This window comes from Mugil cephalus, chromosome 9 (genome assembly GCF_022458985.1).
Source record: "Mugil cephalus isolate CIBA_MC_2020 chromosome 9, CIBA_Mcephalus_1.1, whole genome shotgun sequence".
In the NCBI taxonomy this organism is placed as follows: Eukaryota; Metazoa; Chordata; class Actinopteri; order Mugiliformes; family Mugilidae; genus Mugil; species Mugil cephalus.
The window spans coordinates 27,983,958-28,400,250 of NC_061778.1; the positions used below are offsets into that span (position 1 = coordinate 27,983,958).

A 416,293-nucleotide genomic window follows, 5' to 3' on the forward strand; every position below is an offset into this window, starting at 1 on the left:
AATATGTAATAGAAAATTTACATTGCAAAACATCTTTGGAGAGCTCTGGACAAAGTAGTAATTAACATAGAGAAACAAACAAACAAAATAATAATAATAATAATAATAATAATAATAATAATAATAATAAATGGTTTGTTTCTGTTTGTTTGGATTTTTTTCAGTGGTTGGCAAAATTTGAATATCAAACTACTAATTATAAATAATTTGTTAAACGACAATTTCAGTGCTAAATGTATGTTCAGACCATTTAATGTACATACAATGCCTTCAGTTTAAAGCACTTTTTATTAGACTTTAAATAAACATTAAATCAAAGTCAGGAAATTAAATGATTCTGTGACAAACCCACCATATAGTCCACCTAAAATCACTGAGCTTTTTTGTCCTGCACATTGGCACAAAGACTTGCAGGTGAATACAGTCGACACAGACATAAATCCAGAAGGTATTGATTAAGGGAAAAGGTGGTGTTCATCAGTACAAATCAATGGTCTCATTCCAGAATTGTTTTTATTTATTTATTTATTTATTATTATTATTATTATTATTATTATTATTATTATTATTATTATTATTATTATTATTATTATTTTAGGAACCTTGTCTCTCAGGGAAACCCACACTTTTGCATTTTGTTATACACCTTGAAAGCACAAATCGTACATGCACTACAGCACCATTAAGAGCAGTCAGTCATAATAGAGACCAGAAGTGCAATTTTAACATGTGAACAGTATAAAGCAGCCATCCAACACTTTGAGAACAGCAAAAGTGCTTTTCTGGATTGTCTCTGTTGAGCAATCAAACTTAATGTTGGTCTTTTTGTAACATCACACTGTATTTTAGTTATTACTTTGACCCTTGTACTGCCTCTCTTAATCCTTAGTCTTCCAAACACAGAGCTTGTATTGTCTGAATGATAGGACCTCATTTAATAGATTCCACTTCTGAAGCAACACAAACGAGAACATCCATTGTAAACTTTCAGCAATGCAGTAGCTTAGATACACCGATTCGAGGTTTTTTTCACCTCCTCAAGTTTGAGTCAAAGAGAGCACATCACAGGCTTTGAAAAATGAAGGAAAAATAAGATCTAAATGTATTGAGACTTGAGTATCATTCCAACACATTTTAGTTCTCATCTTATCTTCCACTACCACTTATCCTCACTAGGGTCGTGGGAGTTGCTGGAGCCTATCCCAGCTGTCACATTTTAGTTCTAATCAGTATTTTTATTAAAATATTGTTAACAAAATTTGTAACATTAAGTCACATGAGATGGTCAGTAAATATGGTTGTTTTCTGTTGAGTGCTATCGGTCCATATGCATCTTTTAAACACTGAGTGAAACACAAAAGTGCTGTCAGCATTGGTCATGAATTGTGTCATCAATGTGCATGACTTGCATACTGTAAGAATGTATTTCATATCCAGAGAAACAACCACATTCTCAGTTAGACACTCTTCAGTTGGTTCACTTCAGTTCTGTGTGTTGCCAACAGTCTTATGGCAAACACAAAAACGTTAGCCATTGTTGGATCTGGCTTATTTTTTTTCAAGAAGTTATGTTTGGAAGAGGTGAAGTTAAGCTTGTTTTTGCCTACAGATGTGTAATGTGGTTAGTGATTGTTGATTAAGTTTTTGTAAATAAAGTTTTCTTGTATGCAAGGAATTTTCTATTTATTTATTTATTGTTTGTTTGTGGATTCTATTTGACCATTGAATTTATATATTCTTGTCCTGTACATTCCTTGGGTCATTGCTGTTCTGAACAATGGACAATGGCCCAGTCTCATTTTTTTATTCAAGAACTTCTGCATTTGAATGCATTTGTCCTTGTTATATAACAAAATAAAGAAAAGGTTACTTTCGCCTCAGCCTGTGCCACTGCAGTGACACTGTACAGTGGTGGAAAAAAGTTTTTGGACACCCTTAAACTTTACACAATCTCAAATATTATCATGAAATTTTTGTGAATAAACTTTTTTGTGTTTCAAAAGGTGTGGCTGCATTACACAGACGCAAACAAATATAAATGATATTTTTTTCATTTGTTGTTTACAAGAAAACAACAAAAGTCATTCTTGACAGTTTCAATATGTCAGTTCTCAACATAGTCGGTATCAGCGTCAACAAATAACAGAGAATGTGTTCAAAACTGAATAAAAAAATAAATAAACCATCACATCATCAAATTCATATTTAGTACTCCTGCCATTATCACGCAGTAGAGCTCTAATTCTGGCTGGCATGTTCCCCACGAACCTTTCCCACCGTTGAGGGCTAATCTTTAATTGAATTCTTCTTCTTTAAATTCTTCTAAATTCTTTGGTTTACACTTTGAAACAGATCTTTTGATAATCCACTACAGATTTTCAGTGGGGCTCATGTCCAGGGATTGAGTTGGCCACTCTCAGACCCGGATACTGTGCTCCTGCAGCCAAGTTCTACCAAGTACCGTTCTTGGCTGAGAATCTGTATCTTCAGGTGTGTTTCCTGCATTAGGTTCCTTGTTTTAGCCATTTTTGTCTCTGAAGAACTTAGTTTTTAACGATTGTTTAGTATTTTGTCTGTGACTGTACTAAAAGAAATTGCACTTGAAGACCTTGCATTAAGAGTGACTCTTAATGCAATATTTCACAAATGCATGGGGTGTCCAAAAACTTTTTTTTCCACCACTGCTTCAGTTCAGACTGGCACCTGCTCAACCAGGTAAGCTATCGGGGTCCTCCCGACCAATCCTTTACTCTATGAACAATCCTTTGGTCTATCACTGAGGTCCAGGCTAACCTTACCGGTAAAATCCAGTCTTAACAAAGACAAAATATAAGATATTAGTAACTGTCAAATTATATTATTGTCCAATTTATCCAACCTGTTTAAAAAGTCTGACATTGGGAGCGCTAGTGAGCAACGTATGGCGTAAGAAGTCTTTTTCAGAGCTCCTGCATAAGATACTATATTTTCTTATAAAAGCAGCTATTTTGACAATAAGACCAGCCTTAAAGTTCACCGAAGACACTAACTCGGTACATGGCCAGAATCGAGTTTATATGGCAGAAAAGGTCCAAAAATAAAAGAAATTAGAGCTGACATTTTATCTTCCTTGTGGAGAGAACTTCAGGACATGAAAGATGGTTTGTCAACATGGCCTAATTAAATAGTTATGTTACAAACCACGGTAACCCTTCAAAATTAAGTGACAATTTTAAAAGACCAATGTGAAGACATGGAGGGAAGAACGAGAGGGGCAAATAATCGCACTGAGGAGCAGCCTGACTCCAGCTCCCCCAAAACAGTGGCCAAAGTTTTGCAGATGGACCGGGACATAAAAATATACCGCAAGCACTGCACCCTGGCTCCCAGAAAATCAGGACATCAACCCCGGGTAATAATTATGAAATTACACTACGATGGAAATGAAGTGGAGATTCTGGAGAGCCTGACGCAGAGCCCTCCTCACCTACAACCTACAGGAGCTGCATCGCCATATTCCCCAACTGGACCTCCAGCATTGCCAAAGCCAGAGCCGCATTCACGGATGTACAAAAGGCACTATGAGGTCGTCAAGGAGTCCAATACGGACTACTCTATCCAGTGAGATTTCGGATTTCATACGAGGATGAAGACAAGTACTTTTTGGACCCCCAAAAGGCCATGGAGTAGGCTACGCCCAAAAGACAGTTGCAGCAGAGACTGAAGGCTGAGTATGTTCCCATTGGTAACAAAACTAAGAACTAATGATGAATAAGAGTAATGTCTGTTTTTTTCATAAAGTTGAGTTGAGTTGTATTTTCTGGCAGAATCCTATAGTAGGGTTGGACGATTAATTGAATTTTGATTGCGATTTCGATTTTGGCTTCTCACGATCATAAAAACACTGTAATCAAAGAAAAGCGATTAATGTGCCACACAGCATGTATGCGTTCCCGGGCTGTAAAAGCAACATGAATGCACCTCTGTCGTGTGCAGCTTAGTGCTGGACAATTAACTGAATTTCGATCGCGATTTCGATTTTGGCCTCTCACAATCATAAAAACACTGTAATCAAAGAAAATGATTAATTGATGGTGTGTATGCGTTCCTGCACTGTAAAAGCGACGTCAACGCACATCTGTCGCATGAAGCTGCAGCATGCGCGTGACATGTGTGGATCACTTGTGGAACGAGCGATTGACAACATGGCAGAAAGCCAGCCTGAGCCTTTAGTTGAAAAGAAAGGTAGGACAACTTAGGTCATTTGGAGACATTTTGGATTCAAATTGTCGGATGTGGAGCAGAAGGAGATTGTTTGTGTTGTGTATTTTGGGTTATTACCGGACCCGTAGTTGTCATGCACATCAAGGACAAAAACACTGTGAGTAACGCCAGAAAAAAAAAGGAACAGCGTTATGGGAAGGAACAGTTTTTGAAGGGAAGAGTGCCATTTAATCAGGAGCAAGAAAATGGCTGGAGTTATTTGCTCAATTGGCCCCTAGATGAAAGCAGAGCGATTTAAATGTATATTTAAATAGTTGCTGCTAATGGAATAAAGAATAAGTTGGTGCCCATTTTTTTGAGTGTGATGGGCCCAAAGACTTTTAACCTGCTAAGTAGCCTCGTACAACCAGCAAAGCCAGGCAGTAAAACTTTTGCAGAAATTGTGGACACACTGACCAAACATTTTTCACCCAAGCTCCTGGTGATCGCTGAAAGATTCAGGTTTCACAAAAGAAACCAAGAAGAGGGTGAGTCTGTCACTATGTTTGTTGCATCATTACGGAATTTGTCTGAACACTGTAAATTTAAAGATGCTTTAAATGACACATTAAGAGACAAGCTGGTGTGTGGATTAAGAAATGAAGCTGCACAGAAGAAATTACTCACAGAAAGTGACTTGACTCTGGATAAGGCCATAAATATCAGTGTGACAATGGAAATGGCTTCAAAAGAAGCTCATGCTTTGCATGCTGCAGGCAGAGTACAGAGACTGGACAGTGGTAGAACAAATGCACAAGGACCACGTTTTCGCTGTGGCAAGTTAGGACAACTTGCTAATGATTGCTGGTGCAAGGAAATAGACTGCAACAACTGTGGAAAAAAGGACCATCTTAAACGGGCATGCAGGAACAAGAACACCAAGGACAAATGCTCATAGTCTGGAAATAAAAGAGACACTGCAAAATTCAAGAAGGAAAGACATGTTCACACAGTCAAGCATGATGAGGACAGAGTGAGTGATTCTTCCAAAGAAGAAATGTTGACTGCAATAAATACTGTGCGAATATTGAACGGGGATAACACTGATGGCTTCTGGGCCAGACCCAAGGTGTAAAGACATTCTGTAAAAATGCAGATTGACACAGGTTCAAAAGCATCATTAGTGTCATATGAGGTTTACAGGAAGTTTCTGAAGCACCCCCAGCACACTGGGGATTGAGTGCACATCAAAGGAATGACAGAGGTGACTGTTCAATACAATGACCAAACTGCTAAGCTGCCAGTGTATGTTACCCAGAAGTTCTGTCCTGCTATAATGGGGCATGAGTGGCTCAAGAATCAGACTCAACTGGCAGGAAGTAAGGAAGCTGTTGCACGGTTACCCCCAGCTGCAGACTATACTGGAAAAGCACAGAGGTTTGTCGTGACGAGTTTGGCAGCATGAAAAACTTAGAGTGAAGCTGCATGTCAAACCAGTGTTCATGAAGGCTAGACCTGTGCCATATGCCATTTGGCCCAAGGTGGAGGCTTACCTGGACGTGTTGGTCAAGAATGGTGTTCTGGAGCCTGTGACGACCAGCGAGTGGGCCACGACTAGCGAGTGGGCCACGACCAGCGAGTGGGCCACGCCCATCGTCCCAGTAACGAAAAAGGACGGAGGAATTCGGATCTGCGGAGATTTCAAGGTAACAATAAATCCTGTACTAACAGCGGAGCAGTATCCTCTTCCTCTGATCGATAACTTGTTTGCTGGCCTGAGTGGGGGACAGAAGTTCAATAAAATAGATCTCAACCAGGCTTACTTACAAACTTTTTCGATATTGCAGATTGCCTTTGGCATCACATCTGCTCCAGCATTGTTTCAGCTAGCTATTGATCACTTCCTGAGTGGTTTACCTGGAGTACAGTGTTACCTGGATGATATTCTGATATTGATATTGTTACTGTTATGTTACAGTGAAGACACTGCACGTGCACAACTGAAACAGGTGCTTTTTCCACCTCTCTGAAGTAGAGAATCTCCACAGTGTCTGCCTCAGGTTTCTTAACAGGAAGTTGTAACCTGGATAAACCATCTGCATTGCAGTGAGAATCTGACTTGCGATACTCAATGTCATATGAATGTCCTGATAACAGCAACGCCCACCTCTGCAGACGTGACGCAGCAAGAGATGGAATCCCCATGTGAGGTCCAAGGATGGTTGTGAGAGGTCGGCGGTCAGTAAGAAGTGTAAACTTATTATTGGGGGTCCCAGCAGCGACGCTACAGGAACCCCTTTGTTTTTGTTAGTGTTATTGGGGATCCAAGCAGCAAAGCTGCAGGAACCCATTGTTTTTCTACGTTTTCTTCTTGTTACTGTTATTATTATTGGGGGTCCAAACACTGAAGCTGCTGGAACCCCTTTGTTTTTGTTAGTGTTATTATTATTGGGGTCCAAGTAGCGAAGCTGCAGGAACCTATTGTTTTTCTACGTTTTCTTCTTGTTATTATTATTATTATTGGGGGTCCAAACACCGAAGCTGCTGGAACCCCTTTGTTTTTGTTAGTGTTATTATTATTGGGGTCCAAGTAGCGAAGCTGCGGGAACCCATTGTTTTTCTACGTTTTCTTTTTATTATTTGGGGGTCCAAGCAGCAAAGCTGCTGGAACCCCATTGTTTTTGTTAGTGTTATTGGAAACCATTGTGTTTCTACGTTTTCTTATTTGGGGTTCCAAACACCGAAAATGCTGGAACCCCTTTGTTTTTGTTAGTGTTATTATTATTAGGGGTCCAAGCAGCGATGCTGCTGGAATCCATTGTTTTTCTACATTTTCTTATTAGGGTACAAGCAGCAAAGCTGCTGAAATCCATTGTTTTTCTACGTTTTTGGGGTCCAAGCAGCGAAGCTGCTGGAACCCATTGCTTTTCTACGTTTTCTTATTATTATTGGGAGTCCAAGCAGCGAAGCTGCAGGAACCCCATTGTTTTTGTTAGTGTTATTATTATTGAGGGTCCAAGCAGCGAAGCTACTGGAACCCATTGTGTTTCTATGTTTTCTTCTTATTATTATCATCATTATTGGGGTCCAAGCAGCAAAGCTGCGAGGAACCTATTGTGTTTCTACATTTTCTTATTGGGGATCCAAGCAGCGAAGCTGCAGGAACCCCATTGTTTTTGTTAGTGTCACTGGGGTCCAAGCAGCGAAACTGCGAGGAACCCATTGTGTTTCTACGTTTTCTTACTTTCTGAGTCTCTAAGGGAGATGTTGGTGGATATAACATTCCAGCTGAAGGGACCAGCGCGTGGCATGGGCACACATTCTGTATCTCAGAGAGGAAGGCCAAGGTCAGTAATGTTAAAATAAAAATTTAAAGTGCATGGGTACAGAGGCTGACGCAGGCCAAGAGTAATCTTTACACAATACTTGTTTTAATAAAGAAGTTAAAAACTTATTATGATTAATTATTGGGGGTCCCAGCAGCGAAGTTGCTGGAACCCCATTGTTTTTGTTAGTGTTATTATTGGGGGTCCAAGCAGCGACGCTACAGGAACCCATTGTTTTTCTACGTTTTCTTCTTGTTACTGTTATTATTATTGGGGGTCCAAACACCGAAGCTGCTGGAACCCCTTTGTTTTTGTTAGTGTTATTATTATTGGGGTCCAAGCAGCGAAGCTGCAGAGCCCATTGTTTTTCTACGTTTTCTTCTTGTTATTGTTATTATTATTGGGGGTCCAAACACCGAAGCTGCTGGAACCCCGTTGTTTTTGTTAGTGTTATTATTATTGGGGTCCAAGTAGCGAAGCCGCTGGAACCCATTGTTTTTCTACGTTTTCTTCTTGTTATTGTTATTATTATTGGGGGTCCAAACACCGAAGCTGCTGGAACCCCATTGTTTTTGTTAGTGTTATTGGGGGTCCAAGTAGCGAAGCTGCTGGAACCCATTGTTTTTCTATGTTTTCTTATTTGGGGGTCCAAGCAGCGGAGCTGAAGGAACCCCGGTCCCAAGTGGACACCATGAATTTGGTGTCGTTTGGCCTCTAGGGGGCGCTGTAATTAGAAAAACGTGTTTTTTGCTCATATCTCTTGATGGGTTCGCATTTGAAATGACTTTGTGACATCCACACGTACTATAGGGTGCCCCATTGATAGTTAATGCCAAGTATTGACGTTAGCCAATCGTTGTCGGTGGCGATCCGCCAAAGAGGAAATTTGTGCATTTATCTGCGACGCTTTGACTTCCGAATACCAAACTTGGTTGTACACTTTGGGACTCCCTCCGAAATGCGCAATAAAAATTTGGTGTCATTCGGCAACGGGGCACTGAAATTAACCCCTTTCAGGATCTGGCAAAACTTTCCACGCAATCATAAGAATTTGGCCACCATATTGGATTTTGTCAAAAACCTTTAAGAAGTTTCACGCATCTAAAAATTTTCTCTGATTCTCACGAAAACTGTCACAGACCATCTTCAGGCTGAGATGCACAAAAGTTACTTAGTGGCATTTACATTGTCCATTCCGTTTGCCCGCAACAGCCAATCAAATTTTCAAAGGTTCCAGACGGGATGTGAGGTCATATCTCGGGAACGCTTTGGCATGTCTCCAGCACCCACACCATGGAGACATGCCAAATTTGGTGTCATTAGGCCACTTGGGGGCACTGCAGTCAGCAAAAATTATGCGTTGCCTCATATGCCTTAATGTATGTGGATGTAGACCTGAACTGCTTTTCATTTCCAACTAGGGGGAGCTCACAGACCACACATTTTCTACTCCCTCTTCATATGAATCCAAAAAAGCGTTGAATAAGCTCAACTGGACTTGTAGAAAGTCCAGCTGACCACTGAACGCTTTTTTGGATGACCATGACCTGGATGACTGAGAACCTTCACAGACTCTCTTCATATGAACCACTGCTGGCCTATTCTTTTTTTTACATCTCTCCCAGCTCAAAAGCCACACATTTCAGCCCAACAGGATATGAGGTCATATCTCCGGAATGCTTAGACATATTGAAATTAAATTTAATAATATGTCTCCAGACCCCGCCCCAAGGAGACATGCCAAATTTGGTGTCATTAGGCCACTCGGGGCGCTGCAGGTAGCAAAAGTTTTGCGTTGCCTCATACTGTGATGTATTTGGATGTAGACCTCAACTGCTTTTCATTTCCCACTAGGGGGAGCACAACGACCACACATTTTCACTGTCTGTTCATATGAACCACTCCTGGCCCATTTATTTCTACATCTCTCCCACCAGCAGGAGCTCAACATTTGGGCCCAATGGGATATGAGGTAATATCTCGGGAACACTTTGACGTAATGAAATGAAATTTAGCAGTATGTCTCCAGACCCCACCCCAAGGAGACATGCCAAATTTGGTGTCATTAGGCCACTCGGGGCGCTGCAAGTAGCAAAAGTTTTGCGTTGCCTCATACTGTGATGTATTTGGATGTAGACCTCAACTGCTTTTCATTTCCCACTAGGGGGAGCACAACGACCACACATTTTCACTGTCTGTTCATATGAACCACAGCTGGCCCATTTATTTTTACATCTCTCCCACCAGCGGAAGCTCAACATTTGGGCCTGATGGGATATGAGGTAATATCTCGAGAACCCTTTGACGTATTGAAATGAAATTTAGCACTATGTCTCCAGCCCCTGCCCCTAGGACACATGCCAAATTTGGTGTCATTAGGCCACTCGGTGGCGCTGCAGGTGGCAAAAATGTCACGTTCCCTCGTGTCACTTGATGTGCTTGGATTTAGACCTGAACTGCTTTTCATTTCCCACTAGGGGGAGCTAAAAGACCACACATTTTCTACTGGCTCTTCATATTAACCACTGCTGCCTCCCTTTCTTACACCTCTCCCACTAGGGCAGGGCTGGGCAACTGATTTCTACAGGGGGCCACATGAGAAATCTGAACTGTGTTGGAGGGCCAAACCAAACGATAACTTGAACGTAATTCTGCTTAACCCATAAAGACCCGGACCCATTTCTACCGCAAGGAAAATTAAGGGGGCCATAAAACAGATTAAATAGATCACATAGAACACATTTCTCACAAAATTTTCAAAATTCTGCCACTAGCTGGCAAAGATCTCAAAAGTGACTTAGATGTCACTCCGGGCGTAAAATATTTAAATTATAGGTTAAACCTTAATCTTAAATTTTTTAAATAAATCAGCCTGAGAATGTATTTCTTTGTCTTTTTATTTGTATATCCTCAGATCAACATCAAACAACATAAATACCATCTGAATAATGAAAAAAAAACTCTTTGTAGGTTTAGTCTAGACATTTTCTTAGATCAACAACAAGAAAAGTACCATCTGAACAATGAAAAACACATGATGCCTCAAAGAGTAGGTTTAGCTGCTTATCTTAATAATTATGGAAGGAAATTATATCAATAACACTCTCCCTACCTTCCATTTCACACCACTGATCACTATTGATCCTTTTCTACTCTCTAACGGGGTGTCAAAGCTCACCAGAATCATAACATTTGTAATTCCACAATGAATAACCTAAAAGCTCAACAACATTTGTGGAATTTGAATCTTCTTTGATTTAGTGGCCTCTGACCAAGCAGCTTGCAGTCACGGCAGCAGGTCAGCCACGCGTTGACCAGGGCTAGCATAATGCTGTGCCAGAGCAGGTATGGAAATTCTAGTTGGCATGTACCTGCACATGGGTATTTGCCAGCTTCCAGGAAACCATACCTACTGGGAAAACAACACAAGGTGTGCCATGGTAGCTGATAATATATCACACAACCATTTTCAGACCCTCCTCGCATCTCTTTACTTCGCTGACAATACGGATTCATCAAACAGGCAAGAAGGGGACAAATGCTGGAAGATCCGTCCATGGCTTGATATGTTCCGCAAACAATGTCTTGAGATCACCCCTGAAGAGTACAACTCTATCAGTGAGCAAATGGTGTCTTTCAGAGGAACGCGCAGCCCAATAAGGCAGTATTTATATATTTATAGGATTTCGAGCTCCTTGACTGTGATGTTCACATTCTTGAGCATGTCAGTGGTTTGGACACTGTACAGATTGGTTTGCTCCATCACTGACTCTATCATCTCTTTTGTAATGAACCTCCTGAAGTACTGCAGGGGAGTGGGAAGCTTGTCTGGAGGTGTTACACTCTCTCCTTTGGAAGTGCAGTCGGGGCCTTCAAAAGGTTTCTTTCTCCAAGAGAACTTATTTTCTTGGCCAGTGGGATGTTTCTTCGTTGGGGTACTTGGTTGAGGTACTTCTCTTGGTTGAGACACTTCCCCTTCTGGTTGAGGTATTTCCACTTCTGACTCACATTCAGACTCACTTGACTCCTGATTCAAGGGAGTGTAATCTGGATCTTCAACAGGATCGTCTTCATCTGAGCTGGTACCACCAAATCCTTCAATCTCACTTTCATCTACATTCAGAATCATGTCCAGAATCAACTGGCTATACTTATCCCAATCCCATGTCTTTTTCCTGTTCATCTAGAGAGAAAAAATGGTAAACATGCCTTGCAGCTGATGTCATGATATAGTCCTAGACCTGCCATTTTAGTAGCTAGCTACTTGGTGCCCAACAAGTCCTTTTGCAACCCATGAATAAAATTATATAACTGATATTGGTTCAATTAAACTAGAATAAACAATATATAACTAAATATAATTGAATGAGCCAAGTAAACTGATCACATAATGATTAGTTTTCTTATTGTGACACATAAGTCACAACAATTTTTTTCAACCATTTTTAGGCTAATTGCCCGATGTGACATTTGTGTCACACCAATATTTACTTGATCATTTTATACAAAGTTCTTCAAGAAATGTGTAAACAATAGTTTATTTTTAACAAACAGCATCATATTTAAACATTGCAATCCTTGAATTGAATCAATCTTAACTTTTAGCCTCAGAAAGAGCAGCTTCAAATCAGCTAGGTAGCTGGTTTTTCAACATGCAACTTTCAGTCAAGTTCAGTCGGTTGGTAGGGAGACACATGATCACCCCACTGGTCACATGACCTATCATAAATGCGCTATAGGTGTTACTCTGGGACTTCATGAGTGAAAAATCAAGGATTAACTTAACATGGAACCATCCAGAGCATTAATAGGGCGTGAGACAACCGTGTCACCGTGGGTCCTTATGGGTTAATATTAATTTTCTCCCATTGTAAATTATATATGTTGATAAGCTGCTACTGGTAATCAGAAACATAAGAATATTGTATAAATATTTATTTAAATGTTTGAGTTTTGCTGTAGGTTGAAGAGGAAAATGAAACACAATCGATCTGTAGTTTTGGATAAAACGCATTGGAATGTTGGAAACTTCGTCCTCTCTGGAAAACTTCGGTGGACCAAGGAGGGACCATGTAGCTACATGAATTATTTTCTGTATCTCAATAAATCTCAATAAATGTTTAACCCGTTAAGACCTGAACGTCCGTCTGCCCATACAGAGAAGCTTGCTGTATTTGAATTACCGTAAATTGCGCTTTCTAGAAAAAACGCTGCCATTACGGTAATGATGACGCACCGCTGCTGTCGGCTGCAGGTTGGAGAACAATGATCGCGGAGCCCCAGTAAGAGAGACTTGTTTGGAGGAATTTGTTGGTAAAAACAAAGTTAGTTACACATTTGAGATGTCACGAAGGTCTTCTAGGCAAAAGCACAACTAACCAGTGTTCAGTCACAATGAATATTGTCAATAGCGCAAACCACTGTGACTTAGGATTGTGACGGTGTCACCAAAAATAAAGTGAAGCGAGTGTAGCCCGTAAAGCAATAAAATGAAAGTTGTAGTAAAACGGCGTGTTTTCTCCATCATATGAAGAATTACCCTTTCACTGTATATGATGAGGTATGATATGGTCTATCTGATAGTAATTGTAATTGTACATTGATCTTTGTGACAACCGGAAAGGTTATATATGGAGGATGTGTCGTGCCGGAATGGGGGAGAAACTGGAGACCGCGAAAGCGAACAAAGGACTGTGTGGACCTATAGCAGGACCCAAAAGACGTAGCTTGTCTATTAGTCAAAACGAGATAATTTTAAATAACCTTAAGAAAAGATTTGGCGAGCAGGCTACAGGCATCATCAATTGTGGATTGTTCCGGCGGGTCTCTCCCCCCCTCTACGCGACCGACCCTCGGCGTGCTAAGCGAGGAGCGGACGGGAGAGCCTTTCCCGGAGGGATTCATCGCTCAGGCTGGATCCGGGTGAGATCGAGGCTTTTGTTTTCTTTTTTGTTTTGGTATACCAGTAGCTATCGATCGCATATTTTTGTTTTTCTCCTGTTGTTTTTTATTTTATTTTATTTTATTTTATTTTATTTATTTATTTTTTTTTTGGAAGGACCACAGTGCCGATTGGATTATACGGCATCGGCGGCCGCGGAGTCGGACTAACTTAATATAATGTCAAAGGCATTTTATAAGGGTTGAAAAGGTCCAAATTTGATTTTTTCGTTAGATGACATTCGTCCTGAATTTACGTAATATAAAACGAGACCTTATTTCTGTTAATTAAATGAGGGACCCCATATATCCATAAGGGTTTTTTTTGTTTTTGTCTTTTCACTTAAAGGAAAATAATTATCCTGAAAAGAACCCCCTTGAGTGTAAGTAACTTAAACCCGAAAAGGTGAATTGTTACAGGGTAATTCAAAATCGGCCGCTTTGACGGATGCCAGCGATCCGTTCAGGCTTTTGAGGGTTAATAGATGGCAAGAAGCTGTTTCAATCCGTTCCCATTGTATTGCCTGCACAGCATAAATACTTGGTCATCTGTGCTTATGACTGACACACCGTGGGCCAGACGGGAATATGTGTCACGCGGGCCGTAAAATACCAAGGTCTGTGCTAGAGGGAGCTCAAAGGCCACACATTTCGGCCCTTTTCTAATTTCTTTTCATATGAACTACTGACAGACGGATTTTTTTACATCTCCCCCATGGCGTTATCTTGCAGTCCATAACTGCTTGGACCCCTCATTGCTGCTCGCAGCTATATTTGGGGTCCAAGCAGTGAAGCACATTGATTAAGGACAGTAGGATCTTTAATTTGCATGAGTTACATGTTGCCAGTGTAGCTGTGCCAATATTTTGATTATATTATAAATGTTTATTTTAATATTATCTAGGTGAACATTCCCAAAACTGTGTGATGGTGTCTGTATTTCTGTTTTAGTTTTTTTGTTTTTTTATTTATTGATATACATAGTTCCGGTTTAGTCGTCGTAGCACGGGGGACCTTAATTAATGACGCACAGAGCGTGAAGCATGTGCAGTGTAGCCACACCTTTCCGCCCAGAACTCGGGAAGAGTGTATATCGGTAAGCTGTGTAGGGATGCTCTCTCTCATTAAACTATGCTAGCCTGTTTAAAAGTTAGTTCTTCTGTTGGAAACGTCCTGAAAATGTAGGGTCAGGTTGTTTGTAATGTTTTGGTGTGTTTTAGTTATTGAAAAAATGTTGTTTCTATTAGTTTGGTCAGTTTTGAGCCCCATTTCTATATTTTCTGTCCTGCTGCAGCGTTTGAGAGAGAGCTTGTGCCCGTGTCTCCGCTCACTCTGTCCCCCCTGCTCTGATAGGTTCGTCACTAAATTCATATTTAATGGCATATGTGTGTACATTTTATTTGTAATCATATATGTATATTCATTTTCCTTAAAAACAAAAGCCCAGAACTCGGGAAGAGTGTATATTGCGTTTGAGAGAGATCTTGTGCCCGTGTCTCCGCTCACTGTGTCCCCCCTGCTCTGATAGGGAATAAAGTGCAGATCCCACATTCTGGTCCTGGAGCATTTATTCTTCGAGCAACCGGATTAAAGCCGCTACATAAAACTGGTGCCGTGACCCGGATTCACTCATCAGCTGCCGCCGATCACCGTGTTCCAGCTGCGGGCTACTAAGTTGGTAGATCTGTTGATCCCGTTACCTGCTGTAGTGGTTGCTAGTATTTTGTACAAATAGAAGCATTCAAGAATAACATGCTAACTTTACAAAAATAATCATATGAGCATTTGTTATAATTTTCTGTGGGATTTGTGACAGTGTTTTCATCCGTTTTGCTTGTTACATCTGCATTCTGTATATACTGTATTTTTATATCATATGTGAGATATGGCAGGCAGAGGTCAGGACACTTTTGATATTTTCACTCCAGGTATTGGTAGAGGCAGGGCTTTTAGGTATTCAGGTGATACCCTTGACTTACCCCCACTTGAGCCTCAGTTTTCCACTCCTGCTGTTAACAATGAGAATAACACCCAACAGTTGCGTGACCTCATTGGCGAGTTAGGAAGCCAGATAGGTGAGTCAATAGCCAGCCGCTTGCTAGCCAGTCAACCCCTACTCACTCCGAAACAGGGTCCACCAGTCAAAACAGGTAGAACTGAAGCACCAGACACGACTATTGACCTTTCCAAGATGAGCCTGATAGTCAGATCTGATGTCAGGGAGCCTCCCATGTTCCGTGGTGATGACAGTGACAAATTCTCCATTCAAGAGTGGATTGATATGATGGACGTGTATTTGCACAAGAGAAATCTGCCAACTGATGAACAGGGAGATGAGATCCTGAGCCATCTTCTTGGGAAAGCAAAAAGTATTGTCAAGGTAGGACTGAGAAGCAGCTCAACATCTGGCGCAGCTGTAAATCCTGAGACAATCTACAGTATACTGAGACGCTATTTCAGTGAAAGTCCTGGGTCTTGCTTACCACTGGCCGATTTCTACGCCACCCAGCCAACAACAAAAGAGACGCCAGTAGATTACTGGGTTCGGCTGAATACAGCTGCCGGAACAGCTAACAGACATTTGCAGCTTCAAGGGAGCAGGATCGATAACATTGATGCTGAAATAGCCATGATGTTCATCAGAAACTGTCCTGATCCTGGTCTCGCCTGTGTTTTCAAGTGTAAGCCCATAAGTAAATGGTCACTCACAGAGGTGCAAGAAGCTATTGACGAACACCAAAGAGAGTACCAAGTAAAGAAATCAAATCCAAACACAACCAAAGCACATATCCTTAAAGTAGCCACCGCTGTAACAGCTACTAGTTCTCCAGAACCAGAAACTGACTATGTTCAAGTGAACACAGCCAAGTACACCCCGACCAATCTGACCAAGTCAAACGAAGCAGCTGCTTCAGAACAAAGTGCACTGGAGCGGGTGCTTAGTATGTTAGAGAGAGTGTTAGAGCGCACCAGCCAGCCTGCTCACCCTGCTAAGCCCCAGTTTCCCCCTTCAGCCCAGTTCACCCCATGTCAAGTCTGTGGTAACACCTCTCACTCAACACGAACACACTGCATGAGAGAAAGGAGATGTCTAGGCTGCTTAGAAGTAGGACATCAGAGAAAAGACTGCCCCAAAGCCGCTGTCCAGCATCACGGCGGCCCTCCAGTTCAGGGAAACTAGGTCACTCGCACTTGGGAGGGGACAGTGTAAGTGTCAGTGGTGAAACCCTCGACCCCAATGAAGACATACTATCAGTGTATGCAGAAAGCCTTAAATCTGCCCCACCTGGTGCTGTTGTCCTGTTCCAGAACATAACCAGACTTAATAAAGCAGACAGCTTATTTTACACAAATGCACAGGTGAACGATAAAGTCCCACTGGAAGCTCTACTGGATACTGGCTCCATGGCCTGCACCATTAGTGAAGAGGCCGAACAAGTGCTCAAAGATGTTGGATTAGCATCAGAACCCATTTGTGACCATCCTGAAATCGTTCTTGTCGGCTGTGGTGGAGTTCGAGTGAAACCCAAATGCATTCATCACCTGAAGATGGAAGTGTACGGATGCATATTCACTGTACCTGCTTTGGTGGTTCCTGGGCAGAAAGATCAGCTGATCTTGGGCACAAATGTCATTAAACACCTCTTGAAGCAGTTATGGCAGTCTCCTCACTTCTGGCAAGTTTTGAGCAAACCTGAATCTGCAAATGCACCTGAGATAATACAGTTCCTCAACATGTTGGCAGGGATCAGCAGATGGAACGGTGACACGATGCCAGAGTCCATTGGTACTGTCAAACTGATGCAGGTAGTAACACTCCTCCCAAAGCAAGAACATCTGGCCTGGGGAAGGTTGCCTGCTGTTTCGCCCCTCTCTGAAGGGAGTGCCATTCTTGTCGAACCATCAAAAACACAGATACACAAGAAAGACATCATTGTCTGCAGGTCTGTAAGCTCTATGAGTGGTGAAAGTGGGTCCCAGTTAGGATCCTGAACACGTCTGACAAGGCTGTCATTTTAAAGCGTCACACCAAAATAGCAGATGTGTCCACCTGCATTGCCATTGAGGACCTGGATGTGACCCCAGAGCAAAAGCCAGTTACAGAAATCAGAGTGCAGAATCAGACAGTGTGTGGTGAAGTGAACAGCAGTCTCACCCCCTCTCCTTGTCCCAGTCTCCAGGATAGCCTACATAAACTTGGTTTGGAGGATCTGGATATTGATTCCTGTGAAGTGTCAGACCAATGGAAATCACAACTACTGCAACTGATCCAGAAGTACGAGGATGTCTTCTCAAGGGATAAGCTTGACTGTGGGTCAGCTAAGGATTTTGTCCACCACATCCATTTGTCAGATGAGCGGCCATTCAGACTCCCGTATCGACGTGTTCCACCAGCACAATATCACAAGCTCCGACAAGTGCTAACAAAGATGGAAGAAGGTGAGATCATTCGTAAGTCCAACAGTGAATGGGCATCCCCACTAGTACTTGTGTGGAAGAAGAATGGGGATCTCAGGATATGTGTGGACTATCGCTGGTTGAATGCACGAACAGTCAAAGATGCACATCCTTTGCCCCACCAATCTGACTGTCTGGCAGCTTTGGGAGGCAGCGCCATATTCAGTGCAATGGATCTCACCTCTGGCTTTTATAACATCGCCATGGCCGAGGAAGACAAAAAGCTGACAGCCTTCACCACACCTATGGGGCTCTATGAGTTCAACAGGCTTCCACAGGGTCTATGCAACAGCCATGCAAGCTTCATGCGCCTCATGATGGGCATATTTGGTGACCAGAACTTCCTAACCTTGCTCTGTTACTTGGACGATGTGCTGGTGTACGCCCCCAATGAAGCCGAAGCCATAAAGAGGCTTGAAATAGTTTTCAGTAGGCTACGCGCTCATGGCTTAAAGCTAGCTCCAAAAAAATGTCAGCTGCTCAGAAGAAGTGTGAGATTTCTGGGTCATGTTGTGGACGAAACTGGTGTGTCAACAGACCCTGACAAGGTGCAGGCTATTGCTTCAATGGAGGTGTCTGATCTTATGATGGAGGATGGTATCACACCCTCCCAGAAGAAGATCAAGTCGTTCTTGGGCATGGTCTTGTACTATCAGCAGTTCATACATGATTGTTCCCGCATAGCCAAGCCGCTGTTTGCATTGACTGCTGCTCCAAAGGGGATGAGAGGAAATGCACGAGGTGCTGCTCCATTCAGGAAGCTACACCCAAACGACTGGAAAGAGGAACATCGCAACTCATTTGAACAGTTGAAAGTTGCACTCTTGGAGTCTGTTGTGTTAGCACATCCTGATTTCAGCCGACCATTCATTTTGTCTACAGATGCATCGCAGGATGGCTTAGGTGCTGTATTATCACAGCTTCAAGATGGTGAAAGTAAGGCACGCCCCATTGCCTTTGCTAGCAAAGCCCTCACCCGTGCTCAGAGCAACTATCCTGCCCAACGCCTTAAGTTTTTGGCGTTGAAGTGGTCCGTTTGTGACAAATTTAGCCATTGGCTAAAGGGACACACCTTCACTGTTTGGACAGATAATAATCCTCTGACCTACATCCTCACAAAACCAAAACTTGATGCGTGTGAGCAGAGATGGGTATCCAAGTTGTCGCCATACAACTTCAACATCAAGTACATACCTGGTACCAAGAACATTGTTGCTGATGCTCTAAGTAGGCGTCCCTTTGTCCAAAACCGTGTCTGCCAGAGGCTCATGGAGGAGCCATATGAAGCGCTGCTGAAAGAGTCTCAACAAGTCCAAGAGGATTTAGTCCAAGACGTCTTCAGAGTTAGCGCCAACCATCAAAGTATTGAGTGTCCACTTTCACCAGAGAAGTTGGAGCATTGTTCTCTGTCTGATGGCGAGGTGTCAGCAGTCCTGGCGGGTCATGTTGAGTGGGATCATGGTTCAAAGCAAAGGGTGGTCTCCTGGCTTGCTCAGGACTTGGAGAGATTAGTCCCACCAGGCCAGAGTACTCTTCCTGTCTTACCACTCCAAAAGCTCCAGGATGAACAAAGAATGGATCCCACACTGTCACACGTCATCTCATTTGTTACCCGTGGGAGACGGCCATCGAGAAGAGAGAGAGCAGGACTGTCACTAAAGGTGCTCAAAACCTTGAAACAGTGGGAGAAGCTGAAAATGCTTGATGGTATCTTGTACAGGGTGTGTAAAGACCCTCTAACTGGTAAAAAAAAAAGTCACCAGTATGTGGCACCCTCCTCCTTGATCAGTCAAGTTCTACACGGCGTTCATGATGATGCAGGTCATCAGGGTCAGGGCAGAACCCTGTATCTGGCCAGACAGAGATTCTTCTGGGCTGATATGGAGCATGATGTCAGGGAACATGTGAAATGCTGCAAGCGTTGTGTTGTCAGCAAAACACTGGAACCAGAGGGGAGAGCCCAGCTTGAAAGTATCAAAACTACAAGCCCATTAGAGCTGGTCTGCTTGAATTTCTGGTCTGCAGAGGACTCCAAAGGTGACAGCGTGGACGTGTTGGTTGTGACAGACCATTTCACCAAGATGGCCCATGCTTTCAAATGCTCTGACCAGTCAGCAAAACAGGTTGCACGTCAGCTGTGGGACAGATATTTCTGTGTCTATGGATACCCGCAAAGGATCCATTCAGATCAAGGGGCAAATTTCGAGAGTCAGTTGATTCAGGAGCTGTTACAGATTGCTGGTGTCAAGAAATCAAGAACAACACCATACCATCCCATGGGGAACGGTCACACTGAGAGGTTCAATAGAACTCTACGAAACATGATCAGGTCTCTACCCCCAAGAAGTTAGCAGAGATGGCCACAGATGTTGCAGACGCTAACCTTTGCTTATAACTGTACAGTCCATGAGTCAACCGGATACGCCCCCTTTTATCTAATGTTTGGATGGATTCCCAGACTGCCAGTGGATATTATGTTCCACAATGTGGACAGAGACAATGACATCACAGACTATGACAGCTACGTCAAGAGGATGAGGGATGATCTCAAGGAGGCTCTTGTGCTGGCCCAGGTCAATGCTAATTCAAGCCAGCAGCGCCAGGCGGACCTGTACAACAGGAGGACAAAGGGCACAGATATTGAAGAGGGAGATCGTGTCCTGTTGGCAAACAGGTGTGGGCGTGGTCGCAGGAAGTTAGCTGATAGATGGGAGTCCACCCTCTACACAGTAATCTCTGAAGACTCAAGGTGCCATACCTACCGCATCAGGCATCCCAGCACTGGGCAAGAGAAAATCGTCCACAGGAACTTGTTGCTGCAAGCCAACTTCTTGCCAGTGGAAGTGGAATATGAGAGGGAGTCAACATTTGACAATGGCTCTGAACCAAGTCAAGAACACGGTATGGTGGATGGAAGCCTTCTGGTGATCGAATCTGTGGTTGACCGGTCAGAACGAACTGCCAGCTGGGTAGCAGAGACTACTGCCCTTGAAGGTTCTCAAGAGACAGACCATACACCTCCTGAATCAACTCATGTGCCTCCTGATAACCCTGATCCAGTCGTTCGAGAGCTACAGACAAGTGGAAGTGATTGTCACAATACTGTACCAGATGTGAGTGAGTCAGAGCTTCACACAGAAACCGACAGAGACAGCATCAGTGAAGCAGGGACAAAGTACAGCGGAGAACAGCCATTGTCAGAAACTCAATCAGCCAGAGGAGGAACTAACAGTGTAGCCTTAAGACCTGACAATCTAATACAGAGTAGTTCAGTGAGTCACATTAAGACCAGAGTAGGCAGGATGGTGAAGCCAGTTAATAGGTTGATCCAGAACATGACGCAGAGGTACACAAATAGACAATCTGTCTAGCAAGGCTAGGAGAAAACTATATTCACGCAGTTCACTTAGTAGTTATGCGATTAGTGTAAATTTAAATTCACTTTGAATGTGAAGTCTTTTAAGTGAGTATAAGTCAGTTATTTTACCATCAGTATAAGATTGTGTATAGGGCACTTTCTTAAGCAGGTGCACATTTGAAGTCTGGCCAACTTCTTTATGGCACTTTCCCTTGTAGTTGGGAGATATTTATGTCGCATGAAAAGGTGTGTGTGGAAATAACAAATGTTACCAAGTGATTCAGCTATTAACCCACAGTTTTGAGAGGTTCAGAGGGGAGTATGTAGCTGTGCCAGTATTTTGATTATATTATAAATGTTTATTTTAATATTATCTAGGTGAACATTCCCAAAACTGTGTGATGGTGTCTGTATTTCTGTTTTAGTTTTTTTTTGTTTTTTTATTTATTGATATACATAGTTCCGGTTTAGTCGTCGTAGCACGGGGGACCTTAATTAATGACGCACAGAGCGTGAAGCATGTGCAGTGTAGCCACACCTTTCCGCCCAGAACTCGGGAAGAGTGTATATCGGTAAGCTGTGTAGGGATGCTCTCTCTCATTAAACTATGCTAGCCTGTTTAAAAGTTAGTTCTTCTGTTGGAAACGTCCTGAAAATGTAGGGTCAGGTTGTTTGTAATGTTTTGGTGTGTTTTAGTTACTGAAAAAATGTTGTTTCTATTAGTTTGGTCAGTTTTGAGCCTCATTTCTATATTTTCTGTCCTGCTGCAGCGTTTGAGAGAGAGCTTGTGCCCGTGTCTCCGCTCACTGTGTCCCCCCTGCTCTGATAGGTTCGTCACTAAATTCATATTTAATGGCATATTTTGGTGTGTACATTTTATTTGTAATCATATATGTATATTCATTTTCCTTAAAAACAAAAGTCCAGAACTCGGGAAGAGTGTATATCGCGTTTGAGAGAGAGCTTGTGCCCGTGTCTCCGCTCACTGTGTCCCCCCTGCTCTGATAGGGAATAAAGTGCAGATCCCACATTCTGGTCCTGGAGCATTTATTCTTCGAGCAACCGGATTAAAGCCGCTACACCAGTAAGTACGCTCTAGCGCCACCAATGGATCAAAGTTGGAAGTACATTTGCACACGTCACTTTTGAACCGTACGCTCGAAATTTACAAACGACGTATCTTTGTGATCCTTGGATGATGCTGAGTTCAGCCTACCCTATGACGTCAAAATGCGTCATGATAGATTTTACGCCATCTTGGATTTTGTCAAAAACCTTTAAAAAGTTTCACGTGTCGCAAGGTTTGTCCGATTCTCACGAAAATCGGCACAGACTATCTTTAGACCAAGCCGCACAAAAGTTACTTAGTGGCATTTTCATTGTCCAATCCGTTTGCCCGCAACAGTCAATCAAATTTGGCGGCGAAGGTTCCAGACGGGATGTGAGGTCATATGCCCGTACGTCTCCAGCACCCACCCCAAGAAGACATGCCAAATTTGGTGTCATTAGGCCACTCGGTGGCGCTGCAGGTAGCAAAAATATCACGTTCCCTCGTGTCACTTGATGTGTTTGGATATAGACCTGAACTGCCTTTCCTTTACAACTAGGGGGAGCTCAAAGACCACACATTTTCTACTGTCTCCTCATATGAACCACTGCTGGCCCTTTTTATTTTTTACATCTGTCCCACCAGGGGGAACTCAAAAGCCACACATTTCGGCCCAGCAGGATATGATGTCATATCTCGGGAACGCTTAGACATATCGAAAAGAAATGTAATAATCCGTCTCCAGACCCTGCCTCCACGACACTTGCCAAATTTGGTGTCGTAAGACCACTCGGGGGCGCTGCAGGTAGCAAAAATATCGCGTTGACTCATATAACTTGATGTGTTTGCATGTAGGTCTGAACTGCTTTTCATTTCCCTCTAAGGCAGACCTGGGCATTTTACGGCCCGCGGGCCACATACTGCCCTTTGGGCATCCCTGTCTGGCCCGCGGTATGTCAGTCATAAGTACAAATGCTGTGCATGCAAAACGACGTTGTTGCTTTTATTTTGAGCCATGATGTATTATTTACGTCATGGCACTGTTAGAATCTGCGTTCGTTAATTCTTCAAGAAGGATGATTGAAACAACTTCTTGCCATATATTAACCCTTAAAAGCCTGAACGCATCGCTGGCATCCGTCAAAGCAGACGATTTTGAATTACCGTAACTCACAGTGGTTTGCGCTATTGACAATATTGACAATAAGTGTGGGAACACTGGGAAGTTGTGCTTTTGCCTGGAAGACCTTCGTGACATCTCAAAGGTGTAACTAACTTTGTTTTTACCAACAAATTTCTCCAAACATTTCTCTCTTGCAGGAGCTTCGCGATCGTTGTTCCCCAACCTCCAGCAGCGTTGTGTCATCATTACCGTAATGGCAGTATTTTATCCAGAAAGCGCAACTTGAATGTTGTCCATCGGGGAGTGACGGTAATTCAAATACCGAAAGCTTCTCTTTGTGGGCAGACGAACATTCAGGTCTTAAAGGGTTAAACATTTTTTTTTTTTTTAGATTTATTGAGATACAGAAAATAATTCATGTCACAGCTATATGGTCCAACATTCCAATGCATTATATCCAAAACTACAGATCGATTTGTGTTTTATTTTCCTCTTCGACCTGCACCAAAACACATAAATTTAAATATTTACATAATATTCCTATACTTCTGATAACCAGTAGCAGCTCATCAACATATATAATTTACTGCTTTTTACGATGGAAGAAAATTAACATTGAGCAGAATTAAGTTCAAAATATCGTTTGGTTTGGCCCTCCAACACAGTTCAGATTTTTCATGTGGCCCCCTGTAGAAAATAATTGCCCAGCCCTGCTCTAGGGGGAGCTCAAAGACCACACATTTTCAACTGTCTCTTCATATGAACCAGTGCTGGCCCATTTTTTTTTTCACATCCGTACAACCAGGTGGAGCTCAAAGGCCGCACATCTCGGCTGTTTTCTAATTAGTAGTGATGCCCAGAGGGCGTCATTCGCGCCATGCCCGCTATTAATTTTCGTGCTGATATTATTAAACTGCCAAAAATCTCCCCATAGAAATGAATGGGATACCGGGAAGGCGGTCATTTTCCCAGCGCACAATGCGCATTCTGGGAGTCGTACTTTCCTCCGCTCCTCCCGTGTGTTTTGGCATTGCTATCTCGCATATCTTGTCCTATAAACATGGAAATTACATTCCCAGATGTCGTTCATTCACCACATTAGTGCTATTACTTGTCTTGCTGAAATATCATTTTTCGCGACCTAAGTCGTTTGTTTCTGAACTGTCCATGCTGTGTTTTAGTTCATGCTGGTCGGGCTTCTCCCTCTCTCCCCCTCCCCTCGGAGAGAACCCGGTGGTCACCTGTTCGCTCAGCCTTTGAAACGTGTACCAAACGTTTAATGTCTTTACTTTCGTTGCATTATGTCCCAATCACAATCAGTGGGATAGTAAGCAGCAGTTGTGTTTCGTGTTATTTTGTTCAACTTTAACGATACACAAAAGATCGGACAAGAAACTGCTTCAGAGCGAACGACCGGAGAATTTACTCAGCAGTACGTCAGTGCGCATGCGCACCCCTGAATACAAGTAACACGCGTGCCTCTAATTAGGGCCCGGCAGATGGCGCTCGTTGCTACTGCAACAATTTACTGACTGTATTAGTGAAGAGGTCTATCAACGATTACAATCATCATTACTCACTGAATTCTCAACCCATTTTTTAATCCCTTTGGTTTATTAGAAATTTCTGACATATATTTATGATACTATATAAATTGGTCGAATTGAAAATGCAGATCATGTGCAACGCCATTGAAAGGCTTGTAGGCATTTATCAAAACGGATTGATATTAATAATCAACACAGTGTTAATGATATATTTAATAATAACACATTACAGTTTATGATATAATGATCACAATTGCTCTCTTATCCTTACATAAGCTAGTAACAACATACATCAATTTAATTTTCCGAAGCTTTACACATACATTCAACACGCCCATAGCAGTTACGTGACAAAACATCTTCATCAAATTGGGAACATTTAAAAAGACATCTACGGACATAAGCATGTACATTTACTTGGAGTTACATCGGCGATCATTGCTACATCGGCACATGGCACATCGATTGTATCCAGCCATTGTTATGAATGCAAATGAGGATTATTTTATATAACCCAGAGACTCTTGTTGCAAACACATGTCACGGAAGGGAGCGGCGGAAAACTACGCATGTCTGCGCAGATTTCCACAGGTGTGGCGGGCGGATCGGCAGAAGGCATTCACAGTGCATTTCATTGCCGCATGCAGCTATATTTATTATTATTATTATTATTATTATTATTATTCCATCTTCTGGCAACCAAATAGATCAGTTGGCGTGAGTTTGTTGACTACATAGGTTGTCACTTTTTTGTTTTTCCCCTTTTGGGGTTTAGCTGTGGAAGGTTTAATATCAGAGTTATTAACAGGTTTGTCGTAGAAATGTAAGGAGACCAGTCCCATTGTACCTTTACCTGTCTGGTCTAGACCCAGAACAAAATACAGTGTGTCATTCCTTTCAGTCTCACAACTGCGGCCACCCATGGTGTATTCGTTTTGCTTGAGCCCCTTTTTGGGTAAGCAACAATGGGTTGTATTTTCCTCCAGAGCCAGTGAATTGTCCACGAACTAGACTCCCTGCTTGCTGAATTTTTTGAGTTGGGGTACTAAATCTGTCACTAAGATAACCTCCCTCTGCATAATGAGGTGCAGTTCCCCAGGGCACATGTCCCCAGTGTGAACACTACTGGTTATCAGAGGGCAGATCAGACAAGGTCCTGCCCCAATAGAAATCAGACATGTACAGATCATATCCCCTCCACTGGATGCCTTCACCCCCACAAATTATCACGTCACACAAATCAAATTGTAAGGTAATATCTGTACCCTTTTCATAATAGAGTTCAATCCCCCCCGTACTTCTGTACACACTGATCTTGATTAGTCTCTTGATGTGTTCGAGTTTTGGGTCCCCCTGTTGGAGTGGTTACTCCGTGGGGGATTCTTACATCATCCTTCTCCTCTGCACTCAGCCATACTAACAGCACGGCCGCTATCAGACTTACTGCCAAACAGGCCAGTGTAAGCCATGACCTGTAGGTCATCATCTTATTCTCCATTTCTTCGCCTATGTCCCTTAGGTGCTTTCTGATTTTTCTAAGGTTTCTCTCTGTGGACGACTGTCCTTTTCTACAGTGTGTTTTGTGCCAATATTTACTTACCTTAGTCTGCTCCTCATTCAGCCAGACTCTCACACCATATGTAGTTGATGATACTACCTTGAACGGGCCGATCCACCTTGGCTCCTGCCACGTCCTGGGGATCACTCTTCTGTAAATCCACTCTCCTTCTTTTATCTCCTCCGGTGTGGCTCCACTGGGCTCCTTTATAAGGATTTCCTGTACGTAGGGAGACAAAAACTTCACAGCTTCCTGCAGCTGTTTCATGTAGTCAGTGGGTGTACTCTTTCTCCTGAGTGGCCAGGTCAGGAGCTTCACCGCTATGCAGGTTATTTGTGAATGGACAGGGCATTTTTCTTCCTGTCAACAGCTCATGAGGCAAGAGTCCTATTGTGTAGCCTGGACTTGACCAGAGGTGGAACCTCTGTCCATTTCATCTTTGTTTCATCGCATATTTTGGCCAACTGTTGTTTTATTGACTGATTTGCTCTTTCCACCTGCCTCTGGGAGGTTGGGTGGTAGGCAGACCCAAAGCGGTGCTGGATTCCAAAGTACTCTTCGACTTCTTTCAAGGACTAAAAAGTGGGTCCCATTATCAGAACGGATACATTCTGGGACCCCGTAGCGAGGTATTAGGTCATATATCAACCAATTTATGACCTCTTGAGCTGTTTCAGTTCTGGTGGGTTTAGCTTCCACCCATCTAGTAAAAGTATCAACACAAACAACCAAATATCTACAGCCTTTTACTCTCTGATTGACGGGAAATGCTCCCATCCCCATCTTAAGAGTTGCTCGTGGGTTAAACTTGGAGCAACTGGAACATGTATCTACAAAATATTTACACGCTTCTGATAGATAGGGATGCCACCACTTTTGCCCTATCATTTCAGTAAGCCTTCTTCCTGATTGATGTCCCCTTTTATGTCCCTCTTCACATAACATCATCAGTAAGGTAGAGGAGGTGACAATTCTCCCATCATGTGACCTTCACATGCCCGTTATTTTACATTTACTGGCACCGTGTTCAACCCACGCCTGTATCGCATGAGGGGCTGCTTCAGCTTGCATACTCAATACTTCACTAATGACTTTCTGTTCCATAGTCTCATTGCTTTCTTCCTTCATTACTTTTAAGACCATTTGTAAAGTTTTGCTGACTTTTTCTTCATGTCGGCCACCTTTTTAGCCGCTGCATCAGCTGCATTGTTGGCTAGTGTCATACCTGTCCCTGTTTGGTGTCCTGAACATTTTATGATTGCCGCCTTGCAGGGTTTGGTGAGAGCTTCTTGTAACTTTATCATTTGAATCATGTTTTCCACAGGTTTGCCTGTACTGGTGAGGAAATTTGTTCTCATCCATTGTTTTAGATCTATGTGTACCGCTTTCACAGCATAAGTGGAGTCGGTGTAGATATTCACTTCCTTTCCCTCACTTAGTTCACATGCTTGAGTTATAGCTATAATTTCTGCTAATTGTGCGGAAACTGGAGGTGGTAGTATTTCTGCTTCTAAGGTGATCCACATGTGTTCTTTTATCAGGGAGGCCTTCCTGCCGACTACAGCATAGGAGGCAATTATGCCTCCTCCTGGTATTGCATGACTATGACCATCTGTAAACAGATTGTCGGCATCAGCTATCGCGACGGTGACTATGTTGGGAAAGATGTTAATTTCATCTCTAACCAGGGTTTCACATTCATGCGGTATTTCACTGGTTATAGGAGCAGCCATGTTGTTTTCTGAACTAACATAATGCATATTTGGCATTATATCTCCTGCATTCTACTGGTCCTTTGTTGGCTTAGGGTAAACCTTTGGCTGGAAATGTAGCTCGTTACTGTGTGGTTTATGTGTACTGTGATGTCCTGTCCTCGTGTGATGTGAGCTGTCCCTTTTAGCGCTTTAGCTATAGCACATAAGGCTCTGGTGCAAGTAGGATGGCCTTTTTCCACTGGTTCTAATTTAGTGCTATAATAGCATAACACCCTCCTTCCTTGAGCTCCGTGCTGCCACAGTATGTCACTGCCTGCCAATCATTTGCATCAATAGCTTGTGTTATCATAGGTCCCAAGTTCTTAGCTTCTCCCCCACTTCCTATTTTTATAGTAATGTGGGGAGACATTTCAGGTCTAAGTTTGTACAGAATGTCTAGTTCCGCCTCTAGTTCAACAGCTGCAGCCACCCCCTGTTCTCCAATGTAGACATTGTTCCATTTTATGACCGGTTTTGGGTCTTCACAGGCGTCTTTGGCTTTTAGAATAGGTAAGATTGTTTCCCACAATTCCTCAAGGTTCTCGATTTCTTCCCCCTGTTCTGGACAACGTACATAGTTCAGTGTGACATGAGCTGGATCCTCGGGCTCTTGGTAAGACCGTAGATGTTGTATTCAGACTCGCCATCGGTCCATTACTTCAAATAATTCACTTTGTTCTGTTCTGGTTGTTCTAGAGCATTACTCCGTTCAACATGTGGGGTCTGAAGCATCTGTCGTGGCATGTGTTCTTATGATTTTACCATTTGGGAACATTATATCGGTGGAGTTGTGAGAACAGACAACTATAGCTCCCACTTCTGCGATCAAATCTCTAGCAAACAAATTTACTGGACATTGTTTTTGTATCAGGTATTCATGGGTGAACCTGACAGTTTCATTACCTAAGTCGAGTTCCCAGTCTAATGAGTTGGTGAAATAGCATTTTTGTTTTTCTCCGGAAAATCCCATCACGTTGGTGTATTTTGGAGAGCTGGGGAGATCAACATTTAGAGTACTATACCTGGCTCCTGTGTCTGCCATGAACGGATAAAGCTTACCGCCAATCATAACGTCTAATACTGGTGCTGGGAATTCTTCTAGCTGCACCTCTCCTACGATGGGACCCCTAGTATTGTGGCATTTGGTTCGGATTAGGGGCCACGTACCGTGAATTACCACCCTGGCCTGTATATTGGGGTGGCTGTGTTTGAAACTGTGTTCATGTCATTCCAGTAGCTCCCTGTGTCATGTATCTATGGGGGCACTGACGAGATAAATGTCCTGTCTCCCCACATATCCAACACAGAAAATGTCCCGCTACCCCTCTCTGTTCTTGACCCGGACTGAAGTGCATTCCCGGGCCTTGTCTGCCTCTTCCCCTGTATTGGAACTCTCTTGCTCATCCCTGTATTGGCCACCTGGGGGATATTGTTGATACATTTGATATATGGGTACCAGCCCTTCATCTTCTGGTAGGGGTATTTGAATTTGGCCACTAAGCGGAGCTGTAGACACAGCAGGCAATTGGGCTTTAATCTCTTTGGTTTCTTTCTTTTCATCAGTGACCTTGTCTTTGAGCTCCTTCAACTGTTCTCGCAGCAGCTGCATATTAAGTTTTTCAAACTCCCTGTCATGTCTCTTTTTACTCTCATCTTCCTGATCTAAGTGGTGAACCAAAGTGGCAATCCACGTTTCCAGGGGCATGCTGTCTCCAGCTACCAATTTCTCCATTTCTTCTCTAACCGCACCCATTTGTCCTTTTATCACGGCTTGCTTAAACAGTCTCTGCAGCGAGTCAGTTAATGGGCTAGACCCTGTGTGACCCTCCAGGAGTTTTAACAAACGTTTTATGTACTCCTCTATTTCCTCGGGCTTTCTGTAGGTATCATTCATTTAATTAGAATCAGTTTTTACTGGGTAAAAACTGATTCTGGTCTGGACGGCTTGCACCGGAGTGCTATTGTGGCTAGAAAAACAATTGCTGAAATGCAGGCGTGAAATGCAGGCGTGTAAGTTTTATATAATCCTCTTAACCTTTTCTTTTTCCTTCTTTCCTTTCAATTATCTTCCCGCTTGTTCAAGTTCTATCATCAGTTGAGCCAATTTATTTTGGAGAGTTCCCATATAGAACTTCCATTGTGCGTCTGTTGGTGGGGCCCCCCCCCAAGCCACTGAACAGACCATCTGTTGTTACATCTCTCCACCATTTTTCAAAATCTTTAAGCTCTCTTTTTGCTCTCTTGTCCAGGAAGGATTGTTTTATTCTGTCCCTCCCTTCCTTTAAGTGGGCTCCTAATGTCCCTGGTTCAGCTGTGTCCAAATCACACATACTGTGTTCTCATTCACACGATCTGGCCAGCTGAGAGCTATGGCACGCTGTGTCCCGAGTTCTCAGCCCAAGTGACCGTTCACGTAAGGACCCGGGCACGACACCAGAAGTTATTTAGACCCTTGAACAGCCTACTTCAACAGACAGTGGACTTATGTTATCACCGTTATTAACCGTTATATAACCTGCTATTTTATAATGATTTCTTATTTTTATTTTATTACCTCAGAGGGTATCTTTTACACTCAGACATTCAGGCAATATCAGGCCTGAATTGTCTGAATGAGAGACCTCTAAATTCTTCTCCTGTACTTCTCCTATTCCTACTCCCTTACCTCATTTCCCTTCAGGGATGAACAAAGTTATCTATCTATCTATCTATCTATCTATCTATCTATCTATCTATCTATCCATCTATCCATCTATCCATCTATCCATCTATCCATCCATCCATCCATCCATCCATCCATCCATCCATCCATCCATCCAGACATTCGGAGTGGTAGCTTTTATTCTCTGAATACCCAGGGGATCCAGGTGCCTAAATATTCAGACAAAGGGGTACCATTTAAACCCTAACTCCTAGTCTGTTCTACTTGAGCGTTCGGAGTGGCAGCTTTTTTCTTTGAACACCCAGGGGATCCACATGCCTAAGTATTCAAACAAAGGGAGGCCTTTTAAACCCTAACTCCTAGTCTCATCTACTCAAGATGCTCAGAGTGTTAGCTTCTATTGTCTGAATACCTAGGCAATCTACAAGCCTAGATATTCCAACAAAGGGGGACCTTTTAAACCCTAACTCCTAGTCTTATCTACTCAGACACTCAGAGTGGTAGCTTTAATTGTCTGAATACCTATAGCTAGCCTGGCTACCTACAAGCCTAAATATTTAGACAAAGGGGACCTTCTAAACCCTAAACTCCTAGACTGCGGTCCTTTCTGGGGGCTGATCAGACCCCTCCGGCCTTTAAACCGTGCTAGTCGGCCCTTTTTCTTATCTTCTTTTCTCTTCTTTTCCCATAAATTCAGAGGGCAGCTTTTACATCCAGACAGTCAGGCAATATCCAGCCTGACTATCTGGATGAGGGGACCTTCTAAACCCTTCTCTGGTCTTTTATATGACTAATCCGTACGTATTCTCTATGTTTTATTCTTACAAACAGTACTACTGTTGAATCATACTCTCACAGCCAGGAAATGTCTCATAAGACATGCAGAAATTTGGTTAAGAGGTTTTCTGCTCACCTTTTACTTAGTTGCGGCCGCTGTCTGTAAGAGATGTTTCTCCAGTTTGACTACATTCCTTTCCTGGTATCCCAGACGAGCCCCCAATTTGTCGAAGGAGGATAGTTTCCTCTCCTTCAGCCCAGGATCTTTATACCGTTTGGAAAGGGTAGTTCACCTACGCACAAATCACGTGATAATTTCTCACATTTTGGATATTTATTTGGTACACAGAGAATAGATATTGATTTCAGCACTGAGGCTTCTGTCAGTTCATCTTGGGGTAAAAAGAACCAAAAGCCCCACTTCAGGGATGTACAGTGACCTTATTCTAAGACAATGGGGAGGAGTACTGCCTTTCATGTGTCAGTGAGTTTCTATGTGTAGCCGATTAGCTTTATCTGGTCTCCAGCATGTCAGATATTAGGGTGTAATGTGTCCTAATCTGTGAGCAAGCTGTAGCGAAGCGAAAGACAACGATTGATATGGTGAGATAGCGTAAGTAACATTCTTCTTGATTCTTCCCAAGGTTATACATAGGCGCTTTAAACCCCAACAAGGCAAAGAATTGGAGGTCTGCTAAAAGTAAAGGCATGGTGCTCAAATAATGTGTAACTGTTAAAAGACACTCCATTTGAGGTCAGTGATTTATATATGATCGATGCCGTCCCGCCTCCTCTTCTACCTTCTCTAGTAGAAAATAAAAAATTTAAATTTGGTGGGGAAGCTGAGAACAGCGGGTGGGTCAGTGCCGAGCCATGTCTAAGTTCAAAGAAGACAGTCTAACTTGTTATCTAAAATCACATAATTCATTAAAAAAATTCTATTTAAAAGAGACCAAACTTTAAAAAGTGCCATGTTGATAGCGACAGGTGGCTTGTTGACTGGAGAGGTGGTTGGGTATTTTCCCAGTTATGTCCTTAACGGTGGCTCCGGGAAACGCCACGGTGAACGTCCCCCTCATGTGGACATGCCTCACAATTGAGTCCCCAATGACCAAGGTTCTGGGAGCGTTGGCTCGGTCCTCAGGGGGGCAATCCAGCTCAGGTACCCCGCCACCCACACCAGGGCCTCGGGTGTGATCCCTCGCCTGGTGAGGAGAATGGGAGGAGTGCCAGCGCACCACATCCTTGGCGAGCTGCCTACGATGGGATGAGGAGCGGGACGGCTGGGGCAGACAGCCCCGTGTTGGACACCCACCTGCTGGAGGGCAGCTAGCCATGAGTGAGTGGAGAGAAGGCTGTGGTGTCCGTCAGCGTGGGCAAGGTGTCATTGGCCGTAGGAACAGTTGGTGTCTCCCACTGTTTGGAGTGGAGCAGGCGGGCTGCAGACCGGAGGAGGACGGCTCCCAGAGTACTGTGTGCCCGAGTGCAGAGGTGGTGTTCTGAGGTGCTAACTCACTGGTCCGTGAGGTCTCCAGCCAGTTGGTCAACGTCGGTAAACGGGTTCTGAGTGCGATCAACATTGAATCCTTCATCTGCAGCTCATTCGTCAGCAATCATTCTGAATGTTTTGTTTAGTGTTTATTCCATCACTCCAGGTGAGTCAGCAGTGTCTAGTGTTGACATGGCGGCTCACCAGGCCTTTCTTTAAAAAACTTGAGATCCAGATGTCCGATGACTAAAAAACTTTCATCCAGTAAGAGACAAACTTTAAAAGCAAACATTAGCCAGGGGCATAATGCTTGGGACAATTTAAAATGATTTAAAACGTTTTAAAACTAGATAAAAACGTATGTTGCGGGGCTCTGTTGTGCAAGAGCAGTAGACGCCATATTATGAGAGATTGCAAAATTGGAAACACTGGTTTCAAATCTTAGTTTGTAATGACTAATCTTTCAGTTGTACCATTTAAAGGAAGCTAATGGACAAAAGAAGTGTGCAGGTATAGGATCAAAGATTTGCTTAAAATATACTTTTCTTTCATAACAAAATGTGCCATGCACTGTAAAAAAAAGGCAAATTTCTGGCAGCAGGGGCGCCATAAAATACCGTAAAATAACGGTAAATTACTTTCTCGTAAAAATACAGATATTTTAAAAATTAAAATGAAATTAAAATACAGTTTGTACTTGTAATTTTAAAAAGATTTTGCCGTATTTTCAGGTTGTTTAAACGTTTAATTAGAAACATTTTCACATTTTAAAACAATTAAATCACCCAGAAATATGGTAAATAAATGTTGTATTACAAACAATAATGCTTAAATTTACAGAAATGTGTTGTCATTAATCGATTTAAATTACATTATTTTATGGGAAGAGATTAATAAGAGTATAATAATTATTTGATGTAATACAACAGTATATGACACAAAATAAAGTGATTCATCTTTCAAAACACGTCAAAAAACTGTTGCAAAACTAGATATTTGGTTAGATTGCAAGAATTTACTGTTAATTTTAGAAAACATCAAATGGATATTTGTTTTATGTTGTTTTTAACGTTTAATTGCAATAATTACATTTTACATTTTAAAATAATGAAATTACCCATAAAGACGGCAAATTAACATTGTAATATTACAATGTTAATTTGCCGTCTTTATGGGCTCTTATTAGTTGTTTTAATTGCATTATTTTATTTAAAAAGGCGTAGGCTATATTAGATTAGATGTAATATAACAGTATACCACAATAATTTGATCTTTTCAAAACATGAGAAAAAATGAGACCAAGCTGAACAAGAACAGCTACAATTTCCCATTCTCCGTATTTTTATTCAACTGTAGCAGGTAGCCATTATTACAGCAATATTCAAAAATCTATTCAATTAAAATGACTGGTTCTGAAACAAAAACAAAACCAAAACAAAATTCAACTGAACTGGTAATGAAAGAAAAAAAGAAAAAGAAAAAAAAAATAGTTGAGTTACCAATTTACATACAAGTCACCATACATCCACAACATTGATTAGAAACTTGGTGAAATGTCACTGGAAATAAATCCATACTCTATACCAGGGGTCGGCAACCCTCAACACTCAAAGAGCCATTTGGAAGGAAAACACTGGGAGCCACAAAACCCCTTTGACATCTAAAATGAAGATAACACTGCATATATCGTTTTCACCTCTATGCTAGGCCCATAGTGTGTTGCATTTATGAAATGAAATAACTGCTACAGAGAACACGAAATTGCATTATGCATACGTAACGGGGATTTATCCATGGTTGACTTACCTGGGGTCGAAAAGTTCAATAAATAGCGGGCTGGACCTGCAGGCGGGTGTCGAACGTCGGCAGTTGTGGCGTATATTTTGTGCAACAAAAAATTAAATACATTTTATTTTAATTTTAAAAGATCACCATCAATTCAAATATAGAATTATATCTAAAAAACTAATGCACTAAAATAAAAATACATTTGAATTAAATACTCGAAAGCAACTGCTGCAATGCACTGTGGGAGTGTTTTTTGGTTGATGTTACAACCATGAGTGTGGTGTGGAATTCAGTGTCATTCAGTTGTTGTGTAACTCTCGCTCGTTCACTGATGAGTGACTGGTTGCCGCTATTCTGAGGCAGTTAGTGTGAAAAAGTGAACGGCTTTGATCAGCATCCTTGCTCCGCACCGCTCACTGCAGAGAGCTGCAACAGAGGAACGAAAGAGCTGCATGCGGCTCCGGAGCTGCGGGTTGCTGACCCCCGACCTATACAGTTGACGAGGTGTGGTGTCCATACTTGAACTACTTGTTGATTGTAGTGAAGTTGCAGTTTCTGAGCTGTAAACACCTGAAGAGAAGACAGAAAATATTAGGGGTTATTAAATAATAACAGCTAATAACAGTTTAAGAGGCAGGACCAGGATAAAGCTGCAAGAAGATACAGCCTTTCCAACACCACAGCAGTCACACGAGTCCCACTATAGATGACACTGTTGCTTTGGGACGGACAAGCTTGCAAGATCTCAACATAACGCACTACAAAGAAAATACACACCAGGCTGACTATACATGGGGAATTAAATGACCAACATATTGTTGTTGGAGGAACTATTGCTACTGCTGGATACAAAAGTCATTTTTTTCTGTACATTGTGATAAAGTATCCTGTGTTCATCCCATTATCCCATCCCATCCCATCCCATCCCATCATTAGTTGTGTGTCATTTGCTACCGAATCAGAATCTAGAGAAGATAGACCCAACTGATGATACTGATTTATAAGCACACTGTCAATTCACTGCTGCTGATTGTACTATATTACACTAAGTTACAGGTAGATTATGTCATTTTTCAGCCCATCTAACCCAAAAGAGTAATTGTGTGCAACAAATGCATGTACTCACCAGAGAGGGGCATCTGGTCAGACTGTGTTACTGGACTTGTACTGGTACTGGCCTTGCTCAACTGTTGTTTGCTCTGGCTGCTTGGAGGACTGTCCAAGACATGTTGTTGGCCTTACTAAAGGACAGATAGTAGTAATATTTAAACACAGACATCGCACAGCTCAATCTGGGTATATTATTACCTAACATAATTCTATCCTCAGTAGCCATGAATATATTTTAAACTGTTCCTTTCTCAATATAATGCAGTACACCACCACTAAGACCCGCTATGAAATCAATGATGAACAAGGTGTAGTGCATAGTCATCACCTTTTTCAAAACATCAACAAAAATGTAGAGAAGATTCTTTGAAGTATAATTCATAGTAGAACTGCTGTATTGGACTGCATTGATTAGTACGGGTGGACCTAATAAGTAGATTTTGACTATGCATATTTTTTAATGTGAAAGTTTATTCTGTACAAACTGAAATACATACTTGTCTTTTTGAGCAGTGACAGACGTTTCCTGGCTTAAACTGGTCTGAGGACAGAAAGGAGGTCACTCTCCTGCAGGTAGCTCAGGTCCTCAACTCCTAAACATTGCAGATGCTCCAGCAAAGGCTCAGGGTCTCTCAGTTTAGGCAGTGATTTGATGAAAGACAGAAGCGGACTCTCTGCATCCATGACTAGGAGGACTAGAAGGGATGAAAAATACTGTTACTGTCAGATTTTAATCTTTCAAACTCCAGATGACTGAGTCAACAATGCTATGCTTAAGTGAAATTACTCTTGTCCCACAAAGCTTGTACACATGCAAATGGTAATAATCTAGTTTCTGCTCAGGCTTCCAACATTTCATGCTTGTTTCACTTCATACAATGCAAATGCTGGCACATAGGACACATCATGAGGTGTAACAAAGTATACGTGCTGGTCCTGCATCACAAGCATGAGCTGAATCTGTCTGAATTCAAGTGTCTCATCTTGGTTAAACACAGAAAGACCCTTTTTGTACTGAGTGCCTTTCCACTGCATCTCGGTAGCTGCTCAACATTGGGTTCTTTGACTAAGGTTTCTCCTACTGCGAAGCGCACTGCTTCACTGTGTTATGCCATGAAATCAACTCTCACCACTTATCTGCAGAGAGAAAGAAAAAAAAAAGATGAATCATGAAATTTGCCAAAATCAAAATAAATGCTATTGGTTGTGAAATGGTCGACCTAAACTGTGTTAGCAGATCTCCCCTCAATAAACTAGAAGATAAGTTAGCTTATCCTTTACATATTTTTCAGTATTGTTTTGAATTTCATGTTGACCACTGACTAGTGTTGGACCAAAATTTAAATTTGAAAAACAGGCAGAGTAGGTCGCTCCTCCTATATTTGTGAGAGGCAAGAGAAAGATGAAAATATTAGTTTTAAAAAGAGTAACTGGTTGAAATAAACCATTATCAAATCTCAGTATCATTTATAAAACATTTGTTCTCTCTTCTTTGGAAGAAAATCCACTTAAAATGGCTTATTAGCAACTCCTGCAAGTGGAGGAGCAGGAGCAGTCTGCATGGAGAGAAGACTTTGACATTTTGACACGTTCCATAAAATCCAGCTTCCTATCCTAGCCAGAAATCATGCCATTTCAAGACACGCAGTAAAAGTTATGGCCAAAAAATTAGTGAAAATGTAGAAGAGGGTTGATAGTCGATTATTGTTCATTGTTGCAGCTCTAAACAAACATTGTTCCTCTTTCTCTCCGCCTGTGTCAGTCAGTTCACAAAAGTAAACGTAATGACTCACTGTTAAGTGCTAAGCTAACGTTAGCGTAAATAAAATAAAAAGTGGTTGGTCTGGCTGACTACTAACAGTCATAGATATATATCTATGACTAACACTGGCAGACGCCACTTGACGCCGCCGCCGGCCATACTTTTGTCATCACAGTTAGCTAACATTTCAATTGATGACATGCTAGCGGATTCATTTTGTCGACTGAGTAAAGTCAGAGGCATGGTGGTAAATAAAGCTAATACTACTAAGCTTCAGTTCGATACTTGCCTTCTGCCTTCGTCCTTCCTCCAGCCTCGACATTAGCTGTTGTTTGCTCCAAGTTTCTGTGACCAAACGGGAACAGCCGCGTGGTGGTTGTTGACCTTGTTAAGCATAACGTCAAAGATGGATGTTCAGTGTCCCAACAGCCAATGGCATGTCTTCTTCTTCTTCTTCTTCTTCTTCTTCTTCTTCTTCTTCTTCTCCAACCGTTTCTGTCGACCAATCCAAACGGGACCTGCGCTTTTCAAAGCACGCACTCCAATAACATGTCGCGTTCACGTTTGTGTTTGTGCAGAGAGACGTTGCAGCAGTAAAATGTCTCCTGATTACACATGTTTTGTTCAAGACGAAAAAAAAAAAAATAAATAATAATAATTCAAGACGTTGCGATTTACATTGGGTTGTATATATATATACACACAATAGCCTACAGTGTTGAATAGTTATTTTACTATTAATTTCTCAGTAATTTTAAATGATTTTTTTAAGTTTTAAGTTTTGTTGAATTTTACAGTTTACTCCATTAAATAAAAGACAAATATTTGTAAAATTTACGATACATTTGTGAACATATTTTAACAATAAATATCTGTATTTCTAATGTTTTTTTTGTAAAAGAACAGAAATATCATGTTTTCACACGTATTTTAACAGTTACAGTGATTTCATGTTATGTTACATTTGACATGTAAAATCGCAGTCTTTTTTGTGGATTGCCCAGATTGTTTCTGTATTTTTAAAATACAAAAATAATCTGTAAAAATAAACAGTACTTTTTTTTATTTTTTTTTTACAGTGTGTATAATATATTCAATTGTATTAAGTATTCAGTTATTTTGGTTAAGTAAAAGTATATAAGTGTCTGACTTTTTCAGTCTTACTTTTTAAAGCAGTGGTCCTCAAACTTTTTCACATCCAGGACCCCTCAACTGACACAAACTGAAATGTAACAGAGTAGAAAAATAAACTTTCATACGATGCAAATACTCAAGTAAAGGACCTGGAATCTGTATTTAAGAACAATCTTTGGGTAAATGTACTCTGTTACTGTCCACACATGATTATGTTATATATTATTGTACATAACATATTCACCAACCCTATTGATGAAGATGAACTTTTGTGTCATTTTGTGTAAAGTTTTTCCAACCGAAAAAAGGCTGGAATGCACATATCCCGTAGACACTAAAATGACAAAGAACCAGTCCACCAGTAGGAACACAGATCCATTTATTAAGAAGGCCTTACCATAACATTTAGAGGGAATAATCTATGTTAATCACTGTTAATCGCTGTTGATAAATGACATTGTCAACTTAAAAGTTGACCAAGTGCACAATATTAAATCTGAAAACACAAAATCATGGCTTGAAATATATCTTTGAAAGTAACAAAGAACATTTACATTTATATTTCTTCATGCCTTCATTCAAGTAGATGCTGTCTCTAGGTAAAACAAAAGAAATAGCAGCAATTACTTTTGAAAAACAAACATCATCATAACTCGACCTCTAAAAGCCCTACATAATACTACATCTCATGCTCTTCCAAACCCTGGTGAATTGCGTATGGCAAAATCCATGTCAGATTTGAAAGCAGTGTATTCAGCATGAACTGGAATTCGAAGAATATTTTCACAAGTATTTGCCTGTGGAAAGAATCTGTAATGAACTCAAGGCTTGGCGAGAAGCCCAGTGCTGGAACACTGTCACATCCAGTGAGGAAAAGAAGATTATCCTAGAGAGAGACATTGTTTTCAACTGTAAGACAGAATAAAAAGAATAACACAATTAAATGATGACCACGTCTTCCAGCATTTTCATAAAGTCATTAAGTAGTATACCACTGAAGTGATGCAAAATAATGTAAGAGAGGTGAGTAGTTAAATTCAGTTATTTTTTAAATGACAGTAATTTGAAAGGACAGCTCACAGTGCTACAGACTAGTGTTGTGTAAAATTATAAAGTTCAATCATACACTGTGTATTTAATCATACACTCCATGTAACCCACTAAAATATGTTGCGTTAAAACGCATTTTGGAATATTTTAGAGCAGCTAGATGGCCCTGGTAACCCTGAGAACACCTGTGTTTTGAACTAGGCTGTGGAAAAGAAGTTAAGTTCCTAATATATTGCACGTAAACTGAGTGAAGGGGGCTCTCTCTATGTATGAGAGGCTGCTAACTGCAGAGCCAATGACCAAGTCCAACTCCACCTCCTTGGAACTGTCAAGGCAGGACCCACCTCACTGTCTCTGACTGGCTTCCCCAGATATTCTTACCCAAACCCTAACAATAGGTCCCGAGAAATGGAGCTGGGCTAGAGCAAGCTCCACCTGTCTGCATCTCCATTGGCTCTGCCGTGAGCACTACGTGCAAAGGTTGGTCCCCTGAGCAGTTGGGGGCAGTGCTCCTGAGCAACAAGGGTACTTTGGCAGTACCCATAAGGTGAACTGGCAACTCTCCAGCTACTAGTCCACACTGAATATTTGGTCTGATCTTGATTCACACTGCTGAGAAACACTACTGCTGCCCCAATTAATGTATTTATAATTCATATAAATGGTCTTACATTGTGGAGTGTCTCAGTTAAAATGATTTTGTTTTTAGCAATGTCATGTGCTACTATGAGGGCGGCACAGTGGCTCGGTGGTTAGTGCTGATGCCTCCGGGTTCGAGTCCAGCTCTGGCCTTTCTGGGTGGAGTTTGCATGTTCTCCCTGTGTTCATGTGGATTCTGCCTCTCGCCCGATGCCAGCCGGGATAGGCTCCAGCAATCCCATGACCCTAGTGCAGGATTAAGCAGTACGGAAGATGAGATGAGATGTACTACTAATGGTGCAGGCCAAGTAGTATAACCAATAATATGTTATTGAAACAACCAAATGATAAACTTACATTCAGCATCCTGAAGGTAGTGTTTCCTGAAAGCCAGGGTAGTTTCTATCATACCTTTCAAAAGCCATACCTTTGCACAGGTCCACTGGAGGACATACCAGTGAGTCAAGTCCAAAGCAGTCTCTTGTTTGTTTTGCGGTGTAATGTGAAAATTGTGACCTGCAAGACTAGTCAAGCTGGATGCCTGTGCAACTGCATCTTGCAATTGTGATTCAGTTTCAGCTTGTAAGATCTGAAAATATTTAAATAACATCAGGATATGAGAACAGTAAGTATTTATTGACTTTATTTACAATTAAGATATACAACTACTGCTTTACTGTTAGCCTGAATTTTGATAAATGCATGCAAAATTAATAATCTGTTTATAAATTCAATAGAATCAAAAGAAAATATGCTCACTGACTGCACCTGTGACATGTCCTCTCCTCTTTCTTCTCTGGCTCCTGTCCTCTAATACCTTATAATTTTATTTTCTATGTCTTATAATTTATTTTATATTACTAACCACTGTGTATCACTCTCTCCCTTCCCCTACCCCTCCATCTTCTTGTGAGGGTCTCTGGTCTGGAATGCTGAATATTTGACCTGTGGAGTTCTAAGCTACATCTGCTGCCGCGGCCTCATAGATGTGGACACCGGAGATGCATATTAATACTGATCACACAAAACAAATAAAAATAAATAAATAAATAAAGTGGATTATAACGCTTAGGGTGGGTGGTGCTTGGATTAGGTGGTGGCTACACATATTTAAAAAGCCCTCAGCCAGCGAATATAGCAACACAATCAGCCATGGAGGTTGTGTGGCGTTCACTGCTCACTTTCCTTTTTTGCTCTCTCTCTCTTTCCCTCTGATGCCCCACTCAATGAAGTGATAATAATAGTGTCTTACTTGACCACGTGGGTGATAAAAACACAAATGAAATAGAATGGATCTATGGACTTGCTTTCACTAACGTACACCCATCTATAGTCGAGCAAAGTTTCATTTGTTTGTCAGAGGTTCAGATCAAAACAAATCCAATGGGAGGGCAACTTTCTTCTCTGTTCTAGACACTGTTCAGATACATGACAACACACAGTGTTGTCATGTATCTTTACATAGCAAATAGTTCTTTTCTGAAAATACTGTATAAAAAGATATGAAAAATTTAGAATAGATGGACCTGTAGGATATGCTGGATGAACTGTTGCCAGATACATTGGGTTGACCAGGACCATGGAACACACTAGAGGTCTTATTCAGAAGGGTGAAATGCCTGTTACCACTATCACTGGCATTTGGGCCAACAGACAATCCTTGAGTGTTGATAGTGGAGATGGCAGGAGTTCCACTGGACATGGGGTGAGTCTCATCAGTACTGATGACACCAACACTAGTGGACATGGTGAGGGTGTCAGCTGGGATAGAAGGTGCATCAGTGCAAATATCTTCGGTAGAAAAACACCATATGCCTTGGTCAGCAGTGGACATGGAAGGGGTATGACTGGGGAGGGAATGGGCCTCAGAAGTGGAGATGTCTGGGGCAACTTCTTTGCAAACATCAGCTGCACTACCAATGGCTGTAACTGTTACATGGAAAATTAACTTTTGAGTAACATTTACTTGAATTACAGTGAGCATGAGAATATATTTAGCGTGTGTACAATACATGTATTATGTGGTAAAAAGTATTTATATTGTTTTTTTTTACAAACATGATAAAATAGTGTAACACAAAAATATTTACCACATTTGTCAGTGTCAGATATTTCTGATAATCCAGGGTTTTTTGTTCAGCTTCTTTCTCCATCAGAACATGACTGTCAATGCAAACAGATAAATAAAACTAGAAAATTCCCTCTGGCCTACATTTAGCACAATTAGCTTATGGTTAGCACAGTTAGCTTACAGTGAGCATAGTTAACCTGCAGTTAGCACACTTAACTCACATTTAGCACAGTTAGCTTACGGTTAGCATAGTTAGCCTAAATTTAGCAGAGTTAGCCTACATTTAGTTCAGTCAACCCATATGTCACACACTTGACCCACATGTCGCACAGTTAGCACACTTAACCCACTTAACCCACATTTAGCACAGTTAGCATACGGTTAGCACAGTTAGCTTACAGTTAGCGCGCATGTTTGTACATCCTACTACTCTTCCTGAGTGTATCTGTAACTGTAGTAACACAAAGTTACCTGTTTGTATGTGTGTTTATATGTAGGTGGGTGGGTGGGTGGGCGAGGGTGAGGAGTGTGTGCTTGCGCGCGCATGTGTGTGTATAACTAATCACAAAATTACCTGTGTTTGTGTGTGCATGTGTGTATGTGTGTGCGTATGCATGCGTGTGTGGGTGGGGGAGGGTGAGGAGAGCGCGCTTACGCGTGCATGTATTTGTGTAACTGTAATCACAAATTTACCTGTGTAGTGAGTGTGTGTGTGTGGGTTAGGAGGGAGCACTTTTGGCGCATCTATGTGTGTAACTGTGTGTGTATCTGTAATTACAGACACCTACAGTTACCTGTGTAGGTGGGGAGGTGTGTGTTGTTGTAACATTAATGTACGGGACACAGGGATCAGCTGTATTAACAGCAGAGACATCTGATTAATGAATTGGTCTCAGTTGTGGCCCAGAGCTGCGGCTCAGGGGTTGCCATGGCAACTCACAGTGGTCATCAATGACGACGGAAGCGCGCGGAGCCGGGACACAGAAAATAGCTAGATTTCCTGCCTTTTCACCGGTCTCACATTTGTAACTGTAATAACATTTGAAAAACTTTTTTTGCAGTTTTTCGTGATTTACGTCCCGGACAATTTGTATTTCGGAAAGAAAAGTAATAGCACACCGATCCCAATCAAGACACACGTTTTGACATATAAGAGACGAAAAAAGGGAGGAAGATGAAAAATAAAAAGTAAGAAGAAATGCGTAGGATAACAATAGGGGCTCAGGGCCTCGCAGCAAGCTTTAGACTGGAGGCTCAGGTGTTCCCCCGTAGCCCCTAATAATAATAAGAAGAAACGTGCGATAACCCCAGCTGGACTCGGCCTTTAGGGCTTGGCCTTTAGGGTACATTAGGTGAGCTACCAGGACTCCTCAGTTCAGTGATTAAATGAAATTGCTATGAGCTATTTACAGCCACAATACTTGTGGATTGACCGAATGTTTGTTCATCTTGATATATATCCCAGTATATCCAGGTTTTCGTAGTATAGTATGTCATGGTATTCTTGCAAATATCCAATGAAAAGAGGTATGACAAAACAGTTACAAAACTTATCTGCATCCCTCCACAGCTGGCTGGAAAGCTGCTGTTAGTCCCGGAGAAGTGCTGCATCAGAGCGCAGTGCCATTACGCACGGCCATTTATTGTGTTTTAGCTTAAATAAATCACCTGAAAACAATACCAAGCTAACAATAAGCCTAGCTATTCTTTCCTATTGTGTCCTCGGCCCTCTCTTGCGTACGGCCAGAGGTTGTATACAGGGACTGCTGGGGGGCACTCCTGTGAGGTTGAAGGCAGGCTGAGGTTGGCCTGATTAGCTGCCTGACCTGCTGCACAGTAGGTCCGGGTCTCCCTCGATTAAAAAGGGACCGCACCTCTTCCTCGGAAGTACACAGTAGTGTTGGACATGGGTCTCAGTATATTGTCCCGCACAAGCATTCGCCAGAGTGTTAACGATCCCTTTATTATTTAAAATAGCCGCAACCAAATCCCGAGCCGAATGACTCATTTTTGAAGAAGGTACAAATACAAGATGGTGGCAGTGCCTTCTCGACGTCATTCAATATATTCAAAGGTTTAATCAATATATTCAGAGTTTCAATCAAAATGTTCAGTTTCATTCAATATACTTTTCTTAGATACAAATGGGGGACCTCCAAGGAAAAAAGGTTGGGAACCACTGCCATAATGGATTTGTAAAGCCCTAAAAAGATGAGTTATTAATAGTTAGAAAGGTTATAATGGTTAAATATGTGATTTTAAAAAGGGGCTTTAACAATAATAGTTCAATGTGATACAAGAAGACAGCCCTACATATTTTGATTTTGTTTACATGAGTCATAAAAAGTCATTAAGCTGGCAATACATTGCCCAACACAGTATTACTCATGTCTTGTCTCATATTCGAAAAGAAAACTATGGCATTTTATCTTACATTGCCTGGTGTTACAGTATAGTTCAAAGGGAAGTGGCCATTGCTTTACATATGACCATTGTCACATTATATGATGTAACAAGTATTTATTTATTTTTGAATATACATATATATATATATATATGTATGTATATATATATATATATATTGTCTGCATTTGTCCACATAGTTAAACACCACAGGGTGTCAACATTATATGAGGATGATGCAGTTATATTCTTGCAGCTGAATATTTTATTGTTTCAGTATGTGTGGCCTTCACCAGCCCTCCCTCGGAGCTAATTTGTTGATCTTTTTTGAGTGGAGTGACCTTGTGTGGCAGGGAGGGCAGTGCTACACTTCAGTGAATAGAGGGAGAGAACAAAGGACAGAGACAATGTGGAAGGATGGACAGAAGTATTGAAGCATTTGGTGCTGGTAGGAACTAGTGGAGTGAAGGTGACTTTTGAAGTCCCCTCACTCAGGATTGAAGGGGTCCAGGGTTTTTTGTGCAGATCTCTTGAGAGTTGGGAGAGGCTACGAGGAGGGTAAAGATCTCCCCAATAGGGGTGCTAAGTGAAAGACAGGCATATAGTGTCCAGCCCTTATTAGGCGGGACTCATCAATTCTTCTCGATGTGACCCAGGTGACGTCACACTTGCATGTGGGCATTCCCTAAATATGTGTGAAACCGTCACTAGGGCCCAGAGTTGGATCAGGAGATCCGGACTCCAAAAAACCCTACTCTAGTGCAGGAGCACATGGGTACCAAGCCTAGATAACCACCACAGCCACAGGACACACTACGCTTCCAGTGCAACTGGCACTGGTGTGTGAATGTGTGTGTGCTTGTGTGAGAGAATGGGTGGATGTGTCTGTGACTGTGAAAGCACTTTGAGTACCAATAGGAAAAGCGCTATATAAAAGCAAGACCAACACTGAGCATGATTTAAGAGTGGCAGTGTTAAGCTTTTTACCCTGTTTTTACCCTGAGGATCTGCAGGGGAAAATTGGCCTATTGCAGCCACTCATGCAGCAAAAATTTCACTTGCTCACCTGCCCTGACAAATGGATGTGCTCCGTTGTTTTGTGTTGCTTTATTGCACATTACTAAAACAGTGTTTCATAATTTCCTGTACTTTTGTCCACTATACTTGTTTTTTGGTGCAAGCGATGACACAACTGCACTTTTATTTTCTTTTGAACTTAGTGTTATTTGGTGTTATTGATTTTTGATTTGGTATTAAGTACAACATTACTTTGTGTTAGTTCAATGAATTTAAAAATGTGTAAGTGGGGCTTGAAAATTCACCCTTGTTTAATGTGGGGATTGACCAACAAAGTGATTCTGTCATATTGCTTATGCAAATGGTTCGATGAATATAGCAACCAGTAGAGGAGATCCATGTCTGGTTCCCTTCTGTAAAGTGAAGCTTTGTCATGTGATCCCATTTGTGGTGACTGTAGTCTGTAGAGGCCCAGTGTTTCTCGGCATCGAGTGATAAAAAAAATGGCCTCTGTGTCACTGTGTTGCCACATGCTGATCAGGTTAAGGAGTTATTTGTAGATGGCCGGCCTTTAATAAAACCTGTTTGGTCATTGACAATTACCGATGATATTAATTCCTCTAATCTAGACTCTAGTGCTTTGGAAGTAATTATGATATTGGTGTTAATCAATGACAGAGGGCAATAGGTGGAGGGGAGTGTTGGATCTTTATTTGGTTTTAAGAGTAATTTAATTGCACCAGTATCCATTTGGGCTCTTATGCAACCTGTGTTTTTAAGCTCTGTTTTAGTGTCCTTTACTGTCCTTAGTGCAGTGAAGGTTAGTGAATGCAGCTTAGGTAGTCTCCTCCCTTAGCTCCTTCTCCTCCCAGGTGATATATTAAAAGGCTCAGGTTGGCGTCTTTTTCTCTCTCACCCTGGTGGTGGTGGGCACTGGGGGGCACTTTTATTGCATGTTTTGTTGTGATTCTTTTGTAGTGTTGCACCCAGGCTAATGAAGGGGCACATATCTGGTAGGCTGCCACCCCCTGAGGCCTCAGATCGCTGATTTTAATTTTCTCGACTTTTTAGTGTTGTTGTAGCTGCCCTTTCAGAATATTTTGTGAATAAAATAATTTGTTTATTTTCCACAACCTAATTGATTTGTACTGTAAAGTTTTGTTTTGCAGAACAGCAGCAGTTGCCGGTTGGTTCCTTGCACTGCTAGCTGTCTCTTACCTTTTCTGTTTTGTCTCCTAATGGAGGAAGAAATCGCCCAGTTAAGAAACTTCATCACTCGACTACAAGCTGAGAATCAGCAGATATGCCGGGAACGGGAAGCTAACCAGCCTGGGCCCAGCACCTCATCAGCCAGTTCATCAGCTCCTGGAAAATAGGAAAAGCGCTATATAGAAGCAAGACCAACACTGAGCATGATTTAAGAGTGGCAGTGTTAAGCTTTTTACCCTGTTTTTACCCTGAGGATCTGCAGGGGAAAATTGGCTTATTGCAGCCACTCATGCAGCAAATATTTCACTTGCTCACCTGCCTTGACAAATGAATGTGCTTTGTTGTTTTGTGTTGCTTTATTGCACATTACTAAAACAGTGTTTCCTAATTTCCCATAGTTTTGTCCACTGTACTTGGTTTTTGATGCAATTGATGACACAACCGGAACCACCTCAACCGATTCCTTTCGATGTGGAGGAGCAGCGGTTCTACTCTGAGCTCCTCCCGAGCTCCTTAGCCTATCTCTAAGGCTGAGCCCGGCCACCCTGCTTCACCCTGAAGCACCCTGCTTCTCTGCGATCTTGTTGTTTCGGTCATCACATAAAGTTGATGACCATAGGTGAGGGTTGGAACATAGATAGACTGGTAAATTGAGAGCTTCACCTTTCTGCTTAACTCTCTCTTCGCCATGACGGAGCGGTTAAGCGCCCGCAACACTGCAGATGCCGTTTTAATTATGTGAAATAATTATTAATATCCATAAATAGTCACTACAAGTAGTAAACCACCCTTTTCAGGGACCAAGTCAAATTGCCTAATAAAGATACATTCTAAAAAAGGGATTTTGGAGTGTGTGTTCGAGCACTGACTGTCATGAATCCAGCAAATATCACAATGTATAATCACAACAAACGACACAATGCCAGATTAAATTATCAAAACATTTATTACAAGCAATCTTACACTAACATTATTTACTATAAAAACTATTATATTATTATTTAATTATTAACGCTAAAAATGAAGTTAACTACACTAGGCAACACACATGTCATAGCAATAGCTTTGGTGATGTGTGTAGTGTACGTATAAAAGTGGGATGGCGATAAAGAGAGAATGGTGACGTCACAGGAGTGATGTTACCAAGATGGTGACGGAGTGATGTAGGCTGCATCGCTTCTGCAGAGATGTCAAGATGGCATCTCTTAACAGCCAACCTTATGACAGTTGCAGAGCGGCACATGTGGAGGATGCGTGTGTGGGTGAGAGAGAAGAGTTGGAAAGAGAGGGAGAGAGAGGGCAACCACAAAAGGATCATCACTACAGTTGATAATTACAGCATGCACAATAGCCAGCCAACAAACTGGAGTTTTCCTGGTCGGGTCGGGCATTGGTCCTTGAACCAGTAATATTGTCTAATCAGCTGATCGCAGCGGACCACCGACAAAAACAAATACAAGGCATTGAGGGCTGGCTGTGCAGCATTCTCGGCGTGGATCAAAACGTTCAGTTGAACAATAGAAAATGAAAAAGAAAGTCTCTGAGGTCGTCCAACGAGACAGAGAACACGTGGCCTTGTTAAGAAAAATAAGAAAAGTAACGTTACTGTTGCACCTCCGATGGCAACGAAAATTGCAACGGGAAGCAATGAGGGTGCAGGCATCTCTGGTAGTTATAGCAACAGTGACATCATGGTTGAGAAGCGGGACGTCCCGTGGGTTGGTCCAATGAGAGTAGAGGATTTGATTCCACTGGATTCCACACCTAGGTGTGAATGCTGCAGTGGATGATGGGAAAGAGAGTTTTTAAGGACTCCCTTTGTTTGAGTTTTATGGCACTTTCTTGTGGTGAGGCTGTAGTTGACACATAGAGGTGCCAGTCAGGTTTGTAAGCCCAACACCTACATCTGGGCTTGCCACCTGTCTCCAGCAGACCAAGCACTCTTTATCCGTGATCACCTTGAAGGAGAAACAAGAGAAGAAATCAAATATCAGTCTCCAGAGGAAAGGGGAGATCCAAACAAGGTCCTTTTTATATTAAAAGAACTCTATGGGTGTACAAAGTCATACACGTATCTGCAGGAAGACTTTTTCTCCATGACGCAGCCAGAGTTCTCTCATGCATTAATGGTAAGGCCTTGGTAAGAGAAAAGTGATTTGTAGGAGGTGTCAAAAGTTTTTTTTTATCTTTTTTTATGTTTATGTTCATATGCAACAAAGCTATGGTGACAAAGTCATTTCCCTTGTGGATCATTAAAGTCTAAGTCTTTACCACCTTACTTGCCTGTTGGTGTGGGAGGATTCCATAGCGAAATAGAGGCAGAGGGCCTGGGGTTGGGCTGTCCAATAACTGGGGCAGAAGTCACAGAGGTGGTGAAACAACTCCTTGGTGGCGGAGCTCCGAGAGAGGATGAGATCCACCCAGGGAATCTTAAGGCTCTGGATGTTGTAGGGCTGTCTTGGCTAACACGCCTCTGCAACATTGCGTGGACATTGGGGGCAGCACCTCTGGAGTGGCAAATTGGGGTGGTGGTCCCCATCTATAAGAAAAGTATAGGGTAAGGAGCTCAGTCACATGGGAGGAGCTCCGCTGGTACTGCTGCTCCCCCATGTTGAGGAGTCAGTGGAGGTGGTCCAGAGCTTCTGGTAAGGATGTCTCCCGGAGGCCTCCTGTTAGAGGTCTTCCAGGCATGTTCCACTGGAAAGAGCCCAGGACACAATGGAGGGATTATATCTCCCGTCTGGTAGTACCTTGGGGAGGAGCTGGCGGAAGTGGCCAGGGAGAGGGCCGTCTGGACCTCCCTGCTGAAGCTGCTGCCCCTGCAACCCAGACCCGGAAAAGCGGATGACGATGGCGACAAACTAGAACTAATAGAGGATATTTCTTCACATTTAGGTGAAGACTGGTAATTTAAACCATTGCAGTTTTTCCCCTTTATTTCTTTTCTTTTCTTTTATTATTATTTCCATTCTATTCAGTTATCTTAACCTGTTCTTTTTCTTCTTTATCTTATATTTATCTAATATTTTCTCTTGACTAAATGTCAAACTGATTTGTCAAAAAACAAAAAAAACAAAAACAACATGGTCATTCTCAGAATGGCAAAATTTATCATGATGAATTTTTTAGCCCATATCGCCCATCCCTACTAGATAACCATAGCTGCAGAAGGATACCAACCCCCAGCAATCCGGAAGAAATCTTCCAGGAGCTGGCCCACAAAACACTTGTCTAAGAGCCTGTCCATGTGACTGAATAATGGGAGTCAATACTCTGCATTTCCACACACATCCTTCAGGACCTCACAACGCTCTACAAAGACCTGCAACCAACTATGACAAAGGCTGTAAAGTCCATCGCCTTCCCAGAGACAATGATGTACACCAGAAGGAAATTCAGTATGTGTGCTCTTCTTTCACAATGTCACTGAAAAGTCTAATTTCCTTGTATAATATCAGTGACCGATCATCACAACAAAAAATGTTGCATAATTCAACCGATTTTTTGTTTTATATGTGAGGGTATATTAGTTAATACTTCTAAAGTAACAGGTTGCCAGGCATTCGTTAATGTCACTTAAGTTAAAAATTATTTCACAATAGAAATCCATAGCAGATAGGCCATTATTAATGCATTATTGTTTTTCGAAGTAATACATGCTTACATGAGTAAGCTTAGCTTAGCATGAACGTCTTTTATTAGCAAAACTTCATGCTAAGCTCATGTGTCTTCTTTTATGTTTACTTCTTTTATTAGCACTACTTCTTTTATTCCATATTCTATCCAGCTGTATAACAGCTCATCTTTTTGTGACAAGTAAGCTAGTATGGTCAATTAATTTCCCTTGTGGATCATTAAAGTCTGACTAAGTCTAAGTCTAAAAGTCATGGTCTAAACATCATGGTCATAATAATTAGCAGTTCTTCAGTTCAAATGCTCAAATATTTACTTCCTCTAAAAGAATGTTAAAAGAGTACTATGGCATAAATCATATGATTTTGTCATATAGAATGTTGACTGATCATATTCACAATATCAATCAAAACAACCATCTTGTCTAGGAATCACTTGGCACACTAAACCTAAAGCATCATCAGCATAACTTTTTCATCGGTATACACAGTTGCCCACATTTAATCTTAAACTGTTTGGATACCAAGTTCTCTTGTTCAAAGCACAAAGGTATGAAGAGAATACCAAAAAATCTGTTAAAAAAATACAGATAAACCTTTGGAAGCTGTCACAGTTCTAAATTGAAACTGCTGACTGTCTGTCTTCATTTCTTATGAGAAACTGCCATGTTACCATATTATTGATTTACTTATCAATAATCCTAACTGTTACTTCGTGGTCATGTTCTTCTATTGACAATGCTCTGAATGATGCAGTATTGTATTGTTAACTTGCATACTCTCTATACAGGTTATGAACAAGACAATCCATTCCAGAAATGGTAATGAAAATAATAGCCCAGTCTTCCCACGCATAAGAAAGACAATTTTGAATGAGCCCGCCATCAATATCATCAGACTCTATAAGTCTTCCTAACGATAATCATCATTTGAAGTAGAGGTCAGTGATTTCGTAGACATCGTCAGACATTGCCAGGTTGTGCTTGGCCATAAGTTTCATACACAATGTAAACACATCCTCATCACAAGTATAGTCCCTAAAACAGCAGTCCTCTTGGCATATTTCTATTTTCACTTCATCAGCTGTCTGCAAGATATTTTGAGGCAAATCAGGTCTCGGAATAGCTTACATTATAGAAAGATGACCATTAGGAGCCCAGGGATTGTGGGACGATCTTATACGATGGTCAGTCCAGACAGTTACAACTGCAGTTACATCAAGCTTATCCCATATATGACGGAAAAAGAGTAGAAGCGTTTATTAGAAAATAATCTTCTTTCTCACTCAAGCAACAGGTTTTTAGTATACTATACTTGTATTAATCAAGCAAAACTGGACCAGTGGCTTATCAGTGAAGTTGTCTGCAAAATAGCTAGGTGGGAGCATTCACCACCGACATTCAAGCCTTTAATTGTCAGTACTTGTCAGGACCCAAAGTGACACAGTCTGTACCATCCTCATGTCCACTGTTGTGCAGATCTACCCCATTCCCATCCATCAGTCGCATCAAATGTTTCTCTCTCTGTGATTATCTCTGACATCCACCATTTCTGGTGCATCATTCTGTACCCATGCTCTTTTCCATATGTTTGTAGCCGTTGGTAGATGAAGAATGTCACTTCAGCTTCATCTGTCTCATTTCGTCTCTGCTAACGCTGGTTGTTTTGTAGTTTCCTCTCCAAGGTCTGGAGGAGTTTAATATTGTGTGATTCCTCCAGAGCCACTAAAATTTTACTACTTGTAGATACACTTAATTGATTTGTGTAATTTACAGTAATGATTAATTAATATGATTTGTTTTATTTAATGCACAGGTATTCATGATTACATGTATGTTGCTATTGCCCAGGGAAGAAGACTCCTCTGGTGTTTGTTTTGTTTTTTTATTTTTGTGGGGAGAGCAAAGAAAAAAGAGAGAGGGCTTAGGCCAGTGTTCAGAAAGTTGTTGTGCATGGACACTCCACACCCACAACCCTTACCATAGTCTTCAACAGGGGAATCTTATGTCTGTAGCTTTGGCACTTGGCCGGATATAGCACAATCTGTTTAAGTATTTCATTATTATGAGACAGCAAGTCATTATTATGAGATAGAATCTCAAAATAATAGATAGTATCTCAAAATAATAGTTTCTAATAATGGATATAGTATCTCATAATAATGACTTGCTATCTCATAATAATGAAATACTTTCTGATGTTATGCTGTGTTATTTCCGGCATAAGTACCAAAGCTACAGAAGTAAGTGGTTGAGCATCAGATAGCATGAGATGGTCATTATTATGAGATAGTATCTCATAATAACGAAACAGTATCTCATGATAACGACTTGCTATTTCAATATTGAGATACGATATAATTTTTATGAGATAGCAAGTCATTATGATATAGTATCTCAACCCCCCAAGGGTTCTTGCAAGGACTAATAGAAATAAAAAAAGAGCCTCCACACCTTGAAAAACGAATGGGAGGATGCAATGAGGGTGTATCCGATTTTTCCTAGCTTCAAGAAATCGGTCTCCCCAGTGTTTAAAGAAAACAGTGACATCAAATCCGGTCGGAGACGACGCCATAGATTTGCGGTGTGTGGCTGCATCTCTGCGCTCAACCCTTGCACATCCTGGGAACACGTAGCAGTAAAAAGTGGAGCAGAGAACGCGAAGCGTAGTGGACGTCAGCAGTCAGAGTCACAGTGGTTCAGCTTGTGTGGATGATTCTGAGTTGGACTGACCTTTTCACCGGGAGATTCAGCAGCGTTGTCGGGTGAGTACCACGGATCAGCCGCTGAGGAGGAGGAGAGAATTTGCGGTGGGCAGTCAAACGTCCTGTGTGAATGTGTGCGCATTTTCTTTTCACTGCGAGAGAATGAGGAGCAAGATGATTGATCTGAACCATGCAAAATACTTATACTAGTCTACTCTTCGTATTGTGTTGCAGTAGTGTAGCTTCATTTGAGCGGTGACCGCTGCTCAACGGTGGGCTGCTGGCTCCACATTCAGATGCGTGAGATAATGTGAGAGTCCGGTCCCCACTGAAGCCACCCGGATTCAATCGCTGTGTAGTTGCAGTTTCTTCCCTTTTCAGTACGTTCTGCACTACTGAACATAATCTGGTATTTAGTCAGTTTTGTCAGGAACGTTTTCGCTTTTATTAATCCGTGGTAGCAGGTGTATCTATATGTTATTCCAACACGACAGTGTAGTGAGTGTATTAGGAAGGAAGAAATGCTAAGAAATTAGGCGTCTCCATCGCCTTTGTGCAACTGTAGCTTTCCGTAGAGCACGTCCGCTGTCACACAAATGATCTGGGTATTAAATAAAGAAATCCGTATTAGTGTGTCAATTTAACCTCCTAGAAGCTCAAACGAAATCTCTATCGGCACATAGTGAACCCTGCAGGCGGAATGAGACGGCAATGCAGACATTTTCGACTAGGCCTCTGGAGGTGCTTGTGTGTCTGCAGACAGACCGATGGAATCAACAACTGGGACAGTCTCAGCTGTCCCATGGGAATTCATTGAAAACAAGCATGAATGTGCATAATGTACACCATGGTGGTTAGCGGAGGCCTTATCTTCACAGTGGAGTTGCATTTATTGTCTTTATTTATTTTTATTATTTTTTAGTGGGATTTGCAGTACCATACTACAAAATCACCAGAATGTAAGGGCTGTAATTTCAGATGAGGCTGAAGAGGACAGACACAACAGCCTAGCTATGCATAGCTGTTAACTAAGGGCACTTGTGCACATGTCTGCTACTGCATGTGCAAGTGCATCAGTGCGTGGGTGCTTTCTCCTTTCCTCTTTCAGCAGGCAATCAGACAATCAAACAACCACTCAGCAGCCCATTCATTTTGTGTGTTACTGCTTTGTGTGTTACTTGACTCTGGGTAAGATGATAAGTGACTTGCTATAGGCTATTTTTATGGTAATACTGCACTGGCTTATAGTATTGAATATTTAGCCGGACATTTGGGACAATTTCTTGAGGAAACATCTCCTTTTACAATATAATTCCATGACCAGTGCTGGACTGCGCAAAATGATAACCCACTTCTGGATCTGGCTTTCGTTAGTTTTAAAGTGCCTATTTTACTGCTGTAAATTTGTCTGATAGATTTCCCAGTCTTGGGTGTAGCCCCAGCTTTGTGTGGATTCTGACTACATCAATGCATTACATTTTGCAGTCGAGTTGCTGTACCACTGCCTGCAGTGCCTGACCTCCCTGCTCAGTGCAGTGACTGCCACATGGAAGAAGAGAGTGGGAGGGGACAGAGGACCTCTCTCTGTTTGTTTTGTTCTTCTCCCTGGGCATCTTGCTCCACAGGCTGCCTCCTTGGAAATGGCATTGCTGCAACCCCTTCTTGTTGTCCACTATCCTTTTGCTTTTCCCTTCTTTCTGGGATCCCAATGGATTTGTGAGGATCTGTGTACCAAATGTCAGGACTCTCACCCTCTCTCTGTGTATATAAAAGAAAACAAGGCGCAGACCATTTTTTCTCCAATTTTTTGGATTCTTTTCCTCATCTAGGCTGGAAATTGCTTATGTGCTGGTGCTTCGCCCCCACTGTGCAGTTGCTGTGTGTGTGTGTGTGTGTGTGTGTGTCTGTGTGTGTGTGTGTGTGTGTGTGTGTGTGAGTGAGAGAGAGAGAATAGGCTGGCTATTGTTCTTAGCTACTGCTGGAATACTACTGAATTGTGGTTGTGTCAGCCCAGATGCCCAGCAGTATTGTCTTTTTCATCTGTGCTTGGCACACTTTTTGCTCTTATGTCTGCAACAGACTTTATGTTTTACTGTCATCCTGTCTCTTTATTTAATGCTCTGAGTACACTGTTTGTAGTCAAACTGTGTCCAACCTGTGAAATCACTCTAAATGAGATTAGGCTTTATTTGTAATAACTGGCCACCTAATTGTTTATAATAGTGTGAACAACAACTCAGATTTAGGCATAAGTCTACCTTACTAATGGCAATATGGCACAAAATGGAAGAAGTGGGTTCTCTTCGCTATAGAAGGGCTATTGAATGAAACCGGGTATGCATTGTTAAATATCAATAAAAAGAACTTTGAAAGAAGGGCTATAGAAACATAATACTTGGAGTCAAGTTGGAAGAAAGGAATCCATATTTCAGCTGAATTACCGAAACTCATCTGAAAAAGGATCACAGGTAAGGTAAGCCCTAGTAGACACAAGGTTTATTAACTACTGTACTTAAAGCCATAAATCATGTTTTTATATTTTACAGCGATGACCCACTACAGTGGCATTGAGCTAATGTTTGTTAGTCATCTAGGTAAAGAGTTGGAATACTGTTTGTATTTTGAGTTTATTTGCATCAATGATTTGAAATTATTTTGCACCTATATTTAGCTTAATGTATTGCAAAGGCCAGATGTTAAGCTTATGTTCATAATTATAAACTCACATTTTTGCAACATTCAAACATTTTTTTAATTGTAATAACAGTTAAAGTACAGGTTGTCTGTCAGCCTTAAAAGTTACCAAATGTTCAGTGGAGAGAGGTTTTAGCTAGTGTACAGGAATGAAATCGCATTTAAGTTGCACGTTGCCAAGTTTTTGGACAAAGTCTCATATTTTTACAGGTGGTGAGTGGTGTGAGCAGGACAAGATGATGAGAACAAGAGAGTGGAAGAAAAGAAGAGGCAAGATGTGTCGATATCAGTACAGTGGCCTGGAGGTAAAAACCAACATTACAAACTGTGAAACACTTTACAAAGCTTCAGACAAATTTACATTTTAGAAAACATTTTTACATATCATAAAACAAAATTACATACAAATTTACGACGGCGAAACACTTTTACACACAATAAAACGCTTTTCCAAGTCCCGAATCAAATTTACAAACTCCATAAACCAGAAAGGGAATGTACCAACTCCAGGGTTGAACCGCAAGTAATAACGGGAGCGGTCAGTACGAGCTGGTGATACGTATGCTATTGACTGTGTGATATATATATTACAGTTGAGCCGGATACTCGGCTGAAACGAGTATCTGGTACGGATCGAGCACTTTTGCATGAGTATGAGTATTATACGAGTAATACAAGTCAATATCTGGACTGGTATTGTATTGGTTATCTGACTGTGTCTGCGTTCTGTGATAGGCGCCGCGCCCCTCCCCTACACACATACACGTGTTGCTGTGTCCCGCTCTGCTCACTCTGACACACAACTGCTCTCTGTCTCTCAGGTTTGCGGTCTTTTTCGTTAATGTTTAGAGTTTCTTCAGCTTCAGGTTTGTTTTTACTCCGGTTTGTACTTACTTATCGACCAGTGGAGCTCTGGTAAAAGTGGGTTTGTTCGCACGTGGTGCAGATTAATGAGACTCGCGTTGCATCTCTGCCTGTTGGAGATTTTTTCATTAAAAAATTAAAGGTAGCAGTGGTATAAATATTATAAATTAAGCCCACACAGCTCAACACTTTTATTCAAACTGAACCAAATCTTTTATTAACTCTGTTACCATAACAATGATGGCATGGAAAAGGTAACGCCAATGAGACATAAATGTTACATACTTTATGTGGTGGACTATTATTTCCAAGCTGACACACTTTATTTAAAATAATTATTAATTACTACTTATTGATTAGTCTCCCGTTAGGTTTGTTAATATACCAGAGCTTCGCTGGGGGTAAAACAATTCAATTCAATTCAATTCAGTTTTATTTATATAGCAATAACAATACAAATCGTCTCAAGACACTTCACAAAAACCAGCCTGCAACCTCCAGAGCAAGTCTGAGGGCGACGGTGGCAAGGAAAAACTCCCTTTTAACAGGAAGAAACCTTGAGTAGAACCCAGCTCATATGGAGGGACCCATCTGCCGAAGGCCAGCCGAGTAGAAGCAGAGAAGATAGAGAGAAAGAAGAGCAGGAGAAACAAGATAAACAAACTTCTGTCATTGATACATACATCAAGCTGAAGGAAACATGTAGGGTCTAGTAATATAACACATAGCTGATGATCTGTGACAGTTTGTGAGTGTAACAGGAATCATGGGCAGGTTGGTGAATTGTTAATCTAGGTAGGAGTGGACAGCTGTAGGAGGCCATGATGACTGGGGCAGATGTAGTTTATGGAGCTCCACAGGTCTGATACACAGCACTCCAGACCATGAAGATTGGGCTGTTTGATGAGGCCACAGCAGCAGATGTAGCTTAGAAATCCACAGCTAACTATAAGCTTTGTCAAAAAGGAAAGTCTTAAGCCTGACCTTAAACGTAGAGACTGTGTCTGCCTCCTGAACCCAAACTGGGAGCTGGTTCCATAGTAGAGGAGCCTGATAGCTGAAGGCTCTACCTCCCATTCTACTTTTAGAAACTCTAGGAACCACAAGCAGAACTGCACTTAGAGATCGTAGTGATCTGTTGGGACAGTATGGTACTATAAGGTCTTTCATATATGATGGAGCTAGGCCTTTCAGGGCCTTGTATGTAAGGAGGAGGATTTTAAATTCAATTCTAGATTTTAAAGGGAGACAATGAAGAGAAGCTAATACTGGAGTAATATGATCTCTCTTGCTAATTCCTGTCACTGCTCTTGCTGCAGCGTTTTGAATCAGTTGGAGGCTTTTTAAAGAGCTACTTGGACAGCCAGACAGTAACGAGATTACAATAATCCAGCCTGGAAGACACAAATGCATGAATTAGTTTTCCTGCATCACTCTGAGAAAGGATGTTCCTATTTTTGATGATATTACGAAGGTGAAAGAAAGCAGTCCTGGTCACCTGCTTTATGTGAGAATTAAAGGACATATCCTGGTCAAATATAACACCAAGGTTTTTCACAGTAGTACTGCAGGCCAAGGTAATGCCATCCAACAAAAGCAGGTGATTAGATAATGAATCTCTGACATGTTTAGAGCCAAATACGATGACTTCTGTTTTATCTGAGTTTAAAAGTAGAAAATTACAGGTCATCCAATCCTTTATGTCTTTAAGGCATGCTTGGAGTTTAACTAGCTGATTAGTTTCATCTGGTTTCATGGATAAATATAGCTGGGTATCATCTGCGTAGCAATGGAAGTTTATGTCGTGCTTTCTAATAATATTGCCTAAGGGAAGCATGTATAATGTGAATAATATTGGTCCTAGCACAGAACCCTGAGGAACTCCATAACTTACTTTGGTATATATAGAAGAATTGTTGCTTACATGGACAAACTGGAATCTGTCTGACAGAAATGATTCAAACCAGTCGAGTGCAGTTCCTGTAATCTTGATCACACTTTCAAGTCTCTGTAGTAGAATACTGTGATCAATAGTGTCAAATGCAGCACTGAGATCTAGCAGGACAAGTATAGAGACAAGTCCATCGTCTGATGCCATGAGGAGATCACTGGTAACTTTAACCAGAGCCGTTTCTGTACTATGATGAGCTTTAAAACCTGACTGAAACTCTTCAAACAGACCATTCCTGTTTAAATGATCAACCAACTGATTGGCAACAACCCTTTCTAAAACTTTAGTTGGAAATTGCCCTATAGTTGGCTAAAACATCTGGGTCAAGAGTGGGTTTTTTAAGTAATGGTTTAATTACAGCAGTTTTAAAAGACTGGGGCACATATCCTGTTAATAAAGATAAGTTTATCTGATTTAATATGGAGGTATTAATTAATGGAAAAACCTCCTTGAGCAACTTAGTCGGGATGGGGTCTAGAAGACAAGTTGATGGTTTAGATACTGTAATAACTGAAGTGAGCTCAGGAAGATCAATTAGAGAGAAAGAATCCAAATATTGACTAGGTCCTACAGAGGTTTCTAATGCCACTGTACTTACATCTTTGACAGCTGGAAGGGTGCTATGAATTTTATCTCTAATGCCAACAATTTTATCAGTGAAGAAGCTCATGAAGTCATTACTGCTGAGGTCTGAAGGGATAGATGGCTCAACAGAGCTGTGACTCTTTGTCAGCCTGGCTACAGTGCTGAAAAGAAATCTGGGGTTCTTCTTGTTTTCTTCTATTAATGAAGAATAGTATGCTGTTCTAGGTAAATACTGAAGGTATTAATTCCTTATATCTAGTTACAGCATCATCAGATAAGTGTCTACCATAATGAAATGTCTTTCCAATTTCTGTGTAATTACTTATAGTAAATTCAAATGTTACAAGGAAATGATCTGACAATATAGGGTTATTATGAGAATATATCGTTTGACCTTCAGTTTCTATGCCATAAGTTAGTACAAGATCTAAGGTGTGATTGAAACAGTGAGTTGAATCATTTACATTCTGAGAAAAGCCAATTGAGTCTAATAATGACATAAATGAAGAGCTAAGACTAACATCCATGTTGATGTTGGCAGTGACAAAGTCACCTACTATAATGACTTTATCTGTTCTAAGCACTAAATCACATAGAAACTCAGAGAATTCAGCTAAAAATTCCGAGTAAGGAGCAGGTGGGCGATACACCACAACAAAGAGAATTGGTTTTTGTGTTTTCCAGTCTGGATGAGCAAGACTAAGAGTAAGGCTTTCAAACGAATTAAAGTTTTGCTTAGGTCTAGGATTAATACATAAATCAGAGTGGAAGATTGCTGCGACTCCTCCTCCTCGGCCTGTGCCTCGAGGAATGTGATAGTTACTATGACTGGGTGGCATGGACTCATTTAAACTGACATACTCATCATCCTGCAGCCACGTTTCAGTCAAACTAAATAGATCAATCTGATGATCAGTTATCAATTCGGTCACTAAAAGAGATTTGGATGAGAAAGACCTGACATTCAAAAGACCACATTTAATTTTCTTATTGCTCTGTTGTACTAATGAATTTGTGTTGATTTGTATAAAGTTCCTACGAATAACTCCTCTATTGTTATTTTTCCATTTAAAAAATCTGGGAGCAGACAGCATATCTATGGAGTTTGGGTAGTTATGGATGTGAGACAGTACTAGAGAAGCGGTAGAGAGGTGTGTAAGACTGCAACTCTGCCTCCTGGGCTGAACTCTGGGTTGTCATGGTTTTGGGTTGTTAATAAAATCGGCCAAATTCCTAGAGATAAGAGAAGCACCCGCCAAGGTGGGATGAACTCCATCTCGTCTAATCAGCCCAGGCTTTCCCCAGAAAGAGTTCCAATTATCAACGTAGGCCACGTCGTTGGCTGGACACCACCTAGATAATGGCCACTCCTGTCACTTCCAGTTCAAACCCGGAGTTGGTATATTCCCTTTCTGATTGATGAAGAAGTTTGGCAATTTGTTTTGGGACTTGTAAAAGTATTTTGTTGTGTAAAAGTTTCTCCACTTATAAATTTGTTTTCTGAAATGTAAATTTGTTTTGGTATTTGCAAATGTCTTGTAGTAATGTAATTTTGTTTTATGATATGTAAAAATGTTTTCTAAAATGTAAATTTAAATTTAAAAGGTAAATGTAAGCTTTGTAAAAGTGTTTCACAGTTTGTAATTTTGGTTTGCACCTCCCAGTCTCCATACATCATTGCTGAGTGCTGATCTTGTGCTACCTGGTGAGGATGAACAGCAGTGTAACAACAGAATTATTAAGGGAATGTAATTATCTCAGGGAGGAAAGAAAAATATTAACCTTAACATTTATTCTTCTTTCATTGCGCATTTATCTTGCTTATCTTTCAACTCCAATTGCTAGTAGAACATTTCAGTACACCATGGAAATGTGAATTGCTAGGCTTGTCCAAGCACTTGTGCCTTGGCCAAATCAAGAAGATTTAAGCTGTCATTGTCGGTAGTATTAAGACAGCTCTTTCACAGATGTACCTGTATTATTGGCTGCTTTGAGAGTTTTATTGAAACAGATTGAGCAGAGAACTGAGGGCACAGACCTACTCAAATAACAAATATCACTATTTAATAAAATGTCTAATTGACATAACACCACAAGGAACAATTTCTTTGATATCAAAAAGGCAGCCAAACATCAGATTCTCAACACTTGAATTAATCACGTTAAACCAGGCAATGCCATATTGGCTGATATGGGGTTTGATTGAGATTGAGTTGGTCTGTACAGCACGTGCATAAGTAGGAATCCATGTTCCATGAGAGAGTTGTTGGTGAGGCCAAGAAGTGATATGACACGCTTCAGAGTGCAAAATGAATTCAAATGTGTGCTGTATTGGTGCACATATACTTTTAATTAAATTGATTTGATGTCTATTCAAACTCTTTTATGTTGTCCTTCTTTTGTCTGGCCATCTCTGGCACATAGTCACTGGATTTCAAACTTGTCAAAATGCATGATGTCAAATCTTAAACAAGATTTGTGAATATCCTGTCTTTTTCACATTACTGATTTACACTATGCAGGACAGGAACCCTGCTGATTAAGGGTTATGAATGAATGAGATTGGTATGGTAAGTCTCCTTTACCTTATGCAACTTATCCAACTACCTTATGCTCCAATAATCACTTACATGGTAGCTTTTTTCCTATGTTTTATCCTTATGTCCTAATAGCTATTTTTTTTAATTCAATAGTTTACTTTTTATATATTTTTAACCTTTTAAACTTACTTAAACGTACTTTATTGATCCCCATTGAGAAAATCCACATGTTACAGCAGCACAACAGCGACCAGAAAGAAATTAAAGAATTAAAGAAATTAAATAGGACAACAACATTAAACGGGCAACAAGCAACAAAAAGTACCATACAAAAGTACAGTACACAAAGTGACAGCAGTTGTGAATAAAGTGACAGTGTAAGTATGCTACATATGGGCTCAGTGAGGTCAGAGCTGTGTGCTGTTCACACTGCTGTTGTACAGTCTGATGGCAGTGGGCACAAAGAAGGGTCTGACGCTTTCAGTTTTGCTCCGGGGTGGGATGATCCGCTGGCTAAATGAGCTGCCCATCAGCCACAGGGTCATCATGCAGAAGGTGAGAGGGATTGTCCAATATTGCACAGATTTTGTCCTTCACCCTCTTCTCAACCATTGTTTCTAAGCAGTTCAAGTTCAGTCCCACCACCGAGCGGGCTTTCCTCACTAGTTTATTGAGTCTGTTGACCTCACCAGTCTTGGCCCTGCTCCACCAGCACACCACAGCAAAGAAGAGCACGCTGGCAACCATAGACTGGTAGAAGGTCTTGAAGAGTCTACTACAGACACCAAATGACCTCAGTCTCCTCAGGAAGAACATCCTGCTTTGTCCTTTCCTGTAGAGGCCACCTGTATTATGAGACCAGTCCAGTTTATTGTTGATGTGGACCTCAAGGTACTTGTACGAGTCCACAATCTCCATCTCCTCACCCTGGATGGTGACTGGGACAGGTCTCCTCCGGTTCCTCCTGTAGTCCACCACAACCTCCTTAGCTGATGTTGAGTTATAGATGGTTCCGGTTACTCCACTCAACAAAGTTCTCGATCAGTCCTCTGTACTCCTCCTCATCGTCATTGCCGATACATCCGACTATGGAAGAGTCATCGGAAAACTTTTGGAGGTGGCTGGTGCTGGAGTTGTGGCGTTGTGGAGTTGTGTAGAGGGTGAAGACGAATGGTGCCAGTACCGTTCCTTGGGGCACCCCTGTGTTGCTTGTCAGGACCTCTGATGTGCAGTCATTCACCCTGACATACTGCGGTCGTCCTGTGAGGTAGTCCAAAATCCAGGCAGCCATGTCAGGGTGAAGTTGCATGTCCAGTAGCTTGTCTCTCAGGAGGATGGGTTGGATGCCGTTGAAGGTACTGGAGAAGTCAAAAATAAATTAACTCTCACAGTGCTTCCTGCACTCTCGAGAGGAGACAGGGCCTTAGGAGTGAGGAAAATGATGGCATCCTCAACACCCATGTGCTGCCGGTAAGTAAACAGCACACACTTTCCACAGCTCTTTTGTGTTGTTCTGTCCCATCTTGGCCTCCATCTTCTCCTTATAGTTGTTCCTGGCCTCTCTCAGTTCCCTTCTCAGCTCCTTCTGAACAGTCCTGAGCTCCTCTCGACTCTCCAAAGTCCTCCTCAAAGAGACTCCAGTCCATGACATCAAAACACTCCTGCAGTGCGTCCTCTGATTCTCTAGACCAAACCTTTACAGGCCTGGTGCTGGCCACCTGTTGTTCCACCATCGGTCTGTATATAGTGTCGAGGCGTACTAGATTGAGGTCTGAATCACCCAGGGGAGGTAGAGAAGAAGAGTTGTATGCATTCTTCACGTTGGCATATAGGAGGTTTTATTCCCTCTCGTTGAACAGTCTACAGACTGGGTGACATTGGTGAGGACGTGAGAGAGAGAGACATGGTTGAAGTCCCCGCTGATCAAGATGAGAGCACTGGGATGTTGCGTCTGTAGTCCTCCGACCACAGAGTAGATGACGTCACTCACGGTGGCTGCAGTCGCCGATGACGGAATGTAAACAACCACCATGATGCCGTGTGAGAACTCTCGCGGAAGGTAGTACAGGTGAAGTCCTACTGCCATGAGCTCCACATCAGGAGTGCACACAGAGTCCTCCATGGTTATGTGTCCAGGGTTACACCATTTAGTATTGACAAAGACGGCAATCCCCCCACCTCTCTTCTTGCCGCTCTGCCTCCCCCAATCTGTGCGGATCAGCGTAAAGCCGGGTACATCGATAACACTGTCCGGTATGTTCCCATGCAACCACTTCTCTGTGAAACATAGCATGCTAGACACCCTGTATACACTCTGGCTGTTGAGGGCCGCCAGCTTATCCATTTTGTTGGCGAGAAACCTCACGTTCCCCATAATAACATGTAGCAGATCGTCATGTAGCTCTGTTGCCCAGGATGTCTAGCTGTCCGTGGTTAGTGTGAGGCTTTGTGTTTGAGCCAAGTAGTTTTCTATGGCTTTGCGCATTTTGTCATAGAAGCTGGGATGACAGTGTCATAAAATGTGTATGGCAGGGCACAGCATAACGTGGGTCGAAACCCTACATCTTCAACCACAGAAAAGGACTGTAAATCTTTAGCAGTGAACACTGTTACTGCACTGCAATAGGTCTGGCTGCTTGGTGCCAGAGAAAAGAGAGTAGAGGTGGTCAGTGCAGCCAGACCTATTGCAGCATAACTAAGGGATGGTTCAGCCTAGCCCCAACTATAAGCTTTGTCAAAAAGGAAAATCTTTAGCCTGACCTTAGAAGTAGGGAGGATGTCTGCCTCCTGAATCCAAACTTGGAGCTGGTTCCACAGGAGAGGGGCCTGATAGCTGAAGGCTCTGCCTCCCATTCTACTTTTTAAAGCTCTAGGATCCACAAGTAGTCCTGTACTTTCAGATTGGACTTTGAGGATTTTAAATTCAATTCTAGATTTTAAAGGGAGCCAATGAAGAGAAGCTAAAACTGGACTTATATGATCTCTCTTGCCAGTTCCTGTCAGTGCTCCTGCTGTGGCATTTTAAATGAATTGGAGGCTTTTTAGTATCACTCCGAGACAAGATGTTCCTAATTTTGACAATATTATGCAGGTGAAAGAATGCAGTTCTGGTCACTTGATTTATGTGCAAATTAAAGGACATGGTTTTCCGTACTATTGTAAAAACCTTGGTGTTACATTTGACGAGGATAAGGTAATGCCATCCAAAGAAACCAGGTGATTAGATAATGATTCTCTGAGATTTAAAATACAATACAAATACAATGACTTCTGTTTCTGTTTTGTCTGAGTTTAAGAGTAGAACATTACAAGTCATCCAAGCCCATATGTCTTTAAGGCATGCTTGGAGTTTGGAGGGAAGAATGTATGATGAGGAACTCCATAACTTACCTATGCGTAAATAGAAAAATCATTGTTAACATGGACAAACTTGAATCGGACAGACAGATAGGATTCAGAACAGCTTAATGCTGTTCCTTTTATCTTGACCACACTTTCAAGCCTCTGTAGTAAAATATTGTGGTCAGTACTGTCAAATGCAGTGCTAAGATTTAGGAGGACAAGCAAGAGAAAATTCAATTGTCTGAAGCCATGAGGAGATGGTTGGTAACTTTAACCAGAGTTGTTTCTGTGCTATGATCAACTCTAAAACCTGACTGAAACTCTTCAAACAAACCATTCCCGTTTAAATGGTCACATAACTGATTGGCAACAACCTTTTCTAAAACTTAAGAAATAAAAGGAAGTTTGGAAATTTCTCTGTCGTCGGCTAAAACATTAGGGTACCGCTGAACAATTAATCTAATTGCAATTGCAGTCATGATTTCAGGCTGTGCGATTACATAACCCCAAAAAAGGCTTTCGTGTTAACGTGTGTGCCTGCGAATGTGACTGCCTCTCTCTTCATCAACACCCAAGACAGCATAGAGAAAACTACGCAGAATGCATGCAGGAGAAAGTCAAGCCAAGTAACAGTAAAGACAAAATGACAACCGAAAGCCTCTGGAGCCTCATAAAACAAAAACAAAGCACAATTACAGATACATGTGTATCTGTGTCACAGCACATGACAAGACTTCATAGAGACACAGGGAAATCATGGACGCCATAACAAACTGTTTGGCATGAGACATGGTGCCACTGCCTACAAACGTTGTACTTCCTGCAGGACCACACTGGAGAAAACATTGCATCGGGCCTAAAAGAGGCTTTGGCAGTGTGGGACCTGTGGGAGGAGTGTCAGTGTTAGTAACATCGTCAAGGCTGTGCAGCTAGAAAAGATTCCATTGTTTTGGCAAAAGGCTATTTATTATATCTGCCATATTTGGTCAAATAATACTACTTATAATAAAATATAGTAAAATGGAAACTGCATTAGAAACCACAGTCTCATGGATGTGTATTGTTAAGGTTTTATCCAATACCGGTGCCGAACCTTTTTATTTTTAAGCCATTTTGTGATTTCTTGAACACAATATTAATTTAAATTGATATTAATTCAGTCGTAAATATATTATCATCTTGATTATTGAGAAGATACATTATCAAAGTTCTGAGAGCTGCAGCATGAATCCATGACAAGTAAACCACTGATGCTGATGTGTTTTTTTTTTAAAGACAGGACAGACATGTGTTTACAGATTCTCATGTTGGAATTTATCCCACACAGTATGTTCAAAGCAGTCATGTAGTACTTCCTGGGCCCAGGTCGTAATAGTTAGCATCTGGGCAAGTTTGGCAAGTTTGTGAAACAAGGGTAAGGAATGACTTCTTTGAGCATATAAGGAAATAATTCTCATCGGTCTTTTTTGCAAGAGAAAAATTGTTTCCAGTTTAGTTGGGTGAGTACTGGCCCTGACAATATTGGAATAACTAATAAAAGGATAAATCATGGAATAATTAAAATTTAGTATTTAGAAGATAACAAAATTTTCCAATTATTCCAATATTTTTGGCAATCTTTGATGTAATAAATGAGATATGGGGTTTCCAGGATAAATTTCTTATATCATTACACCAAAAAAAAAAAAAAAAAATGGGTTGATTTGACATTAGCTATTGAAACATTATCAATCAACTTTGACCAAATAAAATAAAGTTTTTTTTTTAATGTTTAATAACAGTTTGTTGATTTTGCTGATTTTGCAAATTTTTCCACTTCATTCCAGTCCCAAACGTTTTAATTTTTGTAATAGAATGTGATGATTCACGGCTTTTGACAAGCCTAGAAAAAATCCTATAGTAGACTGACGCTTGTCCTTTGCTTTGTGTAAATCATTGGTAAGATGTGTAATGGCCATAAAGATGCCTTAGCAGTCTGTTGTAGACTATCTTTGAGAGTATCCTAGAAATGGTAGGTGGTAGGTGTGAGCCTGTGGGTAATCACAATAGATGACAATGTGACTGTAAAGAGCTGTGAATACCAATAGGTAAGTGATATATAAATGCAATCCATTTACCACATTGGCCATTTTAACTCTTATTTCTTTTGCTCTGTGGCATTTCTGTTGAGTAGTTTTATCTCCATTGCAGTCAATACTGTAATCCATAATACATAAAACAATTATGATATGATATATATACATATTTCCTCCCTTCCACAGACCCGGGTCTAAGAAAGAATAACCATATATTTCAGTCATTGTAGATGCACTAGTGTGTTAATGCAGTGGTTCCCAACCTTTTTTTGTCTTGTGTACCTCCTGAGCCTTTTTGTCATACCGTGAGTACCCCCTCAGTCATATGTCTTGATGATTCTCCAAAAGTTGGATGGATGTAACACAACTTATTATTAAATGAAAATCATTTATTTTCATCTTAATATGAACATTTAATCTTCAGGCATTTTCTTATTTTTAAGTAAATTAAACATAGCAATAATGTGTTGCCTTGAAAATAAATAAGTGGTATGAATAAATATGAAATCAAAATTAATAAACCTTCCTTTGATATATGTAACTTTTGTAACATTTACCACAAAGAAATATAGATCATTTGAATAAGTCCCCTTAAACAGGCATTTAAACTTCCAAAAATTAGGAACAAAATGCTTTATAAAAGTAATATCCAGAATCACTGTTTTCATCATCAGTTTTACTTTCTTTTCATCCGTCATCTGGGCTTTATTGAGACACTTGAGCTTGCTTGTGTTTCATAAGTTTTGATAGTTTTGGGGGCTGTGTAGAAACAGCTGTTATCAGGCTGTTCTCCACATCCAGTCTGTTCCTGTGCTTGGTTTTGATCTGTGTCGAAGCTGAGAAAGCCACCTCACACATAAGTAGAACAACAAGGTGAAAGTTCAATCAGTGTATGTTTCCCAGTTCAGCATGGTCCTCCTCCACATCACATCAAAACTCAGTCAATGTCTTCTCAGCCTCTTTTCAGCCAATGGTCAAAGGATAAATCCATCAGATTCTCCTGCAGCCTTGCAGGAAGGCTGTTGTTGCTCTCACTCACAATGAATGGGGCCATCACCCAAACCAGTTTTCCTACTTTTCTTCAATGTCCTGAAAATATTGGCTGAAATCAGTGCAGAGTTTGGACAGATGTACTTGCACCAGTTTGACCACTAGACCCCTGTTAACATCAGTGGTGGCAAGATCCCTCATCACATATCATCTCCCATAGTTTCATTCATTTTTTTATTTTTTGTGAATCCTTTAACTTTTTCATGCACTTTCAGGATGTGTGGACTTTCAGGACCCCTTCCCTTGAAGTGATAGGTTGAGCTCGTTAAGTATTGTCATTTTATATGCAATATTGGTTGATGTTTTGCATTAAATGCAGCTAATGTAGGTGATTTAGGCTGACTTGAAGGTGCAGAACATAGCTGTAGAGGTGACTGTAGCTCAGTAGGTAGAGTGGTTAGCGGTTGTGTGTCCCTGAGCAAGACACTGAACCTCCAGTTGCTCCCAGTGAGTGACACTGGTGTGTGAATGTATGCATGCTTGTGTGAGCAAATGAGTGGATGTGCCTATGACTGTGAAGTGCCTTGAGTACTTATAGGTAGAAAAGCGCTATATAAAAACAAGACCATCACCATTACCAATAGACAATAGTCTGAACTAGAAATTTCCCTCTAGGAAATTTTGAAAGGGCCACAGGGGACTACTGCCGGGGTTACCGTCTCTGTCAACATGGGAGATAGATACATTTAGCACAGTCTGCGCAGTTAACCCACATTTAGCACAGTTAACCCGCATTTAGCACAGTTAGACTACATTTAGCACAGTTAATGTGTGCGGGTCTTTGTTGTGTGTGTGCATCCTACAACTCTTCGTGTGGGTGTGTGTGTAACTGTAATCACGAAGTTACCTGTGTAGTGTGTGTTGCACAGTTAGCACAGTTAACCTATATTTAGCACACTTAACCAACATGTAGCTCAGTTAGCACACTTAACCCACATTTAGCACACTTAGCATATGCTTAGAACAGCTTACGGTTAGCACAGTTAACCCTGTGTGTGAGAGAGTAATGCGCGCATGTGGGTGTGTCCTACAACTCTTCGTGTGTGTATATGTAACTGTAATAACATAAAGTTACCTGTGTGTTTGTGTGTATATGTGACGCATGCTACCTGCATGTGGGGGGAGGAGTGTGTGTTGGTGTGTGTTGTTGTAACATAAATGTATGGGAGACAGGGATCAACAGTATTGACAGCAGGGATATCAGGGGAGTCCCTGATAACTGAATTGGTTTCATCTGTGGCTCAGGCCTGAGGGTCAGGGGTTGCCATGGCAACTCAAGGTGGTTGACAATGACGACAGAAGCGCGCTGAGCCGGGAGACAGAGAAGAAGTGGATTTTGTCCCTCTTCGCTGGTCTCATATTTGGGCTTACTGTGACAAAATAGTAGCTCCTGTTCATTTTATCGTCTTTATAGCGGGCAGGAATATTATTTGCTCATATTCTACATATTCTATGCCAGCTGCAAACTTGGGGCAGTACACAATATATATAGCTTTGCCAGCATATTTTCTCATCACAAATGATCAAGATGGCCTAAAGATTCTCTGCACAGTGGACCTTGAGATTAATTTTGGAAGAGAAACATTTGATGATTATTATGATAAAGAGGTTTCAGATGGTGAGCACCACCTTTAAGAAAAGTCAGAGTTTGACAGTGACTTGGAAGAAGAGGATGAGACTGAGCCACTTCCAAAGCAAAAATGAGCCACAGCACCAGCCTGTCAGCAACCAGCTCCAGGACTAGAACAAGTCCACCATCAGTTAGCAAGTAAAGAAATGTTGATGTCAAAAAATGGCAAAATTCAGTGGTCTTCTTGCCCAAGAAATGAGCCTCCCTGCATGGCTGCCAATGTGATCAAGATTCAACCAGGCCCCACATGGATGGCAGTGACTCATGTGCAGGACCTCAAGAACCGCTGTGAAGTGTGTGGACAGAAATATAGAAAAACCAGTACACATGCATTAAGTATGTCATCTTTAGGCAACGTTTTGCATTGTACCTGTCCGCAATTGCACTTAACGAGGCAAGTGAGAAAAAGCAATCGTCAGTGTTTTTGCATGTTGTGGGTGAGGACGCATTGGAAGTCTACAATAATTTCACGTTTGCTGATGGAGACAGACTGAAGCTGGATAAAATAATGGAGAAATTTGAGGCTTATTGTATACCTAAGAGAAATGTGACCATCGAGAGGCACAGATTTTTCACATGTGTACAGAAGAGTGAGGAGACAATGGATCAGTACGTAACAGAGTTGTGAAACAGAAGTAAGACGTATGAACTCGGGGGACAGACTCTTTGATAAAGGACAGACTTGTGTGTGGGATTCCAGATAATGGTCTAAGGGAGAGGCTATTGAGAGAAGAAAAGCTTGACCTGGAAAAAGTATTAACACTGTGCAGAGTGGCAGAGACTGTGAAAGTACAAGCAAAAGAACTGTTCAGTGACAGCTGCAAAGTACATGCTGTGAATAGAAACACACACGGAGTCTACAAGAAGAGTGCCTCTGAAATAAAACGGCAATCAAATTCACCAGCAAACAGGGACAGAAAAGAAAAGACATGTGGTCAATGTGGCACGAAGCATCCATCTAAAAAATGTGTGGCATATGGCAAAATCTGCAATAACTGTAACAAAAGTAACTATTATGCTCAGTGCAGCAAAAATCAAACCCCAAAACAAAGCAAGGTTCATGTAGTGGGGTAGTGTAGTAGTAAAGAGTACCAGGAGGAATTCTATGTAGATGTGTTCTATGTAAAAGTGTGCCACTAGTCATTCATCCATGCCGCAAAGTACCATTTGCTCTTAAAAAGCTAACTGAAAACCGAGTTGGACAGGATAAAAAACCTGGAAGTGACTAAAAAGATCGATGAACCAACTGAGTGGGTAAGTTCTCTTGTTATTGTGGAGAAAAAGAATGGGAAGTCCAGAGTTTGCATGGATCCTAGAGATCTGAACAGAGCAATAAAGAGAGAACATTTCAAACTGCCTACAAGAGAAGAAATAATTTTCAGTTTGCCAATTCGAAATACTTAAGCAAGCTAGATGCATCCTCTGGATTCTGGCAGCTTAAGCTGGACAATGCAAGTTCAAACATCATGTCCTCATTACCCTCAATCTAATGGGCTAGTGGAAAAATAAGTCCAAACAGTGATAAGGCTGATGGGAAAGGCAAGAGACAGTGGAATTGACTTCTACCAGAGATCGCTGGTATACTGCACAACACCAGTGTGGTGTGTCTTCAGCACAGCTCCTTATGGGACGATGCCTGAGGTCCAACCTGCCCTTTCTGGATAGCCTGCTTGAAACAAAGGTGAGAATCAGCATGAAGAAGTTCAAGGAGCAGCAAAAAGCAAAGCAGAAGCTCCATTACGACAGAGAAACAAAGAACCTACCTGAACTGCATGCTGGGGACCAAGTGAGGTTCAAAGACAAAACAAACAAAATGTGTGTCAGGTTATGATGTAATAACATCTTGTTAATTTTTACTATAGTTGTGTATTGATTCTGAACAGGCTATGGTTAATGCAAACTAGTTGTATTGATAACATAAAGTTAGTGTATTAGTTTAAGCTTGGTTAAGGGAGATATTCTTCTTCTTCATATATATATATATGTATATATATATATATATATATATATGTGTATATATATATATATATATATATATATATATATATATATATATATAAAGGAAGACAACTTGTCATAGAGAGAGATGCTTTAGGTTTACATTGGAAAGTAGAATGCTTTTATTTTGAAAGAAAAAAAAGGGAAGATGTAATGACATCTAACAGTAGTTAATATTATTGCTGCTTATATTCCCAGACAGCAGGGAGCTTTTGGGGTTGAGTGAGCTGTGGGAACCACAGGGGTCATACTGGTTGTTGTTATTCCTGTATAACCCGATGCAGACAAATTTGATAAAATACCTGCTCTCTGAAGTAATGGTGTCGTCAATGAGAACCCACCACACAAAAACAATGCAATATGGACCCAACAGACAGACAGACACCCAACAGAAAATTGCTTCACAACTAGGGGTGTAACCATAGATATATGGGTGTAACGATTCATCCACTACATTGATGAATCGATTAAATTTCCTACAATCCAACTACATCGATCTGTGCTCCGCAAGTTGGCCTTCCGGATGACAGACATCGATCTAACATCGTTTTAAAAGGTAATCAATCGATTGTATCGATACTAGGAAATAACACATTGGTTAAAGCACGTCAGACTTTATATTGATGTGTTTCTTTAGCACTTTTAATGATAAAGGCGTTAAACCTTACCCGATACAGTCCGACTAAGAAGTGGCGGTGGTAGTCAGGTGGTAGGGGACTACCACCTGAAGATCGGAACTAACGCGACGGAGCGTTAGCACCAATTTGGAACTTTGGATATGAAAGTGAACAGCCAACAGCCCTGCATGGACTACTGCAAAGAGGAGAAGGTTGGAAAACGATTCAATTTCGTAACGTCAGTGGCAAAATAACGTCACAAATGCGTGTTTTACTGTTGTTCGCTACAATGATGAAATCCGTTTTTATTGCGCTTAATCACAGCTTGGTCTTGTTATGTTAGTGAATAAGCAAAGCTATTAAAGCCAGTAAACATGATGTCATGCTTGGGAAATGGGTGAAATAACAAACAGCATGTAGCCTACATGTTTAATAAAAAACTTGAATGGCCTTCTCAGAGTAGATGCTACAATCCTCTCCATTTTGTTTTTAGTATCATCATGAAGCGGAGCAAGAAGGACATTATGTCCCTTTTTAATTTTTAAAAAAGTATCATTGTGCAGATAAAAGTTTTATTTTATGCAAAAATAGAAATATTATTTTACAAAAAAGACAAACATGGGTTCAAGGTTTATTGAGCACATTTTATTTTATGTTTATTGAGACAAAGAATGTTTGTCTTGTTGTACTAATACTAATGTATTTTGTTTTGGTTTTAAATAAACTTAACATTTGAACAATTAAATATTGCCCTGTTTTGTCCTTTTATGTGCCCCCCAGAAAAAACACTGGCCCCCCTGGTAATTTTGATCTAGAACCGCCACTGCTGAGTAGGTATTTATTTTAGTCACACTGGTTTAATTTTTGGCAAAAAGTTACTAAATTGATTTCAAGTCACTGAATTATTTCGGATCGGATCGTTCTAAATGAACCAAATCATCCTTGAATCGTATTGGCAACCACAAATCATGATTCGAATCGAATCGTTAAAACGAATCATTACACCCTTATTCACAACTGTACCTCATATGCCAGGGTGGAGATGAGGCACACAGTGCTACGACCCTGACTTTTAGCCAATTTAGGAATAAATTAGAGGTGCAACACAGACAAAGTGTAGTGAAATGAGCACCTAAATTTTGACCATTTTTTAAAACCACTTTGATAGAAGATGTGTTAATCAAGTAAAATAGCAAAAAATCTCAAAATTGATCAGTGGGTGAAAAAACAGTGTTTTTGTCTACTATGTCTTGCCTGAAAAACCGACAACCTCTACTTCAGTGAGTAGCTTCTTCAATTTGCTTTCTGTGAAGTTCTTTTCTGATTGCGTATCGTTTGGATTTTAACGATTCCGATTCTCAATTTCGAATCCTGTTCTAAATGATTCTCGATTCCAATTCTTTGAGGTGTATGTCTACAGGTCACAAAAGTCTTTACACAGACCATTTTTATTTATTGACACTGCCAGTTAACTTGATACAGTTTAATTTGGTTGCTGTACTGTAACTAGGGTATTCAATTACAAAGGAGGGAACTGCAACTGTAAAATTTAAACTTGCTGAATTAACACAACAAGTTGGCAGCAGTCTAAAAAACAAAGAGCTGCAGCCCAGGTGAGTGTATATCACCCCTTACACATAGAGCTCCATCGGGTCAAACGACCCAGGATTTTATCAGATTTTTATCGTTTGTCGCTCTGACGCTGATATATCTGTCTGTCACATTCTGACTCAATGGCCTGACAGACTATCATTGTAGAAGCTTCAACTCAAAAACAAGTTTTGGTCCATAGACGAGGAGCTGTCACAGCTGGTCGACCTGACACTTCCCTCATACGTCATCACGTACATTGCAGATAAATTGCAGTTTGTTGATAACCTGAAGAATCGACCGGTTAATTATTATACCATGCAGACGAAGAAGTGTTTTGTCAAGTTTGTTGTGCATCCTCCTTTGGCAGTGAAAAATGACTGAGGGTCGGCTTGATCCGTTTATATTTACTTTAATGACAGCATAAACATCTAAACACACCAGTATAAGAAAAGCATCTTCGTAACCCTGGCAATAAAGCATTAACTGCTCTACGTTACAATGTAGTAGTTCTGCTACATAAACTATATATGACATCTCCCCCATTTAAGTTATTACCAATAACATAAAGTACAATAAACACATACAGTAACAGCCAGAAAATATTTCATATTCAAACATGCATCCTTAGCATGTTGTAAATTCTCTTTCTGTAATAAACACATTTACCCTGAAAACATTTCCCTCTATCTAAGGCAATCCACACAAGATGCCATTAAATGTAATAATAATAATAGGTATCAAACTCATTATGCTATTTACTTAACCTTAAATTACTAAATCAAGTATTATGACATTATCAAGTATTATGAATTAGCCAAGGCACTTTCACAATCAAAAGATGAGTTTCCGTTAGCATGCATATTTCATTCTTTCTTTATCTCTCTTTTTTCTGAGTCAGTCTGTTTCCCCAATCCCCCCAAAGGCCATATGATTGTGCAGACCAGTCAACAGGCTAGTCCTGTAAACAGACACTGATGTGTCAGTTGTCCAGCTCTGGTTCGATACTGTCCTGATGTCTGTGCAGATGTGTGTGTGAGGCTTGTGACTTCCTTTGAACTAGAAGAAACAGTCTCTGGAGTGATAACAGTTGCTGGCTGGGAAATCACTCCTGTACTCTCAGCTGATGAAAGTAGGGTGTCTTGGGCAGGTTGTGAAGACAGATCTGCCCGGAGATGGCGGCGGATCCGCCTCAATACTGCTCCTTGTCACACAGTCACACCGAGTCACACATTCTTTTGAAACAACTGCTGGTGTCACCCAGGCCTTTTCCTGATCCAACTTGGTGAGGACTGTATCTCCAGGTCGTAGTGGTGGAAGAGGTCTAGCTCCATGTCTGCGATTATAATAGAAAGCTAGTTTTGCCTTCTCAGCAGCATCTTTCTGTTTAATAGTTTTTCTGTTGGGCCATTTAGGTCGAAGGTTCTTCTCTAATGTGGGGAGTGTTGTTCTGATCTTTCTCCCCATTAACAGTTCTACTGGACTGACTCCTGTGGTGGCACAGGGAGTTGATCTGTAGCACATGAGGGCTATTACTGGGTCTTCTTGTTGGAAGATTCTCTTCGCAGTCTGTACAGCTCTCTCCGAATGACCATTTCCTTGAAGATGGTGAGGACTAGACATGATGTGTTTGATGTCTAGCTGTCTTGCCAACTCCTGGAATTCTGTGCTGGAGAATTGAGGACCATTGTCACTCACCACCTCATCCGGGATCCCAAACCTTGCAAAGGTTGCTTCAAGTCAGAATCACTTGAGCACTTGTAATGGATGATAGGTGCAGCACTTCGAGGAACCATGAGTAATAATCTGATATTACTAGGTAGTTGTTTTTGTTGTGCTCACAGAGGTCAAGAGCTATTCTTTTCCATGGATGGCCAGGCAGAGGTGTTGAGATGAGTGGCTCTTTTTGTTGGGTCCGCATGACATCACTGTGTTCTTGAGTTCTGCAGAGAGTCCTGGCCACCAAACTGAAAATTTTGCTCTGTCTCTACACATTGTTAGCCCCTGGTGTCCATCATGTATTTTCTGTAGGATGTCAGCTCTCTGTTACAATGGAATGATGAACCTGCTTCCACGTATGAGCAAACCATCAGCCTCTGATAGCTAATTTTTCACCTTCATGTATGCTCTGACGTTTGGTGGTACATTTCAACTGTATTCTGGCCATCCGCTTCTTATGAATTTGATGACAGACTGCAGCTTGCTGTCAGCTGTAGTGGCCATTTTGATGCTTTCCATCCTGCTCGGAGATGCTGGGATGCCTTTTACCACCAAAGCTACATAACACTCCACCTCGCTATATGTATCAGTTTCTTCTTTTGTGTAAGTTTGTGGGTCTCGGGACAAGGCATCAGCGACAAGGAGAGCTTTTCCTGAAACATATACAGCAACTGGTTTGTACCTCATAAGCCGCATTAAGAGACGCTGACATCTCAAGGGAAGGTCTCTGACTGTTGATGAGTGGCACCAATGGTTTGTGATCAGCCTCAAGCCTGAGCTTTCTGGGCATAGTGTGTTTCAGCTTCTGAAAGACGTCTGGAGCAGTAGGCTTCTGGCTTCAATTCAATTCAATTTTATTTATATAGCACCAATAACAATACAAATCGTCTCAAGACGCTTCACAAAAACCAGCCTGCAACCTCCAGATCAAGCCTGAGGGGGACAATGGCAAGGAAAAACTCCCTTTTAACAGGAAGAAACCTTGAGCAGAACCCAGCTCATATGGAGGGACCCATCTGCCGAAGCCCAGCCGGGTAAAAACAGAGAAGATAGAGAGAAAAAGAACAGGAGAAATAAGATAAACAAACTTCTGTCATAGACACATACATCAAGCTGAAGGAAACATGTAGGATCTAGTAATATAACACATAGCTGATGATGTTATGTGACAGTTTGTGAGTATAACAGGAATCTCGGGCAGGTTGGTGAATTGTTCATCTAGGTAGGAGTGGACAACTGAAGGAGGACATGAAGACTGGGGCAGATGTAGCTTATGGCGCTCCACAGGTCTGATACACAGCACTCCAGACCATGAAGACTGGGCTGGTTGATGAGGCCACGACAGCAGATGTAGCTTAGAGCTCCACAGGTCAGATATTCAGCACTCCAGACCAGAGATCCTCACAAGAAGATGGAAGGGGAGGGGAGGGGAGAGAGTGAGACACAGTGGTAAAAGAAAATAAATGATAAGAGATAGAAAATAAAATTATAAGACATTAGAGGAGAGGAGCCAGAGAAAAAAGAGGAGAGGACATGTCATCAGTGCATCGTCCCCCTGCAGCCTAGGCCTATAGCAGCATAACTAAGGGATGGTTAAGTCCTGCCCTAACTATAAGCTTTGTCAAAAAGGAAAGTCTTAAGCCTGACCTTAAACGTAGGTTTAAGGTCAAGGTCTGCCTCCTTAACCCAAACTGGGAGCTGGTTCCACAGGAGAGGAGCCTGGTAGCTGAAGGCTCTACCTCCTATTCTACTTTTAGAAACTCTAGGAACCACAAGTAGACCTGCACTTAGAGATTGCAGTGATCTGTTGGGACAGTATGGTACTATTAGGTCTTTCAGATATGATGGAGCTAGGCCTTTCAGGGCCTTGTATGTAAGGAGGAGGATTTTAAATTCAATTCTAGATTTTAAAGGGAGACAATGAAGAGAAGCTAATAATGGAGTAATATTAATTAATATCTTGCTAATTCCTGTCAGTGCTCTTGCTGCAGCGTTTTGAATCAATTGGAGGCTTTTTAAAGAGCTACTTGGACAGCCAGACAGTAACGAGTTACAATAATCCAGCCTGGAAGACACAAATGCACAAACTAGTTTTTCCGCATCACTCTGAGAAAGGATGTTCCTAATTTTGATGATATTACGAAGGTGAAAGGAAGCAGTCCTGGTCACCTGCTTTATGTGAGAATTAAAGGACATATCCTGGTCAAATATAACACCAAGGTTTTTCACAGTAGTACTGGAGGCCAAGGTAATGCCATCCAACAAAAGCAGGTGATTAGATAATGAATCTCTGACATGTTTAGAGCCAAATACGATGACTTCTGTTTTGTTTGAATTTAAAAGTAGAAAATTACAGGTCCTCCAAGCCTTTGTCTTTAAGGAATGCTTGGAGTTTAACTAGCTGATTAGTTTCATCTGGTTTCATGGATAAATATAGCTGGGTATCATCTGCGTAGCAATGGAAGTTTATGTCGTGCTTTCTAATAATATTGCCTAAGGGAAGCATGTATAATGTGAATAATATTGGTCCTACATGGACAAACTGGAATCTGTCTGACAGATATGATTCAAACCAGTCGAGTGCAGTTCCTGTGATCTTGATCACACTTTCAAGTCTCTGTAGTAGAATACTGTGATCAATATTGTCAAATGCAGCACTGAGATCTAACTTTAACCAGAGCTGTTTCTGTACTATGATGAGCTTTAAAACCTGACTGAAACTCTTCAAACAGACCATTCCTGTTTAAATGATCAACCAACTGATTGGCAACAACCCTTTCTAAAACTTTAGTTGGAAATTGCCCTATATTTGGCTAAAAATCTGGGTCAAGAGTGGTTTTTTTAAGTAATGGTTTAATTACAGCAGTTTTAAAAGACTGGGGAACATATCCTGTTAATAAAGATAAGTTGGTAACACTTTTTATGAAGGTTGTACTTATAATGCCCTATGAATGCACTCATAATGTTTTATAAGGTGTCTATAAAGCATTATAATGGTCATTATTACCATCTATACATATTCACAAGTCGTCATAACTAACTTCATGATGCATTATGACAACTGGTTATGAATGATTATAATTTTAATCTGAATAGTGCATTATAAATATGTCAATATCTGCCTAGTCACTTGTTAATGTTATGATGCATCATAACTACTTTGCTTTGCTAAATGTGCATAGTGATGCATAATGAGTTTTGACTTCGCCTATAGTGCTTTATATCTGTAGTTATAAGTATATGTAATAAAGTTATAATAATGTATACATCTCTCTACAGCACACAGTCATAAAAAGCTATGCAATGTCATAAGTGCTATTTGTCAGCGCTAAGTAAAGTGACAAGAATATGACACTATTATTAACAGATATAAGTTACTATGAGTAATTTAAAGGTGCAATGAACTAAGTCCTGAGTCTGGCATCTTTACCCCTTATGCACAATGTTAATATCATAGGTGTTATTTGTCAGCTTTAGGTAAATTAGTGCAAATGAGGTGTTGTGGATATAAGACTATTATAAACAAATATGAGGCACAATGAAATGAGAGCCTGGACAGTAAAGACAAAAGGAATGCATTTAGTTCACTTTATTTTCATTTAAACCAACACACATAATCAGAATGATTATCAATGTTCTGAGCACATTACACAAACACATGAAACAGGCCACAAAAGTGGCACGGCATGGTCCTAGAGATGTGGCTCTTAAAATCGCCTTTGGGTTGGTGAGGTGATTCAGGGTCAGAGGTCAGGAGATGGTTTGACAGCAACTACAAGAAGAACAGAGGCAAATCTTTAGTGCTCTAGCTGGGTTTGCTTTTTTATTCAGAAAGGTTTGATTGAAAACACACAAGCAGATCACGTTTTTTTGTTTAAAGCAGCCTAATGAGACAGTATGTTACCGCATATCGTGCAGGCACCGCAGATTACCCGCAGGTGGCTTAAGTTAGCTAGACGAAAGTTACCGGACACGGCTATTTTTCACTCACAAATTAGATCGTTTTCATTATCTTGCGTTTAATGATTGAAACCATTCAAAACCATTGCATTAATATATAAACGATGTGCTTCATGTAAGCAAAGTAAGACATTAGTTCACAAAACATTAGCAGGACAGAGAGACGACCTACCTGTCCTGGAGAGGACTCAGCGGAGAAAGGAAAGAAAAGCCGCTTTACGATTAGTACATACAGTCAATGCTTTACGACAGCGGGAGGAGCTGGGGACGGAGGTGGGTGGGTGGGGTCTGAGGTCAGGGGTCATGGACTAAAGAATGACATTTCTACAACAATAATAATATAAATAAAAACGATATTAAAATAATATCTGATGGCATTCAATAAACGCGGACATTTCTAGCGACCCTTTATAAAGAAGCGGTGTCACGGTGGATGTGAAACTGTCACGAAAATTAATCTATTGTTTGGTGCCTGCCGATTTTTCTCAAATTTTCATGCCATGTATTTCAATTGGAAGTTATTTCGTGAGGACGACTGTCAATGTGACACTGCGCAATGAAGAGGTTTGATTTTATTTCATTTAGACTGGATTTGTAATGGTCTTATTTCGGTTTTTAATGTAACGTCAATTTTGCTGCAGGATTCGGCACTTTGAGATTCGAAAAAAAAATTAATGGTTATTTGTTAAATCGGTCTCTTATACAGGATCGCTAGAAATGTCCGTCTTTATTGAATGCCGTCAGATATTATTTTAATATCGTTTTTATTTATATTATTATTGTTGTAGAAATGTCAGTCTTTAGTCCATGACCCCTGACCTCAGACCCCACCCACCCACCTCCGTCCCCAGCTCCTCCCACTGTCGTAAAGCATTGACTGTATGTACTAGTCGTAAAGCGTCTTTTCTTTCCCTTTTCTGAGTCCTCTCCAGGACAGGTAGGTCGTCTCTCTGTCCTGCTAATGTTTTGTGAGCTAATGTCTTACTTTGCTTACATGAAGCACATCGTTTACATATTAAAGCAATGATTTTGAATGGTTTCAATCATTAAACGCAAGAATATGAAAACGATCTAATTTGTGAATTAAAACTAGCCGTGTCTGGTAACTTTCGTGTAGCTAGCTTAAGCCATCCACGGGTAATCTGCGGTGCCTGCACGATATGCGGTAACACAATGTCTCATTACGCTGCTTTAAACAAAAAAACGTGATCTGCTTATGTGTTTTCAATCAAACCTTTCTGCATAAAAACAAACCCAGCTAGAGCACTAAAGATTTGCCTCTGTTCTTCTTGTAGTTGCTGTCAAACCATCTCCTGACCTCTGACCCTGAATCACCTCACCAACCCAAAGGCACTTTTAAGAGACACATCTCTAGGACCACGCTGTGCCACTTTTGTGGCCTGTTTCATGTGTTTGTGTAATGTGCTCAGAACATTGATAATCATTCTGATTATGTGTGTTGGTTTAAATGAAAATAAAGTGAACTAAATGCATTCCTTTTGTCTTTACTGTCCAGGCTCTCATTTCTTGTGCCTCATATTTGTTTATAATAGTCTTATATCCACAACACCTCATTTGCACTAATTTACCTAAAGCTGACAAATAACACCTATGATATTAACATTGTGCATATGGGGTAAAGATGCCAGACTCAGGACTTAGTTCATTGCACCTTTTAATTACTCATAGTAACTTATGTCTGTTAACAATAGTGTCATATTCTTGTCACTTTACTTAGCGCTGACAAATAGCACTTATGATATTGCATAGCTTTTTATGACTGTGTGCTGTAGAGAGATGTATACATTATTATAACTTTATTACATATACTTATAACTACAGATATAAAGCACTATAGGCGAAGTCAAAACTCATTATGCATCACTATGCACATTTAGCAAAGCAAAGTAGTTATGATGCATCATAACATTAACAAGTGACTAGGCAGATATTGACATATTCATAATGCACTATTCAGATTAAAATTATAATCATTCATAACCAGTTGTCATAATGCATCATGAAGTTGGTTATGACGACTTGTGAATATGTATAGATGGTAATAATGACCATTATAATGCTTTATAGACACCTTATAAAACATTATGAGTGCATTCATAGGGCATTATAAATACAACCTTCATAGAAAGTGTTACCGATAAGGGTATCTGATTTAATATGGAGGTATTAATTAATGGAAAAACCTCCTTGAGCAACTTAGTCGGGATGGGGTCTAGAAGACAAGTTGATGGTTTAGATACTGTAATAACTGAAGTGAGCTCAGGAAGACCAATTAGAGAGAAAGAATCCAAATATTGACTAGGTCCTACAGAGGTTTCTAATGCCACTGTACATCTTTGACAGCTGAAAGGGTGCTATGAATTTTATCTCTAATGCCAACAATTTTATCAGAGAAGAAGCTCATGAAGTCATTACTGCTGAGGTCTGAAGGAATAGATGGCTCAACAGAGCTGTGATGAAGAAATCTGGTGTTGTTCTTGTTTTCTTCTATTAATGAAGAATAATATGCTGTTCTAATCTTACGGAGAGTTTTTTTTATAAGTTGTTAAACTATCTTTCCAGGCTATGTGAGCTTCTTCAGAACTAGTGGAATGCCAAATTCTTTCCAGTTGTCAAACTGCCTGCTTTGAACTACGCAACTGTGAATTATACCATGGAGCTAACCTCCTTCGATTTACCACCTTCTTTTTACTGACTTATTTGGTTTTGTCAGTTCAACGCAGATTCGGGCTGTGCCTGTGTTCTTCTTCAGGACTGGTACCATGGGAGCACACCATTCAGTAGATTGTGTCACCAGCTCGATGACACCATCCTTCTCCATCCTCTGTATTTTCATTTTCACGTTCTTTAACATGGGAAAGGGCACACGGCGCGCAGTGTGCACAGCATATGGTACAGCATCATCTCTTAACTGGATTTTGACTCGGTCAATTTTTAGAGTAGCATGCTCACTGTTGAGATGGCTGGTGATGCATTTCAACTCATCTACTCGCCTTACCAGGTTCATCTTCACTGGCAGTGCCCAGCTGAGGAAATTGTTGACTCTACGTCCGTGTACTACATAGGCTGTGAATGGATAATCTTTTCCTTTATGACTGACTGTTGCATTAAAGCGGCCCAGACGCAGCAGCTTGCCTCCAGTGCTGTCCAGAGAAATGTCAGGTGGGTCCAGCGTTCTCTCAGGGGTGAGTGTGTGAAACGTGTCTTCACTTATGACAGTGACATCAGCTCCTCTATCAATCTTAAATTCTACCAGAGAGGAATAAACTTGTAGTTGCACAGTCCACTGTTCACCTTTTTCATTAGCATCACATGCTGATCCCAGGAAATAAGAGCTCTGCCCAGCCCTGTCAGTCTCTGTGACCTCATTCACTGACCTGCTGCGACATACTGTGGCTCAGTGTCCCATTCTGTGACATTTGGCAGGTAGCTTCTGCAGGGCACTTTTCATTTCTGTGATGCTGTGTTTTCCCACACTTGCCACATTTCTTTTCATTTACCCCTCATTTTCTGTCCTTTGACTTGCCTTGTTGTTGCTGTTGTGGTTTCCAGTTCATGCTTTTGCGTTTAAACTGCGGCTCCTGAACTGATCCAGCAGCGTCTCCTTGCAGAATCACTTGTGTCGCGACCTCCTCCGACTGTCTGAGGTTTGTATTGTCTGCATCAGTGTCAGGTCCGCCATCAGCTGCAGCCTGCAGTAGAGCTCTTTATCCAGTACCTGACGACAATGCGGTCACGGATATTTTCTTCTCGAGTTACTCCAAACTCTCAATGCTCTGGGAGATCATACAAAAAAAAAATAGTTGTTACGCCAAAGTCATTCCGGTCCTCCTCTTGAGCAAATGTGAATGACTTAAAAATGTTTTCTGCCTCGTAGCCCGTGGCATAAATCAGGCAGCTTTCTTGTACTTGTCCCTCGCCCTGTGAACTGTTGCTACCACTCGGGCCACTCTGTCTGCTTGTCAAACTTAAAGTTCTCCGGAGGTTTAAACCTAGCCATTTCTTTTTATTGCCATCTGTCTACTTACTATATCTCTTAGTCGTTCATTGAACTACTTCTGACACCATGTAAAATGATCAAGGGTCGGCTTGATCCGCTTATATTTACTTTAATGACAGCGTAAACATCTAAACAAACCGGCATAAGAAAAGCGTTTTCGTTACCCTGCCCACATTAACTGCTCTATGATGCAATGTTACTGTTGCTGTGGCAACAGTAGTTCCGCTACATAAACAATGACAAGCAGTATTAAGTTTTTCACAGGTGTTGCAGTGTGCCAATCCATCCTTTTTCAAATTGAAATGAAGCCAGACTTTCGAGCTGCGTTTTATGCAGTCCATGTTCAGGGAGTGATGTTCTTCTTACAAGCGGAGCACGCTGGGCAGAGTAATAAAAACCCCAGAAACAAATGGAGCACGCTGGACAGAGTAATGCAAACCCCGGAAACAAACAGAGCACGCCGGGCAGAGTAATACAAACCCTGGAAACAAACTAGTGCGGGCATTTAGGACATCTTCTAAACGGTTCCTGAACTGGATGTTAGGAGCCGTTAAGTGCCCAACCCTAATGTACACACCGTTTTTAGTAGGTAGTAACAGACAAGTGCTAACAGATGGTAGTAGCTACATTTGAAATGCCACATGAATCCAGCTTTTCAACAAAACACTGTCAAACAACAAATACCTTTAGCAGCATAGTGCATAGACAAAATTTTGACGTCAACTTCAAGGAGAAGGTTTTGAAGTACGCAATGCAAAATACAGAAGAGGAAGTTGCAAAATGCTTTAATATTGACCCATGTACAATAAAATACTGGAAAAATCCCTTGTTGTTCTGATACTGGGGCGTTTACCCTCAGGGACGCTATGGCCATTTAAGTTGCCGTAAATTTTTCACGTGTGTATATGTGTGTATATATACGTGTGTGTATATGTATATGTATATGTATATGTATATATATTGAGCACTTTTCTATCTATTGGTACTTAAAGCGCTTTACAGTCATAGACACATCTACCCATTCACTCACACAAGTACACACATTCACATACCATTGCCATGCACTGGGAGCAACTGGAGGTTCAGTGTCTTGCTCAGGGACACTTAGGCACGTGACACACTCTGTGACACTGGGAATCAAACTGCTAACCGCTCTACCTACTGAGCTACAGTCATTATTGTCTCCCACAAGCACCAAATCATCATCACAGTCATGTTCTGCCCCTTCAAGTCAGCCTAAATCTCCTATATTAGCTGCATGTAATACAAAACCTCAACCAATATTGCATATACATCCATAACTACTATAATGGCTAATTAAAGAATACTTATTTTATACTTACATATCCTAAATTATAAGTGTTACTCAAAAAAAAATATTTTTACAGGTATTTTGAATTTTATTTGAATATAAATATTTTTTTCCCCTCCATACAAATATTTTGCATATACATTCTCATTGAATGGAATGAGAAGGTGTGTCCAAAGAATTCAAATCGTTTTGTGTGAAACAATTACATTTTTTTAAACAGATTATATCACAGTGTTGCTGTGGATTAATTTTGATTAAACATGATAACATGATTAAATATTAGTCATTCTCTCATCATTCATTCATTCCCCCATCACCGTTGAGACAATCATGAGGCTGCATATTACACACAGACTTTGTCAGATTCCCCACAATTGGCCGAGAGCCTGTTCAGTTGCCAGGTATTTTACCTGATGCAGGTATTTTCCGCACGCTGCAATATTAGCAGAAGAGAAGCTAACAGTGCAGCTCGCTCCCATCAGCCAACCACTGAGGCCAAAATGGATCGCTTTGTGACAAGAACTAGAAACAGAAATATTTATTTATTTATTTATTTGAACTAGTGTGTTACAACTCTAGTCGTAGGCTCCATGAGTTTGTTTCAGGTGTGTGCTGTGCGGAGGAGATGATTGGTGTGGGGCTCCGGTCCTGGACCCTGATTGGCCGCGGCTGACGGAGGACGCCTATATAAAGATCCAAGATGGCCGTCGGGGCTGGCAGCAGGCTTTCTCTCATCTCCCTCTGCTCCCAACCAGCCACAACGTTTGGTCCTTTGTTAAGTAATAGGGGTGGACTGCCATTTTTATTATCCCCTTTTCTCCTGTTTATTTAGTTAGGGGGGTAAGTGTTCTGTCATTTGTTTTATTTTGTTAGGTTATTGAATTAATTTCAAGATAGGGTTGTTTGGTTTGTTATTTTGGCCTTGGTCCACCCTAATAATAATTTATTAGGGAAGTCATAATTTCATTTATTTCCCTGTTGTAAATAAATAACTTACTTTACATTGTAAATCTTTTGTTTGTATTGGTGGCTACTTGGGACAAGGGGAAGATGGGAGCCTAATAATGTTGTGTCCTAGACACCCCTAGGTGGGGCATAACACCATGTATTATTTGAATAGCTTAATATTGAATGCAGGATGATAATAATAATATATTTATAAATAGCAGTAGGCCGAGTTAAATATAGAACACATATATTAGGTAGGGGGTCCCTACTTAATCTCTCCATTAGTTTGCGGGTCCTTGGCCTGAAAACCACTGTTTCACGTTTCATTTTGCATGAGCAGACAGACTCAAGAAAGAAGGGAATATATATAGCGTAGATTGTGAAAAAGCAAATGTCTGTCGGCAAAGCGATGTATCTCCAACCGCTTCAAAGTTAGTTCCTTAGGCCAGGAGTGATCGTATCAGCTTCCTCCTCATCGGCATCATCCACTGTTGGTCATTCCCTCCTCTCCAAAACTGAGCTCATTTACTTCTGGTGTGATTGTGTTTAGCGGAGATTATTCCAGAGGTACATCATCACTGCTCTGTGCATATAGAATATTAGTAGAGTCTGCAAGTCAATAAGTCATGGATAGATGGCATGTATTTTTGTTACGGTTAATCCCTTTGTCCGTGGCTAAGCTTCCTGTCAATCCCTTTGTCTTTCTCTTTCTGCCTCAGGATGGAGTTATGACGGAATGGATGTGAATATGGGCCAGTGGGTGGGCATACAAGCTTTTCTTCTCAGCCTGGCCCTGCTGCTGCTGCTTTCAAAGCTACCACCCTGCTACAGCCAAAACAGCAGAGGGACTCCTCACGATGGATCTACCTTCAGCTTCACTCAGTCCGTGTACCACACCACAGTTTATGAAAATTCACCAGCGCGAACCTTTGTCAACAGTAAGATCAAAATGGGGATCCATGTGGCTCAAGTCTCCTGGGAAATCCGCTATAGAATCACATCAGGGGACGATGAAGGATTTTTCAAGGCAGAGGAGTATGTGCTGGGTGACTTTTGCTTCATGCGCATAAGGACTAAGGGTGGTAATGCAGCCATGTTGAACCGAGAAATTCAGGATAATTATGTTTTGACAGTAAAAGCTACTGTCAAGGGAGAGGCTGTTCTTGAGACTTGGACTAAAGTCAGCATCCAGGTTTTGGATATGAATGACCTCCGGCCTTTGTTCTCACCTACCACATACTCTGTCACCATAGCAGAGAGCACCCCTCTAAGGAGCAGCATAGCACAAGTTACTGCCACAGATGCAGATATTGGCTCCAATGGGGAGTTTTACTATTTCTTCAAGGAGAAAATGGAACTGTTTGCAGTACACCCAACTAGTGGAGTGGTTTCTCTCAGTGGGAAGCTTAATGTTGATGAGCAGAGCCGTTATGACTTAGAAATCCTGGCAGTAGACCGTGGCATGAAGCTGTATGGAAATAATGGAGTCAGCAGTACAGCCAAGCTTTTTGTCCATGTAGAGCGTGTGAATGAGCATGCTCCATACATGACTGTGGTCATCCACAGCCCCTCATGGGTGGACAAAAACACTGTGTATGCAATAGTTACTGTTGAGGACCTGGATGAAGGCTCAAGTGGGGAAATAGAGTCAGTGGTCATTGTGAGTGGGAACCCGTCAGAATGTTTTTTTATTGAAAGATCTGGGGAACATGAGTTTGCCATAAAAGCCTCTGAATCAGTAAACTGGGAGACTTACCCTTATGGCTTTAACCTGACCTTGCAGGCAAAAGACAGAGGAAACCCACAAAAGTTCTCAGCTGCTGAGGCTATACACATTAGTGTCAGGAAACAACAGGAAGCAGAAGCAAAATTTGAGCAAGAGCTGTATGAGGTTAGCCTCGATGAAATTTCACCACCAGGCACAATCATAGAAGCTGTTAAAGTCAGACCAGAACCTGATGATGCAGAATATATCCTGACACCGTCTGAAGATTCCTTTTACTTTCAAATTAATACCCTAACAGGTGTCATCTCTACCATTCGCTGGTTCACTCAGGTGTCCCGGGATGTCTTTAATCTTGAAGTATTGGAAGTAGACAGTGAGTGCAAAGTCATAGTGCGGGTAACTATTTTGGATGCCAATGATAACACACCAACATTTGTTCAGTCTGCTTATGATATTTTTGTCAATGAAAGTATACCAGTTGGGACCAGTGTATTAACAGTTTCTGCTGTAGATGAAGATAAAGGTGAAAATGGATACATAACTTACAGCATTTCCAGCCTTCACCCATTACCCTTCAAAATCAATCAGTTTTCGGGTGTTATCAGCACCACTAAAGAGTTGGACTTTGAATCTTCATCAGAACATTTTGTGTTTGTTATCAGAGCATCTGACTGGGGCTCCCCTTACAGGCGAGAGAGTGAAGTCAATGTAACAATCCACCTGGAAAATGTAAATGATAATCAGCCATTGTTTGAGAAAGTAGCATGCCAGGGAGTGATTTCAGAGGATTTCCCAATAGATGAAGTGATTACCACAATGTCTGCCATTGATATAGATGAGTTGGCGTTAGTGAAATATAAGATCATTTCAGGGAATGCACAGGGGTACTTTGACCTCAACCCAGATTCTGGAGTCCTTGCACTGCGGCATTCCCTTGCCACAGCTAGTCCCCAAAACAGTGTTTTTAGTTTAAAAATAACTGCCACAGATGGTGAGAATTTTTCTGACCCGATGTTTGTTAACATCTCTGTTGTTCATGGAAAATCTCCTCCCAAGTATTTTACCTGTGAAGAGACAAGGGTGGCCCGAAAATTAGCTGAAAAGTTACTCAAAAAATCCAAAACAACCTCTAAGCCTAAAATCCAGGATGGTTTTATTGACATTTTTTCTGTCAATTGGCAAACACCCCAATTTGCAAAAAACTTTCCTACAGATATCTCTGTGCGTGAAGATCTAAAGGTTGGCTCAAGTGTTTTTAAGGTTAATGCCCATGATGGGGACACAGGTTTCAATGGTCAAATTCTGTATTCTATTCCAAATGGAAACACTGATAGCTGTTTTACTATAGACATGCAGACTGGTCTTATTAGTGTTTTTCTGCCCATGGATAGAGAGAAGAGAGATCGTTATCTCCTTAATCTAACTATCTATGACCTTGGACTTCCACAGAAAACTGCCTGGCGTTTGCTTACTGTCTACATAGAGGATGCAAATGATAATGCACCCCAGTTTTTGCAAGAAGGCTATCAAATCATCATACCTGAAAACACTGCATTCGGTACAGATGTCATTCAGATTGAGGCCACTGACAAAGATATTGGGTCCAATGGGGAAATTGTGTACTCTATTTTGACAAGCACCACACAATTTGGTATCCACTCTACTAATGGGATAGTGTATGTAGCTGGCCAGCTAGACAGAGAGCTTGTTTCTACTTTAAATCTGAAGTTTGAGGCTCGAGATAAGGCAGACAAAGGGAGCCAAAAGTTTTCTGTGACCACTTTGACAATTATTTTGGAAGATGTGAATGACTGTCCCCCGCTATTTATCCCCAGTGTATACAAAGCCAGACCTCTGGAGGACCTTCCTGTAGGAACAGTTGTGGCCTGGTTAGAAACCCAGGACCCAGATTTGGGATTGGGGGGCCAGGTTCGGTACTCTTTAGCCAACGACTATAATGGATGGTTCGAGGTAGACAGGATGAGTGGAGCTATTCGACTCACACGGGAGCTTGACTATGAGACCAAGCAGTTCTTCAACCTTACTGTGAAGGCCAAAGACAAGGGAAGGCCCGTTTCTCTTCTCTCCGTCACCTTTGTGGAGGTGGAGGTGGTTGATGTGAACGAAAATCTCTGTGTTCCATACTTTCCGCAATTTGCCTTGATGGGATTAGTTAAAGAGAATGCCGTCATTGGAACTACCCTACTTCAAGTTATTGCTAATGACGACGACGATGGTAGAGATGGAGAAATCCAGTACTCCATTCTGGAAGGGAGTGGACTTGGACGATTTGCCATTGATGAAGAGACAGGTAAGTTGTCCTTTTATTAGGCTTTTATGTTATGCATATTTTATGGATTATGATAAATAATTTTGTGATAAATATAAAAACTTGGGGGACTTCAGCGCAAGACAAGAGAGGCAGGATGAGCAATTAAAAGTCAATTTAATGATTGCTTTATTACAAAAGTAAAGAACAAAAGGCACAACAGAGGTAAGAAGTTAAAATCCAAAAGAGAAATCCAAACCAAAAAGAAACAGGCTAATTCAAAGCGTAAGCAAAACCAACCGAAAACAATAAGCGAGTTACTCAATGGACAAAAAACACAAGGTAAAACAGATGAGTGTAATCACAGGGGTTGGAAAAGGTGAAGACAGGAAGTAAAACTAAACAACAAAAAAATAAAACAGGAAACGCATATGACAGCTGTCAGCTTTAGTCATATAGCTTGCAGTTAATCTACTTGATGAACCACATCAGTGTGATGTCAATTAAAATATCAACCACTCCAACTTCCTTTTGAAAAGTGTATGATATGTGTTGTGCAGAATGTTACATGCACACAATTCTCCATATTTGATTCCACATTTATTCAGGCATAATGGCTAATGTACACATGTTGTGGTTTGTGTGTTAGTAAGAGGTGAATTATATTAGATAGATATAAGACAAAATATGAAATGAGGTTGCACATGGAACTGTGTGTGTAAGGACATTCTTCTGAAGAGACCTAATTGTGGATCTGAAGATCTCAGAGTGAGCTCAATTACAAAGATACAAATCTGGCATGGTTGGAGGCACTAGACATAAACGAAGCAAAAATAAATCATAAATTACAGGTTTTAAACTTTACAATTCAGGTCTTACTTGGAAATAACAAAATGTTTACATTACTGAATTCCTACATTAGTGTGATTAGGGACTTCCGGTGAGGCACGGGGCAAGATGGCAGCACGGCACTGAGCACCGACCTACAACCCTCCTTTTACTTGCCTTTTTGGGCCCAGAGACAGTCTTAATATACTTTAAGTCTGATTGACGACGTTACGAGAGACATGGCCTCAAAAAATAATCCAACCCCTGCCAAGAAACAAGATACCAACCGACGAAACCAAACTAGCGATGTGGCTAAGCTAATCAAGCTAACGTTGGCTGCCGAGATGAAAACTTTGCAAGAGGCTGTGGCACACAAGCTAGAAGTGTCCTTGGAAAAAGCTCTGGAACCGATACAGAAGCATATGGCTGAGAATGGCGAAATATAACGGTCGTTAAAAGAGCAAGCTGACAGCCACGCTACGAAGTTCAACAAAATAGACAGAATCCAGACTAGCTTACACAAGAATGAAAAGGAAACCAAATCCTGCCCCACGGAGATGACAAAGCTACGAAAGAAGCTAAATGATCTGGAAGACAGATCCCGAAGGAATAATGTGCGTCTTGTAAACTTATCACATAACTACGAAAGTGGATTCCTACACTCGAGGGCTCCCAAGGCGGCCGGATTGAAATTGACAGAGCACATCGGATCTTCTCGAACACCTTCAACAACACATCGAGAGCGTGGACCATGATCTTCATGTTCCTGACATACACCGACCGGCAGGCGGTCCTGGAGGGCGCGAGGAAGGCTAATCCTACACTCCCCGACGGCACCCGGCTTTAGTTCTTCGCTGATTATAGCCCGGGTACAACGCGGAGCGGCAGGAATATAAAAGCATCCGCACTAAGCTTCGTCAGAGAGGGATCGACTCCTTTCTTCTATACCCGGCGATCCTGAGGGTGAATTTCAAGGGGAGACGGATGTCGTTTAACTCAGCAGCGGAGGTGACGGGAGACATGGATGAAGACCGCGGGCCGAGTTCAAGCGCACCGCAGGATGAGATGTAGCTGAACTGAGATCCACGAGCCGCCAACAAGTACACTTGTACAGACACGGGCAAGTTTACAGTTTGTGTGTACAGTTAGATCACCTTGTTCGGAGAAACACTTTACAATTCCCACGTTTAAAATGTTAAATATGAGGCCAAACTGTGGCTGAGTTATGTGGGTTGAAGTTTAGGCTAATAGCTCAGCAATATTTCTAACAAAGTTTATAAAAAAGAGCTGTGGCATCACTTCTGATGTGTGGAGGGTAAACGTTCTCCCGAAGAGATTACATTTTTGTTTCCTCTGGTCTGCTGCCCTCTGTACGCTCCGTGGAAATTTTACCCAGACACTTATCAGATCACAACCCAATCATATCCACTTATAATTATGGCAAAATTAAAAATAAAGCAACTAGGTGGAAATTTAACCCCACACTTCTAATGAATGAAAAATTCTTAACACAGCTAGGAGTTAAACTGACGTAATTTTTAGAGGTTAATAGAAATACTGTTTCAGATGTAACAGTGGTTTGGGCCTCCATTTAAGGGTTTATATGAAATAACGCAATAGGGTTTGGTTCACACCTACATAAAACACGGTTGAAAAGATTAGCAATTTGGAGGAGCAGTGTAAAGCCCTGGAGAATGACCTCAAAAGAAGTTACTCAGAAAGTAAAGAAAATGAAATCAAATTGAAGCAAGCAAAATTGAATGATTTGCTGAGAGGCAGGGCAGAATATATGATCCATATAACCAAGCGGAAATATTATGCAGAGGGCAGCAGACCGAGTCACCTTTCAGCACTCATTCTTAAACAAAGGGAAGCTAGGAGGTCTATACCAACGATCAAATGTGCAAAACCTGGACTGGTGACCTCAACGGAAGAAATAAATGAGACCTTTAAATTGTACTTTGAAAAACTATATACATGTGGCTCAGTCCCCTCAGAAAGTGTCTATACGAAATTTTTTAGAAATTTGGGACTTCCTACATTGTCATTAGAGGACGCATTAGAAGTCTCTTGACTCTCCTAATACGCTAGAGAAATTACTTAAAGTTGTCAAAGCTACAAATAAAGGTCGCACTCCTGGTATAGATGGTATTCCTGTGGAACTCTATCTGACACTTTGGGATATACTTGGACCAGCATGGTTAGAGACATTGAATTATGCCACTGATAAAGGCCTAAATACAGCCCTGATCACAGTTATACCTAAGCATGGTTAGGACCCCTTGGAGTGCGCCAGCCATCGTCCTATCTCTCTGATAAATGCTGACCTTAAAATATTCTCTTAAATTCTAGCTAGCAGACTTGAGGTAGTAATTGGAGTAATTGGAAAAATAGTTAGTCGGGATCAAACAGAATTTATCAAGGGGCGTTTAGCCTCTGATAAAATCTGCAGGCTCTTACATATACTGAGTGCATCACATGATATCCCATGTAAATGTGGCTTATTATTTTCTGACGCAGAAAAGGCATTTGATCGCCTGGAGTGGTCGTATTTGTGGAGGGTCCTTAAAGAGTTTAAGTTTAGTGATAAAGTCATACGTATGATTCAAATGCTTTATACTAATTCATCTGCACGGGTCTGTATGGGAGGAGGCTTTTCAAATTTGTTTGATATAGGATGGAGTACAAGACAAGACCGTTTGTCCCCTTTGATCTTCACCTTATCTATTGAACCACTTGCACATTTAATTAGGAACTCCACACATATTCCCCCCATAACAATAGGGGCAACATCACATTCGATTTCGCTTTATGCCGATGACACATTAGTTTGTATGGCAGATTATCAACAGACTCTGCCCTATGTCTTAAAGGTACTGGAACAATTTGGATATTTGTCAGGATACAAAGTTAATCTCAGTCAGCACTTATGCTGATTAATACAGACCAAAGCAAATTATCTCTTCCTCCTCAGATTAAGGTTTCAAAGGAGGTCATGTACTTAGGGATCAGGGTAAGTAATTCTTTATCGGAGGTAGCTAAAACAAATTATTCATTAATTCTGAAAAAGATAGAAGAAGATATTAACAGGTGGATTCCCTGCACGAATAGCGGTCATTAAAATTAATGTTCTACCCAGCATTAACTTCATTAGTTCGATGTTGCCACTTGCACCTCCAACAGGATATTGGCAGAAACTAGACTCTTTACTGCAACGTTATGTCTGGAATGGCACGCGTCCCAATATAAAGTGGTCCGCGCTTCAGTGTAATAAGAAGGATGGGGGCTTAGCATGTCCAAACTTTGAGCTGTACCACTGGGCATTTATGTTAAAACGTCTTAGTTACTGGTTTGAAGATGACAAAATATCTGCCTGGAAAATTAGCGGGGCAAATAATATTCTTGATTTTCAAGCTCGGGTCTGCAATATGGTATTAACAAAAACTCCCTGTTCTTCTACTTTAGGATAAGATCAGCTTGTAAACCTACCGGGTTCCCTGGGGGACAGAACTTAAGGACCATCCTATTTTGGAATGGATACAGAATGCTCCCAGGTCTATAGTATCATATATTTATGATAAGCTGAATTCTCAGAAATGTATGCCCACAGCAGGAATGAAAGCCTGGGAGATGGATTTACCAGATTGGGGGCAAAACTTAGACTGGAACACAATTTGGGACAATGTTATTGGAGCATCAAAAAACCCTAATCACACTTAAAATTCTGTCACAGAGCATATGTAACACCTAGAATTAGACATCAAATGGGATTAACTTCAGACCCATATTGCTCATTTTGCCCCCAGGGAACCTTTGGCTCTTTTGCACATGTTGTATGGGAATGTTCAGGGATTTTGGATTTATGGGAGAAGGTAATAAGCACGATAGCAGCGCTAACAGGGGTACAGTTGCCACTGGAACCAGCTATACACCTTCTGAATGATGACTCCCAGCTCTCCCTCGGGGGAAAAACACGTAAAATCTGGTTGGCAGTTCTGACAGCGGCAAAGAAAATTGTTGTTCAACGCTGGAAACCTCCCCATGACATCTCAAAAACTCACTGGCTTCGAAGCTTCTTGGACATTGCATACCTGGAGCTATCAATAGCAAGAGTAAAATAAGCACAGTTACAGCATGGAAGAATCTTATATCTGACCTAACAGAACTTTTAATGAATTAGCACACTGCTGGGTGGTGAAGGGGTGAAGGAGGGTGGGGGGAGGGAGGGAGGGGGTTCTGGGGGTTAAGTATTGAATGTAGAATGAATGTAATTGGATTAATCTGTTTCATTTGAAATTCAAATAAAAAGTTAATAATAAAAAAAAAGATGCAAATCTGTCCCATGCCATATTAAACAACTCAAAACACCATTTTTAAGCTTCTTTTTTTCGAATAGCATCAATAATGATCAAAATTGTCTCACAGGGTACCTACGCAAGTATGGGAAGTATGGAATTTGATTTTGTAAATTTACAGGTATTTAACATATAAATGTTTCCAAGAATGTTAGCACTTTTCAATTTTCTAAAACATAAAATTACAACCATCTAAAAAAAAATAAATGCGTAGATCTTTTTTCTTTTTTAAGGTGCTTGGCAGCACAGCTAAAATGTTTGTGTGCAAGCACACAGTAAGCTAAAAAAAACTTTCAAACATCCAAACAAGTTTTGGGCAGATTGACAAGTTAAATGCCCAGCACTTTGCTCTTATCCTCCTCCTACCCATTTTAAGGCCCACCCAGGTGTTTTCCAGTTTCACTGCTCCTTCGATAGACAGGTAATGACCACACAGCATTCAAAACTCAGGAGCGAGCGTTTTCAAATGTCTTCTGTTGGTTTAATTTATGATTTATTCATTTATTTTTGTATTTCACTTAATTTAGTTACTCGTTCAGGAGTATTTGAATACTTATTTGATGTTTAAGCATGTCAGTGAGGCCAAGTCTTTTGTAACCAGGTTCAGCTCAGCTGTTCATGTGCAATTTACATTTATTTATTTTTTTTAAATGCACTGAATTTATCTTTAACTTATATGTATGAGCTTATTTGCATGAGCTACCTTACTATAATCTTCTAGAAATTATTTGGTGACATAACCGCATATATATTCAGAATAATGAAAGCAAACAATCAATTCCCTAATTTATTTAGATGATACACAACCATTTACTCAAATGCCAAAGACATTAAATGCAAAGTGTTTATTATTGTATTATTTGGGACTGGTGCTGACAAGGTTTCATACTGCAAAAAAACAATAGCACAGAAAGATCAAGCTCACCAGGACAGAGTTTGGTGATCCAGTTGTTCTGAGTAGCAACCAAAGAGTTCCCATAAGTAGACTGTCACCTTCATATTTCAGCAGAGTTGATGCATGTGATGATAACAAACCTAACAGATCTGAAATAATTTATATTATGAAATTAGGTTCTGTTTGCGTTCTCATTTTCGTTCATACTTCTCACTTTCGTTAAAGCTCATTTACTGCGGTATTCTCATCATTTTCTATTACTCTGTTATATTATTCATCACATTGTTTATTATTCACTATTCACCATTGTAAATAAACAACAAATTTCACTTAAGTTATTGTCAGAAGGTCGTGGTGAGCTGGAAATAGATGATCCCTGTATTGAGAGCTGACGCCTCAGATATTTGATTGATTCATTACTGTTAATTAATATTGATCAAATATTAATTGATTAAGTCTTACTGGATGCAGCGCATGCTTGTAAGTGGTGCCCCTTTCGACGAGTGCAGTTGTTAGACTGAAAAACAACATCTGTTTTTTTTGTCTCTTCCTACACCAGGGGTCATCTACACTACTGATATGCTGGACCGTGAAACCAAGGACTCCTATTGGCTTACAGTGTATGCCACTGATCATGGTGTTGTTCCTCATTTCACCACTATGGAGGTGTTCGTCCAAGTGGAGGATATTAATGACAACAACCCACTGACCTCCGAGCCACTCTACCGGCCGTCAGTGCCTGAAAATTCACCGAAAGATATTTCTGTCATCCAGATCCAGGCCCAAGACCCCGATGCCACACCCCCTAATACTGACACAAGGCTCAACTACCGCATTATTGGCGGAAACCCACAGAATTTCTTCACAATCAACACCCGAACTGGTGAGTAATTTGTCAGTATCGGTATGATTCAAAAAGGCATTGCTGCATGAAATGAGTTTGAACTTGAATTTTAAAAATACAATGATGGTGGGATATAGGGCTGGAGCTGAACAAAACAAAGATCATGGGTTGACTTTTTAGAGTAAAACCTTAATTACCGTAACCTATCGGTAAAATATTGTGACTGTAGTTTTTATATGGTAGTGTTAATTGTTGAAGTTGCCTCAGAAATGTCTAGTGGAGACAGACTTTTCCCAATATGGATTAGCTCCTATAGATGTTTCTAATGCCGCCATACCTGCTGGCAAAGATGTCTCTAATTAAATCTCTAATGGCTACAAATTTGGTAGTTACGAACTTATGTCATTTTAACTAGGAGCTAAATGAATGTACTACTCAGAGCGTAAAATATATAATATTATGCAGTTCTAGCATCAAGCAGGGCCTAGGTGTTATTAAACTTACATAGACTTCTTCTAATTAGTGTAATGCCACTTACTTTCCATATTTTGTGTTGTCTGATGTAAAGTGTGCATTCGTGAATTATACCGCAGAAGTAGACTGATTTCTGACTTCACACGGGCACCTTTATTGGGCTGGGAGCCAAATCCACCCCTCAGGATGTTTTTTGATACCTTTTTTCCCACTATTATTTCATGTTATCCCTTTGAAGTTGAACCTTCACCCCCAACTTGGGGCCGTTTCACCTCAGGGGCCAAAAAACATTCTTTTTGGGAAAAGCTTCTGGCGAAAAGATGTTATTGCATACATTAGCTGACCAATTATGCAATTGCAGTATCATAACTCTGAAATTTTGCATGGTGTATCCTGACATATAGAGTAAACTATCAGGATAATATTCTGTTTCAATTTTCAAATACCACCCTTAGTATACCCTACAAGACAAAAAAATGTCTTGTGGGTATGATAAGTGATAAATTTCAAGCATTTTATTCTAGGGAAGCAAAGCAATGCATTGACTGGAATTGCTCAGGCTTATTATACATGTCACTGCCTCACATGGATATAAAAAACATTTAAACTTCACGTTAAGTCCAAGATAACATTTCTGTCTAGAAGACACTTACATTTGCTATGACCAAAGTTCTCCAGTGTACCTCAAATTGGAGAAAAGAGAACATTCAAGCATTACCCTTCCAAATGAATTTAAGCATGTTTTCTTGTATCTAAACAGTATCTTAAAGAAGAGTTGAGTTTTGATTTATACTGCTATACTATCTGAAGTTAATTACATGAAAAGTGAATAATGTTACGCCTGCAGGAGGACCAGATTAGGTCGTTTAGTCACAAAACCTGGAGCAAAGTCCAGGCAAGACAATTAATAACAATGACTCAGTTGTGCAGTCATTAAATGGTAAATGTTATTGCTCTTATATAGCACTTTTCTACCTACTCAAAGGTACTCAAAACGCTTTTACAGTCAGAGACACATCCACCCATTCGCTCACACAAGCACACACACACACACACACACACACACTAGCGCCAGTTGCACTGGGAGCAACTGGGGGTTCAGTATCTTGCTCAAGGACACTTCGGCATATGGCACACTCGGGGGATCGAACCGCTAACCCTTCGGTTGGACAATCCGCTCTACCTACTCAGCCATAGCCGCCCCATTAGTATATATCGGTATATATGTGGTCTATGCATGTAGAACATATAGAACACAGTGATATTACAGGAAACTCTCATTGGGAGATTTACAATCTGAGTAAGATTAAATGCATTCACTATGATAAGTAGTCTACTTCTTAGGATGCAGCTCTTGCCAATATTCAGATCACCAAGAAACTATGTCTCCTTATCCACTACTCTTTGAAGCATGTCACAAATATTAACAACACATTGAACATTAGAACCAGGAGATCTATAGCAACAACCAACAAGCATTGGTTTAACATTAGGTAAGTCCACTCGTAGCCATATGGATTCCACAGATGAGGTCATCTCCAGTTTTGACAGGTATATTATTTTGTATGTAGAAGCTTAATTTCATGCATATTTGATTATTTTATGTGTTGTGTTATGTGTTGTTTAATAGGCCGAGGCACTATTGTTATACTGCGTGTTTGTTCTTAATTCATTTTTCATCTTCCTCCCTTTTTTAACTCGTCCTACAGCTTGAAAAGTTTTAGGACAAGTTATATATCAAAACGAGCAGTTTGATCAGAATCGGTGTGCTATTACTTTTCTCTACGAAATACGAAAAATGCAAAAACTGCGAAAAATTTTACATTGAAAAGTATGGAACGGGCAAAAAAGAGAGTGAAAAACAGTTTTTCAAACGTCTACTGCTCAGGCATACTGTCACCTACAGACTTCATATAAACTTTAAACTGTAGACACACGTCTTGTGTCAGGATGGAGGAGGTTGTAGAGGTGAGGACCCAGATGCAGGACTAATGGATGAGGCAGGGAGTTCAACAAAAAGAACTTAATAATTAACAAAAGGCGCTGCGCACGGCAGGTAAATACAAAATACAAAAGTCAAAAGAATCATGGCAAGGCAAAAATAGTAAAAACAAGAAACGTGGATGTGGAAACATGACGTGGAGACAATAAACGACAAGACAAGGAACAAAGGTAAAGGCAGGGCTATATATACACAAGAGGGCTCAGGACTGACAAGACACAGGTGAAACAGATCGGGGCAATCTCAGCAGGTGAGACAAATTAACAATCAAGAGATGAAGACGCACAAGATAGGAAATCCAGAAACGTGACAAAATAAAACAGCAAACACAAAACATGACACAGACAGACATGACAAAGCACAAGGACACACGACAAGCAGGAAACTTGTCAAAATAAAACAGGAAACTTCAAAACATGATCACAAAATAAAAGACAGACAGAACCTTGACATCTTGTGTATTGGTGTATTAATCCACATTTTGATAGGTCATATAATTTTTGATCAATCACTGTTCAATGTCCATGATCATTTTTGAATGATCATAAAGAGTGTGTATTGCGCGGAATGTTGTCACTAGAGTGGATGACATCATCACTTGGAGGAAGTTGTCTGAAATTGCCTGAAACTTTTCTCTTTCCACGCTTGTCCTGGCCACAATTTACACACTAGACACATGATTTTTTCCCACAGTTGTAGACAAACTTGTTCTGTCTCTCACAATGTGCTCGTCAAAGCAGTGAGACATACAGAAATTAAACTGTGAGCCTCTGAGTGTGGCCATGTCTCTCTCTGCTGACCATTGACTCCATTGGGGGATTAATCAACACAGCGCTGAGTCACCCAAACCACCAAAACATTCTGAAAATCTCAGACATTAACAGCAATGGAGAAGGAGGGCCGATGTGATTCCATGACTCCCCATCTGCATCGTATGACCCCCCCACCCTACCACACGGCCAAATGTGACCCACCCCAACCTCCTCTCCTAGGTTTGGTGTGAGGCTAATATCCAGATTCTCAATATCAATGCTCAATGAAAGATGATCATATGTCTGTCTGATTAGCTCTGGTCATGTATTTGATTCCCATGTTGACAGAGATAGTACCCCGGCAGGCTCTAACCATTTTTTTTTTGACTTCACGCAGAGTGTTTGACACTTTCTTGTTGTATTTCATTAAAAAATAAAGGTAGTAGTGGTATAAATATTACAAATTACCCGATCCACTTCCGAGTTAAATCCCGCCCACTTCCGGTTTAGGCCCATTCCAAGTACAGATACAGATACGGATAATTCGTATGGTTAACAGATACAGATACGGATACAGATAATGCTGTACTCGCTCATTCCTAGTAATAACTTATGCATTATGAGCCTTACTGGTGCCACTCATAATGTGTGGCATAATGGCTCATATTGTGATAAAAAATGTTGCATTGTCATCATTTTTACCTAGAAAATGCTTTCACCCCTGTCTTTCTATCAGTATTTCTGCAAAACTTAGATGCAAATACCTGTGCCCCCAATACATACATGTAACAAGGAAGAGAAGCCTAATTGGTCAAAACTGCACACACTGACAACAAATAAGCACTAGGGGAAGAGGTCTGTGTTTGACTATGATTTGTACACGGGTGGGAGGGTCCAAGCCTGCCAGGCCTGTGTGTAAACACAGATACTCAAGTAAAAACATTAAAAACAACAACAACAAAAAACTCCAAATAAATTTAACTAAACAATATGCATAAATAATACATGGTCATAAATTATAGCTGCCAACAAAAATCAGTCCGGTTGCTATTGACTAGATAAAGTCGGCCTCACCTCGACATTTAGTGTCAGCTCTAGAACTCAAGTCCTTGAAAGGGGTTCACTGTGTGAGAGGCGGAGGGCTGCAATGGGCTTTTTGTTTGTGGGCAATAACATCGTGATTTGGAGGGGCGTGATTGGGAGGAACTATCGGTGGGCTCTGAAAAGATTCTGGCAAACCATGAAGTGCCTGAGGGGTGAAAGACGGCAATTCAGAAGCTGCTGACATTAACTGGGGCTATTGGGTGTTGGGAGGAATGGCTTCATAACCTTTGAACCTCAGATCGAGGAGCATCAGCTCTACCCCCACTAGGATGCTGGAGGCGTTCGCCCAACCACACCATATGTGTTTTGTGCATTTGGAGAACGCTTAGAACTGTGTCCCCAGAGGAGCATGAAGGGTGTCCCCAGAGGCATCCTGTTGGAATGCTCCAGGACAATGGGATGGATGGCCCCATTCTAAGCATCAAGTTTGGTCCATGTAGCCAGCTGTAAGTCAGACCTGTTCCCAGTGAGAGTTGGAATCCACCAGGCCTGCCCTTTGTCACTGGTTCCGTTGATAACTTTCATAGACCAGGGTGACTGAATGAATATTGTATCCAACGTAAAGTGAGTGTCTTTGATAAAGTGTATGTAAAACCAATGGATTACAATAATGCCGAAGTTTTCTCACAATATGACCCATTTCTACATTATAAGCTGTTATTACATTATGAACGGCACCAGTAAGGCTCATAATGTAATAAGTTACTACATTATGTGCAAAACCATTATTACCTCATGCGCTCATGATTTTATTACATTATGAGCCGATTATTACATTATAAACTTTTATTCCATTTAAGTTATTACATTATGAGCCATTATTACATTATGTGTTGCTACACCATTGTCACTGGCACTGTCTGACACTGTCTGGAACTGATGTCCATTTTTGTAAATTTCCATTGCCATTCATCCCCAAATGTTTTCAATTGGATTTAAATCGGGGGAACATGCAGGATGATCCAAAAGAGTGATGTTATTCTCCTGGAAGAAATCTTTTGTCAGACCAGGGCATTGTGAACTGTAGCATTGTCTTGTTGAAAAATCCAGTCATTACCACACAGAGAAGAGCCCTCAGTCATAAGGGATGCCTGCTGCAACATCTCCACATAGCTCCTGCTTGAAATCCCTGCACAACCTGAAGCTCCATTGTTCCATTGATGGAACAAAACTTTTGAACCTTTGAACAAAAGCACCCCAGATCATGGTGGCGCCCCCTGTGCCACGTAGAAAACATCTCCGGTGGCATCTCCTTGTTGTGCCAGTAACGTTGGAAGCCATCAGGACTGTCAAGGTTAAAATTTTTCTTGTCAGAGAATAAAACGTTTGTCCACCATTGAATGTCCCATGTTTGGTGCTCCCTTGCAAAGTCCAAATGGGAAATTTTGTGGCGCTGAAGAAAATGTTTTTTGAAGCCCTTACCTCACAGATAATGATGGTTATTGGGCTGCAGTCAGCACCAGTAATGGACTTAATTTGGGTTGAGGATAGTCCCGTGTCTTGACAGACAGCTCTTTGGATCCTCCGCTTCAGTGCTGGTGAGAACCTTCTGTGTCTACCACTTTACTTTTATGTAAAGTTTTTTATCGCTGGGAGGTATCAGTGCTAACCACCGAGCGGCTGTGCTACCCGTGTAGAGGGTGAAGAAGAATGGTGCCAGAACAGTTCCTTGGGGCACTCCTATGTTGCTTGTCAGGACGTCTGATGTGCATCCATCCATCCTGACCTACTGAGGCTGTCCTGTGAGGTAGTCCAAAATCCAGGCAGAGATGTCAGGGTGAAGTTGCATGTGGAGTAGTTTGTCTCTCAGGAGGATGGGTTGGATGCTGTTGAAGGCACTGGAGAAGTCAAAGAAAGTGACTCTCACAATGCTTCCTCCACTCTCCAAATGAGACAGGGCCTTGTTTGTGATGAAGATGATGTCATCCTCTACACCCATTTGCTGCCAGTAAGCAAACTGCAAGGGGTCCTGAAGAGCAGACAACAGATTCCTCAGGTCTCTCAAATGACTTCATGACATGGGATGTTAATGCCACTGACCTGTAGTCACCGGGAGCACTGAGACGTCTCTTCTTCGGCACTGGAACAATGCAGGTACTTCGGTACTGGAACAATAATCATCCTCAGAGAGAGGTTAAAGAGGTGCTGAAAGATGCCCAGGACACATCCTGAGGACCCTGGGGCTGATGTCGCCTGGCCCTCTGGCTTTATTCTGCCTCAGTCTCGAAAACTCCCTCTGTACCTGGCAGGAGGTGAGGGTAAGGCCATGGGTGGTGGGTGATGGGGGGGACTGTGGCGCTGTCAGTCAGTGCATTTACATGCTTGTGAAAAAAAAATAAAAATTTTGCCTTAATTGGACTATGACAGGAGAAGTTATAGTATAGTAAACACGGTACTCCGATTAAGATCTGAGTTCTCATTAACCGATTGAGACACCCAGATAATATAGAATTCCATTTTCTCCGGCATGTATATGGTAACCATAGTTTTCAGTTGGATAATGCGTGTGCGCATGCTCTACAACCACTGTGCTGGCGTGTGACCCTGGAACAAAAACATCCAAGAAAGCCAGTTGCAGAAGAAGAAGAAGGTAAACGGAGCCACTAGGAGAACTGTCTGAAGAATAGCGCGCAACGTATCTACACCAGCATGCAACGTATCTACACCAGAAATTAAAAAATGTACTATTTTCCCTATGGTTGTTGTTTGAAATGCCAGTCTGCTGCCTGAACGACTTGTTTATTATATGACGAAATAGGTCAACCAGAAAGCGAGCCATATTAACGTGGTATTAACCCGCTGAAAAGACACATATCGCCACCTAGTGTGGCAATAAACAGGGACAAGGACTGTAGTCAGAAAGTCAAATTTTAAGCATAGCTCAATTAAGCTCTGTATGTTCGCACTGAGTGTTAAAGGGGATGGGCCGGTGGGGTGAGGAGGGACTGTCTGCTGAAGCCGCTGATGAACAGAGGAAGGGGGAGGGAAGGGGGCAAGATGTTGATGGGAAGGGAAGCAGAACCTACAGCAGGTGTGAATGGGCACAGTGGTGGGGGATGGAGACACAGTCTCACAGTCAGAGAAACCTTGAACAGAACACAGCTCATACAGGGTGAATCATCCTCCTAACGCCGGCCGGGTAGAGACAGAAAAGACAGAGAAGAGAACAGTAGGACAGTAGTAGTAGCAGCAGTACAACATTGCCTCGATAGACAAGACTTCTAAATTTCTAGTTGTTCATTAATAAATTAATTACTAATATACATCATGCATGAAGAGAAATAATATGCAGCAACCATTACTTTGACTCAAATGGTTGACTGCCTCAGGGAAGTCTAAGAAATGAGAGTTGTAGGAATAGCTTTGTTTTTTCTTTCTTTTGTTATGTTGAAGAAATTTAAAATTATGTATTTTTTACACAGCCTGCATTATGGATTAATTAAGTCTCAAAGAAATTCATAGAGTGGCAACTAAAATAGGAAACATGAGAAGAACGTGATGAACATGAGATGTGCAGAAGATGTCACACAAACTAGTAATACGTAATTCAATATTTGGGTTAGTCTAAACAGAGGGTTGACCAGTATTAGTTCAGTAATATTAAGGTAATAAAATAAAATTGCTACTGGTTCAGAATGTGTATTTTATTGTATTGAGTAACAAGAATGGGTGTTTTTTATTACTTGATAAAAATGTGTGAGACTCAAGAAGACTTACTCAAATAGTATCTGAACCATTATTGCACATTTGGTTGTCTCATCAATTAACCTTTATCCCCCTCTTAAGTTCTCCACATGATACAAGCCTCGTATCACTCAACAGCCATCAGGATATTCAGTTACTGTTATTTTTCTCCTACTATTTCTCTTTCTATCTCTCCGCTTTTCTCTTTCTATCTCTCCGCTTTTCCTGTTACATGTAATTACATGTAACAGGAAAAGCTATTGTGATGATTGGAATTAACCATTTCACTATGCTCATTTGACTTACTGGTACTTTATATACATGTGTGTGTGTATGCGTGTGTGTGTGTTTGTGTGAGCCTCTTTTTAAATTGTGCTCTGGTGTTTTCTGTCTAAGGACTGATCACTACAACTTACCGGAAACTGGATCGAGAACAACAAACAGAACACATTCTAGAGGTGAGAACAATGTGTAGCTATTTCAAATGTGTGTACATGTACACTCAATTCAGTTCAGACATCGGACGAGATGTTAAGATCCCTTGTGCCATGATCTGATCCTTGTGCAAACCTCCTTTAGAAGCCCAGTCCAACTGGAGAGCCGACCAGCAGACCATCAGTCAGCTACTAACTAGCCTAGCCAGCAGCAGTATGTAATAGAGATAATGGGACATGCAACTACACTTTAACCAAATATCTCTCCCCTCTGCCAATATCAGAAATAAGATACAACCAGACACCAGCTACATAACCTAATCCAGTGGTTCTCAACTGGGGGGGCGTAGCAGAGTCAGTCAGAGCAGCGAGTAGCCACACATGACTCCGCGTCCAGAATGCAAATGAATTGCGCACGTACAAAGCCACTGTTTCCGCCCTAATTTACAAAGCAAGATGTAAAAGTAAATGTTTTTCCACCGTCACACTAAAAAAAATCACTGCAGTTGACTCACATCATAGCGCCAGTCACTCTTCTCCTGTTCTCCTGCCAAGTTCGCTCATGCCATCTCTCGCTCTCTATTATAAATTCATTTACTTTAAAAAACAGTCTTTTTCAAGACTAACTCTACAAATTGTCTTTTTAAAGACTATACCCATCTCAGCCCTAGCCAAGTATTTTTTAACTGCTAGGTGTGCCTCCTATCCCTTTTTCACTGTGTTGCAACCCAACTACGACATACGCCACTCACTCACTCACTCACTCACTCACTCACTCACTCACTCACTCACTCACTCACTCACTCACTCACTCACTCACTCACTCACTCACTCACCAAGGACTGCAACTGTCACAACTAAAAAAAACACATAGCTAATAATTTCACAACCAAACAAAAATGGAGAAATTCCTCATGAGAACAACCACCAAGACCACCGATGCACCACCAGCTGCAAAAAAATGTGCTGGCAAACGACAGCATGAAGCCCTGAAAACTTAAAAGGCACCTCAAAACCAAGCCTGCTGACCTTACAATTGCTGAGACGCTCATTTTTGCCAGCTGTGCAAGACGTGCAGAATAATAATAGGAGAGAGTGCAGCAGCCAAACTCAGTACAGTACCACTGTCCAATGACAGTTGCTAGGAGAATTTCAGACATGTCCAATGATATCAAAGAGCAACTGATAGAGTTCATATAAAAGAGTCCTTACTATGCACTGCAGCTGGACAAACCCACTGATATTGCTGGGCAGGCCCAGCTCCTCACCTATGTCAGGTATCTGCGGGACAAGGTGATTGAGGCGGATAACCTGTTTTTTCTGTCCTCTTCAGTTGCACACTACAGGAGAAGCCATCTTCAGTGTCCTTGATAAATTTATCCAGGAAAATGGCTTGTCTTGGGACTGATGTGTTGGCCTGTGCACGGATGGTGCATGAGCAATGATGGGCAGTGAGCGTGACCTAGTTGCTCTTGTTCAGCAGGTTGTTCGACTTGTGAAATGGACACATTGCATGGTCCATCACGAAGCACTAGCTGCAAAAAAAATGCCAGTTCTCCCTGACTCCGTGCTTATACAAGCAGTGCAAATAGTAAAACTCATCAAGTCGTGGCCGCTAAACTCTTGCTTGTTTGGGGTCCACTGCCAGGAGATGGGGTCAGAACACAAACAGCTACTTCTGCACACGGAAGTTTGCAGGCTCTCCAGTGGGTGGGTGTTACAGCGGTTGTACGAGTTACGAGGGGAAGTCAAGTTGTTTTTGATAGAGATCAAATCGGATCTGGCAAAGCATCTGGATGACGCTGGACGACTGGATGTGGCTTGTGTCTCTGTCCTATTTGCTCGATATATTTTGACCGCTTGAATGGCCTCAACCTGTCTTTGGAAGGCTGCGAAACTCAGGTTTTGCTCCTCGCAGATAGAGTGGACGCCTTCACACAGAAACTTGACCTCTGGTATCGCCTCATCCGTTGAGGGCCCAGCTTGCAAAAGGTTGAGAACTCCTGGCCTAGTCCACAGCAGGATGTAATGAGAGGTGGTGGGACATGCGACTACACTTCGACCAACACCTCTCCCTTCTGCTAGGATCAGAAATAAACCACTACCAGACACCATCTAATTAGCCTAGCCACGGAAGTAAAACACTAGAAAACACCAGCTAATTAGCCTAGCCACCAGTAGTAGGTAAGAAATGATGGGACATGCACCTACACTTCAATCAACATCTCTCCCCTCTGCCAAGATCAGAAGTAACACACAAGAAAACACCAGCTAATAAGCTTAGCCAACAACAGTAGGCAGTGTGCGGCACATCGTTGGTGTTTTCAAGTGGGAACCTCCCTTCACCGATGTTTCGTTAGGTTAGCCCACACCTCAAGAAGGCTTAACAGTGAGCTCCATTGTCCCGGAACCACCTCCCTCAATGCAACCACCACGCCACCATGTGACTTTCAACCGACAGATTAGATTAACCCTACTACAACTGCTACCTATTAACAGTACACAGCTAGCCTTACCTTTAGCGTGCTCCATAGCTAGCGTGTTTCCTCCTTAGCCACAGCCACTCACTCACTCGCTTCACAGCCAGGGATATATTTTTTACAGCGACCCTCTGTTCTTTCCCGCGAATGCCCAACTCATACAGGAGAGCAATGGTGGATTTTGCAACAAATCCATGGTAGCCGACCTCCACTGGGGGCACATGGGCGCTCCAGCCTCGCTGCTCAGCTTCCGATGCCATCTCCGTGTATCTATCTCTCTTGCTCTCATTCACCTCCTCAACTCTGTCTTCCCATGGGACAGTTGATTCCACAAAGTACTCTTTCCTTTCTATCTTGGACCACAACAGCAAGTCCTGTCTTTTGAGGGCATGACTATCTGTTGTGGAATGGTTAGCCAGCCGTCTAAATCGGACCTCAGCTCCCAGGCTCCGCCCACACTTAGCTGCCCCGCGCTGTGCCTGATTCTTGCTGGTATGGTCTTATCTCCCTCCTGAACAAACATAATATGCCTATTCTCCTATCCCGCAGATGCGGAATTTGATTCAATCCGTTTTTCCTCAATTGCAGCTGCTAAGCATTTCAGAACCTGGTTTTGACGTCGAGTATATCTCCCTTGGGAGAGGCTAACCCTGCAACCTGTCAGAATGTGGCTAAGTGTACATACACAAGAACAAAGTGGGCAGGCAGCATCCTCCTCTAACCACTGGTTTAGGTTCTGGGGAGATGGCAACACATCATAAATAGCCCCTCATAAATCTAATCCCACTAGCCTCCATGCACCATAACTCTCTACACTCTCCCAGTTCACCCACTGTCCTTGCTTAACCTGCGACACTGCCTTCGTGCATCTCTTGCTTCCTCCTGCCTATGATTTTCTTCCACTTCCATCTTCCTCTTTTCTGCTGCTGATGCCTTGCTCCACAGAGGTTTCCCTGCACACAGTCCCAGGCTTCCACGCCCTTGCTGTACATGACCTATGGTATCCCTAAGTCTGAGGGCAGTCTGTGCTTCCTGAACCGCTTCTCTCGGATTCCACTTCCTCCCTGTTTTAACCGTGGGGGCTGTATGACTAACTACTAAATCTTTCGACTGAGTAAGAGTCATCACCAGTTTAGTCTTAGTACACTAAACTCCTCTATTAGACTAATTACTGGGAGCTCCAGTATGCCTTTTTTTATACAAGGCTGCATCACTTAAGCAGCGTTGGACACCAAGCCATATCCTAATTGATGAATTAAGCATCCTTTCAAGCTTCTCAACCTTTGCCAGAGGGACCTCATATACTGTCAGTGGCCACATTAGTCGGGGCAATAACCCAATTTGCATACACCATAACCTCAGCTTGTCTGGGAGCCCTGACCGGTCTATGCTCGAAATGCCTTGAATCATTTCTTGTCTCAAGCAGGTTGCTGTTTAACTTATCCAGCAGTCTGCTAGTACATGGAGCAGTTGACATCACAGTCATCATGTCATCCATGTAGGCCCTAAATGGGAGGAGACGAAGCCCTCCATGCAGCTTCTCTCCACCTACTACCCATTTCGAGGCCCTAATATTCACTTCCATTGCCATTGCAAAGGCTAGTGGAGAGATTATACACCCTGTCATGATGCCTACCTCAAGCTGCTGCCATGTTGTATTGCAGTGGTCCCCAACTTTTTTGCGACACGGATCGGTTTAATGTCGGACAATATTTTCACGGACTGGCCTTTAAGGTGTGACGGATAAATACAGGGCTTTTCACAAGCGCCGGCTGCCAGCCATATGGTCCACTACACAATTGAGTCCAGCCAGCTACTTCAATGACTATTATTTGTATAGCCCACAGGCTATAAATATTCATTTTAAATTGTAATAAAATTTAATGTTTATCTAACGGACAGACAATAATGTCAAACTGAACTAAGTTGTGATTCGCGCTGCTTTTACCGATAATAACCACAAATTACTCTGATCACCGCCGACTTCATTGATCAAGGGAGAGAAACTCATCCACAGCCCCGACATGCGGTGTTTATATTAGCAGCTATCAAAAGCCTTTTGATATTCGAATAAATCAGTGTCCTGCACAGAGCCCGATATCTGCCGCCAAATCTCGTGTTTTCCTCGGATGCAGAGCGCTGCCACGATCGTTTAAGTGTGGGAGATCACTATACAAGCTGTATATACACACAGTCGTCGTTCACCTATGAGCCTCCATTAACGATCGTGTAACAACATATTTGATTTGTTTGATTGAAAAAAAAAATGAACAAAAATCTATGCCCTTCAGAGATCAGTCTTTATGGGAGCTGACCAGAACTTGTTTTGAAGCTTGAAGCTTCTACAATGAGACAGTCTGTCAGGCCACAGAGTCAGAGTCAGGCAGATATATCAGCATCAGAGAGAAAATCCCGGGTCGACGCGGCACTCCTGTTCACATCAAAGTCGCTGAACCAAATGCATTAGCCAGGTCTCGAAATACAGCATGCAGGTCTCTCTTCTCTGGCTTTGCTAACTGAATTTGGTGCCAAATCATGCTGGTGTGCTCTAAGTGTCCAGAAAAGCTGGAGATTCCAGCCTTTTGCACCGATGTATCAGTCAACCCAATTTTCTCTAAGTAACTAGACAGCCTTTGTGCCACAACACTGAATAAGACCTTCCCTTAAACATTAAGCAAACTGATCAGTCTACACTGACTTTTCTCTACTGAGCCCTTCTTTTTGGGAATAAAAATCCCCCCTGCTCTACACTATACCTTGGGAATAACTAGTTTCTTCCATACTACCTTCATCAATTTCCAAAGAAATCACGATATATCTGTTGCGCTGTTATACAGCTGATACGAGACTCCATTCAGTCCAGGGCTGAAGAGGCTCTTGCGCACCTCACCACCTCCTGAACTTCATTCTACCTTGGTACAATATCATCCCGCTACGACACAAAAATGGGCATTCCTGTCGTTAGGGGGGTTCATGTTCTCGCAGATAGGAACACCCCCTTCTTCTTCGCCTACCCACGCTTGTCAACATCCAGGCTGCGACACAAAAATGGGCGTTCCTGTCGTTAGGGGGGTTCCCATTCTCGCAGATAGGAACGCAAAAGGTAAAAAGAAAACACTGGGAGCCACAAAACCCTTTTGACATCTAAAATGAAGATAACGCTGTATATATAGTTTTTACCTCTATGCTAGGCCTATGTATAAAAAAACTATAGTATGTTGCATTTATGAAATGAAAGAACTGCTACAGAGAAAACAAAATTTATTTATGCATTCATAACAGGGATTTATCCATGGTTGGTTTACCTCCTGTTGAAAAGTTCATAAATAGTGGGCTGGACCTGCCAGCGGGTGTCGCACATTAACACTTATGACGTATTTTGAGCGACAAAAAATTAAAGCCATTTTATTTTTATTTAACAATATCACCATAAATTAAAATTCAGAATTATAACAAATTATATACAAATAATAGAATTATATTAAAAAGAAACTAAAATTAAATACATTTGAATTAAATACTCAATAGCAGTAGTATGTGTGCTGCAATGCACTATGGGAGTTCAAATTATATTATAACAAATTATATACAAATAATAGAATTATATTAAAAAGAAACTAAAATTAAATACATTTGAATTAAATACTCGATAGCAGCAGTATGTGTGCTGTAATGCACTATGGGAGTTCATTATTTTTGGTTGATGTTACAACCATGAGTGTAGTGTGGCATTTAATGTCATTCAGTTGTTGTGTAGCTCTTGCTCGTCCACTATTGAGTGAATAGTTGCCCACGCAGTTAGAGTGAAAAAGTGAACGACTTTGATCAGCGTCCTTGCTCCACACCACTCGCCACAAACAGCCACAGCAGAGGGACGAAAGAGCCGCATGCAGCTCCGGAGCCGCGGGTTGCCGACCCCTGCACTAGCTAGTTCTTTCATTTGACTAGTTATTTTTTCTCGAATGCTTCAAAATAACATCTAGTCAGATTATACGACAGGTAGCATAGAGCTACCATAGTAAGCTAAGCAAGTTAAAGAATGTTTATTTAAACTTAATAAACTTAATAAGCTTACATTTGATTTACGTACATAGTCAGATATCAGCTAGGATCGAGTTTACTGATTTGGGTAATGTTGGGGTTGCGCAGCAAGCATATTCGTTTTCAACAAGAGCAGTTGAGTGTAAATGATTCTAAATCTAAGTGACTTACTTAAAATAAAGTTGTTGAAAAATAGGACATTGGCAATTACCAGACACTTAATAAAAACTCAAACAGTATTTCACTCCAAGGGTTATTTATTTTTCCATTTTTGTATTTAATGAAAACAAAATAATTTCACTAGAACAATTTGAACTTTGTAAAACATAGAATTCCCCTTGAACATTTTTTAAACATTGTTTTAAACAAGAGAATTTTCATATTTTCTACGACTTTTAAACATTTAAAAAATATACAGTTTCTCGTCAACAATTTTTTTTTTGAACGTGGAAAAAAAATATTTCTCTTGAACAATTCAACATTTTAACAGGATAACATGAAACATATCAAAACAGAAGACCGGAGAAGTTGGCATCCTTTGTCTTGGCATTTTGTTGCTTTGGGCTTGTGGCCACTTGACAAAACTGACAGATGTAGCTGTACATTATAGACATATAAAAAACATTGATCAGTTTAAATTTACTTTCACCCTTCTAACACTAGCTACTACCTGCTGCATTAGATGGTAAATAGTCTGTATCCATATCACTTTTCTAGTCATTGCGGTCACTCAAAGCGCTTTTACACTACATATCTACATTCACACATAAAATGAAATTTATATTACCACAGTACATTGTTAATTTGGATGTTATTGTTTTATATAGCATGGCATGGAAATAAAGATCACGCTGCTTCGTTTGTCCAAATAATCCTCACTTGAGAAAGCTAAACTCCGTTAGCTAACTACATAATAACCAAGCTAGTAACAAAAAGTGCATATATAAATTATGTACCTGTAGAAGACTGTCACCAAAATGTTCTAAAAAGCCATGTTAACGGACTCCATAACAAAGCAATGTGGACACCACACCATCCCTCTTAGTGGCAGCTACCACGTTAACAATTTAACGTAATATAATTTAATTATGTCAGTGAAATCAGATTCTTCTTATTTTAAATTTGTCATCTCTGTCCAATGTTTATCATTTCCAAACCTGTACACATTGTGTTTTAATGTTTAACTTTGTCAGTGTTTCATGACTGTAAAAAATCACGTCCACAAAAACAATATCTATTTAAAATAAAATAAAAAATAACATCCAAATTAACAACGTATCGTGGTAATACAAGTATTCGCTGCAAACTTTGGCCTATAACTACACATAGCCGTGTTGTTTATGGACGAGATAACGATTAGCTGTTAATGAGCCATGCTTGCTGCTATTAGTAATATCAGATTTGGATACAATAAAGACAACACAACAGTTATGTCAGTCACACAAATGAGAATACTTTCCAGTAAATGTTGTCAAAATAAACAATAATCAACTTACTGACATAATCTCTCGGGACCATCGCGTTTTCTTCGGGAGACAGGAGAGATCTACCTGTGTACACACGTTTGATAGCGAAATGACAGCGTTCCCAGCGTCCCCTGCGAAACACTTCACGATTGGTCAATGAAACGCTACCTCATGTCATGACAGAAATGCCCAGGCCACAGCCAGACCCTTCTCCCTTGGTGGGCTATCGTCACAATGGTTACTTATTTCTCCAACTGGTGGAATAACAGAGGGGAGAGCCATCTTCCCAAACCTTTCCTTATCTTTGTGTACCTCCACCAAGTACTCCTCCAGTTCCTGCTTTGGCACCATCAGTCTGCCATTCTTCTCCTGAAAAATATTCAACTCTGAAGGTGTAAGGCCAGAACTCAGAACACAGAGATTGATTAACGGTAGATGCCGACTGTATTGAACAGAACCAAATCAAAATCACTCAAGAAGGCAAACAAATGCAACGTAAACAACATAACAGTGGCTTGAGACACGGACTTGGATGAATGGCTGGGGTGCATGACAGGACAAAACACAATGGCAAAGGACAAGGGCAGAAGCAAACTATATATACACATAAGGGTAATGGGGAACAGGTGGAAACAATCAGATATCAGGGAAGACAGGCAGGTGACACGTGAGGGAAGAGCTAGTGACAGAAGGGGTTTGCCTCCCTCTGGGATGAACAGTTAAGGGAGTGTCCTGTGCAGCAGAAGACATAGGATAATGAGGAAGAATAGGTAACATTGTGAAAGACCACGACCCCTCTTAGGATGTATCATCAGTAGATAGAGGGAGTAGCTGAATCCAGTCTATAAATCGAAATTGTATGTACATGCATTGTATTTAATCTCTTCATCTGTTCTGTTGCTGTAGGTGGTGGTGTCAGATGCTGGTCCTAGTCCCAGGCAGAGTACAGTGTGGGTCATAGTTAAGGTCCTGGATGAAAACGACAATAAGCCCATATTTCCTGAGAAAGTCTACCAGGTGAAACTTCCAGAAAGAGAACGCAGAAAGAAAGGTGTGGCCATCTATCGCGTGTTTGCATATGACCGAGATGAAGGGCCCAACAGCGACCTCTCATACAGCATTGTGGATGGCAACGAACATGGGAAGTTCTTCATTGATCCTAAGACAGCAGTAGTATCATCACGCAAGGCCTTCACTGCAGGGAACTATGACATCTTAACCGTATGTCCACCATCATCGTTTTACATTAATGTGTGACAATTTTTCATTCAATTTTGGTTAAATATTATCTTTTTCCATACGCTTATCTACGGTTGGGTTGTGGTGGCAACAAGTAATGAACTCCAGATGGCCCTCTCCCCAGCAACACATGCTTTTTTCTGCTCTTCCTGGTGAATCATGAGGTGTTCCCAAGCTAAACAGAATATACAGAATAACAGTGAGCGCCAGTGTTTGATTACTTTTAAGCCAGTTCTTTAGATGTATTGTAAAACTTGTATATGTATTGCATTCCTGTATTGTAAGAGGTAAACTGTGCCAAATGTGACTGCCTTTGATTAACAGCACTAAGTGACTAAAAGTGATGCGTCTTAGTGGTAGGTTATTATACAAGGAATACTTAAACAATTTAAAATTATCAAAACTTGAATGAATTACACTCAAACAGTAGAACGGACGAAAACAGGGACAGATGTAAATCAAGCACTGTGTTGCATTGGATCATTTACACCAGGGGCGCCCAAATTCTTCTCAGTGGAGAGCCAAAATTGAATCCGGGGATTTTGCAGTATGGGTATATGAATATGGGTATATGCATATGCAAAATAAACACTATCACAAATTAATTTTGAAAAATTAATAACAATGGTTACGTGTTTCACTATGCTAAAAAAAATTACATAACTATCTGGCTTCTTTAAACAAGAAAAATGATTGATTCTGAAATATTTGAAGACATAAATGGAACATTTAATACCATAGGCAAAGTAACATGGGATAAAACATGCCCGAAATAAAATGTACTGTATATAATGTACTTACTACTGGAATTAACAGGTCAAAACATGTCCGAAACTAAATCAGCACTGTACTCCCTGCAATGAACAGAACAAAACATGCCCCAATTAATCATACAGACTTAAATCATACAACATACACTGCAGCAGAATTGGTAGTCATTTTCCAAAGTTTTTTGATTTTTTGTAAAAACTAAGCAGCAACCTCTTTCCATATTCATTCAAAGGCATTAGTTTTAGAGTACAGGAAACAAGTGAGAAAGTCCAGAGATACTGTATATATTCCATTCCTATGCCATCCCACCACTGCCGAGGCCTTATCTCAGATCCAGTGTTGCAGAACATTTTTCCTGGCACAAAATGGTAACCAGGACTAGTTCAAGCACCTTCCTCAGAACCTTTTGCATTTCACACATAACACCACTCCAGTATATTTGTGTTTTTGCCCAGGGCCAGAAACAGTGAGTTAGGTCTTCAATTTCTGTCTTACACTTAAGACAAAATTGAGAGACATCTTTCCTGTATTTGGAGAGATGGTTTGTGCTATATGCTGTATTTTAAATTAGATCACTTTTGCCAAACAGTTATCTCCTTGCATTATCCCACATCTCCTCAGTTATGACAACACCCAGCTCCCTCTCCCAGATAACTCCCAAAATCCAAGCGCAAGATTTGAGCAATCCCTCAGACCAGCATAAAAGGTTATGATGGAAGCATTGCCCTGTAGTACTTGTTTCTCCATCTGTGTGACATTCATATCAGCAAGCAGAGATGTTTCTTTTAAAATGACTTGAAAATAACAGAGATAACAAAGATCATTTCTCGATATGCCATATTTTTCCATAACTTGATTAAAAGTCATGAGAATAGGGCCATCAAAAAGATCACTTAGCAAATATATTTTTTATAGTTGTCCAACATTTAAAGGCCCTGTCCAAGGTTCCTGTGAGGGTTAGGGTTCAGCGATTGGGGTGAAAACTGACGTAAGCCTTGCCTTACCTTCCATATGCCGTGTGACCCTCCATGCTTTAACAGTATTAATTGTAACTGAATTGCTGCAGAGCTTTTTAATACATTTCAGTTTATCAATAAAAAAGTAGATTTCTAAGATACATTGCTTCCTCAATCAGGCTTGTCCTGATTGAGGAAGCAATGTATCTTACCCTCCAAAAGTATTGAATTATTTGTCAGCCACAACCACTGCGCTGGCGTGTGACCCCGGAACAAAAACATCCAAGAAAGCCAATCGCAGAAGAAGAGGAGAAACAAAGCCGCTAGAAGAACTGTCTGAGGGATAGCGTGGATCTTACCTGCACCAGAAGTAGTGCGAACATTACGTACGAGATTGAAAACTGTAGTATTATCCGTCTGGTTGTTGTTTGAAATGCTGGTCTGCCGCATGAACGACTCTTGTTTATTATGTTGCATAATAGGTCAACCGGAAATCGGGCCGTATTAATGTATTAACGTATTAACCTTGAGTTTCTCTATGTCTCCGCCCTCTTTCAGCCACACACGCCATTTGATTTCATCTTGCATTCATTCAGTCACAAGAGAGTTTTGGCGTAGCTTTGTTCTGCCGCCTGTCAAAGATCATTTAAAAAAAATCTGAGTCAGTAGGCTATATCAGAAGTCCATAAGGCACAGCAGGAGGTGACTTTTTTCACAAACATGGTATGTTCTTTTGACAATGATCCTGTGGATGAAGGTGCAGCATTACTGCGCAGAGAATTAAATATTCATTGGGAGATGCTTTAGCATTTCCTGACAATTATCTTTTTGAGCGGTACCATCAGAATCTGTTAGGACAAAAGAAAAACTTAAAGGACAATATTTGTATGAATGGGCTTAAAAAAGACATCTATAGGCCTGTTACATTTTACAAAGGCACTTGTGTCTTGGGGGTGGACTCAGAAGATGAGCTCCCTCCAGGGATTCCCTTGGCCACTGGCCAATATTGAGGCCTAGGGCTCCTCTGCCTCCGTTAGAGGTGGCGGTGCTGGGCCACCACCCATTTTATGGGCATCTGCCTTCTTTCTGTTGGCTGAGTAGAAGTCTGTGTTAGTTACAGGCCTAATTATTTAACAGAACACAATATAGATGCCTTAGACATTTATGTGTGTGAAAACAGTATTATGTTGGAGATAAAACTGTGCAGTCAAATAGTCACTTAATATTTACTTTAGAGTGTAATCATGATCAAAATGAGGTCCCTCCACGCTGAGGCCTTACCTGTTTGAACAACGTTTTTATATTTCATCTTAAGCTGCTGCCAAGTGTGCTTCCACGGGATTGCACATAAATGAAATAAATGAATAGGCAATAATACACAATAATATTACAGTTTTCCCCTGTAATATTATTGTGATTGCAAAGGACTACATTTAAAATTCCGCATTGACACGAGTAGCAATGTTCTCCCATGCCGTCTCCCCTGAAAGTTGTCGTACAAGTGTATTAAGATTTCCACTTCAAGGTTGGTGAAAAACGTAGCCCTTCACTTCCCCGTTGCCATGGTGACTCGTCTAATCAGGGCTCCATTGATGCTGGCTTTTTATAGTTGTGGCGCACGCGCTTAACTCCGGGTTGATTAAACCAACTCAAATCTGTAGTTCTGAAACCGGAAACTCAGAGTTTTTTAACTCAGAGTAGATTAACTCAGAGTTTACCCCAGGACCCCAGGTCTGTTCATTCCTCACGCAATGAACAGCATACACTACATTACTCTGTTTTTGTCTGGGTGTTTTGTCTTTGGGATGGACCAGTTTTTGTCCAGGTGTATTGCCAGGTCTGACAATGTTCTTCCTTCTGCTGTGCTGGGATATCTATCACGCAAAAATGAGCAACCTCCTCAACGACAAAGATGCTAGGACGTGACCCAACTAACACTTACAAAACCAGAATAATAAACTACTTACAACAGTTGGAAAAGGAGAAGGCCATCGACAGACTCCTTTTATTTTAGACCTGGCAATACACCTCGCTTGTTAGCTTTCGCTAGAGGTTCAATTGCCACTGCAAACAGAACTGGCAACAAAGGACAGCCCTGTCTGGTACCTCTGTGCATCGCAAAATTTGTGGACCTAAGTCCGTTGGCTGTGGCTGCAGCCGTTGGTTGGGTATACAGGACTTTCAACCATATAGCATTGTTAGTAATAATTAAGCAAAGAGCAGTTGTAAGTAGTTTGTGGGCTACCTATCCACTATGGTGATCTTAAAAAGAATCTGGCAAATCCACCAAGAAACGCACTGTAGATATGTGATATATGACCTGTTGCATTATTAGTCGATGTGCACAGTTTTTTATATAGGCATTTGGGTACACATCTTTTATTTACCTCTCATCCCACTGGCTCCACCATATGCCCGGTAGATGAGGATAATTTTCTAGTCATGAGGAATAATAGCAGTCTTTAAATGCAGTTTCTATGGATTTCACTGTGGCTGACATCATAACAATAAAATCTCATCTGCCTGGATTGATTAAAAAAATCACAGCTTTGGACTTATTTGGCAATGTGCTTTTCTGTATGCTCTCTATTGTGTGAGAGGGAAACCAATAAAAGACGTTACTTACGCAGCTCCATTTGTGTAAACAGGAGAAGCCCAGCATCTAAGCCCATCCCCGATCACAGGTCTGCCACTTAATATTAATGTTGGTCTAGACCCGTCCAAGATCTTTTATCTTCAGCTTTACTTTCATTGTCATCATCTGGCATTGTCTGCTATCTTGGTTCTCACAGGAAGAGTGAAATAATAAGATCAATGCAGAGTGAAAAAAATAGAATTTTAAACATAATAATTAACGTCACTTATTTAGTTTAAGTTTAAACATTAACTTGACAGATATGCCTTTGACCGTATTTCTTCAGATCAAAGCGACTGACAGTGGGCATCCCCAGAAGTCCTCCACAGCTCGACTGCACATCGAGTGGATTCATCGACCAACTCCTGCAACTCTCCCACTGATCTTTGATGAGCCATTCTACAATTTTACCATCATGGAGACTGACAAGGTGGCTGAGATTGTGGGTGTAGTATCATTGCAGCAGAACACCATCCCCTTGTGGTTTGAAATCACAGGTAAATTCCCACTGTAGGTAAGGACAGTGCTCTGTCAGCTGAAAGTGTATAGCCCAGATACTATGGCCTTTCTGCACACTAATTTCCTTTGGTTTTCATTGAGAATTAAAAGTGCATATCCATCTGGATAAATTCTGGCTCTCAACAGCTACATCTCCTGTCTCTGTTGGTTGATGATTTGTTCCCATCTATCTCAATTCTAGTTCTTTTTATTTTTCATTTATTCTTTCTTCATTCATGATATTCCAGTGTATACAACCTTGTTGTTTTTTAAACATTTAATCTGAATCAAACCTAATCTTTATACACATACCTCTATGAAAATAATCTAAAACTGAATTTATTCTAGACAGGATATTTAGCATTGCAGCAGCACAAAGATGTCAGTCGGAAGATCACATGTACTGCTTACAAATGTTACAGATGTAACCATATGAAAATGTCATATCATGATTATTGTGACCAAAAAGGTTATCATTATTATAGTAAATGGTAAATGGACTTGCTTTTATACAGCACTTTTCTACCTATTGGTACTCAAAGCGCTTTTCTGTAAATGGAAAAGCAAATTTATTATTATTATTGTTTTTATTTAAAACCAAACACATTTCAATGTTTCCTTTAGAATAAGTTTTTAACACAGGATGTTTTCTTCTCAAAATTTACCCGTCAGAATTCGTGTTAGCTTATTGCTTATTTGAAGGATCCCCATTCAAACCATATTCGAATATTCATATTCATATTGGAAGTGGACCAGACCTAGTGTAGCAGAAGCAGACCAAACATGCGTAATTAAGTGGCAGTGTTGTTCTTACACAGCAGAAACAGATATTGCTCTGCTGCTGTACATGTCTGGTCAATAGCATGTATTTTTACAGGAGTAACGTTATGTAGCACTTAGAACTTCAGTTTCCTCTATTGGTGAATATAGGGAAGTTTGACAGACATACCATGACATTCTCCACTATTCCTAAGTCCACATATTATGTATTCAGCTACAAGTTAACTTACCTTGCACTTGATGTATGGTTGTGGGTGGTGTTCATGGACATGGAGAAGTGTTACCTGCACTGTGCAGGTGCCTTCCGCCATGTTTTCAGAGCAAACTGCGCATGCAAGCCACGTCTGAGGGCCGGAGTGCTGCTGCCTCTCCAAAAATGATGACATTAAAATGATAATAACATTTTGAAACGGTAATACTAATGGTCAGGAATTTTACTGTGGTTTATCATGAATCAGCTAATCGTTACATTCCTGGTAGATCAAAGTGAAATGAATTTGTGTCTGAACTAGTGGTGGGCAAGTAGGTTATTTTAAGAATAAATGACACATAATGCTGTATGAAGACAGTTTCAAAATGATATAGCTGTCAAAATGAGAAATGGTCTATTGACACTAACAGCTCTATCTTGTACTCTTGTTTGTATCATGATGAGATTCTTCATATGTGCTTTAGCCACATGTATGTATGTATGGCAGGAGTATGTTTATCTTGTTCCTCTTGCTGCTCTTTTCTCCTCCTCTCCCCTCTCTTTGTCTGTGTCTACAAACAGATGGAGCCCCTCATATGAGTTGGGTTCTGCTCAAGGTTTCTTCCTTTTAAAAGGGATTTTTCCTTACCCCTGTTGCCTTAGATCTTGCTCTGAGGATCTCTGGCCATGTTTTAAGGTTTTGTGTCTTGAGACATATTGTTATCAACACTATATGAATAAAATTGAATTGACTTGAATAGATAACCAGCAACTTAGTTGTGGTGTTCCATGTACAGTGGTTTGAAAAAGTGTTGGCCCCCTTTCCTGATTTTAGCAGCAACCACTGCAATCAAGCTTTTGTGATGACTTGCAATGAGTCTTACAGCGCTGTGGAGGAATTTTGGCCCACTCATCTTGGATTTCATCGCAGAATTGTTGTAATTCAGACATCTCAATAGGATTCAGGTCATGACGTTGACTAGGCTACTCCAAAGTCTTCATTTAGTTTTTATGATGTGGACTTGCTGGTGTGTTTTGGATCATTGTCCTGCTGCAGAACCCAAGTTCACTTCAGCTTGAGGACACAGACAGATGACTGCAGTTCTTTGGATGTTGTTGTGGGGTCTTTTCTGATCTCTTGAATGAGTCATTGCTGCACTCTTGGGGTAATCCATGTTTTCGCCATTTGTAGATAATGGCTCTCACTGTGGTTTGCTGGAGTCCCAAAGCTTTAGAAATGGCCTTATAACATTTTCCAGACTGATAGATCTCAATGACTTTGTTTCTCATTTGTTCCTGACGTTCTTTGGATTTTGGCATGATGTCTACCTTTTCAACACTTTTTCACAACACTGTATGTCCTGCCTGCTATAATCTGTTGTTATGTACTAGATTCCCTCATCTTTGCACTGCCTGTACCTGGAATCCTGCCTGGTATGGTAGACCCTGACCTCTACTGATCTTGTCTTTAGAACCTGTCATCCGTGACCTTGTCATCTTGGTCATCTTTTTCTCTGCCTGTCTCAGTCATCTTTTTCTATTTTTGTTAGACTGAATGATTCAGAATGGACAGAATCATTTTCAAAATATCAAAATTCTGATTGATGTTGTGGGGTTTATAAATGTTTATATGACACTCTATATAATAATTTTATTCAATGTTGATTAAGAGTTAAGTTAAAATGTCTCATCAGAATGATATAATTTGGGTTAAAGAAAAATTGTCCATGTAGCCATTCTGAAGTTTAGAAATCTGAAAAGGACATATTGGTTTGTGAAACATGCTTAAGTTATTTATAGTTATAGTTATTTATTATTGTTTTGTGTCAAACAAACTCTCATTTTGTCGTTTCAGTTCACTAGTATCAACATTAATAATGTCATTTAATACTTAGAATATTACTTAGTACTTAGTAATACTTACTTAGTAGGTAACTTGTACATGCCATAAACATACTGTAAGATTTAATAGAGCTTCACCGCATCAGAAGCAGTTTATGTCTATGTCTATGTACATTCTCCTAATCTCCTTTCAACACACTCATTCACACCAATTCTCCTGTCCTATCTCCTATCTCACCCTCTCTCTCTGTAATGCTTCATGCCTGGAAGGTCCCAGGTCTTTCCGTGAGATGTTCTATATTCTGCAAAGCCCTTGTGGCAGCAACTGTTCCTCAGAAGGTATCTCACTTTTAGCTCCCACTATCTTTGCTTCTGTGTCTGCAAATCCTTGTCTTTCTGTTCTTTTAGTTTTCCTTGTTTTTTTCGTCAGCACTCATGCTCCATCTCTGTGGTTTTCATCTGTATTGCTGACACTTTCCTGTGATTTATAAGTTGGAGGTGATTGTTTAAAAGTAACCAATAAATAAATAAATAAATAAATAAAAAATCAATTTCAACAACTCTTCAGTACGGAAGCCCTAGGGCAGGTCACATGACAGAACTCTTGAATTAAATATATCGAGACCTCAAGAAAACAAAACGTTCCCTACAAATAAATAAATAAATTAAAAAAAAAATGCAACCTAAAGTGCTTCACACAAATAAAAACATAAAGCAACATTACAACATGAAACAAGATAAAGAACCCCTACCACCCCCACCCACCCCATACAGACAAATACTGAAAAAAAAAAAAAAAATTTGGCCCTGTAATTATTATTTCTATTTTATCTATATAAATTCTACAGAAAAGAAAAAAAGAAAAAAAAACGATTTCAGTTTTCATGTAGTGCATTACTTGGTGATTGTTTGTAATTATGTGTCCTCAGTTTTGTATGTAAATTGAATCATTCATCCAAGTAATATCCACTAAACCAGTTCATTGGCTTAATTACTTGATATTTGCAAGTAAAATGTAATTGAGTGACATCAGAGAATCTGGCAACCTTCTCTGTATTCGAAGCATGACGTCAAAGCCCCTCCCCACATTTGAGAGGTCTTTCGCCAGACACGTACTATATGTCATGGGCTACATTTCAACTAGGTTGGCGGACTTGTTGACTGAGACGGGGAAGAACGTGAATATGGAACCATAAAGGTAAGTTTTAAGCAAAACAAATGTTGTACGTTCCTGTTTGCTCACCTACTTAAGTCAGTTTCTCCGCACTGAAAGCAGAGGCGGCTGCAGCGTTAGCAAATAGTGTATTTTCCTGCTAGCTAGCTAACTAGGTAACTTAACCAACTTTGCTGGCACGAGGTAGTCCATGTCCAGCGCTTAGTGACCACCTAAGCAACACATGCCTGCCGCCTTAATTAACGCCTTCACAGACACGCCAACAGTGATGTTTAGTTTAAGGAAACAAACACAGACCGCTGGTTAAAACATAAATATACATCATCTGAGGCAGAACTTCCTCAAAAAACACAGCGGAGCCCGAAAAACTAATGAAAACAGCACCATGTGATGTCAACATTAACAACGTTAATCCTCAAACAGGTAACTGACGTTACTATAGTAACACGTGTCAGGTGATATTGATTAGCGTGATACTGAGTGTCTTATCAGCTAAACAAAATGTCAATTTTAAGTCACTCAGATATTTCTCATTCAGCAGTCCTGAAGAGAAAGACTGACACATCCTCACAGATGTTGAAGACGTATGAAATTTTCATTGTTGATACTGATACAATAGACTCGAGTTAATTTATGATGGTAACTTATGTCTATTTTCGAACACAATAAATCGACCACGGTCTGGTTTGAAATAATTTCGGTCTTAAAAGTTTTCGCACTGCTGCCATGACGTGTAATGTTAAAACAAACAAACGATGTGCATACTCGATGCAGACGACTGCGCGGTCTCCGTGTATACGCACTCGGTTTCACTCAACTCAAGTCTTCACACTGACTTGTCCTGATCTGACACGGTAAACTGGAATATGAAACCTCAAACTTCCGCGGACAGTGCGCGCGGGTCAGCTCACTCCAGTATGGGTACAGTACCATAAACTGGATTTCCATACACGCTCTATTTCCACACCGCCCCAGCATTTTTTTTTTTGGTTCCTTTTTTTTTGACTACCTTTTCCATTGCTTCGGAGTGACCCCCGCTCCCCCCGCAGGCGGGAACCTCCAGGTCTGAGCGATGAAGCCCATGCGGAAGTGCAAAAAAACTGCAGTTCATCGAGTGGCCGCTTGAGGCTGGTTGCAAAAGGGACCAAATCCCCATAGACCCCCATGTTAAAAAGCCCAACTTTACAGCATTATTAAACATGTTTACAGCCTGGTTCAAAAAATGGTTTTGGTCTCAATGGTTTATTTCACTATTCATGACAACTCTTTCGTTTCATTTTTATTAAGGTTTTATTAAGGTTTAAAATTCTGCATAATTAAGGGCATTCCTGCTCTGAGTGACCAGCGGTAGCTTGAGCTAACTGGTAGCGGAGGGTTGGGGGGTTGGGTCTCAATATCCGACACGACCCCCTGCATAGGAACGGTGGGCTCTGCCTACTGCAGGCTTCATTTTCAAGGTTCAGAATCCAATGGGTGACGTCACGATGGGTTTCTCCATAGTATATACATTCAATGTCCCCCTGATTTTGTGGGCTTTAGCCACACCCACGCTTGTTGCTACTAGCAACAGCGGGCTACACAGTAAAGTTATGTTCCAACAACCAGTGAACGAAAGACAACAACCGTTATGCAGTAATGAGCTTTCAAGCAGAACACAAGATAAGATAAAAACTTAAAGGAGCACTGTGCCAACAGTGTAATGGATTCAAGGCAAGCTTCCCTACCGGCACTCCCTGATCTATGGCTGTATATTGCGTCCATCTCCTCATACCTTTTGATCAGGACCACTCGTATTGTTGTGCCCCTTGGCTGCCCGATAATCAGCCTTCATTTTTTTTAAGTCTCTCCTTCATTTGTTTTACCGTCCTGATAAAGCCAACTTTGGCTATCTCAGCCGCGATCCGCTGGAAAACCTTGTCGTTCCAAGAGGTCCTGTCCCATTCCCACTGTATACTCTCTTCTCCCAACAAGGACAGAAAAGCCCTCAACTCCGGGTTGGTATAGAACGGCATTACTTTTACAGTCATCATTTTAAAAAATGTGCTGACACGAGAGCAGAAAGTTGAAAGTGATCAGGTTGTTACTACTCAATACCGTCTGTCTAGTCAAAACATCCTGCTTTTTTCCTGGCACCGATATTTTTTATTTTTTATTTTTTATGACCAATCCGTAGTAAGCAGCGTTCTATGTCACATTTTTGGCCCCGATTCACCAACTTCGGACCGACCACAGAGGATGTACTAAAAAGTACCCAGAAAAGTATCCCTTTGATCTTGTTAGGCCCACTTTTTAGTAATGGAAATAGCGATTTAAAGTGGCTGGTGCGGGGTGGTGTGGAGGTTGGCCATGTATGGAAATCATTAAAGCAAAATCTTATTCATTCAAAAGGTACATTTTATGCATGGTAGAACCAGAAACATAATGTTGCGCATCTATTGGTTTCTGCTGTCTATACCATCAATTTGGAGAACTGTTTTCACTTATTCTTATTAAACTACTTTCAGAAACTTTCCCTTTGTAAACTGTAGTGTAAAAATAATGTCACATCACGTACAACAGCAGGTTATGTTATTAGTTAGGTGTTATTATATAGAATTTATAACTTTTTGATGTTTGATGAAATTGTGACCATAGCACTGTGTAAAGTGAGTCACTGATTCTTGTCATTATATTTCTGTTTTCCTTTTAGACTTGAACAGGAAGTCACAACAGTCTTCAAGAGCATGAGGAGCATCACTTTGTATGCACAACAGCAGCGGCTTTGGACTACAAAAACAAGACACCTGGCCATACAGGTAATATTACAAATTGTACACATAATTTGTAATATACGATGTTGTTGAGATGTTGAGATGATGTTAAATTAAAAAAATGAAATGTCCATCCTCAAGGTTTTTTTTTATTTTTATAACTAAACATGCGACCTTCTGGCTGCTAATTTGGACTCCACTTAACTTGTCACATAATTTGTTCAGTTTGGTTTACTTTTGAGATGTTTAATTTGTATGTCTCAGGTGCCACAACATGAGATGGATGTGTCAGTAGGTGCTTTGTCATTCCGCATTTAATTTATTCAAATTGTACACTGCTTTACTTTTGAGCTTTATAACAGTCTCTGAACTCCCTTGATGTATGTGCTCTATGTATATGTATGCACTGTTTTGAAATTTGCTAGCAAGAAGTTCTATGGCCATGTGTTTGTGGTTATAATGTAATGTAGATATTTTAAATATATCTATGCCATTTCAAATGTGAAATAAAAGTGTCTTTCAAACATCGCCTAAGCTGCAAATATTTGTTTTTGGAAAATACTGAATTATTGTTTAGTAGAATTGTAAAAATATTTACTTAATTTGATTGATATGAACTAATACATACATAATAAATATACATACAAAGACAATTAACATTTCTGTTGTGAGTGTGCGTCGTGTCTGAGTTTGCAATGCGTTTCTCAGTTTGCAGAGCGTGTGTTGTGGGTCTATTTACATGCGTTTTCTTAATTTAAACTGTGTAGAGCTCTCTCAGCCACTTTACTAATAACAAATAACTATCAGTTGTACTAAAATAGACATTAACTTATTATCGCGGGGAAACGGGAAATAATATTTGAACGCATGGCCAATTAGAGCTTCCGTGCTTCAGTGACTGCTCTGTCTAAATCTACTTTTAGCAGAATCTTTATACATTCTTTATGAAAGCAATGCATGTCTTGATGTAGAACTTCAAAGGCAGATCCACAGATACATTCAGATCTCCAACTATATGCCAACAGATTCGCCAAACTAATGGCTACTAGTCAGCAGAGAAACACATCTTCTAGTAATCTACAACTATCCACATCACTTAACACCTAGTTCCTAGCAACTTGGGTTTAAACATTACAGCCTAGTATTGAACATTCACCCTCACATGTATTAATCACATTTGGCTCTCTCACCATTCGCATTTGTCACTAAAGTTATTCATACTTCTCCCAGCAGGCTGTGTCAGATCAACACAGGGGCCAGTAGCCTCAGTGTTGGTGATGGTTAGACTGGGTCAGGCTGGATCACAGACCATCAGATGTCTGAGATCATGCAAATCACCCAAGTAATATCAAACACCAGCACCTACTTAAAGTCTGGCCAAACTTCTGAGCAGACTCAAAAAAAAGTACAGACACAATAGAGGTCCAGGTGTCACATCTATAATATTCGATACAGGTGCTGTGATTACACTGTTCTAACTTGAACTTAAAATACCAAACCTTGGTTTGAATTGAGAATCAGACAAAGACACAGGCAATATTGGAAGTGCGCCACATGCTGCCATCATTGTCTTTCAAATCGACAGAACTCTAAGATTTATATCAATCAGTGTAGTTGTGATACAGCTTTCTAGGATAATCAGTTGGTTTAAAGGGCTGGGCAAATGTGATCTTGCAAAACAATGATGCGGTTCCACTTCATGGGAACTTGGGAAACATTAGTGTTTTGTGACCAGTTATGTGTTCTCCTTTTCTGTGTTTGTGGCACACTGTCCCTTTGAATGTTTTTTTTTGTTTTGTCAGTTGTTGCAATGTTGTCACTGCATTTAGTAATTCTTTAATTCAGCATGTAAAGTCCTATTGAGACGTATTATGTGTTTTACTAAAAGTCCTTATCAAAACTGAAAAGGGATATTCCAGGTGGTATCTCGTCACATACGACTTAGCCTGTAATACTGTATATATGGCATAACTGTCAGCAGATTTCAGCTATAGTTTGACTGAAAACCATATTCCACAAAATAAAACTTTGGGGTTGAGAGAGAGAGAGAAAATGTGACTGCATTTACATAACAAATTCATCATAACTGGTGGATTCAAAGTATGTCTGTATGATGTCAATTGTGTGTCTGTCCTTTGTCCTCCTGTTGATTAGGTGGGGACAGCGACAGTGTGTTTGATATACAGAAGAATGTGGGCACTATTATCATTGCAAAGCCCCTCGATGCTGAACAGCGCTCCTTCTACAACCTCACAGTACTGGCCACTGACGGCATCAACGCTGCATATGCACAGGTACCTTTATTTCACCAACTTTTTATGTAAAGTTTGGAACCTTGTAACTGATGGTGTATCAATATGAAATAATAACCCACTAGATGTGACACATGAAGAACCCATGTCCATTTTATTGGTCTACTTTGACAAACAAGAGCTACAAAATATGTTCCCGCAAAACTTCAATCTCGCATCACTTTCACATCGAAAATACTGGGTTGAAAGAGGATTTTCAGACACAGGTCAACCCGCCTTGGTGTGATTTCACATTGCCAGCAGTCCAGGGTCTGACCTCCTGCTGTGAGAGCTGCGTGTCTGAATGAACAGAAGAGAAATCAAATCAATATTTGGTATGACCACCCTTTGCCTTCAAGAGAGCATCAATTCTTATAGGTACACTTCCACAGAGTTTTTTTAGGGACTTGGCTGGCAGGGTTGTTCGGAACATCTTGGAGAACTAAACACTGAGGGTCGTTGTCACGCCACAGAACAAATTTGGGGCCAATTATATGACTCCCTGATGGTACTGCATGATGGATAAATATCTGTATGTATTTCTCAGCATTGAGGACACCATAATCCTGACCAAATCCCGAGCTCCATTTGTAGAAATGCAGTCCCAAACTTGCAAGGAACCTCCCCCATGCTTCACTGTTGCCAAGACACTCATTGTACTGCTCTCCAGCCCTTCGGAAAACAAATTGCCTCCTACAGCCTTCTACATAGTTAAAATTTTGACTCATCAGTCCAGAGCACCTGCAGCCATTTTTCTGCACCCCAGTTTTTATGTTTTCGTGCATACATGTCACTTGGCCTTGATTCCATGTCAGAAATATGGATTTTAGCTGCAATTCTTCCATGAAGACCACTTGTGGCCAGACTTCTCTGATTCATGTGAGAAGAGAACTCTTCTGAACAAGAAGAGGTACTGGACATAAAGGGAAGTATGCTTAATGTGTGTTTTTCATCTGCCGCACTAAGTTTTCTTGGCCAACCACTGCGTCTGCAATCGTACAAAATCCCTGACTTTGTGCTACATATAAGGATTGATGCTGGCCCGAAGGCAAAGGGTAGTAACACCAAATATTCCTGTGTCTTTTGTTCACTCACTTTGCATTTTGTAATTTTTTCCCCCACACCTGCCTAAAACTTTTGCACAGTGTGTGTGTTTCTATGTATACAGTACCCTCCAGAAGTATTGGAAGAAAATTTCCTTTTTTTTGTTGTTCACTGAAGACATTTGGGTTTAAGATCAAAAGATGAGTATGAGACGAGTTCAGAATGTCAGCTTTAATGTCCTGGTATTTACATCATGTATTAAACAACTCAGGACATACCACACTTTGTTTGAACCCACCCATTTGTCAAGTGAGCAAAACTATTGGAACATGTGACCGACAGGTGTTTCTTGTTGACCAGGTGTTGCCTTTACAGTTGATTGTTCAAACATTAAATCGCTCTACATGACTAGTCTACTTTTTGGCCTGGGTTGAAACCTATCATGTATGCATTTCTTGTTAAAGAGGATGAACCAACATGTAGACCAGAGAACTATCTATTGGAGAAAAGAAAGCCATTTTCAAGCTGAGAAAAGAAGGAAAATCAATCAGATCCATGGAAGAAACATTGGGATAGCAAACACAACAATTTGGAATGTCCTGAATAAGAAAGAAACTACTGGTGTACTGAGCAACAGATGTCGAACAGATCAGCCAAGGAAAACAACAGTAGTTGATGACAGAAATATTGCAAGAGCTGTGAAGAAAAAACCCGAAACATCAGTGACATCACCAACGACCTCCACCTTGCAGGGGTGAAGGTATCACAATCCACTGTTCGAAGAAGACTCCAAGAGCAGAAATATAGAGGCCATACCAAAAGATGCAAACCGCTCATCAGTAGTAAGAATCGGAAGACCAGATTGAAATTTGCAAAGAAGTACAGAGATGAGCCACAAAAGTTCTGGAACACAATCGTATGGACTGATGAGACCAAGATTAATCTCTACCAAAGTGATGGAAAGGCCAAAGTGTGGAGAAAGAAAGGAACTGCTTATGATCCGAAGCGTACAAGCTCTTCTGTGAAGCATGGTGGAGGTAATGTCATGGCTTGGGCATGTATGGCTGCTTCTGGAACAGGCTCATTAATATTTATTGATTAACAATTCACCAACCTGCCCATGACTCCTGTTATACTGACAAGCTGTCACATAAGATCATCAGCTATGTTTTATATTACTAGATCCTACGTGTTTCCTTCAGCTTGACATGTGTATCGATGACAGAAGATTGTTTATCTTTTTTCTCCTGCTCTTCTTCTATCTATCTTCTCAGTTTCTACCCAGCTGGCCTTCAGCAGATGGGTCCCTCCATATGAACTGGGTTCTGCTCAAGGTTTCTTCCTGTTAAAAGGAAGTTTTTCCTTGCCACCTTTCCTTTCCTTGCCCAGGGGGCGCCCTCAGGCTTGCTCTGGAGGTTGCAGGCCAGTTTTTGTAAAGCGTCTTGAGACAATTTGTATTGTTATTGGCGCTATATAAATAAAACTGAGTTGAATTGAATGTAACTGATGATGGTAACAGCAGAATGAATTCCGAATTGTAAAGAAACATTTTGTCTGCCAATTTACGGAGAAATGCATCCAAACTAATTAGGAGGAATTTTATCATGCAGCAGGACAATAACCCAAAGCACACTGCCAACAAAACAAAGGACTTCATCAGGGGACAAAAGTGGAAGGTTTCAGACTGGTCAAGTCAATCACGTGATCTTAACCCAATTGAGCATGCATTTCACCTCATGAAGAGGAGACTGAAGGGAGAAACCCCCCAAACCAAACAAGAACTGAAAGAAGTTGCAGTAAAAGCCTGCCTACTTTATGGAAATTAGTTCATCAATCCTCAATCAAGTCAGGGAAAAAAAATGTATATACACATACATACACACACACACGTGGGTTAAGTATTAGATAATGCAAATTCTGTGGAATAATTTTATTAATCTGGTATAGGCCATTTTGTTCATTGTTCTGGTTTGATGTTAAAAGACAGGAGGAAGTATTCAAAAACTCTGTGCAGTCAAACTATTGCAGACGTACTTCGCGACATGGATCTAATGATCTTTATGTTACCTGTACCTGTATGTCTTCTGTTCTGAATTTTTAAAAACAGCCCAATCCCAGCCGACAGAGCAACGTGGGCTATGGTAGGTTCTAACGTGCAGGACATTCCGTCGTGTGTCAAACCTCTGTTGAACAAGTCCTTGATCAAAGTAGTGTGTGCCTCCAGCGCTGCCATGGTAGCCTATTACATTACCCCATAGACATATACCCGGGTAAGACTGCCCACTGTGAGAGCTGCTTGCCTGTTTTGTCTCCCTCGCACGTCATCGCTTTCATTGCTGAGAAACAATCGGTGGCATGTTTTTTTTTTTCTTTAAAGCTTTCAGTTTATTGATGACCTGAAGAATGGACCGGTCAAACCCCCAGCGATGGAACCACACACTATTTGTTCAAGGACTTGTTCAACAGTGGTGAACCCCTTTCACATCGAAAATCCCGGGTTTGGTGGTCTTTCACATCGTCAGAAGTCCCGGGTCGGACCTCCATCTCTGAGTGCTGCGTGCCTGTTTTTTTCCCCCTCTCATACGTCATAGCGTGAACGTCATCATAATACATTTAAAAGCAGTACATTGCAGATAAACAGTGGGGGACATGGTGTCGAGTCAAGCCGATGAAATTACGTTTTTCGAACCACGTGAGAGGGGCTTTATACACATTACCCGAACTGCCGCCTGCAAAGACCGAGTCTAAAATTGAACTATGACAAAACATTTGTGTTAGATTAAAAAAACAAAAACAAAATAATCCATAACTTTTTCATTTTTTGATGTTTGATTGACAATTGAAAATGCAGAGGACGAACGATACACGGATTCCACAGGACTGAATTTGATTTCAATATTTAATTGTTCGGGTTTACTTTATGATCTCTCCAGCTCTGCACTGACATAGGTCTTTTTTCCTCAGATCATGCCGAGCACAGACCCTCATTTCGGAGCATTGCAGGATACCCATCTGCTGCAACGTGCAGGAAAGTCCTTGATCAAAGTAGTGTGTGGTTCCAGCGCCGCCATGGTAGCCTACTATATTACCCCACAGACATATTCCGCTTTCACAATAAAAATCCCGGGTCGACGTTACTCCGATTAAAAACGAAGTTCTCATTATCTGATTCAGTGCGTTTACATGCATGTGAAAAAAAAAAAAACGAATTATTGCCTTAATCGGACTATAACAGGAGAACTTAAATGCATGTAAACAAATTACTCCGATTAAAATCGGAGTTCTCATTATCCAATTGAGACACCCAGATAATGCGATTGGAATCGGACTTTTCATCGGATAATGCATGTGCGCATGCTCCACAACCACCGCGCTTGCGTGTGACCCCAGTACAAAAACGTTAAAGAAAGCCAGTCTAGAAGAAGAAGAGGAACAGAGCCGCCAGAAGAATCGTCTGAGGGATAGCTCGGATTTGACCTGCACCAGAGGTAGCGTGATCATTACGTACGAGATTAAAAAATGTACTATTATCTGTCTGGTTGTTGTTTGAAATGAATTTATGTATTTTAAAATAAAATAATGCACGGAAAATTTCTTACCTTCACTCGGGTGTCCAAAACAGTCAGCATTATCAGTCATCCAGCTCCAACAGTTTAATAATCCAATGATATGCCGGAGATGGCTTTGCGTGCTACAGTTCAGGTAATGTAGCCCCTTTCACATGGAGCGAAAAACGGGATTTTATCGGCTCGGCTCGACGTTTGATGTAAACAGGAATGCCGCGTCGACCTTGGGTGTTCGCTCTGCTGTTGATGCATCTGAACATTACATTCTGATTTTGTCACTTGGTGGCCTGACAGACTGTATCAGTTTAGAAGCTTCAGCTCAAAAAAAGCGCAAAGTTGTGGACTACTCCCATAAAGACTGATCTCGCAAGGGCAAATATTTTTGTTAATTTTTTTATTATTACTATTTTTTCAAACAAATTAAATGTGTTCTTACATGTTCATTAATGTCACGTTCGGGAAATTGCACTCGGGGAATCCATGTGCGACTGTGTTTGTATAGCGATATCCCACGCTTTTTTAACGATCACATAACACAGCCACCGGTAAAACCATAAGATCTGCCAACTGCATCCGAGGACAAGAGGAGATTCGGCGACAGATATCAGGCTCCGTGCAGAACACAGTGATTTATTCTAATGTCAACAACTTTTTGAAAGCGGGGGTTTGACCGTTCTATTCTTCAGGTCATCATTAAACTGAAAGCGTTAAATAAACACACAATGTCCCCCGTTATTTATCTGCAATATAGTGTGCTGTGTGTAATAATGACGTTGCCACGATGACTTATGGGAGGGGAAAACACAGACAAGCAGCTCTCAGAACAGGAGGTCCGACCCGGGACTCCTGACGATGTGAAAGACCACCAAACCCGGGATTTTCGATGTTGTAGTGATGGGCATTCCGGCTCCTTTTAGAGAGCCGGTTCTTTTGGCTCGGCTCACTAAAAAGAGCCGCATCTTTTGGCGCCCAAGTGGCTCCTTAGATTTTTTGTTGATTAAATTATTTCATTACCAAAAATAATATCCACCTAGTAACACAATCTTGTTTGAGCTTCAGCTCTTTGTTGTTGGGTAGATTTGAGCTGCTCTGTGGCTGTTGTGCTCATGTGGAAGAATTCCACTATCACCCTAACTTTGTCCACAGTGGGCTTCATCACTTCAGAGCATCTCTTACAAACAGATTAATCTGTGGATGGTGGGTCCATTTCAGGCTTTTAATTGCTTTTGTTATGTTAGCTGCATTATCACTAACACAGCAAACCACTTTGTTTTCCACGTCCCACTCTTTTGTCACTTTGATCAGCTCCTCTGCTAAAGTCTCAAATGTGTGTCTGCACTGAACTCAAAAAAATCCAGCAGACAGGACACCATTTTGTAGTTTTCAACAAAGTGGCTTGTAACTGACACGTAGGATGTGGTGGTTCGGGATGTCCAGCAGTCAGCTGTTACACTAACAGCTGTGGCTTTTTTGACCCTTTCTTGGACGCCAGCACGTTCTCCGTCATATAGACTTGGGATAACTTTTTGGGAAAGTGTTTTCTTGCTTGGAATTGTATACACTGGATTAAGAGCATGGGTGTAGCTTCTGAATTCTTTGTCATCCACAATAGAAAATGGCTGAAAATCACATGCAATCATTTTAGCCAGTACCTCATTACTTGTGTTCTGTCTTGCTGGGGTCAAAGCCTTTTGTTTAAACTGTCTCATAGAGATCTGAGTTGGTTGTGATGGTGTAATGATTGATGTTGTGGGCACTACAACAGCAGCAACAGTTGCAGTGGATACACTGGCACCTTCATTAACAGCAGGTTCCCTTGTTTGCCTTTTTTCGTCCAATTGAAGTGATGGGTGGGCAGTTCTTAGGTGTCTGTGCAGGTTGTTTGTGGAGCCTGCTCTGTAAGAAATGCTCACCTTACATAGTCTACACTCTGCCTTTGCATTGTCTATTATTTTGAAATGTGTCCAAATTTTACTATGTTTTCTGCTGTCCTGCATTCTCTCACCTTTTCAGCGTACTGTCTTTAGTGCAAGTTCTCTCTCACTTTCGTCTCCCAAGTAGTGTGTGGTTCCAGCGCCGCCACAGTAGCCTGTTACCCAAACTGCAGCGGGCCAAGCCATTTCCAGGTCACCTACATCAAATTCAGTCCTGTGGCCTTGTTTTTTTCATTTCGTATTTTTGATCTGAATCACGAATTGAAATATGAAAAAAAAAACAGGCATTTTTTTTTTGTGTAAATAATCTGTCATATATTAATTTTTTGATTTTTGATTGACAATTGAAAATAGAAAGAGCGAATGATACACAGATTGACCTTTATCTATATTTTCTATTTTTCATTTGTGCACAAAATCAGAAAAAACAGTCATCTGTTTTTTCATTTTGGTTTTGGGAAGAATATGGAGAAAACGAGTCATTATGAATTTTGGTATTATTTTGAAAAAATAAAATAAATAACAAATGGTACACAGATTCTGTGTGACCCCTTTGTTCAGCAATAACAACAACTAAACATCTCTGGTAACTGCTGACTGCTGACTGCAGCAGCTCTACAGCAGAAGTGTAACTACAGAACCACTTCGGCTCTGTGATATTGATTGGTTTCCTCACATGAATTTCTTTGTATAAATCCTACAACACCATTTCTGTTTGGTTTTTCATTTTTCTGTTTTTTTTTTTTTTTTGTTTTTTATCAGCTTTTTTATTTTATTTTTTATTTTATTTATTTTTAGACATAGAAAGAAAGAGAAAAAAGTAATGAGTAAAATAACCCCCCTGGCAGCCTCCCATCCCTATTTCATACGCTGTATAATGTCCATTTTGATAAGACCTTCTATGACTCTGTAGTGATGCATCAGTCATTCTGTACAGCGTGGTCTGCTAGAACAGTAGCATCACAGACAGGGATAGGAAGAAGCTGGACAAGGTCATCAGGAAGTCCAACTCTGTTCTGGGCTGCTCCCTGGATTCAGTGTGGGAGGTGAGTGACAGGAGAGTCAGCACTGAGGAGCAGCACTGATCATTTGGCGTTTCTTGATCATTTACGTCAGCCCTCGGGCTGCTGGTCATTGGACAAAAGTGTTGCTGGTGCCAGAGTGAGAGGAGGGAGAAGAAGTTCAGCTGTGGGAAGAATGTCTCATTCTTCTTGAATCACTGCTTTTAATTCTTCTTTGAAACAGACCTTTTGATAATCCACCACAGATTTTCAATGGGGCTCATGTCGGGGGGAATTACCTAAAAGGTGACCACATACAGTGCAGGTGGAAACCTGGAACCTAGTTTGGTTTGACCACTGCTATTGGAGCTCCAGTGATGTCATTCAGCAGTTTTCCCTGCACATGCGGATCAGGATGTGGTCATTTCTTGCTGAAGAAACCCTTGGACACCCAGATCTTTGTTTGTTTTCCAAGCTGTTGGTTCATCTGTATTTCTGCAGAGTGTATCTACATAACTATATGTGACTACATTAACTTGAACAAAACACTGTAGGTACAGTGTGTAGCAGCTGCACTGGCTCATATATAAGGCCAGCTGAACAATAATATATTTCCATGAATTAATATATGAATAATAAATATTATCCAACATATCTGAAAATTTCTTTGGGCTACTTTTAACATCCATAAGGTTTTATTTTGTCTCTAAGTAGTTGTGTGGTTTTATTTTGACCATCAAATATGTACAGTGAGTGTTGACAAGGAGTTGGACCTATTTAGAAAGGCATGCCTTCTATATAGCCTCTAATTTGGATACACTTTGTTGTCCCTGTGAGGTAGTTTTACCTTCTTCCAGACCTACAGGCTTCAGCAAACTTCCGCCTACTTCACTTGATGGACTTCTCTGCACAACTCAATCAATATTGTCTTCTTTCATCTATGTCCCTGCTCTCTCTTTTTCCCTTGTCTGTGCCCTTCATGTTCTAGGTTCACATTACTGTTATGGACCACAATGACAATGATCCCATCTTCTCCCAACCAACTTATGATGTCACCATTTCTGAAGATACACCATCTGACACTGAGGTGGTCCAGGTCCTGGCATCAGACCGTGATGAGCATCACCAGCTAACCTATTTTCTTCAGAGCTCCATAGAACCAAACAGCATGAGCCTGTTCCGCATTCACCCTACTCTGGGCACCATCTACACTGCTCAGAGGCTAGATCACGAGGCCTGTGCCCAGCACATTCTTACCGTCATTGTAAGACATGTTTTGTTCTATGATAGATTACTAGTGTTATTTAAGTCTGTGTCACAATTCTGACAGTTATGTACAATACAATGTATTCACAGATTTGAGTTAACAGACTCCTTTGCACTCAGCCATGTCTTCATTTACAATTACAGTCTAATGCTTAAGTTATACACTGCTCATGTTCATTCATCCTGCAGATGGTTTCAAACTGGTAAAAGTCAATTATGACTGCAAGCTCCAAGCTTATAGCATATACAGTAATGGTGTAAAATACTCATGGTATCATACCCCTTTTTATACATATTCATGATAGCATAAAATACAAAAGAAGCACGTTTAGTTCACATGTATTGTCTGCAGTGTAAAAACTGTAGCGGAAAGGGAAAACTTTGTTAGCCAAATAAAATAATAGCTAAAAAAATGGGCATTCATAACAAAATGTTGATTCCACTCATAATTATGAATAATGAATTTATGCTGTATTGACTCTACAGGCTGAGTCTCTACTCATTGGAATATATATGAATGTCAGTCAAATTTTCAAACCCAGTGTGGCCCGTGATCCCAAATTCTTGCCCTCTCCTGCTTAAGAGCAATGGCGCAGGTTCAATTCCAGCCTTCACCCTTGGTTACATCCCCTCACTCTCACCCCATTGCGTTCATTCTGTAATAAAAGACATAGAAAGACCACCTGAAAAAATAATATTTTAGATGGCCAAAAAACATTCAAACAGTACATGAAAGTTAATATAAAGTTTCGCCAAGTTTCTCAGATGAAAGAACATGTTCACCCATTCAAAGTGACCCTGAAAAACTTTTTGATTTGGTTTATTATATTGTTTTCCTAATAGGTGAAGGACCAAGAGTTCCCATATAGAAAAAATCTGGCACGTGTGCTAATTGAAGTGGAAGATATAAATGACCATGTGCCCATATTTACCAATTCTCTGTATGAAGCCTCAGTCTATGAGTCAGCAGCAGTGGGATCCGTTGTAGTTCAAGTTACTGCCCTGGACAAAGACAAAGGCGAGAATGCAGAACTACGCTACTCCATTGAATCAGGTAGGTTTCTATGATAACAAAATAATTGCCACAGAATGTTTAAATATATTGTACTTCATACTGATGATATTTTTTGTTTCTAATCCTTTTACAGGGAACACTGGAAATGCATTCCATATTGAACCAGTTTTGGGTAGTATCACAGTTGCACGTGACCTGGACTTGTCCAGCATAGGCCACTATGTTCTCACTGTCAGAGTCAGTGACAATGGAGCCCCCCCATTGTCAACTACAACAATAGTGCGTATTGCTGTCACTCTATCTGACAATACCAGTCCAAAGTTTCCACAGCCTGAATACCAGACTGAGATCTCAGAGAATGCAATGGTTGGAACTTCCATCACCGCTGTTAGGGCAGTCAGCCAGTCCACCCTCACTTATGACATCAAACACGGTAACATAGATAACTTTTTTCATATAAATCCATATAGTGGAGTGATTACTACTCAAAAGCGTCTGGACTATGAGACCATTGCCTTTTACACCCTCATAGTCCAAGCTACCAACATGGCTGGCATGACCTCCACTGCTACTCTGTTGATACAGGTAGTGGATGAGAATGACCACCCACCAGTGTTCCAACAGCTTCACTATTATGGAAGCATCAGTGAGGTAGCGCCAGTCAACAGTCTGGTCTTAAAATCAGATAACTCACCATTAGTCATCAAGGCTACCGATGCTGACCACAACCAGAATGCTCTGTTGGTCTACCAGATTGTTGAAGACACTGCAAAAAAGTTCTTTACAGTGGACGCCGGAACAGGCTCCATCAGAACAATTGCTAATCTAGACCATGAGACATTTGTTTCTTTTCACTTCCATGTTCATGTTAAGGACAGTGGTAGACCACAGTTAACAGCAGACAACCCAACTGAGGTCACAATACAAGTAATTGACACAAATGACTCGCCACCTTACTTCACCAAATATGCTTTTGAAACAGTACTGCTACTCCCTACCTATGTCGGAGTAGAAGTTTTGCAGGTTTCAGCCATGGATCCAGACGAAGTGGACACAGCACTCACATATTCTTTGACTGAGGGAGTACTTGAGCACTTTTCCATTAAACCTTACAGTGGAATTATCATAGTCAAAAACAGCAATTTCTCCAAAGATTGTTTCCGCTTCAGTGTCAAAGTTTCAGATGGGAAGTTCTCCAGCACGGCTTGGGTGACTGTACTTGTCCGAGAAGCTCTGGACTCTGGCCTTAGGTTCACCCAGAGCATTTATACCTCATTGATTAAAGAGAATATATCAAATGTCACCAAAGTGGCCGTGGTCAATGCTGTGGGAAACCATCTCAATGAACCATTGACCTACACCTTGTTAAATGCCGGTACACATTTCAGAATTCGTCCAACATCTGGCGTTATCCAGACAAAAGGTATACCCTTTGACCGGGAACAACAAGAGTACTATGATCTGGTTGTCGAGGCAAGCCGGGAACATGACAAACTACATGTTGCAAGAGTTATGGTTAGGGTACAAATTGAGGACGTAAATGATAATGCCCCTGTGTTTGTTGGGCTTCCCTATTATGCAGCTGTTCAAGTAGAATCTGAGCCAGGATCACCCATTTTTAAAGTCATGGCATTAGATGGTGACAAAGGTATTAATGGAAATGTGTCTTACTATCTCAAGGATGACCATGGTCACTTTGAGATTAATCAGCAGACCGGTAACCTCCACCTTAAAAGATCATTTGAGTCTGATTTGTCCAATGTGGAATACCAAATTGTAATATATGCTAGAGACTGTGGTTATCCACCTCTCTCATCTACTATAGAATTCCCAATCACTATAGTTAACAAAGCAATGCCTGTTTTTGACAAATCATTTTATTCTGTTTCTGTGAATGAGGATGTTGCTTTGCACACACCTGTACTCGGAGTCAATGCAACCAGTCCTGAGGGTCAAAACATCATCTACACCATTGTTGAAGGAGATCTGTCACTTCAGTTTGATGTTGGTTTTGATACTGGAGTCATAAACGTCATTCATTTTCTGGACTATGAAACTGCATCTTCTTACCACTTAACCATCAGAGCCACAGACTATCTGACTGGTGCCCATGCTGAGGTTAATGTAGATGTGTTGGTTCACGATATAAATGATAACCCACCAGTCTTCCAGAAAAGTTCCTACATGGTAGTTTTGTCTGAAACAGCCATGATTGGAACTCCAGCACTACAAGTCACTGCCACAGACAAAGACTCAAAGGAGAACAATGTTGTTCACTACCAGATCTTCTCGGATACCCATAACAGCACGGAATACTTTCACATTGACAGTAGCAGTGGGTTAATCTTGACAGCACGTATGCTTGACCATGAATTAGTCCAAAAGTATGACTTTATTGTGAGGGCCACTGATAATGGGTTCCCACCATTGAGTAGTGAAGTATCTGTGTCTGTTGTGTTGAATGACATAAATGACAATCCTCCAGTTTTCAACCAGCTGCTCTATGAGGCATATATGAATGAGTTAGCTCCTAGGGGTCATTTTATAACTTGTATCCAGGCATCAGATGCTGATAGCTCAGATTATGACAAATTGGAATATAGTATTTTGTCAGGAAATGAAGGAATGGATTTTGTGATGGACAAAAAGACGGGAATCATCACGTTGTCCAGTCAGCATAAGCCAAGAATGGAACCTGCCTACAGCCTCAATGTTTCAGTGGCTGATGGGCTGTTTACCAGCACTGCACAGGTTCATGTTAAAGTGGTCGGAGCCAACCTGTATGGTCCACTGTTTGGACAGAATATCTATGAAGCAGAGTTAAGAGAGAATGCCGTTGTGGGAACCAAAGTAATACAGGTAAGAGCTTTTTTTTTTTCTCCATATAATTTCAAGTAACTTTGGTAATAGCTATAAAATATATGTCTGGATTGACTGAGACAATTTTTAAAATTCCAGGTGAAGGCGACGGATGCAGACTCTGGACTATTTGGTCATGTCACTTATTCCTTTGTTAATGATGTGGCCAAGGACCAGTTTAGCATTGATTCAAGTGGCCAGATCTACACCGCAGAAAAGTTTGACCGTGAGGACCCAGCCAATAAAGACATTGTTCTCACAGTTGCAGCTCAAGATTCGGGTGGGCGCGTGTCTTACTGTATAGTACAAGTTACTTTATTGGATGAAAATGATAATGCACCTTACTTCTGCGCAATGGAGTACAGAGCTTCAGTCATATCTGATGTGACTAAAGGCTTCTTGGTGACACAGGTTCAGGCTCATGATCCTGATTATGGCACTAATGCTGAAGTTAAATATTCACTTTACAGTGAGGCACATGTCCCTGTGGTTGACATTTTGGAGATTGATCCAGACAGTGGTTGGATGGTGACTAAAGGCAGCTTCAGCCACTTGAAGAACTCAGTGTTATCGTTTTTTGTAAAGGCTGTGGATGGAGGAAATCCAATTCGGCATTCTCTAGTGTCTGTCTATATCCATGTTCTTTCTGTGGAAGCAGCAGATGCCTACATCCCTTCCTTCAGGCAACATTATTACTTATTTAGCATTCCAGAAAACACCCCCATTGGTTCAACCATAGGGACGGTGCATCTTAACGGTCCTCTTGGATCCTCCTCACACTCTCCTACCTTTTCCCTGGTTAATGGAGAGAGTGATGAAAACAACCAAAATGGGGTGTTTGTGGTGGAAACAGATACAGGAGTAATCAAACTTGATAAGCCATTAGACCATGAAGCAATCCGAGGATACTACTTCAAAGTAGCTTCCACTGTACATCACGTTAAACTGGATTCTGTAATTTCTGTTGATGTTGAGGTCAAAGTATTGGATCTCAATGACAACAAACCAGCCTTTGAGGCCAACTCTTACGACACTGTTGTTATGGAGGGTATGCCAATTGGAACTAGAATTATTCAAGTCCGAGCACGAGACCCAGACTTGGGTGCAAATGGTCAGGTAATATACCAACTTGGTACATTAATCCTGGCAGAAGAGGATTCAGAAAAGTTGGCTGGCACCTTTACTATTGACATTAACAGTGGCTGGATCTCCACACTCAAGGCCCTGGACCATGAGACTGACCCATCCTACACATTCACAGTAGTGGCTTCAGACCTAGGGGAGAACCTGTGTCTTTCCAGTACCACCACTGTGACAGTGGCAGTATCGGACATCAATGACAACCCCCCCAAATTTATGGAGAACCGTTACTTTGGTTCAGTTCAGGAGAGTGACCCCCCAGGTGAGGTAGTGGCTGTTCTGAACTCTAGAGATGATGACAGCTCTACCCTTAACCACCAAGTCAGCTACCATATCACTGGTGAGTACTAATTTAAAAATTTGTCATTGCACTCTAATCATTTTGTCAACATTCAGGATGAGAGTTGTATGACAGACTGAGTAACCCACCAACAACTGCAACATGATTAGAACCACACCACTTAAGATAAGATTCAGAATACTTTTTTTGTCTTTGCATGTGGACATACAACAAAATTACGATGGTTCTCATTAAAAGACACAAAGACAGACATAGACTTAGAGACTTAAACTCAACTTTATTGAAATTGTATTTCCAGTAGCTATATGCATAAGAAGAAATAAGAGAAGCAACCACGTACAATAAATGATAAACTCTTAACAGGTTAAATTACAAATATTGCCCAGTCTTCTGTGGCCTATTTCCTCCTCCCCCCGAGTGAGTTGTAGAGCCTGATGGCATGAGGGACAAAAGAGTTCCTGAGTCTGTTAGTCCTGTGCTTGGGAATGAACAGTCTCTCACTGAACAGGCTCCTCTGGTTGCTGATGACGGTGTGCAGAGGGTGACTGGTATTGTCCATAATCTTCAGCATTTTGCCCAGTGTCCTCATTTCTGCCGCCGTCACAACAGAGTCTATCTTCGTGCCAACAACCGAGCTGGCCCGCCTGATCCGTTTATCCAGTTTGGATGTGTCCTTTCTTGGATGTGCTGCCCCCCAGCACACCACAGTGTAGAAGAGGACAGACTGATAAACCATCCACAGCAGTTTGCTGCAGATATTGAAAGACCGAAGTCTCTTCAGGAACCTACTTTATGTGCACCTGTACAGGTGGTGTGTGTTGTCCAGTACAGTTTATTGTCCAGCCATAGCCCTGGGTATTTGTACGATCCCACTGCCTCCACCTCAGCTCCCTCTAGCGGGACTGGTCGCGGTCTGGCTCTCCCAAAGTCAATGACCAGCTCCTTTGTCCTAAAGGTGTTAAGCTGTAGGTGGTTAGTGTGGCCCCATTCAGCAAAGCCCCCCTCCAGATGCCGATACTCCTCCTCTCTGTCATCCCTGATGCATACAGAAACAGTAACATAAATTACACCCCACCCATCTTCCACAAGCCCATACATAAGTTCTGCATCCACAAACAATTACACTTCGTGCATCACCCGTGCACACACCTGCTCTCTCATTATAAAGTGCTTAGTCTAAAGTGACACTAAAGATAGTTTAAGTGATCTATTCCATCTTACTAACGGTAGCAGAATGAGCAGATGGAAAGGATCTTTGACAATGTTACAGGCCCTGCTGCAGCATCTGGATTGGTAAATGTCATACAGAAGTGGCAGTGACATACCAATCATGCCCTGTGTTGTTTTAATTACCCTCTGGAGAGTTGTTTTGTCAGCAGCTAAACAGTTCCAAAACCAGATAGTTATACAGTATGTTAAAATGCTTTTTATCAAACAACAGTAGAAAGACTCCAACAGTTTTTTGGGTGTTCCTGTGTGTTCCGAGGAAGAAAGTCTCTGTTTAGCCTTCTATGTTTGAAATTTTAATTTTGTTTTCAGTGAAAGTACATTTCATTACAATAATGTATATGTTATACACATATATTATAACGAAATGCATATAGGTTAATATGTTGCTATCAAATAATGAGAAAGGTAATGAAATGAAAAAGGAATGAGAAAGAAAAAAGAAAAGTGAAAGAAAAAAGAGAAATGGAAAATATAAACAAATGATAACATTAAATACGTAATTTAAAAGACAGGGTGGAGAAGGGGAGCTGCTGAGGTCAAATCGGGATAGTTCACTGTCACTGTATTAATAACCTCGTAAAACAACTCCATCTCTTTTCATTTTTTTTTTTTTTTTTTTTTTTTTTTGTAACCTCAGACATAAGTTATCCGCTCCATCACATAGACGTCCCACATCCTCAGTCTACAGATCATATGTAGGTGGTTCAGGCTTTAACCAATTAAATGTAATGTATTTCAATGCTGTCCTCAGTGAAATCTGCAGTAAGTAGTTCTTCCGTCTGTGCCTTCAGGTTTTACCCCTAGAATTGTGTCAGTTTAGAGCATGACCAGAACATGTGGAGAGTGTTGTAGTGCAGTACTGGGGGGTATGAGTACAAACAAAAAGGACAAGACACCGGTTAAGGGTATGGGAGGTCATAGGCATGGGTTTGTTTTCAAACTGGACTTGAATGCGGGGAGAGAGGGTGTGTCGCCATGTATTTTATTTACAGCATTTGTACTCAGAACATGAATTTTAGGACTTCAATCTGATGTAGGAGTCTTTGGTCTTGTCTTGGGATTTAATTGATTTGAAACTTGCTAATGTAACATTTCCACAAAATATGTTTATGCACAGCCCTATTTTAGTTTAAACCTTCTTATTTACTGATTCTGTATTCACCTGCCTTGTCTGAATCTTTATTGTTCAGGTGGGAACTATCGTGGCGTGTTTGCACTTGGTCTGGTTCAGGGTGAATGGAAAATGTATTTGAAAGGAACACTAGACCGGGAGGAACGCAACCTCTACATCATCAATGTCACGGCTAGCGATGGACTTTTTGTATCCCTAGCAATGGTGGAGGTTACAGTGATGGACACCAATGACAACAGCCCCATCTGTGACCAGGTGAGGGGTGAAATCACTTTTTAAGCTACTTTTAAGGATAGATACAAGCATAGTAGGTAAATGGCAAATTGCAGCTACAGATGTAACTGTAGACATTATCAAAGCTTCATCAACTTTTCTTAGCGTAACTTGATATCCACTGACTCAGTCTGTGTGTGGGTGTGTCCCTGTGTGCAGGCTGTGTACACTGCCTTCATTCCAGAAGACCTTCCAGTCAACAATGTGCTACTGAGGGTTGGGGCTTCAGATGCAGATGTGGGCATCAATGCCTTAATCCAGTACTCCTTACATGGTCCTGGATCCCAGGACTTCAGCATGGACCCAGACAGTGGTATTGACAGTGGGGTTTTGAAAACAAACGTGTATATTTTTCTCCTGAACTTACATAAATTTAATTTTCACCTATCCTCAGCAAAGCGCTCTGCCATTCTTGTCCACAGCCCCCACAAATAAAATGTGTTGTTCGTGTTATTATTTATACATGTGTTTATTCCTAAAAATACTTTAGAACTTGTCTGACACACTTTCATAGCCTTACTTCACCCCCATTTGGAGCCATCATTTAACATTTCACCTTTTGTTTCTTAACTACCCAGGTGAGATCAGATCCTCTGTGATTCTGGACCGTGAGATGACATCCAATTATTGGCTGGTTGCCCAAGCAACTGATGGTGGTGGGCGCTGGTGCCGTGCTGTGGTGCAGTTGGCAGTAACTGATGTGAATGACAACCCACCTATTTTTACACTGCCACAATACACCGTCAGTGTCTATGAAGACACTGTCATCAAAGCACTAATCACCCGCATCCAGGCCATAGACCCTGATGAAGGTGACCCAATTACTGTTGCTAGTATTACTGCTACTGCTACAAGTCATGTAAACACTATTACAAATAGTTCTTCAATGATTTATTATATTTATTCAAACTAAAGGGTTTGAACATAGAATACAACAGAAAAAGAAAAAGATAACACTGTTCCAAAGTAACAGTAATATCATGGGTGCAGATTTCACTACTAATACATGAAAACAACCTCAATTTAAGACTAATGTGAAAGCCTAACACACATAGGGTTAATAATTTAGTTAAGCTACATACCTACCAACAGTCTCTTCTCAAAGACAGTGGTTTTGTATTTGGTCATTGACATGGAAAGTGACAAAAATAGTTATGCAATGCATAACACTAGAAGCAAAAAGCTCTGTGTAGATTCCTACATGTGCACACCTGGTAAAATGGCTGTATAATTGGGAGTGGATGTGAGATTATCTGTTTCAAAATATTACAAGATTTGTCAGAAGCAGCCATCATTTTAAGACACAAATCATCAGGCAAACACTTTATTTCAAGCATACTTTAAAATGCTTCTCTCTTGGATCTGCAGCAGGTCCGGGTCGTTTGGTGGTCTACTCCCTTTCTGACTCCTCTGGAGGTTCTTTCTCCATTGATAAGTCTTCAGGCATCGTGGTCCTGGAATGCACTTTGGACCGTGAAGTCCAGCCGGCATATCAGATCACAGTTCAAGCATCTGATCAAGGATCACCACTGCCTCTCTACTCATTGGTCAACGTCACAATCACTGTGTTGGACATTAATGACAATCCACCTGTGTTTGAGCGTCGTGATCATCTGGCTACTGTCCCTGAGGATGTGGGAGTGGGCACTGAGGTTTTAAGAGTTCATGCTGCCAGCAAGGACATAGGGACTAATGCTGAGATCACTTACACTATCCGATCGGGCAATGAGCATGGGAAATTCTACATTCATCCACTGACAGGTAAGCAATTCCCCACTGTGTTTAATGTGTTGTTAAATTCCAGATAATGCGTTATTATATTCAAATTTTTTAGACCACGAAGATACACAATAATTGTAATGATATTAATAATTTAGGAAAAATATTATTTAGAAAATAAAGTATTAGTGGTACGGTATTAAAAATCTAAAATACACTGCTCAAAAAATAAAAATAAAGGAAGACTTTTTAAATGAGTACAGCATCAGATCGGTTAAACTTCTGCGATACTAATCTGGTCAGCTGAGTAGTAGACAGAGTTGTTAATCAATTTTAGCTGCTTGGGGACAACCTCTTTGCGCCCCCTTAGTATATCCGGTTCATCATTTTTTGCACGTGTACATTTTTGTGCAAACCTTTAGTAAGTTATGGCCTAAGTTTCTTCTGAAGAGAGGACAGGAGTAGTCAGAGAGTTTATTTTAGTACAACAGAAGGTATAGTCTCATTAACAGTGTTACTTGACAGACATGTATATAGGCATGTGGTAGCCACACAAACCACTGATTAACATTTTGAGTTACTGCAATGAAATGTCAGCAAAATGGACTAGCCTACTGCATCCTTTTTTCACTTTTAATTCAGTACTCTGGAGGTTGATAATTTGTGGCACAATGTGAGTATAGATATCTAGCATGTTTTTGTGTTTTTTTTTTCCTAATTGAGATCAGATGTTTTCCAAATGTTCCTTTAACTTTTGAGCAGTGTACATGAAGCTCTTTGGAGTTCAGGTCATAGACTGTAGATACTATCAACATCCATGATGTTAACTAACATCGTTATGGTGAAGTGATATGGTGAAGTCTGAAAAAGTATTTGCACCATTCCTGATTTTGTATTTTTTTTTTGTAAGATATCACTAGTAAACATGAAATGCAGATTATAAATTAAGGTTTTTAATATTAAGGGGGGAAAAGATTGAAACCTACATGGCCCTGTGTGACAAAGTGTTTTTCTCTTCTTAAAACATAATTAAGGTTACGGGTCTTCGCCTGAGGCCTAGCCCCTACAGCATAGCTGTAGAGGCCCTATTGTTATCCCACGTGTTTCTTCTTATTAGGGGCTATGGGGCAACGCCCGAGCCCTTATTGTTATCCTGCGTGTTTCTTCTTATTAGGGGCTACGGGGCTTCGGGCGAAGCCCCGAGGCCCTATTGTTGTCCCGCGTGTTTCTTCTTATTAGTGTGGATGCCCACAGGGCATGTGTATGTGTCCTATACACCTAAAAATTACATTACCAGATGGTGCTCATTCACGACATTAGTGCTATTACTTTTGGTGCTGAAATATTAATTGCCAGAATTTCTCCATTGAAAATGAATGGTATGGCCGAAAACCACAAACGCAAAAAAGACCGTTTTTCAAAGTCTATTGCCCAGGCATACTCTCACCTACAGACTTTTAAATGTAGATTTAAATTTTAAAATGTAGCCACAAGCCACAAGCAAGTATTGTATTAATCCGCATTTCACACACACACACACACAGAGGTAACTTTATGTTACTACAGTTACACATACACACGCTCGCTCAAGCATGCTACACAGAAACACGTGGGTAGCTTTATGTTATTACAGTTACAGATGCACACACACAAATATACATACGCGCGCAAGCACGCATTACTTTGTCACACACAGGCTAACTGTGTGCTAACTGTGCTAAATGTAGGCTAACTGTGCTAACTCCCATGTCGACAGAGACCGCACCCCCGGCAGTAGCCCCCCGTAGCCGTTTTAAAATTTCCCAGAGGGAATTTTCTAGTTACACTTTATCACACCTGAGTTCAGTTTCTCTAGAATTCAATCAATCAAGAAATCACTTAAATAGCCTGACAAAGTGAAGTAGACCAAAAGATCCTCAAAAGCTAGATATCATGCCAAGATCCAAAGAAATTCAGGATAAAATGAGAAAGAAAGTAAAAATCATTCTGGAAAAGGTTATGAAGCCATTTCTAAAGCTTTGGGACCAGGGTAACTTTGGTAAAAAATGTATGAATGGAGTATGCTACTGTCACTTCTAGATTTTAACCCCTGGTGTACTGGGACTTTTTACGGCGTACAGGGACGTACTCAGTCCTGTTCTAATTCTCTCTGACCGTTTTGTGATGGTGACAGCTCTTCTACACTGAACACCGCTGCCGCTCCTCCGTTTTCTGCTGCTCTTCTGTCTCTCACTGAGGGGCGGGGCTGTCCCACGCTCAGCACACTGCATGCTCTCTCCATACATCCATGGCTCTCACATGTACGTATGGCGTGCACGCTGCTGCATCGTCATACTGTGCTGCAGACAAGAGACATGCATGTGGAGCGACTAAAACTTTGTGAGTTATTCAATTCAATTTTATTTATATAGCGCCAATAACAATACAAATTGTCTCAAGACGCTTCACAAAAACCTGCCTGCAACCTCCAGAGTAAGCCTGAGGGCAACGGTGGCAAGGAAAAACTTCCTTTTAACAGGAAGAAACCTTGAGCAGAACCCAGCTCATATAGAGGGACCCATCTGCCGAAGGCCAGCCGGGTAGAAACAGAGAAGATTGGGGCAAATGTAGTTTATAGAGCTCCACAGGTCTGATACACAGCACTCCAGACCATGAAGACTGGGCTGGTTGATGAGGCCACGGAAGCAGTAGTTTAGCACTCCGCAGGTCAGATATTCAGAAATCCAGACCAGAGACCCTCACAAGAAGATGAAGGGGGAGGGGAGGGGAAGGGAGAGAGTGAGACACGGTGGTTGGTAATAGAAAATAAATTACGAGAGACAGAAAATAAAATTATAAGATATTAGAGGACAGGAGCCATAGAAGAAAGAGGAGAGGACATGTCCTCAGTGCAACGTCCCCCTGCAGCATAACTAAGGGATGGTTAAGCCAGCCCTAACTATAAGCTTTGTCAAAAAGGAAAGTCTTAAGCCTGATCTTAAACGTAGAGATGGTGTCTGCCTCCTGAACCTAAACTGGGACAGCCAGACAGTAATGAGTTACAATAATCCAGCCTGGAAGATACAAATGCGTGAACTAGTTCTTCCGCATCACTCTGAGAAAGGATGCTCCTAATTTTGATGATATTACGAAGGTGAAAGAAAGCAGTCCTGATCACCTGCTTTATGTGAGAATTAAAGGACATATCCTGGTCAAATATAACACCAAGGTTTTTCACAGTAGTACTGGAGGCCAAGGCAATGCCATCCAACAAAACCAGGTGATTAGATAATGAATCTCTGACATGTTCAGAGCCAAATACAATGACTTCTGGTCAGGTCATCCAAGTCGTTGTATCTTTAAGGCATGCTTGGACTATAACGAGCTGATTAGTTTCATCTGGTTTCATGAATAAATATAGGTGGGTATCATCTGCGTAGCAATGGAAGTTTATGCCGTGCTTTCTAATGATATTGAATTGCAAGGGATGCATATATAATGTGAATAATATTGGTCCTAGCACAGAACCCCGAGGAACTCCATAGCTTACTTTGGTATATATAGAAGAATTATTGTTTACATGGACAAACTGGAATCTGGCTGACAGATATGGTTCAAACCAGAAGATTCTCAAAAGCTAGACATTGTGCCAAGATCCAAAGAAATTCAGGACAAAATGAGAAAGAAAGTAAAAATCATTCTGGAAAAGGTTATGAAGCCATTTCTAAAGCTGTGGGACCAGGATATGGCAAGGTATGGCTAATGTAGTTCCTGTAATCTTGATCACACTTTCAAGTCTCTGTAGTAGAATACTGTGATCAATAGTGTCAAATGCAGCACTGAGATCTAGCAGGACAAGTATAGAGACAAGTCCATCGTCTGAAGTCATGAGGAGATCTTTGTTAACTGTTTCTGTACTATGATGAGCTCTAAAACCTGACTGAAACTCTTTAAACAAACCATTCCTGTTTAAATGACCAACCAAATGACTGACAACAACCCTTTCTAAAACTTTGGAGATAAAAGAAAGGTTGGAAATTTGCATATAGTTGGCCAAAACATCTGGGTTAAGAGTGGGATTTTTGAGTAATGGCAGTTTTAAAAGACTGAGGCACATATCCTGTTAATAAAGATAAGTTTATCTGATTAAATATGGAGGTATTAATTAATAGAAAAACCTCCTTGAGCAACTTAGTCAGGATGGGGTCTAGAAGACAGGTTGATGGTTTAGATGCTGTAATAACTGAGGTGAGCTCAGGAAGATCAATTAGAAAGAAAGAATCCAAATATTGACTAGGTCCTACAGAGGTTTCTAATGCCATTGTACTTACATCTTTGACAGCTGGAAGCGTGCTATGAATTTTATCTCTAATGCCAACAATTTTATCAGTAAAGAAGCTCATGAAGTCATTACTGCTGAGGGCTGAAGGAATAGATGGCTCAACAGAGCTGTGACTCTTTGTCAGCCTGGTTTCTTTCCACGCTATGTGAGCTTCTTCAGAATTAGTGGAATGCCAAATTCTTTCCAGCTTTCAAACTGCCTGCTTTTAACTTCGTAACTGTGAATTATACCATGGAGCTACCCTCCTCCAATTTATCACCTTCTTTTTCAGAGGAGCAACTAGATTTAGAGTTGTGCTAAGTGATGCTGTCATGCTGTCAACAAAATAATCTATTTGTGATGGAGTTAGATTGTGGTTGCTGACATCCACATCACTGACATAAGGCACTGAGTTAAATACTGAAGGAATTAATTCCTTATATCTAGTTATAGCATCATCAGATAAGTGTCTAACCATAACGAAATGTCTTTTCAATTTATGTGTAATCTCAAATTCTGTGTAATCTTAAATTCAGATGCTACAAGGAAATGATCGGACAATAGAGGGTTATGAGAATATACTATTTGACCTTCAGTTTCTATGCCATAAGTTAGTACAAGATCTAAGGTGTGATTGAAACAGTGAGTTGAACCATTTACATTCTGAGAAAAGCCAATTGAGTCTAGTAATGACATAAATGAAGAGCTGAGACTGTCACTGCCAACATCAACATGGATGTTAAAGTCACCTACTATAATGACTTTATCTGTTCTAAGCATTAAATCACATAGAAACTCAGAGAATTCAGCTAAAAGTTCTGAGTAAGGAGCAGGTGGGTGATACACCACAACAAAGAGAATTGGTTTTTGTGTTTTCCAGTCTGGATGAGCAAGACTAAGAGTAAGGCTTTCAAACGAATTAAAACTTTGCTTAGGTCTAGGATTAATACATAAATCAGAATAGAAGATTGCTGCTACTCCTCCTCCTTGGCCTGTGCCTTGAGGAATGTGATAGTTACTATGACTGGGTGGTGTGGACTCATTTAAACTGACATATTCATCATCCTGCAGCCACGTTTCAGTCAAACTAAATAAATCAATCTGATGATCAGTTATCAAATCGGTCACTAAAAGTGACCACATTTAATTTTCTTATTGCTCTGCTGTACTAGTGAATTTGTGTTGATTTCTATCAGGGTCCTATGAATAACTCCTCTATTGTTATTTTTCCATTTAAAAAATCTGGAAACAGACAGCACATCTATGGAGTTTGGGGAGTTATGGGTGTGAGACAGTACTAGAGAAGCAGCATAGAAGCTTGTAAGACTGCAACTTTGCCACCTGGGCTGAACTCTGGGTTGTCATGGTTTTGGGGGTTTAATAAAATCAGCCAAATTCCTAGAGATAAGAGAAGCACCCGCCAAGGTGGGGTGAACTCCATCTCGTCTAATCAGCCCAGGCTTTCCCCAGACAGAGCTCCAATTATCAACGTAGGCCACGTCATTGGCTGGACACCACCTAGATAACCAGCGATGGAATAACGACATGCAACTATACATATTGTTACTGGTCAGATTGGGCAGGGGACCAGAGAAAACTACGGAGTCCGACAGTTTTAGAAAACTTGCACACCGATTCAACACTAAGTTTAGTGACCCTCAATTGGCGTAACCGTTGGTCATTACTGCCAACATGAATAACAATTGTACCATACTTAGCCTTAGCCAGCAGTTTCAGATAAGATTTTGTGTCGCCCGCTCTGGCCCCTGGAATGCATGTAACTATGGTAGCTGGTTTCTCTAACTTCACGTTCCGCAAAATAGAGTCGCCAATTACCAGAGTTGGTTTCTCAGCAGATGTGTCACTGAGTGGGGGAAATCTGTTAGAAACGTGAAGCGGTTGGCGGTGTTCCATGGGCCGTTTAAGACTGTGCTTCCTTTGTACTGTCACCCAGCCACCCTGGTTTCCCGGCTGCTCGGGAGCTGCAGGGGGACAGCTAGCAGGAGCTTCCAATTCAGAGGACTGTGCAAGCACACACAGCAGCGGTGCAGAATTGGGAAGTGACGCAATACGCTTACTCATGTGAGGAGCGTAGGAAAAGACTGAGGCAGAGACTTCCTAGACCATACATGACTTAATAGGCTTAAATTAGTCATATTTCAGAAAGACGCCAATGCTTGTTTGGTAAACACAACTTGTTAATCAGAGCACAATGAAATGAAAGATTAAGAAACATTGTGAATCTTTTCAGCTTGCTGAGAACAAGCTGATGACAGCTGTCTGTGGATCCTGTTCATCCTGCCACAAATCACAAAAACTTCTAGCTGAGACGAACCAGCCCCAAACCTCTGTGTCACTTATCACTCATTTAGCTCGATTTTAGTAAAATTTGTTTCCAGATATTGGGTTTATTTTGACTACAGATACATGAACCCATGTTGGGAATAATTTGTTTAAAGAAATGGCAGTTAGCACAGGATAGAGACACCTTTTATGAAGTGGATATACTTCAACACTTATTCATTTGTCTTCAAAGATTATTCACAGATGGATTTTAACAAGAAAATACTTGTTAAAAATCTTTGTGGAAAGTTCAACTGAACATTGTTTTTTTTGTTGTTGTTTTTTTAAACCAGCATCAAGTACTGTACATGTGGTGAAATCATAGTGCTGTGGAAGCAGAACACTGGGGCTACTTACTGTGTTGTTGATCTAATGCTGGTGAATTGGCCATAAATATATTAGGTGTGGATCATTTAGCAGAAAAATTGTAATCCTTAAACTGACATTCAGTGATTGCTTTGACTCTGAGTTGAGTTGAAATGTAAATCGCCTGGATATTTTGGTTCATTCTTCCTGTTGGTAAAAGAAAAAGTTAAATTGTGAACCCCTGTGTGGGTATTGTGAGCATAATCCAGTCCATAGTATTGATAGTGATAATTGATAAATTGTCTACAGCTTCTTTATTTTCCTCTCAAATCGCACCAGATTGCTCCATTTAAATGTACGATTTACCAGTGAGAGCCATTATCCACAAATGATGAAAACATGGAATAGTAGTGAACCTTCCCTGGAATGGCCAGCCAACTAAAATTAGCCCAAGAGCACAGCAACAACTCATCTGAGGGGGTCACAAAAGACCCCACAACATTCAAAGAATTGAAGGTTCTCACTTGCCTCAGTTAAGGTCAGTGTTCATGACTCCACCATAAGAAAAAGACTGGGCAGAAATGGCCTTAATGAGTTCCAAGAAGAAAACACTGCTGAGCGAAAAAAACATAAAAGGTCATCTCAGTTTTGCTAGAAAACATCTTGATGATCCCCAAGACTTTTGTGAAAATACTCTGCGGACTGAAGAGACAAAAGTTGAACTTTTTGGATGGTGTTTCCACTTAAATCTCGCGTAAAAGTAACACTGCATTTCTGGAAAAGAACACCAGGTGTGATGGTCTGGGCTTATTTTGATCTTTCAGGGCTTTTGTGAGGTGGTCTGTAGTGTACTGCCTGCTGAGACTTGTTGAGTTGGTGAAAGGTAGTACTAGCCAGTGGGCTGACACCTGTAAGTTTCTACAGGAACTACTTTCGGTTCAACCTAAGATGCAGACAACACAAGATTATTCCCACCAGCTTACACCTAGGCTCAATCATAAAGGGCTACAAAGCGTAACAAATTCTTGAGAAAGCTCAAAGCTGCTCAACGAGAGAGTGAGACAGGTCTATTTCACCATTGACGCTCTCAAATCCGAGGCCGAACACTGCTTCTACAAACTTCTACAAACTAACATCACAGCTACCTGAGGACATTCTGGAGAAAGTCTCAGAATTTGTGGAAAAGGCCTAAATCACACAACACACAAAAGGTAAGGAACAACGTAAACGCAAATTCCTATATTTGCAAACTAGACACAACAAACAACACAAGTCTTGAAGAACTGGCATGGAGGAGGAAGGATGACCACACCACACAGCGGGGCATCCAGGAGAAGTGGATCAGACAGAGAATTCACTCAACCAGAGAAAGAGATCTTAACCAAAGGACTGAACTTCGCTGTCACTGCATCACTGCCACAAAATCTGCCATCAAGAACAACAAACTGACCAACACAGAAGCTGAACAACTCAGACTGGAAATAACATCAGCTCTCACCAGTGCAAAAACACCACCTTCTAACATCACCCCCCAGGAAAGGAAGGCGCTAGTGTCACTGCAGAGGGACCGGGACATCACAATCCTACCAGCTGACAATAGGAGATGCACAGTGGTGTTGAACACAGCGGATTATCACACAAAAATGAACAACCTCCTCAACGACAAGGACACATATGAGACGCTGAGATGTGACCCTACCAACATCTACAAAACCAGAATAATAAACTACTTACAACAGCTGGAGAAGGAAAAGGCCATCGACAGACTCTTTTATCACCGTCTGTACCCAGGGGATGCCACACTGTGTATATATGAACTCCCCAAAATACACAAAGAGGGAGCCCCACTCAGTCCTGTTGTCAGCAGTATAAACTCAGTCACATACAACATCGCCAAGCATTTGGCATCCATCCTCTCTCCGTTGGTAGGCAACACCCCACACCACATCGAAAATTCCAGGGATTTGGGAACAAAGTCAAGAACTTCACACTGCGCCCAGAAGAAACCATCATGTCCTATGATGTGACCTCACTGTTAAACTGCATTCCCACCAGAGAAGCCATGGATGTAGTAAGGAAAAAAATGCAAAAGGATGGCACCTTGGCCTCAAGAACCAACCTCACCCCAGAACAAGTCTGTGTGTTACTCGACCTGTGCCCGACCACCACCTATTTCCAGTTTAATGGAAAATATTAATTTATCCATTAATAGAGGATGGAAGAAGTATAGACCAGAGCCCTGGACACCTTTACAGTTTACACCCCCACCCACTGGTACAGGTATGTGGACGACACCGGGGCCAAAATCAGGACAGAGGAGATGGAATCTTTCACACAACACATCAGTGCAGTGGACAGCAACATCAGGTTCACCAGGGAGACATCAGCGGGGATAGTTTGGCCTTTTCGGACTGTTTGGTGCGTGTTGAAGAAGACCGAAGCCTCAACATTGAAGTATTTAGAACCCACGCACACAGACCAGCACTTGTTATTTGATTCCCATCACCCTCTGGAACACAAACACCCAGACAAAAACAGAGTAATGTAGTGTATGCTGTTCAGTGTAGTGAGGAATGTACAGACTTGTACATTGGGGAAACTAAACAACCCATCCAAAAACGCATGGCCCAACACAGGAGAGCCAGCTCATCAGGGAACGACTCAGCAGTCCACCTCCACCTGAAGGACAAAGGACACTCTTTTGAAGATAACAACATCAAAGTCCTGGCTAGAGAGGACAGATGGTTTGATAGAGGAGTAAAGGAAGCCATCTATGTCAACGCGGAAAAACCTTCTCTAAACAGAGGAGGTGGACTGAGATTTAATTTACCATCTATTTGTAATTCAGTTTTTACTTCTGTCCCCAAGAAGTTTCAACACCATTCACACCTTGAGCCTCCAGGCTCCCACCAACAATAGCCTTGTTAGAGCTCTATTAATAGGGTAAGTAGCCTAGGCACACAGTTCCCCCCATTCAACGACAGGTAAGTAGAAGCCATTATGGAAATAGTGACCCCAGTTTCTGGTCAAGTAAGTTTCTGGTGGGTGTACCCACAGAGTTTTTCTATTTAAACCTCAATTTCCCACTAGTTTATCAGAACTGAAGAAGCTACTCAGATGAGTGGCGAAACGTCTTCAAGAAACTCTACAAGTCCAGTTGACCTTATTCAACACCTTTTGGATTACCATGACCTGGATGACAGAGAACCTTCACTGACATACTGTAAGTTTCTTGTATCTTTTGTTTGAATTTAGAAAGAAGCAGTAGCGGTGAACTTGCATTTTCTTTTGAACTGTATTTTATTTAGAGTAGGCAATCAACTTTAGAAATTGTCTTTTTTTTTTCTTTTAAAATTGAGGGTTTATTTAGCGTTTCTGTGGCGTGAGAGTCTTTTGTTTGTTGTTTTGGCCTTGGTTCATCCTGAAGCCGTACTTCACTGGTGTCGTTTTTGGATTGCAATTAAAAGAATCACGTTTGTTCACATTACCTCATCTTTTCATGCTCTGTCCTCGAACCCCCTAACATAAAGTGGGGGCTGTGAGGGTGTAGGATGTCCGAACCTTTTGACATGGATAGCTTTATCCAGGTCACATCTTTTGAGAAGTTAGAAAGATGCAGCAAGGTATATTTATTATTGCTTGCTAGTGTATTTAATGTTTCGGTCCCTTTGCATACATGCAAAGTGGAAATTAAAATCTTGTTTGATAGAACGACTGATGGAGAGAAGCATTATCGTCAAGTCAAAGCTTGAAGCTGTCGGTCAGTGCATTTACATGCACGTGAAAAATAAACAAATTACTGCCTTAATCAGACTCTAGCTGGGCAACGTAAGTGCATGTAATGGTAAATGGTCTTGCTCTTATATAGCTCAAAGGTACTCAAAGCGCTTTTACAGTCAGAGACACTCGCTCACACAAGCACACACACATTCACACACCAGTGCCAGTTGTACTGGGAGCAACTGGGGGTTCAGTATCTTGATCAAGGACACTTCGGCATATGGCACACTTGGGGGATTGAATCGCTAACCCTTCGGTTCATGGACAATCTGCTCTACCTACTGAGCCATAGCTGCCCCAAATGTAAATACGGTACTCCGACTAAAATCGGAGTTCTCTTTATTCGATTAAGACACTCAGATAATGCGATTGGAATTTGGTTTCCTCTGCCATGTACAGGTGCTGGCCAGTAAATTAGAATATCATCAAAAAGTTGAATTATTTCAGTAATTCCATTCAAAAGGTGAAATTTGTACATTATATTCATGCAATGCACACAGACCGATGTATTTCCAATGTTTATTTCTTTTAATTTTGATATTTATAAGTGACAACTAATGAAAACTCCAAATTTGGCATCTCAAAAAATTAGAATATTGAAAAGGCCAATGAAAAAAATGTTTTTTTTAGAAATGTTGGCCAACTGAAAAGAATGAACATGAAAAGCATGCGCATGTATAGCACTCAATACTTAGTCGGGGCTCCTTTTGCCTCAATCACTGCATTAATGCGGCGTGGCATGGACTCGATCAGTCTGTGGCACTGCTCAGGTGTTATGAGAGCCCAGGTTGCTCTGATAGTTGTCTTCAGCTCCTCTGCATTGTCGGGTCTAGCGCATTGCATCTTCCGCTTCACAATACCCCATAGATTTTCTATGGGGTTAAGGTCAGGCGAGTTTGCTGGCCAATCAAGGACAGGGATACCATGGTCCTTGAACCAGGTACTGGTGGTTTTGGCACTGTGTGCAGGTGCCAAGTCCTGTTGAAAAGTGAAATCTGCATCTCCATAAAGTTGGTCAGCAGCAGGAAGCATGAAGTGCTCTAAAACTTCCTGGTAGACAGCTGCATTGACCTTGGACCTCAGGAAACAGAGTGGGCCAACACCGGCAGATGACATGGCACCCCACACCATCACTGACGGTGGAAACTTTACACTGGACCTCATGCAACGTGGATTCTGTGCTTCTCCGCTCTTCCTCCAGACTCTGGGTCCTTGATTTCCAAAGGAAATGCAAAATTTGCTTTCATCAGAAAACATAACTTTGGACCACTCAGCAGCAGTCCAGTCCTTTTTATCCTTGGCCCAGGCGAGACGCTTCTTACGCTGTTTCTTGTTCAAGAGTGGCTTGACACACGGAATGCGACAGCTGAATCCCATGTCTTTCATGCGTCTCTTCATGGTGGTTCTTGAAGCGCTGACTCCAGCTGCAGTCCACTCTTTGTGGATCTCCCCCACATTTTTGAATGGGTTTGTCGTCACAATTCTCTGCAGGGTGCGGTTATCTCTAGAGCTTGTACACTTTTTTCTACCACATTTTTTCCGTCCCTTCGCCTGTCTGTTAATGTGCTTGGACACAGAGCTCTGCGAACAGCCAGCTTCTTTAGCAATCAACTTTTGTGTCTTGCCCTCCTTGTACAAGGTGTCAATGGTCGTCTTTTGGACAACTGTTAAGTCAGAAGTCTTCCCCATGATTGTGGAGCCTTCAGAACAAGACTGAGGAACCTTTTAAAGGCCTTTACAGGTGTTTTGAGTTAATCAGCTGATTAGTGTGGCACCAGGTGTCTTCTATATTGAGCCTTTTCAGAATATTCTAATTTTCTGAGATACTGAATTTGGTGTTTTCATTAGCTGTCAGTTGTAATAATAAAAATGAAAATGAATAAACACTTGAAATATATCACTATGTGTGGAAGGAAAGTATACAGTATACAAGTTTCACCTTTTGAATGGAATTACTGAAATAATTCAACTTTTTGATGATATTCTAATTTACTGGCCAGCACCTGTATACGACTTAATCGGACTACAATCAGATAACACGTGTGCGCATGCTCCACAACCTCTGCACTGGAGTGTGACCCCGGAACAAAAATATCGAAGAAAGCAGATTGCAGAAGAAGACGGTAAACAGAGCTGTGAGTCCATCTGAGGACTAGCGCATCTTACCTGCACCATAAGTAGCGCGCACATTACGTAGGAGATTAAAAGAGCTGTACTATTATCCGTCTTGTTGTTGTTTGATATGCCGGTCTGCGCATGAACGACTCTTGTTTAGACTGCAAAAATTAATAGTCTTAATGTAAGAAATAAATACTTGATTGAGCGGATATAGACTGAAATTAAGTGAAATCTGCCAGTGCAGTAAGATAATCACACTTGGTAAGATTTCTTAAAATAAGAAAAAATAAATACATATTAGGCAAGTGAGAAATATCTTAAAATAAGTGGTGAAACACTCATTCCAAGTACTGTATACAAGTCAAATAATCTCAAAACTAGCTTTTTTTTTTTTCACTTTTTCTTATTTCACTTTTTGTTTCTTACTCAAATTGAGTGAAAAAAAAACAAAATCCAGAGCAAATTAACAAGACGATTCTTCTTAATACAAGAGTTATGATTAGCTTTTATCTTAATCAATAAATTTAAAATCATACACAGAGAATATTGTTAACAACAGTTATTTGAAGTGTAATAATAATAATCATAATTAATGTCAATTCAAGTACATTTAACTTACTGTAAGCTCTACAATAGTGACACTGTTCTAGATTTAAGACAACCATCTAGTTGAATGAAAACAAGTCTTACATTAAACAAACTTCTCTGCATAAGAAAGAACATGCCTTTTTTTTTGCTCTGAAATGCAGGAGTCAACAGTTCTTACAATACAGTGCAGTTAGTCAGTTACACTGAGACTTCACAGCATTAAGTGTATGACTGGAGCACCAGTCATGTTTTGACTCACAATCTGTATCTGAGCTCTCTTCACTTTTCGTCGCAAGAAGTTCTCTGGGCCTGGGAAAAAGGTCTTCATGAGACAGAGTGCTGATAATTTCTTCACTTGTGTTTTCAGCTGTGACATAATGTAAGACACACATTGCAAGATAAATTAGTGCCATAGAACAAACTGTATGAAACAGCTGGTTAGCGCAGACTAGTTAGTGCATTAACAATAGATAAAGAAATTACATACCTCAGTGGACTATACATCACCATATCAGTGATGAATTAAACATTGCAATTGGTTGTAATTCTCTTAATTCTTAAGTGATTTTAATTCAAATATACAGAGTGTATATAGCAATCTACAATTTTGGAGAAACTCAAAAGCATAAATACATTTTAAGTTGTAGCTATTCAGAAGGTTAATGTTTTAGTATATAATTGAGGAGATCCAACCCAGTAACTGGATTTAAATGAAACAAGTAACCAGTATCATGCTCAATTTATCCAATTTATAATAACCCAATTTCATTAAAATCAGTCCAGAATTCAGAGTTATGATGTAAATATAAAACAATAACTACGTCCAAAACGTATATTTGACTACAAGTTTGTCCATGCCGTTAGTGGTTTTAGCTAGCAAGTTAGCTTGTGCTCGGCTGCAACAGAGTACACAACAAATGCACATTGAAACATGGATAATATTTAAAACGTATATGACTAAAAAACACGAGATATTCGATACAACTTAACCTACAATGAAATATGAATTCAAAACGCCTCGGACAAGGTGACTTTATTACATACCCATAAGTTACCTCCTGAGAGCCGTGCTGTTCTTCTTTTTTGTGTTCGCTACTGCGCATGTCCAACTTTCATCCGACACGATAAAAAAAAGTAAGACATCCCACAGGTGATTGTATAATGCTCACTTAGATTCTGAATAAAACACGTTGTTTTTCAGAGATGGAAATAGCCGTGGAGTGTCCCATATCTCATTTTCGTTTAATCTTTAATGAGGGCTGCGCAGTAAGGTTAAATAGCAGGACAGCCTGACCACTGCTGAACCATAGACTGCTGCCATTTCCAAAACAGGGATTTATGGCAGAAATTAATTTTGTGTAACTGAACATTAAAAAGTCCTGGATTTGTATATCATTGTATTTTATTCAGTTTTGTTGGAGTTTTATTTTGATTGAAGGAACACTTCAACATTGATCTAATCCCTAGTCTTGTGATCACCATGAGGCAAACAGCAGACTCCAGAGGGTCACTGTCTGATGAGTTTTCGTTAAAATCCGTTGAAACTTAAGGTTTTCCTATAAACAAGATATATTTTCTTAAATCAAGTAAGTCTAATTCCTGATTTATCTTTTGCAAATAGCACAGCAGCTTAAAAACCTCTTCAAATGTCAAAAAAGCTAGTTTCATACGACATATGACTCAAAACAAGATGTTTTCAAGACTTTTTCACTTCAAGATATTCAAGATGTATTGTCTTAAAACAAGTCCCTACATCTTGCTGAAATGGTACTTGTTAGGCAGTTGTGTCTTATATTAAGCGTAATGAGATATTTTGAGTAGAAATGAGACAAATATACTTTTTTGCAGTGTATTATATGACACAATAGGTCAACCGGAAAACGGGCTGTATTAACGTGGTATTATCCCGTTGAAAAGACATATATCGACTTCCGGTGACGGCATGTTCTGAGGTACGCACGGATTGTGGGTTCCCCTGGAAATCGGTGGTGTTTTGCTGTTTGTAGAATTATAAGACATTTTAATTGAAAGACGGTGAACCCAAATTACTGCAGACTAATATGAGCACGGTCAGAGACACACGGAACGCAGGGAAACAGCAAGAAGAAGCGAAAGGAAAAAAAGGGACACCATCTTCCCCGTGCGAGGCGAGTGGAAAGGCGGGCGAAATGAACACAGCACATTCTCCAGGAGTTAGGAGAGCTGAGGAAAAAAAAAATAAGGAGTCGTTTGCAGAGACCAAGGTATCGTTATCTAGACTGGAAGTTGGTCACGGATTTGAACCAGAGGGTGGAGAAATTAGAACAGAGAACCGAGGAGGCGGAGACGAGAGTCGGCGTGGCGGAGGACACCGGCCAGCCTCATGAGAGGATGCTGTGGCACCTGTTGAAACGCAGGCGGCTCTGACTACTATGTGTAATGATTTGCTGAACCGAATGCGCCGCAACAGTTTGAGAATTTATCAAGTCTCTGAAGAAAGTGAGAAAAATGACACGGCTGGTTTTGTGAAGAATTTAATTGAGACCGCGCCACAACTTCCGCTCGAGGTAAATATAAAGATTGAGAGGTCACAGAGATCGCTGGGACTAAAACCCGCCAGATCACCGCCTCCACGCTCCATTATCGTGAGGTGTCTGGACTTCACAGTAAAGGATGCCGCGGCAACCATGGGCCCAAAGACAAGTTAAGTTTCAAGGAGAAGTGATTTACTTCGACCAGGATTACTCTCCAGAAGTGCAGAGGAAGAGAGCGCGGGTCCGTGGAGTGATTAAGCAACTGAAGGAGAAGGGGATCCAGGCCAAGTGCCGCTTCCCGGCGCAGCTCGGAGTCAACTTGGAGTCGGGAGTGAAAACTCTTCCTACGCTGGTAGAGGCTTTACCAACAGTGACGGAGCTGGGGATCGCGGTGCAGGGGAGCGAGAGAGAGGGAGAGGCTGGAATGGGAGCTCTCAAGGGAGACATGGCAAAGACAGGACGGCGTGAAGAGAGAAAGAAAAGACACGTCTCTGTCTGCCGCGGACAGTTTTGCGGGATTAAAATGATGAGTGCTGTGCTCAGGTAACATATTTTGATGCGGTTGCCCTGGTACATTGCGACAGATTATCGCTGACAGTAGTAAGGTGCTGAACCTGTTGAAGATAAGTGAAACTTATAGGAATGTTAGTAAGACATTAGGCGAGTGAACTCTGTTTTTATTTTTATGTGGAGACCCAAGACAGGATCACCATCTCGCCAAGGATTTAGTCTTTTTCTTTGGTGTGTGATTTGGTCAGCACTAAGTGCATGTTGCCCAGAGGGAATTAAAAGTCACAACCCTCTGCCTGCATTACAACGGGGGCTGGACACATTTCTGTACTCAGCTGGGCTGTTCCTATATACTTGACATGTTGGTTAAGTACACACAAGTGATTTTTGAAAATATTATGATTAAGTCAATTGTTTTACGCAAAGGTGAATCTGGGGAAAGTAAAATGATAACAAGGAATGTGGATTTATGTGTGATCTAGGGGTTGTCAGTTATAATGTGAAAGGAATAATTAATCATATAAAACAAAGCAGATTTTAACTCAGTTGAAGAAACCTAATCGCTCAATAGAGTTGTTACAGGAAACTCATTTAAATGATTGAGACTGGGTCGCACAGATACTCTATGCTTTTTCTTCGAATAGGAAGAGAGGTGTGGCAGTTTTGATTAGTCAGTCCATTAGTTTTGCATTTCAGAGAGAAGTAAAGGATAAAGAGGGTAGATACATACTTATTATAGGAACAGTACGTGGAGTAGAGCTAACCATCATGAATATTTACGCTCCTAATGAAGATGATCCTACCTTCTTTAAAGAAGTAGCATCTGTAATGGCAAGGGAAGCCAGAGGTACCATAATTTTAGGGGGTGACTTTAATTGTGTTTTAAATGTGGAAATGGATAAATTACCTTCTGATTATGGACCCCCTAGCAGGGGGTAAGTAAGTGGCTTCTCCCTCCTATAGGGCTACAAAACACAGTTCACTAACAAAATTCACAAACACTCACCTTATTTAATTTTACTGATTTCTTACACACGGCAGCAGCAGTTTAGGCCAGACACTAGACCCAGTTGGTTGTGGGTGAATCGGTGGAGAGAGAGAGTGACTGCAGACACACACACACACACTCAGAGGCAACTGCTCACACACTTGGAGGGGAAGGCATATAGTAGCATCACATCTTCACAACAATAATGACCCAGGGTCATAACCAGTTATATAAAGCAAATTATGTAAATAAAAAAGCAAGAGATTTTGAATTTAAATAGACCAATTGAACCACAGCAACTAATTTTGGGTACTGTATCGTTAACAGATTTAGGGGAAAATGGTGTGTTTATGCTCAGGGTTCTTTTGTGGATTGCACATAAAATGATCACAGTAAATTGGCTTAAGCCCCATCCACCCACACTGGACCAGTGGTCTCAAGTGTTAAGGGTGTAAATTGCATAGTTACCTGTTATAATTTATTTGGAAAGGTGAGAATACGGTCTCTGTTCAACTGGGCTAGATGGTGTTTTTATTAGGGGCTACGGGGCAACGCCCAAGGGGTGCAAAGCCCCGAGTCCCTATTATTATCCCGTGTGTTTCTTCTTCTTATTATTTTTTTTTTTCCCATTCCTCCCTTTTTTCGTCCCTTAACTCGTTATATATCAAATATATCAAAACGTGCAGCTGGATTGGGATCGGTGTGCTATTACTTTTCATTACGAAATATGAATTTTTCGCAACATAAGTCGTTATTTCCCATTGGAAATGAATGGGATGGCTGAAAAAAAACACACAAAAAAATTATTTTTATAAAGATCTACTGCTCAAGCATATTTTCACCTACAGACTTCATTTGAACTTTAAAATGTAGACACAAGCCTTGTGTATTGGTGTATTATTTTCTTGTTTTGATAGGTCTTATCGTTGTTGATCAATCACTGTTCAATGACCATGATCTTTTTCGAAAAATCTCGTTTTAGAGTGCGGAATGTTGGTACTTAGAGTGAGAGAGCGTGTCTGAAAATGCCAGAAAATTTTGTCTTTACACACTCGTCCCGGCCACAATTTACACACTAGAGACATGTTTTTTTTTTACAGTTGTAGACAAACTTGTTGTGTCTCTCACAATGTGCTCAGCAAAGCAGTGAGACTTAAAGAAATTAAACTGCAAGCCTCTGTTCGCGGTAAAGTACCTCCCTGCTCTCCATTCACTCCAATGCAAAGATTTTCTGAGAAAGGGAGAAGGGATCTTTGTGTTTAACTGGCGAGTGTATCCAAAATATTTAATCCACAATGCCAAATCAATAGTCAGTAATCAATGCCATATATCAAAGTCTTCAGAAAAGTCTTAGGACACCCACGGTCTGCTTGTTTTTTGATATGAGCTACCGTTTTGTCACAGTAAGCCCAAATGTGAGACCAGCGAAAAGGGGGGAAATCTCGCTCTTTTCTTTGTCCCGGCTCTGCGCGCTTCCGTCGTCATAGACGACCACTGTGAGTTTCCACGGCAACCCCTGAGCCGCAGCTCTGGGCCACAGCTGAGACCAGTTCATAAATCAGTTGTCTCTGCTGTTAATGCAGCTGATCCCTGTGTCTCATACATTATTGTTACAACAACACTGACCTCCCCACCCACACAGGTAACTTTGTAATTACAGACATGCACACATGCACACACAAACACACAGGTAACTTTATGTTATTACAGTTACAAATACACACAGGAAGAGTAGTAGGATACACAAACATGCGCGATTTAATCTCTCACACACAGGCTAACTGTGCTAACCGTAAGCTAACTGTGCTAACTTACAACAACACACACACACATTACACAGGTAACTTTGTGACTACAGTTACACACACACACACACGCACGCGCAAGTGCACCCTTCTCACCCACCCACAGACACCGACACACTACACAGGTAGCTTTGTGATTACAGTTACATACACACATGTGCGCGCAAGCGCACCCTCCTCACCCACAAACACATACCACCCACACACATTTAAACACACATGCACACACAAACACACAGGAAACTTTGTTATTACAGTTACACTCAGGAAGAGTAGTAGGATCCACAAACATGCGCGCGAAAGTGTGCATTACTCTCTCACACACAGGCTAACTCTGCTAACTGTAAGCTAACTTTGCTAACCGTATGCTAACTGTGCTAAATGTGGGTTAAGTGTGCTAACTGTGCGACATGTTGGTCAATTGTGCGACATGTGGGTTGACTAAACTAAATGTAGGTTAAATGTGCTAAATGTAGGCTAACTATGCTAACTGTAAGCTAACTGTGCTAAATATGAGTTAAGTGTGCTAACTGCAGGTTAACTGTTCTCACTGTAAGCTAACTGTGCTAACCATAAGCTAGTTGTGCTAAATGTAGGCAAAGTGTGCTAATTCCCATGTTGACAGAGACGGTACCCTCGGCATTACCTCCTGTAGCCCCTTCAAAATTTCCCAGAGGGAATTTTCTAGTTATTATTATTATCATTTATTATTATTATTATTAATATTACTAATTAGACCTACAAAGAATATTCCTTCATCTCTTTGCTATTTGATTGTCCTTGTATTTTGTCAGTTTGATACCAATATGAGTAGCACATATTCCCTTTAGTTATTTGATTTTCTCTGTAGCATGTAAACTGGGACAAGAACTGTAGTCAGAAAGTCGAATTTTGAGCATAGCTCAATTTAGCCCTCTATGTAAACACACTGAGTGAAACACCTGCGGGTCTAGTCGATGAAGGTGGAGTGGAGGCTGCTGCTGCCACAGAGCATCTACCAGAGGCAGGAGCAAAGGCTCCTAGTGTCGCTCAGGGTGGGAGGACACATAGGATCTGAAGTTGGCCCTCCACCTGAAAGAAGTGGAGCTCGAGGTCAAAACGCATGAGGTTGACCTTATGCACGTCTGCGTAAGGGCCAAAGCAACTGTGTTGCGGGCTTATGAGTTGGTCCCTGAGGCATACCGCCAAAAGTTTTGTGCAGCTATTTTGTTGGACAAGTGGTGCACAGCGAGGAAGGTGAAAACCTTAAAGCAGTTTCATGAGTTCATTCTGATGGAAGAAGAATCCTGCGTTCCTGAAAACACTTTAGTTTATCTGAATGAGAAGAGAGGGGACACACTGTCTGAAAGCGGTGGTGTGTTCTGATGAGTTTGTTTTAACTCACCGTGCTATGGGGTGTGTAGAGCGCCCGCCCCATGTGTTGTCCAATATATATATATATAAACCTACGATGCTGTTTTTCTGTCCTCTGCCTGTTTTTCTGTCCTTTCAAAGAAAGTTTATTGGACACATCTAGTAAATAACAAAACATTTAACTAAGGTGAGCTACATACAGTATGTACACATGTGGATGTGTGTATCTTAGTGAGAGTGTATGATGTGTATGTTTGATCATGTGTCTGTGTGAGGTGTGAAGTGTGACCTCAGACAATGGCAAAGATGTAGAGTGGTTGCTTTTTTGCTTTTTTTTTGCTTTCTGTGCTGTGCTTTCTGTGCTGATTTGCAGGTCCTGCTGTTACTGGGTTGAAAAGTCCAATTGTTGTTGTCCTTGTCAAATGAACTATAGCTGTCCTGGCTGTGTGGTTCCAGTTTCATTGAGGAGAGTCCTTGGTTATCCTTGAAGACTCAAATGGTTGTTCTTTGCTTTTCTTGGTGGCTCCATCGCTTGTTAACCTAACTAGCAGACTTTGTGTCATGGTAGTTGGTTCCATCCTTAAATCCTTTGGTAGGCACTCGCGTTGCTACCAAGGTCAGTCCAGTGGAGGCCCTTGCCTTGTGCAGGCCTCATGGAAGTGGGAGAGCTGTAGCAGTCGCTTCTGGTGAGGAGTGGGAGCCCCTTCTTGGGATGTGAAGAGTAGTGTGAAAGAGAAGAAGAGAGTGTAAGAGGGCCATCTCTCCCTTTTATTGGCTTTATGACCTCAGAGGTCTTGGCCATACAGTGACCAATGGGGGTCAAGAGTGGAGGTTTCACATCTAGGTGTAAAAAGATGAAGGCTGCTGAGAGGTTGAGTTCCAAGGTCTTCTTTGTCTGGGGACCAAAAGGAGCTATGCGGCCTCGTATTCCATTTTGTTTGGGCTGAATCCCAACACCCTCCAATGTAGCTGAATTACAACAATTCTGTGAAGATCAGTGGGCCCTAATTCCTCCACAGTGCTGTAAAAGACTCATTGCAAGTAATCTCAAATGCTTGATTGCAGTTGTCGTTGCTAAGGGTAGCCCAACCAGTTATTAAGTTTAGGGAGCAATCACTTTTTCACATAGGGCCATGTAAGTATGGATTTTGTTTTCCATAAAATAATAATTAATTTAAAAACTACATTTTGTGTTCACTTGAGTTATCTTTGACTGAAATACTTTTTTTTCACACCACTGTATAAAACTTGTATCATACTATAGAGAAAAGTGTAGTTGTTCAGGTTCACCACTCACCATGGCACTATGGCACATGTCAAACTCAAGGCCAATTGTATTGTATTATCTATCAGAATTGATACGATCTAAATCTGCATTGCAATAGCTGAACTGGCCGGTACGTCAATCAACTTTTTTGACAAACTCATCAGTCTCATTGTTGCCTCTGCAATTGTTCATCATATAGGTTGAATAGAGTAGCTTCTGAAGCTCCATCAGTCCATACGGTTAACCGATAAAAGCTCAAGCCACGAGCATTAGAGCACTAAATACTACAATGCGTTAATGGAGATTCTTACACAAAGATGTAGTAACACTGTACCAGTTAACAGACAACAGGCTAAGCGGTCAGGCTAATGGCAGCACACATAGCAAACAGAAAACTGAATTTAAATATAAATGACCACTACAGCTAACACCAGTCAGTTAACACATATACACTAACTTTCAGACACACTGAAAGAGTCCGTCAGCCTGATAACAGAAGCATGTTTAACATGGATTGCTAGGGTTAGCTCCTCTCTCCACCGTATAGTAACCACTGCTTTAGCCCCACTACTCTTCCTTTATTCTGGTATTCTAGCACACTGTTGCCAACTCTTCACTAAGGAAAGTAGCTGTTGGCTCACATAAAAGTCACTAGATGCCAATTTGCATAATTGCCCAAGTAATTGTAATGGCCACTGAAGGACTTTATGTAAGAGGAAAAACGCTGTGAGAGAGACAAAAAGCATGTAACTCATGCTTTGTCTTTAAACTTTGGTGCTTAGTTTCAATATGACAGAATATGACAGAATTTACATGGTCGCATACTGCACCTCTTTGCAAATAACACTCAATCATTGCAGTGAGAGTGAGCTCACTCCAGCAGATAGATGGATAGATTTCTCACACCGTGCTTCCCCTGAAGTCCTTTGGTACTCCCCAGGGAACCCTCACACTTTGAAAACCACTGCCCTAAATAGTTAGGACTACAAATTAACTTGCTTTTGTTGATTCTTGATTATTTTGTATCTTCAACCCTTCTCTTTTGTATGTGTTTTGGACCGGCAAAAGGGACGGTGGCAGAGTTTCTTTCTTTTTTAAAATTTTGTGTGTTATTAGTGTATTTTTTGGTTTGACTGTGTGAGAAAGAGAAAGAGAAAGGCAAAACGGTAAAACAGAGTGAGAACTGCATGCGACAATGAAGAAAATTAAATGAAATAAACTCGCTTACATTAGATCAGTAACCTCATTCTTTATTAAAAATATAATGATGATATAAATTAAATTAAGGTGGTTACCACTGATGCCTCCCAGCGAGAAGGTCTGGGTTTGAGTCCAGCTCGGGTGGAGTTTGCATGTAAATGGTCTTGCTCTTATATAGAGACCAGTTCTTTTACAACCCGCTCTACCTACTGAGCCAAAGCCGCCCTCTCTGTGTCTGTGTGGATTTTCTCCTGGTAGTCTGGTTTCCTTCCACCTCCAAAGACATGTTCATTAGGTTAATTTGTGACCCTAAATTCACCCTAGGTGTGAGTATGAGTGCGAATTGTTGTTTGTCTGTGTTAGCCCTGCAATAGACTTGCAAGTCTACCCCACCTCTCACCCGATAACAGCTGGGACACGCTCCAGCAACCCCCAAATCAAAGACATGATGAAATTAAATTAAGGAACTTGACATTCCAGGGGAGTGTGGAGTCCCGTCAGTATAATGGTCGGGGAAACACTGATCTTTATTCTATCTTTATCTTTAAAAAAAAAAAAAAAAAAAAAAAAAACAACAACAAAAAACCAATTGCCTCTCAGCTTCACTCCCACTTATCCCGCAATAAACTCTACAAAGAATATCAGTCTGGTTTCCACCCCCGCCACTGCACCGAAACAGCCGAAATGTGGCCTTCGACACAATATCCTACTCAATCCTCATCAACAATATCACTGCTATGCTGACGACACCCAACTCTACCTCTCCTCTAAACCCACCTCACCCCTGGCCCAACCTCCCTCTGTGACTGTCTAAATGATCTCCAGTTCACACTCAACTTCCTAAAATTAAACAGTAATAAGATTGAAATCCTCTTGGTTGGCACAAAATCCACCCTGTCCAAATCCCCAAGTTCTCACTACCTCTCAGCAACTCCACAGTTTCTCCCTCCCTCCAGGTCAAGAGCATTATTCTGGATTCCACACTTTCATTACAGCCCTACATTAACCAAGTCACCAGGACCACCTATTTCCACCTTCGCAGTATCTTCGTCCCTCCCTCACACTCAAATCCATCACCATCCTCATCCACTCCCTGGTCACATCCCACCGTGACTATTGCAATTCTCTGCTCTCCGGTCTCCCCTTCAAATCACTTCACAAACTACAACTGGTCCAGAACATTGCAGCCCGCACCATATCCAGTATCCCCACCACCAGTCACATCACACCAGTTTTACAGCAACTCCAGTGACTACCCATTCACTACTGCATCACTTTCAAGATCCATAGTTCAATCTACCTCTCTGTTCCCCCTGCAAACCTCTCCTCTTTCGGCCGCCGATTATTTAGTCACTTAGCACCCCGTCTCTGCAACTCCCTTCCTCCCCACATCCGGAACATTAACTGCCTCACCACATTCTAAACAGCTTTAAAGACCCATCTATTTACTCTGGCCCCTCAAACTGACTGTTCTGATTTAATGATCTCTATGTATTATTATCTACGTGTTTATTTAATTATTTATTTATTTAGGATTATCTCTATATAATTGTTTTCATGTTTGTTTTGTATTTTATCTTCAGTTCATTTTTTAAGTGACCTTGAGGTTTCCGAAAGGCACTTATAAATAAAATGTATTATTATTATATTATTGTTGTCATTATTTGTATAGCACATTTCAACTGAACATTACATCACAAAAACTTTAAAAAACTAATTTGCACCTAGTCACAAGATGGTGAAGGTCATTTCCTGCTGTGGTTTTAATGTTATGGCTGATCTGTATAAATTTAACCAAGTGAAAGGAAAAGAAAGAAAAGGAGGATACACACACACACACACACACACACACACACACACACACACACACACACACACACATATATATATATTACATTCAGAAGTAAGTTTGAATGTAGTAATTATGTGAGTAAATAAATAGAGACAGCATGCGTAGAGTTTGAAATATTGGAGATTTCATTATCAAGTATAGTTAAGTGGTTTTTGGAGATAATGCAGATTCACGTGAAAAGAAACACACAAGGCATTGAGATGTGGTCACTGACATTTTCTTTTCCCAATTCAATCACCTAACTCATTGGACTTTTCATATTTTACCATTTATACTTAACAATATTTGGTGTGCCAGCAAGCTTCTATAATGATCTAATCGCTAGGTGGTGGCTAGTAACCTGTGTCCTGTGTTAATACTGAAAAACAATGACTTCTGCTGAATTTACTAAAATGCCAAAAAGAGAGAAGACACGTGTGTAAATGTGTGAGACTAGTAAATCATCAGAAGAACTTTACCACATCTTCAAATTCTGCTCTTCATAGATGTATATAATTCTGTTACTTTCTTTCTGTTGCTGTCTTTTATCCTCTTCCTCAGGTGCCATTATAGTTGCCCAACCTCTGGACTATGAGACCTGTAGGGACTACTTCTTGATGGTGGAGGCTCGTGATGGTGGCACACCACCTCTAAGTGCCATTACTAAAGTGAACATAAATTTAACAGATATCAACGACAATGCACCCATGTATAGCCGTGACCACTATACTGCAGTGGTGTCAGAGGATGCCACTATTGGAGAGTATGTTATTGAGGTAGGTTCAAAGCATCTTTCAGATTTCCCCTACCTGTACAAGGTCATTCTTAAAAAATAAAAAACAATGGGAACACCTTGAGCATTACCACTGTGGATGCAATATGACAATTGGACAACTGAAGTTCAGTTTAAAGCAAAAAAACAAATATTTATCCAAATATTTATCAACATTAGGAAATCAAGTAAATAATGCAAATTTTATTAGGTACCATGAGATATGGAAGGTCTCGCCTGTGTCTGTACCACAGTTAAACCATAGAAACCACTGTAACACATCTAACTGAACCTGCTTCCACACTACTGCATTGCTGTTATCTATTGTCCACCTGAGCCAAATAGTGACTCCGTAAATGAATTTGCCACATTTCTCACACATTTAAGTCTCTTTCCCTGAACATAATACTATTAGTATTATAGTAGGGTTTTAAAATGCATATGGACAATACCACTAATATGCTCATCTGAGACTCCACATCTTGTTTGGGTAGCTTTGGACTGGAATACATAGATAGGATACATACATAGAGGGAACACCAGAGCCCTTTTCTACATTGTCAACAGGATTTTACGTTCACCAGATACTCTTCTAATACTCAGCTACTCATTGCAACCCCCTTTCTGTTATCGGACTTTTATCTCCCAACTGCTGTTGAAGTTTCTCAGATTGTTCACAAGTCTAAATCATCAACTTCTCAGTTAGATTCTCTTTTACCCCATCTGGTAAGAGCTTGCTTTGTCCTACATTTTTACTCCTACACATAACAAGCTGTTCTACTTTTCTACAAAACTGACCTCTACTATTTCACCCTCTGCTGTTTCCACCTGTCTGACAGAAATTAAGTCCTGGTTCTCTTGCAACACCTTACGAATGAACACAATAAAATAGCAGTCCTTCCTCTCAGGAAGTTAAAAGTGTCACACTAAACATAGATAATTTCTCTGTATTTTCCTTCCCCAGTGTTAAGAGACTAGGGCAGGGGTCGGCAACCCGCGGCTCCGGAGCCGCATGCAGCTCTTTCGTTCCTCTGCTGCAGCTCTCTGTGGCGAGCGGTGAGAAGCAGGACGCTGATCAAAGCTGTTCACTTTTTCACGCTAACTAATTGCCTCAGAACAGCGGCAACTAGTCACTCATCAGTGAACGAGTGAGAGCTACACAACAACTGAATGACACTAAATGTCACACCACACTCATGGTTGTAACATCAACCAAAAAACTCCCACAGTGCATTGCAGCTCATTTACTACTTGCTGTCGAGTATTTAGTTCAAATGTATTTTTATTTTAATGCGTTAGTTTTTTTTTAATATAATTCTAAATTTGAATTGATGATGATCCTGTAACATTAAAATAAAATGTATTTAATTTTCTGTCGCTCAAAATATATACGACACCCGCCGGCAGGTCCAGCCCGCTATTTATTGAACTTTTCGACCCCAGGTAAGCCAACCACGGATAGATCCTCGTTATGTATGCATAAATGCAATTTCATTTTCTCTGTAGCAGTTCTTTCATTTCACAAATGCAACACACTATAGGCCTAGCATAGAGGTGAAAACGATATATGTAGTGTTATCTTCATTTTAGATGTCAAAGGGGTTTTGTGGCTCCCAGTGTTTTCTTTTCTGTGGGAAACGGGTCCAAATGGCTCTTTGAGTTTTGAGGGTTGCCGACACCTGGACTAGGGTGTCATCATTGGCAGCACTCTATCTCTGAAAACTCACATCAACAATGCAACCTCGGTTTTTATTATTAAACCTACATGTCCCTGTGTCAAAACATAACTTAACACACCTGAGTTCACTTTATTTAGCCACACCCAGTCCTGATTACTAACACATGTGTTCTCAATCAATAAATCACTAAAGAAGACTTGCTGGACATAGTGGAGTAGATCAAAAGATCCTAAAAAACTAGACATCAAGCCGAGGTCTAAAGAAATTCAAGTACAAATTAGAAACAAAGTAATTGAAATGTATCAGTCTGGAAAAGGTTATAAAGCCATTTCTAAGGCTTTGGGACTCTTTCCCAGTAGTGGTCAGCCAACAGAAATTACTCAAATGTGCAGCAACAACTTCAGGTTGGCACAAAATCCACCCTGTCCACATCTCACAAGTTCTCACTACCTCTCAGCAACTCCACAATTTCACCCTTCCTCCAGAGGTCACAAAAGACCCCACAACAACATCTAAAGAACTGCAGGCCTCGCTTGCCTCAGTTAAGGTCAGTGTTCATAATTCCGCCATAAAGAAGAGACTGGGCAAAAATGGCCTGCATGCTTAAGCAGTCTAAGCATGTATACTTGTCCTTCGGGGTATGGACATTGTTATTTATATTTAAACCAAAAAATAAAAGTAGATGACATAGAGTCATGTCATCTATCTGTCTAATCTCTCTATCTATTTAAATAGGGAAGCAGAAGCTTCATTGTGTCCTCGGGCAAGACGTTTAACCCACCTTGCTCCCAGTGTGTACCTCACTGGTGTGTGATTGCAAATGAATTATGTTTTGTGGAGGTTGTAGAGGCCGTAGGCACAGATTATTATCATCATCATCTTCATTATTATTATTATCATCTAATCTATCTAACGTGGTGCAGTCCCAGTCAACTTGAGTGTGTTCCTATAAAGATACCTAGAAACGTACTGTGTGTGTGCCCAAATTTTAAAGGAATACTCATATTCTCATATTTGTACACTCTTTAGGGGGATTGGTAATATGGACAAAATGTTTCATACTTTTTGCGTTTAGAAAGTTTTCTGAAAATGTAGGAACTGTGTCAAAAACTGTGACTGTCCCAGGACAATATTAATTCATCATGCTTATGTATCTTTGCAGCTGGAAGCAGAGGATGTAGACAGTCAGCTGAATGGAGCTATCCACTACACCATAGTCAGTGGAGACAGAGACAAACACTTTTTCATTGACCCTTTCAGTGGCATCGTCAAGGTCAACAAGCAACTCGACTATGAGACGGTGAGAACACACACCCACACCTGCTCCCACTCACTACAATTATCCAAAAAAATCTGATTTAAAGTAGCCATGCTCGACGTATACAGAGACAATAACTGCCCTAGAACACTCTAGCATAAATATTGCTTCCTGTTCAAAGTCAGAGATGAAATCTTCATGTTTATCACTGTGTTTATTTATGTATATCAAATAATTTCTGGATAAATCTATCAAATCAAATTTAATGGATAATTATATTTAACAAAAACTATTCACACTTCAACAGAAAATACACACAAAGCAACTATGATTGTGACTTCTGTGTGAAGTTGTTGTGAAGCTGTATTCACCATTAGATGACCAGCCTTGATGAGCCCAAAGTAACTGATTGCTGAAGCTTGTTAGAAGGCACTAATTATAGCAGAGCAATTAAAATTGCTTTCTCCAAATCATGCTCATATGCTCAAACCATGCCTAAATTGTAAAGGATATGAGGAGGTGAATAAATCACTAAACCAACCACACTAATATGAAAATATAGTGGTGTGAAAAAGTATTTGCACCCTTCCCGATTTCTTATTTATTTATTTATTTTTGCATCTCTGTCACATCTAAATGTTTCAGATCATCAAACAAATTTAAATATTAGTCAAAGCAGTGTTCCCCGTAATTTTATTGGGGATACCCTGACCCCCAGCGGGACCCCGCGACCCTCATGAAAGTCAAGCTCTGTAATTTCATTTATATTGCCAAATCACAACAGTGAAGTTATTTCAGGTCACTTTTAATTTGAGCAAATTTATTTAATGTAATTTTCTTGATGGTCATCTCCACTTTTCCTCCACTCTTCCATGCACAAACAAATGCAAGAATAAAACGAGACTAGCGGAGCTAACTTGGTGTTTACTATACTGTAGAGGGAGGAGCTAACCCTAGTTGTTGGAGTGTGTCTATATGTTTTATGTGTTAACGGACTGGGGTTTAGCTGTAGTGATGTTGTTATTTATGTTTGGGGGTCCAAGCTGCGAAGCTGCAGGAACCCCATTGTTTTTATTAGTGTTATGATTATTGGGGTCCAAGCAGCAAAGCTGCAGGAACCCCATTGTTTTTGTTAGTATTTTTATTATTATTATTATTGTTGGGGACCAAGCAGCGAAGCTGCAAGGAACCCATTGTGTTTCTACGTTTTCTTTTTCTTCTTATTATTATTGGAGGTCCAAGCAGCGAAGCTGCAGAAACCCCACTGTTTTTGTTAGTGTTGGGGGTCCAAGCAGCGAAGCTGCTGGAACCCATTGTTTTTCTACGTTTTCTTAGTATTATTGGGGGTCCAAACAGCAAAGCTGCAGGAACCCCATTGTTTTTGTTAGTGTTATTGGGGTCCAAGCAGCGAAGCTGTGAGGAACTCATTGCCCGAAATTTACAAACAAAGTATCTTTGTGATCCTTGGATCATGCTGAGTTCAGCCTACCCTATGACATCAAAATGCGTCATGATAGATTTTCCGCCATCTTGGATTTTGTCTAAAACCTTTAAAAAGTTTCACGCATCGCAAATTTTGTCCGATTCTCAAGAAAATCGGCACAGACTATCTTTAGACCAAGCCGCACAAAAGTTACTTATTGCCGTCCTCGCCGTTGCATTTGTACGCCCGACACAGTCAATTAAATGTGGCGGCGAAGGTGCCGTTTTCAATGTGGGATCATATCTCAGCAACGGTGAGACATATTGACATCACATTTGAGAATATGGGTCCTGACTCAGTCCCAAGTGGACACGATGAATTTGGTGTCGTTTGGCCTCTAGGGGGTGCTGTAATTAGAAAAACGTGTTTTTTGCTCATATCTCTTGATTGGTTTGTATTTGAAATGACTTTGTGACATCCACAGGTACTGTGGGGTGCCCCATTGATAATTCATGCCAACTTTTCGTGTTAGCCAATCGTTGTCGGCGGTGGCTGCGCCAAACAAGAAGTTTGCTCTTATCTCGGCGACGCTTTGACTTCCAAAGACCAAACTTGGTCGGACTTTTTGGGACTCCCTCCGAAATGCGCAATAAAAATTTGGTGTCACTCGGCCACTAGGGGGTGTCAAAATTAACAAAATTGCGTTTTTGCTCTTTTCTCTTTACATGTTAGGATTTCCCACTAGATTTTCATGTCTGCTGATACTGTGGAATGTCCCCTTTCAGGATCTGGCAAAACTTTTCATGCAATTTGCAAGAATGTGGCCGCCATATTGGATTTTGTCAAAAACATTTAAAAAGTTTCACGGGTCGCAAATTTTGTCTGATCCTCGCGAAAATCGGTACAGAATATCTTCAGACCGAGCGTTTTCATTGTCCAATCCGTTTGTCCACAATAGCCAATCGAAATCACATTTTCTACTGTCTCTTCATATAAGCCAGTGCTGGCCTATTTTTTTCACATCCGTACAACCAGGGGGAGCTCAAAGGCCGCACATCTCGGCTGTTTTCTAATTAGATTTGATGCCTAGAGGCGTCATTCGCGCCATGCCTGCTTTTAATTTTCATGCTGATATTATTAAACTGCCAAAAAATGCAATGCATTCTGGGAGTCGTAGTCTCTGCCGCTACCGACCGCTATGTGTTTTTACAAGGGGAATTACATTCCCAGATGCCGTTCATTCACCACATTAGTGCTATTACTTGTCTTGCTGAAATATAATTTTTCGCGACATAAGTCGTTTGTTTCTGAACTGTCCATGCTGTGTTTTAGTTCATGCTGGTCGGGCTTCTCTTCTCCCTCTCCCCCCCCTCCCCTCGGAAAGAGCCCGGTGGTTCGCCTGTTCGCCCAGCCTTTGAAACGTGTACCACACGTTTAATGTCTTTACGTTCGTTGCATTATGTCCCAATCACAATCAGTGGGAGAGTAAGCAGCAGTTGTGTTTCGTGTTATTTTGTTCAACTTTAACGATACAAGAAACTGCTTCAGAGCGAACGACCAGAGAATTCACTCAGCAGTACGTCAGTGCGCATGCATCCTGAATACAAGTAACACGTGTGCCTCTAATTAGGGCCCGGCAGATGGCACTCGTTGCTACTGCAACAATTTACTGACTGTATTAGTGAACTGAGGCAGAGGTCTATCAACGATTACAATCATCAATATAGCTGCATGCAGCAATGAGGGGGTCCAAGCACATCGGCCATAAGGCTAGATGAGAAGTTTCGAGCGAATCAGCAAAGGATTGCGGGAAATACGAGCTGGCTTCCTGGTTGGCGGCTCCGCCGGAAGTTTTGATTGGCTGTAGCGGGCAAACGGATTGTAAAATGAAAATGCCACTAAGTAACTTATGTGCAGCTCGGTCTAAAGATAGTGTATGCCACTTTTCATGAGAGTCGGACAAAATTTGCAACCTGTGAAACTTGTTAATCGTGTCCACTTGGGACCGAGTCAAGACCCATATATTCAAATGTGATGTCAATATGTCTCACCATTGCCGAGATATGAGCTCACATCAAAAAAGGTGCCTTTGCCGCCACATTTGATTGGCTGTGGCAGGCGTACAAATGCAACGGCGAGGACGGCAATTAGTAACTTTTGTGCGGCTTGGTCTATAGATAGTCTGTTCCGATTTTCGTGAGAATCGGACAAAATTTGCGTTGCGTGAAACTTTTTAAAGGTTTTAGACAAAATCCAAGATGGCGGAAAATCTATCATGACGCATCATGACGTCATAGGGTCGGCTGAACTCGGCATCATCCAAGGATCACAAGGATACCTTGTTTGTAAATTTCGGGCGTATGATTCAAAAGTTACATGCGCAAATGTACTTCCAACTTTGACCCGTTGGTGGCGCTAGAGCGTACTTACTGGCAACATGTGACTCAGTCAAATTAAAGATATGAATGTCCTTAATCGATGTGCAAAATTTCACAACTTTTTACCATACTGTTCAATGGGCTGCCATCGACTCCAACGGCAGTAGACGGAAGAAGAATAATAAGAAAACTCCTCCAAAACCAAGGAGTAGGTGATAGATTTTCATGGGAAATGGACAGAATCTGCCTCTGTTCACATCAGTGGGGATTTTGTGGCGAGGGTCAGCGACTTCAGATTCCTGGAGACATGCATCTCACAATACCTCACCTGGAATACCACAGCCCTTGTCAAGAAAGCACAGCAGTGGCTGTATTTTGGGAGATCCTTGAGGAATGTCAGTCTCCCCAGAAACTGCTATTGACCTTTTACAGATGTTCTATTCTGAGCATCATTACACATAACATATGGTATGGAAACAGCACTAAAACTGACAAAAAAGCTGTGGACTGAGTCAGGAAATCAGCACAGGATTTAATACAGTCAAAACTCCCCTCGTTGCTGCGTGCAAATACATACAGTGTGATGTTACTGAAATGCTGCTTCTTCATTTTGACAGTATGTATTAAGTATTGCATTTTTACTTAAATTGTTCAGTCAAGGGAGTGGCATCTTAATTTTGTTGTACTGTGTACAATGACAATAAAGGCATTCAATTCAGTTTAATTATTTCTTAAATTAAGGTTATTTTAGATAAATAATATAAACGGAAACACTTACATGAGCGGTGTGTGTAGCCCAGGCTGTAGACTGGACAATTTTATAAGATACATTCTGCTTTACCTTTGAGTATTAATCCTCTTATTTTTCTTATTAAAGCTTTCCTCTTGGCTAGTGGGAGAATCTTCTGTCTGTGTTATGGTGTGATATGGCATATGCATGGCACAGACCAGAAATACTTGGGTATGGGTGGTCAAAAAGGTACAGGGGATCATGGGGAATCCACTCCCAGATCTATATTCGTTGTATGCTAGCTAGCTGTGGTGATGTGTGACCCTCTTAGACCAGAGACAAGGGAGTCCCTTGTTAATAGTTATTTTATTTTATTTATTGTACAATTTATTAGGGGCTACGGGGCAACGACCGCATGCGGCTCTTTCGGTTCTTTGCTGCGGCTCTCCGAGGCAAGGACGCTGATTAAAGTCGTTCACTTTTCCACGCTAACTGCCTCAGAAAGGCAGTAACTGTTCACTCAGTAGTAAACAAGCAAGAGCTCCACAACAATTGAATGTCACTGGATGCCACACTACTCACCCTCATGGTTGTAACCATAGACATTAATAGGTATCTATGTCTATGGTTGTAACGCTGTAACATCCAACAAAAACACTGAACTCCCATAGTTTATTGCAGCACATAGTCTACTCCTTGTTATCAAGTATTTAATTCAAATGTATTTTATTTTACTTTGTTAGTTTATTTAATATATGATCTGTGTAACATTAAAATAAAATGTGTTTAATTTTTTGTCGCTCAAAATATGTCACAACTGTGTCAACTGAAATATGTCATAAATCCCTGTTAAGTATAGATAAATAACATTTCGTTTTCTCTGTAGCAGTTCTTTCATTTCATAAATGCAACACACTATATACATAGCATAGATGTAAAACATGATATATGCAGTGTTACCTTCATTTGTCAAATGGGTTTTGTGGCTCCCAGTGTTTTCTTTTCTGTGGGAATCGGGTCCAAATGGTTCTTTGAGTGTTGAAGGTTGCCGACCCATGCCCTAAACTAACTGTGCTAAATGTGAGTTAAGTGTGCTAACTGTGGGTTAACTGTGCTCACTGTAAGCCAACTGTGCTAACCAAATGCTAATTGTGCTAAATGTAGGCTAACTATGCTAACTCTCATTTTGACAGAGACGGTAGCCCTTTCCAAATTTCCCAGAGGGAATTTTCTAGTTTGACTTACTGTTTAATAAAACGGCCAATGAAGTCATGGGGTGATGCTTGTTAAACAAATGATGAGACTCAACAAAGCTCGAAATAAATGAATAAATAAATCATATGTAATAATACATATAGATAATATGACTTCAGTGTAAATCATATCTTGAAACCTAGTGATGATAATGCTACAATGAAATCAGAAAAAAAAGGTTTGTACTAAATTTGAAACATTGCTAGACTGGTAAGGGACAGGTCACCCACCCAAATGCCCTATTAAAATAAAATATCAAACAAAAACTCACTAATACATTTATATTTTATATGGAAAAGATCACCTCCCAATGTATATTTTGAATTAATTGAGATTTGAGGAATAATATTGCTAGATAGATAAGAAGAACACTGTGAGGAACACCATACAGTGGGGGAAATAAGTATTTGATCCCCTGCTGAATTTGTAAGTTTGCCCACTTCCATAGAAATGATCAGACTCTGGTTTTTATGGTTGTTTACTGGTTATGGGTATAGACAGAATATCAGTCGAAAATGCATAAAAAACACACAATCTAAAAGTTATAAATTGTTATGTATTTTATTAAGGGAAATAAGTATTTGATCCCCAAGCACAACACAAGTCAGTACTTTGTAGAGAAACCTTTGTTGGCAAGCACAGCGATGAGACGTTTCTTGTAGTTGGTCACCAGGTTTGCACACAGCGCAGGAGGGATTTTGGCCCATTCATCTTTACAGACAGTCTCTAAATCCTTCAAGTTTCTTGGCTGCCTCTTGGAAACTCGGAGCTTCAGCTCCCTCCACAGGTTTTCGATCGGGTTAAGGTCTGGAGACTGACTAGGCCACTCCATGACCTTAATATGCTTTTTCTTGAGCCACTCCTTTGTTGTCCTGGCAGTATGTTTTGGGTCATTGTCATGTTGGAAAACCCACCCACGAGGCATCTTCAGTGTTCTTGCTGAGGAAAGAAGGTTTTTGTCCAAGATGTTACAGTACATGGCTGCATTCATTGGCCCCATAATGCGGTGAAGTTGCCCTGTACCCTTTGCTGAAAAACAGCCCCAAAACATGATGTTTCCACCTCCATGCTTAACCGTGGGTATGGTGTTCTTTGGGTCATACTCATGTTTTTTCATCCTCCAAACACGGCGGGTCGAGTTAATGCCAAATAGCTCAACTTTGGTTTCGTCAGACCACAGCACTTTCTCCCAAGCCTTCTCTGAGTCATTTAGATGTTCACTGGCAAACTTAAGGCGGGCCTGTACATGTGCCTTCTTGAGCAGGGGGACCTTGCGGGCACTGCAAGAGTTCAATCCATAACGGTGCAGTGTGTTGCCAACTGTTTTCTTGGTGACGGAGGTCCCAACTGCTTCCAGATCATTAACAAGCTCCTGCCGTGTTGTTTTAGGCTGCTCCCTCACCTTTCTCATCATCATCCTCACTCCATGAGGCGAGATTTTGCAGGGAGCTCCAGACCGAGGACAGTTGATGGTCCTTTTATGGGTCTTCCACTTGCGAATAATGGCACCAATAGTTGTCACCTTCTCACCAAGCCTTTTGCTGATGGTTTTGTAACCTATACCAGCCTTGTGCAGGTCTACAATCTTGTCCCTGACATCTTTTGACAGCTCTTTGGTCTTGCCCATGGTGCTGTAGAAGTTGGAATGTAAGAAACTGATTCTTAGAGCAGGTGTGCTTTATATACATGACGAGTTAAGATCAGGAGTATTGGTAATTAGTTGACTGAGCACAGCTGTGTGCCACATGCGCACCAGCCAATCTGTAGGAGCCTGAATTCTAAGTGAATTGTTGGGGATCAAATACTTATTTCCCTTAATAAAATACATAACAATTTATAACTTTTAGATTGTGTGTTTTTTATGCATTTTCGACTGATATTCTGTCTATACCCATAACCAGTAAACAACCATAAAAACCAGAGTCTGATAATTTCTATGGAAGTGGGCAAACATACAAATTCAGCAGGGGATCAAATACTTATTTCCCCCACTGTATATGTCACTTCCAAATATATTCAGAATAGAAAGCAATTTAATAACAGACAGTGTTTTCTTGTGCAGTGAGTGATTGAAATAATTTTTTTCTTGTCAGACAACAGCATTTAACGTGCCACCTCTGGATGCCCTTACCGACACTGCATATAATTTGTAGTTGTTTTTCTTCTTAGCTTTGCTACCTCTTTCTGTTCTTCAAGGTCCCCAGCTACTCTTTGGTCATCAGTGCTGTGGATAGCGGAGTCCCAACCATGTCCTCTGCTGTGATCGTCAATATAGACATCTCTGATATTAATGATAACCCACCAACCTTCTCCCCTGCAAACCTTACTGCTGTCATACAGGTAAATGCAACGATTGGCATATTTACTTATATGCAAAGAACAATGTCTCATGAAAAAACAGATTGTTTTAATTTAAATTTAATTGTCAGTGTTAACACCCTTTACTCTTGCATTGAGCCCTAGCAATTAATCAAAACTAATTAAGGAATAAATAATAATATCATATAGTTGATCTGATCATTAGGGATTTCCACCAACTCAATTTTCCAGTTAGTCTAGGAACATCATCTCTATGTGTAAGGAAGCACTTAATTTAATAATGCATCACAATGCAGCAACTATGGTTAAAGTAAGAAAAAGAAACAAAACCACATTGCAACTAAAATGGCACAGTATAAAAGTCAAAAATCAAACAAAGGGAAGGGCAATGTTAAACTGAAAAAGTCATTTCAGAAGGAGAATCACTGAAAAAGGGAATGGAAAAGGGCAATCAAATTCTAAAAGCAATAAGTAAGAAACTCAAATTCCAAAAAGCATTAAACAAAGAAAAGGGCTAACTCTGGGTTCGTGTTCAGTTTTTTCACTGTCACAACTTTAGGTCGTCACTGCATTACGTCGTTCAGGTCATGTCTTATGGATGAAAACAATTTTGTCTCAGTTATGTACCATAATGCTTCAGCACCTCAAAGCTTAGTCCTTAGTCAGCAATTACAAGCACTACTTAAATTTACCAATAGAATTTCTCTGGATGCACCAAACAAATAAATGATCTCACTGTCTTTTACAATCTGATCCCTATGAGACTCCCTCTGAGATGGATTCTAACTGTCCCCTTAAGATGCAGCCTTTAATTAATAAAAGATCATATGTATATATCCAGATTCAAAATTTCACTGTCTTTGACTGAGCCTTAAATTCTTATTATGAACCTTCATCTTTCCATTTTTTCCTTAGGAAAACAAGCCAATTGGCACCAGTATCCTGCAGTTGTCAGTCATCGATCAGGACTCCTCCTACAATGGACCACCTTTTGACTTCCATATACTTGCAGGAAATGAAGGCGGGGAATTCATGCTGAAGAAAGATGGAACACTTGTGGCTAATCAAGTATTCCGAAGGGATTTGGCAACTGAATATAAAATTCAGATACAGGTACAGTCAAACAGTTTCATATCAAACCAGTTCAAGGTAAAGCTATGTCAGTAAATTTCTCTTACATACAGTATAAGGCATTTTAATAAACTGCTCACAATGACATCCATAACTAGTAGATTATAGTAGTCAGTTTATCTAAATTATATATTTTTTCTAAATTATATATATGATATAGTTTTATTTAACATTCATTATTACACAGGATAAGATGTTACAATCCCAAGATCCCAGGCAAAATTAATTTAGAAGCCCAGTCCAACTGAAAACCAACCAACAACCCAGCAGTCAGCTACCTTCTAGCAACCAACAAGAAGTCACAAGCTTACTATCCTAGCCAATGGCAGTAGACGCTATCTGGCACATCATTGGGGTTTTCAAGTGGGCATCTCCCTTCACCAGTGTTTTGTTAAGTTAGGCCCACAACACCTCAAGAAGGCTTAACAGTGAGTTCTAGCATCTTGGAGTCATTCCCCTCCATGCTGCCACCACACAACCATGTGACTTTGAACCACCAAGAGATTAGCGTAGCCCATTTTACTGCTATTCAACAAAGTACACAGTTGTGTTGGTCCGGTCTCAAAGCTACCCCTAGCTACCTAACATCAAATATTATCCAAATGGTTTCATTAATTTAATTTAATTTTCTGTAACTGTATATCCACTGGAGTCTTTTGAAGGGTTGGACTCTATCCCAGCTGTCATTGGGCAAGAGGTACACTGTGAATTTGAAGCATGACTCTACTGGTATTTCTCCTATTTGACAGAAGAGTTTTTCCTTATATTCTACTTAAAATGTGATAAATATGTTGCTTTAATTGCCCTGGTAAAGTTACATGTGGATGCTTATTCTCCAAGCAGGAGATCTTATTAACCACAATCAAATCTGTAATTTGAGTTAGTGAACTTGTCAAGTTATAAATAAAATATTGAACTATCAAAAATATATAAATTATTTTTATTGTCTTCTTGACTATCATCTTTTCTATCAGTTTTCTTTTTCATCTGTCTTTTTCTTTAATGAATTTTGTTCTTTGTCCTCCAGGTGACAGACTCTGGGAAGCCTCGTCTATCTTCTTTATCCATGCTGACAATTAGAGTTATTGAGGAGAGCCTGCATCGGCCAGTGGCACTGCCACTAGAAGTTCATGTTGTCACTATGGAGGATGAATTTCCTGGTGGTGTGATTGGTCAACTGCATGCCACTGATGCTGACCCGTATGATGTCCTGACCTTTGGCCATGCCCCACCCTCCCAGCGTAGTCTATTTAAGATCAATTCTCATGATGGAAAGATCAATGCCCTGGGTGGGTTGGATGCAGGCTGGTACTCTCTGAATGCTAGTGTCAGTGATGGCCGGTTTGCTGTTCCTGTGTCTGTAAGTGTGCATGTGGAGCAGGTAATACCAGAGATGTTGCGTGAGGCAGTGACGGTCCGCTTCGAGAGTGTGGAGCCACAACAGTTTGTGGCACTGCACCTGAAGAGCTTGTTGAAGTTATTCCAGAAGGTCGCAGCTTCGCAACAGCTAGATACACTGCACCTGCTCAGTCTGCAGCCAGTTGGTGGTACGCAACAACTGGATGTACTCATCACCATGGAAACAGCAGGGGGTGGGTATTACAAAGCAGCCTACCTCACCCAGAAACTTAGTGCATCACGTCGGCTGCTGGAGGATGTGCTCAGAGTCTCAGCTATCCTGGATAAAAACTGCTCAGGGTTGGAGTGTCGTGGGGCGCATTGTGAAGAGAGCATTATTCTGGATTCGCATAACCTGGCTACATACAGCACTCCACAAGTCAGCTTTGTCTCACCTCGCTTCCACCGGACCTCACACTGTACATGCAATGGTGAGTTAGAAAATCTCTGTAGAATGCATACAAAGATAGATTTAGTAAGTGATGACAGGCTTAAGAAAAGAAGCTTTTCCTTTCGAAATGGGAAGCAGGGTGAAGCAGTTGAGTGATAGTTCAAGGTGAATTGGTACTCATAGTTAACATATACAACATTGTTAATATGGTGCACTGAAAATGTTTTTATGATAATCTTATTGGATTTTCTTTATATCCTAATATGTATGTATGTACAGATGCCAGCTGTTCTGCTCTGCTAGGACAGTGTGAGGACCAGCTATGTCCTGAAGACATGGAGTGTGTTCCTGTAGAGATTGCTAGAGGACGATACTCATGCCAGTGTCCACATAGCAAACTGGAAGAGTGTGCAGGTGTGTGTATGTGTGCATGTACCTTTGTAAAAAATTTTTATTTTTTTTTTGTATAACCTTACTCAATGTTCTGTGTCCAGGTCATTCATCTCTGAGCTTCTCAGGTAGCAGCTATATCAAGTACAGACTATCTGACCGGCTGCAGACAGAGCTGAAACTCAGCCTGAGGATTAGAACACTGCAGAGTCAAGGAATCATCATGTACACACACACAGAGCCTGGTACTATACTCAAGGTATATACATGCACATTCAATTGTGTTTAATTCCTTGTTCCATAATCGCAGCACTATTTGTCTAACCTTAAACTTAAGCTACATCTAACATTACCCTAAACCCATAAAATGTAAAGGGGGTAGGTTGCCAAAGAGTGACAGTGTAAACAGAATTATATCCCCACATTATGAACTGTACAAATACACAGATGCCAGTCAAGCCATATATTAGGGCAGGTCAGTACACAGCTGCTTATTAGGGCTACAGGGCTTCACCTGAGGCCTAGCCCCTAAGGAACGCCCACAGGGTGTCCACACTCTTGTTCTCTGAATCTTTATTATTATTATTATTAGGGGCTACGGGGCAACGCCCGAGCCTCCAGTCTCCAGCAGCAAGCTGTAGACTCTATATCAAAACGTGCAGTTCGATCGGGATCGGTGTGCTATTAATTTTCTTTCCGAAATACGAATTTCCCATTTAAAATGAATGGGACGGCCGAAGAAACGCAAAAAAGGCCGTTTTTCAAAGGTCTACTGCTCAGGCATACTTTCACCTACAGACTTCATTTAAACTTTAAAATGTAGACACAAGCCTCGTGTATTGGTGTATTACTTCTCGTTTTGATATGTTTTATAGTTTATGATCAATCACTGTTCAATGACCATGATCTTTTTCAAAAAAACACATTTAGTTACCCTATATGTAGCACAGTTAGCTTACAGTTAGCACACTTAACCCACAGTTAGCACACTTAATGCACAGTTCGCTTACAGTTAGCATAGTTAGCCTACATTTAGCACAGTTAACCTACATTTAGTACAGTCAAACCACATGTCGCACACTTAACCAACATTTAGCACAGTTAGCATACAGTTAGCACAGTTAGCTTAGAGTTAGTACAGTAAGCCTGTGTATGAGAGAGTAATGCGCGCTTTCGCCCGCATGTTTGTACATCCTACTACTCTTCCTGAGTGTATCTGTAACTGTAATAACATAAAGTTACCTGCGTGTTGGTGTGTGCATGTGTGTTTATGTGTGTGACGCGCTTTTGCGCGCGCCCATGTATGTGACTGTGTGTGTGTGAGGGTGAGGAGGACGCGCGCGCATGTGTGTGTGTAACTGTAATCACAGAGTTACCTGTGTAGTGTGTGTGGTTGTGTGTGTGTGGGTGAGGAGGGCACGCTTGCGTGCGCATGTGTATTTCTAACTGTAATCACAAAGTTACCTGTGTAGTGTGTGTGTGTTGGTGTGTATTGTTGTAACATAAATGTATGGGACACAGGGATCAGCTGTATTAACAGCAGAGACAACTGATTAATGAATTGGTCTCAGCTGTTGCCCAGAGCTGCGGCTCAGGGGTTGCCGTGGCAACTCACAGTGGTCGTCAATGACGACGGAAGCGCGCGGAGCCAGGACACAGAAAAGAGCTAGATTTCCCTCCTTTTTGCTGGTCTCACATTTTGGCTCACTTTGACAAAACGGTAACTCCCATAAGAAAAACAAGCAGACCGTGGGCATCGTAAGACCTTCCTGAAGACTTTATTGTTTTTTGTCCCCCTGGAGTAAATATTCTGGACACACTAGCGAGTTAAACACAAAGGTCCTTCTCCTTTTCTCAGAAAATCTTTGCATTGGAGTGAATGGAGAGCAGACAGGTACTTTACCGCGAACAGAGGCTCACAGTTTAAATTCTGTACGTCTCACTGCTTTGCTGAGCACGTTGTGAGAGACACAACAAGTTTGTCTACAACTGTGGAAAAAATCATGTGTCTAGTGTGTAAATTGTGGCCAGGACGAGCGTGTAAAGAGAAAAATTTCAGGTAATTTCACACACTTTCTCACACTCTAAGTACCAATATTACGCACTCTAAAACGAGATTCGAGAGAAATTTTTATGGTCATTGAATAGTGATTGATAAACAACAATAAGATATATCAAAATGAGGAAATAATACACCAATACACAAGGCTTGTGTCTACATTTTAAAGTTCAAATGAAGTCTGTAGGTGAAAGTATGCCTGAGCAGTAGACCATTGAAAAACTGTGATTTTTGGGTGTTCTTTTTCAGACGTCCCACTCATTTTCTATGGGAAATTTGTTGCAGTTTTTTCACGACTTACATCGCAAAAAATTCGTATTTCAGAAAGAAAAGTTTTCTCTGCTGTTAATACAGCTGATCCCTGTGTCCCATACATTTACGTTACAACAACACACACCAGCACACACACCTCCCCATCCACACAGGTAACTTTGTAATTACAGTTACACACACATGCGCGCAATTGTGCCCTCCTCACCCACACACACACACTACACACTACACAGGTAACTTTATGATATTAGTTACACAGACACATACGCGTACAAGCGCGCCCTCCTCATACACACACACACTACACAGGTAAATTTGTGATTACAGTTACACACATGCACGCGCGCAAGCGCGCCCTCCACACACACAAATACACGTGTGTTAGCGTGCTACACAGAAACACACAGGTAGCTTTATGTTATTACAGTTACAGATACACACACACAAAGAGGACACACACACATACGCGCGCAAGCACGCATTACTTTGTCACACACAGGCTAACTGTGCTAACTGTAAGCCATCTCTGCTAACCGTATGCTAACTGTGCGTCATCTCGGTTAAGTGTGCGACATGTGGGTTGACTGAACTAAATGTAGGCTAACTGTGCTAACTTACAACAACACACACCAACACACACTACACAGGTAACTTTGTGATTACAGTCACACACACACATGCACGCCCTCCTCACCCTCCTTACCCACACACACACACGCACACACAAACTCACTACACAGGTAATTTTGTGATTACAGTTACACAAACACAGGCGCGCACAAGCGTGCCACACACATACACACACATGCACACTTTATGTTATTACAGTTACATATACACTCAATAAGGTTAGTAGGATGTACAAACATGCGCGTGAAAGCACACAGGATAAATGTGCTAAGTGTGAGCTAACTGTGCTAACCGTATGCTAACTGTGCTAAATGTGGATTAAGTGTGCTAACTGTAAGTTAACTGTGCTAAATGTGGGTTAAGTGTGCTAACTGTGGGTTATCTGTGCTAACTGTAAGCTAATTATGCTAAATGTAGGCTAACTGTGCTAAATGTAGGCTGTGCTAACTCCCATGCTGACACAGACGGTACCCCCAGCATTAGCTCCCCGTGGCCCTTTCAAAATTTCCCAGAGGGAATTATCTGTTTCATTTTGTTGATGTAATTATTAGTAATATTTCACAGATATTGCAACAGTATGAAATTTAAATTTAAATTAAATATCCAACAGTTTGTACTTGTACGGTGTACATTTTAGGCCATCCTCAGGATCAGGCTTCAGCATCAGACCTCAGATGAAAAGGTATAAGGTCTCAGGAAAACTTCTGTCACACCAAACAGCCACATGAAAAATAGTTGTTGGACCAAAAGGCCTAAGAAAAAAAACTTGTTACAATGAACTGCCTCATAAAAACAATCTACAGACTAAAAGGCATCATAAAAGAACTTTTCACAATGAACTGCCTCAGGAAAAAAATGTCAGACTGAACAGCATCAGGAAAAAAAATTATCACATTGATCGGCATCAGGAAAAAAAAATAAATCTCACTGAATGGCATCAGAACAAAAGTTGTCACACTGAACAGTTGCCATGGCAGCTATGGTCGCGACTTGATGGCTTAGTTGTCTCTGGCCGACGTCATTTATTTCCACAATCAAACCATGGATGTATTATACTGTATTAGATCCATGGATCAAACCTAGACCAAAGACTATCTTTGTCTAGACTCTGCATCCGTGACTATTTTTTCCTGATTCCGTTCAGTGTGACAACTTTTTTACTGATGCTGTTCATGTGTGAGAACTTTTGCGCTGATGCCATTCAGTGTGATATTTTTTTTTTCCTGATGCCGATCAATGTGATAATTTTTTTTCCTGATACCATTCAGTGTGACAACTAATTTACTGATGCTGTTCAGTGTGACATTTTTTTTTCCTGAGGCCGCCAAGCAGCGTTTCACATTGTGAAAAAAATTTTTATGATGACTTTTAGTCCAGTGATTTTTTTTATGAGGCAGTTCATTGTAACAAGTTTTTTCGTACTATTGACAATTTTTTTCGGCCTTTTGGTTCGATAACGGTTTTTCATGTGGCTGGTTGGTGCAAGTGTGACAGAGGTTTTACTGAGACCTTATACCTTGTCATCTGAGGTCTGACGCTGAAGCCTGATCCTGAGGATGTCCTAAAATGTACACCGTATACTTGCAGTGCAAAGCCAGTCATTTCCTTTACTGAACAGCGTAATTGGAAATACCAGCAATGTTTATTTGTGTCTGTGTGTAGTTGGAAAAGGGGAAGCTGTTGTTCCAGCTGGCCTATGGTTCTGTTGGAGCTAGTGACACTCTGGACATGTTGGGCATCTCTAGCCATCGTATCAATGATGGCAGCTGGCACACTGTGGCACTGGAGTTGAACTGCAACTTCAGCAGTTTGACACTGGATGACAGCTACATTGAGCAGCGCCGTGGACCATCATTCCCCCAACCGCTCACTTCAGACAGAACTATCTACTTTGGAGCACTGGTTAGTTCATGAGTATCTGTAGCAGCTACACAGCAACTATTTAATTAATTGTACATACCCTCAAATCCACAGAGCATGCTACATGGTTGACGAAAGGAGACTCTGACACTGGCTACTAGACAAACTAGATTACTCTTCTTTTTCTGTCATATTCAACATTTTGATTTGTGATAACACAGTGTTGTGGTGGTTAGCAATGATGCCTCACAGCAAGAAGGAGTACTCCAGTTTTCTCCCACCATTCAATTCAAAATTGGCCATGTGAGTGTGAATGTTTGTCTGTCTCTCTGTGTTACCCCTGCGATAGACTGACGATCTATCCGGGGTGTGCTCCGTCTCATGCCCAGTGACAATGATGATCCAGCCCCCCTGTGACCTTTCAGAGGAAAGCAGTTACAGAAAAAGAATGAATAACTTATTCACATTTTCAATAGATTTTTTCGGATTTTAGTCTAGATTGACTGTCATTCCCAAACAATTTCTAAACTGCTTTTCTCCATTGCTGATATACCTGGTATACAGAATTAATTTCCTGTGTGGTATTTCGGTTGAAACCTAAAACTTGATTTCTGACCCCTTTCTATCCAGGTACAGCCCCCAAACTCTCGCAGTCTCATAGACTCCCAAAAGGATCTGCGGGTGCTTGCAGGTTTCCAAGGGTGTCTGGACAGTGTCAAGATGAATAACAATGAGCTGCCACTACAGAACAAACTTTCACATTATGCAGAAGTGGTGGGATTAACGGAAGTGAAGCTTGGCTGCATACTTTACCCTGACTCATGTCTGCAGCAGCCATGCCACAATGGAGCCACTTGCACCAGTCTCTCTTCTGGTGGTGAGTAACCGAGAACACCATCACAAGCACAGAGAAGGTCCTAAAAAGTTGGCAGGTCTTTAATTACATATTGATTATTAAATCAAGTGTGTTTGGGCTGTTTAAGTTATTTGGTAAATGTGAACTTATTGGTAACCTTTGTTTAATAGTGACATTTTTGGAGGTTGCATTTGCTCCTCCAAATACAATACAAAAATCCTGATGAACCCATGAATAGCTGGCATGGTTTTAAGATAAAGTATTAGCCTTAAGTAATGTTAAGCGATCTGAAAGCCTCAACAAGGATGATGTGATAGGAATAGCTGTGTATATTCTATTTATTATATATAGGACATCGAAAATTAACACCATAGTCGTACTGGTTATATTGATTTGCTATTTTTCAGCTATAAGAAGTAACCACAGCTTAGAGCAAATGTAACCTATAATAAAATCCCAAGTGTATACACTGACCAATTCATTAGTTACACCATTCTACCTCAACAGTAAACAGTATATAGTAAGCTCATTGAAATGTTCAAGAAAACAATGAGACAACAATGAGATGATTTTAGCTTTGTGACATGAGGTGTTATATCCTGCTGAAATTAGCCTGAGAACAGGAATATACTTCAAATCTTTTATTGATCAATTTTGATCAATGGCACTCAATGCGGCCTTTGACTGCTGTAGCCCACTTTCTTTAAGGTTTGATGGGTTGAGTTTTCAGAGATGATCTTCGTGTATACTACTACTACTTTCCATTAACGGCTGGGTACCTGTTGTTAAGGAGGGGCACTGTGTGCCTAAGCTACTTACCATATGAATGGTGCTGTGACAACGTCATTGTCAGTCAGTGGGTTTACATACACAGCTTAATGGAACTATGCTCGAAATTAGACATCCTGAATGCAGTCATTGTCCCAGTTTACATGCAACGGAAAAAATCGAATAACTGACAAGAACATGTCTTCATTTTCCACGGTATGTGTCTGCTCGGCAGGTTAATACTGTGCTATTACATCATATAATAAACAAGAGTCGTTTATGCAGCAACAGCAAAGCTGCTGAACCCACTGTTTTTCCCCATACATTTTCTTATTATTGTTATTCTTCTTCCATCTTCTGCCATTGGAATCTATGGCAGCCCATAGAACCGTATGGTAAAAAGTTGTGAAATTTTGCACATTGATTAAGGATATTCGTATCTTTAATTTGCCTGAGTCACATGTTGCCAGTAAGTACGCTCTAGCGCCACCAATGGATCAAAGTTGGAAGTACATTTGTGTATGTTGCTTTTGAACCGTACACCCGAAATTTACAAACAAGATATCCTTGTGATCCTTGGATCATGCTGAGTTCAGCCGACCCTATGACGTCATGATGCGTCATGATAGATTTTCCGCCATCTTGGATTTTGTCAAAAACCTTTAAAAAGTTTCACGGGTCGCAAATTTTGTCCGAAATTCTCAAGAAAATCTTTAGACCAAGCTGTAAAAAAAAGTTACTTATTGCCGTTCTCGGTGTCACATTTGTACGCCCGCCACAGCCAATTAAATATGGCAGCAAAGGCACCGCTTTCAATGTGAGCTCATATTCCCAAGTGGACACAATGTATTGGGTGTCGTTTGGCCTTGAGGGGGCGCTGTAATTAAAAAAACATGGTTTTTGTTCATATCTCTTGATGGGTTTATATTTGAAATGACTTTGTGACCACGACAGGTACTGTGGGGTGCCCCATTGATAATTCATGCCAACTTTTCGTGTTAGCTAATTGTTGTCGGCAGCGCCGCCGCCAAACAGGAAGTTTGTTCTTATCTCGGCGACGCTATGACTTCTGTAAACCAAACTTGATCAGACTCTTCAGGACTCCCTCTGAATTGCGCAACAAAATTTTGGTGTCATTCGGCCACTAGTGGGCGCTGTAATTAACAAATTGCGTTTTTTCTCTTTTCTCTTGATGTGTTAGAATTTCAGAGTAAATTTTCATGTTTACTGAAACTGTGGAATGTCCCCTTTCAGGATCTGGCAAAAGTTTTCACGCAATTGCAAGAATTTGTCCGCCATATTGGATTTTGTCAAAAACTTTTAAAAAGTTTCATGGGTCACAAATTTTGTCCGATTCTCACAAAAATCGGCACAGACTATCTTTAGACTAAGCCGCACAAAAGTTACTTGTGGCATTTTCATTGTCCAATCCGTTTGCCCGCTACAGCCAATCAAAATTGCCGGCAGAGTCGCCAACCAGGAAGTCAGTTCGTATTTCCGCCAATCCTTGGCCGATTCGCTCGAAACTTCTCGTCTAGCCTTATGGCGAACCTCCTCATTACTGCATGCAGCTATATTTTGGAGATGGTTTGCTTTTAAAGTGGCATGACCAATCTCTTCCACCACTTACAACAGCGCCATAAAGTGCAGTATGAGGAGTATGTCAAAATATGTGCTTGTGTGACATTTGGCACGTGGTTTTAAATTACAGTTGTGCTCAAAAGTTTACATACCCTGGCAGAATCTATGATTTTTTGAGCATTTTCCAGAGAATATGAATGATAACACAAAAACATTTTTTCCACTCATGCTTAGTGTTTGGGTGAAACCATTTATTGTCAAACAATTGTGTTTTCTCTTTTCAATGTTAATGTTGTGCTGTGAATTGCGCCACTGTCAAAATAAAAAGACTGGTACCCCACGATTATCGAATACTACTTGTGCCTGAAATGCACATCCCTACTTTGGACCTCCTTGCACTCTTCGACCTTCATGGGAAACATAAACTCAAATGTGATGAGCTAGAGGCCCTAGTGAAGACACAGATGCTGTACCATGAGTGCTGCCTTATGTGTTTAACATGTGGCAGTGAGTGAAAAGAACAAGATGGGGGACTGGTTCTGTTTGCAAATAACAGATGGTGCAACCTGGGACATACTACAGTGAAGGAGAAGCTATGCTGTCGGGATATTGAACCACTTGCAGTTGGATTGAGACCGTTTTATGTACTAAGGGAGTTTTCACACATCGTCGCCATTGTTGTTTACATGCAACCGCACACTGTGCCCGAAGTTGCATGTGATGTCATTCACGAGACTCCACGAGGTTACAGACTCAGCACCCTGATGCATGCATTGTCTCAGGGGACTTAAGGCCGGCTGTGACTCAGTAGATAGATCGGGTCTCTGAAAGACTGCTTTGAGCGCACTGACTGGAATATTATGGTACAGTCACAGGGGAACATGGACATTGACGCTATGGCTCACCAGTAAAAAATTCACTTTAAAATCTCACCATCCCATGTTGAAGCTGACAAAATCTGAGCATACAGACAGGACATATTTAAAAACACTGTATCCAACATTACAAAAGGATCACAGACTATATAAACTCTTGCAGAGAAACTGTGATGCCAGTGAGGACGGTGCATTGTTTTTCTAACAACGTCTGGATCACCAGCAGCATGAAGGCGCTCCTTAACCAGAAGAAGATGCTCTTCAGGGACAGAGACAGAGAGAAGCTCAGGAGAGTCCAGCACGAGCTGGAAGAGAGCCTGAGACAGGTGAAGATGGACTAAAAAAGGAAAGTGGAGAGGAAGCTGGAGAACAACAATACCGGGGATGTGTGGAGAGGAATGAGGACCATCACTGGTTACTCCAAGAAGAGCAGCCATATCACAGCAGGTGATGTGGACACAGCCAACGAGTTCAACCAGTTTTATGACAGGTTTGACACAGCAGCCAGTGCCTCGACCATTACCTCCCCCTCCTCCACCTCCTTCTCATCCCTCACAATGCAGCACCCCCAACACTGGTGCTGATTCCGATGCTGTGGAAGATTGGGTGACTGGCCAATGTTAACAGACTTGTTAACCCACCATCCACCATTCCCTCTGAAATCTTGTCCTCAGAAAAATTTGATCAATTTGCTTCTTTCTTTAATAACAAAATCATTACTATTAGACAAAACATTAGTGCCCTAAAATCTAGCACAGTACTCGCCATTCCTTTCCAGGAACTCCACCTGCGTCATGTCTCACTTTAACTGTTTAGATCTGACAGAACTTGACAATATTGTTGGTCAGTTCAGGTCCACAACCTGCTGCCTGGATCCTCTCCCAACTGCATTTTTCAAGACTGTCTTTTAACTTCTTAGCACCAGAGGTTCTACATATCATTAACTGGTCTCTTCAGTCAGGTATATTTCCCACATCACTAAAAACAGCTGTCATCAAACCACTTCTGAAGAAGAACAATCCGGATCAAAGTGTCATTGCAAATTACAGGCCCATCTCCAACTTACCATTCCTTAGCAAAATACTTGAAAAAACAGTTTACATTCAGCTCAAGAATTATCTCGCATTAAATAGCCCTTTAGATACTTATCAGTCTGGTTTTCATCCCCACCATAGCACAGAAACGGCATGTATTAAACTTTTAAATGATCTACGTATAAAGACAGACTCCAAAAAAATTTCGATTCTTGTTCTACTTGATCTTAGCTCTGTGTTTGACACCATTGACCACAACATTTTACTGGAAGGGCTTGAAAGGTGGGTTAGTTCTAAATTGGTTCAGAACCTACCTTTATGATAGGCAGTTTTATGTTTCTATTGGTGAATTCAACTCAAACAAAATGACCATTACATGTGGGGTACCTCAGGGGTCAATTCTTGGACCACTGCTGTTCAATCTCTACATGCTTCTACTCTCTCATGTCATCCGCAAACATAATCTTAGGGAATTGGTGCGCATGTACGAGTTTAAGTGTGTATGTGGTGAAAATGCATACACATGATTATTTACTTGCACTTGTATTTTTCAATTGATTCAGAATTGATTTTATTGTAACTGTTTGTATTGTAAGTATGTATACCTCTCGTAAGACACATTGAGTCTGCCATGTGCATGAAATTTGCTTTATAAATAAAATAAATTTGAATTGAATTGAATTATCAATGACTAAAGACCGGTGGCGTTCATGTTGCACATTATGAAGACATTGGAGATGATGTTTCTCTGCTTTCTAAGACCACAGGTAGAACATGAGCTAGACCCTGTGCAGTTCATGCAGTGTGCAGGAACAGGCGTGGATGATTCAGCCCTCTACATGCTTCACTGGGTTCACGCACACTTGGATGTATCAGGTGGATACATGAGGATAATGTTCCTGGATTTTTCAATTGCATTTAACACCATCCGGCCCCTCTTCCTCCAGAGAAAGCTGGAGGACATGGGGGTGGATCCTTCACTTCTTGAATCACGGACTACCTCACAGGAAGGCAGCAGTTTGTCTGGCCGAGGAACTGTACATCATCAGTAGCAGTGAGCAACATGGGGGCTCCCCAGGGGACGGTTCTGGCACCTTTCCTGTTTACCCTGTACACACTGGACTTCAAGTACAGGTCTGAGTCCTGCCACATTCAGAAATACTCTGATGATACAACTATTGTGGCACAGTGGAGTCCATCCTGGACAACATCAGGCACCCCCTTCATGACATCCTGGAGGGGCAGAGAAGCAGCAACAGAGGGAGGCTTATCTCACTATGCTGCAAGACATGAGAGATTCAGGAGGTCCTTTGTCCCCACAGCCATCAGACTGTACAACGCCTCTGTCTAAATGCTTAAATGCGTACTGTAAAGTGATAAATTGGTCAGCTGTACATAGTTTTAATATAGTCTTATACATATTTCCAGTCTTCCTCCTCCTCTTACACTGTTGATTTTGTTGGTGTGTTATGTTGATGTCTGTGTATGTTTGTGTACAAGTTACTGGAGACTGGAATTTCCCCCAGGGGATAAATAAATGGTCTTGGTCTTGCTTTTTTGATATAGCGCTTTTGTATCTACTCAAAGGTACTCAAAGTGCTTTCACAGTCAGAGACGCATCCACACATTTTCTCATACAAGCACACACACATTCACACACCAGTGCCAGTCACAAGATCAATCATCAGCATATGTTGTATCATTAGAATCTACGTGTTTCCTTCAGCTATATATGCGATATATGTATCTATTCAATTCAATTCAATTCAGATTTATTTACATAGCGCCAATAACAATACAAATCGTCTCAAGACACTTCACAAAACTCAGCCTGCAACCTCCAGAGCAAGCCTGAGGGCGACGGTGGCAAGGAAAAACTCCCTTTTAACAGGAAGAAACCTTGAGCAGAACCCAGCTCATATGGAGGGACCCATCTGCCGAAGGCCAGCCGGTTAGAAACAGAGAAGATAAAGAGAAAAGAAGAGCAGTAGAAACAAGATAAACAAACTTCTGTCGTAGATACATACATCAAGCGGAAGGAAACATGTAGGGTCTAGTAATATAACACATAGCTGATGATCTGTGACAGTTTGTGAGTATAACAGGAATTATGGGCAGGTTGGTGAATTGTTCATGTAGGTAGGAATGGACAACTGGAGGAGGCCATGATGACTGGGACAGATGTAGTTTATGGAGCTCCACAGGTCTGATACACAGCACTCCAGAACATGAAGAATGGGCTGGTTGATGAGGCCACGGCAGCAGATGTAGCTTAGAACTCCACAGGTCAGATATTCAGCGCTCCAGACCAGAGACCCTCACAAGATGATGGAGGGGGAGGGGAGCGGAGGGGAGAGAGTAAGACACAGTGGTTAGTAAATTATAAGAGATAGAAAATAAAACGATAAGATATTAGAGGACAGGAGCCAGAGAAGAAAGAGGAGAGGACATGTCCTCAGTGCATCGTCCCCCTGCAGCCTAGGCCTATAGCAGCATAACTAAGGGATGGTTAAGTCCAGCCCTAGCTATAAGTTTTTTCAAAAAGGAAAGTCTTAAGCCTGACCTTAAACGTAGAGACTGTGTCTGCCTCCCGAACCCAAACTGGGAGCTAGTTCCATAGGAGAGGAGCCTGATAGCTGAAGGCTCTACCTCCCATTCTACTTTTAGAAACTCTAGGAACCACAAGCAGACCTGCACTTAGAGATTGTAGTGATCTGTTGGGACAGTATGGTACTATGAGGTCTTTCATATATGATGGAGCTAGGCCTTTCAGGGCCTTGTATGTAAGGAGGAGGATTTTAAATTCAATTCTAGATTTTAAAGGGAGACAATGAAGAGAAGCTAATACTGGAATAATATGATCTCTCTTGCTAATTCCTGTCACTGCTCTTGCTGCAGCGTTTTGAATCAATTGGAGGCTTTTTAAAGAGCTACTTGGACAGCCAGACAGTAACGAGTTACAATAATCCAGCCTGGAAGACACAAATGCATGAACTAGTTTTTCCGCATCACTCTGAGAAAGGATGCTCCTAATTTTGATGATATTACCAAGGTGAAAGAAAGCAGTCCTGGTCACCTGCTTTATGTGAGAATTAAAGGACATATCCTGGTCAAATATAACACCAAGGTTTTTCACAGTAGTACTGGAGGCCAAGGTAATGCCATCCAACAAAAGCAGGTGATTAGATAATGAATCTCTGAAATGTTTAGAGCCAAATACGATAACTTCAGTTTTGTCTGAGTTTAAAAGTAGAAAATTACACGTCATCCAATCCTTTATGTCTTTAAGGCATGCTTGGAGTTTAACTAGCGGATTAGTTTCATCTGGTTTCATGGATAAATATAGCTGGGTATCATCTGCGTAGCAATGGAAGTTTATGCCGTGCTTTCTAATAATATTGCCTAAGGGAAGCATGTATAATGTGAATAATATTGGTCCTAGCACAGAACCCTGAACTCCAAGTTTGCAAGTACCATATACAAAAAACATCCCACACCATGTTCCCACCTCCAAACTTCACAGCGGATATGGTGTTATCTCTTTGGATGCCAAAACACACACCATGAGGACAAAATGCACTGCACATCACCCCAAAAACACCATATCCACTGTGAAGTTTGGAGGTGGGAGAGGGAGTCCCGAAGAGTCCGACCAAGTTTGGTCTTCGGAAGTCAAAGCGTCGCCGAGATAAGAGTAAACTTCTTGTTCGGTGGCGTCACCACCGACAACGATTGGCTAACACGAAAAGTTGGTATTAACTATCAATGGGGCACCCCACAGTACGTGTGGATGTCACAAAGTCATTTCAAATACAAACCCATCATGAGATATGAGCAAAAACCATGTTTTTATAATTACAGCATCCCCTAGAGGCCAAACGACACCAAATTCATGGTGTCCACTTGGGACCGGCTCGGGACCCATAATACCTAATGTGATGTCAATATGTCACACCGCACATCGAAAACGGCGCCTTCGCCGCCATATTTGATTGGCTGTGGCGGGCGTACAAATGTGACACAGAGAACGGCAATAAGTAACTTTTGTGCGGCTTGGTCTAAAGATAGTCTGTGCCGATTTTCTTGAGAATCGGACAAAATTTGCGACCCTTGAAATCCAAATGTACGTACAACTTTGACCCATTGGTGGCGCTAGAGCATACTTACTGGCAACATGTGACTCAGTCAAATTAAAGATCCTACTGTCCTTAATCAATGTGCAAAATTTCACAACTTTTTACCATACGGTTCTATGGGCTGCCATAGACTCCAATGGCAGAAGAAAGCGAAATAATGACAAATATAGCTGCATGCAGCAATGAGGGGGTCTAAGCACATGGTCCAATCGGCCATAAGGCTAGACGAGAGGTTTCAAGCGAATCGGTGAAAGATTGGTGGAAATACAAGCTGACTTCCTGGTTGGCGGCTCCATCGGCAATTTTGATTGGCTGTAGCGGGCAAACGGATTGGACATTGAAAATGCTACTAAGTAACTTTTGTGCGGCTCGGTCTAAAGATAGTCTGTGCCGATTTTCGTGAGAATCGGACAAGATATGCGACCCGTGAATCTTTTTACGGGTAGCCATAGACTCCAATGGCAGAAGAAAGCGTAGTAATAATAATAATAATAATAATAATAATAATAATAATAACAATAATAATAATAATAACACTAACAAAAACAGTGGGGCTCCAGCAGCTTCACTGTTTGGACCCCCAATAACACTAACAAAAACAATGGAGTTCCAGCAGCTTCGCTACATGTGAGTTGTTTGGTCCAATGTGTACTTGTGCTTGAGATGGCCTCTGTTTCTTTCGTTGCTTGAAAGGCAGTTCCGGAGCACTCAATAAATAATCAACAACTTTAAACCATTAAATCCAATATTCGTTCTTCCTGAACATGCACAGATCTGCATCTCATGTTTTCACTTTGTTGGCTCTACAATACTCAAAAAACAGGATTCATTTGTAGTACAATATGGTACTGTTTACTGTTGGTCGTGTTCACCTCCCGCCCCTTACTTTATTGTTCCCGGTCAAAAATGACCGGTCTTCTGTAACTGCTTTTAAGTTAGCACAAAACCACCAAATTTTTATTCAACATTGTTTAGCTATGAACAATGTCTCAAGGTAGTTTTGAACATGATTTTATAGAATTAGACATAAAATAACTGCAGTGAAAATACAAAAAGGCACAAACTCAACATGAAGTTGTGTGTGTGTGTGTGTGTGTGTGTGTGTGTGTATTCATGCACATGAGTGGCATGTGACACTCAGGTCAGAGTGGGCCTTGTAAACATAGGCATCACATCTGCAGCAATTGAATAATTCTTGAAAGGACATGAAACTGTTGTAAGGAGATAGTTGCCTGGAATATAGGCCTGCCAGACTTTTTGTAGCCTCATTGTTTGAACGATATACTCCTGCTAAAATCAACAGACCTACGTAGGCTTGAAGGTCTACCAGGTCGATTTCTCTCCAGGTGTCCCCAAACACACGCTTCCCCTCCAGGTTTGTCATCTCCAGTATAATTCCCTCAATGGACTCTGGTAAAAAGAGTTGGAAGCTGGACTTGACGTCATCCACACAAGATGTTGCATACTGTGTTGGCCCTGGTGTCATCTTTATGATGTTTTCCATTCTTGCTCTATTTCCTCTGTCCTGGGGGGTTGAAGACCAGAGCAAGTGTCCAGTCTGGGGCTGAAATGTCTCCTCAGGTGCCTGTTCTTCAGGTGCCTCTCCCTCTCCATTTGTTGACTGGTTAGTCTCCTCAAAGTCTGGATCACAATCTGCGTTGTCTTCCACTTCCGAGACATCCTCCTCTATCTCTGGTTCAATTTCAGTGGCCTTTTCATCATGTCCAAAAACCTAGACCAGAACCTCTTCGACAGAAAACTTGGTCAGTCGCCTACTCATTGTGCACAGAGTAACAGGAGTGCAAAGCAAACATCAAGCTATATATTTGGGGTGTGTGTGAAGATGATACATTAATTAGTGTGGAAGGTGTGGTTCACTTGGGGGATAGGCACAAAAGCGTTGGAAAGAGATAGGTTCACATAACAGACATCTGTCTAGTCTGTGAAGATATGATACAGTGTCTCATCAGGAAGTTGTTTCACGTGGGAGGATCGGCATATAAGCACGGGAAAGAGATGTATACCCCCAAAAGACATTGTTCAGTCTGAAATGTGTGAGTGAGTGAGTGAGTGAGTGAGTGAGTGAGTGAGTGAGTGAGTGTGTGAGTGAGTGAGTGAGTGAGTGAGTGAGTGAGTGAGTGAGTGAGTGAGTGAGTGAGTTGGGGTGGTGTGTATGGGGATGTTTTCTGTCTGACGGATGAATATAGTCTGGATACCCATTCATTTCCTATGGCGGTCACTTTTGACCGGGAACACCACAGGTGTAACAACGTTGATTAAAACACTCAAAATTCAATGACAGAAGTGATCATCACTTTTATATGTTCAAGTGCATAGTGTGGAGGATATCATAAGGCCTTGAGGCAATCAGATGTAAAACACAATGTTGTGAGTGATTTAAGTTGTAAATCGGTCAGATTTGACCCGAACACGACAGGAAGTTAATTTTTAGTGTTCTTTATACTTCCTCATGTATTTATTCTATATGAAGTTGTCTTTATATTTTCTGATTTATAATTTTACATTTTTTGATTTTTTTGTAACACTACTGTTACTCCAAGATGCAGCATTTGTAGTTGCATTATGAGTTTTAAAACTTGGTAGAGTTGCAGGGGAGAACAGGTTCACTGTGGACTGGAGGTCTTCACTGCATGATTCTTAATGAAGCCTGTGTCCTTGTAACCCTCTCTTCTTTCTCTTTACCAGGATTCTCATGCAGTTGTATCCCCCAGTACACTGGAGAGCGCTGTGAGATCAAGATAACGGTTTGTGTTCCCAATCCATGTCACAACGGTGCTGTCTGTAAACCCATTGGAAATGCATTCCTCTGCAGTTGCAGGAGAGGCTTCAGGGGTCTAATGTGAGTTCCACTTAAATCTGTGCAGGAATTGATTCAGCCACATTCTATGAAAATATTTTTTATTCTACCCCAGACAGTACGCTATAAATGTTAATATATAGTATATACAATGGTGAGCTAGTATACAGCTATGGGTTCTGCACACAGCTCTGCCGTTTGTCACATGGTAGGTATTTGAACCCATTTAATGTGAGTAAACTGAGACATCTAATTTCTTTTCACAAAAGTTCAATTTGAATATTTTTTCATCAGCTGCTTTTCCACCATTGTTATGATTGGGGACATTATGGTGGAGTTAACTTTTTAACACTGAGGACCACTGAAAATCCACAAATAAGAAACTGGAGCGAGAGACAAAAACAATAGTAGGCAGATTAGTAAAAACTCCATTTAATTCAAACTTAACTCCCATTGACAATTGAAGAGGTCTACGTCTTATTTGTCCAGTAGAACCTTCTCCGTTATGGTTGGTGACCTGTCCTCTTCCAGTGCTCCTCTCTCCTGTGGAGTCCCACAAGGATCTATTCTTGGCCCTATCCTCTTCTCATTGTACATGTTACTACTTGGGTCAATTATAGCCAGGCACAATCTTTTTGTTCACTGTTATGCAGACGATTTACAAATCTATTGATTGTATCGCCGATATTAAGCAGTGGTTGGCCCAAAATTTTCTTCATTTTAATGATAATAAAGCTGAATGTATTGTGTTTGTATATACTTTGACAGCTGGCTTCGGCACCTTGTCTTCAAAGCTCAGTTAGATCATCAGAAATCTCAGAGTGACCTTTGACAGTCATCTGAGGTTTGACTAACAAATTAACAGTGTTGTCAGGACTATTTTTTTCCAGCTTTGTCTCCTGGCCGAAGTCAAAATGTTTTGAAATCGTCATGACCTTGAGAAGGCCATCCATGCAGGTTCTAATATTTTCAAGGTTAGACTACTGCAGTGCACTTTATGTCGGCGTCTCCCAGTCTTCTCTCAGTCGTGTTCAACTTGTGCAAAACGCTGCTGCCCATCTTTTAACCAACACTAACAGACGTGTGCACATCATTCCTGTTTTTAACTCCCTTCATTGGCTTCCTGTCCTTTATAGAATTGATTTTAAACTTTTAATGTTTGTTTTGAAAGCTATTAACGGCCTCGCCATCGTATTTATCTGAGCTTTTAACTCTCCATAATCCTGGTAGAGCTCTGAAGTCAACAAATAAACTTTTGCAGTTCAAAATACAAACACTGGGGTGACCGAGCCTTTTCTGTTGCTGCCCCCAGGCTCTGGAATAAGCTACCAGCCAAGATGCGTCTTATTTACAGATACTATGTTATGGTCATTGGGCTAAAGTCATTCTGAGCTTTTTTGTTCCATAACCCTCAGGAACTGTCTTACTTCACGCAAACTCTGCAGTGATGACAAATTGTGAGAGGCATTGCTTGTGCAGGTCATCAATCCTGCCATGTTCAAAGACAGAAAGCCTTTCTTGCTTCAGGAGGACATACCAGTGTGAATGGCCAAAAGAAAATGACATATAAGCCACATTTTTACACAGATTGCACAGCCATGGCCATAAATTTTTGATCAGTTGAAGAACAATCTGTTTCAATACAGTTTTCAATGGATTGCCTACTCTTCATTAATTGTCTCTTGTCCAGTTTCATCTTTTTGCATTTTGAAGCTACCTAAATGTGACATCGGGACTATAAAGTGCTTTGAGTACAAATAAGTAGAAAAGCATTACATAAATACAAGACTATTTTAAATGGCAAATGGCTTGTATTTATATGTTCACAGACCCCTTAACTTCTAGTTCATGAACAACACACTCTAGTTACTGAGCCACAGCCGTCCCAATTATCGGTCAGAGAAACTTCTTATACTGCAAAACATATTATATATAATGCTGATTCTGATGTTTCTGGTCATCCATCTACCACTCCATCTAACATTAAAACATAATCCATTAACCCATTACTAGCACTAAACCAGCCTACATAACTCTTTTAACAGGCTGTACCTGCAGTATAATGTTCAGTTTGACTGAATATGATATGTCAACAAAATCCATATTTTCTTAAACGTCATTTCTTAGTTTTGGTGGCTGTGGCTGAGTAGGTAGGGTGGTTTGTCCATGGACCAGGGGGTCCCTATTACACAGATCACATGCTGAAGTGGGAACCCATAGTTACTGCACTGGTGTTCGAATGTGTGAGCACTTGCATCACGAATGGTTGGGGTACATGTGTCACTGTGAGTGTGAAGTGATTTGAGTACCATAAGGTAGAAAAGCACTATAAAAAGACAATACCTTCACCTAATGATCCTTCTTTATATACCCAGGCACCTCCAACATGACTATTAAATAATATTTTAATCACCTGTTAAGTTGAGTAAGTTGATAAGTTTTTTTATAAAATATAATGTTAAACTAATCTCTTCCACTCTTTCTTCCATCCTTTCATCCTATAGTTGTGAGGAAGATGTGAATGAATGTAACCACAATAATCCAGAGGGTGAGTGTGAGAATGGCGGTACTTGCGTCAACACTCACGGTTCCTTCTACTGTAACTGCAATGTGGGCTTTGTTGGCCAACGCTGCAGCCTACGCCCCGTCATTGTCCCGGACATGCAGGCTGGTCATGCTGTGGTTGGTAAAGAGGAGCTTATTGGCATATCTGTGGTGCTTTTTGTCATCATCACCCTCATTATTCTTTTCATCGCTTTCCGCAAGAAAGTTTTCAAGAAGAACTACTCACGGAACAACCTTTCTCTGGTCCAGGATCCAGCTACAGCTGCACTCCTCAACAAAGCCAATGGTATTCAGTTTAAGACACTTGGCTCAGTTTTACATTGCACACCAGGAGACCCTGTCAACCTGTACTCAGAGCAAGTAATGGAGCCCAATATAGTAGGAAAGGGCAGAATGATGGGACCGCCACAAGTCCCTGTGAGGCCTATGACATACACCCCATGTTTTCAAGGTGACTCATGGTCCACACTGGAGAAAATGACTGATTCATTTAATGTGGAGCATACAGAGATGAGCACCTTTCATCCAGAGTCACCAAAAATCTTGTCAGAAACCTCCAGGAGGGGTGTAGCGGTCTGCAGTGTGGCCCCCAACTTGCCAGTGCCACCTTGTCAGTCTGACTGTGACTCCATTTGCAAAAGGCCATGGGACCATCATGACGGTGAGTGTGCGTGTGTGTTTTATACACCTTGTAATTTGAGAGGTTTCAATAAAATAAATAAAAGAAAGGTTGGGGAAAAAAATGGGTAACAAACAGATTCATTAGATATCAGTTATCAATGTTTATTGTTTCCACATTTATTCCATTAGGCTTTGTAAAGATGAAAAAGCTTCTATGTTGCTTAAATATTTATCACAGGACTAATTTTTCCTGGAGAAAGTAGTAATTTGTAATAAATAGTAAGTTGTCTTTGAACAACCATAGTGTGCAAGGCCCGAGTGGCACGGACAGTGTTCTCCTGACGGTGGATTCATGAAAGTCGTATAAAATCTTCTCTATTTGTTCACAACTTGTCTGATTATGGATATGTAGACTCCAAACTCTAATATTGGCTCATTTTCCTGAAAAAACAAACAAATAAAAAAACGCCAAAGCATTTTATTTATTTATTTATTTAGTGGTTGGAACCCCATTGTTGTTTTTGTCATGTTATTGTCATTTACTATTTTCATGCCAGATGGTCTGAATGTGCAGGACACAGATGAGATGTCTGTGCTGGTCTTTGCTTGGTATGTTAAATGAAAAACACGGTTGAGTGTTTTTTCTGAAACATGTTTAATAGCAACATACTGTGTCTCAATACTGAGCGAGACTGTCTTTGCGTACGGAACATATTCGGCAGGATGTGTACATGGACTGGAAAAATATTAAATGAATCATGATAATGATCCTACTAAGTAAACAGAATCAGGAGCATAAATGGACAGAATATTTTTTTCAATGATGCTCACTCCACTTAACAAGAGGATGTGGCAATAGTTCACGTAACATCAAAGATATCCACAGCAACAGCGTGGTAATAGAATGGCTGGTGGTTTTCTTTGGCTGTGTATTAACCTGTTTTTAACATCTTGAGAAATTTTGTTAGCCAGGAGCTGGACTTGGCCTCTTAGTTTCAGTGAAAGGAATTCTGAATGCTTCAGCAAACCAACAGACTCCATGCTCCCAACTTTGTAGGAACAGTTTGAGCATGGCCCCTCCCTGTTCCAACATGACTGGGCACCAGTGCACAAAGCAAGGTTCATAAAGACAGCAGAGCGAGCAAGTGAGTGGCTGTGGCTAAGGAGGAAGGAGGAAACTGGGGAGCATGCTATAGGTAAGGCTAGTTGAGTAGTTTTAGTAGTCCGAATATGTATTTTTGTTTTGTTATACATGTGGGGGGCAAATTGCAAGACTGTTTGGGAGTTGGTTTTGTGTTTGGGTGTGTGGGTCGTGTCTTAGTCCTGTATCCTTAATCTCCATCCCCTACCTGAACCTAGGTCTGAAATGAGCTTGACAATGACGAGGTGAAACCTGTTAGTGAAAGCTAGTAATTCAAATGGACATGGTTATACGCAGCAGGTTTGTGTGTGTGGCTGACAAAAGGTAACAAAGGTAAAGGGCCACAGAATCCATCAAGGGAGGAAAAAGTGCTTGGTAGAGGGAACACAGGGACCCCACAGTGACAGTTACTTTTTAAGAAGTGTATCAAGTCAGTTGGCCGAAATCCAGCGACAGCAAGTAACTCACAGTTTGCAGGATATCAGCACTGCTAATGTTGAGGCAGATAGTTGCACGGAGACAGAAAGAGGGAGCAGCCAGAAAAAGAGTGAGAAGATGAGTGGTCAGAAACCAAGGGTCAAGTTGCCAGGTGCAGCTGAAACTAGGAAGTGGGAGGACATAGGGGAGGCTATGGCTCAGTAGGTAGAGTGGGTTGTCGGTTTGATCCCCCGAGTGTTCCATATGCTGAAGTGTCCTTGAGCAAGACACTGAACCCCCAGTTGAATGGTGTGCAAATGTGTGTGTGCTTGTGTGAGCGAATGTGCAGATGTGTCTGACTGTAAAAAAGCGCTTTCAGTACCTTTGAGTAGGTAGAAAAGCGCTATATAAGAGCAAGACCATTTACATCAATAATAACTTGGCTAGTGTGCTAGATAAGTTGAAAGGGACGGTGGAGAGTAAACTGGAGAGAATGGGAGATTTTATTTACGATTATGTTAAGGCCATTGTTGAGAAATGGAAGAAACCAGAGGGAGAGGTAGTTAGATCCAAGCAGGGCTGCGCGCTGCGAGTGTCAGTGTGGGAGGTCCACTTCAAGTCCTGTGAGATTGTGGACCCTAGGAACCTGAATGAGTCCACAGTGGGGACAGTCCTGTTTAGGATGGTAAGGGGAGGGGTGGATGGGGGTTTCTTCCTAAAGTCCACAGTCATCTCCACAGTCTTGAGCGGGTCTAGCTCCAGGTGGTTCTGACTGCACCAGAGAACCAGCGGATCCACTTCCCCTCTGTATGCACTCGTCCCCGTACTGGATGAGTCCAATGATGGTGGTGTCATCTGCAAACTTCAGGAGTTTCACAGAAGGGTCCCCAGAGGTGCAGTCATTCATGTAGAGGGAAAAGAGCAGTGGGGAGAGAACACACCCCTGGGGGGTGCCAGTGCTGAGAGTCCGAGTGCTGGATGTAAAACTTCCCAGTCTCACTTTCTGCCTCCTGTCAGTCAGGAAGCTGGTGATCCACTGACAGGTGGAGGGAGGCACAGTGAGCTGGGACAGCTTCTGGTGGAGAAGCTCAGGGATGGTGGTGTTGAATGTTGAGCTGAAGTCTGTGAACAAAACCCATGCGTAGATCCCTGCAGAGTTCAGGTGGTGCAGGATATAGTGCAGAGCCATGTTGACTGCATCATCCATGGATCTGTTTGCCCTGTAGGCAAACTGCAGGAGGTCTAGCAGGGGGTCAGTGATGTCCTTCAGGTGGGCCAACACCAGTCGTTCAAAGGATTTCATGACCACAGACGTCAGGGCAACTGGTCTGTAGTCATTTAATCCTGTGATAGGGGACTTCTTGGGGACTGGGATGATTTTGGAGCGTTTGAGGCAGGAGGGAACCTCACACAACTCCAGGGAGCTGTTGACGATCTGGGTGAAGACGGGAGCCAGCTGGTCAACACAGACTTTCAGGCAGGACGGAGACACTCCATTGGGTCCCAGAGCCTTCCTGATCCTCTGTCTTTGAAAGAGCTGACGCACGTCTTGTTCGTAGATCCTCAGTGCAGGCAGTGGGTCAAGGTGCAGGAAAGCAACCACCCGGTAGAACCCCAACTTTGGATAAATCCCATCACAATCCCCTGGATAAACCCCATGATGATGCCCCTTCTGAAGCCTCTGATACCCTGAATGAGTGCCATGATGCTTCGTTCAATGTGGACCATCACCATTTGCTCGGTAAACCTGATGACTGCATCCTGGATCAACACTATCATGATATACCCCATGATGATCCCCTTCCATATGATGATGGCAATTCTGTTATGCCTAACCTGCCAACAGAACTGCTTTCACAAATTATTCAAATGTCACTTATTCAATCTGACATGTCAATGCTCGGCATGTAAAACAGTTTCACCTTTTTCAAGACCTTTCCTCAAGATTTCTCCACAAATTTTTATTAGGGAATCTTTTGTTGAAAGCCTAAAGCTGCAAAATGACCATGACAATGTTCTGTGTTATGTATTATGAGGATGTACAAATTAGCTGGGTGTGGGAGTGGTCTCTTGCTGAGATTAAAGGAGCTATTTGGGAGAAATAGCAAGTGGATGAAAGCCTGGGTTGTCTTGATGCACATGTCGCATGGATGTTTGACAATCAAGGACATTTTTTAGAAGAAATAGAGAAATAAAGAGAAGATCAGGAAAGAAAGACATCATTTGAAGATATGATTTAAGTATGGAATTGTCTGTTGTTCATTTTCAGACTGATTATCTTTAATTTTACACAAATACTGGTTGTTTAACAGTAAGAGAAGTCTACGTTTGAGGGAAAGTTTTTCTAATGTTGCTACTATAAGAAGTCCCCCCCCCATCCAGTCTCTAGTAAATTTCTTGTAAATATTTCAGATATTTCCGTTACCAGGCAATCATTTATAGACTTCTTTTTTACTTACATAAGCATCTTAGAGGTGTTTTTGATGTAAAAGATTACAGTGGATATAAAAAGTCTACACACCCCATTTAAATGTCAGGTTTTCGTGATGTAAAAAAATGACAGCAAGACGAATAATTTCACAACTTTTTTAATGTGACCTCTAACCTGTACAATGAAAATCAAACTGAAAATCTTTAGAGGGGAAAAATACAAAATAAAAAACTTAAAATAACCTGGTTGCATAAATATGCACTCCCTTAACTAATACTTTGTTGCAGCACCTTTGGCTTTTATTACAGCACTCAGTCTTTTTGGGTAGGAGCCTATCAGCTGGCACATCTTGATGTGGCAATATTTGCCCCCCCTTCTTTGCAAAACCGCTCCAAATCTGACAGACTGCTAGGGAATCTCCTGTGCACACCCTCTTCAGATCACCCCACAGATGTTCGATGGGATTCAGGTCTGGACTCTGGCTGTGCCATTCCAAAGTCTCAATCTTATTCCGGTGAAGCCATTCTTTTGTTGATTGAAGATGAAGTTCCTCTTCATCTTCAGCTTTCAAACAGAAGGTCGAAGGTTTTGTGCCAATACTGACTGGTATTTGGAACGGTTCATAATTTCCTTCACCCTGACTAAGGCCCCAGTTCAAGCTGAAGAAAAGCAGCCCCAAAGCATGATGCTGTCACCACCATGCTTCACTGTAGGTATGGTGTACTTTTGGTGATGAGCAGTGTTCAACCTTGGTTTCATCAGACCATAACACATTTCCCACATGTTTGGCAGATTTCAGATGTCTTTTTGCAAAATTAAGCCGGGCTTGGATGTTTTTCTTTTGAAGATAAGGCTTCCATCTAGCCACACTACACCATAGCCCAGACATATGAAGAAGACAGGAAATTGTTGTCACATGTACAACACAGCCAGTACTTGCCAGAAATTCCTGCAGCTCTTTCAGTGTTGCTGTCGGCCTCTTGGCAGCCTCCCTGACCAGTTTTCTTCTCGTCTTAATCAATTTTGGATAGATGTCCTGTTCTTGCTAATGTCACTGTTGTGCCATATTTTCTCCACTTGATGATGACGGTCTTCACTGTGTTTCATGGTATATTTAATTCCTTGGAAATTCTTTTGTAGCCTTCACCTGACTGATATCTTTGAATAATGAGATCCCTCTGATGCTTTGGAAGCTCTCTGTGAACCATGGCTTGTGCTGGAAGATGTGGCTACAAAAATGTCAGGAAAAGCCTACTAGAACAGCTGAACTTTATTTGGGGTTGATCAGAGGCACTTTAATTGGTGACAGGTGTGTGCTGACTCCAATTTAACACGAGTTTGAATGTAATTGGTTAAATCTAAACACAGCCACATCCCCAGTTGTAAAAGTGTGTGCACACCTATGCAACCACATTATCTCAGTTGTTTATTTTTACTTCACCTCCCTGAAAGATTTCTGTTTGTTTTTCAACTCCGTTGTACAGGCTATAAGTCACATTAAAGGTGGAAAAAGTTGTGAAATTATTTGTCTTGCTGCCATTTGTTAACATCACAAAAACTGGCATTTAAACAGGGTTGCATAGAGTTTTTATATCCACTGTATTTTTCACTGTTTTTAGTAGGTTTAGTTTTGAAGGTCATATTTGTCGACTACAGGAAAGGACATCAATGTTATATTAAGGAAATGCAGCTGGAATAAGTTTTTTTTTTATGTTCCATATTTGTTTTTGTCCTTTGTCTGCTTTCTATCATGTATAACATTGTGTGCATGTCTTTCAACATTTCAGACCTTTAACTGATAATGTTTGTGCCAGTAACACTCATTAAGCATTTTAAACACACTCTCTCCTAGTTTTAGAAACTACTATTTTTAGAAATTAATTCATATTTATGATTCATGCTATAATGCTTTAAGTCAGTATTGAATTAATTATTATAATTTTTCTGATGGTCCTAATGTTTTTTTTTGTTTTTTAAATTAAGGCATCCATTTTGGTGGTTAATTACATAATGCACACAATTATTACACATTCTTCATAAAAAGTGCATCACCCGGAATTTGTAATAACTGATGGAACTTATTACAAAATGCGCTGTTTATAACATAGTGCGTTCAAGATTTTTATTACAAAATGTGGCAGATTATAAGAAAATAATGAGGTGATAAAAGGGGTTATACTACTAGCTAGCTCCAGTTAGTACAGTTATGGGAGGACAAAGGTAGATCAGGCAATGGTACCAGTACCAGTAATATTATTTATGCTAAGATTTGCAAAATTGGAGGCTCTCGCCATCTTAACCATGGAACTGACTCAACTAAAACTTCTCAAAAAGGAAGATGATGTACCTGAAGCTTACTTGATTTCCACAAATGCTCAGCTCGCCGACATTTACGACGAAGGCAGTGGATGTCATGGAACAAGGCCTTAGAGGAGCAATCTCATCAAGAATGACAGAGCAGTGTGAGTTAAAGGCTAAAACATTAGAATCATCATCAACACTAACACCGGAGAGCAGCAGAGAGGTTGTTTAACATATGGGACAATTTCATAGCTTACTGGATACGCAGAGGTAACAGGCAGATTAAAAAGGATACAGTACAGCTGTGATTGGCAGTTCCTCAGAGCCAATTCAATGTGCAGATCCAGAGTAAAAAACTAAGTCCAGAGTTACCCTTAACATGTGTCGAGCCCTTGACACGTTGAGTGAAATTAAAAGATTCTGTGAGACTTATAGTTATTGACAAAGGTGTTTGTGATATCATTTACAGGAACATTTAAATCACCAAGCAATAAAATTCTCCCAAATGTAGTGATGGACGCTAAAAAGTCAAGTATGAATGTGGTAAAATTTATATAATTCACTCCCTGTAAGGAAGAAAGAAGAAGAAACTGTCTTTATACAGCAAGGCAAGGCCTCCGCATATAAAAGCAGTTTTTCCCAGGGGGACCACCACAGCATCTCACCCTAAGTGCAGCGTCCTTCACAATGTTACGCCATGAGAAGAAGGTTGAAGACCTGACTGGGGGTTTCGGAGCAGACCCACCAATCACCTGAGCAGTAGATCAGACACGGGACAAACAGGAGCAGACTTGAGCAGAGGGAAATCCTCAACACTCAGAATATCATATCTGTCATAATTTGAGCTCAGATGGCGTGAAAATATTTGACTAGACCCTCTTTGTCTTTTCCTCTTATGGACCATGGTTCTTTGCTGGTTGTAGAACAGTTTGCTCTGAATCTCAGTTTTGGGCTTAAGGTTAAAGTGGCCTCAGCTGTTCTAGCTGCCCAGCAGCAACCACGGGTCCTGATGGCAAGGCGGGAGGACCAGCACCTATTTTTATCACAGAGTCAATGAGAGCTTATTCATTCCTGATCCAGTACTAGTTGGAGATCCACTGCTCCAGCTCCACGATCTTCTGGTACCTCTTGGTGCTGTGCTTCAAATTTTGTCTCAGATGATGTGTTAGCCACGTTTTTGCCACTAAGTGGGTGTGGCCCCGCCTGTTATTAAGTGATGTCAATGCATACACTCTATAGAAGGTAAGAAATATATAAATTACAGACTATATATAATATATTTTCCATGAATACCTATTAAATAATTCCTGAAGGTCTGCTCACTTCCTTTCATAGCTTTTCCCCTGGTTGTGCTGCTTTCAAAGGTGTATTTTCATACAAAAGCTTTTGGGGGCCTTCAGAATCTGTTCTGCAGGCCCTGTCTGTTGGTCAGACTGTTGCTTTAACCAATCAGATTTTGAGTTGAGGACACCAGGGCCTGCTAGCAGGTGTAAGGTGACATCAGCATATTCATGCCGTCTGACTGGGTAGTCAGAGAGTGAGCTAGCAAACTGCATCTTTTGTGAGCTGGACAAGTAAAAAACACAGTTGATTTAATAGGTGTTTTGTCACCACACAATGGCTGCAGGAGGAGAAGAAATGAATTTGATTGAGAATTTACTGTCAAAGCCATTTTCAAGACTTTTTAAGAAAAGCTGAACATCATTAAGAAAGGTCGGGCAACTCAGAAGCTACAGAAAAGGATTTGTCAGCCACTTTCAGTCCACTAACTAGGAGCAGTACCCCTGGCTCACAGGCTAAGAGGAAAGCTCCAAATAGTTTCTTAAGTTCTGCTGAGTTAAATTAATTACATTTACATCTTTTATGTATCTTTATGCCATTTTATTGGGTCAACATTGATGCTTCTGCTGGATTTGACATGTGTGACTCTGGTTCAAAGCTTCAGTGCAGCTGTGGCTGCAGTGAGGGACAGGAGATTTGTCTGTGTTTTGAATTATTCTGAGTTTCTTGCATTAGTAATGGGATTCATCTTACTCTATGAGATACCATGATGCAACATTCTGTTTTATTGTTATCCGTTATATGGTTTCTATAGCAGTGTCATAACAATCGTATTAAAAGGCAGTGTTTCCCCTGGGTATAAGACACTACACTGTGGGGGCGGTATGGCTCAGTAGGTAGAGCGGGTTCTCCATGAACTGAAGGGTTAGCAGTTCGATCCCCCGAGTGTGCCATATGCCAAAGTGTCCAAGTGTTGAGCAAGACACTGTACATTTACATTAGAACCAGTAGTCTGGTTTTGTTTAGTCCGATTTTATTCCGGCATTCTGGCCATAGACATCATACAGTATATATGTCCATGATTCTGGCTGTAGGTGTGCACGGAGCTTCGTCCATGTAAAACAGAGAACGGAAGAGGATCAGAGATACACAACGATGAAGTAAATTAAGTGAAATATTATCTTCACTTAGGGGTCCCATTGGTGGTTGCATAGAGCTGGAGGACATTGAAGGCCTTGATGGAAAATGCCCGGCCCACCACTGTTAAAGTCTGTGATCCAAGCTCAACTGTCAGTTTTTGCCGCTCATTGGCCGTAACCACGGAGACTTTTGCTTGCTGTGATGTCATGTGCATACCAACCCCTTCACAGTTTGTAAACAATGTGATGTTTTTTAAGGGGCTGGGCTTAACTGGAGGTGAAATATCTCGAACAGTATAGCCTGTAAACGTTGGTTCATTTTCATAAAAATTAATTCGGCCGATCATAGACAAAGGCAGAGTTCGACAAACATCGATATTCCACTTGAGCTTGGCAGTATATTCCAAACATTTGTATTTGTAATTTGTGGTGGGAAATAAATTTTGGGGCTTTGGGTAATGTCAGACCAAGATAAGTAAAATGATCTCTAACTAACTTGAAGGGAATGCTGTCTAAAACGTGTGTTAGAAAGAGGTATGAATTCACTTTCGGCCCAATTTATTCAGTAGCCAGACAGCTGTCCAAAAGAGACATTTCTGTGCTACCCACCTGCAGGCCCATGATTCCTGGATGTGCTCATATTTTCAGGGCAAAGGGCTCAAGAGCGACAGCGAAATGGTTGGCGAGAGAGGGCTACCCTGCTGAACTGAGTGGTGTAAGGGGAATGGGGTTGATCTATCTATAAAATGGAACACACCGGACTAACATATATTAGTTTCACCCATGATATGAGTCACCAAAACCAATCCTGCTCAAAGACATATAAGGCCACTCAACCTGATCAAAATTCCTGCCCCATCTGCCTCTGCATAATTGGCATACAAAGCATTAAGAAGATGTCTAACTTTAGAAAATGAGTATCTACCAGAGATGAAACCTGTTTGGTTAGGATGACAGTGGTCCTCCAGACGCACCCTCTACCGTATAGTGTTGTGTTCGGTTTCAGTGCTCAGTGTGATACAGTGTCTCTCAATTATGTCCTCTTAACAGGGCCTGATCTCAATAACTCTCTCTTGGGAGTTCTCATTAGGTTCCGTAGAGAAGCCGTTGCTGTGACTGAGAACAAGACAGGAACTTCTTATGCTTCTTTTAGTTCTGAGACAATGATCTTGCCCAAGATGTTATTAAGTACCACATGACCATACATGTCTTTGGGAACAGTACCGGTTCAACAGTTGCCATCTACTACCTCAGACAGTCCTACAAGGGGATTACGAACCTGAGGTGAGGCAGTTTATTGACCACAACTTTTACGCCAACGATGGACTTAAGTCACTTTCCACTGCTGCAGGTTTAATCAGTCCGCTGAAGAGGACAAAGGATATTCTTGCAAACTCCAACCTGATGCTGCACGAAATTGCCTCTTACAGCAGAGAGGTTATGGATGGTTTCCTACCTCTAGATCTTGCCAGTAACCTAAAGGACTTAGACCTAGGCTCAGATATTCCTCCTGTACAGCACAGCCTGGGCCTTAATTGGGATCTGAAGTCTAACATATTTACCTTTAAAGTTGACATTGAAGAGAAGCCCTTCACTCGCCATGGTGTGCTCTCTGTAGTGAAAAAAGTGTGTACGACCCACTAGGATTTGTGACCCCCGTCACAGTTCAGGGCAAGCATATCCTAAGAGAGCTCATGCAAGAAAAAGGTAATTGGGATGATTGGTGAGACTCTAAAAGATCTCAGTGACTTGCGCATACCAAGACCCTATACCAAGGTTTCTCTCTCCACAGCAAAAAGGAGAGAACTAATCATCTTCTCAGATACCTCAACAAAGGCTATTGCAGTAGTTGCTTACCTTGCAGCAATTGATGAACACGAAATCTCTCATGCTGGCTTCATCATGGACATGGCAAAACTGGTTCGTAGTCCTGAGCACACGATCCCAAGGCTACAGCTCAGCGCCACTGTACTGGCGGTAGAGTTGGTGGACCTTATTTAATGGTAAAGTTGTATAGTACCACTTTACCACTGAGACGAGACACAGTGAGACGAGACATTTCTATTTGTATGTGACCAACCGCATCATCTGCATTTAAAGATCTTCTCATTCCTCAGCAATGGAAGTACGTGTCCACATTCCAAAATCCTGCAGACTACACAACCAGGTCTGTCATTGCTGCCCGTCTCTCATGCAATTTATGGCTCAGTGGACCGTCTCTCCTGAAACAAGATTCTGAAGAGTCCATGGGACCAGGCACCTTTGAGCTTGTCAATCCAAACATGGATGCTGAAGTTCATGCCCAAATCTCTACCCTTAACACACAGACCACTGTTCAACAGCTTGAATCTCAGTGTTTCTCTAAGTTCTCCGCATGGTCACTAAATCATGCCATCACCAATCTCAGTCATATGGCACTTGTGTTGAGAAGCACCCAACAGCACAACAGCCAGTCCAAGTGTATAATATAAAGGATATATTACAAACAAACAAGGCAGTGTTCAAGTAAGAAAATATGGAAATAAGTATACTTATATATATAAATATGTATATATTCACACATCTCCATTGGCAAGGATGCAGACAGTGCATCCCAAGTATAAGAAATATAAGTATATGTACATGTAGTTAGGAGGAGTATTGCACATTAACGGGATATGGAAAATCCTCACTAAGGTCGTGGGGATTGCCAGAGTCTATCCCAGCTGTCACAGGGCAAGAAGTGGAGTACACCCTGGACAGGTCGCCAGCCTATCGCAGCAGATACGGAAAATGAGTATGCTTATTATCTGTGTATGTATATATATAGTCACACATCTACCCTTTGGGAGGGTTGCAGACTGTATATACAGTGGGGGAAATAAGTATTTGATCCCCTGCTGAATTTGTAAGTTTGCCCACTTCCATAGAAATGATCAGACTCTGGTTTTTATGGTTGTTTACTGGTTATGGGTATAGACAGAATATCAGTCGAAAATGCATAAAAAACACACAATCTAAAAGTTATAAATTGTTATGTATTTTATTAAGGGAAATAAGTATTTGATCCCCAAGCACAACACAAGTCAGTACTTTGTAGAGAAACCTTTGTTGGCAAGCACAGCGATGAGACGTTTCTTGTAGTTGGTCACCAGGTTTGCACACAGCGCAGGAGGGATTTTGGCCCATTCATCTTTACAGACAGTTTCTAAATCCTTCAAGTTTCTTGGCTGCCTCTTGGAAACTCGGAGCTTCAGCTCCCTCCACAGGTTTTCGATCGGGTTAAGGTCTGGAGACTGACTAGGCCACTCCATGACCTTAATATGCTTCTTCTTGAGCCACTCCTTTGTTGTCCTGGCAGTATGTTTTGGGTCATTGTCATGTTGGAAAACCCACCCACGAGGCATCTTCAGTGTTCTTGCTGAGGAAAGAAGGTTTTTGTCCAAGATGTTACAGTACATGGCTGCATTCATTGGCCCCATAATGCGGTGAAGTTGCCCTGTACCCTTTGCTGAAAAACAGCCCCAAAACATGATGTTTCCACCTCCATGCTTAACCATGGGTATGGTGTTCTTTGGGTCATACTCACGTTTTTTCATCCTCCAAACACGGCGGGTCGAGTTAATGCCAAATAGCTCAACTTTGGTTTCGTCAGACCACAGCACTTTCTCCCAAGCCTTCTCTGAGTCATTTAGATGTTCACTGGCAAACTTAAGGCGGGCCTGTACATGTGCCTTCTTGAGCAGGGGGACCTTGCGGGCACTGCAAGAGTTCAATCCATAACGGCGCAGTGTGTTGCCAACTGTTTTCTTGGTGACGGAGGTCCCAACTGCTTCCAGATCATTAACAAGCTCCTGCCGTGTTGTTTTAGGCTGCTCCCTCACCTTTCTCATCATCATCCTCACTCCATGAGGCGAGATTTTGCGGGGAGCTCCAGACCGAGGACAGTTGATGGTCCTTTTATGGGTCTTCCACTTGCGAATAATGGCACCAATAGTTGTCACCTTCTCACCAAGCCTTTTGCTGATGGTTTTGTAACCTATACCAGCCTTGTGCAGGTCTACAATCTTGTCCCTGACATCTTTTGACAGCTCTTTGGTCTTGCCCATGGTGCTGTAGAAGTTGGAATGTAAGAAACTGATTCTTAGAGCAGGTGTGCTTTATATACATGACGAGTTAAGATCAGGAGTATTGGTAATTAGTTGACTGAGCACAGCTGTGTGCCACATGCGCACCAGCCAATCTGTAGGAGCCTGAATTCTAAGTGAATTGTTGGGGATCAAATACTTATTTCCCTTAATAAAATACATAACAATTTATAACTTTTAGATTGTGTGTTTTTTATGCATTTTCGATTGATATTCTGTCTATACCCATAACCAGTAAACAACCATAAAAACCAGAGTCTGATCATTTCTATGGAAGTGGGCAAACTTACAAATTCAGCAGGGGATCAAATACTTATTTCCCCCACTGTATATATATGTGTTTAGGAGGGATATTGCACATTACACAGGATGTTGCATCTATGTTATTGTGGATCTACTGGAAGCAGGCCTGGTTGTAGAGTCTGACAGCAGAGGGGAGGAAGGGTCTGTGCTACTGCTCCTTTGTCGCTGATGGAGCTTTCCAGGGCTCTCTCAGGGATCTGCTCTCTCTCTCTCTCTCTCTCTCTGTCTCTCTACTTGGGTTCTTCCATTTTAATTGTTCTTTCCCATTTTACCCCCTGCGTGAGGACAGCCTCATGCAGGGGGTAAGAAAAGGGGGCGTTGTCCACGATTGATGACAGCATTACCAATATCCTCCTGTCCCCCACCACCTCCACGGGCTCAAGGATGCAGCCCAGGACAGAGACGTCTTCTTCACTAGTTTGTTGAGTCTTTTTCTCTCTGCTGCCATGATGTTGCTGCTCCAGCAGACCACACTATAGAAGATGCCCAATGCAACCACAGATTCTTAGAAGGTCCTCGGGAGGGCGTCCTGTACTCCGAAGGACCTCAGTTTCCGCTTAAACCGTTCAAATCAGTTTAACTGATTTGCTTCATCTGGTCCGTAGATAATTAGTCGCTGGGTGTCACCTGCATAGCAATGGATACTTATGCAGTTTTTCCTTATAATAATAGCCTGAGGACAAGGCTTGTGGAGTACAAGGCAAACTGTGTTTCTTGTAGTAAAGTAGTTGAGTTGGCCTAACGAGAAAAATCTTGTGGCAGGTACGCAGCTAAGTTGAAATAACTTAAAAATGTCCATGCAAAATGTCAATCTGTGTTTCTCTCAATTTCTCTGATGAAGCATCCATGTATCCTCTTGTTAAGCGTGTGTCTATCAGTAAAAAAAAATAGAAATATCCTGGTAATTTATGCTCATGCTCTGCAATTAGTTATGTCTTGAAAATGTTGGCAATATGCTTTGTATTCTTCGAGTCCACCTGGGGCTCTGGCTCTGTCTGCGCATAGAGAGAGACTACACATTGGATTAAATTTCTCATAACCAGTATGTCCAACCTTCATGTGCATTACATCATTGCATTCCATGAATTCAGTTGTAACACTGCCACTCTACCTCCTAGGCTGAACTCTGGGTTGCCATGAGTTGTGGATTTAATAAAATCAGAAAGTGTTCCAATTGTAAATGAAGGCCATGTTGTTGGCTGGGCACCACCTAGATAACCAGCGGTGGAATGACGACATGTGACTAAACATGTCATCACTGGTCAGATTGGGCAGGAGTTCAGAGAAAACTAAGTCTGACATAGTATGCAAACTTAAAAACCACAGACTTTCACATTTAAACTTTTTCTGAATATTCACATTACCCAAAACATGCATTAACATAGTCATTTCAAGGCTGTACGCGGGTACATGTGCTCCTAAATGAAAAGATTTAGGAGCACAGGAAGAAATTTTGGGCAATGAACAGGTGTGTGTGTGTAAATTAAATGTAGAGGATGTCACAGTCCAGTACATTTATAGTTGGGCCGGCAGGCATGTTTCGAGGTAAGCCAGCGGCCCGTGGCAGGAGTATGATCGAACTCCTCAACAGAAGGCCCCTCCAGACTGATTCTTATCAGGTCTTCGTGGTGGAGATCCCTAGGCAGCTTCTTGTCTTATTTCTTATCCGGTTCTGTGCAGAGAAGTGTTCACTGAGGCACCATCTGCCCTGAAGGAGATGCACGTCTTTATCCAAGACTCTCCATCTTCCTCCGTGCAAACAGACTAAAATGGTGGCATCCAAAATACCTTAAATGAAAGTAAAAAAAATATATAAAAGTATTTTAGATAAACTAAATTCAGTCCTTTCTTTCAGCTGCTTGGTTATGGCAAAAATCACAACCATGATTGTGACTGATCATTTTTGCGTATTTTGCACATTGCACATTTTTGCACGGCACATCATCAGTCCATTAGTTGCCATGGTGATGGCACTCGGCACGAACTAGAGTTAATGGAGAAAAATGGTCAATAACTGCCGTGTTTTTGACTGCACCTATTGGACAGACTGTGAAAAACATTTGGAATTTTGAAGACTGACAAAAGTTATCACAAATCAAGGAGAACTTGAGGAGGTTATCAGAGGAAAGGAGGCACTTGTTGTTAGTGAAGCAAAACCAGGATCTGGAGGCAAAAGTTTGGACAACATCTGGATTGATGACGCGCCATGAAAATCCTCTATATGATTAATTGTTAAACCTTACACAGGATACAGCCAATAAGAGAAAAAAAAATTACTGATGGCATGGGAGTGCTCAAGTGTCTATTGTCAACCATAAGATGTTTTTTCCAACAATCATACCTCTTGAAATAAGGGAGAGAAATCATTTGACTGCTGTGACCAGGAAGCTATCCTTTACCTTATCTGGGTCCAGATTGGCTCAAGGCTTTGCTTCTGTAAACTCAAGTTTGACTCTGATGTTCATGTGTTATATGTAGATCAGCATTATATTATGTGTCAGTTATCGTCCGGTGTTGAATACAGAGTGTGTGTGGATAAATAACTATTGTTTTAAATATTATACACATACTGAAATCTGGCCCTATTGACAATATGACCTGTACCTGCAGGTAAGATGACTGGCATGGCAGAAGAAGAAACCTGTTTCTCATGGAGCAACAAAGGAAGTAACTCAGAGGTCCAGTCACTGAGTTCCCTTCAGTCAGACGACAATGACAATGGTAAGTTTTTCAGTTAGAGTTTGCCCATGTTTTTCTTTTTGTTTTCTTTTGTTTTAAATTCTGTATCTCTTTCCAGCACTCTTCCCATTTGTGTTTCATATGTGTGAGAAAACTTTTTCCAAATTTTGTGTGTGGTGGATATTTATGATGGAATATTAAGAAATCATGTCATTTGGCAGATGCTGAATTATACACACCGAAAGAGAAAGCACAGAAAAAGCACCAGTCGGTGCATTCTGATTTTGTCACTGGAGGGCCTGACAGACGGTATCATTGTAAAAGTTTCAGCTCAAAAACAAGTTTTGGTCTACTCCCATACAGACCGATTTCTGAAGGGTAGAGATTTTTGTTCATGTTGTTTAAATCAAACAAATAAAATGTGCTGTTACACGATCATTAATGGAAGCGCATAGGTTAATTAGTTCTTCGTCATGTTTGGGAAATTGCACCGAATGGGAAATGCATGTGGGACTGTGCTTATATAGAGCTTTTATAGCGATCCCACACTTTTTCATCAATCATGGCAATTGGTAATCCACGAGCTGCATGGACAAGAGGACATTCGGTTGCAGATATCGAGCACTGTGTGAGACACAGTGATTTATTCTAATATCAGCAGCCTTTTGAAAGAGCGGGAGTTTGACCTTCAGATCATCAACAAACTGAAAGCGTTAAAAAAACCACACCCATGCTGTCCATTGTTTATCTGCAATGAACGCAATGACGTATTACAGGAAGGAAAAAACAGGCATGCAGCTCTCACAGCGAGAGATCCAACCTGGGACTTCTGGTGATGTGAAAGTGTGCCAAAGGCGAGTCGACCTGGATCTGAAAATGCCGGATCAGCCTGGGATTTTCGATGTGAAAGTGGTATACAGTGGGGGAAATAAGTATTTGATCCCCTGCTGAATTTGTAAGTTTGCCCACTTCCATAGAAATGATCAGACTCTGGTTTTTATGGTTGTTTACTGGTTATGGGTATAGACAGAATATCAGTCGAAAATGCATAAAAAACACACAATCTAAAAGTTATAAATTGTTATGTATTTTATTAAGGGAAATAAGTATTTGATCCCCAAGCACAACACAAGTCAGTACTTTGTAGAGAAACCTTTGTTGGCAAGCACAGCAATGAGACGTTTCTTGTAGTTGGTCACCAGGTTTGCACACAGCGCAGGAGGGATTTTGGCCCATTCATCTTTACAGACAGTCTCTAAATCCTTCAAGTTTCTTGGCTGCCTCTTGGAAACTCGGAGCTTCAGCTCCCTCCACAGGTTTTCGATTGGGTTAAGGTCTGGAGACTGACTAGGCCACTCCATGACCTTAATATGCTTCTTCTTGAGCCACTCCTTTGTTGTCCTGGCAGTATGTTTTGGTTCATTGTCATGTTGGAAAACCCACCCACGAGGCATCTTCAGTGTTCTTGCTGAGGAAAGAAGGTTTTTGTCCAAGATGTTACAGTACATGGCTGCATTCATTGGCCCCATAATGCGGTGAAGTTGCCCTGTACCCTTTGCTGAAAAACAGCCCCAAAACATGATGTTTCCACCTCCATGCTTAACCGTGGGTATGGTGTTCTTTGGGTCATACTCACGTTTTTTCATCCTCCAAACACGGCGGGTCGAGTTAATGCCAAATAGCTCAACTTTGGTTTCGTCAGACCACAGCACTTTCTCCCAAGCCTTCTCTGAGTCATTTAGATGTTCACTGGCAAACTTAAGGCGGGCCTGTACATGTGCCTTCTTGAGCAGGGGGACCTTGCGGGCACTGCAAGAGTTCAATCCATAACGGCGCAGTGTGTTGCCAACTGTTTTCTTGGTGACGGAGGTCCCAACTGCTTCCAGATCATTAACAAGCTCCTGCCGTGTTGTTTTAGGCTGCTCCCTCACCTTTCTCATCATCATCCTCACTCCATGAGGCGAGATTTTGCGGGGAGCTCCAGACCGAGGACAGTTGATGGTCCTTTTATGGGTCTTCCACTTGCGAATAATGGCACCAATAGTTGTCACCTTCTCACCAAGCCTTTTGCTAATGGTTTTGTAACCTATACCAGCCTTGTGCAGGTCTACAATCTTGTCCCTGACATCTTTTGACAGCTCTTTGGTCTTGCCCATGGTGCTGTAGAAGTTGGAATGTAAGAAACTGATTCTTAGAGCAGGTGTGCTTTATATACATGACGAGTTAAGATCAGGAGTATTGGTAATTAGTTGACTGAGCACAGCTGTGTGCCACATGCGCACCAGCCAATCTGTAGGAGCCTGAATTCTAAGTGAATTGTTGGGGATCAAATACTTATTTCCCTTAATAAAATACATAACAATTTATAACTTTTAGATTGTGTGTTTTTTATGCATTTTCGATTGATATTCTGTCTATACCCATAACCAGTAAACAACCATAAAAACCAGAGTCTGATCATTTCTATGGAAGTGGGCAAACTTACAAATTCAGCAGGGGATCAAATACTTATTTCCCTCACTGTATATCAGATACTAAACATCGAAACAATGACATGACAGTGGCATGAACAGTTCACACTCAACACACAGCAATCAATATACAAAGTCACCACACATAATATACCACAGCCAAACAGCGATTTGAGCTTCACAGACAGGTAAACAGCTCCGTGAGGTTGTGTCCCCCACACACACGTATCGCACGAAATATTCACCTACAACTACACTACAAAAAGTGTCTACAGAGGAAATTGCGTTCATCAAATGAAAAAGCAAAGACAACACTGCAAAGTTGATGGACTTTTTTGAACATCTGCTGACTCCCACCTTAGTGAGGATAAGCGGTAGTAGGAGATGAGATGATATCTGATGACTCAGAGGATGAATTAGATGATGCTTTGTTATCTGACTGGACCTCCACGTTTTCGATATTCTCTGGTCTCTAGTGCAGGCACCCCAGCTGACAGCGATGCTCTTGATGCAAAGTAATCCTTTCACTCTTCTGTTCTCACTGTCTGTATATGGACACACACATACACAGCTACATCATAAAAACCACTGACAGGAGAAGAAAATAAGATTGATGTTCTGGTGTCAATACAATGTTCTACTGGGAAATGTTTGGACCTGGCATTTGTGTGGATGTTACTTAGACGTGTACCACCCACATAGACCAGACCACCCATAGCAATGACACTTCTTGATGGCAGCAGCCATCAACAGCAGGATGCAACCTAGACACTCTCCCACAAAGGAATCCAGACAGCTTAATTTGAATGGAAGTCATGTGAAATTGCAAACAATACAAAATATGTAATATAATACCAGTGAATAAAGAGATTTTGGTCCTTGAGGTGCAAAAGCTAATCAAGTGGACATGGATCTTCACTATCGTCACACATCTTGTTAACATTTGAGCTTTCCTCTTGAAAAACTAATGCTATCAGAGGGTGCTACTCTAAAAAATCTGAAATTATATAATTTTCTGCAAAGAAAAAAAGATGGGACATGGGAATATCTCACTTATGACAGCTGTTCTGGGACGTCTTTGTTTGGGGTAGATATAACTGGTATAAGGATCACCATTTGGTCTGTACGCTTTCTGGGCTCTGGGTGGGTGGGTGACAAGATGATCATATTGCAGATATTCCACATCTCCCCTATCCCATGCTTCTCTCAGTTTGGGCAGGAGTTCTTTTCTTCTTTTCTGCCTCACAACTTCCGAAAAGTCTTCATTGATAAACATTCCTGATGCAGTAGATTTCTGTTTCTCCAAACTAGCTCTCTGTCTTTGAAGTTTAAAAAGTTTACCACAAGTGATCTGTGTTGGTGCCTGTCCTTTTTGTGGTCCAGTTTATCGAAACGATGGGCTCTCTCAATTCCCATTGCAGTGGCACCCAGGTTTAGCTTCTCTGAAATGAATTTGTGAACATTTTTCTCAGTATCTTCCCATGTTAAGCAGATTCTTTAATGCCATCAAACATCTAATTGTTCCTCCTTGACTGATTTTCAAGGTAGTCAGCTTTGAGTTCTATTGTGATAATGCAGTCACAGATCTTGCGAAGTCCAGTTTCCAGAGTGTTTTCATCAACAAAGAGCTTGGACGTTTTACTTTTAATTTCATCAATGTTGTGCTCTGGCACAACTATCATGTAAATATATTGGTAAGAATATTAAGAATATGATGCCTCTCATGGAAGCACCATTTATGTTGGGGATTGAACACTGCCTCCTACAGACGGTGCCAATCAAGGTTATGCACTATAAATGTCGGTCTCTATTTGACATAGACGGCGCTATTTACTGTGCACTCAGGGGGAGTATTGGCTATATTGGCTATATTAATATCAATATATATATATAATAATATAATAATTACTATAAAAAATGTAATAGGATTTAATTGACATCAAATCCACACAGACAGTCAGTTTACCAAAAGTCTCATAAAGGTGGGTATGCTAACTATTAACACAGAACCTTTTTTAATAATTAACTTAACAATCACAAACAATATTACCTTATTAATAGAAGCAAATTTGAAGGATTTAAGAGTTCTACAGCATAGAGGTTGGCATATTCACTCTTGTACAACAACAGACAAGCAAAGTTTCAAAGAAAGTTTGTTGGACACATATAAAAATGAGAAAAATGGGATACAGGTGTGTCCTTTGTTCACTACTAAAGTCACAAACTCAAGTTACAGGTTAACTGACTATAGACTATAGAGGACAACAACAAAGTTTAAGTGCTTCACTGATTTCAATCAATACATACATTGGCAAAGTTGAAGTCTTCTATGCTTAGTCAAGGTATGTGCAAGATACAAGATACAAAATCTAATTGTTGTCGTCCTTGTTGAATGAACTACAGCTGTCCTGGCTGTATAGTTCCAGTTTCATTGAGAAGAATCCTTGGTTCTCCTTAAAGAGTCAAATGGTTGTTCTGCTATATTTTGTGGCTCTGTTGCTTGTTAACTCAACTAGCAGACTTTGTCTCGTGTCAGTTTGTTCCGTCCTTAAATCCTTTGGTAGGCACTTGCGTCGCTACCAAGGTCCAGTCCAGTGGAAGCCTTTGCTTTGTGCAGGCCTCATGGAAAAGTGAAAAGAGCCTCAGTGAAAAGAGAGCAAAAGTGAGAGGGAGGGCATCTCTCCCTTTTATTGGCCCGATGACCTCAGAGGTTTAGGCAGGTGAAGGCAGTTGGGAGGTTGAGTTCAAAGGTCTTCTTTATCTGATGAACAAAGGGAGCCATGCGGCCTTGTCCTCCATTTTGAATGGGTTCCAACATCAACATCCCTCTTAGTGTATTGAAAGCTATCCTTAAGCTCCGGGATGTTTCTGGTGGATGCTGCTAAGGCCTGGTGCTAAACATTGCCAGGTCAGTTTGACCTGGTCATTACTCAGGTCAAACAAATGGAGTCCTAAAAAGACTTTCTTTCCCATCATCCACTGTAGCCTTCACACCTAGGTGTGAAATCTAGTGGAGTCATATCCTCTCATTGGACCAACCCATGGGGTGTCCTGCCTCTCGACTGTGAGGTCACCGTTGCTATAACTACCGGAGACAGCCGCACCCTCATGGCACCCTTCCTGTTGCATCATTTGTTACTGTTGGAGGTGCACCTGTAACGTTATTTTATTTTTCTTAACAAGGCCACATGTTCTCTATCATGCTGGACGAGCTCAGAGATTTTATTTTATTTTATTTCGTTCAACTGAAAGTTTTAGATCCCTGCCGAGGACGCTGCATAGCCAGCCCTCGATGCCTGCAGAAGCAAAGGACAAGTGTTGCCTTTAAACCGTTGACAAGCTGCATTACCCACATCCCCACTGAGGAGCAGCCCCCGTACACGAGCTAGTATTGGATGCTGTCATCTGTTCAAGCCAATGAGTCCCGAGTCGAACCTATAACAATGAAGCCTGTCTCATCCATACCGAGCTGAACCTTAACAGACACCTATATTAGTACCCTAACATAAGGGCGAAGGCTAGCATGTGTAGAAGATGAATTTAAAGTTACAATAGGAAAGCATCCTCAAATTTTTCTCTTCACTTGAACAGTTTTGTGTGAATGCAATGGACGTTTTCTACTAGGGGGGAAGGAACCACTACTCGGCCCACCACTGACAGTGATTAGCATACGAAAGACCAAGTCACTCCAAGTCAGGCAGACTCCTGAAAATGGCCATGTGTGGCGTATTTGTGTCTTGCAAACCCTTGCTGTCACACGGCAGATTTGCCGACTGTATTCTCTTTCCGCATACTCCCATATACAGCCCTTTTCATGCAGTGTTACACACTGCGATATTTTTGCTTGATTTATGACAGTCAGTGCTTGAACGCACACTTCAAAACCCCTTTTGAGACTGTATCGTTTTTAGGCAATTTGACTTGGGCCCCTGAGGTTTACTACCTGTAGTAATTATTAATAGATATTAATGATTATTGTCAATGGCATGGCATCATAAAAGAATCATCCTTGGCAGTGACTACTACTGTCGGTCCAATCCACACTGCAGTACCAGCAAAAATGGGTCTCAAGACCATTGTAAGATGTGTGCTTTGTTTTGTCCATGCACCATTCAACATCCAGCAGCTTGGACCTTTATTCTTTAACTTTCCTGCCACCATGTCCAGAAAGATGGCACAGGATTCTGCATTACACTCCAAAGCATCCACCCTTCCAGAATCAGCATGCTATTCCTGCCAGGACAGTGAGAACCCAATCAAATAAATACTCACAGGTACATACTGTATCTTGTAAGAATTAATCAATTGACATTGGATCAATATTAATTATTAGTAGATGATCAATCCTATCATATCTGAGGCGTCAGCTCTCAGTACAGGGATCATCTGTTTCCAGCTCACAAGGACCTTCTGACAACGACTTAAGTGAGATAAGTGGTTTATTTACAATGGTGAATAGTGAATAATAGACAATATGATTAATAATATAACAGAGTAATGGAAAATGATGAGAATACAGAAATAAATGAGTTTAACAAAAGTAAGAGGTATGGATGAAAATGAGAATGCAAACGGAACCTAATTTCTTAAATTAAAGATCTAGATATATTTAAAGTTTGCTTAGTTTTCATTGCACGTATCAACTGCTCAAATATGAAGGTGATTGTCTACTTTTGGGAACTCCTTAGATGCTGCTCTGAACAACTTGATCGGGTGACCAAACGCTGTCGTGATGAGCTCAATCTTCCACGGAGGTACTGACAGGGAAACCAGCAGTATCGAAGCATTGAAAGCAGATTGATGGACAGTCATCCATGTCCAGATCTCAGCGTTAATTACAGCAGAGCTTCCCTCAGTGTTACGTAGACAAAGTGGACAAAGTGGCCATGAAGTTGCCGTGTAGCATAGTCACAAAAACAAACTAGAGAAAACAAAGACAGACTTGAAAGAGAACTAAGAACTGTGAGAGAACTGAGAAGGGAACTGAACTAGTAGAGAACAGGACCAAGACTGGCCAGGCGCTAGTTTATCACCACGTCTCTGCAGGGTGGGTCAGGAGTATTAAATAATAGTTGTACTTCTCACAATGTTAAACTCAGAAGTAGGATGAGAGAGAGACATGAAGTCAAGCACTTTCAATGAAACATCATGGCAGCATGAAAACATGTTGTCAGAAACATTCATTCATTTCTACGAATTTCCTCAATATCCTTATACATATAACTAAATAATATTAGTAAGCAACGCTAACTAATATAGAGAAGAAGGAAAGGTAGATTATATTCGGGCTAGGCTAACCAGTCTTGCTTTGTAGAATATACACGTATTAAAATGCTGTAACAGTATTACTTGTTAAAATTACATTCCAAAGACATTTCTTTAACTAGCCTCTGGATGGCAGTATGGCTCCATGGTAGAGACTTATTAAATTGATGATAAAATGATTAAATTTTTGAGCTAGAAAAACAAACAAAACTGTTTATGACACAAATCACGAGCTGATATAGATTAAACATTGTCATTTTTGTTACAAGTGTACATTTCATAGTTTGTAGTTCTCGTCAAAGAGAGATCTTGCAGTTCTGAATTATATATGATCTTTGTCTGCCACAGGTGGTCCAAGACGCCTGTTAGTCTGGTCATTCTTATCTGTGGTGCCTGTTAATGGATTACTCGTAAATGAGAGAAAAGTTTTAAATCCTTGTTTGTTGGCACAGGAACGTGCTTAAAAATTGTTTTATGGCTTTGTTTTATGGTCTCAGAAATCTGCAAAGGAAACAACAACAGTCCTGTCCATTATGGACAGTCCAGAGAAGTGACCTCTCTTGGTGGATTAGGGGAGAAATAAAATGTTCATTTCCATCATCTCTTTTACCTACTGCTGCTGGCTAGGTTAGTTAGTAGCTGACCACTGGTCTGCTGGTTGGTTGTCCAGTTGGACCTGGCTTCTAAAGGAGTTTTACCTCAGATCATGGCACAAGGGATTGTAACATCTCGTCCTGTGTATTAATGAGTATGAAAGCTAGCCTAGGCTAGTGACTGCTGTGAAGAGTGCAGTTGGCGACTAGGGAAAGACTTAGTGACAGCATGGAAAGACAGCTGACAGGAGGGAACAGACCCCACTGGGGCTACAGTGGGTTAGCACCTTACTGTGGCAGTAGCCAAGGTTTTGCTAAGCCTTTGACTGCACCCTATGTAGCTACAGATTTGAATAATGGTAAAATACCCCTAGAGTTAGCGAGAGCAGGGGCGGAAGATGACTCACCATTGGCTAATACGGTTATTGACTCTGGAACGGAATTGACTACAGATAGGCAGAACTTTTTAATAGAAGCTAGTGGTTCCGATGGAAATGGAAAGAAGCAGCAGGTTTTTGTGTGTGGCTGGCAGAAAGTAACAACACCAAAGGGCCTCAGAATCCATCAAGGGAGGAAAAAGTGCTTGGTAGAGGGAATACAGGGAACCCGCATTGATAGCTACTTTTTAAGAAGCATATCAAGTCAGTTGGTTGAAGTCCAGCGACAGGAAGTAATCCATAGCTCCTAGAATATCAGCATCCCTAACGTTGAGGCAGGTACTCGCACGGAGGCAGAACAAGAGCATAGCCAGCCAAGGAAGGAGAAGATCAGTGGTCAGAAACTAAGGGTGAAGTGGTCAGGCACAGCTAAAACTAGGAAGTGGGAGGACATCAATAATGATTTGGCCAGTGCATTAGGTAAACTAAAAGGGACGATAGAGAATAATGGTAAGGAAAGATTTGGCATTAGAGGGAAGCGGAAGAAACCAGAGGGAGAGGTAGTTAGGTCTAGGCGTTAGCAGGAAATTGATAGACTTATACAGGAGAGGAGAATGCTTAAAAGGCGATGGAAAAAGGGCACAGAGGAGGAGAAGAACAGCATTAATTTCTTACAGGCAGGTGTGAAGGAACGGCTGGCAGCACTAAGAAGGGCGGAGAGGAAAAACAGGAGAAAGAAAGTGCGGGTGAGAGTAGCATTCTATAGGTATCCATTTAGATTTGTGAAGTCGCTATTTAGTAAAGACAATAATGGCAGCCTGATGGTGCCAAAGCAGGAACTTGAGGAGTACTTGGTGGAGGTACACAAAGATAAGGAAAGGTTTAGGTTTGATGGCACTCCCCTCTGATATTTCACCAATTGGAGAAATAGGCAAGCAGTGATGTTAGCCCACCAAGGTGGAAAGAGGTTCAGGAGGTGGTGAGGCGTGCAAGAGCCTCTTCAGCCCTGGGACTGGTGTGCTTAGAGCACACCAGTACGATTTGGCACCAAATCCAGTTAGCAAAGCAAGAAAAGAGAGACCTGCATGCTGTATTTCTAGACCTGGATAATGTGTTCAGTTCAGTTCCTCACAGTTTGTTATGGGAAGCTTTTGATTTTTTTAGAGTTCCAGGCAGTATCAAAGGCCTAGTCAAAGCATATTTGGCAGATTATGGGCCTACATGGATGACATGACGACTGTAACGCCAACTGCTCCATGTACTAGCAGACTGCGGGATAAGTTAAACAGCAACTTGCAGTGGGCTTGGATGAAGGTGAAGCCGAGTAAGTTTAGCAGTATCTCAGTTGTTAAAGGAAAGGTAGTAGATAGAAATTTGTTATAAATGAGGAGGTGATTCCCACAGTGCTAGAGAAGCCAGTGAAGAGTCTTGGAAGGTGGTATGACGCAAGTCTCAGCGATGTAGCACACTTTGAGGGATTGAGACAAGATATGATCCAAGGCATTTCAAGCATAGACCAGTCAGGGCTCCCAGGAAAGCAATTTATATTCTGTTATAAGCGATTATGGTGCATGCAATTTGGGTTATTGCCACGACTAATGTGGCCATTGACAGTGTATGAGGTCCCTCTGACAAAGTTTGAGAAGCTTGAAAGGATCATCAATTAGGATATGGCTTGGTATCCCACGCTGCTTAAGCAGTGCAGCCTTGTATGGGAAAGGCATACTGGAGCTCCCAATAACTAGTCTAATAGAGGAGTTTAAGTGTGCTAAGGCTAGACTGGAGATGACTCTTACTCAGTCAAAATATCCAGTTGTCAGGCGGACAGCCCCTGCGGTTAAAACAGGGAGGAAGTGGAACCCAAGAAACGCGGTTCAGGAGGCACAGGCTGCCCTCAGGCTTAGGGATATCATGGGGCATGTGCAGCAAGGGCACGATGGCCTGGGACTCTGTGCAGGGAAACCTCTGTGGAGCAAGGCATCCGCGGCGGAAAAGAGGAAGATGGTAGTGGAGGAAATTTATAGGGAAGAGGAAATAATGAGATTGCACGAAGGCAGTGTCGCAGGCTAAGCAAGGACAGTGGGTGAACTGGGAGAGTGTAGAGAAAAGGAAGGTGTCGTGGAGAGAGCTGTGGAGCATGGAGGCTAGTAGGATTAGATTTATGATAGGGGCAATTTATGATGTGCTGCCATCTCCACAAAACCTAAACCAGTGGTTAGGGGAGGATGCTGCCTGCCCACTTTGTTCTTGTGTATGTACGCTCAGCCATGTTTTGTCAGGTTGCAGGGTTAGTCTCTCCCAAGGGAGATACACCTGGCGCCACAACCAGGTTCTGATATGCTTAGCAGCTGCAATTCAGGAAAAACGGATTGAAGCAAATTCCTCAGCTGCTAGAAAGGAGAGTAAGCAAATTATGTTTGTTCAGGAGGGAGATAAGGCCAGACCAGCGAGACTCAGGCATAATGCAGGACAGCTAAGTGTGGGCGGAGCCTGGGAGCTGAAGACCGAGCTAGATGGTGGCTTGAGTGTCCCACAACAGATAGCCGTGACCCTCAAAAGACCGGACGTGCTGTTGTGGTCTGAGAAAGAAAGGATAGTGTATTTTGTGGAATTAACTGTCCCGTGGGAAGACAGAGTTGAAAAGGCGAATGAGCGCAAGAGAGATATGCGGAGCTGGGATCGGAAGCAGAGTAGGGAGGCCGGAGCGCCTGTGTGCGCCCAGTGGAGGTTGGCTCCACCATTGCTCTCCTGTGTGAGTTGGGCATTCGCAGAAAAGAAAAGAGGGTTGCCGTAAAGAATATGTCCCTGGCAGCGGAACAAGGAAGTCAGTGGTTGTGGCTATGGAGGAAGCACGGTAGCTGGGGAGCATGCTTAAGGTAAGGCTAACTATGTACTGACAATAGGTAGCAGTTGTAGTTAGATTAATCTTATCTGTCAGTTCAAAGGCACATGGTGGCGTGGTGGCTGCATTGAGGGGGGTGACTCCAGGACGCTGGAGCTCACTGTTAAGCCTTCTTGAAGTGTCGTGGGCCTAACTTAACGAAACATCGGTGAAAACCCCAATGATGTGCGGCACACTGCACACTAACTACTGTTGCTAGGCTAGGCTGATTAGCTGGTGCTTTCTAGTGTTTTGTTTCTGTGGCTAGACTAACTGTATCTCGTTTTTGACATAGGCAGAAGGAAGAGATGTCTGGTCGAGTGTGGTCACATTCCCATCATCTCTTTTACCTACTGCTGCTGGCTAGGTTAGTTAGAAGCTGACCACTGGTCTGCTGGTTGGTTGTCCAGTTGGACCTGTCTTCTAAAGGAGTTTTGCCTTAGATCGTGGCACAAAGGATTGTAACATCTCGTCCTGTGTATTAATGAATATCTCCTCTAAATGAAAGAGAAATATTATGCCCTTTTATAATAATTTGCGTATTAATGTTTTCATGTTAAATATACACATGCCTATCCACATATGTGTATAGCAGCATAAAAGACAAAGCAAAAACATTTGTTCCAAGACAGACAACGCGAAATAAACCAGCATAAAATAATATGCACACTCTGTAGGAAAGGAGGTCCCCGGGTAAAACTAGTCCCATGTGAATAGGACTTAAACTTTTGAACAGCCTGTTTCAGTTAAATTGCTGTTTTCAATAAACTGCCTGCTCAAAATGGTTGGTCTCACACACACACACACACACACACACACACACACACACACACACACACACACACATCAATACTAAATCTAACAAAATAAAATAAAACACAGGAAAAACTAAGGCCAGCAAAATTGTCGGAGCCAGATCATTCACTGTATGGTCGGGCTCTACGCAGGACCCTGCCCCGGTCCTCTTGGAATCTGTTCCATTTATACTCGGAAGTCAGAATTTCTGAGTTCTTTGTACACCAATCACCTCCTGAGAATGATACGGTATGGGAAATTATGTTACAATTGATTCAATTTCCTATCTTGTGCTTTTGGCAGAATATGTCACATGCATGAGCATAGTTAACTTTAGAAGATTGTTGTGGTTTAGGATGTTGAGTTTTCAAATTAATTTTTAGGGCCACGGGGAAACGCACCGAGGCATTGGCCTCTACAGCTATAGCTGAAGCGGCTATAGGCTGTGAAAAAGTTTCCATTGAAATGAATGAGACAGGCAAAAAGAGTTTTTCAAACATCTACTGCTCAGGCATACTTTCTCCAGGAGACTTCATTTTAACTTTAAACTGTAGACATATCAGGCTGTATAGGGCTTCTAAAGTCACTCTTTTCTGCTGACACAAACTCACGAACATATACACTTTGGAGCTGAGCGACACACCATTTATTTTTCCTTCTCACACCTGCAAACTCTGAAATAATAACACTGTCGCCTCTCACACCCCCTTACAGTAGAGAATGTCCCCATCTCTCAATACACATGTAATGAAACACACAGGGGAAAAAAGACCTTCAAAAGACCTGCCCCCCCGCTTTAATGGAAGGGCCAAGGTACCTAAAGTGTCCAATAGCTGTTCATTCACTGCATGTGCATACATGTACTGTGTATTCAACACACGTTAGAGCCAGAGTCAATTAACACAGTCGCATCAACTCCCTCTACCAGTCTTTTAACATAGGCCGTAGACTCGGACTCACCCACCAAACAGGAGTCCACCGTGGGGTCCGGAGTCATTGCTGCAGAGTTGTCATTGTGACCCTGTGGTGGCGACACTGGCATCCGGGTCTTGATGCCAGCTACTGGAAGTTCCCTGCTCCTCTCCGTGCAGGGATGGAGATGGTGACTGTCCCGAGGGAGATAGAAACCTTACTCCCCATCGCAGCTGACGTTCCTCTGCAAATCGTGGCTCCCTCTGGCCCTCGCTGTTCAGCCAGCGAAGCGAGAAACCGATGTCTCGGGTCCCCCACTCTCGTGGAGACCATTCCCTGTGACCGTATCCTCCCTGAACTCTGCGCTGCGGAGACTGGCTTCCCATGCTGTTATCCATGTGGAAGTCCAGGCACAGGCACACCGCTGCTCTCTGTGCTCCCCCGGACTCTGCTGACGAGCCCCAGGAAAAGGGGAGCCACGACCGCCACACTCAGTCCCACAGGTATGTGCTCTCAAATCCCTCACCTCAGTTTGTAAATTGTCTATCCTCGAAGTGAGTCATTCCATGCGCAGAGATGCACGTGTGGAAGTATCGGAGGAACTGTTTTTGTCCAAAGGGGTCCTTTAACCTCTCCTTCACTTGCTCATAATCACACTGAACATCTGGCGGTAGAGTGTCCAACAACAGGAAAGCTGCGCCATCCAGTCTTGTTGGGAGGAGATTCACTAAAGTGGCGGTGTAACTCCCACTCTTGGCCCCCCTCGACTGGGCACGGACCGCGCCTTCAAACTGCTTCATCCACGTAGACGTGATGGCTTCTCACCGGCTTCTCACCGTCGCCACAAAACAGCGGCGGCAGTTCCACTCTCACGCCACTCAAGCCGCCAGTCCATGTAGCAGTACTCCCGAAATAATCTTCATCACATTCCGTAAATGTTGCACTTCAGTCCTCCGAACATGCCGCTTCAGGGTGTCCACACGAGTACAGTTAGCTGGCTTACTGGACCAACTGAAAAAGTTCAGTAATTGTCGAAAGAAAAAACTGCTCCAAAAGCCAGGACTCACTCCAATTACCACTGCCACCAATGTAGTGTTCTGAAGTGTATAGGGCTTCTAAGTCACTCTTTTCTGCTGACATAAACTCACAAACATATACTCTTTGAAGCTGAGCAACACACTGTTTATTTTTTCCATCTCACACCCGCGAACTCCGAAACAATAACACTGACGCCTCTCTCTGACGTTACACCCGCACCCCACTCTCACATATGTTTATGGCAGTTGCACGGCCACCCTACTGTTGAAATTTAAACCGCTGTATTACTTGAATAGCTCAAAAATGAATGCAAAATGATGATAATTATGTATATTTATAAATAACACTAAGCCAAGTTTAATATAGAACACATACAATAGGTAGGGTACTTAATCTCTCCATCAGTTTTGGGGTCCTTGGCTTGAAAACCCCTGCTCAACTCCATTGAAGGGATGCGTTGTTCATGGTAATTCACAGAAGCCTGGGTTTGAATCAGTTTAAAACTGTCTTTGTGCGCCAAGATGTGAAACTCAGCAGAGATGGATGCTCTGTGCTCTTTCAAGACTAGCTATTTCAGCTAGACATGCACTACTGTGAGTACCGTCCTTAACTTCCTCCTTCTTGGAGTGTTTTAAATATATGGAGGCCATTTTAGGTAGGCATGGTGTAGGAGAACATTTTATTTCTCCCCTGACCCACCAGGAGGGGTCACTTCGTCGGAAAGTTCATAATGGACAGGACTGTTGTTGTTTCCTTTGCAGATTTCTGAGACCATAAAACAAAGCCATAAAACAAGCTTTTAAGCACATTTCCATGCCAACGAACAAGAATTTAGTACTTTTTCTCCCATCTACGTGTAATCCCAACAGGGGCCAGAGATAAGACCGACCAGACTCCTCGGTGTCTTGGACCATCTGTGGCAGATAAAGATTGTAAATAATTCAGACCTGCAAGATCTCTCTCTGATAGAACTACAAACTATGAAATGTACACTTCTAACCAAAATTACAATGTTTAATATATACTCTATACTTCTTGATATTAGTTAGTGTTGCTTACTATTATTGTTTAGTTATATGTATTAGCATTCTGGGGAAAGTCAGCGAAATTAATGAATGTTTCTGATAAGGTGTTTTCATGCTGACATGATGTTTCATTGAAAGTGTTTCTCTCATCCTACTTCTGAGTTTAACATTGTGAAAAGTACAACCGTTATTTAATAGTCTGTTATGAAATCACTGATATGCAAAGGATCGAAAGCCGCAAAGACCAGTGTTGTGACAAAGAGACACACCCTGGAGAGTTGTTAACCAGAGGCTGGCCAGCCTCAGTTCTCAATTTTCGTTCTTGTTCAGTTCTCCTCCAGTTCTCTTTTAGTTCTCCTCCAGTTCGGTCTTAGTTTAGTTCTCACTTCTTGCTCACATCTTTTTAGAGCTCAGTTCTCTTCTTAGTTCTTTTTGTCTTCATGATTTTTAAATTATTCTTGCCACATTTAACGCATGACTTTTTCAAAGTACAAGCTGAATTTCATTATAACTGTCAAGACAGACACACATTAATAATATTTTTGAAGATGTTTTTCGGCCAGCCATCGGAAGTATTTTTCAGTTCCATCATTGACAACCGATTTTTAACACACGCCATCAGACTCTGCTGCATGGCAACTTCACAGATGTCCACTTTTGTCTACGTAACGCTGAGGAAGATTCCAGCTGTAACCGACACTGAGGTCCGGCTCTGCATCACTGTCCAATCTGCTCTCAATGCTTCGGTACCGCTGGGTTTTCCCCGACGATACCGCTGTGGAATATCAAGCTCAGGTGATTTGGTCACCCGATCCAGTTGTTCGGAGCGGCATTCAGGGAGTTTCCATAAGTAGACCATCACCTTCATATTTGAGCAGAGTTGATGATTGTGTTACAACTAAAGAAACCTTAAACAAATTTGAATAATTAATTTAAGAAATTAGGTTCCGTTTGCATCCTCATTTTCGTTCATACTTCTCACTTTTGTTAAACTTATTTATCTTGGTATACTCATCATTTTCCATTACTCTGTTAAATTATTCATCATATTGTTTATTATTCACTATTCACCATTGATAATAAACCACATAGTTCACTTAAGTCGTTGTCAGAAGGTCCTTGTGAGCTGGAAACAGATGATCCCTGTACTGAGAGCTGACGCCTCAGATATGATGAGATTGATTTTTTACTAATTAATATTAATCAGGTATTAATTGATCAATTCTTACAGTGTACAGCGTACTCTGTGGGTGGTGCCCCCTTTCGACAAGTGCAGTTATTACACTTAATTGTTTAATAACTTATTTCCCCTACACATGGTATGGGTTCCCCCATATGCTGGACTTTCCGGAATTCCGGAATTTTCTTCATTCTGACTGACAGATATTTTAATATCCCAGACCAGCTTCTCATGCCTACCTTAAACTTTGTCACTGAGAGTGTGATAGCAAAAGCCTATCTTTTTAATTGTTATTAATCTCATAGGAATTTGTATTATTGTTGTCTATTTCACCTTATTACCGTACCGTATTTCTTTTCATCTTTCTATCCTTTACTGACCTCTGTATGTTGTGTGTTTGACCTTTAATATAATGTAATTTATTGAACTTGCTATAATTGAGGACATGGTATACTACAAATGATCTCCCCCTCCCTGGGATCAATAAACTTGAATATAATTTACACTGATCACCAGCATCAATATATTTATTTTCATAGAGGAAATTTTGGCCATTGTGGGATTTTGCTTTGTTTGTTGTGGCTTTGTGAGTTAACTGACTGCATATTTTGTCTCAACCATATTAATAGTGTTGCCATTCCCAGAGGTTAATTGCTGTCACCACATAAGAGAGTTTATACTAGTGCTGTTGGGTTTATCTGTTATGTTATGTTGTTCTGATGTGGATGTCTTGCATGAGTTAAATGCATTCATTTGTTTATTTACTTTTATTTAATATTTATTTACTATTCCCATGTATATGAATGATATTGTGTTTTCCTCAGATATCAAAATGTTCAAGAAGTTATACCAGTTTTCATGGCAGACAATACTGGCAATTGGGAACATTTTTCACTTTGAATGCCTGTATTTCAGAACTTATCTGCTCCTTTTTCCCTCCACAAGCCTCCATAGTGACCGTCATTCGACTGGTCAATGATGCAGTCAACACAATCGAAAGTGAAGGTACCATGTCTCATCCCCTTTGAGTCTCCTCTTTCATTCCCATAAAATTACTTTCATCGACGACTCTAGACCTTTCAGAGCACAGCAATTTGCAGTACAAAGAAAAGCTATGGTTTGCTTATTTCCCTCAGGGCATTGCAGTATTTCCATTAAAACCCATTTATTCGCAATTTATTCAAGCTCAATATGTTCCCTTTGAGTAATACATACTTGATCTAAAAGTTACTTAATCATCTTGGGTAAAATGGACTTTATTGGCCCTGCATATACAGTATGTACACGTATACAGCCACTTCCTCTATGGATGTAGAGGGGATTCAAACAAGTCAGCAAATCCACTCTTCTATCCAAATTATTAGGACTGACAGAATGATTTTTTTTTTCATTTCTCGTACTTTAACAAAGTGAGTCTGTTTGTTTGTTTTTTTGTGTAGTCAGTCAAAACCACTTAAATTTCAGATTATTGTTTGCATGGATGAGTGTTGGCTAACCATATTCTGCTTGTCTGTACCTAGATCTGTAATTTCACTAATGACCCATAGCTGACCAAGTTTTTAAAGGCTTCTTTTTATTTTATTGCTTTTCCATCTGATAGTGTCAGTTATGGACCAAGGTCAAACCTACAACCGAGGTGACTAATCGCTCATGACAGCCACCTCCATTTCACCTACCTGTTCATCTTCCCATCAATCTGCAGCAGACAGACAAAATAACAATCACCTTCATTCGTGTGTTAACACATTTTCATTCCCCAAGGCTATACTACAAACTACTGATTGTTTATGTCAGTTGACCCTCTGAACTTACTTCTAATGCCAACAACTGTTCAATTCCATGTAATGAACATTTTTGTCCCTGACAAGATATACTGAACATTAATTTTGGATTAAATTAGAACGTCTGGTATTTTTTGCCTGCTCATATTAGCCTGATGGTTACTTAGTAGCCATATAAGTAAAAATGTCAATCTTATCAATCTGTGCAGCATCAAGCAAGTCTTTTGGATTGGCTTTATGGAAGCCTATTTTGACTAAAGGGAATGGCAGCTTGCTTTCAGGGCCCAATGACATTTTGCCGACCCTGAATGGAGCATGTAGAAAAACATTTGTTGGTCTGATGAAATAAACTCTTTTGGAAGAGCCTCTGACATTACTCTTGAAAAAACCGTGGAACTACTTGGGACAACATTCTGGCCACTAACACTAAATAACATTGACCATCTTGTGACAATGGAATGTTCTGCTAAGCAACGCTTAGACCTGGTATTCGTGTGGATGTTACTTAGACATATATCACCTACCTAGACCAGAGTAGACACACCATGCTATGGCTCTCCTTAATGGCAGCAGCCATTCCCAGAATGATGCAGTCTGACACAAAAATGGAAAAAAATGTTGACTTAGCCTCCAAATCCTCTACAGCCCACAGGGATCTACTGGAATAGGCTTAATCCACAGAGTTCTCTCCCCTCAACCGATAAGACCCCAAATTCCCCACTAAGAACATTATGTTGCAAGGTACCACAGGACACCCTCAGAAGGACCATTCTCTGTTGACAGTTTTGAAGACACAAGGGAGACTTACACAATATTAGATAGGTGGTCATAATGTTATGCCTCGTCGGTGTAGTTCACCTTTCAGCAAACAGTGATTAAAGCTTTCAGTCAGTTGCTGGCTTTAAGACAATTCTGGTAATCCAACCAAAGCCTAGACGTATTCCACATAGTATGTGAGATATGAAACCTGAAAATGAGTTCATGGTTGTTTAAGATTTGGTTTAAAACTTGGACAGACTTGCCAGCGGCATCATTTTTATCTGAAGCTGTAGCTACCAAATCAGTTGAAAATCAAATCTTCATTCAACACCTCATTTCTAAGGTCTGTTATGATGTTAATTATTTTGTCTACCTGCTGTATCTGTTTATCTCTGTGAATAGCCAACTGCACCATACTTTCATACCCCATAGTTTGTCACTGCGACAATGAAATTTAGTTTTAACTTGTGGGAGAATTCTGTATGCATGTTTTGTGGTGTGCTGAATTAGCTTGACAGTCTCCACCCCACTCCCCATCCTCCCCTCACCGTCTGTACCACTGTAATTAAGTTTTGCTTTCATCTCATCTCATCTTCTACTGCTGCTGAAATATCATTAGGGTGTGTTCTGCTTTGATGGCTTTGATGCATGCTTTTTTTTTTTCTTTTTTTGTCATTGCCTTTTTTTGGATTTCACTTGTTTACTCTTAAATAAATGTCTAAATGTCTGCAGAGTTCTTAATAGATTGTGAATTTGGTCATCTAAACCTTGGTAATAAACATTATCATTCATAAAAAGAAAACACTAGTGACTTCAGTGCTCTATGATAACATGTTAGCATGACCTATTGGATCAGATTTTTGATGCCCACCTTTCCAAATATTCAATGGGTCAAAAAGTGTCTGTCATTTTAAGAGTTCTTCCAAACTTCACCAAAAAAAAAAAAAAAAAAAAAAACTTTGTTTTTCTTTTTTTGGAGACAGCAAGTATTGTACTACGTGTCCCTTATTTATGGGTCAGATTTCAGCAGTTGTCAAACTCAAGTCCTCTTTGAAACACTGCCTTCAGATGAATGTGGCAAATCTACCTTTTAAATCATTAAGGCAGGAAAATTAGCCAGCCTCAAAAAATAGCATTACCAGTTGAAGCAAAAACATTTTTTTTTTCTACCTGTTTCATTTTAACTTTAAACTCATTCTCACCTTCAGAGATCTCTCAGATGTCTGATCCCGTACAGGCTTGTATTCCATTCCATTCCATATTCATATACCCTTCAATATCCAAGTTGCAACCTTCCAAAATCAGTACCATGACTTAGATGTAGACACATGGTGGAGAAAATCGATTTCCAATCGCATTATCTGGATGTCTTAATTGGATAAGGAGAACTCCGAACACCGATTTTCAGTAGTTGTTTACATGCATTTAAGTTGTCCAGTTAAATTAAAGCAATAATTCACTTTTCTCATGTGCATGTAAATGTACTTACTGAGACAAACGTCTCTAACTTCCTACCACTCACATGCCCATCCTATTGTGACAATAGACTGGTAGAAGGACTCTAGTAACTCATTCACTCCTAAGAACATACTCAGCCCCTTCTTTGTACATAGCATCACTGTTGTTCCTCCAGTCCAGCCTGTTGTTCATGTAAACTCCCATGTAGCGGTGCGCTACTTCCACCTCCAGGCCCTGGATTGTGATGGGCTCCACTGGTGTCCTCTTCCTCTTGAAGTCAATAACAAGCTCCTTGGTCTTGTGCACATTCAGGAGAAGGTGGTTTGCCTGGGACCCCTCCACAAAGTGGATTATGAGTGTCCTATACTCTACTTCCTGTCTGTCACCCTACCACTGCAGAGTCATCACAGAACTTCTGCAGGTGGCAGGAGCCAGAGCTGTATCAGAAATCACAGGTGTAAAGAGTAAAGAGAAATGGAGACAGGACAGTCCCTTGTGGTGCCCCCACATTACTGAAAACTGTATCAGAATGGGGGCACCCATCCGCACAAACTGGGGCCTGTCAGACAAATAATCAGCAATCCAGGAGACAGTGGAAGAGCTGACAGTCGCTTCAGCCCTTCTCTCTTGAATTCTGAAGAGGCAGAGAAAGTAGTTGGTTAATACTTTGAATAGTGTGATCTGATATTCTGTTCAGTGGTCTAACTCTTAGCTGTGAAATGTAAAGCCATCTTCATGAAACTATCCTAGTTAATTATTCTAGTTCCATTTCTTTTTGCTACTCATGGAATTTACATGAGTTATGATCATTTTAAATGACTTAACATCTCCTTTAAATATTTCTAAATAGTTTACTTCTTCAACATTTCCACTTTCTTTTATTATCAGTTTGTATTCCTCATCGGATGTCTTTTAACATTAAGACTCTTTTTATGTTTGATTTGCAATTCATATGCCTTATGCCATATGTCTACGAGAATCCCTTTTCATATATTAATACAACATTTTGTGAGACAGTGCCTTTTTATTCATAACTTAAATCCATCAGGTCATCAGGTCATCAGGTAAGTGTGCCATAATATTCATTCATAGCTGGCAAGCTTAATGCAATATTTCTTAATCACAAAAATTAAAAAAAAAAAAAAAAAGAATTACTAAAGTTGTCATCCTGCTTTCTTATTGTAGCTCCAACAACACCGTGTAGGTTTAAATAAGACAAGTTCTACCATTCATATGCATTGCTACTTTTTCCATGTAATTGATCTGTAAAATTAAAATGATAACAAAGAGCCAAACCTATGTTAAATGTATTTAAGTAGGTTATATCACCTTTATTAGCAGGCACTGTTGCAAAGAGGATCATGTTTTTGCTTGTTTGACACAAGTGTAATTCTTTTTGTTCACTTTACAATGTTGAACGACAGATAAATCTACTGGATGATAATCTACCCCTGTCCAGCATATAACTGTCATTATATAACATCTACAATATTTACTGTAGATGTTATACATCTACAGTTGATCATAACATCTTCTTTATGCGACAATGGCAAGAAACTGCCAGACACTGAAGGAGGGCAAGGGTCCCTTTAACTTACAGAACTGACTAAGATATCGTTTAGCCCTTCAACATAGCTTGGGTGCTGCTAATCCTTCCTTCCTGCTTGGTATTCTGTGACATGTGTGATATCAACCCTCAATGGCTCCTGTTGTGCATGTTGCATATTGTATCTTCCAATGAACTAACATGCTTTCTGTGGGCTACCTATTGACCTTGCCAAAAACTACTATGTATTGTTGATGTTCATGATGAGATTAATTCTCTGTTGACATGTCTACTCCACAACCCGTGTGTGGAAACCAGTGTGTTGGCTGAATAAAATGTAGGACTCTGGACTGTCACTGTCACAGTTTCTATTGTTGCTAACCATCTCCTCTTCTCCTGTTCAGCATATCACTGGGACACATCTGATTGGATGCCAAACGCCAGACTGTCAGACAATGAAGAAAGACCTTACTATAAGGCGAGTCCTTGCAGTGATGTTGCAAGCTTTGCCCCTTGTCATGGAGGAAGCACCAGTGAATTGGAGTCAGACTACTACCTTGGGGGCTATGATATCGACAGTGACTACCCTCCTCCCCGTGAAGAAGAGTTCCTGAGCCAGGACCAGCTGCCACCTCCGCTGCCCACGGACGAGTACTTTCCTGAGCCCTACACACCACTACCTGCCAACCCACTGGTCTCCAAGGAGAGCACATTGAGTTCTGGCAGTGCCGGGTGTCAGCATGCCAGGCCACACTTCCATCCCAGCCAATACCTGCCTTCCCACCAGCTACTTGTTGGGGAAATTCCCCTTGAGGACATTAACGCTTCAGTGAATGAGGTAGGTAATATGGATACTGATGATTCTGTGTTGCCAAATATGCAACTGTCTGTGGGTGCAGAGTCAACCTCTGAGATGCAGGTCCCCTGTGTGCTGGATGACTTGGAACATTGCAGTGACTTTGAAAGCATAGATGAGCTTCATCTAGGGATGACCATAATCACTGATTCACAGCAACAGACTGAAGTGTGATTGATTGGTCAATTTAAAAATGGTGTACACTGAGCCACAAGGAGCGTAAGAGCATAAGAGTGGCGCAGGTACACAATAGGATGCTATCAAATGGGAACAAATGCTTGTGATGAAAGAATTGAATAGAGAATATGAATGCAACAGACAAATCCAGAGTAGCTAGAAATTACAATTTTTTCCTTGTTTTGAAAACTTTGTAGTGACCCAAGGTTGTTCATAATTGTCACTGGCCGTAAAGTTTCAATGGTATTAAATACTGGTTATCACATCTCCAGAAAAGAAACTATATTTGTTATCAGTCTCTAATTTTAGGATATTTATATAATTGTAATTTTAGTTATAAAATATGTTAAGTCTGAAGTGGAGTGGAAATTGTAAGTATTGTAATTCATCTTTCAGTTCTAGTTCTGGGTTCTTGTTCTGGGTGCAGGGTTATTTCAATTAGATACAGTTTTATATTTCTAATGTAAGTAAGTGAAAATAAACACAGTTCATATTTTTAATTTTTAATTTTATTACTTATGATTGAGATTAGTATCTTGCTGCATAACCGAGCTACACTTTGGAACTTCATGAACTTCAAGATTTCAGAGAGTGTCCATTGAATTAATATGTCAATCATTGATTGCCCTGAAGCAGCATCACAACCTCACACCATCACTCTGCCAACTCCAGGTTAAAGCATACACTAATGCAGGTATAGCATTATGACAACTGACAGGTGAAGTAACTAACACTGACCATCACGTGGCAATATAATGTTCTGGTGGGAAACGTTTCAACCTGCCGTTCATGTGGATGTTACTTAGACATTTACATTGGATTACCGAGTTTCAAGTTTTGTAATAAGGTGTGCAGTTCAAGATAGGTTAGCAGATTAATAACAAACAAATTCTAACATTTTTTAACAATTTTTTTGTTTTTTTGTTTAATGTTGTCACATTGTTTCCTAAATGCCACGTGGGTTTTTGTAGGCATTGCATTCCAGTGTACTTTTAAAGAAAAGAAGTTAAACCCATACTCACTCATGGTTCATTCCCACCTGCCCTCAAGGATAAACAGCACATCTGACTGGTTGAGATTATTAGGGTTTTGCTGATATGTGTTTTGGTAATGGGACACTCTTTTTGTACATTTCCCTCAGATGGAATTTCACAATTTCTCAAGATATTGTTTAAGTTTACTTTGCTTTGCTTTCAAACACACTAGGCAGCATCACAAATTTGTCCTGACATTTTGTGAACAAAGTTGTTGTGTTTAAATTTTCAAAAATCAGACAGAAGATAAATCGTTTCAAATGCTTGACATCATCACTGTTTTGTAATACTTTGCCTGATCTGCTCAGAAAAAGCAGCTTTTTTTGTTAGTGAAATATCTGTGTTTGACTTTACTTCTCTGTACAGTTTTTCTGGTGTGTTAAAATCTAATTTTGTAGATTGTAGGAATTGCAATTCTGAACAGAATTCTGAACAGAGTATGTGATATGAATGTGTAGCATCATATATTAGCTATTTCGTCATTATTTGCCTATTCTATAAAGAACCGGAACTGCCAAAATAAGTTAATAAAAAAATAGGTTATTATATAAACGTTAGAAAAGGGAGTGTTATCCCAGAGGCGAGAGCCAGACAGTAAACTTCATTCGTGTGATTTTTTTCTCTTGACGATTGAGCAAGATTAGAATTCCCCACACTTTGTTCTCCAGTGAATGTTGGCTTTTCCTTCCTTGTCTGTTCTATTTTCGCACACAGTTAAAATCAGTCCATCTTCAGTTTCTGTGTCAGTACTTTATTTGTCAATAATTGCAACCTCTGGAGAGGTACAGTCAGGGGAGGCAATGTGTTACTTTTCATGATGAAAAGCATTGCCAATAAAATAGATTATACTATTTGCCCATTGATTAGTGATATAAACCTAATTTCCAGTATGATTACAGTCATTTTGATCATTTTTATAGTCAAAGTCGCTGATACCTGTATTTCCTGTGTAAATACAGGTATCAACACGAGCTGAAGCATCACCTCAAAAACACAATCTTTCACAAACTGAGTTAGGCTTATATCTTCATCATCACCAATATCTCTGTCACCAATACTACGGTTGTACACAGTTCGACTTCAGCCACCTACCAATCCATCACATTATCAATCCACCACACTCCACCATGAACAATCCACTCCACCACAGCATATAGGCATTCATTTGTAATCCAGACTAATACCTTGCATGTTCATGTTTCCTCAGTAAATGTTCATTCTGCCCCATGTCTGCAAAAGGTCTGTCATCCAGGTAAAGATTTATCCAAAAAATGCTAAAGGACTGGTGGGGAGTTAGGGTTTCAATAGGAATATCTCTAACAACCCATTATCAGTGGGAAGCTCCAGTCTCATTCTGCACCCATTTGATTTCTCCTTCATCAATCCTTCATAATTTTTCTTTATTTAAAAGTAAAATGTGGGTGTAAATAAATAAAGTGAAATAAATTGGTTGATAGTAAATAAATAAATACACTGATAAAAAAAAAAGGAAATTAATTATTAAATAAATAAACTGGGCAATTAAATGGGAAAATAGAGGCATTTACACAATATCCATTTATATTGCATAAGAGTTTATGACAGTTCTGGCCCTCCATACATTGCCTTTTTGCCTCCATACTCTATGCTGCAGATTACTTTTGCTCTTTTAGTATTGCCTTTTAATGTCACATTCATTAGTTTTGTTAATAGAACAGTTTCAGTGCATTTCTTTCATATCAAATGTTTTGATGAATTTCTAATGATATTTTAAGTCTGTTTAGTTTTAAGACACACTTGGCTGTCTGCATAAATGTAGTGTTTAAAGTTGTTTTTATTACATCCTTTCAAAAACCTTTGTTCAGAAAATAAAACAGAAGTTGCTTACCGTGTGATGTCTTCAATACCCAGATACATCTGCCCATATTAAGTAACGTACTAGTAATTAAATTTAGCAGTGTTAAATTATAGTTTTAATCTGACACATGAACACACTTCATGCATATTCTCCTACACATACATACACACACACGACTCACTCACACAAGTCGTAGTAAAACTGGAAGTTTTATAATAATTATGAATGTATATGCAATATTAGTTGATGTTTTGCATTAAATGCAGCTTATATAGGTGGTTTAAGCTGACTTGAAGGGGCAGAACATGTGATTATGATTCAGTGCTTGCAATAGGGGTGAGTGTGACTGAGGTGGTAAAGCGGTTAGCAGTTCGATCCCCGGAATGTGGCACATGCTATAGTGTCCTTGAGCAAGACACTGAGGCTCTGTAACTGTAAAGCGCTTTGAAACCCAATAGGTAGAAACATATAAAAGCAAGACCATTTACCATTACCAATAGACAATAGTTTGAATTACTGAGCAACAAATGCTAACTAAGATGTATGCTAACATGAGAGAACCCAACTGCAGATGTTTCAACAATAATGTAACGTAACGGAATAATTTCCCGGTCAAAGTTTTTCCACTCAGAGCCTCCTTCGTCAACTTTTCCTGAACATTACTCAGTCCAGGCAGACACACAAGTATTCACTGCGGTCACATGAGGAAAAGCTTTTCTTTTTCTCGAATACAAATGATTTGAAAACAATTTTTTTGAAATAAGTATTTGTGAAAAACACACAGGTTCAGCTCCATCCCTAAACCAATGGTTTGCCATTCATATATGTCTAGAAAGTGTGTAAATGAGAGCATTGTGTTTCATATGTGTATATGAGAGTGTGTTGTGTGTGTGAGGCTAATTCTGACTAATGTCCCCCACACAGCGGCTATGGCTCAGTAGGTAGAGCGGGTTGTCCATGAACCGAAGGGTTAGCGAGTGTGCCATATGCCGAAGTGTCCTCGAGCAAGACACTGAACCCCCAGTTGCAACTGGCACCGGTGTGTGAATGTGTGCGTGCTTGTGTGAGGGAATGGGTGGATGTGTCTCTGTCTGTAAAAGCGCTTTGAGTACCTTTGAGTAGGTAGAAAAGCGCTATATAAGAGCAAGACCATTTACATAGGTCATAGTAGCCTGTACTTGCAAAAAGTCCTGAATCAGTAACAACAGACAGAAGAGAACAGAATTAAATTCTAAAAGGATGGCTTTAGTGTGCATCGTATTGTCCAAATTAAAGCTGAGAGTTCGTTAAAAGTTACGGATGTAATGATTAAAGAGAGCTTGACCTACAATGCAAACAACTGGACCCTGCTCCTCCATCCCTCCTCATGCCATGTTACTGCACATGTGCAGACCAGGGCTGTTTCTAGCTTTGTGTCTAAGCAAGATGTTGCTTGAAGGCCCCTAGTTTGTCAAACTATGATGAAGAGTTTTAATACTCACATAATTGTGATGGAAAGCATAATTTCTCCGCTAGAAACAGACAGCAGTTCAGCTTTTTAAATCTTGTACATGATGTGCTCTATCCCTTCTACCAGCTCAGTTTCCTTTTCTGTGACTAGTTTTCTTGCATGTTTTTGTTTTGGAGTCACACACCAGTGCAGCAGTGGTGGTGCATGCGCACACGCTCTATCCTGCTGTAGTCCGATTAAGCATGTACATGCCAGAGCAAACCAAATTTCAATCATATTATCTGGGTGTCTCAATCGGATAAAGAGACCTCAGATTTTAGTCGGAGTGATGTGTTTACATGTACTTAAGTTGTCCAGTTACAGTCCAATTAAGGCAATAATCATTTTTTTTCATATGCATGTAAACGCACTGACTGTGAAAAAAGTTGCCACTTTTGGTAGTTTTGATAAAAACGGTTTCCTTCCCTGTCACCTTCTCTTTTTCACTCCACTGGGGTAACTCCACTTCATTTTTCTCATAGCTGTTAAAAGAGTAAACTATATTAAATGTTGATTAATGTTCTTAACAATCACAGTAAAAGCATTGAGATGATTCATAATAAAAATGCTAGAAATGGCCCTGGTTATACTGGGTTAACTGAATTTGAAATATAGCAAAGCCACAATTTAATCAACCAGCACTCACCATGTACTCCTGCACCAAGACATCAGGATTCTTATTCAGATAGATGCAATGATCCTTGTCGTATATGCTCTGTACATAAGTTGTGTTTGAGTAAATGCTGCATGCAATATGTCGTTGGAAAGATAATTTTCTTCTGATTTCATTGATATATTATTAGCCATTATAGGATTCAACCAACACAGCCGACACAACCAACACATTTTGTTCAAAACAATAAAAATGAGAAAAAGGCATAAACTCATATTGATCCAACAATCAATATTTATCCAGGTCAAATGCCCCTTCTGTATCGATAAGGGTCCAAACTGTTCATTTCAGTTGTATTTTCATTCCAAAAACTACTTCCCCCTTCCCCCTTCTTTCAGCCACTGATTGAGCCAATTACAGTCAACTTGGTGGATGATTGGCCTTTTATGTAGTCAATGAGCTGCTATATGTGACATTCCCAGTAAAGGTTGTTTAGTCGGAGATAGACCAGCGCGTATTGGAGCTGGATGTCTGTACGTAATTTTCAAATGAGAAACAATGCAAAAAATTTAATTTTACTTCACTATCTCTGTATCTGTTACTCTAATTATAAAATATGATTCCTCTGAGTGTCACCTTTCAGTGGAACCCAAGATTATGACTGTACGTTGAAGTGTTGAAAAGTTATGGCATTTTTATTCAAAATGTGTCCAAATGGCACAGTTTGGAAACGTCTGGTTATACCCTAAAGGGTAGAAGAAACTCAGTTTTGGTAATTTTTATATGCAATTTGAACTGGAAGTAAGACTTTATGCTATGATAATCTTGAGTTATCCAGATGAGATCTGTCCTCAGTTTTCTCTGAAGGCATCAGATAGCAAAACAAACAAACAAAAACTATTCAGGCAAACCCAACAACTTCTTATTTTTAACTGTGTGAGAACTCAAATCCTCAAGAACAATACCACTTAGAGTGATTCTAACATTTGTGATGGAAACTTCAGAGTCTTGGCTTTCAAAAGAGACCAACAATATACAGGAGCTCCAAACTGTTCACGAACAGTGTTTTACTTTACTTACACCTAAATAGATGTTTTACTGCAAAAAGATGGGAACAGTAAGGAGTTTATTAAGGAGTTCATTTATTTATTTAAATGGTTCCACATTAGCTGCCAAAACATCACATAAGACACTGTAATAAATCAACAACATATATACAATAATACATCTGAGAAAACACGAAGACATTAGCAAGGGAAAAAAAAACAATGCAAGACAGAAAAACAAAACAATAAGAAAAATAATATACAAAATCAAACAAAATAAAATAAACCAAAACTTTACATCACAGTACATTAAGCTATAATATTGTGTTTTTTTAAAAAGTTTTTTAAAACATAGTTGGTGCTTCAATAATCGTAGTTGGCAACTTGCTCCACACCGCAAGAGACGAGGCAGAGAAGACTTTTATGAGCTGAATTAGACAACAGCTGAAAGCCTCTTCTAATAAGGACCACAGATTTCACACAACATTCATTGGGGCTGTCAGGTTGAGAAGGTTTAAAGGTAGGACCCAAATGGAGGACTAAAGATGTGGCCGTTTTTCAAACAAAAAGCATTTAATGAAAACGAACAAAAATACAATAAAAAGTGCTGCTGAAGGCAGGTAATCCAGAACTCAATAAAGCAAAAACACACAGGGCAAGAAACATGGCATGGAACACAGGGAGTAGAGACGTTACCCTCAAAGCAGACGCTCGACACTGTGTCGAGCGTTCAAAGCAGAAGTATCGCGGCAAGAGGGTTTGATGCCTCGCTTCATAGAGCAAAATGAAGCTTCATTACGTCACACGTGTATCAGCGTAGTGAATTCGGTGCGGGGTTTGTGTATGTATATAAATATCAACATTTTCTCAAAATGTCGTAGGTTTTTGAGAGGACAGTTTTGCATATGTCATCGATTTAGAAGGAAGGAGAGTGAGGTTTCATGGTAAGAGTAGTATAACATTAGATTAACTTGCATACTTACATTAGTATGCAAGTTACACATTATTTTGTATTTCTATCAATCACCCAAAAGCATATATCTAAAACTTAGTAAAATAGTATTTTATGGAGACACAACCACACAAGCATAACATTATTTTATTGAAATAGTATAAATCAAGCATTTCAAAATGCACATACTGTAGATCCTTTATTGTTAAACAGTGCCTCACTGTTTTACGACCCTTTGCGCTGTTTCCTGTGAATCCTATGTATACTATTATCCAGCAGATGTCGCTACACTTAATTGTATCAAATGCTTCGAAATACTGAAGCACTTCAACACAATTGCTTCAGACAGATTCAGTGTTTCAGAAAGCTTCGGTGTCTCCATCACTACATGAGAGGAACACACAGGGAAAATAACACACTCACCATGGAAAAAAAAAAACAACGACACGACAGAGAACAAAGGGAAAGGCAGGGCTATATATGCACAAGAGGGCTCAGGGATGACAAGACACAGGTGAAACGGATCAGGGCAATCAAACCAGGTGAGAGCAATTAACAATCAACACACACAAGGAAACACGACAGGAAATCAAGTACTTAAGAAAATAAAACAGGAAATACAAAACACGATACAAACAGACATCAAGACAGGAACACAAGGAGGCACGAGAAACAGGAAACTAAGAAACTTGATAAAATAAAACAGGAAACACCAAACGTGGCACAGAATAAAAGACAGAACCACGACAGGTGAGCCAGCCAGGAGGAGATAAGGATTCGGACAGAAAATGTCGTCACCAGAGGCGCCACCACAGACTCCACCACTACACCCACGGGCCCTAAAATTTAAAAGGTAAGCAGAGCTAAATATCTGCAAATCTGAACAGTGATATGTGTGGGGAGAATGTGGTCCACCCGAGTGAGATTAATCTCTTCTAAAATATGGTCCACTCCTTCCGAACCTAACCCTTTTAAATTACTGAATCAATCAATAAACTGTGTTAAATGTTTATGTCTGTCTTCACTGTGTTTGTTTCAAATGTCTCAGCAGGACCATGGTGCAGAAAGAGTGAATGAGTTTGATAACTTGTTGCTTAATGTAGGTATTGCATGCTGGTATTTGCTGGAGGGAATAGGCTGGCAATAAATCAGGAATAGCTAGGAAAAACAGAGCAAGAAATTCCTGACGGTCTCTTGATGTTGAGGAAGTGTATTCAAGGGACCATGTGTTCGAGAGTTGCATTTTATAGGGATTATTGCATAATAATTGTGTACCAACCTAAAACAGGCACAGTTGTATGTCATTTTTGTCTTGTGTTGAAGAGATCGTGTCTGTAGTCACTGCGAAGGGAGGGGAATTACTCGAGTAAAAAAATAGTTATGGTGCAGCCTGTCCAAGAAAGAGGTTGGATGGCAGGTTGTAAGATGGAGCCTGTGGACACCATATACGCTAGCAACTAGAGAGATTGTATAACAACTCCAATAGTACAGTAATACTGGCCTTGCAGCCTTTTCTGAAGATTCCTGAAAAGTTAACTATTGCAAGAAGACAAAGGGGGGCAGTAGCTCTACGGTTGGAAATGCAGATTGCCAGAAAAGTAGAGTGAGAGACAGGTTAATTCGTATATATCACCAGAAGCCCAGCCAAAGACTGGAGTGATGACTTAAAGTACTACCCCACTAGGATACCTAGGCTTAAACAGGCCACAACTGCAAACAAAATATTAGTACTGATAAGAACAAGAGAAGCGGGACAGCCAGAAATCAGTAGATAAGAGGGAAGTGCTAAACAGGGAGTAATGGAAGCTAGGATGGTGAAAGGGGAGGGGCTGCTGACCACAGTGGAGTTAGTGGTAAGACAGCATCCTGACTAGCATCCTGATGCCACATGCTGCAAAGAAGTAGAAGCTAACATCAAGTATTACAAAACAAAATATATGAGCAACAGCAGAGAAGGAAAGCGAGCCAGGGAACGAGAAGTGCTCAGGTGGTTTAAAAAAAACAGCCGGACAGAATGTGTTAGATGCCTGTATTCAATGGTGGAGAAGAAGATAGAGCAAAGCAACAGGTGCTTCAACACCCAATGCTTCAATGGAACTGAGCCAGCCTCCTCCATACTCATCCCATGTGGAACTGACATGGGTGAAGCAGTGCCCATTGATGGGAGCTGATTCCAGAACAGAAGGAGAATTACACAGAGAAAATGCAAAAGGAGATGGAGATGCTGCATACCGTGAGCGAACAAAGAAAGGAGCTGCAAAAGCATTTGCAGCAAGAACAAGAGCTACATAGAGAACTAACGCAAGCTCACAGTGAAGCCCAGTGCTGTGCATTGGATGGGGAACTATATCCCTCACAAACAGTGAGTAAACATGAGTTTATTTTCAGGTGTGTGCTGCGTGGAGGAGATGATTGGTGTGGGAGGCTCCGGTGCTGGCCCCTGATTGGCCGAGGCTGATGGAGGATGCCTATATAAAGATCCAAGTTGGCAGCTGGGGCGGGTGGCAGGCTTTCTCTCATCTCCCTCTGCTCCCAACTACTACTCCCCTACTACTTAACAAAGTAGTAGGGGTGGACTGCCATTTTTTTTATCATTGTTTCTCCTGTTTATTTAGTTAGGGAGGTAAGTGTTCTGTCATTTGTTTGACTTTGTTAGGTTATTGAATTCATTTCAAGATAGGGTTGTTTGGTTTGTTATTTTGGCCTTGGTCCACCCTGAAGCCATCATTTCATTCGTTTCCCTGTTGTAAATAAATAACTTTACATTATAAATCTTTTGTTGTCTTGGTGGCTACTTGGGACAAGGGGAAGATGGGAGCCTAATCATGTTGTGTCATAGACACCCCTAGATGGGACATAACACTCCAGTTGAGACGACAAGCCTCCAAGAAGATCAAGTAGATCCCTGTCCTCAAAACAGGTACTCAGAAGTAGATGCAGAGTGGAAGAAAGTGACAGTGGGGGGCTAGGCATCCCGATGCCACTGACATATAACATACACCAACACCCGCAGTATGTGCCATGGTCATTCTGTAACAAAACTGGACTGGCAGGAAGGTTACCCGACTTGAATAAAGGAACTAATAAGTGGATCACGGCTCTGGAAGAGAGCACAGGAGGTGTTACTTTGGCTCTAGGTGACATCAAAGCACGGCTCATGCATGTGGCAGGTAAATCCACCACAGAGGAAGTTTTGCACGGAGCAAAATTAATTGCAGTAATGAAAGGAAACAGAGTTGATGATCTGGAATTTAATAAATACCGCAATGCCTCTCATAGCAGCTCCGGGTATTACTGTATTACTGTCGTGTTTTGTGTTTTTATTACGTTTGCTATTTTATTTTATTTAAAAAAGGGTCCAATTTGTTGCTTTTGCAACAAATTGGACCCTTTTTTACTAATTTTAATTGCACTCGAGTCTCTCCAGATCTCTGTGTGCCATGCAGGCACCACTCGCCGGCATTGTTTACACCCCTGACCAGCTGATGGCCCTGAGGCATTCCACACTCTTGGCCAGAGAGAGACCCCCCATACCACGGGAGCTAAAGAGGAGATGGTGATGCTGCAGAGCCGGGGTGAAATGAAGAATGGAGAAGAGAAAGTTTAAGCCCTTTATCTCTGCAGTCATCACTGGAAATGTGAGGTTGTTGGCAAATAAAGTGGATGAACTGGGGGCGCTCGTCAGAATACAGAGGGAATACAGAGAGTCCAGTATCATGTGTTTCACAGAAACGTGGCTGCATGAGCAGATTCGGGACTCCAACATCACCATCCCCGGCTTCCAGACGGTTTGTGCCAACAGAGACACCGGCAAGGAGAAAGGAGGGGGCCTTGCCGTACTCGTGAACAGGTGGTGTCACCTCGGGCATGTCTCTGTTAAAGAGCAGGTCTGTTGCCCGGACAGCAAGCTCGTCGCCGCCAGACTTCATCTATAATTTTTGCAGAGGGAGTACTGGGACCTGGTTTTTCTGAGGAGGAGCTACCGTTTTGTCACAGTAAGCCCAAATGTGAGACCAGCGAAGAGGGACCAAATCCACCTCCTCTGTGTCCCAGCTCAGCGTGCTTCTGTCTTCATTGATGACCACCTTGAGTTGCCGTGTCAACCCCTGACCTGCAGGCCTTACCCACAGCTGAGACCAATTCATTAATCAGGGATTAATCTCTGAGGTCTCTGCTGTTAATACTGCTGATCCCTGTCTCCCATACATTTACTGCATGTTACAACACACCAACACACACTCCTCCCCCCACACACAGGTAGCTTTGTTATTACAGTTACACATGGGTCATGTGTAACTTTAATAAAGCGCACCACACACATACACACACAAACACACCGGTAACTTTATGTTATTACAGTTACAGATACACACGAAGAGTTATAGGACGCACCCACATGCGCGTGTATGCGTGCATTACTCTCTCACACACGAGCTAACCACGCAAACCATAAGTTAACTGTTCCAAGCGTATGCTAACTGTGCTAAATGTGGGTTAAGTATGCTTAATGGGGGTTAACTGTACTAACTGTGCAACACACACTACACAGGTAACTTTGTGATTACAGTTTCACACACACAGGAAGAGTTGTAGGACATACTCACAACACACACACAACTTTGTCACACACAGGCTAACTGTGCTAACCGTGTGCTAACTCTGCTAAATGTGGGTTAAGTGTGCTAACTGTGCTAGCCGTGTGCTAATTGTGCTAAATGTGGGTTAACTGCGCTAATTGTGTTAAATGTAGGCTAAGTGTGCTAAACATAGTCTAACTGTGCTAAATGTGGGTTAACTGTGCTAACTTTGCTAAATGTGGGTTAACTGTGATAACTGTAAGCTAACTGTGCTAAATGTAGTCTAACTGCTAAATGTGGGTTAACTGTACTTAATGTAGGCTAAGTGTGCTAGATGTAGGCTAACTGTGCTAAATGTAGGCCAACTGTGCCAAATGTGCGGAAGCAACCCTCCTCCATTTTGCGTCGGGCGGTTCACGCCTTCACGGTTGTCCATTCGTTTCTGATTATGGACACCTCGTTGGGCATTATCCCTTACTTTTATTATATTATATTATATTATATTATATTATATTATATTATATTATATTATATTATATTATATTATATATACTACTATTATATACTATTTAGTTACAATAACATTACCATCGTATCATCAGTACTACTGCCATCATCTTGCCACTGCGCCTTATCTACCTATGCATCTTGTGTTTTTTAAGTGTCCTTGTCCTATTCTGTTTTTATTTTTGCTTTTATTTTTCTCCCGCAGTATTTTATTCTATTGTATTTTATTGTATTCAAATACCGGACTGCTATGATGACCTAATTTTCCTTCGGGGATGAATAAAGTCATCCATCCATCCATCTATCTAGTGCCTCAGTTGTCAACCCAGCCCCAGGTGCCTCAGGGCACACCTATGACACCAGTTGCTCCTCTGCCACTCATCCACATACATGTGAATCAGCCTCAGACAAACAGAGGCCTGCTCTACAGAGGACAGCCAGAACAAAGAGGAGGCAACTATCATCAAGGAAAAGGGAGGGGATTCAGTCCACAGATGCAAAGGCGTGCACAATCCCACACTCAATTGAATGTGGAGCAAGAAAGAGAAATGTTGTGCTGGGGATGTGACCAGAGAGGCCATCATCGCAGCGACTGCCCCACCAATTCATCCAAAATATCAGGAAAACCAGTAACAGCACCTCTATTCAGAAAGCACTCCTATCAACTTATTGGGCCGAGATATTCTATGCCTATTAAAGACATCTATTATCTTCACACACACAATGCAAGACGTTCTCAGTGGTATGCCAAGACCTGCATGTAGGACCACAAGGAGCAACAGTTATACTATCACTGGAGCTGTGTCATTGGTTCCAGCTGCCCAACTCTGCCCCACGCATCACAGTGATGTTATCGATTCAATTCAATTCAATTCAGTTTTATTTTTATAGCGCCAATAACAATACAAATCGTCTCAAGACGCTTCACAAAAACCAGAGCACGGTTGTTCACAACCTCCAGAGCAAGCTTGAGGGCGACGGTGGCAAGGAAAAACTCCCTTTTAACAGGAAGAAATCTTGAGCAGAACCCAGCTCGTATGGAGGGACCCATCTGCTGAAGGCCAGCCTGGTAGAAACAGAGAGGATAGAAAGAAAAGAAGAACAGGAGAAACAAGATAAACAAACTTCTGTCATAGATACATATATCATGCTGAAGGAAACACGTAGGATCTAGTAATATAGCACATAGCTGATGATCTTATGTGACAGTTTGTGAGTATAACAGGAATCATGGGCAGGTTGGTGAATTGTTCATCTAGGTAGGAGTGGACAACTGGAGGAGGCCATGAAGACTGGGGCAGATGTAGTTTATGGAGCTCCACAGGTCTCATACACAGTACTCCAGACCATGAAGACTGGGCTGGTTGATGAAGACTGGGCTGGTTGATGAGTAGCAGTCATTGTGTGTTGCGTACTTCCAATAATTTCAGCAATGGTAAAAAAAAAGACAACAGCATGGCTTCCTGGGAACGAGTGAGGATCATGAGTACATTGAAAACTTATGAAGAAATTACGCCTCTGGATTAAAATAACTAAACAGTAGTAACAGAATGACGAGATAAAGAGAGAAACCTAAATCACAAATGTCACATGAATATCAAAAGGACTTACAAGGCATACTAGATGACTTTCCCTTTTGGCCAATATTGATACGCCAATCTAGAACCCATGTACAGTTTACGCATCAGTCTGTGCATTCAAAAGACAGCCCTGAGAGGTTAAGATTACAATCCATAAAGAAGACAGCATGGGCAATTCAGACTTATAACTTGGGTCAGGGTATAGTAGTAGATTCCTGTAAGCTATAATTATGACCTAGTGACTTCCCAGTTTCCCCCACTGCTGTCACGCATGCCCCTTTGTACTAGGTACACATTGAACATGATCTCAGTATATTATTTAACAGACTTGTTATTCAGCACCCGCATGTTCCTGCAAAGATGTAGCAAGGAAGGGCTAGAACGAAAGTCTGCAAGTTATGAACAATATAAGATTGCAAGGGCAAATACATCGTTTAGGATTAGAAGGCAATTATATTTAATGCTAAGGGGAAATGGTGACTAGGCCAGAATTATTTGATGTGTTGACCCCTTGCTCCCCTTGCTTTATGATATTCCACTAAGAAAGGTATGGCTGAGCTACCACAGACAGGCTGGCAGTATGACCCACACAGAGAGGGCCCACGTTCCAGACCTGGCCTGAGTCCTCCTCCAACCGGGCAGCCCAGCCAACTGCTGCAGGACCCATCTTGACTGCAGGCGTGCATACACCACATGCCCAGCAAACACCTCATGATCCATGGGCCTTGGGGAACTGGATGACCCAGTAGAAGCATCCCCGGCCACTGCCAGTGCTGACGGATGTCCAGATGTAGCCAGACACCACACCCGATGGAGGACAGCAACCCAGTACCAACCCTTCCATGAGCAGAGTTGCAGTAACTGTAGTATAGTTTTAAAGCCTGTGATGTGCTAAGAAGAAGATATGTGAAAAACATAAGCAGATGACATTATAATGTCAGAAGTTTTAGCTGAATTCTCTGAGTTTCTATGTGATTTAGTACTTAGAACAGATAAAGTCATTACAGTAGGTAACTTTAACATCCATGTTGATGTTGGTAGTGACAGTCTTAGCTCTTCATTTATGTCATTACTAGACTCAATTGGCTTTTCTCAGAATGTATATGGTTCAATTCACTGTTTCAATCACACCTTAGATCTTCAAAAAAACATCAAAATTATAACAGCATATTATTCATCATTTAATAGAAGAAAACAAGAACAACCCCAGATTTCTTTTCAGCACTGTAGCCAGGCTGACAAAGAGTCACAGCTCTGTTGAGCCATCTATTCCTTCAGCCCTCAGCAGTAATGACTTCATGAGCTTCTTTACTGATAAAATTGTTGGCAATAGAGATAAAATGCATAGCACCCTTCCATCTGTCAAAGATGTAAGTACAATGGCATTAGAAACCTCTGTAGGACCTAGTCAATATTTGGATTCTTTCTTTCTAATTGATCTTCCTGAGCTCACTTCAGTTATTACAGCATCTAAACCATCAACTTGTCTTCTAGATCCCATCCCGAGCTCAAGGAGGTTTTTCCATTAATTAATACCTCCATATTAAATCAGATAAACTTATGTTTATTAGCAGGATATGTGCCCCAGTCTTTTAAAACTGCTGTAATTAAACCTTTACTTAAAAAAAAAACACTCTTGACCCAGATGTTTTAGCCAACTATAGGCCAATTTCCAACCTTTTATCTCTAAAGTTTTAGAAAGGGTTGTTGTCAATCAGTTGATTGATCATTTAAACATGAATGGTTCATTTGAAGAGTTTTAGAGCTCATCATAGTACAGAAACAGCTCTAGTTAAAGTTACCAACGGTCTCCTCATGGCTTCAGACTTGTCTCTATACTTGTCCTGCAAGATTTTAGTGCTGCATTTGAAACTATTGATCACAGTATTCTACTAAAGAGGCTTGAAAGTGTGATCAAGATTACAGGAACTGCATTAGACTGGTTTGAATCATATCTGTCCGACAGATTTCAGTTTGCCCTTGTAGACAACAATTCTTCTGTATAAACCAAAGTAAGCTATGGAGTTCCTCTAGGTTGGGTTCTGTGCTAGGACCAATATTATTCACATTATACATGCTTCCCTTAGGCAATATTATTAGAAAGCACGACATAAACTTCCATTGCTACGCAGATGATACCCAGCTATATTTATTCGCGAAACCAGATGAAACTAATCAGCTGGTTAAAGTCAAGCATGCCTTAAAGACATAAAGGTTTGGATGACATGTAATTTTCTACTTTTAAACTCAGAATGTGAATTAAGAATGTAATATGATCTGAACCTCATTTAAGTGCAATATTGTTTGTTGAGATCTTATGGTCACAAAGGGGGAAATGTGGTATAATTTTTGAGCCTGTGATGTGCTAAGGGAAATTAAGAAGTAACACTTACGAGGGATTTCACAATACCAGGATTTGTGGATTAGAAGATCAGATACGTTCGACTACTGGAGCACCGTGAAATGTAAGAATGACACTCAGGAGTCAAAATTTTAAATAGAAAAGTAATGCAAGCTTTAGTTAGAAAAAAAAAAAAAAAAAAAATTTATTAGAACACAATAAAGAGATACATCGATGAACAAATAGATAGATAAATTAAGTTGTTTTTAAATTAAAACAAGACAAACAAAATTTTCTACTTGACTATTATCAACTATTAACCTGAATTCTTTGTTTCAATACAAACTACAAACACCATTCACTTATTAATTTTGCAAATTAAATAAATTATCCTACACAACAGCATGTGTTTCCAATTCCAAAAGAAGTTCAATGTCCAAGAAAAAGTCAAATGATGAGTGCAGGTCCAGTGTTCCAGGGATGGAGAAATTTTAAGTCTGGGGCATTGAGGGTAGGAGGAATTGTGTAACAGGGCTGAGTGTGAGGGTATTTCAGATATTGGGCCTACCACACCAGAGAGTGTAGCAGGACCTGTCCAGTGATGAGAGGATATCTAGGGTTCACTTCACTCTAGATATAGTGGGTGGCTCGCCATTGCTTCACTTCGCTTCACTGAAACAGGCAAAACAAAATCCAAAAGAACAAAAACAAACAAAACAAACAAACAAAAAAAACCCCTGACCTGTCAACAGACAGGTTCAGAGAAATATCATCAGTTACTTGGTGCAGTTTGTCATTCATAGTTACCATGGCAACAGTTACCATGACACAAAACAATATGCAATACTGCACATCTAAGTTAAACTGCTTCTTGTAAATAACGTCTACATTCTATAATCAATCATGAAACAATTCTATTGCAAAATAAAACAAAATAATTCATTAAAACCAATAATCATGCTCACCGATCTCTGTGTTCGGCGGGGCACAGGCACAAAACGGCTCTGGCACCCGGTACCGCAACAGTGGTTCTACACAAAAAGTAAACTAATAAACAATGTACTTTTGGTGACATTTCAAAGGAACACATCGTTCATGGATTATGCCTTTACCTTGCTGCTGAAAGCAGTAACAGATGAGGAGGAAGTTGTCCACACACAGACACACCGATGACAGTTGGGAGCAACAGCTAAGCACTAGCAGACGAGCTGGTGCACTCACTGATTGTTCGTTTGCCTTCAGTAGACTCCGTTTCGCTGAATTTATCTCGTTTTTCTTCCTTTCGTTCACTCCGCTCACTTCACAAAACTCTGCTCCAACTAGATCAGGCATGTCAAACATACGGCCCGTAGCGAGTCTCTAGCTAATTTCTATTAAAAGTTGTTATTTTTTAAAATAAATACAAACCAAATGCTCCCTCCGGCCGCTAGAGGGCAGTAAATGTGTAAAAGCGCTCACGTCAAGCATGCGGCACTGACACGAGTTAGTCACAGGAAATAAACATTCGCAACGTGATGTGTCCAAGTAAAAATAAATCGGCAATCTTGCTTCACCATTCACCACTACTAAACAAGTTATCGGTCAACACACCCTTCCCAAAATGGCACTGTCAAAAAAAAGAAGAGTGGACACGGAGTGCATAGTTTTCCAGGAGAAATGGACCGAGAAGTATTTATTCACAGAACTGAATGCAAAACCAGTGTGCTTGGTATGTAATCAGCAAGTTGCAGTGTTCAAAGAGTTTAATATTCGGCGCCACTCAACATAAAGACAAGTATGTCATATTAAAGACAATTAATATTGTGCAGTATATTCTCAACTTCAGTAGGCCCAGCCTAGTAGTTTGATCTGATGTAGTCTAATCCTATTGCCCATGCACTGCTATAACTTTATTTATTTATTTATTTATTTATTTTATTTTATTTTGTATTTCTTTATTCATTTATTTCAAAGCAGTATGACAATTAAGGCGAAAATATTTTTTTTTTATAGCTCCCACTTGAGTTTGTTTAGTGTGGTGAGTTGGTTCAGGTGTAAAACTGCATTCACTCAACTGTTAAAATAAACCAGTTGTTAACACATTCACGGCCAAACATGAAAAATCATTTTTTTCCCATTGTTTTTGAATAAATGTGTTGTGCTTAGAAAAGATCCCTTGTCATCCGTGATTATAATATGTAGGGTAGGCTACAAATGTAGGCTGAATGATAAAGCATAGTACTGAAAAACAAAGCTAAATATTTGGAGTTGACATTCTTTTACTGATCCGGCCCACCTGAGAACAGAAAGTCTGGATCCGGCCCCAGAGCCAAACTGAGTTTGACATGCCTGAACTAGATGCTCTCTGTCTCTGCATAGACTGATACTCACCCACACTCAAACGTACCTGATCTGATGCATTCAGGGGTCATAAAAACATGGGAAATGCTGATACCAGATGAAACCATACATACAGTTTTGTTATTAAACTAAACAGTTAATAAAACATTCATTTCCTTTCCGTTTCTTTTCTAATTTATTTATGAAGACCATTATTAAAGGGGTCACACCATGCAATGCAAAGAGACGATTATAGTGTGATATATAACATAATGAGCATTAACCAGAAATATGCTGCTGTAGTATTGTAGAATGATGTAGAATTAAATATGTCTCATGTATACCTTACAAGGGCACGTGTGATTTAATGTAAGGGCACATATTATGTTGAAGAGCAAGTCACACTTGTTGCTTTTGGTAAAATTCACAGCATGTTTGTAATAAACTTTATAATTAAAAAAAATTAAATAAAAATAGACTTGACAAACAATTAAGAAATAAGAGTGTAAAACAGGCAAGAATTACTTTAAAATTTAAGACCAAAAAGAAATTATGAAGCTATTGGTGTAAAAAGAAAGAAAGAAATAGGCAGATTGGGGCATAGAGAGATGCTCAAGCAGGACAGGGATTGCCTGGATATGTTAAAGGGGGACCTAGACTTCCAGACCCAGCAACAGAGTTTGGACTCTGTGGGGACTGTCACGGAAAGGTGCTACATGAGAAAAGTTCAGAGCATCCTGGACTGTGACAGCCACCCACTTCACCCCACCCTGGCTGGACAGGAAAGCAGCCGCAGCCAATGGCTCCTGTCACTGAGCTGTAGGACGGAACGCTTCAGGAGGTCATTCATCCCCACAGCCATCAGAATACACAACGCTAACTATTAGCTGACTAACAGTTGGCTGGCTAACTGTTAGCTGGTTAACGGTTAATGGCTTGGGTGGTTGCACTGTCTGTTGTGCATCTGCACACAAGACACTTTACTTTACAGACACTTTATTAAATAAACACTGAGGCACTTTCGATCTGGACTGAGACACTTTAAAATGTACATACATCTCATGTCTGTGATTGTAGATTGGACTGTATATTTTGAGAATATATTTTTTGTAACTTACTACCTCATTTCTTACACTACTTTTAAGATTTTTCTATTTTTATCTTATTTAATTTTTTTTTCTCCTTGACTCATATTTTTATGTCTATGTCTGATCACGTTTATGTCCTCAGTTATCTTGAGATTCTGAGACAAATCAATTTCCCTGCGGAGATCAAAAAAGTGATATACAATCTTGAACAGTGATGTAGAGATTTTCTAATGGTGTAATTGGTCAACGTTGAGGGACGATCAAGAGGTGGGCCCTGAGAACAGATGTGGCCTGTGAAGTTCCAACAGTATAAAAGAGGGGACATAAGCCCTTACAATTTAGTGATGAGAACCACAGTTCTTTTGACTGTACCGAATCACTCAAATCAGTGCATTAAAATGATTCATTCACCGAGTCAGTACCCGAGTCAGTGACGCAACGCGAATCAGTAGATCAGTAGCATTCACTGACTGGATCACTCTCCTCTGTCACTGATTATATTCCTCTATTTGGTGCAATATAAGCTGAAGACCCAGTACTAAGAGATGCGTTTCCAGCCCTTCAAATAAAAAAAAAGTGTAGCCCATGTGACTGTCTGGTCGTTGACCATGTTTATTGCACTGAAATGAAATAAAGAAATGATTAAAGTGGAAAATAAATAAAAAGCAAAGTAACAAACACTATTGTAAATGCCGTACATTTTAACATATGAATTAAATATCAACTTAAATGCAATCAAATCTAAAAACAGACCTCATTTAGTTTATTGCAAAAACATATCAAAAGCGAGAAAATGCCTTAAAAACTAAGAGCAGCCTACATTAAAAATATAAAAAGGCAATATCAACTTAAATACACTTAAATATGCACCAAAAAAGAAAATAAATAGCTTAAAGAATATAAAAACATACTAGACCTACCTATCCAATTCAATCAATTCAATTGTTATTATTTTAAATTTATTTTAAATCTGCACCTCGCTGCTCCTGCAGCTTGCCTCACTCGCTCTTCTGTCTCCTCCACTCATAACTTTAGTGTTCCTAAGTCTCTTAAAATAAAGGGGACTGCATGTGTGCATTTGTTTTCATGTGGACTGACTCAACATTAGCCGTTAGTGTGAAGAAACAGAAGTTATGAGAGCTTATCCCCAGTTTCACTGTGAGGAGGAAGCGGAGAACTCTCAGACGGAGTGATTCTATGAATCTAGTTGAAGTTAACCAACTAGCTAACAAGCATGGTTACTGCTCAAAAAAAAAAAAAAAAATTCAAATGAAACATGGCGATAAAACGGTGCAAGATCACTGTACTTATTTAAAATTAATGTTACATAGTGACTCTCAAGACATTAAAGTACATTTGGCTGACATTTTGAGAATACTAAATTCAGAAACCAAACTCAGTGACCAAAATAGTGGCATGCCATATCTCGAGTGCAAGCATGAGTCCTTTGATGTGGCAGGTATGGTTGCCTTCTTTTACCAACAATACAAAGCTTGCAAGCCAAGATCGCATGTGGTATCACGATAATTAACATCACTACCTTATTGACCCCCATTCATCTCAACATGATCTGAACAGGTTGATGTACCCTTTCTGCATATTACTGTATGTAGTTTCTATTAGTGATGACCAATCGAGGCATTGTTGAAGCCTAAACACATGATTCGAAAAAACTCGGAGCTTCAATGACACAGTGTGCTCTATTAGGACATCCAGGAGACAATAAAATGTAGTACATCTGAGACGTGTCTTTTATTCCTTTCATGTTTGTATGGGACTTTATTTGGCACACAACATGGTGTGTTTGATTACACAACATGGAAACAAAGCGCAAAAATAGGACTGTATAATGCAGATGTATGTGTGATTGCACAGTTGCACTAATGACACCAAATAAGCCATGTCTCCTTGGGGTGGGCTCCGGAGAAGAGTTGCTAAATTTCATTTCGATACATCAAAGAGTTCCCGAGATATGACCTCACATCCCATCTGGAACCTTCGCCATCAAATTTGATTGGCTGTTGTGGGCAAATGGATTGGACAATGAAAGGGCCACTAAGTAACTTTTATGTGGCTCAGTCTGAAGATATTCTGTACCGATTTTCATGAGACCCGACAAAATTTGCGACCTGTGAAACTTTTTAAAGGTTTTTGACAAAATCCAATATGGTGGCCAAATTCTTGCGATTGCTTGAAAAGTTTTGCCAGATCCTGAAAGGGGACATTCCACAGTATCAACAGACATGAAAATCTACACAGAAATCCTAACAAGTCAAGAGAAAAAAGCAAAAACGCAATTTTGTCAATTACAGCGCCCCCTAGTGACCGAATCACACCAAATTTTGATTGCCCATTTTGGACAAAATGCCACTAAGTAACTTTTGTGCGGCTCGGTCTGAAGATAGTCTGTGACAGTTTTCGTGAGAATCAGAGAAAATTTTTAGACGCGTTTGACAAAATCCAATATGGTGGCCAAATTCTTACGATTGCAGACATGAAAATCTAGTCGGAAATCCTAACACGTAAAGAGAAAAGAGCAAAAACACAATTTTGTTAATTTCAGCGCCCCCTAGTGGCCGAATGACACCAAATTTTTATTGCGCATTTCGGAGGGAGTCCCAAAGAATCGGACCAAGTTTGGTCTTCACAAGGCAAAGCCGAGATTAGCACAAATTTCCTGTTTGGCGGCGTTGCCGCCGACAACAATTGGCTAACACCAAAACTTGAAATTAACTATCAATGGGGCACCCTGTGGTACCTGTGGATGTCACAAAGTCATTTCAAATACTAACCCATCAAGAGATATGAGCAAAAAACATGTTTTTCTATTTACAGTGCCCCCTAGAGGCCAAACGACACCAAATTCATGGTGTCCACTTGGGACCTGGTCAGGACCCATACTGCCAAATGTGATGTCAATATGTCTCACCGTTGCCCAGATATGAGCTCACATTGAAAATGGCGCCTTCGCCACTGATTTCGATTGGCCGCAGCGGACAAACTAAGTGGGAATTAAAAAAACCATCTAGTAACTTTTGTGCGGCTTGCTCTGAAGATAGTCTGTGCCGATTTTCCTGAGAATCGGACAAAATGTGTGACGCGTGAAACTTTTTAAAGTTTTTTGACAAAATCCAAGATGGCGGAAAATCTCTCATGATGCATTTGACGTCATAGGGTAGGCTGAACTCAGCATCATCCAAGGATCACAAAGATACCTTGTTTGTAAATTTCGGGTGTACGGTTCAAAAGTTACGTGCGCAAATGTACTTCCAACTTTGACCCATTGGTGGCGCTAGAGCGTACTTACTGGCAACATGTAACTCAGGCAAATTAAAGATCCTGCTGCCCTTAATCAATGTGCAAAATTTCACAACTTTTTACCATACGGTTGTATGGGCTGCCACAGACTCCAATGGCAGAAGACGGAAGAATAATAATAATAAGAAGAAGAAAACGTAGAAAAACAATGGGTTTCTCACAGGTTTGCTGCTGGGACCCCCAATAACATTAACCGAAACAATGGGGTTCCTGCAGCTTCGCTGCTTGGCCCCCCAATAATAATAACACTAACAAAAACAATGGGTTCCTCGCAGCTTCGCTGCTTGGACCCCACAAACAATGAGGTTACTGCAGCTTTGCTGCTGGGACCCCCAATAACATTAACCAAAACAAAGGGGTTCCTGCAGCTTCGCTGCTTGGACACCCAATAACACTAACAAAAACAATGGGGTTCCTGTAGCTTCGCTGTTTAGACCCCCAATAACAATGATAATAACAAAACTAACAAAAACAATGGGGTTCCAGCAGTTTCGTTGCTTGGTCAGAAAAACAACGTAGAAAGACAACGTAGAAAGACAATATCATTGGGGTCCAAGCAGCTTCGCTGCTTGATAATAATAATAAGAAAACATAGAAAAACAATGGGTTCCAGCAGCTTCGCTGCTTGGACCCCCAAAAACGTAGAAAAAAAATGGGTTCCAGCAGCTTTTCTGCTTGGACAAAACAAACAATGGGGTTCCAGCCGCTTCGCTGCTTGGACCCCCAATAATAATAACACTAACAAAAACAATGGAGTTCCTGCAGCTTTGCTGCTTGGACCCCCAATGATAACACTAACAAAAACAATGGGGTTCCTGCAGCTTTGCTGCTTGGACCCCAATAACACTAACAAAAACAATGGGGTTCCTGCAGCTTCGCTGCTTGGACCCCAAATAATAATAACACTAACAAAAACAATGGGGTTCCAGCAGCTTTGCTGCCACAGCAGTCATCCACCATCAGTGTTAGTATTCTGTTTACAACTTTCTTTACTCAAACACTTACAGATAATAACACTACACATAGTCTTTTGGTTTCAGATTGCATTTATATCCATTAGCAGTTTCTTGATTTGGGTGCACACAATTTGGCATTCTGTTTATGGGGTTTGGCTTACAAAAATACTTACTTGTTTTCTTTGTTTGAGCTTCTCTGGCAAAAGGCCAGAAACCTGACAGAGAGGACCTTTTGAAGGCAATTCAGGGGAAGTGGAAGAGGAAATTCATCAGGTGACTGGACAGCAGGAGCCTTGAAGTTTCCTTTGATGGGATTTGCTGGGCTGGGCGAATTGTTTCCTTTATACACAGGTCTTTTCTTTGTTTGCTTAGTTAATGTTTAGTTTAGGTATGTTAGCTGTGTTAATTGTTACATTGTTAGTCAACTTTCCCCCTTGTTTCTGTTTTGGACTAGTCCTAAGAGTATGTAACCCTTGTGTGTCCCATTTGTTTGGCAGGTCAGTTTGATTAGGTTTAAGTAAGATTCCTTATTATTTAGTTGACCTCCTTTTGAGTTCGGGCCATATTTTTTTCATTTGTTAGGTCTTTATATTAGACTTCATTGGTTTTATAATTTTCTTACATTATTGGAACTTTATTAAAATATTTTTTATGCAATTTTACACCTTTGTCCTCTGCTTTTTCAGCTCGGTCCCATAATTCCATTACTCACTCACTCACTAGTGAACTCAACATAGGCCTGTTTGGGACTCCTCTTATGGTCTCAGAACTTTTGCTGGAGCAAGGTTTTAAAATTGCAGTTGTGACAGCAAGAGCTATGTTGCTCTTGTTGCAGTTCAGCTCTTTTAAACTTGTTTATTGAAAGGTGTAACATAGCTTTTACACTTTTCAATTTGCAGGTTTGTCTTTGTAGTATTCATTTAAAAAAACAGAAAGCTAAAGATGAACAGTAAAGCAGCATGATTAAGGTTCTTTGGTCGATATACAGTATCTATCTGATGGTAAAAGTTAATTAAAAAAAGTTTAGCCATGACATATTAACAAGTTACAACCAGAACTTTAATTTTGCAGTAGCTTTCTGGAACAAAATAGCACATATGTTTCTTAAACTGCTGAGGCGTGTTCTGATGATGTGTCACCACCGTCTGACTGCTGCTCTGCCAACATGTCCATTAGTTTCAGCTTAAGCACTGGATCTTTGGACTCCTGTAGAAAGAAAGCAGTCCTGTGATTATGTGTTGTCTAAAATTACTGCATAATGAGGCATAATGCTATGATTAGTACCAGAATACCTCAACAGTAGTTATGAATGTGTAATAATCAGATATCTGGATTTTCATTTAGCACTGAGCATACTCATTTCACCATTTTGTGTCACCTTGTGTACACAAATTCAAGTTATAGTACATAAAGAATATGGGCTGACAGTACAGATTCTCTAATAATACCAAGTTGATAAAAGCTATACCTCAGTGCAAAATAAAACTTATTACTAAGCCTTCAGGCACATATCAGCCGTTACCCAGGTAAAGACATTATGTGTAAACATGGTGTTTATAACAGACAGTGATTTCATTTCAATAATTAATTTATTAAATTGGGACAATGCGCATTAATCATTGGTGCATTAGGCATCAGGGCAGATGTGCCGGACTTAGGACAAATGCTAAATTTCAGTCGTAGTCCCAGGCAAGTACTTACACAACATAAACACAGAAGACTTTAAGACCTCACAACTACAACTCATAAAATAGACAATTCCAAAACCAGGTATGGGCAGACAATCGTAAAAAAAAACAAAAAAAAAAAAACAGACACAATTTGTCACGGTTTAAGAGGTGTGACCCGGAGAGAGAGAGAGAGAGGGAGAGACAGAATTTATTTTTGTAGTATGAGTGATGATTTCTGTATGATCACAGTTACATTATTGTACAAAACACAACTTTATGTCAACAGAGTGTTGTTGCTGGCGTAGGCTTAGCGATTCTTGAAATGTCAAAGCTCCGCTGAATCAGTAATGCGGGCCTCTTGCTGTGTGCACTGTGCATCCAAAGTGCAGGTAGTTGAAGGCAACACAATGTCACCAAAACGACATACTGGAGGTAGGCATCACGGCAGGGTGTACAATCCCTCCACTAGCCTTTACAATGGCAATGGAGGTGATTATTAGGGCCTCGAAATGGGTGGTAGGTGGAGAAAAGCTGCATGGAGGGCTTTGCCACCTCCCAATTAGGGCCTACATGGATGACATGACGACTGTGACGTCAACTGCTCCATGTACTAGCAAACTGCTGGATAAATTACTTGCAGTAGACTAGGATGAAAGTGAAGCCGAGTAAGTCTAGGAGTATTTCAGTCATTAAAGGAAAGGGAGTAGATAAGAGGTGTTTCATAAATGTGTAGTTGGTCCCCACAGTACTAGAGAAGCGAGTGAAGTGTCTGGGAATTAAGTCTTATGCAAGTGATAGAGTGCAGTGCGAAGGATTGAGGTAGGAAATGATTCAAGACATTTTGAGCATAGACCGGTCAGGGCTCCCAGGAAAGTTAAGGTTATGTTGTATGCAGTTTGGTTTACTGCCCTGACTAATGTGGCCACTGACAATGTATGAGGTTCCTCTGTCAAAGGGTGAGAAGCTTGAAAGGATGATTAATCATCAATCAGGATATAGTGATTGAGTGGCTACGGGACACACGTGGGTTTGTTTACAATGTTGGTCCGCTTGTCACAAAATGCAATGTGAAAACAACGCGAAACAAGTTTTTTTTTTTTAAATGCCCGGACCAAAGCAAGTGAACTATTGGACTTTCCTGGTGTGAACACACCCTTAGTGTTTTACTTCCAATCTTGGAAGAGGGGAGAGGTGTTGGTTGAAGTGTAGTTTGGCTGATTGTTGACGCTAGTGAAGCACAACACATTGAAAGGACAGTATAGAGGGTGTATTAATCTTTCTTGTTTTTCCCCCAAGTGTGGTGGCATTTTTGGTTCAGTTTGCTGTCAGATAATCCAGTGTCTTTGTTCCCCCAGGTGTGGTGGCATCTTTAGTTCAATAATTCCATCAGAGATTCCAGTGGTTTATTTCCCAGAATGCTTCGAGTGCCTCGAATGTGGCGCTTTGTGGTTGCTGAGTCTGGTCTACGTTGGCGAGTGTTTTAGTTAAGTTTTCATTAGGTATTCTCAATTAAAGAATTATTATTTTACACATGGTAACCAGTCTCTGTATCGTTTTCCTATCCCGGGATTTTTTTAATTTTTTTATTGTGTGTATGTGTTCTTGTGTATTAGTTGCATCTATCTATCTATTCATCGATAGATCGATAGATAGTATTAAAAGTATTTAAGTAGCGTGATCAATCTTTTTTGAGATCTGAAAATGTGTCTGTGCCGAATTTCAAAACTACTACCCTCCCTTCACCCGGACGGCTTCATCTTGACTCCCCTGCCAACCGATGCCGCCTCCCCAATCGCTGGAGCGTCTGTTAAATTTACGTTTGTTTCATGTTGGGAATTGTAAATGGTCTTGCTCTTATATAGTGCTTTTCTACCTACTCAAAGGTACTCAAAGCGCTTATACAGTCATTCGCTCACACAAGCAAACACACAATCACACACCAGTGCCAGTTGCACTGGGAGCAAATGGGGGCTCAAGGACACTTTGGCACCTCGGGGGACTGAACCACTAACAAAACAGTGCAATTGTTGATGTGGATGAGTAGTGCACATGTAGCAGAATACACGTATGCACATATCACTGCATGAAAAAGCCTGTATATGGGGAGTATGTGGAAAGAGCAGTTGGGTCCCAGACGAGCCCAAATGGGATTTTTGCCGCAGCAGTTGAACCAAAATAGAGTAATTTCATGAGGATTGCAGGGAAAACAGTTGCAGTCGGCAGAAAAAAGGGCAGAATGCGGGGAAATTGCACTAATTTAGTAAGAGACTTTTGGCTGACTGAGACATGCTGTATGTGGTGATCTTATATTATCTAAGCAACTTTATTTCATGTTGTCCAGAATTTAACATTTTTTCCATTTTACAGGAAGCTGTGAGGAGACTCTATAAGGCACAACATGACACCACCAACAGTTATGATGCATATAGAAGGTGAGATAACATTATTTGTGGGTTATATTGAATTGTAAAAGGCAACATCTCTCCATGACTTTCTTTGAGTCTCCCCCATCTAATTTGTTCAGTGCTCAATCTTCCGTTTTCTCTGTGTTTTTGCAGCTGTACAATGTGAGAGATGCCGTAGCCCACAGCAGCAAAGAATATCCATGGAAAACTGCTACTAGGAGTGGACGATATATCGATATAAAAAATATATTGATATATTTTTTAATGAGATATGGAATTGAACTATATCGCATATATCAATATATGCAGTTCAAAATTTGCCTTCAACAAACATGGAGGAAGCAATGTCTGCGGAGCGTGCCGAAGAAGAATTGGTTGGTAAAAGAAAAAGTAGGGGCTCCGTATTATGGAGATGGTTCGGATTCAAAGTATCAGATGAGCAACAAAATGGCGCTGTATGTAGGGAGTGCAATAAACAAGTTACAGCCAGGGGTGGAAGCACTATAAATCTTTTTCACCGCCTAAAACAGTGGCACAAACTGCAGTATGAAGAGTGTGTGGGACTGAGCTCTGCAGAACCCTCAGCTGCAAGCCATCCACAATCCGCGAAACCTTCAGCCCTGAAACAAAGCTCACTGCAAGCTTCATTTTCATTTGTTAAAGTTATAGTTGTCAAAATGTTGATGCTTTTCTCATATAAATATATTTATTTCAGAAAATGATTGGCCTATTTTACATGATGGGCTATTCTTATTTAAGATATATTTTTTCATTTAAATGTGCACTTTATGAAGCTTTTATTTCAAAAAAGGTACTCCTGTACTCCAGTATTTATGTTTACATTTTATTGTTCTTTGAACAGCTGAGCATTATTTTATCCGTCCAGTTTAAATAAAACTACATGTGACACGTCAAATTTAGATAAGATAAGATTTGTAGTGCTTCCACCCCTGGCTGTAACTTGTTTATTGCACTTCCTACATACAGCGTCATTTTGTTGCTCGTCTCTTTGCGATATATATCTTATATCGATGTTCAGCCTAAATATATCGGGATATGACTTTTGGTCCATATCGCCCAGCCCTACTGAAGGGGTTGAACTACCAGAGCGCAAAATAGGTGATATCCAAGACAGCTACAAGTACCTTGGTATCCTACAGGTTAATGGAAACTATGAGGAGGCTGCAAGGAACTCCACAACACCACAACCAAATACCTCCAGAGAGTAAGGCAAATCAGCTGAACGGTAAGAACAAGATCTGAGCCATCAACATGTACGCACTACCAGTCAACAGATGGGATCCCTACTGGGATTATAAGATGGCAAAAGGAGGAGATAGAAGCCACAGATATCAAGACAAGAAAGCTCCTCACCATGCATGGTTCCCCCCAAGTCCAACACCCTGAGACTGTATGCTAAGTGAAAAGAGGGAGGCAGAGGACTAGTGAGAAAATGTCTCAGACAACAGAAACCGAATGAGAGTGCAGAAAAAGAGGAACAGACAAGCTAGAAGGACAAGCCTCTACACGGCATATACCACCTACAAATAAAAGGAGTGGTCGACATTGAGAAAACTGTTCCACCACACGCCAAAGGTTCTCTATTGGATTGAGATGTGGTGACTGTGGAGGCCATAGGACTACAGTGAACTGACCTTTGTGACATGGTGCATTATCCTGATGGAAGTAGCCGTGGCATGCGGGCACAAGTTTCCACAGAAGAGGAAGTCTTTCGTGCGGAGTTTGAGATGATATGAGCTTTGTGACATGGTGCGTTATCCTGCTGGATGTAGCCATCAGAAGGTGGGTACACTGTGGTCATAAAGGGCTGGACATGGTCACCAACAACCATACCACGTTCAAAGCGATTTAAATCCCCTTTCTTCCCCATTATGATGCTCGGTTTGAACTTCAGCAAGTTGTCTTGATATATATTTAGATATAGTATTTTTTATTTGCTCATTCAATTAATTATTTATTCACTTTATTTAAACTGTCTATTATGCTTGAAAAATTAAAAGAATATGAAGAATGTGCTGAAGTTTGGACAGAAGTTTGTTCATAAACAGTGCTACACACATTTAAAATCTATGAAACACAAAGAGGAACATGATTTTACACTTACGCAATGGGATACCTACAGGGACACCATCACAAAGTGATTGAATTGCACGATGACAGTCAAGATATATATTTAAACATTGTTGCGATTGACTGAACGGGATCAGAAGACAACGACACAGTGGAAAAAGAAGAAACTCACTGGACTGCTGGATTCATGCCCTCCCACACTTACCAAAATTTTACTTCACTATGGCTCAAATGACACAGCTCGAGAAGAGTCAATACTGACAAAAGTAGACTTCATCCACGTCTTCAATCTTCTCAACAGCTGTGGAAAAACTGCTTTTATTTCCAGCCCAATACCTACACTGGGTTTCGGTGTGGGGCGTTTCAGCAGGATTCTTTATCTTCACACCTGGCTCCAATCTGTCTGCCCAGAGCACAAAATCAACTACATCCACAAGTTTGACCTGTTCTGGGAACGTTCCTCCTTGTATGCAAGAGACGGTCTTCATGTAAACACGCTGGGAAACCGCATGCTCACAGCTAACCTGCATCACATTGTGCGTTACGTCCACAAGTGATTATTTACACGCACCTGCTAATCTGATTGCTCTTGCTGGTTCCTGGTTAAACTCAGATATCATTCCTTTAGTCAACCCTCCAGATTACTCTTTCCACAATCTGTCCAGGCTTTCTGGTCGCGGTGGTGGTGTTGCTATCATCTACAGCAAAAGTATAGGTTGTTCTCCTGCCACTTTTGGCATTTTCTCCACATTCAAATTCCTTGGCTTTGTTTTAAATTGTAAAGCTCCTGTGCATCATTGTTGTCAGTTGTCATGCCACGATATGAGCTTTGATTTTAGGCAATTTTAACATTCACGTCTGCTGTTCTACAAATATACTAACAACTGATTTCATGCATCTAATTCACTCTTTTAATTTAGTGCAATCTGTTACCTCCCCAACACATATAAAAAACATACACCCTGGACTTAGTATTGTCTTTTGGCCTCTCACTTAGCAGTTTTGTCCTCCATGATATCTGTGTGTCTGACCACAAGGTTATTCTATTTGATTGTATTTGTAAGCTTCCCTTACCTTTACCAAAACTACCTGTCCCAATTTGCTCCCACATAGTGAAATCTAGTACACCTAGCCTGTTTTCAAGTGCCTATTTTGCTGATCCCACAGTCTCTCTACTTGTTTAACTACTAAAGCACCATTAGACCTCTTCCTCTTCCTCTCAAGACCAAAGCTAGGAGGACAATAGTGAACACTTGGCTAAATGAATCCACAAGCAATATTTGTAGGGAGTGCCGGAAAGCGTAAATGAACAAAAGACAAATTGCACATATCGTATGAAATATATAAAGAACTTCTGATTACATACCAATCCGCCGTTAGAGACTCAAAAACAAAATACCTCTCAGATATCATTATCAAGAGCAATCATAACTCCAGAATTCTGTTCAACACCATGAACTCTGTTATTAAGCCCCTGCTGACTCCTCTATAAACTCCTCCCAAATCACTTGTGACCAGTTCAGATACTACTTTCTAAACAAATCCCTATTTCGTTATCCTAGCTCAGATGCATAATAACAAGCATGAAGGCAATTAGCTGCGAACTCGATGTAATTCCAACAAAATAATTGAAGCAATCATTGGAAGCAATTGGTCCTACCTTACTGACAATCAGGTGTTGTCCGGACTTGTTTTAAGCATGCCATAGTCCATCTACTACTCAAAAACCTTGGTCTTGATCCAAACATTCCAAACTATTTTAGACCAATTCCAAGTTTTCTTTTTTATCCAAAATCTATAAAATAGATTTTAATCAGATTCTGTCCTTAAATCAGAGCAACATATTTTAAAAATTCCAGTTGGGGTTCTATGAACACCACAGCACAGAGACAGCTCTTTTAAGTGTAACAAATGGCCTCCCCTGTGCTGTGGATGCTGGCAAATGCTCCATCAGCGCAGTCTTTGACACTATTGACAACAAAATTCTCCTCCATCGCCTGTCACACTGGGTTGGCATCTCTGGTCCTGCCCTTGATTGGCTTTGCTCCTACATCTCAAACAGACAATTCACTGTTTCCATTGGTGGTCCTCCTCCACACCTGCAAATATTACATGTAGGGTTCCTCAGGGCTCAGTTTTAGGACCACTTCTCTTCAGCCTGTACATGCTCCCGCTCAGAAAAATTACCCAAAGACACAACATCTCCTTCCATTGCTACAACAATGCCACACAGATCTACCTCTCCCTCAATTCTCAAAGTCAGACTGACATCACCTGGATAAAAAACTGTTTTGATGACATTAAATATTGGTAGGCTCAAAACTTCCTTTAAATAAATAAGGACAAGACAGAATCCCCCTCCCTCCTCCTATATCACACCATATGCAAAGAACCTCAGTGTCTTATTTGACAATAACTTAAGTTTCAATAGGCAGGTAAATTCTGTTGTCAGGTCCAGTTTGCTTCAGCTCAGAACCATCTCAAAAATCAGATACTTCCTATCACCCTCTGACCTAGAAACGGTTTTTCATGCATTCATATCATCCAGGCTGGACTACTGCAACTCCTTCTACTCAGGTATTACCCAGAACACAATCTCTCGTCTCCAGTAGTCCAAAACTGGAACAGCCTGCCAGAGGCTATTAGGAGTTGGATGTGAAGCACTTTGGGGCAAATGCTCTTTGCTTTTAAGGTGCTATATAAATAAAATAAACTTAAACACCAGACTGTTTTTACATGCACAACATGCTGCATTGGAGTATGGTGTGGTGGTCATAAAGAGCCCATACAGATGTGGCAGTGATTGCTGTAAGTTTGCAGACAGATTTACCATGTTGCTTGTATTTCTTTCACAGGAGTTGGCAACAGAATAAGGATCATTGACATAACTAAGGGTGTACAGCCTGTATGGCCAACCAGCTGCTCAAAATGTGAATGAGGCAAGCTACAAAGCTTTTTGCATGGCATCATCAGCCTGGTAATGGATGCCACGTTGAAGATTGGAATTTAACAGTGAACTGGATCACTAAAGGAGATGAAGATGCGCTCTCCAATTCATTGTATGCTAAGATGTGCAATGACAATAAAGTCTATTTTATTCAATTCAATTCTATTCTACTCTAAAAATCTTGCCCCTAAAAGTGTGTTGTAAGTAGTCCACTCCAAAAGGCATTTAAAAAAGGCAACTGGACTAGTAGTAGCAAAAACCAATAATGGCTTGATAGCACCATTGATAGGGAAAGTGGTTAAGGGACAAACAGCCCCCTGCCTCAACAACAGGTAAGTATCCAGTCATTAATTGGAATTAGTTGCACCAGTTTCTTGTTATATGTCTGCAGGACTGCCATACAAATATTTATGCCAGTGCCAAATTTTGAAAAAGTTGAATCTGACTAGAGCTCTCCTGAGAATGATAGTGATGACTAAGCCAATTGCAGTGTTACATAGCAAAAATGGGGTAGGGTGTTCCAGATTGATTGACTAATTTGTTTACACGGCTGGTAAGACTGTCAATGACAATTGAAACATTGGGTGTGATCAGATCAGAAGTTTGGCAAGTTGTAAAGTTTACTATAAATACAATACTTCACTAGATTAAATATAAAAGGTTCAACACAAGTTTCAAACCATGCCAAAAAACATTTGACAAAGCCAGATCAGTTCCGACACAGAACTCACACAGATAAACTATGTTTGACTGCTCACATTTGGTCATGGATTTTGGTTCATAACTGAAAGAATGGCCTTATAAGCAGCTAAAATTAGTTGTTCACAGTATGCAAGCTACTAGTTTCTTACACAGCTTTCCATATGTATTTGCATTGTTTGGAGATGATTCTCCACCAGCCACGGCGGCTATGGCTCAGTAGGTAGAGCAGATTGTCCATGAACCGAAGGGTTAGCGGTTCGATCCCTGAGTGTGCCATATGCCGAAGTGTCCTTGAGCAAGATACTGAACCCCCAGTTGGTCCCAGTGCAACTGGCGCTGGTGTGTGAATGTGTGTGCTTGTGTGAGCGAATGGGTGGATGTGTCTCTGACTGTAAAAGTGCTTTGAGTACCTTTGAGTAGGTAGAAAAGCGCTATATAAGAGCAAGACCATTTACAATACTCACAAGGCTGGAAAAAGTTTTTGCATGCAAGTATTAGTATACATGTATAGCTACAGTACAACGTTAAACAGTTTTATTATTTTCTTAATAGCAGACTGATTCGGAAAAGAGCAAAGTATAAAAGGAACAAACACAATTGTGTGGAATAAAATAATTAAAAAATACTAAGAGCCACTAATTAAAACCCATTAAAAATTGTTTACATATGTGTGTTCCTTCATAGTTTTGATGTTCATTATTAATAGACAACGTATAAAATAAAATAACTGAATTCAATAAGAGGGTGTGTCCAATCTTGTGACTGATACAGTGCACTTGGATATCAGACTGGGTTTTATTTGGTGTGGGATATGAAAGAAAATCAGTGGCATCGCACATCACTGAAAGCCAAAATGACCATTAGCTACAGTCCGTACTTGATTTTGCATTAAAGATTTCCATAATACACACACACCAGAATACAAACCAAATTGACGGAGGAAGAGTCAAATTTCTAGTATGCAACACCAGAAAAAGAATTTGTTCTCCTTTCCAGAAAGGTGTAGTTTTCAAGAAACTGTGAAGTCCACCAAATGGGAGCAAAAAGGACTAAACAGAAGAGGACACTTACAGGAGGAGCTCCTCTTCTTCTCAGAATGATACCCTCTGTGAGTAAAGCCTTCCCAGTGTTCTCAAACAGGTCAGAGACACTGGGCTTGGTGTGGTTTTTTAACTCAGTGTACTTGTCAACAAACCTGAAGAGAAAAAAAAATATTTAACAGCAGTGTAGTGACATGATATGGTTAACTACACCTAACTACACTACATTTTATTTTCACGTGTTTGAGCTAATATTATGTTGCTTAAATAGTATTTTCACCCCTCAGAATGTTCTACATTTCTGCACAAAAATGACTCAAAACATAAGCAGATTTTCACAAAAGTCCTAAAAGTATACATAGAGAAGGCAGTCATACAAAAGTAACAAACATACTTGTGTATTTGTTTATCCAGGCCCACTTTTCAAACAAACACATGTTGTGGAAGGCTATAATGGAACAAAGAGATGGCATGTATTCTTCAGGAGCTCAGAAATAGAGTTGTTGTTGCTCATCAGGCTAGAAAAGGTTGTAGAACCATCGCTGAAGTATTTTGAATCTACAAATCCACAGTCAGACAAATCATGAGCAAATAGAGGAAATCTAAGATGAGTGTTTCCCTCCACGGGAGTGGTTGACCAACATAGATCACCTGAGGCTGCAGCCCACTGCTCCAAATGTACACATTGCTGTGTAAACAAATGGATGGGTCAAAATGCAGGGATGGACTTTCCCCATGAGGGATCAATAAGGGAATTATTTATTAGGGCTACTTGACAACGCCCTATTGTTATCCCGTGTGATTCTTCTTTTTCTTCTTTTTTATCTTCCTTTTTTCGTCCCTTAACGCAAGTTATATATCAAAACATGCAGTTTTGTGACAAATTTTCCATTGAAAATGAATGGGACTGCCGAAAAAAGAAAAAAAAAAACACGCAAAAAAGACAGGTCTACTGCTCATTTATAATTTAAAATGTAGACACAAGCCTTGTGTATTGGTGTATTAATCCTTGTTTTGATAGGTCTTATAGTTTTTGATCAATCACTGTTCAACGACCATAAAAATTTCTCTTGAAACTCGTTTTAGAGTGCGCAAGCTCGTTAGTTAGATTGAAGGCACGTGTGTGGCTTGAAATTTTTCTCTTTCCACAATTGTCCCGGCCGCAATTTACACACTAGACACATGATTTTTTCCACAGTTGTAGACTTGTTCTGTCTCTCACAATATGCTCGGGAAGCAATGAGACGTACAGAATTTAAACTGCAAGCCTCTGTTCGCAGTAAAGTACCTGTCTGCTATCCATTCACTTCAATGCAAAGATTTTCTGAGAGAAGGAGAAGGGACCGCTGTATTTAAGACGCGAGTGTGTCCAAAATATTACTCTTGAAAAGCAAAAAACATATCAAAGTCTTCACGAAGGTCTTAAGACATCCACGGTCTGCTTGTTTTTCTGATAGGAACTACCAACTATGCTAACTGTAAGCTAACTGTGCTAAATGCGGGTTAAGTGTGCTAAATGTGGGTTAACAGTGTTAACTGGGTTAACAGAAGCATTAATATCATAACATCAAGTCTCTGCATCTTACTACAAAAACATACCTGTAGCTCCACAGTTATTGTACTATATTGTTTTATGTAGATAGTATCTTCACTAATTACCTAACCTATATCAAATGAGGGGGAGGAGGAACGACAGATATAAATATGATGGTTACTATTACTATGACTATATTTGCTACCTGCTAATATTAAGGCCTCAGGTCCCTGTGGGGCCGCACCCGATAGATCCTTGCCTGGGGTCTCTTCGCTCCTCCCGGCCTCTGGCCCTTCCCTCTCTGCCCTGGATGACTCACATGCAAACAGCCAACATGGCAACCTCCATCTTGTTTTTAATGCATCACACACGAGCCCCTGTGGGAGGCGAGGGACAGGAGCTGGAGGGTGCGGGGACCCTCAGGCTGGTTCCCAGTGGGTCATCAAGGGCCCGAGACACCACATTAAAATCAGTGTCTTAGAAGATTTATCTTCCCTATCCTTCCTCCTCCCCCTCCACTATCTCTCACTATCCTTCACTATAGTAATTATTATCACTATAATTATTAATTGTTTTGTATATGTCTGTTGGTTTTTGTTTATTTTATTTATTATCATTATTACTTTCTTTTTTTAATACTTATTTATGGAAGCTTTGTTTTACGTCATATGTTCATTATATATCCATACTATAATATAAATAACAATGTGATAATTATTATTATTCCTGTATTATTGTATTAACTGGTAAACATACAAATTATGATAGGTCTCACACGCACATCTGCGCGCATGCGCACACACACAAATACACACTGTTCATATCTTCTTTGTTGTTCAAAATTTGTATTGTATGTACTGTATTTAAAAAAATAAATAAAAATAACTGTGGGTTAACTGTGCTTACCGTAAGCTAATTGTGCTAAATGTAGGCTAACTGTGCTAACTCCCATGTTAACAGAGACGGTACCCCGGCAGCAGCCTCCCGTAGCCCTTTCAAAATTTCCCAGAGGGAATTTTCTAGTTTATTTAATGGCCCCTCTCATGTGGGTTAATGGTAATGTCTGAGAATCCACCATTAGGAGAACTCTGCGTCGCAGAGTGGCAAGGACAAAGTCACTGACTAGATCCCATCCTGACTAAGTTGCTCAAGGAGGTTTATCCATTAATTAATACCTCCATATTAAATCAGATAAACTTATCTTTATTAACAGGATATGTGCCCCAGTCTTTTAAAACTGCTGTAATTAAACCATTACTTAAAAAACCCACTCTTGACCGGACGTTTTAGCCAACTATAGGCCAATTTCCAACCTTCCTTTTATCTCTAAAGTTTTGGAAAGGGTTGTTGTCAATCAGTTGGTTGATCATTTAAACAGGAATGGTTTGTTTGAAGAGTTTCAGTCAGGTTTTAGAGCTCATCATAGCACAGAAACAGCTCTGGTTTAATGCTTCCCTTAGGCAATATTATTAGAAAGCACGGCATAAACTTCCATTGCTACGCAGATGATACCCAGCTATATTTATCCATGAAACCAGATGAAACTAATCCGCTAGTTAAACTCCAAGCATGCCTTAAAGACATAAAGGATTGGATGACGTGTAATTTTCTACTTTTAAACTCAGACTCTAAACATTTCAGAGATTCATTATCTAATCACCTGCTTTTGTTGGATGGCATTACCTTGGCCTCCAGTACTACTGTGAAAAACCTTGGTGTTATATTTGACCAGGATATGTCCTTTAATTCTCACATAAAGCAGGTGACCAGGACTGCTTTCTTTCACCTTGGTAATATCATCAAAATTAGGAGCATCCTTTCTCAGAGTGATGCGGAAAAACTAGTTCATGCATTTGTGTCTTCCAGGCTGGATTATTGTAACTCGTTACTGTCTGGCTGTCCAAGTAGCTCTTTAAAAAGCCTCCAATTGATTCAAAACCCTGCAGCAAGAGCAGTGACAGGAATTAGCAAGAGAGATCATATTACTCCAGTATTAGCTTCTCTTCATTGTCTCCCTTTAAAATCTAGAATTGAATTTAAAATCCTCCTCCTTACATACAAGGCCCTGAAAGGCCTAGCTCCATCATATATGAAAGACCTCATAGTACCATACTGTCCCAACAGATGACTACGATCTCTAAGTGCAGGTCTGCTTGTGGTTCCTAGAGTTTCTAAAAGTAGAATGGGAGGTAGAGCCTTCAGCTATCAGGCTCCTCTCCTATGGAACCAGCTCCCAGTTTGGGTTCGGGAGGCAGACACAATCTCTACGTTTAAGGTCAGGCTAAAGACTTTCCTTTTTGACAAAGCTTATAGCTAGGGCTGGACTTAACCATCCCTTAGTTATGCTGCTATAGGCCTAGGCTGCAGGGGGACGATGTACTGAGGACATCTGCCCCAGTCATTATGGCCTCCTCCAGTTGTCCACTCCTACCTAGATGAACAATTCACCAACCTGCCCATGATTCCTGTTATACTCACAAACCGTCACAGATCATCAGCTATGTGTTATATTACTAGACCCTACATGTTTCCTTCCGCTTGGTGTATGTATCTATGACAGAAGTTTGTTTATCTTGTTTCTACTGCTCTTCTTTTCTCTCTATCTTCTCTGTTTCTACCCGGCCTTCGGCAGATGGGTCCCTCCATATGAGCTGGGTTCTGCTCAAGATTTCTTCCTGTTAAAAGGGAGTTTTTCCTTGCCACCGTCGCCCTCAGGCTTGCTCTGGAGGTTGCAGGCTGGTTTTGTGAAGCGTCTTGAGACGATTTGTATTGTTATTGGCGCTATATACATAAAACTGAATTGAATTGAATTGAACTACTGTCCAAAAATAATATAATTTTTCAGCTTGTCTTTAGTTACATCATGTAAACAAGTCAGAAGATTATTGGGAAAATTGTATGTGGACAGATGAGACCAAACTAGAACTGTTTGGCTGAAATGTCTGGAGAAGGGCATGGCAAGCATTTCATGTGAGGAAACCCCCCAACATCTCGGAAATGAAGCAGTTGTGTCCTGAAAGTGAGCTAAAATTCTTCCAAGCCACTTCAGAGGACCAAGCCTAAGTTACTGGAAATGCTTAGTTACCATTATTACTGCACAAGAGGATCACACCGGATACTGAAAACAAGCATAACATAATTTTGATGTGTTAATGCTGTTTGGTAAGCGTACTGCACCGTACAGTAAAGGAACGGAAACATTATTTAAATAAAATTGATTTGAATACTTTTGATTCAAGTCACTCACATGCAAAAATAACTTTATTTAATATTAAATACAAATGATGGTATTTCTACTTCATTTTTTTGATTAGATTATCTGCCAGGACTAATGTGAAAATCTGCTGATGTTTTAAGTCTTTTTTTTTTTCTTAGAAACATAGACTCACAGAATATAAATTCTGAGAGGTGCAAATACTTTCAAGTGGCACTGTATATAATGTATCATACATTTTCATAAAATGCAGGCAATCATACCTCTGGGAAGTAGAAATAAAGTTTGATTTGGAAAGATCAAGAGGTCGAGAACCGGTTCCATACTGCTCATAGAATCTCCTGAAAGACAAGCAATGATGGTTAGTAGTACCTACAACAAAAATGTATACATTTAATTGTTCACATTAGCAACACCTACTTTCTTGCAAACACATATTTCTTTATAAATCCAGATAACGAATGAGAAAAAAGTTCATAAACTGTAAATACTGTAGATTACTCAATATATTTTGATGAAACAAATGGGTGGCCTAAATGTAGGTAAGCTGAGAGCCCTTAAGGCACAGCAGTTCAAGAAAACAATAGTAGACAATAGACTCTTCTGTTCATTCACTGCATTTTGTTAATTGATGAAAACAAATGATTAAAACTTCCATTTTTGAAAGCATTCTTTTCCATTTACAGCATTTTTTCCATACCTGCCTTAAACGTTTGCACAGTACTATACACAGTACTGTGCAAGACACCATGGTTGTGTCTTGCTCGACCAATGTCTGACCAATTTCCTGTAGGCAAAGACACTGCTGCCCAAAGGGATCACCAATGTCACTTATAGTGGCCAATTTATATATGTAATAGATAGAGACCAGGGCCCTGAAGTATTTTACAGGAACCACCAGTACCTACTAGTTCAGGTATGTGGATAACACTGGTATTGAAATTAATATAAGAGATAGAAGCTGTTGCAGCAGCAAATAATTTAAATACAACGCACATACAGATGAAAACGTAAACATTAATTAAGAGCAAAAAACTGAAAATTAAAAACAATAGATGTTTATGATGAGATTTTCCAGTGTGTGTGGCCTACTGAGAGCAGGCTTGGTTGTACAGCCTCATTGCAGCAGAAAAGAAGGACCTGTGATAACATTACTTCACACAGCATGGACGAAACAGGTGGCTGCAGTGTTTCCCATACAGCGTTAATAGTATGGCAGTCTGCAGGATCTAATTAGGATCTAATAGGGTGCGGTTTGCTCGGGATCGGTGTGCTATTACTTTTCTTGAAAATATGAACTGTTTCCGACGTAAGTCGAGAAAAACTACAAAAAAATTCCATTGAAATGAATGGGATGGGTGGAAAAAAGTGAGGGCTACTGCTCAGTCATGCTTTCACCTAGAGACTTCATTTAAACTTTAAACTTAGTTTAAAGTTTTGTGTATTGGTGTATTAATTCATGTTTTTATAGTTTTTGATCAATCACTGTTCAAAGACCATGATCATTTTCGGAGAAATTTTGAGTTTATAACGGGTGTGCTTCGCGGCCAGAGTGGATGACTCATCAGTTAGAGTGAAGGCAGATGTCTGAAATTGCTTGAAACTTTTCTTTCTCCACACACGTCCCGACCACAACCTATACTCTAGACACAAGGTTTTTTTCCACAGTTGTAGACAAACTTGTTGTGTCTCTCACAATGTACTCGGCAAAGCAGTGAGACACAGAATTTAAACTGCAAGCCTCTGTTCGCGGTCACGTCCCTGTCTGTTCTTTATTGACTGTAATGTAAAGATTTTGTCAGAGAAGCAGAAGGCACCCTTGTTTGAAACTTGTATGCGTCTTCAAAATATTTCCTCTAGAATGACAAAAAGCATATCAAAGTCTTCAGGAAGGTCTTACGACAAGCACAGTCTGCACGTTTCCTGAATACCGCCAAAAAATATTATGCTGGAACCATAGTTAGGGACAACTCAAACGGAACGAAAACAAAGTTACGCAACACCCACGTTAGGGTGGCGATATGACGATATTAAATCGTGAACGATTACAACGTGAAGATAATCCGTCTGAGGAACTGTAGAGATTGTGGAATCGTCTAGGGCACATTCTATAAATTGCAGTTCTATGCTGAGGCACCGACACACCAGACGTATTACGTCGTCAACCTGACCGACCAATCATAGCAGATTACGGGAAGTGACGCGCTTTCTTACCCGCCTCCTTGTGTGTAGCGGTAGCCGCATGGAGAGCCATGGCTGAAAAAATCCACTTCCATTATATGGAATTGGTTTGGATTTTGAACTGCTGAAGCGCAGGCAAATGTTCTGTTCACATAACAGGTCTGCATGACAAACCTGTTCTGTGCCCCAAACAGCGAGGGGCCTAGCGGCACCGGTATCGCTGGCGGAGGCAGCAGCTAGCAAGACCCAAACAGTCAACATTAACACAGGCGTTTAACAAAGGCACTTCGTATGACAAGTCAAGCAAGCGGTAAAAAGAGGTAATAGAAGCAGTTACCTTTTATCTTGCAAAAGATATGGTACCGTTCAAGACGGTAGAAAATGTTCTGTTATTACTTTTGCAAGAGTGCACTTTATTAGAATGTTTTTGTCGTTGTTTACCTTAAACTTGATTGTTTGCACATGCAGGGAAAACTGCGACTACTTAAAATAAAATCTATTAATAAAAGTTCTTTGGACTAAATTGTCTGTTTTTCATTTTTCAATTTAAGATCGCGCTAAAATCCAAATCGTGATTTTATTTTAAAAAAATCGTGATATGATATTTTTGCCATATTGCCCACCCCTAACCCATGTGTGGCGCGCCCGCGTGTGTTGCTTTGTTTTGGTCCCAGCAAGTTGAAGGCATGCATGTGGGAAAAATGGCATAAGAGTTATTCCCCCCAACCAAACGTGTTAAATCAGCAGTCTGGGAATATTTTGCATACAGGGTGTTGTTTTTTGAGGACGGTTTGCCAGCATGTAAATCATGTTATAAAAATTGGAAAGGAGGAGAAACATCTAATATGTCTGACCACCCGCGGACAACTACCCAACTTTATGTGCCAAAATAAAAGTAAATACACAGTAACATTAAAATATGTCAATGTTTTTCTAACGTTGCATTGAATTAGTAGGAAATTAAATGTTATGTGTCATTTGCAATTAATTGTGTACAAGTACGATGCGGGGTCGCCTTTCATTGCTGCGTGAGGTTGATCGCTTTTTTTGTCGTCGGACAGTGATTAAATAGCGATTAACTTAACATAATTTCAGTCACAATTTATTCTAACCCATAACGTTATGCAGACTGAAACTGATGATGCATTACATATTCATTTTATCTGATATAAAGTGTGCGTTTTGTTGATGATTGTCTCACTCCAATACTTTTTTTTTAATTGCAAAAGCCAAACCAAAGTTGTCTACAACTGACAGAGGCTGGTATGTGATAAAACTCCGAGTTAGTGTTTTTGATGTCTTTGGTTTTGGCAGTCAAAAATACAGCAAGACAACATTTTCACAGTTGATAAGTGTTGCCTCAAGCTTCCCTCTGCTTCTAGCTAGCGTTGTGACATCACAGTGACGTAGGCCATGAAGGGGTCTATAGGTTCAGACTAAGTTTGTTAATGACATGTTAGGCATAGATATTCACCATAAAGTGCTGAAAATTTTTAATTTTCATGAGAATTTGTCTGGGGAACAGAAATTTTCTTTTTTGGCATGTTGAGGGTTGCAGCAAGCCCCAGAATAAATTTCCTGCCTCCCCCATGTGCCAGGATATGTTCTGCTAAATGTTATAGTTGTGTAACTATTTATGCCATTGTAGTACCTAAATATTGCATTTACATGATTTCACCGGGAACATGTCCCAAAAAACGGGATTTGGCCCCCGGTAGCTTTCCAATACCTGAATGTCCACCTTGATTGTGATCCTTGAATGGCCTATATATCATTTCTGGTGCATAACCTTTTATAACATTCTATGTATATTTTTTAATTAAATATTTTTTTTTTTTTACTTTGCCCCCTGCATATTTACAATTATTTAAGTCAGTATGTCAAAACCTGAATAACTCTCAGACTTGTTCTGAATTACCTTTACTAGTCGGGTGCTTATAGAACCAAGTTAGATTGTCCATTGTCCATTGAATGCCTTGTCTCTATAGCATCATGTCTAGTATTTTTGTATATGAACTGCACAGGTTGCCACTATAATTCGCTAAATCCATCATTATAGTCATTTAAACATAGAGTGATACAGAACACATGATCTTATTCATGTGCCATATACAGTATAAACAGGAAAACAGGAAAAAAAACAGATAATAGGGTCTCATGAAATACTGTGGAAACACTGGAGCTAGTTTAGAGCTAGTTAGTTTAGTTTTTTTTCCTACAGTAGAAGTAGGAAAGCTCTATCCAGCACTGATGATGAATAAGAAAGACAAAAACTAACATTTGGATAATAGAGTTCAGTTGTCTTTTGATATAAGATAGACAATAGACAATACAGACAATGCTAGTCTAATGTACTGGATCATTGTGTTTCCAAATATTTACACATGAGCATGTAGTGATAAAGAATGACAGTGCATGCCTCTGTAAGTAATGACTTACGCTCTAACTTGATCCTCTCTGTAGAAGATTTCAGGCACCGCATTATGTTTCTTGGTACAAGGCCTACTGTGGAGCTTCACATGAAGTGGATTCGTCTTTGGAGGAAAAGCCTTATATACATCATACCAGATGGGTTTCTCTGGTAGCTTTAAGACTCCAGAGGATAACAGATCCCGAACTCTGTTGATCAAGACATTAAGTAGTGATTAATGTCACAATCAATAATTGCACACTTAGGCATAACAATAATGCATATTTAAAATAACACATATCCATACTGTACATACAAAGCATACAGTGCATTCAGAAAGCATTCACAGTGCTTCACTTTTTCTACATTTTGTTATGTTAAAACCTTATTCAAAAATTGATTAAATTTATGTTTTCCCCCAAATTCTCCACACAACACCTAGGTCTGTGACGATAACAAATTGTGCTGGATGATATGTTGTCCCACAAATTATTTCCAATAAACGATATTATGTTCAACATTATTTTGAGACCATTTTTTCAAAAAGTAATGATAATGTGGCATAATAATTGACACCCCTTTCAAACTTTTATTTCTCAAGAGTAGTTAATATTGTTATTGTAATGACAAGAACTTTTAAATATCCTAAATAAATGAAACAAACAAAAAATAATAAAACTCAATGTTACGTTACGTTGTTACGTTATGTTACATTTGCAGCATTTCTCAAAATGCTGGCTTTTCAACTGTATTAAAGGGCTGTATTTCTTTTGTAATGTAGCGAACTACACTCTCTTTGTATTTGTTGACCAAACACATCAGTGAGTGTTGACTGTCCAGACAAATGCTCCTCTGTATCTCCAGCTGCAGTTTTTTTTTTTCAGTTGCGAAAAATGGACTGGGTGATTGTGTTTCTCGTGGTATTGGCTTTCTTCCTTGCCACTTTCAGTCTAATACGACATACTGGCTTGTCCGTGTTTATGGACTCACCTAGCTCATTCAATTTCATTTCTGAACAGAAATTCATTACATCTATTGTACTGCTCTTTCATAGACCCATACATAACTTACTGTTTGAAGATCTGGGGACACACATACGAAACAAAAGAGAGAGCAATAAGAATAATTAACAGAGCAGATTATCACACACATACAAACCTGCTATTCATGAATTCACAGGTCATTAAATTCATTAATCTGGTAGACTTTAAAACTGCGCATATTATGTACAAAGTAAACAATAATGTGCTTACACGTCGCCCTAACTTTACGCTAACGGAGGAGAAAAGTCAAACAGCTGAGTGCAACGTTTGCAAAAGGAGTGTCTTAAAGGGTTGCTCTGTTTTTGTTTTGGTGCAGCAAATCAGGTGTATAGCCTAGAGTTTTTTTTTTTTGTTTTGATTGTGTGTCTTAAGAAGGCATGTGTAACTTCTACCTACATTATTTTAGTGGAGATGCTATTATTTTATGTTAATTTATAGTTATTTATGGCAGCTTTGCAGTGTCGTTGAGGTATAATGTGACTTTTCTGTTTATACACTGAAATTATTTAATTTAATTTAAAGATTTGCATCAAGTTGCACTTTTATTTTATTTCAAACATTAAAATGGTGCAGCTGGTGCAGTGTTTACAAATGATGTTAAAAGCTATGTGAGCTTTACGTTTTAATAAAGTCACAGCATAACTTCAGCTGTGGTCACATATTTTCCTGCTTTCTTTTGGGGACCAGAATAGCTGTTGTACTGTGATGTCTTTAGATGTCGGTATCAAGCAAATTACATCCACGTATTATTAACAACTTGTAGAGTGACAAAGACAAATGGATCGGTGTCGGCCGAACCTCAAGGCTGCAGTATCGGTATCAGAAGCGAAAAAAGTGGTATCCATTCCTAGTTAATACTACTGACCCCTGTCTCCCATACATTTATGTTACAATAACACACACCAACACACACTCCTCTACCACACAGAACACAGGTAACTTTTTGATTACAGTTACATACACACACATGCGCGCATGTGCACACCTCACTCACTATTGTTATACTGCGTGTTTCTTCTTCTTTTTTTATTATCATTATTATTTTTCATCTTCCTCCCTTTCATCTTCATCTTCCTCCCTAGTTCTACAGCTCGAACAGCTAGTTACATATCGCGGTTATATATCAAAACATGTAGTTTGATTGGCATCGGTGTGCTATGACTTTTCTTTATGAAACACAAATTTTCCATTGAAATTGAAAGGGACGGGCGAAAAAAAAAAAAAGTTTTTCGCGTCTACTGCTCAGGCATACTTTCACTTAGAGACTTCATTTTCTTTAACTTTAAACTGCAGACACAAGCTTTGTGTATTGGTGTATTAATCCATGTTTTGATAGGTCTTATAGTTTTTGATCAATCCCTGTTCAATAACCATGATCATTTTTGTAGAAATTCTGAGATCATAATGGGTGTGTATTGCACGGAATCTTCGTGCTAGAGTGCGTGACCTCATCAGGTAGAGCGGAGGAAGGTGTCTGAAATTGCCTGAAACTTTTCTTTTTCCAAGCTCGTCTCAGCCACAATTTACAAACTAGACATGATTTTTCCCACAGTTGTAGACAAACTTGTTCTGTCTCTAACAATGTGCTCGGTAAATCAGTGAGACTTACAGAATTTAAACTGAGCGTCTGTTCACGGTCACGTCTCTGTCTGTTCCTCATTGACTGTAAAGCGAAGACGGAGAAAAACGCCCTCTTCTCTGTGCCCCGGCCCAGCGCACATCTGTCGTCATTGCCAATTACCTTCAGTTGTTATGGCAACTCCTCTGATATCTCTGCTGTTAATACTGCTGACCCCTGTCTCCCATACATTTATGTTACAACAACACACACCAACACACACTCCTCCCCCAACACACACAACACAGGTAACTTTGTGATTACAGTTATACACACACACGCGCCCTTTGATTATTAATCAAATTTGAGGTGTTACGTCATTTGCACAATATCACCTTTGAGTACTTGTTGCATTGTTGCCTTTAGGCATTTTGATGGTTCACTTCCATCCATGCAGGTGAAAAACTGAGGTGGCGTCACATGTAGCGTCGGTACAGCAATAGAACTAAGGAGGCAGTAATTAAAACTCCAGACGCACTGACACAAAGCACCAAAATGTACTGAAGATTGAGTATCGGTACCCGTCCCTCCTGTGCAATGGATGGACATTTAGACATACTGCGTACTACAAATTGTAAAGTAAGGACAAACTGAGGGCATATAAATTCTTAGATACCTACAACAATGCTCTGAATGGTAATGCAAAAAAATAACTTGTAAGTTTAACAGATTGGTTTTGTGTTCTGTGAGCTCAAGTTCTACCTAGCTAGTGGCAAGGATGGAAAACAAACATGCATCACGGTCAGATGATTGTGACCAAAAACCAACGTGTAACTCTTGACAGTGAACTGCACTAGTAATGCTGGGTAAATAACCTACATCTCAAATTTCATAACCATGAAGTAAACTATGGAGGACCAATTCTACCATAATAAATAATAAATTATTACCTACAGATATATGCCATAAATAATTAATTAAATAAATAAATGTATGACATAAGTGCTATTTATTTATGCACACACTTCAGCATGCACAACGAAATGTTATTTAGATGAGGGTGGCTGTCCACACTGGCTGAACTTTCTCCTACTTGTTGATCGGAGAGTGCACACATCGACTGCACATCCCTTGCTTTTCACAGTCAGTCAGGTAGTTTGATTTGAAATGCCACGGCAACAGCAGGCCGGAGCCAATATAGACATACCGGTAATAACAGATGCCTGCAAATTCATGGACAATAAAGAGCAGACGCCACATTCATGGACGTAACCGCAATGACTGCTCCCAGTGCGAGAACTTTCGCCTCCATCTTTGACCGGTCTAAACTCAGCCTCCAGTTGCAACTGCGGTACTCAAGCACTGGACCAGAGCACTGTGCAGCTTCTTCTGTAAAATCAGTGGACCGAACAAAACAGGACATGAGGAATTACTTTTCACAAGTACGATTGAACATCTGTAATAATCTGTTCAGTTGTGGCTAGCTAATTAGGGCTAACTCATCTTTAGTGCTAGCTGTAAAAGTTGTGCAATGTGCACATCCTTGCACTCATCGATCAATCAATCAGATAACGTTCAGCCAGTGTGGACAGCTCTCTCATCTGAATAACATTTTGTTGTGTATGTTCAGTGGTGCATCAATCAATAAATAAATGCATTGGCAGTTTTACACAGGGGCCAACAGGAGCCAGTGCCCCTGTAAAATTGCTCCTGGCCCCTATTGTGGCCCCTGTGCTGAACAGACAATAGATTTATTAATTTCTTACGGCTAGCTCAAAGATCGGAGCGTTCTACAGGGACTCTGTGAAGAGCTACACACACAGTGTTACCCACTTCTGGAAGACGGGCAGCACCAATTTGGAACTTTGGATATGAAAGTGAACAGCCAACAGCCCTGCATGGACTACTGCAAAGAGGAGAAGGTTGGAAAACGATTCAATTTCATAATATCAGTGACAAAATAATGTCACATATTCCTGTTTTACTGTTGTTCACTACAATGATGAAATCCGTTTTTATTGCGCTTAATCACAGCTTGGTCTTGTTATGTTTGTGAAGAAGCAAAGATACTAAAGTCAGTAAACATGATGTCATGCTTGGGAAATGGGTGAAGTAACCAACAGCATGTAGCCTACATGTTTAATAAAAAACTTGAATGGCCTTCTCAGAGTAGATACTACAATCCTCTCCATTTTCTTTTTAGTATCATCATGAAGCAGAGCAAGAAGGACATTATGTCCTGTTTTATTTTTCTTTCTATTTTTACTCCTTACTGTACATAAAGAAAGAGTGAGATGATGAGTGTGATTTAGATAAAGATAGTGTGACTGTACAAGTCTCATGCTGTGAAAAAGAACTCTGCGTGTAGCTAAATACTTAGATTAAAAAAGTATCATTGTGCAGATAAAAGTTTTTTATGAAAAAACAGAAATCTTATTTTACAAAAAAGACAAACATGGTTTCAAGGTTTATTGAGCACATTTTATTTTATGTTTATTGAGACAAAGAATGTTTGTCTTATTGCATTAATATTTAATGTATTTTGTTTTGGTTTTAAGTAAACTAAACATTTTTAACACTTAAATACTGCCCTGTTCTGTCCTTATGTGCCCCCCTGAAAAAACACTGGCCCCACCTCAGTGGGCCGAGGTGGGGCTCGTGTGGATAAATGGATAAATAAATAGCATTTATGTCATATATTTAGGTATTTAAGTATTTAATGAATTGTTTCTGGTATATATTCAGGTATTTATGGGTCAAAGATGTATAAGGACTTTAAAAGTGAAAAAAAATCTAAATCAGCTGCTATTAATAATAATAAAAGAACAACAGTACAACATCAAATCAATGTCTAAAAACCTACAGCTACTGAATTGATTAACATGTCCAGTCTCTCAAACAGAGGACATGTCCTGGGTAACAGAATACCTCTGTTATCCAGGAAGGACATATCGTTACCCAGGAAGGACAAAACAACTATTTTTCCTTCATAATCGGGCACTAACTGGGTCTACTGTGTAAAACATTAGCTTAATCTTCAACACATCAATGTCATATTTCACATGAAATAGGTTATTTTAAAATTTAAAAAATTATAAATGTGTTATTAGCGTTATCCAGCAAGACACATCATGGTGGTACATCACGTACCACTGAGCGAAAAGGTCAAAATATCAACATTTTAAGAGAGATTTACTGACATTGTTATCTCTTTTGGGGGTTCTGTTGGCTGATACAACACCCTGTAACATGAATGTCCAAATCCAATTATGGTCATATAGCCACTTTATGTGTGATACACAGGAAGGACATTTGAGAATCCAAAAATGGGGACAAAAGTATTTCTTGAATAAAAATGTAAATGAGCATAGTGTTGTTACTATATTTGTAGGTGCCATTACAAACACCAACACAATTATGCCCCAGTGTATCATTAATGCTTTTATTAAAATGTTTGACATTTTTAGTATAATTTTGTACTTAGATTTTTAGCCCGGACGTTATCCAGGAAGGACAGTTTTGTACTTTTGAGCTAAATAGGTCCCTAAATTTTCATTTCTTACAGTAAATAGTCATATGGGCAAAAAAAGTGGGGAGAATTGAGTAACAAGTTGTACTTTTTAATTTTTTTTTAATTTATTTTTACTATTATAAATATGCCTCGGACACCAGAATTGACATGTCTCGTCTTTGACCTTTATTTAATTGTTTATGTCAGGTATTTATTTATTTATTGTTTTGAAAATCGGTAGAAATTTCAGTGAGTTATAATGATTTTAAATGTTGATAGACCTCTGCCTCCGTTAAATAATACAGTAAGTGGACACGGCTTCCCCCTGCCCAAGATGGTGGCAGATCTGGACCCTAAAGCGGCGCTTTAGGGACGTCCCCAAGTCAATGCGGCGTCTACGTATGGCATAAAACGCTTGACGTCTCTCGAAACGTGCCCAATGGAAACCGGACAGCGATACCCAAAATAGCTGAATGTCAGCTAACAAAACTGTTCTGAAAACTACTGCAGAAGGACATATCATTGAATTCACTGAACGTAGTTTTGGCAAGGTAAAAGGCACAGCGATAATCAACAAGTAACCAACCACACCAGCGTCGCTTATGTACAACATCACTGTCTTAATGTTAAGGTTGTCAAATTTATGGGTGAAATAACTGTAGTTATCTGGTTGATAAACGCTTACAGCCAGAGTAAAATATTAATGGCATACCTGGTAAACACAGTCCCAAAATTCTCTAGTCTGCTACCAGCCATTTGACCGTTTTCTGTCACCAGCTGAAGCACAACTAAAACAAGCTGCTCCTGTTCCGCTTCCTCTTCTTCTTCGTCTTTTAAATGGCGGTTGCCAAAACAATTCAGGTGCATTACCGCCACCTACTGAAATGGAATGTGGTTATGGATAATTTGAATCCTATAAAATAAACCTACCATTTTCAAAAAATAAAAAAACTCTTGACTAAAACCAAACTCACATAAAACATTAGCATACTAATTAATTATAACTAACCTGTTTAATCCAGTATGTCCACAATTACTGTACACAGTACACTTCACCTGTATATCAAATAAAAAGAATCATTTTGTGAACACTACCGTTCAAAAGTTTGGGGTCACTTACAAATTTCCTTATTTTTGAAAGAAAAGCACAGTTTTTTTCAATGAAGATAACATTAAACTAATAAGAAATACACTATTTACATTGTTAATGTGATAAATGACTATTCTAGCTACAAATGTCTGGTTTTTAATGCAATATCTACATAGGTGTATAGAGGCCCATTTCCAGCAACCATCACTCCAGTGTTCTAATGGTACATTGTGTTTGCTAATTGCATTAGAAGACTAATGGATGATTAGAAAACCCTTGTGCAATTATGTTAGCACAGCTGAAAACAGTTTAGCTGGTTAGAGAAGCTATAAAACTGACCTTCCTTTGAGCTAGTTGAGTGTCTGGAGAATCACATTTGTGGGTTTGATTAAACTCTCAAAATGGCCAGAAAAAGAGAACTTTCATGTGAAACTCGGCAGTCTATTCTTGTTCTTAGAAATGAAGACTATTCCATGTGAGAAATTGCCAAGAAACTGAAGATATCCTACAAAGGTGTGTACTACTCCCTTCAGAGAACAGCACAAATGGGCTCTAACCACAGTAGAAAGAGAAGGGGGAGGCCCCGCTGCACAACTGAGCAAGAAGACAAGTATATTAGAGTCTTTAGTTTGAGAAATGGACGCCTCACAGGTCCTCAACTAGCAGCTTGCAAAACACCAGTGTCAACGTCTACAGTGAAGAGGCGACTCTGGGATGCTGGCCTTAAGGGCAGAGTGGCAAAGAAAAAGCCATATCTGAGACTGGCCAATAAAAGGAAAAGATTAATATAGGCAAAAGCACACAGACATTGGACAGAGGAAGATTGGAAAAAAGTGTTATGGACAGACAAATTGAAGTTAGAGGTGTTTGGATCACACAGAAGAACATTTGTGAGACGCAGAACAACTGAAAAGATGCTGGAAGATTGCCTGACGCCATCCGTCAAGCATGGTGGAGGTAATGTGATGGTCTGGGTTTGCTTTGGTGCTGGTAAAGTGGGAGATTTGTACAAGGTAAAAGGGATTTTAAATAAGGAAGGCTATCACTCCATTTTGCAATGCCATGCCATACCCTGTGGACAGCGCTTGATTGGAGCCAATTGCATCCTACAACAGGACAATAACCCAAAACACACCTCTAAATTATGCAAGAACTATTTAGGGAAGAAGCAGGCAGCTGGTATTCTATCAGAAATGGAGTGGCCAGCACAGTCATCAGATCTCAACCCCATTGAGCTCTTGTGGGAGCAGCTTGACCGTATGGTACGCAAGAAATGCCCATCAAGCCAATCAAACTTGTGGGAGGGGCTTCTGGAAACATGGGGTGAAATTTCTCCAGATTACCTCAACAAATTAACAGCTAGAATGCCAAAGGTCTACAATGCTGTAATTGCTGCAAATGGAGGATTCTTTGACAAAAGCAAAGTTTGAAGGAGAAAATTATTATTTCAAATAATCATTATTTCTAAGCTTGTCAATGTCTTGACTATATTTTCTATTCATTTTGCAACTCATTTGATAAATAAAAGTGTTACCTTTAATGAAAAACACAAAATTGTCTGGGTGACCCCAAACTTTTGAACGGTAGTGTATGTGTTACAGAAATTCTATTATCAAAAATGACAGTCACTGGAGTCTCGTTTGCTGCAAGTCTTACATGCAGCAAAGAGCCGATACATGCACTACAGAAAGTACACAATCGACTGACAATAGTGACGTTGCATTCACTTTTATACAGTAGACCCTGTCCTAGAATGGAGACAATCTTGTTAGAGAGACAGGCTATCAGCATCATTGGAATTTCACTTCCTTTTACTATTTGGGGGTTAAGAGAGAATATCTTGTTTGACAGTTTAACTTTTGGATTTTTCCAACATTTCCCTCCTGTTTAAACTGTTAACACTACACGTCAACACTTCAAAACATTTCCATCATATGTATCATTGGTAGTTCTGTTCAGCACTGTCATAGTCATTCATCTCCATCTCTTAGTACACGGTCTGCGTCATGAAGGTTTCAATCCAGCGCTGTATGAGTCCTCTGATGCAAGGGCCACGGCAACATCAGCATATTGTCATTAGAACTGTGATTACTGAAACAGATATATGATCCTGCACCTACTGAACTACAACTCCAAGAGATTCTTAATTATTGTATTGTTAGGAGTGAAAGTCCAACAGAATGTTCTGAACATTTGGCATACTATTTTTCTATGCCATAAGTGGAGTTGAGGCTAATTGTTCAGCTATGTCTCTCATACCACCTCTTGTGTGATTTATAAATCTCTGTTGATTAATCCAATCAACAATATTTTGTTTATTGTAGACCACCAGAAAAGGAATGACTCAAATCCAGGTATCAATTTATTATGTGCCTGAACTCATCAGGAACACCTCTTGGTACACCAGTATCTTCAGCATACAATCTGTTAATCAAACGTACCTCCTGGCTGAGCCTTCTTTCACGTGGTACGCCCTGTGCGGCCGGTTGTCTGTCATAGAGTATGAATGGCATGAGTAAATGCACCATCGCATATAGGGCTGGATGATTTTTGAAATGAATAAATAATGGTGTTTATTAATTGTGATTTCAATATCAATCAAAAATAATCAGGATTATTATTTTCCCATAATCGTCCAGCCCTAATCGCACAGCTACCATACCAGACTGCAGGCAGCTTAGATCTTAGCTTCCGGTCTCCACTCAACGACCAGAGGTCAGCTCTGCTTGTAGTTTGATTTAGAGGTAACCTCTTTGTCATAGGTAATATTAATAGTATTGGAGTACCACTCAAGGGGCTTTACGTTTACGTTTACAACAAATTCAGATTTGCATTAATTAGTTGAAGGAGTTATGCTTTTATTAAACAGGCTTAGGCCACATCACAACCCTGTGAGGTCAGGGTTACAATCAGTGCGTGTAGATGGAGAGCTTTATTGAGCTGTGCTCAAAATTTGACTTTCTGACTCCAGTCCTTGTCCCAGTTTACATGAAACGGAGAAAATCACATAACTTACGCCAACGATAGGAATAATAGTACATTTTTAAAATCTCATACATAATTTGTGCACTACTTCTGTTGCAGATAAGATACAACTCAGACGGTTCTTTTATCGGCTCTGCTTATATAGCTAAGGTGGTTTTCATCCTAGTGTCCTGTATGATGAAGTCTGTTGTGTGACTACTCTTAATACTTAGAGTTCATTATCCTTATTTTGTGATCTTTTAAGTGATGTCATCAGATCAGGGGTTCTCAACCTTTTGCAAGTTGGGGCCTCCCAAATGTGGTTCAGTGCAGTTGAACTGGGCAGTTGAACTGCCCCCAGGTTTCACAGCCGCTCATTACACCGCGCTACTGTTTAACAGAGATCTGACATAAAATAACAGAGGGAAAAATTTCTTACTTTCACTATGGTGTGCAAAACAGACAAAACAGAAGTCATTGTATTTGACCCTAAACATTTCAGAGATTCATTATCTAATCACCTGGTTCCATTCGATAGCATTACCTTGGCCTCCATACTACTGTGAAAAACCTTGGTGTTATATGTGACCAGGATATGTCCTTTAATTCTCACATAAAGCAGGTGACCAGGACTGCTTTCTTTCACCTTCGTAATATCATCAAAATTAGGAACATCCTTTCTCAGAGTGATGCGGAAAAACTAGTTGCATGGATGCTTTTGTGTCTTCCAGGCTGGATTATTGTAACTCATTACTGTCTGGCTGTCCAAATAGCTCTTTAAAAAGCCTCCAATTGATTCAAAGCGCTGCAGCAAGAGCATTGACAGGAATTAGCAAGAGAGATCATATTATTTCAGTTTTAGCTTCTTTTCATTGACTTCTTTAAAATCTAGAATTTAATTTAAAATCCTCCTCCTTACATACAAGGCCTTGAAAATCCTAGCTCCATCATATATTAAAGACCTCATAGAACCATATTGTCCCAACAAATCACTACGATCTCAAAGTGCAGGTCTACTTGTGGCTCCTAAAGTTTCTTAAAGTAGAATGGGAGGTAGAGCCTTCAGCTATCAGGATCCTCTCCTGTGGAACCAGCTCCCAGTTTGGGTTCAGGAGGCAGACACCATCTCTACGTTTAAGGTCAGGCTTAAGACTTTCCTTTTTGACAAAGCTTATAGTTAGGACTGGACTTAACCATCCCTTAGTTACACTGCTATAGACCTAGGCTGCAGGGGGACGATGCACTGAGGACGTGTCCTCTCTCTTCTCTGGCTCCTGTCCTCTAATATCTTATAATTTATTTTCTATCTCTTATAATTTATTTTCTATTACTAAGCACTGTGTCTCACTCTCTCTCTTCCCCTCCCACTCCATCATTTTGTGAGGGTCTCTGGTCTGGAGTGCTGAATATCTGACCTGTGGAGTTCTAAGCTACACCTGCTGCTGTGGCCTCATCAACCAGCCCAGTCTTAATGATCTGGAGTGCTGTGTATCAGACCTGTGGAGCTCCATAAACTATATCTGCCTCAGTCATCATGGCCATCTCCAATTGTCCACTCCTACCTAGATGAACAATTCACCAACCTGCCCATGATTCCTGTTATACTCACAGACTGTCACATAAGATCATCAGCTATGTGTTATATTATTAGATCCTACGTGTTTCCTTCAGCTTGATGTATGTATCTATAACAGAAGTTTGTTTATCTTATTTCTCCTGTTCTTCTTTTCTCTCTATCTTCTCTGTTTCTACCCGGCTGGCCTTCGGCAGATGGGTCCCTCCATATGAGCTGGGTTCTGCTCAAGGTTTCTTCCTGTTAAAAGGGAGTTTTTCCTTGCTACCGTTGCCCTCAGGCTTCCCTGGGGGTTGCAGGCTGGTTTTGGTAAGGCGTCTTGAGACAATTTGCAGCAGATGTATCAAAAGTGAATTGACCGTGGAAATGGCCAACATCATGGCTGGCGTACGCCGGTTTCCACAGCTATTGTTCCTTTGGCAACACTAAGAGGCGACGCTGAGGAACCGTCAATAATGTGAAATCAAGTAGTTCTCGGAGGATGTGCACATCAGAGACACATTAGTGCGCAATTAACACACACGTGTTTGTTACCATTCGTGGATATAAAAGCATGCGCAAAGTGATGAAGAAAATGCTATTAACAATGGCAGCCTTGGCTTTGTTAGATCTCGCAAATGGTAGTATTAGGCGTGAGAGAGTGTTTAGAGAACGCGAATATCTACTAGCAAACGACGACAACTGGCTCATGAGTCATTTTCGTTTGCCGAGGCCAGTATTACTGGAGCTGTGGGCAGAGCTGCAACCGGCCCTAGAGCGCAACACAGCGCGGAGTCAGGGGTTGTCCGTGCCCACACAGATGCTGACCACTCTGGGGTTCCTGGCAACAGGGGCTTTCCAGCAGGAACTGGCCGACCGGTCAGGAGTGTGTCAGTCAACCCTGAGCTGAGCCATGCCAGCTGTGTGGGACGGGATCATTGAAATGGCATCAGGGTACATCAAATTCCCATACAATGCTGTTGAACAGGTCAACATTAAAGCGCAATTTGCAGCAAGTGCCGGTTTCCCTAATGTAATCGAAGCAATTGACTGCACACACATTGCTATAAAGGCGCCATCACAGGATGAAATTGTTTTTGTGAACAGGAAACATTTTCATTCTATAAATGTTCAAATAATATGTGATGCGCAAATTCAGCTCACGAACATCGTAGCAAGGTGGCCTGGTTCATCACATGACTCGTTCATGCTGACCAACAGCATGGTTGGGAACAGGCTGGAGGCTGGCACGGTGCGCGATGGGTGGCTTCTCGGTGAGTAAATAATTTATCCGTTTAATTGCCCCCAAATGTAAACCAGAACAATGCCCATTTGGGCATGTGCGCATCAAATACGGTAATTTCTTTTTCCCTGGTGGAATTAGAGTTGCAGGGCTTTCTAACAAGCCTTCTTCCTGTGTTCAGTAGCGTCAATAAACGCGTGCTTAAAGTAGGAAATGTCACCCGTCAACCTCGCCCCACCCCGGGGAGCGATATGTGCCCGGCAGCACGTCATTTCAACTATGTAAAGAGGCAAGGACACAATTTAGTTACTTATTCACAAGTGCATTTATTGCCCTGCTAATATCGCGAAGGCCGGCAATTATCTGATCCAGACGATCATTGATGCCATGGATGGCTCTCACAATCTTGTTTTGCGACTCCAGCACCGCTTGGGTGAGAACACTGCCAGTCGAGCGGACGTCAGCTGCTGGCGGTGGAGAGGGTGGAGCTGGTGGGACCTGTGGAGACAGCGGGGTGTCCGGTGCCGGCGAAAGTGCCCTCTCCTGGGTCATTGTCTTTTCAGAAATAATGATAAAAACAAAAAAAGAAGTGACTAAACATAAGTCAATGTGTTTAATATCCTGGCAACTTCACGCACGAACTATATGTATTGTGAACAGCCTATTGTACGACCAGTATAATGACAATATTTCTGAATTTAACACATATACCTTGGGGATGATCTGTGTCACCTTCATGGGCTCCCACAACTCCGAGGAGAGCTGTGTCACCCATTATGGCGGCCACTCTTTGGTCGAAGGGGGTCAGTTCGTCCCCTCCTGACCCCCCGCCCGTTGCGATCAAGTTTCGGCGGTGTACCGAAATCCTCCGCTTCACCTCCATCTTCATATCGGACCATTTCTTTTTTACTTCAGTGTGTGCGCGCTCCTCTGATCCTACGGCATTCACAGCCTCACACACACGCTCCCACTCACTTCGCTTTTTTTTAGAGTTGATGTCCGATGACAGGCTACCAAAGAGAAAATGTCTACGGGTCTCCACTTCATTTAATAATACTTCCACTTCTGACTCGGTGAAGTTCCTCTTTTTTGCCTTACTCATTGTGAAAATCCGATCGTGCAGAGTGGGGAATCCGCGATGCAGGCCCTATTTAAACTAATTTGCAAATTTAAATTGAGGCATGATCAGGGAGAAGTTTGGCACTCCAACATGTGCGCTCAATTCCACGTTGATTGGGATGTACAAACGAATAATGCTTGGATCCAGGCGCACGCACACTTTGATACATCTGATTTTTTTTGGGCGGACGCCAGTTTCTGGATTTTAGCGCACGCCGTGTTTCAGTGAGAAATCCACGCAAGTCTTTGTACATGAGGCCCTGGGTCTTCTTCCACCGGTACACGGACTGCTTCGCCATTCCGACATGGTGAGTTTGTCACTGCCTGTCTGGATCTGTAGTCTGGATTCGGTACCAAGTCCAGAGATGCTCCTCCTGTCGGCTAAAGTGAGCTAAAACGCCCCCCCCCCCCCCACACACACAGTGCAAATGGGTGAAATGCTGACCGAATGGGATGTAAACGGGAATAATATCGGTGGATTATTAAACTGTTCGAGCTGGATGACTGATAATGCTGTCTGTGCTGCTTTCTATGGTGGTTGGTGTGCTGATTTGCAGGTCCTGCTGTTGCTGGGTTGCAATGTCGTAAAATGCCCAGGTCTGGTCAAGGCTATGATTGGCTGTGTAGCGTAAGTGAACTGTATCGTACCATTGAATGGACACCTGTCACTCACTGAGTTACGTTGCAAAATGGTACAGAAAACAATATTGTTGGTCTAATTAATTAGATTAGATTAGGTCTAATATTAGATATTAATTAATACGTTCATGTTGAATTTTATTTTATGCGCTGCATAGATTTTCTTGTGCGCTGAGAATGTGCAAGCAGTGCGCGATTGCGCAAGCACGCAGCTTAGAGGGAACATTGTTTCTGACTATAGTCCTTGTCCCAGTTTACATGCAGCGCAAGAAAATTGAATAACTGTTCTCCTCTCCCACACTAGGTGGCGATACGTGTCTTTTCAGCAGGATAATACCACATTAATACAGCCAGATATCTGGTTGTCCTATTACGTGGTATAATAAACAAGAGTCGTTCATGCGGCAGACCAGCATTTCAAACAACAACCAGACAGATAATAATACATTTTTTAATCCCGTACGCAACTTCTGGTGCAGGTAAGATCCGCACTATCCCTCAGACGGTTCTTCTATTGGCTCCGTTTCTCTTCTTCTTCTACTGCGATTGGCTTTCCTGGATGTTTTTGTTCCAGGGTTTGTTCCGATTTCAAACGATTTTTTCACGTGCATGTAAACACACTGTTTGTCTCCATTCCCCACCACGGTGCCCATTCACACCTCTGCTGTGGGTTCTAAATGGTACCAAAGAAGGAACATCCCAGTGCTCACAATAGCCAGTTAAAAAAAAAAAAAAAAATTAAAGCCAGTGGCATTAATTCCATGTCATGAAGTCATTTGAGAGGCTGGTTCTCCTGCACCTGATTGGCCTGCTGTCTGTTTTCCTGGACCCCCTGCAGTTTGCTGACTGGCAGCACATGGGTGTTGAGGACGCTATCATTTTCCTCACTCATAAGGCCCTGTCTCATCTGGAGAGTGCAGGAGCACTGTGAGAGTCACTTTGACTTCTCCAGTGCCTTCAACAGCATCCAACCCATCCTCCTGAGAGACAAGCTACTGGTCATGCAACTTCACCCTGATATGGCTGCCTGGATTTTGAACTACCTCACAGGACGACTGCAGTATCGTCATCACGTTGTAATCGTTCACGATTTAATATCGTCATATCGCCCACCCCTACTTGGGGGTCACGTTGACAATAAACTGGACTGGTCTCATAATATGGATGCCCTCTACAGGTAAGGACAGAGCAGGATGTTCTTTTTGAGGAGACTGAGGTCATTTGGCGTTTGTAGTAGACTCCTCAAGATTTTATACCAGCCTATGGTTGCCAGCGTGCTCTTCTTTCTTGTGGTGTGCTGGTGGGGCAGGGCCAAGACTGGTGAGGTCAACAGACTCTGGTGAGGAAAGCCCGCTCGGTGGTGGGATTGAACGTGGACTGCTTAGAAACAGTGGCTGAGAAGAGGGTTAAGGAAAAAATCTGTGCAATATTGGACAATCCCTCTCACCCTCTGCACGATGAGCTGTGGCTGATGGGCAGCTCATTCAGCCAGCGGATCATCCCACCCCAGTACAGAACTGAACGCTTGAGACGTTCCTTTGTGCCCACTGCCATCAGACTGTACAACAGCAGTGTGAACAGCACACAGCTCTGACCTCATTGAGCCCATATGTAGCATACTTACACTGTTACTTTATCCACAACTGCTGTCACTTTGTGTACTGTACTTTTTGTATGGCACTTTTTGTTGCTTGCTGCCTGTCCTGTTTAATGTTGTTGTCCTATTTAATTTCTTTAATTCTTAATTTCTTTCTGGTCACTGTTGTGCTGCTGTCACATTTGAATTTCTTATCTTATCTTATCTTATCTTATCTTATCTTATCTTATCTTATCTTATCTTATCTTATCTTATCTTATCTTATCTTATCTTATCTTATCTTATCTTATCTTATCTTAATTTCCAGTTTCGTTAAGGAGAGACCTTGGTTCTCCTTGAAGGGTCGAATAGTTGTTCCGCTTTGGGGAAACACATGGGGCGGGGAAGACAATCACACAAGTGGGAAACTTGACAGGAAGACAGGGGTAGGACACAGACCTCAAAATTAAACAGGAAACATATTACTAAAGGTGCTATTGACATGAAATTTTTACCAGGTGTTGGTAACAACACACGTAATCCATACATAGAAAGAAACCAAAACAAATAAGTTCAGAAATTAAGTTATGTGTAATAATGTGAAATGACAGAGGGAAAAAAGCATTGAACATACACAGAAAGGGAGGTGGAAGAAGGCACAGAAAGCCAAGACACCCGCTGAAATATAAAAAGGTGTGTCATAACCACGGTGTCACACAAGGAATGTCTCATGATGGGTAAAAGCAAAGAACTCTCTCAAGACATTTGCAACCTTATTGTTGCAAACTATTCTGATGGAATTGGTTACAGAAGGATTTCTAAACTTCTGAACATTCCAGTGAGCACTGTTGGGGCCCTAATCCAGAAATGGAAAGAACGTCATTCAACCATAAACCGGCCATGACCAGGTGCTCCTCACAAGATTTCTGACAGAGGAGTGAAAAGAATTATCAGAAGAGTTGTCCAAAAGCCAAGGATCACTTGTGGAGAGCTTCAGAAAGACCTGGAATTAGCATAAAGCAATGCACTCAACGGCCATGGCCTGTATGCTTGTCACCATACAAGACTCCATTTCTAAAGAAAAAGTATATTGAAGCTCGTTTAACGTTTGCTGCACAACATTTGGACAAGTCTGTAAAATACTGGGAACATAGTCTGGTCAGATGAGAGCAAAATGTAACTCTTTGGATGCCATAACACACACCATGTTTGGAGGACAAAATGCACTGCACATCACCCCCAACACCATACCAGCAGTGAAGTTTGGAGGTGGGAACATCATGGTGTGGGCTGTTTTTCTGCATATGACACTGACAAACTTCATATAATTGAAAGAAGGATGAATGGAAAAATGTACCATGCACCCTTGAGAAATATCTGCTGCCATCTAACAGAATGATGAAGATGAAACGAGGGTGGACATTTCAGCGAGACAATGATCCCAAACACAAAGCCAAGTAAACTCAACTAGCTGCAGTGAAAGAAAATAAAGATGCTAGAATGGCCCAGCCGGTCACCTGACTTGAATCCAATTGAAAATATATGGAAAGAACAAAAAATCAGTTCATAGACCCACAAAACCTTCAAGATTAAAAGACTGTGTGGAAGAATCAAAATCAAAATCACACCTGAGCAATGCATGCGACTAGTTTCTCCATACAGGAGGAGTCTTGAAGCTGTCATTACCTACAAAGGCTTTTGTACAAAGCATTAAATAATTATTAGTAAGCGTGTTCAATACTTTTTCCCTCCATTATTTTACATGGTCATACTTTAATTTCTGAACTTATTTGTTTTGGTTTCTTTCTATGTATGGATTACTTGGGTTATTACCAACACTTGGTGAAATTTCTATGTCCATAGCACGCTTAGAAATATGTATGTAATATAACTATGAAAAATTCTGATGTGTTCAATACTTATTTTACCTGCTGTATGTTGATCCAAGAACAGAATAAGGTCAAGTCACTGACCTGGGCTTCCATTAAACCATCCTTCATACACGTTAATTGTGGCCTTATTTATTTATTTATTTATTCATTCATTCCTTATATGAACAGAATTTGTTCATAACCGAACACTACATTTTCAAATCAACAGCTCCATGATTGAAAAGGAGCAGCAAGAATAAAATGTTTCCTATATTTTTCTGACCTCTACTTGAACAATTGAAAAAAATAAAAGATGATTTGACATCACATAAAGTTGATTTTCAGTAGCCTATACCAACAAATAAACCAAACAAAAATTAAATTATAACCCATACAAGTACAAATTTACAAGCTCAAAACAATTCTTTTAAACATCCAGTTTAAGTTTCTGACATTTTTTTGTGCATTTATAATTTTTTTAAATCCTGTAGTTGGGAATTCCATACTTTTACTCCAAAAAGTGAAATGCACAGTTGTTTTAAAGTAGTCCAAGCAACTTGGTGCTTAAAATCAAATATTCTTCTATGATTTACATCTTCTGAAGTAAACATAAACTCTAATTTTGGCTTTGAACATAATTAATAATGTCTGAAGTTATGTTATCTCTGTGAGTTTCAATAACCCTGATGTAAATAAACTATTGGTGTGTTCTCTAAATTTAACTTTGTGGACAATTTAGATATTTTCACCAGTAAGAACAAAGGCACTATATTGCTCATTTGTATTTACCACAGTCCTATACAATAACTCAAGTGAGGCAATATAAGTGAACAGTGCAACATTTTCATTGTTTTATAATCTAAAACATACTTGACTTTGTCCAAAATAAAATATTCTTTGACAGCTTTTTTTTTAAAAACATGACTTCCATGTCAGATTTTCATCCATTATGATTCCAAAAAACCTAAACTCTGATACCTTCTTAATATTAACTCCATCACTGTATAATGAAACTTCATCTTTTCTTCTTTTAGAAAGAAATATAAACCTAGTATTTATCATATTTAATAATAATTTATTTCCATCTAACCAAAATTTAAGTTTCACTTTCAGTATCTCCTGAACAGAAGAAGTTTGTGTCGTCTACAAATGAAATTAACCGTAACCATTTAGAAATTACATAAATGTCAAAGTTTCAGCTCCAAAACTGAACCTTGTGGGACCCCACATTCAGTCTTCAAACATTTAGATACCAACAAAATGCACATATTGTTGTCTATTATGTAATTAGCTAGCTAACCAGTTCAGAACAACTCCTCTCACACCATAATTATTCAACTTAGCAATTAAAATCAAATGATCTACCTAATCTAGCACTTTTGGAAAAGTGTATGACCTTTGCAGGTTAATCAAACTGCTACAAACTCCGGGTTGATGAACATTTAATACATTCATCCCTCCAATTCCAGATGATAAAGCAATTAAATAGGTCACATCAAATGTATGTTAAAAAGGTAAGCGAATGGACCATGACCTTACTTTTCCATCACCACCTTGGAACACTTCCTCCACTTGCCCCATCTTCCACATGTGACCTGGTAACCTCACATCATGAACAAGAACGAAATATCCAACTCTGAATGAAGTTGACTTCACATTTCTGGTACAGTGAGTGGAACGCAACTCAAATCAAATATTCTTTTTTTCCCCATCTGTTCCAAAACTCACCCACCAGTTTGCGGCGGTGGTTCCAGCGTCTTGCCAATTGCTCTTCATCCACCTTCCTGACGTCTGTTACCTGAATAGACTGTGAGGGTAATGTGGTTATTTGTCCAGTCAGAAAATGGACTGGAGTAAGCAGTGGTGGGTTCTGAGAGTCCGTATGTAGGTAAGTGAGGGGCCTTGAACTGATCACTGCTGTTACCTGTGTTATCAGAGTTTGCATTTCTTCATATGTCAGAATGGACTTTCCAAGGACTTTTCTGATGCAGGTTTTAACTGAGTGGACAAGATGTTCCCACATCCTGCCCCATCATACAGCTCTATGTATTTCCATATGGTTTTCCTTCCAGAAAAGAAACTTTGTTTCCATTTCATCACATTCCACATTTCGTTTAAATCTTGTTCTGCTCGCTTAAAGGTTTTTGCATTATTGGAAGAGATAGTGGTACAGATTCCTCTTCTTGCAATAAATCTCCTAAATGATAGCGGAAATGCATCTGTGGATGAGTTGGAGTAGCTCCAGATGGACAGCTCATCTAACCACACATGTAAACAGAATACACATTTTGTGACTGTTAGATTTAACAAGTAAGGGACCAGCAAAATATACACCCACTACTTCAAATGGCTGGGCTTCTGTGATACGACCACATGGCAATGGTGCAAATGGTTGTTTGCTAGCTTTAACTTTACATTTGCGATGTATCAAACATTTTTCTACAATTTTCTTAGTAATTTCTCTACCTGTTACAAGCCAATATCTTTCCCTGACTTATGTCAAAGTGTCTTGTATACCAGTAGTTTATCAGCAACTCCAAAAACGTATTATCTGATGGCAGAATCCATGAATATTTTTCACCATAAACCCAAGTTGTTTTTTGCAATCAGCCTCCAATCCTCATCCAAAAAGGTTTTCAAGGTGAGAATTTTTGATGTTCTGTTCTATTCCTTATTTGTTTCCGGTTGTCTTATTTCCTTAGAAAAACACTTCATGTGTGTCAGCCTAATCCAGCATTTCTAGGCAGCTTCAATCTTCCAGGCAGAGAGCTCTCCTTGAAGCCTTTCAGTGTTGTGCAAGTTATGCACAAATCTTTTCACCCATGCAGTTACTCTAAGCAACTTATTTAGACTGCTGTAATTTTATAATGAGGCATAGAATGGATTCAATTACTGAAGAAGCATCCTCTCCATCCTTTGTCATTCCTTCCGCAGATGTTACGTCAGATGTGCTCAACCAGCTCGGCCCATTCCACCACAGCACATCATTAGCAAATGTCTCTGAGCTCAGTCCCCAAGTTCCATAATCCACAGGATTTTCTTTTCCCTTGCAATGTCTCCAATTCTTCGGTGGGGTGAGACTTGGAATCTCCGTTACTCTGTTAGCCACACGGCTTCCATTATTTGGCTGTGTTCTTAATCCAATGAATAGTAATCATTGCATCAGTCCAATGACACTTTACATTTCTTAGATTCAAGATCTTACTCAAATAATCACCAAGTTGTGTGCCGATGATAGCTTCCAGCAGTTCCAGTCGGGGTAAAGTAATTCTTTTTAACGGAGCTACTTTAGTTTGATCAGAGATTAAACTCACTGTGCCTGTTCCACCCGACTTGACTGTGCGTAAATAGGCAGTGGCACAGTAGGCTCTTTCACTAGCATCACAAAATACATGCATTTCTTGGTATTCTTTGTTCTGACAAAACTGATTGTTTCCATCAACAGATAACATTCATTGATGGACACTTTTATCACATTCTGCAATTCCTTGCACGATTCCTTCCAACAGGTGGGCAAATCCATCAGGAGCTCCTCATCCCAGTCCAAGCCTCTTTCCCACATCTCTTGAAACATGATTTTTGCTCTGATAATAAAGGGAGACAAAAATCCAACAAGGTCAAATATTCTTGAAGCTCTTTGGAGCACTGCCCTTTTGAGTTTTTTGTCCTTCACATGATCACGTCTGTCATTTCAAAGACGAAATCATCAGTTTCAGTTTTCCATACGAAGCCCAGAACTTTGGGTGGATTGGTGTCTTTAACTTGCTCTAGTTGTTCCTGTGACCATTTTTGTTGTAGTTCAGGACTGTTTTTCTTCCACTTACAAAGACATATTCACATACTGGACATTATTTCTCTGGCCTTTACGCACAGCTCTGCAGCTGCGTCACTGTTGTTGCTCCCACTTACGAAATCGTCCACGTGAAGACATTCTCTAATTGTTTGTATAATCTCAGGGCTTTACCCTTCATGCTGTTTTAGATGGTGTCATACAGTAGCTGCCAGAAGACAGGGACTTGATGACACTTCAAACGGGACTCTTGTCATCCTTAATGTTTTTACCTTAATCTCCTTTTTCGACATTGGCTTGTCATCAGTCCAGAAGAATTGCAGTGCATCTCTGTCACTCTCGTCGAGGGAGACTTGCAGAAAAGCTGACTTAATATCTGCCATTAAAGCTACTGGATATTACCTCAATTTAAACAGGATACTCAGGGGGCTACTGCCGGGGGTACTTCTTCTGTCAACATGAGAATTAGCACACGTAGCCTAGAGTTAGCTTACGGGTAAGCACAGTTTGCTTACAGTTAGCACAGTTAGAACAGTTAACCCACATTTAGCACACTTAACCCACATTTACCACAGTTAGTCTACATTTAGCACACTTAGCCTACATTAAGCATAGTTAGCACAGTTAATTCATATTTAGCACAGTTACCCCACATGTAGCACAGTTAACACTCTTAACCCACATTTAGCACAGTTAGCATATGGTTAGCACAGTTAGCTTACGGTTAGCACAGTTGGCTTATGGTTAGCATAGTGGGCCTCTGTGTGAGACAGTAGTGCGCGGTTACGCGCGTGTGTGTTTGTGTGTGTGCATCCTACAACTCTACGTGTGTGTGTGTATTTGTAACTGTGATAACATAAAGTTACCTGCGTGTGTGTTGTAAGTTGTATGCTTTTACTGGTGTGAAGCACTTCGTGTTGCATCTTTGCAGGAAAAGTGCCATACAAATTAATTTTGATCGATTGATTGATTGCTATATATACCCATATTTAACTTAATGTGCTGCAAAGTTAATATTTGGCACATGATCCTCCCCCTGGATTCAATTTTGGCCCTCTCGTGAGAACAATTTGGGTACCTCTGTTCTAACCACATATGGGGGTAAACAATGGTACTTCTACAGTTTTTTAAGTTTTGCATGATATTATGGCAGAGGCAGGCATGTTGTAGATGTGTGTATACATGTTTCTGTATTGTGGCTCAGCAGGGGCAGAAATGTTGCACACGTTCTGCACAAGGAAATAACACCTGCAAAAATACATATTGGACTTTGAAGTTTGTATTGCGCTTAGCAATAAACTTCCTGACAAAGAAAGGCCCAAGAGCAAGAACATGAACAGATTTTGTGAAGTGCTCTTAGAAACTCTTCAAGCAGTGAGAACTGAACAGGCAGTTCGCAGCTGGCTTTTCTGGTTCCACAACAATGAGAGTTTTAGAACAGAGAGCGAAGCTGGTACAGCAAGGTTGAGTTCAGGAATGTCACCACATAACTGGGTGGTGTATAAAAAGAGAGAAAGGGGGAGGGAGTCAAACAGAAGGGATAAAGGGCAGGAATGAGAGAGAGTCATAAATGCAATAATTACATCTTAGGCAGAAACACACTCTCCTGTTTCCACAGGCTTCTTTTATAGATAACAACATACTGTTCCACTGATAGGAGGGTGAAAGGATCACCGGAGCATTTCTTGTTGTTAGTGTACTCATTTTCTGGATTTATTCTTCACCATAATTTCCCCTCCCTGGACATGGATTACTCCTGGATTTGGACTAATTATGACAACTTCCTTTTACCTGTTTTTCTCAGAGTCGAGCAAATATTTCCCACTTCCGATTTTTAAAAGAAGAAACAACAATTATTTACAATGTCTGTAACTGCCCTGTTCAGGGGTAAGTGGGGACAGAAGTCACAGGAAGTCCAGAACAAACATCCAGCAGCTGTGGTTCAATCAAGCCATGAGGAGGACGTTGATGAGGAAGACCCCAACACTGGTTTTAGCAGAGAGCCTATCCGCAGGAACTCACGCTTTTACCGGTCAATGCGAAAGAAGAGGCTGGTCTCAGCTGAACAGTCTCAAAGTAAGAAAACATCAGCCCCCAGCTGTGCTTGCAATTTAACAGTAATAACAACTAATGATGAAACTAGTTTCCATTTAAATTGACAGTTTTTGCTCTAGGGCAAAACGTTTCAACTTCAACAGATTCAGAGTTTTTACAGGAAAACATAGTATTGCACATTCATGGTAACGGTCTAACCCCGCTTTGGTAATGGAATCTTTGTAGACACTGACTACTGCAGTTCTTTACTGTTGTCCTTTTGTCAATTTTATTGTTGAAGTGGAACAAAGGCTTGGTACTCCTATTCCTCTATAGAGATCCCTCTTCCTAGGAGTTCTTTACAGAATATATCTTGAGAAACTGGTTCTGTCTGAATGGCACACACTGTTGAGTAATACTTGCATTTTCATATGGGAAACTTCATACTTCATGATATCAAACAGTGATTTTAAGGTTTTATCTTAACATTATACCTACAATCAAACCTGTCCACAATATACATGAGATCTTGTTGAAATCTACAAATATCTTATGTAAATTTTAAATCATTATGGTTGTAAAACATAACAAAATTCAGTCACAGATAAGTTGAAAAGCCAGGATCTAAACAAAATCATTATTTAATCAAGATATGCTTATCTTATCACACTTAGCATTATTAATAATTTGCTTGGACAGTGGGAACTTTGCTCTTTGCATTTCATCCGGAATATGATAGCATACTATTTCAGTTTGAGCTCATGTATAATGAATAAAGACCAGACCACAGAGATTCAAGATGTAGCCAAACTGTTCATTACATGCAAGAATGATTTCACACTCTATTGATGGTATGTCAATTAAAGTAAACCTAAGTAAGAAATAACAGTGATTGGATTATTTCTAAGACATGAACAATACGTAAAGTAGTCTGCTTAAATAAATCTTTAATCAATAAATCAAACATCATTTAAATTAATTATTCCTTTGTTATTTTTGTCACAGCATGCTGCTGCATTAATATTGCATGAATGATATACAGTAGGTCATTTAATACTGAATAAAACATAAGCAGCTATGCCAGCTCCGTTTTTGCCTTCTATTTATATAAATGCAACGTATCAACAAACACTGTGAAATGTGCAGTCCTGTTTACCAATGTTTGGACAGAGGTCATTCAAATTATCATATATCAAATAGAATCAGTTTTTTACAAGGTGTTTAAAATAATTCACATTATTTGCTTCATGGAAATATCTTGTGTGTGTGTGTGTGTGTGTTTCAAAGTAATTCTAATTTATTCTAATATCCTTCTTCAGTGAAGAAAATTGAAAAAAATGTTTTAAATGACAAATCGTAATAACTTCTGCCACCATGTCAGGAATAAAGTTACGAATAGGTAAAGTAACATCTCTGACTTTTGTAATGTGTGAGTGAGATATAATGTTTAAATGTACTGTAGAAGCAAAATAATGTTTACACTATTTGCATGACAAATCCCAGTCTCAAAGAATTTGGGAGATGTGCAATCTTCAAGAAAATGATCTTAACAAAATGGAACACTTGTTTGTTTCTTTATTATAGATCGATCTATCGGTCTATTGGCGATAGATCGATAGATAACTTTATTCATCCCTGATGGGAAATTAGGTTATTTTTTAAAGAAAATATTTATATTACAGCCATAGATTTGTGGCTCCAATAGAACACCTTTTCCATACATATTGCCCAGGATCCTCCATTGACTAGATGATATTGCAAATATGTCATCAAGCTAAAGAACAATAATAAAAAAAGAACAGAATCTCACAAATAATGTACTTGTTGCATTTAAATTGCCTTTTCAGTGTAGTCTGTATAACTTGTTTTTTTGTTTGTTTTTGTTTTTTAATTATACAAAGTATAAAAGCTTTATACTCAATTTTCAACTTTGCTCAGGGCCACACTCAGTTTTTTTCTATGCTAAATATTTTGTTGAGGAAACACTCAACAGGCATGAAAGATGTTTTGTGATGTTGAAGAGGACTCTGTGAGCACCTCCATGAACTACATACTATGTTGTAATCTTTATGAGTCATTATTGGTTCTGAAACCAATATAATCAGACTTTGTCCTGTGTGCAGAGAAGGACTATATAACCAACCTTTATACCAACTTTTTTTTTTTTTTTTTTGAGAGCAGATGCCACATGCTGAAATCTGTGATTCATTATGTATATCCCTTGCTTAAATAAGACCGAAACAATGTCACATTGTACCGCGTGTTATAAGTGTTTGAGAGAAAAAAAAGAGAGGGAGAGAGATTGTCTGCGAGAAGTGACTGACGGGAGAAAAATAATAACAACATAATCTTTTTATTCCTCAAAACTGTACTTGATTATAAAGATGCGTTTCTCTTTTTACAGGTTTCTCTATTTCTTTTTTAATTGGCAGTTGCTGCTTTTGTTTTATTTGATGTTTTATTGCATATTTAGCTCATATTTATTTGTTTTAATGGGAATTGTTGATTTATTTATATTGTTCTGCTTGTACAGCAACTGGTTCAACTGAGGTTTTTAAGTATACTTTAGAAATTGATTGACTTGACTTTCTCTGTCCAGACTCTACAAGAACTGGTTTGGACCACAGTCCCTCCAACAGAGCAGGCACCTCCTCTTGTAATGCTCTCTTATCCAACAAATCACCTTTGTTGCCAGGGACTAGACGGTGAGATTGCATGCCTTCACTGCTCAACCCCATCACACATACACACCCAGAAAACAAACAAGCACATACACCGGTTATTAAAACATTGCACACATCTCTTTTACACTTAATACTTGGTACTCTGAGCTTATTATGTCTATTAGACAATAAGCACACACCTGTTCAGTTTGTGTGAAGGTACAGAATATTTAGTTTGACTCAAAATACTTCAATTACAAGAAACAGGGTTGTGATAGGATTGCTTCTTATTTCATTTCAAGATGAACTCGAAAAACGAAAATATGAATAGGTATATTGCAAAACAAAAACAACAGCATTACTTTGAAAAGCTGAAATGTCATGAAATATGGATTGTGTGGGGGCATGTGGTATATTGAAAAGGCTGTGGTCTTGTGATAATGAGGCACAGGTTCAAGTTGTCATAGATGTTATGTTATTGTTATATTTATGCATTTTACCACACAGCTATACATAGCTACACATAGATTGTGCATGAAAAATCAAGTCCAATACAAGTATGAACCAATAGAAGACACATCTTCATTGCATTACATTTTATTGTCCACTAGTCGAGCATTGTGTCATTGAGTCCTTGAATAATGAACAAGTAATGCATCAAAGCAGTGTGTCAGTGGTTTGGTCATATGACTAATGACATTGATTGTGGTTTCCTCTTTATTTTTCTCTACTGGAGTACAATGCAAAAAAAAAAAGCAGTGATGTGCAATGTGTCACACAAGAGCAGTCCAGGGCAGAAAATGGGGAGGACAAGAAACTAGGAGACCCCAGGCCAGGTCCGCCAGGTGCAGCCCAGCAGGGACCCAAGATCTTAGTACCAGAAAATAACAGCAGTTGCAATAATAACAATTATTATTATTATCATTTGAGTTCCATGTTGTCCCTGTCCCTGCATGGGTTTTCTCTGGGTACTCCAGTTTCCTCCCACCTCCAAAGAGTGACCCTAAATTGACCCTAAGTGTGAGTGAGTGCTAATGATTGTTTGTCTATGTGTTGGAATGTATGTATATGCAAAAGACCTGTCCAAAAGACCTGTCCAGGGTGTACCCTGCCTCTGGGGCAGCTGGGATAGGCTCCATAGGAAAGGTAAATTAAAGTTAGTAATATTGTGGGTATGCCATTATAACAAAGTGTAGTGGGATATGTGATGATGATGACACTACTCGTGGAATTGATTCTCATTCATCTTGAGGAACAGCTTTGTGAGGAGAAAATGAGTGGTGACCAAATAGACAGGGGTTCCCTTGCAGACTGTTGATACCATTGAGATTAAGTCGGTTAATAGATTTTTCCAGTGAGTAATATTTATGTTGTGTTTGGACTTCCTGTTCATGAGGATAGTTTTCCTGGCATTGGTTAGGGCTACCAGGACAAGTTTATTGTTTGGGTTGGTCAGGTTATTTGCAGATGTGTCACCAAGTAAGCAGAGGGAGGGAGACATAGACGGAAAATGATTTAGTGACCTTGCTCCAGAATTGTTCAACAGGAGCGCAGTGCCAGAATGTGTGGAGATAACTTTCCGGTTTGTTTTGTATGCAGTTTGTGCAGAATTCTGATGATTCTCTCAATTCTGCCAATTTATGTCCCATGTAGTGATTCCTGTGAAGTATTATATATTATATAGGTTTCAGATTTGCATTTCTTGTCATGAAATAAGTGTTTCTAGAGATGTTGTATTTATAGCGCCCTATGAATGAACTCATAATAATTTATAAGGTGTCTATAAAGCATTATAATGGTCATTATTATCATCTATACATATTCACAAATCGTCATAACCAACTTCATGATGCATTATGACAACTGGTAATGAATGACTATAATTTTAACCTGAATAGTGCATTATATATATGTCAATATCTGCCTAGTCACTTGTTCATTTAATGATGCATCATAACTACTTTGCTTTGCTAAATGTGTATAGTGATGCATAATGAGTTTTGACTTCGCCTATAGTGCTTTATATCTGTAGTTATAAGTATATGTAATAAAGTTATAATAATGTATACATCTCCCTACAGCACACAGTTATAAACAGCTATGCAGTGTCGTAAGTGCTATTTGTCAGCTCTAAGTAAAGTGACAAGAATATGACACAATTATTAACAGATACAAGTCACTATGAGTAATTAAAAGGTGCAATGAACTAAGCACTGAGTCTGGCATCTTTACCCCATATGCACGATATTATAAATGAATATGTTAATATCATAGGTGTTATTTGTCATCAGAGTAATTTCACATACATTTAGAGTAAAAACCACCCCTGATATGTGGGTTACTAGCCCAGTTTAAATTTGAATTAGTAATAAAAAATCTGGTGAGTAATCTGAACAATTTTGGAGATGTTTTAGCCCATTTATGACCAGATGGAATCACAAATTAAACCTTTTTGTCACATTTTTGTATCATATGTGGCATTTGATCTTTAACAGGTACCGGTCTGAAAAACTAATTTAGTTTCACTGATATGTCACTATATAAAAAACAACAGTTTCAAAAAAGTAATCGCCGACAGTCATAGGAGAAGCCATTAACAGCGTTTTATATGAGCGCGAACATAACTGTTAATCACAAAACAGTAGAGGTAAGAGATACGTTATGATTTTGCCAATGTTATTTTCGCGACTCTTTGGCTTATAGCTCTCTGAGTTTTTGTTGTACAACTGTGTGGCTGTGTGGCTCTTAAAGTGGTGAAGTTAGTAAAAGCACTACATGAAATGTTCGTGTTTTTGTCACATTCCCATAATTGCGAGGGGTTTATTTGTATTTCCTTTAGGTGGGAATGCCTGATAGAGGCTTTTAGAACCCTTGCAATTTTACACATGACCAGAAAACATGAGCGTGATTGGCACTCATCTGCCCACATTGTTTACAACATTGCTGCTGTTCACCCAATTGTTTATTTTTGATGAAGGTGTGATGAAGTGAATTAAATTCTTCCATCCAAACTCCCTCCATCTTGTAGAGCTGGCGGAGGTTTTCTGGGTTCTGCACATAAAATGCCAATAATTCTCGAACAGTTTAATGTTAAGTTCTAGCTCCCATTTCAATTTCACATACAATGAGTTTCTTCCATTTTGTTTTTATAGACCTCTATACAACTTAGAGACGATCTTTACAGGTGTACATTTCTATGCATTAGTAAATATTTCAATCACTTCGTTTCCTTTGGCAGAAACTCCTTTTTTTTCTGTCTCATAGAAAGTCTTAGCTGTCAGCATCTCAACAGGTCACCATTATCTAAATCAAATTCTCTTTTGAGTTTTTCAAAAGATTTAAAAGTTTTCCCCTCCAGGAGATACACATTGTTGTAATCCCCTTATCTCTCCACCTTGCAAACGTGATGTCAGTTTGTCCGGGACTAAACTGAGATGTTTGAAAAGGCCAAATCAGAAGTTTACTGTCTCCTAATTTATATTTTTTAACTATCTCATACCAGTTGTTTAATGTGTTCTCCAGTATTACATTTTATTAGTCTCCCTTATGTTCTTTCTCACCTAACCTGGTTTGAGGTTGAGAATTAGCCATGTTTAATTCAATGTGCTTCCACAGCTTCCATAGCTTGGTATTCCGGAGAGCACCAGCAGACAAAGTATCTAATTTGGGCATCATAATAGTACACAACATCCCAGTTTATTTCAAACCTGGCAACACACTAAGACAGAAACTGGTCCACCCCAAAGACAAAACACCTAGACAAAAACAGAGTAATGTAGTGTATGCTGTTCAGTGTAGTGAGGAATGTACAGACTTGTACATTGGGGAAACAAAACAACCCATCCACAAATGCATGGCCCAACACAGGAGAGCCAGCTCATTAGGAAACGACTCAGCAGTCCACCTCCACCTGAAGGACAAAGGACACTCCTTTGAAGATACCAACGTCAAAGTCCTGGCCAGAGAGGACAGATGGTTTGAGAGAGGAGTTAAGGAAGCCATCCATGTCAAAGTGGAAAAACCTTCTCTAAACAGAGGAGGTGGACTGATATTTAATTTACCAACTATTTATAAATTCAGTTTTGACTTCTGTCCCCAAGAAGTTCCAACAACATTCACACTTTGAGCCTCCAGGCTCCCATGACAGTAGCCTTTTTAGAGCTCTATTCATAGGGTAAGTAGCCTAGGCACACAGTTTCCCCCCATTCAAGGACAGGTAAGTACCAGCCATTACGGTAATTAGTGACCCCAGTTTCTGGTCAAGCAAGTTTTGGGTTGGTGTTACCCACAGAGTTTATACCTATTTAAACCTCAATTTCCCACTAGTTTAAAAGAACTGAAGAAGCTACTTGGATGAATGGCAAAACGTCTTCAAGAAATTAAACAAGTCCAGCTGACCTTATTCAACGCTTTTTTGGATTACCATGACCTGGATGACCGAGAACCTTCACAGACAGTATTCCTTTGGATTTGGTACTACAAGACCTCCGTGATCTTTGTCAATTTGAAGTTTTTTAAATTTTACCCTTGGTCGTGCTCCAGCCCATATAAACCTTGATAACTGTTTGTCCAACAACCTTGGCAGCATGCTCATTTTCACTGCCTCAATCCTTGAAGTAAAGTCTAACCCCAGTGTGGACGATTTTTTTAATAACTTCCTATATCTTATCATTTATTAGTTTTTATTAGTTTATTTCATAGATTTTATCAACATTCTGACTAATAAATACTTCCGAGTATTTTATGGATTTTGCTTCCCACTTCGCTTTATATTTCAGCCTAAAATCTTTACTTTGTGTGTAATTAAAAGAGTATTTGTGACTTAGCCATGTTTAATTTCTAACCTGTTTTTTGACCACACTCGTCTAAAGTCTCCATGAGTTTAGGGAGTGTTAAGTTGGCAGGCTGGCAGCAGTGAGAGAGGTAACGCAGAAACACAACTGTGTTAACCTAGAACCCGGGCAGCAAGAGGAACTGTGGTAGATATTGTTGGAGTTTAAGGACATTTTTGCTGTGACAGAGGATGAAGTGGGCCTGACGCATCTTGTGCAGCACAACAATGACACTGGTGATGCACGGCCCATCAAGACACACCCCTGTCGTCTTCCTCCGGCACATCAGGCTGCTGCTCACAGTGCGATTGACGAGATGCAAAAGGCTGGCATTATTAAGCCATCTGACAGCCCATGGGCCTCACGGGTTGTGATGGTCAATAAGAAAAAGAGTTTGAAGATGAGGTTCTGTGTTGACTACAGGCCACTAAACAGTGTGAACAAGAAGGACTCGTACCCACTGCCCCGCATTGATGAGTTTCTGGATTTGGTATCCGGCTCGTCGTGGCTCTCCTCATTACACCTACGCAGAGGGTATTGGCAGGTGCCCCTCAGCCCTGAAGCCAGACCAAAGACTGCTTTCTGTACCAGCAGAGGGTTGTGGCAGTTTTGAGTCCTTTGCTTCGGCCTGTGCAATGACCCAGCCACACAACCCTGGAGGCCTTGCGGCGGATTCTACAGAGAATGTCAGGGGCTGACCTAAAGCTTCACCCGTACAAGTGTGCTTTATGAGAAAAGAGCTTGAGTTTCTGGGGCACAGGGTTGGGGTAGAGGGCATTGGCACCTTGGAGGAGAAAGTGCGCGCAGTGAGGGATTGGCCAACCCCTACCAACTTGCGAGAGTTAAAGAACTTCATTGGACTGGCATCCTACTACAAGCGGTTTGTGCGTGGCTTCTCATGCATAGCTGTGCCCCTGTTCCACCTGCAGCAGAAAGACAGTGATTTTTCCTGGACAGCTGAGTATGAGCAGGCCTTCAGCTCTTTGAAGAAGGCCTTGACAGAGTCTCCCATCCTCATTCCCCCGGTCCCCAACCTGCCATTTGTCCTGGACACAGATAACAGCTATGTTGGGATGGGGGCAGTGTTGAGCCAGGTGGGGGCGGAGGGGGAGAAAGTGGTGGCATACTTCAGCAAAACTTTCAACAAAGCTGAACATCGCTATTGTGTGACATGCAGAGAACTTCTTGCTATTGTGAGAAACCACTGTGAAGGGCAGCCAGTGCGGCCTGCTCTTCTCTGTCCGAGCTGACCACTGTATGCCCTCCAGTGGTTAATGTCAAGGACAAATTGGTTGCTGGCTGGAAGAATTGGCACCGTACGTTTTGTAGTGGAATACGGGGCTGGAGCTCACCATGCCAATGCTGACACCATGTCCCGGTGCCCCTGTGCTCTCAATAGCTGTTGATACTGTGAGAAGAGGGAGCCGAGTGAAAAAGAGCTCTGTGCGGAAGAGCTAGGCCAAGCATGATTAAGTTGGGCCTATCTGCAGAGAGATGCAGATTTTGACTCACTCAAATGGAGTGCGCAGCAGGAACAGGAGGCTGATCTGCAACAAGTGCTGCATCAGGTGGAATAAGGACAAAAGCCACAGTGGAATGATGTCGTTGAATGCTCGTCTGCCACTAAAGGACTATTTGCAAAGATTGAGGTGAAGGATGGAGTGCTCCAGAGGTCCTGGAAGGAGCCCACTTCATGGGAAGAGAGGTGTCAGATGGTGGTCCGCAGGGCATTGCGGGAGATGGTGCTAAAAGCCTCTCACAGGACCACTGGGGCAAGAGCAGCACTCCCCGTGACCTGTCCAAGCAGCGCCAGTGTCCCGTCAGTGGGCCGATTGCCTTCTCCACCACTGCCCGAGGTCGGGACTGGAGGTCGTACAATGACCTCCTGTCTTGGTTGGTGCCGGGGTTGGTAAGAGGGCTCAACAGCCACATTCTCAGGGTGTAGCCATGGTCCCCTGGGATAAAATGAAGGCAGAAAACGTGCGAAATGGAGGTAGTGTGTAGGTAATGTGAGGTAGTCCAGGATCTATTCAGTCAGCTGGTGGTCCAACCACCCATCCTCTCCAGTTTGCCCGTCAGAATCACTGGCTGGGTGTTGAAAGCACTTGAAAAATCAAAAAAGGTGATTCTCACAGTGCTGCTGTGGTTTTCCAGGTGAGAAAGAGTTTGATCTAGTGGGAAGATAACAGCATCCTCCACACCCACATTAAGATGGTAGGCAAACTGCTGTGGGTCCATGGAAGGGGCCTTAGAGCGGAGATGTTCCAGTATAGGTCCCTCCAGTGTCTTCATCAGACGGGATGTTTAAAAGTTATCTTTAGCCGGATTTCCATTGACGCCCTACCTCCACAGCTTTTTTTTTAAACTACATTTTCCATTGCTTAGACCCCCGCTACCCCCGTTTTTTTGGGCTTTAGCCACACCAACGCTTGTTGCTACTAGCAACAGCAGTCTACAGAGTAAAGTTATGTTCCAACTAGAGGTGGGCAATATGGCAAAAATATCATATCATGATTTTTTAAAAATAAAATCACGATTTCGATTTTGTCACGATCTTTAATGGAAAAATAAAAAACAGACAATTCAGTCCAAAGAACTTTTCTTAATAGATTTGATTTTAAGTAGTTGCAGTTTTGCCTGCACAGCAAAAATCGCAGTGTACATTGTACTCTATAGGTGTATATTTAACTCCGGCTTTGTTCGCTGAACACCATCAAAAGTGTAACACATTTACTCCAAATAAAGAGTTACATTTGAACCCTCTGAGAGGGTCACTGGTACATTTAGACACTACTTCAGTGTTTTTTGACACTTGCAGTGTAAACCTAGAACTCCCAGAGTGTAAAATTTATACTCTAAGTAAGTAATTTAGAGCACTTTGCAGAGCTGATTATTTAATACTCTGAGAGTGACAATGTACTCTATCACACTTTTGAGGTGAATTGTTAACACTTGAGGAATTTATAGTCCACACAAGAGTTTCATGAAAATATAACATCTTTAATAAATCTTAACATATTTCTTATACAAAAACATGCACAGGCACCACATACGATCATCTCCTTCAAAACCATACGTTGTTTGCAGATCAAACAGCTTAAACAGGAGCAACTCATCAACTTTCAGCATGGAAACATTTTCTGGATTTCCCTGTCTGACATGATAAAAATGAAAATGCTGTGAAAAACTGTGCTGCACAAATGTGTACAGGCTGTACACATAATGTGTCTTGAAGAGTTCATCAAAGGCTGATAGGGAAGACCTGGCCTTGCAGGGAAGGAGCTCACCATCCATCACAATGTAGTAATCATGGATGTTTGTTCCTGTGATGCCAACTGCCAGGATGTAGGGCTGCCTCTGCTGGGCTGGACCAGAGTGCTCTTATAGGTTTCGAACCGACTGCAAGATAACACAAAAATATTACTAAACTATACATCTTTTTTATGGATAGGTCAGACAGAAGTCTGATAGCCAGATAACTTCAAGAAAAAAAAAGAAAATGTACTTATGTTAATTACTATTTATAATATTATAAAAATGTTTTCATGTAAAACAATGGGAAAACAAGTCCATTGCCCAAGTACACAATATAGCTAACGTTACCTATAGTTTAGGCTACAAGAGGCAGGCACATTAACTTACCCTCCTTGCGAAATTCCGAGTATGAGGCTTCATTTAGTTTGACGCATTTCTTCTTTCCTTCGTACTGTTCTTTGAACAGCATTGCTGTAGATCTTCCACAACTACATACAACATAAACATACACTTAGTACACAGTTACCCAGTAGCAACGTAACTTCGGGCGGGAGTTAAAGATAGCTAACACACAAATTCTGTGTTTTCTTTGTCAAATAACCTGTTTAACCGAGGTCAACATTACAAACACAATATCGATTCTGTTTAATTGAACATTATTAGTTACTTTACAACTGATATAGCAAATTAGCTAAGCTACATCAAAACCGTGTTTGCCTCCTTAATGTATTACCGTTAAGGTTTTTCGTTATTTACAAACTGAAACGTGGAAGGAAAAAAAAAAAAAAAAAAAAAAAAAAACATTTCATGCATTATTTATTCACTTTAGTTTCTTAGCCTACCTGCAGTCCCGCGGGGCTGTTGAGGTAGACTTCGGTTAGTGTCGTGGCTGCACTCCTGCAAGACCAGGGCTCAGAACAAAAACTTAGCGGAGGACTGCGCCAACGGTGGATTCAAGGCAAGCTTCCCTACCGGTGCTCCCTGGTCTGTGGCCTTATATCGCGTCCATCTCTTCATACCATTTCAGGACCTTTTGATCAGCACCACTCGTATTGTTGTGCCCCTTGGCTGCCCGATAATCGTCCTTCAATTTTTTAAGCTTCTTCCTTTATTTGTTTTACCGTCCTGATAAAGCCAAGTTTGGCCATCTCAGCCGCGATCTGCTGGAAAACCTTGTCGTTCAGAGTCCAACTCCCGCCGTATATCTCTTCTCCCAACAATAACAGAAAAGCCCTCATCTTCGGGTTGGTCCATAACGACAATATTTTTGCAGTCATCATTTAAAAAAAATGTACGACACGAGAGCAGAAAGTTGAAAGTGAGCAGCTTACACAACAAAAACGCAAAAACGCTCATCTCTAGTCACAACCAAAACATCCTGCTTTGTACCTTGCGCTGATTTTTTTTTTTCTGACCAATCAGTCGTAAGCAGCATTCTACGTCACATTTTCGGCCCCAATTCAGGAAATGGAAATAGCAATTTAAAGTGGGCGGTGCGGGGCGGTGTGGAGGTAGGCCGCGTATGGAAATCTGGCTTTACTGTAGGCAATGCCGAAGCTCAGGCACAGACCAAGTGACGTGGAATTATCTGGCACTGGAGGGAAGCCATGGCAATCATTTTAAAGTGCGCTTGATTAGGATTAGCTGCAGCTGGGTCGGGTGCTCTCACCAGTCTCCTGCCCAGGTGAGCCTATTGAAGGTGACAGGGAGAGAAAACAGAGGGAGAGAACAAAAACAAGGAACGGCAGGACCATGACCGTTTTTTGCCAGGCAGTGTATAAAGTTTAGATAAAGTTATTACAGAGTCCATCTTGAACAAAAACATATCAGTGAACGGGATAACTAAATTTACAGCTTTATTAATGGACAATAAATGTAGGAAGACATTGTTTATTTATCCCACATATGGGAAAGTTCCGTGTCACAGTAGCGTGGAATTAAACAAAAAGCAATACAATATCAAATTTGAAGCATTATACAAAATATACAAAAATAACAGCACTCTGAAAAATATATAGAGGATAATCAAAATATAAGTACATCCTATGTATACAGTGTGGAATGGGAATTATAAAATGTGGACAGTGAGGTAAAAAAAAATGTGTTGCCATGTTTAACCAGCATGACACCACTCAAAAATGACATGGAACCAAAACATAAAGTTTCCCAGATCACATTGCATTGGCTGCTATGGTATCGGGCTTTTGCCTATGCAAGCATTTTTGCAGACAGAACAGAAAGACATATAGTAAATACAAAAGGGATGGCCCAGAATTACTTTAGGGGGGCATCCCTGATAAACACAAAGATCTTTTGTAAGAATTTGTTCTTACTGAATATTGTATGTGTTTCTAAATTTTCTTTTCCTGTAAAATAGGACTGAGCTTTCATCACAGCTCCATCATTCCAAAGCTGTGTTGCCAAACAACAACGAGGCCAGCAGCAGACATGCTCTTTACGACAGCGACGTTCTGAATTTGAGAAGAGAAGAAGTGGGAGGAGGGAGGAGTCTGGACATGACTGACACACCTGCTGCCTCCAACATTCAGCATAGAGATTTTACATCTGACACAATCACTTACCGGACTCACAGCATTCATAGTGAAGACATAAAAAAGCTTTCTGAGCAAACAGCTGAAACTTGCACTGTACAGGAGACCAGAGGGAAAGCTATGAACTCACAACAGCCCACTTCAGACGGAGCAGATCATGATAACATCAACCTCAGGTCAGACAAAATTACATTAAAAAAATCGAGTGAAAAATTTGACATTTTTATAAAGCTTGAACTGTGGAATTCTGGTAATTACATATTAACAAAACCATGAAATGGTTTCAGCACTTTCTGCACAAAACAACAAATCAATTGAGATGAAAGGCTCAGTGTTGTGTACTGTATATTGTAAAGTGTAATCTTGATTGTTCACTCTGTTGGGTTAAATGAATGAAATTAACACTGCAGAGGATTTATCTGCAATGTTTGAATATTTAAAAGTATATGATGAATCAGAAAATTTAATATCTACGAACTATTTCTACTTCCAAATGTGTTTTTTTCTTTTCAGACTGCTGAAGAATGGAGAAAGCTCCCAAGCAACTGGCCTCAAAATCGTCAAAAACATTGGTAAGCTTGACAAAGCGTGATGGTAGTGCATGTATTCCACCCACCAGAGGACCGGAGACCAGCATCAGGCATAACAAACTATTCACACACAACTACACTACAAGAAGTGTCTGTAGAGGAAATTGCGTTAATCAAATTTGAACATTTCATTGGTGACAAAGTTCATTACTTGACTTATGCGCAACAATATCTTTGTACCCTAACATAAGAGTGAGGACTAGTATGTGTAGAAGATGTGAATTTAAAGTTACAATAGAAAAACATCCTCAGACTTCTCTAAAAATGCTCCTTTGGAACCAGGCTACAGCATGGCTATAACTGGTTGTAACCTGATCACACTCATTCAACTATTTTATCTTACATAAAACTGTAAAACAAGTTCTAATTAAAAATTCAGCGATATCAATACCAATAAAACTCTACACTCAGCCACTTTATTAGGTAAAAAGGTAATATTTCTTTGCCTTCAGAACCAGTGTTGGGCACGTTACTTTTAAAAAGAAATATTACATTTTTAGGTATACCTTTTGCAAGGTGTACCTAAAAAGGTAATATTTCTTTTCCTTCAGAACTAGTGTTGGGCATTTTACTTTTAAAAAGTAATTAGTTATAGTTACTAGTTACTTCTCCCAAAAAGTAACTGAGTTAGTAACTGAATTACTCCACTATAAAAGTAACTAGTTACCAGGGAAAGTAACTATTGCATTACTCTTCTTTTTTTTTAAGTTTAAATATGTCTAATAATTTGGATTTTTGTCTTAATAGGTTTCACAAGCCAATTGCATAAAGTATAATTGCATAAATATGTACTTACACAGAACTTTTAACATTGCAATTTGCACCCCACCCCAATGCCGTGTCAGACCTGGGTCGACTTGCCTTTGGTGCGCTTTCACATCGGGCAAAAGTCCTGCTGTGCCTGTTGTGCTTGCTTGCCTGTTTTTTCCTCCCTCATACATCATCACGTACATTGCAGAAAAAGTTGCAGTTTGTTGATGATTTGAAGAATGGACCGATCAAACCCCCGCTCTTTCAAAGGCTGCTAATATTAGAATAAATCACTGTGTCCTGCATATCTGCCGCCAAATCCTCCCTTTTCTTGGATGCAGAGCGCTGCCAAGATCGTTAAAAAGTGTGGAAGATGACTATACAAGCTGTATATAAACACAGTCGCCGTTCACCTATGTGCTGCCATTAACAATCATGTAACAACACATTTCATTTGTTAGAAAAAAAGGAACAAAATCTCTGCCCTTCAGACATCAGTCTTTATGGGAGTAGACCAAAACTTGTTTTTGAGCTGCTCCTACAATGATACAGTCTGTCAGGCCGTTGAGTCAGAACATAACAGGCAGATATATCAATGTCAGAGAGAAAAACCCGGGTTGACCCGGCCCAACCAGTGACAGGACTTTTCCTCCACACTCAGCATTGCTCCACCTTAGCCAATCATCATCACCTCCACCTATACAGTTGTCTTGCCCCTCCCTCCTCTCCTCGGCAAAAAAAACAAAATAAAAACAAAAAAAAACAAAAAAAAAAAACAGCTTTGCTTTGTGGCATACGTTCAACAAGGTGTTGGAAACATTCCTCAGAACTTTTGGTCCATATTGACATAATAGCATCACGCAGTTGCTGCAGATTTGTCAGCTGCACATCTATGATGCGAATCTCCCATTCCACCACATCCCAAAGGTGCTCTATGTGGTGACTGTGGAGGCCATTGGAGTACAATGAACTCGTAATGTTTAAGAAACCAGTTTGAGACCATATGAGCTTTGTGACATGGTGCATTATCCTGCTGGAAGTAGCTGGAAGAAGATGGGTACACTGTGGTCATAAAAGAATGGACATGGTCAGCATCAATACTCAGGGAGGCTGTGGCATTTAAACCATGCTCACCCGTCAGTGACGGATCCAGATCTGAGACTGGAACCGTACCCCTTTGAATCCAGGTCCCAGGGTGAAAAAGACACATATGGAGCCTCTGCAGATCCTTTTTTCATTCGTGTGAACAGCCTGATACGAACTCAATGATGTTGCCCCACTGTCGCTCCCGATGTCTCATAGCAACAACAACATTACTGGCGGACTACAGGCTTGTGACAGTGCTGCATCAGATATTGACCCTTGTTGGTTGGCCAATATATACTGTTGTTTCGCTACTACGATGAGAATAAAAGTATTCCAGACTGTAATCTGGACTGTATGTTTGTATACAGCATGCAAGGTTGATACACATGTTCTTTCTTTTTTTGGCTGAGGTCCCTAGCAGAAACAGTGCCACACATAGACCTGGGAAATGTACTACTCAGCCTTTTTAAAACTAAATGTGGTTTCGCAATAGATTGACAATTACAGAGAAATACTTGACACAACGCCAAGGAAAACCGGATTGTTTTCGTACATGTGGCCGTGGCCCAAGTCAGGCAGACTCCTGAAACCAGCTGTATGCCGTGTGTTTGAGTGTCTTGTAGCAATTTGCTAGCCAGATAGAACCCCACTAGGTTAAAAAAAACACATCAGTTCCTCCTTAGTTTCTGGTGGAGCATAGCTATCAGTCGCTTGGACTTTTGCACGTGCCGGACAGACTTTGCCTTGCTCTACAACACCACTCAAATAAGAGACCATAGCTTTCGAAAACTTATATTTATCCAGGTTAATAGTCAAACAAGCATCAGCCAAGCGTGTAAAAAGCTTCTCAATGCGGTTCAGATGCACATCCCACTCATCAGAGTAGATAACCACATCATCAAGGTACACCAAGCAACCTTCCTGGTCTCCAACAACCTTGATCAAGTGCTGGAAGGTCACTGGTGCATTTCTTAAACCAAATGGCATCACCTGATAAGGAAACAACCCAGTGGGTGTAACAAACGCAGCAATCTCCCATGCCCTCTCCAACAATGGAACTTGCCAGTAACCTTTCAGCAGATTGAACTTGAGACTCCTAATTTTTCAGCTGATTATACAGCATGGCGTTATCAGTGCCCAACACATCATCACCCCCTTGCTCTGCCACAACAGGGGACACAGACACCGACAAACAGGCAGGATGGACCTCTAATACCTGCTCCTGAGCAGCTTACTGGCCAGTACGGGCATGATAGGACTTCAACAAGATTGCATAGCAGAGCTGAGTGGAGGACCTACAGTTGGGTTTAGCAATCACATAATTCTGGTCTGAAACCTACTTCAACACAGAATATGGACCAGCCACCTCCTGGGATCGATATAGCCTGTAACAAATCCATTTACATAATCCAAAGGGTCTGAGGTTCTCCCTCCTTCAAATTGTCCCACAGAAGTGTCACTGGACCCCGCACCTTATGCCCAAACATCAGGGGCCTCAAGTACAAAGACTTGTGTGGATTTCATACTAAAAATGGGCGCATGCTCAAAACCAGAAAATGCTGCTCAACCACAAATAGTGATGTATAAAGAATATCTTGTGCATACACAAGAATGCAAGCACTTTTCCCTTGTGTCCCAGTCAATGTGGAATTTAGAGTACCCCACACCCCCATTTCTTCATCTTGTTTAATGGCAGTTGGCAAACAACTGTTAGGTGCATTACCACCACCACCTGGACTGCAATGTGAAGCAGGACAGTTTACAAAGGACATTAAATTCTATTGATAATCCCCATGCTTTGCAAAAACCTAAAAATAGCCATATAAACCGCAGCCCCATTTAAATACGCAAATCATTTTAAATCTCTGCTCTGCGTAATCAGAAAATTAAAACAAAAGGATGAGTAGGGTGGGGAAAAAAGAACGTCACAGAAAGCAAATCCGTATTTAAATCAGCCCCACATACACAGATTTACACATTAATGGTCGTTTTAATTATTTCCTCCCAGGTCTGAACAGGTTAAGATTTTAGCGACATCCTCACTTTGCTCCCAAACATCTGTCCAAACTTTGATTCATAGCACATCCTTCATTATTCTTAAGTGACAAGAAATCATGGAGATGCTGAATCACACTGGATTAGTTTTATGTCAGGACCAAAATTATTTATGGTGCAATTATGAATTTACAAATTACGGATGTGGCCGATTCACACGGGATTAAGATCACAGATGTCCACACACTTATCTGACAAAGAAGTGGTCCAATATCAAGGTGGATATGAAGCACAGGAAGGCTGCCCACTTCCAGTGTGTTCCAAGTGTTGCCATTACAGTATTATGACAGTTTCCCAGCATCACCTCTAAGTGTTGCCAAAGGATCAACAGCTGTAGATATTGTACGTGCGTACGCAGCCGACGAAGATTTCAATGTTTTCACTGTTTATACGTTTGAACTCTGCGGTGAGGAAGAACTTACACCACATGTTTTGGTGTACGCACTCTTTGAACGCAAGGTCATGCACACTCTTGATATATCTGAATTTTCCTGTGAAAAAGAACCACACTCATAATTTTTGAGCGCACACATCCTTTGTACATGAGGCCCCAGGTTACTGGGGCTGAACCCTGTGCTCTCCTCGACAACCTCCCTAGCAGCCAGTAACAGCCAAGGCAAGCCCTCCTCCCAGTGGAGTTGTGACGTTCACGAACGAACCGAATCTTTTGACCAGCTCATTAACATGAACAGTGGGAACCGAGTCGCATTTGGTTGGGAGCTATCTTTTTTTTTCCTCCCTGAGTTCACACCTATGGTTCCCACTAGGGATGTCACGATTACTCGATTTTACAAATTAATCGCGGTATTATGCGCTACAATAAATTGATCGTAACGTTTCCTGAATACCGTCAGAACATATTATGCTGGGACCATAGTTAAGGGCAACTCAAACAGAACAAAAACAAAGTTATGCAACACCCACGTGTTTCCATGCCTGCATATGTTGCTTTGTTTTGGTCCCAGCAAGTTGAAAGTGAGAGGCATGCATGTGGGGAAAATGGCAGTAGAGTTATTCCCCCCTACCAAACGTGTTAAATCAGCCATCTGGGAATATTTTGGATTCAGTAAAAACGAGCAGGGTGTCGGTTTTGAGGACGGCTTGCCAGCATGTAAATCATATTATAAAAATCTATCTAATAACACATCTAATATGTTTGACCACCTGCGGGACAATTATCCGACTTTGTATGCCAAAATAAAGGTAAATACACAGTAACATTAAAATATGTCAGTGTTTTTGTAACGTTGCATTGAATTAGTAGGAAATTAAATGTTAATGTGTCATTTGCAATGAATTGTGTACGAGTACGATGCGGGGTCGCCTTTCAGTGCAGTGTGAGGTTGATCGTTTTTTGTTTTTTTGTCAGCGGACAGTGTCAGTGTCTGTGCAGTTACGTGTAGAAGAAAACACCATGTAATCAAGGTCCTCAGTCAGTCAGTGAGCATTTAGCATTACCTCCTTTTGCTTTCTCCCTGTCAGGCCGAGACTCGAAGCAGGACTCAGATGCAGAGATATTGAATAACAAAAAGGCTTTTATTGAATTCACCGGAGAACTCAGACAGAGTGACAAACAAATGGCTATAAAAACCTAGACACCAACTCTGCATACTGAGAAACAAAAAACTCTCCAGGAGGAGGAAGAAACTAATCAAAATTGAGAAACACAAAACGCTCCGAATGGAGGAAAACCAAAGGACTATGAATCTAAACTATGGAAAAAATTAAAAAAAACTGTTTCTTGGAGGAAACCCGGAGGTGAAGATTCTTGGCAGAAAGCCACACCCTTTGACCCGGCTGGTAGGCAGGTGCGGGTCGCCTCTTGCGGTCCGCCGCTTTCTTGGTCCGGTCCCCTTGACAGATAAGCACCTGCCGTGCAGCAGCCCAGATGCGTCGGCAGCGGCGGATCATGGCGTGGGCGGATGGGACTGTGACTTCAAGCTCCTGGGCAGCGAACACAGGAGGTTCATAACCATAAACACACTTGAAGGGTGAAAAACCTGTGGCAGACGTGGGCAGGGAGTTGTGGGCGTACTCGACCCAGACCAGGTGTTTGCTCCATGTCGAGGAGTTCTGGGACACTAGACAACTGAGGCCGGTTTCCAACTGCTGGTTAAAGCGTTTGGTCTGGCTGTTAGCCTCCGGGTGGTAGCCCGAGGTCAGACTGGCCTTAGCTCCAATGAGCCGGCAAAATCCCCTCCAGAACCGTGACAGGAACTGGGGCCCCCGGTCCGAGACGATGTCCTTGGGAAACCCGTGAATCTTGAAAACATGGTCAATCATAATTTTAGCTGTTTCCTTGGCTGAAGGCAGTTTAGGCAGGGCAATAAATCTGACCATTTTAGAGAATCTATCCACCACAGTGAGGACTGTGGTGTTACCTTGAGAGACCGGGAGCCCTGTGACGAAATCCATCAATATGTTGGCCCATGGTCTGGAGGGGATGGGCAGTGGTTGCAGAAGTCCCATACGTGACCCGGAGGACATCTTGTTCCTTGCACAGACCGAACAAGCCTCGACGTACTCCCGGACCTCCGATTCAATGGATGGCCACCAGAACCTCTGAGAGATGGCGAACACCGTCCGCCGAACTCCCGGATGACAGGAAAGCAGCAAGGAATGGGCCCAATGAATCACCTGTGGGCGCAAATTGACAGGGACAAACAATCGATTCTCGGGGCACCCACTAGGTGGCGGAGCCTCACCATTAGCTTGCTTAACCTCATTTTCTATCTACTTAATCACCGCTCCAACCACACAGGTCAGTGGGAGGATAGGCTCTGGTTCTTTGGCTACAGGCTCAGGGTCGTATAGATGTGACAGGGCGTCAGGCTTGATGTTTCGGGACCCCAGCCTGTAAGAAAGAGAAAAAGAAAAGCAGTTAAAGAACAGCACCCACCTGGCCTGGCGAGAATTGAGTCTCTTGGCCCTGCGTATATATTCCAGGTTCTTGTGGTCAGTCCAAACGATGAATGGGTGTTCAGCTCCCTCCAACCAGTGTCTCCACTCCAACAGCTCCCGGTTGCCGACATCATAATTCGGCTCCGCTCTGGACAGTCGCCGTGACAGGAAGGCGCAGGGATGCATCTTCCCATCCTGCTCTGACCGCTGTGAGAGGACGGCCCCTATACCCTCGTTGGATGCATCCACCTCTACAACGAATTGCCGCTGTGTGTCCGGCATGATGAGGATGGGCGCCATGGTGAAGCAGGACTTCAGCTTCTGGAAGGCAGCTCCTGCCTCTGGTGACCAGGAGAATTGCACCTTTGAAGAGGTGAGTGCGTGCAGAGGAGCCGCTATTGCGCTGAAGCCTCTGATGAACCGCCTGTAAAAGTTAGCAAAACCAAGGAATTGCTGAACTTTTTTGCGGTTATCAGGAGTGGGCCATTTGACCACAGCGCTAACTTTAGCCGGATCCATCTGCACCCTTCCAGGGGCTACGATGAAGCCCAGGAAGGAGATGGTATCGGCGTGAAACTCGCTCTTTTCAGCTTTGACATAAAGTAAATGGTCTTGCTCTTATATAGCGCTTTTCTACCTCTAGCAACTGGGGATTCAGTGGCGTGCTCAAGGACACTTTGGCATATGGCACACTCGGGGGTTCGAACCGCTAACCCTTCGGTTCATGGACAATCCGCTCTACCTACTGAGCCATAGCCGCCTCAAAGTCTGTGGTTTAATAGTCTCTCTAATACAGCTTCTACATGTTTTCTATGAGTGTCCAGGTCAGGTGAGTAGATGAGAATGTCGTCAAGGTAAACATACACAAAATGGTCAAGGAAGTCCCTTAGCACATCATTAATCATGGCCTGGAACACAGCAGGAGCAAAAAACCAGCTCCAGCAGGTGACGAAGATGGACGAATGAGTCCCGCCTTCAGAGATGACTCTGTGTAGTCTTTCATGGCCTGCCGCTTGGGCCCTGACACAGAGTACAGCCGCCCCTTGGGAATGGTGGATCCGGGGATGAGGTCGATGGCGCAGTCATATGGTCGATGAGGTGGAAGTGACGTGGCCTTGATTTTATTAAAAACCTCCTTGAGGTGGTGGTAACAGGTGGGTACCGAAGTCAAATCGGGGTACTGGGAGTCTGTAACAGGGTGAGCAGAAACAGAATTTATGACAGTGGTAGCCTTCTCCTGAGTCTTGTCCCACAGACACTCTCTCTCACAAAGCTCCCCCCATCCCAAGATCTTGCCCGTAGGCCAGTCAATATGGGGGTTGTGGCTAGTGAGCCATGGATATCCCAGTACCAGGGTGCGTGCCGGTGAGTTAAACAGATAAAAGTTCATTAATTCGCTGTGGTTATCTATGGTAATGGTTATGGGTTCTGTGACGTGGGCTATAGTAAACAGTGCGTTCCCATTTAAGGCCCTTGCCAGGATGGGTTGTTTTCAATCCCAGTTTCTTGGCTAATCCCCAGTCCATTAAACTCTCATCAGCACCTGCGTGAAAGAGAACCTGAGGTTGAGAACTGGGTCACCCCCCGAGCTGCCTTGACTGGGCAGGTGACCACAAGATGTCCAGATTCTTCGCAGTAGAAGCAACGCCCCTCCTTGAGACGACGTTGTCGTTCTGCCTGGGTGAGCTGGGTCCGGCCCAACTGCATGGGTTCAGCCTCTCCTGCTGTGGGTAAGGGAGAAGGACGTTCGGGAGTCGGGCCTCGGGCTTCCTGCCCACCCAGAACCAGCGGTTGCCGGTACCTCTCCGACGATGGTCGGCCCTTCTGATGCTGATGGAGTTCTTGGATCCGGTTATCTGTCCGGATGACTAGGGCGATGAGGGAATCCAGGTCCGCAGGCAGGTCCAAGGGCACCAGTAGCTCCCGTATGGGAACAGACAGTCCTTTCAAGAAAGCATCATAGAGGGCTGTGGAGTTCCATCTGCTCTCCGTTCCGCTCTCAGGGTGCGGAAGCGGATGGCGTAGTCGCATGCCGAGTTGTTTCCCTGCATAAACCCGCTCAATTCTCTAGCTTTCTCTCTGTCCGTTGACGACGGATCAAAAGTCTTCTGAAGAGCGGCTTGAAACTCTGGAAGCGAGTGGCAAAGTGGAGAGTCACGCCCCCATTCCGCTGTGGCCCATGCTCTCGCTCTTCCGGTCAGGTGAGACACCATGAAGGCAATCTTCGACCGATCTGTGGTAAATGCAAGGGGGGAATGTTCAAAATGAATGGCACAGTCTATGAGAAAAGCTTTACAAAATCCTGGTTCCCCGGAAAAGCGCTCCGGGGGTGCCAGCCTGATCCCTGTTCCGGCAATGGGTACCGTCTGAACAGGAGCAACTGCCGTGACTGGAGGCTCCGGCACAATTGGCGGGTTGTGGGTCTGTTGTAGGTGTCCAAGCAGATCCTGCACTTGGGATGAAAGTTGACCCAACTGCGTGACCATCGCCACCTGACACTCCTCCTGGCGGGAGAGTCGGGTCTTGTGAGCGTGGAGCGCGGCCGTTATCTGGTCAGTCTCTGCTGAGTCCATACTGGCCAGAGTGTACGGTCAGGCCGAGACTCGAAGTAGGACTCAGATGCAGAGATATTGAATAACAAAAAGGCTTTTATTGAATTCACCGGAGAACTCAGACAGAGTGACAAACAAATGGCTATAAAAACCTAGACACCAACTCTGAATACTGAGAAACAAAAAACTCTCCAGGAGGAGGAAGAAACTCTAATCAAAAGAAACAAATTGAGAAACACAAAATGCTCCGAATGGAGGAAAACCAAAGGACTATGAATCTAAACTATGGAAAGAATTAACAAACAAAAAATCACTCTTCGAGAGGTATAAACGGCTTACTTGGGCAACTACTATGGCTGTGGACATGGAACAAGGCTCTGGTGCAGGACAAGGACGATGACACTCTGGCACAAGACAAGGGGAACACAGACTACTTAAACACATGGAGGGAAATAGGGGACAGGTGGAAACACTTAGGACAATCAGACTGAGACACATGAGGAAGGGCAAGCGACCTGAAACGAGAGGAGAATTCCTTTTCAAAATAAAACAGGAAATGACAGGACAAAACAAACCCAAGACAAGACACCCTCACCACGGTGTGACACTCCCATCTGTGCATAAACGTTGGACTTGTACTTCCAGCTTGATCCAGTGCTTGTACACTTGTGCATCTCGTCCGTTACATGTTTTACTAATTTGTTTATGTCATTGTCATCTAAACATAAATAAATTAACCAAATTAATAAGTTTTATATGTGACCACATAAAATTAGACAAATAAGCAATTAAGAATAAAGTGAAACATCTGGTATACATGAAAATTGATGGCTTAAATAATTTAAACAATTCTCCTGGGGGATCAATGATTGGTTCTATATAAATAGATACTTAAATATACAAATACAAATATTGGGTCATATAATTCAATTCAATTCAATTTATTTATGAGCACATTTCATGCACAAGGCAGACTCAATGTGCTTTACAAGAGGTATACATAGTTACAATACAAACATTTTCACCACATACACACACAAACTCACACAACCACACATGCACACACACACACACATACACACACATAGCTCAGCAGAATGCTGTTGAAAAAAGATAGGTTTTTAATCTGTTTTTAAAGATGGCTACTGATGTGGCATGATTAACTGTGTCAGGCAAGGTGTTCCATTTTTGTGGGGCATATACACTAAAAACTGCCTCCCCTTCTTTGGATCTGGTGCAAGGCATGAGTAAATTGCCACTGCCTGTTGACCGAAGTGTTCTTGCTGGGGTGTGATGAGCATATCTGTGATGTACTGAGGTGCAAGACCATGTAGTGCTTTATAAACCAGGAGCAGTATTTTGAAATTGATTCTTGTTCTAACAGGTAACCAGTGCAAAGATTTAAGAATATATGATATTGTTTGGTACCAGTCAGAATACGTGCAGCTGCATTTTGAATTAGTTGTAACCTCTGAATACTTGAATTCGGGAGTCCAGTGAATGAACCATGACAGTAATCTAATCTACTTGTTATAAATGCGTGGATTAATTTTTCCGAGTCTGATTTTGATTTCTTGTAATGTGATTGATATGACTTCTGAAATTTAGATTGCTGTCGATAATTATGCCCAGATTCCTTGCTTCAGTTTTGCTATGAGGAGAGAGAGTTGAGATGTTCTGCGATTTTCAGTCTCTGAGCCTGTGCACCAAAGATGATTATTTTTGTTTTGTCTTTGTTTAGTTGTAAAAAGTTTTCTGACATCCATTGATTAATATCTTTGATACACTGAGTAAGGGATATTATGGGTGATAGGTCATCTGGGTGTAGTGAAATGTAAAGTTGCGAATCATCTGCATAATTATGGTAACTAAGATTATGTTTGCGTATGACATGAGAGAGTGGAAGCATGTAGAGATTGAATAGCAGTGGTCCAAGAATTGACCCTTGAGGTACCCCACATGTAATGTTCATTTTGTTTGAATTGAATTCACCAATGGAGACATAAAACTGCCGATCATAAAGGTAGGTTCTGAACCAATTTAGAACTGGGCCAGACAAGCCAACACCTTTCGAGCCTTTCCAATAAAATTTTGTGGTCAACGGTGTCAAACACAGAGCTAAAATCAAGTAGAACAAGAATCAAGATTTTTTTGGATTCTGTGTTTATACGTAGGTTATTTAAAATTTTAATAAGTGCCGTTTTTGTGCTTTGGTGGGGACGAAAACCAGACTGATAAGTGTCTAAAAGGCTATTTGATGCCAGATAATTCTTGAGCTGAATGTAAACTGTTTTTTTGAAGTATTTTGCTAAGGAATGGTAAGTTGGAGATGGGCCTATAATTTGCAATGACACTTTGATCCAGATTGTTCTTCTTCAGAAGTGGTTTGATGACAGCTGTTTTTAGTGACGTGGGAAATATACCTGACTGAAGAGACCAGTTAATGATATGTAGAACCTCTGGTGCTAGGGAGTTAAAGACAGTTTTGAAAAATGGAGTTGGGAGAGGATCCAGGCAGTAGGTCGAGGACCTGAGCTGACCAACAATATTGTCAAGTTCTGTCAGATCTACACAGTTAAAGTGAGACATAACACAGGTGGAGTTCCTGGAGAAAGGAATGGTGACTCCAGTGCTAGATTTAAGGGCACTAATGTTTTGTCTAATAGAAATGATTTTGTTATTAAAGAAAGAAGCAAATTGATCACATTTTTCTGAGGACATCATTTCAGAGGGAATGGTGGATGGTGGGTTAACAAGTCTATCAACAGTGGAGAAAAGCACTTTACTATTATTTATATTTTCATTAATAATTTTAGAAAAGAATGACTGTCTAGCCTGTTTGATTGCTTTGTTGTAGTCATTCAGTTTATTCTTATAAATGTCATTGTGAACCTGAAGTCTTCTTTTTCTCCACTGTCGCTTTGCCTGACGACACTTTCTCTTTAAGCATCTGATGTCCACTCCATTTCTCCAGGGAGCCTTTTGTTTTTTTACATATTTAGTTTTGAGTGGTGCAATTTTGTCAAAGACACTTTGTACTTTTGAGTTGAAGTTGTCCACAAGGTCCCCAGTTGAAGATATTGTGGATAGCGACATCTCTTATACATTCTTCTGAAAGCTTTTGATAGTATTGTCATTAATTATGCGTCTTTTGAGTAATCGAGAGCTGTTACGTTGTACAGGGAAAGCAGAAACATCAAGATAAATGCAACAGTGGTCAGAAAAAGCTACATCCACAACAAGAGGCATTGTAATGTTAAGTCCTTTTGAGATGACAAGGTCAAGAGTATGTCCTTTATTATGGGTGGGTCCACGGACATGTTGAGAGAGGTCAAATGCCTCCAGCAGACTATTAAAGCTTATGGCATCTGGATCAGTTTAAATGTCAATGTGAATGTTCAAGTCACCAGATATAATAAGACAGTCATAATCACGCTCCCTTTAACACCTAAACCAGACAGTGCCACAGTCACTCAAGCCACAGCTACAGCAGCAGCCTCTGTTACCACTGGGCCCACATCTTTGCCTGCCCAAGCACCTGGTAAAACAATTCCTGCTGCTACCACAAAATCTAAAGAAACATCTCTCAGTCAGTACTTCACAGTTCCTGTCACCCCATAGAGACGGGAAGATAGACGAAGGGCTGGCAAAGATGATAGCCACTGACTTCCAGCCATTTAAAATTGTGGAAGACAAAGGTTTTAAAAACTTCTGCTATGCTCTCAACCCCTCCTACATTCCTCCATGTCGGAGGGTACTGACCCAATTTGTATTAGTAGTACTAGTGGGCTGTATGCACATTTTGTTTCATTTATATAATTTTATCACGTTTTGTTAAGTTTTTCTGTATTGTTAAAAATTTTCTTTTTTATACTCAAAGCTTTTGCATGGAACTTCATTGTAGCCTGCTTTGTTTTTGGTTGCCTATTAATAAGTGTTTAGGTGTTGCATGAATAACGTAAGTCAAAGTAGTTTTACATGCATACACACACTTTATACAAAGGGTAAATTATGATCTCACTGTCAGCTCAGAGGGATATGGCAGTGAAATATTTACAATGAATCCATATCAGACTTTAAAATCTTGTCCACACATGTCAAATGAAGCTATAATCAATATTTCAGAATAATTCAAACTCAAATATTGGTAGGAAATCTGAGTTTGAAATTATTCTGATCCAAATCTTAGCCCACATACGGTCGTATGTCTTCCTGATGGCCCGGTGACCGGACTCATCATGGGAAACCTGCAACACTAGACTGCGAAACTTAGACGGCACCACAACTTGACAGACAGCGTCACTGACAAAATCTTCCCACTGCAGCACCCACTTTCCTAGTAACACATTATTCTCCACATTCTGCATAACTGGATTGTGCCCAACACTGGGCCTAGTCTGCTTAGACCTGGAAAAAACAGTCACGCTTCCAGTGCCCCAATTTATGACAATGAGTACAGCTTTTGTCTGCTTCACAATAACCATGCTCCATCAGCTGAGGAACTGTCCCTGTCCCTGCTGCAGCCGCGAGCAACAGGACCACTCCCAACGTGCACCAGAACAAAACTGTCAGCCAAAGAAGGGCCTCAGCTGCCGTTTCAACCTTCCACTCACTGATAAAAGTCGGTTAACAGAGTTTTTGGAATCAACCCCTGCTGCACTACGCTGACAATCAAAATTACCCTGACTGACACACACACTGCCATGTGAACAAATCATTCAGACTAATTTTAGTCATTACTAAAGTAACACCAATGAATTTACTTAGGCAAACACCCACTTTTGTTACAACTGGCTCGTAGGCCGCAACAAATAGGGAGATACACACGGTTGGGTCAGTGTTTCAATTCATTTTATTAAAGCAAATATCAAAGATATGGAGTGTGAGTGTCAGTATCAGTGGTGTGTGTAAATGTGTGACTGTGATGGGTCTTGTATGTGGCGCATGCTGTCTGTGCAAAACAGAAGAGACTATGCACTGACAAGATGCACTTCACTAATCAGCACCTGAAAAGGAAGACACAACACATGCACTATACAGCAAACAGAACAGAGTGTGCCCCAAAGGCCCCCCAAGACAGTAACAGCCTCCTCGGAAGGTGGTTTGTGTAGGGGGCAGGTGATAATGATTTTTTTTCACATTCATTTTTGATTATAATACCAACACTACATCATTACAACAATTCATTGTTACATATGACAGTGATAAACAACAGTTTTTAATTCAGTTCGGTTTTATTTATATAGTGTCAATAACAATACAAATTGTCTCAAGACGCTTTACAAAAACTGGCCTGGAATCGCCAGAACAAGTCTGAAGGCGATGGTGGTGACTGTATAAGCGCGTTGAGTACCAACAGGTGGAAAAGCACTTCATAAAAGCAACACCAATTACCACTTTGTGAAATATTGTTGTGTTTTTTAAAATGCCATTGTATTTTGCCCTTCAGGGCCACCGTAGCTGTGAGTAAGAGAATGCAGATGGAGCCTGGTGGGTGGTGGGCTACCTGTTTTACTATGGACGGCACTCTGCACTGACATGAACACGATCGAACATGCAAACACACACCTACAGCCAGAATGCCAGAATAATGAAACCGGGGCTAGCAGGGCTAACGTGGTGGTGTCTGTATGGTGGAGAGTGGAGCCAACCATGGGGTTGAGTTAGCACGCTGAGGCCGTGTTAAACATGCTGTTACTTGACTGACAGACTCAGTGTGTCTGTTAGTGTGTGTGTTGTCGTTTATATTTTAGTTTCGTTTTCTGTTTGCCGTGTGTACTACTGTGGTAGTAGGCAGTAGGCTAATTGATTAGCCTGCTGTCTGCTAACTGGTACGGCGTTGCTACGTCTTTGTGTCAGAATCTCATTTAACATATTGTAGTATTTAGTGCTCTAATGCTCTTGGTTTGAGGTTTTATTGGTTAACTGTAGTCCAGTTCTGATAGATATAATACAACTGGCCTTGAGTTTGATGTATGTGCCATAGTATTACAGGGTTTGACCCAACTTTGCTGTCAGAGAGGAAGTATTCATGTGGCTTATAATAATAAAATACTTTGGTTCGCTTCCATATGCATAATGAATATTATCTATTGGTTCATTGGTTGTGTTTAGTGGACAAAACATTTTTCCCCATTGCCCTCCCTCCTGGATTCAATTTTGGCCCTCCACTGGGAACAATTTGGGTACCACTGCTCTAGGCAGATAGCTCCACGTTGCCATTGTATGTGGAGGGCAAGTTCTTTTGAGTAATGTGACCCTTATCAAACAAAAAATATTAAACCACCCCAAAGTCAGGGTAAGCTGTCCAAAATCCTAAATGGTCTTTTTACTTTGTTATAGTCAGCTATTATGGTGTCTTTTATTTTAAATTTCTGTGAAAACAAAAACTTCATGCTTGATGTTCTTAATTACTGAGTAGAACTTGTGATAATATGTGTGATATATAGAACTGCAAATAGCGTTCAGTTAGCTACACTAGGAATCTTTGCTCTACAATGAACTGGCAAGTGTAGCCCATCCCTCACCCGATGACGGTTAACATAGGCTCCCCACGGTCGGTTACAGACATGAAAGGTGCAAAAGGCTAGAATCCCCGGCTTTCTTTTCTTTGAGTCTAGAGCACACCGGGATGATCTGGGTCCAAATTCAGTTAGTGAAGCGAGAGAAAGGAGACCTGCATGTTGTATTTCTAGACCTAGCTAATGCTTTTGGATCAGTATCTCACAGTCACAGTGGGATGCATTCATTTCTTTGGAATCCCACGTAGTGTCAAAGGTCTAGTGAAAGCCTATTTTTCAGATACACAGTTCTGTTTTACCACAACCAAGTACTACAGCATGGCAGCAGCTGACTCAGGTTTTGCTGTTTAAGCAGCACAGCCTTGTATGCTCGCCACGCACTTCTGTTAGAGCCCAGAGGCAGGCAGAGCTCCCTGCAGCCATCATGAGCTATCTTGAAAGGCTACAGCAGGGTCCATTGGAGCAAAGAACATCCCCCCAAAACTACCGTAACAGGCAAATCTCTGGCTATTCAACTACAAAGAGCCAGAGAGGCTATCTGAGTAGGAGATCTACTGTACAATCAAAGCCGATATAGTAAGCACAGCCAGGTGAGTAAAGATATTGAAGTCTCGCCAAAAGTAATACTGTAGATAGATTATGTGGCATGCAAAGCTTTTTATGCATCAAGCATAGCTAGAACCATCTTCACATTGCTATGAGAGTGAGAATTGGAGTTGTCAAGGCTGTTGTTGTTGCTGCACGTAATAAAAATTGGAGAGAAGAAAGCTGCTCTGTGAAATTTGCAGGAGGCTGAGATGGGCTGCGAGCCAAGAGCAGAGGGCACATGTTCTCCTAGCGGCTCCTGGAGGCAAGCAGTGGTATTGCCTCTCAAGCAGCAGGGCATGCAGAATATCATTTCAGAAGGAGTCAAGTGGAGGTTGAGCCCCGAACTGAGCTCCAGACATGGGTTCGCCCTCCTCTGTAGCGAAGAACGGCTCCACTGGCCAGCAGTGGAACAGCTTCCCAAGCAGCAGGGCATGGATGAGAAGGGACAGAAAGTAGAATAATTGAATTCCTCATTCAATATCACACTGTCAGTTAAAGTTAAACTTTTAAACGGTCAAGAATCCTGGATATGTGGTTCCCAACTACCTACCATGGAGGGTCAACAGATTGTTTTTTGGAGATTCAGGCCGGAGGAGCAGCAGCTGTGGATTTATACGGAGACGAGTGGCAGCGCTTGTCAAACTGCGGCAAGAGGGATTACACACAGCTCTCCCATCCATACACCTGGGAATTGTCCGCTCTCTGGCTAACAAAAAAAAATGAATTGCTGCTTCTCTCAATCAAGAACTCGGATTTTCACTGCTTCTTGAAGTGCTAAATACAGACAACAGGTGGCATGCCCCACAAGGGAAAGGCGCACTTTGGACCACTGCTACACCATCATGAAAGATGCATATTGCTATGTTCCCTGTGCTGCTCTGGGACTCTGACCACTGCCTGGTCCACCTCATCCCAACCTACAAGCAAAAGTGTGCCAAGTCTGTAGTGAGGACTGTGAAGAGATGGACAGATGAGTCAAATGCAGTTGCAGGCCTGCTTTAACTGCACTGATTGAAGCGTCTTTAAAGCTGCAACCTCAGACCTGGATGAACTGACTGACACTGTAATATCTTACACATCAGCTTTTGTGAGGACATGTGTGTGCAGACTAAAACCTTCTGCATTTTCAACAACAACAAAAGATTTGGTTCACTGCAAGACTGAGACGGCTATGCCAGGACAAGGAAGAGGCCTACAGGACTGGAGATAAGACCTGTACAAGCAGACCAGGAACAAGCTGACAAAGGAGATCAAAGCAGCAAAAAGGAATGCCCCATGTGTTAAGGCTGCAGTCCTCGCTGCAGGCGAATCCCGCACCGAGCAGCCTTTCCCGCATATCATTGTCCCCCTCTCTGCCTCCCCATGTCCTGTCTCTCTCCACTGTGCTTTCAATTAAAGGCCAAAAAAATATTTATACCAAAAAAAAAAAAAAAAAGTGTCAAACCATTCTGCAAACGACTCTGCAACAGTTTGGAAAGGCCTTCACCAACTACAGGAGACTGTCCTGTAGTCCTGTATGTTTTTAAGATTAAACTGTAGGTTGTTCCATGCAGTCAAAACAGATAACCTACTTCTGTCTCAGTTCCCATTTCACGTACTTGTTTCTGGAATATATGCTTTTTTGTAACATATTGGACATAAAAATATAACTGGTAATCAATGAAAAATCCTATTATTAAGGTCATGGCTACATACACAATGTTTGGCACAGTGGTAAACATGGTCTTTTCCTACACATGTATCTAATTAGCTCTCATTGTCTTTTGATCCTCCAGCCTTTCTGTACCAGGAATACCGGGACACCACCAAGCAGCAGGAGATTGAACGGCGACGGCAGCATGAAAACCTTATTCCTGAAGTTAAGGCAAGGAGTATGGTGGCAGGGTCTGGTGTAATGTCCCCACCAGTCTTACAATTGCAACTGAGAAACAGTGCCCACTCACTGAGTTTGTGGCAGAACTTGGATGCTGTGCAGACTAGTGGCCTGTTGACCCAGTTATCGCAAAAAGAAATGTACATACAAGAGGTGAGCAATTTTGTGACGCTGAATGGTAATGTGCGTGTGTTTATTTCTGATGTGTTTTTTTTTTTTTTTTTTTTTTTTTTACTTATGGGGCAAAGGTTACAGTTAAATTATGGTTAGGATTAAGAACAGGCAATTAGTTGAGATTATGGTTTAAAGCTTCACATTTTTTTTTCCCATCATTGCCATGATATAGGAACATTGTGTTTAACAGTAGGTTAAATTGAATTAGTGTGCACTGCTCTCTAATGACTAATGACTGATCAAAAACTAGATCAAGACAACAACCGGCTGTCCTCGGAGACTGCCAACCAAAGATTTATAGAAACACCAGAGAAGCGGAATCCAGGAGGATAAACAGGGTGTTCTCCACTGAGCCATCCAAAGAGTATCATTTGTGACAGTGCCATAAGAGCAGATCCATCAAACTTGAGACTGAACAATACTAGAAAAAACACATCATTAGTATAATTGCCTATGTCTGAAGAAGAAACAAGAAGAAACACACATTTTCATCAAGCACATTGATATTTTTATTGACATTGTAACAGTAAGTCAAAAATGACTTTGGCAATGGCAATTATGCCATTAGCATGATATAACTACCCAAGCCACCCAAACACTAGGCGGCTCTGTGTCTTTTTTGACAGTTGGGTTAATTTTTGTTTGTACTTCCTGCTTCATTTCCACTTCCTGCTTCACTTTCAACAATAGTGACTGACTTTGGCCACATCATACAAATGTCTGTTTCTCCAAACCGCCTCAGTTAAACTTATCAATACTTTATTGATACAAAACAATCAACTGAAAAACTGCAGAGATGAGGAAGCAGCTGGGAATACTAAAGCGGAAACATGCTACTGGACTAGTATGTGGACCAATCATAGCTCTGGGTGGTGGAAAGAATGCTTTGATGATCTACTGCATCCTACCACCACACCCTAAAATTATTTATTCCATGCATGCAGTTTAGTTTAGCACTATCAGACAGTCGTTAAAAACATCATCCGTTAGACGACTCTAATACTCAACTCTCAATTGTCAGTTATCAGTTGACCAATGCTTCCCAGCAGCGATCTGGCGCATATACAAATATGCAAAATAAGTATTTGAATAAGGAAAATAATAAATAATGAGTAAGTAGGATAGAAAAATAATAATAATTATAATGAAGTGACAAGCACAACCTACTCTTTAAAATTGGCACTGATAACTGACTAATAACTTGCTGGGGAGAGGGTTGTCTGGAGTTCTTTACTTAGCCTGTTGCCACCACAACCTGGCTTTGGATAAGTGGATGGAAATTAATGATAAATTAATAAATTTGTATTACGATTGGTTGAATTCTCAAAAAGATTCCACCTTTACATGCCATTCTGAATATGAAGACATACAGTTTCCATAAGTCTTGAATGTAAAACATGGTTATATGAAATATATTACTGGTATATGGAAAATATGATGATAAATATGATGATAACTTGGCTTAATTATTTCCTTGCATAATATGAAACATAGCCATGATGTAAATTATGTAATGTGGTAGATTTTTAAAGAGAATATCAGTTAAATCAAAATGAGCCTGATATGTATTATGACAAGTTGTGCAGCAGAATACCAATGTCATCAATGCAATTCAACCTCTCAATATCTTAATCTCTTTATATGTTAAAGTAGCCTTATGTTTTGCTTTTCTCTCTAGGCCATGTTTGAGCTTGTTACCTCAGAAGCCTCCTACTACAAGAGTTTGGAAATTTTAGAAACCCACTTTCTACGTAACCATGTTTTAATCAACACTCTCAGTCAATCTGACATGCACTTTCTGTTCTCCAACATTGAGGAAGTCATGAAAGCCAGTGAAAGGTAGGATAGGTTCTTGGTCAATGAAAATCATTTTACAATTGAAGTGTATATCTCAACTCTTGACTTTTCAGTGCTGCAAATTTTACTTCACATTCCTGGATAACAGTCTCTTAATATTCTAGGTTCCTGATGGATCTTGAGCACCGAATTGAGAAGTCTATCCTGATTTCTGATGTGTGTGACATTGTGTATTACCATGCAGTAGAGCACTTCAGTGTGTTCATAAAATATGTCATTAACCAGGGGTACCAGGAGAAAAACTACAGACGCATTTTGTGAGTACCAAATTTCAAAAATACATCTGTTATAATTCAGATATGCCAACTTCATACATTACAAGTATATCTGAAATATTGTCATCAAAGGATATGGTCAATTACCAAAATACTGTATACAGGGAGTTTTGATACTGGATAGTATTTTTGTCCAGAACAGCTATGTGTGATGCATGAGTAGTAATGATTAATTGCTGTGTCACTGGTATTGGCACCCTTTGCTGTAAATCAGTTTGGAAACACATTGTGACTCACCTGTGGCTAATCACAAATGAGAATCACCTGTGATAAATTGTCTGTGCCCATGTGACATGAATTAGCCAATGAATGATGGTTCACAATGGTGAAGACAAAGGAGCTGTCTGAGAACATCAGAAGTGCGATAATTAGTAAACACAAGACCTCCAAAGGGTATAAGGCCATCTCCAAAGACTTTGGCATCCCTGTTTCAACAGTGCGTAATGTTATAAAGAAGTTGCCAAGCATGGAACTGTCAAGAACCTTCCTGGATGTGGGGGGAAGAGAAAAGTGATGAGAGAAGTCTTCGAAGGTTGGTGCGAATGGTGGAAAAAACACCATGTCAAACATCCACAGACCTGAAGGCCAATCTGGAACAGTCTGGGGTCATGGTTTCAACAAGAACCATATGCTGCACACTAAACCAAACAGGGCTTCATGGGCGAAGGCCAAGGAAGAAACCATTTCTGAAGAAAAGACATAAAAAGGAACGACTAATCTTTGCCAAAGAGTACCTGGACAAACCACAATCCTTCTGGGAAAATGTTCTGTGGTCAGATGAAACAAAAATAGAGCATTTTGGCAAATCACAACAGTTTGTTTACAGACGGTGCAATGAAGCCTAGAAGGAAAAGAACACCCTACCAACAGTTAAGCATGGTGGAGGATCCATAATGCTGTGGGGCTGCTTTGCTGCATCTGGTACTGGAGGCCTTAACGGTATCACAGGACTCATGAAATCAGAGAATTATCAAGAGATTTTCGAGCAAAATGTCCTACCCAGTGTAAGAAAACTTGGTTTGAGTTGAAGATCATGGGTCCTCCAGCAACACAAAGACCCAAAGCACACATCCAAAAGCACATAGGAATGGTTGAAGAGGAAAAAATGGACTAATGGACTCTTTTAAAAATGGCCAGCAATGAGCCCTGATCTCAATCTGATTGAAAATTTTTGGTATGAACTGAAATCTGCCATTGGGGAAAAGAAACCTGCAAATGTTCAAGAGTTTGAACAATTTGCAAAGAAAGAGTGGAAGAAAATACCAGCTAAGAAGTGCAAGAAGCTTATAGATGGCTACAAGAAACGTTTGGTTTCACACCCTTTGGCAGTGATGACAGCCTCCAAATATAAAAGAGGGGTGCCATTATTGCTGCACATGCTGTTTTTTTCTGTTTCTTGTTTGAAATAACAATATGTGAGTTGAAAAAACATTTTTCTTCGTCAAATTACTTTGGACCTCCAAGTAAAAGATCCTGATGATATAAATTTGATACATTTGCATTTATTTCTGAAGATATTGTAGAGGTTATGCAAAAAATTAAAGGGTGCTAATAATGGTGAACAGGACAACTAAAACAGTACTTTACACGTTTGCTTTCAAAAAATTACCTGCTCAAAATTTTTGGTCTCTTGCAAAATGAACAGGTGGTCGTGTCAGTGGAAAATGCATATATTATGAGCCGTTATTGCATGATGAGTTGCTACACCTCATGTTAGCCCCGTGATTAGCTCCTTACTGTATACTAACCACCACCTTAGCAACGTTAATCTTGTTTTATTCTGGCCTTATTCTGGATTATGGTGTGGGATTGTTTTTCAGGAGCTGGGCTTGACTCCTTAGCTCCAGTGAAAGAAATTCTGAATGCTTCAGTAGAGATTTTAGACAATTCCATGCTCCAAACTTTGTGGGAACAGTTTGGGGCTGGCCCCTTCTTGCTCCAACATGACTGTGCACCAGTGCACAAAGCAAGGTCCATAAGGACATTGGTGAGCAAGTTTGTTGTGGAAGAACTTGACTGGCCTGCACAGAGTCTTGACCTTAACCTGACAGCACACTTTGGGATGAATTAGAGCGAAGACTGTGAGCCAGACCTTCTCGTCCAATATCTGTGTCTGACCTATGAAATGCGCTTCTGGAAAAATGGTTAAAAAACTCCCATAAACAGACTCCTGAACCTTGTGGACAGCTTTCCCAGAAGAATTGAAGCTATTACAGCTGCAAAGGGTGGGCCGACGTCATATTGAACCCTATGGATTAAGAATGGGATGTCACTTGGATTGAGATTAAGCTAAACGCTATTTAACTAATCTCAAGAGTAAATATGGAAAGTAACTGTGATCATCTGGAAGGTTTATTACACTGGTTTATTTATGAAGTTTTACCATTTGCCAATTAAAAAATATCTTGGTTACCTTAACAATGAAATTAAGTAAAATGAAATGTCCCTAAAAATCTCCTTTTTCCTTCTTTAAATGTTGCTCTAATTGAGTGTGGCAAATGATGTGTGTTTGGGTTATTCCTTATCTGGCAGTTTCCTACAAATCTGTCAAATCCTTCATTTTAAAACCCTAACCATTAACATTATTAAGCGTACTGGCACATAATACATAATATAAATCCTAGAATACAATTAAGTGTTTTTTAATGATAATGATTTTTTTTATAGTAATTCTTAGTTTTACACATTTGCATGCAACACATAAATAAGCAATGCATGTTCTGTCACTGCCATTAACTCTCAACATACAAAGAACTAATTGAAAGAATATTAATATCCTGCTGAAAAAAGTGAAGCAATGATACTAAATGCACCTTTCCCTGTGTCTGAGTTACTTTAAACATGGATGTTAGAATGGGTCCCACATACAGTTGAACAAAGTCAGAATACTGACTTTTAAATTGGAAATTGTTGGCAACAAAGAAAATTAGACAAGAGCAAAAACTGTTTTGGTGATGATGCTGTACAAACATACAAGGCATTTTACAGAACCACAGAATTCTGAAACCACCAAAGCAAGTACTGAAGTGACAGTGGCTAGACAAAACTTCCTATTATTCTTGAGTAGAATTCCTCTCAGGACCTATCTGCTTGAGGCCATCTGGGTAGAGACTGAAAGGAGGAGAGGAGAGGAGAAGAGAGCAGCAGACAGCACAAGACAAAGGGGAAGGAAGACACACAGCTAACGACTTGATAAACAGTATTAGCACAATCCATGACTAGTAGGCGAGAAGAAATTAGATTAAATACAAAAGGAGGATAGGTGCTTGGTGTAAATTAGAGGAAAGTAGGGGACAGGTGCTCAGTGGGGATTCCCCCCATGGCCTAGATCTACAGCAGCATTACAAAGGATGACCCAGGGTCACCCAAGTCAGTCCCAACTATAAGCTCTATAAGAAAAAAAAAGTTTAGTTAGGTAGATGGTGTTTTTTTTCGTCACTTTCTTTGTTTCTCATCCCTGCATGGAGAACAAATACTAAGTGTATGTTCAATGGAGCAGCAGGCTCTTGTGTAATCTATTGTGTTGTCTATAACTGTCTGTCCAGAGAAGAAAACCAGGCATTTCGGGAAGCCATGGCGGCACTGGAGAACCATCCACGTGTCAGAGGACTGACCTTTACTTCTTTCCTCATCCTTCCTTTCCAGAGGATCACAAGGCTCAAGTTACTCGTACAAGTGAGTGTATTAATGATTGTTAAAACTAGATACTGGTAGTATATCTGTAATATACACTGGATATAAAAATCTACATATCCCTGTTAAATGGCTGGTTTTGTGATGTAAAAAATAAGACCAAAATCTATCATTTAGATGTTTTTCTACCTTTTATGTGACCTATAACCTGTGCAACTTGATTGAAAAAATAAAAATAAAAATGAAATAATGTAGGGGGAGGGTACTAAGTGTAGTTATTGAGCATGTATGAGTTTTATTGTACTATATAGCTTTCTTTTGTCAAAGTTTATATTGTTTCTCTGACCAGAATATTTTGAAAAAAGTCGAGGAAAACTCAGAGAGGGAAGCGAATGCCATAAATGCACATCAGCAACTGGAGCAGGTGAGCACCACTCATAAAATATTTCTGGTCTAGTATGTACTGCTTCCGTTATAAAAGTCATCCATTTACTGACTTAAAAGAGAACGCAGATTTGTACAAAGATCTATATTTTCCATATCTTCATGATAGTGATACATACTGTAGCATCATGAATAAGGATTCAAATAAGGATTCATCATAATAATTGGTATTTGCCACTTCATAATATTCTATTATTATTTCAGGCATATATATATATATATATGCCTGAAATAATAATCATGGTTCCACTTGACAACTCAAGACAACTCAAATTACTACAATCAATTCAAGCCACAGTGCTCAGAAGGAAAAGTACAATGAAAGGATTTTTTTCTCCTTGACTAAACTCGATGATAACTTCAATTGCATTGTAAGAAACCGGAAATTAAACAGAATGACAAGCTTTTATAAAGGGGTCCAAAACTGTGTTGTGATGTAAACTAGGGATGGTCCGATCCAGGCCAAAATGACTGGATTGAGTATTTATTTATTTTTTATTAGAACCCGTGCGATCCGATCCATAAACCCAAACTATCTCATATATCCTTAACTTCACTTTGTGCTACATGCCGTAACACTGTTGTCAAGCTGTCCCATGGTTGCCATGCACATATGTTTTTCTATTATGGAAAAAATAATAATCACGATTAATAAACACATTTAGTCATTGATTAAAAAAAGTATTTATTGAACCACCAAAAGTCAACCTCCGTTATCTTTCGCTGTCGCCAGGAGCTGGTGGGATATGGAGTGGCACTGTAAAGAGTATCCTCAATTGAGGACTGTGTTGCAGTGGCGGTGGCCGAAGTTGAAGCGCTTTTTTGGGGTCTTTTGTTCCTTCAATACGTTGTCATAGACCACTTTATGGCAGAACTTTAAATGGTTAAATAAATCTCCTTCAGCTCCATGTCCGACAATTTGAATCCAAAATGTCTCCACATGACCGAAGTTGTCCTACCTTTCTTTTCAACTAAAGGCTCAGGCTGGCTTTCTGCCACGTTGTCAATCGCTCATTCCACAATTGATCCACAGTCATACGCTTGCTGCAGCTGCACGCGACAGAGGTGCGTTCGCGGTGCTTTTACAGCTCAGGAAACCTGCAAACACGCGGGGCGGCACATTAATCACTTTTCTTCGATTACAGTGTTTTTATAATCGTGAAAAGCCAAAATCGAAATCGCGATCAAAATTCGATTAATCGTCCAGCCCTAACTTAACACAATGGAAGAGAAAGTCAAACAGCTGAGTGCAACTTTCGCAAAACAAGTTTTCCTAAGTGTTTGTTCTGTTTTTGTTTTGGTGAAGCAAATCAGGTGTATAGAATAGAGTTTTTTTGTTTTGATTGTGTGTCTTATGAAGCCATGTGTAACCTCTACCTACATTACTCTAGTGGAGATGCTTATTATTTCATGTTAATTCATAAAATTATTGCGGCTTTGCGATGTCATTGAGGTGTCATGTGAGTTTTCTGTTTACACACTGAAATTATTTATTGTAATTTAAATATTTGCACCAAGTTGCACTTTTATTTTATTTCAAACGGTAGAATGGTGCAGCTGGTGCAGTGTTTACAAATGCTGTTAAAAGTTATCTGAGCTTTAAGTTTTAATAAAGTCACAGCATAACTTCAGCTGTGGTCACATATTTTCCTTCTGTCTTTTGGGAACCAGAATAGCTGTTGTACTGTGATGTTTTTAGATGTAAGTATCAATCAAATTACATCCACGTATTATTAACGACTTTTAGAACGACAAAAACAAACGGATTGGTATCAGATCGGTACCAGCCAATCCTCAAGGCTGCAGTATCGGTATCATATCGGATTCAAAAAAGTGGTATTGAGCTATCCCTAGCCTGCTGCACATATCTACTAGTGCCTCACCCCACTCCCCCAGTCCTCTAACCAGCACTTCCCTGCTGTGAACCTCTGCTGACCCCCACATTCCCCTTAGTCTCATCATTATACTTCTGACCTGCTTGCTGACTGTCCCCTTGTTGTCTGTTGGGCTGGCGCTCGTCTCTGGGAGTTGATATACTCGGTTGCAAGTTAAGCTAAGCCGGTGGTAGGCTCTCGTTCCTTGACCCATGTGCAGATGTCGAGTGGAAATACCCTCAGCAGCTACTCCAACATGATGGCTTCTCTGATGTCTTTCATGCCTCACTGATCTGGCTTGATCCAACGTCGATACAGGCCTCTCAAGTGTTGGTAGGTTTTAGTGGGTGCCATTTTCTGGGGGGTACAGCTGGATCTCTAAAATGCTCGTGGCAAGTCTCAGAGGAAATGTCAAATTTGGCCAGCAGGGCTTGTTTAAGGTCTAGGTAAGGGTCAGGCTGCTCTTCATCCATGGGAGAATGGGGCTCCAATGCCTTTTCTCGTTAATAAAGGCACAAGTCGGTCTGTGGCTAGGCCCAAGTTTTGGCAATTCACTTTCACAGGGGTGAAAACATTTCCTTCCACCCCTGCAGAAATGACGGCGGTAAAAATGATGATAAAGCAACACTTTTATCACAATATGAGCCAACATTATGAGCTTTTATTACATTATGAGTGGAACCACTAAGGCCCATAATGTAATAAGTTATTACATTAATACATTATGCGCAAAGTCGTTATTACATCATGTGCTCATTATTTTATTACATTATGAGTTGATTATTACATTGCGAATTTATATTACATTTAAGTTATTACATTATGAGTTGCTACAAGCTCTGAATATCCTATTGTTAGTCTCACATGTTTTTACACATATGTGCAAAAACTATTTAATAGGCAAAAACAGCAATAAAGTAAAATCAAAATAAACAAGTCAAATCAAGTATCAATCAAGTAAAAACAACAAATTCAACTGTACAAAACATAATTAAATAAAATAAACAATTAAATAAAAAGGAAACACTTAAAATGACATAAATTAACAGTTACATGAAACGAGGTAACAAAAATGGTTTAAAAACCAAATATAAAGTTGAGTAATTAGGTTTATGTAAATGTGTTTATGTATGTAAATATGAGCAAGTAAAAAGTCAGTAAAAATAAATAAATAAAAATAGACTTACTTAACCGTAATCCACACAGCTGGCTTTTTTAATGTTATGTTATTTTAATGTTCTTCCTCAACACCCAGTAAAACCTGTGCTTCCTGGCATTTCTGGAGGCAAAGTAATTCATGACATTCATGACAATTTTGTTGTTAATATTAATCACTGCCACTCCACTCAGTCTTTCTTGTGCCATGGAAGATCTCATGTAGTCCTTTATTAATTTGATCTTAGAATTTGAGCAGATGCAACAGTCACAGGAAGAATTCAGGGTATGTGTAGAGCTACCCATCAGTGTGCACAGTCCCGCACTGTCCCTTGTCCCTACAGAACAAGGGACAGTGCAGTTGGAGAGGATGGAGATGGACCTAAGATGAAAAACATACACACATACACACATATTAATGAGGTACTTTGACTAAATCAATTTCCCTTTGTGTGTAATTCTTAAATGTAGAAATAAATGTATACTGTGTAGTGACAGTCACGCATTGCAATGCATTACCCACAGTTGAGACTGAGGATGGACTGGTGCCTTCAAAGTACTTTAACAGTGCCCCTGGGCAAGTTTCACGTAACTTGTAAATTGATATAAAAAATATTTGTTTATTTTACTTACATAAATGACCATGATCTGCAGCAAACAATTTGTGCAAACAACATATCTCAAACTTGGGTGTAACACACAGGTCATGTTTGCTAGCATAACATATTGCTAGCAAACTTGCTCGCACAAGGTGAGAAGCAGAAATATATGGAGCCAACCCATACAATCAATTCAATCACAAGTAAATCTTGGTATCACACAAATACAAAAACGTCAGCATGAACATTAAGCTATTTAACCAGCCAGTTAAAAGATTTCTACAATACTATGGCTGTAATCAAATAGAAATCATCACTCATACATGCAAAAATAAAATTAATTAATCAATTAAATAAAATTCTTTGTTAATTGCTCTTGGGGGCCCCCTAGTGTAAAGCAGACACTTGTGCATATACCTTGGGCATAAGCAAACTATCAAAGTGATTATACTTTTTTTTTTGTTTTGGTCTGCATTTGTCTACATAGTTAAACACCACAGGGTGTCAACATTATATGAGATTGATGCAGTTATAATCTAGTGTGCTACACCTCAGTGAATAGAGGGGGAGAACAAAGGACAGCAATGGACAGTGGAAAAGAGGAAAAAGGCACGTGGTGCTGGTAGGAACTGGTGGTGTGTAGGGTTCTGTGCTACCCAAATCACCTCACTCAGGTTTCACTGGGTTTGGGGGGTGCTGGGGACGCTGCTAGATAACTACCTGCCGCCGTGGGGCCACAGACCTCCAGCCCAAGACGCCCCTACTAGTGGAGGACCAGGCTGTGGGTGCTCAGTCCCTGATGCAGAAACATAACCCTACACTGTGACCCTGGATGTGGTGTCGTGCATTAAGAAAGAGGGAAAGCAGGAGGGCCGGGTGGGTTGGAGGACTGCAGTACACTACTGTCCTGCAGCCTACCTTGACACTGACCAATTCTAGATAGTCCCCCAAGGTGTGGTGCGTTAAAAACTTACGTTGGGGGAGTCCTCTCGGCTGGAGAGGTGTCCATGGCTGCCCTGCGGGCGGGGGGTGGGGTCTTTGGGGGGGGTATTGGCGGCGGTGGGTGGACGGGCTGCGGTGGCTGGGGGGTGTGGGGGGTATGGGGGGCTGCTCTGGCCTGCACCGACTTGTGCTCGCTTGGTCGGTCTGGGGGTGTTGGTCATCGCTCGCCATCTGCGCTGGGGTGTGGCTTGCCCCGTGGCTACGGTGGTTCTCTGGTCCTGTCACCCATGCGCCCCACACTGGGGTGGAGGCTCTCGGGCGCTGGGGCTTCTGACCTGACTCTGGGCCCTGGTAATGGTCTCACTCATATTTAGGGAATGCCCACATGCATGTGTGTTGTCACCTGCCAGCCCGTGCTGGATCACATCAAAAAGAATTGATGAGTCCCGGCTATTAAGGGCTGGATTATTGTTTTCACTCTATCACTACGTGCCCTATGGCAGACTTCTCTCCTTCCATTGGGACACCCTTACCCCCCCCTGGACTCTCTCATCTCTCCAGAGATGACTGTACCCAGTCATACTTGAGTGAGGTGACTTGGGAAGCACAGAACCCTGCACTCCACTAGTGCCTACTAGCACCACATGTATCTCCTCCACTGTCCATCCTTCTACATCTTTTCTTTCCTTTGTTCCCCCCCTCTATCCACTGAGGTGTAGCACTGCCCTCCCTGCCACACAAGGTCACTACACTCAATAAAGATCAACAGGACCGTTCTCAGGGAGGGCTGGTGATGGTCACACTCACGCACTGAAGTAATAAAGCTTTCAGCTGCAAGAATATAACTGCATCAACCTCATATAATGTTGACACCCTGTGGTGTTCAACTATGTAGACAAATGCAGACAAAAAAAAAAAAAAAACTTATTATGTGTGGTGTACCTAGTTGTGGGTGTGATGAGTAACGTAGTGTAGTGTGGTGGTTAGGGTTAGGGTTAGGGTTAGGATTAGGTCCACAGTGGCAGCTGGGGATCTGGGGCTTAGCCTCAGCGAAACTTGCAACCCCAGCCAGCCAGCCCAGAATGCCACGGCCCGCCGGGAGATCCAGGGAGAGTCAGACACCGATACACCTCTTTTTTCAGGTAGCAGATATTTTCTCCAATGATACATGTTCAGAAAGAAGGTTCAACCTGATGAATTGGGGAGGCTGTATGCTGTCCTGAAGCATTGTAATTGGAACAGTTTATTGCTGTTTTTGCATTATAAATAATTTTTGCACATTGCTGTTGCATTTTTTTTAACCAAAAATAATTAACCAAAAATTATGTTTGTATATTTTAACTGGTTCAGGGTAGTTTTGACTGTGCTTACTTTCAAGTTGCAACAAAAATAAACTGCATTACACCTGAAACAACAGCATGATCTCAGCTCTGGGAAGACCCCCACGTGTCCAAGCCAGATGCAGGAGGAGGGAATCATCAAGGCCATCCCCCAGGTCCACTCCCCTTTATGCCCTTTTCCTGTGTTTGTTAATTATTATTATTATTATTATTATTTTGTGAAGGTGTTGCAGTGGGCTGCACTCCACCCTGAGAGAGAGCACTCGTCCACCGTTGTGATATTCAACCATGGACAACTCTCAGATCACTTTGGAGATAGTCTGTCCGCAGAGAAGTGACCATCCCTCTTATTATATATATATATATATATATATATATATATATATATATGTGTATATATATATAATGTACAAAAAATGTACAAATGTACAAATAAATATGTACAAATATGGGTGTTAAAAAAGGGAGGGGGGTGGTCCACAAAGACTTCCCCCTATACCATCAAGGGCCCAGTGTGTGTGTGCTAGGCAGGTAGGCTGGCAAAAGGAGTCAAAGGTATTAGAAGGGTATTAGAATAGAGACTAGAAGAATGAAAAAAAAAATACTTTATTCATCCTCTGGGGGATTCTAGTGTCCAGTAGCTTGTACTCAAACATATACAGACATCAACATAACACACTAACAAAATCAACAAAATCAATAGTGCAAAAAGAGAAAGATGACTGGAAATATGTATAAGACTGTATTAGGGTCAAAGACGTATAAGGATTTTAAAAGTGACAAAAAATCTAAATCAGCTGCTATTAATAATAATAAAAGAACAACAGTACAACATCAAATCAATGTCTAAAAACTTACAGCTACTGAATTGATTAACATGTCCAGTCTTTCTAACAGAGGACATGTCCTGGGTAACAGAATACCTTTGTTATCCAGGAAAGACATATTGTTACCCAGGAAGGACAAAACAACTATTTTTCCTTTATAATCAGGCACTAACTGGGTCTACTGTGTAAAACATTAGCTCAGTCTTCAACGCATCAATGTTTACATGAAATAGGTCATTTTAAAATTTAAAAAATTATAAATGTGTTATTAGCGTTATCCAGAAAGACACATCATGGTGGTACATCACGTACCACTGAGCGAAAAGGTCAAAATATTAACATTTTAAGAGAGATTTACTGACATTGTTTTCTCTTTTGGGGGTCCTTCAGAATCTGTTGGCTGATACAACACCCTGTAACATGGCTGTCCAAATCCAAATATGGTCATTTAGCCACTTTATGTGTGATACACAGGAAGGACTTTTGAGAATCCAAAAATGGGGACAAAAGTATTTCTTGAATAAAAATGTAAACGAGCTTAGTGTTGTTACTATATTTGTAGGTGTCATTACAAACACCAACACAATTATGTCCCAGTGTATCATTAATGCCTTTATTAAGATTTTTGACATTTTTAGCATAATTTTGTACTTAGATCGTTAGCCCGGACGTTATCCAGGAAGGACAGTTTTGTACTTTTGAGCTAAATAGGTCCTTAAATTTTAATTTCTTACATTAAATACTCATATGAGCAAGTAAAGTGGGGAGAATTGAGTAACAAATTGTACTTTTTCAAATTTTTTATTTATTTTTACTATTATAAATATGCCTCAGACACCAGAATTGACATGTCTCGTCTTTGACCCATTAACATGTAAAACTATGTACAGTTGACCAACTTACAATTTTATGAGTGAGTATTTAAGCATTTAAACAGTGGTGTTGTACAGTCTAATGGCTGTGGGGACAAAGGACCTCCTGACCCTCTCAGTCCTGCAGCATAGTGAGAGACATCTCCCACTATTGCTGCTTCTCTGCCCCACCAGGGTATCATGAAGGGGGTGCCTGATTTGTCCAGGATGGACTGCACTGTGTTGCATGTGAGCCTCTTAACAATAGTCCCTAATGAGTCCAGCTTCCCTCCAATTAGAGCCTTCTTAACCAGTCTGTCCAGTCTCTTCAAGTTCCTTTGGGTCATACTGCCCCCACAGTAGACAGCAGCATAAAGAAGAGCACTGGCAACCACAGACTGGTAGAACAGTGTAGTGTGTAGTGTACTCAGTGAGTAAACTTATATTGTATGAGTTGGATGTTTGTGTTGTTCGATGTAGAGAAGGTGTTTTTATAGATTTGTGTCCAGAAGTCCGGATCAGGGGGATCTGGAGGTCCTGTTCCCATTTTGTTGAAGGGATGGATATTGTTGTGTCTCATGTGGAGATATTTTTGATAACATTTTGTTTTTAATATTGATTGATTGATTTTATTGGTCCCCATGGAGAAATTTGTCTTCACTGACTGTACAACAACTCTAACAACAACAGCAACACCCAACAACAACAAAAACAACAACAGTGGCATAGTGGGCAGACAGATCAGAGTGGCCTGCTGTTCAAGGCAGCTGTTGCTGCAGGGATCAGACTTTTCCCTAGACGGGTCTTCCTGAACTTGAGGGTTCTGTACCTGTTCCCTGAGGGTAGTGGGATGAAATATTGGTGCAGTGGGTGGGTGATGTCTTGTGCTATGTTGTTTGCTAGGCGGGTGATGGACTTTCTGTTTAGATCTGTGAGGTTGGGTGTGGGGAGACCGATAATTTTAACAGCTGTGTTTGTAATGCGTGTGAGTTTGGCCCGGTTGCTGACAGAAAGTATGGTGAAGAAACACGTGGAACAGTAAAGAAGGATGGATTGAATGATGCTTTGATAGAGTAACAACAGAAGGTGAAGTGCAACGTGAAGTCCTTTGAGTTTGCAAATGGGAGACAGTCTTTGTTGGCTCCTTTTTTGAATGTCTGTAGCATGCTGATCAAAGGTGAGTTTATTGTCCAGAGTTATTCCAAAGTATTAGGATCTAGTAATATAGCACATAGCTGATGATCTTATGTGACAGTTTGTGAGTATAACAGGAATCATGGGCAGGTTGGTGAATTGTTCATCTAGGTAGGAGTGGACAACTGGAGGAGGCCATGGAGACTGGGGCAGATATAGTTTACGGCGCTCCACAGGTCTGATACACAGCACTCCAGACCATGAAGACTGGGCTGGTTGATGAGGTGACAGCAGATGTAGCTTAGAACTCCACAGGTCAGATATTCAGCACTCCAGCACACCTGACTCAAATGATCAGCACATCATCAAACCCTGCAGTGGCCTGATAAGGAGCCATTCATTTGAATCAGGTGTGTTGGAGGAGGGAAACATCAAAAACATGCAGGGCAGTGGGTCCCAAGGACCATAATTGAGAAACACTGCCTTAACTCAATTGAGCATGCATTTCACCTCCTGAAGAGGAGCCTGAAGGGAGAAACCCCCCAAAACAACCAAGGGCTGAAAGAAGCTGTGGTAAAAACCCTGGAATAGTATTACAAATGAAGAATGCAACAGTTTGATGATGGGTCACAGGCTTCGGGCAGTCATTGCAAGCAAGGGTTAGGCCACTAACAGTTAAATGTCATTTACTTTAAGATTATTTGTTCCATTACCTTTGCTCACCTAGAAATGCTGTGGTGTAATACAAACTATGATACATCCCAAGTCACATCTAGATGTAAATACCAGGAAATAAAAGCTGAAACATTCAGAACTCTTTTCTCATACTCATCTTTTGATCTGTCAGGCCGAGACTCGAAGCAGGACTCAGAGATATAGAATAACAAAAGGCTTTTATTGAGTTCTCCAGAGATCACAGACAGAGTGACAAACAAATGGCTATAAAAACCTAGACACTAACTCTGACTACTAAGAACAAAAAACTCTCCAGGAGGAGGAAGAAACTCAAATCAAAAGAAACAAATTGAGAAACACAAAAACGCTCCAAATGGAGGATAACCGCAGGACTATGAATCTAAACTAAGGAAACGATTAACAAACAAAAAAATCACTCTTTGAGAGGAATAGACGGCTTACTTGGCAACTACTATGGTTGTAGACATAGAACAAGGCTCTGGTGCAGGACACGGACAAAGACACTCTGGCACAAGACAAGGGGAACACAGACTACTTAAACACATGGAGGGAAATAGGGGACAGGTGGAAACACTTAGGACAATCAGACTGAGACACATGAGGAAGGGCAAGTGACCTGAAACAAGAGGAGAATTCCTTTTCAAAATAAAACAGGAAATGACAGGACAAAAACAAACCCAAGACAAGACACCCTCACCACGGTGTGACAGAACCCCCCCCTCTTAGGACCGGCTACCAGGCTGTCCAGGATGGTCGCGGTCGAAGTCAGCAATAAGTACGGTCCACAATGAACCGTGATGGGATCCACATGATGGGATCTCCTCCGGGCCGTACCCCTCCCAATCCACCAGGTACTGTCTGCCCCGGCCCCTGTTGCGAACAGCCAGCAGCCGTTTAACCTTGTAGACCGGACCCCCGTCTATCATCTCAGGAGGAAGAGGGGGCGGGAGGGGCGGAACCAAGGGACTCTCCTTGGCCGGCTTGACCTGACTGACATGGAAGGTGGGGTGAACACGGAGGGAGCGAGGCAGGCGGAGTCGGACAGCCGCAGGACCGATGACCTTGGTAATGGGGAAGGGGCCCACAAATCGCGGTGCCAGTTTCTTGGAGGGAACCCGGAGGTGAAGATTCTTGGCAGAAAGCCACACCCTTTGACCCGTCTGGTAGGCAGGTGCGGGTCGCCTCTCGCGGTCCGCCGCTTTCTTGGTCCGGTCCCCTTGGCGGATAAGCACCTGCCGTGCAGCAGCCCAGATGCATCGACAGCGGCGTATCATGGCGTGGGTGGATGGGACTGTGACTTCAAGCACCTGGGCAGCGAACACAGAAGGTTAATAACCATAAACACACTTGAAGGGCGAAAAACCTGTGGCAGACGTGGGCAGGGAGTTAATGGTAAATGGTCTTGCTCTTATATAGCGCTTTTCTACCTACTCAAAAGTACTCAGAGCACTTTTACAGTCAGAGACACATCCACCCATTCACTCACACAAGCACGCACACATTCACACACCAGTGCCAGTTGCACTGGGAGCAACTGGGGGTTCAGTGTCTTGCTCAAGGACACTTTGGCATATGGCACACTTGGGGGATCGAACCGCTAATCCTTCAGTTCATGGACAACCCACTCTACCTACTGAGCCATAGCCGCCCCAAATTATATTTACTTTCTTTATTTGTTGTTAACTCAAGGAAAAAAAAAAAAACATAATTTACTTTACACATCGAACGTGGAGACTCAAACAGGGATGAACACGAAGCAGAAACATTGAAAATAAAGCGTCAGGTCCAGATCTAAGCCGACTCCGACGCTGTTCAGAGTTCAGGTTTGAAATATCCATGTACCCGACGCTGATGCGAGTCCCGACTGTAACACACAGACGCTGCTTTTCACCGCAGCAGCGTCTGTTTCACAACCCTCCCCTCCTTGTCCAGGGCGAAGTTGTAATTCTTCGGATTGTCCAGAGCCTCATCGATTCGCTGATCCAAGTTCTCCAAGGTGATGAAGTTCTTCACGTCCTCCTGCAGCTGTAGAATCTCCTTCTCTGATCAGTTCCTCCTTTTCCTGGTCGAGTTTAATCGCGGCTTCGAGACGCTTCTGCTGAGCTTCCACCTCCTGCTTCTGCACCCTCTGCATTCTGAGTGTGAGGAGACGCTGGTTCTCCTCATTGTTCCAGGCCATGAGGCGGCGATGCTCCTCCGCCTCCTGCCTCGCCCTCTCCTCCGCCTGGGAGCCCGTCTCCTCCTCGTACTTCTTTCGCAGCACCTCCTCCTTAAACTCCATGCGAAGCACCGTCATCATGAGCTGGTAGCTAGTTGTGGGCATACTCGACCCAGACCAGGTGTTTGCTCCATGTCGAGGAGTTCTGGGACACTAGACAACGGAGGCCGGTTTCCAACTGCTGGTTAAGGCGTTTGGTCTGGCCGTTAGCCTCCGGGTGGTAGCCCAAGGTCAGACTGGCCTTAGCTCCGATGAGCCGGCAAAATCCCCTCCAGAACCGTGACAGGAACTGGGGCCCCCGGTCCGAGATGATGTCCTTGGGAAACCCGTGAATCTTGAAAACATGGTCAATCATAATTTTAGCTGTTTCCTTGGCTGAAGGCAGTTTAGGCAGGGCAATAAATCTGACCATTTTAGAGAATCTATCCACCACAGTGAGGACTGTGGTGTTACCTTGAGAGACCGGGAGCCCCGTGATGAAATCCATCCATGTTGGCCCATGGTCTGGAGGGGATGGGCAGTGGTTGCAGAAGTCCCATAAGTGACCCGGAGGACATCTTGTTCCTCGCACAGACCGAACAAGCCTCGACGTACTCCCGGACCTCCGATTCCATGGATGGCCACCAGAACCTCCGAAAGATGGCGAACACCGTCCGCCGAACTCCCGGATGACAGGAAAGCAGCGACAAACAATCAATTCTCGGGCACCCATTAGGTGGCGGAGCCTCACCATTAGCTTGCTCAACCTCATTTTCTATCTGCAAAATCACCGCTCCAACCACACAGGTCAGTGGGAGGATAGGCTCTGGTTCTTTGGCTACAGGCTCAGGGTCGTATAGATGTGACAGGGCGTCAGGCTTGATGTTTCGGGACCCCAGCCTGTAAGAAAGAGAAAAAGAAAAGCGGTTAAAGAACAGCGCCCACCTGGCCTAGCGAGAATTGAGTCTCTTGGCCCTGCGTATATATTCCAGGTTCTTGTGGTCAGTCCAAACGATGACCGGGTGCTCAGCTCCCTCCAACCAGTGTCTCCACTCCTCCAGCACCACCTTAACCGCCAACAGCTCCCGGTTGCCGACATCGTAATTCCCCTCTGCTCTGGACAGTCGCCGCGACAGGAAGGCGCAGGGATGCATCTTCCCATCCTGCTCTGACCGCTGTGAGAGGATGGCCCCTATACCCTCGTTGGAAGCATCCACCTCTACAACGAATTGCCGCTGTGTGTCTGGCATGATGAGGATGGGCGCTGTGGTGAAGCAGGACTTCAGCTTCTGGAAGGCAGCTCCTGCCTCTGGTGACCAGGAGAATTGCACCTTCGAAGAGGTGAGCCGCTATTGCGCTGAAGCCTCTGATGAACTGCCTGTAAAAGTTAGCAAAACCAAGGAATTGCTGAACTTTTTTGCGGCTATCAGGAGTGGGCCATTTGACCACAGCACTAACTTTAGCCGGATCCATCTGCACCCTTCCAGGGGCTACGATGAAGCCCAGGAAGGAGACGATATGGGCGTGAAACTCACTCTTTTCAGCTTTGACATAAAGTCTGTGGTTTAATAGTCTCTGTAATACAGCTGCTACATGTTTTCTATGAGTGTCCAGGTCAGGTGAGTAGATGAGAATGTCGTCAAGGTAAACATACACAAAATGGTCAAGGAAGTCCCTTAGCACATCATTAATCATGGCCTGGAACACAGCAGCAGCATTAGTGAGCCCGAAGGGCATAACCAGATATTCATAATGACCGCTAGGGGTGTTGAACCCCGTTTTCCATTCGTCCCCCTCCCTGATCCTGACCAGATGATATGCATTTCGAAGGTCTAATTTTGTAAATATCTTGGCCTGTTGTAGTTGATCAAACACAGTTGACATGAGGGGCAAGGGGTAGCAGTTATTGATAGTAATGTCATTGAGGGGGCTGTAGTCAATACATGGTCTTAAGGTCCCATCTTTCTTGTTTACAAAGAAAAAACCAGCTCCAGCAGGTGACGAAGATGGACGAATGAGTCCCGCCTTCAGAGATGACTCTATGTAGTCTTTCATGGCCTGCCGCTTGGGCCCTGACACAGAGTACAGCCACCCCTTGGGAATGGTGGACCCGGGGATGAGGTCAATGGCGCAGTCATATGATCGATGAGGTGGAAGTGACGTGGCCTTGATTTTATTAAAAACCTCCTTGAGGTGGTGGTAACAGGTGGGTACCGAAGTCAAATCGGGGTACTGGGAGTCTGTAACAGGGTGAGCAGAAACAGAATTTATGACAGTGGTAGCCTTCTCCTGAGTCTTGTCCCACAGACACTCTCTCACAAAGCTCCCCCATCCTAAGATCTTGCCCGTAGGCCAGTCTATATGGGGGTTGTGGCGAGTGAGCCATGGATGTCCCAGTACCAGGGTGCCCGTCGGTGAATTAAACAGATAAAAGTTCATTAATTCGCTGTGGTTATCTATGGTAATGGCTATGGGTTCTGTGACGTGGGCTTTAGTGAACAGTGCGTTCCCATTTAAGGCCCTTGCCAGGATGGATTGTGAGATAGCCTCAGTTTTCAATCCCAGTTTCTTGGCTAATCCCCAGTCCATTAAACTCTCATCAGCCCCTGAGTCAATTAAAACATTCATCTCCATGACTGTGGTGTTGTGTTTTACCTTTATGGCGGTCAAACTGCGTGAAAGAGAACCTGAGGTTGAGAACTTGCTCACTCCCCGAGCTGCCTTGACTGGGCAGGCGACCACAAGATGTCCAGATTCTCCGCAGTAGAAGCAATGCCCCTCCTTGAGACGACCTTGTCGACCTGGGTGAGCTGGGTCCGGCCCAACTGCATGGGTTCAGCCTCTCCTGCTGTGGGTAAGGGAGAAGGACGTTCAGGAGTCGGGCCTCGAGCTTCCTGCCCACCCAGAACCAGCGGTTGCCGGTACCTCTCCGATGATGGTCGGCCCTTCTGATGCTGATGGAGTTCTTGGATCCGGTTATCTGTCCGGATGACTAGGGCGATGAGGGAATCCAGGTCCGCAGGCAGGTCCAAGGGCACCAGTAGCTCCCGTATGGGAACAGACAGTCCTTTCAAGAAAGCATCATAGAGGGCTGTGGAGTTCCATCTGCTCTCCGTTCCGCTCTCAGGGTGCGGAAGCGGATGGCGTAGTCGCATGCCGAGTTGTTTCCCTGCATAAACCCGCTCAATTCTCTAGCTTTCTCTCTGTCCGTTGACGACGGATCAAAAGTCTTCTGAAGAGCGGCTTGAAACTCTGGAAGCGAGTGGCAAAGTGGAGAGTCACGCCCCCATTCCGCTGTGGCCCATGCTCTCGCTCTTCCGGTCAGGTGAGACACCATGAAGGCAATCTTCGACCGATCTGTGGTAAATGCAAGGGGGGAATGTTCAAAATGAATGGCACAGTCTATGAGAAAAGCCTTACAAAATCCTGGTTCCCCGGAAAAGCGCTCCGGGGGTGCCAGCCTGATCCCTGTTCCGGCAATGGGTACCGTCTGAACAGGAGCAACTGCCGTGACTGGAGGCTCCGGCACAATTGGTGAGTTGTGGGTCTGTTGTAGGTGTCCAAGCAGATCCTGCACTTGGGATGAAAGTTGACCCAACTGCGTGACCACCGCCACCTGAAACTCCTCCTGGCGGGAGAGTCGGGTCTCGTGAGCGTGGAGCGCGGCCGTTATCTGGTCAGTCTCTGCTGAGTCCATACTGGCCAGAGTGTACTGTCAGGCCGAGATTCGAAGCAGGACTCAGACGCAGAGATATAGAATAACAAAAGGCTTTTATTGAGTTCTCCGGAGATCTCAGACAGAGTGACAAACAAATGGCTATAAAAACCTAGACACCAACTCTGAATACTGAGAAACAAAAAACTCTCCAGGAGGAGGGAGAAACTCTAATCAAAAGAAACAAATCGAGAAACACAAAAACGCTCCGAATGGAGGATAACCGCAGGACTATGAATCTAAACTAAGGAAACGATTAACAAACAAAAAAATCACTCTTTGAGAGGAATAGACGGCTTACTTGGCAACTACTATGGTTGTAGACATAGAACAAGGCTCTGGTGCAGGACAAGGACGAAGACACTCTGGCACAAGACAAGGGGAACACAGACTACTTAAACACATGGAGGGAAATAGGGGACAGGTGGAAACACTTAGGACAATCAGACTGAGACACATGACGAAGGGCAAGTGACCTGAAACGAGAGGAGAATTCCTTTTCAAAATAAAACAGGAAATGACAGGACAAAACAAACCCAAGACAAGACATCCTCACCACGGTGTGACATGATCTTAAACCCAAATGTCTTCATCTCACCTTCCATACCGCTTAATCCTCACTAGGGTGCTGGAGCTTATCCCAGCTGGCATCAGGCGAGAGGTGGGGGTGCTAGCTGGACAGGTCGCCAGCCTATTGCAAGGCTAACACAGAGACAAACAACCATTTGCACTCACGCACACCTATGGTCAATTTAGGGTCACCAGTTAGTCTTTTTTTTTTTTTTTTTTTTGCATTTCTCTGCATAGTTGAACACCACAGGGTGGCAACATTATATGAGGTTGATGCAGTTATATTCTTGCAGCTGAAAGCTTTATTACTTCAGTGCGTGAGTGTGACCATCACCAGCCCTCCCCGGGAACTGTCCTGTTGATCTTTATTGAGTGTAGTGACCTTGTGTGGCAGGGAGGGCAGTGCTACACCTCAGTGAATAGAGGGGGAGAACAAAGGACAGAAAATATGTAGAAGGATAGACAGTGGAGGAAAGGCATGTGGTGCTGGTAGGAACTAGTGGTGTGTAGGGTTCTGTGCTTCCCAAGTCACCTCACTCAAGTATGACTGGGTACAGGGGGGTGTTGTGTAAATCTCTGGAGAGATGAGAGAGTCCAGGGGGGTAAGGGTGTCCCAATGGAAGGAGAGAAGTCTGCCATAGGGCACGTAGTGATCGAGTGAAAAAAATAATCCAGCCCTTAGTTGCCGGGACTCATCAGTTCTTCTTGATGTGATCCAGCACGGGCTGGCAGGTGACAACACACATGCATGTGGGCACCGGGCCCAGAGTCAGGTCAGAAGCCCCAGCGCCCAAGAACCTCCACCCCAGTGTGGGGCGCATGGGTGATGAGACCAGAGAACCACCGTAGCCACGGGGCATGCCACACCCCAGCGCAGATGGCGAGCGATGACCAACACCCCCAGACCGACCAAGCGAGCACTGGTCACCAGTTAGTCTAACAAACATGTCTTTGGAGGTGGGAGGAAGCTGGAGAAAACCCACGCAGACACAGGGAAAGCTGGGAGGCATCAGTGCTAACCACCGAGCCGCTGTGCCACCCCAAATATCTTCAGTGAACAACAAAAACAATGGAATTTGCCTTGCTGTTCCAATACTTTTGGAGGGGACTGTATGTTGGAGATGAGTGATACCTTTATTAGCCCATGATGAGAAGTTTAGTGGTTCTCTGTTCATTAAAAAGTTGGGATTGTCACAGATTGGAGTGTGTTTGGTAGGTGAAATTGTGTTGTTAGTTATTTGGTGAAATCTCCACCAGACTGTCAGACTTGTAGCTATGGTGGGAGTTTGAAACAATGGTGATATGAAATGGAGTGACTTAAGAATGGTAAATCTAAGATTTGGATTTCTTTACATAGTGTTTGTTCTATATCCATCCAGGCAATGTCCAATTGACTGGGATGAGTCCATTTGTGAATTTGTGAGTTGGTTAGCGATAAAGTAATAAAGAAAGTTTGATGTGTCTAGACCTCCTTTTGTTTTGGATATTTATAAAGCAGTTAGTTTGATTGTAGGTGTTTTGTTTTTCCAGTAAAATTTTGAGATGATGGAGACCTTCCAATATGATGCTGCGCTAGGTGGCCGCTTGTTACGGCAGCTCCGTATGTCTAACTGTGTTCTTCGTTTTCTTGTGTATGTCCGTAGACTATTTCTGTGCTGCTATTTCTCAGCTGTAAACAGGCTACAAACACAGCATCCACAACCATCCTAATTACCAGGGACTTTAACCATGCCTTTCCCACCTCCACACTGCCAACATTCAGCCAGTACATTACCTGCCACACCAGAGGAAGCAAGACCTCTTTTAGGCCAACACAAAAGAACTGAAGAGGAAGATCAGGGAGGGGAAAGGCAGCTACAGAAGGAGGATGGAAGAACAGCTGCAGCAGAACAATGTCAGTGGGGTCTGAAGGAGTCTGCAAACCATCTCAGAGTAGAACAATTCTAGACCTGAGCTGGCCAGAGACCAGGAGTGGGTGAACATCCTGAACAGGTTCTTCAACAGATTCGACCAACCAGTCACCCCTCACCCAACCAGCCCTGCTGCAGCTTCCCCCGACTGGAACCTTGGCTGCCATGTCCTCAACCATCCCTGCCCCTCCTCTGCGACCTCCTTGTGCACCAACTGCACACCCACACCCCCTCCCACACCCCTCCCTGCAGAGAACTGGCCAGGCTAAAGGTCAAGAAGGCAACGGGTCCAGATGGCAACAGCTCTAGGCTCCTCAAATCCTGTGCCAGCCAACTGTGTGCGATTGTGGAGCATCTCTTCAACATGAGCCTGATGCAGAAGCCGGTTGCAGAAGGTACCACTTCTGTGGAAGTCATCCTGCATGGTACCGGTGCCCAGGTCATCTCGTCCCAGCGAGGTGGGCTGTTAGACGACCAACCAGTGGCTCTAACAGCCCACCTGGCAAAGACCCTGGAGAGGTTGGTCCTCCAACAACTGCGCCCCCCAGTGAGCCAATCCGCTGACCCACTGCAGTTCTCCTACTGGACTGGCATCGGAGCTGAGGACGCTGTCATCTTCCTCATGCAGAGATACCTGTCCCACCTGGAGAAGCCAGGAAGCACTGTGAGAATCATGTTCTATGATTTCTCCAGTGCCTTTATAACCATTCAGCCAGAACTCCTGAGGGACAAGCTGGACCGTGTAGGGGTGCACCAACAGCTGTCAGCCTGGCTCCTGGACTTCCTGTCCAACAGATCACAGTGTTCACAGTTTGTAACTCAGTAGGTAGAGTGGGTTGTCCATGAACCGAAGGGTTAGTGGTTCGATCCCCCAAGTGTGCCATATGCCGAAGTCCTTGAGCAAGAACCCAGCACTGAACCCCCAGTTGCTCCCAGTGCAACTGGCATTGGTGTGTGAATGTGTGTGTGCTTGTGTGAGCGAATGGGTGGATGTGTCTCTGACTGTAAAAGCGCTTTGAGTACCTTTGAGTAGGTAGAAAAGCGCTATATAAAAGCAAGACCATTTACCATTTACCAAAGGACTGTGTGTCGGACACGGTGATCTGCAGCACCTGGCCCCTCTCCTCTTCACCATCTACACAGCCGACTTTACCCACCACCACAACCAACTGTCACCTACAGAAGTTCTCTCATCAACAACAATGGAGATGAAAGGGAGTACCAAGAACTGAACCAGAACTTTGTTGCTTGGTGCCAGCGGAACCACCTCCGGATTCTGCTGGAGCAAAGCCACTCCCCCAGAGACTGAGGCCCTTTGGAGTGCAGGGCGAGGGAAAAAAAACTGAACAAACTGGTGAAGAAAGCCAGCTCAGTCCTGGGCTGCAGTCTGGTGGGGGACAGGAGGATATTGGCGAACGCCCCCTGCATGAGACTGTCAGAGCCCTGGAAAGCTCCATCAGTGCCATGCTTCTTCACCCACGTTGCGCAAAGGAGCAGTACCGCAGGTCCTTCCTCCCCTCTGCTGTCAGACTCTATAACCAGGTCTGCTCCCAGTAGACCCACAACTGCATAGTGTAATATCCCACTTAAGGTGCAATATCTCTTGCATATACTTGTGCAATACTCCTCTCAGTCTTTACATGTACATACCTGTATTTCGTTTACATGCTGTAAACATGCCTTTTTTTTGCACTATCTGCATCTCCCTGTCAACAGAAGATGCATGAACATATACGTACATTTATATTTATAAGCATACTCACTTCTTTACATGAACACTGCCTTTTTTGTCGTAATATAGATTTTTTATATATATGTTTGTGATGTTGATTGTCTGCTACTGTTAACAACGAGAATTTTCCCACTGTGGAATGAATAAAGGCTTATCTTATCTTATCTTATCTTATCGTATCGTATCTTATCTTATCTTATGGCAAGTCTTAGGGGAGCTGTGCAGTAGTGGCTTGAGGTCTGAAGAGTCAAAGGTTTCGCCTCCCACCCTGTCCAAGGTTGCAATGCCCTGAGCAAGCATCTAACCCCCAGTTTGCTCCCTAGGGGCAGCCTACTTGACGTTGTTGGTTGAACGTCTTCCCTTGATAAAGCCTGTCTTCCTTTGATAAAGCCAGTTTGAACTGAGTGAATGATATGTGGAGTAACTGTTTCTATTCGGCGTGCAAGAGCTTTACTGATGATTTTTCTGTCTGTGTTGATGAGACAGGTGGCAATAGCTTGATAGAAAAGTTGGGTCTTTGTCAGGTTTTAGTAATAGAGAAATTATAGCAGTATTCATGTCAGTCATTCATTAATTTCAGTTGTTAGTTTATAAAAAGTTGGTGATAAAATATTCCAAAAGTGTTTATAGAATTCGGTATAAGGTGCTGACAATTTGTTGTTTGGCATGAGTTGACGTGCATTGTAAATTCTGTTATTGTCAATGGTTTTTCAAGTTCATTTGTCTGGTTTTCAGTAAGTTTTGATTGTTCAGTATTACTTTAGAATCTGCCAATGTCTTTTTGTGATGGTTTACGTGTTGATGCATATAAGTTGGTATAAAATTCACAGGTCGTGTGTATTTCTTTGGGTGTCTGTACAAGCTTCCCTGCTGAGTGTTGTAACTATTTTCATTTCATGTCTGAGTCTGTGTATGAGATATTGGGTCTTCTATTTGTGTGATCCTTTAAATGTGTCAGGAAATGTAGAGTTGAGGACCCAAATGCAGGACAAATGATGAAGAGGTAGGGAATCTGGGGAAAATGGGTATTTAATAAAAATAAACGGGAACAGAAGGCACTGCGGAAGGCAGGAACATCAAAAATCAAAGCATGGAGCAAAAGGCATGGCAGGGAAACAAAAACATGAACAAAGACATGAAGCCAAAAACCCATGAAGACAGGAACATGGGGACTACAATGATGCGACAGGAAACAAAGGGAAGGAAGGGCTATATATACACACAGGGCTGAGGGATGACAAGACACAAGTGAGACAAATCAGGGCAATCACACGGGGAGAAATCATTGAGCAATCACAGACACATGGGGAAACATCACACACAGGAAATCAAGAAACTTAGCAGAACAAAAACAATAGGGTTCCAAATACTTTTAGTGCTTCAACCCCTAATAACTAGAATCGCAGCAATTATAAAGTGGTCTGTCATGACTTGGCTCAAGTGACCACAACAACAGGAAGGCACATCAGTATATCAGGCTTGAGAAAGTGCATCTGCCACAATATTATCCCGACCTCAGGTATGACTTATGTCCAGACTGTGAAAATGACTGAATGAAATGAGGAACAATGCCTACCTCATCAACAACATCAAAACAGGACATTCTGGAGCAAGTCTCCAAATTTGTGGAAAAGGCCCAAATCACACAACACATGAAAGGTAGGGAACAACAGAAACCAGAATAATAAACTACCTACAACAGCTGGAGATGGGGAAGGCCATCGACAGACTCCTTTATTACCGTCTGTACCCGGGGGAAGCTACACCGTGTACTTATGGACTCTCCAAAATACACAAGGAGGGAGCCCCACTCAGACCCATTGTCAGCTGTATAAACTCAGTCACATACAGCATCGCCAAGCATGTGGCATCCATCCTGTCTCCGTTAGTAGGCAACACCCCACACCACATCGAAAACTCCAGGAATTTTGTGAACAAAGTTAAGAACTTCACACTGGGCCCAGAAGAAACCATCGCATCCTATGATGTCACCTCACTATTCACCTGCATTCCCACAAGAGAAGCCACAGATGTAGTAAGGAAAAGACTACAAAAGGATGACACCTTGGCCTCAAGAACCAACCTCACCCCAGAACAAGTCTGTGTGTTACTCGACCTGTGCCTGACCACCACCTATTTTCAGTTTAATGGAGGTTTCTACAGGCAAAAACACAGCTGTGCGATGGGGTCCCTAGTGTTACCGATTGTGGCCAATCTCTACATGGAAGAAGTAGAGACCAGAGCCCTGGACCTTACAGGTTCCACCCCCACCCACTGGTACAGGTATGTTGACGACACCTGGGTTAAAATCAAGACAGAGGAGGTGGAATCTTTCACAAAACACATCAATGCAGTGGACAGCAACATCAAGTTCACCAGGGAGGACATCAGCGGGGACAGTCTGGCCTTTTTGGACTGTTTGGTGCATGTTGAAGAAGACCAAAGCCTCAACATCGGAGTATATAGAGAACCCATGCACACAGACCGGCACTTGTTATTTGATTCACACCACCCTCTGGAACACAAACTAGGAGTCATCCCTCCAGCACTGAGCAGAGACTGTACCCACAAGACAGGATGGCAAGGACAAGGAGGAACAACACATCAAACAAACCCTCAAAACATGTAGATATCCCAACAGGGCCTTTGTCAAATAATCAAAAAGTTATCCCAGGAAGGACAGGGAAGAGGAGCACAACAGAAGGAAGAAGATCACCATCCCCTACATAGCTGGTGTATCAGAGAAACTGAGGAGAATTTTCGGAAAACACTGCATCCCAGTTTATTTCAAACCTGGCAACACACTAAGACAGAAACTGGTCCACCCCAAAGACAAAACAGCCAGACAAAAACAGAGTATTGTAGTGTATGCTGTTCAGTGGAGTGAGGAATGTACAGACTTGTACATTGGGGAAACAAAACAATTCATCCACAAACGCATGGCCATCTTCAAGAAATCCTACAAGTCCAGCTGACCTTATTCAACGCTTTTTTGGATTATCATGACCTGGATGACTGAGAATCTTCACAGACATCAAAACAGCACTTGCCCCGAAAATGACTGTTCTGACTTCCAATTGGGGTGCACCAAAACTGTTGTGGCACATAATATAGTCTTCACATTATCAAATGCCTACTGACAGACCACACAAACTTAATGTTGCCTTTCGGCAAGTCAGTCAGGGGCACAACCACATTTGAGAAGATTTTCAAAAGGACCTGTGCTAATCCAAAAGACCTAAAAAAATGCCTCAGTTCCCTTAGTACAGGGCACAGGATATGTTGTAACCGACTGACCTATGCATCCACTGGACAAACATGTCCCTGTTCATCCACCTAACTGAGGTATGTCACAGTTGTGTTTTCAAAATCACAGTCAACCAGGTTTATAGTGACTTGTGCCTGAACATGTGAAACACACAACCATTAAGACATGCTATGACCATCAGAAACTCAGCTATATCAGATACTGAACATCAAAACAATAACGTGACTCCAGTGAAACACACACTGCACAGCTAATGTCATGAACACCCAATACACAGCAATCAATATACAAAGTCACCACACAATATACCAGCCAACAGCCATTTCAGCCATCATAATTCAAATATGTAAACTACATTATCAATTCCATTAAATTCAAAATAAATTAGACTCACCAAGCGCCTTTTTGATGAGCTCCCAGTTAAGTTTTCTGCGTAAACCACTCCTGGTTGAATTACCTAGTTTTGTCTTTTCCCTCTGAGAAATGATTAAATCCTCCATTTAATGTGGTCCCAAACTGTGGTGTATGGATTCACCACCTATTTCATTTACCAGCTAGTTATTGTATGGTAACTATGTTCATGATCTATGTTAGGTAGATCTATGAGTAACCAGACAGGTCAAGGTGCACATGCCTATTGTTCAGTGAAGCAATATGGCGAAGTAAACAAGCCTAAAACAGCACGTCGGTCTCTCTCTCTCATTAATATACAACATTGGCGACAAGGATAAAAAGCTGTTTTCTTTACGGGGAAGGAAAGACACATGGTGTCGGTACTAGTGAGCACAACAGCCCTGTTTGGAAGAATTGATTTAAGCCGGAAAGCGAGCCATGGTCAGCTTATATTGAATGGCTTGAACAGTTTTTTGAAGCTAACGACATTGCCGATGAGAAGCAAGTTGCCACGCTATTGAGTGTAACGGGTGCAACCACATACGGACCTTTAAGAAATTTAGTACAGCCCCTCAAGCCCAAGGACAAGACACTTGATGAGATAGTGACTGTTTTAAAGCAACATTTTGAGCCAAAGCCGTTGTTGGTGGCAGAGAGATTTCGCTTCAACGGGTGCAATCAAAAAGCTACCCAACCGGTTGCACAGTACATAGCGGAGCTGAAGCAGTGTGCCGCCAACTGTGAGTTCGGCGCAAACCTGGACGCATCACTACAAGATCGGTTCGTCAGTGGAATAAGAAACGAAGCCTGCCAGCGGAGGTTACTCTCTGAAAATGACCTCACGTTTGCCAAAGCATTTGAGATCGCCCTCAACATGGAGACGGCCGACAGGGACGCACGTCAGTTAAGAGGGATGGAGAGCGACACAGGTGGAGCTGCAAGCGTCCACGAGGTGAAGCTGCAAAGAGCCAGGAAGTGTCACAGGTGCAATGGAAAAAATCACAATGCAAATGAGTGCCATTTTAAAGAGACTCAATGCCATAACTATGGAAAGGTTGGACACATTAAAAAGGCATGTCGTGCAAAAGCTAGGGCTGAAGATATGAGATCAAGAGACAAGAAACAGCAAAAGAAGAACACTAAATATGTTTCTTCAAGGAAGATTCTGACCTTGAAATGTTTACTGTGTTGACTGTCACAAGTGAAGATGCTGAGCTGTATAAAGCAACATTCTCAGTTAATGGGGTAGAATAAGAGATGGAAATTGATACGGGTGCCAGGAAAAGCATAATTTCTGAGAGAACATATAGAAGGCAGTTTTCACACATACCACTGCAGAGTGCTAACGTAAAGCTTAGAGCTTGCAATGGAGGTCGCATCCCTGTTTTGGGTCAGATCTCAGCCACAGTCAAATATCAGGGTCAAAGAGCAGTTTTGCCACTTCTTGTTATTAAAGGGCATGGAGCAACATTATGTGGGAGAGACTGGCTGAGGCAACTTAAACTTAACTGGGCAGAGATCAGTTTTTTGAAGGAAAAAAAATGTAGCTGAGTCGGGGATTTGCTCAAGAAATACTCAGAAGAGTTTAATGAGGAGTTAGGGACACTCAAAGACATTGAAGCCTCAATCATAGTCAGACCAGATGTGACTCCTAGATTCTGCAAACACAGGCCCCTACCATTTGCAATGAAGGAAAGAGTAGAGATAGAGCTCAAAAGGCTGGAGGAAGCTAACATTATATCTCCAGTAAAGCATAGTGACTGGGCAGCACTGATAGTCCCGGTAAGAAGCACTTCAAACAAACACCTACCCCTTACCTTGCTTAGAAGAGCTTTTAGCTACCCTTAGTGGAGGTAAAATTTTCTCTAAGATTGATTTAGCAGCAGCTTATCAGCAAGTTTTGCTAGATGATGACTCCAAGAAATACACTACCATCAACACCCACAGAGGACTGTTTGTGTATAACAGACTTCCTTTTGGGATCAGTTCCGCTCCCTTGATCTTCCAGCGGATTATGGAAAACATAATGAAAGACTTGCCTGTGGTAGTTTTCCTTGATGATCTTCTCATTATGGGACGTTCGGAGGAAGATCACCTCCACAACCTTCAGAGGGTCCTGCAACTCTTACAGGAAAATGGACTACGACTGAAACGCTCAAAGTTTGAGTTTAGGAAAACTCAGCTCGAGTATTTGGGTCATGTTCTGGACAAGCGTGGCATTCACCCTTCAGAGGAAAAGGTGAGAGCAATACAAGAGGCCCCTGCACCTACCAATGTTAAGGAGCTACAAGCTTTCTTGGGTCTTTTGAACTATTATGGGAGATTTTTGCCCCAGCAGAGCACAGTGTTGGCACCACTGTACAGACTTCTCAGAGGAAATGTAGTTTGGAAATGGACTGAGGCAGAACAGTCTACTTTTGTGAAGTGCAAAGACCTGTTGACTAGTGACCAGGTTTTAGCGCACTATGATCCCAGTCTTCCACTCACTCTAGCATGTGATGCCTCTGCATATGGCATTGAAGCAGTGATCCAACACACCATGGCAAATGAGGAGGAGAGACCAGTCGCTTATGCTCTTCCCGCACATTGTCTCCAGCAGAGAAAAAATATTCTCAAATAGACAAGGAAGCTCTTGAACTGATTTATGGTGTAAAGAAATTCCACCAGTATTTGTGGGGTAGACATTTTACATTAGTCACTGACCATCGCCCCCTTTTGACACTTTTTGGCGAGCACAAGAGTCTACCTACATTGGCTGCTGCATGCATTCAGCGGTGGGCAGTTATACTGTCAGCGTATGACTACAGCATTGTCTATCGTAAGTCAGAAGAGCACAGTAATGCTGATGGACTCTCCCATTGCCCTTTACCTGAGACGAGCGACACAGGAACTACGGTAGCATCGGCTACTGTCCACTCACTACTTGCAGAACATCTACAAAAGGCGCCGCTCAAAGCCACTTCAGTAGCCCAGACGACACGCACTGACAGTTAGCTAGCCCCGGTCTACAAGTACGTCATGGAAGGCTGGCCGGACAAAGTAGAAGACACATTAAAAGTGTTTTTCACCAAGAGAAATGAATTATCTACAGCGCAAGGTTGTGTCCTTTGGGGACCAGAGTCATTGTACCCTCAAAAAGGAGAAAAGCAGTGTTAGAGGAAATTCACCCAAAGAAACAGGATGATTAGATTAGAGTTTAAGAGCAGAAAATTAGACTTTGTCAGACTTTAAAGATCCACCAGGGATATTAATTGGTCATAGTAGCTAAATTGTTACAAAAAGATGAGTTGTTACACAGCTGGATAGAGTAGGGTATAAAATAAGTTCCTCTGTCCCTCTAGTGTTTGGTGTAATGGATGGGATGGATTGTCCATAATGGACAGAAGTTTATCTAGTATCCGACTCCATCGCTCTACCAATAACATGTCCAGACATTTGGATCAATTTGTTGTTTTTTTCTGGTGGTGCTACACCCCCAACAAACCACAGAATAGTACAGGGCACTTGCTACAACAGACTGATAGAAAGACTCTAGTAACTTGCTGCACACATTGAAAGACCTGAGTGAAAGTACAGTCTACTAAGGCCCTTCTTGTACACAGCATCACTGTTGTCCCTGCAGTTCAGCATGTTGTTCGTGTAGACGCCCAGGTACTTGTAGCGGTACACTGCTTCCACCTCCAAACCCTGATTGGTAATGGCTCCACTGAGGTAAAAATTGGAGTGTGGGAGGAGTTTGGTGAGGCAATGGAAGAAGGTTGGTCAGCTCCGAAAAGATTCTAGCAAATCATCTGGCACCTCACGGGTGGTAGGCAGCAACTCGGGTAGCTGCTGACATTAACTGGGGCTATTGTTGGGCGCTGGAAGGAAGGGGCTTATAACATTCATTTGAACCTCAGGTCGAGGAGGAACAATATGGTTTTTGTCCCGGATATGGAACCATGGACCAGTTCTTTACCCTCGCTATGGTGCTGGAGGGGTTTTGTGGATTTGGAGTAGGCTTATGACCGGGTTCCCAGAGGCATCCTGTAGGAGTGCTCTGGGAGTTTGAGGTGGATGGCCCCTTGCCAAGGGCCATTCAGTCCCTGTACGAAAGGAGCGTGAGTTTGGTCCATATAGCTGGCTGTAAGTTGGATCAATTTACAGTAAGGGTTGGACTCCACCAGGGCTGTCCTTTGTCAACAGTTCTGTTCATAACTTTTATGGACCAGGGTGAGGGAATTAATAATGTATCCAATGTAAAGTGTCTTTGATAAAGTGTCAGGCCGAGACTCAAAGCAGGACTCAGGACTCAGAATGCAGAGATGACAAAAAAGGCTTTAATTGGATTGCTCAGAGATCCCTCACAGAGGGACAAACAAATGGCCACAAAAAAACCTAGACGTTAATCTGATCAGTGGAAACAAAAAACTCTCCAGAAGGAGGAAATTCAAATCGAAGAAACAAATCACAAAATTAACACAAAACACTCCGAATGGAGGAAAACCTCAGGACTGAGGATTTAACTAAGACTAAACAAACCAAAACTTTCTCTCCGAGAGGATTCACAGGCTTACTTGAAAATACTTTGGTTGAAGACATGAAGCAAAGCACGAGAACAGGTTGACGACGATAACACTCTGGCACGAGACAAGGGGAACACAGACTACTTAAACACAAGGAGGGAAATAGGGGACAGGTGGACACAATCAGGAATCAGGGAAGACAATCAGACTGGTGACACATGAGGAAGGGCAAGTGACCTGAAACAAGAGGAGAGTTACTTTTCAAAATAAAACAGGAAATGACAGGACAAAACAACCCCAAGACAAGACACCCTCACCACGGTGTGACATAAAGTGCTATATAAAACTGATGCATTATGATAATACAGAAGTTGTCTCACTATATGAGCCATTATTACATTCTGAGCGGCACCAGAAAGGCTCATAATGGATGAAGTTATTACATTATGCGCAAAGCCATTATTTTACGCTCATGATTTTATTACATTATGAACTTTTATTACATTTAAGTCAGGGATGTCCACACTTTTTGCAAAGATGGCCATGTTTGGTGAGGTGAAAATGTGTGGTGGCCGACCATTCAGCCTAGCATTCTTTAAAGCATTCACATTAAAATTTAATGCAAATGAACAATTTCATGATTTTTTTTATTGCAAATGGCATACTTTTCATGCTTTAACACAGAACCCAAATCTAAATTTTATTAATTATTAAATTTATTTATTTATTTATACCAAACTCACTCTGCCTTTCATATTTGAAGACCACTTAAAATGAAGAAAAAGTCTGTCAAACATTTTGATGTTGCAATTTCAAGATTTTGGAACGTCTAAAGTAATAATAATACTAACAGTTATATTATTCAGAAGTACAAAACATTATATGGATCCATATGCCATATGAATCCTTGCATCACTCATTATCAAAAAGGAGAAAGGCAGTGTTTTTCATTATTTCAATTTTAGACTTGACAAAATAGAAAAATGGACTGCCTGACCGAATTTGATTTAAATACTTAATTTGTCGGGATAACAAGACCAGGTTTGAATGTCAGTTGAAAAACAAAAGAACACAGAAATTATAAACAAATTGAAAAGAGTCAGTGCATATTCGAAACTGTGGTTTTGATGATCACACAAAAAACACAGAAGACTAAACAGATAACTTGCCTGCACTAATGTGAAGACCTTGACTCCAGTATATGGTCTAGGTCGGGCTCAAATACATTATGCTCAGTGATTTTGATGCACAAGATGTTATGCAGGTAAGAGTCACTTAGTCTCGTCCTCATGTGATTCTTGTTTCTTGTCCCATCTGCATGTCTGGAATGTCATCAGGGTCCACGGAGAAAGGACTGCAAAACAGTGTGATCTCCTTTTAGATGGCCACAAAATCCCGAAACCGCTGTTGAAATTCCTCAGCCAGAGAAATGATATCTATTGCATACCTCCTCATTTGGGCACTAATATTGTTCTGTTGAAAACTGGTCATTATTTCCAGCAGCGATGGGAAATGTGTGGTGTTGGGCTGCGTGTCTGACAGGTGCCTTTGGAAAAGTAGCAGCTTGGCTTTGATGGCTCACCACTGCATCTTGACCCTGAATGCTCTTATTCAGCACTTTCAGATGTCGGGTTATGTCAATTAAAAATCCCAAATCAGCAAGCCAAACAGGATCGGATAGTTCTGCCATCGGTTGTCCTATTTTTTTCCTGTTGTATATTGATGTGCTGAAGTGTGCTGAAGAAAGGAATGAAGTTTTGCATTTAAAAAGATTTATTACTAGAAAGAACAGAGTCAAAAACTCTTGCCGAATCTGAGAGTGCTTACAGCCAATTGTTGAATCCCCTCTCTCGTACAGCTCGCACAGTCACCTAATATATGGTTCACCCCCATTCACAAACAAGGAAAACTTATCTCCTTACATCTAGTTAGTTTTACAAGCTAACACCTGGTAAATAACCTCTTGACCTTTAAACTTGGTACACACTTCGCAAACCCCCAAAACAGGAAAAGGGGCAGAAGAGAAAAACAAGAAGATAATATACTACATTCCAAGAATTGTCTGATTTCCTCCCTAAGAGAGTAGAAGCGCTGCAGTGTAGACCCCCAATTGAGCCATTTTACGTTGTTGTGATACAAACTATCTCCGCATTGAGCCTGGATGTCCAAAGAAACTGTTTTATTTTAACTCAACCAAGCCTGCAAAGGGTATGGGTGTCTGATTTGCTGCTTTGCCAACAAGGACCTCATCCTCATCCAACAGTTCCTTCATGCTTTGTAGCTGGATGTGTGGCAAGCACGATTTTCTCCAATTTTCATTTACAATCATGACCTGCGACCCTTTATCCCACAGTGCTTGTGTTCCTCTCCTTCAAAGAAACAATCCACCATGCACTTCTTCCCAATCAGTGCTTTTAGCGTAGCTTGGCGACGTAACAAGAGTTGGGTGGCATAAGTAGCACCTGCAGTCTGTTTATGTCTACCACTGTCTTCCAACTCTGCCTCCATCTGCATGATTCTGTCACAAAGAAGCCCAAGCACGGCCTGGCTTGAACCAACTAATCTTTGGGGTGCGACAGTCTGGATTGTCACTCTCCTACTATCAGGGTTCCCTCTCAGCCTTCTTTGCTCTCTACACCCGCGCAAGAAGTGTCCCGACTGTCCACACTTGGTCACAGTGGTCACAGTGGTCACCTGTCCCTTGCTCCTGACATGTTTTGCATCCTCTTCTTACAGGTGAGCCCTTGAGAGCTAGTTATGCTTTTCTTTATTTCAGCTATTTCTTCTCTAAGCAAGCTGACTGAACCCCTACTCTAGCTTCAGCTACATCCTGACACTGTTTATTCATTTACATTTCTGTCTGAAGTTCTTTTACTTTTGGGACTGCTCACCATTGCACTCAGCCTCCTAATTTCATCTTGCAAGGTTTGACTGTATTTTTTGGCAGGACCAATTTCTTCAGCTATTTTCTGGCTGGTTTGAGCTATTTCAAGTGGTCATGCACCTCCTGTAGGCGTCCTTACACTCCCTCAGTTTGACTTTGAGTTGCCACTGTATCCTCTTTAACTCATCCCTATCTCCAGATCTTTATCTCCAGATCTCCAGATCCTTGTTCTTCTTGGTCAGCAGATCCTTCTGCTGGCTGGTGTTCCAGGGCTTGTTGTTAGGGTAACAGCTGACAATCCTAGTAGGGATCACTGTATCTTCACATAAGTTTATATATTCGGTGATACAGTCCATCATTCTATTTATATAATTCCCATGGAGCTGGCAGAGCACATCCCTGTTGGTGATCTCAAAGCAGTCCTGCAGAACTTCACTAGCCTCCTGACTCCACTTCCTTGCTGTCCTTTTAGAGAGTGGCTATCTCTTTACTGCAGGAACATACTCAGACGTTAACAGTACCAGGTTGTGATCACATTGTCCCAGCAGGTGCAGGGCAGCGGAAACATTTGCATTCTTTGAATTAGCATACAGTAGATCCATGGTTTTATTTTTCTTACCATGATTAAACTGAGGAAAAGTTGACAAAGTTGGTAAAACAGTGTCCAAGGTGTTACGGTTAAATCCCCAGAAATGATAACAAGAGTCTCTGGGTGTTTGGACTGTTGCCAACAGTGGCATGAATCGCATCACATGCTGCTGCCTTGACCACTGAGGGAGGGATGTAAACTCAACTAGATGAATTCCCTCTGTAAATAATACAGATACATTCCAACAGCTAAAAGGTCAATGTCCGTGTACAGGAGGAATCTGATAAGTACTATGACTGGGTGGCGTAGACTCATTTAAACTGACATATTCATCATCCTGCAGACACGTTTCAGTCAAACTAAATAGATCAATCTAATGATATATCTATCTATTATCAAATCAATCACAGAGTTTTAGACAAGAGAGGTCTGACATTTTTCTGTTGAATCAATGAATTTGTATGGATTTGTATATGTTTCCTATGAATAACTGGGTGTGAAACAATTCTAGAGAAGTGGCAGAGAAGAGTGTAAGACTGCAACTCTACCTCCTGGGCTGTACTGTGTGTCGTCATGGTTTCATTAACCACTTTGGGTGGTTAATGAAATCCAAATTCCTAGAGATAAGAGAAACACCCACCAAAGTGGGGTGAACTCCTTTAACACCCACCAAACCCCCAAAGTGGGGTGAACTCCATCTCTCCTAATCCGATGGATGGGCACCACCTAGATAACCAGCGGTGGATTGGGCAGAGGTCCAGAGAAAACTAAGTCCGACATAGTTTTTGCAAACTTATACATGAACATGAATAGCAATTGTACCATATTTAGCCTTAGCCTTGACAGCAGTTTCAGGTAAGATTCAGGGTCACCCATGTGGCCCCTGGAATGCAAATAACTATGGTCGCTGGTTTCTCTAACTTCGCGTTCCGCAAAATAGATTGCAATTTAGTTGAGAGTTGGTTTCTTCGAGGGTGTGTCGCAGAGTGGGGAATATCGGTTTGAAACATGAATGGGTCCTTGGTTATCCCTGGGCCAGATAGGACTATGCTTTCTTCGTACCATCAGACCTCACCTCATGTCACTGCTATTAAACACTATTGACACACTATTGAGACAGTGGCTCAGAACCTCACACAGCACCGAGGACGCAACAGCATCAGCAATAAATGGCTCAAAGCCAGAAAAAACACTTGCAACTTCCACATATGCAAGTATAGAGTATTTGATGACAACTGAATCTCAATTTTGCATTTAAACAATGCCAATGCCCCTCCTCACAGCAACAATTACATATCCAGGCACTCTTAGGTCATCCTGTAAATACAGACTCATGTGAGGGGCCTGGCTTTGAAAATTTTGTACTGCCATGAATTACTGCAGCTTTCATCGCCACTTTCCCAGTCTCCACCACAACACATCTGTGGAAAATCTGTGTCAACACAAATGTGTTAGCTAACTCTGCTTGGTGAAGAGTTTCTGCTCTCTTACAGTTGAGATATGTTGAGGGATAGAGTTGTTAAACTGCTCTAACACAATCAGCTTACAAAGACTATCAAAAGTCCTGCACAAACTTTTAATACACTTTTGATACACTTTTTTTTTAACACAGCTGTGTTCATCATAATTGAAATATCCAGCACGTACACTGTAAATAAATAGGCCTCTTGAGGTTTCCCACTAAAGATACGCTGAAGTATGAGCACTCTGTCTACATCTAACCACCTTCTTACATCACCAGTCCATTCAAAGACAGTGAAAAGGAATCCAGGTCTCACTTATTAAACTTTGCCACCAACTGAAGATAAGCCAGGACATATACCCTTCCAGTGCCGAGTAATCAGAAGCCAACTCCTCCATCTCAAACCTCCCTGGAAAAAACTTACTTTCTCTTATTAGCTACAACCCTCAACTAGACTGCTCTAGGTCCAATTCCACTTTTTCAGTACTCAGCACAGGTTCTCTCGTTAAAACTGCATTCCCAACAGTTCCATCTGTTGCTGTGTAGACTGTCTGTACATCTACTGGTGCAGAGTTTTCAGAGCAAAGACTGAATGCATGCTGGGGTCTGAGAAAGTGAGTGCCGTTGCCTCTCCAGAAATGAGCCGTATCACTAAGAATTATTTCGTGCAATAATCAGACACAGTTTTAATGACAACAAATTTTACTGCGTTTTATCGGTAATCATTACAGTATAGTAAGTATAGTAAGTGTAGTATAGTACAGTACAGTAAGTATCCTCACAGACAAAATATTAAACAAATCCTAAAGCAACTTAAAATGGATTGGTTCCATAAAATTACATAAGAATTTTTGAGTATTTGGTTATTTTGGTACCAGTGATCCACTAATGAAGGCTGTCCTTTTTATTAAAAGACACATTGACACAGAATATACTAATAAATTAGCAAAACAAAACTACTTCAAAAATCATAATAAATAAATGCTATGTTGAAAAAGTGAATAATAACAGTAATATTATTAATTCAAATGACAAAAAGTCTTGTACATTTTCGCAATCTGGATTTTTGAGCAGTATTCCATAAAGTAGTGCCTCGATGCTATTCAAAAAATGCTATGTTATGAATTATCAACTACCTTTTTACTGAGATTTGAACCACTGCCAGATCTCATTATTTCCAATCACGCTTCTCAGAATTTCTGTACAGGTGGATAATAGCACTCTGGCCACTTAGAGCCCTGGTCCTTCTTTGCTGTCTCCATTACAGCTGACCTGAATGCGTCAAGTCTCCTACAAGATGGCGCTTTAACACCTCACTCTTAGAAGATCGAGATTTGACTTCACTGATCAAAAGAGAGTGGGCATCCTTCCTAGACATGAACGACTCTCCAGAAACATCACCATCACTCTAATGAGAAACAGGAAAAGCAGTCTTAGCTGGAATAATTATATCGTACTCATCATACAAGAAAAAGGTAAGGAAATAACACTAGAGACAAGAATTAAACAACTAATCCACCAATTTATCAATAACACCAGTGAACAAAGACAACAGGAATTAACCCAACTTAAAACACAACTAACCACAGTACACTAGAAAACACAATTCCAGCTTAAATACAAACATTTTCAGTACAGTGATAAATCAAGCAAATATCTGGCTAATCTATTACAACGCAAAAAATGAAAAGGCAATAATTCCGTCAATAATAAACACAGGAGAAATAATCCACAAGACATACAGTAAATAATTGATAATCTTTTATCAGTTTTATAACAACCTGTACACTTTAAATCATGAACCCGACCACTTAGAAATGGATCCCCACATGCTCCAATTACCTTTGAAGAATTATATAAAACGTTAAACAAAATGCCAAACAACAAATTACCCAGACCAGATGGATTCCTTGCAGAATTCTACATTCACTTCTGGAACATACTGTCACCCTTATTTCATAGAGTTATCATAGAAATCAAAAATACCTCCACCATACCCACCCATATGAGAGAATCTTTATTTGTCCCACAAATTTGGGAAATTACAGGAAAAAAAAGAGAATATGAATACAGCAGCAATGATACTAAAACTAAATAAGGGCCCATCCCATCCCACAAGCTATCGTCCTTTCTCATTAATTTATACAGATTTAAAAATCTGTTATTTAATTATTAAAAGGGAATGACAACAAGAATAGAAACAGTCAACATCAATACTAATCCATCCCGACCAAATGAGCTTTATCAATAATTGACACACTTCAGGTAATATCCGACACTTTAACTTAATCAACACATCACAACTTAAACAAAAAAAGCCATAGTCGTATCACTAGATGCCAAAAAAGAGTTTGACAAAGTAAAAATGGCCTTTCTTATTCCGCACACTCAGCAAGTTTGGTTTTGGAGAGTGATTAGAACACTTCACCAAGAGCCACAATAACCACAAATGGAATCACATCACCAAGCTTCACACTTCACCAGGGAACCAGGCAAGGATGTCTGCTCGCTCCATCTTTATTTGTAATATTCATCAAAACACTAGCTGCAGCAATATGTCAACACAATAAAGTCAAAGATATCCAGGACAATGGTTCAGAACACAAAATTACCCTTTACGAGGATGACTTATTATTATACCTATTATACCTGATGTGTGGGATTCTGCAGCACAAATGCTCTCCCACTTCACACAGGTAACATTAAATACTTCTCCTCCAGGCTTTCAGAACTGTTCAACCTCAATCTGTCTTTGGCAATCACATGAATGACACGCCCCCTGTTGACAATTTTAATGGTTACTGGAGTAGACTATTAACAAAACTTGAACAGATAACAAGGGAGGTTAAACTGAAGATGGAAAATGGAAAAACAGAAAAAAATTTACAGATGCCAAGACAAATTCAGCAAAGATGCCAGGGACAGGTACTTGGTTAAGTTGGTCACTATAAATAATATCAATCCATTAGACCTGAGGGCAAAGCGCTGGAGCTCCAACGCAGAACTGCTGCTTCCAACTTCCTCCCTGGATATCACGAACTGGTAGGATCTGTTGACATTTTGACCGGAGGTGAAAACACACAAAACCACTGACACTGCACCTCAAAACTGCAAGGGAAAGAAAAACAAAATAAGTCACAAAAGTTGATGCTGATCATCATTTTCATTCTGCACTACTGTCATACATAGTTTGTTGTTCTCTAAATCTTACTTTCATTTGATTCATATCCACTGTTGGCTTGTCAGCATGTTGCAGAATAGTAGTCAATAACACCAGAGTTATGTTAAATGTCATATACACACTTTATTGTTAACGTAGGTTCAAATGCATTAAAAACTATCAATCACGAAATACTCATATTCACTTTTCAGCATGGCAACAAAAAGGAATCACTCACCTCCATCACCTCTTTGAAAACAACCAGTTTATATCATGCAACAAACTTATTCAGAAGTATGGAGCCGGGAGAGACCAGTTTCTACACTACCACCAGCTAAAATCTATGACTAAATCTAAAATTAGTATAACCCCCAACACATTACAACCACCTCCTTGTCCCTACCATTTTATCAGCTACAACTAATGCTGTTGTTGTTGTTCTTCTTCTTATTATTATTATATATTATAATTATATTATAATTTTCACTTTGTTTTTTCTCATTAAGGTCTATTTAATAGAGGCTCAAGACTCATCTTTTTAATCAGGCTTTTACACGATTTTATTTTTTCTTAATTATATTTTATCACATTTAATGATTTTAATTCTTATCAATTCTGTTTATCATACTTGATTCTTATTTGTGTCACTAATAACTTTATTGTGCTGCTCAAAATTATTTTATTTATTTACTTTTATAATATGTTTTTACTCGATAACGAGTGTTTTTAAGTTCCTGCCACGCTTGGGGTTGTTCCTGTCTATCTGTGGGGGACTGTCCCTTGAGTCCCTTTAGCCTGAGTGGTTAGACACTCCACACTTAGATGTGGGGTCTGCCTCTCTGCCCAGGTTGGGAGGAGCTTTGTGGCGGTGCCCCTATGGTCAAGGGGCTGACCCCTCTCTGCGTTTCTTGCAATGTTTTTATTTGTGATGCACTTTGGGTTGCATTTCTTTTTGCATGAAAAGTGCCTTATAAATAAAGAGTGATTTGATTTGATTATTAATGTATTATTGTGCTTTCCAAGGTCCACCATATATGAGCCGTATGTGGTCATTTTGTTGACCTTGATTCTCTACATGAAAATAATAAATAAATAAATAAATAAGTCTTATTTTGCCCTACAATAACATGGTACAAATTTGTTCCATTGAATTTCCAAGTATTTCAATGTGTGTCCTATCAAGGGTTAATTTATAACAACCAAGTGACATACAGTAATGAAAGAGAATAAACAGGTGCTTTACAATTGTGTCTTCCTCAGATTGTGAAAGAGTGTAATGAGGGTGTACGGAAAATGAGTCGCACTGAGGAGCTCATCAGCATTGAGAAAACACTGGAGTTTAAATCAAAGGTAAATTGGACTTTATTGGTTTGTTTCTTTAATTTTAATAAGGTCTGTTCTGCTTTCATGGCAGTAGTTTTTTTTTTACCGTGTATTTGATTTTGGACAGGTGTAAGTCAGGAGGTAGAGCTCGCTGTTTGGTTGTCATTTTATTCCCAGGCTTCTTCTTTCCATGGACAAGATATTATGACTTATGACTTCCATCATAATGTGGCTCCCTTTTTCATGTTTTAAATTCCATGACACCTCCAAGACCAAGGAAATGGTCATTGACTTTAGAAGATCTAAGCAACAGTTCATGCCAGTCAGTATCATAGGGGAGGACATTGGAGGGGTGCAAACCTGAAAGTTCTTAGGAGTGTGCCTCAACAACAAACTGGACCGGTGTGTGAACACAGATGCCATGTATAGGAAAGGACAGGACTGACTCTTTTTACTTTTGGAGGCTTAGACCCTGTCATGGAAAAAATCAACAAGTGAGGGCTGTTGAGAAGTTAGTGATGACTCAGAATCAGTGAACTAACTTTCTGTTACTTTATTTGCAAATAAACTAACAGAAAGTGTTCACTGAAGGGGAAAGTACCCTTCCCCCTTCTTGAATCTTTCAGTGAACTTCTGCCAAACCTTTTTTTGACTTGTTATGAACTCATGTGGGCTAAAAGCTCACATAAGCAAATACAGACAGAATCTTTCAGTGAACTTCTGCCAAACCTTTTTTTGACTTGTTATGAACTCATGTGGGCTAAAAGCTCACATAAGCAAATACAGACAGAATCTTTCAGTGAACTTCTGCCAAACCTTTTTTTGACTTGTTATGAACTCATGTGGGCTAAAAGCTCACATAAGCAAATACAGACAGCATACTGTATATGAGAAGTAAAAATAAAAATGTAATTTTCCATAGTGAAATGCTACACATGATTAACCTGTCGGTGCTTGCCAGCACTCTTTTTATAGAGTATGACAGACTGTGGCATAGGAACTCTAAGAGACTCCAGAGACTGGTTATGAAGACTGAGTCTCTGATTGGCAGGAAGTTGGACTCACTGGGGACTATTGTTGAGAGGCGCACATGCAACACAGTGCAGTCCATACTGAACAACATCAGGCACCCCCTCCATGACATCCTGGAGGGGCAGAGAAGCAGCAACAATGAGAGGCTTCTCTAACCGAAGTTCAGGAGGTCATTTATCCCCACAGCCATCAGACTGTCCAACGCCACTGTTTAAATATTCCCGTATAAAAATTTAAAAATCTAAAAATGCACGGTTTAATGTACATAGTTTCTTGTACTCGGACACCTCTTTTTGCACAGTTGCCACAGACATGCATGTTAATACAGTCTTATATATTTCACCAGTCTTCCATTTGCACTGCTTGCACTACTATTACTTATGTTGATTTTGCTGTTGTGGTACATAGTAAATGGTCTTGCTTTTATATGGCGGTTTTCTACCTATTGGTACTCATGATGTTTGATGTCTAATTTGTCTACAAGGTACTGGACACTTGAATTTCTACCAGGGGATGAATAAAGTATTTTTCTATTCTTTCCGATCATGAAAACTCCTTCCCATCATTGTGCTGCTCAGGCTTTTTTCTTGGCAATGTCAAGATCTGGTGTTTCCTTTTTTTAAGGGTTAACTCAGGAGTTGCTCTCTTCAGTTGTTTGGATACTTATTTTGATAATGACTTTCCCTGCTGTGCTCTTCATTTGTCTGACTTAGAGACCACTGCTCCTAGTGTGTTCAGTGATGTGTGTGTAAATTCTTAGAATAAATTACCCCACTCTTATGGTCTAACTCAACTAGAGGAAACAGGAAGATTAAACCATTTCTGTTTTTTAAGTGAATGTTTTATTTCCTTTTAGGATTTAAGTTAAGCAAAAAAGGGCAAAAGCACTGGAACAGGGCTAAAGCACGGTTTCCTTTATAAAAGGAAGTAATAGAACAATAGGGCCAAAGAGACAATCATAGAAAGGGATTGCAAAATAAAAGAAGAAAAGCTGAGCTGGGTCTCAACAGCTCAGAGTGTCAGGTTATTAGTAGATTATAGTATCCCACGGCAGGTCATTTATTCTTCTGCAGAATAACTGAATTCTAATAAAGTAAACATGCCCAGAAGGTGAAATCTCGTAATGCAAAAATAAAGCACCTGTCACACTAGTGGGCAAATTGCAGCACATGCAGTACCTGCATATAGCGGCCCGCCATTTAATAATCTGCTCTGCCATTGTCTCATAACCAATCAGAAACATTTTTCCATATCTAGATTCTGCATGTACACTTTAGTTGATCAGATGTATATGTCTTGAAACAGTTTGTATTGTTATCAGCGCTGTATAAATACAACTGAGTTGAACTAAATTGAATTGGAGAGATCAGGTCAAGAATCCACAAACTAAAAAAAAACATACCTTGTTATCATGCATTTAATAATAAGTTAATAATACGCAGGTCCACATATTCATGTTTTTATTTAAATGTGTGGTACAGTGAGTAGTGTAGCCATGTCACTGCCATTTATAAATATACTTTGTCTACTGTTACCAATGCCAAAATCAGCTTTGCCTGTAAACTGCATGATAACCCTGCATATAAGCTATTCAAAGGTTTTGATTTTAAACATTAATGTGGAAATGAAAATGAGTGATAGCCAGAGCCATCCATAAACAAACCTGATACATTGCATCTCTTGTGGTTGTAGAGTTTTTTGGTCAAGTTACAAAATGATCCATTTTTGCATTTTTGCATTGTCCATACACTTGGCAAAATAATATACTGGCCTCTGTAGTTCATTGTTGTGAATACAAGCTGCAGCGTTTAGCCAGGAATATTTTGTGAACTCGTGGATTAAGTAAATGTTGACTTTTTTTGTTTTGTTACAAATAATATTGCGGCGGGCATCCTTGTGACAGGGATCTTAGATGAGGCGTAAGTAAGCTCTCTGTTAATCAGGGAACTGAGCATGAGCATGTTAACATGCAGCATTGTAATTGGCACAGCAGCAACAGTGGCAGGACCTTCCTCTTTGTGGAGGAGGCTTGGAGGGGCAGGTCCAGGCTATTCTCCCGCTGTAAGTGAATAAATCAGTGCCAAGGTTCAGAATAAGGTGGCTGGAAGGTGCAAACCAACATTACAAAATGTGAAACACTTTTACTTTAGACAAATTTGCATTTTAGAAAACATTTTTAAATATCATAAAACAAAATTACATTACTATAACACCTTTACAAATCCTGAAATATTTTACATTTCAGAAAACAAATTTACAAGCGGTGAAACACTTTTACAAATGACAAAACACTATTACAAGTCCACAGTACAATTCTAAACTCTTTTTGGTTTTACCTTTATATTTCATCTTTTTTTACATTTACAAGACATTTACAAGGCAATTTTTACATTGCCTTGTTTGATATCATTCTTTTCAGCTCAACAGTTATTTATAAAAATGCAAATCTAAAGTGTAAATTTCAAAGCAAAGCAAACAACAAAGCTATTTATAACAATTTCACTAAAATGCAAGAAATGCATCACAAACAGAAAATGTGGCGTAAATTATTCATAATAAGTCTAGTTTAACTTTTAAAAACTGGTCTATAGGTTGAAGTTAGCACTTCAGTCTTCAGTCTTTGTAAGCTGAAACAAAGACTAAGTGACACTGTGTCTTGCTGCTACGTCATCTTAAATTGGTCATGTGAAAAAATGGCAAATTGAAGTCAAAATCATCAAAACACATGTGGGCTGTAATAAATAATCGGTGATGACGTGATGACTTTCAAAATAATCTCTGCCCGAATGAGAAGTCCTCATAGTCCAGTTCTTCATCTCATGGAGAACATCTAGATCACCTGGAGGAAAACCACACAGACAATAGACACAGACAACAACAACTTGTATTGGCCGCTCCCATTATCACTTCCGCTTCAATCCTGGAGTTGGTATATTCCTTTTCTGGTTGATAGTGGAGTTTGTAAATTTGTTTTGGGTACTTTGCAAGTATTTTGCCGTTTGTAAAAGTGTTTCGCTGCTTGTAAATTTCAAGCAAGACTTAGGTGACATGCACCATGACCAGACATTATGTACGAAGCAGTTTCCCTTGAGATAAAATTCTCACTAACTTTACCTGGGGACTTTCAGAAATTTGTAAAGAAAAAAAAATACTCTTACTATTACTACTATTTCTCATAACACAGAGGTCCTGTAATAATGTTAATCCAATGTGAATTGTTTGTAATTTTTTCTCTGGGATCAATAGCATTAAAAATATAGTATATTTGTTACTATCCTTTAGAACTTGCAAGGTAATCAAAGTGGTCAAAAAGTGTAAATTCTCCTCTGACAAGCAGTAGCAGAGAGATAGCACTGGCACATTTGCTCTTACCAAGGTCAAGATAGCTTTAGTTACTTTGCAAATTCTAACTACGAGATAATGTATGGTGAGCCAGTGATTACTGAAAAAATAACTCAGGGGAATGGAACTGTTAGCATTTTGATCCATGTCATTTTCCCACTTGAAATTGCAAATATTGTTTATCTGAGCTATGGGTGTATTCCTTCTCTCCAAGATGTAGGGATTTCATAAATTTGATAAATAAAAGAAAACTGCAAAATTGAAACATTTCAGTAGTACTGGTAAAAGTACCGGTATGTCTCAGAGTTCAAAAAGTTCAGAATGCTTGGATGTTTGTAAGCATTTGGTTTGTAGTAATTTTCAAAGCAGTGTATATCTTTTAAGGTATCACATATTAAGTTCAAGTGTGCATTTTAATGTAATGGATTTTTCATCCTGTTGCCTTCTTATCCTGTAGGTTGATAAATTCTTTGCTCTAGGTCCATCAGAATCTTTGACTGTGAAAGTAGTATATCAGTTGCAGAAAAGAAGATTCTTTCTCTTGAAGTTAAATTCTTGCTTTTTCTGGCTGGAATCGTGTAATATCCTTCTATTGTCATACTTGCCCTTACTTTATACAGTACATCCGATTTCTAACTTTTGTTATCCCTCCATAGTCTGTGCCCATCATTTCCCACTCACGGTGGTTGCTTAAAAAGGGTGAAGTGCATCTAATGGCTGGCCCCAAGAGCACCCGGACTATGCGGAGTCGTAAGCTCTACCAACCACTCTACTTGTTTCTCTTTAACAATCTTCTGCTGGTCACCAAGCGCAGGTAAGCCTTTTGTAACTTAATGTGAAATCACTGTCTTATTTTGTAGGACTCAATTGCCAGGTGAAAAGTTGTTTGCAGGGGAAAATGGCCATGTGTTAACCAAAAGAGGGTACTATAATAAAAGTGAATGTGTTTTTGTGAATAACTCAAATTAACCCAGTGAAACATATGCCATTTATTTAGCTGGCTAATATCCCTGTGTTTTTATAGATGGATCCTCATCTGCTCATGTATGCCCATCTGCTTTTCATTAGTTATTTTATTCAGAATGTGAACAATTAACCAAAACCTGTATTTTAAATATCAAAACTGTAACTTAGCCAGTCAACATTCAAATTACATGACACTCTATTCACTTGTAGAATTACTAACTTGTAGAAAGAGTTAGTAATGTGATTTATTTTAGTTCCATAGTTTTATGGAAACACACCTCGAGAGCGTTAAAGCATTTTTTAAATGGATGCATATGGCATTAAAAACATGCACACCTCTCTTAAAGCAGTATTTTTTTTGTCAGTATATAAAATTAAATAACTTATGGATGTAATACAGCATATTAAATGTGAACAACTCAAACTGTACATGTTACACTATTTTAAATGTTGGCATTCCTTATATGGAACTCCATCTCATCATCCCATGCATTTTTTCATGACCCCTTGTCATTTCATTTGTCTTATTTTGGGTGTGTGTAGCTTTTAGCAACAGGGTGAGGAGAGGGTTGTGTCAGGAAGGCCACTCAACTTAAAAACTAAAAACTTTGCCAAATTATACAGTACACTGAAGTGTTAATGGTTTATTTTATTTATTTATTTATCAATTAACAAAATGCAGTGAATGAACGGAAGAGAAATCTGAATCAAATCAATATTTGGTGTGACTACCCTTTGCCTTCAAGACAGCATCGATTCTTTTAGGTACACTAGCAGACAGTTTTAGAAGGAACTCAGCTGGTAGGTTGTTCCAAACATCTTGGAGAACTAACCACAGATCTTCTGTAGATGTAGGCTTTCTCAAATCCTTCTGTCTCTTCATGTAATCCCAGACACACTTGATGATGAAATCAGGGCTCTGTGGGGGGCCATGCCATCACTTCCAGGACTTCTTATTGTTCTTTAGACTGAAGATAGTTCTTAATGACCTCTGCGTATGTTTGGGGTAGTTGTCCTGCTGCAGAATGAATTTGGGTCCAATCATATGCCTCCCTGATGGTATTGCATGATGAATAAGTATCTGCGTGTATTTCTCAACATTGATGACACCATTAGTTCTGAGCAAATCTGCAACTCCATTTGCAAAAATGCAGCCCCAAACTTGCAAGGAATCTCAGACTCTCATTATTGTACCACTCTCCAGCCCTTCGACAAAGAAATCACCTTCTGCTACAAATTTTTCAAATTTTGACTTATCGGTCCAGAGAACCTACTGCCTTTTTTCTGCACCCATGTTTTCATGCATAGTTGAGTCGCTTGGCTTTGTTTCCATGTCAGAGGAATGAATTTTTGCCTGTAACTCTTCCAATGAGGCCACTTCTGGTCCAACTTTTCTGGACAGTAGATGAGTGTACCTGGGTCCCACTAGTTTCTGTCAGTTCTGAGCTGATGGCACTGCTGGACATTTTCCGATTGTGAAGGGAAATAAGTTTGATGTGTTTTTCATCTTTTGCACTAAGTTCCCTTGCCCAATCATCTATGATCCTAAACAAATTGCTGACTTGCAAATGTACATATAAGGACTGATGCTGGTTTGAAGGCAAACAGTAGCAACACCAAATACTGATGTGATTTAGATTTTTCTTGTGTTTGCTCACTTTTCATTTTGAAAATTAATATAAATAAACAATTATTTATTTATATTTTTGAAAGCATTCTTAGTTTGCAGCATTTCCCACACCTGCCTAAAACCTTTCCACAGTATCGTATACACACATCACAAACAGGACTTCTATACCACGTCGGTCGTGGTTTGGGTTAAACTGGCCTACTGATGGTCAAGATGAAGTGGAGAAAGGCATGCCCATAGGCAGAGTGAGCCGAGGAAAGGCAAGAGTGTAGGACTGAAAGTAGGAACTCTGAATTTTAGTACGATGACAGGTAAAGACAGAGAGATGGCAGATAGGAGAAAAGTTGATATTCTGTGTGTCCAGGAGACCAGATGGAAAGGAAGAAAGGCTAGAAGCATTGGAGCAGGGTTTAAAGTGTTTTACCATGGTGTGAATAGGAAGAGGAATAGACTAGGGGTGATCGGAAGCTGAAAATTGAAGGTGAGATGCTGAATGTTGTGTGTGGTTATGCTCCACAAGTATGTTGTAAGGAAGAGGAAAATGTCAAGTTCTGTACTGATTTAGAGAGATAGTAATGGAAATGTGTTGAAGGGTAGCAGACCATGAGGGAAAGGTGGAAGGAGTAGAAGGTATTCATAGTGCATTGTCAGCGCGTCATCAATCCAGGCAAGGCAAACAAAGCACACAGACTGAAGTAGATCGAGGAAAATGGGAAAAAAATGGCTGTACGAATCGGACAGGCCCTGAAAAACATTTAGGATTTTAAAGACCGTAAGCTATTACAAATCAAGGAGAACAATGCCAAAAGTTGTCAGAGGAAAGGTGACACTTGTGTTGAGCAAAGCTAAACCAATGTTGATAGCAGTGACTATCTAAATAATTTAACAATTTTTCTAGTGTAATGACAATAATATAATTCACTATAGTGTAGCAATAACAGTAGCAACACCATTCTTAAAATGTAGAGCTAAAATCTGATGTATTTTGTATTGCATTCCAGGTAAAAAGTCAGACCTTTGTCAAAAGGATGACCCAGATTGGGTGCCATTTGTTGGAATGACAGCGAATGACCTTCTTCAAAGGTCACCTGAAGAAACAAATCAGTAATGCCACATGTGGTAGCTTGATATGAGAAGTGTGAAGTGACCTTTTCTTAAGAGTATGGTTTCATGTCAAGGAAGAACACAACAGGTGCAGTACTTGCCTTGTGAATGCTTATTGAGAAGTACAGAGATAGGCAGAAGGAGCTGTATTGTGTCTTTGAAGATCAAGAAACAGCATATGACACAGTACCGAGAGAGAAGTTTGGCATTGTTTGAGTAAGTCTGGAGTGGCAGAGAAGTAGGAGTTCATGGCAAAGGTGGGACTGCATCAAGGGCCGACTCTGAGCCCCTTCTTGATTGCTGTGTTGATGGACAGACTGACAGATGAGGTCAGACAGGAATCTCCATGGACAATGGTGTTTGAGGATGACATTTTGATCTGTAGTGGGAGCAGGGAGCAGATGGGGGAAAATGTAGGGAAGGATGATTGTTTGCTCTGGAAAGAAGAGGAATTCACCAAAGCAAGCCTGAATACATGTGTGTGAATGAGAGGGACTCACGTGTAAGTGTAAGGTTACAATAAAGAGAGGTACAGAAGGTGCATGAAGTTGAATAATTAGGGTTAATAGTTCAGAGCAATGGGGAATGTGTAAAAGAGGTGAATAGGCATGTGCAGGAAAAAGGGAATGAAAGGAAAGGTTTACAGGACAGTGGTGAGACCACTGGAGGACCACTTTGAGGAACAGGCAGGAGATTTTCTCAGGGCATGACCAGGATGGAAAGGATCAGGAGATAAAATTAGGGGGCCAGGTTGAGATGGTTTGGACATATTCGGAGCAAGAATATTGAATATATCAGTTGAAGGATGTTGAGAGTTGTCAGGCAGGAGATCTAAACCAAATTCTTCCCAGTGGAAGGCCAAAATTGAATCCAGGGGAGAGTTGTGGGCCAAATTGTTAATTTTCCAATAGATTGAGTCAAATATGGGTATATATAGGGATGGCCATTGATAGGATTTTATTGATACTGATGCCATTATTGATAATGCTTATTGATCCGACTCTTTATTGATTCCCTTATCAATTCTTTTATCAATTCCTGCTGTGAATTTGTGGTCTAGAAAAAGTAGGTGTTCATGGTTTTGTGTAAACAGCAATTTTTGTTTCTAAACGAGACATAAGACCTTGTGTAAGAAATATAGAAAATTGGATTCTGGATCCTCACTGGCACTCCTCTGCACGGACATAATGGCAGCTGCACTCAGGAAATTGACCGGAGATTGAAGAGCACATGGCACTCTTGTTTGTCGACAGCATGTTGGTAGTGTTGCCGCCCTTGGATAGATATAGAGACTCACCACGAAAAGTATCAATAAGAGAAATTGATAAGCATGAAGCCTGTCACTGAAATGAAACAGTTGGAATGGGTTCTTTAAAAGAACCATTTATCGATGCCCATCCCTAGGTATATATATAGCATGCAAATGCATGCAATAGCATGTGCAAAATACACTATCACAAACAGCAGCGAGTTATTTTATGTTTTGTTGTTTTCATTTTTCTAATTGTAACGTGTATTTGAGTTTATTTCAAAATATCATGACGAGTATTCAAGTAGACTGTTCATCCATTTATCTCATTGTTTGATAAGTTATGATTATGCGACCTGTGGTGTTGTCAAACTGCATTTAACCTGATCTCACTGATTTAATCAGGGTAGACACAATAATTAGACATTATAATACAATTCAGCATCCTCCATTTAACCGTACAGAAATTCAAAATTACAGCCTTAATGAAAGAATATTGTTTAGGCTGCTTTTACAAAGGTGTAACAAATAAACTGAAACTGAGCTGAGTCTGTATTTACATTAAAATAACAAATCCTTAGATAAGTGCAATGAAAGCTACAATGTTTTTTTTTGTCAATCTTTTTCAGTGGGGACAAGTACCAAGTTCTTGATTCTTGCACACGGGCCTTGCTGAGGACGGAAGATCTTGAAGACCAGGGCCAGCAGTTGGCCACTGTCTTTAATCTTAAACTACTGGATAATCAAGATGCTTGTCCAGTCAGCTACATGCTCAAGACCTCCAGTATGTAAGTATCTGAGGCAGAATCTCCTTGAGAGTAAGTAACATTTTAAGCATGCAAAACAACAACAACAAAATTACAACTGTAATCAGTACTAACACTGTAACACTGTATAACACTATAACACTATGGAACATGGAACCATGTTGTACCACTTCTATTCTCACTCTGTGTTTGGCAACATATTAAGCCCATTACAGAATTGTACAGTAATTCCATTGAGTATTTATTTTTTGTTTATTTTTATTTAATGTGCAGTAAGACGAAACATACAGTGTGTCTACATACAGTGTATCTACATTTTAAAGTTTAACTGAAGTCTGTAGCTGAAAGTATGCCTGAGCAGTAGACCTTTGAAAAACGGTCTTTTTTGGGTTCTTTTATACGTCCGTCCCATTCATTTCCAATGGGAAATTTATCACAGTTTTTCGGAAAGAAAAGTAATAGCACACCGATCCTGATCGAGCTGCACGTTTTGACATATAACTCACCCTAGTTAAAGGAGTTAAAGGAGTTAAAGGATGAAAAAAGGAAGGAAGATGAAAAATTAAAAAAAAAATAGAAAATTCCCTCTGGGAAATTTTGAAGGGGCTCTGGGGGTCTAATGCTGGGGGTACCGTCTCTGTCAACATAGGAAGTTACAAGTCACAGTTAGCTTATAATGAGCTCAGTTAACTTGCAGTTAGCATACTTAACTCACATTCAGCACAGTTAGCTTACGGTTAGCATAGTTAGCCTACATTTAGCACATTTAACACACGGTTAGCACAGTTACCACACTTAACCCACATTTAGCACACGGCTAGCAGAGTTAGCTTACGGTTAGCACAATTAGCCTGTGTGTGACAAAGTAATGCGCGCTTGTGCGCGCATATGTGTGTTTGTGTGTGTGCATCCTCTTTGTGTGTGTGTGTATCTGTAATTGTAATGACATTAAGCTGCCTGTGTGTTTCTGTGTAGCACGCTTGTGCGCACGTTTATATGTAACTGTAGTAACATAAAGTTACCTCTGTGTGTGTATGTGTGTGTGGGTGAGGAGGGCGCGCTTGCGCGTATGTATGTAACTGTAATCACAAAGTTACCTGTGTAGTGTGTGTGTGTGTGTGTGTGTGTGTGTGTGGTTGAGGAGGGCGTGCTTGCACGTGCATGTGTGTGTTATTGTAATCACAAAGTTACCTGTGTACTGTTTGTTGGTGTGTATTGTTGTAACATAAATGTGTGGGACACAGGGATCACCTGTATTAACAGCACAGACATCAGAGAAGTCTCTGATTAATGAACTGGTCTCAGCTGTGGCCCAGAGATGCGGCTCAGGGGTTGCTTCGGCAAATCACAGTGGTCGTCAATGACAACGTAAGCATGCGGAGCCGGGACACAGAAAAGACCGAGATTTCCCCCCTTTTTGATAGTCTCACATTTGGGCTCACTGTGAGAAAATGGGGACAAAATGGTAACTACTTTCAGAAAACCAAGCAGACTGTGGGCGTCGTGAGGTGAGGTACCAAGGGAACAAAGGGTGAACAAGTGCTGTTCAAAATAACAAATAAATATAACAAAAGGAGAACTCTAAACAGAGTCTATAACTATCTTATATAAAACAAACACCTCACTGTCTGGACTATTTGGCAATAACAAAAAACACATCAATAAACAGCACCACTAACCTAGTATTTCTAACAAAAGTAGTCCTCAGTGTAATCAGTGCCATATATAAATCTACCCTTAGCCCAGTCTCAACAATACACACCACAAACCTCCACAATTTCCAAACGAATTACTGGCACAATCTAATCAAGGTGAGCTCACACCACACGAAGAACAACAAGCCTCGCAATGGTGTGGCGCTCCCAGTTTAAATAGTCTGGATGCTGGCCAGGGGGCCCTCTGATTGGCGGCACGAAGCTTGATGTTCCGCCAATCCCGGCCCCGCACATCCCTTTGCGGTGTCGCCCACGTGACCCCGCCCTTCTGCTCCTGGGCCAATCAGGTACAGCCAGCCACCTCGGTCCTACGTAATGGGATAGGGCACACACAGAATACACACAATACATACATCGCCGGCACTGAACCAAAGCTGCTTTGCGATAGCCCCTCCCCTTATGACAAAAGCCAGATGGTTTTGTTACCAACTTTACCTTCCTTCCCCTTGTCTCTCTTCCTTTTTTTTCTCAAAGTACCACCTGCCAACGTTCTCGTTCTCGACAACGCGTCAGCCAAAACGTTGTCCATCCCCTTTTTGTGTCGAATTTCAAGATTGAATTCTTGCATAATTAACGCCCTCCTCATTAGTTGCTGGTTGTGATTGTACATGCGGGTCAGAAAGACAAGGGGGTTGTGGTCAGTGAAGACCAACACTGGCAACAGTCTGGAGCCGACATAAACCTCGAAATACTGGAGTGCCATCAACAATGTAAGGGTTTCCTTTTCAATGGTGGAATAGCCGAACTGATGTTTCAGGAACTTGCAGGAGAAGTAGCACACCGGGTGGTCCTCCCCATCAACATCTGACTGCAGCAGAACCGCGCTCACACCCATCTCACTAGCATCTACCTCAAGCTTGAATGGTCAAGAGGGGTCAGGGGCAGAGAGCACCAGGGCATGGCTCAGAAGAGCTTTTACACTCTCAAAGGAATGCTGGCATTCAGGGGACCACACGAAATCTACCTTCGGATTAATTAGCCACATCAAAGGATGAACTACAGTGGAAAAGTTTAGACAGAAGCTCCTGTAATATCCAGCCATGCCTAAAAACCTGCGAAGGGCTTTCTGAGTGGGAGGGACTGGATAGTCCATTATGGCTGAAACTTTTGCATCTGTGGGCCTCACCTGGCCCTGTCACACTTCCCTCCTCAAGTAGGTGACGGAGGCCTTCCCAAATTCACATTTGGCCAAGTTTAAAGTAAGTGTTACCTCCACTACTCTCGTGAACACTTTTCCTAAGGTTAGCAGATGCTCCTCCCAAGTAACCGAGTACATGATTAGATCATCTAAGTACATATTACAATTTTCTACTCCTGCCAATTCCATGTTGACCAGCCTCTGAAAGGTGGTGGGGGTGTTGCACATGCCGAATGCCATCACTGTATATTGCAGAAAACTGTCACAAATGCCGATATCTCGGAGGCACGCTCAGTTAACGGCACCTGACAATAACCCATGAGTAGGTCTAACTTGCTCATCAATTTGGATGGGCCCAGATTATCAATACAATCCTCCATCCGTGGGAGAGAATACGATTCAGCGACTGTTACAGCGTTGACTTTGTGAAAATGGGTAATGAAGCGCGGGGATCCGTCAGTTTTGGTCTCTAATAAAGGGAGAACTCCAGGGACTTGCACTAGGCTTGGCGAATCCGTTTTGTACTAAATACTCTGTCTCTTTTCTCATCAATTCACCCTACACCGGATTCGCATGGTAAGGATGTTGCTTTGTTGGCTTAGCATCCTTAACATCAGTGTTATGCTGCAGGACCATGGTTTGAGTGGGAACATCACTGAACAGACAGGAGAACCGGCAGTTAAATCAATTATATCGGGTTGTTGTTCCATTGACAAGTGAGAATTTCTGAATTTTGCTAACCGGGCACCTTGATGCACCTTTAACCTTTAACCCATCATCGCCGTCCGAGTGGCTCGGGGCCTCGCTCACAACCAATGCAGAACTGTCAGCATCAGTTTTGAATGAGCCCTCCGGAGTTACACCCTCTGCTCTACTGTTATACCACTTCAGCATGTTAACATGACACACACACGTTTTGCGCCGTCTCTCCAGAGTACCAATATCATAATTGGTGTCATCATACTGATGCTTCATCACCGACTGAGCAGTGGAGAAAGACTCCTTCGCCAGGGAATTTGCCCTGTGTAGCCGCTCACGGAATTGACTGACATAATCTAACACATTTTCTTTATGCAAGTCTTCAGAAAACATAAACTGTTCCTGTGACAACTTAAGTGGGCTGCAGCGCGAGTGCCCAAAGACGAGGTCCAAAAGGGCTCTCATATAGCGGGGATGGGATGCAGTGGTGCGGGAGGAATAGGTTAGTTTGGTTTACCCACAATTTGGCAGACATGACAACTGCGACAATATTTACCTACATCATTCTTCAACCCTGGCCAGAAGAAGTGTTTCAGAATAAGGGAGTATGTTTTGGCAATACCTAAATGTCACTGACTACTAAAAATCACTGACTCTCATGAGCTATAGACAACACGTGTGATCGATACACAATCTGATACACACATACACACACATATCCCCAGTTAAGTTTAAGACCACACAAAGGCCTCCTTGTTTGGTCAAAGTATAATCAAGAGCCATGTCAAGCTTCAACAACATCAATCGATTACTTTTCTGTGTATTCATCAAATACTCAAAACCTGTCATGATCTCATTTGCAAAAGACAGTGGAGTATACCTAATATTATCAATATGATCTTCCAAAAATCACACCATACCATGGAAGTAATCCTAAACCCCACTTTTCTACTGAACTTATCCTCCAGTGAAAAGCCTTCATAGTATGAAACTGTGCTAATTCCCTATTTTTACCTTCTTCCAAGAATAGCATTAGAATTAATTTCATCAGGTGCATGTACTTTTGCAAGGTAAAAACCTCATATGGGAGTTTCAGTCTTGCCAAATACCAAAATCCTGTCCACCCATATGGCAAGAAATATATATGCTTTATCATCACAAACCCACCAAAGACCCACCAAGTTTCCCATAGTCACATTTCCTGGCAAAGTCTGATTCTGCACAATCAAAGTCCTACTCTGTCTATGATCTGGAGCATTAAAATTCACTGTGTATAAATCATCAACAGCTCTATGGTCGCGCCTTCCAAAATATATTTGTCACAGTCAGATATCCCCATAAACGTCCCAGGACCATTATACGTATTATTTGAACAAAAACAGTTCATAGCCCTCACTGATGTCACCTCCATCCTATTTTGTTTTGCCGTTGTCACTTTCTCATGAGGACCAAATAAATTCATATAAGGTAAATCTACCAACCACAAACAAGTCAATCTAGGTTTAAATAAGTTTACTGACAAACTCTTAATATTATCTATTTTTGATTGCTGATGATATAACAACCATGATGACACAGAAGACTGACATTTAGGAGTCAACAGTTCCGGTACTGCCTTTAAAATCAAAGGCCATGTGCCAGGTGCTGGAACTCTCACCACACATGGACCCTCTATTTTCCTCATTGATCTGACTGAATGTGTCAACTGCTGGAACTATACATTTCTACTTGCCCACAAGTCTGGAATTTGTAATGCCTTAGAATCAAAACCAAATGCCTTCCACTGTGCTTCCCTCTTCTGTATTACTTGACGAGGTTCAATGACATCCCCTGATGTCTCATCGAAACTCAAAAATGCATTAGTCTCATCTACAACATCCTCCTGATCTATATCAAACAGATCCACATAATTTCTTCCCACAATTTGTTCCCTATTTTCAATATTTACGATTACTCATATCAGCCTCTATCTGCGTCACATTCTACCTGTGAAGATGTCAAGGTTGTCACATCTGGTTCCTGTGTCATTTGTACAGATTTTGTAGTTGTAGAAGTGACAGAAATAAAAACAGTATTAGTCATCTCCTTTGCAGCTATAGACAAAATAGTTACTTGAGTCAGTATAGTAACACTCTTAGTAGTTTCTGAGACCAGAGTATCATGCTCTGTTTGTACACTATCCTTGTAGTGGTTCCTGTGATGAATACTTTCTGTTCTTCTTCAGTCACCATCGAAAATTCAATAGTCTGCGACCCCTTAATGTGAGCATTACTTCACAAGTTACATTACCCCCTATCCAATCCTTATGAGGTAAAACAAACTTAAACTGTGGCTCTAAATAGTACATGTATTTATAGTATACATAGTACATGTATATTCCCCTAGATCACCCCATGTGACATTATGCAAGAAAAGTGAACAATCTCCCCATAACTGTCAACCACCACATGTCATTAACCAGAACATACATCCTTTTACTGGGGGGTACAGCATCAACTTCAGGCCCTCTTAACACCACATCTTCCGTTCAACTTTCCACCCTTACATGGTAACTGAACTGTTTCTCCTAAGGCCACTTCAACACTAGTCTTCATATCGTTTGGTTTAACCCTTTTCCTGACTGGCCTTGGGCTTCTTTGTTCAACTGAGCCTCCCAATTGTCCTGAAGCTGCATCCCTGTTCTCTGCAGTCTCTGGTGTTTCGCCTTCCCTTGTGTTAAACCCCTCAGTCTCTGGTAGGTATTACTTTCTCCTTGTTCATTACCTGGAGAGCCACATGTGGCACCATCAAAATCATAAACAAGATCATCAACCTCATCTCTAACCTGAACAACCCCATCTTGCTCTTCTAAATCTTCCACATCTTGATTCTGTGGGGGTGACACCTCTTCTTCTGGTGCTTTAACGCAGTGTGATAAATGATACTAAGTTGGAGACCCTTTAACCTGAACCGCACTCTCAGTACTGCGCACAACTTCAAACGGTCCTTCATGACGTTCGTTATACCATTTCCTTCTAAACACCTTTACAAACATTTTGTCTCCAGGTTGCACCATCCCCCTTTTTTGTCCATCAAGTCTCTCTTGCGCCTCTTCTTGACTCTGCCTGTCAGAAACATATGTGGATTTTTTTTTATGGAGAGTAGCCATGTATTTGACGTATGCTTGCATCTCATCTTCCAAAAGAGCTGAACTTGAACCCTTTCCACCCGTACGCAAACAAGGTGTTGGCATCTGTCTACCTGTAACCAACTCATAAGGAGTCATATGTAAATCACACAATTCACTGGAGCGACATACCATTAATGGTAACGGAAGTGCTTCTATCTAATTAAGACCTGTATGTTGACAGATTTTAACAATACGATTTTTCAGAACACCATTCCTCTTCTCACAAATCCATGACTCTGTGGATGATAAACTGCCCCAAGACACTGTTTAATACCCAATTTTTTGTAAGATCAGTTTCACAGTTTTATTCACAAATGCCTTCCCATTATCCAAAGATATTCGATCAGAAAGTCCCCACCTGCTTATGACCTCCCTGCACAGAAACTTGTCAACTGACTGAGCATCCTTTCGCTTAGTTGGACAAGCCTCAGGCCATCATGAAAATCTATCCATGACAACTAACATATACCTTTTACCTCCAACCGGTTTATCATATCAACAAAATCCACCACTAATTCACGCATTGGACCCCTCGGCATTGGAATATGACCTGGAGGAACCATCACACCCCTCCGAACATTATTTTCGAAAACAGAAAACAGTGCATCTGCTTATAATATGATCAATCAGCTCAAGCAAATATGGTGCCCAAAACCCATACTCTTTCATAATCTTCCTTCTGACTTCCCCCCTTGCAACATGGGCTAACCCATGTGCCTCCTGAATCATCAATCCCAACAAATCTAGAGGTGCTACTATCAGCCCCTCATGGTTTCTTCAAAGACCAGTAGAATCCTAGGTTGCACCTCGATCTACCCACAACTGTTTATCCACCTCAGAAACAGCTTCCTGCATTAAGACCACATCTTTCAATGTAATCATATTCTCCAAATCTACTTCATGTGTGACCAAAAAAACTTTACCAAACTTCTCAGCTCCTGTCACTGCTTTTGCAGCTTCATCAGCCGCTTTATTACCTTGAGTGACTCCTGACACATCCTTCTTGTGTGCTGCACATTTAGCTATTGCTATTTCTTTAGGTTTCATCACACGGTAACAGGACCCATCAGTCCAATACTCTAAATCTGCCTCATGCAATGGGAGAGCTTGCAAATCTGACCTCAGTCTTGAATATTTCTCCGCTTCTTGATCACAATCATGTGGTTCACCATCCTCTGGAGTTGGTAAATTCTCAGATGGATTTACTGTAACACACCTTACTAATGTGACATCCTCCTGAAATAAAGAAAAGAGAAAAGTTGTCCATGTCTAATTTTGCATAAAATATTGTATATAGTGCATAGTGTGGATTTGTGGAAATTGGTTGTAACGGATGAAGGATGAGCATATGCAAAAAGTCAGTAAGAAGTTATCTGTAACACATTACTAATAAAGGGTATCCTTTGTATAGGAGCGATAAGCTTCGATGGATATGTGCACTCACTCCTAACCGCCGCATGCACTTTATGTCTACAAGTGGCCACCAAGCAGGTGAAACTGAATATCATACCCACAATGAATTTTTGTCCATAATTCAGAACAATTTTGAACTTAAACTATCTGTAATATTTATTAGACTCTCCACAGGTGCAGTGTATTCAGTCATACACTTCTCAGGAGCCAGATGAACTCTCCATTGAGATGGCTGATGTTTTGAACATCCTAGAGAGAACAGATGATGGTGTGTAGAGACAAAAACTGACTGATTGTTGTTATTAAAAATACGGATAGTATTTTTTCATGATCTCTTGTCTTATCCTTTTCTGTCTCCTGTATTCCAGGCTGGATGATGGGTGAGAGGCTCCATGATGGCGAAAAAGGCTGGTTCCCTAGTCGAGCAGTAGAGGAAATCCAGAGCAAAGAAATTCGAGCTCAGAATCGGAGAGAGGCCTTTAGGATACAAAAAACCAATGATGCTAGAGAAGGCATGCAAACTGGAGTCAATATTGGTTTAAGGGCTGGAAGACGTACTGTAAAAGTCGATTGTGTCCTTGCACAATAGTGATATCTTTCACAATGAATACCTATATACTAAGAGAAAAGTATTTAAAACATGTGCCACTTAATCTCCATAATATTACATGGCATCTATTTGAACATCAGCCTGTTAAAAAATCTCTATTTTTGATCTCAGTGATTAAGGATAAATCATCAAAGTGCTTAAATCAATAATTGTCTCATATTGTGTGCTGAATGTATTTTGTAGACTCATACACTGTTGGGCATAATGCAAGTATTTGGTTAGGAGCTGCAACAGCCATACTGAGATAAATAACACACCCACAAGACAACCACTGCAGCTTCAGAACATACATGCAATACAAAACATATGAAAACATATGAAATGAAGCTTTTCATCAAAGTAGCAACTATCCTCTTGGTAATGAGTGTGACTGAACTTGGTAATGGTCTTTGTTTTTGCAGGAACTTCTGTATTTGGTTATGTTTTTCTCTTTGTGATATAAATTAGCAAAATCATTAATGATATTAATTATGAACATTTAATACTGTAAATGTTACTTCACTTAAACTGTAATCTGTATTGAGTAATAACAGATTTAATTGTTAGTTATACAGTTTATTTCACTTTGCACAAGAGGGACAATAATCAGCTTGTCTTCTCAGAGTAAAGCTAGTACAACTGGAATGCAGTCTGCTTGCCAATTGTTGCCAACCTAATTGTTTTCATAGAATCACATTTGGCCTTTTTTTCTTTCAAACGCAACAACACAGATTTGAACTAATTAGTTAAAAAATGGTTATTTAATTAGATGATTCTGATCAGCAGTAGTATTTTTTCATTAGAGCAATCAGGCAATGACCTGGAAAAAAGAAAATGATATTTTTACCGCCTTCAACTACAGTGTTTTGCCAGCTGTAAATTACTGTCATTGTTATATACTATCAGCCTTGAGCTGTATTCCATGGACCCCATCCTTGGCCCAATACAGTTTGTAGTTTAAGGAGAAATCTTTGTGTTATGTTGCCATCTTGTGTTTTAAGTGATATTGCCAACAGCAGAGCAAAAAGAAAAATGTGTTCAGTGCAGAGTGTCAGTGTCTACTTAGGCAACTATTTTAATCCATTGAACAGGTCACCTTCCCCAAATATTCATCAGCTGCCCACCTGTAAATATGCTATATCACTCCACTACTCTGTGTACCAACATTATGCTTGGTGTATTACAAATGGGAACCCCTAGTTCAGTCTGAAAGTTAAATGACTTTGGAGAGGTTCATTTTAGATTGATGCTTTAACTTTTTTGTTTTAATATATACAGTATAGTCTATAGAAAAGCCAATAACATCGTTACATGACTGCACACATACATAAAATAATGTCATTCTTTGGGCTAACTACCCAGAGAGCCTCTTGTACAGGGCATCATGGGTTTGGTTTACTAGAAAGACCTATTTTGTTTTTGAAGTACTGTATCACACACGCCTAATCAGCACTCTAACGGTGCTTCTAAGGATGGTAAATGGTCTTGCTCTTATATAGCGCTTTTCTACCTACTCAAAGTACTCAAAGCGCTTTTACAGTCAGAGACACATCCACCCATCACACAAGCACACACACATTCACACACCAGTGTCAGTTGCACTGGGAGCAACTGGGGGTTCAGTGTCTTGCTCAAGGACACTTTGGCATATGGCATATGGCACATTTGGGGGATTGAACCGCTAACCCTTCGGTTCATGGACAATACACTCTACCTACTGAGCCATAGCCACCCCAATGGAAAGTCTTATTTTACATCATTAAACCAGGCTGCAGCCCATAGTTTCCAATATAGAATCAACTACATTGTAGGACACATTTTGGGTGGAATATCAGTTTAAAAGTATAATAATCCACAAATTAGTGGAAATTAATAGAAATTGAGAACAAAATTAATTCAGCACCCAGTGATCATACATAATGTAACACTATGAACAACTATAGATCAGCAAGATGGTAAAACGTGTGTCATTAAACATGATAAATATTGTATTATTGATATTCACCAAGTTTTTAATAATTTCTAAGATATAAATTATTGTCCATTAAACATTAATCAGAAACCCGCCTGATCTGGTAATTCTTTTATTTTTTTCTCCCAGTGTGGATGCCTGAATATAATATAAGCAACTGCCAGATACAACTCCACATTCCTTCAGAGAGCCAGGGGAGAAAAGATATTCCAACTACATTGTCCTTCAAACTGTTTCCAAGAAGATGATAATCTCTTTTTCACTTTTTCACGTCAATAGACCCCAGCACAATATTAGGACAGATACCGATTTATGGATCATAAATCGGACACCGTCTGTCCCACAGCACCAAACTCATAATCTGTATAATATTAATATTCTCATGTTTCTAGAGTCTAAGACGACAAAGCAGAAGAAGATGAGTCCAAGGTATGCAACCGTTATTTAATGTTCTTATAGGATGAAGTAACAGCGTTCACATGTAAGTCATCGTAAAGTGTGCAACAATGAAGTACCTTCATCTTTTTCATTTGTAGTTTTTGTCATTCCCGCTTATTGGTGCACTATTGATACAATATTTTGTTCTTCTTTAATTAGGGCAATGCCTGAGGGGGCGTTTGCCCCGAGGCAGTATTATTATACTGCATGTTTCTTTTTATTATTATGGCCACAGGGCAATAGTGCCTGGCCTCTACAGTTATACCGTGTGTTTCTTCTTCTTATTTTTCCTCTTGGTCCTTTTTTTTCGTCACTTATTATGTAAGTTGTGAAAAACTGCCAAGAATTTTCCATTGAAATTTATTGGACAGGTGAAAAAAAAAAGAAAGCGAAAAAGAGAGTTGTTCAAACGTCTACTGCTCAGGCGTACTTTCACCTAGAGACTTCATTTAAACTGTGTAGACACATGTATTGGTGTATCCGTTTTGATAGGTCTTACAGTTTTTGATCAATCACTGTTAAATGACCATGTTACGACCGGATAAAAACGGTTATGAGGACGTAACATAAAAACCAAGTTGGTAAGGTAGTTAAACAGTGTTTTATTAAATGAAAATTCAGATTGTTGTGACAAAAGGAGGTGATGCAAAAGTGAACAAAGAGCGCTCTGTTGCTGTTTAAAAGAAAAAACAAATATAACAAAAAGAGAACTCTAAACAGAGCCTATGCTATCTTATATATAACAAAACCGGAAACAAAAACCTCACTATCTAATTTACTTGAAAACAAAAAACCCATCAAAAAACAGCACCCCTTGTCAAGGGAGTGGCAGTGAAAGGACCTAAATGCGGACAGCCAACGAAGTCCAGGTGGAATTTAACAAGTTTTATTTCCAAAACAAACACAAGCTGAGGATCCGGGACGTGGAGGGGGCAGGCTAAGGAGGGAACAAGCTGAAACAGGAGCAGGCTGGGGGTTTTCAGGCGGAGACTGGAGCAGAGCGAGACCGGGGAATAGCACAGGCAGGCAGCTGAAACAGGGTCAAAAATGTGTCTCTTAGATCTGGGAGCTAGAGTTGAGCAGGCTACTGACTGAACAGTGGCTACGATCTGGCAGCAAGGTGAGGCAGGGCTGAGTGGAAGTAGGCTGGTGGTGATTGCAGGATGAATTGCAGCTGAGAAGCTGCTGATGGGCTCTCCTCTGTCTCAGCACACCTGAAATCACTTACCAGACACACACACTCAAACAGCAGCCGTAACACCCCTAAGACTAATGAAGCTAACAAAAATATCCTGCGGGTGTAATCAGTAGAACCAACTAAACCCTGCCCCAGTCCCTAAACAAACGAAAACAACCTCTGTACTCACAGACCAAAAGGGTATTGCACAAAATTAGGATAAGGGATTAAGCCTGGATATGTTGGTTATCCTAGATGAACTTAGCTCCAAGTTGGTTGCACAAAAGTAATAACTTTATCCTGGACAAGTAACCAGACCAGGCTAAGAACCAGGATAAGATTAATCCTGTGTTGAATCTGCTGTTGGATCTGCTGTCAACACTGTGAGAAATGAATGTGTTTTACAGCATGTCCATGGTCTTTGTACACATGTTAGATAAGTTCAATCATCCTGTCTCCAAATATGAAAAATATAGTCGTTTCATTTGCCGGTTTACTTTTAGTTTTAGTAGTATTTATTTACACAGATTATATATAAAGACCAATGCTCATATCAGTAGACAAAAAAATAATAATAATAAAAAGAAGCAAGCTTTATTTGGAATTTTGTCAATACAGATGTAGAAAAAAAGAAAGAAAAGAATACATAGGGAAGAGAAAGATATATATATCACTACTTAAACATTACTGACAGAAGTTGGTTTATTATTGTCAGGCCTACAGTTATATTCCAATATTAATAAAGATTACTTGTCAAAGTTCTGTCAGAGGTCTGACTAATATGTGGATCATTGCAGTTGATTAGATTTTTACTTTTAAAGATTGCTGGAGTTGAAAGATAGTCTCTATTGCGGCTGACGGGGGCAACATAGTATACATATAGGTCCAACTCCCGATTCACCTGTTTCCTCTTCATGATGGCATATCCATTTTTATATTATATTAGTGTTTTGGTGGTGTTTTCTTGTGTGTAACTTCTGACCTTGGCAGAGGGGAGGAATGTGGTTTAAAGCATAGTTGCATGTCCCATCATTTCTTACTTACTGCTGGCGGTTAGGCTAATTAGCTAGTGTGTGATATAGCTATTTCGACATAGGCAGAAGGAAGAGATGCCTGGTCGAGTGTGGTCACATTCCCATAATTTATTACCTACTGCTGGTGGCTAGGCTAATTAGCTGGTGTTTTGTAGTGTTTTATTTCTGTGGCTAGGCTAACTGTATCTCGTTTCGGACATAGGCAGAAGGAAGAGATGTCTGGTCGAGTGTGGTCACATTCCCATCATCTCTATTACCTACTGCTGCTGGCTAGGTTAGTAAGTAGCTGACCATTGGTCTGCTGGTTGGTTGTCCAGTTGGACCTGGCTTCTAAAGGAGTTTTGCCTTAGATCATGGCACAAGGGATTGTAACATTTCGTCCTGTGTATTAATGACTATGAAAGCTAGCCTTGGCTAGTGACTGCTGTGAACAGTGCCGCTGGTGACTAGGGAAAGACTTAGTGACAGCATGGATGGGCAGCTGACAGGAGGGAACAGTCCCCACTGGGGCTACAGTGGGTTAGCACTCACTGTGGCAGTAGCCAAGGCTTTGCTAAGCCTTTGACTGCACCCTATGTAGCTTCAGATTTGAATAATGATGAAATACACCTAGAGTCAGCGAGAGCAGGGGCACAAGATGACTCACCATTGGCTAATACGGTTATTGACTCTGGAACGGAATCGACTACGCATAGGCAGAACTTTTTAATAGAAGCTAGTGGTTCAGATGGAAATGGAAAGAAGCAGCAGGTTTGTGTGTGTAACCCACAGCTCGCACGATATCAGCATCCCTAATGTTGAGGCAGGTACTAGCACAGAGGTAGAACAAGGGCGCAGCCAGCCAAGGAGGGAGAAGATCAGTGGTCAGAAACCAAGGGTGAAGTGGCCAGGCGCAGCTGAAACTAGGAAGTGGGAGGACATCGATAATGATTTGGCCAGTGCGTTAGGTAAACTAAAAGGGACGGTAGAGAATAAGTTGGGGAGGATGGGAGATATAATCTATGATTATGGTAAGGAAAGATTTGGCATTAGTGAGATGCGGAAGAAAGCAGAGGGAGAGGTAGTTAGGTCTAGGCGTCAGCAGGATATCGATTGAACTTATACAGGAGAGGAGAATGCTTAAGAGGCAGTGGAAGAAGGCTACAGAGGAGGAGAAGAAAAGCATTACTTGCTTACAGGCAGGTGTGAAGGAGGGGCTGGCAGCATTAAGAAGGGTGGAGAGCATTCGGAAAAATAGGAGAAAGAAAGAGCGGGCGAGAGAAGCATTCTATAGGGATCTATTTAGATTTGTGAAGTCGCTATTTAGTAAAGAGAAGAATGGCAGCATGATGGTGACAAAGCAGGAACTTGAGGAGTACTTGGTAGAATAACACAAAGATAAGGAAATGCTTCGGAAGATTGCACGCCCTTCTGATATTCCACCAATCGGAGAAATAGGCAAGCAGTGTGAAGTTAGCCTACCAAAGTGGAAAGCGGTCCAGGAGGTGGTGAGGCGTGCAAGAGCCTCTTCAGCCCCAGGACCTAATGGAGTCCAATGGGGTTGTTATTGGGGGTCCCAGCAGCGAAGCTGCAGGAACCCCATTGTTTTTGTTATTATTATTATTATCATCATTATCATTATTGGGGGTCCAAGCAGCGAATCTGCAGGAACCCCATTGTTTTTGTGAGTGTTATTGGGGGTCCAAGCAGCGAATCTGCAGGAACCCCATTGTTTTTGTGAGTGTTATTGGGGGGTCCAAGCAGCGAAGCTGCAGGAACCCCATTGTTTTTTTTAGTATTATTATTATTATCATTATTATTATTATTATTGGGGGTCCAAGCAGCAAAGCTGCAGGAACCTTATTGTTTTTGTCAGTGTTATTATTATTGTTTTTGTTAGTGTTTAGTGTTTTGTTAGTGTTATTGGGGGTCCAAGCAGCGAATCTGCAGGAACCCCATTGTTTTTGATAGTGTTATTATTAGGGGCTACAGGGCTTCGCCTGAGGCCTAGTCCCTGCAGCCCCGAGGCCCCTATTGTTATCCTACGTGTTTCTTCTAATTAATATTAATAATAATAAAATAAGGGGCTACGGGAAAACGCCCTAGCGTTCTAAGCTACATCTGCTGTCATGGCCTCAACAACCATCCCAGTCTTCATGATCTGGAGTGCTGTGTATCAGACCTGTGGAGCTCCATAAACTATATCTGCCCCAGTCTTCATGGCCTCCTCCAGTTGTCCACTCCTACCTAGATGAACAATTCACTTACCTGCCCAAGATTCCTGTTATACTCACAAACTGTCTCATAGATCATCAGCTATGTGCTATATTACTAGATCTTACATGTTTCCTTCAGCTTGATGTATGTATCTATGACAGATTAGTTAGTTTATCTTGTTCCTACTGTTCTTCTTTTCTCTCTATCTTCTCTGTTTCTACCTTGCCGGCCTTCAAGCAATGGTTCCTCCATATGAGCTGGGTTCTGCTCAAGGTTACTTTCTGTTAAAAGGAAGTTTGTCCTTGCCACTGTTGCCCTCAGGCTGCTCTGGAGGTTGCAGGCTGTTTTTTGTGAAGCGTCTTGAGGTGATTTGCATTGTAGGCTAAGTGTGCCAAATGTCAGTCAAGTGTTCTAAATGTAGGCTAACTGTGTTTAATGTAGGTTAACTATGCTAACTGTATGGT

The 416,293-nt window shown here is 41.0% G+C and overlaps 3 protein-coding genes and 1 long non-coding RNA gene across 13 annotated transcripts; 2 read left to right on the top strand and 2 right to left on the bottom strand.

Moving 5' to 3' along the window:
* The first annotated feature begins 53,527 nt into the window (after positions 1-53,527).
* fat3a (FAT atypical cadherin 3a) lies at positions 53,528-276,282 on the top strand. 9 transcript variants are annotated; one of them, XM_047593723.1, is made up of 33 exons: positions 53,530-53,801; positions 87,357-90,674; positions 97,270-97,593; positions 105,967-106,028; positions 114,898-115,212; positions 119,879-120,089; positions 123,173-123,241; positions 128,981-129,120; positions 137,651-137,926; positions 138,772-138,982; positions 139,077-141,802; positions 141,902-143,282; positions 145,664-145,860; positions 146,038-146,191; positions 146,457-146,690; positions 147,247-147,639; positions 173,061-173,275; positions 176,113-176,250; positions 184,190-184,333; positions 185,228-185,425; positions 186,471-187,272; positions 187,512-187,646; positions 187,727-187,881; positions 192,247-192,486; positions 193,075-193,321; positions 204,401-204,554; positions 207,017-207,738; positions 223,449-223,559; positions 241,000-241,059; positions 241,655-241,690; positions 246,003-246,436; positions 274,326-274,390; positions 274,517-276,282. In XM_047593723.1, exons 2-33 carry the CDS (start codon positions 87,374-87,376, stop codon positions 274,527-274,529), a joined length of 13,863 nt encoding a protein of 4,620 aa, XP_047449679.1. In that variant the 5' UTR covers positions 53,530-53,801; positions 87,357-87,373; the 3' UTR covers positions 274,530-276,282. The 9 variants fall into 9 exon arrangements, with proteins under 9 accessions (XP_047449681.1, XP_047449679.1, XP_047449680.1 ...); XM_047593724.1 differs by lacking the exons at positions 274,326-274,390; positions 274,517-276,282 and adding an exon at positions 255,991-256,915; XM_047593716.1 differs by lacking the exons at positions 274,326-274,390; positions 274,517-276,282 and having other exon boundaries at positions 53,531-53,801; positions 246,003-249,532.
* Positions 271,326-297,455, bottom strand: mrps23 (mitochondrial ribosomal protein S23). The gene is made up of 5 exons (XM_047593726.1): positions 297,307-297,455; positions 290,512-290,691; positions 286,155-286,232; positions 281,175-281,298; positions 271,326-271,494 (listed from the first exon to the last, which is right to left on the bottom strand). The coding sequence occupies exons 1-5, from the start codon at positions 297,348-297,350 to the stop codon at positions 271,393-271,395; spliced, it is 528 nt and encodes a 175-aa protein (XP_047449682.1). The 5' UTR covers positions 297,351-297,455; the 3' UTR covers positions 271,326-271,392.
* Positions 297,456-313,991: 16,536 nt separating this feature from the next.
* Positions 313,992-410,355, top strand: ngef (neuronal guanine nucleotide exchange factor). Of its 2 annotated transcripts, XM_047593555.1 has the most exons (15): positions 313,992-314,514; positions 317,072-317,177; positions 327,600-327,950; positions 328,288-328,346; positions 346,593-346,843; positions 348,543-348,703; positions 348,826-348,978; positions 352,542-352,671; positions 352,979-353,053; positions 390,137-390,226; positions 395,230-395,387; positions 400,152-400,310; positions 408,422-408,501; positions 408,587-408,691; positions 408,792-410,355. In XM_047593555.1, the coding sequence occupies exons 1-15, from the start codon at positions 314,301-314,303 to the stop codon at positions 409,010-409,012; spliced, it is 2,313 nt and encodes a 770-aa protein (XP_047449511.1). In that variant the 5' UTR covers positions 313,992-314,300; the 3' UTR covers positions 409,013-410,355. The 2 variants fall into 2 exon arrangements, with proteins under 2 accessions (XP_047449511.1, XP_047449512.1); XM_047593556.1 differs by lacking the exon at positions 390,137-390,226.
* On the bottom strand, positions 322,002-327,580 carry LOC125013170. Its single transcript, XR_007113367.1, has 3 exons — positions 326,065-327,580; positions 325,610-325,710; positions 322,002-325,366 (listed from the first exon to the last, which is right to left on the bottom strand). It is a non-coding gene; the product is annotated as an uncharacterized LOC125013170 (long non-coding RNA).
* Positions 410,356-416,293: the final 5,938 nt, after the last annotated feature.

What these genes read in the sequence shown, in the direction of transcription:
- fat3a (XM_047593716.1), top strand. Translation starts at nt 87,374, where the DNA reads ATGGATGTGAATATGGGCCAGTGGGTGGGCATACAAGCTTTTCTTCTC. An exon ending in CACCAGTCTCTCTTCTGGTG is followed by an intron (nt 193,322 to 204,400) that starts GTGAGTAACCGA and finishes TCTCTTTACCAG; the next exon opens with GATTCTCATGCAGTTGTATC. An exon ending in AGGTCAAACCTACAACCGAG is followed by an intron (nt 241,691 to 246,002) that starts GTGACTAATCGC and finishes TCTCCTGTTCAG; the next exon opens with CATATCACTGGGACACATCT.
- mrps23 (XM_047593726.1), bottom strand. Translation starts at nt 297,350, where the DNA reads ATGGCTGGTAGCAGACTAGAGAATTTTGGGACTGTGTTTACCAG. An exon ending in TTTGGGACTGTGTTTACCAG is followed by an intron (nt 290,692 to 297,306) that starts GTATGCCATTAA and finishes CTTGATCAACAG; the next exon opens with AGTTCGGGATCTGTTATCCT. An exon ending in TTTATTTCTACTTCCCAGAG is followed by an intron (nt 281,299 to 286,154) that starts GTATGATTGCCT and finishes TTTTCTCTTCAG; the next exon opens with GTTTGTTGACAAGTACACTG.
- ngef (XM_047593555.1), top strand. Translation starts at nt 314,301, where the DNA reads ATGTCTGTAACTGCCCTGTTCAGGGGTAAGTGGGGACAGAAGTCACAG. An exon ending in GGCTCAAGTTACTCGTACAA is followed by an intron (nt 352,672 to 352,978) that starts GTGAGTGTATTA and finishes TTCTCTGACCAG; the next exon opens with AATATTTTGAAAAAAGTCGA. An exon ending in CCTAGAGAGAACAGATGATG is followed by an intron (nt 408,692 to 408,791) that starts GTGTGTAGAGAC and finishes CCTGTATTCCAG; the next exon opens with GCTGGATGATGGGTGAGAGG.